Source organism: Scatophagus argus, chromosome 6 (genome assembly GCF_020382885.2).
Source record: "Scatophagus argus isolate fScaArg1 chromosome 6, fScaArg1.pri, whole genome shotgun sequence".
Lineage (NCBI taxonomy): Eukaryota > Metazoa > Chordata > Actinopteri > Scatophagidae > Scatophagus > Scatophagus argus.
Window position 1 is genome coordinate 6,094,902 of NC_058498.1, and position 453,473 is coordinate 6,548,374.

General features: G+C 41.3%; 13 protein-coding genes and 2 long non-coding RNA genes across 45 annotated transcripts; 9 read left to right on the forward strand and 6 right to left on the reverse strand.

Annotated features, from left to right (window-relative positions):
* The first annotated feature begins 17,362 nt into the window (after positions 1-17,362).
* On the forward strand, positions 17,363-94,763 carry cachd1 (cache domain containing 1). 2 transcript variants are annotated; one of them, XR_006843611.1, is made up of 28 exons: positions 17,363-18,165; positions 46,519-46,581; positions 51,673-51,821; positions 59,935-60,041; positions 65,535-65,661; positions 66,615-66,759; positions 66,943-67,159; positions 67,305-67,454; positions 70,104-70,388; positions 71,102-71,251; positions 74,037-74,160; positions 74,321-74,438; positions 76,017-76,185; positions 76,340-76,482; positions 77,327-77,508; positions 78,277-78,387; positions 79,885-80,007; positions 80,638-80,737; positions 80,873-80,989; positions 81,416-81,576; positions 81,928-82,014; positions 83,153-83,269; positions 84,172-84,323; positions 84,938-85,099; positions 85,716-85,793; positions 86,004-86,105; positions 90,897-92,883; positions 93,139-94,763. XR_006843611.1 is itself a non-coding variant. In XM_046391827.1 (27 exons), exons 1-27 carry the CDS (start codon positions 17,914-17,916, stop codon positions 91,145-91,147), a joined length of 3,942 nt encoding a protein of 1,313 aa, XP_046247783.1. In that variant the 5' UTR covers positions 17,363-17,913; the 3' UTR covers positions 91,148-94,763. The 2 variants fall into 2 exon arrangements, 1 of the variants encoding a protein (XP_046247783.1); XM_046391827.1 differs by having other exon boundaries at positions 90,897-94,763.
* Positions 94,764-100,510: 5,747 nt separating this feature from the next.
* raver2 (ribonucleoprotein, PTB-binding 2) lies at positions 100,511-180,305 on the forward strand. Its single transcript, XM_046392342.1, has 17 exons — positions 100,511-100,788; positions 101,015-101,296; positions 114,858-114,924; positions 144,218-144,525; positions 145,325-145,489; positions 156,409-156,600; positions 161,435-161,555; positions 163,922-164,004; positions 164,107-164,205; positions 164,861-164,972; positions 166,361-166,725; positions 167,596-167,704; positions 168,040-168,221; positions 168,990-169,094; positions 169,472-169,573; positions 170,594-170,812; positions 172,262-180,305. Exons 2-17 carry the CDS (start codon positions 101,024-101,026, stop codon positions 172,400-172,402), a joined length of 2,643 nt encoding a protein of 880 aa, XP_046248298.1. The 5' UTR covers positions 100,511-100,788; positions 101,015-101,023; the 3' UTR covers positions 172,403-180,305.
* On the reverse strand, positions 180,279-210,893 carry jak1 (Janus kinase 1). The gene is made up of 25 exons (XM_046392340.1): positions 210,621-210,893; positions 205,473-205,684; positions 204,478-204,601; positions 200,253-200,406; positions 199,577-199,731; positions 198,913-199,181; positions 198,251-198,366; positions 197,491-197,673; positions 196,590-196,747; positions 195,781-195,895; positions 194,440-194,638; positions 192,286-192,395; positions 191,635-191,790; positions 191,367-191,454; positions 191,144-191,271; positions 190,852-190,990; positions 188,968-189,119; positions 188,626-188,776; positions 187,707-187,795; positions 187,094-187,286; positions 185,030-185,154; positions 184,510-184,682; positions 183,461-183,578; positions 182,861-182,971; positions 180,279-182,245 (listed from the first exon to the last, which is right to left on the reverse strand). Exons 2-25 carry the CDS (start codon positions 205,675-205,677, stop codon positions 182,123-182,125), a joined length of 3,534 nt encoding a protein of 1,177 aa, XP_046248296.1. The 5' UTR covers positions 205,678-205,684; positions 210,621-210,893; the 3' UTR covers positions 180,279-182,122.
* A 7,045-nt stretch (positions 210,894-217,938) lies between these two features.
* On the forward strand, positions 217,939-225,779 carry ak4 (adenylate kinase 4). The gene is made up of 5 exons (XM_046391334.1): positions 217,939-218,431; positions 219,923-220,042; positions 221,905-222,077; positions 222,586-222,704; positions 223,458-225,779. Exons 1-5 carry the CDS (start codon positions 218,290-218,292, stop codon positions 223,582-223,584), a joined length of 681 nt encoding a protein of 226 aa, XP_046247290.1. The 5' UTR covers positions 217,939-218,289; the 3' UTR covers positions 223,585-225,779.
* Positions 225,780-226,842: 1,063 nt separating this feature from the next.
* Positions 226,843-263,837, forward strand: dnajc6 (DnaJ (Hsp40) homolog, subfamily C, member 6). 7 transcript variants are annotated; one of them, XM_046391330.1, is made up of 19 exons: positions 226,843-227,733; positions 232,653-232,797; positions 238,455-238,590; positions 245,842-245,891; positions 246,742-246,890; positions 248,427-248,651; positions 250,333-250,466; positions 251,524-251,718; positions 251,841-251,958; positions 253,536-253,615; positions 253,713-253,906; positions 254,959-255,336; positions 255,496-255,639; positions 256,500-256,601; positions 256,714-256,851; positions 256,944-257,288; positions 257,597-257,745; positions 258,206-258,382; positions 261,581-263,837. In XM_046391330.1, the coding sequence occupies exons 2-19, from the start codon at positions 232,785-232,787 to the stop codon at positions 261,680-261,682; spliced, it is 2,829 nt and encodes a 942-aa protein (XP_046247286.1). In that variant the 5' UTR covers positions 226,843-227,733; positions 232,653-232,784; the 3' UTR covers positions 261,683-263,837. The 7 variants fall into 7 exon arrangements, with proteins under 7 accessions (XP_046247286.1, XP_046247287.1, XP_046247288.1 ...); XM_046391331.1 differs by lacking the exon at positions 226,843-227,733 and adding an exon at positions 228,088-228,583; XM_046391332.1 differs by lacking the exon at positions 226,843-227,733 and adding an exon at positions 228,088-228,288.
* Positions 263,838-268,313: 4,476 nt separating this feature from the next.
* LOC124061218 lies at positions 268,314-270,773 on the forward strand. The gene is made up of 2 exons (XR_006843698.1): positions 268,314-269,095; positions 269,595-270,773. It is a non-coding gene; the product is annotated as an uncharacterized LOC124061218 (long non-coding RNA).
* Positions 270,774-272,683: 1,910 nt separating this feature from the next.
* Positions 272,684-305,912, forward strand: lepr (leptin receptor). 2 transcript variants are annotated; one of them, XM_046391737.1, is made up of 21 exons: positions 272,684-272,702; positions 285,837-285,894; positions 287,183-287,235; positions 288,482-288,709; positions 290,415-290,544; positions 291,272-291,462; positions 294,581-294,729; positions 296,073-296,214; positions 298,287-298,447; positions 298,577-298,676; positions 298,943-299,042; positions 300,034-300,248; positions 300,752-300,906; positions 301,348-301,501; positions 301,606-301,688; positions 301,774-301,987; positions 302,244-302,450; positions 302,549-302,632; positions 302,748-302,841; positions 303,254-303,329; positions 303,935-305,912. In XM_046391737.1, the coding sequence occupies exons 2-21, from the start codon at positions 285,881-285,883 to the stop codon at positions 304,859-304,861; spliced, it is 3,477 nt and encodes a 1,158-aa protein (XP_046247693.1). In that variant the 5' UTR covers positions 272,684-272,702; positions 285,837-285,880; the 3' UTR covers positions 304,862-305,912. The 2 variants fall into 2 exon arrangements, with proteins under 2 accessions (XP_046247693.1, XP_046247692.1); XM_046391736.1 differs by lacking the exon at positions 272,684-272,702 and adding an exon at positions 282,663-283,017.
* LOC124060601 lies at positions 281,507-283,270 on the reverse strand. The gene is made up of 3 exons (XR_006843603.1): positions 283,137-283,270; positions 282,653-282,907; positions 281,507-281,925 (listed from the first exon to the last, which is right to left on the reverse strand). It is a non-coding gene; the product is annotated as an uncharacterized LOC124060601 (long non-coding RNA).
* Positions 305,913-320,324: 14,412 nt separating the features above from the next.
* On the reverse strand, positions 320,325-339,840 carry lurap1 (leucine rich adaptor protein 1). Its single transcript, XM_046392309.1, has 2 exons — positions 339,271-339,840; positions 320,325-326,962 (listed from the first exon to the last, which is right to left on the reverse strand). The coding sequence occupies exons 1-2, from the start codon at positions 339,475-339,477 to the stop codon at positions 326,069-326,071; spliced, it is 1,101 nt and encodes a 366-aa protein (XP_046248265.1). The 5' UTR covers positions 339,478-339,840; the 3' UTR covers positions 320,325-326,068.
* Positions 339,841-344,142: 4,302 nt separating this feature from the next.
* ttc22 (tetratricopeptide repeat domain 22) lies at positions 344,143-350,048 on the forward strand. Its single transcript, XM_046391638.1, has 9 exons — positions 344,143-344,440; positions 344,545-344,834; positions 345,858-346,158; positions 346,555-346,610; positions 346,690-346,805; positions 347,030-347,148; positions 348,183-348,344; positions 348,623-348,775; positions 348,858-350,048. Exons 2-9 carry the CDS (start codon positions 344,572-344,574, stop codon positions 349,392-349,394), a joined length of 1,707 nt encoding a protein of 568 aa, XP_046247594.1. The 5' UTR covers positions 344,143-344,440; positions 344,545-344,571; the 3' UTR covers positions 349,395-350,048.
* A 132-nt stretch (positions 350,049-350,180) lies between these two features.
* Positions 350,181-363,800, forward strand: LOC124060543 (cornifelin homolog B-like). Its single transcript, XM_046391643.1, has 10 exons — positions 350,181-350,738; positions 351,552-351,636; positions 351,811-351,998; positions 356,172-357,126; positions 359,097-359,168; positions 360,670-360,798; positions 361,014-361,938; positions 362,160-362,255; positions 362,354-362,449; positions 362,986-363,800. Exons 2-4 carry the CDS (start codon positions 351,570-351,572, stop codon positions 356,370-356,372), a joined length of 456 nt encoding a protein of 151 aa, XP_046247599.1. The 5' UTR covers positions 350,181-350,738; positions 351,552-351,569; the 3' UTR covers positions 356,373-357,126; positions 359,097-359,168; positions 360,670-360,798; positions 361,014-361,938; positions 362,160-362,255; positions 362,354-362,449; positions 362,986-363,800.
* On the reverse strand, positions 362,907-367,783 carry ttc4 (tetratricopeptide repeat domain 4). Of its 2 annotated transcripts, XR_006843589.1 has the most exons (11): positions 367,492-367,783; positions 367,211-367,328; positions 366,936-367,097; positions 366,719-366,796; positions 366,465-366,589; positions 365,870-365,956; positions 365,441-365,682; positions 365,172-365,256; positions 364,796-364,878; positions 364,112-364,351; positions 362,907-363,231 (listed from the first exon to the last, which is right to left on the reverse strand). XR_006843589.1 is itself a non-coding variant. In XM_046391642.1 (10 exons), the coding sequence occupies exons 1-10, from the start codon at positions 367,600-367,602 to the stop codon at positions 364,252-364,254; spliced, it is 1,191 nt and encodes a 396-aa protein (XP_046247598.1). In that variant the 5' UTR covers positions 367,603-367,783; the 3' UTR covers positions 362,907-364,251. The 2 variants fall into 2 exon arrangements, 1 of the variants encoding a protein (XP_046247598.1); XM_046391642.1 differs by having other exon boundaries at positions 362,907-364,351.
* Positions 367,784-368,505: 722 nt separating this feature from the next.
* Positions 368,506-371,570, reverse strand: pars2 (prolyl-tRNA synthetase 2, mitochondrial). 2 transcript variants are annotated; one of them, XM_046391641.1, is made up of 4 exons: positions 371,419-371,570; positions 370,411-370,730; positions 369,590-369,835; positions 368,506-369,481 (listed from the first exon to the last, which is right to left on the reverse strand). In XM_046391641.1, the coding sequence occupies exons 2-4, from the start codon at positions 370,720-370,722 to the stop codon at positions 368,600-368,602; spliced, it is 1,440 nt and encodes a 479-aa protein (XP_046247597.1). In that variant the 5' UTR covers positions 370,723-370,730; positions 371,419-371,570; the 3' UTR covers positions 368,506-368,599. The 2 variants fall into 2 exon arrangements, with proteins under 2 accessions (XP_046247597.1, XP_046247596.1); XM_046391640.1 differs by having other exon boundaries at positions 370,411-370,747.
* A 4,725-nt stretch (positions 371,571-376,295) lies between these two features.
* insl5a (insulin-like 5a) lies at positions 376,296-378,512 on the forward strand. Its single transcript, XM_046392048.1, has 2 exons — positions 376,296-376,738; positions 377,713-378,512. Exons 1-2 carry the CDS (start codon positions 376,561-376,563, stop codon positions 377,859-377,861), a joined length of 327 nt encoding a protein of 108 aa, XP_046248004.1. The 5' UTR covers positions 376,296-376,560; the 3' UTR covers positions 377,862-378,512.
* Positions 378,513-379,306: 794 nt separating this feature from the next.
* On the reverse strand, positions 379,307-447,124 carry sgip1a (SH3GL interacting endocytic adaptor 1a). Of its 21 annotated transcripts, none has more exons than XM_046390680.1 (26): positions 446,957-447,124; positions 437,887-438,020; positions 433,425-433,469; positions 407,214-407,277; positions 406,411-406,435; positions 405,583-405,645; positions 405,062-405,125; positions 404,063-404,241; positions 400,235-400,246; positions 399,125-399,146; positions 398,947-399,040; positions 397,429-397,514; positions 396,103-396,183; positions 395,354-395,416; positions 394,354-395,115; positions 393,670-393,791; positions 392,435-392,588; positions 391,179-391,238; positions 388,395-388,454; positions 387,377-387,488; positions 386,682-386,837; positions 385,531-385,666; positions 385,183-385,385; positions 384,924-384,988; positions 383,562-383,726; positions 379,307-383,027 (listed from the first exon to the last, which is right to left on the reverse strand). In XM_046390680.1, exons 2-26 carry the CDS (start codon positions 437,927-437,929, stop codon positions 383,005-383,007), a joined length of 2,859 nt encoding a protein of 952 aa, XP_046246636.1. In that variant the 5' UTR covers positions 437,930-438,020; positions 446,957-447,124; the 3' UTR covers positions 379,307-383,004. The 21 variants fall into 21 exon arrangements, with proteins under 21 accessions (XP_046246636.1, XP_046246640.1, XP_046246639.1 ...); XM_046390684.1 differs by having other exon boundaries at positions 397,429-397,511; positions 398,947-399,022; positions 437,878-438,020; XM_046390683.1 differs by having other exon boundaries at positions 398,947-399,022; positions 437,878-438,020.
* Between the last annotated feature and the right edge of the window lie 6,349 nt (positions 447,125-453,473).

A 453,473-nucleotide genomic window follows, 5' to 3' on the forward strand; every position in this document is an offset into this window, starting at 1 on the left:
TGTGCTTGTGTGTGTGTTTTCTTTCATTTCTCACTCGAGCTCTCATTTTGCACATCAAAAGAGCCAAAGCCGCTTAAAATGAACCTCCACTAATAAATAGTCCTTATGAAAACTGTTGATGTTTAAGCACATTTACGGTTCCGATTCCCAATATTTTTGGCATTTAAAACCTTAAAATTAAACTGTGTATTCTTGTGAGCCCTTACTGGTTTCCAAATGTTGTTCTGTTCTAGAGCAACAGGGACGCTGTCTCTGCAAAGAGACGTTAGTGTTTACACTCTTTAACGTTTTTGGTTTTTTTTTTTGTATTTTCAGAAGAGATATTTATTTCGCTTTAGAGATACAAACCAAATGTGGATTGAGATACCCTAAAACATGAAGCTTCCTCTCTGTCACCCACTTCTTTTGTGTGTGTGTGTGTGTGAAAAAGAAGAAAAGTTATTAGTAGTGAAATAGAACTGCCTCCCGGAGACATTTTCTGCTGCCGTTCTGGAACATTTTGTATTATGAAAATGTTTTGTGAGCAGCAGTAGCAGAATAGTAAACTTCTGCACCAGAGGCGCAGAGCTCTGAAGCTATTGCATGTAATTTCTCCCAAAGCAAGAACGAAAATCGTTTGCTGTGCTCCTGTGTGCAGCCAGAGAGAGATATAAAGGAAGGCAACGAAGGAGGGAAAGAAAGGCATATGTAGTTGATAAACTGCTAGAACAAGAAACACTCATCATGTCAGGATCCTGTCAGAGTCACTCACATCGCTGGAGGAAGTTTTGACGTTCACATTCAGCACTGAGACTCCGAGTTTGCTGTTGCTTGTTTTATTAGACAAAAACACACCATGCTATGTTTTTGGAAATTTAGTTGAAAACTGAAGACTTTTAGAGAGCTCAAACATAACAGTTGTTTAAAAGCTTTTGAAATACTGCATCAGTGTTGCAGCAAGGCCACGTTGGCAGCTTTTTCCTCAGCTGCCACCGTGTGTCATCGTGTCTCTTTAATCCCTTAAAAACTGCTTTTCACAAAATGGTGTACAAGCCAAAATTATGTGGAAAGTAAATTATGTGGAAACCATTGGTTTAAACTTAAATAATGCATTATATTCTGTAATTTGTAGTGTAAAATCATAATCTGCAGGGTAAGTGGTAGTTGAAGCCATCACATAAGTAATGATTCCTCTTTAAATGTAAAAGCAGCAAAATATTAGAATCAAAATATACATAAAATACCAAAAAATAATGAAAATATCTGAAAATTTCATGTTTACGCACATTATTTGAATTAGGGTCTTGTACTTTAACTTAAAGGTTTTTGTTTGGCAGCCAGTCATTTACCGTTTATTTACAGATTTTTTTTTTTACAGTCTACTTCTACAATGACGTAGGCCCATATTGTATTATTGGATCATAATTATTGAAACATTAACGTGTTCAACACTTAAATGCTAAGGCTAAAAAAGGAGGTTTAACTACTTCATATACAGTAGCTTATCCTTCGGTATAGCTTGTTTTCTTCTTATTTTCATCTCTAATGAAAATATCAGAAAACATCTGAATTTATTTGCTGATTTTTTGATTATGTTCTTAAACTTAATCTGCAAAGTAATCAGTAACTAAACTTATCTAATATTGTGGAGTAAAAAAATACAGTGTTTCCTTCTGAAATGTTGTGGAGTAGAAGTATGAAGTAGCAGAAAAAGAAAATACTCAAGTAAAGTGCCAGTAACTCAAAATCGTATTTACATACTGCACTTGAGTAAATGTAGTTTACACCATCACTTCTAAATGGATATAAACAGAGCATTCTCAAACACTGAATGATAAGTGTAGTGGGGATGGGTGTGTCCTCTCCTGATGCTCAAACCTCTTTGGTTCACAGCCAGAGGCATTACGGAGGTGACCAGACTGAATAACTGAGGACGACCACACCCACTCCTCTAATGACAGTAGAGCCCTGAGGCCGTTGTCTGCTAAAGGAGCCTCATTAAGCCTCTTGACTTCACAGTGTAATTGACTGCAATTTGAAAGTAAAGGCTGAACATGAGAATGAGTGCGTTTGGCTTTAAGAGTGAGAGATGCAAGCAGGGATTGTGCGTGGCTTAAAAATACAGCATAAAGCGCCAGGAAGAGATGTATCGGTTTTACTGAGTATAAACACTGTATAGAATGTAAACAGTGAGTCAGGGCAGATTGGTGCAATGCAGAGGCATTCAGAACCTGATTGTTTCCAGTTGTGGGAGCTGGCTTCATCTGAGCTTACTGGGAGGATCAGGAGAAGAGCTGAAGGATGCAAGTGAAATGTTGATGATGCAATCGACTGTTGAAGACTACTCGTACGTGTGTGTTTTTACCGTTTGAAGCGGTGTACTCGCATTTGTAACAAAGTGTTGTTGAAACTATTTGCGAGGCAAACAACAAATGTCAGTCAAATGTCTTGAAAATTATTCAGCGATAACTAAATGAGTCATTTATCAAGGAGAAATTAGGTTTATGAGCTTTATATTTAACTGCTATTTCCGCTGATGTTTTCTGGGAACCTTCTCACCACAGGGAAAACACAAGTTCCCTTGAAAGAAAAACCTAATCTGCTATTCATTTATTCGTCATTTATTATTGAAAACTTTATTCTTGTAAACAAATTTCACATTTTTTCATATTGCACGTTCTTGCAAATGAACTGTCTCTATTTTCTATGCTTGCTGAGGATTTGTTTTACATTGTAACAAATTTAATATGCTTTGGGTTTAAAGCTTTTGGTTGAACAAAACCTCCGAAGACCTTCTCCTCTGGGAAATTTGTGATGTTCCTTTCTGTTCTCTTGCAGTACAAACTGGGAGGAAAGCTGAGTAACTCACTTTATTTCATTTATTTCAAACATTTCCGGCTTTTCAGCATACATAAATGACAAAATATTAGGAAACATCTTCCTTTTTCAGCATGCAAAGTGTAAAATTACTAACTGTTTCTATATCCTCCTCTTCTGGGTTTAAACACAGAAAAAATTACTCCTCACCTCGTCAGTGGACTTCATGAAGACTGATTGTACTCTGTATTAGTGGTGAAAGAATTATTTAGATTGTTTAGTTACGTAGAATACAATAGCGTAAGATGAATGTACAGATTGTCAGCAAAATAAAAATTAATTCTAAAACTAGTATATAGTACTTTTTCTGGAGAGGATGACCCCTGTGAGTGATACTCTGACATCAGATTGTTAATGACCCTTTATTTCCAAATGTTTTGACATGTGTTTTCATCAACTGAGACATTAAAATTGCAATGAAACTTGTAGTTCAGCTGTAGAAACACCTCAAAATTGTAGTTGAGGACAATATTTGAATAAATCATGTAGAAAGCTAGATGACAGGGCTCTCCTGCTCACGACATTTGAAGGCTTTGAAATGATGACTGAGAGGAAGTGTGAGGGCGGGAGAGGCAGAGAGAAAGATTCAGTTTCACCCTCCACTCGCTCTGTCATGGCGGTGCTGGAAACCTCTAACAAGACCCTGATTGTTGGGGAACATGAGCTGTTTTTGTTGAGGGGCTGACAGGCGCTTGACCTCTGCTGTCTGTGCTGCCACATACTGACCTTGGCAAGAGGAAGTGAAGTGAAGCCTTTGAACGCCGTCAAGTGAACTATCACCGCCTTGTTTAATTTGCCCCAGGGACCTTGACACAGTTTGAATAGGTCATCCAGACTGTATGGTTGCCTGCCTGGTTCATGCAAATAGTTTTTTTCCGGAATGCTTTATTTCAAGTTTTGTTTTCCTTGTGAACAAACACGTTGGTTTCTTTAAGGTTTAATAGCAAAATATTTGAGCTTAAGTATTTTGTTTGAAATATCATGTAGCAATGAAACTGAAAAATATCTATTATATAACTTTTTAGAATTGACACTTTTAAATGTGCTTTAATTTTAAATGTGCTAAATGCTAGTGTCAGCATGCTAGCACCAGTAACACTAACATGTTGATGTTTGGCTGTGATTTTCTTTACCCTGTTGACCATCTTAGTTTACTGTGTTAGCAGACCAACATTTGCTAATTAACACAAAATACAAGGTACAGTTTAAGTACAGTTTGTCGTGGTTATGGCCTTAGTGGAAAGTATGGGGATCACCAAAGTCAGTAGGGTTCATTCTGGGGACCCCGATGTGAAATCTTTCAGTCTGGACCAAAGCGGATCGAGAAACTGGCATTTCCATCATCTGTTGAGAGAGATCTGGCTACGTGAGACTAGCGTGTCTAAAAAACAATTCCAACCTAATTCAGTCCCAGACTTCCTGTAGTAACACAATCTGCTAAAGTGCTGAAGCATGGCCTTGTGTTAGTTGTATCTTTGACAGCAGAAACCCATTGTTCAGGTCGAAAGCATTCAGCTGTTTTAAACATTAACAGTCCTCTTCATTGTCAGACAGCTACTTGTATGGCTGCAGTGTCTGAAAGATGAGAGAGAACAATAGAGTGAAAGATGGATCCACATTCCTTCTCTCTATTCATGCCTCACAGGTCTAAGATCACATGGCCCCTCCCAAAAACTTAGCCTCGCATAAGAGGTGCTGGTAGATCTTTTTCAACTTTGGACAGAGCCAGGCAGGGAAGCTGTTTCCTCCTGCTTCTGCTGAGATGAGCTAATGGCCTGCTGGCTTTAGCTGTAGGCTGCATCAGCATACAGTTATGAGCTACAGCAGCCTCCTGTGTTTCAGTACATATTTGATATACTACTTTTACTTTATACTTGTACTGTGCCACTTTTATTTGACAGGAAGATATTGTACTTTTTACTTCACTCCATTTGTGTGCGATAACAATTGTAGTTACTTGCATTTTGTTGTACTTGATGTTTCGCTGTTGGCGAAGTTGTTGTAGGGGTTGAACCAATAATTCTCAATAGCTGTGGCTTGTGACCTGTTCCTCTTTAAACTGCTTGTATAGTTTTATTTGAATTAATCTGTATTAATAATGTAGCATATAATAATAGATACTTACAATGCAATAACATGTAATAACTGATCAAGCTATTCCTTTCAAATAAGAAAAAAAAAAGTAAGTATTGAACTTTTTTCAGTTTTGGAGTTGATGTGATGTGAGCAGCTTTTTAACATTTTCTACGTGTTAAAGCACTTTTGGTTAAGGAGGTTAGGTGGATAATACCACTACAATCAAATGAAAGGATGGTCTTAAGTGAAACACTGGGCCAGAGGTGGGGTACACCCTGGATCAGTAACAAGCCCCAACTTAGAATTGAAGTGATATAAAGAAAAATCTTAATCATTAATGATGAAGGTATTCATTCATTCACCCCACTCAGCTTGTAATGGCACCAACTCGACATTAACGCTGATTTGGGGCCATTAATAAAGTGTGATTTGTTCAGTCAGAAACTCTAAATGGAGCTTATTTTCCACACCTGACAGAACTTAATGAGATTTAAATAACTCTAGGGGTTAAGAGATAGATATCTGGAGACATGGTACATTTGATAGTAAAGAGTGTGTATTTCTGTACAGAGAGGCAGTGTAGAAATAGTTCAGGGATTTAGGACATAAATAGCCTACAGCATGTACCATACCTGGAAATGGTGCACAAAGGGGGATGTGTATGTATATTTCTCCATAAGATATGTTTGGGTCACTTAAACTTAAACTTTTTTTTTTTTGACATTACATCACCTTTAGGTTCATATGGTGTATTTGTCAGAAAACAGTTGCTTATCCACCCAGAAGTTATGAAACAACATCAGCATTAGCATTCACTAAATTTAATATTAGCTTCTTTATTAGCTTTGTTTCGGTCTCCATCAATTCTTGAGGGAAATATCTGATTCCTTAGCTGCTATATGCTCTACTGTGTTCAGGCTGCAGTCCAGTCAGCTAAACAATAAGCTGAAACTTAAGCTCACTTTCCCATCATTTGCCTTCTCCTCTTCTCTCTTCTCCTCTCAGTCTATTAGCCTAAACTCCTTTCTCTTCTCTCTCTCTCTCTCTCTCTTCCCACTACATGCAGGCTCTCTATCTAATAATCCATCCATCTTTGTGCTGGAATGGAGGTCTAATTCTTTCCATCTGTGTGCATCAGTGGTAGAGCTCCAAGGGCAAGGCCTGCCACTCTGCATTCACTCCCCCATTCTCCACTTCACCTCCTTTCCAGCAAAACCCTGAGTCTGGTTCCACTCAGTCTTAAAGTCTAAGAGCGCTCTCCACAGTGGGGCCCCTCCTGGCCTGAGGCAGCAGGGGGGAGGTCGACCAGGCCCCTGGATCTGTGAGACCCTGGATCCTGGAGACTCTGGCTCACTCTGAAATGAATGAATAAATCAGTTAAGGAACATACATAGAGTTTCCACGTCCACATCACTTGCAAAATACAGCAAGTTCTGCAAAGAAGAAAATCAGAAGTTAAGGTTTTTCAGTTATCTGCAGATTGCAAGCTAGAATCTTAAGATACAACATGGGTGGAAAAGCTTCCCATTTTTACAGTATGTGGACAGTTCTCAGGTTTCTTCCAAAAGTACAAGGCTTGGACTGTGTGAAAATGGTGACATTATTGTGGGCAGTTGGCAAGAGAGCTGTTCAATTGCTCAAACAGAACACACTTACAATCATTTTAAATCTATTTGTTGTTAATAATAATAATAATAATAACTTTTGCTGTGATTGGTGCCAAGTTCAGTTTAAAACGGTTTACCAAACAGAATCTGAATCTGGTGTATAGAGAGTGTGGAATCATATTTCTTACACTATCTGTGTTCCTTGAAGGCAACGTGACAGGGGAAGGTCCTCAGCGTTCGTTACTATGCTGTCACTCATGATTGCACGCCCCTCTAAGCTGATGCCACGCCCCCCACGCCAGATCCGGGCCAAAAGTTTGAAGCTGAAAAGATTAGACAAAATATCTGAAAGGAGAAAGATCTGAATCCTGAATAAATAAGATTTTAAACTGCACAAAAAAGCAATTGAATGTACTTGTACTTTTCCTACACTTGTTTTTAGTTCAAGTACAATATTGTAGTTCAAAATCTGAATTTCAACTTTCAAGTTCAAATCTTTTTTTTCAAATGAATGAAACTTTGGGCCCTGCTTTGGCTCCATAATATCATGATTTAATGAACAATATAAAAATCATTTTGTTCTTATTCATATCACACATAAAACACTTACTATCTCATTCCAGGAATCTATTTTCATGACAATAAATCTACTCGCAATATGCAATAAATGATGCGAGTGAGGTACAGACCACCCAGCGAGACTAAATGGGGCTTGTGCACTATGACAGTGATGCCGATGTTTAAAGATAGACTAATTGTAGAGAGGGCAGCCCAAACTCTGCAGGAGATATAACAGTATAATACATCTTGTCATTTTGGAGGCATGCACTCACGCCATCAAAGGGAAAGTCCACCCTAAAACTGAATGCAGCCACATGTTGTTCCTCTGTTCTTTGGGCACTTTAATCAGAGTTTGTAAGCATGAAGTAAATTTACCTGAGAGGTGGAGTCAAGACAAGCAAGACTTGAGGCTGTGATGATGATGAAACTATAGCTGGACTCCAGCATCAGTGTTTTTTTATTTTAAAAAAAATATATCACATGAGAATTCTTGTTTGGGGCGAAATTCTGCAGTAATTCTGTGGCAACAAAAGTCATCAATTTTAGCAAATTAATGGAAGAAATGGTTTGAGGGAGATTTTGCCTTGTATAGCTGGCAGTGAGACAGCAATACAGTGCTGTGCTCTGAGAAATGCTCCTTCTTTTATCTTCCCTCTTGCACTGTGACCAATGCAATACTGCAGCTTCAACAAAACTGCCTTTGTGGAAGAGTCCTGATTTGGATTAGAGGCACTGAGTGTGCTGTGCGCATACGACTCAAGGTCTCTTTCAACTGTGCAGAATCACTGTCGAGATCAGAAGTGTGATTATGATCGCTGTCTCGTTTCCTGGAGATAAAGGTGTGAATGGATGTCTTTACAGTATTCAAAGAGACTGCAGCAGTGGCCTTCTGTGCACTGCACTATAAGCGGAACACATCAACATTTTGGGAAACAGGCTCATTCATTTTCTTGTAAAGAGTCAGATGAGAAGGCCAGTACAGCCCTCATATCTGTACAGTAAATATGTGAAGCTTCAACCACCAGATAGTTAACTTCTAGTTCTGCCAACCACTTATAACACATAACAACATTATAGCATTATTTTATCTGTAAAATAAAATAAAATTTAAAAAAAGCTTTGTATTTCTTTGGGTTTATGTGCAAGCAGATTTTCACCTCTGAGCTGAGCCAAGCAAGCTGCTCCTCCAGCTTCCACTCTTTGCACTAGGCTAAGCTAACTGTCTTTTGGCTATAGCTTCACATTTCCTGTACAGACAACAGGTCAATATTTATCCAAAGCTTGCAGCTTATGAAGTTAGGAAAAAATGCTTGAATCATCTGCAAAAAAACCTATAATGAATCAGATGGTTTAGAGGAATAGCTTCGGTAAATATTCTTATTCACTTGTTTGCCAGAAGTTAAATGAGAAGATTGATACCATGCTTATGCTTGTACACTAAATGTGAAGCAACATCCAGCATCCAGGTGGCTTAGCTTAGCATAAAGACAGGAAACAGCAAGCCTGGCTTTGTTAAAGTTATAAAGCCTGCCTATTAGGACCTCTAAAGCTCACCAATTAACACACTTTTTATGTAATTAGTTCAATCCGTGCAAAAATCAATGTGCAAAAAAAAAAAACAAAAAAACAACAGAACCAAGCTTACTGTTTCCCTCTGCTTCCACTCTTTATGCTAAGCTAAGCTATTAAACTGCTGGCTCTGGCTTCATATTCAATAGATAGATATGATATAGATTTTCCGTGAGAAGGTCACAAATCTGGTTCCCAAATGTTTTAAAGCTCATTAAACAACACAATTAAAGCTCATCTGGTTTGTTTAGTAAAGCATACAAATACAAAGTGTAATATTGAATATGATAAGATTTTATTATTGATTATATGCCAGAAAATGTGTATGTCCTGAATTGAGACTACATACTGATTCCACACAGTATGTACTACATACTGTCCATCATAATATGATGTTTTAGCAGTTTGCATAGAAATTAATACACCGAGCAAAAAGCATAAAGGTGTTCTTATCCAAATGTTGAACTAAAGCATCAAATTCATTATGCATTTGCAGGCTACTAAACCAAACAGAACCAAACAGTTTTATATTAGTCCTGTGTGCACCAAATTGGTTTCAGAATAAAACTGGAGCCCCATTTCATGATCTAGGACTGACCCCAGGTTTTGAAAATCACAGCTCTGTGCATGTCGTTGCTGGTGTTAGCTGTATGTGGTTGTTTTAGTTAATGTTTTATCGTTTTCCGCGAGAGACACAGAACTGGAAACAAGATGACACGACATGGCATGTTTCAGTGGCTTCACCTCCTCCTGTCTTCCTCTTCCTGTCCCCAACCCACCCCCCACCCATGCACCTTTCATCTCCTCCTACCATCCCTTCTCTTTTCGTCTCCCCTCCTTCTTTTTTGATATATTTTTTTTAAGGTCTATGTCTGTACTTGCAGGCAAAATACACTTCTACGCATACAACACACACAGGCATATTCAATCAATTGAAATAACATTTCTCATTATCGGCCCCGACCAGCAGGCGGCTTTTTAATCAGACTGTTTGTTTATGTTTGTTGAGTCATATTTTTTCTGTCTCTCTCACACAATGATGTCAAACACAGCACTGCTACAAAGCTACAGCCCCAATGTTGAATAGAGCCAGAAATAACATTGGGTTTGACTTGGAATCGGCTTAAGTCTTCAAAGGGAAAATTTTGATGTTGCAAAGGGAGAGAACGAGTGAGAGGGAGATGGGTGAGAGAGGGGGAGGAAACAGAGCAGATCTGGTTGTTATATCCAGCTGTAAAAAGGGGGCAAAAAACTTCAAAGACTCCCGTTGCCATGGTAACTGTATGGTGCCTGCTTTAGAGCCCCACCCCACCACCCCAGCACTGCTCACACACACACATAGACATACATGTAGCAAATGTATTCATAAAAAATGATGGCAGCAGAGGAATGGAGTGTGTACTGGGTGCACACTTGCTCCATAATACTTTATTTTTCCGTCTCCATCCGTTTGTTCTTCAGTAGCCATCACTGTTTCCCTCCATATCCAGCGGAGATCATATTGATGTGTGTAGTGATGGGTAGTGCTGCAGCTAATTAAAGCCCAATAGGGTTAGCAGCACAGTCTCCCCCATGCAAAATGATTGGTTTAGTCTTATCTGGCAGTGAAGTTTCTTTTTGATGTTTTTCTGTATTGATGTTTGGGGCTTGTTCCCTGTAATTATGACATGCTATCACTTCATAGCCAGTGGATCTAAATTCCAGTTGTAATCAGATCCATCTCCCTTTCAGTCTGTTTGTTCGTGTTTGTGCAGACTGCATTTTCCCCCAGTGTTGTTGCTCTTTTACTGCTCTTTTAAATGGACTTTTGAACACCAGTTAAACCTTCATCCCTCAGTATCAAGAGATACAAGTTGTTGTATGGACGGGTCAGATATCATTATAGCCTACTTGAGCTGTTTTGATGTGTTCTACTTAGCATTTTTAGCGGAGTGGCTTTGCAGCAGTGCTGTCTGTCTGTCTGTCTGTCCACGAGTTGGTCTGTCCACCACTTTAGTCCACACTGAAAGGTCTTAACAACATTTGGATGAACGGCCTTGAAATTTACAATTGAAATACCAACCTAAAAATCTGAATTCATCCAATGTTTGTAATCATGATTATTAGATTATTATTCATATGCTCATTATTATGATTAGAAAATGTTGACTTTTTTCACTTTATGCTTCATGTCTTCTCGTCACATCTGTCATTGATTTTTTGTTATCTGTTTTGTTTTTGTCTATTAGGCGAATTATTATTGTTGATCAACCACATAGTTTGAGAGATTATTTATGTGTCTATCAGTATCACAACAAAGATGATAAGAGAGAAGAAGCACTGCAAAAGCCAAGGACCATAAATATAAAAATGTATAATAATAGAAAAAATATGTAAAATATATCTGTTTTAACCTGAAAAGAGCTGTACAGTGTTTAAACAGTGAAGATTGTTTGTATTGACATAAGATTTTCAAAAGATGTATTAATGTAAAGAACTATGATAGACTATACAGACTTAATGTATTTAGTATCAAGATTTAGATTTAAAAAACATGTCTGCATGTCTATACAGTTCATTAGTTCATTACTAGTTTTCATGGTAGGATTTCAAGGTCGCAGAGGTCATCAGACATTATGTACAGTTATGTCTCTGTGCCTGTCTGTAACCCCTGAATAATGTCCATCTCTTTCTGACTTTTATTTCCCCTCTTTCCCTGTCCTTCCTTCATGACCATGTGAAGCACAGAGGTCTGTCATGCATTAAAAAGAACTGGGTCTTGCTAGATTGTCCCCGGAGCGTTTCCTGCCTCCAGATGGATGGATGCCCAGAGACTCTGAAACTAAGCCTCTGATGTTGCCAGTGGGTTCAAGTCAACTGGGAGCTGGGAGACTGTTTGGGTTTAAAATGGTCTCTGTTGCAACCACGGGGTCATCGCCAGAGAGAAAATCAGGTTAGTCACAAAAAGTGTCTATGTTTGCTCAGTGGGTCATTTTTATGCATCATGTCAGATATTGTTACAATGGTTCTATTATACTGCTTATGGACTGTATTAACAGCGATCAAGCACAGCTGCACGTGGACGATTTAGAGTTAGCCAGTATGCCTCAGGTATGTCACAGGAGCCCATTAATGAACTTTCTAACTGACTGTCTTGTTGTTCTGCTTGTTGTGCTCTGTGAAGACTTTCAGAGAGGAGGAAAGATGATTTTTCTTAACATGATGATGTTGTTGTCTAAACCAAAGAGCAGTATTGGGAGCAGCTGTACCCAAAACATTTCCTCCTAGTGGTTTGAGGCTGATCCAGGACCAGCTGGGAAGAAAGAGATGGCAAAGTGGTGCGGTGAGGACACTCATGCAGTGCATTATTTCTGATGTCATGCAACCTCATACCTTCAGTCAGTTAACTTACCAAAACTTAGCTCTCATGCTCTGAACAGATGGCACTTTGTGTTATTTCTTTACTGCCACACATGCAATCCACACAAGAAATAAGATGATAGAATCAGATTCTGTTGAGGAAAAACAGCAGTAAATGCTAAATCAAACTAATAAGAAGCTACTGCAAGATGCTGAAAGCAGTGGGTAGTTAGCTCAGCTCCCACCAGGATGTATGTATGAAATTTTTTTAAAAAAAGGTTATAAAAATTATAATGTGTGGTTTTATGCTGAATTACTTGCTTGATTTGCCAGGCCACAATCGTAAGCCACTCAAATGTAGTGCAAATTTTAACCAAAGTGACAGGAAATTTCACATACACACATTCTGGAGGAAACCTATGTAAACATGCAGGAGAACATTCAAATTGTATGATATATTTTTAAAAAGTTTTAAAATAATAAATAAATCTACCAACCCAGAAATTGTTAAATGAAACAAACACCATCTTTTATCACTGGCCGCCTTAAATCATTAAAAAATATATTATATTATTTCATTTTTATTATTATATTATTTTTATTTAAATTATATTATTTAAATGATACTCCTCACTATGTAAGCATCATTTTCCTCCTGCAGCATTAGGGAAATCTGTGTACAATATAACCAGCAGTAAAACACGTACATCAGAGCATCGTGTAACAGAGCGCACAAGCAAAACCATACCACGCTAACGAGAGGATGTTTCACGTTATCCTCTCTCTGTTCTTGTGTATCATTTCAACCTGTCATACCATACTTGTGCGCCATGCTTCCTAATGTTATGTAAGGGCCTTGTTGTGCCTGGGAAAGTGTTGCTGTCAAAGTCTAACAAGCCTCTTTGAGTCACTATAAACCCCTGTGTTTACTGATTATTGCAGTGGCGAATTGCCATGCTCTGTCAGTTGCATTTGGCTTTAGATTTATTTACACGGGATGAGAAAATCCAGTTGTAGTATTGGCTTCTTCCCACTCGCTGAGACACCTTCCCACCTTCAGTTTTCTGACATTAGAAGCTGTTTCACCTCACTGAATCTGGCTTCATATTTAGTTGTGAATTCCATATATAACAGGTAATTAGACTGAGAGAAAACTATCCTGTTCACAGTAAAACAAAGCTCTCTCAATCAGAGCTGCCTTTGTAGCCAGATGTGAAACCCTGGAGTCTTTCTGTTTGGCTTTGAACAGGACTTCCCTGCATCTCATCCCAAATCTCATTTTAATAAATTCACAAATCCTAAATCCCGCACCAATCAGCCTCCCTCTCCTCTTCTGCCCTTTATCTTTCCAAACCAGGTGGCTTTGTGGGTCTATGCTGTAATTAAAATAATGCAAATGAGGCAGTCCTAAAACAAATCCTTCTGTCTCTGTTAATGAAGACCCCCACCCGCTTTCTTGTATGATGAAATATTTTGCTCTGGATAAAGCAGCAGTGCTTTCTCCACAGAGATATTCCAGTCAGAGAGCCAGTCAGGATTAGTCATTTTGCAGACAAACGTGTTTCTGTGGCTGAGGTGAAAATGTAAATGATCTAAGAGATAAGGTGAAAAAAGCAATGACAGCCAGTCAAACTTGTGTGCAGCCTCTTGTTAAATGAACTCAAGCGGTTTTATCTTGTGTCACTTAGTGTCATACTGCTTTACAAACCAACAATCTCCACCGTGCAAGATTAATATGGAGATGCAGACAGCAAACCTGTTGTTCCCTTTTTAGAAATCAGTCATGGGCTCTTTGATGAACTGCAGTCACCAGCTGAAATTCAGGTTAAAATATCATCACAGATTTTTTGATAATCCTACCTGTCTTTCCTACATCGTGCTGCCACATATCTATTTGTAACACAATCCAGCACAGCCTTGCAATAATTCTCACTTTTAAGAAGCTTATTGTATTCAGATTTTTGCTGTGTTTGATTAAAAGTTATTGTAAATTTGGAGCCTGCAGTTTGTGATGCCGTTGACTTATACTGATTATTTATTGAATAACCTTCCAGGATGGTTGTGTGCAAAACTATATCGGTAATAAATAATATTTCAAACAATGGCACACGGGTGGTGCAGGGGATGATTCCTGGTGGTGGTACTTCCAGCCTGGTTGTGCATTTCAAGGAACGCAGTCTGTTTGCTGGTGGGAAGTTGTTGCCGGATCACACACCTGTTGCTGCCGTACCAAATCAAACTGGCATTATGACATCCCATTGTTCTTCCTGGTGAGTGCAGGTAAATTTCTCAGAACAGAAACGTGATGAGACTGTACGTCAGTGACTAAGTCCTTTAAACAAACAGCCTTTCGTCTTAATGGAAATCCAGGATGCAAAAGGGCTTCATGTTGAGACTTTTTCTGTCCCTGACTTTCTTTGAACATCTGTGCGTCAGTCCTGTGAACAGAGTACACTTCTGTGGTACCACCACACACGCACAGACACACACACAAACACACTCACCAACATGACTACACGTGCATACACTTGCAGACACACATGCACAAATAACAGGTGTGGGGCAAAGAGAACCGAGTAGGTTTTAAGAAAAATCCCACACTTCCCTCACCAACACGAGAGCTTTGATGAGGTCTGTTCTGTGGCTGAGAGGGAAAGAAGAGTTGACCATATAATTTCAAAAAGTTGAGGCATTTAAATTTCACTTTGAGTTATTTTAGTCTGCTTCAAATTATGTAAATTTATACATTCTTTCAAATGTTTGCAGAAGGATCTTTATATTTTTTCTCCTGTGCAAATATTGCAACGAATTCAGGAAATTAATTCACTTCAAAAACAGTTACTGTTTGTGCGCCCATAAATAAGGAATAGCTTGCAAATAAATTACACTAAAACAGTGATTTTCAGATAATGTAAATGGCACACACACTACATCTAACCACTCAACAAAGGTTCTTGTGTTTGTAAGTGTCTAAAAGAATCTGACAGCCATGCAAACATCTGATGGCGTCTGCAGCCAAAGGCACAGACAGACTACCCATTCAGGAGAGCAGCAAAGTGTGGAGTCCTGCTGCAGATCCCTGATTTGCAAAGTGCCAGCCCACCGCATCCACACTCTTGTATTTCACTAGCAGAGCCATCAGTGTGAATTAAATCTTGAGAGGACAATTAGAAACAAATAAAAGGTTTGCTAAAAGAAAGGTCCATATTATGAGTAGTACAGTGAGAAAAAGTGCCACTGGTAGCTCTAATATCAACATTTGACTTGTTCCTCTGCAAAATTGAGCTTAATTGTAATCCATTTAACAAAAGGAGGTTGTTTTACTCTGTAAATGCCACACACCAAAAATACTTTTCCATTTGATTTCAGTTAAAAGGCACTGAAGTTATTTTTGCTCCAATGTGATGCAACCACATGCTGCTCGCTATCATCAAGGCCATGACTAAACATTGTTGATACCCTATTCCAGAAATGCCTGCTATATGTACATTAATAGGATAATATTAATTAGTAGCTGACTATTATTTCTGGTGGATTAGTTGAGTAATTGCAAACATCCCTAATTCTAGCACAAGTACTTTACGACTACATGGTGGTAGACATTTGAAAAGTTTCTTCAGGAACCTCACATGACAAGGGAACATAACACCCACACTGCAGTATCTGTAAATAATTTGTCCCCTGCAATTTACTCGACTGTAACCTACAGTTTTCTGACTTCATTCAGTCTGTCAGTCAATCAGCAGACAGCAGTTTCAGCCCTCTGGCGCAGGGGATCAACACATGGCTAAAGCAGGTCTGCATTTGTAAAGTTGTGTGTGTGTGTGTGTGTAGGGGGGTATTTTTGCAATACAAGCCCAACCCATAAAGCAAGGAATTTGCAAAATAGGGAGGAAAGACGTGAGATGAATTTGTACCTGATCAAACAGTTGTGGAACATTTATTTTGTGTCTGAATGCAACATTGGTTAACCAGAAAATCTCCAAAAAGTTAGCGAGATTGCAGGGAGGAGGCCAGAAAATCAGATATAGCCTGCAATCCAATGAAACATGGAGACAGAGAGAGACAGACAGACAGACAGACAGACAGAGCGAGCACTGATTAGAGGTCAGCTGTTGGATGGGTTGGAGTGCTGTTATACTTCACAGGCAGGCATCACTGGCCTTGACTCCAAGATTCTTTATCAAATGAGCTCTCTATCAGAGCTTCTTTAATTTTACTGTCGGTAATCAAAATGTGAATTACCTATACACACAAGCCTCTGATCTTTGTCAAAGCAGCCAAAGTCAAATTGAGGCTGCAACGAAAACAAGAACTGGATTATTACAGGAGTGGAGTCCTTACTGGTTGCCAGAACCGGAGGTTCTTCCATTCATGTTAATTCCGGTGCTGTAGTTTATTTTCCTGTGGTTAAACCTGTAGGAGAAATCACTGATTTTGACAGAGACATGATATCACACTCCCACAGGCCAGTATAATGTCAGTTTAGGGCCTAAAAACTTTTCCCTCCACTTTCTGCATTTTTCTTGCCTGATTAGGCCTACTTTGTTGGAATCTCCAACTGTGTTTAAAGACAATTCCACACAGACATTGTTACTTGCAGAAAAGAATGCAATTATCCTTTACCCTCATAAAAACTAATGATATAAAAAGCCCACTTCAAGATAAAAGAAAAAGAAACAACATAAAAGTCACTGGAATGGGCAGAATACTTTGATGGAAATTTGGCTGCCATTGATCTTTGTAAACCACTTCACAACATGGAGCCTGTAAAAAAAGAGTAAAAGCAACAATCATTTTAAATACATGACTATTAAAAGTTGATGAAGAGTTTACATTTAAAGGGGTCTTATGTTGTATATTAGGCTCAATGAAATGATTAAGAATGAATGAATGAAGTATGGCGGCTATGGGGGCTTACGCTTGGTGGGAATTTTATTGACTTCCGGCAATATTTAGACTCAATACCTACCCATATCTGTCCATCCTGGAAGAAGGATACCTGCTCTGTTGAGGTTTGTCCATTTAAAGGCTTTTTTGATGGGGGTTTTCTTTATTGCAGCCACAGATTCAGTGTTGTAAGGTGTGTCGTAAAGCACTCTAAGCTTAATCTGTGGTTTAACCGACTTGATTTTAGAGAGCAATTTAGAAACAAATAAATAATTAAATCAAACTTCATGTTTTCATTTTTAGGCTTAACATATTAAATAAAATGTAACAATATCCAAATGCTTGCACATATTTTTTCTTTTCAGTGTCTGGCTCCATATGTTTGAAGAGGACGGTGGTTGTGGGTAGGTGCGTTGAGGGGACCCGGGCGTTTCTCGACATTTTTAAAATCCTTGCTACGGCCCTGCTGATCGCGTCGCGTATAAATGCGCTTCATACAGCCTACAACAGATTCACGGATCGGTCATTCAAAAATAAAAAAAACTTCACATGTCGTGTTTGCCAGTTTGGAGGGTCACGTCCGTTTTGTGCGTATCCCTTTTCCCAGCTGAAGATGAAGGCATCATGAAACCCTGATCCATTGATCCGGAGATCCAGGCGCCGGTCGGACTCTTGTTGTTTCCACGCCTCCCACTTTCACCCCCATTGTGGTGAATCTCCGGCTCTCACACACTTTGCCAGACTTCCAGGAGTTGCAGCGATCGACCGAAGACGGAGCACCGACAACATTCAAAAAAAAGAAATAAATCCTCTTTGACGGATGGATCTACTTTCATCTCTTGAGGGATTTCGGGGAGTTGCGATGGTCTGTGCTGCTGGAGACTGTGGAGACTCGTACCGGAGAGAAAAGGCACACGTAGTGTACGCTGCGAAGTTGTGAAGTAGTTTCCCTTGAAGTTTTTCTTTCCGCCACCAGCCCAGACTCCGTGTTTCTCCAGCCTGTAGACCCACAGCCATGATGGCGAGGCGGTCAGGGGAGAAACCTCTGCTTTTGACGCCGACTTCGCGCGCCGCTTTCCCGGATAAACACCTTCGGTTACACAGGGGCTTGTTGGCTTTTTCGTGGAGCTTCGTTTTAATCTGCTCGGCTTTTTCTTGTGGATATTGCGGAGCTGAGACGGAGTTTTCCATCCTGGAAGAGGCGCAAGTTTTGGCCGATCAGATGAAAAAGCTGTCCTCTCAGGAGCTGGGGGTCTTTACTATGCAGGTAAACGTGGAGGCGAAATGTTTTGTGTGTGTGTGTTTTTTAAAGTGTGCTTGTGTTGTGTTTTTGCGTAAAGCTGTGGGGTTTTTCTGTGCCACCCCGAGTTGGATTTAAAGACAAACTGGCTCAAACAGCGTTGTTCAAACGGAACAAAATAAAGCAATAATCACAGAGGGAAACTTTGTTGACAGAAATGTTAGGAAACAATAAGCTCTTTGGTTGCCAGTGTTGTCTTGCTTGGTGTTGCAGTGCAACAACAGGCGCTTTGGAGTTAGGACGCGTTTATCTGGGACATCAACACGCTGGAGGTTTGGTGTTCAGGACGGCTTGTGTTTCACCTTTTATTTGTTCCCTAATCTGGTTGTATAGATGCGTTTTTTAATTATTATTAAAGCTTAATTATTTCAGCACATTTTGCTGTGTGTCTGCCTCTGTTTGCAGAAAGGACAAGTGAAAGGTGATTGTGATTGTGCCCTTATTAATCCTAATAAATGACACCAGCTTGGTACGTTTAACTGTGTCGAGGTGGTAAGACTTGTGCAGATGAAAAGCTAGTTACAATTCAGCTGCCTTCCAGTGTGTCTGAGAATCTGTGCTAAGTAGGTCTGCTGAACATCACATAACGAAAAAAAAACAATTTTTTTTATCTCATGCGGCTGCAGCCCGCAGGCCCAGTTTGAAAATCAGATTTTTTGAGACAGTTCGTGATGAAATACCAACAAGAAGTCAGATTTTGTTCGTGTGTGGAGAAAAAGACGTCTTCTCCAGCAGCAGCAGCAGCAGCAGCTGGAATCAGGGCTGTTGGTGGTGATTTGGTTAATTAAATCAACTGCTTGGTTAGTAGGCTAAAATGTCAGAAAACAGCCTGGTGAAAAACACCCATCACATCACATAGGAAGAGCTGGTGAACTGAATTTAATGTCACTGACTAACTGATTCTTTGTTTCAGCTCTGACTGCGCCTGACCTGATACTTTGGGATTTCAGAGCTGAAATTGTTGGTCCATTCACCAATTAGATGTTTGACAAATTTCTGATTTGACACTTGATGCAGCTGGTGGCAGTTTATTCCATGATGGCAAACTGGGTTGTGAACTAGAGCTGAAAGGACCAGTCAATGAATCGATTAGTTGGCCAACAGAAAACTGAAAGCGACACCTATTTTGACAAGTAAACTCGTTCAATTTAAGTACCTCCTCCTCAGTTCTGAGATTTGCCCTTTTCGTCTTTTGTGCTTCGGGTTTCGGGCTCTTCGGACAAAACGAGAAATTTGAATGGGCCTACCTGGGCTGAAGCACATTGTAACAGGCATTTTCACTATATTCTGCTGTTTTATAGACCAAATCTGATTAATCAGTCCTGATTGATAGAGGAAATAATCAGCAGATTAATCAAGAGTGAAAATAATCGTGTGTTTCAGCCCTAATTGGGTTTAAGCACACTGCGTGAACACAGAAAAGAAAACCACACTTTGCTGTGTTGAGTCACCAAATGGCAGAAGGTGCAGGGTGCAGCTCTGGGTGCTGCAGGGTGTGAGGGGGGTGTTTGGCACTTCAGAGGCAGAGGCGCTCACAGGCCCTGAACACAGAGGCGAGGCAGCGGGGGGGCCCTGCCCCCAAATGGTGTTTCATCTTCTCTGCTTCCACACTGAGCTGCCTTCATCTCGGCTCTGGGAGTCGGCTTTGAGGGCTTCCTCTGATCCCCCTGGATCCGCCTTTGTCACCGCTCATCCCTCCCTGAGCTCCAGTTTGCGCTCGGCTTCTGCCTCATTCCCGTTCCTTCCATCGCTCCTTCTGCTCTTTGTGCAGTCTGCCTTTTTTTGCTGTGTATTTTAATTTTCTCCTGCTCTTGCTGGTGCACACAGTGAAAATTAAACCCCCTTTCTTAGCCTCTGTCCAGTTCTGTCTTTATTCCTGGAGTACAAATTGTTCCATCAGATGCAAAAGTACAATTAATGTGAAATAATATTTTTAACAACTCGTTTTAATTTCATATGACCCTTTAAGATCATTAGTGAAAATATGCGTTTGGCGTCCCCCCCCTCTCCCCGTATCGTGGGAAAACAGTTGTGAGGCTGTCATGTTGTTGTACAAGCTGTGAAAATCTGACTTGGCACAAAGCTAATGTGAGTTTGATTGAAGCCGTGCATTTCACGGATTTGTCGGAGTGGTTTTCCACAAACGTAAGAGATGTGCATCCAGTAAAAACAGTCTGCATTTGCCCATGAAAACAACTGCAGGAATCCGTCGGCAGTGCTGTCTGTGTGGACACCTGCTCTGATGCTCAGATGTGGCCTGACTCACAGCCTGCAGGTGTGTCAGTTCAACTAGAATTCACTTTATCTTCTGCCTCTTTGGCATTTCTCCTTTTTTTCCCCTGTGCAGCCAATGATGCAGTGATTTTCCACGCTTTCATTTTTTTTCCTCCCTAAAGTTAGTTTTTATCCAAACAGCACCATTGACCTTAATGCAAGTTCTGATTTCTGGAGTCAGCTGCTGTTCATTATCTATTGGCGGCACGTTTTTCTGTGTTTTCCTTTTTGGAACAGAGACTTGACCATGAAGAGTTCTCACTGTACCATTTCAGAGAAGATGTGAAGGTTTTGTTATTAAGTGGGAATCCCAGCATGTCCGTTTAAAGCGTAATTCTACCCCTCTCAACTCCACCCCTCATTCTCTGGCAGATGTGTAATTTAAGGCTTGCCTTGTCAGTGTTTCTGAGTCACTGGGTCAACCTGTTCAATCTGTCATTGAGTTACTCAGTTATCAGGAAACATGTGGATTGAAGTTGTCGTATTTTCATAGGATATTTATCATATTTATATTGTAAAAACAGTTCCCAGGTATGTTTATGGTATTCTTTGCAATCTGCTGCACTTCATTCAGTTCATAATTGCCAGCTTTAGCACAGAATCGGGATTTGAGACATATTTCTGTTTTCCTTACATGCGATGTCTTGGTTTGCGTCTGCTGTACAGCAGTTACTCAGCACAGAAGTGTTTTGCATTCAAGTGCGTTCATCATGTTTCCATCATTTACATATTACATTTTCCTTCTACTTAATGTGTTAGTTATTTAAAGCAGCTGCTGTGTCTCTCATTGTGTTGATGCTAATACATGCTTTCTGGTGTATCTTCGATCCATTTCAGCCTTTGTCTCTCAGACCTTGCAGGTTCTCAAGCGCATAAATTATAAAGTTAAGAATAGTCTTCTCCACTAAGAAAATATTTCATATCTGTCTGAATGATTTATGACATTGATTTCTGCCATGTAACTCTAAAGTGTTTTGGGAAAGCAAACAGTCTCATATGTAACTAATGAGCACTTCATGTCACATTTTCTGTGGCTTAAAGTAGATGGTTTTACATGGCAATTTGGATTTAGCCTTGGATGTAAATATGAAATTCAATCCCTCTTTCCCTTTTCCATGTTATTAAAACATGGGCCTGGTGCTACTTTTGTCATGTGGGCGTATGCTAGAGCGAGGACTACGGTACATGTGCGGTAGAGCCACAGTCATAGCAACACATCACTGTTGGAAATGTGGAGAAACAAACTGGCATGTGTAGATTGTCACTAATGTTGAAGCCAACGAGAGATCACTCAACACTGTGTGAAAAGTCCACTTCACTTGCTTTTACTGAGAGAATATTTACACCCCGTTGGCTGACTATTTACAAAAGAAATTTCACTGTGTTAGTTTTAAGGGCCTTAATCCACAGAGAAGTGCGGTTTGTTATTGAGGCTGGCTTGTCCAGGATCCCCGACCCCTTAATTGAATATTGATAGAAATTTGAGGGCGGTGGAAGTTTGTGCAGGAAAAGAGAAAAGCTGGGGTCGCTCTGCACTGTCATTAAGCTATGATTTTCTGGCTTGGGTTTGGTCCAAGGGCAACACCAGCTGAGGGGCTTTGTTGTTTTTTGGGTTAGACATTTTGAATGGAGCTCTTTTCACATATAGATACCTTCTCTCTCCTCTGTCTCCCTTTGTTTCCTTGTACCTTTATTTTAATCTTAATCCTCTTCCTTCCTTTTATTTGTCTGTTTCTTGGTTTCTTTTTCTGTGTTTCTTCTCTTTTCGTCACTTTATATTGAATCAGTTGCAGAGACAGGAAAGGAGGAGGAAGAGGAGGGTTAGAGGATATACAGCAGGACATCAGAATTCCTGCTAGGTTCTCTGCAGTACAGCTTCAAAGCCTTCTTGCCTCTTACTGCATTGCCTGCATGGCTGTGTGCTCAAACATTCAAGGTTACTATGAGCCTCTCAGGCCCTCTGCTTCATGTGGGACTGTTGCTATCTCTCATTCTTTCTCTCTTTTGACTTTGACTGCTTATTTTTCTCTGTTTTACTTTCAAACATCAACAGCTACTTAATAATACGAAGCTAAATTTATGCACGAACCACTGCGCATCCAGTCAGGGCGCGTAGATGTTGACTGCATGTTCATTTGAATAGGAGGTTTATAACCCGGGTTCTATGAAAGGAGAGTTTATGTATAACATTTTTCTTCATAACACTCATCCAAAGAGGCAAATGAACACTTAGGTGTCAAACATGGCTCTGAACACATTCCTGTACTTGTTGAGGATATAAATGTGGGCTCTTTTTGTTGCACACCCCTCAAGGCACAGATGTTACATAATGTCATGTCTGTTCCCTGTCAGTGTTGAAAGTGAAACAAACAAACCATGGATGGAGGAGCGATGCCACTTTCCCCTTTCTGTGTGTTCATCAACCATTTTCATGCCCAAATGGAGTGTGATGTGGGCCAGCGAACTAAACTGTGTTCCAGGATATGTGTTTAACACTGATTCACTCAAGACTCTGTTGCTCAGCTGTAGTTCCAGCTAAACTGCCCATCAAGGTTTTGTATCATTCTTTGTGCTTTTAACAGGGATGTTTTGCTTTAGTGATAGCAAGCGTAGCCTCTGTTACGCTGGCGTCTTCCAGCATAAATTGTCGAGTTTCTGTAGATCGAGCAACCTGCGCTCACATTGTCATGCCAAAGATGAGCATGGTCAGAATGGTTATACTCTTTAATTCATTCACTCACCCGGTCAGATGAAATGACTCTCAGCTTTTGAAAGTTGTAGGGATTCTCTGTCTTTCTTTCTTCATTCTTCTGACCTCCTTTCTCTTGTATGCAGTTTGCAGTCTGTCTGAGCAACAGGTGCGTTGCATTAGTCAGACTTGCATTGCACTGTGATGGCACAATTCCTTGTTTTTGCTCCGACCATAAATTGTGATGTGCCTCAGCGGTTTATGAGCCGTTCAAGGCTGTGCTGAACTATCAGCACCTCTTTTCTTTTTCCGTTTTACACTAGCTTTCACACACAGCTATTGGGTTCTGAGTCCCAAGCTGATGCTGATACATGAATACTTCATAAGACCCAGTTATACTGTTCTGTGTGTGTGTGTGTGTGCGTGTGCGAGCTTTAGTCTTTTCCCTTTTTATTTTTGTCCATGCTGAATTGGAATTAAACATGGTAACTGGTATGATGAGCTGTTGGGTATACATGATCTTACTTGCATGTTAAGGTTTTCCATAATTGTTTAAATTAATAATTGTATTTCTTGAGTTCATTTTTCATGGAAAAACGGGGCTATCTGCCAATAGCTGCAAGGACCCACTGCGACATCTGCAATGTTTTAAAACTTGGAATGACTTCTATATCAGCTTTCAAAAATCTCGGCCTGTCCATAACGATCCACTAAATAATAATAATAATCCATAAGACGGGGAAACAAGATGTCGACTATTACCTTTATCATGCCGTCACAATGCGAAAGACACCAGAGCAAAGGGACATGTTTTTATGAAATGTGGAGCTGCTTGTAGGTTTTGGCCTGAATCCTAAAATCGAGAGGCTCAGACACCCCTTCTGTCCAACTACTCTGCACCACGGTGTCTCTACCCTCCTAACTGAACACACATCAGGCATGTTGAAGTCCCCGGACTTTTTGGACAAATCTGGGATTTCAGTGCTGCTGTCTGCTGTCAGTGTTGCTTCAGGACTGAAGAAAAACAGCCTAATTTTGTTGTCAACTTTAAGTAGTTGAATTCATACAAGTCCCCACTGGGTGGTTCAGAGGGCTCGAAATGTAACAGAAAACTGCTCTACGATCTCCTGTGTGTTGTGTTCACATTTACATTACAGTTTTTGCCCTGTATGGCCACACAGAAGGAAGTGCGCATCTAGTCATGGACGAGAGGCTGGCTAACTACGCCAGCTATCCTTACAGCTAGCCCGGGTGGACGCCATTAATGTCTACACCCTGCCCTGTCATGAGCATGTGCGTCTTGTCCATAAGTGGATGCGCGCTTCCTGTTGCATGGTTACACGTTGTAGTTCTGTAGAAAGAAAACAGTTCCTACATGAAGCTGCTCACAACAAGGTCTTGATTATTGTGAACAGCACCGCCGGTAAGAAGGAAGAGTAGGTAGTTTTGTTTTTGGTGAGAACGTCTCTTTAAAGTCATGAATTGACTGATTGAAAGATTGGAAAAATCAACATTTTATTATCTGGCCACATCAGCAGCCCTGCTTATCTTATTTTCAAAGATTCAATCTTAAGGGACAGCAACAAAAGTTGCATGTAAGACATCTGAAGTTAGTTTTTACAACAATGAGGAATGTGACTTCTTTTAGTAATGTGTTCCTTTCATCTGGAGTCATTGTCAAATGTCTGGGTTCCTGAGCACGAGTCACAGTTAATTGTGTGAATTTTCCTATTCAGACTTTCTTTTGACCTGGCCATGTCCATTTTGAGCAGTTGCCAAATTACCTCCACAGAGACCTGAAAAGACATCATGTATCATTTGGTGTCTGGCCTCATTTTTATTTGATTCTCCCTGCAGCCCACTTCCATATCTCACTTTGTGCTTGAAGCCTGCTGGAAGAAAGATATGCAGAGAAAAATACTTTCAGGGATGGGTTTTTTTTATACCTCAGGAGCTTTTGGACAGCATGACTCCCGTTCAATTCAATCAAGTCCCTTTAATTTTTTTTTTTTGCCTTTGTAAGTACAGCCTATGCACTGTCTGTTGGCTCCTGCTAGACTGCGGTCAGGATGGAGCATAAAACTGATGTTTTACCCTTTCTGCGCCAGCTGTTGTGGTTTAAATCTGTCTGTACTGTCATGGCCAGATCATTTATCTGACCGCTTTTTGATCTGTTTCCCACATCTCCCAGTTGAAAAAGGCCTCTCTCTGTTTGGCTTTGACTAAAATTGCTTTTGCAGTGATTTGCAGTCTCCTCGGCCTTCACCTTTTTGTGTCCTCTTTTGCTTGCTTTACCCTCTCGTTGCTTGTAACCTGTTTTAACCTGACCTATACTGCTAAGTTCTTGTTAAGAATTTAGAAGGAACATTTGTGTGACTGCTATCCAAGTGTAAATGAGTTAAACATAGCTGGAGCTGGAGAAATAGTATATTTTCCAGATGCGTCAGGTCGTTATCAGTTTGATTTACAATAAACATTAGGATGCCATCTGCAGGCATGCACGCATGTATACACAACACATGTCCATGTATTGTATCATAATGATGTATAAAGTTGAAACTATAATATTTTCATTAATAATAATTGATCATGTGAGTCATTTTTCAAGCCAAACTGCTAAACACACTACCTCTTTTGCTGCATTTAAAGAGTTTCGGAAAATTGGTTGAGACAAAATTAAAACTTCAAACGCGTCACATTGTGCTCTGACGGCATTTTTTACTATTTCTTGACTTTTCATTGATGAACTATTAATTAGTCAGTGGAGAAGAGAATATTTTGTTGCCGCCTCTATCATATAAAATAATTCTTACTTGGAGGCTGATCCGGACCAGTTTACTCTTAGCGCACAATGTTAAGTTTTACTTCCAGTTTTGTTGTTTATTCAGACTTTTATCTGTCTCAAATAGTGAAATATGCCGTCACAAATCACCATAAAACCCATAGATATTCACTTCATGATATCATGAAAACAGGAAAAACTAACAAATCCTCACCGCAAAAAGTTGGCATTTCAGTTTTTATGAATTAGGCCTGTGATAATCAATCAGCAAAACAGTTGTTGATTAATTTTCTTCAGTACTAATTTTCTAAGTATTGAACTGAGCCCTGGGCATCAAAGATACAGCCAAGCCCTCCAGCTTTTTGGTGAAAGTAGCTTACTCTTTCCTCTGCTTACTAAAGAGGATAACTAATTAACTGGCTGTGTTTAATCAGCTCTTTCTCACTTTTTTTAATGATTCTGCCTCTCTCTCTATTACCTCCCTCACTCATTATTTCCCATTCACTATCGCCCCCACTGCCTTGTCTTTCTTCGCACAGCCTCACACACACATACACACACACAAGAGCGATAACAAATGCACTCAATGAGAGAGAAAAGGATCTTTATTGGTGATCCAGCCTTTGTGTTTTTTTCCGTCCAGATTCCTGCCAGTGTTACTTAGTTAGCTCCAACAGGGCTGACCTGGCAGTGTGAGCCAAGGGACCCCAGGCCACCCCTTAGCAAGTCAGTCCCTTCACTCTCCACAATGGGCAAGACTCAAAATGAACTCTCCCTCAAAGAGAGAAAGAGGCGGGGGCTTGTGGTGAAGGCAAGGGGGCAGTCAGCAAAATACCCGATTGGGAGGGCAAGGAGAGTACAGGGACCAGTTCCCTCCCCCAGACACCATGCATTTGTAAGGCCCCCATCCCCCTCACAATGCACACACACTCGTGCAGAAGAGGCTTTGCATTCTCGATGAGGAGAGAATTGGAGCTCCCACTGTGGAGAAGCAGATCAGTCTGTTTTTCATGCCTCTTTACTCTCTCTCTCCTTCTCCCTCCCTCGCCCTCTCTGTGTTCATGCCTCTCCCTCAAAGCTCCCTGTTGCATATATAAACTTGCTGTAAACCTAAACTTCACAGTTGTGTAGGTTTCCAGTGCTGTCTTGAATTTTCATCCCTGTTTTTATGCCTATTTGCAGGATTTTTGTATTTGGGTAGGTGCATTTTTGATGCTTATATCTGACTGTGAATGTATAGTAGGCTTTGGGCTTCTTCCTGCAAAATGTAAGAATGACAACAGAATTACTGTGTGCAGCAGTGGCAGCTCGTACACACACAAAGCACAAACATTGTCACAGCAGTTTGCATCTTTTTCTGTGGCGAGGAGCTGTATGACGCCGCTCAAGCTCCGGAGCCACGGGGTTGTGGAGGTCAGCTCAGCTAGTCTAACTTCTCTCCTCACAGCCATTCATAAACATAGTGACTTCTGCCGCTTAAAGACGCAGTCAGTAATGATTATCACAACATATCCATATCCATATACACATATATCCATGTGTAGGGATGGGAGTTTTATGGATACCAATATTGATACTGATACTGCTTCTCAGCACAATCCTTAGTCCTTAGTTTCCCTTATTATGTGCAAAAAATTAAAGAGATGACTTTGAAACTGAAAACATTCAACACTTTTTTGTAGAAATAAGTCATACGGGCAGTAGTCATCTCTCTACAGCTGAAAATATTACTAACTTTTAGCTATACAAAAAATAATTATTTCACTGTCGGGACAGCTCATGCTAAGGTTAAACAAGCTAATTATGCTATTAAGCAATATTTCGATACTGACCAATCAGGAACCTGCTTCAGTTTCCGTGATAACCATCGCTCCTATTGTGTCACGGCAAAGTTTGCCAAGATTTCAAGTTGAATCAGCAGGTTTTATAGCTGGGAAACGCTCCCCGATACCTTGCAGTACTTATTACTTTGCAGGCACTCTGAATTGCAAATTAGTGCCCCAAATTAAAGGTAGAGGGTGCTTTGAACTCTGGAAGCTTGAATATGGATGTGGAGTTGCGGTCTACGATGTAGCACGTAACATTAGTCATATAGGGTAGAAAATGAAGGTTTTGAATGAAGTTTTGCTTACAGCTGTGTTTTTTTCCCCCAGAACATTCATGGGCTCTTGGGTGAAACACATTACTGGCTGTTTTTATACGCAGACTTTTTTTAGTGGCGGTTAAAACAATGATGGGGAAAAGCTGAAAAGAATAGTTTGACATTTTAAGAAATGCTGAGTGTTTGATGAGAAGATTTATGCCGCTTTCATGTCAGTTCACTTAATATAGAGCTGAAGCTGGGAGGTGATTAGCATAGCCTAGCACAGAGTCTAGGTGCAAGGGGAAACAGCTAGCCTCGTTTTCAAGTTATGTGCTTCATGTCCTTTCATACTGAATATAATCATATGATATCATATTAATGGAAGGTAGATAAATGAGCCATGCAGGAAAAAAAGTCATTGTAATCAATGCTTTCTTTTGGTTTTCTCTTGTGCCTTGAGGCCTTCTCAGAAGCCTGACGAGATGCTTTCTGCACTGCAGTTCCAGCTTTTTCCTTTGACTATCTTCTCCGTCATCTTCTCATCTTCTCTGCTCATCGTTCCCATCTCCCGGTGTAATTGTGTCCGTGGGTGGTAGCATGTGAAGCTGTCCTGTGCCTTTTGTCTTCTGCCCGTTCACCGCCTTTGAAGAAAAGTCAGGAAGTGACCTGGGCTAATGAGTTGAACTTTGGACTTTCTGCTCCTGTCTCTGTAAGACAAGGCTGGTCGGAGGATGAAAAGACTTGCGCTGTTTTTATTCTCGGGGAGAAAATGGCAAGGGGGAAAATGTGATACTGCTTGCTAATTAGGAGGCAGGGAGGAGTGTCAGGGCTTTGAGTGCGAGATGAAAAATGGGTAGACTGCTTCAGACACTTCCAATACTCCAAGCACATGTAAACACCTGAAGTCACACTATCTTTATCTCGACACACACACACACACGCACGCGCGGCTCACATAAACACAGACTCGTAGAAAGCTACATGGAGCGGCTGCAGCTGTGTTTAGCTATCAGTGTCTCTGAGCTCAGTGATGTGTTTGTCAAACGGGTGGCTTGTTTGATCTGGTCTGACTCACCAGTAATGGAAGACAAGCATAAGGAAAGCCAAGCAGGCGTCAGTGTTTTTAACACTGGAATGGACATTTTCCTGCCAGCAGGCCAGATCACTAAAGACTATAGCCCATTTTTTCTGGCTGTAATCAAGAACGTGTCCACTTCCAACAAATCTGCTTTCAATCTTAAGTTTATGCAGAACTCCAGCGTGATTGTGACATTCACGCAAATAAACGGCAAAGTCACCTGCAGGTGTGAGCATGGTGGTTTTTCACTCAAGTCTGCAGCAGCTAAGCATTACAGTGGACATTTCCTCCCCATTGGGATGTCATTTGAACACAGAGGAGAGCTGATTTAGGTTAGGCATGATAACTGAGTCCTTAGCCCTTAGTGCCCAAATGATAACCATTACGTCTCGTGCTGAATCCCAGCCTCATAAAAACATACTGCTCTTGTTGCGTCAGGACCATCTTGAATTCATCTGGCAGCACATTACACATCTTGGCCTCTCAATTAAGAAACTCGCCAGTTTTCTCAGTTTTCCTCTCTGGCCATCTCATTCTGTGTGTGCAGGTTGTCTTTGTGGTGCATTCTGATTTGATTTCACTGTTACGAAACAAAAACAATTGGTTGTTGAGTTAAATGGACAAATAGGATCATCTTTTCAGCCAACTGAGCATGTTGACTCAGCAGAGCAGCCTGTCTTTGAGAGAAGTTACTCTGGTTGGCTGTTCAGCTAAGTCCGTGCACCACAAGAAAAAAAGGAAGTGAGCAAAGCAAGCAAACGGCTAAAGTCACGATGGCGCTTGAACGCTTGTTTTATTTTCCAGCGATCATCACGGTGCACAGATAGTTATTCACAACGCCGTGGCCTTCTGGAGCAAAGCGACTGTCTAACTGATGAACGAGAGAGGTGAGCCAGTGGCAGCCATACTCTGCTTTATCATAACAACGACTTGTGTATCTGAAGCCCCTTTTTGAATGATGAATATATATACTACCGCCACCTGCTGGTATCTAAGAGTTATGCCCTCTCACACAAGATCAGAACGTGTGTGATAGTTGGCCGTCAGCTGTAGTGTTTGCAGTGCAACTTCTTGGGCCGTACAGAAGCATCGTAAGGTGTGTGTGAGTGTGTGTATACTCATCCAGAATGAAATCAGTACAGGTGGTTGGGCAGATCCAGTGTTCAGCCAATTGCATAGCAAGCTGCGTATCACTCCTTTAGCATTAATTAATTTTTTTTTTCTCTGGCAGATGCCCAGTCAACTTTGTGTAAAGGACATCTGAATTCTCATTTTGTCCAGTCTTACCAGTCTTTTCCTTTCAGACCTTTTTTCATCCAGAAGGCCTGCACGCTGCCAGGTTTGGGTGGCTGGTGCCGTGCCAGCTTTTCTCAGTCTGTCTAGCCCTGGTGTTGGCACTGTCAGCCAGCTGAGGTTTCTGCTGGTATCTCTTGGCAGCTGAACAGGAGACAAACCCTGTCTACATATTCTGCATTTCATGGAACTTGTTTTTTCATGTGTGAATCAGTGTCACCGTGGAAAAATTCCAGAAAATGTGCTTTGGTAAATAACTACATTAAAGCGTAATATTTTAAGGTGAAGTTCCCCATTAATCTCTAGACCTTTTATGTATTGAATCTCCTGTTTAAGATTTTTGTGTCGATACTGGCTGCCCCGTTTACATAATTAGCTACTAATTGAAATTTTGCTCATGCTTGGGTATATCAGTGAAGATCCACCAGTGTGCTCACCAGCAAAAACACTCTATGAATCCGAGTAATATCAATTCACTTGCTCTCATTTCCAGGCTTTTGAGGCTATGTTAAACTTCAATGCAGTAAAATGAAATAACCCTTTTTGATCGTCTTTACACAGGGAGTAATGCAGGTTGAACCATTTCATGAAAAACTGCTTCACTTAAAAACAGCAGAACTTGACAATGCTATGAATATGTATCAGTATAATAAATAACAAGTTGTCATTTTACCCACCCTGAGAATGTGAAGATACTGTATGAATATTGTTAAATCTGTAATGAGATCCCAAACCAGGCATTCCGATTGACTGTCATAGCAGGACTGCCGAACGAAAGCTTCTTCTTTGAGAGGAGCTGTCACATGTCTCCTGCATACTTAAAAAACAGCAACACTGCTCTCCCTCCCCTCACATTCACAACTGCAAAGCCACTCATCATTTACATACCAGAAACTTGTGAATGTCCTTGGGGAATTTGCTCTCTCTCTCTCTCTCTCTCTCTCTCAGCTCTCACACGTGTGCTTCTGCACACAGCGATGATCGACTCATGAATCTGAATTGGACGTTTCCCATGTTAAGACAGCATAGGAAATAAACCTGCTGCATATTCAGTTGATACCACCCCCCCACCCCACAAGCCTGCCTGCTGTCGTAAGAACTTGGGTTGACATGTTTGTGAAACAATAGCACTGCAGGTGTGCGTGAGAGACGGTTTCTCCATACTGTTTTCTGTATATTTTCCATGAGATTTCTGCATTTGAATTTAAAGCCTGGGGTTTGAGTTCCAGTTCAGACAATTAAATTTAATGTAAGTTGTCATACATTTTCTCATGAAATATTTTCATTCAAAAACTGTTCCAGTAGCCTACCGTTGGTGCTCATATATGGTTCTTTACTATGGGGAACAGCCTGCATTTAAGAATAATAGTGTTGTGCTTAATGAGGGAGGAAGAATGACACTTATTACTGGAGGAAGTCAAAACAGTTAAAACGTCTGGCTTGTTGTTTTTCTGTAAATTTCATGTGTGCATGCTGCATAATGCTCCCAGAAAATAACCTGACCTTGTAATGAATGCTTCATTAAATTCAATCGTGCTTCAGAGTCATATATTTGGGGGTATAGTCTGCTGCTGCATAGCCTTGACAAAACCATTGCTTTCTGCCAGGGGCGTTGGTATGTCTTCACTTCTTAGCCGCTACAGGACACAGTACTTTTTTCCTAGTTGTGGAGAAGTGTTTGTTTTCCTAGTTGACTGTTGTATAGGCCTACCCTTGCTGGCAGCTGTGTTCACTCATATGACTCTGTTCGCCCTCCAGGGATTTATTTTACCCTGTGTCTCTTCCCAGTGTAACTACAGAAAAGGCTGAAATGTGCCTATATTTGGAGGACTCCTAGCAGGCTTGTGCATAGCACTATGGCAGGCCACAAGAGGTGTAGTTGGGGAAAAAGTGATGGGCTTCCCCTGCTAAACCTTGCACATAAGCATGGATATTATTTCCATCACAGTGTAGGTGCACACAGGCTAGCACCTGTGATGGCTAAGTGCTGGCTAAGATAGTAAGATACATATAGAAATATCAGATTGTGTAAGCTAACTGTTGCTACATTAGCCATCAATTGCTGGAACTGGAGCAACTACAGCAGCTGCTTCATTTTAGCAAAGAGCTTCGTTAGCTAGCAGCCTGGATTTAAAATATAGCTGGATAAATTTATCATAAGTCCTCTACTAGTGACCAAGGCCTTTAAACTACCTTTGGCTCGCTCGTGTAATTGATGTTAACGTTTATGTAACTGTGAGTGCAGATTGTCATTCCCAAACAGGTTTAATGTGATGTCTGAAATATACGCATGCATCAAAAAGATTAAGTCACATCTTTTTCATGGATTAAGTCTGAGACTCAGTCACTAAACTGTTTGTGGTCTAGTTTGGGAACAGAAGTTTGTCTGTTAGCCTTTTTATTCACAGGAGACTCTTGTGAGTTTGTTGGAACACAGACTGATTGAGTCTCACCTGAGCCAAAACCAGCAGGTGTGCATTTCTAATCTCTTTTTTTGCATTTCTTTTTCCCTTCTGTCTCTCTTCTTCCCCGTCTTTGATCTCTCCAGAGGACACACACACACACACACACTCGCACACAACCTCCCTCCACTTTTCTCAGACACATTTCCAAATGTGTTTCAGAAGTTTTTACTTGAGTTGTTTCTGAAAATGTTTGATTGGTAAATATTTCCATCTTTGCAAGATCTTCCAGCCATCTTTCCTGTTTCTGCTTCCATCTATATCCTTTTTTCCCTACATTCTTTATTTATTTTTCATTTGTTCCTTTGTGCCCTGTTCTTCCATTTTGTGTCTCTTAGGATATTCTGCTAACTTCAGATGCAGATTTCTCATACAACGTGTGCGAGGGAGTTGCTCAACTGCATCTGCACGATAGCACAGAAAAAAAGGAGATTTGTGTATGCTTGTGTTTTTTATGTGTGTACTTTGGCATCGTGGTTTCCTGCCGCAAGTGAGGGTCGCAACTCATAAACTGTCCTTCTTTTAATTCACTTGTATCTGTGTGTGTGTGTGTGTGTGTGCATGTGTGTGGTTGTGGAGTATTGGCCATAAAGACATGTCAGATGTGAAGTTAGAATGAAAAAGTTTTCCAGTGTGTCATGTTGAACAAGCTTCTTATTTGCCATTAGATGCATGATGCGTTGGTGTAAATGAGTCCATATGACTGCATAAATGTGCATGTATTTCTGTAATTTAGCCAACCGTGGACTGATGTTTTCCTTCCTCGCCACAGCTCCCAGGTTGCCTCCCTCGGCACGCTGAGTGGCCAACACAAATCCTGCATCCAGTTAATCACTCCATGTCATAAAGATTAATGCTGTGCTGCACTCTGCACTGTTACGCTATGGCATGCGTTACTCTACTCAGTAATTTCATTTTCTGTTAGTATTAGTCACATGTGTATTTTGAGAATTTCTTTTTGCTACGTTGTCGTTTATGTGTCATGGTGGATACTGGCTGCCCTGATTAAATGTCTGGGGAATGTACATTGAATATGTCTGTCTTTGGGAATCCTCAGTTTGATCTGCGTATTCTCCGTTAAAGAAATAGTCCCACTGAAAACTTGATCCTGGAGAGATTTTTCGGTGCTTTGTCAACCGTAAAAATTCATCTCACCTCTGAATTTAAATGAAAATTTGCCTTTGAATTGTAAAAAACAGAAAAAAAAATTTGTCTTATGGTCCTGTTTAAACAGTCTAGAGCACATGGCCTAAGGTGCATGGTCTCAGTGCATTTAGGGTGTGTCAAGCTCCCTTCTGCTAGTTAAACAGTGCGTAATCTGGACACAGACTAAGGTGCAAGGCCTTCATATTTTTGCATGTTTATCTGATGGGCTCTTCTGATCGGCCTTTAGGGGCCGCCGTTCAAACTGTTTAGAACAAAAATCAGCCAATAACAGCCAGTGGCCGATCAGTCAGAGCTCCCTTACTTCTAACTACTGTGTGTAACTGCCCTAAGAATACACAAAGGAGAACAAAGCACTGTGTCTATAGAGAGACCTTATAACAGTGACTAGACATGAGCTCACATCGTGCTCAGAAACCGGAGGAGGAGACCACCCCAGGAGCATTTTTTCCCTCTCTGTCTTATGTCCTTTTTCTTCTTTATCTTTTTCCCATCTCTCTGATTTACTGCTTCTTCACATTCACCTGCCTGAGACCTACACCGGCATATGTTTGTGCAAGCCAATATTCTTCTTTACTTCTTCCTCTGTATTTTTTTACTTTCAGTAGTCTGAGGATCATCAGTTGGCTTGACTCTCACCATCTCCTTTAAAAGGATTTTTTAAATTTCCTGAAAAATGCATCTTCTCTTTGTTGTGAACAAGAGTACCATGTATTATTTGTCTCTTATTATGGTGACATAAAATATTCGTACCAGTTTTATGCATACTGCTGCTCTTGTGTACATGTGTACTGATGCTTGTAAACTGCGAGTAAACCCCTTACAGATGAGTCGACAGCACAGGAATGTGAAGATAATCCAGGGTACTTTGTGGAGACAGTGCAGGCGCCCCGTCTGAACATCCTTTCACTTGGCTGAGAATGGAGCTCTTTTGGCAGGAAGTGTATATCAAAGTTTTGAATTTATTGACACTGGGCAACAAGCCCTTTGCTCTGTGTCTCTGTTTCTCTTCCTCTGCCTTTTCTCTGACCCTTACTTGAAGTTTATCAGTCTCGGTTTTTTCTCGCACTCTTTCTGACCATTTTGACACCTCTAACGCGTCAGTATGAAGTTTTGGCCTTGGCAGGGTGTACCACTGGGGTGTGACTGGGACTTGGTGGTGCCAGAGGAGGCTGCTGGCAGACTGGCATTGGGCCCTGAGATGGCTGAAGCCCAGTCCAGAGGTTAAGTGCTTGTGAAATTTAACTTAGTTTCCACTGCTCTACCGCCTGTGTGCTTCAGTCATTTTGTTTGCCATCTCACCAGAAGCCTTTGGTCCTAAGAGCGGTAATCCTGTGTTTTTTTGTTTTGTGATCAACTAAAATCAACCAAATCAGCCCAAATACCTCCCCCCCTCCACTTCTGTCATTAAAATGTGTCTCTGTTTATCTGTGTAAGCAAACATGATGTGTTGTGTTTCAGATTTCATCCAAAAGTGTCGATAGCTGGTGTAAGCATGCCCTTGACCCAACTGTAGGCCTCAAGTAATAGTTATAGGAATGCATAGTACACTTAGCTAACCATGATTTGTAGCAGAGGCTCTTTTTTAGTTTGAACTCTCTTACCCCGATCCACACAGTAATTTACTAGCATTCTTGATGTGAAGTTGGTCATATGAAATGAGCACAGTGCTTCATTTGGATCTCGACTAATTGTCTTAGTCCCTAGTTATTTATAAGATTTACGCGTCGTCAGTGGCCTAAATGCATTGCTGCTCAGTTCCTTGATGGTTTAACTACAATCATCCTTTGGCTCTCAGTCCTGTTGTGTGAATCAGACACCATCATTTATGGACTTCTCAGTATGGAGAGAAACACTCACAGCCCCTATAAAACACTGGATTATCTTGCATTCAGGTCGAACTTACCTGGCAGCGGTGTGTGGGGTTTCGTTTTCGTGATCTTTCACTCCTAGATTTTATCAGCTTAATGGAGGTGCTCAGGTATGCAGCTTTGATCTGTCTTTGGAAAACTCTCATATCAGCTCCGCTTTAACAGCAAGTTGCTATTCCCATAATGCACTGCTGGCTTGGTACTACTGTAGCTACACATGGTATGTGTTGTTCCTTTCATGCTAAAATCCAAAAAGGGTAGAAATTTTGTGTGGTGTCTGATATCTCATTAAGGTCATGTTCAGTATCAGTGTATTAAAAGGGATCTTCTGATCTATAACATGAATGCTAGAAAAGTTAAAAGTTAGGCATGCCAGTGTCAAGCACTGCACTTCTCATAGTTTTGTATTTCTAATTAGTGAAGCATGATTAGTGCACAGTTCTTGCAGCCTGTGGCCATGTTTTAGTAACTGCTTTGTCAACCGCGTTGGCATCAAAGAGACCTGTGCTGGGAATGCTGTGCTGTACTGCACCCTGCGCCCCTTAAAACATGCCCCTCTACATGCTCTACATGCATAATTTGTAATAAGACAAACCTTACTATACTCCCCTGTCCTATCCTGTACTGAACTATTTTTGCTAGCCATCTGTGTGTGTGTGTGTTCATCATCCATGCTCCTTTTTTTTACCTTCAGTTTACACTGTTTTATGATTATGAGTACCCACACACCAGTCATTGTTAACATCCAAAGAGAGAGAGAAAGAAGGAAAGCTCCTTTACTCTTACTAAGCCGCCCGATTGCTTCTCTCATTTGAGTCACACTGACTTATATTGGACTGTAGCTAAGCCACAATTCATTTGGCTCATTACCATCCTTTGTCCTGCAGGAGAGCTAAATAGACATGCTAGAAGTGCGCTTAATTTCACAGACAAGAGAGTAAAATGCCTATAATGTGGGTCCTCTGAAAGACATGTTTACTCTTGATTCACCTCTGTTTTTTTAATCTAAAACCCAACGTGTGTCAAGAGTTGGCTGCAGATCAGCATTTGAAATTTACGGTTGTGAGTAGAAAAAGGGAGACATCATGAAAACGACCTGGCAGTAGTCATAATTTCATAACTGATATTATGACTGCTGACTACTGACTACTACCCCCCAGTGTATCTCAGATTTTACTGCTCTTCTTTATTACCAACCATCAAATAAAGGCTGAAATATTGGGAGATATCCAGATTTTACACCTTAATTCACAGCCATAGCTTCAAATAAACAAGAAGTTTGGCTTTGGTGTGGAGAACTTATCAAACCACAGTTGCACTATCTCTGTTCTTGACTGCTCTTGTCTGACCCGCCCCACTTTTCTGCAGTTCTCCATAGTCTCCCCTCTCCTCCCATCTTCTCTCCTCCACCCTCCATTCCCTCCCTTTTTTCCTTCACATGTGGAAAACATTATATCCTGTCTGGTGGAGAGGGAGAGCAAACATCCCAGGCTGACACTGAGAGCCTCTCTGGTAGGTGTAAGTGGTGGTGGGGAGGGTGTTCAGCACGGCAGTGACTCTCTGAGGCTGTTGTACCTGCCACTAACATGCATCTTGGTTGAACGACGTAAGTTCGCACCAGGTGCTGCACTGCATGATCGTATCTCAATTCCCGCTCTTTATGCAGATAAAATGTAATCTTTGTACTGTACATACAGTCCAGATAATTAGGAATTTGTCTTAGACAGTATTTAACAAAGTTATGAAGTTTTTCAATAACTCAGCGCCTCTGAAAATCACACCATTTCTTTAAGGAAGTCTGGTGACTTCCTCCATATTACTTTTTACTGTATTTGTATTTGTCAAGAAAATATTGTCTGCTTTCATGAATTTACTGTAAATAGTGAAATCAGTTGAAACTGTGTTCTCAAACAGCTGCTGTTGGCAGATAACACACACTTTCAGACAGAGTAGCCAGCAGGCCAGTACTGCAGCGCCAGCACAAAAAACTTACACAATGTTTTTTTTTACAAGGAAAGAAACAACATAATGTGTTGCTTCAGCCTCCCATCACACTGGAGTGGATGAGACCCTGCTTGAATGAGGGAGAGGGAGATTTTTTTTAAAAAAAAAGGTCCAGTGGGAGGTCTTTATACTCCAGTACATTTTGCATGGATGATATCTTTAGCATCTGCAGATGTGAATTCAAAGCACTAGTTACAGCTCCTCCTTAAATGGGAAGCCTCATCATGAAGGTGTCAGACCATTTTGGGTGATGACTGTTTGAGTAATAGAAAAATGTTTGAAAACAAGATTTCTATTTTGTTTTGATCCTTTGCTACTTTGCTTTCATGGCGGCAGGCTAAAACCACCATCACCACATCCTTAGCGCTTGGATCAGGGCTCACTAAGTTAGGCTGTATGTTTGTAACTTTTAAAAACATTTCAGGCAATTCACTGGTCTTGCAATACTTTCCTCCAAATTTCTTTTGATTACCCTACAAAGCTCCGACACTCAGTGTGAGTATTTCAGAAGTTTTAAGACTACATCAGCAGTCAGGCCTTAAAGCTTCATCGTTCAGCCTTTCTGCTGAGTACAGCCTGTGATTTAGACTGTGCCATAAAAAGAGAATTTAACTGTTTTTTCCATTACAATTTAAAGTCACATTACCATAACAACCAAGTTATGTTTTTATGAGAATGTAAAGGCTAAGAATCATTTCAGCTTGTGGCAGACACTTTTTAAAGTGCCCACGAGTGTCGAGTGTACAAGCACACAATATATAGAAAACGGTATTCAAACACACTCAGGTGTGGTATGGAGGTGTTTTTCAGGGCTTGAGCTTAGTCTAAGTGAAGGGAAACCTTAATGCTTCAGCATACCAAGACATTTTGGACAATGCTATGCTTCCAACTTTGTGGCAACAGTTTGTTGAAGGCCCTTTTCTATTCCAGCATGACTGTGGCCCAGTGCACAAAGCAAAGCTCCATAAAGACATGGTTGGGTGAGTTTGGTGTGGAAGAACTTGACTGGCCCACACAGAGTCCTGACCTCAACCCCATCCAACACCTTTGGGATGAACTGGAACAGAGATTGTGAGCCAGGCCTTTTGGTCCAACATCAGTGTCTGACCTCACAAATGCTCTACTGCACGAATGGGCAAAAATTCCCACAGAAACACTCCAAAGTGCTGTGGAAAGCCTTCCCAGAAGAGTGGAAGCTGTTATAGCTATAAAGGAGGGACCAACTCCATATTAATGTCTATGTATTTAGAATGTGGTGTCATTAAAGTCCCTGCTGGTGTAATCAGGTTGGCCCAATACTTTTGTCTGTGTAGTGTGTATATAGAAGACCGAAAGTGGAGCACAGTAAATCAGAGCCAACCACGTTGTTTCAAAACTTTGATTAGCAGGCTGCACTCGTCCACATGCTCCCCACACTAATGTAGTCTGTGGGCCAGGGATTTGGAGCCATTGCCTCAGGTTGTTTTTTAGTTAGATTCAAGCAAATTTAATTGACCCCCTGCACCCTCAAAACACAGCAGCAAGCGGTTGGCAGACGGCTAGTCATTTAATTAGTGAACCTACTCCACTGCGTTGAAATAGAGGCGCATTTAATTAGCAAGGGTTTGGTTTCTCTGTGGCGGTTATAGTGACATTTAGAGATCCATGTTTGACATGTCTCTTCCCGCTCAAACCCTTTCTCATTTTTTTCTTTTTTGTGGCGCTAAGGGGACAGCTTTGATTAATTTAGATTAATTCCATAGTCACTGAAGCATGCTTTGAAAATCTGCGCATGATTTTCTTGTCATTAAGTAAGCAGTTAAACTTTGGAGAGACATTTAGAATTCATTTGGAAACAAGATATTGATTCCTTTATGCTTTCCTAAAATCTGTAGCGAGCAATGAAAGATTTTCCAAGGAAAGACATGCCATTTATCTGACCCGAACCAACAAGCCTGCTTTGTGTCCAGTGAATGATTAATGTGAGCCACAAAGAGTGATCATAAAACCTAAACCGAAATTGTTGTTATGTTTCTCTCCTGAAAATCAGGCTACTAGATTTGCTTTTGTCTCTTCAGGTGATGTCACCATGTGTCATTTGATTGGGTCACGATTAAAAGAATGTGTTCACTGCTTTTAGAAACAAGTCTCATTAGAGGGTGTTTTCCAATCATTTAAAGATACATATGAAACAACTTCCCTGACTGTGCTCTTTGACTCTGCATATTTACTTGTTTCCTAGTAGGACCACTGGCGGTGCAGCTAGTGGTTTCATTAGCTGATTGATTAATTGATTGATATGAATGAGCTAAATTAACTAGCAAACAGCAGATACAGTTTGTAGCAGTTAAAAGGGGTAAACCAGAATTTTTTTTCTCCAAGCTGACAAGAGTCATGAAGCTGAACCAGATTAATGGTATGTTCAGTCTCATTTTTCAGGACCTGTAACCTTCCAATAGTCATATCTATATGTTCCACTGAGAAAGAGAATCACAATCAATACCTTTATCGTCTTACCTTCCACAGCTTCCTTCAGCCGTGGCTGTAGTCAGTAGACCTGTTGAAAAGATTCACCAGATCCAGAGCTGATGTTATGTTGTGCACAGTTCACACAAACACTGAAGCCTTTTAAAGGATTTTTGAGGTTTTCTAGGTTAGTCCAATAGGCTCATAACATATGTGTTATGGAGCAGTAAGCTGCAGGTGCAATTATTTCCGACCTTTTGTGTTGTATTGCTAAAAATACAGCAACTGATCTCTCTCTCCCCTTTGCTTCTCCACTCCCAGGTGCCTGTTTCCTGGCTCTGGTTTGTAGTGTTCAGAAGAAAATCGAGATGGGAGGGCGAGGTTGGGGATGGAGATGTGGCAAAGAGTCGAGGAAAAAAGTAAAAAAAAAAACAAAAACAATACAATAAAACAACACACACGCACATCAGAGGCGAAGCTCGGATGCTCCATCCCCAGCTCCAGCCCTTTGTAGTGCAATGAGCGGAGAGTTGGCTGGGGGCAGGGAGGGAGTGAGGGGGAGAGGAAAAGCCAAGGGGAGGGGAGGGGGGTAAAGCATTGAAGGAGGGAGGCTGAGCTGTATACCAGCAGCATGGAGGAAGCAGCAGTTACTCTGCCTTGGGCTTAAAGCTTTTATCTGTCAGTTGTATGGAAAGCAATCTCTCAGGCCCTACAGCTCCAAAATATCTACACTGCAGCTTTATGTGCAAATCTGACGTGTGTGTGTGTGTGAGACAGACGTTGACATTCACAGAAATTTCCTACAATGAGAAGCAGTTGATGAGCTACTTAAGCGCGCCAGGCCTGTGCGAGTTTTCTTGTGCACGTACTTGGAATGGTTCACGCACACATTCGAGATGTGCCACACCCAAGTGATGCCCTCCAGTGTGTTCACAGAAGAACCTCGGACTGCTGATCAACAAGCCCTAAAGACAGGATTAATGGGTGTGTGTGTGCATGTTGTTGTGTGGATGCTTTTCAGTTCAACTCCAAATTAGTGAGGCTTACGGCTCCACTCTGGCCTTTGAAGATGCAGGAATTGCTAATAGGTGTATTCCCTATTCAGCCCTACCCCTGCAGCTGACCTCCACTTCCTCTCTTCCTCTTTCCTGCTTTCTTTTTTCCCCCTTCCTTTCTCACTATTACCTTCCTCTCTCCACAGTCAGCTCCGGCTTTCCTTCACTTCTTCTTCTCTGTGCAGATTTCTACATGTGTTTCCCCTTTAAAACATATACGAGTGGCTCTTTGGGTGAGCCCCAAGTACTGTCACTCATCTGTCTGGACTTTATTCTCTGCCCCACCACGAACAAAAGAGTCACTTTAAAGGAGAAGAGCCTCTTGGGGTAGTTTATTGTAGACAGAGGAGCTGAAGAGGCAAGCCCAATTAAGTGGAAGCCATGTACATGGAGGGTCTCCATCCTTTAACAATTTAAATAAGCATGCTATAGAAGGTTCAGAGAGGATTTGGGTGTGGTGGCTTTTCCTTGGACTCTATGTATCAACTGTATAAGCCCGTGATGTATCCTAAAACTGACAGGATTGCAAACATTTTTTGGCTTCTTGAGTAAGAGATAAATGAGTTCTTCTGCTACATCCGACAGAATCCTGCTGCATTAATCAACAGCCCTTAACAAATACACCACAAGACAATTCTGGCATTTCTCTCTGCGTCTTGCAGTTTGAGACTCCTCTCAGGTTTAGCCATACGTGTAAACCAGTGGTCTGTGGTTGGGATTAACCCCAAGGTGGATGGATTTAAAAACTGGTCTAATGAGACAAAGGCTGGTGCTCTGTGATCAGTGGACACCAGTTTACTGTTGAGAAAGCTGCCTACTTGGGTCCAGGATCTGTTAAATGTCAGTGTTCAGTTTTCTCGGAAACAAACAAAACATTAGGGTTTACATCCAGTGTCACTCACCGAAACGCACTGTGTGTGTATACTTGAGGTCGTACAAACATGTCAAGCGCATTTCACTCCTCCATAAACATTAGCAAAGCTGATTTATTTAAAAGTGTTTTAGATCTGCTGTTTACATCCTTGTTTACATGCAGTCTGCTCCTTCCCTGTCTTTGTTGGTGCATCGTAGCTTATCTTAGCATGTTATGGCCCCCTTTATATTGTTGCAACAGTGCACATGCGTCCCACTGCTGGTAAACGAGGTTGACAAAACGTGGACCCAGTCAGAAAGAAAACCAGCTCCATCTGAAACTTGAGAGGGAACCTTGGAGGTACTCCCCCTGACTTGGCTTTGGACCAAAACCACATTTTTGGATATGCTATGAAGAGCCATGAATAACCTGTTTGGAGGTTTGTTTCATCAGTCATCTAAAAGGATTACTACTGTATGTGCACTTGACATGCTGTTGCTGCAAAGTTACTTTATTACGTTGCTTATTGTCTACCATTCACATTAAAACACATTGACAAAGTTGGGTTTCTACTAGAAAATATTCCCATCTGACTTCTCATCAGTTTGCTGGATAATTCAAGTGTTGGTTTTTCTCATCTTCTCTTATCTCTCATATTTGTTTTTCCAATACTACCCTGCCCGGTGAGGTGTCTGGGGAGGTGTGAGTACAACCCTGACAGTGTGTACTTCTCTGTGTGCGACTCTGTGCTGGTGCATATGTCTCTGTGTACATTTCACTGTTTGATTCTGGGTCAGGGGAGGCCACAGGCCCACGGTGGCCCAGGCAGCCTCAGGCCTCTCAGGTTTCAGAGCTGAGCATTCCTCGCTGGCTGCTACATAGCTGTGAAAACCGCAAAGCAGCTCCAACAACAAACACTCGGGGCGCTGGGGGAAAGATGGCGAACCTGTGGCTAATCAACAACAGGAGTTTTCTCCCTCTACAGGATTTGTTCCCAAATTTTTGAAAATTGCTGGCTTAATGGAAACAAAGTATTTGTTAATTCCAGTGCCCATTTCGCCACCCATTCTCTGCTTATTTTGTTGGTTTAGTGTTTTGAAAGCACATGCTTCCTGCTAAGTAGTGGCAGTTCTGTTTGTGTGTGCTTGTTCGTGTTTATTTGACAGTTTGACATCCTGGACTTTCTCTCTTTTTTTTTTCCATAAAGAAGGGTGTGGAACAGTAGACTGTCTGGGCTTGGTTTTACACTTTGCAAATAACTGAAATATGCAGCTGTGTGTGTGTGTGTGTGTGTGTGTGTGTGTGTGAGATTACAACATCATGAACATACAGGATAGAATGCACGTGTACAAATACAAGTATACAAACATACACATCCACACACACATGTGAATGCAAGGTACATAGGCAAAAATTAAAGCTCACGGCCAAAATGAACAAAACTAAAGCCAAATAGAGAACATTTATAGAATGACTAACCAACAGAAATGAGTTTTCAGCAGCTGCTTAAAACAAGTCACAGATTCAGCAGATGAGATGGATTGAGGCTGTTCCATAGAGAAGGAGTTACAACTGCAAAAACACGCCGACCTCTGGATTTGAAACAGGAACAGGGAGCAGATTAAAGACCTTGATCAGGTGATCAGAGTGGTCAACAGCATGAATAAAGGCGCAACAGCTCTGCTTTATGAGCCGGGGCCGGGCCATTGTATGTAATTAGTAAAGTTTTGAAATTAATTCTGGGAGGCCAAAAAATATGCTGAAAAACACTGCTGGAGGACTGCTGACTCCGATTAGGGAGTCAGGACGAAAACTGAGCACTTTGTTAAAGTTCTGCTGCAGACGGATTGGCAGCAGTGTTTACGCTAGACTGTGTTCATAGGCCGCATTGGATATAATTGGATTTTTAGAAATTACATTTGATACTTAATCTTCAAGTATGAAGTGAATGGGCTAATTGTGGTCCAGAGGAGGACATTGTAAGGACATTTTGGCGCATAGCTGCATCTGTTTATTGGTGTCCGTCCCTGCCTGACTTTATCTTGTTTGTGTATGTTTCCTTTTCTTGTGTGATAGTAGTTTTTAATCAGAAGTACAAACTTGGCTGATGGGTGAATGAGTTGATGGACAGAAAATGTATTTCTTATAATCGGTTTGTCATTTCTTTCAATTTCCAGGCAAAAGTTCCAAGCATTTTCTGGTTTCGGCTTCTCAAAAGTCAGAACTTGCTGCTGTTCCTTGACTTATATTATGGTAACCTAAATATCTGTATGTTTTGTTCTGGTGGTCTCATAAAGAATCTGAAATTTGGAATGCATAGTTTTAATTTAATTTCTTTTTTAAATTCTGTTTTATTAATGTTTTCATCAAAAAGTAGATGGCAGATTAAGGGATAGTTAAAATAATCAGTAGTTGTGGCCAACTACACAAAAAAATAACATATTTTAAGGGATCTTGTTAAAAGTCAGGTTCTTGTTATGTTTAGGAGGCTACAGTGTGTTGAAGAAACCACACACCTTTGCCTTTAATTGCATGAAACCAGCGATGCTTTGCTTTGTTTTGCTTTGTCATTTGTGTGGCACAGATCTGTTGAGAGGTGTTAAGGTGCAGCCATGGCTTAGCAATAACAGCCTATAGTGAATCAGCTCCAGATGAGTTGTGGTGTGGTGCATTCTGGGTAATTGGTTTCCACTGGAATGTGACTAACAAAAGGTGTGGACAGACAGCAGGAAATGGTTGCTGTGTGGAACCAGGTAATTTAAGGCTTTGTGTGCGGTGTGGTGGCTTACAGTGAAACACCTGCCTACCTGCTGCCTCAACACAAACATTAGTTTTACTCTGTTTGTAGCTACCACATAGTACTGCTGCCTGTGTTTGGAAAGTGTGTGTCAGGAAGTAAGAGAAAGAGGGTGAGTGTGTGTAGTTGATGGGTTCCAGGAGGCCATCTCAGTAAAGGTGTGTGCATGTTGGTGTGCGTGTGTGTTATTCGGGCAGGTCTTAAAATGTTTTCCTGGGGCTCTGTTACTGTGTGTTCGGACTGAGGTCACACCAGGACTCATTTTCTCCATGCCATAATGCACCGCTCCACTTCCTGTTCACTGAGCAATATAAATCAGGGGCTATTAAAATGTCTTGGGGGGAAAGTTAACATCACCTTGTGATTGGAGCTCCTGAAAACCTTGATTTTGTGTCGTGACTCGTGATTGACCTACAGATTGAGACAGGTGACCAGGGGCCTGATGTGAATGGCAGGACCCTGATGTGAATGGCAGGACCCTGATGTGAATGGCAGGACCCTGCTGTCAGGGTCTGTGGTGGGTTGTTTTGGAAGATAAACAGGTTTGTCATTCTCCCTGGACCAGTAATGAAATGACTTCAGATGTACCCGTCTGAACACTTATAGATGATCTGTGTCTGTCTCAGTTTTAAAGCTGAGATACACTGGATTAACAAGGTAATTTAATAAGGTAGCGATACTGTGTTACTGCCACATTTGCACACATTAGGCCTAAATCCATCAGCGTACACCAAATCAGATTACTCTTGGCACAAATCAGTCAAGTGTGATGGGCAAAGCTTTGATTTCCAGGTTGAAGGTGTCTGTTGCCAGCTTTATTTGTTTGAATGTGTTTGGGAATTCTCAAAATTCAGTGGTGGAAACCATGGAAACAATACTTAGTTAGTACTTGATGAGTTATTTAGTGAATAGAAATGATTTTTCTCCCATTTCACTGAACAAAATAAGCCAAGCTTGTAAGATAAATCCGTGTGCAGTGTTGATGTCCGCTCAAGAACTCAAAATAATAAGGCTTCAATATAATAGAGGATAAAATTATCAGGAAGAAAATAAATACGGAATGAGTAAAGCAGACTGAGAATGTGACACATTTATTTCAGCTTTTTGTACTTTGTGATGCTCGTGTTTAACCACAAATTGTCATCTTAATTATAGCTGGTTTAGCTTAATTAGCATTACCGGCATAAAAAAAGGTGAATACTTTACAAATGCGAGAGCTCACAGCCGTGGCTCTCAATGGAAAAAGGCGCAAATGCATGAAGTTGTTGTGACCTTGTGATAATAATGTAGTAATACGGTGTTTGTAGGTTTAATAGCAAAAGGTCTCTGCTGAACACCACCAGAAACCAAAATCTATCTCTGTGAAGGAACTGTGCCAGGTGATGGCTCTCAGTTATTGGATTTGAGTCTTTAGCATTCCTCCAGATCTAACCTCACTGTCTGCTTCCTTCTCTCTCTGTTTTCCTACAGAGGATTTTCAACTCATTTGTGTACACCGAGAAGACATCAAACGGAGAGACAGAAGTGCAGCAGGTGAGTAACAAAGCCTTCTCCTTTCCTGTGTGTGTGTGTGTGTGTGTGCGCGTGTGCGTGTGTCTGCCTGTTCGTGCATGCATGTGTTGTGGAAGGTGTCTGTTCACTGCTGCTGAATTGAACACAACACAAGACCACAGACACTCGCCATCAGAGGAAAAAGAGGGTTTATTAAAATTCTGTGGCTGCTGTCTCATTGGCTTTGAAGTTCTCTGTCTGTTTTTCTACTTGTCTGTGTGCTGTCTCTCTCCTTCTCCTGCTGTTCACAATATGGGTGCAGAGCTGCAGGCAGACAGGATAAGGAGGACCGAAGGAGAGAATGGCATCTTTCAAAAATTGAGATTTGTTTCGTGTGACCTTTAAAGCACAAGAGAAAATATCTGTGTGTCGTTTTCGTCACAGGTTAGGAAAACTTTGCACAGAATTTCTGCCGTCTGGTGTCAAGTCAAACATGATTGTGCGCAGTCATTGTGTCTATGTGAGGGAGTGTGTGTGCTCGCACTCGTGTGTAAGGGATCTTGGAAGAGTGACAGTAAACACCAGGCTGGTAAACAGCCACCAGCAAGAACAGACAGGCTGATGTTTGTATTTCTCTCATGACTCTGTTTCCGTGTGTGCACGAGTGTATTCATCTGTGCATGGGAAACGTAATAGTATATCTCACCTTGCAGATATTTACTGCTTCTAATTGGCCTTGATGCATTGCAGTGCCTTCATGTCAGTGGAAAATGTAGCCTATTTCAGTAAATAAAATAGGCATTTCCATTCACAGAAACCTCGACTACACAGCACAAAGTCTTAGGTTTTGAATTGATGTCATGTGCATTCTGGTGTGTGTTAATAAGCACCAGTCCGAGAGCAGCGCTGACTTTTACTCATTTTGGTTCATAGAGTTCCCATACATTCGAACTGCAACCCTTCTGAAGCAGACGCCAAACTAATTCAGATGATGGCTCTGGTGGAGTTGGCTCGTGGGTTCTCTCTGGGCACAGGGTCTGTGTCCCCGAGCCAAAGTTGAGGCTCAATTAGGAGTGGCTCTGCAGAAGGACAGGACTGTAAGGGGCTACAGAGAGGAGTCGAGTTCCTCCTCTGGAAATTTATTATTCGGCAAGACGCGCAGGCATCTGTCGCTCTCTAACGACACGAGCCCTCCCTCTCTCTGTCGTTCAGCCTGTTCCTGTCCGTTCTGTGGATTTATTCTGCTTGTTTAACTCGTTGACATGTGCTGTCAGAGTGAAACCGCTGGCTGCCAAGGTTTTTATGCTCGTCCGCCGTTGTCATGCGTGCAATGCTGTGTGTTGGCGCTGAGTTGTTTTAACAAAGTAATGTGAGCGTTTGATAGTTGCCCCTTCTACAGCTACTACTTCCTGTGAAGAGTTGAAAAAAAGACTTAATACTTATACTTTAAAATAAATAATTATTATGCAAAATTTAACTGTTATCTCGGACAGGACGGTCCAGTAAAAGAGAGTTTCATTCTCAGTGAGGCATTTTTCCTCGTTGAATAAGGTAATACATTGAAAAAAACAAGATCACGTAAAGTCCGTCGTGAGGGTGAAAGTCTAACATCAAATTCTCAAACAAAATCTTGTTGGCCATTAGCTCTGAGAAGATGTTCAAATTTTTCTTTTAGAGGTAGTAGACTTCTCTGTTTTTATTGACATCCTCACTGAGGATTGGTAGTTTAGGCAAATGCACATGCTTCTCAAATCCATCCAGAGTCAACTCTCTTGCCAAGCGAATAAATCAAGGACATCTGTAGAAGAAAATAAACCTAACAATGTAAGGAAACTCGCCAAACCCGCTTTGATTCCGATTAATCACAGGATAAATCGAACGACCGGCAGCATGCATTACTGGGGTTCTGTGTGCCACTCTAGCTTTGGAGCGTTACAGCCAGGTAGGTGCAGCCTTTAGACGGTGACATTTAAAAAATGGAGGGAAAAGGACATCCAGAATTAGGTCCATTCATGTAAAAAAAAAAAAAGAGAAGAAGAAAATAAAAGCGATTTTGATTAGTTCGCTATTTTTTCAGGTCCACACTGCCAATGCTGCCTTCACTATTTTATTAGCTTACTGCATTTACTCCTGCATTGGGGTATTAGTTTATAGATTTTTTCAATTTCTGATTTTTTCCATATAAATCTGAATTGACCATAATTGGAAGCAACAGGTTCACTTGTCACACCAGTGAAAATGCACCCAATCAGCATCAAAATGAGTTTATCCAGAGAAACAGGTGCCAGTCACTGATGTGCTCTGTTTTTTAGATCTGCAGAATTCGACTGGTGGCCTCCCTCTTATACTTACCCCTATACTAACCTGATTTCTCGGTCTTGGTCCTGCCATGATCACTACTGCCAGTGACTGTGGTTGGGGCAGACTGGCAAACCTCAAAGCTCCAAAACACAAGATTTAAGGGTGCACCCTTTCCACTCATTGCAATTCTGCGGGCTGCACCAACCCCACTGGGTGCTGCAAACCCTGAAACCTGGTTCAGATGGGTTAGCAAATGGAGAGCGGCGCTCTTGTGTTTTGGAGAATGTGGTTAATCTGTAGAGCGCAGGTTTGCCTTGGCTGCACTGGGGCAGTACTGTAACTGAAGCTTTTACTTGCACTGCTTGAAGGTTCTGGTTTCTCTTAAGTCACTCTGTTAAACTCTAGTCTTGCCCCCCCAGCTCTGGAAACACTCTTCAGCTGAACACTGGCCCAGTTTCCCCTTTTTAATACAAAGTCCACTGCAGCTAATTGCCATGCTTCCATACATGGACTGTGCTGTGTGTGGAGGCGTACCACGTTTGTGTGTCTAACTTTATGTCCGTGTGTGAGAGTGCACATGTTAGTTTCTTTGTGTGTGTGTGAATGTGTGTGTGTTCCTTGCGGTGGAGCAGGAGTAATTGTGGGCTGTACCTCAGGCCCCTGTTAAACCCCTAATAGGACCAGCGGCCGGCTGATTAGGTGTACAAGCGGTCAGTGGGTCGCAGTGCATTTCCCTGTTTCTGGCTTGAATCACAGGCCTTTGCAGGCACCAATAATTATGGGATGTGAACAAAAGGAGTCGAGTTACTGTGGAAATAAGCCTTTTTTGTGTTCAGCATTGCTGAGTTGGTAACTGACAATGGCTTCAGAAAGTGTTCAGACCAGGCTGCCATTACTGTTCATTTTATTTGTCATTGTTATCATCAGTGCACACTTACTGCTTGGTTATGAGGATTTTCTTTTTCTATTTTTGAGAGTATTTTTTTCTGGAAAAGAAGAAACTTTGAGGACTCTTTGAGGGAACTCTCTGAATTCACCTCAGGTCCACCCCTTTTCCTTTAATCATCCCATACGAACTTGCCTACAAAACTCATATATTTGAAAGGTCATACTATTAACCAATAAATTACCTCACTTTGCATACTTGGCCAGTCTGTATGTGGAGTGAGCATGATTGTTGGATTGTTGTTTGGAAAAACACAACCCTACATTTCCAGTTGAAGCAGCTGGAAATGACATGATACCATAAAAGACACTTGGACCAAAGGTGTTGTTGGATTGGGTGTTTTGGGAGTAGATAAAGGGTGCTTCTCAATATTTGTTTGGTCACACATTTGACAAAATGGCAGAAGCTAGTGGTTGCTACTAGCTAATGTTGAACTGAAACTTCGTGCTGCTGGTGGAACACTGTTTATACTTCACTGAGGTACTCTGGTGGTCCAGTAAAAGATACTTTTGCCAAAGGATATGTGGATGTCTTGTACATCATCAAACCCTGTCAAGTATTTATTATGTATGCCCCACAAATATCCAGTTTACATTTTTTTCAAAACTTTAATAAGTCTGTGATGCTCTTAAATATTTTAGATTTTAGATGATAGGCAGGTAGATAATTTGATAGGTAACTTTAACAATATATGCAAGTGATTAGTTCTTTAACAGATCTTGAGAAAACCAGTGGATCATTTAACAGTTTTTAGGTTAAGAGGATAATCTATAACAGATTACATGCATGCAATGTTTCTGATTAAGTGGATACGAGTTGCTCACAATTCCCCATAACCTCTTTTCAAACCATTTTGACAAAAGAAAGCAGGGACAGGAACCTGTTGTGAAAAGCCAGTGGTGTGCCGGTTATTAATGTCCCCCAGGAGCTCTGCTGCAGAGCTGCTTATTAGTTTCCCCAAAAGAGCTGGAATCCCAGTTTGAAAGAGCACTGTGAGATGTGTGCTCAAGCAGAACACAGACCTTCAGAAGAAGAAAGAAAAAGTATAATGTATGCATGTCCAGGGGCCTACATTAAGGGCTCCAGTAAAAACTGATTGAATAGGCTATTTTGCCTTTGTTTAGAAACACTCATTTTCTCCTTCCTGTTTCATTGTTTTAAAGATAAGTTACAGAGTATCCAAATTCAGTATAACTAGTAGGGACTGATATTTGGGCATTTTTTCCTTCCTATTCCTGAACTTTGCATACTGGCTATAAGGAGTACCAGTTCCACAAATAAAGTATTTACTTTGATACCTTACCTTATATCTTAACTCCCACCTTCTCACTTTATGTTGGTCCTGTGTTTTATTTTAGAGTGGGTTTCATTATCAAAGGATGACAGGTGTGCTGTGTATAAATGGAGAGTGCTTTTTGTTCTCCGGCTTCAGACATCAATCATTCAGCTCTGCTTTTGACAGTGATGGGTTTCACACTTAGTGCAGCCTGAGGTCTGGTCATCTTTGATATTGCTCAGCTTCATTTGTGATTATTGAACTTTTTTTTGTACAGGTGTGTGCATGGATGTGGGGAGAACTAACTGAATTCTAGAGTTAAGAGCCATCATGTCATTGTTGCTAAAAAAGGGCTAAATTTGGAAGTCAGCTATTCATATGATCTATGTGTGCGTACTCATGTATTCTCAATGAGATCCGTCGCTTTGTTTTGACAGATTGAGGGCTAGATAACATTCCATCTAGGTTAGAAAATAAAAGCTTTTTCTTGATCAGACGTCTACATCTTGCACACGTAGGAAAAAAAAAAAGGAAGTGGGCGATAAATTTAGACGTAACCACTAATCAGTATGTGTGTCTGTCTGTCTGTGTCTGTGTTTCTTTTGTGCAGCTGGCCAAGAAGATTCGGGAAAAGTTTAACCGCTACCTGGATGTGGTGAACAGGAACAAACAAGTAGTGGAGGCCTCATACACTGCTCACCTCACCTCTCCGCTCACAGCCATTCAGGACTGCTGCTCCATACCTGCATCTATGATGGAGTGAGTAACACACACACACACACACACACACACACACACACACACACACACACAAACAAAGGCGTAGGCCTGTCTCTCTCATAACACTCGGTCAAAAATCTCTGCAGGAGGTTCATTCTCAGCCTGCAAACCCACCTCCCACTGTCAGCACCTGCACTCGGCTCTCTATAACTTGCATTATGCTTCAACTACACACACACACACACACACACAAGAATCCTCATCTCTCCTTTGTTTCAACATGTTTTGATCATTACTGGGATTACGTCACATCATTTACAGCCGCGAGCAGTACTGGTGTGTGCTGATATTTGGCAGTGTTTTTAAAACTCTATCCTTATTTCAGAACCCATTCAGAAAATCAGTAGTTGTGCCAGTTGTTGCTTTGCTGCAGTGTACCTTAACATGGAAATGTTTTATGGCAGCTGGAGCCCAGGCAGGTTGAAAGATATTGGGGGTTTCACATATAATGAAGCTTTTCTAAGCCAGGAGGATTTGACGGCTACAGCAGCTCATACATATTCAATTCTAAAACTTTGGCAACACAAATTTATGAATGACAATATGCAACAAAATTTGGTTTCAGTACATTATTGTCATGATTTTTGTAGTTTGGAGATCCAAATAGGTCATGGGGCTTTTCTGAGAAGGGTTTCAGAGTTTAAATGTGCCCCATCATATAGACCCGGCTTTTCAGCCGATCACCAACTGCAGCAGGCACTAACACAGTTCAAAGCCAAGCTCAGAGAGAGAGTGAGCTGCTTTTCAGTTCTAATCTACAGAGCAGCAGCTGTCTCTACCCTTCACCCCCGCCTCTCTCTTTCTCTCCATTTCTGTCCATCTCCCTCCCCTTTATCAGCCGATGCAACCAGTTATTGCTCTCTGAAGCTTTCGTGCAGCAAACTTCACAGGCTGCAAGGTCACCTGACTTTTCCTAAGTCGTGCAGAGATGTGGCTGCTTGGTTCATGGCCACTGGCCACCTGTATGTCGAATCACGCATATGTCATACTGCGCATGCATCCAATAGTTGTTCAAACACAAATGTACATTATTTATGTTCTGAAATTTGCACCCCAATAACACGTCTGAAACCTGGGTTTACAGCTCTCAGAGACAGTTTGAGGCAGAGATTGCGTAGAAAGGGGTTATATAAGACTCCTGCAGGAAGGATGGAATGATGCAGGGGGAGTCACATGGGTGGTGGTGGGGGGATGGACATACCAAACTGAAGCTGAATCTGACAGATCCCTGAACTTCAGAGGATCTTCCTCCTCAGGGGTGGAAAAAGGCACAGTGCTCTTACTCTTTCATTTTTTTGGGTTTATGGAGGATCGTGAGATACTTTCAAGAAGCTCTGTAAAGAATAAATTGGCTCTCTCTTTCTGAACACGGTGCACCAGGGGAGCTAGTTGAAGGACCAGGCACCTCTTAGGATAGATTTGTTTTATATCTCAAACTGATACAAACTTTTTTTGTTTTATACATTCTAAAAAAAAATGTTGCTCATGAAATGGTTAGTAAGTGTGAACCAGTTTTCACGATTCTGATATATTGGCTGAATTCAATTTACTGCAGATTTGTCAACATCTGAATATCTTCATATGCTAACTTGCATGCATACTATATAGACAAAAGCATCAGGACACCTGACCATTACACCAGCAGGGACGTTAATGACATTACGTTCTAAATACACAGACAGCTTTGCAGCTGTAACAGTTTCCACTCTTCTGTGAAGGCTTTCCGCAAGTTTTTCTGTGGGAATTTTTGCCCATTCATGCAGTAGAATATTTGTGAGGTCAGACACTGATGTTGGACCAAAAGGCCTGGCTCACAATCTCTGTTCCAGTTCATCTCAAAGGTGTTGCGGTCAGGGCTCTGTTTGGGTCAGTCAAGTTCTTCCACACCAAACTCATCCAACCATGTCTTTATGGAGCTTTGCTTTGTGCACTGGGCCACAGTCATGCTGGAATAGAAAGGGGCCTTTCCCAAACTGTTGCCACAAAGTTGGAAGCATAGCATTGTCCAAAATGTCTTGGTATGCTGAAGCATTAAGATTTCCCTTCACTGGGACTTTAGGGGCCGAGTCCAAACCCTGAAAAACACAACAACATCCCAATACTTTTGTCTATGTGGTGTATGTGGGTATGTATGGATATGCATGAAGTCATTTTGAAACAGTGCTGCTGATGTCTACTGGAGAGAACTGACAGGTTTATCTTTCAACTTTGAAATGTCCTGCTCTTTCACAAATTGGAAAAAAAAAATATAAGATCATCAGATTTATCTGTATTTTTATTAGCCAAAATTGCAATGTCCCTGCTCCACTTCCATCCACAAAGTCAGAATAAAGGAAAAAAACATCTTGCTTAATAATGGTATAAAAGACAGAAAAATGAAATTTACCAAGGAAAATTTGAATTGATTATTGAATTTCCCACAGGATCAATAAAGTATCTATCTATCTATCTATCTAGAAAGAAAAATTTCTATCATGTTCCTGGTTGAACAGGATTTTTCCCAGAATGGGAACAGGATTTCATCTCCCTGAAGTCCACTTCAGAGTGTCCTTCATTAGTCTCAGACATCAGCTGCTTCTGGGGGTCTCAGTCAGGTCAGCCAGTTTAGAGGGGGATCAGGTGGTTCACAGGGTGTCCATGTCTGCTAGCCGTCAAGCTAGCAGGCTATCGATTCACAGGGAGGCCACTGAGGGCAGTGCTTAGTGCCCAGTGGTATGCTTTAATCACTGCACGGTCTCAGCGACAGGCCGTACCTGAAAATAGCAAATATATGTGTCTGACTGTTTATATTTTTAACGCGCTATCTCCAGGTGCTCATTTCAACAGTTCCGCTGATATGCAGTTGTAAAAGTGAGAAGTGTGCTTGGGAGCAGGCCAGATGGCATTTAATGGTCTCTTCTGAGCAGTAGTTCTAGAAGAGATAAGCTGTAAATGGACTGTGCAAGGCAAATGCTATTCATATGATCCAGAGTTCTTTTAAGAGGTAAACAAACAACTGTCCCACAGAAATAGAAAAAAGAGAACGTTAGAGGAAAGGTATGCAAATGATGTGACGCAAACAAAACATGGCAAAGTGTCCCTAAAGGTGGCCCAGCAGGCACGTCCACATCGCTGTGTTTGACCGGCAGAACCTCAATGCAAAGTTTTCCAGTAGCACCTGGATTCTCTAACAAAACTTGGTGTTTATTTTGTAATAATCAAAGTACTGAGGTGATGATGGGGCTAGAAGAAAAGCAAAAGCACCAAAGTTATTACTGTTCCTTCAAAAATAGACACAAATGTTTATTCCAGATTCTTTGACAATCCCAGTTGTCTCGATATTTTATTCCAAACTACCCTCACAGTGCTGCTTCATGTAAAGTGTTTGCCATTGCTCCATGGATTGCTGTGTCTAGAACAATTTGAAGAAATACATTTTTGCAGCCTTGCTATCATTTGTGACAGATACTGATCCAATATCATGAATCAGGATTTCTCTTTCCAATACCTTAGGCATAAGTTATGTAACCTCTGTGTTTTGGAAGGATTTCATTTAATGGGATGATGGCAAAAAGTAGTTGGTATCATATTTTTATCCAAGTGATTTGTTTCTGGCCTTACGACTTGTAAATTTAGATGTTTTTTTTCCCCCCCGAAACCTTTATGAAGACAACTGAGATGTGCTTTGTGTAAAAAGGGCTCAACTCGTGTCACCAAACTGATATATGATAGCTGTCCAACAGGATTATTATCCAGTATGTAGTAATTTTATATGAGGGATGATATTGCAGAATTTCCAGTACCTTCACTCATGAATTAAACATAAAGATTAAAGACACCATAGTGCTAATACAGAGCTCTGGTTTCTTCAGAGGAACTCTCACTATCTGACCTGTTGGCAGTTTTACAGTCCAGATCAAGAGTATATGTGGCACCAATGAGGAGCTTCTCAGAGTTAAGAGCTTCAGATTGAGCTGATGTTCTTATTGCTCATTCAGCACGATGATGATACCTCTATTTGCACATTAGACATGGAGATGGGAAAATACCAGGCAGGTCAGGAGGGGGTTTGTTTAAGTGACCTTAACAGGTGTAAATATTGGGCCCCTATCAGAGCTTTTTTTCTGTCTGTCCACATGCCTCTGTTAATGTCAGCCACTTCCTCTTTTCCTGCATTGTCCTCGCTCCCCCCGTAGACTTTACTCTTCATTCCCTGCTTCGATTTTTTTCTCTTCCTTCCAGCCTCTGTATTTCTTTCTCAATATACTCTCTTCCTTATCAGCTCCACTCCAATCCTTGGCTCTTTTATTGGCTCTTCCTCCCCCACATGTTGATATTCAAGGACAGATTAAACAGTGAGTCAGTCTATGGGTCTTCAGCTGTTTTTTTTAATTAAAAGCAAAATTTCCAGTATTTTTTTTTACCTCAGCGTGTGAATGCTATTGATTGCTATACCATAGATCAGTTACTGAATGGGTAATGCAGTAACTCTTCCATAATCTATACAATGAAAGAAGTTAAACAGTTTTATAATTTAACAGCACAGTAATAAACAATCACTGGACCAGGAAACAGTGAGCAGTCCTACTGATTTGGCATTGTGGTGTATTGACTTAGACCAAATTCGAATGCATTTTATTTCACCCGCATGTCAGCCATGGCTGAAGGGCCCATTGTAAGAAGCCCCTGAGCTCTGGCCCCATTTCCCCCATCTGTAATCAGTCCTTAATGATACCCCCATTACAGTCTTCATTGATCCTCCTCTGTGATTAATGGACAGCATGAAAGAATGGAAGAGGGAATTGAAAGGACGCCAAATATGAGATTCTGGAAATGGCAAGAAGCTCATTGAGTCATGTGCCGTTCATGGACGGCGTTTGGAGGCAGTTATTTCAACAACATAGCAGACTCCGCTGCTATTGTGGCATTTCTGTCCAGAGATATTTTTTCTTCAGAGCGACTGAGTCAAGAATTAGTGGTGGTGTTTCAGATTGCATGTCTCTGTCTATTTAGTCTGTCCCCATTTACACGCAGGAGGGAGGACAGAATGTTAGAAGCGTCTCGTCTCGATATAATTCAGCCAATCAGGAGTTTTCTTCTCGCATGTGGTCCTTCTTCTGAAAGAGCTGCTTAACACCAAACAGGGTTCCAAACTCCGCTCTGCGTGTTGACATGACTATCAAATCAGTGTGGTTAGTGTTGTCCCTTCCATTCAGTAGCTTGCATGTTGCCTGTTTGCACCTCTGCTATTCACTGAGGGATTGCAGGCGTGTTGGAAAGGGTATTGCTTTTGACGTTGGAGCTCGCACAACAGCGAGCCTCTTCAAGGTAATTGTACTCACCGGGCTTTTTGAGTGACATATGATTGCCTACTCTGTGCATATACAAGGTTCCTGCTGCAGGGTACAGCTTAATATGATGGATTGTTTTAAACAGTGGATGGCTGGTAACTGCTGAACACGGCAGGTGCCGCCTTGTTTATATGTGTTTGTTTCACCCGGGTGTTGTGTCTTCTCTCCGGTGTCTTGACTCGTATTTTCCAAATTGGAAAATTGTATTTTTTTCATTATAAGACCCCCTTTTGTTCTTTACGAGTGATGCAATGTATATATTTCATTTCATCCTGGGTTAAAAGCAAAGACAAAAAATATCAGGTTTCAGTCAGAATTAAAAGAAATGTCAATAAATTGTAGTTTGAATCTGAGGAGGCCCACAGGCCTGTTACTGCTGCTGTTGAATAGGCCTCTAATTACTGCATATAGAACAGTCCCTTTTGGGCGGCATGGTAATTAAGCACGCATTCCTACAATGCATTATTAATATGCGTATTCAGTGGAAGAATTATTTAAATGCATTCACTTTGTAAAATTCATGGGTAAGAGTTTGGATTTGCACTATTATTCTCTATATTCTGTAAATCAAATCGAGCTCGCATTGTTATTTTTTGCATGTGTCTGGTGAGTCCTGCCTTTTTGCAAAACAGATTTTCTTTTCTTCATTAAGATGTCTGATCAGCCTCACCGTCCTCCCTGCTCCCTCCTCCCCCCCTCTCTCTCTCCCTCACCCTCTCTCCCTCTCCCTCGTTCTCATATGTTTTTTTGATGTGGAATTCAAAGCGGCAGCAAATGTATTTTTTATCTGGCACACATTTTGCCGAGCGTCCTGCCCACCCCTTCTATGCAAAGTGTGTTGAAGGAGAATGGTAATGACTTTGGCCTTATGGGACTACAAATGAGTGAAGTTCAAACGCAGCCTGTGCATCAGAGCAACTGTCAATCAAACTGGCCCAGTGCAGGTCTGCAAGGACAGGAAGCCAAAGAGAGTGCATGTGTGTTAACGTGTGCACGTGTGTGTCTCTGTGTGGCTCGGCCAGAAGGGTGTTTATGTGTGTGTGTGTGTTTATGGGGTTGGAACTAGTTGGATGGATCAAAGTGTCCAGGGTTGGTGCAGGTTGCTTCTCTGCATACCTGCCCTTTTTTTAGCTCTTAACTCCAGAGGTATGGGCACTGCAAACCAGGCTTTACCATCAACACACACACAAGCACACACACACACACACACACACACCAACATAAGTACACATACTCTAAAATAATTTATACTGTTGCTTAACACAAATGATTGAAAAATTCTACACGTGAAGATGTTCATATAAACGCCACGTGTTTGAGATGTGCAACGCGTGTCTCTTTTTTGACACCTCTTTAACACATTTGGGTGTGTGTATGCTCAAGGGCAACGCTGCATTGCTGGGCCACATCTTATATGCTACAGCAGAGCTTCTTGTAGGAGCCACTTACAGGACGAGGAAGCAGCTCGACTGGGAATTATGACTAGCATGACATTTTTAAACATAACACATCTGGCCATTATGAGTTCATTTGGACTGCAGATGAAGAGATTTTTGCCGATCTTCTTTTTTTTCAAAGCTTCGTGGGTGTATAAGTGCTAACAGAGGGCTAAACGTTGTTTAGCACATGAGAGAAAGAGCCTGTTGGAAAAGACAGATATGTGTTAATCAGCTGTCCTCAGCCTGTTTGACGAGGTGAAAGACTTTAATTGCTTGAACAGAAACGTGCAAGCAAATCTGACTCTGATTCAGTCAAATATTGTATTTCGAGGCTGCATAAGTGCTTAAAAAGCAGTTATTTTATAATTTTTTTCTAATGACAGTCTCCTGTTCCCACTTTCATCTCCTCAAATGCCACAAGGTTCTGAATGAGTCCATCCTTGGATATTCAAGGACTCCATTGAAACTGCAGAAAGCCTGAGATAATTGAGTGCATATGTTATCTGTGATTTCTTTTAACACAAGAAGAACAGCATCACCACGAGGATATGAAAATCTGACAAAATAAAGATGTGCTATTCAGTGTGGTTAATTACTTATCACAAACAAGTTTCAACATTATATGTATAGTCTAATCCAAGGTGTTTTTGACTAATCTAGCCCCAAAAATTCCCATGTCCAAAGGAACAGTTCAACCAAAAACGAAAATCATTAAACAATGACTTTCCCCAGATGATACTCATCAGACAACCAGAGAATATTAATTTTGTGATCAAAAATGAGAAGGGAAAAAAAAATCTCAAAGAGACAAATGATGCACGTTGAGGCTCTGCGACAGCATTTGAATCACTAAACTGAGCTGGCAGCCCTTCCTACAATCACATTCAGATGTTTTCAGGGAATTGGGTATTAGCTTTGTTGGGAGAAAAGCAGAATTCAAGCCGTTTTCCATGGAAAATATTATTCACTTGCCATAACTCCTACTTTAATACGAGGTCTGGGCAACAGATGATTTAACCACCAACACATTTCAGCCGAAATGAAATGAGGGTGTTATTATTAATTTCAACAGATATTTCATGTATTTCTATTAACCTCATGGTTTCTTCACTGTTTGTGTAAATCGTGAATCTTAGTCAATATCTCGTTTTCCTTCAAACATGGGTGCAGAAGTGTTTGCAAACCTGTGAGTTTGGTTTTATTGAAAAATGAAGCTGGTGCCTAGTAAATCTGTTAGAGAGAAAAGTCTGAGTTGCTCCACCAACAAATGAGCTGGACAGGCTCTATAAATTTCTCAAATGTTCCCTGTTTGTGTGTATTTAGGTTTGATGGAAACTTCAATACCAACGTCTCCAAGACCATCTGCTGTGACAGACTTTCGCCCACCGTCAACAGCCGAGCTTTCAACCCTGGACGGGACCTCAACTCAGGTTTGTCGCAGACACACAAACACAATAATTCGCTGGTGTACAAACTGACCTGGTTTAACAAATGAAACATGGCTGGACAAAGCTTAAACCACTTAAACTTTGAATAATTTAACAGACATTGCCATGACCATAAGAGTTTTTTTTTTATTTTTTCACTTTCCTCTTATTCTCTGAAACTTTAAAGGGAGATCTGTGATGGGAATAATTAGCTCTGCTTGTCTAATGAGTTGTCTAATGATGTTTTTACACTCCTGCTTTCTTGCCTTTCTCCCTTTCTCTTTCCATCTCTTCTTCTGTTTTTTCCTCCCTTTGATTTTAAAACAATTTTATAGCCTCAGATCAAATGTACTCTGTTGACTTTGAACTCTGTCTGCAGTTGTATTCAGGTGGTATGTTTTTCTCATCTTGTCGTTGAGGGATGTCATTTCTCTCCTCACTATACCTCAAATTGAAATTTCATCAGCTGTCACAGAAATCGAGCGTTTTTGTGTGTTGTTATGGTAGGTTCATGTAACCTCAACTTACTGTAGTCCTCACAAGTTGTATGAAAGAGAGATGAATAAAAAAGCAGTTTGATGTTCTCATTGCTCCCACAGTACATTTATGGAGGCTCCAGATTGCATGAGCACATGGCAGAGTTTTACCATGTAAAACCCACATATGTCTGCACCACATATGTTGGTCTGTGTTTGATTAGGGAGAAAATGGACCGAATTGACTGAAAACCAGGCAAAGGCCAACTTTCCCTGCTCTTTCTTCTGTTCTGCTGCCAGTGCTTGCTTAGCGATGTGTTATTTCTGCATTTGTCACACTTATGGGACGTATTTCCTGGAATATTGTACAGCTTTTGACCCTCCATTTTCATTCACACATTGCAAGAATAAATATAATTCTACCAATCCCTATAAGGTTTGCCTGTAAGATTGGGTACTTTTTCAAATAACTCAAAATTCAGATTGGAAGAAAGAAGCTCTTTTTAATAAGCGCTGCAGTTTTCTGCCTAAAAACATAAGAAGAGTTGTGTTTCCTTATAGCGTGTCTTGTCGGGCAGTTCTAACCAAACATGTTAAATAACCTGAAAAATAACCTGATTTGGTTTGTAGAGCTTGTTGACACACGACATAGTAGGAAGCACTACAGTTGCCATTTAGACTAATTTCGTGGGGGGAAAAAAGTTAGACAAGCATGCTCAACTGCCTGACTAGCATTCTTGCTACATTATATTGTAAAATGTCATTGTCATCCAACGACACCTGGGAACATTCGCCCTGCACTTTCAAATCGTCAGTCGAAGCTTCTCTTTTTGGACAAGAACACGTCGGCCTTCTAGGAAAGGCTGACTGAAAGTGTTTGCTGTTATCCTCATTTGTACAATTCATTACATCTTTTTCCTCTCTTTGACTGCAAGTTTATTGTCCCCCCCTTCGGGTGGGGCCACCCAAAAAATAAGATGAGCGTTGTTTCCATTCAAAGGACACTTGATAGAAACTCGTTTATTTGAAGCATACTGAACCCTTTACTCCTCACACCCTCACTCACCTATTTTTTTCCAGACATTCAAGCCTGCTTCTCTCTCTGCAGTCCATTCATAATGACTGCCATTCATAACACGTCACCATCGGCTAGGTTTTATTTTTCTTACAAGCCAGTCACGGCGAGTTCAAGTTACCGCTCCATCTCCCCTCTCCTCTCCCTGTCCCTCACTCTCAGCCCTCCTTGACCCTTCATGTTCCCAGTGTATTCATTCTCTCCCATTTGTCTCAGGCCAGTCCAAACAAGCAGCTACAGAGGGGGAAAGAGGGAGGGAGTGGGTGAGAGAGTGAGGGATAATTGAGAGGGAGAGAATGATGAATGAAGGGAAAGAAAAGAGGGGCGAGAGCTGATTGAAATGGAGTAATTGTATCAAGACTGTATTGTTCTCTCCCCATCGTCTCTCCTCTCATCTTCCATTTTACCTTTTTTTGAGAGGAAGACAGGAGAGACGTAGTGGATGTGGGAGGCACGTCACCCCCCCAGTAGTGATACCAGTAGATGGGAGTGAAAAGACACGTAGATGAGCGATGAATTGGGTGAAGTACTGTGATGGACTAGTTGGATCCATCTTTCTTCTTCCACCCTTTTTTTGCCTTACTTCCTGTGCAATTTCATCCACTTTTCCTGCTTAAAGATATTATCTCACCTCCAGTTTGTTATTGTCTCATGTCTCATCTCATGTTCAACGCTTATATTTCTTGAAAGCTTTCAAAAGGGTGCATTTTTCAGGAACTAAACTATGTGTGCATGTACACATGAACTCCAGCTTTTCTGACAACTTCAGCCTCACATTGGAACACACTTGCGAGTTGTTTGGCTACGTGGTTGACTGGCTTGGAGACAAAATGAGATTGAACTCCAGAAATGATTGGAGAACAAATCAAATCTTTTTTTGTCCAATTGGTTGACATGTCACACTGCAAGGACTTCAGAAACACCGAATTGAACTCAAACAAATTAGGTCATCATACTCTGGTGCCCAAAGGATAAATTGTAGCGATCCTGGTGATCTTCACTGTGAAATATCTGCACATCTTGATGGACACCCATGGTTCCCGGTTGAGACATCCCCTTGACTTTGATCTATTCCTCTGTAGCTCTGGGGATGAGGCTCATGCTGCTTTTGAGTGAAATGTCCAGACAACTATTGGATGGATTACCATGACCTTTGTGTCACTTTCCATGTTGTGCCATAGAAGTTAGTGTGTAAACACTGAGATGAAGTTCACTTTTAGCACTTCAACTACCATGACCTGGATGACCGAGAACCTACATCGACATGTTAGAGTGAGATGACTGCTAACGTACTGTAGCTGCTAAACAATCCAAGCACCAACATAAAACGGCTTTTAAAAAAGGTCAGAGTGAAGATACACTCAGACACACTTTACACTTGGAGTAAATTCTCTTTGCGGTATCTAGATCCTTCTCTCATTGTTTATGTAAGGATGTGGATGCAGATGTATCAAAGCAGGTCAATACAAATAGTCAGTAGTATTCTGGTTGTAGGAAATGGCTGTCATTTGGGTCCTGTTTCTTGGCTAGTCCATCTGTTTCTCAGGGGATCTAAACATCTGTGGCAGAGTGGAGCATTGTAGCCTGACAGCTGTATATCGAGCCCTTCTTCCACTGTCAACACAACTGAGTGTTTCCTGTTTATATGATCCGTGGAGATGGATGGATTGACGGTGCAGGGATAATGTATGAAGGGCGACTGTGGTGTGCAAGAACCTGCTGTGAATTGAAAAGGTTTTTATGCCAAGTACATGTAGCCAGAGGTGCTTTTTGATGCTGTTTATAACATTTGGCAGTTGGATGGTTTCTCAGTTTAACATTTGTGTATAAATCTAATTTGTTTTGGATTTTCTCGTTAGTTGAATATTTTACATGTAATTTTCCACCCCTCTTATAGGAGAAAAAATGTCTCAGACTTGCTCACAATGTTGCCAGAGGGTTGGAAAAGGTCAGAACAGGTTCTCTTCAGCAGGTTATTAATTCAATGTGATCACAAGCCAAGAACCACATTTTGGGACTATTTAGACCCAACTGACATGCAAGTATGGCAGTTAACATGTCTGGCAAAGAGTATGGACTTAATTAACAAGATATTTGAAATCCTAGCCCTGACGGTGGGAACCTCCTTTTGAAGAATAACAAATAGTCAGCTAGATGGCAAAATAGTTGGTTAATACATGCAGCTGCTAATGACCTGCAGAAACCACAGCAAGTATTTATTAGTGGTAAGATTTTAAATGTTGTCATACCTTATTAAATCAAATCAAACTTCCTCTCAGAAAATATCATATTGGAATGAATATTAAATTTCAAGCCAAAGAGCTGTGTGGCTCCTGGGATTTAAGCAAAGACATAAAGCAAAAATGTGAATTGCTATTTATTTTATAGCCTGATAGCTAAAGCTTCTGAACTATTTCACCCTGCGTTTAGATTTGCATCCTAACAACATTTGTGCTATATTTTCAGTTTATATGTGTAACATTAGTTTAATTTTTGTATCTTCTCTGAAGATTTACGGTGATTGGATTTGACATTGTTGGTCTTAATATTTCGATTTTTAAGAGAAAAATGAAATTCAACAGTTGCTTACTTACTGTTTGATGATATTTTGATAAAGCCTTCTTAGAATGCTTCGTTCTATTTCCTCCCTTTCTGTTTTTGCCTGGTAAAGAGGCCCAAAGACATGTGTGTCCCACTAACTCCCCCCTCCCCACACCTCGTTGTAAAAGAGCCGTTTTGTGTCGCAGTGAGCGGAAAGGAAGTTGCCGGCTTTGTGATGGGATCGGTGTGAAGATAGATACTGTTGACTCTGTGACCCAGTAAAAAAAAAAACGATATCTGTCTGTTAGTGTTATGCAGAAAGACCTACGTAGGTTTAATGTCTCCTGCAGAGGTTGTAGTTAAGCTCCTGCAGTCAGATTTGTGACACAGATCTGCATCCATATGAAAGAAATGTACTCTATACCTCACTATTTAAACACTTTGTTTTCAGTTTCTTTGTGGAGTTAATGTGTTCTGTCAGAGGTGTGAGTGGCTGAAGCATTTACATGTGTATGCTTAATGTCCAGTCGGGAAGGGATGCATCTGCAGAGATCTGAATTAGGTGTTAAAAGGCCGGTATTTTTAGATTTTTAACACATGTAAATACCTGTGTTTTTAGATTTATACTTATCTTGTTTTTGTTTATCCTGTTTTTATATCTTTCACTTTTCTTTCTTTCTGCAAGTGCAATGTCTGTACGAAAAAGAATTTCCTGTTGGGGATAAATAAAGGAATTCTGACTGTGGTGTTCAAACAGAGCAGGAAGCGAATTTTAGAGGCAACACAATTGCATATAAATGGTACATCCCAGTTCCCGTATTTCACAAGTGCCCAAACTTTTTCCCTTAGAGCGCTAAAGAGCAGCCAAGGCCAAATGTTTCACAATAAAAGCCTTGTTAATGATATGAAGAGTTTCTGTTGTTCTGCCATCATGAAGACATTCATAAGAAATCAGTGAGGATTCACAAGACCAAGTGGCTTGGACCAACACTCTCCTAACTGGAAATATGTTAGTGGTTGAATGTTCATCGGACTGATCTGAAACTGCATCACATCTCTGCTGTTTTACACCAAAGTGGACAAATAACAAATAATTTAAATCTTAAACCTGGACTACTTGGTACATGAACACATGGATTGTGTTTTTTCACTTCTTCTTCTCTGGTTCATGCTGCAATCATAAGTTGCGGTTCTCAGTTTCCTTAAAGGTTGAATCTAAACAAAGATGAACTAGCAAAACTTAACTTTTAGGTTCTACCCCCTTTTCTTTTCACTCCCGCCTTTCCCTTTGTGTTTTTCCTTACTTGATCTTTCTCCTCTCTGTTTTTCTCTCCCTTTTTTCCTTTATGTTTGCCTCTTTTTTTAACGCGTTTGCTGTACCCTCCCTGTCTCTTCCCACTACAGTGTTGGCAGACAACCTGAAGTCCAACCCAGGGATAAAGTGGCAGTACTTCAGCTCAGAGGAGGGCATCTTTACAGTCTTCCCTGCCCACAAGTTCCAGTGCAAGGGGAGTTATGAGCACCGCAGCAGGTACAGACCGGCTTCTCCTTATGTCTAACACTTGCTTTTCTTTTATTTGTGATCTCAACGTTGCTGCCAAACACACACAGCTTGTGAGCAGATATCACTCACTTTGCAGTGCGTCCTCTCCTACTCCTATTCCTCTTCCTCACCCCTCCTCCGGCATGCTGCCCTCACACACCCTTGCCACACATGCCCTGGAAGGACTGTGGCTCAATACCACAAAAGCTCATTGGAATTTCACACCTCCGGTGTTGTGGGCTGTTTTTGTGACCACAGCTAAAAGACATCTCTTTCTTCCCCTCATCTTCTTCTTACATCTTCTGGATTTTTTTTTCCTCCCTGGCCGTTCAAGTCAGTGAGCTGGCACCCAGCCATGAGAGAAATGACATTTGTTGGCTTGCTTCAAGTGTGAATGAGGCTTTGTGAGTGCATCACTCCCTTTCTCTGCCCTGTGTCCGTGGCTCCTTGTCCAGGAGACCACACACATGCAGGCGCTGACCACCCTACTGTCTGCACGCCCCCGTTCCCCACCCAGCTGATAATATATGCACATTAACACATACGCCAAATATTTTAGACATGCTATCATGCCAGCAGCGGGGCCACAGTGAGCACATAGTCTGCTTCTTGTAAATGGATCGTTTAGGGTCCCAGAGATTTTAATACTTAAGTGTGAATGTCTTATTGTGTTATGATTCAAAAATACTTGGTAAAATTACTTTTGTAACTTTTGAAGCTTAAAATTTTCCCACATGCTGTAACACACTATGAGTAATTAATCCTTTGATCCTTACTTTGCACCCAGATTGTGTGCGGTGTAACTTGCAAATGGCAGTTGCAAGTTCCCCGTTTGTTTTTTATCTGTATCAGCACTGTACAGCTGCTGCTAGAGGTAATAATAGTTAATAATGGGTTGAGAATTGTAGGTATATCGTTGATCTTGACATGCTTTCCTGCAGGCCTGTGTATGTGTCTGCGGTGCGTCCCCAGTCTAAACACATTGTGGTGATGGTGGACCACGGAGCGTCTGTAACCGACACCCAGCTTCAGATCGCCAGGGACTCGGCACTGGTCATCCTCAACGCCATAGATGAACACGACAAGGTTAGTGAAAGGGACTAAACCTTATCTTGGTTTATTTAGAGGAATTCATATTGAGAAGTTTGCAGAGCACCAGATCTGATTAAATGCTTTGGAAAATCATTAAAGCCGCAGATTTGTAATCACATCATTGTTCCTCCGTCCAACATGTTTTTGTCATTTAACATCACTATCGCTCCTCTCCAGATCTCCATTCTGTCAGTGGCAGAGACGGTTCGCTCCTGTTCCCTGGACCAGTGCTATAAGAGTCTGCTATCTCCAGCCACCAGTGAAACAAAGAGAAAGATGAGCACCTTCATCTCCAACATCAAGGCCTCTGATGGAGCCACACAGCATGCAGCAGGCTTCCAGAAGGCCTTCCAGCTGCTCCGTAACACCAGCGGTCTCAGCAAACAGAGCACCAGTAAGAAAACAAAGCTGAGAAAATTGTGGTGACACAGGAATGTGCAGCCACACTGATCAGTTCCACCTCTTGTGCGTAGGTTTAATTAGCACACTGTTGGTCATTAATCGATTTGAATGCTGTGCGTGTTCTTGTCTTCTGTCAGCCACAGACATGGTTATCATTTACTTGTCGTCTGGCATCACGTCTCGAGAGTCGTCGGAGCAGGAAAAGAGAGCGACGCTCAGCGTGGTCAGAGAGGAGAACCGACACCTCAACAACTCGGTCATGATCCTCACTTATGCTCTCATGAACGGTAGGTCACCCGCATTTAAGACTTTTAATTTTTTTTTCTGCTTCGAGATACTATGGCAGGAAGTGATAAAATGCAAATTAGCCATTGATTTCCCTCTACAATCAATGGTTTAACACGAGTGTTATGCCATAAATGGAAATTCACAGAATAAATGAGGTATCACTTTATCTAAAGTAATGAATGAAGAGCTGTAGCCTTCGTGGTTATCTCACATATTAGAACTCTTGGCTGTGTAAATTGTTTTAGTTCACTTGGTTAATTAGAAAAAAGTCCAGCCTTTTAGGGGGGAAAAAAATCACAAAACTGACAAAGGTCATTTAAGATGGATGATTTCTATCCTTGTATCGGTCACATGATTTCCATATTAATGTTGATTTATTTATTTTTTTCTATCCCTTTTGGTTCTGCTGGGAACAGTTTCTGTATGTTCAGTGTATTCTCTGTGTTCTTGGGTACATTGTGCTCAACAGAAGACTGAAGGTTAGAGAGGTGCTCAGAAACCTCAAAGGCTGTGTTGTTGTGGTGTGTATGTTTCCTTTTCTTCTTTTATTGTCCTTGTTCATCCATCTGGCTCCTCTCATTCCCACCTCCCTCTGCTACACGCACACACACACTCACACACACACACACTCACCTCTGCTGCACATGCATTAGTCCTCCTATTAATACAAATCGTTTTTGCATCTGAGAATGGAAATGAGGTATATCTAAGAGAGAAGAGAGTGAGACTTCAAAGGCAGCGCTGCTCACTCTGTGTGTGACTGACAGAGGACCTTGGCTGTTTTAAAGAGCTCCATGATGAAAAGGATGCAGAAATCTGTCGTCCTCCGAGTTTATTAGCATTGCATATCCAAAAAAACATTTGTTTTGTTGCCGATGCTGTTGCACACAGCTGAAAGGCCCACTGTGGGTGGGTGTCTTATTCCCTGCATCCCCTGCCAAATGTGAAGTGCTGATTGTTCAAGGAGATCAGCAGTCCCCCAGCAGTATAATGCAGTTGTGTGTGTGTGTGTGTGTGTGTGTGTGTGTGTGTTGATGAGATGCCCTCCTTGCTCACCAACGCTGTGTACGGCAGCCTGAATCAACTGCTCTCCTGTCAGATAGTGTTTGGTTTCTGCCCTAACATGTTTATCATAAACTTAAAATAGACATTTTTTGATCAATGACATGTTGTCAATAAAATACTGAAAAATCACTCATCATAATATCCCAGAGTTCAAAATGATGTTTTCAGATACTTTTAGGTGACAAACAGTCTGTTGCCCAAAGAGTTTGCAGCGGAGAGGATTTTGAAAGGTATGTTGGCTTTGCTTCGCGTGGCTTTCTGTTGTGAGAAGTGATGAGGAAAGCTGTAGCACAAAGAGGCTGAGAAAGGTTGAGCATAATTACCAGAAAAACAGTCTGCGGTATAATAGCACGTAGTTATATTGTTATTTCAGGGCTTTTATTTGACTAATTATATTGTGACCTTGCAACCTCCTGGCAAATGTTTATTCGTTCTCAGCCTTCATAATACAGGCTTCAAAATATTCCAAAAAAATCGCCTTTGCATATGTTGTTGCCTTTGTTAGGACTCAAACAGCGCTAACTGTGGAAACATTAAGTGTATTTGCTAACATGAAAGCTTCATAGGGTATCTTTTGAGTGTTAGATTTTCCAGGATCATCATACCAATCTGAGAAAGGAGAGCAGGAAAGAATGCTCACTCCTAAATTAAAAGTGTACAGAAACCTGTGCTGTCAGCAAAATTTCTCCTTTGTGTTCTTTTGACATTGCCACCCATGACGGCATTCGCCCAGCGTGATGATCTGCAGAGCAGAGCCTTGGCATTAAAAAGGGATTCTGCTGTAATCCAGTCAATGATTGGATACTGGCAGACATTCGGAGCTCTATCCTTCCCAATAGGTTTTGGGGTGCCAAATGTTGCAGGTGACAGCTGCAGGGCCATGGCTATCCATTCTCCTCTAAATGACCTTAGGAGGCTTGGAAAGCTTGAAAGAGTCTGAACTGTACATTAGCGTCCCAACTGCATATTTTCTTTAAAGTGATGAAGGATTTATTCATGTTATGATCTCTGAGCTTCACAGATGACAATTGTGTTTGGCAGATGCATGGGATTATATGAATAAAGCTTATGGAGATCATGACGCAGGCTCACATGTCAGGGCCTGCATGTATGAAATATCTCTGCAGCCATCGGCCAGAAAAGTTTGGGGAGCCCATGTGGAAATGTATAGCATGTACTTTGATTTATGATCCCCTTTAATGCAAGCTTCTTGCTGCTTAACTGCGTGAACTTGCAATTTTACATACATCCTCCCTTACAAAGATTTTTCATAAATTCAGCTCATTTGGCAGAAGATTTCTTTTTTCCCAGCTCCTTGAATCAAATCTTTTTCACAGCGAGAGCCTTTTATAATAGGAATGTCATGCGCTCTTTGCTGAAGAGCTGTTTACTCTTTTTACCTCCTTTCAACCACTCCCTCTTCCTTTCAGCTGCACAATAATCCAGTTCAATTGGCCTTTAGTCATGCCGTCAGTTACGAATTTGTTCTTGATATGCCTGCTTGATTAAATCAAACAAATTCCGTCATCGAGTCTCCCTCCCAATCCTAAATCTATTCTCTCTCCCACTCCCTCCTCATTCAGAGGGAGTAACAGGCCTGAAGGAGCTGGCCTTCTTGAGGGATCTTGCAGAGCAGAATTCGGTGAAATACGGTGTCGACCGTACGGCCGACCGAGACCGCTCCTCTGTGGCGTCTTCGTCTGGATCAGCAGGAGCTTCCACGATGCCTGTGGTGAAGGGAAGCATGATGGTACTAAACCAGCTGAGCAACCTGGAGACAACAGTGGGCCGCTTCTACATCAACTTGCCCAATCGAATGATCGACCTGGCCCGCTTCAGCCTTCCCTACGCTGACCCCATGGGAGATGGTGAGTGGTTTGGACACAGCTGGGCAGGGATTCTCGACTTTTGAATATGTTTGGCCAGAACAGTGAAGGTTCTCATCCAGAATGCGTTTAGATCAACTGAACTTAACCAGAAGATCATAGGTTGATATGAGCTGAGTTAAATGAGAAAATTGATGCAGTTCTCATGAGCTTAACACGAAGCTAAAGGTGCACATCTTAGGATGGAAAGCTAAAAATGTCAAACAGGACACCGTTATCCTGACTCTGTCCAAAGTTAAAAACTGCTAACGGCACATCCAAAGTTAGGTGTAATTCATTTAATCCATACAAATATATATATATACTATTATATTATTATATATTATTATATTTTTTCACTGGACCGTATTTATAACCTTCGGATGGAGCCCAGCTAGCTGTTTCCCCTTGTTTCCAGTATTTATGCTAAGCTAATTGCCTGCCAGGTCCAGAAGTTGTGTTGATCTTTTCATCCAACTCATCACAGAAAAGTGAAAAAATAACATTTCCCGAAGTGTCAAACTTCTTCTTCATTAAATGATTTCACTGAAAGCAAAACTGTCATATGTGTACTTTACTCAGAAATGAATGTAATAAGATCAACAGAACTAAACTGCAATCACAAAATTAGCTCAAAAAGAGATAAACTTTGCCTGTCAAACTTAAGCTAGCCTGATGTGTTGCGTGAACTTAGATTCTCCTTCTTCTTTCTCCAGGGTTTATTATGACCGTGAGCCGACCGTGTTATTTCGGCAACCTTCTCCTGGGCGTGGTTGGGGTGGATGTGAACCTTGCCTACATCTTAGAGGATGTCACCTACTACCAAGACTCGCTGGCTTCATACACATTCCTCATTGACAACAAAGGTCAGTTACACAGAGACAGGAGAAGCAGGTGGAAGCAATCGAGTCAGTGCAACTGTTTTTGTTGGGCTCGTACTGACTCTCCCACACATGCACAGTCACACGGTTCATCACATAAGAATTAGCGGGACTGTCTACCGCAGTGCAGGAAATGGTGTCTTTTCCAAGTTATGGTCAGCCACATGAACAGTGTTCACAGGTGTACAACCAAATAAGGCTTTAAATCATGAAAGCTTGTTCTCCAAATAAAGTTTTTTCCCCCCGTGCAGTAATAACAGGTCCACTGGGTAAGACAACAAACGCAGCAGAACAAATCAGGCGCTCGTTGCCTGTTGCTTAGATTTTTATCATCGTCTTAGGACCTACAGGACCAACAGACTCCAGTGGTCTACAAAACATTCCTGTGTGTATTCAAGATATCAATCTTTGTTAGTCACAGCCTTAAATAAACACTCTGAATGGTTAGAAGAGAGTGTATTTTGGTGTTTTTGCTTCACATAAAAGTGGAATTACACTTTATTTTGTGTGTCTCAGCTTCCCCCACAGCCATTATCCCTTATTAGACTTAATTCACATCTTCTTGGTAGCACTGGCACTTCTTTGGCATCACATTCTCCGTTGAGCCGTGACTCAGTGAGTTGCCACAGTGCACGGCGGCAGTGCTCATGTCCGGTCTCGGTTTGTTTTGGCCCCAGCAAAGGGGGTCTAGACTTAAACCGCTGGTGCCGCACAGCAGGTCAGTTATGGTCTTTAAGCTGAGCGGAGAGCAGCAACATTAACGGACGCGGTTTTGCAAGATGGCGCTATAGCCATCATGTTAAACTGAGTAACATTGGCTGTAATACCATAACATTACCCTCCTACGATATGAAAACGGTAAATGGAGTCTGAGATATTTTTATTTGCTGCATTTACAGATAACATACATGACGGTGGCATAACTATCAGCTTATATGTGCCCCAGCTGTTTTTCAGATCTTTCTCTACTTGGAAAAGTCTCTGCATCCATCACTCCCATCAGAGAGGAGAACAGCGAAAGTACTAAACGACTAAAACTGAATATTTTCCAAGCCTGGTGGGAAATTAAGCCTAGATTTAAAAAGTGAAAAGTAGACTCCTGTATATCTAAAATGACAGGCAACAAACACCACAATAACCAGGCTTGATTTGTGTATGGTTTTTGGCCTCTGGCGATGCCATGCTAATATGAGACACGACGAAGGGATAATTAAAACAAGATGGAGCAAGATAAAGTGGAAATGAAAGGTTGCATGACGTGTAGAGAGGGAGGGAAATAGGAGAGAAGAGAAGGTCAAGTATAGTGGAACAAAACAGGAAACATGGACAGACCCACATTCAAACACCTGGATGATTTCAGTAAGTGTTCAACAGTTCAACAGAGTTTTTTTTCCTATTAAACCCAATTATTGCAAGCGAATTTTTGCAGCTGTGCGAGTTTTGCTTCTCGGTGGTGCCGTTCAATGAGTCTTTTTTTTTCCTTCTAAAATGTTTATCGTAATAAGTATAACATCAAATTACAACTTATTACTGCATCGTGCTTATTAGGGCACCAACTGGGTAAACACTAACAAATTACTCTCATTGAAGTTATTAGCTGGCATTCAAATCGTCTGCTGCCCATTAGAGTGTAGGTGAATACGATTAGGAAATGCACCACTGACAGGAGGCTTAGGGACCTGCAACTGAGTAAACTGGAAATATTTTAGCATGGGGGGAATCGTGTGACTTTTTGAATTTGTGTGTTGATCAGCATTGAGCTTGCTGGCTTGTAAACTAGATTAAATACAGATTTATGGATAATTTAAAGAAATCTGTTCTGTAGTTTGCTATATGAGGACACACCTGCTGCTTGTCTGAGAAACCGACACACACTCTTTTTCAAATATACACAGTGTATTAGTACTGTGATAAAGAAAAAAAAAAACACAGCCGTCTGCTTATTTACTTCTTTCTGAACAGATGGGCTTTCAATCCTGTTTCTTAAGGGCTTTTTGTTTCTCCCAAAATGATTACTTGCTGCTGTTCAGAGCTGTGTTTATCACAGCACTCCGCTCCATAGCAGCGCCAGAATACTGTTTGATACTGAGCTTCTTTAAATGCTATTGCCTCTCACTGTGAAATTTAAGATTTTAGAGACAGAGTAGCATTAAAATCATCATAATCCGTCTGTCACCCTCAGCTCTTCTTTGGAAGAGACTGCAAGCATAAACTTCGAAATGATTCTACTTTCGCAAACAACCTAAAATTAGTAATTCTACAGTGCAAAATAGCTGACACGCAGTAGGTTTGTGTTTTGCTTAGTTTGAAATGTGTTTTTGTTTCTTCACACTTAGGCTTTTACTGAAACTTTGATAAGGAGGTGGCCGCGGCTCAGCTTGTCTCTTTGTTTGGCTAACTTTTCAGAGGTTGGGAGAGGTCTTACTTATTGTTGGCAGGACATCATTATATCTTGATATCATTGGTGTCATATATTCACTGTGCCAAAAACTCATATCACAGTAACATTTTGAGAGACCAGGACGCTGGGTGAATCAAGCGGCGTTGCATTTAATGACTTCTGTAAATTCAGCACTGTGCTTTGTTTCTTGCCTGGATTAAAAAACATAAATCTTCTTTGTGGTTTTTGTTTGACATTTACTGCAAAATTCCCTGCTGGTGTTGCACACAGATCCAGTGTTCCTTATTTGGTTCATGTAAGTTGTTGTTTCAGTTTGTGTATAAGCACCATTTAATGGCGTTGCTGTTGTGAACATGTTTCATTTCCCAGGTTACACCCTGATGCATCCATCGCTAACACGGCCCTACCTGATGACCGAGCCTCCCCTGCACACTGACGTCATCCACTACGAGAATATCCCAGGATTCCCTGCTGTGCGACAGAACATCCTCAGGTAAGGACGAGAAGCTTTTTTTTAAAAAATAAAAAACTACTTAAAGGTTGATTTCAGGAAAAACATTCAAAACCGTAATTCCACCGTGGATACACACTCAGCATATTTTATGTGCACTTTTTGTCATTTAGCTCTTTGTATTTTTATTTCTTTTTGGCAGCCTCCCCCTGGGCAGCCAGGTCATTGCTGTGCCAGTCAACTCATCTCTGTCCTGGCACACCAACCGGCTCAGGGACAACAGCAAAGATGCGTACAACGTCAGCTATGCCTGGAAACTGGTAGGTGTCCTGTAGACCACATAAAGACAAAACATCTGACATGCGTTCACTGGTGTGTTTTACATCTCAGTCCAGCACTTTGCCCATATTGAACAGTGGACTTTGTGCTCACTGTGTTCACACTTGTAGACACCTGCAAAGTAATGTCTGATCTAAGACCTAACTGTATGCAAACATTTTCCCAAAGACACAAAGATAAAGGATTACAAAGTTAGGAGTTAAACGAATGATGCAGCAGGATACAGTATTTTGTTGCTTGGGAATAATATTAGATTAACACGTGTGGAGGTGGAAATTGTTTATTTTTTCTTCATTTGAATGCCAGTAGTCCAGAGTAAATGTGAGCAGAAGGGTATTTTGTTCGAAACCGAACATCACTTGCACAGAGCAGAGAACAACTGATGATCTTTGGCGGGGAGCCACTCTCGTGTTGGATGAAAAACTCTCCCATACACTTAATCTCTATCTCTTCCATTTCTGTCTTCAGCTCTTTATCATTACTGAACCGCTGTCTAAAAGCGCTGTAGAGATTTATGCTCCCTATCTTTATTTCTCCACCAAACCTCCGCCACCTTAAATTAGCCGGCATAATAAAACCCAAGCGCTCCCACACCCAGAAACTGTCTGTCCCTTGAATCTGCTTTTCCTCTCAGGCCCAGAGGTGTCATGTTGTGGGAATAAATGGCAACAGAGCAGCAATAACCTCACACCATCGAGAGTCTTTTTGCTTTCCGACATTTAGAATTTTGGCAGGAGCAAAGAAATCACACTTAATTCAGGCATTTCACTTTTAGCCATTTTTAAAAGCGTTTGACATTTTGTTTTTTTCACACAGGCGCTAGAGTTCATGCACGTCACCTTTGCCATGAGTTTGGCAGTTGTCTGTTTTTCTTTAAAATGAACTCTCCAGAGCCAGAAAAATTGTTAATTGGCCCAGAAAGAGTGTTGTTTTCCCATACAGTTGTGTCTTTTTTGTTAACCAGAGTTTAAAAACAAAATGTCAAAAATGTGTCATCAGAAGCTCTTTGACACTTTGCATGATTTAACATTGAAACCACAGAATTTGGGCCCAGACGGGCCCTGCGTGGTGTGAAAGCAGCTCCTGAGCCAGACGCATTTATCTTCTGTGGAAGACGCCTGAGGCCCATGACGGCTGACACTAAACACTGGACGAGAGAGCTGATAGGAATGAGGGAGTGTGTGTAATGTCACATTCTCTCAGCCTCCTAGTTTGTACAATGCATTCTGGGCCGGGATATATGTATTACATCATCTCCCAGTATTTCATTTATTCGCTCTCTCGCTTCGTCTTTCTTTGCTGCCCTTGTTATGTTCTGCAGCAGTTGTTTGGAGTTAAGAAAGACCAAAAACAAAACCTACTAAAAGTATTGCTTTACCATCAGTATCAAAATCAGAATTCCTTTATTTATCCCCGAGGGGAAATTCTTTAAAGCCCATTGCTGACAGGAAAGTCTCACTCGCACATTTTTGGTTTTGGTCTTTTCACTGGATACGTTGACAGTTGCAGAAATGTTGAATGTCACTGGCCTTATTCTCCACTCCTGTGTTGTCCTCTAGGTTCAGGACACGTCGTTCATCCTGTGCATCGTGTATGTGCAGCCGGAGATCCCGGTGAAGCAGCTGAAGAACCTGAACACAGCTCCCAGCTCCAAGCTGCTGTACCATCGTTTAGACCTGCTGGGTCAGCCCAGCTCCTGCCTGCACTTCAAGCAGCTTGCCACAGTTGGTAAGATTGAGCACCCAATCCGCAGCACTGGACCGATATATAATCATCTGGAATAACAAATGAGTTTACAAACTTTTTCTTTATTCATAGTCAGCATTAAATCTTTGATTAGCGACTCTGACTGTCCCTTTTTCCCTTTCTGTCTCTTTCCCAGAGTCTCCCACTGTGATGTTGGCAGCCGGTAGTTTCTCCTCTCCCTATGAGCACCTCAGTCAGCCAGAAACAAAGCGCATGGTGGAGCACTACACCGCCTACCTTAGCGATAACACCAGGCTCATAGCCAACCCGGGCCTCAAGGTAAACGAGCGTGGAAACACAGATGCACCTCACGGCTAAGATGAGCCTGTTGGCACACACAGGGTTAATGTTGTTTATCTGGCATACACAGGGCACACAGCCCCACGGTCAGCTTACGTTGATGTACACAAATATTTGTATATTGATGGGTCACAGGATAAGTATTTGTTAATCTATGTTAAAGTCTACGTTAAATACTGGTTAAATTCTCAGCTAAAATTCGCAAATTTCAAATGAAATTCTGCATCTTTAAGAAGGGACAAACCCCCACGTGTTTTGGCAGTCTGTGTGCATTCCTGTCCTGGGGGGGAGTTAGGGGTTAGAGTTTGAACTCTAAGCCTCAGTCCCAGCTCTGATTCCCAGGCTAGTCTTAAAGCCCCCCTCCAGTGACCTCATCACTCCTCTCAAACTCTGACGCTTCTCTGAAGGTGGTACAGAGATGTGATTTTTCAGGGTGTTTTTCAGGGCTTTGGGGCTAATTGAGCTCCATTGATTCCTCAGCACTGATTTTCTGAGGCTATTTGTGATTTTTATGGTTATACTTTCACAGCTGAACTTTAAAAACATATATGTGTTACTGTATTTAGCAGATGTATACAAGAATCATTTCAAATTTAGGTGTTCTTTAATTGGCAGGAGTTTTTTTTTGGTTTTTGGGTTTACTGGAGGCAAACTTGCCAACTTAGATTTCAGGCCAACTCCAGATTAAGACACTTTTCTCTTACTTTTCTACTCCTTCCTCGACATTTTTCCTCCTCTCCTTGTTTATCTCCTCTTTCCTTCCCTATCTCTTCTCACCTTATTTTCACCCTCTCCGTCCCTCTTCATCCTTTCCCCTCTGCAGTCCTCTGTCAGGAACGAGGTTATGGCGACCAGTCACGTCACGGATGAGTGGATGACACTAATGGAAATGAGTAGCCTCAACTGCTACATTGTGCGCCGTTACATAGCAACACCCAGTGGGGTTCTCCGGATTTATCCAGGATCACTGATGGACAAAGCCTTCGACCCGACCCGGAGACAATGGTGAGGCTTGGGGCAGGGGGTGGGCAGGAGGTGTGTGTGTGTGTGTGTGTGTGTGTGTGTTTGTGTGTGTTTTTGAGGAGCAAAAGAAGGTTGGAGGTGGTGTTGGGCAGGGAGGAGTGTTAAAGGGAAGTATGTGTGTGCACGCTGCAGGTGCATACTTGTGCTTTAAATAATCACCAGGCGATACTGAGCTGAATTCTAACGAGATGTCAAACAGCCAATAGAAAGCAAGCATTTTTCCTTGCTGTTCACCAAAATTTTAGTAAGTCAAAGTATTTTTTTTTCCCAAAACACAAGTTTTTAATTATTTTATTCTGGAGGGATTTATGCTTTCCTAGTGAGGATGATTATTAGAAGGGTTTCTGCAGCTTTATTACTGTGTGCACTTAACTTGTCTGTGATCAATTTAAAGATTTTTCTTCTTTGTAAATGTCAGCTCTGCTTTTCATCCTTTCTTTTTTATCACTTAACTGAAACAAATGTATGGAGAGAGAAAAACAAACATATATATATATATATAAGTATGTTCAACTTGTGCAGTGAATCAGTGAATCCAAACATGTTGTTATAAAGTAAAGTAAGTCAAATTCGTGATCAGTCACAGTTGGTTTGTATAAAGTCGTGCCCAAAACAAATGCACCAGCAATTCTCTGCCATCCTCATAAAAAATTCAGCTTTCCGTAAGTTCTGACCTCATTTACTTTGTTAGCCTGGAACATTTAAAATGGCCAACTTGATGAAATGAGCCTGTGCTGTTGTGTTGTGTAGGTACCAGCATGCTGTGGCCAACCCTGGCCTCATCACCTTCACGGGGCCGTACCTAGATGTAGGCGGTGCAGGCTACGTTGTCACCATCAGCCACACCATCCACGCCTCCAGGTGAGAAGAAGGTGTATTTTTTTTTTTTTTAATGCAGTAAGCCCCTACAATTTGGTGGTTTTCTCATAAAAGCAAAACAGGAAATAAAAGCGCAATCATCAGGACACAAATTTCCTGATTGTGTTGATCTCCTTAAAGCAGCTGACTCAAGAGACTCTTGGGAAATGAAGCAACAGTGTATGCGCAGTCATCCAGTATTTGATTTTCAGCTCATTGTTTGGCTGTCTGGTCCACAACTTTACTGTTTCGGTTCAGCTGTTCATTGGCGCCGTTTTCAGAGGAAAAACTCTGAAGACCCACTGCACACTACCTTCCCAGCACCTACAACAGACAGACTCAGTTAGAGACTAGCAGGTGAATATAGTGGAGCATTTAGCTCATAAAGAGTCACATATATTTCCATGAGGACCTGGTAGAGACCAAAACCAGAGCTAAAAGAGGCTGAAGAATAGTCTTAAATTCTAAGGATTTACAGTAGCAGTTTAATGAGTGATCATAATGTCAGAGTTTTTTTTCCTCCAACTGAACAAAAAGTCAGGTGTTGAGCATTTCATGACTGACAAATATGCATGAATGTTTAACACCTTGGAAATGATGAGCTGTTTGTCGATACTGCTCATCAGCAGATTCGCTGTTGTTATCGGTTGAGGTGTCATTGTGGAAGCCATCTCAGCAGAGCACTTAGTTTCTTAACGCAGTAGATAATGTGAACGAGGCTAAAGGAGACCATTGACCATTTATTTTTTGCTTCGTGGCAAAGTGTAGCGATTGACAGGACGTCCCTCAACTAAATGCTATGGGTTCACTCTCAGTTATCTTCAGGTATCTGATCTTCCAAAGTGCCCTTGAGCAAGGCTTTGTATTCCCATTGTCTCCTTGAGTTTGAACGTTAGAGCTCTGTACTCTGGCCATTTTTTTTTTCTTGAAGCTAAAGCAGCATGTTTTGGACACAGCTTCCTTGAGTCGGAGGCTTTGAGGCGTGTGTGTGTAACTGCAACTGAGATTAAAGTGTTTATGTTTCTAGTTCTGTGAACCTGAAATGCAACTCAGCAACACAACACTGCCTTCAAGGGCACAATAGCAACTGTTTACCATGGTCCCTGCATATGTACAGTATAAACACTCAGTATCAGTCTGTTTGAAAAGTCGGGATTAGTGTGTTGATGAGTGGCTCAGTGAGCGTAACATTGTGCAGCCTGTATCCTGCGTAAACACAGGTTTAAAGAGAGTGTGCCTGTGTGTGTGTGTGTGTTTTGTGTATGTGTTTAAGGAGGATTTTTTTGGCCGATGTTGCTAAATATTTATGTAACCTTAGAGACAATTACTTCTGTCAGCTTAACAAATAGTCACAGCAAGCAGCTTAACAGAAAAGTTGAACTTTTTCTCCAGGAATAAATAAATAAATAAATAAATAAATCTTTGATGATGATTTTCTGTCTGCTCCTTTTCTTCCTCTCTCTGTCTTCTTCTGCTCTGTTTCTTCCTGTCTCTCTTTAGCTCTCAGATGGCTCCTGGTTATGCCGTCGCAGTGATGGGGATTGACTTCACCTTACGCTACTTCTATAAGGTCCTGCTGGATCTGCTGCCCATCTGCAACCAGGACAAGGGCAACAAGATCAGGTAGGAAGAGGAGGTTTGGCTGACTTGTCTGTTCTTTTCACTCACTCATATGAATCATTCCCTCTTCTTATTTTTGAATTTCTTCTTTGGCTTTCCTTTGGCTAAACTTCTGTTTAACCGAGCGAGAATTAAACTTACAGAGAGACGGAAAAGAAAAACGAAAGAGGGAAGAAGAGATAAGCTGATTATCTCAGCATTCCTGCTAGAGATGTGATGTCGCTGCTGTCTCAGTCCAAGACACCTTCTCCAGCTTTTATGTCTCTCTTTAGTTTTTTTTCCCTTCATTCTTTTTCTTCCACCCCTCCTTTCTTAGTCCCCTCTTCTTCCCCTTCCTCTCGTTCTCTCTCTCTATCCACTTCCTCCTTCATGCTCTCTGTGTTGGTGTTCAGGAGCCATGTAAAACAGGATTAGCCCAAAGGGGGTGTGGGGCAGAGAGGAGCTCTGTTGAATGGCTGAAAGTTTAAGGGACTGAGGGGAAAAGAATGGCTCAGTATTATGCATACTGAAGTTGAATTAAAAAGAGGAAAACAGGGGGAGCCAGAAATATACTGGTTAATGAAAGAGTACTGCTTTACCTAATGTAGCTTTACATATATTCTGTCTATACGTGTTTGTATGTGTACGTTGTAGGTGCTTCATAATGGAGGACAGAGGGTACCTGGTGGCTCACCCAACTCTCATTGACCCCAAAGGTCATGCCCCTGCAGAGCAACAGCACATCACGCACAAGGTAAAGGACGTCAGCCAAAAAAACGAATTTAAAAATCGCAACTTACAGCTGCAGTGAGCTTCCTTCTCTCCCCATCCTTTTCATGGTCACATTTCCTTCGTTTCACATTTCATCGGCCCGTCTTCTGGATTGCAGGAGCCGCTGGTGGCCAATGACATCCTGAACCATCCCAACTTTGTCAAGAAAAACCTGTGTAACAGCTTCAGTGATCGCACCGTGCAGCGCTTCTACAAGTTCAACACCAGCATAATGGTGAGTCAGGAAAAATGTGAGATAAGTCGATGTGCGAATGACTGCACATGGACATGCATTCAGTCAGTTAAACCAGCAGACAGGCACACAACTGAGGGCCTCTCCAAGCAAAATGTGAATATGTGATAGTGCAACACTGCTCCCTTGTGGTGAGCCTTGGTGTTGCAACCTTGAATTGTTCTCACGGGCCTGGATTATAACTGCAGTGTGGTTTTGTGTGGTTAAGAGTCTGAGAATGTCTTATTTAAGGCCAACAGCTTTTAAGTAATTAAGGTACATTTTGTCAAAATGTTATGCTGTTTCATTCATGCCCAGTCCTAGAATATGTCATATATTCAAATCTCTTATGCACATTTTTTATTATCGGTTGTTCAAAAGATTTCTAACCTTTTTTTTTTTTTTTTTGATGATGTCTGTCTCTTTTAGGGGGACCTCACAAACCTGGTCCATGGTAGCCACTGTTCTAAGTACCGTCTGACTCGAATCCCCGGCACCAACGCCTTTGCCGGTATTGTCAATGAGACGTGTGATTCTCTGGCTTTCTGTGCCTGCAGCACCGTGGACCGGCTCTGTCTCAACTGCCACAGGTGTCTCCTTCACCCATGCACTGTTTTACATACCTGTCGGGCACTTCAGTGTGTCGCTAACATAACAGGATACTACTGTTGTATGCTATTGAAGAGTAGATTTGGGTTTTGTGTGATCTTTCAGCAAGACAACAAGACAAATCCCTCAAAGTTCAGTAGAGATTAAGATCTGACATGATGATGATGCTGAGTCATTATGCAAACTGGATTTACAGACACATCAGAGTCAAACAGAAGCTCAGCTAATCAAACATTACACGTGGACTTGTAAATGGAGCTGAGGATAACCCATTACAGCAAACTATGGTGACAATGAATCTCACTGTCTTTCTTTGTGGTGGGCTTTTTCAGAATGGAACAGAATGAATGTGAATGTCCATGTGAGTGCCCCCTGGAGGTCAATGAGTGTACTGGCAACCTCACCAACGCTGAAAACAGGTCAGAGCAAGAAGACACGGCTGAGCCACATATTGCATTTCATTTCACTTTCCTGATGAAGCCTGTTAGAGCATGGTGAGATAAGATGTGAATTGCAGTCATGCACATAATGACAGGCGAAGAGGAAAACTGTGTTCTGTAATACCAGGATTTTACCTTCACTTAAAAACTTCTCCAACTCCTTGTGAAAAGGAAAATGACGTAAGTCTGCGGGCTGAATATTAACAATAATGTCATAAGTTAAGGCTCCTAGTGTGACGTCCCTCCATGTTGCTGTGACAGAGATGTCAGTCACAACCCAGACAGAAACAGTTTGGACAGGTTGACAAATAAAAACTATTAGGATCAGACAAAGAAAACGGCTTCCCTTTAAAAAAAAAATCACTCAGGTGAAAACTACATGAAGATTCATGATACATGATGAAGCCAGACTGAGTCTGCCAGTTCCGTGTGTTGTCCTCTTTTTATTTTTTCACCTGCATCAGTAATGCAGACAAACAGTTTGCAAGCTCACCATCACATGTTTTAATATGTGATGTCTCTCAGATATGAATTAAACTTACTCGCCTTCAGTAGTTTTTTGTGCTAATCCTACACATGATAGCAGTGCCTCCAAATGCACATCTTTCCAGACTGGCAAGTCCCTGTCTTGTTCCTATTTTTGTCTTCTGGACTGTGGACATGTATGCGCTCCTGGAAACGTTTTGGGAGCTGTGGAAATGTTTGTGGGTGTTTTTTTTCTCTCTCTTTTGTTTCCTCCATCTCCTTTCATCAGCCGTCAGCAGCCTTTGATTGCACGTCAGTGTTTCAAATGCCAGTTCCTTCTTTATTTCAGGAAGACATGCAATTATCATTTTTTGCTGTCAGATTTTTTTGTGTGTGTGTTTTGTTTAAGGCAGCATTGAAGTTTGTCCATTTAGAAATTTAAAGCAGCTTTGCATAAAATGACACGCTAAACACATTCCTTTGAGGGCTCATGCTTTGACTTCTCTTTATGTTAAATTTTCTGTATTTGTAGGAAGTAATTGTGTTTCAATGTAAGATGTGGGTGCTTTTGACAAATAACATGTATAGGATCTGAACCTTTCTGTATTTTCACCTTGCACATGTTTTCTGATTGTGTGTGTGTGTTGTACAGGAACCCCAGCTGTGAGGTGCACCAAGAGCCAGTCAGTCTGAATGTGATTGATCCCGCTCTGCACGACACCCTGCCCCAGTGTATCAACACTCGCTGTAGCCAGAGATACACCAGCAGGTAAACACGACGAACTGCACACACACACACACACACATTAACAAGTATAATGAATAAATAAATGCATATATAAATTATATTTGAACAAACACAAACAACACACCTGAATGTATCATGAGGTGCACGATATAGACAAAAGTATCCAGACACACCTCCTTATGGGGCTGGTTTTCAGGGGTTGGGCTCGGCCCTGACTTCCAGTGATGGGAAAATCTTCCTGCTTCAGCATCCAAGACATTTTGGACAATGCTATGCTTCCAACTTTGTGTCAACAGTTTGTTGAAGGACCTTTTCTATTCCAGCATGCGTATGTCCCAGTGCACAAAGCAAAGTCCATAAGCACATGGTTGGATGAGTTTGGTGTGGAAGAACTTGATTCCCACAGGAATACTCCAAAATCTTGTGGAAATCCTTCCCAGAAGGGTGGAAGCTGCTCTAGCTACAAAGCTGTCTGTGTGTTTAGAATATTAAAGTTCCTGTTGTCCCAGTTGTCTCAGTATGTTTGTTTGTATGGTGTATATGGGGTGTAATTGCAATGAGAGTTGTATGAGAACATGATCAGCCCAGTGCCACCCAGTGGCAGCAAATGAGAATACATGGTAATGATATGCTCATATTTTTAGCTGTGGGTCACTGTAGAATTTACTCTTTTTTGGTTTAGCATTGTTGGCATGTATTTAACCCCAAATCCTTACTGTGTGTGCATGAAAGAGAATGGAGTGCAACACACTGTTAAAGACATGACAAGCCTTTGAAACCACAGGGTTTTTTTTCCCTCATATATAGAGTTGTGATTTACAGAAAAAGTAAACCTTTTGTCTTCAAAAGATTATTTACCATGTGGCGTATCTCTGAAACACTTCAGATGTCTTTATACTGATATATTCTGTACCCTGTTGCAGTGACTGTTTCGGTGTGTTGGACTGCGAGTGGTGCATGGTGGACAGTGATGGGAAGACTCATCTGGACAAGCCATACTGTGCCCTGCAGAAGGAGTGTTTCGGGGGCATCGTAGGCGCCAAGAGTCCCTACGCAGATGGCCTGGGACTTCTAGGTGAGTGAAATGTGGACATAAATCAAACTACACAGAGGTGCTTTCTGTAAAGAAAAACATTTATGAGATCCTTTGTTTTGTTAATATGTGTATTTTTAATTAAGCTACAAAGAGTTTGAGTTCTTTAGGGTCTTGGTCCAGTAGTCATGTGATATTTGCCTTAAATGTACTGTAGTGTACAGCATCAGCCAGCAGAGTTAGGACGCAAACAAGCAGAAGACAAAAGTGTGATTATTTTCAGGGTTTTCGGACAGTAAAATGTCTCTTTTGTCCATCACTAGTGTGATGTGAATGTGAATTCATGTGAATGTGAATGTGAATTCAACTTTTCTTTTTCTTGGTTATTCTTCTTTGTTTCCGTTATCAGATTTTTCAAAAAGAAAATTTGGCCGTCTGCCTGCAGTTGATTTTGTTGACTTTTCTTTGGCATTTCATACTGGTGAGGGATTAGAAGTGAAAGATGTCTGAGCGTCGTGGCATGAGCTGGGATCTGAGCCTGAGCCGCTTCCTATCGGCTTCTTATCGCTTCTCGAGCCATCTGAAATCCTTTCCTTCATAAACACCTCTTTGTTCATCCTTGTGCTCTCCTTTGTCCTCCTGTCTTTCCTCCACAGACGAGGAGGTGGCGTCTCTCAATATGATCAAGAGCGCCCCAGTGGGTCCAGTCGCCGGAGGCATTATGGGATGCATTATGGTGTTGGTGCTGGCTGTGTATGCGTACAGACACCAGATCCACAGGCGTTCGCATCAGCACATGTCACCGCTGGCAGCACAGGGTAAGACTGATGTGCTTCTCAAATACACACTCTCGTACAACTTGTACAACAGAGCACCACTTTCCACCTCTGTATTGAATGTTTTGTTCTTGCTTGCCCACTGGTTGGCCTGTGGTAAACTACAAGAGGGAACAAGTCTGGAGCAGCAGCTGCTTATATTGACCTGCACATTTCCACATGCTGGCATTTTTTTTTTTGAAATATCAGAGGAAGAAACAAAGTTTTAAAGCAACCTGCTTAACAAACGGCGGGGTGAGTGCTGCTGAAGTAAACGTCTCCGCCGCCGCTGCGTGATTTGTGTAATTTCTCAACGTTATTGACAGAAACATCAACATGATTGCAAACTCATTAAAACTCCCCGAGTCTGGGTCACTTTTTATCTGATAGTTTGGTAAACAAGTTAAAATAGATGGTGGAGAGCGTGGCTGTGTTATGACAAGGCATTAGGCTGAGGAAGTAGCTCTGAAAGTTGCTACACTCTGCTCTGTGTGACGGTATTTAAAACCGTCTGTCTTTGTTCACTTGTCAGTCAGACTTGTACTTCACATTATGGCGTAGCAGCATCTGTCTCACTGTGGTATCTTTTCTTATTCCAATCACCTCCATGCTGCTCCAGAAATGTCAGTGAGAATGTCCAACTTGGATAATGAACGAGACGAGAGGGATGAAGACAGTCATGAGGACAGAGGAATCAGTAAGTATAGTTTGACATTGAATAAAAAAAACAACAGTACCTTTAACACACACACACACACACACAGACACACAACACTTAAATATGGGTTTGAATACTTAAGATGAAGCAATTGCAGTGTGTTTTAAATTTGGTCGGTGCTATGTGACGATGTGATGGCGCCAGGTATTTGAGTACCAAACCAGACCTGTGTGTTCTCTCTGTTTTCAGTCAGTAACACTCGATTCATTGCTGCGGTGATTGAGCGACACACTCACACTCCTGAACGGAGACGGAGGTACTGGGGGCGATCTGGGACAGAGAGTGACCACGGTAAGACTTAAGACTCATACGCAGATTAACAGATTGTGTTTTGTCATACAGTACTTCTTAGAAAGAGGAACTGAGTAGGTTGCATCTGAAATACACCATATAGACAAAAGTATCCAGACACACCTCTTTATAGGGCTGTTATTCACTCGGCCCCTTACTTCCAGTGAAGGGAAATCTTAATGCTTCAGCATACAAAGACATTTTGGACAATGCTGTGCCAGTTCATTTGAATGTAGAATGCAGTCTCATAAACGTCCCTGTTGGTGAAACGGTCAACAGTCCCAATACTTTTGTCTATGTAGTGTAAAAATGGAGCTATGTCAGCGCAAAACTAGTGGATGCATTTTCTCTTTCTCGGCCTGAGAACACCTGGAGATCCCTCATGAAGAGCTGCTACATGTGGGTGGATCATACCCAGGCCCAGAGGGGTGATGGAAGATGAAATAAATTTATTTACTCTTTTAACAACACGCATTACAGAAACTATATCAGTATATATATATAGTTTTAGCTACAATCTCAGAAATCATACTTGATGGCAAACATAAATGTTACAGCACAGTCTGAAATCCACCGCTAGCTGTCGGTTCTTTGGCAGAGGTTCAGCCCCTGGCTTGTTCTTTTCATTATATCACAGCTCAGAGCCTTGTTTCCCTCTCATCTCCAGCTCAAGGAGAGTTGCTCATGTTCGCTGTAACCGTTTGTAGAACTTGTAAGTCTGACACTCGATGAGCGTGGATGGACAGTTTCACCCACATGGGCTCTTAACACCTACATATGGCTTCACTCCACTTCCTGGCAGCGAGCGTCTCCAGCTCTTGTTGCATAACCGATGATGACAGAGAAAACAAGGATGAAGAGAGGAGAGTGGGCTAAAGTGAAACAAAGACACGAGTAAGAGCTTGTCAGCTGCGTGTTACGTACAGTGTAGCTGTTAAAGCAGAGAGGATGGATTTCAGACAGGGCTGTAGGGAAATGGGAAAATTAGTTTTAGAGCCGATCTTTAGTGACTTTGGTGTTATTAATGTATCTCTCTGCATAACATATTTTTACAATGCAAATGAATTTAACATAATCCTAAATAGCAAAGAAATTATTTTGTATAACAGTGTTTTTTTTGAAGGAATATATTAAGGAAAGGTTTGTCACCCAGAACATAATTTAGGAAGAAGACCATTTTCACATATTTTATTAACATAAACAAAGCGAGAGCATGACACAGCAGTCTAGCTAAATGGACAGGAAAGATGCTGCAGATGTAACTGGCAATGGTAAAGAGGAAAAAAATGAAAATGGAGGACAAGCAGAGAGATGAAGAGATGCAAAAATGATGAAAGAGGGGAAATAAGAGTGAAATACAAGGGCAAGAGGACAGGGACAGAGAGGAAGACGAGTCTGCTATAATGGAAAGAGAGGGTGTTCGTACGTCAGGCAGGAAAAACAAATTCGTTATGGAGTAGCGCTTCAAAGTTTCTGCTCCTCTCTGCTTGGTCAAAGGTGCCCTCCTACCACAATACACTCATACTGCTGAAGGGTATGATGAAACACACACACACACAGCCTACATGCACATCGTCGAAGGATCAGATGTGTCGAGTGAGTGACGCACACATACAGACTGCTGTTTGGGCAGCGATGTCTACAGGAAATGGATACGACATCACCACACACCCTAACATTATACAGTTTATGTTTGCAGCTGCTATTTACAGTATAATCAATGTTTAGGGAGAGGAAGAGGCAGATATTATTATAGTTTAATGTTTTTTCATCTTTCACATTTCAGGCTTTCAAAGAAATTCATGTTTTGGATGCACATACTTAGTCACTTAAGTTTATCCTGACCCTGAATTTTGAAAAAAAAAAAAAAAAATTAAAGGAGAAATGAAATAGAATTGTTTCTGAGATTGGAGCTCTCTATTTGATGCCCTAAAAGTTACTTTGTATACAACAGGTTAAGGCAGTAGTTTGACATTTTGAGATATTATTTAGGCATGAAGATTGATAACACTCTCACGTCTGTACGCTAAATCTGAAGCTACAGCCAGCGGTCGCTAACTTACCTTAAGTAGTTACTGCTTCTGACCAAGAAATGCAGTAGTCCAGTACACGAACTCCATAAAACCACACATTTCCATTTGTCACATTTGGCATAGGCCTAATTGTGCTGTTTTTTAATATAAAACTCTCCAAGCTTTAGACATGATTTGTCTGCTACTGGTAGAAGAAAAGTCTTCACCTGTTCAGAGATCTCCAAGGTCCAATCATAATAAGAAGTCTGGAGTGTGTCTCCAAGGTACAATAACATGGTAGTTTAGCCTGTCTCGGCACACATCTCGACATGAAGAGACATTTGCTTTCCTCACCTGGTGCAGCTGCAGATTGTCCACAGGACACAGTTGGCTGTGGGGAGGGAGCTACAGAGGGATAAACTGTGCTGAAGTTGGCACCTTCCATGTCTGGATCTTCTTTGAAGTCTCCATCCTTGCCTTTCCTTTAATCCCTCCCTTCCTCTCTCCTCCTCTCTGCCACCCCCCTGTTTTCCTCCCTTTGTCACTCCCTCTGCTCCTGCTTCTGTCTCTCCTTTTCTTTGTAAGCTTTATTCCGTTTGGTATCAAAGCCCGGCTAATCTTCTGAGAATCAGGAAGGAAAAGTTCTGAGCAAGTTTGACTCAAGGTTTTTGGTCACCTCAGCATCACAGCACATTGTGGGACATACATAACCTTCTATTATTGACAGTACATGGCATACACCACTAAATAAAAAGAGGGAGAGAACACAAATGAGACATTTCTGTTCTTTGGTTTTAGCCATGCAAGTGGCATACAGATTGAAATATCTCAACAACTGCCAGGAGGAATTGTAATAATGTTTGTGATTCTCTGACTTTTCCTCCAGCATCAGGCCTTTAATCTGTCCAATACTTTGGTATTAATGACAAGATATCTAAAAAAAACAACTCGTTCCTTTTCTATCAGCCTTAGTTTTACCTTGTGTTTAGTGCTAATTAGCAAAGGCTAGCATTCTAACACACTAAACCAAAATGGTGAACATGGTAAACAAACCATACCTTAGCAACAACATGTTAGCATGTTGACGTTAGCATTAATCTCAAAGCATTACAGCTACACGGGGCGGCTTTAATCATTTGCTGATGGTCAATACGAGACAAGATTTCCGCTTGCTAATAGGAACACTCAAAACACAGAGAAGAATGTTAACGGACCAGTTTGTGGTTTAATGCTTCAACCTAACACCTTCTCCCTAAATGGTACAGATATACGAACACCCACTGACTCGCACATATACTCACAAATCACTTGGTTCAGCACCAAAGGAATTAAGCTAAATGCCTTTATTTCCAGATCAACTCCCAAATATTTTTTATAGTCAGACTGTGTGTTTCAGATGGATTTCATGGCCTCGAAAGTGATGAAATCCACTCAGTAGATGAAGGGTTATGTTGAAGTGAAATAAATTAAGAAAACTGTATAAACCCAGAGCCTACAAGGTTTTCATGAAAATTAGCTGCTGGAAGATTACATGTCAGTAATTTCAGTCATTTACAAACCTGTAGGTAAATTTGGCTCGGTACAAATTTTACATCAGTAGAGTGTTGTGTCATAAAATATTGGCCTCTATATGTTCAATCTGTTATTTACTCCTTCTCTGACCCAGTAATCCCTTCTCTCCCCCTGCTCCACTTACCAATGTATCCTAACTGCCATGTTGGCTTATGTTTCAGTCTCCTCAGGCTAAACTTATGTGCAAGATGTGTAGGAAAGTGGTCATAAATATGGATGATTCTTTTTTTTCTTTTTGTCAAATTGTATGAGAAAGCTGAAATCGAAGAAGCTAAGATGCCTAGTAGGGATATTTAGCTGTCAGTGTGCCATCAACAAGCTTTTAGTGCTTTCAGAAACATTTTGTGTTACTGTGTATTCACACGAATGCTTCTGTTGAATATCTGCGACTGGAGGGGGTCATTTATGGAGTTTTTTCTTTTATGGTGTCTTCCCATTTGTTTTCAAAGTTTCTGCAGCTATGCCAAGCTGGTAGAGTAACTGTTAAGTTTTTTAGATTTCCTTTAATGCCTAACTAAGTGCCTGAAGAACAGCATATGGGTTGTCTTTAGGGATGCAGCAGGATAATTACCTGCTTCTCGTGTCCAATACCGATAAGGCAACCAAGTTCTTAACCTGTAGTTAAGGCACACCTGAGGTTCCCGCCAGCGACGACACATTTGGCTCTCCAGTCTACAGTGAGCGTGACAACAGTATGCTGCACTTGTTCTTCTTTGTGTTTACTCACGGAGTGTAAATGTTGTGCTTGTTCAGTCAGTGAAAGCAGTTTGGCTTTGTATTATTGGCTGTGTTTGCTGGCAGTGTTTTTATTACCGGATAATTATTTAAATTTCAACCTCTTGTCATAGTGCAGTGGTTAGCACTGTCGTCTCACAGCAAGAAGAGGCTTGGTACATATTGAGTTTTCAAGTTCTCTCCATGTTTGGGTTTCCTGCGGATACTCCGGCGGAAAGACATGCAGGTCAAGTTAATTGGTGACTCTAAACTGCCCGCACATGTGACTGCGATGAACTAGCGAGTTGTCCAATGCAGGGAGCTCCAAATAGTTTACATTAAAAAGATGATATAAACCTACATTAAATCTATATGACATCAGGCAGGTTTCCCATTGACTTAGCTGCATATTGGGTACTTAAATCACTTAAAGGTTTTATTTTTGGAAAAGAGTGCAGTAACACCAACTTTTTCCCTTTTGTTTTGTCTCCAGGCTACAGCACCATGAGTCCGCAGGAGGACAGCGAGAATCCACCCGGAAACAACGACCCGCTCTCGGCCGGTGTCGACGTCGGTAACCATGACGATGACCTCGACCTGGACACGCCTCCTCAAACGGCCGCGTTGCTCAGCCACAAGTTTCACCCGTACCGACACACGCATTCACACCACCACCCGCTTCACATGCACACGCACCACCTTCAGGCCGCGGTCACCGTGCACAGCGTGGACGCAGAGTGCTGATCTTCAGCGTGACAAACGCCTTCCTGCCAGGGATGAGACTTTTTTCTTTTCTTTTTTTAATTAAAGACTATTTTTAAAAAGGGTTGTGCTGGATTAGACAGCCTACTGTAGGTACTGTGAGGACGGACGGAGCCACAGCTGATGGACTCGAATGCACAGCATCACTGGGCCCCTGGAATCTTTCCCATGAATGGATATTAACTTTGTGGTCTCATCGTGCCAACATCTCCAGCTCAGCCCTTCTTTCAAACCCAGTCCAACAATCTGGCAAGTGTTAACAATATCGCACACTAATAATTACCACACCTGGGCCAGTAAAAATATTCAAATGGGATTCTTTTTGTTTTTGTTTGCTTTCTGAAGGAATCTTTTGGCCTTTGAGCACACAACAACCTTTGGGTGCAAAAAAAAAAAAAGAAACAAAAAAGCCCCAAAAAATGCTGTTTGAGCCCATTCATTAAGGAAAGGAGACAACTGGAACCTGAAAGCCTTGAGGGAAGACAAATGTCGTCATTTCCATGTGGAAAGTCAAAGCAAACACTTTATAGGACCCGAGGATGATCAAATTAACATAGAAGTGTAAATGCTGATTGGACCCCTTTTGCTATAGGGCTCCTTCCCAGCCTCTGCTAGATGTTGCCACACTAAACCTACTTGTGGTGAAGGCCAGGAGGGAAACAGAGCGCTCCTTACGTTTGTGTGAAAGTCTCAGATGAAAGAGTGAAAGTACTGTATTTCCATTCAGACTGGGATCTAATGTGGGATGCTGTTACGGATTCTGTTGCAGCTCGCTGGCTCACAGCTGGCTTGTCTCTGAAAGTTGCTGCAGGGCCTTACACAACACGGTTTTCGGAAGACATTTTCAGAAGTGTCAGTGAACTTGAAAGTAGGAAAAATCCTCCATGATTCACTTAAATATAGGAAACTCTTTAAAGAAGAAAAGATTATTTTTCTACTATTTATTAAAGAGGTAGATTTTTGGGCAAGCATCTGCCACAGACACGAGCAAGAAAGTATTCAGAATAAGTGATACGCACCAACCAACTTCCTATAACTAATGCATCACATTTAGGGCTCATTATTTTTGTTTTTGTTTCTGTAATAAACTGTGTCTAATAGTGGATACTTTGAATTTTAAGAATATCAGTAATACAACAGCCTGAGTGAAAATAGAAAACTTTTTTTTTTTTAATTTAATCACATGAGGGATTCGGGTGCATAAGCAGCAGCTCATTTTCTTCCCATTTTTCTCTTCATTTTCTGTTAGCAGAAGCGTATTCTGTGCTGTCTTCTCCAAAAGAGATTTTTTTTTATTCTAGAGTGTTGCAAACTTCGATGAAGTTAAAAACAAAAATGATGAGACTTAATCGTCCTGTGCCAGAACAGCTGGGTGAAGAAGTGGTCTTTGACATATAGCACATTTTTCTGTCTGTGCTCACAGTCCTGAATCACTGAGGTCCTTGTGTTGTTGTAAGATAAGACTGACTGTGCAGAACATCCTCATCCACAAGATTCAGAGACTTAAGTGCTGTCCGATCTGCCTGAGTAGAAAAACCAGTAAGGAACGGCACCCCTGCAGATACATCACGACTTTTAGCCTCTGAGGCCAAGCTGATACTGCATGTATGTTAAGTTTGTGTGACTGATTTGGTGCAAAACCAGCTCAACTCCCAGTGATGCCCAAGATGGAGTGTGTCTACCATCAGAGACGAAGAGATGCTGCTGCTGCTGCTGTTGTAGGTCACACCCATCTGTCGGCTCCTCTGTGGTCAACCACTCAAATTTTCTACAAAACCTCTCTGGTTTAGCTTGTGTATGTGTGTGTGTGTGTGTGTGTGTGTGTGTGTGTGTGTGTTTGAGAGTGAGAGAGAATGAAGACAGAATGATTATCCTCCTGGAACATTTTCATTGATTATTGTATTTTTTTTTCAAGATAGTATTAGAGAATTATAGGTGAAATTATTATGATTGACAAATCCACTTATTTTTAGGAGGAGACGAGGAGTCGCTCAGCCCAGTCTGTGCTCCGTGGGTTTGATTGTTCAACCAGTCAGATCACGTCAGTGTGGCATCCATTTATCTCTGGGTGCAAAAAATGTTTATTGTTTTTCAGAGATTCATTATGAAGTGTAAATATAGAAACACAAATAGCTATTAATGTCCTGTACACTCCATATTTTTTTATGTTGGTAAGACATGATGTATGCTTCAAGTGATGCTCAGATATTCGAGTTGATATATTGAATTGTCTGTTCATGGTGTCTCACTATATTTATGATGCCTTGGATGTTTTTTTTCTTTAGTTTTATTTTTCTTTAGGTCCATATTGGATGCAAAGTCAGTACTTGGAAAAATGAATACCCACTTTTTATGTTTTAAGAGACTTCTAGTTTTTAAAGTTTTATCGTAACGTCGTAAAAATGTTAAGGAAATTCGGACTTCTCCTTGAACTAATTTAAATTTGCCAAATAAAAAAGGTACTACATCTTTTCACTGAATAGCAACTAAAGCAGCACCCCTTTGTAGTGAATTCAGGGTTTACAGCAAATGGCTGTAAGCCGTGCTGTGGTTCTATTGCTATTCAAGACTGTCAGTCATGTTCATTTAGTTATTTTAGCGTATTATAAAAGTGCTAAATAATTTGACACCTTCTGATAGAGCAGAGAGGTAAAGGCTTGGACTGAGCAAGTGCTCGGCTAACACTAGCGTATACTTTTTTTTTTATATTAGTATGAGTATCATCCAAGTAAAACGTGCCAGTGTTCATACTCGCAGGTAGCTGACTGATTCATTCGCTCATTAAAAGTTGCAAAAACTTGTTCTGTAAATAGTATTCTAATAAATCAAAAAAATAGCAACTTTTTGATCAACCCTTAGCAATTTCAGGCTCAAATGAACAACTTCAGGTTAGCCCCACCCCTTTCCTGTTTAAGCTCCACCCCCTTTTCAGTACAATATACAGTATAGATAGTAGAACAGATACAGATCATGGTGTGCTTGCTCATCTGGTGTTTACATACACCTTCATGGTAAAAAAAAAAATCTTAAAGGCACTACTGTTCTTGAACTGAACTTGAACTGGATGTGTAGTTGGTCAGATATTCCCTGAAGACTTACGGAAAGGTTTGTCATCGCAGTTGTGCCATCAGAGCATTTACTGTAGGAACATTGATTTTAGCCGCAGTCATTTGTAACACAAACGCAATTCAAAATAGTCCTGTTTTCCTTGTGGCACATGATTTCAGTTCAGGTGGACATGGAAGCAGCCTTGTAGCATTTCAGCGCAGTCTTTAGATCACATGCAGTCTTGTGAGTGTATTTCAATAGATGTGTGTGTGTTGGGGCAGTTTCTTTTTCTCCAAGATGAGTTTGTTATTAAGTGCATTTTTTTTTCTGGAGGACTTTTTAACAGTATTTACGAGCTGTTGTAAACAAGTATATTGTATGTCTGTGTGCGCGTGCGGGTGTATGTGTGTGTGTGTGTGTGCAGAACACTCTGAATCACATTAACTAATGTACTGAAGGAACATGTGTACACCACCCCCTCATGTATCATATAAAGTTATCAAATTGAGATTTATTGCAATGTGAATGTGATAAAGTCCATTTTACACTTAACTTGTGTTTTTGGTGGTGTTTGATCTAAAATTGGCTTATAAGCAAAAGGCTCAAAAGAAGTTGTTCTTGTGATTCAGCATTACTGGCAGCTTCTCTCACTTCATTAAGGTGAAAACAAAATTGTCATTGATGATTTCAAGGATTGTGAGTTGCTAATTGTGTGTTGTTTTTTTTACTCACTCATTATGAGCATTTTATTGTTCCTGTAGGTCACTGAGCTGGTCGAGACACAGTGAGTCAGATTATCTGCAAGAGATTTTTTGTGTTGCCTGTTATTTGTGCTCACCAACAGCAGAGTCTGCATACTGTCTGACGGCTCTCCAGCCTGTTTTATTCTCTGTGGTTCACCCAGGGACATTTAGGACACCTACAGCATCACCTACCTCCAAAAAGCTGCTCTTCAGGGGCTCTTTGGCCTTGTTTGAGGGGAGTATTTTTAATGACATGAAGAACTATCTTCTACTAAGTTGAACTGAAATATTTGTCTGACCCAGTAGCTGGAAGAAGGTTTTTTTTTCAGGATCCAAGTCTGCCAGATTCCCCCCTAATAGGAAGTGTACTTGATTAGTAAAAATCAGTTTATATGTTCTACAGATAACCACGGATGGCAAGATTTTCTTACAAGGATAGGTAGTCACAACAATATGCATTATGTATTAAAATCTAAACTTCATTTAGAATAAATTGTAATTTTATTTTTATGTTTTTTTTTTTTGGTGTGGGCTAGTGGCTTTTCTAGTAAGGAAAACATTTTTTGTCTTTCTTCATAAAGCTCAAGGTGATTTTAGCTGAAGTTCATTTTAGCTGGTGACCCCTACATCATGACACAGGGCATTTCACTGCACTTTCAGCTCCACAAAGAGGAGCGTGCTTTTCAGCATGTTTCAAGCTGTTGGGAGTAGGTCATGCCATTTGTGGGTGAAGGAAGAATAGTGGTACATACTGCCTGGGAAGACCCTATCAGTTATTTATGAGGCGTTTCTGTACATGCGGTGTTTCCTGCCAAAGGGAGCTGGAAAACGGCTACCACAGATGGAGAGACGGCATGGTTCTTGAGACAATAAAACAAGAGGCTGCTTTGGTTTTCTTCCTACTTTTAGAAAGAAAATTTTAGAACACACTTTGACGTAAAGTTTTACATCACTTTCACATCGGCCAGCTAGGTTAGCACATGGTAATACTGCATTGTATGAGAATTTCTGTTGAAAAGAAAAACATGACACCCTACATCCCTCTCGCTCATCTCCTGCTTCATATCCCTCCTGAACCCATCATGTGGTCATCGTCTCTGGAGTCAGAGTCCTGGTTGGAGCCACTGTAAATCACCTCAGTGCTGGATTCCCTGTTGGCAAACTGGCCTCACATCAATCTCCAAGGCTGTGTTCGGTCCTGGTCTTGAGGTCTGGAAGTGGTCACTCAGAGGCTTCTAATAAATGTATGTATGTATAATTAGTTTTTATTATCACTTTCATTCAATTTAATTTGTTGTATGAGACTGTTTTAAATTTTACAGTACAACAATATACAAGTATATCAGGGTGTGTGAAGTAAAAGTCTCAAGTGTATACCAAAGTATTGCAAATCAGAATTAAGAGGCCAAATTTAAACGTATGTTCAGCGCGCTGCTTAGCATAGTGAGGACAAAAGAACCCTGTTTAAGAATGATGGTATTTATTTGTGACTTGTTTTCAAAGATTTGCATCTTGAGCTTGAGTCTAGGATCCTCAAACAGGCTCTGGAAGTGGGAGAGTATTAATAGAGGGAGTAATACATCACTGGTTTGCCTTTTTAGTAATGAGAAAAAAACCTGTTCATTAACGTCTCCAGTCACATTCTGACCAGACATTAATGGGCTTTTTGTAAGATATATTTGTCCAATTCGGCAAAGTGGCTGCAGGTTTGTGTACCAAGATTTGGTGGAAGGTTGACTTGTTAACATGCGGCACACGAAATACTCTTCATTTTACACAAGATTTGTGTACTTCAGTTTCATGAATCCTACTCTGACACGACAAAGTTGTTTTCTCAGTGTGAATCTCCAGGCTTCTGCTACAGTCTGATGTAGCTTTCAGTGCAGTTGAAATGTTTTTTTATTCTGATGCTAAAAGAGACTGGAGCATATGGAATGATTAAATGATTTTTACGTCGTCTAGAGCATCTGTGAATATGCAAGGTCAGTCTCCTTTGATACCTCATAATTTGATCTCAGCTTTTGAGACATCACATTTTATTTAATTAAACAAGGTAAGCGGTGGTGGCTTCTGAAAAGGAACTGCGTCCTCTGACTATTTTAAGAGAGGGTCATAGAGTGCAGTTAAGTAAACTGGTCCTTCTTGAAGTGGATAGTGAAAATAGAGAGAAGGGGAACACACTGGCTCAGTTCACTGAACATCAGCAGGGAAGTAGTTCAGCACTCTTGAGACCTGAAGGAGCTCTTTCTCCACATGCCTGTCTATCTGTCTGCCTGTCACCGTGTCCCACACAGCTTATCAATTTGTCGGCATTCATTCATACCTCTCCTACGTGGCCCTGTCTTTGCCTCTTTTTCACTGTCACTGTATTCTCCTCCGCTCTCCCTCTTTCTCTCTAGCTGGCTGCTGCTCAGTGCCAAGGAAACGCTGTGAATTAGAGCACCGAGCTCGGTGTCCAAGCACCCTCGGGTCATTTCAGTCAGTCTTCGCTCTGCCAACTGGTACAGCAGACATGCACTAGCAGCATATTTTGTGCAGGCCAGAGTCCCAGTTTCCCGAACACATCTTAGCAGTGTAATCATCTTATGTCTTGCATGCAAGCAATTTATACCACTTTGAAGTCAGTTTGACAGACAGCGCTTTCTATACTATCACACACGTTTTGCTAAAACACGTGCAAAATGTGAGCAACCACTGACAGCACAACCTTACAGCAAAATGTGCCAAGAATGGATCTGATCACAATGCATATCTTTACAGAATTACTGCCTTGTTAACAAAAGTATATATATAATTTTTTAGAGGGATGAAGACTTTTTAGAAGTACACATTTGAGTTATGCTCTGGTTAAAAACAGGGAGCACTCAAGTTAAAACAGAGGCAACTTTCTCATTACTGATTCACTTGCTGGCCGCCCTGACGCACTAGTGAAGAGGTATGCTTATGACCACTGTAATTAGGACATGAATTGGGCAGGGAACTCTTGTGCAAATTGCCCCTGTGTGTTCGGGTCAGCTGTTTTTAGTAGGTCACATGTCCCTTAGTCTCCTCTATGCTACAACAGAAAGAAAGCCACGCATCCAGACTGCATCTGCGACCATTTCAGAGAGCGCAGCACTGGCTCATAAACACAGGGAAAGCCTTCAGTCCATTTTCATATCCCCCCTGCATTCCAAACAAGACCGCAGTGAGTGAGGCGACCCTAATCGCTGTTCACAGTCATACAGGATACACACACACACACACACACACACACACGTGTGTACACTGTATGTGCTCACCGGTAACTCCCACGCGCAATGAACCACTTTGCCATTTAGGTTTTATCCCCCCGCCCCTCAGCTCCCCTCCCCTCCCCTCCCATCCTCACGCCTACTGAGCTCATCCCAGGTGCCTGCTTTGCCCGTTCAGCCACTCTGCCCACCCACGCCCTCACACTCTCAGTCCCAGAGAGCAGCGGCAAACGTTTTTCCGTTGTCTTCTTCTCCTTTCTACTCCCACCCACTCCAAAAGGCTGTGAATCACTGGCTGACACGCTGAAGCACCATCAGGGCTCTTGTATTTTAGATGCAGAGTGACTAACATCTCTTTTTCCCTTGGTTTGTGAAGCATTTCCCGTTATGATGGGGTTTGACTTGCACATAGGTAAAATGTTTTGAAAGACACAGAGTTTGTGTAACCGCGGGGCGGCTGTAGGCTGGCTTGAGTTAACGCGTGTGTGCGTATGTGTGTGTTGGAGTGTGTCTAAGTGTAATATGGTGCTGGCATGCATTTGTGCCAGGGGGGACTGAGAGAACAAATTAATTGTTCTCTCATGGAAACGTTGTTTAGCACTTAGTGGAGTGATTCATGCGTCTACAAAATCAGCCTGTGCAAGTGACAGGCAAGTCCTTGCTGTCTTTTCAGAGAAGCACTGTTCAATGATTCATGTCCCCCAATCTGTCAGCAGGCACAGACCATTGTATGAGCGGCAGTTAGATCAAAAGCTGACTTCTTCAGAATGTTTTCCAAGTGTGAAAAATGTCTTTGTTTCAGCTGATTGAAACTGTACATAAAACATGCCTTGCATATGGGATGAATGTTGGTCAGGAGAATTTGTCACCAGCTGATTTGCAGGAGGACATTTTGTTTTGTAGTACATGCAACAACCTGCTGCTCAGGAGTCTGAGATGCAGCCTGATTTACCAGGAAGTTAAACCGCAAACTGCAACAAATAATTTATTTTCTGGATTCATAACGTCCCTCTAAAATTAAAGAACATGTAATGGGACTTCCTCTGTTGTGTAGCTCAACCAAGAGGATAAAACCTGATGATACGATATTTCATCAGCCAGTCCTGTCATTTAAGCAGTTGGACGATGTTTGCCATTTTTGTTTTACTGAAATGATTTAATGATAATCAAAATGGTCAGTTCTGCTGATCACCCAATAGATTCAGCTCATTGTAAGATGGCATCATCGTCTTCTGTAAGTAAAATATGTCCTTCAAACAAGTTTCATCACAAAGTGTCGAGTCTGACACTTCATCTGTTTGAAATTATATAAAATGTCCTCTTCTTTGGCCTTTCCACTGTGGAGTGGTCTCGAGCGTAAGCTACAAACGGTCAGCATACACTCTATGTGTTTCAGCTGCACTGGTTCAGCCACTTGGCAAAGTGAGATCATTTTCACCCACTGACAACTGTGATTGTCTGGACTGCGATCTGCCAAGAAACGCTTCACACAGATGGCGAGAGAGAGAACATGGAGGTTGGATTATGGAGGTTGATTTTACCATCTCTTACAGGCCTCGGCATAATCACACTCTAAATATTTCCTCAGTGGGCTGATGCGTTCTCGCTGACATGTTTGTGGGGCTACATGAGTGTGAATGCATCTCACGAGGGCAAGTATGCAGTGTGTGTGTGTCTGTCAGCGATGCAAGCAGCCTGCGGAAGCTGCATAGACATTGTGAGGACTCGGCAGGGAGCTCTGTTCCCTTTGTGTTTGCCAGGAGCAGCTTTCCACCCACGGTGGGCAGGCAGGCAAGCTCGGTTGGCTGCGAGTTTGGCATTCACCGGATGACTTGGGTAGAAAGGAGGGAAAGCACACAGCCATTCATGGTCACATTATGCACACGGGGGAAAGGAAAGCTGTGGTGGTTTAGAGATATTCTCCAATGAATGCCCCACTCTCTCTCTCTCTCTCTCTTTGACCAAAAAAGTAAATGTGTTAATTGGGATATGGAACAAAAATAAGAGCTGAATTTCTCTTTGTACCCATGTGCTTCAGGCTGTATGTATATTTACCACATCGAAGATGCACCGTACATCATTTACAGAAATAAAACCCTTGCCAGACTCTTTTTTTGTCTTTGCCAAAATCTGGAGATTACAGGATTTGAGTGGGTTAACTGAACTGATAAAAGAATCAGGAGTCCTCTGGTGCAGTTGAATGCAACCTGCCTCCACATGCACTAAACAAACAAACAATATTGATGGTCTAACAGTGATAGCTTCACGGACCTTAATTGGCTTCTATACATTCAGCGGACGGTTGGGGTCGCCAGGAGTCCGAGGTGTGCAGCCTGACACGCCTGAGACCATGTGAGGCGCAAACTGTCCATTTAAACCGACAGTTTTTACTGTTATCTCCCGCGTCCTGCGCCATTTACCTTTAACCAAACGAATACCGTTTATATGTGAACAAAATCCCGCTGGCTGCAGTTTCCCTCTTCTCTGCACGTCTTCAAATAAAACCGAACAACCAGCAACAAAATAAAAGCAAAATTTTTCCACAAGTTTTATAAAGGATACTATTTGATCGTATAAACAAACACACCGACAGAGCAAAGTAAGTAGGCTGAATAAATACTTGTTTCCAAGAAAACTGCATGCAATGTGAACATGTTAAATGCGTTTACGTTTTTCTGCATTTCCTTGTTGACTGTTCTACCTTTCTACCTTTCTCTCGCTCTTTCACCAACACACCTCCCACCTGCTCTCTCTCTTTCTCTCTCTCTCTCTCCCTCTCTCACCCACTCACTCACCCACTCACTTCCCTCACACTTTTCACTCAGCTACCCAAGATGGCGGCAGCCTCATCCATCCAGCCGCCGAGCCTTCACTCTTCTCTAGCAGGGGAGAGCGCACTTTCCCCGGAGATGGACAGCCCCGAGAGCCGGCAGCCTGAGGATGAGGAGTCGGCGGCAACGCAGCCCTCCGACTCGGGGATTTGCCTCCGTGACCTGCCGGACCTGGAGCCGGAGGAGATCGAGAGGAGGCTGGCCAAAACTCGGCAGGAGCTGAGCAACAGGAGGAAAATCCTCATTAAGAACCTGCCGCCCGACACCACCAACCAGGTACGCGTTAGTTCATGATGGAAAACTGGAGCAAAAGTGGAGCTTTTCACTTAGTTTTCAGGTTTTACGCATATCGAGACTTAGTGCGCGTCGGTGGTGCGTCGGTAGTTTAGTTTGCCGTTTCACTGTCCGTCTCACTTTGCAATGCGTTTAATATCTACGTTATTGTTAGCGATAGGAGAGACCCGGCGTTTGATGCTCTGTGGAGACCTTAAGTTACTCCGCAGGGTAATATTTTAATTTTCATTTTAATTCAAAAGCCGTATCTTAGGAGGCGGAGGCTACATTTTCATAGTTTATTTAGTGTTAATCATGGTGATCTGGCTAGCAGCGTAACTTTTCGTGCCGTCTCAATCAAAGGGATCCCCACCTTATTTGACACAGTTAAAGCTCCAGTTCCCAAACTGTATGTGTTTGATTAAAATAAAAAAAGCTCTTGCATTTACCAGTTAGCGATGTAAACTAACAATCATCTGATACCATCAGTAAAACGATTCAGCTGAACGTCCCTGTGTACACCACAATAAAGTGACATGTCAGTGAATGTGTTTTTGATGAGAGCTTACTAAAGCTGTCTGGGGCTTGAACGCCTCGCACAAGGAAGTGATTCTGCACATGAATTTCCTCACCTCTCTCACTGAGGTGTACCCACCTCCTGTAGGATGAGGTAAACACATTCATGTTCCCGTGAAAAGCTTGTGACTTATTTAAGATTGATTAAGTGGTTGCCTTTTGCTTGTGTGCGTGTTTGTTAACTTAAGGGCATCAGCTTTGACATTATAGCTTATCCATATTTTCATCCACCACCATGTAACTGGGTAGTTTCATTGCATGGAGCAGTGCGTTGATTTGCACATTTTATTATCCTCCTAGAAACTTTCCGCAGCACGAGTATGGATTTAGAACATGTACAATAACAATCCACGCTGTAATCAGCCCACTTGCTAAACTTACTGTGTTGCATACAAATACAATGCAGTCCAGTTCGTACAGTCCGCTGGATATTGTTGCAAGTAGTGTAAACAAGAATCGGAGCCACTTCAACTCGGATTGTTTGAAATCAAGACATGATTTCTGACTTATCATGTTGAAGACAGTTTGCTGTAATCAGAGTCCTTCACTGGAGGTTGAAGCAGACGGGTCAGTTTATCTTTCATGTTTATTGTAAGAGCTTTGTGTGCGTGTTTCTTTTCACAGACCACAGAGTGACTTCATTGTTTATGATTTTGACACGGACCCTTTTGGGTTTCTCCTGCGACGCGTCATTCATCAGTTGTGTCAGCATGCAAGTTTTTATGAGGCAGCGTGTCGGAGGCGCTTTATGGTGTCTTCCATCAGGGTTGTAGCACCAAATATACTTAGAAAGAGGCACACTGCCAAGGAGAACCAGCACTCTGCATGGTGTTTTAGTGTTAGATTGCATGTGTGTGTGTGTAAGGAGGAGAAAGGATGAGAGAGAGAGGGGGAGTGTGAAAGAGTGCGACTGCATGGTGTGTGTGTGTGTGATAAATGAGGATTGTGGAGAGAGAGAGAGAGGGAGGAGAAGTCTCTTGGAAGAGGTGAAGCAACAGAAGTCTTTCTTTCTCTCTCCCTCTATTTTCCACATTATTCATGTGACAGAACGACTGCGATATGTTTAGTGAGCCAGAGCAGAGCAGTCGGACAGCCTGAGCCCTGCTGAAAATGCCACCTAAATTTGTCCATTTAAAGGAGAAGTTCTGGTAGCGATGTTGTTGAATTAGCCCAGAGTTTTTAACCTTAAGTGTGGAGATATCTCAGCGGTCAGCTCGTCAGAATTGAACAAAAACCTTTTAAACCACATCACAAACCACATTTCACAACATGAAATATTGATGCTGGCAGTTTATGTTTACTTTTTTAAAAAATTGTACGATGTGGTTTTAAAATACTCCAAGTTCTGCATTCATTTCTGTTTGAAAGGCTGGAGGGTTGTGGAGTTGAGACAATTATGTTGATTCACGGGATGTCTGGCCCGAGCTAACGCATGTGCATCAGCATTAGACAGGCCGATACCACACCTATCACAATAAACTGTCCAGGTCTTTTAGCACATTTTCACATTCAAAACATTAGCTCAGTCCAACTTCTGACATGTAAGGGTTTTAAATGCAAAGTGAGTTTCCTTTGTATTTCAGCAGTTGATTGGATGCAAAAAAAAAAATTGAAAACATCACATGGGGAAGTTGTGATGGCCATTTTTCACCATTTTCTGACATTTAATAGAGTGAATGATTAATCAGCTAATCCAAAGAAAACTCAAGATGAATGAGTCAAGAAAAACTAATCACCTGTCACAGTCCTAATCGATATCAATACTCATACCAGATTTTATTCTATGTTTTATTACTTTTATTGCTCTTGCTCGGTCCTGTATGGGAATCTTGTGATATTCACAGAGCTGTTGTTGACATTAAAGTATCTTCCATAAGTTTATAGATTTATGACGAAAGAATTTCCTCATCAAGTGTCTTATATGACCTGTCTGAAGGACTCAACAACGCACAGCCGACTCCATCTTCCATTACTCTCATACCCACTGCCCCATTAGTGAACACTATATCGCATATTGGCTGTGTGTGTGTGTGGAGCCCATGGTGCGCAGTGTCAGATATATGGCCCTGCTGACGGTCTTCATCTCAGAGAGCAGTGGGGGGATGGGAACAACAGAGAGAGAGAGGAGTGCAGTGAGAAGAGGAGAAACGGGAAGACATAAGAGTTTGGTGAGGAGAGTGGAAAGGAAGGAGGGATGAAGGAAGGATGTAATGATAGAAAGAGGATGGGATAGGAATTTGGTTGAAAGCATCGCACTGAAAGCATCACCTGAAAGCATCACGCTGCTCCCCTCAAACAGGAGCCTTTAATGACTTCTTACAGCATTTTATCATATCAATAGGGTTTGCTAAAATGCTATCACTAGTATTTTATTGACTAAATCTCCACTATTGAATCTGCTTATTGAATCCAGATCCTTTTGAAACAATTATCCTAAAGAACAATAAACTCAAAGAGTAGAGCTTTGGTTGGCTTGTTTTGTGTGGCAGCCTGATCAACATTAAAAACCTGTTAACCTGTGAATGAGATGAGCAGCAAAAAGTATGAAACGCCGAGATGCATTTGACACATTGGAATTGCAAACATGTTGGGGAAGATCTAATTCAAGGCTACTGAGCTGATAAGCTTAAGACATTGATACAGTGTTCATGAAAGCTGAACTGTGACGTTACTGTGAGTTGAGACGCACTTTATTGGTTTTAGTGAAGCACAAAAACCCAGTTGCTGCACGGCCGTACGGTGCTGTTACAGTGTGTGTGGTGTTTCTTTTTCCTTACACACGATGTTTGGCCGAGGACAGACACCCGTTTCTTTCTTCCTTGTTGGACTCGTTGGCAGTGTCAATAAGTATGAGTATCTGTATTGGTGCAGCAGAACCAGAGATTCTTCCAGCGTTGTTCTTCCTTTTCAAAATCTGGTGCCTACATTACCCACAATGCAAGTGGAATGCCAAACACATGCAGACGACAGAGTTAGAGGTAGCTCTTGTTGGAGTTGGACCTGACAATTGAGCAAGAGCTTTGCTCCTACCCCTACTGTGCAGCCCAGACTGCACTTGGAATTTCAAGAAGAATAAAAGTGATGTTTAAATCCAAGCACGTAGTGTAAAAACATATTTGCAGATGCACTGGAGGGTAAAATAGATGTGGGTAATGCATGTGTGTGTGTGTGTGTGTGTAGGTTATCTTCCAAGGACTTTTGCTAAGTTTTTGAATTATTTAGTTTCTCAGAAAAACACAAAACATATGCAAGGTGTGTATGTGCACGTGTTTATGTTTCTTTCTTAACTCTGGGCAGAAAGTGTGTGTGCCTGTGTGTGTGCTCACTTGCGTTTGCATGTGTACAGGTAAACACAAATACATGTAAATGTCACAAAGCAGCGTGTGCCGGAGCTGTTCTCCTTCCACCCACTTCCTCCTCTGGCTTTACATGCTGTGGTGTGTGTACGTGTGTGTGCGTGCGTGTTTGTGTCAGCAGCAGATGTTCATGAAATCTGCCCGTCCTGACAGTGGGCAGCCTTCCTCACCTTCATCACTTACGAGCCTTGCATGCACACACATGTTGCTGTGATTCGGCTGAATTAGTCACCTCAAAGTTTTGCAGATGCTTTTTTTTTGCCTCAAATATCCCGCAGGCATTTCACGATGCACCTGTTTGACTGACTACTGTTAGTGCAAGTTCATACGGTCTGTTTACTTTTTATGTGGTTGTGGTTTATTTTCGCAATAGCTCACAAGGCAGGTGAGATGATGAACTTTGCTTCATATATGCTCCTGAAAGACAATAATATTAACTGTTTGGCAGGAAGATTAGGATTAGTGAAATGGTTTCAGAGTATGCGAGAGCTGATATGACAAGAGGTTCAGGAGTAACCTAGAAGGAGAGTACAGGAACAATGTGGCGTAGACTAACTGGATGAAAGGCTAAGGAGAAATAATGAGGGTGTTTGAGGGCTGCTGATGCGAGGAGGCCATGTGCGCTGAGCCGCCGCCATACAGCTTCACTCAAAAGAGACATTTTTTGGCCTTCACTAAGAAAACATCTTCAGACTTGGTCCTGTTCCTCCTTGTCTTGACTTCCTCTCACAGTGCAGAGTAACTGTGTTTGCACTTTGCAAGCTATGAGCGCCTGCTGTTCACAACTGCTGCCATTGTTGTGTGTGTTAGTGTTAGTGCAGGATAGAGCAGGTGGACGGGCTTGGGATCCTGCTGGTCCCTGTTTGCTAGAATTCTGCGTTTGATACACAAATGATGTGAGATTTTGGCTAGCAGTCCAAGATGGGGTTCTGTTAACCTGACCTCATCCATCACAGAGTCAGCAACATAAAAATCCAGTCAGTGGCAGCTCTGTGGGGGCCAACATCTCCATCATGAGTGGGGTCAGATAAAGGAAAACCTGCCAGATTCCATTTTGTTACTCCTGAACAAACAAACAAAAAAAAAGGCTTACAGAAAAACAGAAAATGATGACCTGAGTGTAAAATCCTGCTCAGCCTGCTCGTAGCTGAAGGATTTCAGTGTATTTTGCAAGATTCTGAGGGAAGAGTCAGAGTTAACAGCATGAAGCCATTAATCTTCCCTTGAGTCAATGGTTTATTTTACATAAATTGCTTTCAAGAGTTATATACTGCCCCCCAGGAACAATGGGATCTGTCAATGTGGAAGAAGTGACAAAAATGTCACAATTGTATCTTTATGGAATACCAAAATGCTTTTTTTCTTAATCAAGTCCTCAAGTCAGAATGCCTCTATTAGCTTACTGGACGACTGCTACCAGAAATCATCTGCACTGTGTGATTATACAGTTTGTGAAATTCATATCATGTTGAACTTTCACATCTTCAGTCAAATTACCAGGAGCTTTTATGTACTTTTTGCAGGCCCGCCATTGTTTGTACATACAGCTAATCTGGCAGTTATTTTGTCATTGGTCAAATCATTGCTGTACTGAATGTAAAATAATATGTGTGTCACTGCCAGCCAGTTTGTGTGTGTATGTTAGTGTTATCTTTACCACATATTTTGTTCAGATTGATCCGAATACACTGGATATCAGTTCTAAAACAAATATTGAATCCTATCTGTGACTGTTTAGAATCAATAATGAAACAAAAATGTGTGTAACGCAGGTGCAGCAGACATTAAACTTTCCACATCTGCTCTGTAGGTAAGCATTATGCTTTCACTGGCGCCTTGTTGTAGGAGTGCAAATGACTGCAAGAGGCCATTTAGCTTTTATGTCTGAGAGCTTCTCTGCCAGTCTCCACATATCCCTGCACAGCCACTCTGTGGACAAAGTGCTGTAGCGTGTCGAAAATAGCTGATCACAGAAAGAAATATTCCAGCAGTGTTCAACACCCACGTACGATAATAATTTCGGCTTGTTTTATCGTCTTAGTTTACCTGAAGGCTGGGATTAACCACATGTCAACACTTTCACACAAGTGTAGATTGTGGATGAATGAAGCTCAGATTCTTCGCTGTCATTCTGTAAAACCCCTGAAGGCATTTCAATTTATATTTTGTGGCAAAAACCCGACGTATGGGGTGCTGCAAACCAGCTCAAACAAAAATAACACATATTCTTGAATTATGCTTTGACCCAATGCAGTCTGTTGATATGTGAGGAGCGACTGTCAGCTTGGTGGGGAAAATAACCTCCACTCCGAGCCCTGTGGCTTCAGGGCCAGAGCCAAGCGGAGACGGGTGGGTGTGGATGGGAGGGGTGGGGTCGGGGGGCCCGCTGGCTGACAGCAGAATCGGTCCTGTCTTGGGGCAAAGCCACCTGCTCCTCTCAGCCCACTGGTTCTGTCCGTCCTAAGATCAGATTAACCAGCTCCTCTATGAAATATGGACAAAGGGAAGTAACAGGCAGGGCTTGACCAAGCAGCAGCCGTCGCAGCTGAATGCTGGAATATTGTTACTGTTGTGTAAGATGCAGTTCTTCTAATGTCAGTACCACTGACAGTATGGATGGTGAAACTTCCCACATGAAATACAAAGGCACTGCCTTTTCCCAACAACAGATTAAGTCTTAATAGGTAATTTTGCTCTCTCTTATGGGTGTCTTGGTGGTGATTTTGAGTAATATTGTTCTATTGACGAGTTATTAAGGCATGGAAGTGTCTATTTTGAGACATGTTTTCTTTGAGTCTGCTGCACATAATGTTGGCGACTGCCTGTTGCTTTTGCCATAGCAGTTCCACCCACGTGTTTTTCATTTTCTTTCCCCGAGATTTGGATGTTCTGACTCTAATAGCTGGTAAAGATGGTAGCCAATGGTGTGCTAAACTGTAGGCTTCAAAGCATTTATCAGAAACCTGTGAATAATTGTACAGGTGCTAAGGTCAGGCTCCACTGGAAAATCATCTAGCAGTCACAGAGCAGTGAATCTGATATCGTTAAATTCATAGCATTTCTGTTACTGCTCTTAAATAAGTTAGTGCATGTTTAGGTTCGGTGTGGCCAGGTAAACGGGGTAGCTCAGGAACCGGTGGTCCAAGCCCGTATTTAAATTTGCAGCTATATGCGTGTCAACCTCTTGGGCACAATAAAGCACCGCGGGGTGGTGAATACCATGCACCCAGTTCTTAGCTGTGTCTGTAGCGCTCTGGCAGATCGAGAGTCTGGCCAGTGCACAGCACACCTCCTGGACCACGTGTCTGTGACTGTTAATGCTGATTATGGGTTTGAATCTGTGCTCCTACTGTGCTGCTTTACTGCATCATCTGACTCTACTCTACTGGAAATGAACAAAACATCGGAAGAAAGGGAAGCAAAAGATGAAAAAAGAAGGGTTGAATGAGACATATTGATGGAGAACTTAATATCACTGTTAACCATAAAGTCAGGACAAAAAGAAGATCAGAGGGGGAGACCAGTATCCCAGCATGGTAATGTAACCAGACTGTTTAAGTCCAGGACAAAGACAGAGGAAGCAGGAGGATACAGATGAGGGAAAGGAGAAAAGTGTTTCAAGGGAGGCACAAGGACAGGAAGAGGAGGAGGAGGAGGAAGAGGGGAGGCAGCGAGAAAGATCCTGGATGAAGAGAGGAAGATAAAGAGAACAGAAGAGGAGAGAAATCAAAACAAACTTGTTAAACTGAGGTCCTCTGCCAGTGGCCAGTGCCAGAGCAGAAAGTAGGTGTTAAAGTAGCCTACATGATGTTAAAACTGAGAATGTGCTTAAGGAGAGGAAGAAGGAGACCAAGATAAAGAACTCGTGTGGATTCATGCTTGTCTGCTCTCAATATGTGAGTGTGCAGGTTCCTGGCAGGCATTTGATAGGCCAGTGATCTGTGCTGTGCAAGGTTTGAGCCACCTGTCACACACACACACGCACACACACACACACAGAGGAAGCTTGGCTCAGACCAAATATGGGAAACAGAGTCTTTGTGACTCTATTAGGGATGCATTGTTGTAATTTCCAATGGATATGTAACAAATGTAACGCCGCTGCTGTTATAGATGCTTTCAACTTAGCTGTTTTCCATCAAAGTGTGTTGAAAGGTGGAATCAGTTGAAAAAGACAGATTCCCCTTTAATTTAGAAATATAGCAGCAAATATCCACATCCAGGCTTTGTGAATATGTATCAAAGGTTTTGTTGCATTTAAATGACTGCAGCAGGTACAGGATCACTGAAATCACTTGTATGAATTCAGTGCTAGTGTTACTGCTCTGTAAGTGCCAATAATAATGATGGAGTGGCTGTAATGCTGATCATTTCAGACCATACAGTGAGCTTTAGTGTGGGGGTAGCCATGGCATGCTGGCAGAACTTGGCTTCATCCTCTGTTCTCTCTCTCTCTCTCTCTCTCTCTGTAGCATATATCACTCTATCAGTGGGTCAAGGACACAGTTACTGCGTGTAAGGAGGCCATACTGAGAGTGTGTATGTCCTCTAATCCCCCTGTCCCTCCATCACACGCACACACACACACACACACACACACACACACACACACACACACACACACAGAATGGAAATGATAGCCGTGTGTTTTACTTTCCCCCTGTGGCTTTGTTTGTGTTTGTAAGCCATCTCATTTATGACTGCAGGACAAAAGGAGAATGTGCGTGTGTGTGTGTGTGTGTGTGTGTGTGTGTGTGTGTGTGTGTATTTGTGTAAACACATTTTTCTCCTCTGTCCTTCCTCTTTGCCTGTTGAGAAACAAAAATCATTCTAGTTTGGCTTCCTCACCTTTTCATTACCTCGTACACTTTGCACTTTAAGTAATATGACCAGAGTGCAACTGGGGAACAAGGAATACCTAAACTGGCAAACGGTGCAAGATGACAGATAGAAAGGTCAAAATAACAAGTAGGCCATCTGAAGTCCACTTGCTCTCTATTTGCAGGAAGTTGACAGCAGGACTGTGAATGAAAGGAGAGTTGCTGCAAACACGGGCATGAGATTTCCCATTGCATGAAAATGACAGTAATCCAACACTTGTGACACTTAACTTATCTGCAGCAGGAAATTCTGCCTCCTGGGACGTTTGAAATAATTAGAAACTGAGGTCCAAGCGAGGATTCAGTGTCCACCCTTCCGTGTGGCGTGCAGTGCTAAATGGCTGCCCTGAAACTCTCATTTCATATCCACAACAGACACAAAAGTAATAAAGTTTCTGCTTTTCAGAGCATTAACTTGTACCAATGCTCTGAAATGAAACAGCTGTGCATCTTTGACGCAGCAACATGCATATTCATTGCAGTGATGTGGATCTTGATGCTGCTCTGTGACACCGTTGTCATCATTTATGAATGCAGCAAATGCAATTTGTTTTGATGCATTGGCTTTGATCAAGGCACGTTTCTTGCCCAATTTCCATTAGGCAAAACAAGTAACCGATATGAGAGTAACTTAACTGTATGTAACTGTGTAGCATTTGGGCTACGAGTGCTTCTCTGGGCTACATAGGTATTTATTTTGTACTCTTGCAAATATATGAACACTCTTTTTATTTCACTATTTGCATTAAATCCTTTGTAACACTTTTGAGGGGAAGCCTCAATCTTTCAGGCTCTTATAAGTGCGTAGCAAATCCCAATGCCTTTTCTTTTTTTTCCATGTTAAGTGAGTGCTCCCAAAGAGGCAGTTCTTAAAGTGATGTTTGGACTGAGATCTCCTGCCTCGTAGTGATTGGGAAGGCCTCACCTGACAATTGCTCTATTGCAAAAATTTGAGCAAAACTGGGCAAAAATTCCCACAGACACACTCCAAGATCTTGTGGAAAACCTTCCCAGAAGAGTGGAAGGGAATGAGATGTCATTAAAACCATGTTGATGTAATGATCTGTTGTCCCAGTACTTTTGTCCAGATAGTGTATCGTTGTTTACCTGTAATTCCAGTCTAAATCTGCGTAGCCAGTATACCAGAGAACAGAAATATGCCTTGTGTGTGTGCATTATGAAGAGATGGTAGCTTAAATGAGCTTAAATAAAATGGCTGTGCTGTCAGCGGTAGTTTAAAGCTTCTTTAGAGCTCCACATGTTCTCACCAGGCGTCACCGTCCTCATCGAGTCCGTCCTCTCAGGGCGGTTTGTTCTAATGCTACAACCAAGTGTACAAGTCAACCTCCTAAACCGTTCAAACACGCAGATAGCTCGGTACAGCATGGAACAGAATGACAAGCTTATTTGAGTTATAGGACAGCTTGATATTGAAGAACAATGCTATGTTGAACAGGAAACACAGAAGCAGCTCATCCTGCTGCTTCTGTCCACAAACTGTCCAGGTTCTTCTTCTACAATGAAGCAAGTCAGGTGTCTTTTTGAAATAATAACATCAAAAGTCACTCAAAGTTCTTGATATCTGTATCCGTCTCTGTAGTGGTAAAAGGCAATAAGATGTAGAGATGTTTGGAGTTGCACTTTTGGGGTTAGTTTGACAGTATGAGTAAATGTAAAGCTGTGGGAATGTTTGTCACACTGTCTTTTTATAGAGCCCTGTAGCTGTTTTTGAAGCACTTGTGAGCGTCGCTTAGCCATTACAGCAGTGTTAATTAGAAAGCTGTTGAAAGAGTGTAGCGGGAATCTCAGTGAAACAAAGTGGAACATCTTAGAACAGCGTGATGGGATGCAGTGAGAATAAAAGATCGTTAAAACATGGAATGTTTAAGGAAATAGGGTGAAACAAACCGGAATATCATATTAAAAGAAAAAAGGTGCCGCATGGTGCACTCAACTGGTAAATTGTATGGCCAAGAAAAAGAGGTCAGGACTACCGGATTACTAAAAATAGTCTTTAAATGTCTTGTAATGTGTCAACGATGCGAGAAATAAACTTTAAAATCAATGTAGCTGCAGGATAACACAAGGACGAGTGATACAGCGATCACCAGACAGAGGATGACACAGGTGGCATGATTCAGTCCTGTCCGAATGTCCACAGTCTGTGTCCTGCCCAGCACAGAAACATGCATTGTGGAAAAAATAAAAAAACACTTAAAACAGCAGACATGTTAAGAGAATGAAAAGATTAAACAGCAGGATATAAGACGAAGAAGAAGAGCCAGTAATCAGTTTGCTTCATGCAGGCATGCTTTGATCTAAATTATTTAATCCTGTTTTATTCTTATTGTATTGCTTTGTTGTTAAATTGCCTGTATTATAATGTTGGTGTTGTTGTAACGACTAGAAAAACCCTAAAAAGTTGGTTTACTTGAAGGGAAAACATTTCAAATTCAACTGTGAGTATTTCAAGCAGTCAAAGTGAAATAACCTGTTTAAAGTACTCTGCCTTATTTCGTCAAAGAAATTGATTCTTAATGGAAACTGGCTGGAATATTCTGTTGCGCAAGCAGGTTTTTCATTTGTTTTGAGAGGTTAATAAGGTTGAGAGCAAATGATGATTTTTTGTTTTTGGTTTTTTTTTCAGTGTTTTGGTTTCAGCTGGTTTCTGATTGGACTAATTGAGCTTCCTGTTTTGCAGATGAATCCCGAAATGGATAAAAATGGAGTAAAAAAAACAAACATAAAACGGCTCTTGTTCCCCTCTCTGTTCCTCTCTGCGATGGCGGCTCACTCTGCTCTGATTCTGAGGGCGAGCTGAGTGGACTGACCCTCTGTGTGGGCTGCCTTTGCTGATAAGGAACAAGCCTGCTCGTGCTGTACATGAGTGGGCTGGATGGTTGTTAGAGAGATAGGAAAAGCGGAAAAATGAACATATTCAAAAACCTCATCACTTCAGTTTTGTATGACCACTTTAGGCACCACTTTTTTTTTTTTTGTCTTTATAGAAATTATGTGATGAATGGGATTGGAAATATTTTCTGTCCCCATGACCTCCTGTAAACCTGCTTTCACTGAATGTAAAAAGGTGATCATTGTATCATCATGAGTGCAATATTGAAAAGTGCTTTTTTTTTGTTTTCATCTTTGAATGGAAGCATAAAACACATCTAACATTAGCTGGCAGTGAATAAAAGCGATATTAGCTGACAAAACAGAGCAGCTGCATCCTCCCAAACGCCAGTCAGTTTTTTTTTTCTCTTGTTCACAATCAACAGTGATAAGGGCCGTTTATGAAGCTTATGTACGTGCTTTAAAGCAGCTCCTGAAAATGCCTATTCGCGTTTGTTTAGTTTATTTCAAAAGTTTTAATTAAGTTGGGACAGAAACATAGTGAGAGAAAGAGTCAGAGGAGGTAGAAAAGACAGTGTAGAGTACAGAGAAAGTCTCCACGTCGTCAGCATCGTCGCAGTCAATTCAGCTTGTCCTGCACCTGAGGATAAATGCTGTTTGAAATGTCCTGAGCATCACGCTGGAGATTTTCCATTACGTCTGGTGGCACTTAACAGTGATTGCTGTGTGCTGAAGTGACCTTTCCACTGCCACAGAGTTTAGACCACAGCCCACAAGATGTTTTAGTGCTATGTTTTGTTTTGTTTCGGTTGTTCGCTGTTTAGTCATTCCGCCTACATTGTGTTTCTGTTCGATCTGGAAGAACTCTTGGACAGGTTTGACTCTGACGGGGAAAAAATACCAACAAAAAACAAAAACACTCATTGACAAGATTTGAACAGTTTGTGTTTCCTTTGAGTTGAGGCAGTTGAGGCTCTATGTAACCCATCAGGAAGGAGTCAGCAGTGTGTGGTGGAGTTCGTAACACACTCAGACAGGGTGTGAGGATCTCCTGCTGTGCCACCGCATCTCGCTCTTTGCTCCGTTTCCTGTCGGCCGTCATCAACTACTGTCACTAAAGAGACAACACATTTCTTCAGTAGAGTGGACTTCGCTCTGCTTTAAAAGATAAATTCCTGATTTAATACTTTGATATGCAGCTGTGTGTGTGTGTGTGTGTCTCATGTGGATTTGAGTGCAGTGTGGTGGGCTGCTGTGATTATAAACCTGATGGGAGACCGAAAGCTTTTCATCTGAAAAGCACACCTTTTTTCAAAAACATAATTACCCGTTAGAGACAAATTACTGCAATTGAGGAAGTCTGTCGTCAAAGAGTTTATCGTTAAAGAAAAGAGTTTCCTCTCTTTCGAAAAATGAGGCTTCCTAAGTGTGACGAGCAAAGATATATTTTATAGGATTGATCTAAATTCAAGTCATAGTAGCTATGACTGTAGGAACAGTTAAGTCTGTCACAGTCTGACTTACTCCCTCCCAGGTACTTCAGAGTCGTATTCACTGAACACATTAATTTATTGGTTGACGTGATGCATTTTGTCATTTGCTCAAATGGTTAACTGATACACAGATGACTTAATTCACTGCAAATTAACTGACTTTGATAGCTATTTTGAAAAGTCATATAAAAATACCAAAAGTAGTGGTGATTAATTCTTAAATTTCTTGAATTTTGGTCAAACTCGAAGTGGGTAAGTAACTCGAAGACGTTTTGTGTAATGGAAGTGGGTGGACGGGTTGATTAAACGAATGATAGATTAGCTAAATGAAAGCAGTTTAGACTTCTTAACATTTGGATCTCTTGGCTCAAGTCTTGTGTTTTTTTTCTTCTCTGTCTCTTTATAGGAAGTCCATGAAATTCTGAAGGAATATGAGCTGAAGTACTGCTTTGTGGACCGCAACAAAGGCACAGGTAAAACTCTCCATTTACCTAACACACACACACTTTTATTCCTCTAATTGTGAGGGCCGTCACCAACATGCGTTCACTAACTTTAACCAACCACAACTAAACGTCCAACCCCATAACCAAGCCTGACCTCTTAAACAGCCCCTTGGAGAATAGAGGACCACTCAAAATGTCCTCATGCAGTTTTGCTCCAGTGAACATGTAAACCAAACCCCAAACATGCAGCCATGTAATATCTGTCATCACACAGTATTAATAGTTATATGGAAAGTAGTGAAGCATTGGTGTGCACAGTGTGGAAGGGTGGGGGGGTGACTGAAATGTTCTAATAGTTTTACATGTTACACCAGATGCTCTCACTTGTGACTCTAGTCACCACCTAATACAAACTAATACAATCTAGTACAACAAACTGCTCTTTAGCCTGTCGTCATTGATATAAATGAGGTGCACAGAATAATCAAAACACCTTACCCGGCTAGTAGGAGCGTTTAGCCTCATTAGCACGAGGCCTCGGTTGGTTCAGTTTAGTTTTTAAAGAGTTTAGTATGCAGTTTGGTGCAAGAGTTAAAACTGACTGATCAATAGTTTTTGCACAAATGATGGGTGTATGACCTTTAATATGTCATATAAACATGCACAAGTATGCTTTTGCACAAACTCAATCACAGACTCACACATAATATATGTCTACCTTAATCACATCGCGCCTAAATTAGCCCTAAACCATAACATAGACTCATTTTAATTATAGTTTTTAATCCTAACCAAAATCCTGTCCATAAATTAGCAGTTTATAACAGTGAGCATGTCATTTTAAATGGTTTTCTATATCCACACTTTCTGAGTACATTATGTCCTCATAAGTGTTGAAATACAAGGACACAAACACACACACAGCGGACCCCCTGCCCCTGGAGTGTGTCCCTTTCCAGGGAAATCTTACATAGTGCCTATATTTAGTCCGTGCAGACAGCCAAGCACCTGAAACATAACGCTTTCAGAAAGTCGAGGGGAGCTGTAAACAGCTGAGATATCAAAGCACCAGCCTGTCTAAAAGGTTAATGGGGTTTCAGAGCCTGATGAAACACAGGCCCTCATCGGACCGGCAGCCACGGTACATTACTAATTAGGCTTCTGCGGTGGCGTCGGGTACTGGGTTCTGGTCTAGTCAGGTGGGCAGAGTGGGATGAGACACCAGCAACGAGAACATCAGAGGTTGTTCAAGAATAAGTTTAATTTTTTCCTAACAAATGCTAGCGATGTTAGCAGAGGCAGCACCTCCTCTTCTGTTTATTTTCATATGCTCTCTATCTGTCTCTCAGCTGCTGTCGTTCCTTTGTCTTTCGCTCAACACTTACCCTCCCTCCCGTTTTGTTTCTCCGTCTCTTCCCACTTCACTGAATTAGCACTCATTTCATTTCAAGGACTCATTTCAGCAGTTTGACAACATAATGTGCTAACGTCTGGGAGTACTCAGCATTAGCCCTTTGAATTAAGGTGGAAGATGTTTAATGTAGAATTTACATGCGCCTTCAAAGAGATTTGTCGAGAGCCTCGGGTGAAAGCGAGAGGGAAGGAGAGTCTTTCCTTTTAAGTTATTTTTCCAGGTGATATTGTCAGGAGTTTCACATTGTGGCAGAAGTGTGTCTGTGGGAGGCTTTGTAGGCTCCACAGGAAGGGGGGGGGCTTTCACAGCTTGTTAGCTTACCGTTTGAGCTTGAAGCTGATCAGTGTTCAGGAACATGTTGATAGTCCCTGTTTAATTCTGTAGATTAGCAGAGGGGCAATAGGGAGAGACTGGATAACACAGAGAGAAGCAGCACCACAGAGAGAGTTTTCAGGTCGTATTCCAAAAGCTTGCTGTTCAAGAGAAATTTAAATTCAGTAAAATCTTTTTCCCCCTCTTTCAAATTGTTTATTACCACCATCCTCTGGCAAGAAGTGGGGCTGATTAGATTTGAATGGTTTTGACAGTGACTGATACTTGGTGTTGGCAGATTAAACCTCCAGGGAAATCAGCTTCATGAAATATGACTGCAGACATGGTTTGGTACTGACATGTAGAAGTGATGCAAATGCAGTAAAGATGTTGTCACTGACACACAGTACATTACTGTTTAAGACAACTGAACAAATATAACATTATGATTATGTTGCAGGCCATTAATGATAACCTGTAAAATGAGGCCACCAGCAATCTGACTGCTGTAATGACTACTTTGTGCTCAGGGACTTGTTTATTGCATGATCATCCATATTAATGTAAAATGAATGACAGAGAGAGCTGGAGGTGACAGGAAGTTGTTTTGTTTTTGATTTTTTTCTAGAGGAATAGTTAAGCATTTTGGAAAAATAAGCATATTTGCTTTCTTGCCACGAGTTGGATGCAGTGAAAAGTTTTGTTCTCATGTGCAGCCACCAGTTAGCTTAGCGTAAAGAGTTGAGACAGGGGAAGCAGCTGGCCTGACTTCATCCAAAGGTAATCCAACAGGCTGTGACCTGGTAGCTTTTATATCTTGTTTGTTTAATATGTACAAAAATTGAAGAGTAAAAATGCCAGCCTGCTGTAAAGTCCAGAGTACACAAAATTCCCCAGAACATACTACAAGTGATCTCACAGTGTTTGCGTGTAATGCATGAACAGCTCTGAAAATTTCCCCAAAAACGTCATCCTTTTCGAGGATGCGCTCGTTAAAAGCGCACTTTGTCTTAATGTGTGCAGTCTCATTCTGGTGAATTAGCCTCTCGTTGTCCATGATAACTGGAAGGGAAACAGAAATGTCAAGGACGTCGGTCTTGATTTAGACCAGTGAAAAAAAGGTTGGAGGTGGAGAAAATGAGCGCACTTTAGCAGAACTAGAACCTGGACACGGGTTGGTTTTTGTTTGTTTGTTTGTTTTGTCAAACAAGCGACACATCGCTTAGCCTGTTCGCTGTTGCACATCGCAGGTTCAGCCATGTTCAGTGGGAATGAGTGAAACAATGTGATGTTTGCTCCTTCGTTTCAGTTCCAGGTAGGAAGCAGCATCAGCGGGCAGGGAGCTGCTCTGACAGTCTGTGTGTGTGTGTGTGTGTGTGTGTGTGAGGGGGAGATCCCTGACTGCTTCAGTTAGAGGTGTGGAAGATTGATTTCATGCCACTGTAGCTTTTCACTTTGTGTGTGCATGTGTGTGTGTGTGCTGAAGGATTGAATATTTTGCCTTGATCCGGTAACCCCCCCGGCTTGTCGCCTCTTCGCTTACCCCAAACACAGACCTCTGCCCAACCCCAACTACTTTGTGTATGTTGAATTTGTGTCATAACAAACGTACAGCTGTTGTCGTGTGTGTGTGTGTGTGTGTATATATGTGTGTGACACGTATGGAAGCAAAAAGGTTCACTTATATGTTAAGCTTGTGAAATGAGGTTCACAAATACTTTCAGCGTGTGAAGTCGTACAGCAGCTTTTGTGTGAATGTGTCTGAGTGAATTTGTGACAAAAAATTACAAATTCAAGTTTGTGAATGCGTGATTAAGTTTTGCACACACAACCAGAACTAACCATAATACATCCTTTAAGATTCTTAACTTACCGTAAAATTATTCAGCTTAATGCCCCATGTTGTTGTCTTCTAAGCTACGGCCGTATTTTGTTGATCCGTTTGCCTCCTGATTGGACAGTTGAACTTCCTCTGATTGGATGGTCATCAGCGTGCTGATTGGCCAGGGCCCGAATTACTCACTGCTGAAAATATTTCTGCACAAATTTAGGTCTCACATACACAAAATATTTTTACACATGTACATGTACAAATGATATCAAAAATTGCATTGTGTGTTCACAAACTTTACTTTTTTTTATTTATTATTATTATTTTTTTAAATTATTAACACACATTCAGATACGTGCAGGATGCAGTTTACTTTCTTTGACATATACACACAAGGTGACATACAACTGCAGGCTGTGAAGTTATTTAAGATCCTCATTTTACAAGCTGAAAATATTAACGGCCCTCATTAGCTTCCATACACACGGTGCTCAGCTCCAGATTGCCAGCCATTGGATCAGTTTTCATGGCAGCTGGATAACATCACCAGGACCAAGTGTTTACAGTCTGACTCACCACTCACCCTTTCCTCCCCCACCCCCCATATGTTTGTCTTCTCTCCATGCCCTGCTAGGCTTAAAAAGATTTTATGTTGGATTTTTTTTTTTCGTCTGTGCTGAAATGTGTTTGGGACGACACTTAAGCCCTGAAATCCCAGATCCTCAGCACAGGGAACACACATGCACTATATGTGAATAATTTTCATCGTTCACCAAAGGGAAGAGATGTCAACAACGTTCTTCATTATGTCAATTTTCCAATGGTGCGAATATAAGAGCATTCCTTGACTTTCTTTTTTTTAATGTTACTTTCATGTCTTGCATCTCTCTCTTATATCTCTCACCCTCTGCTTCATCCTTGGGGTGTTTATTTGAACAAAGCTTCTTTTCCAAATGCAAGCTGCTCACTGCTGAGGTATTGCATTTAACAGAATGACAGTGTTTGCAGTGCCGTGGCGTCTTTTTCAATGAATTTTGAGGTTATTTAGTTTCTGTTGGTGAGAGAGATCGCCGTTATTGTTACAGATGCTAACCAGAGAGCACTTTGTTTATTTCAGCAACACAGTTACTGCTGCTGCATCTACGAAGCAGAAAATGTCTCTTGGGAACCACATTTCTAAACCCCTAGTGGATGAACTGCTTTTGTGTAGCACCAGTTGTTGATGAGGAGTAACTAAACAACACTTGAAAACGTTAAGTGTTACTTTTTTAGCTCTTACAAACAGATTCACACACTCACCACTGAGCCGTTATCTGAATGAGACGCTCATACAGAGAGCTGAAGTCCTGCCCCCTGTTGGTAATTTATTTCACTGAGGCTTTTCTCAACATGTGCGATGATGAGCAAAGATCTGCTACTTGATACCTCTTCAACGGAGCTAAAATTATTATGCTGCTCGCATTTAAGTAATTACTCATGTCCTAACTGTTGAATGCAAGCAAAATATTTGTAGCTTTTTGTTGTTGTTGTTTTTTGTATGCAGTACTACACTACAGTGCTTTGAAAAATAATGTTTTGCTTATCCTGTAACAAGGTAGGGACAGAATATGGACAGAAAACAGAAGTGTCATGTTTTAATAAATAGAAATAAAAGAAGAGACTAGAAAAATACAATACAATGAACACTAGTGTAAGACAAGCCACCCGACTTAGACGTCACTTTATAAATACTGGCTTTTGGCAGGGTTCAGTTAAATAAGTAATCAGTCTATTAGGACGAGGGTGAAGTGGGGTGGTGCTTTAGCTCACCGTATCAGCACAGTTTCACATAACGGCTATTCAAAGCCGTGTTTTGCCATTGTGAGGCAGAACTACAGCAAAACACCGCTGTTGTCAGTCAAATTAGCTTAAAATATGAAATTGGTTTTATATTGGTTTTATATATCTTCCTACTGTTGTTCTCAGTCCCTGGGCTGTGCAATAACAGCACAATGAAATATTAATCATATGAAGGGGAATAAGAGTTCGCTCTGTGAACTTTGTTTTAAGGATTTTTGCACAAAGAGATTCAGTGTCATCAGATAAATTAATCTTCTGTAATGTCACAGAGTTAATGGGATTCTTGTTTTATTAGAGAACATGTCGCCCAACATGAAAATATTGTTGTTGTTGTTTTGCTAATTCAGAGATAGTTGCGTTTTACAGTCATAGTCTAGATTTCACAGAAATTTTCAGTTCATTTTTCACCAGTTCATGTTGGAATGAACTAAAATAAAACGACTAGAATTTGAAAATCCCATATGGGTCAGAGTCTGCTGTCGAGAACGTATGGATCAAAAACAGCATCATTCCCTCTGGGGAGCAGAAAACGGCTGCATGGTTTTATTGAGCGCGGAGATTTTTATAATTGGTGTGAAATGCACACATATTCCCCGAGCTGAGGGTAACGCGAATGCTGACACAAAAACACAGTCGAGCATGCACAAGGCTGGAACATTTTCTGAATGCTAAGATTGTCAGCTGGGAGTCTGTTTGTTTGTCTGAGAGTTTGTTTGTTTGTGTGTGTGTTGTAACACAATGAAGGTGGATCTACTGTTTTTATTTCATTTTCATTTCACCCATTCAGGATGCTCCATTTCGATGATCAGTTATTTGAATGACCAGCCTGACATGACAACAGTAGTTAGAATAGAAAATTTCTGTTAGTAGATGTGATCCATCATGTTTTTGGTGGTTACTTTGTGTTCTGTTTCTCTTTGTTGATGCAGTCTGTGTTTGTTATCATGATTTTCCTTTGACCACATTAAATCATTTTAGCCATTCTTTGACTGTCTAATCAATACTGGATTTTTAATCCTGTACCTTTATAATACCTTAAATGTGTGTTTGAGAGCTGAGCCGATATTATTTGTAAAGGTTCTGAAGTCATCCATGGTCCCAGTGTATCATTTTGCCTTTCAAGACGTCAGCTGATATTCTTTTCATTTTTGCATAAATATTTATTTAAACCACCACAGATTTATGTCTGGAATTGCAGCATAAATCCCAATACAGATATATTTGCAGTAGACCAGTGTCGGCCAACGTATCGGCCGCATAGATTTATTGTGTCGTGCACTGTAGCCTCAGTTAAAGGGGTTTTTGTTATTGCACTTCCAGTCAGTGGATTCAAAAGAGATGATGCAACCAGTAGCATCATTTAAAGTGACTCAAACATTTTCCCCCTTGTCTGTAATGCAGGCTTTCTACTAATTAACAGTCTTCTCAGTAAGAGTCACGTTTGTGTTCGTGTTTGTAAATGTGATTTAGTTTCTTCAGTGTTGAACTCCTTTTCCTTGAGGTGTATGTACCTGGTTTCTCCTGGTGTAAACGTGTTAATTACACCAAAGATAACTACTTGGGAGGATGTACTAGCAATTGACCCCGTGATAATTTTCTCATACTGCGCAATTATTTGCTGCCTTTGCTCTAATTGAATTTCCTGTCTGTAACAAAAGCAATTGCCTTGATTACCTGTTGTCTTCTGTCTCATATTAGCGTGGTAACTGGTTAGCAGACCTTCTCCTGGCTCTCCTCCGCCCCCTGCTCTAATTGAAACGTACTGCTCGGAAAAGCTTCGGCATGCATCTGCACCTCATGACCATATCAGTTCACTGAGCCGGCCTCCGCTGTTGGACTTATTAGGTCATACAGACGGGAGTGTTTATGTGTCTGTCAGAGTCTGTCCGGCAGCGCACATATCTGTGTTAATGTGTGTGTTTAAGCACGTCCTGCTGTGTGTGTGTGTACATACCTCCGAATCTCCATTTGCGGCTTTGATTCGGGCTGTTGCTTCAGCTCCTCGGTTAATTATGATTTTTTTTTATTTCCTAAAGACCTTCTAACACACACGTAACAGACATTAGCACTTCTGATGCTTCCTATCCGTCCTAACGTCCTTCTGTCCTTCCTGCACTCCTGATGTGTGTGTATTTTTTTTTTTTTTGACCAAAACATTTTATATATCCAAAACATCCCCTCAAAAATATCTAATCCTCTCTTCATCCTTTGATCTATGGCATCTTCCCACATCTCAGTCCCTCCTTCCCATGCTTCTTTACTTCCTTCCTTCCTTCCATTCTTCCCTCACCATTAACAGCTACCAGCAGCCTGTTAGCTGGCCTCTGGCCCATGTTCAGAAAGTTAAGCATCCATCATTACCAGTCTCCATTGTCACATTACTATCAACTGAAACTGCCAGCGCTGGATAATATCTAATTATCGCAGCAGATTATGAGTTGGCTGCAAATTTGGCACGTTCACATTCCAGCTCTGTTGATGTTTGATTTAAATTCTGGGCTTCACATCCCAAATGTTTCAACTCACCTGTTGCCAAAGGCCTTTGATAAATGGTGGCCCGCGTTGGTCATTAAACTGGCCCGTCCACCACCCATGTTTAATTTTAGTCCAGTCGCTATCTCTCTTGGATTTGTCAGAACAGGCCAAACAAAATTTATATGCAAATTCATATCCCAATGAGTCTAAATTATTTATTTCTCATTAGAATCTACTTTGCGTGATCCATTTCCACTGCCAATCATTTCAGTGGCCTTAGGCGGCGATCCGTGTCATCTTTTTTAATCAACTAATTATTATTTATGTCCACAACTCATTTGAGATCACAGACCGGCAGAAAGGTTTAGCCTCAGAATAATTCTGCTCCCAAGAGCACATGTTGAAGATCTGAAAAACAATTTAAAATGCTGTCAAGAAAGGCAGTTAACTTTTTAAACACTGACTATGGACGAATGAGCTTTGAATTGAAACCCCAGCCAGACAGTCAGAAACGCAAACAGGCAGCTCGACGGGCACACAGATGCACACATTAACATTTGTACCCATAGACAGGCACATGAAGCTGTCTGCCAGACTGTTAGGAATCTGCAGACATCAATTCATCCAGCCAGCCAGCCAACCATCCGGTCAGCCAATCAACCGGCCGCTTCTACGTGACGCCACCAGGCCAGAGGTATGTGTGCTAATTCGACAGTGCTGCGGAACCAGGGATCTGGGAATACAATGGTGGGGTTTATCCAGGGAATCCCAGCCTTTCAGTGGAGGCCTTTGTGTTTGTTGCGCTGGTGTCCAGTAATGAAGACAACACATACTGGCAAAAAGCTCACTGGCTTGTCGCTCTGTGTGTGTGTGTGTGTGTGTGTGTGTGTGTGTGTGTGTGTGTGATCGTGGAGATAAAACAAAAAAAATACACAAGCGGAGAGATGAGTGTGGGTTCAGAGAAGTAACACCATCCATCATTTGCACTCTTTTTATTGACACTTTGCCATTAAAACTCTCATTTAGCTCCTCTTTTCTCTTTTCTCTTTTCTCTGCCTCGCTCTTCTTTTTGTCTGTCTGTGTTTACAGCATCAATAAGCTATTCTCTTTTTTCGCCGCTCTTCATGGAGAAACATCTTTGTCTTTAGGTTGCTGTTGGTTTTTGTTCCTCTCTGGTACCGATGCTGAATGGAGGGTTGATGAGCTTTGGCTGTTGGTTGTTTAGTTCAGAAGCAGAACATGGAAGTTGATGGTTACGTAAAATGGCTATGCTTCACTGCTCGGGGTTTCCTGAATTACATTTAGCAGGCAGCATCAATAGGGTTGGGTACTGAGTGCAGGTTATGAAATGGAACAGGTTCTGTTTATGTATGTGTTTGCTCATTTAGTCTTAATTCTGCTCATGAGTTTCTTAAAATCTCTTTTCATTGCAGAGCTTAAGACTAGCAGCACTTTCCTCTACATATGCATGTCTCAAAGCACGTGTTTGGGCTAAGAGATTTGTGGCTGAGGGCAGATGTTGGTGCAGTGGTTAGCGCTGTCCTCTCACAGCAAGAAGGTTCCAGGTTCGAATCCCGGTGTGTGTGGGGTTTGGATGTTCTCCCTGTGCCCGTGTGGATTTTTTCCGGGTTTCCTCCCACAGTCCCAAACACATGCACATTAGGTTAATTGGCTACTCTGCATTGCCCCTAGCTGTGAGTGTGTGCATGCGTGGTGGTCTGTCTTTGTGTGTCAGCCCTGCGGTATAGAAAATGGATGGATGGATGGATGGAATTTGTGGCCGAGCTTCACAAAGGTAAGAGGTGACGCAGCAAAATGCAATCAAGTCTGTCTGACACGATGAGGCTTTTTGCTGCAGCATGAAGGGAACTCACCTTGTCAATTGTAAAACACGTTGCTGATTTCACTTTGAGTGCAACATAAACTTATTATTTTCTTTTTGCTCTGATAGCAAGTTAAAGAAGATTCCATGTGTTAATACAGATTTAGGAAGCATAAGGTAGTGTTTTCCACCAAAGTGAACTGAATTGGTGCCACTCTATCTGGGTAGATTTACCGCTCATTTTCACTTTTTCAAAAAATAATTACAGTGTAAGCATAATAAACACAAGTAAGGCAACTTTATTTATATAACTTATCCAAACAGACACAGCTCAAAGTGGTTTGCTTAGGCAAAGAAAAACATTAGAATGACATTTAACAGCAATAAAAACCAAAATAAAACCATTTCAGATATGATAAAATGAAATTTAATAAAATATAACTTAAATTTCTTGTCAGCAGCCATGAATTTGCTTTGTTATGGTCAAGCTAAAGAATAAAATGAATATGTTTTATGTGGACAGTGCCCTGAAGAGTTTTGAGGACTCATATGACTGCACTTCTGCTTTATTGCACATCGAGCATTCATTCAAATTAGAACATTTGTTAATTGGCGTTGAGGATTTGGATCTTTCGCTTCAATTCACTTCAAGTCTGACCGTGCCGATCGCAGCTGCAGCTGTATGACAGTAGAGTCGAGTCTGTTCTGTAGGCTGACTACCATGTGGGACCTACAAGGGTTCAGTCATGGTGAAACGGTGACTGTTAAACGAGACGAATCGGTGTGTAGTGTTCCTAATTAGGTTTTTTTTTCGCAGTCTCATACTTCAACAGTTTTAAGACAACCTGCAACATTCTTAAACTGCGAAATTGTCCATTAAATTGACATACAACATATGTGTGATTTGGGGTCCTAATCAAATGGGATCCGAACACACAACAGCCGTACATATGCTTCTGAATGAAGGTCTCATGGGAGGCCACTGGAAGGGGAGAGACTTCGCCCCTCTATTATGATACTCAACACTAATCTTTTTATACTTTCCACTCTTTGTTCTCCATTTTCCTGTCTTAAGTGGCAGCAGCCGAGTCCATCTAATTGCTTCCCTGGACAGCAGTTTGTCACTGCGCTCTCTCTCTTTCTCACTCTCTCTCTGCATCTCCCTCCCCTCTTCTTCCTCCCCTCTTCTTTTCTTTTCCTCCCTCTCTGTCATCATCTGTCCATCTGTCTCCTTGTGAATCACTAAATGCAAATCGGCACAGACTACGGAAATGTGATGCGGCTGTTATCTTTGATCACACACAACACACACAGACTCTCTCTTCCTCACACACACACACATACACAAGCATGCCCTTTTACTGTACCCTTTAGATAAAAAAACACAAGATGTGACATTACTCATAATTCATTGGATGACTGTCCAACTGTCTGCCATGTTAAATTGGTATTTTTTTCCAGTCACCACCTATGGACAGCAACTGTAGCTGTCAGCTGTGTGACACCTGATTGCTTTGCTAAAGGGGCAAAAGCAGAGGCTTAGTGCTATTTGTTTAAGTAGTGGAGTGCTCCTTTAATGCGCATCATCAAAATTATACTAAAATCTTTTCTCTTTACTCGTCACTTTGAATAAAAAGCAATATTAGTGTGTTAGTATGAAACTATAAGGGTTATAAGGACAACACGAGCCTCTTTCTTCACAGATTCCATTGAGAGTATGTTTAAAACTGGATCCAGGAAAATGACTGCCACATGGGCAACTCATTTTGACACGCCTGGTGTTTATATATCTATACTGTGCCCATTACCTCTTGCTATCAGGCAGGCTGACTATGTGAATATGTCACATCATGTGCTTTCTTTGTTTGTGTGTTCATTATTTTAAATTTCTAAGACTAATGCAGTGCTGGAAGCTAATGAAGTGATAAGTACCCCCACACGTACGCCTCTGCTTGTTATAAACGCCTCCATGTCTGACGCCAAGAGAGGAGGAGAAGAAGAAGAAGAAGATGATGATGATGATGATGATGGCTCTCTTTTCTCCGTCGGTTCTTTCCAGCGTTGCCGTTCCCTGCATTTGCTCATTACAGGGCGACTGTCAATTGCGTAGTCACATTCGGGGGAAATGTGAAACAGATATTTAGCTACAAGCAGCTTGCATGGCTATTTTTTCATTAATGTATGTTATGTTATCATATCACACTGTGTGGAAGTCCTGGTGACGAATCAAAGATAAATTTACAAAAGCAGAAGTGGTGGAGATGTGTTATTGTGTTGTTGCACACGAGTGAGAGAATGGCTTAAGCTAAGGCGCCAGTCTGTTGTTGCATTCTGATGTCACTCTTTTGGTTGAAAGCCTCTGCACAAATCAAGAGTGTACACAAAAATGGCCACAATGCATTTCATGTGTGACTGACACACACGTGCACAAACACGTTGTTAATGTCTGGTGCCTATGGTCACAGTGTTATCAGGGCTCTCAGCCTTGCTTTCCATGTTTAAGGAGCACACAAATGCACACCGAAGATAAGAAGAGCTTATGTTAACCAGCTGACCAGCACACACCTACAGAAACAAGCACAGCTGGTGTTAAGTCTTCAGTGTGCATCAAAAGAGGAAGTATACTTTGTGTGCCTCCCTGAGGTATTGTCAGGATATGGTTTTGAATATGCATATGTCCCGGTTTGTCCCATCGTCTTTGTTCTTCGTGTGTGAGAGAGAAAATGAGAAAAAGATGGGGAGAACGTGGATCAAGTGAGCTATCATAATTTGATTGAGACTTTCTTTTTTATCACGTTTGTTTAGATACTTTAAATGTATTCGTTTGAGCATGAAAGCATCATTGATTTGTCATGAACATGTGCTCTTTATCTTCAGTTTATTCCCTTTTGCAGTGCATGCTGGTCCCCTGAAAACTGAACCTTCTGGTTTCACTTGTGTGCATCGGTGGTTTTACATACACGTGTGAATGCTGCAGATTACGTTGAATCACATCAGGGCTGCAAAATGTTTATTTTCATTGTTAATCTGCCAGTTCTTTTCTCCATTAATCGTTTAGTCAAGAAAAAGCCAGCAAACGATGAAAAAAATGCTTGTTACAATATAGTCCAAAGGAACATCTTCAAATTCCTTGTTTTGTCTGACCATCCCAAAGATATCTGTACATGAATAATGCTGTATATTATATATATGTTTGTAATACTTAAAGCAGGATATTGAAGAAGCTGAAACAAGAGAATGTTTGGCTTTGTAGCATGGAAGGTGACTGAAAGGCTAAAAATCAAAAGGATTACCCGTTGACTAACTGATTAATTGACTAACCTGTAGAGCACATTGAATCGGGACATGTGACACATCTGCTTCTAATAGTTTTGGTATTTGTTTAGATCATAGTTCATATGCAGACTGAGGAGGAACAGGTTGGAAGGTAGGACAGGAGGAGAAAAGGATGGAGTGAAAACCATTTGCAGAATGGGTGGTGGTAGAATGATAAAGAAGTGGACTGATGGATGGAGGATGAAGGTTAGGATTGACTTGAAATGACAGATTGTGTGACTAATGGGAAAAACGAGACAGATGGACGGAGGGAGGGCGTGACTGAGAGAATAATGAGAGAGATGGAGTGATCTACTAGAAGGATCAATAGATGATGAATTGATGACACAGTGGCCGGCAGGAGGGATTACACGCACAATTCAAACTCGTTATCATCGTTATTTACTGTCTGCAAGTATTTGCAAGTGGTGACCAACTTTTTCTTCACTGTGCAGGCTGTCAGATTAGCCGTATGCTGATGTCGATCATTTCTTTAAACTCATATTCAAATCAGCATCAGTAGGCGCTGTTGTTTACCTTTTTGCATGGTTATGTTTTCCACTCGGAATGCAAATTTCCATACTACGAAACTGTATGCAAACGCACAACATTACGTTTGTGGATCGCCCATTTTTAGAGTGAAATGTTTCACAGAGGGACACAGCGGCTGGGTGAACAATGTAGTTGTGGGCGGATGAGTGGGTGGCGGGTTAAAGAGATGCCGAGTGTTAGATCCACTCAGCGCTGCCTCTTATGCATCTCATCCCTCCATCCCTTCCCTTCTCCATCTCTCTGTCCAGCTGTACACCAAAAAGCACCACCCACCAACCTCATATACAGTATAGAACTTATATGTTACTACTGCAGCTGAAAACAACAAGCGCAATACTGAGAGAGCTTGCAAAAAAAAATATTTTCAAGTGATTTTGTTGCCATGACTTCGAAATATTAATATCTTTCTGCTAAGTTTTTCATTTCCTGTCATATTTGGGAACTACTTCATGACCTTACTCATGTTGCTTTGAAATGTCAAGATAGTTCTCGCTCCCGTGATTGTCTTGCTCCACACCTGTTGCATGTTGGGTCCCACCACAGTGTGGGCATATGAAACACTGAGCTTTCATGTTTCACGTTTGGCGAGTCAAACATGTGCAGAAACGCTTCTGTTCTTTGAGAATTAGCCAGATTGTCAGGACTTGACGAATGTTTAAGCAAGTATTTTTTTTTTAAAGTAAGTCTCTTTGGTTTAGTTTATGCTCATTCTTCTGATCAAACCCAAACTAGTGACATTTGGTCTTAAATCTTTTTCTTTCTGCATCTGTGTTGTTGATATCCACGGCATTAAGTTTACCGCTCGTTTGTATTTCCATGCCGTTGCTGTGATATCCGTGAAACTGATTAGAACTTTGTGGTCGAAGGTCAAAGTCACTCTGATCTCAAAAAACACGTTTTTAGCCATAAATCAAGAATTCACTTGCAAATTAATTCTGATAAAATTTAATGAAAATGTCTGATGGGATAAAATGATGATGATGATGAGCATTCACCTTTTTTTAATTTGACAATCCTTTGTAGCAGCATTCATACTTGACAACAGTTCTGGATTTTTATGGTATATTGACTGTCAGCAAAGCAGCTTCTCCAGTCTATAACAGGAGCAGCCACCAGCGCTAGCAAGGGAAGCCAAAAAACAAGCAATAAGAAGCTGCACAAAGCAAAGCTCCATAAAGACATGGTTGGAATAGTTTGGTGTGGAAGAACTTGACTGGCCCACACAGAGTCTTATTATTTGTGAAATCACTTTTATAATCAACATTTTTGAGACAAACTCAGATGTTTCGATATCCTCTCAGGTCAAAGCTGTGGTCGTCTCAAAGATAATGTTGGCTATGATCTGACGGTTTATACACATTACAGTTCACTGTCAACAACATCCATGGTGACTTTGTTGTTAGGATGATTCAGAGGAGACTTGGCTCTCTCACTTGAGGTTAGGGTTAGGATTTGGCAAGTAATGTTTATTGTTATGGTTAGGTGGTGGTTAAGCCTCCAGGAAGTGAATGCAAGCGTGTGTGTGTGTGTGTGTGTGTGTGAGGGAGAGACTGATTAAGTAAGAGCGACAAGATCCATAGAGAGCTCAATATTCAGGCTCACACAGATCAAATATCCTCAGTTCAGGTTGAAACTGCAATGATGATGTAATTTCTAAACACCATCCTCTGCTCCCTGCTTTCCTCTCATCTGCTTTCATCTCTGAAGAAAATTGGAATCTTTGGCATCACTACTCAAGCAACTTTTTCACCTATGAGCAGAGAAGGAGAAGGATCTGTGAAATGGATAAAGATGAGAATTTATCACATGATGGGCTGTAAGGGCAGCAGTTATCGTAGAGAGATAACAGTCGTCTTCCTGGCTGGTGGTTGGTGAAATTTCTCATTTAAGTCGTTCCAAAATGTTGCCCTTGGGTCACAATTTTGAATTCTACCCAAAATTACCCATTATGTCAGCGTTAAAGCTCTTAGACAAAAATTAAAATCTGAAATTATTTTTTATTTATTTAAGATATCGTTTGTTTGTCTTTATTTCGTTTTTATTGTCTAACAGATGTGCACACTATGAGGCGTTTTAACAAGGCAGGCAAAAGTTAAAAAAAAAAAAAGATGCACTGAACATGGTATAATTAATTTTTATTCTTGGCCTACAAAATCAAGAACCGAGGTCGAGTTATTTTGCTGAATATCAGACCAACAAGAGTCTACAGCCATAGTGGCTCTGTGAGGCTGCACTTAGTGATGCACTGAGTCAAGTGCTAATGTCGGCTTGCTAATGTGCTCATTATGTCAATGCTAACGTGATAATATTTAGCAGCCGTAATGTTTAACGTGGTCGTATGTTAACTGAATTTACTGTACATTTACAAAATCACATTAAAATGCAGCTTTAGCCTTTAAGTGCTCCCTTTAGCTATAGATTATTTGTTTAAATGCTGACATCCAATAGTTGTTGCGAGATTTCAGTTGCTGTTTAATCTTTACATACCTGGATAGCAGAATGGTTTGGTGTTTATCCAATCACCAAGTGGGGAAATGCAGTTCGGATGTATTATTCTAATTGGTGGAAATTCTGTTTCTAAATTTTGAAATTCCAAGTCATCTTCCTGAAATTTAATGGGTAACCAAGATTTTTTAAAATGATGGATGAAGCGCTCATGAGATGGCAACGTCTGTGGACTGAACTTAGATTCTGGAGCATTTTTCCCACCTCGTCAGTCCACCAAAGTGTTTATGTCCGTGAGACTCCACTCTCCACCCAACACTTTCATTTTGGCCTCAAGGCCGAGGTGAAACAGCGGGGCCGCCTTCCACACAGCATGAGGACCAGCCCTTGACTTTCAGGGGTCCGTCGTGCCATTCGTAACTCCCCTGTTTTTAATTAGCTCCTTCAACGGGGAACGTGGCAGCAGAATTGCAGCCTTCGAGGTGCTTTCAACGGAAGATTTCTTTTCTTTTCCTGTGCCCGTGCACACTCCTCATAGGAACATGGGGAATAATCGACATGTTCAGAAGCACAGACCCATAATTAAGACGTTGCTGCTTTTGTGCTTTTTTTTTTTCATGTTTTTTCTCTCTTTTTTTTTAATGACAAAGTTCACATGGTAGCCACTCAATGATTGCCAGGCTGTGAATTATAAGATTATTTTTCAAGCTATTCAAGAGTCTCGGAGTTCTCCCTTTCACTGCTGGAGAAAGTATTGAGCAGGATTTGACGTCAGCCCCTGCTTGTTGAGCTGCACTGTGTCATTAGAGGCAATAGAAAGAGGGAGAGCTTTAGAATAAAACCCAAACCATATTCTCTCTGTCTCTTCGTAATGCCTAATGTTAGGTAGCATACTTAGCGGGTTAAAACCAGATTAGGCTCTCAGCTTAGTGTAAGAGATCCATTACAGAGTGAGTGAGTGTGTGTGTGTATGCGTAAGGGTATTAGATGGGCTTTGAGGTAATTGATTTGGGTGGAGGCGGTATCTGAAGACAGACAGAGGCGCATAGAAGTGGAAATAGAAAGGCTGGGAGAGAAGTAGTGAGAGAGACCGAAAGGACAGACAGGCAGAAAGCAAACAGATGTGAAGACATACAGTGGTCAGAGAGGGGCGTGGTGGGAAGAAAAAGACGATACAGAGAGATCAATGAAGATACAGGTGCAGCAGGCGGAGAAAGACAAATACAGGCAGGCTGAAGACACAGATATTCAGAGAGGTGGGGATAGATTTTCCAAGTGTTAGCCTGATCCTGACCTTGTGTTAGATCTGCCCACATTGATTGTTCTCTGTGAAAACTAAGACGCCCGTCGAGCAGATGTCCAAATTGTTGCTCATTTCGACATTTTTCTGGCGCTGATATTTTCCACCCAAGACTTCTAATCGTCACATGCGCTCAGTCATAGATGCCTGCCCATGTAGAGGAAGAGTGCGTACTCTGATGTTTAGTTGTTTTTGTATTGCTTAACCCACAATGGGGACACCACATCTGCCTGTCTCTATTTTAAGGGACTGGTGGTAGATAAGAGGTGACGTTTGTGTGCAGGTCGTGCTTGTGTGCTTTACGGATGTTGTTAAGCCACTTCTGTATCTGCTGTCTGATTACATATTAAACATGTGTTTTACTGTTTAATGCATTTGGATTTGATGGTCTGCATAGGCGTCAAAAGGGAAAGAAACAAAAAAGTTCCAGATTTTCCAGAACTGCTTTGCTGCAGTAAGATATTTAACATTTCATACAATGTATTTTAATTATGCCCGAAAGTCACATCCCAAAAACACTACCTCTGAAATCACTCCTGCACACTCCACGTTTCCACCTTTCAGTTCATTTTGCTTCAGCCACCTCCTCCAGGACAGAGCAAAATGCAGTACTTACTTGAAGGGGGGGATTGTTTGAAACATACACAATAATGGTAGCGAAGCGGATTATGACTCAGGGGAGGTTTGAGAGATTTCTGTTGATGTGCCTTCATGTTGTGAAGGCGCTGAGCAGCTGTCTTGAACTGGAGGCTGCAGAGATGCAACCCGCCTCATCTGAGTGACTAATCAGAGTTTGCACTGCTTGTCATTGAAACACCATTTTTTAAAATTTTTTTAGCACCAAATCACTCATCTCTCTGATGTTTTTGGGCCGTGTTGCTCCCACTGATGAGTGGCAGAGACACCAGCTGCCAATGTTTTCATTTGAATAATTTAACAATCACTCACTCAGTGATTTGTGGGCTTGGAGCCTGAACCCCAGCATTCAACTTTCCGCTTCCTGTCAGGCAGGACGATTTGTCAGGCCCTCAGGATCAGTCATGGAACTTGGCCAGATGCAAGGTCACTTTTGCTGCTGAATCCTTCTGAAGGTGTTAGGGGTGATGTAAGGCCGGAAATGGTAACCAAAAAGGATAAATGATCTCATTTTCTTTCCTGTCTGCTGTCTCTGAGAGGTTGTTGTCATGTCAACATGTATACACTGACACACAACAGGCTCAAGCACAAATACAAACACATTCATGCAGATTAATCAAGGAGTGTGGGCTGTAAATGACCTGTTGTTTGGAGCTTAGTCTGGAATAGTTCAAAACATTGTGTATAAAAGCAAAGCAAATGTGCATACTTTGTTTTTTGTTTTTTTAATACTGATTACTGTTTAAAATAGTGCCTGACGCCTGAGGGGGGCCTGCAGTGAAACAAAATATACTAATGATGACAATGTTGGGATCTCTGGTCATGTGCTCTGGAGAACAATAGAGAGGCCTACATGTGACCCATAAAGCCTGACTTAGAGTGACTAACCGTTAGAAATCTATTTTATGGCGTACGCCTAGTCATAAATTCCTGAGTTCGAACCCCAAACGAGCACAGACATTGGCTGTGTGCCAGCCATCCCTAAGGAATCTACGGTGACGTCACTCAGGTAATAAAAGGTCACTGCGACCATCAGCCTTCGCTTTTTCCCCGTGCGTGCTGTGACAGTGAGAGCTTCTCCAGGCTCTCCAAATGTCCAAACCGCCAAAAGGGAGCAACAATCAAACGTTTTGATTAACATCATTTTAGATCCCGGGTCACAGTTCTGCAACTCGCAGGCCGAGAAACAGACTGCTGTATTTTTCCTGTAACTTTTCCTTTTTTCCTTTTACCGACGTGGATCGCTGGGCAATCAGCTGATCGCACGTTAACGAGCCGCGCGCCGACTTTGTTAAGGACGAAACAAAGTTTGTTAACTTTTCCACCGGTGATTTTCTCCGCTGCCGCCGAGAGATCAACACTCCGCATCTTCTGAATAACGGACCGCCAGCATCCCGCCGAGGACGACGCTGCGAACGTTTAAGCGGATCATTCTTTCAAACTCCGAATGATCGGAGCAACGCAACGTAAGAGGCTTATGTCTGGGCAGAGATAGTGTAACGTAGGGTTGTTTACACATGATTTCTATAACTTTTAAGTGCTGCATTCATTGATTTTGTTTTCCGGTCGGTCATTTCCGCCGTTTCAGCGAGACCGCGCGTCACCAGTTAAAGGGCCAATAGCTGAGCAGATAAGCTCCGGTTTACTGACTCCGCTATTGTGTGGTGACACGCGAGTTTCTAAAGAATTAGAGTGGATTATTTTATTGGGTTGTGTTTTCTTGTATTTTCATTTCTATCTTTCCTCACACTCTTCTTTCTGAACGGTGAGGCGAAAGTCCGAGCACGCGATCACGAACCGTAACCAAGGGGTACGTGGCGCTCAAAGGCTTCCGCCCATCGTTCTCTTCTGTGACCACATAAGCAACATCACATTGGTTATCACCATCTTGGCTCTGAATAATACGGCCGGCGTATTCTTCCGTAGTCATTTTGGGTTTTGCTGAGTCATCACATGCGTGTGACTAGCTGTTTGTTTGCTGAGTCATCCTTCATGTGGTTGTTCATCCTGGTGTGCTGACCCCTCCTCACGTAGTCCTCCACCATTTTGGTTGTAGTTTCCCCACTCGCCATTCTGGTTGTAGCTCCTCCCCTCATGTGGCCATCCGCCACCTTAATTGTAGTCAGCCACTAGCTTGTTGTTAGCTGCTATCCTGCTGCTATCTTGCTAACCGCCATCTTGTTTGTTTTTAGCCACTAGCTTGTTAGCCGCTACCTGGCTAACTTGTTAGCCCCATACTGTAGTCATCATCTCTCTCTCTCACACACACCCATACACACACACACACACACACTCCTATATATATGCACACCTATGTATAGATATACTCTTGTTGCTGTACCTGTGTTATCTTTAGTTAATAGTTAATGTGTGTTGATAAAACTTAGATTATAATAGTGTTTATTACCAAGTGATACTTATCTATGGATGGTTGTTGCTGTTTAATAAATCCTGTTATAGTTTAACCTGTCGTTGTCGGTGGTTGTTGTGTATGTACTTGTAATACCAGCTGAATTCATGACAGCCAGTGCTCGGATTCATCCTTCACAATTTTAAGAGACTGTTTTCCCATTAATTAATTTGGCTATTGGTCCCTGGTGACAGGGTGGTGCCCCGATATTTATGTGTATTAAGCATACACTGATTTTACTTTAATGATTATTTCCCATAATCATTGACTCTTTGCCAATAACCAAATTGCTCCTACTAAGTCGCACAACATCATTGGTGCCCCGTGTGAGGCTGTCTTATTCTAGCTGTGTTACGGTATAAACACAATAACAAAAAAGGCAAAACCAAACTTTTCCATGGGTCCACCAACATAATTAGGGTCCCAGGTGAGTTTGTCTAATTCCAGCTGTGTTACAGTATCACCACAGTAACCTGCTGCTGACGGTTTAGAGAATTTCTTTTCTTTTGTGTTGTTTTATTATTCTCCTTATTCTCCTCTTTTCTCAGAATTAGAGTGAAGAAGCCGCCCCCTGCATTTTTAATTATTAACTATTAACTACGGGTACTAAGAGTATTGGTTGTGTTGTGTTGTGATTGCACTAAGAGGTGCCATAGATTGGACAGTGGATTACCTAGGTTAAGTAGCAGAACACAGGCCGTGTTCTCTTGCTTTCCTGGTTCTGTGAGTCCTGTTTTGACGTGCACTAACTCCTTTAGCATAAGGTATAGTGCTACTGTGTAACCTCAGTTACAACTACTTAGCAGCCATAGTTAGCCCAGCACATTGTTGATTTTTGTAGGTTTGTAAGCCACAGGTTGAAGCCCACCTGTGCAACTTAAACTTGCTCAGTGTAGCAGTTTTGTGATTTTTGTTTTGTCTGTTCAGTGGAAAGACAAAATGAGCAGTAGGGATTCCCACACCCCAGGAGCTAGATGCTCCCAAGAGGCAGATGACCTGGACCTGCAGGCCACAGTCACTGGCCTCGTGAAATTGGCAGTTAATGGCATGAGTGACCTGAACAGCTACAACGCTAGCACCTGTGATAAGAAAATACAGGAAGTGGTCACTTGTCACTTGTCCCTCATTTCTCAGATGCTCAGTCAGGTAACAATGCTTTATCACCGTAAAGCCCAGTTACAAGCTGCAGAGTATATGGAGCAGATTACAGTGTTGCAGACCAGCTATCATGCTGAGCAACACAAAAACTTGATCCTACAGCAAGAGGTTAAGGACCTTAGGGATCAGCTGAGTGAAGTTAAGGAGGAAAATGAGACCATCCAGCAGGATTGTCCTTATTTAAATTTGCAGCTCCAAACGACGGAGGATCAGGTGAAAGCAGCCTTGATCCCTGATCCGTCTGATATTGGTTCTGACCCAGATGCAGCCCCTGTCCCAGAAGAGATGGTGAAAACGCGAACGGCGGATACCATGGAGGACAAGCTGCGGGCTGAACGACAGGCATCCCGCGCACGGATAGCCGCCACATGTCAGGAGCTTGAGGGTGCTCGGCAGACAGTTCGAGTCACACCCACTGATCTGAGGACAGTTAGTAGAGAGGTAGCAGCCCCTACTGAGATGCCCGACATGATCATTCTTGACCAGTACACTCCTCCACTGGTCCACCATAGGCATGGGAATGCCTCAGGCACAAGAAGTGCAACTTCATCAGCTCTCCAGCGCTCCATACCTGACTTTGCCAAAGGAAGAACCTCCCTGGAGAAAGGTGGACATCAGCCATACTCCTTGAGAGACGACAGGGACTTTGGCCCCACACCGGCCGACATGCCATATCTAGGGCGCCGCTCACGCCCTCACTTTGACCAAACCCCTTCTCTGCAACGAAGGAGTAGTCATGGTCTTTCCCCCCAGGACTTGAGGAATCCAGAATCCTCAGATGACTCTGACGATGCCAGCACCTACTATCAACAGGGTCTGCGCATACGTCAGCTTGAATCTCTTGCAAGAGACATAGAGAGCTTTGACCCCAGGAACCAGGAGTCATCCATCGATGACTACTTGAGGGAGGTAGATCGCTGTCTCCTTGATCTTCCCCATGCGTCTGCCCGGGAGAAACTTCGCTTGATCTGGAAAACCACCTCCAGGAGCGTCCGTGTCTTCATGGAGACTCTCCCACCAAGAACCAGAGACCATTACTCAGCGCTCTGCCAAGCCCTGCGGGAAGAATACTCCCACTATACAGACCATGCTTCCGCCACTCTTGATGCTTTTGCTGTCACGCAGAAGAAACTTGAGCCTCCCTGGGAGTATTACAGGCGTCTCAGAGCAGCATATTTCCAAGGGCGTAATGCGCCTGGATTAGAGGAAGAACATGCATTCAAATCTCTGTTCCTCCATAACCTGCACGAGAGCGTACGCTACGACGTGACCATGCACTGCCGCACTAACAACCTCAACATGCAGGAGATGAGGCGGTACGCGCAGCTGGCATGGGAAACACGAGTACGCCCAAGTAGGACAGCTAACAGCAGTGCCAGGGTACTGAAGATCCAGCCGTCCGCCACTGCAGAGGTGGCACTGGAAGGCGGCAAGATGCCTCGTGCCCAGATGCAAGCGGGACCAGGTCCCCCGGCATACCAATCACTCCGCCCACAGGGTGGACACCCCAGTCAGAGGACCAACAGTCCTAACTGGTCACGAAACCTGAGCCCACCGGCAAAAGACACTCGCCAGCCAGACAGAAAGGGCAGGTTTAAATCCAACTCCAAACAGGGTAGGAGGTATGGTGGCAAAGCCCCACTTCCATTTAAAGGGGAAGACTTCCAAAAGGAAAGCTTAAAAGAACTTATAAGGAAGTGTGTGGCGGAGACGTTCAGATCGACCACTCAGGCCGCCTAGTCACCCAAACATACTCCTAACACCAGAAACCCTGTTCCTTTAACTGCTTTTGTTTTTCCTTACATATATATATATTTCCCCTTTTGATTTTCTTATAGCATCACCAGCTGTTTAGGATAGATTAACCCGACCAGCCACGGGGAGGGGGGGGGGCTGATGCTCACACATGCCCTGACTCACCTGTGGTGGTCACCATGGTTACAAAGCCACTCTCCAGACACTTCAGCAGGTTGCATATTTGGACATCCATGAACGACACCAGAGGTTAAATTCAAGGGTGCCTTACCTGCTGTCATTTTTAACTAACCATCTTCTGAATCGAGCACAAATTCAGGGAAAGGGGGGTCAACTTTTATGTTCTAATCTTCAAGTCAGTTAGATTGAACCAGTCCCTAAATATACTGAAGGTATATAAATCCCTCCTTATAATTATCATAAGACCCCTAGAAATTGGAGCTAGGCTCTGTTTGAATTGTAACTACCATAGACTGGCAGAATGAGCAACTGAAGTCTGTTTTGAATGTTGGTTTTGGCAAAACAATACACACGTATGTCATCTACACTGGTGTATCATGAGGGAGACTCCTCATTGTATTTTGAACCTTAACACATGTACCTGAACCAGGAATATCCACTGGGTCTGCCCCAGCAGCCATTTGTTAGAGATGTGAAGGATCTCTGTGGTTTGAGAGTTGACTCACCCTAGCAAACATGCCAGGGTACCGTGTCTGCAAGAACAGAGGAAAGTGAGATCCTCGCAGAGTGAATTGGCCACCTATGGTTGGTGAATACAGTCACCACAAAGCTCATTAGCCTACGACCGGCATGATACAGCCACTAAGCTGCTGGCTACATTAGAATACATAGCCAATTCACTGATACTCCTCCTCTTCTTTCTCCTCTCTTTCTTTCCTTGGGTACCTACATTGAGCTATGCTCTTTTGAAATTGTGTTAAATGTGTTGTTGAAATGCCAATTAATCACAGTGGAGTTAGTTAGCTCATTATTCATATCTGCCCAGACTGTGCCTCAACTCTGTCCAGACATTAAAGCCTCAATGAACTCTGAATTAAAGCCTCAATGAACTCGGAGCTAAAGCCTCAATGAACTGTGAACTTTGAACTGTTGATCACTGTGTCTGCTCATCAGCCAACAGGAAGGAAGCCAGAAGGATGACCACCTTCAGCGCACATGGACCATTCGACCTCAGATAATGTTGCTCTAAAGACCGTGGCCCCTACCCCATTCTTCAGACCAAAGGGGGGATGTTGGGATCTCTGGTCATGTGCTCTGGAGAACAATAGAGAGGCCTACATGTGACCCATAAAGCCTGACTTAGAGTGACTAACCGTTAGAAATCTATTTTATGGCGTACGCCTAGTCATAAATTCCTGAGTTCGAACCCCAAACGAGCACAGACATTGGCTGTGTGCCAGCCATCCCTAAGGAATCTACGGTGACGTCACTCAGGTAATAAAAGGTCACTGCGACCATCAGCCTTCGCTTTTTCCCCGTGCGTGCTGTGACAGTGAGAGCTTCTCCAGGCTCTCCAAATGTCCAAACCGCCAAAAGGGAGCAACAATCAAACGTTTTGATTAACATCATTTTAGATCCCGGGTCACAGTTCTGCAACTCGCAGGCCGAGAAACAGACTGCTGTATTTTTCCTGTAACTTTTCCTTTTTTCCTTTTACCGACGTGGATCGCTGGGCAATCAGCTGATCGCACGTTAACGAGCCGCGCGCCGACTTTGTTAAGGACGAAACAAAGTTTGTTAACTTTTCCACCGGTGATTTTCTCCGCTGCCGCCGAGAGATCAACACTCCGCATCTTCTGAATAACGGACCGCCAGCATCCCGCCGAGGACGACGCTGCGAACGTTTAAGCGGATCATTCTTTCAAACTCCGAATGATCGGAGCAACGCAACGTAAGAGGCTTATGTCTGGGCAGAGATAGTGTAACGTAGGGTTGTTTACACATGATTTCTATAACTTTTAAGTGCTGCATTCATTGATTTTGTTTTCCGGTCGGTCATTTCCGCCGTTTCAGCGAGACCGCGCGTCACCAGTTAAAGGGCCAATAGCTGAGCAGATAAGCTCCGGTTTACTGACTCCGCTATTGTGTGGTGACACGCGAGTTTCTAAAGAATTAGAGTGGATTATTTTATTGGGTTGTGTTTTCTTGTATTTTCATTTCTATCTTTCCTCACACTCTTCTTTCTGAACGGTGAGGCGAAAGTCCGAGCACGCGATCACGAACCGTAACCAAGGGGTACGTGGCGCTCAAAGGCTTCCGCCCATCGTTCTCTTCTGTGACCACATAAGCAACATCACATTGGTTATCACCATCTTGGCTCTGAATAATACGGCCGGCGTATTCTTCCGTAGTCATTTTGGGTTTTGCTGAGTCATCACATGCGTGTGACTAGCTGTTTGTTTGCTGAGTCATCCTTCATGTGGTTGTTCATCCTGGTGTGCTGACCCCTCCTCACGTAGTCCTCCACCATTTTGGTTGTAGTTTCCCCACTCGCCATTCTGGTTGTAGCTCCTCCCCTCATGTGGCCATCCGCCACCTTAATTGTAGTCAGCCACTAGCTTGTTGTTAGCTGCTATCCTGCTGCTATCTTGCTAACCGCCATTTTGTTTGTTTTTAGCCTGTAGCTTGTTAGCCACCCTCTGGCTAGCTTGCTAACCGCCATCTTGTTTGTTTTTAGCCACTAGCTTGTTAGCCGCTACCTGGCTAACTTGTTAGCCCCATACTGTAGTCATCATCTCTCTCTCTCACACACACCCATACACACACACACACACACACTCCTATATATATGCACACCTATGTATAGATATACTCTTGTTGCTGTACCTGTGTTATCTTTAGTTAATAGTTAATGTGTGTTGATAAAACTTAGATTATAATAGTGTTTATTACCAAGTGATACTTATCTATGGATGGTTGTTGCTGTTTAATAAATCCTGTTATAGTTTAACCTGTCGTTGTCGGTGGTTGTTGTGTATGTACTTGTAATACCAGCTGAATTCATGACAGCCAGTGCTCGGATTCATCCTTCACAATTTTAAGAGACTGTTTTCCCATTAATTAATTTGGCTATTGGTCCCTGGTGACAGGGTGGTGCCCCGATATTTATGTGTATTAAGCATACACTGATTTTACTTTAATGATTATTTCCCATAATCATTGACTCTTTGCCAATAACCAAATTGCTCCTACTAAGTCGCACAACAACAATTTTGGGCCTAGCTTACGTTGTGCTTGATGTTCAGTCACTGGTAATATCTTAAAATGTTCACAATGATCCATGCAATCAGCTGTCCATGTATTTAGAATGCAGTGTCATTAAAGTCCCTGCTGGTGGAATGGTCACCTGTCCCAATACTTTTGTCTATGTAGTGCCCTCTTTTCTGCAGGCAAAGCCCGAAAATCACACAAATCCCTTTTCCTGTTTCCGCTCTGACAGTCTTGTGCTTCTCTTCTGCACCATCAGTCAGTATCACATTTTATTTGATCTCCTAAGAAATGATGTAACTGCGTTAAATCTGAACGCTGTTTTTGAGGGAAGTTGCTTATGACATTGCATCTTAAAAACATCACTATGGTTACGTTGGACCACAGAATTTGTCTCTCAGTATGAAGTGCCTGTGTGTCCTTGCTATGGTAGCATGGCTCCATGTTTACAATTTGAATTAATTCTATTAGTCTTTTAACATTTCAGATGCCAGAAGGTGCTGTGATTTTGCTTTTTTTTTTATTGCGACTGCATGCACTTTCTCAAAGAAATAGTCAAACCTCCGAGCTGCACAATGCAGTTTCAAGGTTATGACCTCTGAGCGAGTCCAGCGAGGCAGCGGAAACGCCAGGCTTTGCTCAGTAGTTCCAACATAAGATGTTTAGGAAAGTGATGCAGAGTCTTGTTTACTTTGCTCTCTCATATTTACAGGATGTGACACAATATTATTTCCTTGGAAATTAGATTTGACTTGGGTCCAGTGTAACCACATCCTCAGCACATTATGTATTTGGCCGCTGGTGAACTGGGGCCTCTTTCAGAAAGCAGGTTTAACAAACTCCTGAGTTCAGTCCAGAACTCTGAGATGGGAACCTCACAGTTCCAGAGCATCTGATCAGAATTAGTTCAGTCAAGTCTGAATATGTTCACTCTGAGTGAAGGTTCTGTCATTCTACCTGCCAACGCGTGAATAAAGAGCAGAGTTTCCATTTTCATCCAGCCGAGCTTCAAATATGAATGCATGCCAGTGCAGCTCAGACATTTATTGTAAGGAGCGGGTGTGGGAAAAGCAGCCTGTAATTTAATACTGTTACCTTTAATTCAGCGTAATCCACTCATTCATCATTTATTGACTTGAAATGTCCTCAGTGGATGAAGTGCTGGAATCCAGTGTTTAGGCCCGTTCAGCTGCAGCCTGACGGGGACAAAATGCAAGTGACAGGAACTGAAGGGGAAAACATGGATCAAATGAAGTTCCAGAAATCTTGCTCAACAGCATTTATATTTCAGTGTACATAAATTTAAAAATATTTGCAGACTGTATTCAAAAACTTCCTTTTAAACAACGTTGATCACCGTCTTATACTGCATGTGTAAACTTTCAGCATTTCAGTGCAGGGGAACTGGTTGCAACCTGACAGCTGCCTTAATGTCCACACAGTCACTGTGTTATAAATGTAGCCTGAACAATCAATCCATGATGTCCACAGATTGCTGTCTCTGTCCTCTTGTCATTGACAGATTGGTCATGAAAACAGTATTTATAGTCTTTGAGCAGTAAATTACTAACTAATCCAGATTTCTGTCTTTCTAAAAACATAAACTTGTACAAATTGATGCGTCCTGATACCTGCTTAGACATCGACTGCATGTGAGACAGTACACAACTGATAGAGGAAATGAAACTGTGTGTCAGACGGCCGCTTCAGGCTCAGCAGCAGCAGGCGAGTCAGAGAGAAACTAACCTGCCAGCAAGCAGGTTCCAGATTTCACTAAACCCACTTCCCAGAATAGGACCGTGGTTAACTTCCTTTAGACCACTTTTGAGGAGAGATCCCAGTTTTGTGACAGTTTAGTTTAGCACACACACATGGTTTTATGATACACGGTTGAGATTATCATCAATTTATCACCACCTCATTTTATGTGGGCAGTTTTATTAATGGGCTTTTACACATTGTGTTGGTTTTGAGCTACGTATGAATATGAAGCCTGTTGGAAATTCTTAGTAAGTCTTTGCTAACTGGACTGTAAGTTAACATGATGACACCTTCCTTATAGACTAATGTAAATATGTTAGGCTACAGACAAACACTTGGGCACCCTGTAACGACTGGCAGCCTCAGAAATGATAACCACTGCTGCTTTAATGGACTAAAATGAAATGAGATAGTTTTTCTTGGAAACCAGCGGATGTTTTCAGTTCCAGGAAAGGGAGAAAAGACAGAAAATAAACATGAAGCACAAACAGCGATTGGAGGAGAAACATTATCACTGGCATGAAAACGAGGCACATTTGTCGTAAGGTATCGCAGTTAAATTACCAGTCACACACTCACACACGAGTCAGGTTGTGGTGTTTCAGTGAGATAAGGTGTGTATGTGTGTGTCACAGTGGATTCCCCCTACACAGTGGCTCCCTATTGGCTTTCTAGCTAATGTGTTGTCTTTCTCTCTGTGTATCTGTCTGTCTGTCTCTATGACTGTCTGTCTGTGATCTTGGTGATTTTGCTTGTTTGTTTACCTTTAATTTTTTTTCCACATTTGGCCTGTCATTTTTTTCTTTCTTTTTTTCTTTCTTTTTTTTATTTTTTTTTGTTTTTGCTTTTCATGTGACTTGTTTTTTTGCATGTTTTTGACTGTGTGTCTCCATTCTGCATCCCACACAAACTGCTTTCTGCCTGTTTTTGAATGTGGGCTTTAAATGTGTGTTTGTCTCTCACACGTCCCCGTCCACTTATGTCTGTGCATCTCTTTCTTTGTGTCCACTCTTGTCTTCGTCTGTCTTCTCCTCTCGTTGCCGTCTCCATAATGTCCCCTCCTCCAGCCTTTGTGACTTTGCTGAACGGGGACCAGGCTCAGGATGCCATCCGCTCCCTCCATCACAGCACTGTACGTGGACGCCTGATCAACGTCACCCTGCAGCCCACCGACTCACTGCTCTGCCTCACCAACCTGCCCCACACCTTCACCGCCCAGCAGTTTGAGGAGCTGGTACGCGCCTACGGAAACATCGAGCGCTCCTTCCTGGTGTACAGCGAGCTGACGGGTCACTCCAAAGGATATGGGTTTGTCGAATACATGAAGAAGGACTCTGCTTCACGGGCTCGTTCTGAGCTGCTGGGCCGACCACTGGTATGTCACAGTGGCGTTTAAAGATGTATTTTTATTTGATTGTGCTTAACACAAACTGATCTGAGCTGAATTTGCTCGGTTTGACTGTACGACTCAAGTTAATGTGATTTCATAAAATCATACCTCACATTTTATTTTAACTTACCTAATTGAAACAAATGATTTGATTATGCTGGACTGGGCTACTGGCCAACACAAAGCAGATCTTAAATTTACATTACTTTATTTAATTTAGCTCTAAACTGTGACCAGCTGGCCTGATTTGATTCAGACATGAAAGTGAGCAGAAAGAGGAATGATGAGACATTTGAGTCTTTCCCACATCCTCACCTTGACTTGTTTACCTCCACAAAACGTGGGTAAAGCTTGTAATCATCAGCTGAAGTTGATTAAAAACTGGCCTCACAGAGGAGGAGAGATAATCAGTGAAAAAAATACTGTAATTCGAGTTTGGTTTCAATTTATCTCCTATAACCATAAGTGCGCAGTGTAAACACAAAAATGATGGTGGACAAAAGAAAAAAACGAATCATCGTATTAAGATTATGCGACAGTTTGTCTGACCTTGCGTTTGTAATCAGCTCGAGCGTTGAAACAAATTCTGTAGATGGGAGTGCAGCTCAAGAGCTGACAAGCTTTCAAATCAACACTTTGGAGCCAAAAGGATGAGTATATAATGACAAGTGAATCTGTATTTAGGAATATATTTTATAATAAATGCAGAGTTTAGAGGTCACTTATGTAGTGCTGGAGTGTGAAGCCAGTTCAGGGTCTAAAAATCGAATTCGGATTATTTCAGGGCGATCGCTCGTTGATGGTGCAGTGGATGGATGTCAACCAGCTGAGTCAAGAGGAGAACCTGCACTCCAAGTGTCTGTGTGTGAACCGGCTGCCGCTGGACCTCTGCGACTCTGAGGAGCTGACCCAGCTCTTCTCTGAAACCTACAAGCCCGTCTTCTGCCAGGTGAGTGTTTTTTTACGTGTGTGACGGAGTGTCAAGGCATGCAGATTCTGTAGCTCTGCAGCATTACAAATATATTGTTCAGAAAGTTATTAATTCTTACCATTTCACAGCATGTTGAAAGCATAGACATCCAAGTATGACAGGCAATTTAGCAAGTATAATAACAGCCCAACAGAAGTGTGACAGGGCTTTTTAGTTTTCACATCTCGTACGAGCAAGTTCAGACCTGCAGAAATTATGTATCCAAAAGGCTACGGCTCATTGAACATGTTCGTGCCATGAAACCCGGGGGTTTAGATAAATGTTCCCAAATTTTATTTTTCAATTTCTCAGAGCTATATAATATGGCAGCAGCTGAAAAAGAACATGTCATTCATCAATAATGTCACACAAACTCCTCCAAAGGATCTGTTCTTCATAATACAGATGATTCACTCACAAATGGTTTCCTTCCTCTCTCTCTCTCTCTCTCTCTCACACGCACACACACACACACACACACGCACACACACACACACACACACACACACACACACACATGCTTATCAATCGATCACCAGCAGGTGAGAGAGACTGATATGATATAAAATTCAGGGGTCAGCATCCCATCAGCCGACCTATCACCAAACAGCTGTTTCCATGGTGAAGTGTGGCTGCTGTGACACCAGCTCCACCCATCAACACACTCCCTCCCACTCAGTTCAGCTGTGTTATGCACCACCCTACCCCTTTGCCTCCACTCCACCCCCACATGCCCATTTAGACATCACTCAATGGGTATCTGTCATCTACTGCATCTCCAGTTTTAGCTCCACCCCTCTGCCCTGCTCCCACATAAAAATCAATACTCCCACATCATCCGGGTCCCATGATGCTTTGTGGGTGTTAGCTCATGCTGCTTCGCTGTTGCAGAGCCAGCAGGCTTTGACCTATGGTTCAGCATTTTATTTTATTTTTTTAACTACTTCACAGTGTGTGCTTGCCTGAGAGTGTGTGTACTACTGCACTTCAGCTTGTATGCACCAGAATAAAGTGCAAAGCCTCTGAAACCCAGCACATCAATGAACAGGATGCAGAAACAACATCTGCAGGGATATGAAAACATGCTAGCATTCAGACAAGTAGTCAAAAACGGCCCTGTCTGTGTGGGACAGGGTTTAAAGCCATTTTTTATCCTGACATTTATCCTGCATTAGACTTCAGGTTTTTGAGGTTAGTTTGGCCATCGCACATTTACTGCTAGTACTAACTAGAACCTGAGCCGTTCTGTGAGGCTGCCAACGTGCTCACATGCTAACATGATGATGTTGCAGGCGTGATGCTACTGCGCCTGCATTTTTACGTGCGTGATTTGACCAAATATGTCACATACAACATGGACAGTTCCAAAAAATATGCCACTGAAATACATTTAAAAGCACTTTAAACGCTGCCTAAGCAAGTCTTCTATCATAATTTGAGTTTCACTCATATTTCAAATCGTATTTCTTTTCTTTCTGTGCTTTCCTTCATTTCAACCTTTTCTACCTTTTCTAATGTAATCAGAGGGGTTACAATGAAATGTTTGCAGTTCCCAAATATCTAAGATGGGATTTATGGGTGCATGAAAGTCTTTGTGGACATTTGTGTCTTTATATATTAAATTTGGGTTTATACGTAAATGGACATTTGCACATTTCTTCTGAGAGGAAACATGTTAAAGGGTTGTGGAATGTGCTGTCGAGGTTTGTGTTGGTTTGAACCACAGTGGCCAATGTTTCGTTTGCAGATGCTCAATGAGTTTGTCAGCTTGTCAAATGTGATACTGCTGGGGATACACTGGATTTCAAAGCAAGAAAATGGACAGAAATTGTGTGAAAGATGTTATTCCCAGAGCTCTGGTTCTGTTTTAACGAAACTGCTCTGCTGCAGTTAGCGCAGTCTTGTCTGGTTTACCATTTTCCACCACAGAGACTGATGTATTTGGGCTTCCTGGAAGCCAGTAGGTTTAAGATGCTGCATATATGAACAGTTGTGATGTGAGAAAGAATTTGGTCTTCTTGGTTTGCTGCATATTCCTTTGTCTGAAATCTTTACCTAATGTGTCACTGTTGTTAGCTGCAGTCTGTCTTACATAAACCTCCTCCCTCCTCTGGGCACAAAGGTAGTCCTGTTGTCACTTTTCCTCAGATCAGAGTGCACTTAACCCGTGGCCTTGGCCCTGAGCGCCATCATTCTGCTACCCACGAAAGGGCCCTCCAGGCAGCACTTTAGCTTGACTCAGCCAGCAGAGATGGAGGGAGGAGAGGGTAACAAATGTCAACCATATTAGAGGGAAGGACAGCAGGATGGAGACAGGAAGGGCTGATGGGAATAAGAGAGGAGGGAGGACAGCACTGAGAATGCCAGACCTATTAGAGAGACGGTGGAGTGAGGGAGGAGAGGACTGACAGTGTCAGACCTAATAGAAGGAAGGGAGAGAGGTGGGGAGTGATGGAGAGATGAGGTGAAGTGGCGAAGAGAGGTAGACTGTCAGCCACAGTGAAAAGATTGTTGGCATATTTAAAACTGAGCAAATTAAAAAATCTCACATTAACGTTAAGAGAAAATAAAACAAATTTGATGTGTGGACTTAAACAGCGGAGCTCGAAGTTGGATGTTTTTTACAGAAATGGTGTACAGATGGAGACAAGTTGATAAAGGGAATATTTACGGCAGGCTGAGCAGAAACAGTGACTGTTGTATGGGCTGAGCGAGGTGCTCCATGTCATGCGTTAGTACATACGGTAGATGACACCCCTCACACCTCGTCTAACTGCTCACCTTTGCTGTAATGACTGGAACCTGCCGCCAACCTGTCAGTGATCACATGTCGCACAGAGCAGCGCGGTGTGTATCTGTCCATGTTACGTGATAACGTATACATTTAGAAATACTTCATTTCATATTACAGTGCAGTCAGTACACACAAAAAACCCCTACATCTAAAGAGCGTCTTTGTTTTGCAGGTTCCTCATTGATGTACTGTATTACGATGCAGTCCCACATTATGTTTGTACTATACTATACACTGTTACTTAGCTACAAGGAAGAGGAGGCATATGTGTAATGTGATGTCATACATGAGCTACTGAAAGTGCTGAACTGTTTATTCCATACTTGAATTACTAATACTTATTCAAGTATCAGTATACAGTTACCATCCTGAGGTAGTACAAGCTTGTACACTTGCTGTTTTGACTTTGTGCTGTGTCAGGCTTTAATTTAGAAGATGCTTATTTGGGGGTAAAAACAAAAAAAGAAGAAGAAGTAGAAGAATAACAAACAGGAAGCAGAACAGCATCCATGATGATAATATCAAGTTAGTCAGTGTGGCAAGCACAGGAAAGGCACAGAAAAAAAAAAAAAGAAAGTACTGTAATGAAGTACAAATTTGAAGCATTTGTCCTTCACTTTAGTCTTTATTCGTTTGCTCCCGTACAGGTCAGACTGAAATATTGTACTTCACTGAATTTGTCTGACAATTTTAGTTAGTAGTTACACTCCAAATGAATATTTTTACGTACAAAACATGCGTGAGCTTATAAAACATGGTGCTCTCTTATAAATATAACTACCCACGTATTCCGAGTACAGCTCGAATGTTTTTCATGGGTCCAGCTTGTGAGGATCTCATGTTCCTTTTAATACTTGTTAGTCATTTTGGTGTTGGTTGTGTTGGTTGGGCAAAACAAACCGTGTGAAGGCGTCGCCGTGACGCCGTTTCTCAGTAAACAGTAAATGTGTTCAGGAGATTATCATTAGTTGTAGTCCAACACAGAAGAGTTCAAAGTGACCACAACAACCAACTACAACAGTAAAGTCTTGCTTTTATATTAATACATGATCGATAATCTTTCAATGATATATTTTATAAACAGTAGCAGGGATTTTGCTGCATTAAGTACTTTAATACTGTCCTGATTATACTTAAGCACTTTTACTTAATTAACATTTTCAATGCAGGTGTTAACATTGACAAAAACATCATTATAAGGGATGGATGGACGGATGCAAAGATGGATGAATAGACCACAATCCAAATCAGCACGTTTCAACTATGAAGCAGAGACGACAATATGATGAGCTTTATTTTGCTGTCAGAAAATGTAGGCGGTTTTATTGTGAAGGATCAGGAGTGGGGAAAAATATAATTTTGAATAGTTAATGTGATTTAAAGTGAAGAACACGTTCCACACAATCATCGGCGCTGATTGTCACTCAGCTACTCAAAGCCTCTCTAAGTTCAGTCTTCAGACACGTGACACAATTATTGCACCCTTTTGGTGAAACTTGCAGCGCTTTCAAAGTTTTGTTTAAAGAAGGAATAAAGATAATAAAACACAAACATTTGTTAGGCGGATTTTAACTTTCGTTCTGTTTCAGCAGAATCGATTCATGTGAGATCACGCGATCTTAGGATTTACGACGTCTTCATTATTTCATCTAGAGTTTCCTACTTTGAAATCAATGTTTTTAATCATAGTCAGGCTTTCATCTTTCATCCTTTCACACACACACACACACACACCCTCTGTTGGACTCATCTAACTCTCTTCATACACATCTTTACTGTGACAGGTCATGGACCTTTCTTCTCAGACAGCTGTGACAGGGCTGTCGTGACCTCATCGCTCAGTTCAGACAGCTGATGTGGCCATTTAAATTCTGTTAGAAACACACACACACACACACTAACACACACAAAGTGACAGGGGTGTCCCACACGGTCTTTGACTCAGTCGCTGGCTGGGGACCACGACTCAGGGTCAGGAGCTGTCAGACACACTGATGGCTAGCTTAGCCTCCTTGGTTTTTACACACACACACACATACTGTACATAAGGCCATTGAAAAAAAGACCATTTATCTCAAAGTTTCCATTGTTGCAGTCAGTACCTGCAAGCCGAGCTGTGAGATCAGAGAATATGAGCGCATTGATTTTTGTACTCGTTATAAACTTCTCCTGTCCTTTTTGTTGCTGTACTGATCACGGCACACAGCGTTCGGTCTTTGAGAGAGCATCCATCTGTCCTTGGAGACTCCGGTGAAACATCCTCACTTGTTTCACATTTCTGCTGTTAAACAGGTTGTGGCCTCCGATGTCAGATTAAGATCTTCTGATGCTAAAATCCATCACAGCAGCTCCTCCACCTTCCTGCCCTCCGTCTAAATGAAAGAGCTTGTGCCCATCTTTATACTTTTCATGATTTTGAGGTTTGGTCAGTTAGGTTTTGCTCGGTTAGTGCTTACTATCATGAAGAATATTTTCGGTTTCTGGCCTTAAGCCTCGCATCCGCACAAAACAAGAATTGGGCGCAAAATTTGTCCAATTTTGTGATTTGATCTTCAGGTTTATTAACTGCAGACTCCTCGATGGCTGGGTTCTCTGTCAGGCCGTTATACAAGCATAACGGGGTCAACTGCTGTTAATTATGCTAAAATTCAAGCTGAGTGTCACTTTGACTTTGCTCATTTGGCAGAGATGTTTGGTTATGTTGCCCAAACTGGAGATGTTAAGTAATGTTTCAGTATAGTTTAAGAGATTATGATGCAACAGAATACTTAATTCCCAGCACATAAACTAAATTCCAGCATTATGCAACAGGTTACATTTTCATACTTAGCATGTAGTTGACATTCAGCAGTCGGGACAGTGAAGGTCAATGCTGTTATATGGACAAAGTTTGCCTCATTCATCGGCTTCAGCACACACACGTCAGTCAGTCTGTCAAAATCTGCTGAGGCGGAGTGCAGTAATCATGATGTACATAAAGCAGACGGATCAGTCCGCGTTATCCTCATCCATCGGTCGTGACCGGTTATGATTCCCACATCACATCGTCATATTCCACCTTTATTACCTGTTGGCCAAAATATTGATAACCTGCTCTGTTAATTATCAGTAATCGCACTTTGCAGGAGAGGAGTTTCTTCTGGGCCGGTCGTAATTTACACGATGAAGGATGACGTACCGAATTTATGTAGTTAATTGCTCTTTAATTTTTCCCAAATTGTACCTCGAGGAAAAGGCAGAGTAACTGCCTTACTTTAAAGTGGGAAGTAAAACATACCACTTTGTTATCCACCTTTTAACAGCTGAAACACAACGTTGGTTGAAGATCAATTCAAACCTTTTTTTTTTTGATAACTGTGGACATCTTTGTTCACATCTTGATTTCTAATTTTCTTATTGTTGTTGTTGTTCGCTGAGAGCTCAGAACGTGCACACAGCTTTCTTCTTCTGCTGCCTTACATTTCCACCCTCACACCGTATTGCAGCTACTGGTTTCCTGCTTGGATGAGACAGACAGAAAACATGCATTTATGCGCATTTTTTGGAGGGTGAACATGGACATGAACACAACCGACGGAGTGAGAGAACCAAACGACAGCTGGCACACACGCGGCTCACATTCGGTAGGCACAAGTCTACTGTAGATTTACATAATTGTTAGTGCAGATCTGAATAATGATTGAATATTTTATATAGCGTGAGTGCAGTTTGAGAACAATTTGAGTAGAGGGAGGCTCACTCACTTCGCACATTAGTCACACGCACATGCGCACACACACGCACACACACATACACACATAGTTGATGATAGCTTCAATACCATTTGCACACAATCCGGCTTGAATCCAATTTTGTATGTAATGTATGTTTTGTAGTTTACCCACTTGCACTCGGGTCTTACTTGTTACGTTTGCACACAAAAATAATTACAAGCAAGTTTTTTTTGTGTTTCCCTTCCTGTCTTTCCTGGCTCATATCCTCCCTCACCAGTCACTCATGTTTTTCCTCCTCCTCCTCCTCCTCCTCCTCTTTCTCTGTCTTTTTCTCACCACCCCACCCTCTGTCTCACTCCCCCCCATCCTCTACCATCCATCCATCCATCCATCTCTTGAGAGGGAGAGTGGTTCAGGTCATTTTCATACAGTTTGCTTAATGTATGCTGATGATAATAGCCTATCGACCTACTCCTCCACACATACATCCATTTTCCTCCCTCTTTCTTTTCATCCATCCGTCCGTCCATCCATCCATCCATCCATCCATCCATCCATCCGTCCTCTGTTGTGACCAGAGGGAGCAGCAGATGAATGAGAGGAGGGAAGGGAGGAAGTGGAGGGCCACTTGATTGAACCCTGATGGTAACTGCATCAGCGCTCAGGCAGAATAAGTAAAGATAAATTTGCCTCCCGCTCATTATTTGTCCATTTCGACATTAAAAATATCACACATGATAACAAAGAAGTGTCCTCATATGATAGTTTTTCTTGTTTAATTGCTATCAGAAATAGCACTTAGTGCTTTAGTTTTCCTTCTTAATTGCTGTTGATATCACACCATGTGCTCTACAGCTGAAACTGTCAGTTATTGGAAACAGAAAAAGAATTTTGTTTTTTTAAGTTACATTTCTGTGGTATGAACTTCCCAAATGTACGTTTTTGGTGAATTTGCTATTCTATGATACCAGTCTGAATATCTTTGGACTTCAGACTGTTGTTTGACCGAAACTTGCAATTTGAAGATATCACCTTGGCCTTTTGGAATCAGTTTCTTGATATTATATTGGCAAAACTGAAATAAAAAGAAGTAATTGGCTTTACTGAAAATAATCCATGTTAAGAAGCAAAGGGGAAAGGTTAACATAACACAGAGACAACACGGTGCTTCTTAATTAAAAAATAATAGAAATATTAATAAAGCTTCTAATTTGGTCATGTCCTAGCAGTGTGTGTGTTGCTGTACCATCTAAACTCATGCCAGCTCATTGGTTGGATTTGTTTCATCTGGTCACTTAACTGTGTCTTAGAGTAGTTTCCCATCTGGCCACGTTAAATTAACCAGTGCTTTAAATGTCTGATGCAATAAATTGTTCATAATTTTTTTTGTATACAAGGTTTATTTTAACACCTTTGACCTCAATATGCAGCGGGATACTTTGCAGTTGAGAAATAAACTTATCGGTGCTTCTTAGTGAACAAACGCGTATCTAAATCACCTGGGAATTATATTTGGTATTTCTGTTGGAACATCTCTTGTTATGGCCGCCACGATCACAAATACCGACTCAACCTGGCAAAGTTCAGCTCTACTCTGAATACTCAGTCTCCAACTGAATCTACAATCAGTCTCTTCGCAAGTTATTTCCAAAAAACATATGTGTATAAAGCTAAAATAGGCTAAAATAGCTCAGGGACTGGAGATCTCTGCAGCAGATGCTTAAATAGCCTCAGACAGTGGACACATCCTGTGAAACATAACATAAATCAAGCACTCCTTGTGTATTTTTTCAGTATTTATGCTGATTTCAGCCGTGGCCAACAGCAGGTCAAGTGGCGTGCTTTTAACCATAAACCATTAGCTCTCTGCCATTGTCATTATCCAGTATTATCCATTAACTTACAGCTATTAGCCTGCCTGCATTATTTAGCTGCTCCTTGCACACTGGAAATGATTGAACCTTCTTGACAAAAACGTGGTCAGCAGTGCTCTGTGGCCTGGAGAGATCCACTTATTGACCAGTAACCGTGAATAAAATCTGACATTGTTGCATCAAGGTTTCCATGTAGGAAAAACACGAGGCATTTCGCTGGATGTGGTCATTAAACTTGCAGGAAATTGTTACTGTTACTGTCGATCAGTCGCCATTGTTTGTTCGTTTCACGCACATGTTGGAAACGTGTGTGTGTATGTGTGACAGAGCAGTGCAGGGAGAGGATGTATCTCTTTCATGTTGTTGTGCTTTTATCTGTCCATTTTGACAAAAGCAGGTGAGACGAGTTCTTTTTCCTCCATAGAAACACGCTTATTTGCCGGTTAGTCTTGTCATACACAAAAATACACACTCTGGAAAGTGAAAGTGTGTAGTCTGTTGTTCAGAGTCACTTCTGTAACACTGGTCCTCCCCATGGTCTCTTTTATATGTGGATTTGATGGATTTGTTAGCTTAAAGTCTCATAAAACAGTGACCGAATTAGCAATGAGCTACCAACTTTTGGACTCGTTGCTTCGGCTTTGACGTCTGGTGACTCGGGGTGCATGGTGACTTTGGATACATAGATAGCCTGCTCTGGAGGAGATTGCATTTAGGCCATTGAACCCAAATATATTTTTTTATAGCTTTCTGGATAAATGGCATCACTATTCCTAGATGGGAGCCGTAGACCTGATGCAGAAATAGAAAAGAGGCTGTTTGCAGGGGCTTCCTTTGGTCGCCCTGCTGATTTATTAAAAGATGGAATAAATGAAATTAATGTTTCCAGGCGTTTTTGCTCTCTCTGGTGAGGAGAAAATGAAGGTTTCTATTAAGTATTGTGCAGCTTATGTTCGATGACTACAATTATCAGTGAGTACATTTCCTTGCACGTTGAAGAAAAAAAGCCCCTCTAAAAACACGCCGACTCCATTAAAAAGGCTCTTGGTGATAACGCCTCTGGTGGTGCATTCGTTCATTCTTCGTTTTTCATTCTAACAGATAAGAGCGAGGTCTGAAAGGAGAAAACAGGCATGGATATTAAGTTTTAGTGTCAGTTAATCAGGTATTTTGTGAAGATTCAACAGTCTGGCTTGCGTGTTTCATGTCCTGTTTTCTTGGGGGGGTAAGTCTTGTTTCTTCACTGCTGGTGGCTGATAGCATCATTGGCATTTCTGTATACGTCCACAGTGGTTTCAGGTTTCATTTGGCCCACTTGCTCCTGAACACGAACGTCTCCAGTGAAGCACTTCAGATTATCCATCTGTCCAGGTGGTTCGCTCCCTGATTTAAGACTCGGGATATGAATGCATAAGGTTTCTTTTAATCTGGGTAATGCTGTCAGATGTGCATAAGCATTTTTGATGTGTTTCCATTCAGGTAGCCTACAACAGCAGAGCAACGCCAACACAACTTTGCGTTAACCACAGCTGTCGCTCCATTGCTGTTGTAATGGACTGGATCGTTCCCAGATGATTCAAAAGATGCACCGAGCAGCTTCTGGTGCTAATCTCAGCACATATTGCTAATGGTGTATGGCAGAAAGTTTCCAGGGATATACTGGATCATGATCCTGAGACTGTAATGGCTTGACACGAATGCGTGAGCCGCCATGCGTCTTAGGTCCTGCATCTCCTGTTCAGGTGAATCGTATGCAGCTTAGCAGGCTGGTCAGCAGTTTATCACAGGACTGACACACAATCACATTTATTCCTAAAGGCGGTTAAAGTTAGCTTCACATTCTTGCATTATGAGGCATCATAATGTACCACATTTTTGCATATTTCCTGTGAACTGACAGGATCCTTTCTTTTTAATCAGGTACTTGAATGAGAGAAAGTAGCTAATTATACTGATGTAATCAAGTAAAAATGTGACGGTTTTGTGCTCCAGTAACACACATCAAACTAAGAAGGTAAATAAAATTAAGCTGAGGTCTAATGAAACTTTTCTCGGTGCAAAGCGGCTGCACAAGCATAAATCTTATTGGTTGAAATGGTCGATAAATGAAGTTTTTCTTACCTTGAAGCACAAATGGACCACAATGCATTGTGTGTATATGTGAAGGCTTGAGAGTATAGTCAATACCAATTATTTTGCTGTGTGCTGATATTTCTGAATAACTTCCCAGCCTTTACTCTCTCCTCAGTCCAAAAAAGAGCTCAAATCACAAAGAAACACTGTCAGTAAAATGTATGTGTGGTATGGGGACATTTTTCTTCCTTTCTTGTTTACTTTGAGTTTACTGATGACTTGTCGCATGATTTGTAACTTTAAAATTTAAGCTCACAATATGCACATTTAAAAACAGATCTGCGGGCAATTTTAAAAGCTGTTTGCTTCATTAAAGTGTAAGTTGTCATAAATTGATGCAGACTTTTTTTTTTTTTTTTGTCTGACTTTGACTTTGTCTGACAGCTTGCTCAGGATGAGGGCAGCCCAGTCCGAGGCTTTGGTGTGGTGGAGTATGAGAGCGCAGAGCAGGCAGAGGCTGTGCTCATAGAGATGGACCGAACGCTGGTGGGAGGACAGGAGGTCCGTCTGTCACTCTGTACCCCTGGCACCTCGGGGAGAAGCACCCTGGCTGCACTCATCGCCGCCCAGGGTATGGTGAGTATGATGCCCGCATGCCTTTAATCGCATTAAAGGACCCCACGTTGGCCGCTGTATTAAAGGCACAAACACACACATACCCATTAGTGCACACAATTAAATGTGACAGGCTATTGGGCGACCCTTATGAAATGCTGCATGAACAGAAGTGATTGCTGCAATTATAGCAACATTTTCTGGTGAGCAGTTTAGCATCTGGCTCAGCAGAGCAGAACAGAATCACAAGAGAAGAGCAACATCACCAAAGTGCAGTGAGGTGCGATGGATATACGTTGCTTTGAGCAGAGTATGTGCTGTCTGAGCCGCCTGCAGACTTTATTATATGCCTGAAAACTACCTGAACAGCCTCTCATGGAGCAGCTAGCTGTTACGTACACTCTATTAGCCAACATGCACAGAATCACAAAAGCAGGAAGCACAATTAAAAATTTTTTTTCTGCGTCAGACAAAAATCTGAGCATGAAGGCGAAAAATAAAAACATACATTTAAAAAAAAAAAAAAAGATGGTAAATCTCTCATTTCCTAAAATTTAGAACTTCGTACGCACAATGTAAACGCACAAACAGCTGCACCTGATTGTGACATCTGTGCCGACTGGTTATTGATCATCTGGCGTTCGTTTATCCCGTGAGCTTTGACGTGGTCCCTGCACGCTCTGTGGCTGACATAGTGTTGGTAGCAGTGGTGTCCCTCCTACACAGCGCTGTGCTAGCGGAGAGGCACTGACATGATAATTATAGTTCTATAGACTTATTGGGCTCCTCCACTGTCTCCTGCAGCCCAAAATAAACCAAAGTCACAGCCTGTGACACAGTATGACACTCACACACACACACACACACACACACACACACATACAGATGTTCAAACAGATATGCACCAGCAGCTACATACAAGATCTAACTGCAAAGTCCAATCAGTTGTGGAAAAGGAGCAGTACTTGTTTCTTTGTGGGTACATGGATTTGTACTCACAGGTACAGAATTTAGAAACAGAAGTGGGTGAGTAAACATGTCAAGCTGAGTGTCAGTGCTTTAGCAATCAAATCTGAGCGCTGACAAGTTTGTGTGCATTTTCACTCCAGATACCTGCGTTTCAGTCCCTTTCCAGTTCTGAAACAAACATCGACAAATGAAAAACTGAGTATTGAGGGTTTTTTTTGATTTCCACTCTGGAATGAAAATTTGTAAATGAAAAATGGGTTTTTTTTTTAAAATTATCAGTGTATGTAGCAACATTTTAGACATGGAAATAGAGCCATTTTTGTTTGATTTTGTCATCTAAATATAATTTTGTTTGTTTCCAAATCACTGATTTTCATACAGTGAGCCAAAGACAAAAAATGCAAAATGTTGGGACAATTTTAAATTATCTTTGTTATAAAAAGATGAACTGAAAGCATTCGTGATGCATTCATGTTTGAAGGGGCGTTTTGGTAAACTGGACGTTATAACTTAACATGTTAAGTAATGTTTTTTGTGCAAATTGCGTTTTCTTGTATTACATTTGGTACTTAAATATCTTGCCACATTCACACCTTCTGCCTGTCTTGGGGTGACTCACAGTCTGTCGCTGTCGAGGAGGGTCGCGGTACTTTAGAGGGAAGCCAGTAGTTAACCGAATGTACAGCATCCTCAGTGCTGATTATGGTTGTTGATGCACCATTCAGCTGCTAAATGCTGGCTACAGTACAGCTACAGTAGACTGCAGTTTGTCGCTTGCTTTACCAGAGGTTGTTTATATCATTTTATTGAAAAGATCAAAAAACACGGTGCTTTTGCCTACCTTTTGTTTAGAGTTCTGTCCTTCAAATCTTTAGTAGGTATAAAGCAGCTAACGAAAGCATCATCATCATCTTACGGTCTATTTCACGCACAGCAAGTGCCTCAACAAGCTGAATACACACATTACAGCGTAGATGTAGTAGGTTTCCTTATTTATTTTGACATCAGTTTACCAGTAAATCTAATAACCCAGACTTGATGGTGCCACTCATCCACAATGTCATTTGTAATTTGGGCAGAAAAGCCTCAAGGCGCAAAACACAACAACGTTGCTCTCGCCACACGGAAAACCACCACAGCTTGCTGCTTTTACTGTTGTTTGACGACAAATATTTTAAGCTATACTAGTTTGGCATATGGCGAAATTCAATTAAATGTCAATTTTAATTGCAACACTGCTGATCCTAGTTTCCCAAAATGTCCTTGCATACGTTGAGCCGCACTTACATTAGCCCAGCGAGGGTTCTCTGATTTTTAAATTTCACATGACCACACTACCACAGATTATACCTCAGATTATTTTCAACTGTTTGATGTGATGTTATTCTCAGCTGTTGTAGAACAGAAATGAGCAGGTGCAGGTGAAGAGGTTGTAGCCTTGAGATCCTGAGATGGATGGTTTGAAAATTATAGGTTGAAAAGCAGAGCAGCGCCGGTCACTCAGCCTCAGTTGCAACAACAAGAGGTTGAAAAGACAGTGAGAGAAAAATGTCTCTCTGAATAAATTAGCTGAGGAAGATAAAGCAAATGTGAGGAGAAAGAAAACATAAACACATTAATGAAAAAGGATGGACCGGAAAAGGGAGGAAGGAAGAGACGCAGGAAGCGTTTGAGCCTGTGAGGAGGTCACATTTAACACCCGAGGCTCCTTTAAGGTCGTTGCAGTGAATGTGAGCAGCTGGTAAAGGAAACATCAGACCTTCAGAAAGGGAGCGAGACCTTCTCCTGGCTGCAGTTCTCCTCTGAGGCAGTTCTCTCATTCCTCCAGTTAGCGAATGTGAGTGTGAACGCTGAGGACCAGATGGCCTCCTCCTCCCTCCTCCTTTCTTCTCCCTCCATCCCTCTCCTTTCGTGATACTTCTCGCCTTCCCTTCTTCGCGGCTTCCTTACCTCCCTGCGTGGGCGTGTGGCTGGATTTTGTGCCAGTAGCCAAACAGACTGATGCATGATGACATTTTCTCCAGCAGAAATAAAAGAAAAGAAAGAGCCTTCCTCCTCCTCCTCCTCCTACCCCTACCCCCCCTCCTCCCCCATCCTCTCCTCCTCTCTCTTCCCTTGAAAGACGCTGTCAGCTACGACTGGCCTTGTTCAACACCGGCACACACACACACACACCAATTTTCCTTGCTGTTACACCCAAACACACATACTGTACACAGACTGTGTGCACCAGACTCTCCTCTTCCTCCTCCGCCTTGCTGACAGGCTGGAGTCAGACCCACTCCATCCCCATCAGTAATGCTCTCTCTTCAGGATGTGACGGGGAGGAAACAAGGTTGACTTGAGCTGAAGTCTTGCTGTAGCTCAGGGGCAGACGAGGAGGAAATATCACCATCCTGCCAGTGCTGTTTTAAATAGCCGTGCCTTTGGGCCAGCCAGCGAGCACTGCCGGCACGCTGTCGGTGCTGAGGAGGATCTGCAAGGGCTCCGCCGTTCGATTGGCACTGTCTAATTCAATAGGGTTTCATCTCAGTCCGTTGAATTAAATTTCGCAGCATAATGGGTGATTGAATTCTTATTTGAGGAATGAGCCTTACAGTATGCCTTTCGATTGAAAGCCAGTCAGCAGGGATGTGTTTAGTTCCAGGAAATCCCACGCGTGAAAGGAAATGTAAGCTTTGCTATTAACAAGTCACAGTGAATGTAACACACAAAGCAACCAAAACCTGACACCACGCGAGGAAGCTGAAATGAGTCGGTGAGCCGTGCTGGATGGATACGAACTGCAGACTGGCAAGAGGAGGTGGAGATTTGAGCTAAAATTATTATTAGAACTATAACTATAACTGACTATATTCTTGGATATATTTGTACATAGTGTCTAAGACGAGCACAAGAGACGGGATAAAAGCTTCAAATGGCATGTAGAGATTCAGAAGAGAGACACTCCCAAGCCATATGAGCTACTTTACTTTTGTAAGAAACGGAAACATGGAAATATGGAATCTGTAATATTTCTGCATTCAGCTGTCTTATTAAATTTGGTCCTTGTTACGCAGCTTTCAAAATCTCTCTGCCACATGATGGAGGCAGAGAATTTAAAGCTCCCAAAAGACTAACTTTTGAACTTTTTGTAGAGATTTGGTTAGAAAAAGATGATGTTGCGTATTTCCCTGCACCAATGAAGAAAATCAAAATCTGACGGCGGTTTTGTGTCATTGTTTGCTTATGTGACCAGGTCCTCTTATGAAGCAGATTAGCTGAGTTTAAATAAATAATTCAGTACAGTGTTTTGTTTTTGTCTTGGTCTCGAATGTTGAGATTTTGGTAACAAATTTGAAACCATTTTTTAAGGGGCTTTTTTCTTGCGATTGAGTTGCACTCGCTCCACTAAAAATGTCACATGTAAGATTGTTTGTGCGTTTACGCACAGCGTGATGTCTTTTCTTCACACCTTCAGACTGCAAGATTGCCACAACTTTTTTTTTCTGAAACATGTCGACATGTGAAATTGGCAGAGAACTTATGACTTACTTTATCAGAAAAGTGGCCTGGACTTTTTATCAAGTTTCTGTGTAAAACTTTTTCCACCAAGCTCTTTTTTCTGCCTTCTCTCTCACATTTATTTTCATGTATTTTCCTCCTTCCTTTTCTGTTTCTCAAACAGCTCTGTCTCTTTTCTTTTTCTTCCCGCCTTATTTTCTTTTGTCTCCCAGACCGACTCCCTTCTGCTGACATCGCAGACACGAACAGATGATGTAAACTAGTGTAACGATTACTGCAGCCATCAGGGACTCCTAATGACAAGATCAAAACACATACTGTACACACACACACTTGCTTCTTCTAACTTGTGTGTATGTGTGTATTGTTTTTGTCTCTCTAGATTCTGAGTAATAGGAAAGGTTTGCTACCAGAACCCAACCTGGCCCAGCTGTTGACCAGTATGACCAACCCTGCTGCCCTGCAGATCCTCATGAGACCGTATCATAGTGGGAAAAGAGGAGGTAAGACTGTGCAAGACAGTAGCTCCAATTAACACGTAAAACTGGTTGAATGGAAATGTCACAAATTTAAAAAGAAACTTCAAGGATCGGAATGTTTTTATGTTTGGCTGGGGAGGAAATGGCGCATCAATAAAGGGAAAAATGCAAAACAGACTCGGTGTGTGAATGGTGACGTATGTGAAGCATGCGACTCGTGAGGTGGAAAAATGATGGAAAAACAAAACATCAGATGTGTGTGGAGCGACGGAGAGAAACAAACGTCAGTGTAGGACCATTATGACATTTTCTACGCTTGACTGCCACTCTCACATTAACTCACTGCACCCTCTGCTTCTGCGGGCCTTTAATTGTACGTGACTCAGTTCGCGCCGTCAACTTTTTACCTTAAGGTGCTTTACTTCTAATAATATGTCCATCACTACAGTGGAAGGAAATGCGGTTGAATTTGCAGGTTTTTTGCTGCCGGTTTTCTGTAGATTTGGTTAAATTTTGGGCTGCTTGTTAGTAGGAAATCGTGTAACTGAATGGCAAATTTGAATTTGTAATAAAACCAACAACTTTTTCATGATATTGGCTTTCATCAGCGTGTATCATGTCGTGTGCAGCCTGGGCTGTTGGTGTACATCAAGTGCGACCACCTCACACAGCCAAAGGTGGAATCTTATGCCTGGCCTGATATTCTTTGTCAAGAGCTGAAATCGATGAGAACTGGAGAGGGATGTTCTGGTGTCTGACATCTCCTGTGCAGTTCATGATACTGAACGGGACTTTTGCGCCCTGAAGTTTCTCCTCCCACTGGGAAACTCTTTCTGCAACCTTCCCAATCATCTCTTAAAATGCTTTTTGTTTTTTGTTCCTACATTTTATTTGCAGCTGGTACAGTTCCATTAGTAACATGCAGCTAAAAAACTCTCCACGTGAAAATAGTTGAAAATAATTTTGCAGCAAATCAGCATTCTGAACTCTTTGAGTAGTCTGAAGCTTTTCTGCTCCCGAGGGCCTTGGATGATAATCAAAGATCCACTGTGTGGGACCCGTCCCTCTGTTAGGCCCTCCTATATACTGCAATCACTTCGTCGACGGCTTCATTATTTGATGAATGGCTAATCAGGTATTAAAATGAAATCGTGTGACATTAGCGTAACAAATGAGAAGAGGAAGGGGAGAATATGGGAGAGGTGGGGGAGCTCTCTTAAGACGAGCACGCACAATTAAAGTCTAAAATTAGAACCTTGATTAAATGTTAAACTTTCTCTACTTATTCTGGTGGAGGCTACCATTAGCATTGACGCTCACATTTATTATGAGGAGACCTTGTGATTCAAAGAGGCAACACACACGAACACAAAAGCAAGAGCAGGGTGTGTGTGTGTGTGTGTGCAGCAGTGTAGGATTGTTATCGCCTGAAGGTGAGAAACGCCTTGTGATCAATTCTGCTGATATGAATCTCAAACGGGAAAAAGGCGTTGAATGTGTTAAGTGTGTGAATGTGGGCAAACCCTGTCTTTTTTTTTTGTTTTTTTCATTAAATAAAATTGTAGTTTTGATCAATGAATGTCAGTCTAACTTTTTTCTTGTTGTCACGGTGCCTCGGTAAGCAGAACGATCGATTGTTCAGTGTTCAGCTTGTTCAGTTTACGTACAGGATGTTGAACTGGTAGGTTGAAGACAACAGTTGGCCTTTGAGTTTTTTAAATGAAGCACAAGTGAAAACGGCTACAAACGAAGTGTACGATGAGATGCCAACAACAAGCGTTTCACCAAGCGTCTCGTTAAAAAGGAATCAAAGCAGCAGAAAACTGGATTCGCCAACGTTTTGATCTTAGATCAGCATGTTTCACATTACAGTGAGTGTGTTTTTACTTTCTTTAACTGCCTTTAACCGCACATCAGCACAATCTGAACAGGTACAGACAAATGATTCCCTAACTGTGAAAAACCACCGCTGAAGTTCTGAAGCTTCTGTTGTTCCTGATCAATCTGTCAGCGCTGTTGACGCTTGACAAAGACTGTGTGAAGGAGTTTTACTTTTGCATTTTGCTCTTCTTGTCTTTACTGTTTTTTATTTTGATTGAACCTCATCTCAGCTCTGCTTTCAGCACCCAAATGAAATTTAAACTTGGAAGAAGTTGCGAGGGAGCCGATTTGCTTCGTGCTAACGTGGTACCTCGGCACTGTGCTCGTTTTAAAACAGCAGGTGTGGTTTGTTTTTACGCTGTAAACGACTGATGGATCGGTCGTCTGATTAATTACTCCGCCTGTTGAGACGCCGATCGATTCGTGCATTAGTGGGAGCAGAATTTATAAAAGAAAATCACAAAGAGAAGCGCTGACGGATGTTTTATTTGTTGTTTGCGTGTTTTTAGGGAAGTACGGGCGTCACAGCGGCCTGCCGTTCCTCAGGCCTCCTCTCACCACAGCTCTGCTCACACTGGGAAAAGCACACCAGGTCACAATAACATCAACATCCATGTGGGATTTTCTTTTTTTTTATTTAGAAATGTGCGTTTTGATGTGTTTGTTTTAATGTCTGTTTTCCTTTACCTCGCAGAGTGCCATGCTTGGTAATGGACTTGTCCTCCAGAACCTTTTGCACATGCAGCTCGCACAGCAACAGCTTCTGCACATCAAAGACAAACGCATCAGCAGCGTAAGGCACCTGTTTGTGTCTGTGTGTGAGTGTGTGTGAGTGTTTTGATCATTTGCATAGCGGTTAGCTGGCGGTGAGGGTTGAGGTAGTAGTTGCGGGCATGTGCATATGTGCCCTTACATTTTCATGTTCCTCACTTGGTGCATAATGAAACCAAATGCAACCTAATTGCTTCTTTCCTGTTTAAAAGAAGACCTCGAGGTGTTGAAATTTCCACATATTTTGATTTGCATATTTTGAAATGTTTCAGGTGTTTTCTTTAATTGCCGATGCGACAGTTAAAAGTCACAGTGACTGATGTTGGCAGTATTTGATGTTGTTTTAGAGATGGGATAATGACATTTCAGAACCCAGAGAAGGAGAATAATCTGTATGTTTTATTTTTCCTTTGTTTCTGACCCTCCACCAACCCTCCACTTTTTAAACTCCATATTTGTTTTTTTTTTTTCTTTTCTTCTCATTTGCTGCAGCTTTCCAAACAACATGCTGTATGCTTACAGTCGCACTAGTTGGGAGGCAGATCTTCAGTGGGATGTTTTTGGAAGGTGGAACTGCGCTTTTCTTGACTTCGATTCATAATGATGTGTTTTTTTGCTCTTCTCTCTCACCTGTGTCCTCTCGTCGTCGTCCTCCTCCTCGTCCTCGTCCTCCTCAGGTCTCCAGTCTGCTTGGGGACCCGTCCAGGCTGCTGATGCAGAAGTCTTTGTCTCTGCGGCCTCCAGGCCTTGTGCCACTGGGCAAAGGCCTTCTGGGAGACTCGCCTACAGGTGAGCAGAGCCCGACGTCACTACGCTCTCGTCAAACGGCTCGTTGCGGTTGCCGCTAACTGATGACATTCGCTGTTTAGACCAAACATGAGTTGAGCAGATAGAAGAGAACCACGCTGTACCGAGAAACTTTACCGACTTGGCAGCCTCCCTTGTTGGTTGTGTCCCTCAATTCAGATTCTCTACCCAGTTTAGGCTGTTCAGATAAGCAGACTGTATTACTGAGTATTACTGCTGTAAAAAGAACTTAATGTTCCTACTGACAGACTGGCTCTCTTCCTTGAACTGTAGCAGCATATTTTGAACAATAACTATTGTAAAAAAAAAAAATGACTTAAAGGCAGGTAGAGATCTGTGAACAACCCTCATAATATCATAATATGTTGGTGTCAGATGTCAGGGTTGCTCGAATGTCTCACAGCTGCACATCACTGTGGGACACGTCCTCCAGGAAACCACAGTGCATTTAAAATTCAGATCCTTCAGCGGAGAAAAGCTGTTTTGTTTTAAATGGAAATGATATATCACAGACCAGACAAACACAAGCCGCTGATGTATTTATGTGTGTGTGTGCGCGTGTGTGGCCCTCTTTGATTGTGTATGAGTTTGCAGTTTTTTTGTGTGCGTTTAATGTGAGGCTTTTATCAGTACTGAGATTGTTAGCTTAAGGCTTGTTAGAGCTCGTTCTTTTATTGTGCTGTAGAGGCCATTTGTCACAGCAATATTGGATTTATAATAAGTGTGTGTGTGTGTGTGAGAGAGAGTGTTCACCTTTAGTGTGTGTGCGACTTTAAATTATGTGTGTTCATGCTTTTTCCATCTGTGTGTGTGTTTTTGTGCTGTGTATATGCGCGTGTTTACATATTTGTGTTTATTAAACCCTGAAGTGAGTGAAATACTGGGAGTGTGGGGCAAAATGCGAGGCTGTAAATAAACGCGATAAGTGATGATGTACGAGCCCTCTCAGCTATTACAGCTGCCTCCACAGCGACGGTCGGGCAGAGCTCTCAGTTTCCAGCCGTCTGAGTGATCCGTCTCTGTCCAGAGGAGACGGAGACACTGATGGTCATCAGTAAAAGACGTCTCACGTGTTTATCTGGCGTCTCTCCTGTCCTGGCTTTCATTTCCTTCCCTCTTTACGTGCTCCTCTGTGCTGCCTTTTATGGCATCTCCACCTTTTGCTTTCATTGACTTTTCTTTGTTTCTGTGCTTCTCTTTACTTTCTTTTCTCCTTCTGTCTTTTTCCTTTCCTTCTCTTTTCATTACTTTCTCATTACCTCACTCCTTTTGTCTTCCTCTGTGTTGAATTTTCCTCTCCTTAACTGGTTTTCCTGTGTCATTTTTCTTCTTTCTCCTTTCCTTTCCTTTCCTCTCCTCTTTTCTTACAGAACTGGGCCAGGAGTCTGTGCCATCATCTACCCACAATGCCTCAGTCGTGGTATCAGCAGCAGGTGTGATGCCGTACCTCCAGGCTCGAGCTGGAGGGGGAGAACCAAACAGCACCCATTCTATCTCCACAACCCCTTCTGCTTCCTCCACCTCCTCCGCCTCCTCTTCTTCCTCCTCCTCCACCTCCGGTGACAGGCAGCCAGCTCCTCCTGGGACCATGGCGAGCTCCCATCCGCAGGGACAGAGCTACTCCTTGGGAATAAGTAACTCAGGCCTCGGCCCACCTCCACCCAACCCCCACGGGGGAGTTTACACAACAACAGGCCAGCACAACAGCTCAGATGGCTGCCCCCTGGCCAGCATGGTGAGTGCAGCGAACACAAATCCACACACACACACACGCAGAAAACACACCTCATTCCTTCACTTCATTCCCATGAGACTTCTTGTTCCAGCTCGATGGGCCTTATCGGACTTGTTGTTGAAAAGCTTGATCAGCTCTAAGGTGAAGGTTGTGACATTTTATAGGCAGCACAAGTTAAAAAACAAAATGTAATTAACAAAAAAAAGCCGTGTTTCCTGTATAAGGAATTGTCTGTCTTTCTGTCTCTTGTGGATGGGTGTTTATTCTTAGTTTAGCCTCACTGGGTCTTAGCTCTGTTCAAAACACACAAACACACACGTTAAGTGAGCAAATGTATAAACAGACTTTTCCTTTGGGAAATTCCCATAAAGCACTGATGGCGCTTTACCTTTGTGCACACTCTGAAAACCTGTCTGCTTTCATGCTCCTCTTCATCTCTTTGACTGGGGCTGCTTTGAATAAAGCATTGCTATACTAACACCATCATCCATAATAATTCACTGTACTGAGATAATCACAGTGCTGAAGATCTTAGGGGAACTGATTCCAGTCCCAGCACTGTCTTCTCCAAAGTCTGTTTAATGGAGGGAAAGTGTAATTAACAGGGAGCACAATCCTCTCAGGTTTCGGTGGCCTCTTCAGCACTAAAAGAAAAGCTTTTCTACATTAAAAACTTCATCTTTAGGTTGGTATCTGGGTGTGGTTGAGGGGAAAATTCACTTTTGCAGTAACATAGCTGGCAGTGCAGGCCTCAGTTTTGTTCTCGCAACCTCAGATGTAATTCAGATTTGATTTAAGAGTGAGGAAAGAAGGCATCCAGAGAGGTAGATCAGAGAATAAACATTTCAATTTCTTTCTGTCTCTCTTAAGGTAAGCGGCGGTCAGAGCTCTCTGCTGGGTGATCCTCCTAAAGAAGTCAGACTGCCCTCCAATCCTTACCTGAACCTGGCCAGTGTAATGCCAGGGGTAGTTCTGCAAGGTGAGCATGAAAGCCAAGTGACTTTAAGACCCTCATGGAGCATAATCACTCGCCCAGCTTTGGTCTGTATGAAGGATTGTGTGATACGTGCTGAAGATACAGGACAACTCTGGAGTAGGGGAACGTGCTCCATGAGGTTTTAACTGTTTTAACAGACTGCAGTTGCCATGACGGAGCACATTACAAACTTTCCATAGCCAAGTTTCAAGGGCACAAGCAGATGGATTTCTGTTATTCTTTTGAGATACGTGAAATGTTTTCCTACATTAGTGCGATTATTATCTTCACTCACTGTGCCTCCTTCATGGTTCCCTCCTCCTGCTGCCGCTGCTCAGGTTCAGTGGGGAGTAAAGCCCAGGGAGGACAGCCTGGCTCCGGGATGTACGGCACCTCGGTTGCTCCCGTCGCCTCCCAGAGCTCGGCCTCCTTCTCCCACAGCGCGGCAGCCACAACCACAGCCCCATACAGCGCCGATACCTCCACTGACTACAGCCAATACAACCAGGCCTACACGCAGGTACCGCAGCACGTAAAGACACGCAACACGGAGCTGCAGGTGAAGAAATGTGCTGAGAGACGCTTGGATGTGGGGTCTGCCTGGGCACAGTTGTGTTACTTGGTCTAAAATGTGAGAGGGTGTGAGTAGATGATCGATAGATGGATGAGTAATAAGTGGATGGATGAGAGCAGCAGTGACAGAGTGAGCTGTAACTACAGGAGGCAGGGGGTGGTGGGGGGTGGGTGGAGGAGGTGAGGACGGGTATGGATATTTGGACAGACAGAATGAGAGAGGATTTGGCAGAGAATCGCTGCGTCGTTCCATCTGTCCCTACTCCCTTCCTCTCTCGCAGCACTCCACTCCAAGCAAGTCGTGAATCCTCCCCACAGGCTGTTTGTCTGCCTCTCATTCTTTATTTTCTTTCTTTCTCCGTCAGCTCTGTTCGTCTCTCGCCGCTGTTTTGTCTCCTCCAGCAGCAGGTGACATATCTGATATTTGCAGCGCGATACAAACCCAATTTTAAATGTTAATTACAATCTACTCATCCAAACAAATGAATTGTGATTAGATAACCAATAAAACGGTCGGTTTAATTTGTCTGGAAAGACGAGACAAAGGAGGGGAACAGGGGAGAGCCGTCGGCAAGAACAATAGTTAGTGAACGACGAAGAAAGGGAAATGAAGAAGAAGGCGAAAATTCGGCAAAGACAAGAAAATTACTGAGCAAACGATCATCTGTCTGCTCTTCATGATGTTTGCTGATGTGTGTGTTTGTGTTTGTCATAGGAGGCCATGCAGCAGTGGTACCACCACTACCAAGCAGCACAAGCTCACACCTACAGCACTGCTGCTCCACAGGACGGCACAGACTACAGCAAGGAGCACACACAGGTAACACACACACACACACACACACACACACTTCATTTGTAACTGTGTGGGGCTTTAGTGTTCGTTTTTTCTGATCCTAAAAGTCTTTTTTGTGTTTCACGTTCTCACACGTTAAATTGGAACACTTCAGTTCACAGAGAAAAGGATCCTCTGGCAGCTGAAATGCTAAAGAAAATGCAGATCAGCCAAAATTTATCCAATCACTGAAGCTGCAGAATGTTTGCAATGAATCTGGTGTTTTTAAAATCTAATCTCACCAGCTTCAACTAGACTTGCTTTTTTAATTATTTATGATAAATACAGAAAAATTCTTGGATCTTTACTTGATTAATCAATGAGCTCTGCAGCTTTTGTAAAATAACCTTCTCGTGTTCCAGGCTCCACCAGCGTCGACCTACGGGGATTACAGTACCTACATGCAGGCGGTCACTCAATATTACACCCAGCCTGCAACAGCCAACCAGGCCTACGCCAGCAAGGTACACACACACACATGGGAAACTCTGACCACAACCCCCAGGAACGACTTTAAGACTGCCGTTTGAAGAGACACAAACACGAAGGCCAGACTGTCCTCGTTCTCAACTTCTGAACTCAGATCAGTCATGCAGGCGCTCGCAGGCCTTGTGCCTACGTGTACTCACTCACAGTTATCAGTATACATCAGTGATGCTGAAGAGGCCAGCATGTGTCGGAGCCCACTTAATATCCACTACAGCCCTTTTCAGTCACAACTTTGATTGCTTTCTTTAGACATCACAGCTCATCTTTCAGGGACACAGTATTTAGACAAATGAATCACTGCCACGAGTGGTTTAATTCCAGCATGTAAATTGCTAGTTATTTTGTACAAATTATCAGAAAATTTGATCTGAGATACCTGATGGGGCTCCATACCAAAAAGGAGCTCTTAAGTCAAACAACATGCAGTCCAGCACACGCAGAGTAAATGATCTGCAGCTGCAGCTCTCAGAGCAGCATGCTGGCATTTCCATGCAGGTTGTTTGGAGGAAGTGACCTCTCTGTGAGACACCGATACCCCGTTAGAGCGAACGCATCACTCGGCACCCAGCAGGTGAAACCCGACATCTCGGGTCCAAGCTTATGTGCTGCTGCTGGAGGCTGTACGAGTGTGTGTGTGTGTGTGTGAAGTGTATACTTGAAGATGCAGACTTACATTCTTGTCTGCTGAGCTCACAGTTGGTGGACACATTGATATCTTGGAGTTTCTTCCTGGCAAGAAACCAACCTGAAATATGTTGACACCAAAGCTTTTTTTGTTGTTGCTGTTGCTGGTTGGTTGTCCTCAGGAACAAGAACAAGCCTGTGCAGCAGCTGACAGGAGGTCGAATGAGTGATCCTGGTTGAGTGTATGTCATCAGTCTGCCTCTAACAGCCACTTGGGGGCAGAAAACTTAACAAGAGTGAATAAATGAATACATAAAAGAATGTAAGTCAGTTACTTTGTGTGTGTGTGTGTGTGTGTGTGTCTCTTCCAGGAGGTAGATGTGTGTAAGCCTCTCGGAGTGTCTCTGCACGCCGTCAGTAACGGCGCCGCCCCCCCTCCGGCCGTCCTGCCAGCGGCCGCTGTGCTCCCAGCCTACAGCACCCTGCCTTTAATGCCCGGTTTCCTCGGGGCGCCACACCCGGCGGCAGCCACGCCGAGCCCCGTCACGCACACACACACTGCCGCCACCGACTGGAACACCTACTACTATGTGAGTAGAGAAAAATCATATGCTTATGTATGTGTAAAACACCTCTGTGGGCTTTTGTAATGTGTTTTGTCTCCCAATTTTTTTTCCATTTTTGAAGCGTGAAGTGCTCAGGTAACAGAATCCATCCAGTGTCTGCCATTTTACTTCTGATGTTAGTAGACGGCATTAGTTGTTGCAATAATAGCAAAAAATCTGAATAACCGCTACTGGATGGATTTGTGGGAGGCAACCATCTTTCATCTGTGGCAACCATGATGTTTGCAGTACAGCAGCATACTCGTACGGCTCGTACGGGTTGTGAGTTGAAAGAAGAACCGTAAAGTTTGGGAAGCTCTGCTGTCGAGTGGAAGATCGGTGTGTTCTGTGGACTGCTGGCTTTTTCCCTGAAATGAGGCAGTAGATCTACAGGACGACCTCATAGTTTCAGGCCCTGAAATCAACTGAGAGGAGAAGAAGAGGAAGAGAGCGCGATGACGTGAGCAGACAGGATCGAGACGCCTGAGACGAAACCTCGACTCTGGACTCAGACATCCTCTGTGGCCCAGTCTTTCCCACAGCACGCAGTTTAAACCTAAATCACACGCACACACACAAACGAGCGTGTGAATTTCACAACTGCCCACATTTCATGTTCTAGTCTCTCCTTTTTATAATTTGTTTCTTTTCTTTTTTTTTTCCACTTCAAGGTGTTGAGTGTGATGAAAGCATCCTGTAGACATCGAGTTCTCGTGTGTTTGATAGATCAGTCAATCAATCGATCAATCAGTCTATCAGTCAGTAAATGTATCAGTCATAATTGCAGTAAGCATGCACTCATTTCATTTCAGTAATATACCAGTAAACTACATTAGTTGACCATAAAATTTAATTTTTATTTTTTTATTACAGAGATTATGTTTGTAAAAAATAAGCACAGTCGGTCAGAGAATGAAATAAAATGTAAGATCAGGAAAATAAACCGTAGAAAGACTTTTTAAGTTGTCAACATATTTCAGCACCAAGTGTTTGATTTCCACTGTTAAATGAACCTGAATCCATCGTTTGGGGAAACTTTTAAAAGATCCTCCATTGGGAACTTCTACTAACTATAATGTGTGGATATTTCTAAATAAAATTATAGTGGAAAAGGAAATTACAAAAAATAAGTTAAGAAAACTAGATGCCTGATAAAAAATAATAATATAATTTTATTATTAAGGTTGTTTTGGTCAGTATTTTCCAGAAAAATCTCCAGTTCCACAGAAAAATTGTCGTCATTTTTCATTATTTTTTTCTTGACTTGTGAATATGTAAGTTTCCACTAAGGCTCAGAAGATGAATTGATTCGTCCAGTATTACAATCTGAAAAGAAGATGTCTTACATCAGTGACCACCTGACTAGAGACCTTACAGCTCTCACACTGCTTTCTGACTCCTCCCTCCCTCTCTTCTTCCGTCCTGTCTCCTCAGAACCAGACAAGAGGCCATAAGAGGGAGTACCCTCAGCTGGCGGTGCAGGAAGTGACATCATCAGAGGGTGCCTACATCGGGCAGCACTCCCAAGGCCTGGGAGGGCAGTACGCCGACTACTTCAAGAGGAAGAGGCTCTAGTATGAACCAAACCACCTTAAAGCCTGAAGCTTATGGAGGGAGGCCCATATGGTGTCTGCTGGAAGTCACAGCTCCCTCTAGTGGCCTTTCTGTGGAGGCCATTTTGCATCCCCACAGTAGGTATTGAGTTTAATAGAATCTGGGGTTGCAAATGGCTCAAGTGAAAGTAAGCCATAGTGCTCTTTGATCCTGGCACTTATGTACACACACAGACACACACACACACAAACACACAAACATGGTGTCGCTTTTGTCCTGTTTAAGCCTTAACTCTTTAACTTAAAACCGTTGTTTCTCAGTGTGTCAGATGTACTTAACTTATATTACCTTGTACATTTTTTTCTAATATAACGTAAACTGAAGTATACTTTATCTGTACGTATAAGCTGCTTTTGTATTTGCGGCCAGGCAGTCTGTCTGCCTGCTGAAACTGTCTTAGGACTGGTCTTACGGTCAGGTGTGTCCCCTTTCGTCTCCTTTCAAAAGACAAAACGTGTCTGTCGTTGCACACTTTGATTGGTCAGACAGACTGACATCTGTTTCTTCCTGCTTCGGTGTCTTTTCCTCTTTTCCTTTTATCGGCCAAGTCCCCCTCTTTCCGTGTCCCTGCAGAGAGTCGGAGCGCGCGTGTGTGTTAATGCGTGTGTTGATATGCTGTTTCCGTAGGAAGTGTCAGCCATTTCAATCCCAACGTTTGGGAGCACATCAGGAAAAACAAAAAGGGCCTGAACCAATCAAAGCCCTTAATTGTAACGACTTACAATAGCTTCCCTCAAGGAATGGACCTTTCTTATAAAGACTGGACAGGAAATAAAAAAAGGCTGGTGTAAATACGGTGTGTGATACAGAATATATAAAGCCATGCGTAACAGACAATACCGTAGTTAAAGGACATTTCCCAGCTCTCGTGTGAGCATATTGTACAGCATGAATGAAAGGAAAACATTTACTAAGTGTCTGATTTTTTTTTTCCAATATATCTTGATATCTATTTGTAATATAATATAATAATATTCCAAGGCAATTCAAGTCATTTATTAATACTGAATCAAATTGTGTTGACTTAATTGTGGTTATCCGCTTTGGTTTTTGACATTTTAAGCCAAATATTAGGGCACAGTCCTCCTCTTCTCTTCTCTTCTCTTCGTTAACACATTCGGGTGTGTTGGTGCAGATCTGTAACAGGAGCTTTACTTCCATTTTCAGCTGTCATTACAGCATAAAAGCTCCAGGCTCTGAGTGTCTCCTGAATCCGTGCTGCATACCACCTGAAAGCTGATTTTGAGTAATGTGGTGCGTTTGCATCATCCCTACTCATATCACTCTCTATAAATTTGAAAAACTCTTTCTATATGGAAATGGAAGAGCTGCTCACAGATAATTTAACTTAATTTAGATAATTTAACGTTTTGTGGTGGTGTCTTGGCTCCAGGAACACACCCAAAAGGATGACAATATTACAGTCTCTGAAGTTTAATTGGTCCTGAATTTCTAATTTTATGGCATTTGCACATGTTGCAACATTTCTTATAAAACGGTATGCAAGTGTTGATTTTCTCTGTGTACTGGCTGCACAGTACAGTGATACTATAGAGATTAGTGTACACCGTGTACATTTGGTATGCAGTATGAGGCTGGGACACGGTCTTGGATCTCATCACGTTCTGCTCTAACGGCCCCTGACCGTCTTTAAGTTTTTGTGGGAAACAGAAGAAGGCAAACTAATAACTTTAGTCTTCGCAGAGTTTTTACAAACAATTTACAAGACTTTTGTTCCTTTTTCAGTCTTTTTCTTTTTGTTTTTACCACTGCAGTTATTTCTGTTCTTAAACAAAGGCTTCATGTCCGGGAGGCTTATGTGATGTTCATTGCGAAGGAGAGGGCTTAGGATTTTCTTGTATGGGCCTGGACATTAGGTTTACTCTGTACGCGGGCCTCTTGTCTAACAAACTGGCAATAACTAAGTCTCCTACTGTTGTAGAAAGATGAATGTACAGTGTCGATTTTCTAACGTTAAACGCCATCCCCTCAGTGCTCACACACTGTGAAACCCAAGAGCGGTCGGGATCGGATGAAGCGTACGCGTCAATTTGGCGACGGCCGGTTGGAAACAGGGCGCACACACGATGTTTACATGAGCCAACAGTAACAGGATGCAGGAGTGATGATGTGCTGGTTATTAAACTAAGGGCAATACGTGTACCTGTGACGCATGACAGAGGGTGCGTCCATTGAATATTTTGTGGAAGATGCGGATGAGACAAAGAGGAAACAGAGGAGGATGTTCACATTCACTCCGCTAGTTTTTTGTTTTTTGCACAGACGAGCAGGAAGACGATCAGGCACAGGAGCTGCCGTTCATAGTTTTGTTTGGTTTTTTTTGCACCATTGTGTGCCTGTCTGGGTGCTTATGTTTAGCATAATGAAGTTTTTCTTTTTTCTCTTGTATTATCATAAACCTGTTGGGGAGGCATTTCTCCAGCTGCTGGTGTCCTGCTTTCCACTGAGTAAACTTTATGTATGTCGTGTCTCAGATTAATCTTATATTTGGTTTCCTAGTTTTTCGGTTTTCCCCATTTTTCTTCCAGGTTTTTGTGTTTATTTGAATTTGGCTAACTTGTCTTTGCATTGCTGTCACTTCACTTCTGTTTCCTGCGCGACTGTGGCTGTGACCGTGACGGTTGTGGCACTTTAAAATGCCTTCAGTGAATTGTCTTTGCAGGTCTGCACCATAAGTGAGATCACACATTTCTAAATGTGACAACATTTTTCCTTTAAAAATGAGTCGGTCTGTCTTTTCTGCCTTTAATAAGGGGCTGTAAATGCTGCTCTGTCAGACTCAAGTGTCTCCTTCGGTTCAGCATATTGATATACTGTCACGTTAGAGGAAGAGCTCGGAGGAAAACACACTTTCATCTCTGCTGTTTAAATTAAATGTCTTAAAGCACAAGGACAAAGAGTCAGTGTGTAGTAGTCGCAGTTGTGCAGGATTTCCTCACCTTTTCTGCTGTGCCGCTCCATCGCCTGAACTTAGCTGTCTGTTTGCTCAGTCTGGCTTATGGATTTTTCTGTCCTGAAATAGCAAACCAAACTCATTTTTTTTGGGCGAAAGACAAGACATCCAGTTAGTTACGCAGCCACTAACACAGGGAGTTTCTGTTACAAACGAAAGTCGTGGAGTCTGCGTCTGCCGTCAAATCTGCTTTCACGTGACATCTCTGCTTCCATCTGTGGCCGACTGTGGAAGCCATTTTGCATTCTTTCCTCTTAACTGCTTAATACACGTTTTATGGCTCCGTGTTCGTCTGGACTGCTTGGCTCAGAGCCGCAGTTTGATTTGCTTCCTGTTGTGAGTGGGTGAAAAATAGCCAGCTGGACTCAAAGTGCTCACCTCCACCTCTCTGTAAAGCAAGATACAGATACCTGTGTGTGTGTGTGTGTGTGTGTGAGTGTGTGTGTGTGAGAGAGTGAGTGAGTGAGAGAGAAAGAGAATGTGTGTGTTTGTTTGTGTGTGTTCGGACCAGAGTCGGGGCCTCTGTGTTGTGCTGAGGCAGCAGATTTGACAGCACTGTCCCCTTGTCTGTTTCCCTTCTGTCTGTCCGTCTGTCTTCCTGGCTGTCTGTTTTCCATCCCGACTGTCTGCCACAACATGTTCAGGTACTAAAATCAGTGAGGCCTGAATTATTTTTGTGGAATTCCAGCAGATGTGTCAGCTTTTTCTGTGTCGTGTCTCACTTGCTCCAAACCCATGACTGTAAATGTGTGTGTGTGTGTGTGTGTGTGTCAGCTCTAAAATTTGGTGGACTTGAATGAGCTGCAGGGCCTCTTCAAGGTTTCGCACATGGACTGAGAGCAGGACTGAGTCTGTCGCACCTGGGCGAAGAAGTGAAGTGTCTCCCTGTCTTCCTCTTTCCTGTGGACTGCATTCACTTCTACGTTGTTCACACTCATTTTAAGAAGCTCACAAACTCATAACTCAGTTTGTGTTGCCAGCAGGTCTTAAAGATGCCACCAGTTAACTGTCAGATGCTCCTGTGATGTGTTAATGATCATCAATTATCAATGTTCATCCATCTAATTGACAAGTTAGAGTGGAGAGAATTACAAAAGCACGTTTGGAGGATTTTTCAATGCGAAACTTCCTCGTGACTTATTAAAGGTGAGGAAGAAGGAAAAAAAAGGCTTGCATTTCATTCAGAACCACACACACACACAAGCTGGTGAACGAGCTTTGTTGTTTGACTGTAGTGACTGTAAATCAGTGTGGAGCCTTTGCTTGAGTGTGGCAGCTGTAGCTAACATCAAGCAGCTGGTTGGCGCCGCTAAGCTAACAGACTCTCAGACCTTTCTCATCAGGGACTGTTTGTGTTGGGTCTGTGGTGCTTTCACTTCAGGCTGTCGAAAGTGCATTTGGCTCCGAGTGTAGCAGGTTTCCCTTGTCGTGCTCTCGTGTTGTTCGTGTGTTGCCATGGCAACCCGCACTAAGACGTGTGGGTTCGTTGTTGGACTTGAGGTTGTTTTTATTCACATTTGATAGAAACGCCAGCCTGTTGTCTGTCCTGGTGAATCCTGCTGGTGGTTTCTTCACTGTTGCTTGACATTTTGTTTCCTGTACCTTTTAACTGTTGGGAAGCTATGACAGCCAGGTGCGTACGTGTCCCACTGAAGCCTGAAACTGTTGCTGTGAGAAGTGACTGCACCCAAAATAAGAAACTTTTGTCTGCTTCCACGTCTTGCAGGTTAATTAAAGCGTCCGTTTCTTCGTGCGTTCGCTCACAGTCGTTTCATCGTTTCTGAGCTTATAACGAGAGTTGAACTGGTGTTTACTTTAACTGGTTGTGTGTGTTGGAACCAGTACCTGTATGTACTGTAAGGTGTGTGTTTCTGTGGATGCTCTTGGCAGGTAATGACGGGCTGAAAGGAAGAGAGGAATGAGGAAAACAAGTCCAGCTTCCTTCAGCCACTCGGCTGCAGGGATTCCTTTTTGTTGTTGTTGTTGTTGTTGTTGTTATGTCTGCCAGACTCCTGCATGTTGCTTGTGCCTTTAGAGCTGTCACACACACATTGAAAATGTCTCCTCACTGCTGTAGTATTTGTATTAGCTGGACTCTTGCAGACTTTTTCTCCCCTCCACTCCCACACAGATCCGAATCTACATGAATGCATTACTGTCCTCCTGTTTGTACACTTATTTTTGTCTCTCCTGTGGATTGAATGGCCAACAGAAAAACACAATATGCATTTCTACTGCAGGCCAGCTGACAAACATCATTCCGCTCTGGCTGGTGAGCACATATCTGCCTGCAGTCTAACCGTTTAGGCTCAAACTCAGACACACGAGGTCACAGGTGAGCCTACCGAGCCTACAAATGTGTCTGTCGTTAGATGTTCGAAAGTGGCGGCTTTGTGCAGAATAATCCCGCTAAATCCGCCCCCACAATCACATTTAAAGGATATCAAAGGCATCAAATCCCATGAATGCCCAAAACCATTGATGCATTCGTTCGTCTCTTAATACTTTCTGCCCATTTAGTCCTGCTGAAGTTTTTGGATTACAATTATACAGTTTAATTTAATAAAAAGGCTTGATAATCTCCCAAAACAGCTGGACACTAGTCTTTAGCAAACGTCAACAGGAGTAAATGGTGTATTTGTTTTCAGACTATTTTCAGCTGCTGATTACTCCACATTAGTTGCTCCAGTGAGTATTTAGTGCAGTAGGAGGACAATGTCTCATTGATGTGTCTTTTGTTGCACAGTGAGCTCTACAGCATAGAGGAATAAGAGAAAATATAGGATTAAAATATTTACCCGTGAAATGCATTAACAGTGTGGCCGTAAGCAAACAGCTGAATTCAGAAGCCGCCAGCTACAAAGTCTAAATTTCGAAACTTGATTTTTCATTGAGTCAAGAGGACACAACCTGTGAGGGGAAAAAAAGTCTCTGTGGACTGGTCAGTTTTTTAACTCATGGATGTAAGTAACTGAAGCCAGGAGTGAATGTGTTTGTCAGCAGCGTGGACTTGTCAGAGTGATGTAGCTGAGCTTTGATGTGCACACTTGATGGCAGTCTGTCTGTCCAGGGATGACCTCTGGTGTCTGTGGATGTCCCTCCTTTGTCTCCCCCCAGCCGTCCACAGTCGATGCTGCGAGCGGATTTCCTCCCCGTTCTGGTTTTCATTTGGCCTCTCACAGCAGCGCAGTCTTCCTGTCTGACCGAGTGTTTCATTTTTAGGATGCACCAGTGGACATGTTTCAAAGATACACTTTACATGAATGTGGCATGTGCTCAGCGTTGTTTGAAAGTGAAGTTGGCGCCTTGAGTTTCTTGGTTTTGGTCTGGTGTGAAGCTAGAAAATCTCATTTGGGTAGGACATGCTGTCAGAGTCCACGAGCCCTCATAGTTTTCATCCTTAAAGGCCGTTGAGTTTGATGAGAGAAAAGTCATGACACTCGTCACCTTTTCATCAGGTCTCCTGCGTTTTTAAAATCAATGTGTGCCATGTATACAGATTATTTGGAAATGCCAGCTTAGTTTGGTTTTCAGGGTGAGCCTCTGCACGTACTGGTGCCCTTGCATGTCTACTGTCCGTTGTTTTTTCCTTCTGTTAACTACCATCCTAAGATGTGGATACTGAGAGAATGTTGTAAGCCTTTTTTAAATGGTGAATACATCATTTTGGAATCTAACTGTTATATCATCTTGCTGCCTCCCACAGTTTCAATAAGATAATATAAAACACAAATAGTTTCTTAACTGGGGAAGGAAACAGTTTTTCTGTGTGTGGTTCGTTGCCACAGTAGAATATCAAACCTTTTTTTTTTTTTTTTTTTTTAGATTTGGAGGATGTTGTGTATTCTTGAGTAGGTTGGACTGATGGAGAAAGTTTCTCTTTATTACTTTTCTGTGCCTCTCTGTGCCACCAACTAGGCGTGACGTTCTCCTGATGATTGTACACAAAGGGGCCTGGTTCCCCGAGATGAACACAGCACAAACAGAGCCTGCTGGTGCACACAGGAAGTGAGCGATGTTCACGACTCTCGTGTAGACGCTGGCTGAGTGAGCCAGCTGCAGTTTGCACCTTCAAGGATGACTTCTGTTTCCGTGTAGATGCGAGCCTCAGCTTATTTCTATGGTGTTACTAAACTATGACATGGGTGTGAAAATGCAGTCGATTTTATTTTCAAAGCGCATCCGTGTACTTCAGAACAGAAAATCTTATTTGTAGTCTTTTGTGGTTTTGTTTTGTTTCCAGACACATCTGAATCACTTCAGGTTAAAATGCAGAATTTGTTTCTGTTCTTTTTTGTAAACAGAGCCTCTTCTAAGCTTCAGTGCGTTGCCATTGTGCCAGTATGTATTCTGCATATTACACAAGGTCAGTGGTGAGGCTGGACTTTGCAATAGTGAATGACTTTGCAATACTCGAGTATTTCTGATTTTCTGACACATTTTAATGGCTGTAGATAAATCTAAATTTGTTGTGCTTCTTGCTTTGTAAACAAGTTTTGTTTCTTTTGTTTGTTTTTGCTTTTTAAGTATGTGTGGATTTTTTTCTCACCTGAAATATACTGTAGATTTTGCAAAATTTTATATCACACTGACATTGCTATTGTTTTACTGTGAATACGGTATTTCTAGAGCAATTTTAGCATGCATACTTACAACTGTAATATATAGAACAAACTGTTTTGAGTAGTTGATATATTGCATTTGGACTGACACAGACAGAACACAAAAAAACAATTTTATTTATTTTTTCATTGTGTATTTATGGATACTTCAACCTTCCATAAGTCATACATTCTGTCTTTTATTTTGAAAAATATATATATATTTCTTTTCTCGAGCAGAAGGAATTGTCTTTTACATTCCTAAATAAAATGTGGGCTGAGGAGCTACTTTTGTCTTTTTGAGTCCTTTTTTTTTTTGCCTTTTCTGCCAGCATTCACAGTAAAGCGATACACTTCCATCAAACAGAATGGATCGTTTCTGGTCTCACTGAGATTTTACGGCTGCATGGTTCACATCTACTGATGGATTTAAAACAAAACAAACAAAAAAAAAGCCCCTCTGCTCAAATGATCCAACCATTTCACATACAAACTTAAAATACACTATCTTTTCATATTGGAGGATTAAAAAGAAAACAGTACAAATAAAATGCGCATACACAGTTCAAAAGAAATCATTTTCTGAACAAATGAAGCATAAAATGCCATGTGACTGCTCATGTGAGTTATCAGCGATGCATCAACCGATCTGCAATTATGAGCATAACCATTTTTTTCTCCACGATACTGTATCAATATTATATAGACGAGTAATTAAGTATTTCTGGCTTTCACAGATTTGAAGTGAAGAGTAAAACTATAAAACAGTAAAGAGAAAATGTGAAGTGATACTGCCCTCAAGTGTCTCTCAGAGGAACTTAGGCTCTCATTCTTCAACTAACACAAGTGTTAACTGTATATTCCAGGGCTCCGGTGCGACTAAGCAGACGCATGCAGGTCCTTTTCAAAGATCCATTACGCTATTTAATGACCTGAACCCACCGAACAGGCGCTGAAACGTGATTTTCTTTTCAGGCATGTAAGCAGAACCATCTCAATCACAACCAGATCTCACAACTGGGCCTGATACAGTCAGAGAGAGGTGATTTTTTTTTTTTTTTTTTTTTCCTGTGTGAGAAAACGTTTCCTCCTGCTGACTAATAAGAGGGCCAATGATCCGTAAAAGAAAAAAAAAGTGACTTCCTGGTTCCTGTTCAAGCAGCTCCTTCTCAGAGAAACTATTCTATTTGTTTTCATTATTGATAAATCAGGTCATTATTTTCTTGATTAACTGATCTTTAAAATGTCTGTCCCATTCTCCTCACAGCCGAGACGCTAAAACCAATCAATGTTTGTCATTTTAACTAGAAATGACCTAAACAACTGAAGCATTGCTCAAACTGTAAAAGACAGAGAGAAGAGGAACATTGCTGACCTGCACACGATGAACAGGAAATTCAAACATTTTTCACAGATCACTCTGTGGTGCTCCAGGAGAATTAATCAGGTGATTTTCTTCCCAGCAGAGGAGTCCACAAAACAAACAGAAAGCTGCTTCAAAGACCACATCTTGAGCATCTGTGTTAATACCCGTGTCTCATCTTCTTCATCTCATCCATCCAAGCACTTCTTGAGATGATTCATCAGCGACCTCGGTTTCCATCTTTCAAGCCTCTGTGATTGAAAGTGACATCGGCCACTAGGTCCACTCAATTACAAGGCCTTTGGGGCGCCTTAAGTCCACATGAGTTTGATGTTTCTTGCAACGTAGATGGCTAAATATGTTAGATATACTTGAAAGTCCTTTGTAAGTTATAAGGTCACAATAAACATGGGTTTCGGTTGCATGATTCAACAGGACTGACTCGTCTCATTAAAAACATGCAAAGGAGAAAATGTCAAAAGAAAAATAACAAATATGAGAGTATCAAGTAAAAATATTAGACACATGGCAGACTAAAATGATGAGTAATTAGGGCTAAAAGTCTTTATACCAAAGCTGTGGAAGGTTTATATCTGAATAATAAAGCACATGTCTTTGCGCTAAACTCTGATCCTTCAGGACTGTCACTCGGTGTTGTGAAGCTGTGCAAAGCAGTTGCTGATCTGGGGTCAGTTTTGCCATCTTTGCTATCTTCACTCCTCGGGCCTCAAACAGTTTGAGGTTTACAGGTCGTTTTGCAGTTGGGGCTCCTGCTGCTGCATGTTGGTCAGTTCCTCGACCAGGCGCTTAAATGTGATTCTCTTTTCAGGCATTTGCTCCCAGCATCTGCGCATCAGCTCATATACCTGTCAGAGACGAACTGTATTAGACTAACAGGTGGAAAAATGAGAAATCCTAACAAAGAAATAAGCTGTAACATGTATTGCCTGTCTGTAGTGTTTGCACATACAAACTGCAGCTGCAATAAGTGTCCTTGTCTATAGGTGGCGCAGGTTAGCATGTGTTAGCTCACAGGGGATCATTTTTCTATGAAGCCAGGAATTACTGTGGCTAAAAAAATGACTTGGACAAGGACTCTGCAACGCCGACCATTCAGGCTCGGCTGATACCTGATCTGCTTAATGACATCAGTAAGGGGATAACCATCCCTACTTCAAAGTATTCTCAAGTAATCAAGATAAATGTACTCATACACTGTAACTCCCCTGTTGAAAGATTACGAAGATAACAAATGTTCAGTAAATGGTTTAAGATAAGCTTTAAGAATCTAGCTGCTCCATGCAACAGAGTAATTCATACTCCTGACTTCCAATTAATTCTTTGGTAGAAATAATGCTGTTGTATTGCTTTCCTGTCCTGTCTTCATTGCATTTGTTTTGTGAGTAAAAACAAGTCTTGTGAACCAAGTAAAACGCCTGTCCGTGTCATTATTGCGCTGACAAGAGAAGCCAGTTTCTTACAGACTCAGGGCAGCCGTCAGGACGTGGCAACCTCCTCCCTTCTCCCAACACCTTCACCAGTCGGATGACAGTCATCTGACCTTGAGTCCGACCCATCATGCCGAGGAAGAGCTGCGTGGGTGAAGTCACAGACAGGTTACAAAAGAAACAATACACAACAAGCTGCTGTGTTTTTAAAACATTAAAATATAACTCCAGTGATGAGGACAGAGCTTACAGCTACATATATTAATACTTTTTAATCTTCTGTCACATCAGATACTCAACGTCTCTTTTTCAACATTCACTTGACCCGTGCAGGTCTGTATTACTAATCGCCTTCTGGTAATACTTGTAGGTACATCAGAGGGATGGCAGTGAAAAGCCCGTTGCAAATAAAAGATCTTCACGATAAACTGAGCTCTTTAGTGTTGGCACAGGCTGTAGTTTGGAAACAGCCCTTGGTGGAGCCTGTCATCTGCCGCTCTGGCCAAAGACTGACACCATCTGCCATAAACAAATGACTGTGTGTGTAAAGCCATATCACTGTGCTGCATTCACTGTGGAATCATTATCCAAGCTCCCAAAATTAAGATAATAAGAAGAGAGCTGCAAACTGACCGACATCGGGCTCTTGGTGGAGTCGCAGTAGGTGATGAGTTCGTACATCGTCACTCCAAAGGACCAAACGTCTGAAGCAAGGTAGAACTTGCAGTGGGTCAGGCACTCCGGAGCATACCTGAAAAACAAAGTGCACAAGCATAAATCCACTGTTTATGGTTCCTGTGGCCACATTTCAACTGTGTCTCCACCGGGTGTTCATACTGCACTTGCAGGTTTTCAGGTTGCTACTGAATTATACTACTTCAATGGTTTTCTTTATACAGTATTACACACATTCAGATGTGCCACTACCTGCAGAGAGAAAAAACTGATTTCAGATGTTCTCTTTGTATGCATTTGCTTGTTAAGAGGATGTGGAGCATTGCCCTGTCTGTATAAAATAAAACTGGGTTTGAAATAGCAATGTGCAAGTATTCTTTCATGTTTTTGTGCAGTTTGTTGTTTTCCCAGTCCTTCCAAAGACCTCAGGAACATGTGTGTCCATAGAAAAGCCACTAGTCTTTGTCTAACTTTAAACTTTAAATACAGATTTTCCAGTTTTACCAAAACAATTTAAGGAAACCAGCATCACTTAAAACTCAGCACACCAACAGAGGGTCAGTGAACCTGGGACACAATCTATTATAAATATTTGCATGTGTGACCATAATAGAATCTCTTATAAATAACCCTGACCCAAATCCTTGAAACTACCGGATTCAAACCAATCTAGTCTTTCCTTCCTTTTCATCACCTAAAAATGTCAGCTGACAGCAGATTCATTTCATTGTCAAAAAATAATCTTAACTTAGTACCTGCTGTATGAAAAGGACTTTTTGTTTTGATGAAATCCCCTCACCCTTTGTTTGGATTTCTATTATTCCATATTTCTTGTATAAAAGTAGCTCTCTCTTTAGTTCATACATCATCTGTCTGAAGATAATTACCCACTGATCCTTTACAAAGTCTCTCTTTTAATAGTAAGGTCTGAGCAATCATAGTCGGGTCAGACAATAAACTTTACAGTTCTTTCCTAACTTCCATCTCCTTCCCTCCTCTTGACTAACCAGAAAACAGGGCTGTCATTTTCATCCTTGACAGTGTAATATCCCTCGTTGTCCTTGATGCTCTTGGTGAGGCCGAAATCTCCGATCTTCACCGTCCTCTCGTTCTCTACCAGCACATTTCGGGCAGCCAGGTCGCGGTGGATGTAGTTTTGCGATCCCAGATAGTCCATTCCCTTAAATAAATAAATTTAAATATATAAATAAAATGCAACCTATGGGAATGTGTGTTTTTGGCAATTAAGCAATATGTCTTTAACATGAAGCAACACCATACACTCACAACAACCATGTGAAGGTTCCTGTTCAAGTATATCAAACCACATGACTGAATCACATGACTATTGTTTTGTAAGGCTGTTGAATACCCACTGTCATCTAAACAGGACGTGTTGAAACAGTTTGAGCGTACGTGCTAAATTGCCATTTTTTAACTATATCGTGGTCATGTGGTAAATGCTACAGGCTGACAGCTGGTACCAGCTGGTCTAAGGAAACCACTTTGTGAAAAACCAACGGTTACCTTGCATATCTGGACACAGTAGCTGAGCAGGGTGCTGAGGTTGGTATCTTTCTTGTGTCTGGGTAGATATTCCTTCAGACTACCCAGTGGAACGTACTCCATGATCAGCTTAATGGCCTGACCACCTGCAAATAGATTTACACATAAATGCAATCCGAAACAAACACAAACTCATCAGTAGAAATTGTGATTCAGTAGCGGTGATGCAGAGGATGTGTGTGTGTGTGCGTGTGTGTGTGTGTATTTGTCTGTGAGCACGCTAACCCTGTCATGTATCATCACTGCATTTGAGACACAGAGCTAAGCATTTGCTTTTGCTTAGTATTTGCTGACAAATTACCACAGGATCTCAGAAAAAATTAGAGCCTTTAATGGTCACAGGTCCAAGTCAAGCCAAGTCACAGATCTCAAGATATTAAAGAAAATATTTGTACCTTGGACTTTGTTTTCTTTCTGCTGTGGCACTGTAATTTTATACTAGTGTCAAAGTTTAAAATTCTGTTACTGTGACAACCTTAATATGTATTCACTATCAGCATTGACTAGTTTTTTGGCATATGATCACTTCAAACAGGCTATGCAGAACAATTTGAAATTATGCCCAGCCACTGCATCCAGTCAGGCAGTATACTAGAATATTTAATATTTTCCATGAAGGCACTGTATGTTGTAACATCTGTCCATCCATCCATGTTCTATACCGCTGGATCGTACTCCAGCTGACTACGAGCGAGAGGTCGGGTCCACCTTCCTGGACTAGTTGCCAGCAAATCGCAGGGCTGACCTCACACACACACACACACACGCACACACCTAGGGGAAATGTGGAGTAGGCAATTAACCTAAAGTACAGGATTTTGGGACTGTGGGAGGAAGTCGAAGCACCTGGAGAACATGCAAACTCGGCAAAGTGCTCAGACCGGGATTTGAACCTGCTGTGGGGGTGACAGTGCTAACCACTGCACCAGGGGGAACAAACAAAGCCAATTGTGGTGAGAAAGAAGAGACAAAGGTGATACAACAGTCCACAGCTGAGCAAAGCGGAAGAGAAGGCAGCTCTTCGTTTGAGGTGACAGGGAGGAGGAAGAGCGCACAACCGATTCACCCGATATCAATCACTGTGACGAAACACTGAGTACAGAGTGAGTCATACAGAGAACCGGGAGACAAACCCATTAAACCACAGCCAGCACACTATGCCAACAAGTGTGTCAAGCAAACAAACACTCATCTTTCCAACATATTCAGCATCCGCCAATCTAACCAAGTTCACCTCTTGTGCTACAAAGCTAGTAGTAAGCTAACACTAGATGCTGAGCTAAACATGTTTGCTAACTGTCAACGGCTGCTAACGTTAACCTTCACATTAAGTGACTCAAGTATCCGGTGCAGTTTCAGGTTTCAGGTGAAGAGTTTGATGTGGTCGATCCAGCATCCTTCATCGTGATACTGCAGACATTATATTTATTAATTCTTTTGTTCTAGCCTTGTGTTAAGTTATCATAGTCAGTAGTTATGAAATATGTCTCAGCAGATATTACGGCAGGTCATCTGAGACCACGCACACCAGACATGTAATGATAATACGGATAGAGGGGATGAAAAAAAAGAAATAAAAAAAATGAAGAAATTAGAGTTCAGGAGTCTCCAAGTCAAGTCTCAGTGATTTGAAGAACATTTCCAAATGTAAATGTTAGCATTCGAATAGGTAGCTTAAATCAACACCTAATAACATAAGTCAGCTAACGGTACCTTGCAAATGGATAGCCCGATCGAGCTCATCAAGCTTCACACTCCATAGCAACAGGTGAGGTTGTGTTTTGAACGGTCATATAATTTTCAGTAGAATTTATCTCACACTTACACCTAAAATTATGCCATGAAAAGTAGGTAAACCACAATGAAACGTGAGTCAATGTTATTTTATATTCACAAAGGTATGTGAAAAGAATTTACCCTCCTCTACAGCTATGTCTATCTGTGGAAAACAGTATACATGTGAGTTTCTATTTGTCTGCAACACAATGAATGCTTTTGTTCATGTCTGACTTTGTGTCATCATACCTTCCTCTTGACAAATGCCTTTGTATTTGACAATGTTTTCATGGTAGAGTGCTTTCAGGATGTCAATCTCGCGCGAGAGGTTGGTGCTCTGCTCCTCACGGTTTTCAGGCTTTAGTGACTTCACTGCCACCAGTTCACCTGTTTTATCCCCCCGAGGATCGTAGCGACACAGCTCCACCTTACCAAAGTGGCCCTGCATGAGGAACATGGGAGAAAGTGAAGTTGTTTGGAAAATGAATGAATCCTAGTCTACTTAGTGTGTGGGACCAGTTCTTTCTTTACATTGTCCGAACTGCTCCAGTTCTGAATATGCTCTTCTATCTTTGACCTGTTTTCCTGATTTCGTATGTACTTTGTTAAATCCCTAAAAGTCATTTCAGGTTGTGGATAATACTGCCTTTTTATAATGGCAGTAAACTGAAGTGAGCCCATACTCACCAAACTACTCACAGTGCAAAATGCACAGGACCAATTTAGGTAAAATACATGACCAAGTTGCTTTATTTGAACATTCTGGACATTCATGAAAATCATTCTTAGAAATGATAAGCTCTGTTAAACTGAGATGAACTCAAAACCACAAAAACAGCGTGAAGACAGCAGAACAGATTACCTCTCCCAGATCTCGGACCTTCCTCAGGAATCTCTTTTCAAAAACTGTTGGGTCCACCTCTGCTGTAGGTTTGGGTTTGATAGATGGGTCTGAGAGATGGGAAAAGAAACATGAAGCATGTTGTTTAAAACATGTCTTTTCTTCGACACAAGCACACTTGCATCATAGGAAGTCTATTGTGGTTGACAGTGTCAAGTTTTCACCAGAATTTTGTGGTTATGTAACTGCTCACTTGCTCTGGTTTCCACACAAATGGCTACTTTTATTACTAAAAGAGTCTCAGTCTGTATAAACATTATCAATAATTATAAAAAAGCTTATTTACCCCAAACTGTGTTTTTAATCTAAACTAAAGCCTTTTTTGGTTCAATTTATACTAACTAGATCAATAATTCAGTTGAGGAGATTTTGTAGCAGTCTTGGGTTTTTAATAGAAAAAGGTTGTGATAAGATTCAGTTTGATTGTAGTATGCACTTACATCCAGTAGATGGAAGAATAGAGCCCATTATGTTGCCATGGGGCCAGCAAGGGGCAGATCAGTGATAATGAACCTAGTGAACTTCCTCATGAACATCTAAGCTGGGTAAACAACTCTCTCTCTCTCTCTCTCTCTCTTTGCACTTACAAGGCTGCTGCTAGGTGAGATACTAAACATGCAAAACACTCAGATCATATTCCAACTGTTAACAGCTGCCTTGAAATTTTGAACCTGCACCTGCTTTTAGTCTGTTGTGCAGTGTACAATCAATTCTGTTCAATTCTGACATGTTTTGGGAAAAACCCCAAAAGGCAGAAAAGCCTGACTCAGTGGCAATGAGACAGCTTAAACATCACAAACAGAATGAGGTTTTACCTCACGCACTGCATCAAACCCATGATATGAAAACATATAATGTGCAGTCTATGCATTCCCCTTACTCTTTTCTTCAAGGAGGTCTATGTCTCTGACAATAGCCCTGAAGAAAGGTCTCTTCTTGGGGTCGTAGTTCATGCAGTCAGTCATCAGTTCAGCCAGCTCTCTGCAGTCTGGAGTGGCCAGTTGGCACTCTTTTTCATAAAACCTCTCCTTCTGCTCAGGACAAACACATACATATGAATGAGGAGGTGCATGCAAACAAAATGAACGAGACCATTGTTATGTGATGGTGGCCAGAGATGGTGAAAAAGAAAAGAAAGAAAGAAAAGAAAATGAACAGGAAAATTAGTCATTGTATTGAAAATCAAAGTTTAGATGTACATATGATTCTGTGTGCCCCCTACCTCTGTGAGCTTCTTCTCTTTGAGGGGGGCCTCTCCATCATAGCAGATCTCCCACAGGGTGGTACCAAAGCCCCACTTGTCAGCTGCAACACTCAGGGCAGACACGCTCTTCACACACTCCGGAGCGATCCATGGGATACGATGCACACATTCTGCAGAGGCAACCAAAGTCAGCTTTAGCAACTGTACATAAATTAAAGCACAGATTCTGTCATGTGGTGGCAAAGAAAAGATGATAACTGAAGAGGTGTGGAAAAACAGAACACAGAAAGTGATTTCATCTACATGAAGATGAGGGATGCTCAGAGCGATGAGACCCTCGCAGGCAAACCTCACCCCATGTGGGGGTCTTTTCTCCATGTCACTCATTTAATCTTTCTATAAGTTGAAGAAAACAAGTACTCACTGACCCTCTTACACACAAATACCTTCAACACACTGAAATATCATCATGACTGTAAAACTGTATTCTCACAGTAAAAACCCTGTTCTCATCACATAGTAACTCAGTTTTGTGGCCACCAGTGCTTGGTGGCACTTGAAGTAGCTTCTCGTTTTATTATCATTTATTCTTCATATATGCTTGCTTTTGATTTTCCTATATTGTTTTTGCAATCAAACTAAGAATTATGTGGTTTTCAAAGAGTAAAAAATATGATCAAAACAAAACCGCTATACTTAACACTGGAAGTAATGGTTAGGCATGACCTCATGGGTCTGAGCCAACACAGAGGCTGAGTGGGTGGGTAGCTGGCTTAAAATGTTGCACTGACTGTATTCACTGAATCTAAACAGGCACTGACTGGCTTAAACATATTACTCTGACTGGAAGACAGGCTAACTAATTGGCTGACCTACGCGGTTGGCTTTTTGGCTCAACTAATCCATAACACTGGATGAATATTGTATGTTAATAAGTGCAGCTCAGACTGGAACACGGAAGGACTGATCAGAGAGAAAGACAAGGAGGGTGAGTAAAGAGGGGAAGAAGGACTGAAGGGGCTGAATGGAGAGAAGGAGGAAGATGGAGAGAGAACGTGAGGAAGTGATGAATGGATTTCAGATTCTGGGTAAAGCAATTAGAGATTGCTGGGAAGAAGGGAAGGTCCCAGGGGGTTTCTCAGCACTTTGACCACTATATGTTTAATCAGATCTATATACAAGGACATTGGTAAGATTGATTCTTCTCCAAGCTAAACTGAGAAGAAATGTTAAGAGTTCTGGGAACGAAGAGGGAGGCACATCCCTAGGGGCGTGCTGCGATGGACGTTTGTGTTTGTGGTTTGCCAATCCATCTGCACAGCAACACTGTGTTATATCACACAACTTCCAGCTCTAACAGACAAACAGAAACATGAGGCAGCCATTTGAGGGTAAGCATGCAATCTGAGAAATGTCCTCGTGGTGCCATTTTCCCTGAACTCAGATCTAGCTTTTACAAAATAAATTACAGTCTGAGAGGGAAATCTGCCCATTGTGTATTGATTATGTGACAAATATGTTTCCTATTACTGACAAACCTCTGCTTGATCGTAAATGCTCTTCTGTTTTTATTCGTTCTTCTTAATGTACTTTGTGAGGAGAGATGAGGGTACAAAGACTTTCAGATAAACACAACAAAAACACAAGCTAACTCTGAGAGGGCAGCTGGAACAAGCATTTCTTGGTTCAGATGTAACACTTAAAACTATTAAGAGCTTATTTTGAAATTAGCTTGATGATGCTCATCAGAATCAAAGGGTCGGTTCTCTTGGTTTCAGCGTCATTTGCAGCTGACTGGAGAAGAAAGTGGAAGTTGTGTAATTTTCCATGGTACTTTTTGTCACCAGTTAGGTTTCACTTTTAGTAACGCTGAGTGAGAGAGTGTCTGTACTTTGTACACACCCTCTCTGGTGAGTACTGTGATTGGAATGCCAGGGTCGCTGAGCTTGATGAAGGGCCCTCCTTCATCGGTTCCTAGCCCGTCCCTGGCCAGAAGTATGTTTTTGGCACAGACAAATCCATGGACCAGCTTTTTATCCTCCTACAAACACAAACACAGACGATAAAACAAATCTATTAGGTCACAATCAAGATGGCAAATACAAAGATAAAATTCATAAAATTGATCAAAGATGGTGTAGTTAATCGCAAGGGTGCATGCAGGACTTTGTGTGTGTATGTCTTCTTGTCTCACCAAGTAACTGAGAGCAGCAGCCAGCTGCTTGGCCACCTGGAACTTCCAAGGTGTGCTCAGTGGGCTCTGTTGTCTCCTCATAAACAAGTCCAATGGTCCTAGCTGGACAAACTCCTCAACCATGATATCTGTTCAACAAAAAGAACATCACAATGTCAAAAGATGTTAGAAACAGCCCCATACTCTCACACATGTGCACACACAGTTCTCAACATGCACTTACTCTCCTGGTGGCGGACACACACTCCATACAGCAGCACTATGTGTTTGTGGGACACCTGTCGCATCATACTGGCCGTTTCGAAGAAGGCCTATTAACAGAAACACAAAGATGACACATACACACACACACACACATTACAGAAACTTTGATGGTCTGACGAGATTTTTAGACAGCTCGCAGCTATTAAGTATTATCTGTCAGTATGGTTAGAAGTCTTCATGAGAACACATGGTATATAAGGATGAACATAAGTGTGAGTGTCTCTCACCAAGGAGATGTCCCTGTGTCCAGAACCCAGCACCTTCAGGACCACTTTCACCTCCTGGAAGGATGAGTAACCTGCATCCTCCTCTTCCTCTTCACTCTTCACCCTCAGTGTGCCAGAGTAGATGTTGGTCCTTGTGCCAAGGCCAAGGTGCTCCTCCTGGTTAACACAGCAGTATCCAAACTGTGGTTACTACAAGAACAGGGACTCTGCAGCCAAGTCAAAGACTTCCCATGTTTAGAACACAGCTGAAGAACCAAGCTGAATCTATTGATAAATAAGTGCTTTTATTTCCAGAGAAAGAGGCCGTTTAGATAAGAAGATCAAATCAGTTGCTAAGACTATAAGATCAACAGTGAGGATGAATGCAAATTTAATGAAAGAGCCTGGTCTAGATCTGCTCTAATTGGAAAGTGTCATGAGATAACTTCTGGTGTGAATTAACGCTATATAAATAAACTGAATTAAATTGAACTGAAATGTGAGGAATGTGAAATAATGCAAACACAGTAGTCTGCAAGGATGTTACAATTTTAATGTAATTTTAAAAAAATGCATCCACAATCATTTAAAACTCTGTAATACACCATCTGGATTTAGGTTTACATCCTTGATAACATGGGAGACAGACATGATGAAGATGAGACGGTGTACCTGTTCAATCTCCTCCTTGAGAATGCGATGGAAGCTGAGCTGACTATCCTGCATCGGTGAATGAGCCACCAGTGCTCTGTCTTTAGTGACCACCAGCAGGTTAGAAACCTCTGCAGCGTGCACACAAACACACACACATAAACTTTAAAAAAGGCCATACCAGGGTGCTTGTATAAAGTTGTGCAAAAACAAAAAAAGTTGACCATTTTCAAAAATATGATGATGTTTTAGATTCTTCTTCTGTCAAATACAAGCTGCAGGGACAATTGCTCATGTTATCCCTGAGTGAGAAAATCATGTCTGCTTCTATTGTTGCCATGATCATGTTACCGTAACATTGTCAGAACTCTGACTGATTTACGAGTCTGCACTGCATTCATGCAGCAACAATGAACACAACTGACAACAATAAAAGCAGAAGCAATGCTCAGTGAGGTAAACCTGGCTTAAAGAGACTTTTGCAGCACTCAGGAACGCCACAAATGTATAAGTGCACATATATGCTCTGATACATGGCATGAAAGCAAAACTATGTTTACATGTGGTAAAACAAGCTTTCAACAATTACGTCAATGTGGCAATGATGTGAACAGCTATTCAAGGTCGGGTTACCATACTGATTCAGTTTATTTTTTGTACATACGGAGCAATGTGTGGGAGGATGGAGTCAAAATGTGTCTTTGTGCCTTTACTATACCTGTGCATGCATGTGTGTGTGTGTGTACGTGTGTTTGTGGGTGTCTAATGTTGTGACAAAACCAGTGCACTGTGGTTAAAGTATCTGCACTCCATCAGCATCACAAGTGTTTTCAGAGCACCGTTCCATAACATGCAACCTGTGTTTTCATGCAAAAGCTAAATACAACATGCACCCACACCTACCACTGAATACTACATGTGGTACTGCACCCACTCCTTAACCCCTTGACTTAATACAGGTCTAACATTTACTATTCACTTTGAGTCTGTCACACACATTCTTTCAACCATCTGCCTTCATATACTGTTTTAATGATAAGTAAAAACCATGCATAAAGCCAAAACAACACTAATTAAAAGTAAACTGTATCATATTCTTGGGGTGTGGGCACAACAATGCGTGTATCATTGAAACAAGGATGTTGTGTAACACGGGATAAATATTTTAACAGAGATAACAATAGAGCACTACAGGCTTTTATCTTCTCTCTAAGGCAGACACTGCCAACACCTTAGTCCAAAACAGTCTCGATATGATAATAATCAACACCACACAACCCCAAACAAACAAAAACAGCTCAACACATCCATCCACACATGCAATAAATGGCTCCACCTTTCCCTGAGTGAAGTAAACACAAGAGTGCTAGTTTGGCTCCGGAAACCCACATTTACAACTCTCTTCCTCCCTGACACCATTTCACACAGATACACACATTGTTTATGGCAGCCTCTCTTGCCCTCAGCTGGAGAGACATAAACACACATACATACACCCACTATAAAGAGCAACTTCACTCTAAGTATTGTAGAGGGTAGGCTTCTATTCACTGCCCTCTAAGGACCGAAAGGTTCAAGTCTGTTGTAGTTGTTACCACACCTAGCTATGAAGTTGGATGTAGCATTGCACAAAGCATTGCACAGCGAAATGTTGTACTGCACAGAGTGTGGACTGAGGAAGCAGAATGACAGGCTTTTGCACTTATTACTGAAGCTACTTACTGTAAACCATTACTTAGATGGGAATTTGCAATTGTAACTCATCTTTGTATTCCAAATCTTTTCGTACTGCAGGCCTAGTGTTGAAGTCATTATGGGTTTTGACCAGCTAACATCCAACCATTTTCTCCTTGGATAGAAAAGCTCACTCAGTTCGCAACACATCAGACATTTCCAAAGTGTGTTATTTCCATTGTCTCCCCTTCTGTAAACCACTACTGCTGTTGCTCTGCACATACCGAGTAATATGTACATTAAAAACAATCTGATAGATCTTCTTTTGAAACACAGGTGGGCTTTACACAAATTTCATTTTCATGTTGTTAGCGTAGCATTTGCTGTAATTCTTCTAGTCAAATAAAAAGCATGAACTGAACAGGCATGCATATTGTACATTTTTTGGCTTTGAGTAGATCACCATGTTGCTGTCTACGTCTGTGGCGGGATTAACCTTACCTCCAGGCTGTGGAGGGCAGCAGCGCAGCAGCTGGAAGTGGAGGTTGTCCGTGCGAAGACTTTGACCCTTCAGGTGTTCCAGCAGCTCCCTAAGAGAGGCTCGACACGTCTCAGTGCCGTACAGACGGAACCCATCAGAGACTCTTTCAATCTGGAAGTTCTTATACTGCTTCACAGGACGAGACTCCCTCCGGTCGAGCTGGATGCAGAAAGAGAGAAATTTGAGCTGGAACATGATGCTGAAGGAGAGATCATATGAGCAATAGAAGTGAAGATGATGATTTTAGATTAGCAAAGGAAAAAAACTGAAAACTGAACAGAACACTGAAAGAGGAGGAGCAGGCAAGGACAGAGTAAGTGGTGCAACGAATGTAAAAGTGTAATAAAAAAAAACAAAAATAAAAAAAGACAATATATTAGAAACTAGACAACAGAGGATTTCGCAGTTGTTTTTTTTTTTAGAAACTTAATATTTGAAACAGTTTCTTTTTAAAAAGATGTTCCTGCAGCTCCGTTTAAGCTCTACAGACACATGCAAACATCACAGAAATATGTCACTGCTTTAACACCCTAACATTTATTCAGTCCGTGTATAAACCGTGCGTGTAAACATTCACAAAGCTGATCAGGTCTGGTGTGTGTGTTTTCGTGTGCATCCAAGTGGGTGAGCCCTCCCATGCAAACTTAGAAAATTGCAGTGCACTGTAGTGAGCTGTCTTAAACTAAGCATCCTGTAATCCAATATAAAATACACTGACAATGTTTCATTTGATGCTTCTGTGTGGCCGTGTCTGTCGTGCCCTATTGGTTGCCAAACCTCCTACACAAGACCGTCTCAGTGCATTACTGGAATTCCTTTCATTACCTGTTCTAATAATAATATTAAGACAGGGCTCATGTTGTCTTTTACTATAGCCACACAGCAGTGAGAACAGTTTGTAGCACTAATTTGCCAAAGAGGCTGGTAAAAATGTACCAGACCCAACAACAAAGATGTGGTTTTGACTCAGCCTTTTTAATAACTTAAGTTACAAATGAACTTTTCTCTTTTTATTTTAGGCTCTTTCTTTCTTTTTTTCCAAATACATTTTCAGCTTGTACTTTTAAAATGAATGGTAATTAAGACAAAAGTCAGCAAGCATTCAGCACCTTTGTAACAATGCATTTATCAACTTGAATTTACTTATACAGGTGAATGACATATAACTTCCTAAGGTTTTCCTGAGTCCAACAAAGAAGTTATAGTAGCAAGACAATACTTTGGTACTGCCCTGATTTCTCTGTGGGGGGCAAATGAAATACAGCTTCTTAACAACAACAATAATGATAAGTCTACTCTACCTCAGTGCAGACCACAGTAATGATGATGTACTGGTAGTCAGTGCAGCTCCAGCGCAGGATGTAGGTGCCCTCTTCGTTGCCCTCCTGACGCAGCTTGTGGGTGGCATATTCCGTACTGGGGAAGAGATAACACAATTAATGGATTATATCAAAAAATTCAAGATTTAAAGTTACACCAAAAGATATTAATAAAAGCTTTAATGAAAGATAAATAATTAAGAATTTCTTTTATTTGTCCCACAGTGGGGAAATCTGCATTGTCACAGCAATCAGCAACCAGGTGCGAAGGAGTTGAATGAATATATATTAACAAATATATAGACAAATATTACAAAGCAGTGCAAACAATTACAGCAAAAGTTACTGTACTGACAAGATAGTGCCTCTGTTGTATTACTGTAGTATTAGTTGCATTTGCTTACTTGTCTTACTTGTTTTGCCTATTTTGTTTACACCTGTAGATCCGTAACCAAACCAGTTTTCTTTCTACGGACTAATAAGTTATTTGTCTATCTTTAATCCACGTTGTGCAACTAAAACCTTATGAAATCAACAGACAGCAACTGCAGGAGCAGTCATGAAAACAACATAGGCAGACATTTAATTGCTAAAATGAGAGAAAAAAAACAACAAAAAAACGTAGGCTAAGAACAAGAATGACAACAGTCTTCATTACAAACACTTCATTTAAGCTTACTTTTAAAAGCAGTGTGTGTTCTCTATGCAGGTAGGAGACAGACAGGGTGTAGCCACATGCAAATTAAGGTCAGTAACAGTGGTTTTATGATGAAAAAACTGTCAGAACAAACCAGATGGGTCCATGGCAGTCATTTTTGATGTTCTGCACCACCGAAGCAGGGGCCACCTCTGTGCACAGGAAGTGGTGCGCATCCACTGTCAGCCTGAAGTACCCATCCACAAGGGATGCAAAGGACAGAGCCTCATTCCTACAAGCCATTTGCAACTCCTGAAAAGAGAAGAGGCAGAAGAAGAGAGACGGAGAGATGAGAGGATGAGAGAGAGCGAGAGAGAGAGAGAGAGAGAAAAAGAAGAAGGGAAAGAAGAGGTGATCAGGAGAGGAGCGCTGATAAAGCCACAATACTCCAGAGGACTATCTAAAAGAGTGATGATGTATTACAAAACTCATAATCCATTTTCATAATGAAACATGACATCATCATTACTAACAGCATGTAGGCTTTGCTTCAACATAATCCAAACAAATGCTTCCACTGGTTACATTAACTATAAAAACAAGTAGAGGAAACAGTCCAGATTAGATTATTATTAAATAAATAAGAAGGAGTAATCCTGTTATTACCGTATTAAGACACATCACAATGATAGTTACTTTTATATATTCTGACCATTGCAACAAAACAAAACCACAGGGATTTTGTACAGTAATTCCTTTTCAAACTACATCTAATTATGTTGTTACTCATGAATGAATGAAGCGACTTATTGATCTTCAGAATTAAACAATTTTGGATACCTACGGAGAACATTACACAAGATTTAATCTTAATATGGTTTACAGTTTATACGTTAGTATGACTCCACTCCACTGGGCAGTCACGTTGTAAACGACAATCCACTGCTCAAAATAAATATTCAAAGTCAGAGCTAGGGTTAAAGACATTTAGGTGTAAAGTGAAAATGTGGAGGTTCATCCTGCATTAAATACAGCGCTTTGTTTTTATGTCTCACCATCCTCTTGTCCTGTCTGAAGATGGTGACCGTTGCTTCTTTGATGCCGATGTGGGTGATTTCATGGAAGTCACAGAACACCTCCCAGCCTTCACTCGCCTCTTTCTTTTTGTCATTCTTGTGTTTTCCTTCCTGCTTCTTCTTCTTCTTCGACTTGTGCTTCTCTTTGGAGATTAAGGGCAGCTGTCACAAAAGATACACAAAACAGATATGCATACACATAAAACATCAGTATTATCAAACAACGTCAAATGTTTCCATCTGCAAATGCAATGACCTCTTGCAGTTTGTGCTAGACAATATCCAGTCCAATCACATTTGGACTAGTTATCTCGGGTCAATCATCATCAAAATATAAGGAAGCGTGTCCTCTGCATTATTTAAAATGAAAGCAGCATGCAGATGGGACACACTGTCAACAAAAAAGCACAATAACAATAAAAAGGACCTCTATATATTACCTTTAATATATGCCAATAGGGACTTAGGGATTACAGGATGCTTAGATTCCAAAACTTTATAAGCAGTTTAACATACTCTACATTTTTAAATCTACTTTCTTATTTCTGAAATGTTCAACTTCACCTTAACTTTACAGAAATACATCTTCTACTACTGCTGTTGAACAGGGAATTAATGATTAATAATAATCATTATCTATTATTACGGTCAAACAACCAAGATTGTGATTTGACGTGACTGTGATCTGCCTGTTTATCTGAAGGTGGTTAAACTCTTGTTCACACAGAGTTTCACTCACTGTAGCAAGCTTCTTCCTCCAGGAAATGCCAGTAGTGCCAGTAACCAGGACCTGCATGTCGTGGCTTGTTTCCATGTTCTGACTCTGGCTCTGCCCTTGGCTCTGGTTGTAGGATCCTAGAAAAAAGCAAGAAAACATTATACCACAGCAGCTACGCAAGCAGCTAAAATATCTGCATGTTGTGGTTACAGCATTCAAAGGCTGTAGAAACCTCAACTGTTGGAAAAAATATTTATATTTTAGCTGTTTACTTTATTTTACTTTATCTGAACCGAGAGCCGCATGAAGCCATGTAAATATCTTATTGATTGTGGTTTCTCTATGTTTGATCTTCAACTATGCTCTTAAGCAGGTTACTCAAACCATCAGTGCTTAAAAAATTCACACACTGGTGAGAATCAAGGGTTTGGTTTATTCTGTGGGGTTCGTGTGACATGTAAACATCTTGATGCTTTCACTTTTGGTTTTCAACATCTGCACAAATTCACATAATATTTTAGGATGTCAACAGAGGTAAATTTACTTCATCTCACTGGGCCTTATGATTTTAATTTTTATTTATAATGTCTCGTGAAAGTGGTAAACCCATAGTTCAAACAAAACTCCAATCTAAGCAGAAGCTACTAATCTGGCAGAGAACTTTAAAACCATTTCTTCCTTACCATAATAATTCCCATTGCAAAGCTCTCTTTCCTGTGTTACACTGAGGGAGATGGGCTCAAACAGCTCACTGCCCAGTCCACTGGTCAGGCCCTCCAGTGTGGCCAGGTACTTGATCTTCAGGTCGTACGGCGTGATGTTGCTATCCTTGACTGTGCGACGGTTGAATTCAGTGAGGAATTTCTTAAAGACGTTGTTAATGCGGATGCGTGTCAGAACGTTGCGCTGCTTAATGTTGCGGTTCAGCGACTCTGGGATGAAACGTTTGTAGCTGGTGGGATTAAGACAGATAAACAGAAGTTTCTGAGTCATTTCTTTCAAGACATACTTCCTATGCTTTGTGCAAGTGTTTTGAAAGCAAGTGTTTTCTTTTTTCTCCTGGTGGTGTAAGGTCAGAGGACTTCATATATATATATGTATATATATATATATATATATATATATATATATATATATATATATATATATATATATATATATATATATATATATATATATATATATATATATATATATATATATTGTAAAATTCCTTTCCTTTCCTTTTTTATAAATAATATTTCATTTTACTTTACAACTGCCATTATCATAACTGTGTTACTTCAAGAAATTTATCAGAAGCCTGTTGAACCTGCACCAACCCAGCCTGTTTACTGTGTGTTCTACCTGATTTCATGGGAAGCTGGCATCTCTAAGTTGGTGGTATAGTGAGTGATAGCAAGCACGGCCATGCCCAAACATTCATTTTCTATCTCATGTTGCTCTGCCTCCGAATGGGACATCCGTAGTGGAACCACTCCTTTCTGAAAGTCATGCTGGCCCTGTGCAACAAATACATTTATATTTAGTAGAAAAGAAAAACAGGGACACACCAAACATATATGAACATAAACATCTACAGAGAAATTGAAGATTTTAAGATACACTGTGTGATTTGGTCTTTATGTAACATACTAATCCTGTCAAGATTACCAAATGAAATTAAGAAGAAGACTGTCTTATTTACTGGAAATTCAGACAGATTTCTTACAGTTTGGATAACTGACAATTCAATTAAAAGTTATCTGAAGTTTGGAAACACCCATTATATTTTATTATATTTTAATGGACTGAAACAATTGAATTGACAACAATAACTCTGTCATGTTGCTGACTGTCTCTCATATTGCTACATTTCCTCCCAGCTGCTGATGTTTTGAAACTTAACTGTGAACTGCGTTGCTGTTTGAACTTTTAATCAGAATGTACTTTCACAAGGTTTTTCAAAGAAAGAAAGAAATAATACATTCAAAAAAAACACAACACGATAAAGACAGTCATTTGTAACTGATTTTTTTTTCACCTGGGAAAACAGGTAGTCAAGAGAGGCAGCGTCCAAAAGGGGCGTCCCCTCGGGTGTTCTCTGTGGGCTAAGTCCTCCTCTGAGTTTGCTGATGCAATGTCTCCAAACTGGAGACTCTCCTTCAGTGGTTCCATGCCAGTTTCTGAAATAAAACCTGGCAGGGGACAGAAAGAAGAAAAGTACTTAATAGATTATGTGCACGCAAGAGGGTAAGTATGAATTTGAAAATGCACTCACAATGCGCAGTGGCAGTACAAGGTAAGTTGCTTTATGCAAAATTAAATTCCAGAAACCTAGTTTAATTGTTCAAAGCACTGATTTAGAGCTCACCTGCCCTGTAACTCACTACTAGGGAGGGTTTTCCTCTAGCGCATACAATGTCCAGCTGCAGACTCACTGATTTATTGTTATGTAGTTATTTAACAAGAACCTTAAAAGACACTGCAGTTCAAGGCAAGATTACACTACACCCTTGCTGGAACAGCTAATGATTGGTTTTCTGGGCAAAAGAAAGTCAATTTCTCAAATCCAGCATTCCAGAGATATTTAACCTTATTAACATTATCTCATATACAACACAGTTAAGCTCTGCTGTGTCCAGTGTGTCAGATTTTCCTCATCAGTGCTGGTCAACACTTGGTGGCGAGGCAGATTCCTGCACGCAGTTTGGTCCGAGGTCTAAATCCGTTTATCCCGTGAAACGATATGGCATTGGTTAAATCAAACAAGATCTAAAAAGTGACGGTGGTTTGATATGACACAAAAAGTAGTCTGCAGGAAATGTCCAGCTATCCAGCCTAAAACAGACACTTACGGGAAACTCTGCTAGACCACTTTTTTTTTATTACTGCCTGAAGGAAGGATGTTGGTTCTATAAATAAAAAGGTTAGCCTTGAGTTTGCGTTGATGTGAAAGAGATGCCTGCCAACCGTGGAACTTCAAAAATGCTAAATACTGACATGCACCAGACAAAAATCCAAACAAGTATGAAGCGGTGAAGAGTGAATCAATAGCTTTATGACACCAACCTGAATAATAGTACTCTCAATCATCTTTGTCACCTCGGTCTATACAGAGACACAATACAACAGGAAGGACTCTAATGTCTCCAGTATTGTATGTGTAAAAATGTCCATCAGTCACCACCATCACCACTTAGCCCATGATCATTTTTCCCCATTTTGTCATCTCCACTTTCACTTTTCATGCAAATATCACCCAGCCAGGTAGAGTTTAAGCGCTGAGCATCATGTAAGTTTTTTTCCTTTTGGGTTTTGACCCATTTCCTGTTTCCTCTGAAATTAAGCAATATTTCTGCTAGCCTGTCATGTTTTTCTAAAGAAATACATCATCTGTCTATTCAGTGTCACAGGTGTCTGTCTAGGCCTGTGGCATTGGACATGACACCTGGCAATCTAACCTTTGAAAAAAAAAATGCAAAAAAGTAAAGGAGTTGCAGATAAAAATCAGCAATATAGTCATCTAACGGATATGCAAAACTGATGATATGACTTATAAAATTCTACTGGCAGGAAATAAACATTCAGTAATGTCACTCAGGAACAGTGAGAGCTGGGGGAAGAAACCCATAGGACACAGGGAAGGCCACAGCCCACCAGAAGCCAAGACTTTTGAGAGCAATAATATTATTTGTGAGTCAAGCGTGAGCAAGTCATCTTGCTGTCCACTTTTTCTTTTTAACCAATGCTTGATGTTGCTTTATTGGTCTGTCTGTCTGTCTGGTTTCCCCACTTGGGTCCAGATTCATATACCATAATTTCCAGACTATTAAGCGCACCTGAATATAAGTCGCACCCACTAAATTTGAAAAAAAAAACAAAAAAACTTGTACATATATAGGCCGCAACTGTCTATAAGCCGCAGGTGTCCACATCGTCAGTCTCTCTTTAGTTGTCGCTCTCAATGTCACTTTCGTCTCGAGGCAAAATCCATAAACTAGCCACATCATTGTTTACGCCGCAGGGTTCAAAGCGTGTGAAAAAAGTAGCGGCTTATTGTCCGGAAATTACGGTATTTCAATCACAGGAGGAACTTTTTTTTGTATGGGGCCAAAGAATATTTCACTGGGTAAGTTAAATATCTTAACATCTCAAATGGTGCAAAAGACATTCATGGCTCCCAGATTATGAAATTCATGTTGTTCTCATCAGCCTCAGCTGTATCCTGTGTTTAGTGCAATTTAGCAAATGTTAGCATAGTAATACACAATAGAGCTCAGCTAAAAGCACTACTACGCTCAACTACAAAAATACAGCCTAACAGATCTTAGCATGGCTATTTAATCTTGAGTCTTGCTATTTATTTATTTATTGTTGACCCAGGAATCTGTCCTTGTGGCATTTTACTCCCCATATGTGTGTTTGTGTTGAACAACTAAATGCTAAAGATTGTGTGTATATCAAGACTTGACCACAATAACCCGCTTGTTTGACAGGATGCAGTACGCAAAGCAGGCTCCAGCTAGACACATACACGCAAATACAGACACAACACGCACCGCAGTTCCACTCTATGCATATTTTCTCTCCATTTGCTACTGCCAAAGCAGAGCACAGACAAAGAGGAAGTGCAGCTGACACCACAGCAGTGTTTTCTTTCCTCTTTGCATTAAATGCTACCTAACATGTACAATGGATTCTCTAAAGAGGGATGTAGCTCTCTTACAGATATGGTACAAATGTGACATTGTTGTGTGTCATAAAAACAGGTCCCTCCCTCCAGATCAACGCTTGTAAATATTAATGGTCACTAAAAAAAAAAATCATGATGATCTTTATTCATATAGCGCCTTTCTTAACAAGGGTGCATATCATGTCATGTAGGACTTGTGGATGAGTGATGGGTGTTCGGGTATGTCCTTGAACCGCAAAGAAGGGAGCAGGTGGACACCATGAAAACAGTAAGTCAGTAATATTTAAAAATAATAATAATTTGTATTTTCTCTTACTCAGTATGTCTGATGAGAAAACCATGCAGATGCACATGCATGAAGTATACAAAATAGGTATGTTTTCATTGGTGAACTTTTTCTAAAACATGAATTGACAAAGTAGTCATTCATCTGAAGGAGACCTATGGATAAAATTGTGTTTTAAATTATTAATGAGCACTTGTAAGGTGTTAAGATGATAATTTATTCTGCTTCCTAACTATCCACAGAAGTGGACAAATTGCTTCCTACATAAAATATATCCAAAACTCGCCATATTACACAACAGAATAACTAAAGCAGCACTGGCACCCACCTCACTATGTCTTTCTGGTTCTTCTGAGGAATCCTGTGGACTTACCAGGCCAAGTAGGATATGTCATACATTCACTGAATGTGCACAAACCATTTCATTCCTCCAAAAGGTGGCCTACAGGAAGCTTCCTGATCCAAAGCTCCTTTCAACATGAAGGAACAGCAGTTAATTTCATCCACAGGTCACTGCCAAGAACCCCTGAACCAAAAACAGGGGTTGGAAATGTAGATGTTGCCTCCAACCATCAGGTAAAGCTCCTTCAACAAAATGCCACATCACTTCCAGTGGCACATAAGTCTGCTTGTCAAACTCGCATGACACGTTGCCATTCGTCACAAACTGACAAGTAAGAATTCCTTCAGTCAAGATAGAAACTTTCACCTAGTTCAAAGGAAGCACACAAACATTCCCTTTCTTTTTTTTTTTTTCTTTTTTACATCATACACGTGATCCACCTCTCAATGATCCACCTGAGACTCCAAACAGGCCAGATACAGGGGTTCAGTACACACTGTAGGTAAAAACACTTATGTTTGTTATTGCTCCATCTCTTTCTCCTTCCCACCAGAAAGAAACATTTCACATCCCAGAAGCCATATTTTATTACCAGGAGTCAGCATGCCAAGGGTCTGCTTGCAACGCACAGTTCCCTACACCTTCTTTTGTAGGTTGGGTGAAGAGTTTCAATTAAGAAAGATGCCCCAGTATCAAAAGCGCAAACAAGGCTGTGCTTTCCCAAGGTGGGCATTCCATTTAGGTCTTGAAATTGCTCTTACTCTGGACCCTCGGTACCCAATTTTTTTTCAAATAATATTTTTACTATCTTGAAGACAACACTACATTTGAAGTGGTTCGATTTAAGAAACTATTTCATGGAAATAAATGGCAGCTAGAAAATTACAATATTCTAGTGCCATTTACTCCAGTGTTATCTGCCATTGCTGTGATACTTTCCTTACCTCATGCGATAGTGCACCTTGAGACTTGTTTCATCTGTGATCTTGAACTCATAGTTGGGGGGGTACCACTTGCCTGTTGACTCATTGTACAGGGCAAATAAGTTATGGCACAAGGGAGAGATTGCTGAGAAGAGAAAGCAAAAAAAGGAAAGAAAATCAACATTCAGACCAAATGTCCAAATATAGGATTTAAGAGCAACAGAAAACAATCTGCTTATAAGCAAGATATTAAAAAAAGAGACATCTACATGCTCCACCATATGAGTCTCATTTGTTTCCACTTTTTTTTTTATACTTAAGCATGAATGAAATGTAGGCTCAGGCTTTAAAGAACACTCTCGAATTTCTGTGTTTAATGCAGCACTTCAAGACTAAACCAGTTTTCATCTTAGTCCAGATGAAAGTCACCAGTCAGACCCAGTCAGGTAAAATGACTAACAGATGGGTGGAGACACATTTACTCTAATTTTACAAGACCTGATTCATTGCTTTTGAACCGTGGTTGTAATTGAGGTTGGGTGGTGCAACATACTATTATTATATTACTAAGTGAAGTGATTGATTCTTTAGTAACCATGACGCCCATCTTTCTTTGAATCTAATGTATTTTATTTCACATGTAGACAGCTCAGTCATAGCACTTAGAGATAAGACTAAAAATGCATCTGGATTTGGGATCAGTAGCAGATATTTTTCCAAAATGTTACAGGCTAACCATATCAGTGTTCGAGTACTTCAAAATATTGCAAATACTCCAAAATGTATAAATTTTGGCATCATCGTTAAAGAAAATCCTGTAATCGCTAATGTAGCATCACAGAAATTACAAAATACCATGGGTTTATTCAAGTATCACCGAATAACCAACATTGAATGTGTTGTAGTCAGTAAAATCTACAGCACACCCTTCTTTACTGCCAATAAACTGTGATTACTTTGTAAACAGCAAAGGCAATTTTTGACCTTGCCAACTGATCAACAAGTCAGCTACTCACAGCATTTCTTGGCAGCATCCACACAGAGCTCCTCTGCAGTGTAGCAGCCATGGAGGTACTCCAGCTGGTGAACTTCGGGTGTGTAAAAGTGGATCTCCAGGCCCCAAGTGGAAGTAGGACAGGGGGAGAGTTGAGCCTTCCTACTGGACCTCCTCATCTTCCCACAGAGTAGCCTGCTCCACTCCATAACCCACAGAGTTGGCATTCAGACACTGGATAAGTGAAATGAAAAAGAAAAATTAAGGAAATGAGAATGGTATGTTAAACATTCACATTAAGGTCACACCTCTATATGCAGCAACTTTTTGAGCTTTCATATGGTGAACACCAATGTAAGCTTTGCATTTAATTCAATTCGAGGCAGATGAGAGAAATGAAAGAATGTACACATGAGAAACAAACTACATTATATTTGTCTTACCCTGTCCCACCCTTACTGTGAACACTGTGTTAGCATATATCAAGTGACTGTGTGTTACTGTAAGGTAGAAGTATTGATTGTGTGGTTGTGTGGTGAACTCAGCAAACAGCAGCAGGGAATCGGAGTTCACTGGTCATTAATCTGATGACTCATATTAATATCGTGCAGAGCCCTGACAGAAAACCACACAGAAAACAGTGATGTAAAATGACGTCAGCCTCTCAGCTGAACTGGTGACACCAACACAGAAAACAGATAATTGCTCTGCAGGGGCTGCAATGAGTCTGAACTTTACTATTGGTTGAGTCTAACGGTCAGTCCACACTAGCCGCATAGCAAAAAGCAGCCTATCATACATATAAATAAAGACACATCTTGGGCACTTTGACCTAAATAGCTAAGTATAGCAAAGTGACAGACTGATAAGTAATTGTTTATCTGTTTTATCACTGTCCTTTATTGCTAGTCAGGACTCCTGGAAACTTCCTATTAAACTGACATGTTTCACATCAAGCTTGACCTTATTACATTCAATCAATAAATAATCAAGAAAGTAAACACTGGCTTGTATATCTACCTTTACTTTTTAAATCATGTGATCTAGCATGTACTCAAATCTCAAACAAAACCATGGGTAAACAAAGTGGTCAGCCTGGTAGACACACAACCTTCTAACAGTCATCATTTCTCCTGTATTACAGCTGAATTTCTTGAGAAGACAACTTCAGTGAGTCATCTGTCTGCCATTTAAAGTCAGTAAATCAGTCAGTGTGTTCATTTCCCTCACTCTTTCTAACTAAATACAACATAATGCTTCCGAATATCTCTTCCGGATCTTATGTGAAGTATTGTCAAATGCTTTGGTGTGGTACACCAATAAAGCCATGTTTAACAAGCTGCATGATCGAGACTGGTTGAGAGTTAAAGCACTGTTTTGACATTGGAGTTAAAGTCCTGCAATCAATAGCCCACACTTTTAGATAGATAGATAGATAGATAGATACTTTATTGATCCCGAGGTAAATTCAAGTACAACTTGTACAAGTACAAAGTCAAATACAACTATTCCAAGTCCACTTCAACTGCAAAAGATGCCGACAGCTCCCCCATCTCCCCCTCAGAGATGCTGCTTCGCCTTGTCTGCATGCCATTGTTTTCAAGAGGATAAAATTACAAAAACTAACAACCAAAAACAAAACCTTACAGCAGCTCATAGTGTGACTAGTGATAGACAGTCAAAACTGACAGCTCTGTCGGAGATTCAGGCATGGGTAAAATTAAGTCTACACAAAAGACATACCAAATACTGCATCCATTTGATTCTAATTAATGTAATGGAGTTGCAATGATTACTTTCATTATCACTTAATCTGACCATTACTTTCTATATGAATCAATTAATCATGAATATGTCAAGAAAGTTAGAAAAAGAAAGCTAAAAAATGGCTGTCAAAAATATCAAACCAAAATTTCTAATATCTGTTCTTCAAAAAATGACTTAAATGAGTAATTATCAAAGATGTTGGTCGATACACAAATTGATTTATCATCTCATCGTTTCAACTCCTTATTGAATGATTTAAAAATGTGCATGTCATCACTTAGATCCCAAAATCCATAACTTAAATTTTAATCTAGGAATCTTTCACAGGGTTGGACAGCTTGGTTTTACTGGACTTATTAATGCATCATCTAACCCTAACAGACAAGCTTTTGTGCATCAATCTGAAGTTCCCCCTGTCTACTTACTGTATGAAGAAAGCAGCCCTTCTACAAAGCGCATTTAAAAAAAATGACAGCAGTACAAAGTGCTGCTGAAGAATAAAGAAAGTGAAATTGAATGAACCTCCTTTTTCCCATCACAGACTGCTTTTACAGATTCAGAACTTCCTTCCTGTAGCTATTTTTCACAATACAATCATTTGAGCAAAGACAATTGCGTATGACTTTTATTGTGTACACAGCAAACAATGACCGAAAGCTTATCATTGTTTTCTTAGGTATCAATTGATTTTTTCCCAATTGTCAATTAGTTTTTCTATACGTTGATGGCTGAGGTATAGATCTATAGACTATGACTATTTGTTAATACATGTCACTTATTATTAATATGACCTGTTACCATAACTCTAACTGGGTGTGGCCTAAAAATCTTTTTAATCATCAACTGAAAGTACATCCTCTAGATCTATAAATGAAAACTGCCAGCTGCTTAGAGAAATCCTTCATTTAACTTAACTTGAATCGTGCAAATTTGTAAACGCTATTACAATCTGAGTAATAAATAAAATTAGAAAATAATGCTAATCCTCTAAATTGCTACTCCTACTACAGCCAAAGTTCACACACTGAAGCTTTTATGTTTGTCTGCTTTCAAACCACAAGGACAAATATCTGGATTTAACCGAGTACATTAATATCATCTATCACACAACACTGACAGGGTGTTTTGTTTGTTTGTTTTGTGTGTGTGTGTGTCCATGTGTGTAAAATGAAACTAACATCAGTAGGAACAAGTGCTTTGATGGATTTCCCATACTCCTTGAGTTTTGAAGGCAATAAATCTAATTCAACAGCATATTCTATATACATCTGATATTTTATTTAATCTGATGTTATTTAATCCACCACATCCAGAATTTAACTACTGACTTTATTGACTGTATTATCGACTATAAATCACTGGTTCTGAAATGTCACTGATTAACACACTTTAAACCAGAAAAGTAGAAATTAATCAGTGAAATTGAATTGTGAAACTTGACATTTTGAAAAGAAGAGAAAATTTAACACTTCATGCCACTGAACAAAAACATAAGCTGAAGAAGGGGCAAGATATTTATTTTTATTAAAAAAAAAGACAATTTTGTTTTGTTTCAGGAAAACATGATTATGCTGTGTCTCACTTTTTAAAAGCTGCAAAACCAGGGTGCCTGAAATGAAACTGTGGTAAGACAATGGCTTGTAAAGCAACAGCGTCACAAAGTCCACTGTCAAGAAAATGACAATATAGTGCTCTTTCACGTTGAGTTATCTTGGTTAATACCAAAAGGTGGGCCTATTTCATTTTCTTCAACTGAAATAAACTGCAAAGCTTGGGAAGACCAAAGAATCCTCTACTTTAATGACAAACCCATATCAAGTCAAGAACATTGACAATTGGATTGTCAATCTGATTATTGATTATCAATCCATATCTGCACTATTACAATTTAAAAGTAAGATATGCTTATTTAGTGTTCCAAATGATCATTTTTTCTTATTTTACATAATTTATCCACAACCTACACTTGGGTGAAAATGACCCCTCACTTGTTTGAGTACTAGACCTGAAATACATTGGATGAAAAACAACAACATTTTGATCAATTAGAGTGTTGATGATAAAAAATAAAGTAGCTCTGAAAAAAGACTGGCACTTGCTCATTCAGATATTCAGATATCAATAAAATGCTGATCAAACAAAGTAACTGTGTGGCTCAGTTGCCTTAAAAAAAAAATTAAAAAGCGACAGCTCAAGTTTTTGTCAAGGGTAAACTCGGGAAAATCTGCAAGAAACTGCTTTTTCATTGTTTGAGCTAAATTTTAAATGAGAGGAGGAAAAGTCAGAAACACTGTGTGTGTGTGTGTGTGTGTGTGTGTGTGTGTGTGTGTGTGTGTGTGTGTATTGGCCCCAAGAGGAAGCACCTATGTTTGTTAACCTCAAGTATGCGAGGTAACTTACCCTTCCCTGTCAGGACTTACTATGATTAACACAACCAACATTTGCACTACAGGTAGCTGCAGTTGTTGATCATTTTCACTGTAAATGGATCTATGAAAATTTTATCTGCCTGATCTTTAAAACGTCAAAACGGGAAATGGCAGTCACAAGTTCCTAGACACAAGGTGACCTCTTTAAAATGTCAGATTTTAATCACGAACAACAATCGAAGACCAAACATTTGCAGATATAGTTTGTCACAGAGGAGTAAGAAAATCAGAAAACATCCCCATTAAAGAAAACTGAAGCAGAGAATTGTTATTATTTTTGCTCCAATAAAGAATATTTATATATTGAAACACTTCAATAATTTTAAATATATTTCTGGTCTATATCGTAATAATTCAAACCTAATCGTTACATTCTAGTCAGCAGATTAATAATAAAAATCTAACCTTTTTGCTTACATGATGGGACAAATTTGCAGACTGGGGTTAGTGTGGTCTACGTAACTAAAAATCCAATATAATTCAATTCACTATTGTAGAAACCCACTCAGTCCTTGTGGATCTTGTATTCCAGTCTTTAGATGGAGTCAGACTTTTTTATTCGATGATCGGCCCCAATTCGTGATGGCGCTGCTGTATTGGGTTGCATCATATTATAAGATCCTCTCGTATTTTGTCTTCACTCTATTCAATTTAGTCCGGTATATTTCTGACTGAATTCTTTAGATATTTAAAGATATTTCGATATTTCTTATTTAGATTTCAATCACTCTGTACATCAGCCTAGCATCTCTCTGTCTGTGCTGTACCATCGGACATGATATCGTGCCAAGTGGTCTACGTTGGTTGACATTAGCTTGTTAGCCAGTAAACTTCCAATGGACCAAGCAAACGGCAACTGGATATTTACCAGCTTGACAACGACGGAGAAAGATGACAAACAAGCTGGTGTTGTCTGTGGGCCAGACGACAGACATTTTTCGATTGGAATATTTAATAAACCGTCATTTACTTACCTCGAAGCTTTAGCCAGGCAGCTGGCAAATTACTTCCGTTTCGTTTAGTACATTAGACTTCAATCAAGTTGGAGTTCCTCGCTGGGGAGATTTTAAGAATCGCTTGGTGGCTGTTTTATTCCAAAAGTCCCCAAGAAAAATACACAGTATCCAACTGGAAAGATATACTGGCTTAAATCCACGGAATTTCTTGATATTTGGCAGCTTAAACCGAGACGTCGTCCACCTCTGTTCTAGCTAAACCTTCCAGACAGTAACGTCCCTTTCCCGAAAATTACGCAGTGGCCGTCTTTTGAATGAGGCAGCTGATTGGCTGCTTAGCCCGTCAATCGTCATGACGCAATTAACCCTTTGTTGGATTTTTTGGGAACGGAAACGTGAACTAATTTGAACATTGGCACGTACATCCCCCTGACAGCTGGGCAATTCAATCAGCTGAGGAAGAAGATGTCGATCAGCTCCACATCCTTTACTGAGTGGACTTTGTGGGATTGTTTTTGTCAACTGTTGTTTCAAAAATAAATGTTCAATTTCAACAAAACTGAGATTTTGGTTGGGATCAAGGCTGGAGTTGGTGTAAATCATGAACAAATTATACAATCCAGATATGTTTAAAGATCTAAGACAATGTATTTTGAGTGATAATTTGGGTCTGATTCGTCCCCCCTCACACACCAAAAAGTCAATAATGTTTTTTATTTTTTTAATATTTTATTACTTTTTTATTGTCCTCAAATAAGCACCAATCACATCACTTCAGCGTAGCTTATGTTGCATGGTGGACCACGATCCACTTCCAAACTAGTTGTAATGCCACAAAGTTATACTTTAAGGTAGATGTCTTAGACTCTGTTTTTTAAGAGAAATGCTTCTGATGAATTTGAAAACAGCCTTTTAGTATCAAACACAGCAGCTTTATCACCTTTGCCATTCTATAGATGACAAAAACGTAGGTAGTTCACTTTAGGTTTTTTGTTTGAGCTGTCTAAATCTTCTTTGTAATCCTGTTGCAGCCTGTGTTTGTAGCACTGCTCCATCTCTTACAAATTTGCATGGATATCCTTTTGTAGCAGCAGAACAATGCCAATGTCCTCAATGATGCGTTTTTTGCTACACTTTATATCAAATACTGAGCGGTCACATATTATTTTCTGCTTTTGAAGAGAATTTTGTAATAACATGTAAATCAGGAATCTTGGACCCGTAAATCCAAGGAAATAAAAGAAAACATTTTTGTTACCTTCTATCAATCAAGGAAGTGTTTTAAATTATGCAACAAATTCTCTAGCAATCAGCAAACTGCCACAAAAACAAATAATTTCCCCATTGACTACAAAGAAAATTAAAGCCAGAGCCCAAGTGTAGAAGTGGAGCCATTTCATGATTTATAAATAGCACTGTTGTAAATGTTTCTGTGGATGCAAAAAGACAACAAAGAGATCAAACAGATGAGTTTATCTGGATATATATATTTATACAGATAATCATCAGGAAGGTTGTGCATTCCACTGTCACTGTTCATTTGTGCTCAAACAGCACAAGTTTAAAGTAAAACTTGAACTCCCCCTTTTTGGAATTTATGCGCAAAATACAAAAAATTAACAGCTTAGAACTCACTGTTATGTAATTGTGCACAACTATAACGATAATTTAAAATGTTTATTAATATACAGTGTTTTTCAGTAGCTCCAGTACAACATCTCCATGGTAGGCATATTTTATATTATTACAACAGTGTTTCAGCGTCATTCCTTATCTACTCATACACCAGCATCCCTATGAGGAGTTATACTTACTGTAACAGCTTCCAACTGCGTTATATTGTGTTATAAACCATTCACTACATATGTATATTCTGCTTATAAAGGCTAAACATGTCCTTTACTCAGAGCTTTATTATTGTTTTTTTAGTACTTATTTCAGTGTACAATTAAGTGTTCACAAGTTGGGTTTGGTATTTTTTGTACTTTCTCACCCGTTTTTCCCCATATTGATTCCTGGCTTGCAGTGGTCAGTATCAACAACAGTTCTTGTCAAGCGTGAGGGTTTGGTCTTTAGCACCAAGTTACCTCACTGCTGCAGTTATCGACTATTAGTCATCTGTTCTTGGGTTACAGCATCATAGGGAAACCGACAGGAATCTGTCAAAAGTGCTTACTTCCTAAACCGAAAGTACAAGATATGAAGACAGACAAACTGATGGCTCATTTTAAGGGAGGGACTTCCCATGTCACATCCCAGTAATCACTTTTGGTCTTGCATTAAAGGAAGTATGCCAAAAATTCCCCATGATAATGGCTGTCAGTTGCAAGCAGAGTTTTGGATGATTGCAAAAACTCTAGTATCATGAAATTTTGTGGATTTGAATCCCTGTTCTTATTTTTTTATTTTTTTTTAAAAAAAAGATAATAAAAAATCTCTTTCAAGAAATTAAATCTTCACTTCACTTTTTACAATTTGTTATCAAAAAATAGGCTTTACCACAAAGTATCTAGATATCACATGATAAGTCAGAAAAACACATGTGAATCTAGGTGAGCTGAACAAACTGAGGTTAGAATGAGACAAAAACAAAACATGTATCATGACTCTTTGGGGATTTCCACAGCAGCTACAGTATTTACCCTCTGAATTAAACATTCAAAGGACAGGTGCAGAGTGACCTGTGGTTTATCAGACATGACTCAAACAGTGCATGTATTATTCAAAACACTGTTCTGAAAAGTATGATTCACTTCGGCGTATTGACATCATAGATCACAGCACACGTGTTTTAATGTGTGTACTAAACGTTACCAATGATCACTAAATCAACAGTTACTTAGCAATTTATACCAAAATGTAAACTGCAGGTGCGTGAATCATGCATACTGTAAGTGTCTTGGATCAACTCTTCTGTTTTTGGGGGGAAAAGAAACTCATATTAAAATAGTAATGGAACTTCTTTTTGCACTGGCAAAACTGTACACAACGTGAATAACGACAAAGGAGCACTTTAGTTGTTTTAATGACTTTGTCATCAATACACTGGTATTCATTATTAAGGTTTCATAACCAGATCACACAGCTGCGCAGAGCTATGGACGTGATTATGCAGACCACAAAACACATCAATAATAGATCTTTAGCTCCCCCTGTTGACAACAACGTGGAGCAACCATTCAGGAGTAACTTCAGCACGTAGGCAAGTGCTGCCAGTGAGGGGAAAGCCCAGTGTGATCCCTAATAGGTCAGTTCAGACAAACACGTGAAGAACGCAGCATTGTTCTAAATGTTATAGTTATAAGGTTTTAAGACATATGTGGCAATGCAAGGCTCATCATAAATAAGAGTCAGGCCAACCAAACAGTTTTTTTCAGAACTGATGAAGCCGCTTGGATTAGCAGTGAAACGTCTTCAAGTCAATCTTCACAAGTCCAGACGCCTTGCTTTAACTCTTTGAGTGAATATGACCTGGATGACTGAGAACCTCCGCAGATAAGAGTCAGGCTGGACCTTAAGGAGGTGCAAAGCAGGAAAGTAGACTGGACAGATTTCTTTGACAAGTCTGCATGATGAATGGTATTTTTAAAGAAAAATGGAACTTCAGTCATTCGAGAGTTGACTGTGTGTTTAAGATCCCATGAACTTTCGAAAGCAGATATAAAGAAAAGAACATACACATTTAAAGGAGAGCAAATCCACTTTATTTCTTCTAACTAAGCAGAAGTTACATGAGCAGTCCTATTGAAGACGACTGTTACAAGTTTACAGTTGAATGCTTATCATACTTAAGTATGCAGTAACAGTTCACCGAGCAAACCGCAATCTACTGAGAGATAAATAAAAACACATGGACGCCTGGAGAATCCAGCAAACAGTCCTAAATCAACAAACTGCAATAATATCTTCCTTCCCTCTGGTCCTGTGCTCTGATTGGCCGCACTCGTGTCAAGTTGGCAGCCATCCTTCAGTTATCACAGTACTGTACCTTCGATGGGGACAGCATCAGCACTGTGATAACTGAACCAGGGCAGCCTGTCAAATCTAGCAGTCCAGGGATTCACTCCGTTCGTTATCCATCCATAATGTTTGTGCTATGGGTCAACAGGTGCAAAGATAACAAAGTTTTCTTTTGCCTTTTTGCAGCTTATTCGTTGGTATCTCAGACAATAAAACAAGTAACATCAAGTAGCCAAAACTAAAGCAGATAAATTTACAGAGAAATAAAGTCATGTAACCTAAGTTCCCTCATTAAAATACATTTGTTTTTAAAATATCCTTGCCACGTTATTCATCAGCAGTAAGTTGTTCGCCCTCTGACAATTAAAAGTTAAAGATTCCATAAAATGTTAGAGAAATATGATAAAATAAAACAAAGTTGGAGTGAAAATGCTACAAAACCTAAACAATATTTCATAGTCTGACTAGGGGAACAGAAATCAACATATAGACTTCTTAAAAGGGGATGTGAGAACTGGACAAAGTAGGGGAAGTTAAATCAGTTTTCATGCCTTATCTTGATTAACCACATTTCCTTTACACTGGTTGTGTCAGATGTCAAGGCTTCATGTGGTTAAAGTGGCTCAGTATTAAGTCTTGGGAGTTACAGGAGTCGGCTCCCACATCAAATCAGGACAATGATGTAACTGTACAATTATCTTTGAGGTATGGTAGGCTTTACTATTTTTTTTTTTTTAACCAAAGTGGTAGATTCTGTCCTGCAAAAGACAAACTCTGTTGTTACATAATGAACGGTCTACCTGTGTCTGATGGCGGACAGTTAATAATGCACAACCCTGCATGTGTAACTTGAACTCGTTGGCCTACTCGAACAACATTGTACAATTCTTGTAAATGGGCGGAGGATGCTCGCTTTAAAGTCTTATGTGTCTTATAATGACGCACATGTTTTGCAGTCTGTTTCCATATGAAAGTGTTTAGTTTTTAATTACTTCTTTGTTTCCATTCAGCTTCCGAACAGAGAGCTCGTTAATGTTTCATCCCGTAAAAGAATTACAGTTACGGATAAGATTTTTCTTTTTTTTTCCAAACCTTCTTCCTGCTCGGACTTGGTAGAGACACACTACTGTGTATTATTCATACCAACCACAAGGCCGAGTGACGTCAGACTTGTTATGATTCTCCTCGCGGGCTCCGCCCCCCTCGGCGCGAGCGGCCTCTCGAGCAGTGCGGTGGCGTAGCTGGCCGACGTCGCGGCTCCTCCCCTTGGTCAGTCCGCCCTCCGCACTTCATGTAAACAACTCCATTAGCCCCGCTGTTCAGGGCTCTGGCCAAAAATGTTGTGTGTCAGACGTGAAAAGCAAAGCAACATGAGCAGCCTATTGACTGACCAGACCGAACACAACGTCGGGGCGCGGTGGTCCGTTTGTTGTCACGAGTGTCTGTAAAAGGAGACGCTGTGAAGAAAGCGCGTCCATATTGCATAAACCCTCAATGTAAATAACTGGGGGGGTGGCTTAGCCTATAACCCACTAACGGTGATGGTAACAGGTACAGACTGTTGGCTCCGATCTAATGCCAGGATATGAAGACAACAACGACAAGTGAAAGGGGTGCAAGAGCTTGTTGCTGTTTCCTACAAATAAACAAAAGTTGGCCAAATCGTAACCACGGCGTTATTTATGTCACTATACCATAACATGTGAGGCTGCTGTAATTGTGCTAAATGTGCTCTTGAAAAAGCGACTAAAGGCAAAATATAAATGCAATGTTCGTACTGAATATCGTGCAGTCAAACGTTAACGCCCAGCAATGCATACACACCCCTTTCCTAAGCAAAAACAAACATCATACTGTAGGATCCAAAAAGAACCATATATTCTTAATTACATTAAGTGCGCATTAAATAAATAACAAACATTTGCCTCACTTACCTGAAATTTTCCCGTTTAATCCCCCGTGTTTACATGAATATTTTTAATGACGCAGCAAGACCACACAGAGCAACGTGATTGTCGCCATTTTTTGTTGTTATTGAATTCTCCAAAGCCATGTGACAAATTCATAATGATTTTAAAAAAAAGGCTTCCGGTTGTGGAGACAAAAAATAGTTTCGCCAGGCTAAAAAAAGGTTAATCTTCCGAGTTGTTTGTCTGATGGATTAGTCTAGTTACTCCACTGACTGAAGACTGAAGGCTGTGCGCAATATTTGACAGCTCCGGGACGCTGCCGCCGCCGTATGGTTCGCAACAAGTACTCACCCGATTCCTCCCGTCCGCAAACGTTGCGCGGAATGACAGCGACTCATGTGCTTTTCTGCGCCCGCTGCCAGCAGTGCAAAACCTTGAGAAACAACAACCCCGTGAACCATAACAAATACTAACCCCATGAACCACAAAAATATAAGCTGTGACGTGAAAGAAATGCTCTCAGTGGTGGAATGCGAGAATTGCATACTTTACCAGTTAAATTAGTGGGATAACATGCATGACAGGGAGTAAGTCTCACAGGCTGGTAATTTATTTATTTATTGAGTGTCTAAATGTCGTCTATTCTTAAATAATTCAAAAAGTTGATTGATTAGAGGGATAATTACAAATTCCCAATCACATTGGGAAACTTTTATAGGATCAGGTGACATTAAATTTAATGGCGTCTCTTTTTTTTCTGGCAGTAAATCTGGTATTAAATTAGTGGCCTGACACTTTTCATTCTCCAGAAAATCTTTGTTTAGATTAAGCTGAGTGTCCTTTTGTAGCTGTTAGTCAACTGCTCCACCCTATGGCTAAATTCTGCATGACAGGTAGTGACAAAAGTCACAGCTGTGTACCTCAGTCTGGGTTTTTTGTGCTGACTGAAACGGTAGAGGAAGCGAGACACAGTCTGACTGGTGTCACACACACACACACACACACATACAAGCTTCAACTTGTGCTGAAGGTTGGATGGTTATCTGATTTCCCACGAAAATGTCTACAGTTGTAGATTAAAATAACTTTAACCTGCTGTACAGAGAGGCGTTAATTTCCTGACTTAAATTGTGAATTTGAAACTTTATTTTATTCATTGTATTTATGCATTCTTGCTTGCCTAGTGTTAAAGTATTTCTACTTATGAGTGAGAACTATTATAAGTTCTTAAAAACTCCCCTTCTCTTTATCCTCTTCCTCCTTTTATATGGACCTTCTGACTTTTGCCTCTCTCAAGGGAAACTACAGCCAGCCACCGACAGTAAAAGACTACAGTTGTTGCACATCACTTACATATAAAAACTACAGTAACCAGTGTACCCCCGCAATGGTCGTGTGGAGCAGCCATCCGCATTTTTCCTGGATGATGTGCGCAGAAAAATAGGGCGTTGTGGCGACTCCCTCATTCATTCGCAGATAAGCGTCCGTGTCCTTAAAGACGCAGACCAGTGTAATATCTCCATAAGAGAGTTGAAAGAAAAGAGGAAAAAGCCAATTTGACCGAATCGAGCGGAACAGCCCCAGTGTGCGCAGAGAGTGTTGTCTGCGTAAAGAGCCCCAGACTCCAGACATAGGCTGAAATTTACTTTGGGAAGTGAAGTTTATAAGACATTCAGGCTTTGGACCTGTTTGATCGCCCATACGTGCAACTTTAAGAGTTTAATTGAGGGATAGCTCGTCCCTTCGCGCACAGTCAGGGACAACAGCGTTTGTGCGTCCCAGAGATTTTACATTTGCAGCCCGTGTTTGAGGAAGACATGGCCAAGCTGTTCCGAGCAGCGATCTTGGGTCCACCAGGATCAGGGAAAGGAACGATATCCAAGAGGATTGCACAACGCTTTGGCCTGCAGTATCTGTCCAGTGGCCACTTTCTGCGAGAGAGCATAGCGGCAAATACAGGTAGGATACATCTGCCAAAACGCCAATACTGTGGTGTCAACAGGATGAGGCTTTCTGCAGAAAGAAGTTGAGCCAACGTGTCGTTTTTTTATATGTTGAACATCTGAATTCGACTATTCTTCAGCTTCCTTCCTCTTAAAGTAATCATAATAAGGAAATTTATTTTTTTGGTTTGATTTCAATCTTTTAGCCTTAATTTTCAGAGTTAAGTTGCAACCCCACAGTGACTCAGTGTTAGTCCAGGTAAAACCTCCGAAGAAGGATTTTGATTTTCATATATTTACTTATTTTTCTTCTGTACGTTGTTCAGCCACTACATCGGGACTTCTAGATTACTTCAGCTATAGAAACACATTCAGATTTAAAATGTTCTGCTCTTTAAAGGCAGAATATGCCGCAATTTTAAAATCAAACAAACAAGAATCAATGCAGCCTGTAGACTCATACAAATGCAGTTTGGCTCAATCATCCCTGATGACCCTCTAAGTACGTCGTGATGTCTGAATGTGCAGAGGCCCAGTCTCTGCCTATATTTCTTCATTTTCTTAGTGCTTTGTGCAGCAGTGTCTAGTCCCTGGGCAATGACAGCAAAAGGCGTTGACTCAATAAAAACATAACGTCTAAGTTAACTGTTTCCTTTGTATGTGTGCCATAACGAGATGCCTGTCGGCAGGCTGAGCAACGTTACTCCGGGAGAGGACGAAACCTGCTCTTCAACTGTACTCACATGAAATCGTGAGGGTATGCACAGCTGTGGCTGTGGTTATGTGTGCTCAGACAGTAATTGTGACCATGAAACGATCAGAAAATAATGTTTTATTTCTCAGAGTCACTGCTTTGTTCACACTCTTCTGTTGCAGACAAGCAAGCCAACTCACAGCAGCCGAAATATTATACAATTTTATGATATGCCTTTAAGGATAAATACTGCTGTCAATCAGGTTTCTATGTAACCTTTATATTTTTAGATATTACGCCCTTAAGTCAATGGAAGCACACACACACACACACACAGATGCAAACAGTTAAGTTAAAAATATTCTCCTAAAACTTATACACCTTAAACAATTGATTTTGTCCCTTTTAAACTTCTTCATTAAAGCTACCCAGCTGGAATTACTCGAATTCTCAAGATTTGCCAAAAGTCCATCTATGCCGATAATAGAATTGGAGCTCAGAGCAGAGAGCTTAAGTAAAAACATGTGTGGTTGGTTGCCATTACTGACTCATTTGAGTAAAGCTTGGACTTGCTGAATTAGGTAACCGGACCTTTCTCTTTGTGCTTTTTAAACCGGTTTAAGGATTTCTAAACCAAAGAGTTCCATAGCTTTGTTTATTTAACAGATTCAGTGTCTTGGTATGAAGTATAAATATTGATTTTTGTGTCCAGTTTCCATTGTCATTTTAAATGAATAAGATAGAAGTTTATTTATTTATTTTCATTTTGAACAGACGTACACTGACTAGCTTCACCTGTATGTTGTGTATCAGAATCAGGTGTGCTGGTGAAGAGCTACGTAGAAAGAAGCATGCTGGTTCCTGACCATGTGATGACCAGGCTGATGCTGCTCAAACTGGAACAGCTGAGTGGGCACAGCTGGCTACTGGACGGTATGAAAAATAGTGTTTTTGTTTTTACATAAAAGTGCATGGTCTCTACTTTATTCTACAGAGGCACTGTGGTACATCAGCTTTCTTCATCTTACAGCAGCCTCCATCCTTTGTCGTCACTGGAAATGAGGGAATACTTTTTCATAAAGCAGTGTCATGGCCAGGGGTGGGAACTGAATCTGATTGGCCACCCTGGGTGCCACCCCCAAAATCCACAGACTCATAGAGGCAGGGCCAACAAGCAAGCATTTTTTTTCTTTACAACTCTGTATGTTCAGAAAGACAGGCCATATGCAGCGCCTCCTTTACTCGAGCCAGAGGAGTAAATAAGTGGAAAATTCCACTGTGCATTATCCTACATGTCTGGGAAATTAGTACACTGAGGTACTGAATCCAGCCAGTGTGTAGGCTACGTGCTCTCGACTGTTGCATCAGAGAGGATTTGTTCCAGTAGTAGTTTCACAGTTTATTATTTACTCACATTTAGCGCCAAGCTGTGACTCACTAACCTTTGTTACAACCTCAGTAAGTCAGTAAAAAAGGCAGGTTTGTATGTTATTCTTTAAAGTGGAAGATCAAGTCACTGTGAAGTAATAACATGCATATACGATAGCACAAGTACTTTTAGGAGTGTTAGCTTAATGGTGTTGTGACTTACAAAACTGCAAGTTTTTTTCTGGTAACATCTTTAGTTTGAACCACGAGTAACAAATGGAATGTTCCTTTTCAGGTTAAATATTATCCCCTCTCTTTAAGAGAGACTCCAAACATTGATGAAACAAACTGGTTGCTGTGATGCTTAAACCTTGAAATGTGGTCACTAAACAAATAATTTCAGTTTAGAAAGAGAAAAGGGCAGCCAAATCAAGGTTACACACACACACACCCACACCATCACACGCGTGCATCACATGCATGCGTTCATCTCAGCTCATCATGTGTATCTTATGACTCTGATAGACTTTAATCAATGTCCACACTGTATTAATTTGCATGGTAGCCTACTCTTCACGATCTTCAGGTCACAGACATATCTATCTATCTATCTATCTATCTATCTATCTATCTATCTATCTATCTATCTATCTATCTATCTATCTATCTATCTATCTGTCTGTCTATTGGCAGCATGGTACTCTGGCCTTGAGATAGACTTAAATATTTCAACAATAACTGGAAGAATTGCTGTGAAATTGTGCATATGCGTGACTCATAATGACTTTGGTGACCCTCGCTCACCTCATTTCATGTGCCACTAGGAGGATCACATTTGTGACTGTTGAGTGAAATGTTTCAACAAGGGATGAGTTGCCGTGAAATTTGGTACATACATTCATGCCCCCCTCAGGATGTGATGTTGTAACTGATGATCATCAGACGTTTCCTGGAGAGCCATCATCACTACACTGAGTACAGCCAAACAGAGCTGCTAGCGTGTCTGTTGACTCTTGTTATTGCTGTTGGTGGGTCCTCCGGGTCATGTAAATGAGGTCATTGTTTTTTCTGTAACTTCATCATGTGCATAATCTTTTTCTTAAGTCACAGCTGCAGTCTGTAATACTGGAAAACTGAAAGTCAGTCCAAGTTTACTTTTTGTCAGCTACTGACATTTAAACAGGACACACACTATGTGTGTATGAAACTGTTTTAATGGCCTGTTACTCATGCACATGTATTGTGTGTTGTATGTATTCCTTATGTAACTGATTCACAGTGTTAATTATATTTTGAAAAATACACATGATTCACAGTCTGAAATATAGTCTCGAGGGAAGAATAAAAATCATTCATCAATGTATAACACTTAACATGAACTGTTCCCGGTTGAAGATGCCTCACTTATCCCTCCGTTCTTTGTCCAGGTTTTCCCCGGACTCTGGCCCAGGCTCAAGCCCTGAACAACTTGTATCAGCTCGACCTGGTCATCAGCCTCAACATCCCTTACGAGACTCTGAGGGAAAGACTGAGCGACCGCTGGATCCATCCCACCAGTGGCAGAGTCTACAACATGGGCTTCAACCCACCACGAGTGCAGGTCTGGAAAGTCTGTATGTGACCGTCCTGTCACAGTGCTTAGGTGTTCTGGTTGTTATTTTCTGTTTTTTTACTTTCTGAAGGACAGTTTTGTCCTTACAGTTTCTTCCCCACACAACACATCAGTTTGCTCACATCAGTGTGTGTCGGTGCTGGTAGAGATTTAATGCCAGAACAAAAGATTGCATCCAGATGGGCAGTCCCCTAATTTACTATCCTTCCGCCATGGACAGCCTCAACACTCCTGCTGTTTGTTATTTTTACAACATCTTATAGTCTCACTGCCTTAACTGACCAATGTTGTTATCTTTGTTGGCACATACCTTCTGGCTCCACTGTACTACTTGTTTGCATGCCCTCACAATGGGAGTTGAATGACATCAAAACAAAACAAGGTGCCATACGAGAGAATTGAGGACATTTTATCTGATGCAAGAGGCATTTGAAACTGAGAAATCACCATCACAGTAGAGTTTGCTTTGACCTTGATCTCGTGTTCTCTCCCTCAGGGTAAGGATGACATCACTGGGGAGCCATTGATCCAACATGATGATGACAAACCTGAAGCCCTGATGGCCAGACTGAGACACTACAAAGATGTGGCCAAGCCTATGATAGACTTATACAAGTCAGTAAATGCTTTCCTTTCATGTTGACGTCGTAATAACAATAATAATAGCACTAGAGAAAATTGAGATTTGGTTGCTGAATAGAGTTGTATTCATGTGCAATGTTGCACAGAGAAAATCAAACCCAGCTGTCAAACAAATAACAAAACATGGATGTCAAGAAAAGTATTGTGTGAATTTGTTTAACTTCTCAAGTCTTAGATGTTTTTTAGTGATTAATAGTTAATTGTTTTAGAACTTAAATTTAAATCAAATGATCAGCAGAACAGTCCCTTCTCTTGGACAGTTATCTGCTATAAATGCACCTTTGTACTAACTTCCATCTGTTTGTAATGATTATACTTTAGATCTCCTGATGAAGTCTCATGAGTTGTCTCTCCTAAAGTGAAAGGTGTCTGAAAATGAAAAACACAGAGTTAGAAAGAAGTGAGCTAACCAGCCGCTGTAGCCTGCTCCCTCCTCTCTGCTTGAGGCTGGTGGCTCGAGGCTACATTAAACGTTACTAGCATGACACGCCAGGATCTCTGACCGCACTTTTGGTTGAGTTGCATTGTGGGTAATGCAGGTGCGAGTTTTTGACAATGAAGAAGAAAGGAAAAAAGGTACCTCAGGTTCTGCCGCATTGATTTTGACCTTTTAAACAGTCCATTTTGAGTCCAACAGTGTCATTGGAGTGCAGTGCAGAGACTAATGATCGTATTTTAGTTTCACCCTGCTTTCTGTCTCAACGGTTCGCTTATTTCTTCTCTCAGGTCACAGGGAATCCTGCATTCATTTTCTGGCACAGAGACGGACCGCATTTGGCCTTACATCAACTCTCTCCTCAGCACTAAGATGCACTCACAGTCGTCAGATTCCTTCCAAACCCAGACACCCTGACACGTCTCTGGATGAAAAGACTGCAGGGAAACGTCAACATGGTGCCAGAGGAGGTGGGCTGATGCTTCTTCCTGCTGGCCTCAGCTTTCATTTTCCTCATCATTAAGGTGAAGCTCAGAGTGATGGACAAAGACAGTACAGGTCAAATCTGCAGTCATCCAACATGTGTGTTCAGTCACTTATTGTTGAATTTTAGATAAATTCACTGTCAAACAATTCATAACAAATTATTTTTTTTTATTTACAGTTGTTCCATTTTTTACACATTGGAATTTAAATCATACATCATTCAAGGAAGCTGTGGTAAAACCAGAGTTAAAAACAAAAGAAAAAGTAAATAATGTGTTCACTGTAACTCCAAGAATATCCATCCATCCATCCATTTTCTATACCGCTTATCTGTCGGGGTCGCGGGACTCCAAGAACAGTAAACCAAAAAACCAAAATATTGTTTCTCACTACATCATTAAATATGTGATACCGATTAAAATTACTGTTGTTAGAAAAATAGAACTTTAATGGCAGCGGACTTTGGAAATGTTATTCAAATAGTCTGTAATCTTCATTTGATTAAGTATATTTTAAATTGGATTTTTAAAATCAAGCAAACAAGACACTAATTTTGGAGTGAAACCCTTAAATGTGCGTGTAACTGAGGAGTTTTTCACTGAGCAGAACACATAACAAAATCAGTTTCGCCACAGCCTGACAGATTCGCTGAGGGCAATACTGACATGTTAAAACCAAAATCAATCTTAGACAGACATTTCCTTTTTTTTTTTCTTTTTTTTTTTTCTAAAATGTTGAAACCTGTGCATGTCGGAGTGCTGTGTAGTATGCTGTATAATCTGCCTGCAAGTCAGCTGATAGCCCTCATAAGGTGCCCGTTCTGCACAATCAATTTTTAATCAGAATATATCAATCAGTTATAGCAGCACTGTGCGCTGTGTGACCTGCTATTCTTTACTTTTGTGCTGAAACTGTTAACATGTAAGAGACTCTACTGAGCTGCTGCCTTACTGGTGCAAGAAGCCCTCACGATCACGTGGCTGACCAAGAACGCAGCATACAGTGGAGCTGCCATGATTAGTCATGGATTAGTTTGTTGAAAAAATTAATTGCTATTACTATTTTATTAATCATTTCACTCATTTTTCAAGCAAATGTGTCAAACTTTCGCTGGTTCCTGTTTCTGTAAAAAATCATGAGGATTTGTTGCATTTCTGATAATAGATGAAGAGTCTTTGGGTTTTGGACTGTTGGTTGGACAAAAAAAGAGCAATTTGAAGGCATCGCTTTGAGACTCAGGGAAATTGTGTTTTCACAGTTTCATAGACTAATCGATTGATAGTGAAAATTATCAGCAGATTAATTTAAAATGAAAATAATTGCAATAATAGTCACAGTGCCTTAAATTCTGTTACAGTCCTTTAAAAATATAAGGGTGCCTTGATATTTCAATCAACAAAATATTGCAGATTAGTGTTCATGAAAATGTAATATTTTGCAGTGTTTGCTTATAACAGGACATTTGATATGAGTCTGTCATATGTGAAGATCTTATGTTTCAGATTATTTGAATGTATAAATGTCTTTTACAAACATACAAAACTTTTTCAGTTTGTAAGTGATAGGTAAAGATTTTTAAGATTTTTTTTGCCATACAAGATATGTTCTTTACAATAGTTAAAAATATAAGTTCTGTTTTAACCCAGGGGCACAACTTATGAGTTTCCTTTTTCCAATAGACACACATGTGATTGACCTGTGCAATAAAGACCAGGAATGGCCATAGGTGACCAATCACCTGCTACCTTTTTTTTTTTAAATTCCTCATTTCTTTTATGAGGTCAAAACTGCGTTGTAATGCTTTTTTGGTGGAGTTTTCGTATCACTTATTGAAGGATAGTGGGTATTTGTATATGTTGTACAGACCAAAGTTACAAAGAAGAACTTGCTTGGGTGACAATAGGATGTTGTGGTTTGTGAAATGTCAGCAGCTTGTCCATGTCTTCGTGTCCTCAGCTGAAGTGTGGAATCTACAGATGCTGATGTGCACAATATGCCTGTGTGTTGTTGAGTGAATGGGCGTGGCGTCTTGCTGTTGCGTAACACCACAGTGCAGTTTTTCTTCCCTATTCTTAAGTCGTGCTGTCCAAACATGCTACGTGCAACAATAAAACTATTTTCTCAGAGCTGCTTTCACTGTCTTTGTATGAGAAGATGTACCTCCTGTACCTGCACATATCTCTGCTGTTAGTCATTTACTGCATCTTAAGATCTGTTCATGTTTTGTGGGTAGTGGTGGGAACTACCTTTACTCAAGCACTGTACTTAAATACAATTTTGAGGTATTTGTACTTAACATGAGCATTTCTAGTTCATTCTTCGTCTACTGTATTTATTTGAAAGCTCTGGTCATTGCTTATTTCACAAATTTAGATTATCATTAACAGACTACAAAATACAAAATTTTGAAGTTAGTAGACAGTAATTAAATTAGCCTCACCTTTACCTGCCACAGAACTAAGGTGATGTACTCATGAATGCATCTCTAATCAGAATCCAGTCACGTACAAAGCTGTGACCCTTCTTCATCACGAGTACCTTATGTACTTAAAATGTATCACTGCTGATACTTCTGAATGCTACTAAGATTTGGGATGCAGGACTTTGACCTGTAACGGAGTATTTCTACATTGTAGTATTGCCGCTTTTACTCAGGTTAAAGATCTGAATGCCTCTTCCATCACTGTTTGTAGGAGACTACCAGCTAATGCAGTTTAATATGTTTGGATGCAGGCCGATTCTTTCATATATGCTTTTAACATTCATTTCAATTATTTATCTATTTAGTTTTACTTCTCTAAACAGCAATGCTTTGTAAAAAAAATAAACAAAACTAAAACACAAACAAAAAAACAAACATGAACCTTATTCAGCATCATTTAACTGCTAGTTTTATCCACAGAAGCTCTTAGGTTTGGACTTTTTAATTGGTGGTCTGCACACTAAACTTTCTTTAGCCCTCAGCAAACCTGAAATTAAGAAGTTTTGCTCCTCCCTTCTCTGCTCCTTGATCTTTTCTATCATGTGAGAAAAACAGGAAGCAGCAGGCGGGGGTGCTAACTTGCCGTCAACAAAAAAAAGAAAGAAAAAAAAAAGTGGTGTGTATTTAAAACACGTCCAGAAAAATCACGCAGACGCATGCACGTAAACAGAAAGGCTGTCTTGTATCCCCTGCTCTCGGGCCTAATCCTCCCAGATCTGTAAATAAACCCCATGTGCTTTAGACCTCGTCGGATCTCCTGCCTCCAGGTCACGGATTACATTCTCACGTGCTGCGTTCACCGCTGACAGGAGGTGCAGCGCTGCGTTTTGTGCGTGCACGAACCATCATGCACATTTACAATATTCTCATGTGCATAACTACAAGTCTTTCCTGTCGGTGCGTCCCTAAGCTGAAATGCAGCGCAGCTGGTGTTGTGTTTCAGGCTGTTTTCTAACGGTTATCGCTTTTATGGGGACATCTGCTGTAGAAAAGTGGTGGTGTGACCTGAAAGAATTGTTCGTATTAATTATAATTATTTAAATCTCAGTGATAATTTTCTTTATTGTTGCCGCATTTCACCAGTGGTGATTTCTCGACTAGTGCGACCTCCGGCAGCAAATCCAGCATCCGTCATTGCATTCAGCCGGACTCTGACGTCCATCCCAGGTTTTACCAGGCTGACTCTGACTCACAGGATGCGCTGAGCGGCGCAGTTTCCACGGGTACAGATCCACAAACGTCCACCCCTCCTCGCGTCGCCTGGTTAAAGCTAATCCTCATGTTGTACAGATCTGCAGATCGCCATCGCGGGATCTTGTTCGTTGCTCATATGTCAAAATGTGATTATATGATGGTGATGCCACAGGCTGCTGCTGCTGCTGCTGCTGCCGCCGCTTCTGTCAGTTTAGGTTAACCTGGCAGCTTCCGGGGAATCCTTGCAGGACAGCAGTGTCTCACAGGACGCTGAACGCTTTGACCTTTTGACTGTCAGCGAATGACAAATCAAAGGTCGGCGTCTATGAAAGAAGACTCAAAGCGCATCTCCACCGCGGCACAAGACGGCGCTCCCGGGAGGATGGTAGAAACCGCTCTGAAAGGTAAAGTCATCTGCAGCCTTTTCCGTTTCTGTGCTCAGTGTGATGTGATTCATGGGACCCTTTCTCTTTCTTACACCTGTAAACGAGCAGAGAAGGTGGGGGGAGGAGGGGGAATCATGATCTGTGTGTGCCGATGTTACATAATATCGGATTACCTCTGGAAACCCGCACCACCACCGCCATCCTCACCAGTGGGTGCATCTCTGCACGGTGGACAGAGAGGTCATCGTCATCATGCACCTGTCCCACGGGGGGGGGGGAAACGCTCGGGTTGTTCTCACTTCAGGAGACAAAACCGTGAAAACAGCACAGACTTGTCTCTGTGCTCAGTGCCTCACGAACATCACGAATGACATCATTGGGTTATTTTTGTTCGGGAGGTGTCGACTTTTTCCCCTGCATGTGTGTAATGAGGCGTTTTATCTTTCCTGTAGCCGACAGGAATTATTGCTGCTGATGCTTATTTACGATGAACGACGTCTCCAGGATTAGACTGAATCAACTGTGTGAGGCTTGTCACATCAGCAGGATTTTTCTGTCAGCTGATGAATTTCGGTAATAACGACATTTCAGGACACCAGTTAAAGGCACACACAGCACCTTGTCTGTAAATGCATGTTGGCAGGCTGTTGTTTTAAGAGGACGGCGTTTTAAGTCATAGTTCCAGTGTTGCGAGATTTGGACTCGAATGATGTCTCTAGTGTCTTGATCTTGATCAGAATCACCATCTTCATCAGCCATGGCTGGCTCTGTGTTGAGAGGAGAGCTCCTGTACTTCACCGTCCAATAGCGATCGTCATATCGTGTCACGTGAGCAGCTCGGCGTGTTTCCTGTGGCGATCATCAGCCTGTGAGTCACCTGTTTTCCTGCTGGGTTCACCCATCGGGTTTTGGCGCATCTGAACACTGATATGTCGGACAGACAGCTAACTTTGAAAGCCACATTGAAATGGGAGTCAGAGTCTGTTTTAGTGTCCGTAAACGCAACATATTTATTTTTTTGACAAGTCGAAAGTGGGCTTGGTTTACTGAATACACGTTTGAGATTGGACACTGAGAGACAGGAAGCTTGTTCACCTTCATCCACACCTGCACTGACAGGTGGAGGAGGAGGGTTGGACCTCCAACACATTCTGTGGAAATGTTGCCAGAGTTTTTGTCAGCTTTGTACTGAAGTCCAGCTTGAGAAAAAGTACTAAGTTGCTTTCTGCTACTGGTTTTATGTGATGGTTAGAAGTCAACAACCCAACATTTGTTTGGACACATTTACATAACCGCTGCCCTTCAAGATGAGTCCGCAAAAATATCCAAAAGTCCAGTTGTGTAGGATTTGGAGAAGGATTTCAGTATGCTCAGACAACAATGATTGAGAATGACAGACAGGATTAGAGCTTTGAAAATGTGTTTTTATTTTAACTAACTTCACTGCTAAATGAAAAGACTGCTCTGTTTATTGTGCATTTAAAAGAGTAGGAGCTCAAAACATTCAAGTTTTTTTTTTTATGGTTGAAGATAGAGACTTGGAGTAAGCGTGTTGTGCTTAGCACTAAAACAGGAGAGAACAGGACTGTTTGCTGTACATGAAGTAGGCCATCTGTCTGCTCAGTGGCAGTAGAAAACCAGGGCAGGATGGCCGTCGTTGTTTTTCTCTGAAGACATAGTAGCAAATGGTTAACTCTGGCGTTGCAGCGTTTACCACAGAGAACAAGAATCCTTGGATTACGGGATCTAAAGTCTCACAGACTAAGCCACAGATTCAAGTCCACCGTCTGTCTTGTCAAGTGAGTCCTTCAGCTGATCCAGCAGATTCCTGGATTCAGCTTTAACGGTTATGGGGATAATCATTAATCCTCAATATACCCTTGCGAATGGTGGTAAAAAAAACAGCGCTACACATTCTTCTTTTATGGCAAGGCCGTAGTCAGTATCACATTACGGGATTTTAAATGGCACTTCGCAAGACATTTGGAGACTTTTCGGTAATTCTTTCAAGTGGAATGTAAAGATTTCGAAAGATTTCTTTTTTGTTAGCCAGTCTGTTTATGCAGTGGTTGTCCAAAACTCATAAGGGTTGAAGAGGTTATCAGAGGTCCAATACAGGCCAGATTATTCTGTATGCTTTATTATGAAGTCTGCAGTGTTGCTCAAACTGAAAGATACAGTTTTTCAATATATAGTTTGTCTCATGGCTGCTACTGGCAACTATTTTCTTTATTGATCTGCTGACTATCTTCCCAATGCATTGAGTAATCTTTTTCTCTATAAAAACACAAAAAACAGAATGCAAGGACGAATACCCGTCACAATTTCCCAGAGCTCAAGGTGACGTCTTTTGTCTGACTCACAGCCAAAACCCCCAAAATATTCAGTTCATGATCATCAGCAAATCCTTGCATTTGACACTAGTGAATGTTTGGCAGTTTTGTCTAAAAAAATACTGAATTGTTAAATACACTAACAAAATATAGCCAATGGACTGAAAAGATTAATTCTTTCAGCTGTATTTCCATATGTTGTTTCAGCACGGTCATATCCTCTGGTGCAACCTTTCCATCATGGCAGGGATTGTGATGTCCTTAATGCACCTGCTGGCTGTATCCTGAACAGTCACGCTCAGAAGGGCATTGAGGGGTAAACACTGGTCTGCACGGTTAGGAAACAAGACAGGAAGCGCCAAAGCTACAATGGAGCGGCAGCGCTTTGCGTCCGGTTACGGCGGGGGTATCGTTCCTCCCTTTTGGACGTTCCGTTCCCGCTGGGCTTTGAGCTCCCGTCTGCTCTCCTAAAAGAGTTTCCCAGGCTCATGTCCTCTTTTCAGAATCATGCAGGGTTTCCGTTGCCAGGGGACAAGGCCAAGGAAGGAAGCATGCCATCAGTGGTCAGTGTTTTGTCCTGCATGGATCCAGGGTCATAGCCCAAAGACTGGAGCTAAAAATGAGAAAATCGGAGTTAAAATTTTGAATATAGTGTATTTTACTTGCATTACAAAGTGGTCATTAACATTTAAGGCTGCTACTAGTGGAGCAGAGACTGAGAAAACTCCCTGTGATGCAGAGTGAGTTTCCTGTTTCTGACAAAGCATGGTGCTGTTGTCCTGCAATGCAGACTGCAAGACTCCTCTTATTTGGACCTTTAATTAGGCCAGAGGTTCATTTTCAGCACAGGACTCAAGTAAGCAACTTGCTCTATTATGGACCCAGACTCATAATGTAGTTTTTATTTATCCACAAGAAGGCAGGTTTTTATTAATTAACTTAAGATTTCTTTTATTGCTCTATAATTAATTCCTGAGGATATTTGGTACTTTAATAGATGACACTGCAAATTTTAATTTTTAGCACACCTAAGAGCAGTAGCGCCTGTGCGTCTTCATAATGCACAGTCATGCTTACAGCAGACCCCATCATACGATGCAGCTGTCTTGCATTTAAATGGAGCAGCTTCTTTGGTCTAAAAGGAGATTATTTGTTGACAGATGATCTATCGTCAGATGTTTTGATTATCACTGAATAATCTGAGTCATTTTGGAACTAAAATGTCCTAAAATGTTGCTGATGCCAAAAATAATTTCTGTTGCTTTCTTCTGTCTTATGTTAGATTGCACCAACGTAACAATTTAAGGACTTGAACTCTGAGAAACTTTTGGACATTATAATGGTAACTCGTCACAATCGTTTGGTATTTTCTGAACATAACTGTTCATCGACTGATCAAGAAAATAATCAGAAAATTGATTGACAATGAAAATATTCATATAGCCTGTAATGTTGTAATAAAACAATTAAAATAATGTACCATCCCTTCATAGGACAGTCATAACACAAGAGCTGAGACATTATTCATGAAGAAATGTTTATATTGGTATCACCGTAATAGTGTCATTATAAACTGATGGAGAATTGTAGTCAGAGGTGAGTATTTTAATTAACTACATTTATTTCAGTAAAAGTAGCAATGATACAGTGTGAAATACTCTTACAAGTTTTAAGTCCTGAATGCAGAATTTTGCAAAAGTGTCAGCACCAAAATAAAGTAAAATCACTCTTTATGCAGAATAGCCCATTTCAGAAGCACAGACTGTATTTAACTGGATTATAATTAAAGGTTAATGTAGCTTTAATGTTGCAGCTGGTGGATTAAGATGGAGTTAATTTTATTTAAATCATATACTGCTGCATGACTTACTCTATTATAATATATTGCCATTTATTGTTGATTTATATTTTATATTAATCATCTAAATAGTCAAAGCAACCAGCAGCTGTTTAATAGATGTTGTGGACTAAAAAGTAGCTGCCTTCCAAATTTAGTTCAGTAAAATATGAAGTATAGCTTAAAATGGAAATACTCAGATAAAGTATTCCACCACTTTCCATCACTGATTGTGTGTGTGTGTCTTCACTATTTTTTACTTCACTACAGGCGTATTCACATCACAACTACTAATTAGAGTAAGTGAATATCAGATGCAGGATAACATTAGAGGATTGTGTGATGGAGTGGATTTCCTTCTTATTCAGTCGGGGGCTACAGCAGCAGCAGCAGCAGCAGCAGCGTCGTAGTAGAAATGCGGCGCTGCTGAGAAAAGAGGAGGAGAGAGGGAGGGGGAGAGAGAGAGAGAGGAGGGGAGAGGGAGGGACAGCGAGACCTCCCGGCAGAATATTTCTTTCACTAGAAAACAGAGGAGACCGGTTGTCCTCTCCTCCTCGGACATGTGGTGCACCGAGCAGCGGCAGCGGCAGCAGCAGTAGCGGCACAGGCAGCAGCGGCGGCGGTGGCGGCGACGGCGCGGCGTAGCCTACTACGTCTTTGGGGCTTTTTTGTCTTTAATTCCTTTTTTTTTCGTATGTCCTTCGGTTATGAGCTTGTTGGGGGCCTACAAGAAAAAGACCAGTTACGATGGCTATGAATCTTTGCAGCTGGTCGATAGCGGCGGAGACAGCTTCAGCGTCGGCAGAGGGAGCAGCAGCGGAAACAGCACACTCGCAGGCTCCATAGCGGCCACCCTTGGACCGAAGGCAGGCCCGCTGAGAGAGGAGGACTGCAGCACCATGGACAGCTCAGGTAAGAGTCCTCGCCGCTTCCGCCAAGTGCGGATGGCGATTGTACGCTGACGAGGGAGTGCATGAGTCAAATGTGGTGACTTTGCCCTGCAGGTATTAACGTGGCCTATAGCACAGTGGTTAACAATAGTGAAAGTGTACAATGATGCACCACCGGGAATCCCTTCCGGGGCTCACAGTAGCCCCCAGACCCCACCTAAATGCCTATATTGGGTTATGCAGAACAAATTAGGACATGGCCCAGTGTAATGAGTGAATAATATCATCTGCGTTTTGTGTGAGGTGCTGCCCGGTCCTGTACATCTTCAGGTTAGAGACACTAACACTAAAACAATCCAGACTAGATGTAATGGTATGCTTTAGAAGCCTTAAGAATCAAAAAGTCTGTGTGGACATTCATGTGATCCATATTTTGGATATGCACAATATTTTAGACGCATTCTAGTGCCCCTAATACATTTAGAATATATATAAGATGGAATTTTATGTATAAAAACTAAATTTCCATCCAATCTAATGCAATATCTACTATGATAATGGCCTATTGTGAAACTGTACTGTCAGTAGAATCAATCCTTCAGTCTTAGGCAGCAGAATCAGAAATTGCTCTCAGTTTAGAAGTTTAGTCAACTGGTCATGAATGATGGATTACAAGCCTACTGCATCCAATTAAAACCACTAAAACGTGATCTTGACGATGATAAAGGTGCACGCTTTAATCCACTGGATGACACATCCTCTTCATGCTTTATTGAATTTAGTCATAATAAGTAAATTGTTCCGACACTTCGTCCTCAACGAGATCAATTTTCCTCTCTATAATAAAGCCTCTTGAGAAAATAACATTACGATGACACTTAATGTTACTGCTGCTATTGTGACCATTCCAGCTGCCTTTACTACAAGTACTGCTACTACAACTGTGACTACTATTACTACTTAGTTTTTGTTTATGTATCATGGCAAAAATGTGCCCATCCGATTAACGTGAAATCATTATCAGCATGTACAACATACATCTTGATAGAATAACACTTTGTTTGATTTTTGTTCTGGTAGTACACTTAATAGAAGAGAAGAGATAAAAATAAATGCTACAAGCCTGACGTTTGTCCTTAGACAAAGCTTCTTTCTTTTCTCATCTCCAAGTAACTGGCTAATTTGAATGTTTCACACATGAACAGCCAACTCGGTGTTTGTGCATCAGCCAAAATCATGAATCTTGAATAATATTACAGCACAAAATCAGTAATTTTGTGACGGAAGTGAAAGCCAATAGGGACATTTGTTAAGTTGTATTTAAGGTTAGTTTAAAGTCTGTGGAGTCTCGATGCAGTGCTCGATGGAGTCAGTCAGCCTCCAGGGATGGACGCTTGTGTGAAACAAAAGAAACTGGATGAGGAGGGTGGAAGGGTCAGGAAGGGAAGGGGACTGGGTTCGGTGATGGGGAGGCTGGGTTGGGTGGGTGGGGAGACTGGGTTGGGTGGGTGGGGGCGGGGAGACTGGGCTCCAGTGTCAGGTGTCTGTCTGGCCAGCCAGGACTTATTCATAGTCTCTTTTATGTATGTGTATCACACACAGCATGATATTGTGGGGTAAAGGTTTGCACTCTAGAGGGAGGGAGTCACATTTAAACAAAGCACTGATCTTTCTGGCAATGCCAGGAGCTCTGTGTTCTGTTGATGTCCTGCTCTCTCTTTCTGTGAGTGGCCGGGCTCTCTGCTGCCGTGTTTACCTGATGGAGTCCGTATTAGAGCTTTTTCTGGTGTTCGTATTAGCGAGGTTTGTCACTGAAACTGGCTCGGCAGCCTGCACACTCCCACATCCATCTGGCCGTAGACACAGAAGCACACAGACCAGCAAACAGCCAGATAGGCAAGCGAGCCGGCTGACTCACACAGATATGCAGAGAAACAGATAACCACATAAAATAAGAGACAAAGCATATGACAAACAGGAGGACAGAGCAAGGGTACAGTTCATTCACACCACATAGTTGATTAATACAGCATTTATACAAACACAGCTGGACCTTGGTCAGTAAAAATAGATGAACACACAGCCAAATTCATATTTGATATTGTCCATAGATGAGTGAGTCGCGATCAGTTATACAGTTATCAGTTATGTGCATTGGTAATGGGACTTAAGGAAATATTATGTAGACTGTATGACCTGATTTTTGCATATATAGCCCAGTGCTAGCAAGTTAGCAGCAAGCTATGTTATAGTTTTAAGTGTGTATTTGTCTCCAAACAAGCTGGACCTGCCAAACCTTGGGGTCAGGACCCTTCAAGGGAGTCTGAAGGGGCATGAAATGATTGGAAAGATTTTCTTTTTTGACTTCTCTCTCATTTTCTATTCTTCACTGTGACCTACTGTAGAATTTCTAATAAATCAGTCTGAGGGATTTGAAGAGAAAGTCACCTCTCCAAGAGATAAAGAACCTCTTGAGTATTGACAGCTAACATCATCAATGTTGCTATGTTTCTTGTCCAAAGCATTCAAGGACTCTGTTACTATAAAATAATAAGATTGAGGTTGAACATATCTGATAAAAATGGTTGGTTGTATGGAAAAATAAAACATGAGAATTGCCATCATCACTGAATTAGCAATGTTGGCCTATTAGCCTGTGTTTATCCTTTAACTAGGTTAGCAAGAGGTCAGTCTAAATGATCTCTAACACCGCTCATTTCTCATCAACACAACTTCACATATTTTGCTCTGATTGAGGCAGGTCTCCCCTCTCACAGGCCTTGTATATATTTTGATTGATAGTAGGTAACCGGTCTGACTCCCAAAGAGACGGATTCAGTTTGATACGCAGCGACTGACATGCCCTCACTGCAGTTTCTCACACCCTGGTGGTCGACTGGGGTTAAGAAACTGACCACAACATCCCACATGTTCGTCTGTCTCTCCCCTCTTTCCCTTTTGTGTGGCTACCCTCAGTTTATCAACACAAATTAATCAAACAAACAAAGCAAATTCCTGTTTACACAGTATTTATTTGTTCGGACAACTAAGACCATTTAACTGTCAGCTCCAATCGACAGTTTGTCACAGATTTTGCCAACGTGCTGTGGTTTCAGCAGCCTGTAAGAGCTTGCTTGCCAGTCAAAGCAGTGGAATATTCCTCTGGTTAAGCTGTATAGCAGATGATTAATCATACACTCCATGTGTCATCAGCAGCATTTATAATTAAGCAGATTAGAGTCTGGGTTTACGTTCAGGTCCAGGCCCGGCACAGTGTAGTAGCACTGAGATCAAGTGCAGCACAGTGTGTTTGCTTGTCAAGCTTTATTGTTTTGTGTATGAATCAGTCTGGGTCACTCACTGCTAGCCGGATATTAAGGGAGAAAGGTTTGGGGCTGTAGTAGGAGGGAGACAGCTGTCTTTCCCTTTTCTTCAGTCGTCTGTCTCTCTCTGTCTCCCCCCCCTTTCATTTGGAAGAGAGGAGGGCGCTGAGGAGGGGAAGAAGGGTGAGCTGGTCCTGTTTTTCTGGAACAGCTCACCCTGTAGTGAGATTTCTTTGAAACATATTTTTCCTTCATCATGACAGATGGCTCTTTACCTGTGCAAGCGTATAAACATGACTGGCAGCTCTCGTATAGCTCTTAACTTAAAGGCACGACAGGATCCAGGTTCTTATTACAGCCTGTCATGCCCACCGGCTGGGACATTGGTATGATAAGTAGGTTAAACGTAGACCAAAACTCAGTGTTGCCCTAAGAATGCAAGAGGAATAATTCAATTACTTACTGTAGACTTGCGGAGAGCCCAGCTTTAGATAGATTCCCTCAAAGATAGTGTTTACAGCGTGCTTGAGTGTGAAAGTCTGCTGTTAAAATCAACAAAAAGCGTTGCCCCACAAAGGTTATCCAGCTCTAGTTATCCATTTAACAGCTAACATTAGCACTGTATGTGAGGAGATAGTGAATATGACATAAACATAAACCAGAGACCTGAACCCGGCCTGCACCCACATCTGTAAGACCTGAGCTTGACCCAACATTTGAATATGAATTGAAAATAAAAACACAGTATAACCAATATGTCTACACAGAGTAAGACACAACAAAGGTGGCCTGTAATCACCAATGAGCCGTTCTTATTAGGTTATTTTTTTTAGTGACAATAACACCAAACAATGACACAATACAATCTCATCATATTGATCTTATATTTCAACTTAACTCAACATTTTAAAAATGCTAAATCGAGAACAGATGTGTAGGTATGACATTGAGTCATACAGGGTCTTAACAGTGATGAAGACTCCTTCTTCATAATTGGTAATTTTGAGAAGTTTCCTTTTAACAGCAATTCCTTCCATTGATGACCGTAACCTTTATTTACAGACATGCATTAAGGGATTATGGCGAAGCTATGAAGCCAACGCACATATCTGCCATAGCTTAACTTTAAGGTATGCCAGAGATACTGAGATCAGCACGGGCTGCTTGTGCTAAAAGTTTCTATAATATAATTAAAGCATAATTATATTAATATAGTTAAACAGGATGCATGATGATGCAGGATGATTCATGCATGATGATCATGCATGTGTAGTGTTGCTATCAGGAGGTGACATCTGGGGCTGAAGTACAAATTAAAATCATTAGCCCCTGCCATTAATCATAAATTAATCGGGTTTTAGCTAATGCAACATGTAGACTACGTTCTCTATGTCTCCTTAACTTTTATTTTCGAGCAGTCAAGGTCTTTTATATGTCATTTTACAACACAGTCCTGTACAGTGAAATGTAAGTCATAACTACATGCTACACACATATCTACAAATGCAGTATATCTACAAATATTTGCATTTTGAAGATAATGAAATAAAATGAAACATTATATACCTTTACAGCTGTTGTGTAGTAGTAGGACTTTACCCTCAAGGCCCCCACTTTGAGAGGCATTGCTACAGAGAGCCAGATGATTAGCTAGAGCACATAATGATTGGTTGTTGTTGCTGTTGTTGCGTTTTTGTTTAAGAGTAAAAGAAGTTTTTGATGCAGCCAGGTGGTAAGAGGAGACTCGAGCTGGAATTGCTGAAAATCCTTTTTGTCTGTAAATATGTCAGCACTGCCAAGTTGCATCTCAGGTGATGCTGCTGTGGATGCTGTGTGTGGATATACGACAGGACAAGAAAGAGAAGGAGAGAGGAAGGGGAGAAAATCTCCAATCATCAGAGAGGTGCTGGCTAAGATATGACACTTGAGTCTGTGGCAACACTTGCTTACTCTTTAGTGCACAAACGCACATATACACAAACACACACAGACAGACAGCTCCAGATGGTGTGTATTTTATTGTCTGTCTTGTCTCTTGGGTCCTTGTCCATCATTCCTTTTACACCTACATGTGTCGTGTTTACTTGGTGCGTTGTGCAGTGACTCATTATGTTCATCACTGGAGTCAAATGAAAACCCATAAATCATGGAATGTGTATATTCAGTAGGCATCATGTAAATGTATCATCTGCATAGAAAACAGCAATTATTTTTCTGTTGAAAGAGTAAGACGGGAGTTTTCATGAATTTACGTGGAAGTCTGCCTCTCGGTCGGCATCCTCAGTGTGTGTGTGTGTGTGTGTGTGTTGTTTCCCTCTGATTGATTCTGATTGGCTAAAGGTCCTCTGTCTCCCAGATATGGATGCCAGTTATGGAGGAGGACTGTTGGATATGGTGAAGGGAGGAGCCGGGAAGTTCTTCAGCAACTTCAAGGACAACTTGAAGGACACACTGAAAGACACCTCCACCAAGGTCATGCATCAGGTTGCCACGTAAGTTACTGCTGCTCTCATACATGATGTACTGTGCTATACACCTACAATATTGGCTGCTGTTTTACTCTAACTTTACCATACTTTTGTAAAAAAAAAATCATGTTCTCAAGTTTTTGCAGAATGTGGGATCAATTGTGGTCTGACACTTTGTATGTCACAGGATTTGTTACATTTAAATCCAATATTTTCACAAACTCTACCAGGTTTTTCTGTGGCTCCAAGACGACTCCTCATCACTTTGCTATTGACATTACAGGCTTTGTGCTCTGCTCTTGCCTGCGGAAATATAGGAGAGCAAACTTATCATATGTCCATCAAAAAAGACAGGAGCACAGCAATGGTTTAGCTGTGATGCTAAAAAAAAGCTAGACATAGTATGTGGAATTAATTCATTGCAAACAATTTATCCAGGCAGACCTTGAGAGCACAGAAATGCCTCTGAAGGGACAACCTGCTGCTGTGTAGCATTAATTGAGGGACCTTATCTAGGGAACACTACATGCTGAAGAGCAAAAGGCTGTGATCGAGTGGCTTAATGTTTGATTCTCATTCAAGTACACAGCACACCTCATCAACCAATGTTTCGTTCTTTTTAATTTTTTTCTTTTCTTTCAGCCTCCATACCTGTCCCCTTTTTGATTTGGATAACTAAAATCTGTTCACAAGCTCTATCCTTTCACGAGTTTCTCTCCAAATTAATCTGGACAGTGTGAGAGGGCAATGGACACAGATTGACACTCACTGGATGCAGGTTGTCCATAAGTGCAGATCTAAAAGTACCAGTGGCACAACTCTGCAACTGGGTGACACTGGCTGGGCCTGCTTTTGGCTTCTCAATATCAAAGATGCTGTGTGTTGATGAGAAACATGTTATAAGGCCTCTTCAGTTGGACGGGTTTGTCTTGCAATATGGGACGTGTGCACAGACAAACTGTGTCAGAAACCAGAAATCAAACCCACATCTACAAACCAAACAATCAGAAATGAGCAGAATACCCTGTTGTGCTAATGTAATGCTAGTGCTAGGAAACATATTTACCCTAAAAGTCATGCTGCTTAATTGGCAACTGAGTCCACACTCTCCTACACCTGTTCTTCTTCTTTGGTTTCTATGTATCAGCACTATGGCTACACATGAAAGCATGGCAGCAGCGCTGATGGATAATGTCAGTTAATAACATGTCTTTGCTAGCATCTGTTTTTACATCCTATTTATCCAATTTACATTGTAGATTAGCAGGTGTTCAAAGCATCTGAAAGGCATTAATATTGATAGCATATATTCTGACATAAATTACAAAATTGTGAGCTGGTCATTCCCTGCACTGCATATTTAGCCACATTATCTTGAAGGTCGTTAACAAGGGATCTCCATAATGAATAATTCTGATTATTATTATGCAGTGCCTGTTCAAAATGTGCCTTTTCGGAATGGGACAATTTCCTGGGCTTCTTTGTCAAGAACTTTTGATTGCTTTGATTACTTGAGCACTGTTTTAGCTGTTGACTAAGAGAAAAAGTGAACAGTAAAAGTGAGTCTGGAGTATCTTTAGCAGCAAAACAGAGGAGTGTGGACGGAGGGATAATAGAGGGAGGTAGCAGAGTCTGGCACGGCTCGGTCGTCCCAGTGTGTTTGTGCACAGGCATCTGCAGTGGGCAGCACAAAGAGGTCTTTGTGTTGTCAGAAACACACACTCACTGCTCCTCTCCCACTATTGACTCAGCAGGTTTGATCGTGATTATTCCTCTCTCGTGTCTCCCCTCCTCTGCTGCTCACATCTTGGCAAACTCTCACTTCTCCTGCCCTGTTTGTTCTCTCATGTTTTTCAGCCGTCTCACCTCTCTCATCTCGGCTCCACCTTCCTTCCTCTCCTCTCTTTGCCGTCTCTCTCTCCTCTTCTGGCTGAATTATTCATGGCAGCTCATTGTGCCAAATGGCCAGTGCGCTGCTGATACAGAAGGATTCATTTCATTAGGGCCCGGTGTATAGTGGTGTGTTTTTGTGTGGAGTGTATATGTATGTGTGAGTGGGTGGTGGGAGGGAAGCTACAGAGTGGCTAAAAGCCTCAGGAAGCAAAGATGGGCAGAGGTAGAACAGTTTAGTACATGACTCCTTAAAACTGCTTGGACAGGCTTCCTTGATGAGTGTATCCTGCTGACATCTGGCATGTTGAAGAGTTACATGTGCTGCTGTATATATACAATTCAATGGATTTTTATAGAAATGGAACGACAGAAGAGATGACACGTGATTTTCCAAAGTTGAGGGTGTACTCTATGGTTTATTTGCCCTCATAAATAAATTAACAGGCAAAATCTAACATCAACTGAACGATACAAATGAAGAGCTACAGAACGGGTTCAAGCATGATGACAGGATTATACACGATGGTTTTCTTGCCTATTGACCATCAGTGGTGGTGTTGCCCCATGAGGATGAAACTTAGAGACAAAGTCAGCAGTTAATTAGAGATAATAAATAGCTGCAGGATCTAATGATGTATTCCTGAGAGGCCGGCTGCTTTCTTTCATTCTGCAAAAAAGATGATTTATAGAAGTTATAGTATCTTATTTTAGGATGACAAAATCATCTTTATTGTATCAAAGACAGACAATCTTGTGTCAAAGTTTAGACCATTAAACCTTTTTAAAGGTAATGGCCCTTCATTTTTCTTAACAAGATTTTCAGTCATCCTTTCAATGACAACTGGGAAGAAACAAGTGTTTATTCCATGATTGTCACACTCATTTCTCAGACATCTATCAAGGAAACGCTGGACTGACAAATTAGAGAGCGTGTGTTTCATTTGGTCTGTCAGATATTTCCTGCGACAGTTGGTGCAGACCCAAACAGAGTTCAAAAGAGAGTGAATTTTGGACTTACACTCATCAGGAATCAAAAGGGCTCCAGAAAAATGCTGATGTTTGCGCCATGTTTGCTGAAAATGTAACAATAAGTCATATTTTGTCCGTGTTTATAGCTTCGGGCTCTGAACCAAGGTGGCCAAAAGGATCAGTCAAGGCAGGTTTCAGTCAGATGTAAAGCAGAATGAGAATATTAACTCCTAAACACTTTCCAGCTGTTTTCTTTTTCCTTTTTTACTACTTATATTGTCATTGATATTGCTTTTTGGAGGCATGATTTTTTTCTAGTTTCAAGAAATCCTTTGCGATTTTTGTTTACCCCATCGGCAGAAAGTTCTCTGCTTTTATACTGAAGGGAATTTTTATGTAGTTTGAAGGTTTTCTATCTTAGCAGAATGGCAGAGACTGATTATGTGTGCCTTCATCCCAGTTTAGAGACATCAGTAGAAATTCTCCCGAACATGCCTGATATAAGGCAAAACCCCCGTGAGTAAAGTTAGTCAGGACCTCTTTTACCACATCCAGCTGTACTTGATTGGTTCCCCGTCCCTCTGTCTAATTTATATTCAAAGCAAAAGGCAGTTGTTGAATTATTTAACGCGGCCTGCTTGTTTGTTTACCTGGCTCAAAAGAAGTTTTGCAGGGAAACCAATGCAGCGCTTAGCTGTGTGCTCTTCTCCCTGTGAGAAATACAACAGCGTCTAGTCTGGGTGGCTGATCTCGGTTTGAGAAAGGCACAGTGTCCTTGTTCTGCACCCAGACACCCCCCACCCCACCACCAGAACCCCCCTCCACCACAGACACATTCATCCCTCTCTCCTTTCTGCTCAGTCCCTTTCATCAGACAGGTTTTCATCCATCCAGTCTCTCTGATTTTCATTTCTGGTTTGTTATTTGTACTTCATTTCATTAAGGCTCAGCTGACATGTCGCTTATTTCATCTCTCTCTGTAACTGTTTTTCTTTATTATTCCAGTGACTTGACAAATCATAACTAACCATAATAGAAACACCATAATGGTGTGGCATGATGTCATGTCAGCAGTGTGTTTAGGGTGAAAGGTGGTAAATCTGGTCCTGGGGTCAGTGGATTGCAATGTAAACATCACATGGCCAGCATCTTTCTGCTACCCCTTATGCTGGCTGTAATGCATTATGAAGCAGATGTGCTATAAGAATGCTGTTTAAAAAGGTAAATAGGCTGTGAAATAGAGAAATTTTCAGAGAAGCATGGATGTAATGCAGAAAAGCCAAACCTAATACCCACAGGGTTCTAACCCACTTAGACTGTGTTTGTTTTTCTCCGTGTGTGAGTGTGTGTATAGTCACTACATTTTGGAGCACCTCTACTCTGATATAATCTGGCCTAAAATGGCTTTTGTGTCCCAGATGTTTACTCTCCAGGAGGAAACATAAACATCAGGCACTGTGGCGCTGGTGCTTGTGGGTATCAGTGTGTGTGTATCTGTGGAGACTTTTCTGTCCTGACTATACAAGTACTCAGTGAGCTAAACAGACTTCCACCAAAGGTTGAAAGCAGTTCCTGGAGTTTGAGGTTTTTACTGCAAGCAATACAGTGTTGTTTAACAAACTAAATTATGATTAGATTCAGTTAGGAAAAGATAACATGTCATAAACAAGAGACAGGCCAAAGCAAGCTAGCCCAACATTAGCCTACTGTTAGCACATTTTATCAGCAACATATTAGCGTCAGACGTATTGCGTGGATAAGCAGTGAATTTATTTCAGAAGAATTGTACTCTGTCGTCACAAAACAGCTGTAATAAAACAAGCAGCTGCAGATGATCCCAATGAAAAATGCATTTCATTGTTTGTTTGGTCACCATTGACTGACAAAGTGGCGGAGAACTGTAGTGGTTGCTATAGCAACGGAATGTCCTATGTGCGTTGAGATATGTGAAATACCAAACTTAAACTGTTATGACTTGAACTGTTGCCACTTTCAGCCATAACTGGACATAAATGTAGGTAGTTTTTGTGTTAAATTCTAGCCGTGATGCTACATTATGTACGTCATATTGTAGGTGGTTATTTACTGACCAGTTTTTAAAAAATGGAAAGAAAATTCAGCCTGGTCAGCTGTGGCCTTCTTTACCAGTCACGTCTTTCCCTTCATTTCGCTCTCTGTGCCACACCTTGCAGTACACTTTAATTGGCTGCAGTTCTAACCTCAAGAGGTCAGGGAGATGACTCATTTGCATACTCCATGGCTATTCGCCATGGCCATTTAAACCTGACACTTGGCTTGCTTCCGTCCTCTAATGGCCAAGTAGCTATTTCAGGAAAGAAAACAGGTAAAACCACAGATTCACACAGCACTTTAGTAGTATCCTGTAGAAATCTCTGCACCAAAATGAAAACAATTGTTTCACTTTTTTCAGTTCCTTAAAATAATTTTTAAACATTTTTCAAACACTCAGCCCACTCAGTATTCAGCCCATACATTCACTTTTCATGTAACTCTGTGAAACCTGCAGTGTGCATTTGCACTCCAGGTTAAACACACAGAATTGGGATGAAAATAGAAACCTGAACTGTGGTCCAATTACTTCATTATCCAGGGCTTACATACACAACAGCAGTCTCCTCCCACCTTTTGCTCTAATGGATTTAACTCAGGATGTTTGTCTGCTTCTTCAACATTGAATTAGTTTTATTGTAAAGGTCATATTGTATATGATGCTGTAAGGAGAATATCTAAAACTGGATTCATGTGGAACTCTATAGAAAATTCCAATACATACTTGGCCTTCTCTCGCTACAAAGCAGACTAGCTGAGTTAGTACTGCATTACATAACCTGGTCTAGGATTGCATCGGGGCCATATGGCACTCCTCCACGACCACACGGAGATGACTGCCCCAGATCTGCCCTGCTGGGGGGATTTTCACTGGAGGCAACAGCTCAGCTCAGTCTGATAGACATTAGCCTACTAATGTGTTTTGTATGATAATTGCAGTACAGTCTGTAGTCAAGCAGGCTGCGGCTTGCTGGTGGCTACAAACATTTTTTGAAACCAACTTGTTATTTTAGGGTGATAAATTCATATTTTTCTCATCTGAGATAAATAATCTGCTAAACCATCTGCTTTAGATCATTAAACTGGTTTAGGTAACTGCTCCTGATTCTTTCTTAATAGATATTAAGATATTCAATCTTTTCTCATCTAAGTCTGACAAGAAGGAAGTCTGAAATGCGCACACTTTGTCACACTCCGTCCCAGACATCCACTGAGAGAAAACCAGATTAATTGTTTATCTTTGAAGAAATAGGACACACATTTGAGTCCCACTCTGAACCAAAACCCCATCCTGCACCTGGTTCAGTGTTTTCCGTCGTCATGGAAAACCATGTACCGGTAGTAGTGGATTGTATGTGTGTGTGCTGCAGCTGCTCCCAGACTTTTAAAAAAATCTCCATATGGAATAGCTAAATTTGGCAGTGAAGGGCAATGATGCGCAATTGAAGAATTCACATATGGCGTTCCTTTGATCTGGAGCAGTTCGGCTTAGTGTGGGGAGCATGAAAATGACTTCCCCACAGCCAGACGCATGGAGGGTCCTGCTCTAAACCGTGTTGAGTCGACTTACATGGATATGGACGACATGCAGCCTGATCATTATTATTGTTATTATAAATATTACAGTAGTTACTGTACATATCATTATTATTATAACCTATAGTTCCAGTAGTGCAGTTATTGCTGTTGCTCTGCATGTCTGTTTGTCCTCTCATCCTCTCTGTCCTCTCGTCTTCTCTCTTTCAATCTCTGTTTCTTTCTCTCAACCCAACCGGTCAAGGCAGATGGCCGCCCACATAGAGCTGGGGTCTGCTTTGAGGTTTCTGCCTTCTAAAAGGAAGCTTCTCCTCTCCAAGTGCCTGCTCATGGGGGAATGTTTGGTCTCTTTGTATTACAGACAAAAATCAGAATCAGAATTCCTTTATTTATTAATTAATTAAAGAGCTTGGTCTAGACCTGCTCTCTTGCTCTGTCTGGAAAGTGTCAGGAGACGTTTGTTGTGGCTTGGCGTATTATAAATAAATTAGATTGAACTGAATTAAATGAATACACTGACAGTTAGAGTCAGAGAAGTGGCTCAACCTTTGGGATGCGAGACAGTCATGTATTAATCTGTTTTTAATGCTTTAATATTTTTCAAGAGTTGGGAGTCTTTTGACCCATCTGACTAAATGCTTAAAACAATCAACACATTTGGCTGCCACATCTGATTAAACAGTAATAAAGCAAATTTCATAAAACTGAGCAATTCTTAAAGATTTTTTGGGGCTGTCTCAATGTCATAAAAATTTAATGGAAGAAATATCTGAAATTATCTTGAAAGGTTTCTTTTCTCTGTTACAGGTACACAAAAGGGGAGCTGGACATTGCCTACATCACATCACGGATCATAGGTAAACATATTTACCCATAGCTTATGTGTGCACATGTGTGAACTGTGTTCATACATGCACTCTAACATTGTCACCAAAAAATAATAAATCAGGAGAACACCTGTCCCACAATGTGAAAAGTTCACCTTTAAAACAGCTGCATTTTAAAACCCCTAAAAAGTGAGTTTCAAACCTTTAGTGATTTTCTATAACACTAAAATCCCACAGCTCATTAAATAACCAAAACTTTACAACTAAACTCATTAGCTTATATTATTATTTTAGGTTGTTTGAGTTTAGTTTAATCAGATTCAATTGACGTCAAATCTGAGTCAACACAACAGTTACCATTAGGTTAAAATTCAATGTTGCTGAATCCTGATTGGTGCGTGGGAATACATAGCCAACAGAAAGGATGTAAGAAGGTGATTATGAAAACAGCTTTCAGAGACTATGAACTCACAGATAAAAAGGTTAACACATTTGATATCTGCATAATGTAAGAAAATGAGGGTACATGTGCGATCCTAAGACTGCGTTAACATAGACACAAACACCTGCATTCTCAGCTTTCCTTCTGTCCTCCTCCCTCCATTTTCAAATTGCTTACAGCTTCACACGACTGTAGAGCAGCAGCGTGTCCTTTAGAGAACATATTCAGCTGGACGTGTGTCACCTGAAGGCTTTCTATCCCACAATGCATTCTGTGCAACCAAATTTCACCTGGCTTACTGCAGAATAATGTTAGCAAAGGCTGAAAGACATTGTCAGAGTGTGAACGTGTTATATTGTGCATGTAAACATCTGAACCAGCAGTGCAAGAAGTTCTTCCCAACATCTCATGTTGTTTGGAATGTTGTTCTTTTCTCAGTGATGACCTACCCAGCAGAGTCGGTGCAGATTGGCTACCAGAACCACGTAGAGGATATTCGCTCCTTCCTCGACAGTCGCCATGCTGACCACTACACTGTCTTCAATCTATCACAGCGCAACTACCGCGGCGCCAAATTCTCCAACAGGGTGAGTGTGAAGCTACAGATGTAAGCGTTACAGAATTACTAGTTTGTCCTTAGCTGTTTGTGGTTGCCGCATTTCTCCTCCATGAATTATTACAACACTAGAGTGAGATGTGAGGACTTGCTGAAAACATTTTAAGTGGGGACGATCGCCACATGTGCTCATAAACTATGAAAATACCCAGAGTGAAGCCTCTAATTACATTTCCCAAGTTGAGTTTATGGTCATTTATAACGCTTCCCTCGTGAAGCTACAATAAGTAATTTATGTCTGCTGTGGAGCAAGTTGTTGAGTAAGCTGATAGTGACAACTTTAGCTTTGGTTCAGCCTCATTCCTTTTTATCAGTGTCGCTCCCAGCACGCAGCTAATAAACCCACTGAACACTCCCTGTCCAACGGCAAACGGCAGAAACAAACTTAGTGAGACCAGCCGGTGACATAGTGGAGCTGTTAGCAGCTAAAGAGCCACAGGAAAGTGAATATTAGACTTAATGTCATCAAGCGAGCAGAAACTCCAAATTAATGCACAATGTTGTTGTTGTTTTTACAGCTCCAAATTAAAGCTAAAGTTAATATCAACCTAAAAGGTGATATGACAGCTTGTTTCTGCTGCTGTCTGTCCATACCAAAGACCTGCATAGCTTTCTGGCCCTAAGTGCTTACCAGGTTGTCAATGTTACATGTAGAAGTCTCAGGAGGAAAGAGAAGTAAAACAATAAGGGAAAAGTGTGTGAGAGTTAGATGTTTTGTCTCAGTAGGATCAGCAATACAAGCATTGCTGTCATGTTACAGAGAGTTATTTATTATAACATGAAAAGGAAGTTTACCTGAGACAAGCACCATATGAGCTCACCATACAACTTGAAACCAGGGCAGTGTGATAATACTGCTTAATATTTAGTCATCTAATCTCATGGAGTACTAGCATTTCATGCTTTAAAGATGCACTTTGTAGTTTTATTATAGAGCCTTACAGCATCCCCAATTAGCAAACTTTTCTTCCTCCTTCCAGCTAACTGTTTTTGTGGACGGTGGGCATTTTGGAATTTGGGGATGTTAAAGCAACATCAGGGAGTATATTTTTGCAGAAATAAACATGCAGTGTATGTTCTACATCCTTCACCACAGCAATAATGCCTTGTGAGGAGAAAATATCTCTAATATGTAAATGAAATTAATGGATGACTTAGCCAACTGTCCCGTTCAAAAATCAGATTTAATTGGGATGTGGATTCAACAGAAGGCACATGTAGGATCTCTGTAGATAAAAGACTGCCACCCCTGGCAGAAACAACCAAGAAAGCTGAGGAGTCAAGCTGCAGAGTTATCTTGGCCAAGATGGCCCCCTGCCTGCTTGTGGAAGTTGCTGTATCTCCAGCAGATGACTCATCGTGACAACTGGTGTGTTGTGTTGCTGCAGTGCTGTTGCTAACATCCACCTCTGCGTTAACCTCCCCTCCTGATTTTATGTCTTTTTTGGTTTTATTTTTTTCCTCTTCCTCTGTTTCTCAACATTTCTCGACCCCTCTTCTCTGTCAGCTCTCTGCCTTCTATGCCATTTTTATGCATCTGTTTCTGTGCTTCATGCTGTTTTCCTCATTCTTGCCTCCTCTCTTATTTCTCGTGCCACCTCCTTTCCAGGTTTCAGAGTGCAACTGGCCTTCCCGCCAGGCTCCCAGCCTTCACAACTTGTTTGCTGTGTGTAAGAACATGCACAACTGGCTCAAACAGAATCCAAAGAATGTGTGTGTCATCACCTGCTCGGTAAGAAGATGCTCACATGTAGCTCCTTCAACATATTCATCCCTGCCCCCTCCACTTTTATTTTTCACTGATTTGCTGATTCTTTAAGTGCTTTCAAGTTACCAGAAACAATTTGCATTCATAGGCAGTTCATAGAGATTTTTCTTGCTATTATACTGCTATTGTTGCAGTTTTTCCTTCAGTTCAGTTGAAATGAGAGTAGGGGAAAAGGCTCTTTCAATGAGTAGAGACGTGTTTCGATTCTCCTACAACTCATCCCCGAATTTTTGGAGCCGTTTTTAATTGTCCTGTGACCCAATTTTGAGTCTAAGCTCAGTGCTCCAAATATGCTGCCAAAGACAAATTGAAACACGCTTCAAGTCCCTCGATGTCCCCTCGAACACAGGGGACACCTTATATTAGATGTTCACTGCACATTGATTCATTTCACACACACTTTATTGCCAGCACCGGTGATTTATCTTGACAGTTGCATCAAATAAATAAAGAGAGAAACTTTGAGAAAGTCCTGTTCCTGGCGGTCTCTACTTAAACATCAAGACAAAAGCAGGTTTTAACAGTTTGAAATGTGGTGATTGGACTCTTCCATGTAAGAAAACTTTCAGTCTTTTTCATTCCACATGGCTAAAAACAAAACTCACGAGGTGATCTTCCCAGTTTCTTTCAAATGTGGGCTAAGATACCACTCAGATGAGGAATTTCAACGAGGGAAACAGGGATGACAATTTCTCTGCTCTTCCTCTCATTTCTTCCTCTCGCCTCTCACTGTTGCCAACCCTGCATGTTGCAATGTTGGTCTGCCTTGTTTTTAATTTCAAATACACTGAAACAAAGACTGGAGCTTGTCAAACTGCTCTCGTTGTTTTTCATTTAGCTCTGACACTCTCTCCACCCCTGTTGTTGCCTAGCACTTGGTCTTTGTACTGAAAAGGGAATTTGGCCCCCCGACAAAATAGAAGAGAGGAGGAAGGTTCAAATTCAGTTAAAATGTGGATGTGAGTCATGTTTTGGTATGTTGGTCATAGAACTGGAAAGGTAGATGGGAACTATTATAGTTAAAGAGGTAGGTAAAGAAGTCATTTTGTACAAAATGCACATAGTTTGCTTGCCAGAGATTAGTTTAGAAAAATCCTGAGCAACTTTTTAGCACCCCATGATGCTAAAAAGTAAGGCTTTGATAGTGTCAGCACTGAAACAGCTACAATATCAAATACTTTGCAATACTTATATTCTGAAAGACACTTGCTGCTGAAGTATTCTCAGAAACTGACCTTTCTGTCTGTTCTGATCCAGAGACACCCGTACTGTACACTGCCATGTGCTAGAACGTGTTATTGCCAAGACACTGCGGTTTGGCAAATTGCTCTGTCTTGCATAACCCCCCACCAAATAGTTCCTTTCTAAAAACTGTTGTCTCTGCTTCACATCACAAGAATGTTTTTCACTCCCTGTGACCTAAAATGAACTCCTGCCTGCACTGAGAAGGTCTGATTCACTGCTTTGATTGGCATCATTTTTAGATGATTGCACTTGATGCTGTCGTTGCTGCTTCCATGTAAATGGAAGTTAATGGGTGTTAACACGTATGACAGACAAGACCAACAAGTACCGCTTAGCTTTGAAATTATGTATTGCTCAGTGTGTCATTGTGTCTCATTGTGTTGCTCTGGGTGTGTTTCAGGATGGTCGCGCTCCCTCGGGTGTTTTGGTGTGTGCCATGTTCTGCTTCTGCCACCTCTTCAACAATCCTGTTCCTGCCATGCAGCTGCTCAGCGCCAAGAGACCAGATTCTGGCCTCTGGCCCTCGCACCGCAGGTTTGCATCCCTGAGCATCTGTGTGTGCATGTGGGTGTGACAGAGAATGAGAAGGAAAACAGGGTGAAGCCAGAGAGAAAGACAGGACAAGAAACGGGCGTCTACAGTAGTTGTACACTGGATGTTAAGACTTCACTTTGGCAACACTGTCGTTGTTTTGTCCAGTGTCCAATCCTATTTAGCCTCGAGTAATGCTACCAGAATTAACGTGAGAACAAAATCGAAGTCTGGCACAAATAGACAGCAAAATGATTTGAGAGATATGAGAGGAACGATGAAGAGACCATTCAAGTAAGCTTCACACTCAGGCTTAAAACACTGTGGTTCATGTGTGTGTTGAGCATGGACATGACCTGACAGCATATCTCATACTTCTCAGCTGTTGAACTGACTCAAGAAAGCTGTTGCACTGAAACATAGCCATCTAATAAATCAATCATTAGCATTGATAGGGTATTGACAATGATTTTTTATTTTTCACTCCTCTGCATACTTGTATTTCTAGTATTCCTGCTTCCTATCTGCCCCTTCAGAAGGCCATGGACTTTTTTTGAGATTCTAGCAATGATTTCAACTCCGCACTTTTTGGTCTAATAGGTGACAGGCTAGTCAAAATGGGTAGAAAGCATGTGAACCAGGTTTCCTTAGCCCACGCATGAATCTGGCATAAGCTCTAGGATGGATGTTTCATCACCCTGCCTGACAGTATCTGTAGTATTTATCAGTTCTTGCTTCAGCAATATCTCCACCGTGAGTCAGAGTTTAAGTGCATGTTGATTCAGAGTTTATGAAAATAGCAGCAATAACATACTTCAGTACATTGTTCAGAGTCCTTTAAATGATATGCCAGTACTTGGCAGCACGTTATCACCCTCCTCTGACTGTGCTGTGCTTCTGTTTGTTGGCGTGATACAGCCAGTGCATATACAACGTTTGTCAGCTTGTGAGTAATTGATGATAATTATTTCCAAGAAAAAACCCATACATGTGGACGCAAAGCGAGAGATGCATTGGTCAGTGAAAAATAACAACATCATCTTTCCTTCTCTCCATGCAGGTACATAGGCTATGTGTGTAGCATGGTATCAGAGAAGCCCAGTCTACCCCACTCCAAGCCCTTGGTGATCAAGGCCCTCACAATGAGTCCGGTCCCCTGCTTCAACAAGCAGCGTAGCGGCTGTCGGCCCTTCTGCGACATCCTCATCGGAGAGACAAAGATCTTCACCACTGCGCAGGAGTATGAGAGGATGAGGTAGGATGAGGACATTTTAATCTCTCAGACACAGTGAGATTAACACCTGCCCGCAAGCATTTTCATACCAACTAAATTAGCTGATTATGTGATACAACATCCGTGTTTTTGTGCGTGTCCAGAGAGCACAGGGTCCAAGAGGGTAAGGTAGTTTTCCCTCTGGGTGTGAGTGTGCAAGGAGACGTTGTTGTGTCAGTCTACCACATGAGGTCAACCATTGGAGGGCGTCTGCAGGCCAAGGTAAACTTGCTGTGCTCTACTCTGTGTCTTGTAAAGTCCAGTAACCATTTCCAAACCTTATATACAAGTCGTCTGTGCAGGGGAGACCAGAGACCGGTTGCAGTTTTTTCAATAACTAAAAAAACCATTTACACTGGAACAGACAATTTGCTGCGTTAAGTAAACTTCACAGTGTCAGCGACTGAAACAATGCATTGAATCAACTTTATGAAATATGTACAGGCTGCAAAAGCAAAACCTAATCCCAGTGTCTCCACTGGTACAACATCTCAGTGTACAGGGATGGTTGTAACGTGTTACAGCCTACATAATTAATCAATCAAATAGTCCAAATGAAAACAAGAGTATTTGTTATTCACAAGGGAGCTATCAAGTTATATTACAAGAAAATTATTTTATGCAAAGAACACACATCCAAAATCCCAAATGGATGAGTTTGAGAACAACATTTGCAAAAAGAGATGATGTCCTCTGTATCTCCTTCTTTCTCATATTTAACATGCTATAAGTTGCCATGTGACCTACTTAGCATGTAATATAGTTTAGGCAGACCTTTATTGTTTGTAATACATATAATATCATAATATAATATGAATGAAATTCATTTGTCGAGTTCAGCTCAGTAAATTGTTGGACATGAATGCTTGTAACAAGGCGTTACAACCGTCCTGATATCAGCAGCCATGTTTTCACCTCATGTGAACTGGCCTGGCCTGATTACACTTTTTTTGCTTTTTTTGTAAGGAGGAATTCAAGGTCTCACAACCCTCCCAGTTTCAACGGTCACTGGTCTCCCCTTCGGGTAAAGCCAAAGTTTTTATCAAATTTGACAAAAACAATGTGGTGTGCCATGACAGTGATGGAAAAATCATACTGAACTATCAGCTGTCACACAGCCTTCAGGATATTGTTGCAACTTATTTCCACATACTTACTGCTTTATTAGTCCAAAAACAAACTCACAAAATGTCAGGAGGAAAGAAGCAAGAAGTGACATGTTGGAGGGAGATTTCCTGACATGTTCAGTGTATGGAAGTATGTGGCTTTCCTCCGACAGCAACATTGGGACAAACAGTAGACATGAAATTAAATGAAAACTCAGCCTAGTTTTGGACATTGTTTCATCTGGTCTTTGTAAAATTGTACTTCCATCTGCACATTTGCTGATATACTAAATGCTATTATATATTTCCTGTATGGGTGTTAATTGCATTGTCTAACTATGCATGTAAGTACAGCTCTGGTGAATTTCCCCATTGTGGGACAATAAAGGAAATTTTATCTTATCTTATCTCACAGTGCATTAAAGCTTCTGGGAAGAAGCTGCTAAAATCTAACTGACCTTTACAACAGACACTTTAGACAAGAACATTGCAATTAATCTGGTTAACTTCTTAACATCAAACATGCAATTTCTCTGTGACTCTAATTCATAGAGTCCAACACAACATTGTACTTACATTTGGAATTGTTGTGCGCGTTATATGCATGTCAGAATGTCTCACTGTGGGTGCAGTTTGGTATGATACATTTGAATATCACATGAGACAAATTTACGTTTGTTCTACTGTTACTAGGTGTCCAACACCCAGATCTTCCAGATCCAGTTCCACACTGGCTTCATTGCTCCTGGTACCACAATGTTAAAGTTTAACAAGTAAGGACATTTCTTCTGTTTAACCACTTGTCTTCTTTCCACCTCTCTTATAAGACACATACGTTTTATCTCTTACATGTGTAATCTTTCCTATCAGGCCAGAGCTGGATGCATGTGACTCTCCTGAGAAATACCCTCAGCTTTTCCATGTCATACTGGATGTGGAGGTGGAGGGCGTGGACAAGCAAAAAGACCTGACGCCACCATGGGAGCAGTTCCCCTGTAAAGACCTCAGCCCCAACGTGCTCTTCTCCTGCCATCAGGAGCATCAGGATGCACTGGCTATCGCTGGTACTGTGGGGATGGACACACTGGGGACCAATACAACCTGCCTCTGCTAAATCCATAGCTGTACATCACACTTTAGGTGGGAGGCAGGATGTGATCGCCTCTGACTCATTAGCATTTTCACCACTAAAGCTGGTACATACAACGACATGCAGACGCACATGCCTGCATGAAATGAACTAATGCAATAACTCTCATTTTTGTTCCTACAAGATGAGATGGAGGGATTGGATCTGGAGGGTAAGAGTAGTGGAGAGCACAGACCTGTTAGAGAAACTGATCAATACCGTGATGTTAGTTAACAAGGGTTTGGTTCAATTCAATCATTTGCCCTATTGACGAATTCATCCTCTGTTTTTGGAAAATCTTGGCTGTTTTCATTTACGATCTGTATTGATTGAACTGAAACAAACCACATGGCGTGGAGTGATATATCAGGTTGGTGGTGATGATTTTGGCTCTGGCAGACAATCATCTGGATATCCGAAAAAATTAATGGTCGCTGAGATGTTGTATCAGTGGACCAATTTTTTCCCTGCATCCAGAGAAATCTCTGCGAATACACAGAAACAGCAAAAAAAGATAGCAATTAAAGAAAACAAAGTGCAGCTGTAAGTGGTCCGCACTGAAAATAACCCACCAAAGTGAAATATTGCTCTGGATTAGTACTTGCTGTACATCCCTTCCCTTCTTTACAAGCAAACTCGCTTTTTTAAATAATATCTCCCCCCAGGTATTGTAGCTAAAAGCAGCTACCGAACCCCAAAGTGTATGGCATAGTCTGTCATAGCACACAGATCACAGTCTCAGGAGAGTGGGTGGTGTTTGTAACTGAGGTGACCTAGGTAGTTGGCCATTAGTCCCTATTCCGTCATCTCTTGTCCTTTGTTCTTTTAGCTACTCTGTTTCTCACTGCCCCAATTAATTTCCTCCTCATCCTTCCTTTCTGTACATTGAATGCCTTTGTCTCATTGGTAATGATACACTACATTTTTTTCCTCTGTCTCTCCCTCTCTATACCTCTTTCCTTCTATTTCTGTTTCATCCCCCTGCAGAGCCGAGCCGGCCCCATGGCGGTCCAGACGGTCGGGGCCACGGCGAGGAGAGCGAGCCCTCAGACGATGAGATGATCTCTCTCTCCAACCAGCGAAGCAACGCCAGCGCAGCCCCCCAGAAACCCAACCCCCCTTCGACCATGCCAGCTGCCCAGGAACCTCCTGAAGAAGTGGATCTTCTTGGTCTTGATGGAGAGGAGATCAACTGCCCGTGTCCTTCATCTCAGCCTAAGTCTACTGCAGTCACAACCACTGACCTCCTAGGTGACCTGTTCGGGGGGCCACCCCAGCCACCCAGTGGGCCCTCATCTGCCCAATCTACACCACATAAAGTCGTCCCAAACACTGCCTCGCCATGCCCCTCTCCTGCACCACCAGGTGAAATACCCTAGATTTGTAGACAGACGATATTGTTAATTGTCGATTAATTGTTAGAATCATTTGAAAACATGTTATGCAAAAATACGATCTGCAGTGAAGAAAATAAAATGAAATGAGTAAGACATTAAAGATGGTGTGTATGTTTGTTTCCCTCAGCGTTTGATCCCTTTGGGGCAGGTCCCATGCCTAAGCCTCAGGACATGATGGGTTCATTCCTTGGACCAGGTAATGTGGGGCAGCCAGACCCCTTCCTGCATGCAGCTCGCTCTCCATCACCCACCCTGCAGCCTACAAGCTTGGGTAAGGCATGCGTCTGCTGCTTTGCTGCATCCTCACAAGAGTTTAGATGTAATAACACCTCAGCTTAAAGCATGTTATACTGCACAGTATCTCCAAGTCTGCTGCCACGCCTTAACACGTAAACACGCATTATGACTGTCCCTGCACAGCAAACCACGTTATTTATTTATTTTACTAAGTTTAATCACACTTTCTAAATATATTTTTCCTTATTCCTGGCTTACTCACACATAGTGTGAGTACATTGTAAGATATAGTCTGCTGCTGCTGTATGCTTGGCAATGGATGGGTTTGCATGGTGTGAGTGCAGCCTCATTAATATTGCACGGGTTTGATGCTTCACCTCCAGCATAAGTCATTCCTCATAACATTTTTCAGCCTGAACTCCTCCCAAAGCGAGAACTGTAGCTCCAAACATGACAGGGCAGTAGTGCTACTGGTAGCTGGTGACACATTTCTTTAGACTTCACACCTTAACAGAGCAACGTATCCATGATGAAGCAAGACCATAACAAAATTATCGGCACCCCCTTTAATCACCGTATCATTTCCCAGAACATTTAATGTTTATTGCTGGTCTGAAGTCAACGTGAGCTCACAGTAATGCTTTTGAAAACAGGTCTGAATCTAGCCTATGAAAAGTTTGACGCAACTTTTTGGGTGCCTTTTATGCCAGAAAATATCAACAGCAAATCTGGTTTCAACACTAATAAATAGTTCTGTTTAGACTTCCAACAGCCTGTCTAATGAGTCTTATGAGACTCAACCCTGCTGTTGTTTTTTTGGACTATGTGGGTCCGTGCTTTAGTTTCCATTCACCGTGTGCTCAGTCTGTGACAAACCTTTATGTGCTTGAATAGGCCGGAGTTCCCCTGTCCCTCCCACCACCCCAACTGTCAACATTCAGCAGCAAAATGCCATGGGAGGATGGGACTGGAACCGACCCGCCACCACAACCACAGGTAGAAACCAGAAACCCAGTCACAAGCACTTGCACAGAATATTCATCTAATACTTTAATCAGGGAAGGCTATTGAACTTTGTTGTATTAATTTACATGTTGATTTTACCCAGGAGCTGGCTTTGGCAGGGGCAGTCGTTCAGCCACCACTAGCCCCACTGGTTCGGTTCACAGCACCCCCACCCACCAAACCAAGCCAAACACCTTGGACCCATTCGCTGACATAGGCAACCTTGGTGGAAGCCTTGGAGGTCAGTCATACATTTGATGAAGTACATTAGCTCTGTTCCAGGTATTTTCACTGCCAGGACTATGTCATAATCTCCATCCTTTCCTTCGGCAGGTTCTGGCTTCTCCAGCAAACCCACCACACCTACTGGAACAACCCCTTTCATTCCTCCCATGGGCTCCCCATCGCGACCTCCTCCATCTCCCCAACATGCAGAAGGTTGGCAGTCCCACACAGGAGCTGGCTTCCCCTCGTGGCAGCCTGGTGCTGGTACTGGTGGAGGCTGGCAACCCCAGGGACAGGGCCCTGCCCCGCAGCCAAAGCCCAGCCCCAGCCACACCCCGATGCCTCACACATCGCCCCAGAACCGACCCAACTACAACGTCAACGTCAACGTCAACTACAACTTCTCTGCAATGGGCTCACCTAGCGCAGGGAGCAAAGCACAGGCTGGCATGGGTGAGCTTGAGATGGAGAATTAGATTTGATGTCGTCTGTTACGAGTCAAATATTGTGGTCAGGTTGTGACTTTCTCAAAATTCCTGATGATGCATTCACATACACCTAAGAACTGTGGACACTGAGTATATACCTACACTACTTACACACTGTTTTGTTGTTTTTTTAATCCTAAATCTGTTTCATTTAATTGTTTTGTTTGTTGTTTTAACCTGAATTTAAAAGCCTAAGCAGTCACAGCTCTAGTTAGATTTCCTACGTTGTATCTGTTGCATTTCTGACTTTGTGCTTATATCCATCTCTGCCAGGTTCTAAGCCCAAGGCCTCAGATGCCAACTTTGATGACCTGCTGTCTGGTCAGGGTTTTTCGGGGACCAAAGAGAAGAAGGGGCCCAGGACTATTGCAGAGATGAGAAAGGAGGAGATGGCCAAAGAGATGGACCCTGAGAAACTAAAGGCACTGATTTTTATTTATTTCTTTATTTATTTTTTTGCGAGGACCTATTGAATAACATCTGTGTGCTAATGAAAATAAGGAAATTTCTGTGAGAAACACTACAAACTCCCATGACTGTTGCGTCACTACATCTGAGTAGAATTACAGTTTGGCATCAGTTCACTGGGTTTTTGTCAACTGTTTGTGCGTTGTAGCACAAAAGAAACTATTCAGTGATTTCCTAAAGTAGGATGGTGTACTCAAAACCTTCGTCTGTTAAAGCCTGTTTCTTTTAATTCCAGAATTAATGAAGCGACCGATGTAGGTCTCCCATGACCAGACTTTGGTTCCTCTAATTACTCCCTTAAAAACATTTCACCAGAGCCAAAATCAGTGAAAGCATTTCTGCTAATTATTGTTCCATATCTTGTCATCACCGGCTAATGGCCTCCCTTCTCTCACTCTCCTGCTTGTGACCCAGATTCTGGACTGGATCGAGGGGAAGGAGCGTAACATCCGTGCTCTGCTGTCCACCATGCACACTGTGCTGTGGGAAGGAGAGACACGCTGGAAGCCTGTGGGCATGGCTGACCTGGTTACACCAGAACAGGTCAAGAAGGTCTACCGCAAAGCAGTCCTGGTCGTCCACCCCGATAAGGTGAGACAGATAATGACCGGTGAAGTGAGGATCTTTACCTTTGTGCATAGAGGGAGAGAACAAAAGCTTGTCCGTCCAAAGGTTCTTGCATTTTGTTCACACTGACTTTATTTCCTAACCGTTTGGGGTTCTACAGGCACCACTGCTTTATGTATAAAAATCAACAAGGCTAATCAATATTTTTCCTGTCAAATACTTTATTTTCTTGACTTTTTCCTTTAATAATAGAACATAGTTTGTAGAGAAATATTGAAGTGATAGTCCCTTTCTTTGGCACCAGACAATTTGACCTCTGGGGGCAACAACCAGTGCTTCAGGGCTTTTGGTGTAATCAACAGGTATGCAGATAACGGGACATCTCAACTAAGACTTCCTCCTCCGTGGGTTGGTCATTTTTGTACCGTTTGATTAGCAACTTGAGACGTACAAACGATATTTCGGCTGATCTCTATAAACAGACATCCACACGTGAATGCAGATGTATGCAGAAGTAACAAAGCTAATAAAATCTACGTAACCATCAGACGCTCCCATTCATTAGACATAAAACCAGGAAAAGTTGCTGTGACTTCTCATGTGCTGTATTAAGCTGGTAAAATACTGTTTGTGTGTTTCTGACATTGTGTTTTGAAGCACATTGTAATCTAAGAGATATATTATACCTAAGGATCAATGACATTGAAGTCAACAGTTGAACAGGAACTTTTTCACACATGACATAAACAAAGACAGTAATACAATGGTAACAACCAAAATCATTGTCACCTCAATAATGGGATGCTTCAGTGATCCAAAAGTTATTCTCAACCAATCAAATAAAGAACTACTATCCTGGTGAACAGAGTTGGCAGTCTCATGGAGATGATTTACTATATCACCAATTGTAGCGTTATATTCAGGCACAAAGGTACAACATTCAGAACCAATAACAGCACAAGTTCCTCCTTGGGCTGCTAAAAGAAAATCCAAAGCTGCTCTGTTTTGCAAAGCTACAAGTCTAACAGAAGCGAGTTCGCTCGATATCAGCATGAGTGCCTTACCAGTTTCATTAGCTATAACTTCGACTGCATGAGATAGATCCGCAATTTGATCTAAGGCAGACATTATTCCATAAAAAGGAAGAAGGGGACCAAGTGCGTTTTTGAAAGGTGATTGATGATGAGTCCCGAAGAGATCTGAAACTCCACGTCGTACTCGTTTGAGAAGAGGTTTCTGGGGCAGGGAGTGAGCCACTCTCATAGCTGGCACGACGTATGCCAAGCCACAGCGCCCTTTGTAATCCACAGGGAGATAAGGGTATGCAAGGTTTCCGCATACCCAGTACATTCCTACAGGAGAGGAGATGGAGCAGCTAGCGGTGCGGTGAGCTAACGCGTTGAGGCGAGTCTGGCCCGCTGCTTCCACACAGTGCTGAGGTGCAGAATTCAGAGTTTTTTTAAAGTTGATATTTGTTTGTTTCGGGTCCCATTTGAATGTACGAAGGCAGTTAGATTCTCCTACAGATGTCTTACCATCATTCTGGAGACACCAAGCGAACGGCCGAGGCATCAGCAGTATGGGAACAGGTTTGGGAGGTTTGAGACATCTGTTGCAGTTGGTGTGTTGTCCAGAACAGTTAAGTGGTCTCATTTTGGAGATTCTTGTACAGTCAGGGTGAGAATAAGACTGTGACAAGGGAATATGCAACAGATGGCAGGTGTCACAGTCAGAGGCAGGTAAGGCCATCAGAGGTAGACCTTCTCCAACCGTGTAGGGCATTAGGCCACAGACATAACAGCTGGAATTAGGGTTTATGTGGTTGGCTACTTGCCATGCCATGGTCAGAAAAATATTGACATCGGCTACTCTTACGTCTGGTGCTTTCTTGATCACTGGAGATCCTTTTATAGACCCCACGAAGATCAGGACTAGGAGATGTAGAATCAGGGGCATTATTGCAATGGGAGCCAAGGATCCACAAAATCTGGCTCTGGATCTTCACAGTTGTACTCTGTAGTTTTGTCAGTGTGCTTGTGTCATGTGGAGCGAGTCAGCAGCCTTTAGCTGAACATCAGCACCACCATCTGGCGCCTGGAAGACAGTTTATATCTGTGAAGTGAAAAACAGGGAACAGAAAATGACTTACAACAACACAGCAAAACCTCACTGTCCCTACAAATGGAAAGAGAGAGACAATGGCAACAGACAAAAAGACCTTACCTGTGGTTGCAGTCATTGGAGCCGTCTTTTTTGTTTTACTGTCAGGTGATTCAGGTTATGGCTTTAAGATTTGTCCTGAGATCGTGGCAGGTAGACTTCGCCAGCACACATGCAAGGAGAAAATACAGGAGCTCCTCACCCCTGTATTCAGCCTCTCTTTTATCAGACCAGGAGCGTAGGCAGAGTCCAAAATGGACAACACAATCACAGGGTTCTAGTGAGTGAATCACAAGAACAATACCCAGTGATCAATCAATACAAGACGGCAGGATATCAATCATCAGTACAGGGCAGACATAGAGGCAGCTTTCCATCAGCTATGATTTAGTTGCATAATCTTCATAAAAGCCTGTGAATATTCTCAATCTTCATAAAAAAAAAAAAACCTTCATAAAAATAACACGAGCACATTCATTTAGGACAACAAAAAGTTAATTGATGAAAGGACACATAAAATAATAATAGTAATGATAAACTTACATAACACCTTTCATGCAAGAAATACAGCACATATATACACACATAAAAAGACGTCAACAAACATAAAAACAGGGATACAATTATATAATTAATGGAAAATAGAATGGAGAATAAATCCCACTTCATACAGTAAAAATAACAGTTAAAAATAAAATAACAGTAAAAATAAAAAGTTAAAATAAGGATAAAAATAGAATACAAAGAAACATAAATGGAAAATAGGATTATAAAATAATATGATTTAAAATAAAGTGAAAAATAACATATGTACTATGTATAAAATCAAGTCAAACACAGAATCTCACCTGTGTGTGACAGCATTGATATTGTGTGTGTATGTCATTTGTTTCTTTCTTTTTGACTGCCGCCATGCAGCACACCGAATTACGTTAAGCTCTTGAATTTTGAGAGCAGCGTTAAAACATCTGATCTGTCCTGCTTTGCATGTCTCATTTGAACATGGCCAGAAGCGCAACATGTTTTAACTTGATGTTCTAACATGTGTTTTTGCCCTCACAGGCGACAGGACAGCCCTATGAACAATATGCCAAGATGATCTTCATGGAACTAAATGACGCCTGGTCAGAATTTGAAAGCCAAGGACAAAAACCCCTCTACTGAATACACAGTGAAGGGAAGTGAGCGAGGAGAGGGCGTCCCTGCCGATTCTGTCACCAAATCCTAAAAATGCATCATCGCCTCTGGTCAGCATATCACCACCCTCTTCCCTCAACATCTGCCTTTATATCTGTGCTATGACCTGTATGACCCGCGACCTTCTCACCACACACACACACAGAACACACAGCATCCAGTTGCTCTGCAAAGACCACAAACGACTACAGAACTTCGGCGCCCAGACTTACATTGTTACTGAACTAATGACTCCCTGTACCTCAAATGTACCTCCTGTATGTATGTGGTGCAACATTGTCCTCCCTTGTTGAGTGTCCTTAGCCCTGAACCAACCCATCAGTCAAAGCAGATGTCCCCGGGATGTCTAGAGAAACACAGAAACGTTTGATTCAGTGGAGTCCGATCAAAAGACAGCAATAGACGAATCGGCATGCAAGATAAGAAAAAAAACACATCAGGGAGTAAACTTAGCAAGCATTTCACAGACTGCTCTAAATAAGGGATTCAGAGCGCCTGATAGTCTGTAAGGCACAAAAAGCATTTAACAGCAATCAAGCTATTTATACACAAAGCATCCAGTTGTGTAGGCAGATTTTGCCTCATACTTTGTGTCAAAATTGGATTCATGATCAGTTCTGTTGTATCAAACCTATGATTTTTCATGCAATTAAATGTTCCTAGAAATATGAAAAAAAAGTACAACAAGTTACTACATGTGTTTCAGTGAAAATGAACTGGAGTCAAACCTTTTATAAATAGGCCATTTTAAAGGTACCAATTAACAATCCAATATATATAATATGAAAAATAAAGAAAGCAAACTACAGTTACTGATTTTGATTGTTGCTTTGATTACAGGCTGGCTTCCATCCCCATTAGCCTTCAAATGTGTTCTGCTGAGGATAACTGAAAATGGAAAACTAAACTCAATAAAAAAACAATAAAAGGAAAGCTGCTACAATTTAAAATACCTGACTTAAATATCAAAGAGGCAGATTAACGAAAAGACGTTGTGCTGCAGGAGAGTGATTTATCATTGTTGTGTCTGAGTGATCCGGCCTTGTGTGTGGGGATTGTATGCTGTATTATAGGATTAGCACATGTACAGTTCCGGACATGAAGCACCCTGCGGCCTCATGCACACTCACTCATACAGTAAGATATATTTTTTGGGGACGAGATCTGTGAAAGCACAACCTGACAACTTTGCTGTGTGTAGCCTTGAAGGGAAGCCATTGTTATTTATTTATTAGTCACGTTTGTCCGTTTTCATGCTGTTGCTTTGTGCATCAGACCTGCTGTATTTTGGTTTAAATGACAGCACTGCATGTCATCAGCTAATGTGTGCAAAAAACAAGTTTGAGGGTGTTTTGGCCATTAACTCATCAACTGGCTGTAAGATTATATCACATTCTTTCCTTCCAGCTTGTGTTCTTAAAGACCGTAACATCTGACAACTGCAATGCTTAGAGAGTTGAGGATTTTCTCTCAAAATACTGTAAGGCTGATGAGTGGATTAACATATTTCAGAGTTTCTAATTCCTCTCAGGTCCCGGTCCATGCTGTCATCTTTTATCACGATACTGATTTGCAACAATTGCAACTTTTTTTGTGTTGTTTTAAGCGCTTTGTGTGTATTGTTTACATCAATGACACTAATTATTTATAATTTACCGTGCAGCTTTTTATCTGGATGAGTAACACCACTTCATATCAACAGTGAGGTACAGCACACACGGCTCAAAGTATCAACATTTTTTCCTGGAGCTGTACGTGTTGCAGGCCAAATAGTCTGAATCCAGAGCAGACGTCTGCGAATACACTGGCTGATGTGATTGTCCCTCTGTATGACAGGAAACTGGCTTCTGACATTGTCCTCTTGTGTCAAAAGTATTTCATAGTGCTAGTATGGAGTCCAGGGGCCAGTGACAAACATATGCAAAAAATAAAATGTGTGTATTTACTTGTAAGCAAGTGGAAACTGAACCTGGGGGTTTGATCTTTTCACAGGACACTAATGAGATCCTATAACATCCTCACCTTGATGTGTTACTCTACTGGAAACCCAGAGGGGCTGTTTTATTCTGATGTTGGACTTAAATCTCAATAATGTATTTAAAATCAATTTTAACACACACAATGTTTGTCTTCTCACGTTTGTTCTCTACATCGCTGCTGTTTGGATTAGATGATTAGATGATTTAGTTTTCCTCGTCATGCTTTTTCCCTTTGTTGGACTTCAGTATCGCCCAGGATTCCCAGTTTGTTCATCTGCATTGAGGACTTCCCACTGATCACAAAAAGGACAAAAATTGTGTTTGCTGTGAATTTGGATCCAGAATGGATCCTGAACAGGACGCTGGGTTTCGCTTTCTATGGTGACTTACGAGACACAGGAGGTGTGTAGTATGTGCTTCTCTATTTACACTGGGGACTTACATGTGAAATAATCTTCATTAGCTCCCTCGCTGACTGAATTCTCTATCAGCAACCTTATGGCTACGTTAAAAAGCTAACCTCTATATAGTAGTCAGTGGATGTGTGTTTGAAGTCGTGGTATGTATGGAAGTGATCAGATTTGGATTACTGTACGTTATGTGTTTGCCTGTCTGCTGTATTACTAAATTGTGTAAAAATTCTGTTCATGTGCTCCTCTTCAGTTATGTTTACCATTACAGGATGTACATAATGACCAAGTGCAGTGCACATACAATAAATGGTAAACAGTAAACAGGAGAGGTGAGCAGCATTCATCAGGTTTTATGTGTCTCTTGGTGTTCCCTCGTTTGATCACTAGAGGGTAGCAGCGAACAACACATGAGGCAAACGGCAGGATTATGAGTGGACCAAGTCAGATCAGGTCTGAAGACACAACAACAATCTAAAAATGCTGTGAATGAATGAAGTATTATGAGCAAAGTGTTAGGTAACCCCAGTGACTGATATATTATATGTTATCATTAGATTATTACTGATGCATCAGTGCTTCATTTTATTATTGTAGAAGGCTGAGTTGGGCCTAGTGTTGATTACTGTGGTAATATGATGTAACTTTGGTCTGGGTGGTTCTCAGCCAATGGTCAGACCCCCTTCAAGATCAATGTGAGGGCTCACGGGTAGGAAAGAGTGAAAAACATGATACATGATACATTTAGGCTAAACAAAAGACCTTAGAATTATACTTAAGTACAGTATTTGGATAAATGTACTTTGTTACTGTAGTTCACAGCTATGAATGTTCTTGACATGAGACAAAAACTTTTTTTTTAATAAAAGAAGTGTCTGCTTTCTTTTCAATACAGATGGCAATGAAAACAGATTATAACAATATGCTGCATTACAAAGCTGCTCTTCACTCCTCTCATATGTGACCAGTTATGGGGTTGATAAGTTTTCCCTTGGGGCTCAGATCCGGGAAAGCAGGTCTGTGGTGTCAGTGTTCGACTACCCAGAAGGAAATTTGGGGTAATTGAAAATAACCCCCACAATCAGTGATTCATTGTAAAATAAGGTTACTGCTGTGCTCTTCAGTTTTTCCCTACTCTTACTCGCTCTGCTGACAGTGCTGACGCACTTCCTGAGAGAGATTCAGCACTGATGGATGTAGACCATTAGCACATGGTGATGTTTTATTTTTCATGGTATCTTATACCATTAGGCACAAGTCTCATTGAAATATAAAGCTGAGACACACATACACACACAGTTTCAAATAAGCATTATGATAGCAGCAGGAACATGGATGTCCTCTGGGGTAAGCTGGATGTAGTCGAGTATGTTTGTTGTATGTTTCCGCAAAGGGTAGCAATTTGGGAGGTAATGTGACACATCCTGAACAGCACGTGAAGCTCTTTCTCTTTGTATTTTTGCCACATTTTGGATGTGGACTTGTGGACATTTTGGACTTGGATGTTGTGTTTCACTTGCTTGCACTTGAGTCTACCAGCCTGTTGAAAAGAAAACCAAAAACTGCCAGATACAATGAGTGAGACCTCTGAAATAATTCTCATTTTGGAGGGAATCACCACATGCGTTCATTTGAAAATTGTGCTCATTAAAAGATAAGCGACAAAATCAATTTTTAATAAGTGAGGAATACCTCCCACTGGGTCGACTACTTTTAAACAAAGTTTTGATATTTCTCAAAGCTGAATTAAACCCCATCTTTCACACAGTATGAATCAGTTATTCGTCTCAGGAGGGTCATTATCACGAAATGCCCTGTGGATAAAAGAGCATGCAAAACATTTGTGTGAAAATACTGACTTTAAGAGGAAATCATTCACTGCAACCCTGCTGTCTTCACATATGCAGGTACACAACGTGACTCATCAGACATCACATTTTGCCCACTGAAAGAACATTTTTGCATTCCTCCTAAGGTTAATAATGTGGGCTCACAAACCTCCAGCAAAGTTATGTGCATCTGTGGCTGATTATCACTGTCTGAAAAGCACAGATTTCTGAAAGATACTTTGTTGTCGCTCTGTGCAACAAGTGTGAATTTTTAAAAGATGAAATCAGATTTAAAGCATGGCAAAAGACGGGAGATGTTGTTTTGAATAAATTCAAGGTTCATTTGGACGAGAATCATGTTGCTTTCACAAAATGACTGAAGTTGTGAGGGTGGAACATGAATAAATAATGCATGGTACTCTGTCAGGCACTTATGTCAATTCACCATGAAAACATTTAACCCTAAGTGCTTCACTGGTCACCAGACAACAGACCTCCTGGATGGCAGAGGTCCACTATACTCCTGTGAAACTGGGTATGTCCTGAGAGTAGAACGTGTGCTGTTTTCCAGACACATCCGGGTTTTAAAAAAAGCTAATTTTAGGGTTGTTCTGTGTACCATTGTTATCTTCTAAAAATCAGATGACAGCCTGGGAAATTTGTCTTTAGAGATGCTACTTCCCCTTCCTGGGAGCACATTAGGAACCTTAAAAAAAACGTTTTCACACGGCCTCTTCAGTGAAAGGTCATTGAGTGAACTACTTAGATTTAGATGCGTACACGTTTAAGTTATTTGAAAATTATTTGGTTATCCTTCCAGTCTTACTGCGCCTTCTGCGTTTGTATGTAAATGTATACACGGGTGTTGTGTATCCAAGCTGAATATGGAAAATCTGGCATCTGTTGGGGTTTTGGTTTTGCCTCCCTGATTCCCCAGTGTTCACTCATGTTTTTCCCATCTCTCTGTCATGGTTTGTTCCTGTTTTGTTCTTTCAATGTGTCCTTGTGTGTACTGACCTTATTTAAAATCCACTGCATTTAGTTATTTCTGTCAAACATAATTCTCATTAGCAGGAGATTTGGGTCCATACCATGTACATTAAAGTGCTCTCCAACATCCACATACCCTTGCAAGGTGAGAGTGACACTGAACTCATTTGTTCATGACCCTGGCTGCACTCCCTGCTATACTAATAACCGCTCAAATACAGCACTGTCCTCGAGTGATTAAAATGCAGCCATTGCAGACTGAAATGACAATGCAGATGCACTCATGCCATTTTCAAGGGTTTCTAACGTTCTGCATGGGGTCAGTAGTTGCGTAGAGATGCTAAGATTGATTGGAATTCCTGACCAACAAAATGAATCACATTTTAGAGATTCATATCTTATTGTATACTGAAAGTCTCTGTAAACCTCCTGAAGATTAAATGTTTCATTATGATTGTTTTGTGAGTGAATGGTTATATTACTGCGGCTGAATAACCCACTTACAGTATCTGTCTATGCAACTGAGTAGACTTCCTCTGCCATCATTTTAATGCAGTTAAATTTCTCTCTGACACAGTGAAGTGCTTGGATTTCCTGTTCATAAACGACTGACTAAACTCTCCTAACGACGTGTAGTGACTTGACAGAAGGGAACATTTCACTATCTGCTGTTGGTGATGCAATACAAGAGTTAAGGATATTGGTATTGGTGTGTGTGTGGGTGTGTGTGAGAATGGGAATGTGTGTCTTGCATACCAAGACACAGATGTTGTCACTGGAAGCAGGAGATTGCATTTAGTTTGATTTAGTTTCAGGGATGCTCTGAACATTTCCTGTTCTACTGCTTCTTTCACAGAGGAGGAAAACATCAGGCTGACTAGCTGAGACTGTTTCACATTTATGATTATGGTACGATATACTAGTTACAGTAGTAGTATACTAGTTACATGGACACCGATTCAAACGTTAATGTAAATGAAACCTCTGATATTACAATCCTTCTAGCTGACGTGACCCAGGCCAGGTGACATTGTTTTTGGACGGTAAAAAGTGCAGAGGACCAAAACGACCTTTTGAAAAAGTGCAGGGGACATGTCCCCTGTGCCCCCCGAAGTTACGTCCGTGGCTAACTAAGAACATTTACTCAAGCACTGCATTACATTCAAGTTCAAGGTCTAGTATTTACATTTTGCACTATTTTAAACTTTTCCTCCACCACATTTCAGAGGGAAATATTGTACTTTTTACTTCACTTCCATTTGTCTGACAACTTCAATGTTTAGTTACTTTGCAGATTGAAATTAATTAATTAATACAAAGCATAAATCGGATAATAAATGACGATGTATTACAATAGAATAAATTACCCAGAAGTACGAACTAATTAAAATGAACTCCACCTACAGCGGCTGCAAAATTAAAGTGATGAACACATTAATGCATCAATAATTCTTCTAAAATGGCCCATTGTACATAATGAATACTTTTGTTACTTTAATAATGTTTCCTGCAACTTGTGTTTAGCTTTGTAGTTTTGAATATGAATGCTGTTGATACCAGCTGTCAGTGCTGCAGTTCATTAACTCGTCGCAATGTGATTGGCTCCACACGCGGCAAATTCCTATTTCCGTTTCCTCTGACATTTGCGGGATATTTAATAAACGGCACCGGAAGAAATCGTGTTTTGGCCTTTAACAACTTTGTTTCATACGGAAATCGAAGCCTGCCATCTTAAAGCCATGTGTTTGATCCTTTACAGTCTGCACGATCTCCTCCTTCCTTACGGGATTTTGTTGTTTTTTCTTTTAATACGTTACCCAAAGCCAGGGATGCTCTAGCTAGCCGTTCAGTGGTAATAATAAGTTTGTTTGAGAGTATCGACCAATCAGCGATAGTGTTCTTAAATTTTCGACCAATCAGATTCTGGGTTTCTGACTCTGTAGCATCAGTCGCATTTACAGAGACGGACAGCCGCATATTTCGAGAAGTTTGTCCTCACGCTATAGCTACTTGTGAAAAATGGCTTCAATACGAAGACATAAGAACGGAAATGATGATGATGAAGAAGGAGCAGCAGCTGGCATTGAAGTTATTCTTGAAAGCGACGTTGATGTGGCGTCGGGTGCAGAGAGTTTCCTCACGGATGATGAAGGGACATGATCTAGCTGAAGAGTATGCGGCTTAAGTTAATATGTGTTTTAAATTCATGTGAAATACGATAAAAACCATGGGTATGCGTGGATAGTTCTTTATTTGTAAATATGGTGGGCATCTGTTCAGTTGTTGCGGTGTCCTGTTGCACAGTGAGTGACGGAGGGGCTTCAGCCATGAGTCTTGTTCAGCTGGAACGGTGATGTGAAGAGATTATGGCTTTCTCATGCAGTATTCAACCCCCCCTTGTATTGATTTGCTGTAAAGTGAACAGACACTTGAGTTTCATTCTTTTGTAGAGCAGTTTTGCTCTACAGTTGCAGGATGTATTGTCTTTGTTTTATTTATTTTTAAGTAGCTTTCAACTCATTAGTGAAGTAATCAGTCAGGAAATGGTGTCATACTTTTAAATGAATACCAATACTGATGGACAGTGTCCATCACGTGGATGAGATGTACAAAGATAATTACTTGTTTGATATATATGAGCTCATCTTTTTAAAATCTTTTTGCTTTACAGTAATGGTTATCCACAGAATACCCCTTCCAAGATCCAGACCCAGTGGTACATGTAGTGTATCAAGAGGCTGAAGCAGAACAAGATCCAAGTCTCCAGTACAGACATGGCAGAAGCCAGTACCCTCAGCCACGTCCTGGAAAATGGAGAGCGAGGGATCTAGACACATGTGTTCAGAGCAACAGAGGTTCATCCCAGCAGGACCCCCCTGGCCATCAGCTGAACTCAAATAGCACATAGCTACACACCAATGGACTTTTTCAAACTGTTTTTCAGCAATGACGCAGCTAAAACCCATTTGTCACCGTACAAATAAAGAAGCTCTTAAAAAAAATTGCCAGTGACGAAAAATATAAATGGATTGACCTCAACATCCAGGTGTTTTTCAAGTCTGTGGGACTGACTTTCTTCTTTGCATTGATAAAAGTGCATAATGTACAAGTTTACTAGAAAAGGAACGCAACTTTCAGTGTGCCACTTCCAGCTAACGTGATGCCACAGAAGATGATGGCAGATGATATTTTGGAACATCCACATGAGTGAGCCAGAGAAAGATGTTGAGAATGGCAAAAAGATGGACACCAGATTATGACCCTCTGTTTCGACTGAGGACCCTCATGAACACCATTAGCGATGCTTGCAGAGCATTTTACCACCCCAGGCAGAACCTTTCAATTCATGAGGGGATGGTGGCGTTAAGGACCGTTATTACACAAGGAGACCAGATGAACTAAAAATACTCCTATGGAGAAAATTGTTTAGAGGCCAGAGGGTTCGTTAAAGTACACCAGTAGTCAACATTTAGCCTTTTAGTGCAGATATGGTGACAATGTTACACCTCACTTAATTTCCACTCAGTTACAAGACACTTCCAAACCCCTTCTATAGCTCAAAGTGTTTTTACAAAAAATCTCCCGAGTCAAATTGGTGAGAATTCACGTCTAAATTAAAAACTGCTGCTCTCCTGCATACTTTTATTTCCTTGTTGTATTTGGGGAAACTTAATAGGTTTACTTACTACTCTGCTTGCTAAAGTTTTGCTGCCTCCATCCATATTGCTTAGCTTCTGTGCTAATACTCTGACAGCTTCTCCAAACGGGAACATGTAGACTGGCTATGGATAAGTACCTGGTGCCACCCCACTTAAAAATAAATCCAAAATATCCAGTAGTAGTAAATGAGTGTCTCTGAAGCAACTGATGATGAGAATATTTTTATGTCAAGTGACCAGTGAGAAGATTTAGAGGCAGATTAGGAGCATGAATGTGACAGTTTTAGTTCAGGGTAAGAACTTGATAGTAAAACAGCAGTCTGCTGTGCTCACAGTCATCTTGCAATTACCATGACAAATATTTCTGCTACTGTGCTGGACGATAACACAGTACATTGTGTATGTAAACAAACTACTATAAGGTTATTTGAAAGCTATTGGTACATTTTAAACAACATTTTTGACATCTGTAAATGGTTGGTGATGTGAATTTGTAGCTCAGTCACTGTTACAAAAGTAAAACCCGACATGTTTGGCAGAACACACAGGATGCATATCAGGGGCAAAGCTCTACGGGTGTTTTCAGAGCTCTTCAGGTGTCATGCAGGTCAAACTTTGCAGCAGTCCGCACAGTTTTGCCATCTTACTGGCAGTTTAAAAATAACACCTTCCCCCTTTGACTCTGCCACTTCACAAGAGTGGTTTAAATGTAACTGCAGCTGTGATGGAAACTAACAATGGAACCATAATAATATCTTTTACGGGCATTTAAAATCTGTTTTTTAAATAGAATCGCTGTTGTTGGGGTTTGTTGCTACTTGCACTCAGTCTTGTTTCTGGCCACATGATGAGTGGAAGACAAAATTCTCCACTCACTTTGAGCTCTTTTGGTTTCCACTAACTCCTGAGGGAAATATCTGGCTCTTTAGCTGCCGAAAGCTGCACCATATTCACCAGCTAGTTGCTAACTGTGTCCTGTTTGGTGCTGAGCAGGTAGTGAGCACTGAACTGATACTGTGGGTAAAATCTTTCACTTTACACATCAACATCTGACCTATGTTTGATGTAAAAAAAGAATTAAGAATCACTTTATTGGCAGCATATATATTTTTACATACACACACGGAATTTGTCTTCTGCATTTGACCCATCCTTAGTTGAACACACACATGCAACACCTGGCAAATTATGCAGTGAAACACACACAGGAGCAGTGGGCTGCATCAAGCGCCCGGGGAGCATATTGGCGGGGTTAAGTGCCTTGCTCAAGGGCACATCAGCCGGCTAATGGTGGGGGAGAGCAATTTTTTTTGCATTAATCACTCACCCAGTCACCCAAATTTTTCCTGCCCGTCCGGTGGGGGAATCGAACCGGTGACCCTCCGATCACAAGCTCCTTCTCCAACCTCTTTTGTCCTATGTGGACAAAAGTATTGGGACACCCCTTCATTACTGAATTCAGGTTTGGCATGGGGTTGTTTTTCGAGGGTTGCTCAGCTCGGCCCCTGACTTCAAGAGAAGGGAAATCTTAATCCTTCAGCATACCAAGTCATTTTGGACAATACTTTGCAACCCAAAGGCAGCTCTTGGCTAGAGTGTGTCAGAGGAATTGTGGGATCAAATATCGTTCACCGCATACACAAATACAGAAAACCCCTCTGTGACTCAGCTAGAGGGGAAAATTTGAGGTGACTAGTGACAGAGGCTTGTCACTAAGCTCTCTAAAGTCCCGTGAAATCCTTTTGTGCCCACAGCTATGAATATAGATATCACTCTGCGTATTTGCACTCAAAAATAGAAATGGCTTTTATCCAGTAAAATCTAATCCGCATGTATGCTTACAGTGCACTCACACCTGCAGCTGCAGATTAGTGCCGACACATGCATGCACATTCAGTCCTGTGTGAGGTGTTGTGAGCGACTGGAGTGTATTCTGACACCTTGTATCAGAAATAGCCCCTCATGCCCAGAGACACAGTGCTCCACATAAAGCTCTCCGCCTGTGGGACTTCAACATGTCAGTTTCCAGTCTGCTGCTACAAATGTTCAGGTTACCAGGAGGAAGGCAAACTTTATTTTCCGTGGTGTACTTCTGGAGATCTGCTGGTGTTTCGCAGCTGGTGAGTAACTTTTCTCAACATTACAACAATTCCTGAGAGATGGAACTGAAGCTCAGAGATGAATGACACCCTACACAAGCCACCTGCTGTGACTCACTCCTGATTTGACAATTAAAACATTGTGAACGTCAGTTTTCTTATTGTTTCATGAATGAGTCACTGGAGGCAACAAGTGTGAGGATTAGCAAAAGCTGCAAGCTCAACCTTGTGCTTCTCTTCAGTCTGCCTATTTCTTCTGTCGTGTTGAAACAGCAGTTTGCCCTCCCCTCAGCCTTTCTATGGTTTCATTTCTTTTATTAATTACGCTGAACTTTTTTGTTGGTTTGATGAAATGTTGCTCTGCTACTGCCTCCCTCTAAATTGTTCCAGCAAAAAATATGGATCAAAGTTGAGGGTTACATGTAGTCTGGTTAAATCTTTTTTTTTTTGTCTGCATGTTAATTTCACTTAAAAACCCCTGAAATATCCACATAAAAAGCATCAGTTGTCCAGTTTGGCAATTTGTTTTTATTTCAGATAGTGAGATGAGAAAATCTCTTTTAAATCTCTTTTAAAACTAGCTTATCACAAAGACTGGAAGCAAGACAAAACATCTCACCTGGCTTTCCAAAGTTATTTGAGCTGTAAACAGTTTAACGTAAAAGTGACATGTTGGAGTTTTAGGAGAGACAGGAAGGAGACGCCTTCCTGAGGTGCTGCTGATTTGTGCTCTAACAGTACGTGGGTCAACACAGTATTTAGACTGATGCACGTAAACAGGCGTTTGCCTTTTGGGAAAGTGTTTGTTTGAAATGCTCTTCATTTTTTGGCTAAAAATAGTATACCATGTTTGCCATCAGGCAAAGTGCAGCCTCAGTCCTCAGCAGCAGGGTTTTGTCTGCCTTTGACGCTCACACTAATGTCTTAGAAACTTATCCTTATGCATTTGGGTTTCTTGGTCCTGTCGTGCTGAACTGTGAGCAGAACTGGGTTGTCTGCTTTAATGGGTAGATAGTAATCCAGTCCAAAATTAGCTCTCTCCATTCTGCTGTAGTTCTCCGTCTTCTGAAAACAATAGTATTGCTCTTCCCCAGTATTCAGATACTGCAGGCTCTAGTGTGGCTACAGACTCAACCTCATCTTGGATTCGAAACGTTTGTTCTTATAGTAAATCTTGCTCTAATAGCTTTCATTTCTGTGCAGCAGTGGAAACAGGCCTCATGTTCAGACTGCTTCAGATCTGAGGCTTCACTAAAAGGCAGTGAGTTGGCTGCTGTGGCCACAGACACTTTTCAGACCAGCCTCGGGCTAAGGCTGACCAGGCTGCCTTCGATCGACGGTCCGATGTTAGATTCTCAGTGTCACGGATAATAGCTCAGGTCATTTTGTGTGGGGTGGGGGGTGGGGGGGCATTTTGTTCCCTGTTTGACCATTGGAGCTGGGAGTGCAGCAGGTGTGATTATGCTCACAGAGATCTCCATGGTGATGAGGGGCTTATGTACTGTGCTGTGTGCTCAGTTGGATGTCCAGGGCTGAATTTACACAGGACATAAAGGTGTAAATGATTCTTTAACCCCGTGCTAATCCAGGTGATCTCCATGTGCACACTTCAGGTGAGGCTGTAGCCTACTGACCAAGACCTCTGTGTCTCAGTCAGAATTTTTCTTTGGAAATTGTGGGGTTTGTTAACCTGGAGCACCGTTGACATTATTCAGTTTATATACATGGTGTTTTTGTTTTTAGGCAGAGATTCTACAGGCTACTTAGTGGACTATATTTCAAGGAAACGTTTGATGTTTTTTGAGAGTTAGATGGGAAGATTGATGCTACACTCATAGCTCTGCAGGTAAAAAAACAGGAGCTGAGTTGGACATCCAGTCAGCTTGCTAGATAAACTGGGTTTAACTCTGTTAAATGACTGCTAATGGATGTTGCTGACGTGTCAACATACAAGTCCATTCATTCATCGTCTATACCTGCTATTAGTACTGAAGGTCACAGGGATCTGGAGGACGAGAACAACTGATTTAAAGTTTGCACTTTAGGCTTCATGTCCTTGGAACGACTGCACTTTACCCCAGTCACAGATTTCTCTGAATGCAACACTGACACTGAGTTCGGGCGTTTTTGGAAATGAATACTTTTAGACCAACGCTTTGACACCAAACGGATATCTGAGTGCTTGTAGTGTAGTGTTTGTATTTTTGTGCAAAATGTTGACCAACTCCCTGTTTGTTGGTCTGTCTGCTGTTCTGTGAATCATTAGCTTGGTTCAACACTGTACACAAACTAAATAAGCACATCATGACCAAATGTTGGTCTGTCAACAAACTTCTTTTGACTCACTTGTTGTTTTGTGATTTATGATAATGATGCTTTTAGAGGTACGGCGGAGCAAATATTCCAGGACCCTTAACCTGTTGTATACTTACTGGAAAATTTCTACATCATGTACATCCAGTGAAATTAAATACTCCATTTTGGTTCAGTCATTATGTTGCTTCCTCTCCACCGTTTCCATTTTCTGTCATTACCGCTGTTCTCTTTATTGTTTACCTCTTTATTTACCCTCACTGGACAAGCACTCTCTTCATCCCCGTTTTTCTCCCACTGATTCACCATCACTTACTATTTAAGTTAATTTTCGTTATGCATTTTATTTTTTTGCGGTAACTTGGTATTGGTATATAATAAGGTATTAGTGTGCATCTACGGTACACTTGTAGTCCCATAGCAAGCTACAATGAAGACAAACAAAATGGTTAATTATTAGCGGCTTCAGCAACTCAAACCAGGTATGACTGGATTACAGACAAGACAGTACAGGTGTTTCTATGACCGAGGGGGGGCATCAACTCTTAGTGAGAGCTGATGGACTGCTTTCATTCAGAAAAACACTGTGGGAAACTTTGCTTCTGCACGAATGACACTCCCAAGCTTTCATTTAGAGAAATAAAAGGATTTGAATGGGTCAAGTTGATGCCTACTCTCCACCTCAGAGTAGACACAGTGAGGCACTAAGGTGTAAGGAAGAGGGGTGTCACTCAAAGAGACCGAGGCGCCTCCATGTTGTTGTCTGTCGCTTGACTGACGCAGACTGCTTCAGCGTGAGTGGGCATCAACTCCTGCACACACGTAAGTCGGTGGTCGTGGAGTTGTGGGCGTTATGAAGAAATGAGAGACTCCCAATGGCTTGATGCCAAACCAAACTAAATATTTAAACAATTTGTTTAAAAGGTTTCGTTGCTTAGTTACTTCCAGTCGGTATTTAATAGGTACTAATGAGAGTAATTCACAGTAACTGATACATTTGCTCTTGGATTTAACAGGATGGTTCATCAAAAGCAACAGCAAGGAACGAGAGGTTCAAATTGCTCATCGTTTCTTCTAAAATCCCAACTGGTTTTAAAGCAGACGCAAAATGAGAGCAAGGTGATACACACAGCAGTTCTAACACAGCAGGCTGGGACAGGATGGCTCACTAGGTTTCAGATAATAAAATCTGATGACGCACATGCTTGGCTTTGGGACTCAGCACTTTCTCTTTCAGCTCTTTTGTCTTTAATTTTTTCCTTGGGAAGATGAAAAAATCGAGCGGCACTCTCTCATAATTTTACATGTCTCTCAAAGGAGAAACTGAAGCTGTGTGTGCACATAATCCACTCAGTGTGGAATAAGTGACAGAAGAGTTGAAAGTGCGAGTGTGTGTGTGTGTGTGTGTGTGTGTGCATGCGCAGAGACAAAGTGGAGATTGTATCCCAGAGAGAGACTGTGGTTTTATGACTCCATCACACTTGATGATGTGATTATAGCAGCGCTGAGAGTCAGGGCAGTGCTGTCATTTCATCACATCATCGTGCACACACTGCTGCAGACGTGTGTTTATGCGTAAGACAGTTGGAGAGAAAAGAAAAATAACAAAGAAAGAACCTCAAGATGATTAAGAAATGCTCATCTCAGCCCTCAGGCTCTTTGCTTTTGTCTCTGATGCTAAGCATTACCCCGCAAACTTTCATCTTTCAGCCTTTGTACCAGATGTTATTCACTCACAACTGGCACGAATGCGTGTTATTCACATGTTGTGCACAAACCCCAGCAGTCGAGCCCCTTGTGATAAGTACTGTCACTAATAAGACCCATTAAATCTATTAGGTGCAGCTGTCTGCTGCGAGTGCTGTTTTTCTGAACACACACACACACACACACACACACACACTGTGGTTGGGTTAGGTTGGTGTATTGTGCCGTAGGTGTGAGCACTTGACGTCAGTTCACCTCCGGTTATGTTGACACACAGACAAAACAGGAAGGACAAGAGAAAGGAAACAGTGAAGCTGGGCTGCCACTAATGATTACATTCAATGTTTATTGATTGATCATTTCTTTAGTGTTTTGTCGATTTTAGCCTGAGAACTGGTTTAAAATTAATGAATTATCAAAACTGCTGTTGTTTCAAACCAATTTAACTGATTAGTTGATCAACTAACCTTTTGGACCAAAAGAACTCAAATCAAATTGAGAGTGATGGCAGAATGTATGGAAAGTTTTGTCCTTTCTTGCCAACAGTATAAAAAACCCCATCTGAAAGTAAATGTGGACAGTTTAAATGTTTTTGGCTCATGCTGCCTTGACTCACTCTCTGCTTTGCTGACACTTTCTCCATCTGTGTGTCCTCTCTTGCTGCTTGATGTTTGGCAGGTGCTGTGGCTCATGTGCAGCTCTGCACATGGAAATATTTTCTCTTAATTCAATAAGCAGCCACTGAACAGTGGAAAAGTACCATATCTACCATTTTTTCTTTCTTTTGATAAAAGTCTTGTCCTGATAGTGCAGAATGAGTTTCTCCTCTCAACTCAAACGAGTTGAAGAGGAGAAATGTCAGTGCTTTAGTTCACTATCGCTGCTCTCTGTAGTGTTGTTTTAGGCCACAGCAGACAACTGTTTTCCATTTAAAAACAAAAAACTAGTTTAGCCTTTGCTCACCGCTCAGTTAACGACAGACAGACAGACGCAGTGGAACAGTTAGAGGAGTTGCCAGAGACTGAAAACAGCAGAAACATAATCCTAAATGAATGCTAATGTTGTTCTGTAGCTGCTGGATGTCTAAATAAGCAACTGTTTGCTTGTACTGTGGGACAAGAAAACCACCACCAAGAAAAGTGAGCATGTGAGCGAGTGGGGAGCCTCCAATCAAATGCAAAAGCAGACACTTTGATCAAACAAAAGGCAATTAAAACTTTTCAAGTTCAGATCTGTGCATTATTAGGCTTCACAGGTGAGTGCGTTTGGGTTTGTTTTTTTGGTTTTTTTGTACTTAAAAGTATCTCAGTCCCTTAATGTGCACTTGTACATAATTTGATGAATCAGTGTGGTGGTTACTGCTGGCTTGTTCCACCAATTCTTGCTCCAGTAACAGACTGAGAAAGCACCAAGCAGAAGCTCAAATTCAGACTTAAAAGTATCTCTTCACAAAGCTGTCAGATGTCTAAATGAAATCTGCTGTCAGTGCCCTGAGTCTAACCTGTTAGATAATGTGGTCACAGTCCAGTCTGTACGTTCATCATAAAACCACTTTGTTTCTGCTCATTTCACAAAACCTCAAGAGACCAGTTAGTTCTTGGACTGTTGCCTTCTGTCATATGTCAGCAATTTTATTTATTCTGCCTGATGACTTCAAACTATTGGTCTATTTTATTTTATAGATATTAACTACATTAAAATGCAGAGTCGGCTTGTGTTTCAGCTGGCGATGCTTTTGAGGAGACGTGATACATCCGGGCTCTGGAAAAGACATCACGCAAAAAAACTTTGTCAGCACACAACGCTGCTTACGTGGTGATGAAGCGGACGCGTGAGCTCAGCGAGCGCTCAGGCTGAAGCTCGTGCTCAGACCAGACCGGGAAGAGGTGTTTGTTTCGTCCTCTTCCATGTTTTCCTCTGCTCCACAGGCCTCAGTCTGAACACTCCCACAGCTGCTGCTGCTGCTCCATTTCTCAGTAACAAGGATATTCATAATGTGACCCTGGGCATCGTGCCAGTGGAAAAAAGGATGTCCAGTACATGGACTTTCCACAAAAAAAAAAAAACAAAAAAACAAAACAAAACACAGAGCTCCATAGTACAAATATTCCAGCTATGAATGGAGAAACGCAATTAGAAAATCAGATGTTTTAGATAAATAAAACAGCAAAAACACCAACTGTTTCAAAACTTCAGGACATAAATGAATGAATGAATGAATGCAAGGCCAGATAAGGAAATGTGTTGAACTAGATATCTATGAACATTTTTGGCTGTATCTTCCTACTTACCAGAAAGATGCCATCGTGGTGTCGATTCTCTCAGCAAATAAGTAAATTTCTCAAAATGTCAAGAGAGAAATGTCAGAGAACACAAACACGTATCTAAACCCCGAGCCCATAGCTTCTGAGGTTGTCCCTGCAGACTCGCTGCCCTCTGACGCTGGTTCTACACCTGACCTTATTTCCCACCTGAGCTCCTCCCTTTTTCTGAAGAGAAATTCACAGCTTCTTATTATGTAATATCAATTTCCATCCTTCAGTGATCAGAAATTTAATCTGCATGTGAAACAGGTTGCTGTACGGCAGGGGAGTCACGCTGCAGCACAATCACACGTATTTAAATATAAAGACATTACATCATCCCCTTCAGTGGCATCCTATGAGGAGCCTGCAAGCATGACATCATGCTTGTGGTATGTAAAGCCCCACCCCCTCCACCTCTCTGAGGTTTTTTTTTGTTCTCCTGTGCAGGATCTGATTAATTATTCATGAATGGCTTCCCTCTTTGAGGCGGAGATGCATTTCTACACTGCAGCCTGTTTATTAGAAAGAGTTAACTCATAATGTTCATGCAGTATAAAAACAACTTAACTCATCTACTGCAGTGGTGACGCAGTAACTCTGCTGTGAAATCACCCCAAAGAAACGGTGACCCGGGAATGATGAAAATGAACCGATGTCATGTTGGTGCTACACTTTCATCCTGGGAAAAGAATATTTTCAAATGAATTTCATGATGAGTGACATTTAAAGGGTCAAATTAACTATATTTGTCAATGATTGATAATAATAAAGAGAATCAAGTTCAACAGCCAAACATGTTGAAACCTACAAGGACTTTAACTGTGCTGTCAGTCATAATCTGCTTGCACAAAGAGAAAATAAACTGACGTGCTGGGATACGTTTCTCTTATATTTTATTATCATTGATTATTATCATCAATTATGTCCATACTGGGTCTGAACCTCCAGCTCGTCATGTTTTAAGTGCAATAGGTAGTGTTAAACTCTAATCATAAAAAATAGTAATAATGATTATAATAGAGATAGCGAATAAGACAAGAGAACAAAAATGTGCATAAAAACTTACAGCTGCTTGCAGTGAAATACAGTGTAGCCCACAAGGAGTTAAAATACATGCAAAGATAACAAGATATAACGTTTAAAATCAGTAACAGTTTAAAAACATGAAATGTTGGTGAATCCTGTCAAAACTGCCTTTGAATATTCTGTGAATGATAAGTAAGACAACAATCAGATATGAGCCACGGCAGCAGATGCCCTTTCACTAGTCGTCAACCCAGTCACCAAGCCTTCTAGTGCACTACAAGACATTTAGATTTATATATAATAAATGATAAACGAAAAGATTTCTTGTCCCAAACAGTGAAGTTAATCACAGTTATCCCATTTTGTTTATTCATCTGTTTATTTGTGCACCACACAAGCATCTTCACACGAGGATTACGTGCCAGCAGGGTGATGTCATTCGTGCACACGGGCTTGGATGATGTCATCGGAGGGAATGATCTCATCCCCTCATTTTGAATTCATGCAGTAGGTGGGGCTGCTGCTACGACGAGCTTCCCCAGCTCTCTTCCACATCGCTGTCTGTTCAGTGAACGTCACAGTCTGACCCACATTGATGTGCTGCATGTGAAGCTCACGTCCCTGTAACATAACATGTTTGAAGGGCAGATGAAGGTGATTTAGAGGTCATAATTTGCAGCAATAACCTCACAAATGAGTTGGCGGCACGTTTTTTTTTAAAATTTTTGATAAATTAGGGGGTCATTCTCTCATCAGTGTCAGTTTATCGTCAGTTCATCCAGTTTGCTAGTGGAAAAAAGTACCAATCACTCCAATCTGCTGTCATCTTTGCAAACTCTCTGCTCCTCTGATGAGATTGTGGATGAATGTGAAGCCAGATGCTGGTAATCCCCTGCAGTCACGGAGCAGTGCCATACTGCTAACAATAAAGAACAAAACCCACCTCTATAAAGAGCGATGGGCTGTAAAATTTAAGTGATGTGCCTGCATGGTGACGCAGAAGCCATTTACAAAGGAAATCCATTTGCAAGTGCGCTGCCTCCCTCTCACATACGCAAATTTATGCAGCAAACAATGACGCATCCTTTCTACGTCATAACGTTTGACAGTGACTGCCGGCAGCGTCTTACGCTGTCGCTCACACGCACACATACACACACACATACACACACACACACCAACCTGAGAAGCAGAATGTCTTTGTGTTTAACACCGCTGCAACCCAGCAAGAAGGTCCTTTGCAGATCTTCCTCATTCGTGCCTGGGTTCCCACCGGGTGCTCCAGGTTCCTCTGACAGTCCAAACACAAGTTAGATGAACTGGAATCTTGCACGGATGTGAAAGTCTGTCACAGACTGGCAGCCTTTCCAGTGTGTTCCCTGTTTCTCTGTCATTGTGCACTGTTTAAACTGGAAAACAAGCCAAACTGGAGAAACGTATGGAAACCAGACAGCATTAGTGTTAGAAAGTATGCTCTTTATTTTCAACTGCTGTGTCATGGACCAAAAGGTATAAATACGATGCACAAATATCATGTCACATTAGCCAGGACAGCAAAATCATTCACTATTCACTTGTGGTGGAATTCCCTGTGTAGACATACTTTCCATCCAAATAACAGATTATTGACTGGACTGACTGTTTGCATTTGGAAAAGTAGGTTGACTTAGTGGTGTGGCCAAGGATCCACATCTGGCCTGAGACTTTTTTCCAGAACTTTTTTTTTTTATTAAAAAAGGAGTATTTAAAAGAAGAAAGAAGTTGAGTCCGAGCAGACGGCTGCAGGCCACCGCCGTTCGTTCCCAATTTCACTGCAGTCTATTGGCTCCTGTTTCATGTATGATAGACGTTTTGAACAGGGCGGTTTCTAACAGTGGCTGGTCTGTAGTTCCCTGGGAGGAAGAGATAGAGAAAACAAAATTCAGGGGAAAACAGAGGCAGTGGAGTGATTAAGGCTTCTAATTTGGTCTTCATGTTGCCAGCACACTCATCATCACACACAGCTGATGATAAGGAGGAACTGGAGAATTATCACAAATAGAAGGACACAATGGCACATTTGAATTTTTCGAAATGCAGCGTGCCCTTTAGGAGTGTGTATTATTTACAAATACATTGTCAAATCTCAAAGTTATTAGAAATACTACGAAGTTGTGCTTTCGTGTGAGACAGCCTTTGAGTTTTGAGTATTTATTCAGCCATTCATTGGCAGCAGTTTGGTAGCAGGTGTGTGGGATAATTTACGGGTTTTTGGGCCCAGAAAAAATGCCCTTTGAGAATCAAAAATCAAGAGGGGAAATTGCTGGTAAATAACAACCATGCATGTATTTCTGTTTTGGTGATTATGCCCATGTATTTACTTTATTAACCCACAGTTTCTGCCATTACATATGATGAAGCAGCAAAGGTAAATAAGCGAAAACGAGGCGATGTAATACAACAAACAATTAGACTTTAATGTTAAAAAGGAAAAAATAAGAAAGTTTTATCCTATGTTTTTTTTTTTATTTTCCGTGGGTGGGAGTTGACGTAGTGCTGACTCCATAGTTACGGCCTGGGTACAAATACCCCAAAACTGTTCTAAAGTACAGCACTTGTTACATAGTTTTTAGTTTTTACTGTGGAACAAACGGTTGTTTCAAGTAGGCGTCTGCAGACACAGAAGTGTGAGGATTTCCGGAGGCGTACGTGAACGCCTCACAGTGGGCTGGACGCTGTCGTGTCTCCCTGTGTCCTTTACCTCCGCTCCGCTCCTCACTTTCATTTCTTTAAGCCGGGAGGCTCCGACAGCAGCAGCGAAGCGAGAGGGAGAGTGAAAGCGCTCCCGTGTGGAAATTCAGACCAGAGTCCAGCCGAAACCATGGACGGTGAACTCTGCCAGAAGAGCAAACATCTTCAGTGAGGAATTAAACTCATCTGAATGGACCCCGACGCTGATGAAAGGACACCTCGGCACAAAACCACAAGACGCTTCGAAGAGCGACGTAAGGAAACAGTCTCATTATGACTAATGTTCACACTAAACGTCTCCTGATAGTTTTCTGTCCTGCCAAGATCTCCGTCTGTCTGTCTGTCTGTCACGCTGAGGTGCAGAACTACTCACCCACGGCTAAAGCTGAGCATCCCTCATGCGTTTCACTCCTGATAGATTGGTGGTGCATCTCAGCACTGAGGACTAACTTGACGAGCGTGGTTTAGAAAGTGGAAAGTGTCATGAGGTGACTTTGGTTGTGATTTGGCGCTGTATGAGTAAACCGAATTGACTGTGAGTTTACACAAGCCGTTTTTGAACTTTTGAACTCTCCCTCCCTTTGACAGATTTGTTGTTTTAGTGGGATTATCATAGTTTGTTTTGGCGGTTTGTTTTTTGTTATTTTCTCGTGTTCATGATGCACTTTTCATCCTGGGAATCTGATGAGATGGTGACACGTGTGACGTGTTTGCTGCTTAGGACAGACAGGAGAATATCTTGTCAGGTATCTGCTGCTGCTGCTGCTGCTGTCTGATGGGTGGGTGGTGAAGGACAAGCCCCGGCGCGCCTTTACGCAGCGCAGCTTGAGACTGGCAGGGAGTGAGTCACAGCAGGATGAATAGTTGGCGAGGTGGAGTCCCTTCCTTACACGTGGAAAATAATTTTAGGTAGTTGTCTTGATTTCCTCTGTTTTTCCAAAGAGGCAGAGGAAGTCGCAGCTCAGAGATAGCTGTGAAACATCTCAGCTGAAGTCTGACGTTTGGCACAACAAGGTATATGAGATTCCTTTAAAAAGCCAAAACAAAGTATAAATGAATGTGTTTAAGCTCCTGAGCAGTTTGCCACTGAATCTCTGGCTGCTGTTGACTTTCTGCTGCTCTACTCTGGTAACTTTGTCTGTGGCAAAGTGGCTTTGAGGGTGCGATTGGTCCTTCCTCAGGATGGCTGATGTGATGATACGTGCTGCGGTATCAGTTTGTCAGAGATTTTGTGATGCTGTTTACACTGTGACATCTATCCTATTAACACCTCTGATTAAATTAAACCTTAGCTGGCAGTGGTGCAATTCAATAAGCAGGATTATGACGTGGCAGTGTTGGATTTTTGTTTGGCTTTTCATTTCATTTTCTTTTTTTGCTTCAGTGTGAAAATGTTCTGTATTGAATTTATGGAAAATAGACATTGCTGTTTATCCATGAATAGCATCAAGAGATTTTTCTGAAAATATGTCCTATAATAATATTGATATTGATATAGGTTTTATCCATGTTGCTCACTAATAGGTCTTACATATTATAGTCTTATACTAGTATAAGACCTTTGGGTGGTGAAAGGGCCAAATGAGGGATCTCAGGATGCTGCTTTTTCCAACTCACATGCAAACTAAAGTGAAACCTTCCACTGCAGCCTGAGGCCAGTGTTGACATTTCTGCTTTCAAGAATTTGAATTGTGAGAAGCCAAGCTTGTACACCTGCATAAAGATCAGTAATTCAAGTGCAGAATAACTTTGAAATATGCCGTTTTACTTGCATAGTTGCTTCAGCGGTGCTATTTATCTGTTTAAAGTATTTCTGTAATTTTCGTCAGAAGTGAAAAAGAAACAACCAAAACAACTGGAGAAGCTGAAATTGTGCGTTTAATCTTTTGTAGTAATCACCTGTAGAAGCTTAACTTCCACAGTCAAAGATTAAACTTAAACTTTGAGCTTTGCAGGTTTGAGTCTTCAGTTAATCAGTCACAGTGGTGTCCTGAACGAGGTGACTTGACATGAAAATCATTTGTACCTGCCGGTATTCATAGATAAGTGATGAGCCAAAGCGCTACACACCAGGTGATGACTGGTCCCAGGAGCTCCTGATGCTGACGCTGTTTTGAGCACCTGGAGGTGATGACAGGTGTGTGTGCTGCGTGTGGGAACACACGTGTTTAAATACATGAGATCGTTTTTTGTCCTGCAGCCTCTCCTCATGCTGCTTTGTCCCGCACGATTAATTTATCAAGTGTGTTTCATGTTTTTGTGTTCTGATTGCATAAAGTGTGTGTCAAAGTGTTAGTGTTTACTGTGGATCGTACACACACACACACACACACACACACACACACACACACACACTTCAGTTCATCCACGCTGCTTCCTGCTGTGTTTATCTTCGTCTAGCCTATCCTTTTATTAATATATGTGCTCACCGGTTTGAGTCAAGTTACACCACATTAATTCATCACCTTAGTATGCTGGCTGTCGCCGAAAACAAGCAGCAGAGAGCTTTGCGATGACTGGCTGCGCCAATCAAAATAAAGCACAACGTGAATGAGACAGAAACTCTGAGAGGAAATGCACAGCGTCCTGTTATCAGGCCGAGGGTGGACGTTCCAGAAAGTTATTTTGGTATATGTTGCTGACTTCCAGAGAAAATAAAAATGTGATTTCAGTGCACAAGAACTTCCTTGTGCACTGTGCCAGAATTCGCTTTTCTCATGAATGAACAGCAGTTCTGGAGTATTTTATCTGTGGAGGATGGAGAGGCCGAGTGGGAGGAGCTCCTATCAGTGAGACATCTGACTCAGCGAAAGAATGGGGCAAGAATGAGCAAGACTTTTACTGCCACTCCTAGGAAAACTGCCTTTGCAACCCATCTGTTTCTGCCCAAGAATTTCAAGTATTGTATTTTAATTCAATGCCTGTTCCCTAATGTGTTCCCTAATGTGTTCAATGTGTTCAATGCCTGTTCCCTAATGTGTTACCCCCCCCATTACTTCCAGTCATGACACAGGTCTTCTTTGTGGTCCTCTTTGTGATCCTCTGAAAACCTTCTCTCTCGCTCTCTCCTCAGTGAGATTCAGCCCAGCCAAAGCACAGCGAGGCCATGCTCACGCTATGACCACGACCATGTAAGTATCGCAGTTTGTTGTTCCCTCTCAAAACACTTTTTTTGTTTGGTTTAGGGAGAAAAAAACATTTTCCGACCTCCAACAGATGGCAACACATTTGCAATTCAGGATTTTTTGCATTATAATCAGGTGAAATACATCAAATTTTAATAAGCGTCTTACATCTGAAACTGTGAAATTGGCAGAATTTTATTTGCAGCTTAGGAACACACATGGCTTTGCAGACATTATGGTTTTAGAGGATCGCAGGAACAGGTTTTCATTCTGTGAATGTGGTTTGGTGATTTGCAGGTGAAAATATGTGTAAGTGTCTATTAAAACTGGGCTTAATGGATTAACAGATGAGGCCGCAGCAGTAATGGTGGCTTGTTATTTGTTTTTTCACTACAGCCTTCAGTACAGATTCTGCTGTTACTCGAGGACAGTGATTCCCACCCAGGGGTTCGTGTGTCCCTGTTGGGGACAATTGCTCCTAACAGATAAACACAGCAATTTCATTACAAATTGCTATGATGCCGATCTTTAGCGCATTTACCGTGACAACAAACAATAAACTACCAGCTCCGATTGGTCGTGACACTCCTGAGCAGCACCTGAACGGCACTTTGTGCGATGAAGAGTGAATGAAAACCACTCAGAGCAACAGTACTAATGCAGACTGGACCAAAACTACTGTAAAAAAAAAAAAGACTAAACAGTGACGGTTCTAGTTTAAAGGATATTGGCGGGATGTCAGTGGCCAAGACACAAAGTTCAACGGCTAAACATCAGCAGACACGCCACTGTGGCACCTCAAGGCCATTAGTCCGAACTACCGAGCGGCGTCGTGTGTTGCAATGTTTCGCAGCAGAGACTTCATGTTAAATGAGTCATTACGTCTGAAGAGAAGTTGGTCCACCCGTTTTTTTCACTGTACTGTGTAACTGTGTCAAACTCGAGTTTCCTGGTACTGGGCTGATCGCAGTGGCAAACATGCCTGCACTTCTCTCTCATGACACCAGTTCTTTTGTCATTCTCAGATTTGGAGATAGTAAGTCATTTTATGCCATTAACCGTGGATTGTTGACCTTACTCCCATTTCCAACGAAGGTGAATTATGTCACTATTCAAGCTGATTTGCTGAAAGGTGGATCATATGTACCTGACTCACTCAGTTTCTGTTTTTATCTCCTCTCTCTCTCAGTCTGTATACTGCCATGATTCTGTTCTTTGTACAGCTGTAGTCTCATTGTTTTTCCTTCTTCCCGTCCATCCCTTCATTACTTATCCCCTCTTTGTCTCCTTACAGGGTTCAGTCTGCAATGTTGACAGTCCTGATACATGTTTTCCTGTTGTCCCACGGTGAGTTCCACCTCCAGCACAACAGTTATGACGCTTGCAGCTTCTTCCACCTTGTACTCGTCTTCTTTCTTAGAAAACATCCATGGGCTGCCTGCTCACGTTTGGAGTAAACAGAAAGCTTCATAAACAGTCACTGGAAGGATCTTTCTCTACGTGATGCGTAATCAGCATCACATGTTATAGTAACATGTAATCCTCTGTCTTAAATTTATGTTGCACTGTGGTTGTATTTCACATAAAAGTATTAGTGTTAGAATATTGGGAGTAATAGTAGTAGACTGACGGGGTTAATAATCTGTACGAGTGTGAAGATGGAGATGGTAGTCATTAATTTAAGTCATTTATTTATTTTTTCAATTTTTCTCTGACATTTCAATTAAAGTAGAGCTCAGGTTCTGAAGAAGCAGCCTTGGCCAACATCAACTCCAGATCCACAGGACACAGCAGCCTCACACCACTGTTGACACTTGACACCCTTGAAATTTATTGCGTTACACTCGGCAGATTTCCCATGTGCAGCTCATGTGGTCACGACTGCCAAAATGACTGCTGGTTGTCAAACCTACGTTATGACTTTTAGCCGGGCTAAGTCAATAGCACGTCAGACGCGCACTAACAAGGTGCTTCTCTCCCGCTTTATGTTGTTGTTTTTTCTCTTAGAGTCAAACACAGTGAATCATTAAAGTCATTGGTTTGTGTCTCATTTAAAGTACAAAATTACATGTGAAAGAAAGAGTCGTTAATATTGCAAAATGTCCTGGGGAACAGAAACCAAACCAGAGTAAAGATGTTCCAAAATGGTCTTCATATCACCCAACCTTACACTTTCTCCCACCAGTCGTGCTGTTTTGGTCCTTTTGCAGAGATCTTATATAAATTTTAATGCAGACTTAATGAGTTTGAATTTGATTAACAACAACAACAAATTTATTGATCCTTGGACATATTTAACAATTCAGGAGAACATTGGGTGTTAAAAATATTCCATTTTACTGAGTGTATCACACATTCGTACATAGATTTAAATAAAAAAACAATTTATATTTTTTTACATATTAGATCATAACGTGATTATTCTGGTCTTGTGTATATTTTCCAAGAAAACAAACTGAGCCTGAGCCAGTTGTTTTAAAAAAAACATCTTTCATAGAGACAAAAACACAAAAATATATTCAGGATACTGTAATGTGACTTGTTTGCTGCAGAACAAGGAAACATGCCTCTGTCCATGCCTCTCTGTGAGCAGGTGCTCAGTGTTCGGGGGGCGACGAGGGAGCCTCCCTCCACTCGGCTGCCGTGGACCTCCCCTGGCAGGATGAGCTGTGCTGTGACTCACCGTCAGTCCACCTCACTGCGGAGGGAGACGACACGCACGCACCGGAGACAAATCGCTCTGAACTGAACCTCCCACATGATCCCCGCTGCATCTTTAGGAGCTCGACAACCGAAACATCTCCTCATGAGCCCTCAGACGGTAAGACTTTGTTCAGTGCTCATACCCAGAATGAGTATTCTTTTCTGGTAGATAAAGCCCTGTTGAAAGAATTATGTATTTAACATGATATGGTATCTTGTTAAATGTTGGACCGTGTTGATTTGGCTTTAGGTTGGAGTTAAGGCAACTAAAAGAAGGGCTAGAGGAAAAAAGTCAGGCTTGCTAGAGGCCCATCCCCCTTCTGATTCATTTTCACCGTGCTGCATTTAGGATGCCCTTCTTCCTGGACCGGCACAGTGTGGAGTCAGACAATGTCAACAAAATTACTAAGATACTGGGCTGACTTCACACCCTGAAACTGAAGCAGGTGCCTTGTACAGTTTAAAGGTATTCTGTGCAACGTTTGACCACTAGTGGCGCTACAGAGCAATGTTGATGAGTGGGTGGCTGTTCACCCTGCAGGTGATATGATACGTGTTCCTGCTGTCTGTTTCATGCTATTCCAAGTTTGACTTCAGACATTATGTACAGACAAACATCATACCCTGTGAGAGGGAACATGAGCTGTGCTGCCAGAACACGTAACTCTGTCTGTTTACAAGGCAACAGGGTAGCTGTGTGATGAGGCTCACGCTCATCAGAACAAACAGCAGAGCTGGTGTGGCAGCCTGCAGCAGCGTCACTTGTCACTGATAGAGACGCCTCCAAAGATCAGCCCGACAGGCTCATTACACTTAAATGGCCTTTCAGTTGGAATCTCTCCCAGCCTCCTGTCAGCGTGAGGGACCATGTGAGTCTTTCATCATCAGTTCACGAGATAGTCTGGCTCACGAGGAAGGAGGTGAGACAATATAGTGTCATTTAGGAGGAGGTGAGGAGGATTTGTTTGTTTGCATTGATCTGTGAGGCACTGTGACACATCCAAATCAATGGTGATTAACTAAGGCCTTCCAGCTTTATGTCAAAACAACAATAATTAAACAGAAGTTAAAGGCCTGTGCTGTGCCTCCAGACTGCTTTATGAGGCCATTTCACTGTCAGCATTGTGATTCAGCTCCAAGGTCCCTGGGCATTTTGCTCTTTCATGTTTGCTTGTTAGTCAGACTTATTTTATTCACATCTTTTATTGCTTTCAGCACTAAAACGTCATGAGCAAAGGTGTTGGCTAATGACTGTTTAGGATCAATCCTTCTGAAATGAAAAAATAAAGACACTGAATGTTCTTTTCTATGGCACTGATGAATTTGTCCATTAATTTGTATGTGTGACTAAATACCTGGAAACTGGAATCTGTTTTGTGGTTTTTTTTTTAAATTATTAGCATGCTAACATGCTAAGTTAAGATGGTGAACAATGACAAACATTAGACCTGATGAACTTCAGCGTGTTAGCATTGTTACTATGAGCATGTTAGCGTACTGATGTTCAAAATATCATTGTGTCTTTGTAGCATGACTGTAGTCACACATGTATTTTTTTTTCAGTATAATTTCGCCAAATTATATATTAAAACCTCTAACTTGATTCTGTAAAAATAAGCTCAAACAGAATATTTTTCTTTTCATCACAGCTAAATGGCTATGTCAGAGCCCTATCACAATATGGCTGTTTTAATATTTCACTCAGTTTAGAGGCTTAGTTCTCAGAATTGAAACCTGGACTGTTTTCTCAGAAGTCTTCATTTGGAGGTTACTGTCAATTGATCCTAGTGGGCTAATAAAATGCAAATGTGATTTCTTGTCAGGCACCTGTCTGGACATTCTGTGCAGAATTGATGAAAACTGGGAATATTTAACTTGTGACCTTCAGTCTCACGGTCCAACAACATCCACTATGGACGCTGCTCTCATGGCAGTTAGCTTACGGCGTCTGTTGTGAGTATGAAGCTGTGCCCTTCCAGTATTTTTCTGTTGTTTCTTTCCTATACTGTGTGAATGGGTCTTTGTTTGTATATGTGTGTGTTTTAGTCTCATCTGATCTTTTCCCGACTGCTCAGTGGGGGGTTAAGTATGTGTGTTTACTTTGATCAGCAGAGGGGAAGCTGTGTGCTATCACACAGATGCAGGCTATTATTGTGGCGGGGATAAAAAGACCCATGCACCACTGATCTAACACACACTTGATAAGAGTTCCCAGACATTGTACCGCTCTTACACGCTGTGCACGTCCCTGAAATGTTTGCTGTAAATGCAACGATTTCACCTCAAGGTCCATTTATTAGCTCTTCTGGAGCTTTCAGTCATGTCGCACAGTCTTCATCAGCAGGTGAAGTTGCCCAGTTGTCACGGAACTGAAGGTGTTTTTTGTTTTTTTTCCTGAGTGCTTTTTAAGACTTACAGACCACAGTAATGAAACACTAATTATGATAGCACTTATTAGCTATGATCATAATTAGCTAATAAGTGAACCCTGAGAAGAGGTTTTGTCAGGTCCTGTTTCCAAAAAAAATAGCCAGACTCTGACAGAACTTTCGAACTCTCGGTGAAGAAGCTTCAGCACAACAATCTGAAGTCAAAAATATGAGTGACGAATGTGGCTTATTTCTGCAAAATTTGTGGTAATTGATCTTTTTTTGATTCCTTTGTTTGTTATATCTTGTAGGTCCCAGAAAGAGGACACACAGGTGAACGTTGGGAGAGCTGCACCTGATAATCCGGTTGTCTGTGAAGCAGAGGATTCCTTCATGTGTTCTGTTGCCCTCAACAGGACGGCAAGCTTTGTCACTATGGTAACCGTCAGCATCTCCAACGCTGTAGCTCCACCGGTCCTACTCAGAGTTCCTGCTCGGCCTGGTAAGAAAGGGATTTCCTTTCTTTTTGCCTTGTTTTTTCAGAATCAGAATCAGAATCAGCTTTATTTGCCAAGTATGTGTGACCATACAAGGAATTTGACTCTATACAAAATACAAAATAGCAATAATAATAATAAAAATGACGAAAATGAAGAATAAAGTATTTACAAGTTTTGTTTTATATATTAGTAACGTAGTTTGCTTTCTCATAGTTCAGGCTAATGGATTTTAGTCCCTCTAGAAGGTACCAGTTTTCTCTCTAACTGATGATGCAATGCAGTCCTAAGGAGTGCTGTGCAGTTCTTGTTTCTGCTTCAAAGGAAAACTGCTTTTATTTAGAGGTTGCATTGTGAGAAAAGTAAGAAGTTATTGGCTGGAGTACAATTTAATGATACACGCTGGGGGAAAGTTTTTTTTCCACAAAAATGCAAAATTCTACCATAAAATATTAATTTATACAATGATTGGAACAGTAAGACAGTAAGTCACTGACTTATTGAGAGATGGCTTCTGCCAAGGCATTATTCATTTCATAACCTGGTAACCTAAACATATCCTTATAGGTTTAACGCTGATCTGTGAAGCACTGCTCAGTGATTGCTCAAGCAGAACAGTTATTCCAAAGCCCTTTGGAGACATGGAGATTTTAAATATGAGCAAGTTCCTGACTTTAACTTTCTTTTCAAAGACACTCAGTTACTGGCATTAGAGTCCCAAGAATAAATTCAGTCCTGTGCGGAGATGATGCAGGCCTCCTCACTGTCGCAAGTCCTGCTTCAAAGTGATGAATCTGGACAGAAAAGGAGAAACAGTTTTATTCAGTTGTGACTGGTAGACGTGACCAGACTAGCTGAGGGTAGCAGAGCCATGGTCGTGTGTGTATGTGTGTATGTGTGTGTGTGTGTGTGCACGTAACCATGTACAAGATGTGAGACCTCCATAGTGACAGACAAGGACTTTCCATGCTGTGTTTGTTCAGTAAGACCTTTTTGTTAAACTGACAAAGCAGAAGAGAAACTGAGTAATAAACGTAAGCTTGTTCGTTATTCAGTTTCATTCTTATCCTCCTTTCTGGGTTTTATCGTCATTATAAAAGCCTCCAGCTTTCTGGATGAGCGTTGCCTGCTCTGGGAAAAGAACTTTGGTTTCTGTTAAAAAAATAAAAGTCGAAGGTTTGATTGTACCCACCAGTACCACCATATGTCTTGTTTTGTCCGACCAACAGTCCAAAAATATATAAATATATGTAAATACTGAATTTACAGAAAAGTAAGACCAAGGAGGTTGAAGCAGGAAGTGTAATGTTGCCATGGAGACAGTGGGCTAACTGTGGACTAGCTATCTAGCTTTTAAACACATTTGGCAATATTTGTTTGCTCTTTGGTAAATTTGCAGCGTCAAACAGCAACAATGGGAACAAACAACATTCGCCGAAGGCTGTATATTCAAATTTGACCAAGTCACAAGCATACAAAGACACGACCGAAGCAGACATTATGTTACCGCAGTACATATTTGGTTAAAACTGAGTAACCCGTGTCTATTTTGGGCATCATAATTTCAGTAAAAACAGCCTTTTAAATTTGCAGTAACAAGGACTTAAAGATTCACAGTATCTGTACTTGTGTATTGTAGTCACTGCATTCTGGCTTTGTATTGTTGTTACTGTGCTCTCAGCCATAGAAAAACAGCTAACTTTACAGCAAGAGAACTGAATAAAGTGAGAACCAGCTTGAGAAACGAATAACGAGCTTGAGAAATAAAATGAGATATTTTGATAAATTCATATTTTGGTTATTCAGTTTATGAAGTAAGTCAGCAACTAAAAATTCATCATGATGAAAAAAAAATGTATTTCATGTGATTTGGTGTGTTAAGTTGCCTTTAAATCTTGCACTTAAACTTAAATTTTGAAATACAAATTCACGTGTTAGCAATATAGATATTAATAAAACACCCTGCTTAGCCAAACAGAAAGAATTAAATATATACGATGTGGAGTTTAAATGGCAATCTAGCTGAAGTTAATTTTCTCAAACAGACTAGTTAAAATGGATAAAAAAAAGGCAGTTTTTCTGACGACTATCCAAAGGTAGAGTGCAGTATCGTCAGTAGCCTTTTCACGTATGTTGATTCTATAGCAGCGATTATGCTGTGGTAAAACAAACATCCTGGAAAACTTCATTGTGTCTGTAGTTACTTCACTTTGTCTTTGTAGGGCAGCATACTATGAGCCCCCAGTTAGTAGGCTGCTGTCCCGCTTGATGGCACTTCAGTTGGTCATTTGTTGTTATGTCTGCAGAGTAATTCATGTTCCTTCTTGTGTTAACTGGTTTCCTCATAGATTTTTTTCTAATGTGAACAAAAGAAATCGTTGAGTTATTGCTCATGATGTTGAGTAATCTAGTTTCTACCTGTAGGCATCTTTCTGGTAACTGAGACTAAATTATCTCTTTGTGTATTTGTCATGGCCGAGTGATGAAGCGGGACATTATTATACGGGCTGTCACGTCTCATCTCATTTTAGTGAATGACGGTAAACATAAGTCATAACTCACAGATTGTTGTAGGGATATTAAAAGTTTCAAGTACACGCTTTAATTCAAATTGTACTTATGAAGATAATCTTCATATATATATATGTCAGTACCAAAAGGCAAAGCAGATGAACTGATACATCCTAACTCAAGGTGCGATTGACTTATTTCTTTCACATTGATAATCCTGGTCTACGGACCAGAAGAGTGTCGATCTTACTTGTACAAACAAATTCTGCAGTATGTGAGGGTGAGAGTGTGTGGTTGTCTGTCTTTGTGTGTCGGCCCTGTGATTGACTGGCGACCAGTCCAGAGTGTACCCCACCTCTCATCTGTAGTTAGCTGGGATAGGCTCCAGGCCCCCTGCGACCCTGACGGATAAGCGGTATGGAAAATGGATGGATGGATGATTTTATGTTATTGTAATGATCCATAGGATTTAGTACGCTCTCGTTAAATATCGATCAATAATAAAGCAGGATCCAAGTAACATTATTATGATTGTGAGGAATATGTCTGATTGATTCTGCCGTTAATCTGCTTGTTTTTTGTTTTTAAAGATGATCTGCTCTCTTTCTACAGTGAAACCAAGTCCTCCAGTCAACCTGTCACATATCCAGACCATCGAGGCAGAACTGATTTTACACTGGGAAGATCCCACAGACTCTGATACTGGCCTGCTGAGATACGAGGTCCGATACTCCTCCAACACCACTCACCCAGCCTGGCAGGTAACGCAAACCTTTGGTGGATTATCACCTCAGAAATGACACCTTGTAAGAGTATCATTTCATGTCATTTCTAAATTCAGTCTCTTGTAAGACTCGTGTAATCCATTGAGAAATGCTTATGAATTTCTCGTTTTCTAGTGTGAACTCTAAGTTGTAGTCATAAATATGTTGTTAAAGCAGAATATTGTCGTTAAAGTTGTTAAAGCTGATTCAGGATTCAGATTGCTTTTTACAATCTATTAACCCACTTTGTTGTTAATAAGGGCTTATAATCCATCTGTAAAACATCTGTAGTCATTTGTTACAATTTATGAACCATTTTTAAAGGATTTCTTATTAGAGGCAAAGTGACTAAGTTTAACAAAAACACAAAAGCCACAGGGATAAGCATCATACTTTCATTTTGTTTCAAACAGGAATTGTTAGCCGCAGATTGTGAAAAAGCCTTGAAAGCCAGGTGCAAACTTTGCTTGACAAGACAAAACGAAACTATACTGTACTTTCTGATGTTGAAGAACTTAGGAGTAGATTGATCATGAAGTGTGATACAGAAACTGGAAAATCATTACCTGCATGAGCCACACACACACACACACACACTTACTGTATTTGCGTTTCACTGCAGCTGTGTCACACAAATTTCCAGTGACATGATGCTGTGTTTATTCAGCGCGACTTGCTCACAGTGGGTTGGGGGTTTAATGGTCTCATGCAGTGTATTTAGCATTCAGCGTTGCACTCAGTGTACAGCAGTGGATCAGAGGCTCCATGACTCATCCAGAAGCTGTAGATCCACTGTTTCAGACTCCCGTAGATGCAAAAATGAATACAGTTTCACTGATTCTCTTCATATCCCCCTCCAGACATGTATTACAACATATACAAATATGTCTGTTTTTCATCCAAAAAAATATTACTTTGCATATTAAAGTCTTTAAGAAGGCATCTGCTATGATGTTAGAGTTTGGGGAGGAAAAAAACCCTTTAATGGGTTAAAAGTGGAAGAAATTTCACCTCTCAAACTAGAACAAACTAGACTAAATCACAGCATGAACAAGCAGGATGACTTCAGGATTAGTCAACTTTTTACACGAAACAGCTAAAAAATAACAAGGCTTTCAATGGATGTTGCAGTTCTCTACACACATCATCCAGTACCAGTTGTGGCCTATTTGTGTGTTATGGTAACAGTTGCAGTTGAAGAGACACCAACCACAGCACATTCACGCTGCGACGATGAATTTGATTCAGTCATCATTTTCAAGCGTGAACACGTCTCCTCGTATCCTACCAAATTTGACGTGTGTGCGGGCTCGCGCTTTTGTTGATTCTGCTGCCTCCAGGTGGTGTCTGCACCTGGAGAGCCCAGGTTGTCTCTGGATCTGAAGCCCAGGCTGAACTACACCATCCAGGTTCGCTGCTCCAGCCTGGACAGCCCTCCACTGTGGAGCGACTGGAGTGAACCTCACCACATCTACCTGGACAGTAAGAGCCTTTTCCCTCCAACTGTTGGCATAAAGGCAGACAGAGTAAAACAAATGACATGCTAGATGATGCTTTTGTTCTTTTTATTCATGCTTATTTTATACTGATTTAGTGGATAAGCTGAAAGCTTTTTATTCTTTTTTCTTTCCTCTATAATGTGAATCTGTTACTCAGTGCATCTCTGCACTGCTTGTTTGTTCAGTTCAGTATTCAACCAATAGTCTATGACTTCCTGGGGATTCTTGGAACAGCTGCAGGGGGTTCATTAAAAAAAACTGACATAGAAACAACGTCTTTGGCTATGCTATTAGCTCAACAAGCTAATAACAATAACGCTTATTGGCGAGTATCTAAACTAAGCTGGTGAATGAAGTGGAACATTAGCATTTTTCTTTGTAATCTTGCTAACAAGCACCGACAGCTAACAGAGCTGCTAGCGTGACGTAGTCTTGTTTATTTCACAACTTTGATCAGATTGTGCTTTCAACCTGCAGTTTAGGGGCAGTTATGGGTAGATAGATGTGATAACATTTTTGAGTGATTTTAGTGATATCACTGAGCAGCTAAAACTAAATACATTTGTTAATTTTAAATAACTAAAGGCAATTTACACTTTACAGTTTCTCAAAGATGTTTGCAGTAAAGCTGGTCCTTCTTGTTCCTTACTGGCTTCTGTCAGCCTGCCTTAAATCTTCCACATGTCAGCTTATTGTGAGGTGGCATTTTGTGTTCAAATCCAACTGAAATGTTCTTCTTACTTTTGTCAAATGAAATAAGAGTGCACCTCAAATCTGGAAATAAAATCAACACACTGTGAAACTTGACTATTTACTGCTAAAGAGCAGAGCAGCTGAACTGAGCGCTAATTTGGGTATTTAATTTCTCTAAAATCAGGTGAAATTATATAATTTCACCTATTTGCAATGCACTGGGTCAGCTGTCACTTTAAACCATTCCTGATGGGTGCAGTTCAACTCTCATCTTCTCTGAGAAGTCCAGTAGACGAGGATTCCTCATTGACTTCAATTATCTCTCATGTAGATTTATGGCAGCGCTAAACTATTAAAACGAGTGTAGCTCATTAGCCGGAGCTATTAATGAAGAGCTCGTTCCAGTGTGGTCAGAGTCAATCGACTCTGAGTCAGAGGTCGTTCCCAAGGTTAGTGACTTGCTGCAAATCACACAGTGTGATACAATGGCTTGGTAAAAAATGGTCACAAGCAGCAAATCTGTTCAGCGAGCTGGACGTGAAGCAGCCATCCGTGTGCATGTGAGTTTTTAAGATGATGAAACTGAGAATTGAGAAAGAAGAACAAGAACTGTTACCAAATGATCCTTTCAGCACCATCAGAAACTACAAATTGTTTGTGTTGGTTGTCTTTCCTCTGCAAATTGAAATGTCAGCATGTGTTGGTGTTTTCAGATGGTTGTTCTTCTGGTGCAAAAACGTGTGTGTGTGTGTGTGTGTCATGAGTTTAAAGGCTTGGGAGACTCAAATGTTTTCTGGTGATGAAGTCTTACATAAGCAATAAAGGAAATTAAATGAAAGGTTTGAGGAAGGTAAAATAATGACTCTTAATGTGTATCAGCACTAAAAACAGGTCAGTCAAGGACACATGTTCCCACAACTTTTTTCACAAAGTTTGAACAACAATGAGTCATGAAACAACTTTTTCATTTAATTATCCTTTTGTTGATCTGTTCACCTGTTGTGTGGATGAATCACGTCTTTTGTCATTGCTGGGAGAATAGGTGACTCCACACAGTTGCTTTTGGTTAGCTGGTTATGAGGAGGTGGTGAGATAAGGACCCTCTTATTCAGCCCGCTTCAGACCATGTCACAAACAAAAAAAAAAGTTTTCAAAATCCCTGAAAAGTTGTGTTTTTTTTCTTTTGTTAAAATCTAGATAGAAACTTCGTGTTATGAGAATGAGTCAGCTGTTTGTTCGACTGAGGGTCTTTGTTTTATTCTCCCTTATTGCTTTTGAAGTTGATGTTGATGCGTCCGGAAGGAGCTTTATATAAAAAGCGTGTGTGTGTGTGTGTGTGTGTGTGTGTGTGTGTGTGCGCAGCGGTGAGCTACATCCCTGAGAAAGTGGTGGTGCGACCAGGGGAGAACGTAACAGTTTACTGTGTGTTCAACGACCACAACATCAATGCCAGCACGGCCATGTGGATACTCAACTTCGAACAGCGGCTTCATCGCAGCCAGTACCACCCGGTCAACCAGTGGGTAAGCTGCAGCTACATTTGAGTGTTTTTGGTGCTTCAGCGCTTTCTTTTTTTGTTGTTTTTTTTTTGTAGAAAAGAACAATTTATGTAAATCATTCTGTAGATCTTACTTTTTACTTTGCCAAAACAGGTCAGCCAGATCACAGTGCGTCCTTCTGAGACTCGCATGTATGACCTCCTGCAGTGTACTCAAGAGTGGACCATCCCATACAGCCAGATCTATGTAGAGGGTGAGCTTTGTCGCACAGCTAAATATTCTGCACTGACTATTATTAGTACATGTCAAAAGAAAGGAAGACGCAATTCATGTACAGTTGCTGGAAGTCCGTGTCCCTCTCTGCGTCACTTTTCCACTGCAGTGGACAAAGACAGGAAAGAGAGTGGCGGCATGTGACAGCACAACAACGTGAACCAAAACAAATCCCAGTGCACAGAGGCTATCTCAGGTGAAGTTTGTACCTAAATATGTGGTTTTGTTTCTGCCTGCGTCTTTCAGGAGCTTCCATTGATATAAACTGTGAGACGAACGGGGATATTGACGCTATGGAGTGTAGCTGGAAGAACACGCAGTGGACTAAACCGGAATTCAGGTCCAGGTAAAGCAGCACTTTACATTTTACATTAACTCCTTTTTGTGTGTGCTCAGATGTTTGTACGGGCAAACGTTGATTTAAACTTACATCAGCGTTCAGCACTCAGTGTGCTGACCACCTGGACGCCGCTGAACACAGTGTACCAGACAGTAACCTTTATTGAACACATCCTGGACATAGTAAAGTGAGACCAGGAAGTTTATTTGAGATCTAAACTCTAAAGTCAGTGTCACTTGTATTACTGACCTTGGAACAACAGACAGTCTCTGAAAAGAATTACGCCCAGACAACAACAATGAGGACTTATGATGTAATGTTTTATTTGCCAAGTGCCAAGTGTTACACCTCTTGTGCAACACTACATTGTACTTCATAACTGCGTGTCTTTACTCCGGTCCTCCCTCTAGATGGAAAAATATCCACCATGGTTTTATTAAGCTGCAAAACATATTTTGCTGTTTTTAAGTGATAGAAGTTTTTAATTATTACAGCCTAATCTGGCCATCCCTCTTATTGGTAATAATAACATTACTCTCACCCAGTTAACTGATGAGGTCTGGGAATGTAGCAGTGTCACTAAGAAGAGCTTTGAAGGAAGGAGACGGAGCAAGAAACATGAAATAATCAGGTTTTTAAAATGTCCTCGGTTGAGCTGAACTTACTTGATGGAGAAAATTGAACAAAATTGATTCCCACACTGAAAGGTGTCTACTTACTAAAGTTATTGAATAAATGCAGCAAAGGGAAAAGTAGAATCTTTCTCTGAGACACTGTGAAGTGGTGGAGCGAAGTATAAAGTAGTGTCAAATTGAAATGCTCAAGTACAAGTACCTCAAAATTACTGGTACTCAAGTACATCACTTGCACAAATGTACTGTAATGATCAGGTTCTGTTAAGGGAAAGACAGAAACAAAAGTCTGAAGGGAACGACATGACAAAAGCTTCATCTTCTTCTTCACCTCTTTATTTTATTTTGCTCTGTTTTCATGGCAGGTGGGCTGACCTGCCGTGTGACGTGATGGAGGAACGGGAAAGAGCGGGTGAGAAAGTGGGGGAGATGGGGCACGCTTGCCTGCAGGTCCACTTGAGGCAGAAAACCTGCACCATTCAGCCTCTGAGGATGAACTGCTACAAGCTGTGGCTGGAGGTGCCGTCTCTACTGGGCCCCATCAGGTCGAAACCCGTCTACCTGTCCCCCATAGACCATGGTGAGCACGAGAGTCTGATTTAAAGATGCTTCTTATCTTCTGTTGGTGTATCAACGAATTCCTTATTGTCATGATTAGTCAAGGAGGTTATCATTACTTCCTATGTTATGGAATTCTTTATGTGTGCTTTTTAAATAAAATATCACGCAGAAATAGCTAAAACATATCGATTTCCTCCCTGTTACTTGAGATGTTCAAGGTGATCTGGAACGTCTAATTGGCATATTTGAAAATTTGTATTTTATATTAATCAAACAGCATTTTTTATGGCGACTGAACTTCAAAGGAAACCAGGGCTGGATTAAATATTCACGGGGAATGAGTTGTACGTTTGAAAAGATCCTTTTGAGACTGAGGTTAAAGTAGTGATGAGCACAAACTGGTCATGTCTGACATGTTGTTGAGACGTGCATGTCAGCCTTTTTTCTGCTCTCTTGTTTATCACACTTTCTGCCGCTGCATGAGACCAGCTCACGTGGTCCCTGTGCATCTCCCCCCTGCAGTGAAACCCCACCCGCCCACTAATGTGAAGGCAGTGAGCCAGAGCAGTGGAGTACTGACGGTCACATGGGAGCCTCCTTCCCTGCCAGTCGAGGGGCTCCAGTGTCAGTTTCGGTACCAGTCCCCATCCGCTGTGAGAGCCCAGCCGGAGTGGAAGGTGAGCTTGTCTGTGACATTGTCTCTTGTAATTACTGTGTAATTAGCAAAGCTGATGATCATCACACAGCAATTTGCTGTTATTTTAGAGTAAAAAGCAACATGCTTTCCATCTAATTATCTTTCCAAAATGTTCTTCTTGCTGTAAGAAAGACGTTTATTTATCAAGAGCAGCATATTAGGGTAAAATTTTGGAACTGAGTCCCGGCCTCAGCTGGTAAATAAGTCACACACAATGCTTTGACATGGATTCATGTCTCTTTGACATGATCTGATATGAGACCATATTCGGGTCCTCTTATTGATTTTTTTTCTTAGAAATTGGATGCTCAAAATAATGAGGAATTTGGGAAAACAATTTTCTCTCAGATGAAACAGATGTGTACTCCACATCCCACATGTTGTTTTCTTTTATCCCAAACAAGCACTGTCATTCCTGCAGGTACAGAATCCAGTGCGGGTGCCGTGGGCGGAGGTCGCAGTGTCCGACATGTGCCGGGTTTATGTGGTACAAGTACGCTGCATGCACGCCAGCGGCACTGGCTACTGGAGCGAATGGAGCGACCCGGTTTACTCCACACCTCAGAACAGCAGAGGTACAGTCAAACACTGTGTCACTGTTGAACACTGTGATGCCTAATTAAATCACACTTGTCCTTCTGGTTGTTGTGTGATGCAATTGTCGGTCGCTAACCCTCAGCTCCTGAACGCGGTCCTGATTTCTGGAGAATTCTTCAGGATGATCCATACAGAAACCAGACTAATGTCACTCTGCTGTTTGAGGTACACAAACTAAAATCTGATCATTTCCAAGCTTGTGACTGAGACATGGTATTTAAAAAATGTTCCCTGCCTTTTTTTTAAACAGCATCTCCAAATATCAGGGGACACTTACTGTGTGGATGGATTTATAGTCCAGCACCAGGACTTGAGTGGTTCTGTGATGAGGAAGCAGATAGAGCTGGCGTCCTCCTACAGCTTCGAGTGGAACCAGATGCTCCAAACTGTGACTGTGGAGGCTTACAATAATCTGGGCAGCTCCACTAACAACATCAACATGACACTGGAGAGACGACCCAAACGTGAGTGAGCTGAGACGTAAGGATTGTAGTCTCACAGCCTTGTTCTGGAGGCTGCAGTGTCCAGGATAGCTAAGACAGAGATGGAAAGCCGTTGTGTTGGTGGACAGTGGACAGACTGCTAGCAGGCAGAATCAAAATGTTTTCCCCAGCCCATATACTACTTACATGGACTTTTTTAAAAAAAAATGGGACCATAAGCGTAGGAGGCACCTGAAAGCAGCATATTCGCTCATTGTTTTCCTTTTCTGTGCTGCAGGCCGCTGCATGCGTTCGTTCAGTGTGTTGGTTATCAACAGCACCTGTGTGTCTCTGTCGTGGACTCTGTTGGACAACAGCTCTGTACCCCTCTTCATGGTGGTCCAGTGGTCTCCACAGAGGCAGCAGGACTCTGACCATCACAAAGGCCTGAGTGGAGACACGTGGGCCAGAATACCCTACACTGACCGTCCCACTTATCTTAGAGGTGACGTGATTTCCTCTCTGCCTGTTTGTCGATGACTTTATACTTCGACGTGTTACTGGAGTGTACTTAGCCAGCATGATTTTGATATGTAATTTCAGGTGATTTCTTTGGCTCTGAGGATTGTGGCTTCTACTTGTACCCTGTGTTTGCTGATGGAGAAGGCGAGCCAGCGTACACGACAGGTATGCGCCAGTTTTCTTGCTGTTGTATCAGCATCGTATTCAACATTAAAAAATGTCAGCATTTTCACTGTGTTATTCATTATGGCTCTGTATGTGTATTTTCTAACCGTTCCAGCCACCAGAGGGGACCCTGCAGCCTATATGATGCTGATGATCATCTCCTTCCTCGCCGTCGTCCTGTTCGTCACCTTGATCCTCTCCCAAAACCAGTAAGAGTTCCTGTTGGTGTGAAAAACTCTCTGAAGAAGATTTCACTGCAGATGAATTAAACTGAACAATTATGTTCAGTGACAAAGCAAGAATCACTGTGTAAAACCTCTGATATTAAATGAGTTTTTGTTTCACAGAAGACACCTCATTTTTGACATGCAGATCTTAGTATAATACTAATGGTATATACTGCATTCATCAGAAATGATAAATAATGGAAATCTCTGGGATGCAGTTCAATTTAGGTAGCAGTGATGCTGCACATGAAAAATTAGAAGTGTGACATTTAACAGGTCACAAGGTGTAATTACACTGGATGTTAGCTGATGGGAGGCGGAGGAGGAACGCAGGAAGGAAAGAAACCTTTAGACAGAGAGGTGAAACCTAAATATCTGCTGCATTTCTTTACAGGATGAAAAGGTTTGTGTGGAAGGATGTGCCCAACCCAAACAAGTGCTCCTGGGCCAAAGGACTAGACTTCAAAAAGGTAAAAATGGATGTGAAACTACTGCAAAATCCATTCAAATTTCAATTTTGTACTTTTATAGGCTTTTGAATGTGATTTTTTGCATGACTGTGCACAACAGTGTACTTAAATTAGACATGGAGTTATTTAAGGAAGAACTTTGGAAACATTTTGGACAAGTGAGATTTATTTGCTTTCTTGCACAAGTGAGTTAAGAAGATCAGTAACATGTCTGTGTGTCAGATATGAAGCTACAGCCAAGCTGCTGGTCTGCCTTGCATAGCTGAGCACAGCAAAAACAGGGAAACCTCTAGCTTGTCTCTGTCCATCAGCCTCTCGGTGACAACAGGAGTGCAGGAAGTCAGGGTTACTAGAGGTCACTATACCGGCCAAGAAATAGTCCAGCATGCAACACGCTGTAGATTCCTTTAGCTCAGTACAATATGCCTTCGCAAGCTTTGGCTGGTTAGCTGCACTAAGCATGCTGGGAAACCTGGCAACACAGGACAAGATCACTGTGAGGCATGTTGCCATGAAAAACTAGTCTCCCTTATTAACCATTTATTTTATTTATTATTGTCTTAATATCACCCCATATTCTTCATATGTGTTTTTTTTCTTTCTAGGCTGACACGTTTGATCACTTGTTCCGCCCATCAGAGGGCCTCCCAACCTGGCCGCTGCTCCTGCCTTCTGAGAACATTTCCAAAGCCGTGATAGTGGACAAGGTTGACATCTCAGCTCCCACTGCAGCTCTGGTCCAAGCCCCTCTCGTGTCCCTGACTCCGGAGCCAGCTACCACCTTATCTGTCTCTCTTCTGCTGGGGTTTGACTCAGAGGTTGACCAAGCGGAGCCCGGGGAAGGTGAGGTGCACCGAGGTGGCGCTCCTTCCTTTGCTCTTAATCTGGATGCTTTAACCAGTTCAAGTCCAATAATCGATCAGTTACAGCTAGTCGACCCCCCAGCAGACCAGCCCCCAGGCAGCACTGACAGCTCTGCCCAGTCTTCAGTCACATACACCACCGTGCTGCTCTCCGGTCCCAAGCCGCAGGAGCAGCAGCCCATTCATCTCCACTACAAGGATGGCAGTGGCAGCAGTTCCAGTGATGAAGGCAATTTCTCCGCAAACAACTCGGACATTTCTGGATCTTTCCCCGGGGGCCTGTGGGAGCTGGACGACCCGCGGCGCTCCTGCTCCTATAATTCTATTGAGGAGCTTTCTGAAACATCAGAGCAAGAAGTAGAAGAGCAGGCGAGGGAGGAGAAGGACTTGTATTATCTAGGAATGGACTATCCAGCAGAGGACGAGGAAAGCGAGGAAGACGAGAAGCAGAGAGACATGGAGACAAACACTGAGCTGCTCAAAAATGTGGTTTTGAACAGAGAAGACTGTTCTGCGGAGTCGCACCCTTTGCTCGCCTCCGAGGACTCGAACGAGCTGCAGTCGCCGCCAGCGCGTGGCTTCTCTCCACTGTACCTGCCTCAGTTCAGAACTGCTCCATGCACGAGGCAACTCACAGCTCAGGCACAAGACGGCAAACCCCAGCTGTGACTCTCACACGGACTCCATTTAAATGAGAATGTGCGCCTTTAAATCCGTTGACATCGTGGACTGCGTTATGATTCAGCATTTACCAAAGCGGATTTGCACACGTTCCCTCAGATATAGTCAGGTGTGGAGCTGGAAAATGTAAAAAATAAATAAATAAAAAATACCTCGATTATGTATGATTGCAAATGATGTTCATCAGTGCTGCTATTGTGTTCTTTGGGAAGAGATTTCAGGGGGGCACAAGCCTCATTTAAGAGGCATTTCTTTCTTTCTTTATGGGGATTCAAAACCCAGATTCTACTGTGCCACACTGCAGTTGGTTACTGATGCAGGAGAGTCTGGAAACATTAAACTCACATATCACAGGTGGTCATACCTTCGCTGCACATAAAAAAAAAAAAAGGCGTGTGCCTTTGTTCACTCATCTGCTGCCGTGTAGAAAACAAGTTGTGTTTCGTTTCGTGCTCTGCTTAGTTCTTTTGGCTGCATTTTAAGCGAAGCATGAAAGAGATTCAAAGAGAATAATTAAAGGCACAGAAAGCGAGAGGGGAAAAGGCACATGATCTGCTCAGTTTTGGTTTCCTTAGAGCACATTAGACTGTGAAGTGAAGACAAACATTGGATGTCACTCCAAAGCTATTAGTGTGACTAAATGGAACCAGGTCACAATGAAAACAGATGTAGTCTGTGAATTTTGGACAAAGATTTTACTGCATTTTTAGGCAGCTTGCGCAACACCATCTGCATGGACTAACTCACCCACCAACCCAAAGAATGTCTTTTTGTACTTGTAATGTGTTTGAGGCTCTGTTACAGTTTGTGAGAAATGTAATAACTATTTTTTTTCTGTGTTTTGGCCATGAACACGAACTCCTGCTGTCCAGTGTAAAATAAAAGACAAAAGAATGTATATTTGAAAGCAGAGGAAGACAGAAAAGCAACATTAGAGAAATGTTGAAATGTGGCTGACAGAAATTGAGAGTTATTGTTATTGTATATTATTGAGATCCTTTGTCTATTTTTCATGGTGAAAATAAAGTGTTCATTGTGAGTGTGTCTGTCTTGTGTAACAGGGATCGGTACTGTTCAATCATCAGTAAAGACAAAAAGCCTTTCTTAGTTCAATCAAGAGACAATACCTGACTCTCTTTGTAGATTCATTCAGGTATGTGTCCTAACTGGATTAGTTAGTGTGCGATAAGGATTGTCTTTCTGGGATTATTTATGCCAGTTTTCACCAGACAAACTACCAAAAAGTCCAAAAAACAAACCAAATCAAGTCAACATAATCTTGACTCAGAATAAAAAAAAAACAAAACAAAACAACAACAACACTGTACCAAATCAGAAATTTCTTCCTTCAGGCCTGGATATGCTGTTGCATCAGGTTCCTCTCTCTCAGGACAAGTTGTCCCCACCCAAAGCAGAAGTCTGAGCGATTCCAAACACTCAGCTCTTCTCCTCCATGTTGTGCCTCTTTTTTATTGCATGTTTGTGTTCAGAGGGTTTTATTCTTTAGGCTTCTTTTTGTGCATCCCATATAAAAACACCTCTTTACATAAGATTCTACGTCTGTCTGAGTCTTACATAATAAATCTCTGCAGTACATTTGTCATCTGTCGGGGTGGAGACCATTTGCTCACATTTCTTGGATTTTCAAACTCGATGCAGCAGAACATCCAGGCTTAAATGTAGAAATGATGTACTGCATTTGAGGTGATAACCACATTTTTCCCAATTTAATTTGTTTCTCTGAGTCTTCACTTTTTTTTCAGTTTTGGTTTATGAAGTCTTGGCTATGTAACCAAAAAGGCCTTTTGCTATAATAAATGCAGCTGCTCCCTCACACACGAGTTTCCTCTTTTGCACACATTTAAAGATTTCAACCTTTCTCATTGCTTTTTGAGTGCATCTTTAAGAATTCCCCACTGAGCACTTCACTGTCTCTTTGCTCTGTGGGAGAAATGATCCCATTCAGTTGTGACATTCATGCGTAAATGTCACAAAAAAACTACATAAGTAAATAACTAAAAAAAACTAAATAAGTAGATAAACATGAACGCAAAACTACGCATCTCACTTTCTTAAACTGCAGTAATATTCTGTCACCTTGTGGCTGAATGAAGCAAATACATCACAATGACTTCACGCTCCAGGTATACAATGCCATGTACTGTATACCATTTAAGCTGTGGTCTCGACATAATCGCTGTGTTTTTTGTGAGCTGCAGTTTAATTTAATGTTCAGCAGTGGCCCACCTGTGTTTTGAGCTGTAGAAATCACTTAAGCGCCACTAGAGGTCACTATAACCAAAGTTTAACCTAATTCTTATGTACAAATGGTGAAATTGAGGTTTAAACAGGCAGTCAGAGTTTTTCTGCTGCAATCATGTTGTTATTTATAACTTAGAGCAGCTAACTGTGTAGTCTAATTGTAAAAAAAAAAAAAAAAAATCACATCACACAAATCAAAAGTCTCTTCATTTACTGTCACGCAATTAATCTTTACATTTTGTTTTTACAGGCAGATGTTTAATTTCATATGCATGGAGGTGAGTTGTATTAATACTTTTACTGAAGTACTTAAGTAAATTATCTGAACACTTCGTCCACACAGATGTAATTATATCTTACAGCCACACGGGGGCAGAAAAGCACCACTCATGGAGTTCAGTAAGGAAGCAGTCGTATCCTTAAAGGCCCTCGGTGCTGAGTCGCTGGTATTCGCCATAGAAGGACATGGTGTGCAGAGAGCTGCTGGCTGAAAGCACAGAGGCCTGATGCTTGGGTCAGTTGTGGTAACAGAGAGAGGGAAACACCACAGAGAGGGGGAGAAGTTATATTTATGGTTGTAATTTGGAAGTTTAGGATTATGTCTTCTGAACTGTGCACAGAGGTCTTCCCTGAGGTGATAATAACTTTAAGGACCCCAGCCAGGAAGCCATTGGACACAAGTGGTTCAAATTAAGATGTAGGCGAAATTACATCCCACTCATGATCAAAAAGATCAAAATCCAAGCTTCCAGAGTGATGTTTTGTCTGGTCAAGTGACCCAGATTCCCCCCTGAAGCCCCCTGGCAGCAGCCCTGTTACCTGCTTCCTGGTCAGCAGAGCAGCAGCTTAACACGGGGTCGTGAGATAAGACGGCCTGAAGGAGCAATGCTGCACATGTGAATGTTCTTTGCAGCTCTGCTGATCTCTCAGCTGTGACAAATTAGCATCACCAACACTGAGCTGCAGTCGAAGCAGTGAGAGGTGAGGGACCTCTTCTGACGGAACAGTAAGTAAGAAACCTTTTTATTGTTATATTTAAGACGACCTTTGTGGAAAATATTAAATCTTCTTTACTGCAACTTATTCAAGTGTGATTTTTTTTTAGCTCATTAGGTCTTTGAAAGTCTCACAACACTTTGCCAGAGAGCTGGTGTAAACAAATTAAGTATCTGTGAAATGCAGTAATCTTGTTCTTAAGAGTGAGCTTTTGTTCACTGGTGGAGAAAAAGTGACTGGTGATCAATAAGATTAGGTGTATTAACTTAAATATTCCTTTGGAAAATCGTATGAGCTATTGAATGTTCCTGGCACAAATGATCTTGCTCAAAGCCATGAGATCCCCGGGAGGCCTTTGTACCGTAGAGGCTCTAAAATGCATAAGAACAACTGTGAAAACATTTTTAACAAAATATTTTTTCTTGGTGGTCATATGATATGATGTGAAACATCTTAAGTTCACACTCAAGTATGCTTTGTTTGCATTAATGTTATTTTAACAATTACAATAAAGTAATCAAGAACTTATGGTATATCAGCGGTGTGGAGTCAAGTCAGTGTTACACTGAAATGTGTATATGAGTACATGCAGTACATAAGAATTTGATTTTTATTAAATTTCTTTTGATTAATTTTCCTTGTCTCTGCACAAACACTTCCCCAGAAAACGTCCTCACCCTCCAAGAAATATCTCTGAGTTATTCCAGCTTTCTTCAAAAATAAACCTGACTGATTTATCTCTGAACTGGATGCTGTTGTCATCTGGAAGTGATCGACTTCTGGGATGCGGAAAAGGAGAAGAAAACAACTGAAGAGGCAAAGACGACAGTCTGGTCCACAGAGGTTACAGGTAAAACCTCAGACCTTGTCAGCAGCTTGGCTTGTTTTACCTTATTTACAACAAATCATGTCACAGTTAAGCATTTTTGCAAACCATGCAACTGTGTTTATAGTTATTTGTTTTTCTCTACCTTTCCACTTACACATTGATTACTTAGGAGTTGTGTTGATCATTCTGATGAAAGAACACAGTTTTCTGTGTATCTGTGTTCTTCTCTATAAGATACACCTCTCTCATTAGATGTTCAAATACAAATTGATTAAAATATATTGATTAGTGCTGCTTTAAGGGCTACATCTTGTAAACACTCTGGTCTGGCCCTTTAAGAAAGGCCAGGATGCTAATTGGCAACACAACCCAGGAGGGACCTAAAAGTAAACGTTCTTGTTGCTGTTTAGCTGGGGTTATCCACCGCGGTAAGAAAACATCCACCACTGCTGGATGAGATGCAAAATTAAGTCACAAGTATAATTTACCTAAATCCTCCCCAACCTCTAAAAACACATTGGTTAGAAAGAGTGAATTTGTCTAAATCAAACCAGATGTACTGAATCACTTTGTGGAATGAAACCGAAAAAACGTCAACATGTTCCTCATTGCTCCATAAAAAGTTTAGCTTGTTTATGACAATCTGTTGCTACTAAGCTTCATGTGTCATATTGAAATTATTTTGCACAATACAACATTCTCAACCATCCATCAGTAAACTGAGTAATTAACCTAAAATGTGTGTGTATTTTTGTACTGACGTCACTGTTCATGCTCTGGTTGCTGCCATCAACCGTGTTAATGGGAATCAGGACAAAGATTTAGCAGCTTGACATTGTAAATCCTTCATTGATCGCCTGGCATTAATTCATGCAGCAATCATGAAGGGTTTTAGCTACTGATGTTTATCCACGTTGGCTTTGAAGGCCTTAACATCTGGGGTAAAGGTCAGATTGTGGCAAGTTCACTACAAAAGAAATCCTCCTTTACTGGTTTGGAGCTGCATTGGCTGTGCTACTTCTTTTAGTAAGACAAAAAAAGCAACTTGGCTTGGTTGCTGGGCATCACAGCACCGGATAGATTTGGCTTCTCTGGGAATGTAAAGCCTCTCTCCCTCTTTCCCTGTAATCTGTAATCTTGGCTCGACTACAGCTCAGTTGTAGGGAAATCGATGTCATCAACATTCATGAGGAGAAGGAGAGACGAGAAGAGAAAGCAAAGGGACGAAAACAAAGCATGAAGGGTGAAAAATATGGGTTGAGGGAAGCCACAGTGAAAAGGCATTGGAAAAACACGAGGTAAAAAAGCATCCGAAGCAGCAGGTGGAAGAGAGCAGAGCAAACAGAGTGGGGTGGGTGGGATGTGAGGCTGAGAGTGGGAGAGGGGAAAAATGCATGCAGACAGAAGCTGTGCTGACCCCTGGGACCCCTCTCTTGGGGCCCTTTCTCTTGTGGAGGCCTCTGAGAGGATTTGGGCAGACAAGCATATTGCTTTCCCAGACAGTGTTGTAAATATATGAGCTGTTTGATGATGCAGGTTGTATGAAATATATCTTCAGACACCTGGCAGTCTTTCCCTTCAGAGCTGGAATTTTCCACCTTTTTGTATCACCAACAGGTGATGGAGATAAAGAGAAGGTCAATATTGCTGACATTTCTAGGATGTGGTCCTATTTGGTGTTTGTGTTTGAGTTGCACAGCTCTTCTCTGATATACCACACTTTATTCCATAAAGATTTTACTCTATAATGGCTTCATCACACTGATACAGCCCTGAAGGACCATCATGTTTTGTGCTATTCTCCACCTGCCTAAAGTCCCATTCCCATTCTGAAGGTCACTCAGACTGCCTACTATATAGTGAGTTTGTATTTTCAACATTATTGCTGATAGATACTTTACAAATTGCTACTGTTGTCTGTTGTTGTTTGTTGTTGACGGAGCCACTGGGTCACATGAGCTTAATGGTGACCAACTTCCACACTGCTTCTACAGAAAGATGCCACCACAGAGATTGTTCTTGTCGATTGTGACCCATTATTCTACTTGTGCGCAGGAGGGAAAAGAACCATTACCCCACATATTTATAGGGCACAAACTGGTATTCAACCCAAACCATTAACCCAGCCATTTGCGTGGTAAAACCCATTTATCCACTTGTTTGTGGGAGAAAACGTGAGATGCACATGAGCGCTGTGAAAAGGACCCGGGGCAGCCTTTTCAGAAGTGGGTCGAATGAACGAAATGCCTTCAGATCAGTCAGTACGTGTGTCACAAAACATGCTTGTCTCTGGCTAACTGGGTGAAAGAGGCTCAGCTGAATGGCCTCCTTTCTCTCTGACACTCAATTACGGCCTAATTGGTTTGAGGTCCACAACAGGCATGTGGCAAAGCAACACCCCAGGCTTCTGTGCACTTGTTCCCTATTTTGTGACTCCCCCTTTCTGGAAATATTCCTTTGATCTCTGATGACCAAAGTAGGTTTCAAGCCAAGGGCTTGATAGCCTGCTTTCTCTTTGAATGTTTACAGCAGTCGTAGACAATTACGTTGGTATTTTTACAGTTCATTTGACTCCCAGATGAAGTAGGTACTGAGGATATGACACAGGAGAGAATGGTCCACAGTGAAGTGCAGATATGGATTGTCTTTGTCAGGTGTTTTTGTGGGCATTTGTAGATTGAAATGTGGGTTATGCAAGACATGTCAATGAGCTGTGTCAGCACTACAGAAGAGCATCTCTTTATGGTGTGTTACACTCCTTTAATGTATTACTGGAAAGATGAACCACTGCTCTCATGAGATGCATATTAACCATGTAACAGCATTAACAGTATAGATCTTTTTAAATGCCCAAACTAGGTGTGGTCATGTCAGATAGATTTCTTTAAGCAAACAAATTGCTTTCTGTCCTGTCTAGTGGAAAAGAACCCTACTGTTTACTGATATAGAGCATCAACCTTTTTATCCCTACAAGCCTTCATCAGGGTTCTTATGGAGCCAAATCAGGCTCAAAAGATTTGAGATTTGAAAGGTGAAGCTTCTTCTAATGGCGTGACTGAGGAGATCTGTTTGCATGTTGTCGTAGGACTAAAGTATCTCCACCAGGCTGCTTTTTAATCCAGTGCGGTTATTTTGTGTTTTAATTTTCCTCAGGTCCAAGATGTTGGACATTTCCTCTGTGATTCATCTTAAATATCTCTTAATATTGACTTCCTCCCTTTGTGTGATTTTCCCTCCACTGTGATTGTCTCTCCAGCCCTGATTGGTCTCACCTGTGTTCCCCTCCCTCATGTATAAATAGTCCTTGCCTCCTTTTGTCTTGTGTCATGATCGCATGTGTTCTGTCAGGCTCCAAGAGATCATCAGGTCTAGTTTATTGAATTTGTTGCTTTGAGTTTATATTTTTGGTCCCCTTCAGAGAGCACTTCCTGTTATTTTTTGTATCCTCCACTGAGAGCGTCTTTTGTTTGATCATTTACCCAAGTAAAACCTTTGTTAAACCTTACTGCTGGCTTTGAGCTTTGCTTCTGAGTCCACATCCCTGTGTCAAGTTCCAACAATATTAACATTATAGGCAGTGAAAAACGGACGCCATTGATAAGGTTCTGTTTAGCAAGCCACTTTAAACCAAACTTGACACCAATCGCAGTATAAGGGCAATAAACTATGCCTGATTGTGCAGTTCAACAACCACACTTTAACATTTTCCAACTTCCACATGCACCTGTGAACATCGCGAAGAATTGGCCAGCAGTGGTGTCGGCACCTCCAAGAAAGCCGGCAGGTTGAAATGTCGGTGCAGACAAAATGTTGGCTTTTTTTTTTGCATAGACACTCTGAGAAATTAGCCCAAATGTTATAATGATGGATCATTTTTGTAACATTGGGGCATACCTTAACGGGAATTGGCTAAAGCTGGAAATTAAGTTAGGGCTAGCACAGCGTACGTTAGCCAGCATATGCAGCTACTGGCTAGTGTCAGATGATTACATGAAACGGCCAAACTGTCCTGTTGAAAATAAGCCAAATAAATAGGTTTTTATATGACCAATAAAACATGTTCACACCTTACAGATCTTAGTATCCCATGTAAATGACTTCTAGAAGCAAAAATCTTTGGAATCGGTGAATTATTGATCGAGAACTGGCCCTGATTTGGCTCCATAGGTTCTTAGGATTACATTTGGCTGTGTACAAGATCATTCCCAAATAACCACAGAGTGCACTATATTTACTGTCTGTAAATACTGTATTTCTCTTGAAGAGACACATCAAGAGATATTTAAGATGAATCACAGAAGAAATTTCCAACATCTTGCACATGAGGAAAACTGAAAACACAAAATAACCGCACTGGATTAAAAGACAGCCCGATGGAGATACTTTAGTCCTACGACAACATGCAAACAGATCTCCTCAGTCACACCATTAGGAGAGGTTTTGTGAGGTTTAAAAAAATGCTCTTATTTTTGCAGTCCCACACAACTTGCATGTTTAATTCATCACAATCCAGTAGCTAATTTTGAATGTTGGCTCTCACCCAGGGACTAGATAACTGGATACTACTAGATACTATGTATTTTTATTAGCATATAAGTATATATATTTGAGTATTTTTGCCTTTATTTTGATATCAGACAGTGAAGATGACAGGAAATGAGCCAAAAGACACTCTCTCAAAGAGACACCCAATCACATATGATTTAAGGTAACACACAAACTCATTTGGCAGTAGTGTAAATGCACCTGATAGCTTCTGTATTCAGCCACTAATATTGAATAAATAAAAAAAGAAATACTGTGTCGAACTACTCTCTAAGCCTCCTCTATACTGTATTCTGGAACAGATCTATTTGATATTCCAACAATATAAGGACCTCAAAGTAATATCGACTGTTCAAGCGGAATAACAATGAATCTCGGAGCCTTGACTCTGTGGTCGAGGATTACAAGATCAATCCTCCATTCAGTCTTCAAACAAACTGGAAGTGATATAACCTTGTATTGAGTTGTGAGTGTCATATCTCATCCCCCCCACCCCACCCCTGTGTCTGTTGTTTTAATTGCCTTATCCTGTCTGTCAATTTGCTGCCAAGAAACCTGACCTCAGCGACATTTGCCTTCAAATACATTTATATCTGGCAAACAGTGAGCAGTGAACACAAAAAGGCCTCAATGACAACAACCTACAGATAAGCTGCGGCCGAGGAATCCTGCTGCTGAGAAACAAACACGCAAGCACTCACGCACATGCACACCCAGTCACGCTAACTCAAAACAGATGGCTTCGTCTCCAACCATGTTATGAGTTACTTCACCGCAACATCTTTGGGTAGCCGTTGGAAACTGCAACAACAATTCCCCAAAAAGCCTGGCCTCTGCTGACCTTGACCGACGTTGGGTTACGTCACTCGGTGGGAACACCAAGGCCCAGTTTTGCCCCTTTGTTTGTTTCCCTCAGTGTCCCATAGAGCCCGAGGATCTCTAGAGTAAAAACACTCAACGGTAGCAACTGGCTCATGGGATGGCTGTGCACATTCCACCGTCTGGGAACGTCCTGGTAAACTGTTCCAAGTAGGATCCAAGTTGTTAATTTGAGTGGAAGGAAGAGACGAGTTGATTAATAACATGAGGCTACAGTATGAGAGCACAGATGTTGAATGTTCACATTGTTAATTTGCACTCATTTATGACAAAAAGACAGAATTGGTTAGCAAAATGTTGTTTACTGTGTTAATATTTTTGCCTTATTCATAGGTTGATTTAACAGACTGTCTAGTTTACTGCACATTTCGAGTTAGTTAGATAAAGCAGAAAGTACTATCCAGGTAAGAAGGTGGTCAGCTAATTTAAAGTTACTATAATCAATATTTTTATAATTCAATGTATGACCAACAATGTGAAGGAGTCACTTGAAGTGATGGAGCTTTGTCACGAGTTTCAGCTTTTTGTTCAGCTGTCTGTTTTGGTTAAGTCTCTTTTCTTGTGGAAAAAGCTCTGAAGTTACCTTACTGTAACCCAGATTCTATGAGTATGGGTGTAGCCCTCTACTGTATACTGCTCAGCATCAAACCATAGACACAGTAAACAACTACCTGGTGAACATAGTGGAGCATTTAGCAGCACTAAGACCAACACCAGAGTTGGACATTGATCAAGTGGACAGAAACACTATTCAAAATGAATGATGAAGTTGCTATATGCTGGACATGTCCTCTAGAGGCCTGAAAAGTAATGATGATGATTGATGGTTCAAGATGGGACCTAAACACAGGGGTTTAGACTTTACATAAAAATAAAATTATGGGAGAAATTATGTTCTTTTCTGAAATAAGCTCAGAGGAGCCAAACCTGTTGGGTGTAAATGAAATGCATTTGGACAATGTTAACTTGTCATAGGCTGATAACATCATTCTTTCCTTAAACTCAAGCATTATCAAGAACACAAACAAGAGGCAAGAAACAAGAAACAAATCCAGTGTACCTAAATTTAAGTTTTAAAAATTTACCAGACATCCTAAGGGGTTTTCACTTAAAAGAGTCAGCATAATATTCTGTATCACTTTGGTCAAAAGCTTGGGTTTTTGTCTCTTATATTCCCATACACTGGAACACTACTCACACAAGAGTCATGTCAGATTTTTGCTGCCTCGCGTCACAGACCACGAAGAAGCTGAAATCTGGGATTCTTGGCTCAATGTTCACTGCATCCACATCAAATTGTATTTCATCTACTTCAATAAAGTTCAACTTAGTGTGCTCAAACTCTCTCTGTTTGCCAGGCTTCTGAAACCACCCAATACTGAACCATGAAATGAAAACTAGCATGTGACTCACTCTATCACAGCTCACCTTTTCCCAATAACACAAGACGTTACGCTCCTCTGCTCTGCTTGAGTTTTGTCTTGTTTCAAACTCCAATCTTCTCTCACTGTCCTACAATAAATTACTGTGCTTTTATTTCTCACTTATCTGTATTTTTTCATCCTTGATGTGGTGGTTTTCTGTCAGGAGACATCACTTGGGAATAAAGAGGCCCTGATCTGTGGTTTCCTCTCACGCCACGCTGAGGCTGAGAGGAAGATGGCCTGTGGTGTTTTCCCTTCCAGTGTTGGAAGACTTGAACTGTTTTGAACGGTTGCTGTCATGACACCAAAGGCTACTTGAGGAGATTAGTGGTGCTGTGCTGCACGACTCTGTGGCTCATTATAACCATTATCCTTAACCTGATTGGACGGATGACGGTCTGACAAGGTTTTCACTGGAGAGTCAAAGTGTTTATGATGGTTGTGCATCAAAACATCACATGCACAACAGCCAGTGGAATAGTATGTATTTAATGACAGCAACAGGAAAACCAAACATCCATCCATCCATCCATCTTCTTCCGCTTTATCCGGGACCGGGTCGCGGGGGCAGCAGCTTGAGCAGGGATACCCAGACTTCCCTCTCCCTAGACGCTTCCTCCAGCTCTTCCGAGTGGACCCCAAGGCGTTCCCAGGCCAGCTGAGTGACATAGTCCCTCCAGCGTGTCCTGTGTCTTCCTCGGGGCCTCCTCCCGGTGGGGCATGCCCGGAACACCTCCCCAGGAAGGCGTCCAGGGGGCATTCGGGACAAATGCCCGAGCCACCTCAACTGGCTCCTTTCGATGTGGAGGAGCAGCGGCTCTACTCCGAGCTCCTCCCGGGTGACAGAGCTCCTCACCCTATCCCTAAGGGAGCGCCCCGCCACCCTGCGGAGAAAGCTCATTTCAGCCGCTTGTATCCGAGATCTCGTTCTTTCGGTCATGACCCAAAGTTCATGACCATAGGTGAGGGTAGGAACATAGATTGACTGGTAAATTGAGAGCTTCACCTTGCGGCTCAGCTCCAGACACCCTCCGGCCCCTGGCTGCGCCTAGAAATCCTGTCCATAAAAATAATGAACAGGACCGGAAAACCAAGCATGTTTAAATTATTTTTGAAGTCAGTGACTTTTTTTAGACATATACTGTATATTAAAAAGTACAGGGTCCTTACACAGATATAATTTGTTCTTCATGTATTCTAATTTAAACCAATATTGTTCTGTATAATAACTGCACAGTTAGAAGAAAAGATCAACACCACTCTTATGTCTGTCTGTTAAATATGAAGATGGAACCAGGATCCAAAAACTTTGGGAAACAAGTATCTTCTTTTCCAGCAACCCTCGCCTGTTAATTTTAGAAATAAACCAGTCACAGACAGAAATGTGAAAACAGAATTTGTGTTGGGTGTAGTGACTTCTATGCTACAGACTTGCTGCTTCCAGTCTTCACGTGAAGCTAAGCTCCCCTACTGGCTCCAGCTTCATATTTACGCCCCAGACATTCAAATGGTGTCACTGCTCTCATCTAACTCAACAAGAAAACATACTAACACATTTTCTAAAATGTCAAATTATTCTTATGTCAGTGTTTTCTCCATCACCCCTCAGTGATTTGTGTCCCTCCTGAGTCCTGTACCCTGTCTCGTAAGCAGGAAACCTTCCACCTTCCCACTGGTTCACTGTGCTTTTACAGCCTCCCCACACTGTTTGTGCGGTCTCCATACACTCGCCACCCTCTGTGGAAAAAAGCACGCTCAAATGGAAATAAAAATACCCCATCGGGACTCTGACTAGGACGCATGTTGAAGTGGTGGTATTTGCATAATCTGTTGATGAAGTGCAAGTTAAAATGTGCTGCTCTGCACCCTGTTTAACATCAACTGGTGTGATGGCTTCTTGTGGGTGTTGGTTGTAAACTGAAATGCTGTGCTGACACAGGCGTCAGCACCAGCTGCAAACACTTAGCCTTCTTCTATTAGGAGAGCTGTGCATAAGTAGGGGAGAAAAAACTTCACTGTCTCCTGGACAGAAAAAAAATCAATGGCTGACACTGAGACCAGCATTAAAACACAGCAGTCCATCACCTCAACAGAGCTGCACATTGTTAGCACATCTCTGGTTTTCCCAGAGGCTGAAGACAGCACTGTTTGGATGGTATTAGGCTACTTAAATCAGAAAAGTGGTATTGTGCATATTAGCTTGCATTTATTTAGAAAATCTAAATTCAGTGTGTATGTGTGTGTGTTTGTGCACTGCATCTGCTGTCAGTCAGAGCAGAGCAGACGGATGTTCCCCATTTCACTCAACTCAACAGCATTAGCGTTTAAAGCAGGAAATATGTCAGCTTTCATCTCCTGTGTGAGTCTTTTTCCCTTCATTATTTATCCATTCCACATTGTCACTTGCATGTTAATCCCCAACTCACCATATGCTGCTTTTAGTCATTATTTTTTATAATAGACAGTGTTTAAACGTGTTGGGAATTTGTATGGTCAGTTTGACATTATAAATATTTAAAATCCCTGAAATAACATAAACACAGAAATAAATGCTGACAGGGCTTAATGAAATTAGTTTAATGGTTTTTGACTGCACTATAAAATAAAAACTGGACAGTCTTTGGTGATTCAACACTGTTATGAAATTATTATGAGGTGATAAACTCCTGAAATACAGTACTGAAGTCAGTCTACACATAGTGGTAGTGAAGTTTGTGTGACTGGATTCTGAGTCAAGTCACACTCTGGACTGACTGATGAATTGTGTAGGTGGAGGTTCGCTGTGCCAGGGGAGCACATGAGATGACAGATGACAGCACTTCAGTTGACAGCAGCGACATTACTGAATAACAGATGATGAGCTGCCATCACACTGGTGAGAGCAGAAACTGGAAACACTCACATTTAACAAAAAGAGGAGAAAAAGAAGCCAGTGGAATAAAAATATGAAAAATATTCCCTCTAATTGAGCTTCAGTAGTTAGTCTAGACCGCTTCTAGAACGCTTTGCATTCCCCACCTATTTCACTCTGTAACCTTGACAGCTGGGTGTCCTGGCTTTGACCCACCCGGAGGGCATCATCACACCCGTCCTCTTACACCACCTTCTCACCTCTGTTAAAGCGACCAGCTTATGTTCAGATTTAACAAGAAAAACAACAACACACGACTGCACCCCTGCCATCGTCTCCTGCTTTATGATCCCCTCACCCTGTTTTCACACAGCCGAGGGGGGATTTAGTAGCAGCAGACAGACAAAGACGCCCAGAGGTTGTTAGATTACATGAGGCTGATGTGATCTGCCCCCTTTAGCAGCAGATAAACCGTAATACTGCTGAGCTGCAACCAGAAAGACAAATTTATACATGAGTGCAAACTGAATACACACATGGGGGGGGGATGTCAGCTGGTTTGAGAAGCTCTTCACAATCAAATACCACAGTGAAGACCCTTTTCATTTGTGACCCAAAGGAGGTGTGAGTGTGAATGCACAAACTGGATAAGAAATGGGCAGACATTCATACCAGACACTACATGTTTTTGTTAAACTTATGTCATATTATAAATACACAGCAGACCATATCTGTATGAAGACAGGTCCACGTAAAATATCCAACAGCTGATAAATCAGGTTTCTAGCAGTTAATTATCATCGTTTTGTCTGAGGTCAAACACAAAAGCCATATTTTCATGTCATCTCTGGAATCAAACTTGAACACTGTTGCTGTCCAGTGAAATTACGTGCGAAATGCAGCACAGGGCTGCTCCCTTAACTCCTGAAGAATTACATTAATAGTTTAACATTTCGGGAAAGGGATGAAGTTGCAACAGGCAGCAGGTGAATGAATATCCACAGATTTTTCACACCTCTGTTTGCGATAGCAGAAATAAATCCAAAGCTGACAAACATTTTTTCTTCAGCAGAAGCGAATCAAAAAACACCTTTCTGGTGAACCACAGTGTGCTGTGTATGTATGTTGAACATAATGTGTCAACATCATGTATTTAAACATCAAAGCGATGTTATGAAACTTCCTGCTTGAGCAGATTTGACACCTGAAGCTGTTTTATTTGGAGTCATCGTACTCATACATATGTTAAATATCAGGTGATCTCCTGGCTAAATATATTGTATACACATAATGTATGAGCACATATACTTTATGTTCTTTCAAATCCATTCGGATCAGTGGTTTTGGGAAGCAAACTGAGTGCTTTGAAAGCTAATGGATCTGCATTGATAAACCTGTGTGGGAGGACTGGGCCAAGTATTGATCAGAATCAGAGTAGTTTACACTAAGAAGTCAGGAGAGAAAAAAACAGCTGCTGACTGAAGAGAGGATGGGCAGGGTTTTTGGTTTTAAAATTTTTTTCTTGTTTTCAGGGAAAACATCTGAGAAAGAGTTTGTCCAAAGGAACAATATGATTTTCACACTTCCCTTTTTGATAAGGGAGTAACACCCCCCACCACCACCACCCAAAAAAAAACAAGGAAAAACATTCAAAATATCTTTAATTATTAGATGAGCTCATATAATTTACATACTGTATATTATAATTCTCCACAACGATGAACATAATTATTAGTGATTTGTTCAACAGTTTCACTTTACAAAGAAAAAAAACAACATTTTTTCCCCTCAAGACATATTGCATAACAAAATAATAAAAAAAATGCATCGTACCATGGAAATAAAAACAATTCACTCACTCAAGCAAGATATTGATTCAGCTGATCCAGTGAACTGCAGTCGGTCTCTGTGGCTTTTATCTTTCAATCCTCGAAGCTTTGTGTTGCCTAAGTTAAGTTTTGGGCCTGGTTCAGAGCCCAGTGTGCCCTCAGTGGGGTTTATTTCAATTCACTTCCATTTCTTTGAGCAGTTTGGGAAGTGAACAAAACACACACATGGAGGGATAAAGTATTAGAAAAGATTCAAGGAAAGAAAATGCTTAATGGCCCTCTTTGAGGAGCTGTCGAGTACCTAGAGACCCACGTCAGTCCTGGGATAAATTGTGCTCATGTGTGTTTGTGTATGTACAAGAGGAAGGAACAAAACAGCAGGACACCGGGAGTGGAAGCTTTCTTTTAGCTGCATGCTGTGTGCTACGCCACTCGGCTCGATGTTTATCCCTCCACACTGCCTCCAGGGAGACACAACCAGTCTGTCTTTTAGCTTCTCAAATGGCCAAAAGTTGCCGGCAAAGGGCTGTGGAGCATTTCAGGTGGCTCATAGAGAGGGCGGCTGAGCTGTGTGCTAATGCAGAACAAAGCACAACCTCGGGTGGCTTGTGTTTGTGCCTCAACACTGTTAATCAAGCTCTTTAAAATCTCAATTTCATTATGTTAGAAAATGTGAAAAATTGAGTCTACATTGGCTCTTCATGGAAAGCAGAATAATTCTGATTCAATTTTTGAATGGTTGAGAGTCCTTGAGAGCCAGTTTTCAGTTTTCACTCTGCATCTGGACAAGAAAGACAAGACTTATTTTTATTCGCAAATACAAACTGAGCTAATCTAGACATTCTTCACCCTGGAAAACATCACCAAGATTAAAAAGATAAAAAGCCTCTTCAGTCAGCCTGTACAACCGTAAGAGATTACAATAAAGCAGCCTTTCTGATATGGCACCCTTAATAAAGTGTTTATATGTTGTAATCTCTGCTAAAGGTTAATACATCATTTACCAATACTTTATAGATCAGTTATAATCAATAATTAACACAATTGGAGTGAGTTTGGTTTATTTTTTGTATTTTTATTTGGTAATAATGCAGTTAATCCAACAACCCAGCAACATTTTTGTAATTTTGTAAAACTCCATCCAACCTGCTGCTGCAACATCATGATGTAATGAGTTTTAATTGTCAAATCTGCAGGCAAAAGTGTTAATTAGTAGTCTGCATGTACCACTGCCTGATCCTATTCATGATTTTAAAACCTTAATGAAAGGTGCCTTATTTGGAAAGGGTACCTTAAAGTGTAATCAGATTTACAGATTACCAGCTTCATTCTAATGGTTCTTATACTGACTCTGTTAAGATGCAGCACCTGTCTTATCTTTCCCACCTTACCCATCGTCATTCAGACAGCCCTGCAATCCTGCCACTGGCACTGCAGTAAACATTGTTTTATGTAGCCACGAGAGCTAAAAGCCTGTTCAGTCTCATTGTCATGGCAACCCTGTGGATATCCACTCGTCTATGTAATCATGCTGTTTGTCTTGTGCCCAGAATAGCTGGGGGAGGGTGCCTGGCACCTGAAGCCAAGGCAAACACATCACATCACTGGACATCTGATAAATCCTGGACATCATAAAAACGACTGAAATATGAGGATTTTGGGGAGCAAGTCTGCCGAGTTGTTTTTATCTCCATATCCTCGAAATAGTTCTGGAAAGTGAACAGAGGCTTTCGGCTTTGACTGAAAGGTATTTTCCACAAGTGTGCCAGTTAGTAACACTTGCATTCCCATCCATGCACACACAGTAGTTATTATCTCTCTTTCAAAAACAATCAGGCCACAAGCGATTTCTCCTGGCACCTCGGCTGTCAGCACCCATTAAATCTCTGCCAGTGAGTGGTTTAAAACAATGTTCATATTCCAATTTTAAACTGGATGTTCCCACCAAAAACACATTACAACATCATGGGCTACAGTATAGCTGCGGAGAGACGCACTATAGCTTGATGTAATGTGTTTTACAGGTTTGTTCCCTGCACTAAAATGTAGTTTTTTCCACCCATATGGCTGAGCTAATTTGGAAAGAAAACCACAAACTAGCAGAGCAGACAGTCTCTTTGGCATGCAATATTGTTTTACAGCCAACACATATGTTAAACAGGTAGGAGGGTTTGAATGACTTCATGTCTAAACTGTGGCTGGATGATATGCCATGGTTGAAATACTTATCCAGTGAGGGATAGATGATCTTCTTTATAGGGAGAAAAAAAAAACATGGGGACAGATTTTTTAAAAATGTTCCAACTCGTCCAAGAGTTCAAGGTCCAGTTTAAGAAATTTTCCTTTCCTGTCTCCAGGACTGGTCTACAGTCGTTGTTTCTGTGGTGCTGGCTTCATGGTGCCGTCTCCAGCGAGAGGGCATTGTGTGTGCATGATGTGTGTGTTGGCACAGACTGAACGTTTCCATCGCACCAGTGTGGTGATGGAAAGTAGGATGAAAAGAAAGGCAGGAGGAGGAGAGAGGAAACACTTCAGTGGCTCAAACAAATAGAGGCACTGAGTCGAACATCCCATTGTAGCTGTCTGTAAAGACAGAATTTGAATTGACTGATTGGCTATAGTTGACTCGAAGTCACCACAGTTTAAGAACTAAATGAATGCATGCAGTGGCAGCTGACAAGAAGTTAACTCTGCGCATGGAGTGAAAGAGTCTGACCTGAGCACTAACTGACTGTTTGAACAAGCAAAGACAGGCCTGTCAAGCTTTGGAGGAGTAAGTGTGAAAGTGCAGGGCTGGATTAAACAGTACCTTTAATACATTCCTACTTCGGCATGGCTGACTAACTAGCTTACAAAAAAAAATCTTTTTCCTCAGTACCTAAATTAATGTTAAGGCGCTCATGGTTGCGTAGACATTAAAGTCCGGATGAAACAGCAGTTTCAGAGTAAGTGGCTTCTGTATCCTGACGTATGTGCTCGTGAAACAGGACGAAGCCGGGAGGGATTTTTATTTGAATGTTAAGCAGGTGTGTCATAACAAACATGGATAATAACATTCAGTCGGAAACGGATTCTAGCCTTCAATCAGTTGATGAGGACTGCTCGTCTCCTTCAACACCATCACCCTTGTTACCTGAGCAGGTGGACGTACACCTCAGCTGCATGAATCTTAGCTCTGTGCCACTAAAAATGATATTATTGATTGAAATTGGTTGGTTCAAGACAACTTAAGGACAATTTTGTTTAACAGGAAGTAAGCATGATTTAATTTGGATATATAGAATACAAAGAAATTGGCGTTTTTTGTTTTTTTTTTGGCTTATGTTAAATAAGTGCACAATGTGACTGGGGATTTGATCTAAAAGGAATAAAAGGCTTTGCTCATGACAAATGGCACATCCACTGCATATACAGCATGTGCTGTGCAAGAACAAAGTGTTCGACTCACAAAGAAATAGAATTTTAGAATAGAAAACAAATAACTAATGGGGGTTGGGACTTAACAAGCTGTCAAATCTTTGTTACAGTGCATAAAATGTGAAAAACTAGGCCTGTTTTGAATACTGTTTTGGTGCTGGGTGAAAAGTGTCCACTCCACTCCGAGCATCACATACGTAATTCATTTTGGTAGTTTCCCACCAGTAAACGGATCCTGCAGAAATTTAACAATGCAACGATTTCCAAGTGAAGTGCACAATTACACCAGACCTTGACTCAAATGTCAGGGTTTTTCAGAATGTAGGAGAGAAGGAAAGGAAAACCTTTTCAAAGGAGCCTTTTCGTGACGAGGTACAGTATGGCATAGTTATGTGCTGATTACGTAATAAGCTCCCCTCCGTTCATCACGTGTTGCGCTCTCCTGGCAGCGCTGACATGACTAACTGCAGACTGGTAGGAGATGTAGTAACGCTGTGATGAATGAGCTGAAAACTCTTAAACACCTTTGGGACTCGTATATTCTTATCTGAACTTTGACAGGCCAGATGTGCTCAGGCAGCCACACACACACAGAGACAGACAGATGCTCTCCTTGTCAGTAGTCTCAGAAACTCCCGCAGAACAGACAACAATAATGTGAGATTTAATTTACGGAGAAGAGGCTGCTTATGGAAGCCAGTGGAAAGGCCTCATGAAATATTGCTTTTCTTCTCTGATTGTGTTAGGTCTTGCACCAATTTCTCACGGTTTAAGCAATAAAGCTCTCAGCACAAGGCATGCAAGATCCACCCAGCTCACATAACATGTTCACATGGCGAGAGCACACAGACTGGTGGTCCAGCCATTTCTACACGCAAGCAGAGGCCAAGAGGAAGCAAAAACAATAAAAATAAAGTCAGTCAAAAAATGTATCAATAACAACAGTGCACATCTCAGGAGGGAAAGTACAGGCATATGTAGTTAAGGTTCACACCAGTCAGGCACAACATCTGCTTATAAAAGCTAACATAGTTTACTACAACGGTTCAAAAAACCAAAATCAGCCATATTCAGTATTTGTCTACAAACCAATCACGACTAATACCTGATGCACAGAGTAGCTGTATTGCATTTCAGTGAATATACACTAACACTGCAGATGGTTGGTTAAGCACTGAAAGTATTAGCTCCACAAAGACACAAATGCTAGCAGTAGGTACATTATTTTTCAATGAGAGAAACTTTTATTAACCTCAGTGCTCTGTGTTTCTATTTTCATATCCTCTACTTTTCGTTCAGCTACGAGTTTGGGAAGAAACACACTCACAGATTTTATCAAATGGTGTTTTACTTTGTTGTTAATACTTTATCGAGTAATGCTATCTATAACCATTAAGTGTTTGGGTATATAGTTCATACAATAAATTTAAGTTGTGGTTTGATAGAGGAAACTTTGGTCTTCTAAAAACTTAAATGCAGTACAGAAGACTCTATCAGTGCTGTTAATAATGGTGGTGATGATTGTTAAGGGCCCACCACGGGACAAAATGGAGTAATTAAGGAGATCCCAGAGCGATATTCTTTAACAGAGATCAGAAATCTTTATCCTGCCCCTGGGTTTTAATTATGGATTATTTTAAATAGAGGAACTGTTTATAGGATTTTGTTAAATTATAATTCAAATCATCTAATTTACGTTGGTTGATGCATAATGTCAAGCAAACTGAAATGATGTTTTCAGCTCTCCGGCAGATCATCTCACTGTGCTTTAGAAAAGAAAAGGAAAGGAAGGAAAAGAGAGAAAATCAGGGAGTGCCAAGAAAGACCCTGAGAAAACTGTGACACAGGATTTTAAAATTTACTTTCCTAAGTTTGTTTGAGGCAGCCAAGTTTGGCTAAATATGGTCAAAATCCTGTGATGTGCATCCACCGTAGTACTGACATCAATGTTTTACAGAAAGTTAGTGCAGTAACAGGAGGGAACAACAGGACAAAAAAGTTATTCTTTGTCTTTTAAACCCAGTGTCGTTCAAAAAGCAAAGCCTCACTATGTGCATTTCACAAACAGCAGTTTGCTCTTCTTCTGTCCTTCAGTGATTTGGTCTTTGATGTTACAGAAGGGATGTTTAACAGTGGCTTTGGTCCCCTCTGTTATTATCCCTCTTACAAAAACGTCACGTCTTCTTGCGACTGCACCCATCGCCAGTGTGCGTCGTACTCCAGGTGCATTTTGCCATTCATTTTGCAAGTATCCAAGTCGATCTTTCCGTTTTTGTAAGGTTTGAGTTTGGGGCTCTGGCTGGTTCCCAGTTTCTCAGTGAGGGTGTGGCGGGTTGGGCTTCCTGTCTGCATTGTTGGTTTCTCCAGGACTCCATTAGCCTTAACAGCTTGTGTCTGGGTGTTACCCTTAGAAGCAGGACTTCCTTTACCCATCTCAGCAGCTGTGGTCCACATCGGAGCTTCTTGCTTAGGGCCCTCAGACTTGGCTTGGGGGGAGCTGACAGAAACGGCTGGTTTGCCAGTTCCAGTCCCAGTAATACCAGTCCCACTGGTAATCCCAGTTCCTGGTCCACCTTTTGCCTCTGTCCCATTTCCAATCCCAGTTCCATTTTCATTTGCCCCAGCCCGAATTGCACTTCCAGCTCCACTACCAGACTTCACCCCTACCCCAGCTCCTGTAGCAACTGCTGTGACCATGGCCCCGGGGCCTCCCCCTATCCGGCTCACAGTAGTACACTCTGAGACTAGCGGTGTGGTAGAGCAGATAACCGACTCTGAGCTGGAGGGGCAGTACTCATCCATGTCATCTGCAAGGGTGTCCAGGTAGCTGCCGATGGAGATGTTGTCCAGCTTGTCATTTGGGTCCTGCAGACTACTCCAGGAGCCTCTCCAGGAGGTGTCGGGGCCCTCGCCCAGGCTGTACTGGCTGCTGGTTAGGCTGCTGCAGTGACTCGTCAGTGTGCTACGCTCCTCCAGCAGCCATTTCACTGCTTCAATGCCCTCATGAACTGCTAGCAACTGCTGCAAGATCTTGACATCCACCGAGCGCAAGTGAGCCTGTGGACAAATAACAAAAGGAAAGATGGATGAAATTACAAAGAGAAGTTGCGTGTTTGGGTCAGGCATCTGGTCTGTTGATTATTTTCATTGTGTTCATGTTTTGATAGTTTTTAGTTTGTAATAAGAAAAAAATGTTTTGTATGAGAACCAGACAAACTGTGAACCTGGAAAACCACAAGGATCGTGCAGAAATTTATTTTAGGCTTTCAGGTTTGGCTCCACGGACGAGTGCAAACATAATTATAATGCTATTAAACCTTTAGAGATTACCATAATTGGAAGTAAAATATAACAAAAGCTGGTGGGTTGAGTATACACTGCAACCAATGTGGAAACAAATAAGGTAATGGTACAGGGAAATATCTTACAGATGGAAATAAAAGAAAACAACAAGGGACAAAGTGATAGAAGAAGGAGAAGGTTTAGAGAAACATATTGTAAGTAGTGGATTAGGCTGTTTAAGTGTTAACATGGAAATATGAGCAAAACTAATTCTGCAGGAGAATCGGTTGAGAAAAGGCACTGGAAATTACGACACATTTGAAAATAAAATTTAAAAAAAAGATGTCTAATTGCCCTATAAATGCTACAAACTTCTCAGACGTTTATTCATGATGTCATCTAGTACAATATATAAAATAATGATGGATCAGAAATAACAGCCGCTGGTATCTTCTACTGCAATGTGTCTGTGCATGTGTGGGAGGTTGAAAAAGCTAAATGATGAATAAGAGCAAAAGGCGGCTGCAGTCATGGAAAATTCCTCCCCAGAATACATTAGCAGAGGTCTGTGGTGAAGCGCACAGGAGGTGATATATGGCACCGACATTCAGAGCTTGGCCTGATGATATCCACCCCTCTCTGCAGATAATCAGTCTCTCACAAAGCTTCAAGCATGTAGTCCTTCAGTATCTCAGTTCTACCTTTTCAGTCTCTATGTGCTTCTACAGACGGTCAGTGTCTCTGTCTTTCTCAAGGCTACTGTAGCTCAGCTTCCTGCAGTTATTTTGTAAAATCAACAGTTTATATTACCTCACCGTGTTTTTACCTTTTCTTACATAATTATGGCTTATTTCAGACAGGTTTCATACACAATTGCACGCAAGTATGTCAGCATGATCTGACAGATGTACATCTAAGAACAAAACTAAAAGTACCAGATGGAGAAAAATGGCTCAAGTGAGTGCATTCTGTCTTGGGTACTAAAAAATGCATCATATTTTATAAACCCATCTTATGTTTCCACATAAAATCTTCATTTGCATTGCAGTTAGGTAAAAAATACAATATTTACCTCTTAAATGTAGCAGAGCAGAAATGAAATGGCATGAAATGAAAACACTAAAGTAAAGTCATACCTAAAATTTGGCTTTAAATACCGTAGTTGAGCAATTAGATTCCACCACAGTGTTACTATGCTATATGCTATGCTGAAATATACTGTGAGTGGCCCCAGTCGTAACAAGTCAGACAACACAGTCAGACAACAAACACATAAATTGCATGTCTGTACATAAATTGTATATAGTAAAGATTATTTGTATATATATGATATCTATGATGATTGTGTGAGTGGTACAGCAAAACGTGTATATAAACGATAAAAACTGCACATGATGCAGTTTCATCAATGATAGGCTACACAGAAGGGGAGGCATCATAACACCTTAGTCCTTTGACCTTTTGGTGTCTTTGTCTACCTCTCTTATTTCCTTTACCGGGTCCTTATGACCCTCCAGGTTATGCCAATAAAATGGTTGAGAGGAACATATTGATTCTGCCCACCCGCCAAGCAATTTATCATTTACTCCTGCATAATGTTAGCATCAGTGGTTATGTCTCCAGTGGGACAATGTAGTTTTGGTTAGTATGATTTTTCTACAGTCCACAAAGAAAGCACTGCCTATGTACAGAAAATAATATTTCTCTCTCTAAACCCTTTGAATGTTTGGCGGCTGACTTTTCTGGAACCGAGTCACCATTCAGGACAGTGAGCACTGCTGACTGTAGGATAAGATTATTTTAGCTCATTCAGTCCTCTCCAATTCAGTGTCTTCCCCTCATCTTTCTCAGGCTCACTTCAGATAAACCTCACAGTGTAGATGGGTGATTTACATCATTTGTTTCCAAACTGTTTGCTGGAACCTTCCCAAAATAAAACCGAAAAGTCACTTGATGAAAATCTGCTTTTTCATGTGAAATAATGGAGAATTTCATCTCTTCAGGCCTCTAAAATTTCCCCTTAATGACTTGACTGTGTCCACATTGAGGCCATAACCTTTTATGAGTGGGTCATAAAAAGCTTCATTTCAAGGAGGCCAAAACCACAAAGGTTAGAAACCATCGGTTTAGATAATCCTGCATCCTCATTTTGAATATGGACGACTTCTATTGCTTACACACACGCCCAGTATTTCATTCTTCAACTGTCATCACTGCTGACCACAAAGCTGTCACTTAGTCTGATTGCCTTCAAGCATTTAAATTGGCTGTGTCAGGACACTGGGTTAACTTGGCTTGGCTTGAATCCCTAAAGGTTTACTCAAACCTAAACCACTACATGCCTAATCCCAACCCTCACCCTAATCTTAACTAAAGCATGACTTTAATTTTCACCATAAACCAGGTCTTAATCAAAAAATACATAAATGGTTAAGCATGTGGGGAGCAACTTCTTGTCCTCAGATGGGAGAAGTGTCCCAAAAGACTGAAAATCCACCTTTTCAGACTACATCTCGACACCCAACTGTGGACAAAAGCATCTGCCAAATTAATGTACTGTTAACTATATGTAAAAAGATGATTATGCCCAAATCTATAAATACAAGTATACACAGGGACAAATGCAAAGATGGCACTTAGAACGGCTGAAAGTCTGGAGGCCTGAGCTGTGTGATGTGCCGATGCCAAAGTCGCAGTCCGGTGGACCTTTACCCCTTGCCTGACTGGCAAGCGAGTCAATCACAATATGATGCAGCCCAGCTTGCATCTTTTAAAGGAGTTGTCTGAGAACAATTTGGGTTTCGGGTCCCCTGCGACATCATTGGAGGGAGAGTTGTGGACAGTGAGTCGGTGTTGCTCTACTGTTGTTCGGTCTGTGTATGAAAACACATCAAACATGCTAATGCACACTCAAAGACCAGATAGAAAGAATCCAAATGCATTTTTCTTTGACTGCTGTGCCAAAAGACTCCTAAACCAGAATATGAACTAAACTGTCAACCGTTTCTCTGGCGGACACAGGCTCTAACGACAGAGGACAAGGAAATAACAAGAGAGACAAAGAAGAGAAGGTAAATAAATATATAAATCTCTATTTGCTTACTCATTCCATTCATCCATCTATCGTACATTAAAACACACATAAAAGCACACATCACATGTCACAGGGAGGAGCTGCCAAACAAAGAAGACAAACTGAGGATCAAAAACCACAGCTTTCTCTGTGTGTGTGTGTGTGTTGTAAACCCACTGACATTTGGGGTGGGGTTCAGGTTTGAGGTTTGAGGTTTTCAGCTGGCAGAGACTGAGTGGCTAATGAGGGTGGCAGTAAAAGTAGCTCCATGCCTGTCAGCGCTGAGGTGGCACAACGCTAACGAAGCCCACTCTGCTGCTGAGTTAGGCCTGTCCCACAACAAATACCCTCTAAATTCACGGTTGCTCTTGCTCTGTTCTGCTCAGCTAAAAACCAGCTGTGATGGATGTGTATCCTGAACCAAATCTACCAGTATCCACGGTAACCAGACAATAAATTTGAATTAAAAGTTTCTATCTGCTTATGTTTCTTCTTTTCACAAGGCTTCCACCACTGCACTTGGCGACATCCAAAAAGCAAAAATATGTACAGATTCCATAGCACCTACAAAAATCAGGAGAGTCAAACCACCTCACATGAAATCATGAAACAACTAAAGTGTACTCACCAAAAGGCAGTAAAACAAACCAGGACCTCCTATTTCTCCGACATCCTTGCAACCAACCACAATAACCCGGGAGTTCTTTTCAAAACCATCGAATCCATAATTAAGCCTCCTCCAAGCCAACAAACTGAGGACTCCTCCATGAACTGCGAGCAATTTTTGTCCTTCTTTACAAACAAAATACATGAAGTCAAACAGATTGGTCACGTCCCTGGTAACTGTTCTCCAAAGGTGAACCATCTGCCTTCCTTGGTTATTTCAAAGCTCTGTCACTGTACACTTTCAATTATACAATTACCAAATGAAAGAGGATATCACATTGTGTTACTACATAAAGGCATGCAAATATTTCCTTAACTCAGATTGGGTTTCACAGTGTTTCCATCCTTCTGCCAATGGTGGAGTCCCAACTGTGTCATAAATTGTGTGTCATGTCGTTTTCAATATTTCCACATTGATCACAGCCTCTAATTATACGACAAAGTCAAATGTGCTCATTATGTGGAGGGCCCAGTCGAGTGAAAAAGGTCAGACTGGGGTCAAAACATTTTTTATGTGACAGTGGTCAGCGTGAAAGCAGGGAGTGGACATGCAGGATACTGAAACACCGTTATTCTTCTTTTGTTGTTTTTTCCTGCCGTCGATAAGCCAAACAGATTTCAGTTTTCCTACTCAGGCAGGAGGCCAAGCACCTTCTGGCTGACAGAGAGGATTCTGGAAAGCCCATCGTCCTGCCTTTAGTATCTGGTACATAACTGAGTGTGTGTGTGTGTGTGCGCGCGCTGCAAACAATAAACAGCTAAATATCATTCTTGATTTATAATGATATGATTTAAATTACATATTTTCATTAATTTTAAGATAAATATTCATCAAGAACCAATGACAGCAGGGTAAATGATTAATTAGACGGATGAGTCATTTGTCACGTTAAAAAAACCTGCTGCAACTGCTTCTCAAATGTTAAGATTCGTCTGCTCCTGTCACTTTTATGTCACTTTAGATTAGTATTTTTGACCATTGGTCAGTCAAAATAAGCAATGTGAAGATACGAGTTGCCGTTATTTTTGACATCTCATAAACTAAACAATCAGTTCTTTTAATTTAAAAAAATTGAGACTGAAAATATAGTTTTGGTTCTTGTCTCGTCTGTACGTGCACGTACTCCAAAAGCTTCAGCACTCAAGTGGGAATTTAACAGGAAGTGCGTTTCAATCTGACCTATTTCTACCTCTCTGAAAGTAGATGGATAGATACTTTATTGATCCCGAGGGATATTCAATAAGAAGAAGGAACCAGTGAGACACACACAAGAAGCATCTTCATTTTCAAAGTGATAGCTGGAAAGTTTACCATTACTGATGTGTTGCTGGACTTTTCTCTGAGTTTTGTTTTCTTTGGACACTTTCTTAGACTTTTTTTCTGTCAAAATGTATATTTTGTGGTGATAAAATGGTGTTTCTTGAATCACATTTGGACCATGAACCATGTTTTTTCCAGGCAGCTGGACCTACAGCTGCTGCAAAACTCCTGACACATTTTAGATAAAAAGTCTTCAGTGATTGCTATTATTAAACATCAACATTGTTTCATGGTTCAAAAGTACAAGACATTATGACGTTTTACAAATAACAAATTGCCTAATAGTAGAACATATTTTAAAGGATTGACATGATAAAATTATTTTCGTAGTTTTTGGCCATCATTCTAATGTGTAATAATAAAATCATTGGCTTGTTTACAACCACTCTTGGCTGACCGCCTGTGCTTCTAGCCCCATCTGTCTTCATGGTAGCAATGTACTCTATTTTGGTGAGTTCGTTGCTATCATCAGACAAAAATGAACATTAAAATAAAAGTTAGTTAGTTAGTCCTTCAGATGTTTTTGCACAGCAGTCGTCCGTCATCGAAATGCAAAATCAAGCAGCAAGGTGCTCCAGAATCACCGTCTCTTGTGGAATACGTAGGAGTGCATTTCCAATCATGCACTGACTAATTGAGTGTCTTGATACAGTACCTTATGATAACATATGCATAGCTGAAACATGATCTGCGACGCAACTTCTCCCATGTGGTGAAAACAGCCTCCCAATGTCACACAGCCACCGAGCAGACTGCTGAATCACTGCCAGCAGGGATGTCATAACCACACACACACACACACACACACACACTTGCTCTTTCATACACCAGCAAAATAAACACTCGCCTCTATTGGTACAGTCTCCCCTCCCTCTGTCTGTCTGTCTCATGTCCTCTGGTGTCACTGTCTGTCATTTCACCTTCCCCGCTCAGGCCTCGTGCAGACATACGGCGACCTTGCAGAGTCCCCTTCAGTCCCAACAGACAGCAGAAGGTCTCAGTGTAAACCTCCAACTGCTCCATCTGTCTGCGCTCACATCTGATTGCTCCGTAAAATATCCACTCATCCTTGTTTCGTTTTCTCTTTTGTGATTTTGTATCTGACTGATCAAAGTGTTGTCCCTTCTGTATCATCTTTGTTCTCTTTCTCCTTTCTCAGATCACACAGCAGACATGTATTAGATCTCAAACAAGCTGGATTTTACTGCCCAGTCAGAACCAAATGAAGATAAATGTTTCACGAGATTAAAATACCATCAAGAAAATGCATTTTTGTTCTGATTTCACAAATGCAGTAGTCGCATCTTCAAATGTGACACTCGTTTTCCACTTAGCTTCCTCAGCGCTTCAAAATCGTAGCTATGAGCAGTTCTTATCAGCTGAACAAAAAGGAATGTTAAGTTGTTATTGCTGAGGTTTTCCTGTGGTGCAGCTGAGGAATCCTGATGCTATGAAATCTGAGAAGCTCCTTTCAGTTCAATAGCAAGTTGCATGCATCAAAAGTGGAGATGAGGGGAAATGACACATAGTAAACAACCCGTCTATTAGGGAGCACATTTACAGGATTGTAATGCCGGTCACATTGCATTCCTTGGGGAGAGAACACAGTTTTGGTTCATTACTTAAAAAGATTCAAATCACTTGAAGCATGAGACAACATGGGTGTTAACTTTGTTAATGTTTACCCAAATTCCTTTCCTAACCTTAACCAGAAGGCTTTCGCTGCCTACACCTAATCACACACAGGACTCAGGATGTGAAACGTCCCATCTTGCAGTCCTGTGATTTGCATGCCCACCTTCCACCTTAGTCTTCCTTCACTTGCAAAACCTGTGAGGATATGTTTCCTATGAAGAAATATTAAACATATTAGTAGTGAATAAATATAATTTCCCAGAGACAGGGTTGAAAACAACATGGTTTGGACGAATAAAGGGGCTCAGGTCACTTGGAAATGATTTAATTAGACAAAAATCCTCTAATGACTGTCTCGGAGGAAACAGCCAGGAGCTTGACTAAAGAAGAAGACTGAGACTGGATTTTGAGCCCCTCGCAGCTCAGCTCTGTACTCCAAGCTGACTTTGCACTGTCCTTCATCTGCCCAGAGCTGGAAGGCAGAGATGGAGATAGAGAGCAACAAAGGAAGAGCTCCAGAGAGAGAGAAATGACATACCCAGAGAGCAGGATTCACCCTGTAAATCTCCATTTGATGGCTGATAAACAGGTGCTGAACATGTCATGCATAAAGCAGCGAGTATACAAAGGGCCTTTAGTGCACATGCGTGTGCATGTGGCTGACTGCCAGTCCAGTGCGGCTTTAAAGGAGTGTCTCTGCATGCAGACAGTCTGTTTAGTTCAGTGGAGAGAGTGTCTTACATCAGACAGCTGGAGACAAAAGGCAGAAGCTTTAAAACTGCTTCCACAGAGATGAACAGTAAAGTCATTAATAAAAACATTTGTCAAATGTTCTCTACCATACTGAGACACAAACATTGATGAAGTATCAGCAGACAGCCTAAACCAGCAGACATCACTTTTCACTGATTAAGTACACTTTCCATATACTGTACATATGCTGCTCATTATTTCTGTGACATGCAATTACAAGAAATTTAATCTGCAACATCTCTGTTGATCAATTAAATGTTTCAGCCAAATTTCTGAAGTGGAAATAGTAAACATCAGGTTCCAGCTCCTCAAACCATTAGAATTTCCTATTTTAAACAACTAACTGAAAACTTGATGAAAAAGCAAATATTAAATTTAACGCCAGATCATCTTGTTTAAAGTGGAGTTTTCGTGTAAACAAAGTTTCTTCTCACAAACGCACGTCAGTGATTTTTGTCAGGACTCACTGTGTATCCCTGAGGTCTGGTTTCTTCTTCACAAAACATTTGCAAAGCTTGATTTTTTAAAGCTGCTTTGTTTACATTCAGTCCTCTTGTTCCCTGCCTTTTGCCTTTGCTTCCCTGCTTTTCTTGGCATTGCCACAACTGACTGTTGATCAATGAAATAGCATGAGACCATCAACAAGAAGGTGCGTCTCATCACCACATGCCCGAACAAAACTACACTCCACCCCATGGCATTGTTAGTGGCCCAAAACTCCATTTATACACAAGCTAGACATTATAGACTGGCTGCCTTGTTGGTCAAAAAATTCAGGTTGACTCTCATGTTGTAACTTGGGGTGACGCACATGTTAACGGCTGCTTGGCAAAGTGAAAAGTATTAGAAACACGAGATAACATCTTGTTTCCCCTCACAGTTAACAAGAAGCAACACAGCATTTCATTACTGGTATTAACATGGCCCACACACCCACAGACACACACACACACACACACACACACACACACACACACACACACACATCCATGATCTTGCAGTAGGCAGATGCTGCAGCCCACCATCACCATGCGGTTACAGATACAGTGGAGTAACAGATGACTGTGGAGTAAACACTGCACACAGACACACACTCACGCAAATACAAATACACTGAAAAAAGTGAGAAAAAGTAACAAATATCAGCTGTGTGTGTGTGTGTGTGTCTTTGGAGCCCCTGAGATCATCGGTATTACTGTTCAGCATTAGAAAACAGCAAGAAAAAACACGCATACAGGGACCAGATTAAATTTCCATGGAAGTGTGTGTGTGTGTGTGTGTGTGTGTGTGCACATGTGAGCTCTTCCATTTAGCATTACTCTGCAGACACTCACATTACTGCACGTCTTACTAAGCAGATTTCTGATGAAAGTGCAACGCTCAGTAGTCTTCTTGTGCACTACACTACACCACTCTTAGAGATGAATGAAACACACACACATGCACACACACACACACACACACTCTGTGCTGGAGGTTTCACTCCCCTCCAGTTAGGAAGTGGATCTTTATCACTTCTGTGTCAGTCCCCTCTTTGCAGCAGACTTGATTAATGTCTAAAACTGGCAACAAAGCAGTCTGACGCTCCACTCTCAACAGCTTTATAGAAGCTTTCTGGATGCTTTGTGATGCTGTGAATCCAGACTGAGTGTTTTGGTCAGGTATACACTGAGGAACTGGCTGACATCAGTGTCTGGAGGTTACCACAGTTCATTTCTCTAAAACATTCATATTTTGATAGCCTACTAAATTATATCATTACCAGTGAATTGAATGGGCTGATACAACACCGTTAACGTCATATTCAGCAATATTTGACTGGTAACTGTCTATGAAGGTCACATCTTTGGTGCATTAGGAGGGAACTTTCGTAGTAAATTATAATGCCTTCATAATGCTTCATGACTGTACTCATAAAGCAGCTGAGAAAAACGGCAGTGGATCGAATGATCTCTAAACTATAAACTATATAAACTCAGAGGTACAACTGATAATGTTTCTGCAAAAAGTGTTCAGTTACAGTGGAGGACCATTTATTTTTCTGTTCAGGATCTCCAGACTTCTAAAGCGCATCTGAGCCGCCAGCATCATGACTTTCAGTGCTGTAATCCTGTTCTATTTCAAACATGTGACCAAACTGATAATGAGTTTTGGCTGTTTGTAACTTACAGTATGTGTTTTGCAGCAACTCCCTCAGACGACAGCCTGCTTTGGGAGCTCGGTGGCAGTGAATTTGCTCTGTGTCACAACCACAGGAATGTATGACATACGTGATCACAGAAGGGAACAAAAAAACAGCTGTAGAGAGGGGCGTTATTATTGCTACGGACCTCCGTCGTTTGGAGGAAGTGAGGTCCATGTGAGCAGGAAGATGGGGAGATATTTATTTGGAATGGGACGGATCAACCGCTGCTCCATGGGAAGTAATCTACTCTCAAAACAAAGAATAGAAAACAGTGGATTTGCACTTTGTGAAATTCTTCATGTGATAATTTTTTAATATGTGAAAAAGTAAAACACTCCACCGGGCTTACAGTCAAGATAACAAAAGCTGGGATTGATTCATCTCACCGCTTGCCTAACTCTGCAGACAGTTCGAGATAAAACTTCTCAATGGATGTCAGTTTTTGTGCCACAACAAAGACCAAAATGTGGCCAAACACAAGGCTAAATAAGCTTTGTTTTTAGCTTTGTTTTACATTAGGTTCATGAGAAATCTTAGGAAAATATTTTTGAATTCACAAATCACTCTCCAACATTTTTCTAATGTGAGTGGGTGCATGGCGGTACTAATATAAGTACAAAACAAGATTCCCAGCTGAAGCAGCTATTGATCACTTGCAGCCCCCACCAGCTGGTCAAAAGGAGTGAAGGGTCAGGTATAAAACACAGCAGTCAATGTAAGTTTTTAAAAAAACTGTGAACCACCGCTAACACCGGTGACAATAAAAATATTTCAGAGGACTGACTTACCAATATGTCACACCAAAGCTAAGTCCTAGCATGTACAGAAATATAATGTGAAGCCAAAAGTGATAAAAACTACAAACAATGTGCACGGTATGAGTGGTGTGATTGGAGAGCTAATCATCTGACAATAGATGGACAATGAATTTATCATATTTCTGCACGTCTTTGCTGGTCAGCTCATTTCCTAGCAACCAGAGCCATCTGCAGCTGTTGGCATGGTGAGGAGCAGCTTGAAGCACTCGAAATGATTCAAACTCCAAATATCACTGTTGTGCTTCATACAGTAACATCGATTTAGTTGCAAACATTGCTAAATATTGTGGATATCATCATACAGTAGTTTTCTGTGTCTGTTGTGCGACTGTTTAGCAGATTGAGACACTAACCGCGAGTGAAAATTGCAAAATTCTGTTTATCTGATTGTCTGCAAAGAGAGAAAGAAACTGGGAGACAATATACTTATTTACAAAGTTAGATGAGAAGATCGATGCCCCTCTGTACCACTCAGTCTCCGCTGGTTGCCCGGCAACTTCACAGAGACCACAAGCAAGTCACTACTCCCAACCAAGAAATAGTCTGGCACATAACCCTCCGATAAAACCACATTTTGTTTGTTTTTGCACTTCTGTTCACGTGCAGATTAAACAAACGAGATATATTGAGTTAATTAGTGAGCCATAAAGATGGTGACACAGATTTTATCACCACTGGAAACAGCCAGGCTAGCTGTCTCCCCCCCACCGTTCACAGCCTTTAGGCTAATGGGCTGTTGACTTAAGCCACATATTTCCTGTACAGACTTGAAGGTAGCATCGATCTCATCTAACTTATGGGAAGAAGAAAAAGATAAGCAGATTTGTTAAAACTTCAAACTATTCCTTAAAAAACAGAGTACCAGAACATCACAAATCAACGAACTGATTCAAATCACTGTTAACATCATTTATTCATCCATAATCTCTACCATTTTACCATTTTCTTAAGTTTTTTATTAAAATTAATAAACAATATGCTACTAAGGAAAGAAATTACTAAAAGAAAAATAATGTTAGTGAGATTACTGAAAGCCTAACAACTTAACTTTACAGAGACATCTTAAACTGGGCAGCTGTGAAATGTACCTGATTTGACATGAGTGTCAGCTGACAGTACACAGCAGTACACAGCAGTACACAGTGGGTACCTGAAAGGCTTGTCCCACTGGACAATAAGACTAATTATTAGGTCTGAATCATCAGCAGATGTTCAGAGATTGTTTTCGATGCCACGTTTGAGGTCTTTAAAAACAGTGTGGCAGTCATGGTTGATATGAAACGGCTTGCAGTAGCAATTTTTCTAACAATTACTCCTGATGTTGTTTGGATCTGTACGTACTGCTTTCCATTAAGTGATCTATACTATCAGGAGTCGTAAAACCTACGCTGCATAGTGCTGTTAATGTAGTTTTTAAAGTTTTCAACCTCAGGACAAACTGATCTGCAGACAAATGTTTCAATATTCACAACAACAGAGTCGACCCTGTCAGTGTGACATCTCAGTACTGTGGTGACTTCAGTCAAAGACACATCCTGGAGGACAAGAGTCTGCCACACGTCCAACAGCATGTGCCACCACACACACACACACACACACACACACACACAGAATCCATTAAAGCAGTCTTACCATCTCCACCTTCAATTTCCTGATCTTTTCATCCAAACTCTTCTTCCCAGTCTCCACGCTGGTGTCGTGCGCGGTGCTCAGCTTCGCGTCCCCCCGGAGAGAGGACGCCTCTTCCCGCATCCACCTGAGCAAACCCTCGGGGGTCTTCCGGCCGATTTTCACCTCAATGTCTTTCAAATCAGGGATGGTCTCGCTGGCTTCATCCATCGCGTTCGTGCAGTGAAATCAAAAAGATTACGTCCTTTGCGTTTCTTGGAAATTGTTGCCTGTCAAGCTGCGAGAGTCGCTTCCTAAAGGATTGTATGGCATCCTACAGCGCGCGAGCCGGACTGAGTTGGACTGCGCCAAAAAGAGAAAAACACTCTGACAGCATCAACACAGCAACGTGTGGTCACTTCAACAGCATGATGCTCAGAGGGATCAGCCTGGTATTCTGGATGTATTATCATCTGCTGTCAGACTGATGAAGCCCGTGTTTCTAGACAAACTGAAAGCAGATTTTAAAATAAATAAATAAATCTCTAATTTTCTGCTTATCCCCCGCGTCTCGGCGACAGATTCCTCCAGAGTCCGGTGTGCGCTCGCTGTGCGCTGGCGGAGGCTGATGTGTCTCACTGGAGCTACACTGCGCAGGTTCCACCTGCATGATGACAACGACCAGCAGCCGCAGAGTCAGAGAGGAGACCCCCCCTACACCCCCCCGACTGTCAGGTTGTCAAACTCATGCAATGACATCATACAGCTTCCTGTGCGACTTTCACAATAAAACACGTTTAAAGGATTTGAGTGTCGGTCGCAACACTAACGCAAAAAACGTGTGTGTACATGCTGAATTAATCAAGATGGTGCAAATACAAAAGTATAAAAATACTAATTTATAAGTAAATGTCCCACATTCATAAAGTCACTTAAGTATTAGTAGCAGCGAAAGTAAGAATAGTAAAAATAGCCATTTATTCTGAAGAAAAGTGGCCCCTGTGAGTCTTATGTCATAGACTATGGCATATATCAGGCCCATATTATTAATACCTGCTTCAATATGTTACTGTTGTAGCGGGTCAAGGTGAAACTAGTTTTAACTGGTTTATTTACTTCAGTGGAGAAAAGGGACCAGAGCTCAGTGACTGAATTTGAGCATTTAATTTAGCAAGGAGACTAATACTTGAACACTTTCAGCTCTGAGACACAGTGGCGTTGAAACATTAGTAGTGCTGAAAGGTGTCAGAGGCAAAATGCTTTTTGGATGATGAAGACAGTAAACCACAAGTGTGCTAAAGCCCCCCCCTTGGAAGTTTGCTGTTCTCAAACTGAGAAGCACTTGGCTCATGGGGTTATATATGTCAGTTGTTTGACGTAATTTCAAAAAACTTTATTCACCAAAAGATGCACAGAACCACCTTTGTTCTTATTGCACTTGAGTGTTGTAAATTCCCTGACAAAATATCAATAATCAGATTTCCAAACCCCACTGGCATGCATGTGGTGACCCCGGGGCTCCTGAGGTTTTCAGAATCACGCCTGTGATTGGGCCATTAATTATGCACACATTTTCTTAAACATCATTTTCACACCAAACCACAGTCTGTAGCACAAATACCAAAGCTTGTTTATGTATTAATCCATGACATATTGTCATCTAATTGAGCAGCATGAACAGACATGTTGTTCCATCGACTCTGTAAAAACACAAAATAAAGCTCTACCAAAGCAGTTATAAATCTTTTTGCAGCATTCAGTTTCAGCTGTCTAGACGTTAAATTTTAATTGCTGCCATTTTTTCCAGAAATCTTAGCAGCTCAAATTATGGTTGCAGTAAGTGTTCAGCTGATTTCAAATCATTTCAGCCCCTGTGGGTTGGGGTGGATGAAGAGTCTAATCAGTGTAATGAAGTACGACAGATGTCTGTGTTACTTAAGGCTATCGCATTACTTTCAACACACTTACACACACACATTCATGCCCTGTGGCTTGCCATGACAACATTATCCCAGCCTACACAGAGTCAGTCTGGGCAGATTTTTCCTCATCAGGCCTGGACCTCCTCATGTGAAAGCAGGAGCCGTGTGGCTGCCATAATACATCAGGTTAAAGCTCCTCGTTATGAGACTGGTGAGCTGACGTATTGTATTGGCTACATTTTGGGGCCATAGGGATTAAAAGCTGCTGTCAATGGAAATGGTAAGTTAGACAATTTAATAAAGTCTATGGCAGACATAATTTCCCCCTGACACTTTCCTTAAGGCTTAGGGGGGAAAGTATTTTAAAAGTTGCTTATGCGTCCATATTGGGAGATTATTTTATCCACAAGTGGTAAGTAACAAAAATAAACGACTAACAAGGTCATTAAATGTAGTTACCCATGATGAAACAAAAGTAGGACGTTTTTTTGTTAACAATTGCACCATTAGCCATCAATTTTGGTAAATTTACTCTGCAAAGATTTATTGATGCCCTGCATACTTACCATTAGATGTTGTTTAAACAGTGCAAAGAGACATTCAGAGGTGTAAGCTGCAGCCAGGGGAGAGCTGAAGAGCTGCTTTCCACTCTGAACACTTGCTCAAGCTGACTGAGAATGGAAATACAGCCATAGTCAGACAGTGGCTCAGAAAGGCAGAGGGGTTTTCAGCTGCACTATAAGCACTAATTAAATGTACAAGTGTGTCTCAGGGGAACGAGGGATAAAGGGGGGAGTCTGCACTAAAAATGGGGATGGACATTTGTATGAAATGACAATGTGTTAAAAGCAGGATTCAGGGCGTGAAGAGGATTAGGGCTGTGTCGCCCTCTCTGATATAAGAGCTGCTGAGTCTGGGTACCAAAGCGAGGCTCCTTTTTCAGCATGAGATGAAGAGCATACAGGATTCTTAATAATAATAATGTAACAAAGGTATTAATAACAGAGGAGCTCATCTTGTCGGGGTGGGGGTTAGGAAGGTACGAAGTCTGCATTAATGAGACTTTCCTGTGATCCTATGATCCTTTGTATTTAGTGTCAAGTCTCATGAGGGGCCCCCAGTCTCCCCAGCGCTCCTGTCAATGTATCTTTGCTGAGAAGAATTTCAGGGAACTTTGATGCTTCGTTGTTGCCGCCCCTTGCTCTCTTTCGTACAGGTCAAAGCATACCAGCATACCTGACTTCCTGTTTATTTCTCTTCATCAGTTATACCCTGTCCTTTGCGCCTGAAATTAAGACAGACACCAAAACAATTAAGTAGGCTAACAAGGGGTTAGGTTTAAAGCAAAAAGACCTTTATCCGCATGTGGGACACAGGTCCTAATCCTATACAAGGGAGTACTTTAAAGGCTACAGGAATTATGAGGGGTCAACATCATCCCCATAATACCTTTGTTTTGTCTCTTAGCTGCCAGGATGTAAAATCTAGCATCTAAGTTGGAACCTTTATAAGCAAAATGGCAGTTAAATTCTGTATCTTCCTTTCATAGTGCAAACAAGCATCTGTAAGCAGTATTTAACCATGCAATCAGCCTGGTATCCACAATGGCCACCATGGCAACAGCAACCGTTTTCAGATTTTTGTACACCCACATGGTACAAATGGAAAAGGCTGCCCACGAGGATTCAAATCTACAGTATACTAAACGCACATTATGCAACTCTCAGTATTTTTCAGGGCAGCCCAGGTGAACTCAGAACTGTTCAAACCTGACTGAGGAATCTGTGTGTGGGCTCGCATGTTCGCCTCACATTTGTGTGGGTTTGTTCCAGGTGATCCAGTTTTTGAGTATGTCAAAAAAAATGCCTGGTTGGTATTTGAAATACTTGACATTTGTGCTCTGATGGTCCACTGCTGCCAGCTGAGCTCTCTTCCTCCAAACCACTTCCTTTTCAGATAGGACTCACTTTTCTTTCCTGCTTCCTGTTTTCTAGCGAACTATTCAGAAATCCTGGGCTTCCTCCATCTTTGAGTATCTGATTCATCAACCCGCCCCTGTCCTTCCAACCTGTGTCCTCGTCATCCTCGTCACTGTCCAGTAAAAAAATATTTTTCTTATTGCTACTGTATTATTATTCAAAGCAGAGAACTTTTCCATTACACTGAGGACTTCCCAGGAGTTACTTCTTTATACTGGTATACTTGAGTTTCACTTACTCTCACTGGACTTTTTTTTTAAATAATTGATTTGTTTTCGCCCACAGCTACTGTTGCACCCCCGCTGTCAGAGAAGAGCTGATCTCTCTTTGAATTATCTCTCCAGAGGTCTCTTGTGTGCTCAGGCTTTGTGGAGTTTCTCCCTGTCTTCTTAGCGGGTTTGCACTTGCTTGAGAACTGCTTTCGATGTGGGCCAGGAAAGTCCATTGAGACAGAGCATATGATAGTGGATTCAAACACGTCTCTGTTGAGCTCCACAGCCAGTCATAAACATAATACAAGTTTACCCCCTGGTGGAAGAGTTTGGTTTTGTATGCAAAAGCATTCAGAAACAAAACTGTGGTCATCGTGTGTGTATCTGATCTTTTGTGATAAAACTGTGACTTTCAGGATAACAAGGATTCACAGTACATGTTTGCTTTTGTTCAGGTGAGGATCTTCAAATCCCTTTACAGGTCTTTACATGCTCTGTCAACAACACATCATACAGCTACATGTTTATCTTTTGATGATTAACTCATCTTGAAATGACTGGTCAAATGAGCAGGAGGAAGCAGGAAGAACGTTTCTCTGAGTTTCCTTCGTTGCGTCAGTTACGCTCATCCTGGTGGTTCGCATTCTTGAGCTGGCTGCGGTTGACACAGGCAGGGACAGGTGGTGGGGGTTAACTGAAACGTTCTCCAAAACAAGGTGTTAAAAGCATTTTTACAAAACTGAAGATTCAAGATAAATTACATTCTGCCAGAATGAACTGTAAGGAATTCGTATTTGCCAGACAAGAAAAAACAACTCAGAGGTGATGTCATCTCCATTTTGAAAAGGAAAAATTAATACCAAGAATGACTAAAATTGTATGTATTTATGAGAATCGAAAGGGGGACTTGATGTGATAAAGTGTATTCATCCATAGTTTTTCACTGTTTCCACCTTACGCTCATTCCACTCCCTCGTCACTCCCAAGACTAACCTGTTCAACTTGTCCACACTGGGATGACAAGAGTGGGTGGAGGAATTCTTTCACAGTAGAGTGAACCATAGGCTGAGGAGGACAAGAGGTATTTTATTATGAAGGATTTTAGGTCAGAATATATACAAACAGGTGATAAATAAAAGCATATATATTTTTTGTCTTTATAAATTTCTTGTCTTTTTTAAATAGCAGGTGGAGTAGGCGGAGCTGGAGGCCATGGAGGCAGACAGCACAGAGGACATTGAGTTTCTCATAGAGGACATGGACTACATCCCTGGTCACTTCCACCTGGAGCTCAACCTCAACTGTGACCCTGTTGGGCCTGTGAAGCTGAGACTCAGGGACACTTACTTAAAACAGGAGAGCCTGAGAGGCGAACTAGAGGCTGAAACTGGATATCTGCAGTACGCCGTCCGAAATCTGCTGGGCCTACTGGCTTTTCACCTCGAACATCTGGACGCAGCTGAGGAAATATTCAGGTGATCACATGCTATCATTTGCTTTTTAAAAAGCCAGAACATTCATTGAGCAAGAGAGCTCATTCTGAGACAGTGTTGATGCATGAGTTCACAAGAGATCTTGACTGTTAATATGTTTTTAATTCCATTAATTCTGATTCTGTAGCACTCTGAAACACCATACAGGTTGAAATGTTTCTTAATGCATATATGTAATCTCTGTGAGGCCACCACACTGGCCTCCTGCACCGCAGTACAAAAGACAGCCTAAGAGTCCAACCCAACCTTACAGTAAAACATTAACCAAAGTCAAGACCACCCTGTCATAAAGTCACAGGAATCTTAAAAACTGCATAACAAACACACCATACACACAAGAGACTCATTTGGCTTAGACATATAACATACGAGTCACTAAGATTAACACATAATTTTCATGTTCCTAACTGCTCTGTGCAGATATCAGACTTAACCCACTACCCAGCTCCACTCATAATGAACTATAATTTTGTTTACTGTAATTACCCTCTGGTTAACCACTTTATTATTCTATTTTTTGGAGATGGTGCTTGTAGTACTGTCGCCTTTTTCTGTTCTACTGCTTCGCATTGTATGGATGTTCATATGATATTGCTTTAGTTTTATCTACATAGCTTACCTTAGTTTTATCTAAATATCTCAGTTATCTTAGTTCTTTTATCCAAGTTATGCATCTTATTTTGTACTTGTGCTTTACTACTGTGACGTGTAAAGTTCACATTACAGAAATACCATTTTCCTGAGCCTGTACTTTGGCACAGTGGTATTTTGTGCCAAGTACAGAATTTGTCATTTTATCCATTTAACCAAGAAAAATTTTGTTATCAATCCATTTATCATCCATACAAGACAACATCAACACATTTCAGTAAAGCTAAAAATGTCAAACTTATGGTAGCACCAGAGCAAAAGTAAGGGGACACCAAACAAAAAGGAAGGACTCATCCTTTAGAGATCACAGAAATCTTTTTTTGTGTGTGTGTGTGTGTAATGTTGGCCATTCAGAAGCATCTGTAAAGAAGACCCTGGTAACCTGAATGCATGGGCCAACCTGGGTTATGTGTACGACAAGCTGGGGAGAGAGCTGGACACAGCTGAGTGTGTGGAGAAAGTGTCCCACCTTATGGGCTTAGATGGTGGAGAGGCCTCTCAGGAAGAGGCCAGGCTCCTGGCGGCTCGTTGTCTGGCTGAGCAGGCCTATGTGTATCCCCATGATGTGGAACTGGACAATGAGGACGACCTGAGGGAAAGGCTGACGGCGGCACTAACACTTTTCAACAGAGCTCTGGACTATGGGGGTCACCTGGTGAGATGGAAACATATATGTACAGTAATACTCAGAACAAAGCTGTAAATGTATGTTTAACAGGAGGATTTACATTTAGGGTGTAAATGTAAGGAGGAGCACTGAAACCATGACTGGCTTTGTGATGAATCAACATGCATCACTGGGTGACTTATGACCTTCCATTTTATTGGGTGGTGTTTTAATCACACAGTGTTAGCAATCATTAGTTATTGTTGAATCCAGTGCTTTTCTATGACTAATTTAATTTCTAGTGCAATTGTTTTTACTGAAGCTGGAGGATATGTTAGGTGTGTCTATGCTCAGATGATACAAGAATACATGGATGTTGCTAGGCTATTAAGCCTATTAAGGCTATTAGTAAAGAATTACTAAAGAAATATTGTTGTTTTTCAGATACCAATAGAGGAAAAACGAAGCTGGTATTTTAAAATGGCAACCATCTATATAAGGTACGAGACTGACATCAAAAGATGAGCAGTGCATCACTGTGTATATATTAATTTGTACAAAGTCATTTTCTCTCTGCAGACTGGATGACATAGTAAAGACTAAAGAGGACTCTGAATACTCCAGACTCTCCCACTTCAACAAGGGACTGAAACTTCTCAAAGAAACATTAGAATGTGAGAAAACACGAAATAAAGGTAAACACCCCAGTGAATTTTCTCTGCGAATGCATCTGCTCTGTCGTAGACTGAGAGGCGTTGTGTTCACTGCACAGCTCCGCTGGTGATATTTGGTTTAGGTGCTGCAATCTTTCCACAGTTCTGAACTTTGCAAATGTCCATTGACTATTGTAGAGAACTTTCCATAGTCTCTGGTTAGACAAAGCAGAATCTGGTAAAGACTTTCTGATCTCTCCCCTCAGCTCTTGCCTGGTGTTATGTCGGCGTCATGTTGGAGAGAAAGGAAGAGTTCAACACTGTGCCCATGTCCATACATGACTGTGGTTACTCAGCCTCTGATCCCCTGTCCTGCTATGGAACTGTAAGCTAATCCACACGTTTAGATATCTCACCAAATATCACACAGTCCAGAAAAGAAAAAACGTGGGTGAGTTATATCGAGACCTAATCTAGAAGTTGTTCGATCTCACAGTTCCCCACTTCTTAAGGCCCAGCACTTATGAAAATCCCTGGAACTTTTATTTAAATAAAAGTTTATCTATCACCACTTAATTTCAGCTGAACATACTGTTGATATTAGCAACAACTACTGCAGCTTAACTTACATTACTACAGCTGCTGTTTTTTATTAGATTTGTGACCAAATACTGACGGCCACTTTTCATCTTGTTACTCTCCAAATGTCCTTGGGGGAGGATTACCTATATGTATGCAGTTTATAATGGCTGTTTTGCACTGTTGTTTGTAATTTGATTTATTAAAATAATTGTTGCTGCAACCAGTGGCCTATTGACTAAGCTGTCTGAGGCCACTGTGTTTTTAATACAGCATTCAAGCTAGTTACGTGCTAGTTATGCTAACTGTTCTCGCTTTTTTCTTCCTGGTTTTTGTGGGACAGTTTTGAGACTTAACGTTGTTCTTCTATTGGTGTTGGCTTGGTGTTGTAATAAACTCTGGCTGGCTTGAAGGTCAGCTAGCTTAATTTGACAATTAGCCTGGCTTTTGTGTAGTCAGTTCTATTTTACGGTACTAATGTTAATTGATTCCCGATTTAGTCACAATCATTGAATTTTTGGTGTTTTATCCAATGTCATGACTTACCTGTCCTGTTTGTTAGTATTATTCTCTTGTTTATGTAATTTGTTTCTTATTCTGCTGCACTCTCATTTCTCCTCTGGGATTAATAATATAGTATCAGAGATTTTTTTAGCAATCGCCCACCTCTCTCATGAAATAAAAGTGTCCTTAATGTTATTATTAGATCTCTCCAATTATGAGGACAAGTCTTACATGTGACACTGCAATTTCAGTCCTGCTTAACAGAAGAATTTGTTCTACAACTACCTCTTTTTTCCAATATTTTGACCATAACATTATGACTGTCTGTGCCCTCAGGCCATAAACTTGGCCAGTGATGATGCATTCACCCTGAACCTCCTGGCAAAGGTCTTCTTTCTGTTGGGCAAACATGAGATGGCCACAGGGATCTGCAACATGGCCCTAAATGTGCTCCCAGATCCAGAGCTCAACTGGCAGGCGTACTGTACCCGTGCCAAGGTACTGCAGCTGTAGTGCATCAAGTCAGTGCCAAAACCAAACAGGCGGAACTCTGTCAAACACCCTGTGGAATCCCTTTTAATCCATAGAAACTGTCAGTAATTTTAACAGGGTGAAAGAGGCATAGAATTCACATATTTTTTTTTTACAAGTAGATGTTTGTGTGATAAAAGGGAAATGTTATCCTTCAAATGCTAGGATAAAGTCCTGGTTTCCATACATGTAATAGAAAATGTTATTTTAAAGGTGTATAGTGCAAATATTTTTTTTCCTTTTAGATCAATATGATGCTCTATGCCAGGGACCTGGAAAAGGCAAAACATGGTCAAGGTGGAATCCCAGATCGACAGATGCTAACTGAGGCCAGAAAAGACTTGGACAAGGTCCTTATTGTCCATCCATGTCTACGGACTCATCTAGAGATGGCGCAGGTAAAGACACAAACTACTAATGAGCAAAATAAATGGATATTCTATAGCAACAGGACTTTCAGATTTCTGTTTTTTCTGTTAGGTGTACTACTACATGGGCGTTGATGCACTCCAGGAGAGTCTTTTGGTGGATGAAGGGGCAGTGAACTGCGCATTGGTTAGCTTGTCCCACGCCCTGCAGTTTGAGCTGGGTGACAGCTTGCCGGACCTTCACGTACTGAGAGGTCGTTGCCTCTTGCTGAAGGGTGAGGAGCAGAATGCTGCAGACTGCTTCAAACAGGCTGTGGAGTTAGAGAGACCAGGGAGCACAGACACCACAGCTCTGCGCTGCCTTCTACAGGCCCTCCTGGCTCTGTTCATGCAAGGAGGCCCAGAGCCAAGTCCTGCCATCACCCAACTGGAGCTGTGGGTGCAAAGAGCAGAGGAGAGGTACCCTGGGGACATCGTGAAGGCAGAGCTGAGGTGCCTTTACAGGACTCACACAGCGGAGGTCACAGAGTTATCCCGGGCTCTGATCAGGACAGGCAGACTGAACCTAGTGAGGAGGCTACTCGAAACTGTGGTGCCGAAACAACTGGTTAAGAAGAAACCAGTGGCAAAGTCTTTCTCCTTTACATGAAGCAAATGTGTGACTTTAATGAATATACAGACATTAAAGTAATTAATGAACCTCTTGACAGCATTTCACAGCTAAAACATGAGCAGCAGTCATGTGCTGTAATTAAGATGTCTTTACTGTGTAACTGTGTATGTTTTTAAGCTGTGATTCTTCTCATTAATTTGCTTGGGTTTTTTTCAACAACTTTTGAAAAGGTTGGATCTATTGAGTAACCTACACTCACAGTGTTACAACTCACTTTACAACGCTTTACAATGAAAATATGCTAAACTCCTTGAGATTTTGTGCAAAATAAGACGGTCACGACTTTCAAAAGCATTGCTGGATTGAAGAGATAGAGAGGGAGCTCTGGTGTATTCGGTCAGGATGCCCCATATGCCTGTCTACATATAAATGACCACTATTCAGATTAGCCCTTAAAACCCAGCACAACCAGTTTTATTTCTGCTTGGGAGTATTTAAATCATGCTTGACTACCTCTCCTTCATGTGATAAAAGTTCTGCCACCACTGATGACCAGCAGGTGGCGGTATACACCATTGAGATGTTACCTGGCTTATGACATGTTCTGGTTTTAATGCAAAAAGAATTAAATCACATGTCACAAGAACTTTAGAAAGACTATAAATAAAACTAAACTAGTTTTGAATCACTCATTATGTAATCTGTGGTTGTTATTTACAGACAGATGAGAAAAACTGGGATAAATTAAAATGATTAAAGTTAATTAAAGGTTAAAATATTTAAAAAAGAAAAAACGTGTGATTGTGTGAAATGTCCATAGAGATTTTGTGTTGCTACAGTGAGTCATTAAATCTATCTTAAATCCACTAGGATTTTAGTGGAAATGGTTTTCATTTCATTTTTACAGAAAAAAAGACAATAACTTTTGATAATATTTTGATAAATTATTCAGCCTTATGTTAAATAAAGCCACAAAGTACAAGTTAAAATAAATGTAGGCTCCCAGTCAAGTAAATGTAAAATAAAAATCGCAAAAAGCATTGTGACCTGAAAAAAGGCGATGATGTGTGACATCCATGGAAGAACAAGGTAAAACATTGTAGATGAAGCAGTAATTAAACTGAACTAATAGGAATTCGGTTTTGATTTGTTCGAGGGTTGGGAATTTCGTTGAAACCTATTGTCTGACTGGTCTTTCCACACTTGTGTTAATAAAAAGTATGCTGACTGATGCTCACTGTTGCTCACTCTTTTGCAATGCATTCAGGTTCAGGTTCTGCAGCATTGCTTTAGCTCAATGTGAAGGATGTGCCACTCCTCATACTACACATAGTTTTTTCACAGCTTGCAGAGGTGACAGCAAAACTTCGAGCTTATCAGGTAAGATTTTTTGGTTTGTTATGAACAAATTTATCTAGTAAAGTAAAGTAGTAAAGTAAAACAAAAGCTTAATCTGATATACTGTAAACTCACACTAGAAAATGCTACCCTTTACACAAAAACAGAGGTTTCTTTGTTATTTCTGACTACAAGTCACTGTTGGATTGCATACCAGGTGACTTCACAGCTGCTTACTGGCAATGAAGAAATTCATTCATAAAATGCACAAACACAATGAAAAGTGGCTGCTTGGATAATCATTGCTTAAATCTGCGTCTCACACACTCTGCTGCATATGTTGGCTGAGCAAAGGAAACTAAGTGAAGACTTTTCTCTGTCACTACAGCTTCTTCCTCTGTTGTCAGTGTCTCTTTTTTATTTAAAATGGATGGGAAATAGTGATTTAATTCAAATCCCTGAAAAATCGTTGTTTACTGTACAAACCCATGTGATAGGACATACCAGTATGTCCTATCACACACAGAGAATGAGTTGAATGAGTTTTCAAAATAAGGACACAAAAGTCAAACTCCTGCTGCTCATTGCAGTTCTTTTCAATCTCTCTATGAAGCCTGTAGCCTAGCGAGAACACAGTTAAACTACAGGTAGAGTGGAATTTGAGTATTGCAGCTACAGACAATAATAAGGATGATATTCGATTAGATTAGAAACATATTTGTACTGTAATTGTCTTTACATAATGCAGGGCTGGTATTCTGGCATTCTATGAAATAAAGAACGTGTAAATTAATTAAAATGCTGTTGTTTAGCAAAAACAATAAAGTACTGTTGTTGTGTGCTGTTTAATTTCAGGGTGAGGCTCTAGAGCCAATGGCTGTACAACCTTTGACTGAGTGGAGCAGCGGACTCTTCAGCTGCTGTGACGACTGCAGCTCTTGTAAGATTCAACACCATAACTTTCAGTCATATCAAGTCAAGTCAAGTCAACTTTATTTGTATAGCCCATTTTTACAAGCAGTTTGTCTCAAAGGGCTTAATCTACTCAAAACTTTTTCCTCACTTAAGCGATTTATTATAACCGTACTACAGCTTAAAGTTGCTTGTCTTTCAGGCTGCTATGGTTTCTGGTGCTGCCCTTGCCTTGCCTGCACGGTTTCGGGAGCTGTTGGGGAGAACCGTTGCCTCCCTATATGTGACATATGCAGCCCTGCCATAACAGCATCCTGTGGTTTACCTCTGTGTGTGCCTCCTGCAGCACTGGCTATACGGGTTGGCATTCGACACAGATATGGTATCAAGGTATAACACTTGTGAAACTTATATCTATAAGTTTATATATATACATATATGTTTAAATGAAAGCCTCATGTACATTTATACAAAATAACACCTGAGGAATACAGTAAAAACAGTGTAATTTTGCTCTCCACAGGGTAGTTATTGTAAGGATATTGCGACTTCCTGTTTCTGTGAGTGGTGCTCCTGGTGTCAGATGCATCGTGAGCTGAAACATCGCAAGAAAAACTCCACTGTCGTTGTGAACATGCAGCCCGCTTCAATGATGACGGCTCCTGGAAACCCGCCTCCTGCTGGTTTTGTGAGCCAAGGTGTTGTTGTGGCTTCATACTGAGTTCTGTGGCTTCTCATTGGTCTACTGTATGCTAAATAAATAATAATTAAAAAAAAGTAAAGATTTAGCTCATGTAAATGTATCTGTGGTTTGACTATGTTGTGGTTGTTCACCGTTAAATGTGATTATTTTTCATTAGGTGTGGGTCTGAGATGAAGACTAGGGTCCTTGTTTTGACCTGATCTTTTTTCCAGTAGGAAGTTGAACTTGCTGCTGTTACTACACTGAAACTGCACTGAAAAGAGAATTTATCAGTGAAGTACAAAGATGTGTTTGCTGGATAAATTTCAGGCTTATAATGCTGCAATTACAACAACCATTTTCAGCTTCTCTCTCTTTCTAAAATCTGCTGTAATATAAAAATGGACAATTGTTATAAACTTAAACTTAGGCTGGAGGATGGATCAGAGGGCCAAGGCCTGCATCTGTTTCCTGATCATTACTAAAGACTTACTTGACTTTTTTTTTTTACTTTTTTCATTATTATTAATGAAATTAATGAAGGAATTATGTATGATTGAGCCATATAACATTGTGTCATCAAGATTATCCCATAGCATTGTGAAGGATTTTTATTTCTGTAGCAATAATTGCTTGAAAATAAATTGATGGCTGGTGTCTGTGTGTTGATGAGGGTAAAATCGCAAATTTATGAATGTAAAAAAATGTAAAAATATTCAAACAATTCACAGTTATCACAGGTAATTGTGAGTGCTCTTTGGGCCGCTCTTTGTTTTAACAAGAAAAACCAGGACAGAAATTGAAATCATTTGACCAAATAGTCCTTAAAAACAAGTAAAATTTAAGTATTAATGTTATGAGATGTTAGTAAAGTGAATCTACAGATCAAATGGGTGTCTTATTACCGGGTATTACTGTAATCAGACCAGGACGACCCCCCAAAAAAGTGACGCGAGCTGTCTAGCTAACATGTGGGCTGTAAGGTTTTTTTGTTTTGTTTTTGGTTGAGAACACACCCAAAATAATTCTACGTACTGGACAGGAGTGTCAGTCAGTCAGTCAGAGTCTGAACACTAGACCTCCGTAAATATTTATTATGTGACATTTTGGTCCCAAGTCAGTCTTCAGGCATGAAACAAATGCACAGACGCATCATAGAAGTACCTGTGCAGAAGGATTCACCTGACTGGCCACATGACTACAAACAAATACATAAAAGAGTGAACAGCAGATATGCTCAGTGAACCCCGGGTCGTAATCCATGTCTGCTGAAGAACTGGAGGTAATAAACATTGTGTGTGTGTGTGTGTGTCGGACTCTATTTTTTCCACTGTTCAGGTCAGATCAACACAATCGACCTTTAGCCACATGTCTGTTCACGCTCATGTGGTGCTATACTTACATTTCACTGCCCAGAAAGACACAACAGTGATGTGTTGCTGTGATATCAGAACGGGACTGGCTTCACAGATCACTGCTCTCCAGCAGAGTTCAATCACAGGTGCATCAAAGTGAAATATAAAATGGATTTTATCAATGCCTTTCTTTCACATGTGAGCTTACCTTCACACATACCAACACGTAGATCTCTTTAAGTTCAGTTTATGGAGAGGCGATGATGCTATTGTGGCACACTGGGAGAACAGTTTTGTGTTTGTAAGGCCTTGTCATCAGATGTCAGAAAGACCAAACCCTCCGAGCTTGTTGGATGTGATCATCCTAACCTGCTGACTTTTTTTGATCAAGTTCTTGTCATCAGGAGTTGCATCCTGGGAAACACCCAGCAGCCACATCGGACCTGCCAACTCGAGTGGAATTTCCTCCACAGTGATCGTGTGTACTGTTGTAGGCTGAAACAAACTGACATTTAAAATAACAATAGAGTTGCAGGAAACAGGATAAATAAGATAAACCACAACTGAACAATTAAATGCACCAGTGTGTCACTCAGCATGCACTGTGTGTCAGCAGTGTGTCACGGAGTCTCAGCAGGAAATGCTTACATTTCCAGCATAGCAGATTTAAGACGTCAAACCATGGATGACATGTAAGACAGCAGGAAAGAAAACTGACCCGATTGTGCTGCTGTCATCATGCAAAGCACAAGACTTAAAAGCTCAAATTAAAGACTAAATATTACATAAAGATCATGATGAACTATATTTATTAATATGCTGTCCTGTAGTCAAACACAAAGAAAGAGGAAATGTTTCCCTCTCAAACTGATTTGCTTTGGATGTCTTTGTTCCTGTGTTTAAACCGGAAAACTCAGACTCAGGTTTTTCAGCATTGTTTATGTTTATCTGACACAGATAAACAGGTACACAAAAAGGTGCCACTCCTAATCCAAAGTCACAGCTTCAAAGTCGCAGAGCAGGTCGCCGGTCTCGCTCAGGTAAGAACATATTTAAACTGACAATAAATTTCACATCTTCATCCTAACTTTTGATCTGAAATGCTGAAAAAAAAGTACATTTTTATATTTTTATTGCTTTTGAAGACAAAAAAATATCTTTTCACTTTCATTGTAACTCAGCCAATTAAATTCACTCACACACACGCATACACACACATACATCTTACACACATTTTACCAGTTAGATTGTTTTAGGACTTCGCAGCTGCTTCATATTGTCATAGAGTGTTGGAGCACATCCTTAAAGAACATACTTGTATCAGAATATAATGTTGTTTTACATGTACACTGCATCACAATATAGGCAGCATATAAATTATACACTGTTCTAATATATCATATTGTAGGTAGTCAACATTTATAGTATTTTTCTCATATGTTACCAGTTTTCATTTTATTTTTCCTGCCAGTCTGTGTATTTTATTTACAATTTTTGTAACTGATTTGTTTGCCCATTGGCTGTCATCCTGTAGGTGTTTATGTGTTAATCAGTGCTGAAAATAAATTATGTTGATGTATTAAATCAAAACACAGTTGCCAAAAGTGAAGGCAGACTTAACAGGAAATTCATTTGTTCAAACTACCACAAAGTGAAACTGGGAGCTGCCACAGGCACACTCGAAGCTCTTGAGACACTCTCACTTCTTAAATGAAAATAAAATAAAAATTAAAAAAAATAACATAAACAGAAAAGCAGCAGCTTATTTGAATAATAAACGTATTCATGTGGACCTTTAGCAGTCAGCTGTGGTTCAAACGTTACGTGAAATCAACTCATTCTCTCACGAAGAAGGTTTGCAACAAGGTGCTTCATAGTCTCGTCAGGATGTCCAGTCTAGAGGATAAATGTGTTTCATTTTTACATGTGCTCATATCTGATAGATTAGGACAATACAATACACACAGATGAGCTTTCTTTATATGTTAAATGAAGTTTTTGATTTGATTTTTCTGTTAAAAGGTTTATTGTTCATGATCTGTGGCTTAAATTGTCCAACAACCAATGGCAGAACAACCCTCAGAATGGAACAGCAGCCTGTTGGACTGCTTTGAGGATGCCAGTACTTGTAAGAATCAATACCACAAATTTAACTAAGATTATTTATTTATTTATTTATTTTTTTGACATTCTTTAGTATTGTCAAGTCACTTAAGCGTTTGACTCACTCTGCTGTGTTTTTCAGGCTGCTATGGTTTCTGGTGCTTGCCTTGCCTTGCCTGCACTGTTTCAGGAAAATTTGGAGAGAACAACTGTCTCCCATTATGTGACTTCTGCAGCTTTTCCGTGATGACAGCCTGTGGGATGCCACTGTTTCCTCCTCCCGCTGTCTTGTCTCTAAGGGCGGCCATTCGACACAAGTATAACATCAAGGTGTGACGGATTCAAAGCTGACGTTAGCAGAATTTCTCAACACGTTGAATTAAAGTGAGGTATTTAAAACGTTTCCTCTTTTCTTCTCCGCAGGGCTCGCTCTGCAAGGACATAGCAGTGTCCTGTTTCTGCATGTGGTGCTCCTGGTGTCAAATGCAACGCGAATTAAAATATCGCAAAGAAACTCTCACAGTCATCAACGTGCAGACAACAGTGGTCAACATGCAGCCCCAACCAGTCATGATGATGCCAGCAAACCCGATGCCAGCAGGGGTCATGATGGCGCCTTACTGAGCCCCGTGGTGGCTTCTCATTTTATTAAGACCTCATAATATTACCCTGTAAAACCTAACAGTACATCTTAATAAATAAGTAAAGTTGACGCAAACTTTGAAAAAGTCAGAGTCACTCATTTCCATTAATTAAAGTAACTCAAAAATGAAATGTTGAAGTAGTAAGTCCGTTGCTTTGAGTGCACTTAAAGTGTTGGTGATGCAATTCCAGCTCATTCAACTAACTCATTTACTATAGGTTATGTTTATATCATAAAAATGTAAGTTAGTGGGCTGCCATTTAGCATTTTTATTCTTTTGTTATTGTCATTTTAGTTTATAATTCTGTTTATTGTGAACAAAGAATGCATCCAAAAAAAAGCTTTGTAAGATCTGTGTTTGATGTTGATCGCACAAGAAATAGGATTAATATCAGAAAATGAATCAAGCACGATTTAGATAATTGATTAACCAAGTACATTTGCAACTAAAATAGAGACTAAAATACACCTTTGTCGTCACTTTTTCCCTTCATCAAATCAACACATTTATCAAATAAATACACTGTCCTCGCGAAGCGTCCAGACTCAAAGTGTTTGCGCACGTCACTGACGTCACTCCGCAACCAACGTCAGCCCGAGGAGCAAGCGCAGGTGTGTTTGCTATGTGGTTTGCTGTCGCCGACTCGCTGCTGGAGTAGCCTGGATTGTTTTGCTGGAACCGGAGTCATCGTTTATTAGCTGGCGCTGCACAAGAACATTTGTCCACCTCACAAGGTAACTTTGTTGTATTATTTTATTGCTGCTGCGCATGATTTTTGGGGCGAGCCGGTCGTTTGTCGGGCTCTTTGAACAAGCACAGCGTGGGCGTTGAAGCATGTAACGTTATCTTATAGTTTTCAAACGTTAGCACTAGCTTGCAAACAGCATGGTTTGATAAAACAACCGTTAACCGCTATTCAGTGAGCGACTTGACTAAATTAAGTGTAAGAAGAATATACATGAAGATGTTAGCTTGTGGGCTTTCAGTGTAAGCTAGCACTAACCATGATGTTCATTTAGCTCGCGCCTGGATTTGGCGCTTTCCGCTCGCAATGCATTATGTGCCGCGGTCGCCATTTTTCCGGGCAAAAGTGTTTTTGTTTACAACTTTACCAGAGCAGACTTGAGAATAAATGTAATTGTTTGATGAAAATATGTGGAAATGTTAGTTTTGTGAGTTTTCTAGTTCTTTGTAAATAAAGTTGTTGAGACATTACAGACTCTACCATGATCAGTAGTCCACAGTTTTTCCCTTACCTTGCTTGTATACTATCTGCATGTGCACATTCACAACTTTTAATTCCCTAAAGGTACATTTGTCAAGAAACCATTCAGCTAGAAGAGTGGTCGGTGGTTACGGTAGTGATCTGATGATTAATCGGGCATTTCATTGCCCTGTGTGTGATTTTAAGTAGCCATTTGTTGAGAGGGAAGTGTACAGTCATATAACGGGACATTTAAGAAAAAAGGAAATGGTGCCATGGCCATTTACAGCTTGTGAGTTTAAAACAAATGTTTACGCCACATTTAATGCCCCCAAATGCAGCGAACATCAAAATGCATCAGACTGTGATGGAGCAGTTGTAGTGCAAAATCTCCCAGATGTTTCTCAGGACGGTGACATTGAACATGATTCTGTGGAGCAACCAAATGATGATGAAGATGTCTCAGCAGCACACAGTAGCACTGAGGGATTAACAGAGCAGTTACAGTACAATCTGACTGCCTTCTTTTTGAAAATGCAAACTATTCTCTGTGTATCACAGAGGGAAACACAGGAACTCACTGAGCACATTGATCATTTGTTTTCACTGTGAGAACCTGTTGTCATAGAAAATGTAATCAAGATACTGAAAAAACATGACTGTACTTTCACAGACACATTTGTTTTGCATAAATCTATGACCTCTGAAGGACCACTGTCAACAGCTAGGAGGAGAAAATCTTATTTTGGGGAAAAATTTCCATATGTTAAGCCTGTAGAATACCTCATTGAGTCATCACAGCACATACATGTATGTATCTATTCTCACATCTCCTGTTGCAATCACTTGATGTTCTTGAGAAAGTCAAAGAAACAGCATCACATAAGCCTGGACAGTATATGTGACATTGTGATGGCTCTCACTATAAGGGAAATCAACATCTTTCAGATGAGGGTCAGAAATTTTCCATAATACTATATGTTGATGATTTTGAAATTGCAAACCCTTTAGGAACATTAAAAAAAATCACAAAGTATGTGCAGTCTACTGGACTTTAGCTAACATATCAGTTAAGTATCGTTCAGTCCTCCATTCTACTCAGTTGGCCCTTTTGTGCAACTCAAAAGATGTACGACAGTTTGGATATGAGAAGGTTTTTACACCTGTCTAGAAGTACCTAAAAACTCTTGAAGAAGTGGGTGTCTACATTGAAGCGTTTGGTAACTGTCTCAAAGGCACAGCCTATTCTGTTATGGCTGGTAATCTTGCTGCCTGTGGGCTAGCTGGTTTCAATGAGAGTTTCAGGTCTACATATTTCTGCAGATTTTTCCTTGCCATTCTGACAGAAATCAGATGCAGTAACTGGAAGTTTTGAGATGAGAACCAAAGACTTCCATGATACTCTTGTTCGAGAGCAGACCAATGACAGTGAAGATGATTGTGGTGTAAAACAGAGTTGTGTTCTCTCTGACCATCTCTTCTATTTCCATCCCATCACAGGATTTCCTCCTGATGTTCTGCATGACCTGTTTGAAGGTGTGGTCCCCATGGAGTTGGCGCACTGTTTGAAAGGTTTGATTGCAAAGAAATATTTCACTTTGGAGGAGCTGAATAAAGCAGTCCAGTGTTTTCCCTACCAGCATTCTGATAAGGTTGACCGCACTCACCCAGTTCCTCTAAATTTTGCCAGTCAAGGAACAATTGTTGGGAATGGGCATGAGAACCATACTCATAATTTCACAGATAATACCATCCAGTACATGGCCTGCAAGCTTTCAGATCACATGCAACTCCTTCAGAAAGTCTTCCCCAACTTAAGACTGTGACCAAAACATCATTATATTGAACACTGTCTTTGTAACATAAAGTGCTTTGGTCCTCTGGTGCATCGCTGGACATTGAGATTTGAGGAAAGTTTTTAAAAATATAGTTCGTGCCACTCATAACTACAAAAATGTACTGAAAACATTGACAGAGAGACATCAAAACATTTTGTCTGTCATCACAAATATTTTTCAAGCCACCTGTACAAACTTCAAATGTGGAGTCGGCCTTTATTTAATCATTGCGTATTGATACACGTTCACAGACACGTTCAGTGTCGAGCATTACAGACAGCAGCTGTGTTTATGGCACAAAACAGGCAACCATTCAAGGCACAACTTTTATGGTGGGTGTTTGTATGTAGTGGGACACATGCTGCCTTGCCCATGTTCAAAGAGATTAGGGGCAGTCGTGGATCAGCGGTTAGGGTGTCGGACCCGTAACCGGTGGACCGAACCGCTGGTTTGAGTCCCCGTCCCGGTGTCCATGGCTGAGGTACCCTTGAGCAAGGTACCTAACCCCCACTGCTCCCCGGGCGCTGCACGCGGTCGCCCACTGCCCCGGGTTTGCTGTGTGTGTGTGCACGTCACTTGGGTGGGTTAAATGCAGAGAACAAATTTCGTTGGAGTGAGTTCCCTTCAATGACAAAATATGTCACTTTAATCTTTAATCTTAAACTTTAAACATATTGCTCATTGGAAGTGATATCTTCCTATTCCTAAGAGACCTGATATGTTGAGCATTTGCGGTCACGGTGGTGCAGTGGTTAGCACTGTCGCCTCATAGCAAGAGGGTTCCAGGTTCGAATCCCGGTCTGGGCCCTTCTATGTGGAATTTGCATGTTCTCCCTGTGCCTGCGTGGGTTTTAGGGGCAGTCGTGGATCAGCGGTTAGGGTGTCGGACCCGTAACCGGTGGATCGCTGGTTTGATTCCCCGTACCGGTGTCCATGGCTGAGGTACCCTTGAGCAAGGTACCTAACCCCCACTGCTCCCCGGGCGCTGCATGCGGTCTCCCACTGCCCCGGGTTTGCTGTGTGTGTGTGCACGTCACTTGGGTGGGTTAAATGCAGAGCACAAATTTTGTTGGAGTGAGTTCCCTCCAATGACAAAATATGTCACTTTCATCTTCTTTCATATGAGCTAACAGGCCAATGAGTGAAATCTCTGAGTCAGCTAACTGATCAAATGCCACAGATTGTCTGCAAAGTTTCAGGCAGGCTAATTCTGACAACTAAACATTTCATTTCAGTGTCTGACTAAAGGAGCAAGCAGCCATCCCCAGCCTGTTCTCTCCCAGTGAACCAGAGGAGACTGAAGATCATTTGGAGCCTGCTATGAATACTAGCCTCCTTCCACACTCTTGACAAAGTAATGAAAGGTAAAGCCTTTTGTCTACTATGAGCCATGTTATATAGGAGCATGTTCTCTGTGTGCATCTTATAATCAGAGAATGATTAGCTGGACTACATGTGTGTCTAACTTGGTGCACACCAGTGAGAAACAAACATGTATTCAGTGTGTGTATTGATATGTGTTAGTTGTTAAGCAGCTAGTGGAAAGTTTGTTTTTTTTCGTTTTGTCTTTGTGTTTCAGGTTTCCTTATCACAGTGTAAATGGAAGCAACTGATGTTCTCAAACTAAGGGTGGTCCTTGATGATGTCAATACTGAGAGGCTTATTTTGCCCTCTTGTTCTGAAACTGTAAAAGCCCTCATATGTGAAGTGAAGGATAAGCTGAATCTGGACTATAACTTTCGCCTTCAGTTTCAAGATCCAGAATTTGCCAATGCCCTGTGCAATTTGATTAACATGGAGGACCTACCATCTAAGGCCACTATTACGATAGTTAGTCATTGAGTTCAACTAGCACAGATGACACTATGCTGTTGTCTGATAACACAGTATCACCAGAGTGACTTTGCCGATGTCCAGCCATCTTTATTGTTCCAGATTTCTCACATGAGGTTGAGCATGTTGTAAGAGAGGGCAACTCTGCCTACGTGAGAGAGGGAAAAACTGCCATGTTGACCAGGGACCAAAAGCACAACATACTGGATGTAATGACTGCTGAGTTGTACAAACATTAAGCATATCCCAGTACCAAACAGATTGGATTGGCTGCAGAGGATCTGGTGAACAAGCACCCCAGTCTGAAAGAAAATTGTTCCAAAAGAGGCTACGAGGATCAAACTGAGCAGGGCAGGCATAAAGGATGTGGCTGTGAATGCAGGAAAGCGTAACAGGACCAATCCAGAGGGTGCAGCATCCAGGGCCAGTATCAGAAGACCCAGGAGAGGGGAAGTCAACTTCCTTCCCAGCTAGCCCCATGGAGAAACTAAGCAGACCCTTGAGACCTAAAGGTGGAGCAGTTCAAGAGTACATCGATGGAAAGAGACATGATATTCATCCATCCACATATGCAACATACGTTTGCTCTCAGACGTGAAGAAATTGTGACTTAAGCTCCTCCAGTTGCTGAACTTATGGACAGATGATCTGCACTCTTTTCTGAAGCACAAGTTAGTATAAAGTTAAAATTTATGCTTAAAAATATGCATAAACCATCAAAGTAGTCATTAGATTTGAGTAGTTAGTAGAGTAGTCTTGAGTAATTTGGTATGTCTGTTTGTCTGAAAAGCCCAGTGTTACAATATCACATGGCTTTTGTTTTTCATGCAGCTCTATAGTGAAATCCACAGGATCACAAATCAAAATCTGCCATCTGCTTTCTTTTCTGCAGTCGACAAGTACACACCCCATCTGCTAAAGCTGTACAAAAAGAGGAGGAGTGGCATCTTTGGTCAGAAGAGCGATTATGATGGCTTTTGAGGAACAGGTAAATTTTCTTTTTTGTTATTATTTTACACATTACGCTGGTGTTGAATGTGAAGAGTGAACACTAACATCCCTTATGTATGCACTGTCTTGCAATAGGACAAAAACAACATCTGTGCAGCTCGAACGGCAGCCTTGGCCAGCCTACCTCTGTACTTGAAGGAGGATTCTTCAGAGATCTTCAGAACTTGCAAGGTATTTGTGAAATGTGGTTGACATTAGGTCTCATCACACACATTAATTTCAACAGAATTTCAAACGTTGCAAATTAACTGGGAATGTGCTAGTTTTACAGTCTTGGTACTTAATTCTGATTTGTAGTCCTCTAATTTTTGGAGATAAATTAGGGTCATAAATTTCATTCATTTGAAAAAGACATTTGAAACTCAAAGTTCAAGTTTTGATAATGGAAATTTGAAAAATACAAGAATTTATTTTTAAAAAAAACTAAATTATTTTATTTGGAATAAATTATTTGACCCTAATTTAGCTCCATACTAATTAACCAAAACATTGAACATTGATATATGAGCGTCATAGGAAGTTATTGAATTTCTGGTCAGTCGTGTGTGTGCTCTGGCATGTGTGTGGATGCAAGGGAATATTTTGGGATGAATGCACATCATGTTGGTGAAAATAAGAAACGATCAACAATCGTCAGCCTTTTAATAAGCGTCATTATTTGTAAAATTAGACGTACACATCTTTTTCTCCTTTATTGTTTTATTCAGGATGACTTGGAAGCAAACCAGGAAGGAGCAGTGGTTCTGGTGGCCGTGGTCAACGAGGAGGAAGCGTCTGAAGTTCCCTTAGAAACACAGCACGTGTCGGTTGTTCTCGAGGATCAGGTTGTCATGTCACACAGATCGTGGACTGATGCACCTGTTATATTGTTTGGACTGGTCTATGCCCTCCATTTGAGGTACCCTGAGAAGTTAAGTGGCTTCTTTGGATTCATCCAGGTTGTCCTCTTAGATCTGAATGATGGGAGAAAGCAGCTCAAACATACATTGCAGGCATTGAGAAATGCGCTAGAATGAATGGGATTTGGGAACTAGAATGTTGTTATTTATTGTAGTGAAAGAAAAACACTTTCTGTAACTTCAGAGGCAGCATTTGTGTAAAGAAGAGCCATTTAAGTTAATGTGACTTAATTCTGATCAATTAAATTCACACATTTTAAATTAGTTTGGAGATGTTACATGCAAGTGTGATATACTTGTTAGTTTTAAGTTCAGGTAACTTGATTGGAACAGTAACTGTAACTTAATTTACCCAAGCTACCTTTACAATGATTACTTAAGTTAACAATTCAACTACAAGATTATTTGATTTAACTTAATTAACTTAAATCAGATTTAAGTTAATAAACTTAAATGGTTCAAATGCAATCTGTTTCCTCAAATGGTTTGAGTTCAACTAACTTGTCAGGTTTTACAGTGTAATACTTAACCTTTACTTGTTTTAAAGGACTATTAGCTCAAATGATTTTAATTTCTGTTCTGGGTGTTATGGTGAACAGAATATTAAATTTGAATTAAGTTTGTCTTGATATTTTTGTTAATAAGCTCCAAATAAATTCAGTCAGGTCGAAGCAAATCTGGATCACTCTCAGGTGACTGGTGAGTGTGTTCAGACAAAACAAATTCGTCTCTTCCTTTCAATAAAGAAGTTTCGACATCCAAAGTAATGCGAAGCTGAACGAGCTTTTGCTCATCGTTTCTGTTGGTGAGCAACGCTGAGACGCGTAACGCCACTCAGGGACATTCTGCTACGATTAGGAAGAGACTCACCAGTCTTATAAAAGTCAGGGACAAAGTCAGAAGGCTTTGTTGTCATTTTGTTATGTTTACTTACATCACTTGTTTTTACCCTTTTTGCTCTTCTTGTCATTAGAAAGTGTCTCTTGTGAGCAGTGTGTCCTGCTCTCGGCCACGGTCTCGTTTCAAGAACAGAGAATTTTGTGTGTTAAAAGTCAGAGTTGAAGGGCAGTATTTTCACAGTCCTTGTATTTTCTTCCCTGTTAAAAACTGCTTCCAGAATAAGGAGCCTTGGACCAGAATGATGAAACTGGGAGTGCCTCCCTTGATAAAAAACCTGTTAACAGAAGAGAAAGGACGGAGACGAAAGTGAAGGACGTTAGTGCATCAGGACAGGAAACCTTGACACCAGGGTACAAATATATCCTCATTAAACAGCAGTGGAGTGCAGACAAAAACAAAGTAGTGTGGATCATGGGAGTTGTGGTCTTCACTGTTAAGCTGTCTATCCGATGTGACAGAAATGTTAGAAAATTTCATTCACGATACGTTTAGTCACATTGTATTTCCTTCTTCGCTCTCTGGTGAGCAAATGACACGTACTGTTACTGTGACCCAACTATGAATTTCTCTAAGATTGAACATAGTCGGAAACGACAACAACAGCTGGCTTGTTTCTGGACATTTTAATGCGGAAATTTTAATGTCTTATATCTTTAAATAAAAAAGGCATAAATCAAAATGAGGTTCCGCTTATGAAAAACAGAATTAATGGACGTACCTTTTATGCTGCAACACTTTTAAAAGTGACGTCTCTGGGTTTACTTGGTAAAGCGTCTCCTTCTGTTCATCTTCAAAGTACAGCTGGGGTGAGGAAAGGTCAAAATGTGGCTCATTAGGATCAAAAATAAATAACTGTCATTTAAAAGCTTTACTTACTTTTGATTACTTGAACTCAATTGTATCTACATGGTGTTTAATATCACAGGTCAAACTAGCACTTTGTTTGACAAGTTTAAGGATGCAAAACAAAACATAAAAGACTATGCAGGATGGTGGTGTGAAGGATTCCCAAATATTTCTTATGGTCAGAAAGCTCATTTTGGCTTATTCTACTCTTATTGATTATGGGTGACAAATAATCGGCAAACACAAACCTGCAAATTTTGAGGATGGTATTTTCTGTCCGTGTCCCAGGGTGGAAGTTCTTCTCCAAACATGACTGCCAAGTGATCTATGAAACTGAAACCAGACAACAGAAACAGATTTATCTCAGTTTTACTTTAATTATTTAGTCAGCTCAAATGGATAAAGGTTGACATGCGAAATACTCTGATTAGCTGCCATAAATTAAACTACACCTTGGCTACAATAAGGACAAAAATACACTAAATCAAAACAGACAAAAAGAACAGGAGGAGTTTACCAGTTGCTCTCACAGAAAGCAGAGATGAAGTCACTCTGCTGGTGTTCCGGATACAGGAAAAGAACAGGCCAGTGCAGGGAGCCCTGCTGGTCCAGGAAGACCTGAGCCCCCGTGACCTCTTTGGAGCTGAGGCCGTCCAGACTCAGCTGCGATATCGCTGCTGAGGAGCCTTCGTCCTCATCCTCGCTGTCTGAACCGTGCTGACGATGCTTCACGGGCTGGGCGAGCTTGATGCCTCGATCCTGCGTAAAGCACACAAAAATGTGCCTGACGATCACCACAAAAAGTAGAAGAACAGAGCTTGCATCATGTTAATGCACACTTGATAGTCATACAGCACGTGTCAGATTTGTTTGTTTGTTTGCTTCCGGTATCACATAAGTCTTAACTGCACAGATTTCACACTTGACTGAGGGAAAGTTTGCGTACCTTTATAGCAGTTAGGAGAGCTTCCTTCTCGCCGTGCAGCTTTTTTTCTTTGGCTTTGGCCTTCCTGGCGTCTCTCTCTGCTGCTCTCTAATGCACAAAGTAAATGAAGTTACTTTATTAATCCCAAACTGGGAAATTACTTCTCTGCATTTAACCCATCACTGATTGAAACACACACACATGCAACATGCGATGAAACACACAGGAACAGTGGGCTGCGTCAAGCGCCCGGGGAGCATATTGGGGGTTAAGTGCCTTGCTCAAGGGCACATCAGCTGGGGCTGGAGACATTATCACTCCACCACACTCAATTTTTTTCCTGCCCGTCTGGTGGGGGAATCGAACCAGCGACCTTCCAATCACAAGTCGCTTCTTCAACCTCCAGGCCACCTTTTTTTTTTAAATTTTTAAGTAGGGAATATCCTCCAAAAAGCTGGTAATACCTTAATGACACTGGAAGGCAAAAGAAATACCACCAAAAGGAGGCGACCGCCGTCTTAGCCAAAAGGCAGAGAAGCGAAAAAACCAGAGATTTAAACTTGACTAAAACTAAAACCTCCACCCGAAAATCAACTGAACTCCTTGGTGATTGTACCTTGTGTTTATCCGCAGATGCTCTCAGCTCCAGCAGCTTCTTGTCAGTAGGATGAGCCTTCAGGCCCTCATCACACCACTGCATGGCCTCTGCAAAGAGGCGCAGCTCTATACAACACTGAACACCTGCAGAGACACAAACATTATTTTCTGTCATTGTTCTAAGCAGTGATTTGCTCTCTAACCATATTTATTGTCATATCTTGTGAAAAGATGTCGCTGCAGGTGACAGACCTGTATGTTTATACTACACACCTCTGACCAGTGCTTTAAGGTGGTCCGGTTTGACCTTCTTTGCAGCTGCAGCATCATTCAGTGCAGAGCGCATGTTACCTGTGTGACACCAACCAGAGAAGGGAGGATGAAATAAAGAATGAAAAATAATTAAAGACAATATGAGTCTCTGACGCCGTGTAAGCCTGTACACGTCTTTAGTACTGATGTGCCTGTATGGCATACAAGAAATCCTAACCCAGGTGGAAGTGAGCTGCGGCCCGGTTGGTGAGGAGAATAGTGTTGATTTCCTGGTCCCCGCAGTTCTTCTTCAAGCCTGCTGTGTAGCACAGAATGGCCTTTTGGTAGTCCTTCTCTTTGAAAAACGCGTTTCCCTCATCTTTCAGGCTGTTTGCTTGCTCTGGGGAGAAATGAGGCAAACGAGCCGGATTGTTTCTCACAGTTACAAAGCAGTTTACACTGACGACAAACATGAGGTGCTTCTGAAGCTTGACGGACTGGTGGTCCACCTACCTTCCGGAGGTCTGTCTTCATCATGGATCATGGCCTGTAGACAAGCTAGTTCTGGGTATTTTTTGGGGTCAATCTCGTCGGGGGCTTTTTTCATGAACATGGGTATTTTATCAAACTCCTGAAAAATACAAGAAGTGATGGATCACAGCGGATGGACGGGAAACGTATCTGTTTATGTTACCAGTTAGCTTACTAGCTTACAACAACACAAGTTAACACAATCAAACTGGCGCAGAAATAATGCCTCCTTGCTGATGTTGATATAGGCTATAGTTTCTTACCTCTTCCCAGTTGTCCTCGGAAAAGGCATTTTTATATCCGAGGGTCTTAAATTTGTCCATGAACTCGTCCATGCCATCGTCACTGTCATATTGCCCCTCTGAGGACGCCATTTTCGATCAAAATATATTTCTGAACGACTGTTTTATTGTTCACAAAACCCTTATAAACTCCTGTAGATTACTGAAACCAACTCGTCGGCTGTACAAACGTGAGCTACTTTAAAAACCAACCCAGCTCGTTTACACATGTGCCCGGGTGGTACTACATGTATAAAGTTCCGTGTGGAAACAACGTAGAGATACATTAGTTCCACCTCCGCTAAAGTCATATTTTCAGTACGGTTTGTTATTTTGTATTAATCAACAATACATTTTCAAAGGAAATAGTACTATTATAATTTTTACTACAGCTAATTAGCCCAACAACTGGTTAAATTATGTAAGATTTCAAGTAAGATTTTTCATACAAAATTTAACAATGAAGTCCTACTATATAACAATATTTGAAATTTAAGTAAAATATCTCACCAACCTGCATATTGAGCTACTTCAATATTTTCACTTGTACTTTACATTATTTGTTGCAATGCTACTTTTGCCTTAGTAAAGAACCTGAGTGCTTCTTCCGCCACTGGAAATGACTAACTTTCATTTCATGGTTGTATTTACAATATTTACCAAACAGCAGCACTATTTTGCACTGTGATGGTAGTGCTATGTCACAGTTACAAGTGATACTGAAACACAACAGCAAATGGTCCTTATTTGTGTTCACCTCCTTGGTCTTATTTATCTTATCTGCATGGGAACATGAAAGGCTGCAATAAACTGTGGCATTCTTGTGTTTTACATTATAGAAACCAAATGTAATGTAGAATAACCTCAAGTCAATTATTAAGCTTTTGTTGAGAGAGTAATTTTATGCCAATCGGCAACCACTATGCAATTTTTATGGTTTACAACTTGGTAAAACAAAAAGAAACCTCCAGTTCTCCTAATGACATAACACAATACTAACATACAAGACTTTTATTTTCCTTCCACGCAATTACATTTTGCTGTGCTCACAAAGGGAAAATTAAAAATATTTCCATTTCAGAGTTGTTATTCATACAGTTTCCACTCCTCCCAGAAGATCCAAGAGTCCATCTTTAGTCAGAAAAACTGTCTCACCTGTCTGCTGACAGATCACCTCAAATTTTGGAGATTCCTTTAGAGCCCCCTTTCCCACTACAATAACATATGGGTAGCCCAGTCTGCTGGCATCCATCAGCCTCTTTCCAATGGTCATCTGTGTGCGGTCGTCAAAAACAACCTCACCTCTCAAACCAGGCAGAGTCTCTTCCAGAGTGTGAACCAGTTCCTCAGCTAAGTCTACTGCCTTGTGCTCCTTACTGCCTTTCTTTGGGGGTAAAATGCACACCTGGTAAGGGGCGAGAAGGCCTGGCCAGCGGATCCCCTCTTCTGTCGAGGTCACCTCGATGGCTGCAGCGAGAATACGGGTTACGCCAAGACCATAGCAGCCCATCTCTGTAAGAACAGGCTTGTTCTGAACATTGCTGAAGGTGGCATCGAATATACGAGAGTACTTCTGACCCAGGTAAAAGGTGTGGCCAACCTCTATACCCTTCGACTTAACCAGTGTGCCAGTTTTGCACTGTGGGCATTCAGTTCTGTCTGATGACATGGTCTCCGCATTAGCAGCGAAGGAGCAGTTCCCACACAAAAGAAGCACGTCCTCACCGATGTCTGCTGGCAGCTGAAACTCGTGGGAAAGTTTACCTCCGATGTTGCCTGTGTCTGCCTGCACCTTAACGCAACGCAGACCTAGTCGGTCGAAGAGCCTGGTGTATGCATGACACACCAATTCATACGTCTCGTAAGCAGCTTCTTCGCTCGCATCAAAAGAGTACATGTCCTTCATGTAGAACTCCCTCCCTCGAAGCAGGCCAAACTTCGGCTTTGGTTCGTCCCTGAATTTACGGGTGATCTGTTTTGTTTTTTTTTGTTGTTTATTTAAAAAAAAAAAAAGAAATCATAATGTAAGAAATGCATCTTATTACAACAAATATGCTGGCACCAACAAGGTAAAGTCTACCTGATAGAGCAGCAGAGGCAGCTGTTTGTAGGAGACATTTGCCTGGTGAGCGACCAGAGTCGTCACTGCCTCCTCGTGTGTGGGGGCCAAACAGTAGTCGATGTTATGGCGGTCTGTCAGCCGGAGCAGCTCACTCCCCATCAAGTCCCAGCGCTCACTTTTTTTCCAGAGTTCAGCTGAGCACAAACTCGGCATGTCCAGCTTCTGCCCTCCAATCCCTTGCATCTCTTGGTCGATTACTCTCATCTGTTGAATTAAGACAGCAGTTATTAAAATATTTAGAGCCAAAAGGAGAACAGTTACGCTCAATATCATGTTGTAATGTTTTGTTCCCAATCTTAGAGCTGTAACCCCATCCCAACCGCCAACGGGCTATAAAAGACACTTCAAATGATTCAAAGAATATAAAAGAAGAAAAAATATATTTCAGCAACGCATCTTTTCTTTTCTGTTGTCTTTGTTTCAAAGGGTCACAAACCGAAAAGGTTGACAGGTTTTGCACCAGTGTGCTGTCATGGATGGCTGTCAGACATAGCATATGCATAACATTTACATTTTAATCTTCTTTTTACTTATGTCACTATTAGCTTCCTAAAGTCATTGCTAGACTTCTAAATAAATGGACATCAAATTCTAAAAAATAAATATGTATTAATGAACAACAGGACAACAGTGATGACAACGATATACACATTCATGTCAGAAAAATCTCTACAGAAACCAGTTTTTATCAAAATATTTCTGTGTGGACACGACACAATGAGATTCAACCTCTGAGTGCTTACTTGATGCGTTATAATTTTAACAAAAACTAGTCTCACCAGCTTCTCCATGGAGCGCACAGCAACAGGGAGGTAGTAGTAACAACCCGGGTTGGATGGGTGAATGAGCCCAGCCTTCAGCATCAGCCTCTGGCTCTTACAAGTCATCTCTCGGGACAGCCGGGTGTCCTGGCCCACATCATGCAGGGTTGAAGGCAGGTAGAGGCGGGACACTAGGAGTTTGGGCTTGATATGCCTGGAGTTGGTAGAGGCAGGAACAGCGGGATGATCAGCACATGCTGAAAGGCTCCTCCTGGGAAGCACTGAGGTTCTGTGGAGGTACTGGAGGACTCTCGGCCAAAACTGATTCATCGTTGGCTCTGTGGCAAATCCAGACGAGACAAATCAATAAGAGATGGAAGGTTAAGTCAACAAAGAGAAAATAATTAAGCAATATTTTGACCACCGATTAATCATACAGTCATACTACTTTACACATTGTTGTTAATACTCTAAATTTGGACACGCATAATGAATACTGTCACGTTTAATGTCAAGTACATTTTGCCGACAATACTAATGCACAAGTAGGATTTTAATGTCTTTCCTTATGAGTTGGTAGCGCAGCGTGACAATAGGTCAAAAACTAGATTTAGTGCTGGTAAAATGAGGAGGCATCGATTCGTGACCACGTCGACTGCAATCGATCGCTATGAATAAATCAATGCTTTGAGCAACATGAGCACTTCTTAAACCAGTGACACAAACACACGATCCAACTAAGAGCTGCATGCAAGCACTAAGCAGGTTATGTCAAGGTCGTGACAACTCGGGCAGGTATCGAGTTAGTCATAAAATAAAAATAAAAATAAATAAGCCACGAGTATAACCTTATTACATAAAACAGAGTATTCAAAGCTGAGTTTGATAACTCAGATGACACTGACTGGTGTCCTAAGCGTCCACATCAATGACAGTTCAGCGACAGTTTAGCCGTTTAGCTAACAACGGATAACTTCCTCAGATAGCACGCAACGAAGAATATCTCAACCACGACATTAAACTCACCTTGGACCAGTAATTGCTATCTACTACAGGAGGGAGAAGCACATTTAAGAAAAGGTTGACAAACTGCACAACATTAACGGCTCCTCCGCCATACTGTTTCCATAAACTGCATGGCGGACTGGCGGCTCCGTCGCCACCTGCCGGTCTGGAGGAGTAAAACATTTGTGTATCCATTTCCTCTTTATTTTATTTCCCTTTACATGTCCTCTTTCAGGCAAAACTGATTGTTAAAATTGAGCTTTCGAGTATCAATTAAAAATCAAACAGTTTTTCTGTGTTTAGATTAAAAATTATATCTTAATGCTCTAAATGTGGCTCTCTTTTAGCCACATGTGTACAGTGTAAGTTTGATGTCTCCCTGGAAGGTGTGCGTCTGTGTAAATTAGTTTGCAGTGATGGACCAGCATGCGTGTCTGTTGATGGAAATGCTATCATCCGGTATGGGAAAGTTAGTGTTTTTTTACGGTCAAGTCCTGTAAATTTTGGACTGACATTTTATTGAGCTGAAAACAGGAAACATTTACTGTGAAAGGGAAAGATTCAGTGGCCGGCAAACACATTTAGTGACTCATTGGGTGCTGGCATACACAGAGTGTACGTATTTACATATCAGTTACGTAAGATTTTGCACCATCATTTTATTCACACAACCATATCTGTAAACTTATTTTTCCATTTTCCTACCTATTAGGTCACATCATTCTATTGTTAATGACAAAAAAGTAATTCACACCATATGTTTATAAAGATGCAGTGAGTATTCCCAGTTTCAGCAAAGGGTAACCTCCATAACCGGAAATTGCACTTTTTTCTTTTCTTTTTTTAAACTCCATTTCTTTATTGCTCATTCCCTCTGTGAGTACTTTTTGGACAAACGTCTTGTTACATTCCTGAAATGTGCAAATTCACTTGTCGAAAATAGCAGGACATTCTGTCACCTCCGCCTGATACGAGCTCATTGTGTAAAAGCGAGACTGCAACCCACCGTTTCTTGTTTGGTTAAAGCATCTGAGAGATGGAACATTCACAACAGCAACTCACAAAATCCATTAAGCATAAGCCATTCTTTTCTATTCTCTTTGGTGGCTTTTTCATTTGCACAATTTGAGTGTAAGTATCTCAGATGTGGAATCCTGTCCTCCATAAAAATTCTCTCTTTCAGCTCAGCCTGAAAAGTTGACTCCTGGCGTGACAAATATTTGCCACAAACATTACCTTGGAAGAACGCAGTGATGATTAAATGATTTTGGCTCAAAACGTGTGTTTGAGAGTGAAATGAAGGTACAATTAGGCATATATTTAAAACTGGAGACAAACAGAAGGATAAATTACATCTGCTCACTCTGTAAAACACTTCAAAAATAAAGTTAAATCAGCTGCCACGACAGCATCGGGTAAAAGATTTGATGTTTTGGTACAGCTGAACACTTTTTATTGTTCTTACTATACTATCACAGGAAATCTTCGCCTTTTGTTGACATGTCACTGTACTGCAGTCTGCGTTAATGTACTTTTGCTGGCTTTAGAGTACTTTATGTCAGCAATTTGAAACCATTATTCCCTCAGTCAATGACACCTGCTGGTTGTCTAACATGGCCCACACAGCTGAACTCAGAGTGTCTCCTTGGCTCTTCTCTCTCAGGTGAACACCGAGGAGGACATCTTTCAGTCTGCAGGTTATACATTGAAGATGCACACTCGCACTCGCACTCACACACACACACACACACTGACTGATTTCTTGGCCAATTAGGTTTGTGTCTGTGCCATCCATTTATCTAGTCGCTCTTGTTGTGAGATTTGGTTTTCAGAGAACTGAGCGACTGAAAGTCTCCTTGAGATACCAACAATCCCATTAGGACAAATGTTATCTGCAAACATCACATTCGGTTTTATACTGAATATAGAGATTACCTTTTTACTGTTACAAAGACTTAGTTCAGGGTTTCTGGGAAAAAGCAGAGTACAATTAAGTATAAGTTTGGGTTCAGATGTGACACACTTAAATCTTTCAATTTCTAAGCAAAAAAAGGAATGGTATTTCATTTGAACAAACCTACAAAAGTAACACGTTTTGGTGAAACTAGTCACAAGGCTTCAAATGCATTAACCGTTTTAAAATCAACCGCATCACCTCGTCATCATAAATCAACCTTATGCTCAACTGTGCTCTGTATTCAGTCCAGTCAAGCTCCACACCAAACTCATATCTTCATGAACCTGGCTTTGTATTCTTATGTTGAAACAGGAAACCGAAGTCCAGGACTTTCATACATTTCATGAAACAGCACCTGCTATTACAAGCTGAAATATTTGTGATTTTAACAATGATCACTTTGACAGCTAAGAGAAAACTACAAGCACTGCAGCATGGATGTGTACATCACTGTAACTTGGTGTCATTTATATCCATAAAACTCACCCCAGCTCTCTTGTGAAGTTTGTAATCTCTGCTGTTGAAAACATTCTGCAGCGTTCAGTCCTCTCTGTCCTCATTACAGACATGTCTTAACTAAAGCCACAGCTCACAAACGTCTGGTGCGTACCGAAACATATATTTGTAAAAGGCTTACAGAAATATTATAAAACAAAAAATTAAATTCAGTTCAGTTCAATTCAGTTTATTCATGTAGTGTTAACTCTTTAATTAGATTTTGTAATACAGAGAACCCAACAAAGTCTGGTTTGTTCTGTTGGTGGTGTAGTTCTAAATGTTAATGAGATCTTGAATGAGGCTTTCGGACAAAAGTATCTTTATTGTTGAATTCAGGTGTGGTATTGGGCTGTTTTTTCTGGGGTCGGACCTAAGGGAAAACTTAATGCTTCAGCATACCAAGACATTTTGGACAATGCTATGCTTCCAACTTTGTGGCAACAGTTTGTTGAAGGTCCTTTTCTATTCCAGCATGACTGTGGCCCAGTGCACAAAGCAAAGCTCCATAAAGACATGGCTGGATGAGTTTGGTGTCGAAGAACTTGACTGACCAAAATTCAGTCACGACATTGTGGCTTGTTACTGAAATGGAAAATATGTAAGAGCTTTTTAATCGGATCAAAGCTAACAGCTTCCCAGAATGATGGGAGGGAAGGTTTTCTGATTCACCGCAGCTGCTACACAGCTTGCTAGTACACAATTTCTGTCACACACAAGTTAAAGTGCGCGAACGCTGTACTTGTTTGAATTCAGATCACATACCATTGATTGGCTGAACATACATTATAAGAAAACAAAATCACATCAACTTTAGACAGCAATTTAAAGAGAAAATGGTTGCACTTGTTCTCGGTTCTCTGAATGGCAGATGATGACATGTCAATCACCCGAGTAACTTTACGTCACTAAGAGTCACGAAAGGTCAGGGTAATCAGGGTCATGTTCTGCACCTCTTCAGGCCTTTGAGTCTGTAATCAGGGAAATCAGACAAAACTGAGTTCATTATGTTTTAAGGAGTTGTAGCTCTAATTACAGACATCACAGCTCATCAGCTCCAGACACATGAAGAAGGTAAATGCCAAATAACCGACAAAATAACCCAGGATTGTGTTTCAGCTCTTCTGAAAAATTACAGTAAGCCAACATTAAAAAAAACACGACAAAAAAACAAAACCTTTGCTAGACTCCCTGCAGTCATTCACGATTTGCTGATATAAAATCGAGGAGATAGAGGAGCCAGAGCAGCATCATAATGGAAGCAAACCTATTAGGAAGCCACCAAAGATGGGCTAAATTAATAAACCCGTGTCTGCTGATACTGTGCGATAACCTCACCTGAAAAGAACCACGAACATGTTTATTCAACCATTATTTGTTTTGCCTGGCAAAACAATCCTTATACTGGCTTTCAACTGTATCACACGGTCCTCATCAGTGGAGGGAATTTGCTTGGTTACCGTGGAGATGGAGCTGCTGACACGTGAGCTCGGCAGCTGTCGAGCTGTTGGCAGCTTCAGCAAGGAATTTTCATGCAAAATCTTATGTTTATCTGGTTTTAATACATGCAGTATTAGTCTCCCAGTCTGTCCTACTGATGTACAAGCTGCTGACAGGGACAACACCAAGCTTCTGAACAACTAGACAGAAAAGCAAAGTTGGCAGGTCATTTAGGGCCTGCAATGATTGGCTAATAATGTAGCAATTTTCTGCAAAGAGATTCCATCTTTCACTAACCCACTGTTTAATGAGCTCTAAGGAGCCCGACCGATGCAGAATCTCTTTAATATGCAAAAACAAACAGTATGGATCTTGAATTTCCTTCAGGATCAATAAAGTATCTATCTATCTATCTATCTATCTATCTATCTATCTATCTATCTATCTATCTATCTATCTACCACCTTAGATTTAACTTTGCTGGGAAATTCTTATTTCTCAAGAATAAAAGAAAAAAAATAACATTTGTAATAAAGTGCTCAAGTTTTTAAGTTATGTTTCCATTCTATAAAAGACTGACCTTTGTTTTCTCCCCTTTCTAAACACAATATAAGTTCATCGACATCCTAAGTGGGACCTCCACCATTAAAGATCGAAGCAACATAACGACCTGCAAGATGGACTGTCAACATTGACTTTTTTCCTCTCATACAGCCCAAACTGCCGTAAAGCCAAAGGCGACCAGGCCATCAAAGTGCTGTAAACAGATGAAACATCTGTTTGACTGCACTTTGCATCGCTTAATTAGGCATGCAGTGCAGTGAAGGTCTGTGCAATCACAGCCTTAAATCACATAATCACAGTGGAGCTGAGGAGGCTGCACTCGTCTAATGTGATTGTCATTTGATGGTTATAAAAGGCTGATGGGTGTCACTCTCTCTTTTACACAGCTAAAAATGAGAGAGAGAGAGAGTGTGTGTGTGTGTGTGTGTGTGGCTATGTTTGAGTGATCGGGATGGGCCAAGGGGCCGGTTAGAGGGAGGAGGTGGAGAGATACTCAGCGCTGATGAACTGAAAGGTGGATGGTATATAAGACAGGGAGATGCGAGCGCCGGATCAACGAGCAGTCCGCTGTGGAGCAACCTGCAGAAGACCTGCCTCAAGAAAAAAGACTGAACAAAAAGAAAGCAGAGCAACGGAAAACAGCTCAGGTTGTTTCAGAATAAGCAGACGAAGAGGTACACTTCGCTACAGGCAGTCCGGTATCCAGCATGCGGTCTCTGGTGGTTTTGCCTCTGCTGTTGTGCGCAGTGGTGTTCGTGGACCAGGTGAGGGCGGAGGTGAAGGCGGTGAAGCTGTGCGGCCGTGAGTTCCTGAGGGCCGTCGTTTACACCTGCGGAGGTTCCCGCTGGAGGAGATTCCTCACTGATTCCGATATGGATGGTGACGGTGAGACGTTTTATCCTAAAAGCAGCAGACTTCGGTTCAGGATTAACACATAATGAGATTGTCTGTTTTAATGCACCTTCAGTGTAAGTGAGGAGGGCAAACATCCACAGTCCTAATTCAGTGTGTTGTTCAGTGTGTCACCGCTCCTCCACTGCGGCTCAGCGGGGAACCACAAAAGGTTTTTCATACTTAAAACGCTGTAACTTTGGATGATATGCATTTGATTTCTCCAGATCAGACTGATGAAGCTTCATATTAGCTTCAGAAAAAGATTTCTTTTTCCAGAAAACCCTGCAAACTCCAAAAACTGCAGTCTCCAGCATGTTGGGAAAAGTTTTAACAAGTTTAAGTTGTTAAACAATTGTTTTTAGACAGACTTGAAAACTTGTGAGCCCAGTTTCCCTACCTCCTTTTTTTTGTGTTACTTTCACTACTATGTGGCCCCACTCAACTGCCAATTTCTGCAAAGTGTGTTTCCTGTGCTGTCTTGTGTTTTGGGACATTTACATGCAACAAAACTGCAGTGATGCTGCTGTGTACTGTACGATTCAGTGGCTGCATGTGGGTGAGCAGGCAAACAGGTTCCCCAGCTGAGAGACATTGTCTGCTGATCTACTTTATTAGGCTGGAGGAGCCCACACATCATGATTAAACACTGCAGCAGTCGGTTCCCCGGCAGCTTCTATCTCTTACTGTCTGTCACATACTAACAAACCCAGTTAGGCTATCAGCGGTGCTGATTAGAAAGCATAAAGTGACACTATAGAAGACAAATAGCTCTGAGGTAATCTGTACAGCCAATTACAGTTTCCTCGTGCAATGGAAACACAGACGTTGGTTACACAAGACTTTGGTCGTCCCTGTTTGAAACAAAAAAAAAGTGTGTGTGTACTCGGTTATTAGAAGAAATTAGGACACTAAAGTTTGTAATGTCAGAGTGTTTCTTGAGCCTTTGCTGTGTTTTGTTGTTCCAGGTTTGGCAGTTGGGGAGCAGAGCAGTTTGGAGAGCCTGAGCAGCAGCAACCCGGGCTCCCAGTTGAGCAGACGGGATATTAATAACTTACTGACCACTGTGTGCTGCCAGGTGGGCTGCAGGAAGAGCGACCTCACCTTCCTCTGCTGAGGCCAACCCCTGGCTTCTTCTCTTTCACTCTACAAGTGACCGGAATGACTCTGTTCTCTCCCGTTTTGCCTTCGTAGAAACCAAATCTGAATCAAGATGCTGATGTTTAAAAACAATACGATCACTGTACTGCATATACAATAATGCTCATAACCACAACTGCTATTTTTCTAATTGTTTTTGATATGTTTGTGAGTTATTACTTTAACTTGTGAGGTTTGCAGACCTCTTGAGCATCTGTGAACTTGTTTCTGCGCCTGAGATGGAAGATATGCGCCAATGCAAAAAATTTAGGCCGTCATTAGACTATATATGAGCTTAAATATTGAGTAAATACAGTCGGGGTGCAGGACTGTATCACTTTCCACTCAGACTCTGTGTAAAGAGAGGATGGGTGTCTAAGCCCTCTATGTATCCACAGGGTTGCAGGTTTGTAAAATTTCCATCTCTGTTTTGATGTATTTATGGGAAATTTAAGCTGTGATCTGTCATTTCGCTATTTTTGTCAAATAAATGTTCTTGCATAGGGCTTACATTCTGTCAGGTGTGAGATCTTTTTCAAGTTGCATCCCACACACGTCATACCAAACAAAACTGTTCAATGAATTTCTGCAAATGTATCACGCAAGTGCATCATAACATCAGTGACGAAAAAGCCAAAACAAATAAAAGAGTACTCTGATGGACTAGATGCTAACCATGAGCCTCAACATCCCCGTCTCCACTTTCTCTCTTCATTTCAAATGACTTCTCCACTGTCAACCATCCAGTAAAGGCATTTAATGCCCCCCAAAATAACTCGGACTGGGTCTACAGCCAGGACAGCAGCTTTGAGGCACTGCACCTCAACACACCTTTGAGCTGTAATGTAACGCTAACATCCTCACGACGACAAAGCTCATATGCTGAAATTTGCCACCTTCCTCATCTCAGTTTAGCACGTTAGCATGCTAACATTTGCCCGCAATGAACAAATACTGATACAAATTTTAGTTGGTATTTCGTTAGTTTCATGAAGTAAATTACTGGACAAATTGTAGTTTATCCTATCATTAGTGATGTGCGTTCCCAATTTTTGGGGATCCATCAAATAAAAGTGAATCTCATGTTGGCGCTTGAGGAAAATTTGGGTACAACACCAGAGTTGCTGTGACACACTGTCTGAGAGACACGGATGGTTGTAGGAATTTTGACATGCTGGGTGAACTGGATGAAAGCTCACAGGGTCCCCAAAGTCAGTAGGATTTATCCTTGGGTGACCTCGAATGTTAGTATAAAGTTCCATGCAATAGTTGTTAAAATATTTCATTTTGGCCAATAAAACCATCTCTAGATGCAAACTGCTAGACAAAGCACTATAATGTACAGTAGGACAGCACTCATGAGACGCACTAAAGGATTCAAAAACAGATTTAAAAAACAAAAAAGAAACCTGCAAACAGACATCCAGTTATAACTTTTATTGGTTTTGGAAAGAAGCAAACTAATTTTCTCAGTTCATCTTAGCATTGTTATGTACTGTACAAACATCTTGCACATGTGTTTGAGGTTAACGGTACAGAACCAAAAAGCATTCTGGCATATAGCACACATAAACACACTCCCTGCTCTCTTCTCCACATTAATACAGATAACTGACACTCAGCACAACATGTCATTTCAGTACTATCTATCATCATAGATGCACCACCTTTTACTGCATGCTCTGCATGCAATAATGACTTACTGCAGAATTTACCACAGAGATTGCAACCTGGAAAATACAAGTTTTGTTCAGTTTTTAAAAAGATGCAAAGAAATATCTGACAGCTAACAGACTGAGAGTGAGTTGTTGTACTGTAACATAACTTTGAAGCTTGTAAGACATGTAACCCGTACTGTAGTTTAAAACAGATGCACAGTGAGGGATGTGTATGGTGGGCCTCTGTAGATAATGCTGTAGTGACTGTTGTGACTGTAGCTTCAAGGTTCACTCAGAAGGTTAGAGATTCCTGTCAGCCATGTTGATCCCTCAACATGACGAGCAGACAAGATGAAGGATCGACATGACTGGAGGAACATGTCACCAAACTAATGTGAGAGCTAAATGGCACCAATCATCGTCATCACCTTGCATTAAGAAATTAAATGCAACCTCATGGTAATCCACAATCATCTTTTAGACCGAGTCTGCACACAAATATAAATCAGAAAACAAGATTTAACAACACAGCTCAAATCTGATCTTTTCATAAGCCAAATAATAATCTGATCGAAAGTACTCTGTCGTTAAATGGGAGTACTGACATGCTGCTTTTCCTGAATTCATCGTAAGATTCTTCTATTGCAGCTCTGAAAGGACCATGATTGGTTGCATTTAGCAGAATGCTGACATCAGTACAGTACAGAGAGCTTCGTTTACACTTCACACACACTTTTTGTTCTTCATGTTGTGTCAGAGCATTCAGGAAGTTCAACATCATCAGCACAGTGTTTTTTTTTCCACATTAAACAATATAATAGTTTTCACTTTTATCTGTTTTAAAAATATTCAGCTTATTCTCCTTACCAGAGGACTGACTGTCCGGGGAACACACACATAAAATACAAAAGAAAAACAAAAACATTTTGGTCAACTTAACCTTGCTTCACAACCTCATTCAACGCATGTCATCTCACAGAGACCAATACAATTATGCAAAATAAAGCCATGGATTCAAGCTCTGGCTGGACAAACAGAGTGTGTGCTAATGATACAGTCAGGGAGTTCAGGTACCACTGAGGTGAATGGAAACAGGGAAGAAAACAGGTCAGACACGAGGCTGAAGCTGAGGAATAACTGAAGATGTGAGAACTGAGAATGCTGGATTAGTAAAACAATGTTCTTCTTTCTGAATTAAAAACAAACAAAAACAAGCTGGTCCCAGTAAACAAATCCTGCTCCAGTAGTGGTACCAAGGTCACCAAACTTCATCACCGCTGTGGAGGAAAACTGATTGCTTTTGTAATCATTGCGCTGACCTTACTGAAGGGAAATGTTAAACAATTTGGGAAACATATTCATTCACTTTCTTGCTGAGAATTAGATAGGCAGACTGATGTCACTTTAATGTCTGTCTGTTAAATGTAAAGCTGAAGCCATGAGGCTGCTAGCTTACCTTAGCGTAAAGACTAGACACAGAGGGGAAGTCTGGTTCTGAAGGTAAACAAGACTGCGAGTCTACAGTCAGGCTGGCAGCTGCTAACCAATGCTGATGTTGATGGGGGTGTTATATTTAGCATGTTCTCATTCATAGTTCAGCATGCTAACATTCACAAATGAGTACAACCGAGGCTGCTTTTCCGAAGCTAATGATTAGTTCTGCAGGTAGACATAAACCAAAATACTAGAAAAATACATTTTGACCTTATGGTGGTCTGAGAGGGATACTATAAAGTAATTACAATTTATCCTCTGGAGACTATGAATGTCTGTAGAAAAATTCCAAGCAACACTTATTGAGATGTTTCAATCTGGACCAGAGATGCAGACTAACCAAGCCAGCAGCAGGGCTAAAAATCTGCCTACAAGCAGCTTTATGTCAGTTTTTGTACAGATTAAACAAACAAGATTTAGAGCGTTGATTAGTGAACTTCAGAAGTCCATTAAGCAGTTGTTTTTTTTTGTTTGTTTTTATACCCTCAGACAGTGTCCATCTGTGTCCAGTGTCCCTCTCCTGGCTCCAGCTTTGCACTGAACAGACACATACTGATCACCACTAACTCTTGGATAAAGAAAACAAATGAGCCAATTTCCCAAAATGCTAAACTAACTGTTCAAAGTATTGACCTTGCCCATGATATAGCTAACTCTACAGTAACACTGCTTTCACAAAGCATAACACAGCATCCAGGAAGATATTTATCTTTTTCTTTAAATTACCCCCCTCCCCCACACCCATATATAGCTCAAATCTTCTGTTGCACTTGAGTTAAAAAATTATATCTGAAATAAATTCAAAAATTATACCTTATACTGTACACAGGTTACTCAACTACACAGATAACAAAAAAAGAGAGAGAATTCAAATATTTATACCTTTAAGGGTTCTGAGTTGTGTGATACCATTCAAACTCTATTCGTATACAGAATCACATTTTATACAACAAATCATCGTCATCAATAAATAAAAATAGAATGCTGTCATGTACTCTGGAGTCTATCACTGCTGTCCTGGGAACAACAGAAAGGCTATCTGACAATACGAGGAAAACACCAAACGCCCTTTAAGATATACAGTATATTAGTGATTTAAAATGACACTTTGTACACTTCTTTTGTTCTGACGGGAAAACATTTTTTTCTTATTTCTCAACCAGTACGTTGATTTATCATTGCAGCTGCCTACCTGGCTAAAAACCTCTCCACATCTGTATACTGAAATAAAATGACCGTTTCATTCCTATTAAAAAAGATGCGATCCAAAGTCATGTGACCCTGTACTACCAGTAAGTGATGCATGAAAATCTAGTTCAAGTTCGTAGTGACTTGATCCTGTGTTTCGTATGATCGCAAACAAGGAAAGTGTAACAGCATACGCGTCAGAGTTTGAGGACAATCGTCTCAGGCTTTGAGCTCAGACTCTGACAGAAGGATTATTTATAGAGCTGATTGTTTTATCTGCTAATGATGCATAACTTGCTATGAATTGTCCTGGGCCCTACTTCCACTGAGATGTGTGTTTGACCACAAAGGTTTAAATCAAAGGTATTTTTTTTTTTTTTTTTTTAACCACAGCCAAATCGTCAGAAATCGCTTTCCGTTTACGTCTTCGGTCAGGCAGCTGCAGTGAAACTTTAAAAAAAAAAAACACCACCACACATTGACCAGAGGAGGATGGAGACAGAGGCACAGACTTTAGAGGGAGGAAGAACCCAGGTGTCAAACTGCAGCAATACAGATGTTGTGAAATGAATACAAATACGATAATTACATGACCTAAAACAGTTCCACAATGCTATATGCAAGTTATACAATACTGCTGGGTAGGCTGCGGACCTGTCGTGTGGGTTCAGAAAAGGTGAATGGAAAGTCTGCCTGGTGTCTGTTTGTCCTCTGTCCTCGGTGTCAACCTCAGTCCACTGCAACTGTTTTGTTCAACAGCGATGTTCTCAGTAGTGCGGGTTAGTTGTCGGCCAGGTATTTCCCTGAAAACGAATCAACGAAATGTTATTTGTGGATCTTTTATGTTCCTATTGTTACCTCCTGAGACAGTTCTGACAGTGAGTACAAGCTGCATTGTGACATAATGGTGGAGGTAACCTAATGAATAAAAAGAAATATTTCTGTAAGAATGAGATAAGAAAATCTCTTCAGGCTGCACCGACTTAAAAAATGTAACTTAAAAGCTTTTTTTTTTTTTTTTTTTTTTTTTAAATGGGAAAATATTATGTGTTATTATTTTTCAACATCAATATCCAGTAATTATAGTTTAGTACTAATGGAATAAATACTTTCATCAGTTGACTGACTTGTCAACCGACCTTACAGAAAGTTTAAATTACCTTGATCCAATACAACAGGGATTAATACACAGATTTTTAGCTTTAAATAGTTTTCAAAATGTATAACTGAAGAAAAAAGCTGACCAAACACCTTTTACTTGCATATCTGACAGAGCTTATGTTTGACACTACAGACAGCAATGGTTAACCTTTTCATGGCCAAAATGCTAAACTGACCTGCGGCAAACCTCTTCTTGATGAGAGAGAAGCGGTATCCTGGCCCAGCCAGTTCAATGTCACAGCCTGACAGGGTGGTGCCCTCACTGGTGAACTGCACAGCCAGTGGAGCCGGTTTACTGGGGCCTTCCGTTAGCTGAAAGCGTGCTAACAACGATCCCACACCTGAGGGATGAGGGCAGATTTAGAAAGATGTCTTCTGGCCCTCATTAAAAGGTTAAAAGCATTTAAATGTAAACAGCTTTGGAAACTATTTTGGACAGCAAAGCAAAGACGTGTGATTTCTTTAATAAAATGAGAAATGCAGATAGGAGCTCCAGACAAAAGGTTTACTATCAAATCCTGATTGATATCAGAATCAGAATCAGCACAAAAAAGATCGTCCACAGGGTGGAGAGAAACTCCATCTTGGATGTTCAAAATGAGATTCATTGGAAAAGGAGATTACAAATCATTTCAGAGTCATTTTTGTCAGGTAAATAGATAATAGACAGACATAATCTAGTTCCCTGTCCTTCCCCTGGAAACCAGGTAAACCTCAGAGGATTTTCTGCTTTGTAACATATGAAACAGACCACTGATTTAAAGTACATCAGATCAGACGTCGAACGTACAAATCAGACTATGATTTAATATCTGAAAATATGTGCAAAACTTGTTTCATCATTTGAGAGCAAGAGAAGCTCTGCAAATGTACACATACAACACACACGGCCACAGTGCACTGAGATGTCATGAATAAAATGCTTTGGTGAAGTAGATGTAATACCATGTCTAGACAGAAGGGGGCATAGTTTGTTCAGGCAGAGCTGCCTATCACAACGGGCCCCATCGTTTCCTGGGGTGCATCATGTGCTATATTCTCTTTATCCTGTAGGCCCCTTAGCGAGCATCCATACTGTCCCCGTGGAGGAGCCATGCAGCTCCTCAAGGCTGCAGAAACTCCATCACACCTCAGTGCGATCAGGACAATGTTCAGGCTGGCTGTACTTTACGTTTTAACTTTAATCTCTTTTCTTTCTTGCTCTTATCTGTGGTTGCCAATTCGGCTGTGTCTGCACAGTTGGTGTGCCAGTAAGAGCAAAAATGTACATAAATATTTAAGCTTTAATCTTTGAACACGCATAGCAAACTACGAAAACCGATTCAATCTCTTGTGTGCTGATAAAATCTGAGCGACTCTCAATGATGAGAACAAATAAAAATCTGAGTCCAAATGTGAGTCCAAAACCTGTCCTCAGATTGTTTTGAGCGCAGAATTGTGTCTGACCTTTGTAAATATCAAACTAAAAGCAGAGGTCTCTCATCAAATGCCACAAGGCTATCCTTAAACAGTGTTACTTTTAATCGTACTGTACGTACCTCCATTTTCAGACTTGTGCGAGATATCAGGAATCTTCCAAAGGATTCTTTGCTGCTCTGCATTCCTGTAAGGAAAAAAAAAACACACACTTATGAAGTTTCTGAAGACCCAAGGAAAGTCAAACCCACAAAGTCAAACCATCTTAAAGTAAACTCTTTCTGAAGACACTGCACAGTCCATTGTTAGAGAAATAAAATACAATATACTTGTGAAGTAATCTAAATGGTGTTTGATGATATAGCAAAGCTCTGACCGTACCATGCAGCAGGGGGTAGGACAGCCTGTAGTTTTGAAACCCCTCCATCGACAGGGACAAGGAACTGGACGTTGTTGAGGGCCACTGGCGTCGTCATGGCCTCCCCGTTGTACTTGTAGTCTATCCTCAGGTCAGTGCTGGTTGGCTCACATCTCCAGCTCACTGCTAGATTCAGAGGAACCGACTGGAGCCCCCCCGTTGACACCTGCACACATGTATAATGATACAAACGCATATTCAGAGGGTAACAGCTGCAGTTGGAGCTTTACAAAAGCATCTTTATACTTTTAGGGGCTGCTTTGTATCTCTTGGTTTAGTCTTGCCTTCTAACACCTGAGGGCCGTTCTTACCTGATACTTGAGCATATCCACGTTGTAGTACGTTGCCTGTGGCTTCTGCTCTGCCACCTTCTTTAAATGGGATATCAGGTTTGGCATGTTCACCCAGAAGTCCTTGGCATCGGCCTTGGCCTGTGTGGTGGTGTCGCTTTTGGGGAAGCAAGTAGAAAGGCACGATCAAATTTTTCTGTATCGTACTGTTCAAAACAGCACCCAGCGTCTCAGTTTGCCCGTAAAAACAAAATTATTTTGGCACTAATAGCTGGATATTTGTGGTCAGCATTTAGATTTTAACAATCAGCCACAAGACGTCATGCTGTACACTGACTTTACGACAACAAAGTGTTGCTGTGCATTTTCCAACAGGTTCAAAAACTGATCAAGAAAATGAGAATCGAGGACAAACAAACACACACAATAAATAAATAAATGCTGATGAAAGCAGCTGTTCAGTAAACTCAGATGACCTCACGATGATTCAGTATGCAGTCAGCATTAGTGTCTGAGATGATCTCAAGTTTACTCATCCTCACTGGTCATCACCAAACTCTGCCATATGGGGTCATGAATGTTTTATGATGTCTCAGATACTTTTACATTTTTCTATTGTTATTCCAAATATAGAAATGTGTCACACGATCACACCAGAAGACATTTCCTGGTGTACGAAATGTGAATTATATAAATTAATTTTGCTCAGTCCCTATAACATACCTTAAGTGTGATAAGCAGTTTGTGTTGTATGCAGGCAAACCTGATTATGACGATTAAATATACACAATGATTTAGAAATGTGAAATGACTGATATTTATATTTTATAAATATAAAGAGAAGATGAATCATTCTGATTAAGAGCCCTTTAAGTTATTATCTTACATGCTCTGTGAGTGAAATTAATATTCTTAATGCAAATTAAAATGCACAGTGAGTAAGTACATTTGATTTGGTTTTAATGAAGTTTAGTTAAATTATAAAAACAAAAACTAAACATTAATGGGAATTTCCAAACTGGACAATAAAATTTTCAAATTTGAAGTCTGCAAGTTAAGCAATGAGCAGTTTTGGTGCAATCTTATCTTTTCACTTCTGCCTCCGGTGGCAAACTGTGTATTTATTGTTTCGTTCCGACAGTGAGGTGGTGAGTTCACAGTGGTGTCATTACCAACAGAGCAGCTGGGGGTTAGGCAACACATGCTCCAGTCGGCTGTAGTTGGTTATGCTGAAAGTTAGCACAGCAGGGGACGGGTTATTGGCAAAGTGCCGTGTAATTCCCGCCGGAAACGACAAAACCATCTCACCTATGATCTTAACAACACACCTGAGAGGAAGAGAAGAAGAGAAAGACAAAGATATGTGGGTTAGAAAGAGAGAAAGACACTTTACATGTACGGTACTCACTTGATTTCTCAGTTTTTTCTTCTTTGTGTTTTCTTTGGTGTAGTCAACGCCCCCTCACCTTTCAACCAATCGCATGCCCCCTGAATCTGAAGCTACTGTTTCTATCGAGTGACACTCATCAATAGCGTCGAGTGCCCTATCATAACTCAGGATTAAGTCTGAATCAGCTATCCAGCTGCTCCTGTTGGACATAAACACAGTACACTGATACAGAAACTAACCAATATTGCTTATTTAGTTAGCTTAACTGGTCTGCACATGCTAGCTTTGGAAATCAAGTCATCAAAGTGAAGGGTTGATGTTAACGGCGCCAGTTAGTATAATTAATTCAGAGAACACACTCTTTTCACATCAGCCACACACACACAAACCAGAAAACTGTGATCCTGGCTAGAGGAATCCTGCTGCTACAATAATGACAGATAATGTTAGAACATGTGAACCTTTCACAAGACCTACTTGCTGGGATCAGCTCCTTTAAAGAAGGCATTGACCGTCTCTGTGAATGCGGCGGCCACAGGAAGTGTGTCCTGAGCCCCCATGGTGAGAGGACTGGGCCCTCTGGAGCAGCCTGGAGGTATAACACACACACACACATACAGACAAATACACATTAAAATCAATGGAATACACACACACATACCTGAACTGAGTTTTACATCAATGTTGAGTAGCTTCAACCCAGTATAGAAAGATACAAGTTCCAGCTCCCAAACCACAACTCTGTGCTCTTCCTAACCAACTGCATGTGAATGAAATGACAATAACATATGGTGTAAACTACTGTGATGGAGTGAAACTATTTGAGATGAGAACAACAAAACTGGTGTTAGTAAGGTGGCATGAAAACAGCAGGTCATGTGCATAGAGGACACCAATTTCTCTCTGCTCTTTGACTGTGAAATTGCAGCATTTAACACAATTTGTTCAAATATCTCCCTTCGGTGTATGAATTATTATACAGTATGCTACACACTGATCAGCTTTTAGTTAAACAAGCTCAGGTAGATGAGAAATTAAAGAGAAGAGGCTGAGATAGAGACAGACGGAGAGGCATGTGCATGCTTATTCCAGACATGCTGTTGAAGCTGAATTATTCTGACAAGATCAAAGAAGATCTAACAGTCCAAAGATCAAACCAAGAACCAAAGCACCAAAAAGACAAAAGTGAAGACAAAGAGATTAGTAAAACACATGAAGAACGACCATTCTTCAGGGAATGAGTGAAAGGCGGTCAGCGCAAACGAAATGAGAATGAACAATGTCAGAAAGAGAAAGCAGAAGAAGACAAGACTGCATAGTTGACTGCATATGCCAGGAGTTAGCATGGCATAGTTAGAGTGATGGAGGGATTGCAAGGGAGGAAGATGAAAAGGGTGGGAGGAAAGAAGGGGCAGGGCAAAGGAGGGGCGAAGCTTGCACAAATGAGCCTCGAAATAGTGTGTGTGCACGCTACCCTGGTGTAGAGAAAACTTACCTTCAAAGGTTAAATAAAACTTCCCTCTGTCAAACCATACAAGGGATGGCTGGTCATTCTCTGTGTCGGGTGGAGGGGTGGAGTTCAGGAGAAAGGTACGAGGAGGAGGGAGGAAGAAGAGGGATGAAAGGGAGGGAAGTGGGTGAAGAGGAGGGGGTGAGAGGGGGAAGGAGAGAAGGACAGTAGCGTGAGTCTCACATGGCAGGTCTATCACACATCACAGTGAGGTGAAACGTGGAGGTCGGGCGACGAAAGAGGGACAGAGAGCCACGGTGAACCGAGACAGAACGCGTGATCACACAGGTGTGATGGGGATGTTTTCGTTGTGAGTGCCTGCGTGCGTGAGGAAATGCAGGAGTGAGGTGGAGCGAGCGGCAGGTGTGTGACTCGATGTGCAAGATGTGCAACACGAGAGAGAGGAAGTCGAGGCTGTTGTGCTTGGGGGCGGAGGGGGTTGTCAGCCTCAGCTGCTTAGTGGCTGGGATGCATGCATACCAGGTGTGCAGAGACAAAGCCAACATCGCATCCAGACAGCCCTGGCCTGGCAAAGCTTAGTCTTATGCTGATCATCAAGAAGTTGCCCTAAAATGGCTGACAGAACTTAGAGCACACACTGGCAACAATTTGTGTCACTTTATGTATGAAGGACAACAGGCAAAAAATATACCAGGTTAATGGTAACTATGTAATAATATACTTTCATTTTTCAGTAGTGTCCAGTAGTTATTACGTCTTTACAAACAGACGCTTAAGCCTGACCTTATTTACCTCCTGCAGCGTCCAAATACAGACCAAACGATCCAAAAGGCAGATCAATTAGTAACATTCCCTCTTCAGCACAAATATCTGACAGATTGTCGATTTGTTGGCCTTGTGATTTTATGGAAATTGCTTGAATACTTGCAACTGTCCACTGAACAATGTGTGCATTTAACTCTTGTCAGTGTTTCAGTGTGACACTGAGAACTAACAACAACAATCCTGGTAGAGCAGGGTAGGCTTGTTCTTGTCCATACGACTGTTTTGATGCGAGGTCTCAGCTATGAAGGTGTGTCGCTGAGTGAGTGGGTCAACTAGAGTGTTGGGTGATGGACCGATGAGAGCGGCGCAGTGCTTCATGAAGAGAACAAAGAGACAGGTGTTCAGATGGGGAGGGCGGAGTTTGGAGTTGCATTTTTCTATGGCTCGGAGAGTGCGTGAGTGAAAGGTGGGAGTCAGGGGTCGAGTGTGGAGTAGATTGAGGCTTTAAGGCCAGTGAAGACTGGCTGAACTTGAGGCTGTGTCGTGATACTCCAGCAATAGGGAGAGGATGGTATGAATACCAAACAGCTGCCGCCTGTCTAATTCATCCTAATTTTCATGCCAGACTATAAATGACTCTGTGAGCAGCAGCTCTGACCTGACAGTATGCGTTTGAGTGTGCGCGAGAGCGAGAAAAGACAGACAATATGGGCCTCAAGGGCCCACAGATAAGGAACTCTTCAGTCATGCTCATTGAACGCACAGCACACAAATACCCAAACACGCTCTTGTGGTGCAGAGTAAAGGTATCTGGGAGTGACTGCACTGCACGCACACACACACACAATATGTGTCGCCAAGAGAAGACACAGGCGGTTGCTATGGTGACATGGCGAGACAGCCACTGGTGCACAGTCATAAAACAGAGAGAAAAGTCTCAGGAGTGGGCAGATGGGCAAAGGGGAAGACACTCAAACTTATCCGCTGAACAAAAAATGTTATGCAATGGATGAAGCTTTTGGTGTCACCACAGTTTTCTTATTTTTTCTCTGGCAGGTTTTTTTTTTTCTTGGGTGAGTGAAGGAATGAGAGAGTAAGATGTGCAGAGAGAGAGGAAGTAAGTGCTTTAAGGACTATTGTATCTATTAAATGTCCAGGAAATATAAAATATGGACAAAAGTATTGGGACATCTGACCATTACACCAAAAGGGACAGCGAGATCTTAACACACAGAGAGCTTTGCAGCAGTAACAGCTTCCACTCTTGTGGGAAGGCTTTCCACAACACGTTGAAGTGTTTCTGTGGGAGTTTTTGTCCATTCATACAGTAGAGCATTTGTGAGGTCAGACACTGATGTTGGACCAACAGGCCTGGCTCACAATCTCTGTTCCAGTTCATCCCAAAGGTGTTGGATGGGGTTGAGGTCAGGGCTCTGTGCAGGTCCACAGAGTTCTTCCACACATGGACCAGCGGGAATAGAAAACGTTCTTCCCTTCACTGGAAGTAAGGGGCCGAGCCCAACGCCTGAAAAACAACCTGATCCCAATACTTTTGTCTATATAGAGTGTGTGGGTGTGAGCTGGCAAGAGCAAAACAATGAAGAAAAATGATGATTTCAGTGAAAAATGCTGCCACATTTGAAAGGAAGAAAAAAAAAAGAATGAATGTATGGTATGTCCCTACATCTGTGACTAGTCAAACATGTAGGTATTAGGATAATGACACAGATATAGTCTTTTTATACATCTAATAACTTGAGATGTATTTAATTCAAAAGGATTAACACAAAGTTTAAAAATAAGCCTCCTGAATCTGTGCCAGAATGTGGGACAAAAGACCCAAAAGAGCCTCACTGTCCCAATACCTACACTTTAAGACTGACAAAGCTCTAACACACTCAGAGATGGCCTTTACCCTTGCATGTCAGGTGCACTCTGGGTAAAGAGCGTCAAACAGATTGAAAACAAAACACAGGAACACCCCACTCCAACCCGTTTCCCAACCCTGTCTCCCTTCTTTCTCTGAGGGGCTCGTTACTGTACCTGCAAATGAATCAAAGTGCCTCTCAAAGGTGGGCAGTTTGTCTACATAAGCATCGTCTTCTGACAAGCCAAAGGACAGATAAAGAGACAAACAAACAACGAAACAAAAACAGAAATCAAATCAAACCAAGGACAAAAGATTTAAAGTAAAAATCTGCAAAGTGAGAGATAAAGAAATGATAAAATAACAAAAAATGAATCATCTAAAGCTCAAACAAAAAGAAAGTGTCAAAATAGGGACTGGAATGGGGGCAGTTTATGATTAAAAAGATCTCAGTGATCTTACTCATCATTACTCATCATCAGCTTTTTGGTCCATCAACAAAGGCACAGTGAATAAATAATGTATACAGTTAGAGCTGTAACAAAATCTTCAGTGCAATCTCCATAGAGAAATTTTTTTCAACTCACTAATGAAGCCATTTGCTTATCGTTGCTTCTGGCAATCTGTCTAAAAATGCAGCCTCCGACCCGGGACTATATTCTGTTTTTATGTAACTGCTGCTGCCTCCAGAGTGTGCATTTTGAAGTCTAGTATGACTCAGCCATGTTACAGGCTACTGAGATTTGCTATTATCCTCTCGCAAACGCAGTGCAAGGTCCTTCAGCACCGACTCTACAGTTAAATCGAGCAGCGTAAACTGTTGCTGTGCCATTAATTCATTAAAAGAAGGTTTGTCATGAATGTTTGTGCTCTAAAATTAAAATTAACACCCTGCTTCACATTCTCACCTCCCACTCATACAGCGCGCGTGTCTGTGTAAATATGAATTTGTCTGTGTGCATGTCAAGTTAAGTCCGACACAATATTTATGTGCAGTTTAGCAATTCACTATAACAAAACGAGTTTTAAGAGAAATTAACTCTCATTTTAAGTAAATAGAAATGAAGATGCAAAAGAACGCAGTCATATTTCATGTTGTTCCAGTCTGTCTTCAGACGGGAACAGCTGATATGTGTGGTCTTAAAGGCCACAACAGGTATTTTTTAACTGTATTGCTAATATTCATGTGGTGGACCATGATAGCCAGGAAACTCCAGTCTCCATTTGTAAAAAATTGAAAATAAATTTCAATATGAATAAACAAATACAACAAGGAAATGACTCATTCTACACAAACTCTGAGCACAAGGAGAGACGGGGCCAGTGCATACAATCAGCAATGAACTTTTAATATTAGACATGAACAGTTCAGTTCAGCTGTCTCGGCTGTGACCGCAGCCGTCAGCTCAGCGACTGTTGAGGGAGCACACACCTGACACGGACACGGAGAGCTCTTTACCGACCGTGGGGGTGGTGGCGGCACTCATGGAGTTGGTGGAGGAGATGGAGGAGGTGCTCTCGGCCCGTGCCAGCGGGGCAATGGGAGGAGGGCTGGCGGAGTGGACCGGCGGGCTGAATGGACGATTCTTAAAAGACGAAAAATAGAAAGACAGATTACAGTAAATGAAATGAAAAAGGCACTCTAAGGTTCAAGGTTTTCACGTTGTTTTGGTAAACACATTTAGGGTGTGGGTGGGTGTAAGAGCAAATGTTTCCAAACCGGGAGTCTTTCTACCCCAAAGATCAGATCGTTCAGGCACATGCGGTGAAATCGCCCAGAAAGGGTGGTCTCAGCACAGGAGGAGTTTGTGGTGTGAAGACAAACAAATCAAATAAAAGTATTTTGTTTAACATGATCTGAAGAGCTAAACTACCAATACATCCGCCTGCTGATATCTATCGTGAGAGCATCTTATAAAGCCACACGTATTTATGCAAATCATGGTAACATACACGCACGTCAGCGCAGGTACTGTCCCTGATTAATAGGTCAGAAACTGTTATAACTGCTGCGCTTGAATTCTACTGTGTGTGCCTTTTCAGTTTATTAAGTCCATTAAAAAGTGTGTGACGGCAATCACACAGTAATAATCCCTGAATCATTACTGTCCAAGATGGCTCCTTTCTGTCGTGTCTCTACCTGTTAGTCATTTTTCATATTATGCAGTTGAATGGAAGTCTAATGATACTGATAATCAGTTTTAGCCTCAGGAGCACTTTGTAACGACATGAATATTCACTACAGAAACACCAAAGAGCTGTATGAATTTCAGTCAGTCACCAGAGTTTGATTTTCCCATGTGGACCCCGATGATGTGCTGGCGATGCTGGATGACAATCACTAAAACTGTCAAATCGAACTAACTTCATGTTTACCCTGTTTGGTTTGTTTGTTAAGTCGGTGTGAAAAGAAATCAGACCAGAACTAAAATGTAACAAGGTATAATCTTTGACCAGACGAACTGAACTACGCGTATGAAAACAGCCTTCACTATCACTGATTGTGAGGGACATTGTTAGACAAAGAAAACTTTAGACAAGTTGTGTTTGGCTTGTGTTTGGAGGTTCTCTTATCGGAGTTGCCTGCAGATACACCTGCAGAACACCCCCCGACCCCCCAGAAAATTCTCAATTATAAGTGAAGTTATGATAAACTGCAAGACTTACTGTATCTCCTACACACGGTTTCCCTGGAGGAAGTTTGGGCCGTGAAGGAGGGCGAGGTGGAGGTGGTGGTGGGGTGGGGTTCACTGACGAAGGAGTGGCAGGTCGCACTGGAGAGGAGGAACCTGAGCAGAAACGATTCTTTGATACACCTTTTCCATCCTCTGTAAACGCTTATTAGCGTGGAAAGAGTTACAGGGCTAGAGAAGACATTGAATGTGTAATAACAATGACAATGTTCTCTTAAAATGAAGTCTTACCTTTTAACTAGGAATCAGTTAGAACAACAGCCTATGCTAACACAACATAATTCTGTAAAATGGTGATAAACATCCAATCAGGCCAACACCCATTACCTTTTATCAAGAGATTTAAAAAAAATGCAGAATCACAGAGCAGTTTGTCTAATCTTAACAACTAAGATGTTGCAATCAGCTGAAAGGAAATTTGGAGATGGTGCAATGCTGGATACGATCCCTTCTCAACTCCAGTCAAAACAACAGATACATTGATATTACTATTCATCTGACTAAGATGAGGAACAGGAAACTGTCTCTGTGTTTTCAATCACTGTCTTCTGAACACAGACTCTAGATATAACTCAGCAAGTTATTTGCTCCAGTCCAAGCTCTAAAAAAAACCTGGCCGCTATAAACCATATCCTGCTAAGAATTATGATTTACTCACCACTATTTGTGCCACCAGCTCCAGAGGTGGGACCAGGTGATGACACCACAGCCCGGTATGTGGGGGGAGGCGGTGGGGGAGGGGTACTTCGGCTCCCCTGGGTAGCATCGCTGGGCGAGGTGACGGTTTCACCTCCGTCGTCTTTGGGTTGGGTGGCGTCTGTGTTCTTGGATTGCTCCTCTTGAGACAGGACTAGAGGCGGTGGGATGGGGCGCATTGCAGGTTCCTCAGCAGGAGGAGTCACAGCTGGAGGGGTTCTTGCTTTGGGAGCAGGGGGTGGTGGGACACTGGTGGGTGAGTTGACGGGAGGGGGAGAAGAAGCAGGAGAAGACGCAAGCTCCTTTGGTGGTGCTGGGGGTGGAGATGTGGCGAGCGTGAGAGGACTTCGGTCCTCAGGTGTAGGAGGACCTGAAGGGATGGGAGGTGCAGGAGACTCCTCTGAGGGAAGTGGGGAGGTTGGTAGAGGGGGCATAGGCTCTTCTTTTGGAGGAGGAGAGGTAGGGAGAGGTGGCGCAGGGTCTTCTGGGGGAGGTAGCGATGAAGGTAAGGGAGGGGCAGGAGATTCAGGAGGTGGTGGAGAGGTTGGTAGCGGAGGTGCTGGTTCCTCTGGCAGAGGCGGCTGGTCAGGAGATTCTTCACTGAAGCAGACCCACATGTCACCTTTGTCCTCACCAGCAGAAGGAGCCTGCTCTGGTCCAAAAATGTTGTCCAAGTCAGCTATTGAGGGCTTCCTGGCAGAGCTGTCTGCTTCTGTCGACACTTCTGAAACACAGAAACCCAGACAACCAGTGACTACTCAAAGGCTGTGTTTTCAGAGGTGCTCAGCATCTTCACATGCAGAGATAAAGCATGACTGACTGACTGACTGACTGAGGGAGTTAGAGACAGAATGCTGGAGCTAAAAAAGCTACTGACATCAAATGTAAAAAGTTCTTTCTTTAATCCCAAGATGCTGGTGTGATATAACTGGGGGATGAAATAGATAAGAAGACTCCTTTACCTGTGTCATCTGTAGAGGGAGGGACAGCTGATGGGACATTCTTGGGTGGAAGAGGAGGTGGAGCTGCAATAAAATTGTCAGTGCAACAGTGAATAGTCCTGTAAGAAGGGTAACAGCAGGAGATGACCGCCTAATCAGCATCAGTGTTTCTTGCAATGTTTTGTATGAAATTAACAAACTTCTCATGTCATAGCAACTTATGCAGGGCTGCATACAAACAGGACTGAAAACGGGAGGACTGTTGTGTAGATTAGCTTATAACACACACATCCTCGCAAAAAATAAAGCTTAGAAAGTTTGGACCGGTACATGAAAGGTATTATCCCACCTGCCAAACACAACCACAAGAACTTGAGGACAAGGGATCATCCAGCCAATAGTCAACCATGCAGGGTAATAGATACAGTCACCACTGTGCCAAATGCAAGGAGGAGGCAGCAAGTGCAGAGGGGTTGGTGCTGTGTGGCAGACAGGGACTGAACTCTACCATGTAATAAATTACAACCAGCACTGTGTCATTTGGTGGTAAAATGGTTGATGAAATGACGCAGGTTACAGCTAGCTGTTTATAGCGAGAGACGGAGTGTTACTGCCACACAACCGTTTGATCGGGTCAGTTCGCACGTCTGCTTTGTTAGTCGGATGATGTTGGAGTTCATGAGGTGAGCTGATGGAGCTGATGGAGCTGTGCAGTCATTCCAGGGAGAAGAGGACGTGCGGCACAATATGCAGGGAATTATAAAACTTACTTCCTGCGGGGAAGGATCTTGTCAAAGAGGATTCGGGCTCTGACAGAGGAGTCGGCCACACATCGGATTCAGACAGAACCGCTAAGTTCAGGAGGGGACAGAATAGGCCAAGTCAAGGGCATTACAACCAAAAAAAATACAACCAAAAAAAACAAAAAACACTAAAGGGTTCCTGATTTGTTGGGGCTTAAAAAAGCAAAAGGTGTTGGAGGGGAAACAACACAGATCAGCACGTCAGTAAAATCTTCCATCAGAGAAAACAGATTTCCAGCCTCAGTGGCAGAACCACAGTCAGGACGTGTTGCACAACAACACCTGGGATGCATTTTCCTTGCCAACTGAATTTCAGTGCCACTATAACAGTGGAATGCAGGTTTCAAAACAAAATGCAGACATCTCAAGGCAAAATTAGAAACCTGAACATAAAAAAAGTTCTATACATTCACATTTAGTTTTTAGATACTAAGAGCTACAGTTAAAGCAGTTTAATAAATCCCACCTCTATGAAGGTTACAAGGAATTTATTCAACTGTGTGGTCATTTTTTTCAGCTGCGGTCTGTGGAAATGTCAAATTGTATTGTGTTATATGAGTTTATCTATTATTTTGTGCAAAGCATTTATATCAATGAGGCTAGACTTAAAAACAAAATGCAACACAGACTGCTTTAGTTTTAGTTTGGTGTTCCTAAAATATTCTAATGCGTTGCTTATGCAGTATTTTGTGAAGATGAAGCCGTGGACGAGTAATATGGTAAAAAGGTATCAGAGTCACACACAGAGCTTTTGGATTTGTCTGAATGAATGTCTAAAGGGAATTCATGTTGAGTTGATGTTAGTTATGCCTGACATGGAAGTTACGTAACAGCTGAGAGCTGCTCCACAGCATGTACCACTAAATCCTGCTGGACTGGATGAGAGCGGGTGACAGCAGAATCTGAATATTAATGAGCTGCTCTGTGAACGTGAACATGACCTCCCAGTCCCAATTTCAACTTTGACCTTAGCAAAGACAGATGGAGTGAATCCACTGCTGCACAGTGAGCCTGAGGGAAGAGCAGTGATGTTAGAGAAATAGGTGAGAGGGAGGGGGAGGAGGAGGAGAGAAACAGAGAGGGTATCTGCAATGACAGCCAAGCAAGGCTTAGCTGGCAGCCTTAAAGAGACAATAAGTATGGCTTCAGAGAGCCTTTTTCATTGTGCTGCTATCACTTTTAGACACCAAAAAAGGAAGCAAAAAACACATTTTAAGAACCAGTACAGATTCAAAGGCATAAAGAGACAGAAACACAGACAGACAAAGACACGGGGGGAGGGGGTGGGTTTACCTTCGGTTTTCGGTTCTCCAAAGGCTGTTTCCAGCGGAGGCCCAAACAAGGCTGTGGTGTCTGGAGAGACAGGTGTTTGCTGACTGCTGCAACACAACAAATGAAAAAGGAAGTTATGTGACACACCAGGTACAGAAAGTCGTTTCAGGAAACAGCTACACCACATATATCGATGGAACACGTTAGCAAAATGTTATTTAGAATCAGAAAGTGCCAACACCCTAAGAAACAAACGCAGGCTTAAAGCAATTTACATGTTTTCTCATCTGATGTCAGCTTAGGTTTGGTACACTGTGCATTTATTTTGTTCACACTACATTGGGGTACACTGAATCCTTTACTGATCCTACTGATCATAATGTGCTGTGATTGGCTTAGTCATGCGAAGATGTGCATTGTGATTACCTGCTCTGTTTTATCTATCAAGTCTTAGTTTTCATGGTTGTATTAATGTCTATGACAGGAGCTCATGGGGGCCCTCAAGTTATTAATTCAATAGCTACTCAGATATGTAAAAACCCAATGATTGTGCTGAGCTCAAAATACCACGGACTCCAGAGATGGCATCGTGACATAAAGTGGGAAGTGGAAATGAGATCAAAACCAACCAACGCAGCAGACTTACGCTTTGTTTAACCAGTAACTGATGTTAAAATACATATGAAGTTTTGTACCATTCTATTGTAATGTGTTTATGCCGGGTGCGTCTGTACCATGGCTAACTGCACCGGACAGACAACAGACGCACCCGGGGGAACAAATACAGATACATGTGCACACTTAAAACTAGCATTTAAACAAATCTCAGAAAGACGAGTGACTCACAGCGACAAAAACAGTGGCAGCTCCGCAGATTCAGTGAAGCCTCAAGAGGCCCGCCAGCAAAATAAATCATTTGTGTCTAAAACTTCTTCTTATGTTTGAGTGGAAAGGCAAAGGTTGGGAAAAAACTTGTAGTGTTTATCAGCAGTGATGTTAAAAGCAAAACATTGCATGTTTATCTTTATCTGAGGCCTTTGGTTAGATTAAAAGCATTACCCAAAGGAGTTTGCTTCTTTCCATGATGTCAAGGCTTTAATCAGATTTATTGCTATTATAAACATTTTAGTTAATACTAAATTAACATTTCAGTCAGGGTTCCTGTTCGGTGATGCTAGACAGCTGCTACAGATGTTAGAGAGGCTTAAGTCATATACAGAAGAGGTTTCAGTGAGACAACGAATGAGGTGATATCGGATCCTGGTGACAAGTGAATAAAAATAAAACAAAATAAAAAAAAAAATACTAAAAGGGGAAAGTACCACGAATTACAGACAAATCTAGTTTTGGAAAAAGTATGAAGCCAGAGGGAAAGCCCCTTGCACGGCCATTAAAGGAATGCAAAAGCGTGACCATACAAAGCACAATATGCAACAGAATGCCATAAAGGAGAAGCTATCAGCAGAGACACATGCAGTATGATACCTACTGTAGCATCATTAGATTTTGTGGATTGTCAAGGTAAAGTGAGATACACACCTGGGGGGTTGTGGTGCTGGAGCTGGTGTGGGGGCCACAGCAGGGACGGCACGCCTCGGCCTGGCAATCTCTTCACCTGGAGCCATAATCAGACCTGTTTACCACATGTGACCCTTGCCTCACGTTCTCTGTAATTCACCGCGATTAAAAGTGAACCTGCTCTGAGACTGATACTTACTGGATGTATTTCTTTTCAAACCCTGTAACATACAAAAAAGACAGTAAAGTATAAAAGCCCAGAGACATAAAAAGTATAATATTTGCCTAATAACTCTAATATTTGCCAATTACGCTCACATCCTATAGAGTCCTTCTACGTAGTGTAAATGCATATGTTTTATTGGCATCACGGTATCAAAAGTATTCCTTTAGTAACATATTTATACTAATTGCAAATCCTGGACATATAAAATTGACAGGCTAATGCTGACATGGCAGTGATAAATCTGATGGCAATTATTATGCTTTATAAAGTGATTGATTGAACAGTGAAATACTGCACAGAGAGTTTTAACAAATTCTCAGCAGCTAAGAAAAAGCAAAAATATCTGCCAGTGGGGACAGTTTAAATTAAGGAGACTGAATTTACTCCAAAATTCAATAATAATTACATTGTTAGTGTAGGGTTAGAAAATGGCAACCAGGTGAGTTGCTGCAGCCTGCAGTGGAAATATTGGAAAGCTTTCAAAACATGCTTTTGAAGTCTTAAGACGCCGAGAAACCCAGAGAAGGTGTGAGGCTGATAAAGTTGGAGTGTAAGAAAGTTAAAAGAGAAACGAGTTTTGCTGTTGGAGAGGCAACAGCACAATAACACTGCCTGTCCAGCTGTGATCATAAATACCCGTGTGTGTGTGTGTGTGTGTGTGAGAGAGAGAGAGAGAGAGAGAGAGTGAGAGTGTGTTGGGGGGGACAGATGCGATGAGAAGACAAGATGGGGAGTGACTGAAGTAAGACATCAAAGGGTCCAGCTGTCAAGAGTGTAAATGTTTCCCCACTACAGAGACCAGGCATGACGCCATTCGAGATGAAAAACAAGTACACCAATGAACTAGAGAATTGGGAAAAAAAGGATAAATCCCTGTATTTATTTTTTTTTATGTTTAAATGTGAATGTCTAACCAAATCAGCTAACAGTTTTGACCCATCGCCTCAGCAACTGAACCGACCTACGTGGTTTCTGTCTTATTCAACCGACTCCAAGGACAGGGCGAGGAAACAAAAGGGTACAAAGAAGCATGTGACATATTTTGGGCCTGACCCCAGGGAGCCGGAACAAAAGGACACTTACCGGGCTACGTCTCTGTGACCAGCAAAAAGGAAGAGAGAAGAGATACCTGGTCAGAGAGTGACAAATCAGTAAAGCAGACATCACATACATCAGGAGAAGAAGAACTATGGCCTGACTGGTCAGATCTGGGGAAGAGGATGTCCATCAGGAGTGTGTGCTCATGTGTCCAATATTTTGTGCAGACTAAGAATTTTTGAGCAAAATGCAAATAGCTTGATAAGTCAGGGATAATACGCAAGTGAGCATGACTTTGTCAAACTGATGTGTGTTTGCGTTTATGCCTGTTGACGGTGAGATCAAAATCTAAACATAACAATAAAATTCAATCCTCATTTTTATCTTTGACCGTCTCCGCCCCCATCCCTTCATGTGATCCTGTTTGTTAAAAACCTTGTCACTGTTGCCATCTAATCCTTTTGAGTTTCCTTTCATTTCCCCTCATAGTCTCCCATCTGCCCCTCGGTCCCTTTAATTTCTGCTGACCCCGCCACCCCCCCTCCGCATCACATCCACCTCACGTCAACCTTCCCTCCATCCCTCACTCTTGTGCTTGTTCCAGTTGTGCAGTGAGCTGTGAGTGATTAAAGTGATGCAACAAGGGGGTGGGACGTGCTGGTGGAAGAGATTAATTTCATTGGGTAAATTGGTGCAGGACGCAGCGCGACACTGTTTCCTCACGACCAATCATCGTCTTACTGCTGTATGTAAACAGGAAGAACAACATGAGGTGCCCAGAGTCGGTCAGTGTGACCCTTTAGCCCGTGTCAGGGATTAACAAAGACATTTAACACATAGACGGTTGAGTACAGGCATGCCGATCTTTAAAATGGACCAGCTGTTTTTGTTCTATTTCCAAAATTTAATTTGGTGCTATAGCAACGACACATTTAATATGCAAAGAGAAAGTCAGGTGGGTTGCTTTTGGGAACTTTCTGTATGGACCTGACTGCACAGTGGCTGGCTACACTAATGGCACACACATTATGAAATATGAAGACTTCACCATAAAAAAAAAATTGTGCTTGGAATACCTGTAGCTAATAAGACAAGGGAGTAATAACGAGTGGTGTAAGATCCCCTTTTTGTTTTTTTTTTAAGTTTCTCACTCCATCCCTGACCTTTTCTTCTGCTTGTTATTTGGACTGAGAAGTGGAGGCACAAAACTCCAGAACCAGTTAAAATCAGATTTAAAATGTCTTACTCAGCAGAAACAACTTAAAGCACAAACACTCTTGTACTCCAACAGCAATCACGGACATGCACATACAGTAATCCACCTCTACATGACACCACAATGACACACACTTGCACCAAAAGACAAAGCACATAATATCGGAAAACGGGCCCATAAAATACTGGGCCGATAATGAAACCTTCAGCTGTTACACACTGCCTGGATATCATGTTTCCTTTGTATTTAGCTTATTTCCAGCAAAAAGCAACAGACTTGAGTAAGTGTTAAGAGGAATAAAAATGTTAATGATACAGTAAGTAATAAAAATAAACACAACAGCATGCAAAAGAAAGGCTTACCGGACTCCTCTACGGAAATTATCATCACAGAAGCAGCAAAAGGAACAAGAGATAAGAGAGAGAGAAATAAAAAAAAAATAATAATAGAGAGGGGTGGAGTAGTTAGACGACTAAAGGGGATGGCAAATTAACACTGGCAATGCAAAACAAAGCATAGGTGAATAATAAAGGTAGTCATCTAAACATGAAAGCATTAATACAGACAGATAAAGCTGGTGTAGCAGTATGGCTCTCTAATGGATTCAGTCCCTCCCTCATCCCTCCACCTACACATTACCCACTACTCCTCCTAACATGATGTGAGCACCAGATCCTGGCCACGGTTTTATGTGAAATAAGCTGCTAACCTGGATCATCATGTCCCTCTCACAAGCCTGTGCACATATGATGAATGATTCATTGGCATAATACGCAAAATATTACTACCAAAATTAAGTTCACGCAGTGTGTTAAATACAGTACTCAGTACCCGGGAATGTTTAATACTTGGTATCTCTGTCAGATTTTTTGCAGTTGGAGTAAAAGCTTGTCGAAGTTATATTCATATGCAGAAAATCAACGTCAAGGCATTTAAATATTAAGTGTCGGTCATTAGTCCAGGGAATCTCAGTGATGTGTAAATGGGATGCGAGATGTTGTCGAGTGTGGGCCTTGTTTTTGAAAATAAGAGCAAGTCGTAAATGTTTTAGTCTGAGGCTAAGGTTTTACTGGATTAGCTGAAGGAAAAGAAAGAACCAGAAAGAAGTGGGAAGAAGCAGTGTTTGCTTTCGGATGCCTGTTAACGTTTGGCCCCTCTTCCTCTTTTCATCAGACCATTTTATTGTCAGTGCATAGCCAAGGTTACCCAGAGTTGCCAGGGACTGGGAGTGACTGTGTGACTCATGTAATTTATGTGTGATGAGAAAAGCTCTGCACAAGCAAACTGGATGCTAATTTGAACTGGTAGATGAGAGGGTGACAGTTGTATAATCACAACTACAAGCGTGTGATTCCAGCATCTGAGAAAAACAATCATTCACACAAACAGATTTTTCTGTAACACCACAATGGGCAAAAGCCCCAAAACCAAATCTGTCTCCCATTTATTTTCATTACCAGTTAAGCCGTTGTTGCCATTTTGTAAAATATGTCCATCACAATATGTCCTCTGGGGGAAAGGTTCAAAGTGTTGTGCAAAAGCAACGGTCTAAAACTAAAAAATATCATCTCACAGTGAAAGAGAACTGAGAAAAGCAGCAAATTCTCAAATTCAAGAAACCAGTGCTGTTAAATGTTTATCTGATATTTCGTTTACTCTTCTCCTTGATTGATTTGTCACTTCTTTATGAGGACATATTTTTGAATACAAAACGATGGCAAAAACATCCAAAGTCTCCCATCTACTCTGCATGTGCACACAACCATTATCAGCCATAGAAAGCCCTTCACACCCTATCAGGTTAACAGAGCCTGCAGGTGAACACACGGATTAAATTATTGAGTCCCGAAGCTCAAATGACCACAAGCCATCTCACCATAAAGCAGACCGACACATGGGTTCATTGTGCCCACTTTCCTACCTGAATTATTCAAGGTGGACATGCAAGCTAACTGTCCTCGCTGAGGAACACAGGAATCATGGGCAGAAGCTAGAAAGGCAGGATCTCACTGCTAATTACAGGCTGTCTAAAGGGGATGTGCGCTTGAATTTGGACTCATCAGCTGAGCTTCATCACTTCAAACAAGAGCTTCACACCCTGCTATTTGGCAGCGATCTGCCTCGTGTTAAACGACACCGGACAAAATGGGAGAACAGTGAGGTCACTGACAACGGGGACGAAGCATCAAAAGCATCACAAATTAACTGTATGAAATTCAAACCTTCATATAACCCTGACCTCACTTGTTACGGAGACATGGATTGTGCTTTCAGACTAGGGTTGAAACCAGACATTACATGCTGTTGCATACTGGCTCAGTGCAACAAACTAGTTCTGTTGTGATGTAGAGACCCAAGACAAGTGAAGCAGTGACCCATTTAGAGTCCCCATCTGTAGATAAAACAAAACAGTGGGATAAAGTAGAATATATATTGCAGAGAGAGACAGAAACACAGACTGTGTGACCAACATACATGCACAACCATATCTGTGCACTTACAAAAACATTGAATTCTACATGTTAAAAGGCGGCGAGAGAGGAGGGAAGAAGCACGAGTGACTCACACATGCACATTATGACCATCAAAACACCAATACACAGCCGTCTGTTAATGAAAACCGGCAGTGAGAGGGCAGTGACGTCAGGGCGACTCACCAGAGGCGACGGGGACAGGGCTATGTTGCCTATTGAGGCTTTGAGCTCGTCGACTGAGGGCGCTGCCACTACACGATCGGCCAGCAGCGGCTTGATCTTGATTTTGAATTTTTTTCTCTGGTCCTCCTCTTCTTCCGACTCGTCAGAGGAAAAGAAGGGGGACTTTTTGGTGGCAGGCAGTAGTGCGGCGTCAAGGAAAGCAAAGCTCCCATCCTCAAACAGTTCAGGATTTATTTCACTTATATCATAAAGTTGACTATGCGATTGTATTCATTTTGCTTTGTCCCTAATAAATACGGCCCATACTGAAACCATTTAATTTTGTATTGACTAACTGCATTAGGAACAAAAATCACCCCTTTGCATGGCTAATAAAGTGGAGGGTGAGATACTAATCGATACCTAAATATTATTATAGCCAAGACCGTGGATTAAGTTTGGTGCATGCAAAATGCTGAGTATGGTATCACTATCACAACAAAAGATCACAGAGGAGAAAACAGAGCATCAATATGAGCTGACAGTCTGGGAAATCAGCGTATTGATTAGAGTGATACTTCCATGCTTCACGAAGACATTATAGCACTTTTCTCAAACACCTCTCTCTGCGACTTCCCGTTCACATTTGGCACATCAATGAGTCATTCTTCTGTGCTGCGCCTTATCGTCTTTATTTAGAACTTTGTTAATTGGATGTTTTGACACTTCGTTAAGCAGTCGATGTGCTTTATTATCACTGAAATTGAAGTGTCTTTTTTGAGTGTGGATTTCTCTCTATAACACAGGGATATCCAACTATAGAACTGCTTTCAATGATTTGGCGGCCTCAACAGAACTTTCTCGACTATGTTCCTAATCCAAATACTCCTATCAGCATGCACCAAATTAACGAGCCCTGCGCTAACAATTCACAAATTTAGTGAGCAAATGTAACTTCGCAGAGATAAAATGAGGCTAATTATTTCTGTCAAACGACAAATCAAGCAGTGCTGAGGATATCTCCATCCTCCGACTCCTCATCCGGTCTGATGCTGTAGCCCTCCTCATCCACCTCAGGGGAGTTCTGAAACGCATCAAGTGACTCAGCGTAAATTCTTTAAATGTTTGTATGATGATATCAGTAACAAACACATGTGTGATGTGTACTGTAGGTGAATTGAGCCACAGTTGTTACCATTGACCTATTCAGATGACAAATTGTACTTTCTGTCACAACAAATGCTCCCTGCTTAACAAAAGGTGACCAAATGCATATTGGCAAAGTCATAAACTGGATGGAAAATGTAAGAAATATAATGTTGTAAACAGTTAAACCAATCAACTTGATTTGCTATTGTTGGCCACTTTTAAGGTTCTTTGCCCACAAAATTCATCAATAGCACATTGATTTTAAAATATCTTGCAGAAATACTATAAGCTCATTCAGATGCAGATGAAAACAAAGCAGCAGTGAGCTGGTGCAGACCAAACATTTAAAATTCATTACATAATTATAATCCTACACTCATCCTTTTACTCACATATCTGTCCCAGTCGATATCTCCGTAGAAGCCATTAGGAGCCCCGTTGGTCTTCTTCTGAGACTGGTAACAAAGAGACAGTTTGATTAAGATCCCACCAGACAGTGACGGTTCAGTATATTCTGCACTACTGCATCTACGGGATGTGTTTCTATGTTAGTTACTGGTCAGTGAAACTACAGTGCACCTAATTCTGCCCTATAAACTCGATCCTGCGTTCTCTGGACGTCATGTCATGACGTGAGGCTGTCCCCATTTTCTATATTCCTCTCACAGTTGATTATTTGTTCCCCTTTTTGTGTCCCATCACATTTGCAACTCCCGGTCAAAATAATACAACTATTGGAATATTAAGTGTGTTTTTGTCTAGAAACTACAAACCATGCTTGAATGCTTGGTCACTAATGATCTGATAATTCTGCAAATAGACAAATGGTGGTGGATAATATCTCTGGACTTCAGTCTCCGCAAGCTACCCCAAAGGTCTCCAAGAGGATATCCTGTTGCCCTTTTTGTTTTTTTTTTTTGTTTTTTTTTTATTCAAAGCCTCCTCAGACAGCCTTGTAATGATAATATAGCTGAACACACTATTATGTCTAAAACCAGTCTAAGCTCTAAGATTTAGACTAATTCTACAAGTTAGTCTACTCCAAAAGGCTGAGAGACTACTGTTCAGTACCGATTCAACCTCTTGGGGTTCCTGGCAAGTAAAAGAACACAGAAAATAAATACTGCTGCTCGCAATAACCAGACTTGATTTTCAGAAGTATTACATGCATATACTAGATAATTAAATGGTTGATAAATTAAATGATTTCTGTTACTTACACCCCCGTCTCTGTCTGGGGACCCCCTGAGCGAATTTAAAGAAGAGGAGGGGAAAAAAAAGAGAGCATGAAAGTCACTTAACATATGAGCTCTTCATTTTGAAATCAAGTGCTTTACCATTTAGCCGAGCCAAAATATCCAAAAGAAGTATACAAGGAAAAACCTTTTCACACCACAGCACCCACACACTCACAGACATCACAGCACAGAAACGTTTTGCAGTAAGTCTAGGCGTTTCATGCACAGATACAAAATTGGCTTAACACCCCTGAAAAACTATCATGCTTCCAAAAGATAAGTAAGTACAAGTACTTCATTAGCGAGCAAACTGGTATGTTAAGTATTTCCTGATTGTGCAGTTTGCATTAAATATTTCAGCTGCATGCAAACAATGTCACAAGCACTGGCTATTTTAAGTATGGCCATTATTTTATAGATCTATATTAACAAGTCATAAAGAATTTGCATTGTACATTTGTGCGATACAACACACAACATACCACAGTGGCTCATAACTGACTGGCAGAGTCTTAAGCTGTGCATGGTTAATGGAAATAGCAGTCTTACATTTATTTGACTTGTACTTTATACTAATCCTGTTATTGTTCTTACTTATTCTAATCCCGTCAATCTGTTGTAATGCACAGTATATGCACAACCTGCTGCCATATATCAGTTCTTCACCTTAAAATAACTCGGTCCATTTCAGAGGTTTCAGCCAGCTCTCTGCTCTGCTGCACAAGCTTACGACTTCTATGCACCATGTTCATAAAAGTACACGAGGAAGGAGTACAGGGACTTACGCAGAGTCATTGTCCTTCTCTTTCTTCCGTATCCCAAAGGCCTTCCTGGTACGTTTTTTCAATCCTAAAAAGAAAAAAAAAGACAAAAAAAAAAAGAGTGAGCGATTGCATGAACAGACACCAAAGGCACGATTAAAAGGTGGTGTAGGTGGGTTAAAGGGTAGGTGCCATCAGCTGTCACGCATCTATCAACCTCGACATTAAAGGTGCCGTTTTTATGTATTATTGAGTGACTTGCTGCATCACTGTGAAGGCAAACATCGTCTTTCAGAGCTAAAAACGTGTTCATGGTCTTCCCGGATGGACAGACAGCCTTGCGAATTCCCAAGGCATCATTCTGGAATGGAAAAATCATTAGCACTGCTAAAATCAACGTGAAAAGAATATAACAAGAATAGCTTAGAGAACAGTGGAGCAAGGAGTATACAGCTGTACTTCACACAGCTGACAACATACAAAACTTCAGTCCACGATGCTACAGAAACATGTGAGATCCCTGATGTATGACTGCTACTTTGAATCCCAAGACTAATTTGGAAAAACTGAGGAATTCGATTACATTCACTGTCCTTTCCCTAAATGTCTTCTGTATATATGATAGCATGGATTCGACCAAGGCGTGAGATCTCCAGCTCCTCTAATGGAGCTGCTCGCTGACCAACAATACAAATTATGGCTGTTTTGTTAAAACTACCAATGTGAGAGGAAAGAAAGACAGGCTACCATCTATTGTACATAAAGTGCACGTCCAACTGCAGCTGGGTGCAGGTAAAGGACAAATACAGCAAACAAAGTATTCCATCCACACGTGGAATAATGCAGCCTCCAGAAAAACAAAATGTAATGCTGCAACATTTTATATATATATATATATATACACACCATATTTTGACCTTAAATTTCTTTGGTCAACAAGCTGAAAATTAAGTTTTTGCCACAGATTTGCAAATATGGTTTTCAAGAGTATTCATGTTTTCACATTTCAGCTCAAACTCTCTCTCTCTCAGGATGTATTTGAGACTGAATAAACAACAAGATTACAAAAAATGGTTTACACAAAAATGAGGAAGTTCAGTCACAATCCATTTTCAGTTTGTTCTACCCCTAATACGTTTTAGCGGATATCATTTATCAAATTCTGCAAGGGCTCTCAAAAGCTCCTTGTCCTTCCTTACCCCAGATGAAAGCCCAGTTGTCCCCTTCCATTTCTTTTTTGATATGACACTCATTCTTCCTTGTCTTTGTCAGGTTGTGAACTCATCACATCTTCTCGTGACCGAAGCGGATCTCTTCCTTATACCAAATGCATACACGGTGCACTTAAAAGGAACCTGACGCTAAAACCACAGACAAACACACACACACACACACACACACACACACACACACACACACACACACACAAACAAACACACACACAGCTGATCCTGTTCTTGATTTGCATCTGGTACTCGAACTCAACACCAATGGCTTAACTCGTGAATTAAAGACAAAACAGAATTTCTTATATAATTATATGGTATATTATTACCATTATATCACATTTCATACACTTTCCTAGTTGTACTGCTGCACCAACATGGCTACAGCAAAAATGGGGTTTCACCTTAAAATACTCTCTCAATGATTCTGCCAAAGTATTCCATGCGACAGCGACAGTCACAGCTCAAATAAAAGTTCCACTGCAGGGGAAAGCGCTCGCATACATACAGAACGCAGGAACATTCACAAATATGAAGGCTTGTCCTTTTATAAACAAAGGCAGGCACACATGCCCCCGCAGACGTTTTAAGAGCATATGCAGAGACATGCACACACCTTAGGGAACTGAGCTTGATGAATATTCATGGACGCTGGGAGATCAGGTGTCTGGAAGCAATACCTGTTTGTACAGAAGCTACCAAAGTCATTACTCAGAGAAGCAGGGGGAAAAGGAAGATATAAGTGGAAACTGGAAACAGCTGTGGGCTTGAGCAAGGCAACAAATGACCAAAAACATGTTGTTGTTTTTATTAAGTATCTTTATCAGAACAATACCTTTGCAAGGAGAGTGCTGAAACTACACTCTTTACGTGGGTGTCTGTGAGTGTACACGCGTTGTTGGTCATTCTGTTGTCTTTTACAGATGCAAATACAGAGTATTTTGAAACTTGATTTCAATTATATTTTCCCCAAAGTACTGAAAGTTTAATTTCTGCGAAGCCAGACCAAAGACTGCTTCTTTCCTTTCTGTGACTTGACAGTTTCCCTCTCTCTGATCTGTCGGGGGGTCACAGTATCAGGACACAGTGAGCTTTATCAACCTGTAGTATAATAAATGGAGGAAGCTTGAACTGTTTCTGCAAGCTGCTCTGCAAAGCTAACAAAGACTTTTTACTGCAATCACAACTATTATACTTCCTTTTGACTTACTGATGAGTCAACTCTCAACTGTTGCTTCAGTACTTATGTTTACTGTTTAGTTTCTGCCATTCAGAAGTAAACTCTTTTCTCTGGTTTAACGCAGTTTAGTTGGACCTGTTGATTGATTTCTTCATCCTCTTAAATTAGCTTGCACCACGCTGTTTCATCAAACTGGGGTACAACAGCTCACAAAACTCACAGTTTGGGTTGTACATCTGCCTGTAGTCACCACCATAGATTAGCATTATTATTCAGTATTATTATTTTTATTTATATTATTATTTAAGTAATACATCCACAATCCCCTCTCAACTCTCCCACGATCCCCTCTCAATTCTGTGTCCCACACAAAGCATCTGATTGGTTACATGTTCTGTGTTCTGAGGTTGTTTTCATTTCTTAGGACCCTTTCTAAAGTTAGCTTCCCACGTCTCCAAATTTATCCTCACCCCTAGATTCTACTGTTGTCAGAGACCAGATTAGCTGACTGGTTACACGTCACGAGTGATAACCTTTCAATACCGAAGTCTACTGTGCTTGAGAGGCAAAGGGAGACTGGACCTGCCCTGGTGAGAGAGAAGCTGTGTGTCGAAGGGAAGGAGACAGATACTTTTGAGGTTACAAAAACATCATAATCTCATGATTCACTTTTTACAATGACAAATTCTCCCAGTTTCCCTGTTAAACCTCTGAAATTCCCCAAAGTCGCAGCCAACAGCACTCAACTCAATGAAGGCGAAAGTGAGGGCTTTCAAACAAGCCTTTCATTGTACTTCATAATAAAACACAATGTTGAACTAATTTTTAAGAGCCTGAATATTGTGTGCTTTTAAACTGCACTTTCATTTCAACAAGCTGCTGCCAATTTGTCAGAAGCACATCTTGTTTCAGACATTTTCAAGTAAATATCTTTATATCTTTTTTTCCCTCTATTGGCCTCTTCTCTTTTTCTTCCCATAGGTCTGTTTCCTTCTCTTGTAAATCCAGCACTGCCCCCAAGCAAGAGAAGACGGGGCTTACAGCTGTGATAATGAAAGAGTACTTTGTGTATGTGTGAGTGGTCGCACATGTCAGCGTGCACTTGGCAGCTGAGCCCTGGTTTTATTCTGCACATGAGATTAAACTCTGCATTTAAAATGTCCTTTTATTTGATTTTTATTGTTTTAACTGTTTGTTAAGACACAGCAGAGAGCAGCAACCTGCCTTCTTGCCTAAAGCATCTGTGTTCTTGACTTTTTTCTTTTCAATTTAGCTAGAGTTGGAAATAACTGCAACTAAATGACAAAATAAAATAATTTTTCTTTTTTCCCCATTTTTCATTCGAAGAATATTTTAATCTCTCTGTGTATGAACAGTTTAAACACACACAAAGACCGCAACATGTTCCTTGAAACTGAATTCACACATGATTAAACTGACCGGCATTATTTAATAATAATGCAGTTGATTAGTTAATACTCCATGTTTAGAGAACAATAGGATCTAAATCTGATTGACTGACACCGATGTGAAAGAATATAAAAACGAGTATGTCAGGGGTTAATTGACAGAGAGGGAAATAACAGACCATGTGGTACGCACTCTTTAATGACTTAATGGCTTCCGTTTAGAGGGATGCTAGCACAAGTGCTAACGTAATTAGCGGTCTCTCTCAAGACACAGTAATGTAATTCCAGGAAAAGCCAAAGGACATGAAACCAAACAGGACGGGACAGTGCCAAACCTAAAAATATAGTACATAACAGCTGAAGAGCAAGACAACACTGACCAGAGCTAGATATTCAGAAACTTTGCAGTGGAAAGCAAAAGCCATTTCTTTTGTTGATGTGTTACTCAACAGTAATTTATAGGGGAATTATTTTAGAAGTAATGCTAATCTGGTCTCTGACAAGAGTAGAATCCAGGGATGAGGATAAATTTGGAGAAGTGGGAAGCTAACTTTAGAAAGGGTCCTAAGAAATGAAAACAAACTCACAACAGGAGGAACACCACCCGGAGCAGAGCGTACTATTATTATTATAACTGTGAGGCCCATCCTTGAACCTGCAGGAAGAGGTTGGCACTAAAGCTGCCCTCGGTAAAAAGAACCATCTTGAAAAACAGCAATTATGCCTTACCCCCCCTTATTAAGTCGAGTGCACATGAGCTCATTCAACAAACATAGCTTTCGCCATCAGAATACAGATTCAACAACAATTCAACAAATGTACGCTTTTTTGCAAAACAAACAACACTTTAAATTTATGAAGTTGTGTAGTTGTGATCTGCATCTGCTTTTGTGGGAATTAGGCTCAGCTACACTATATAGACAAAGTATTGGGCCATTTGACCATTATTATTATAGCTTTGCAGCTCTAACAGCTTCCACTCTTCTGGGAAGGCTTTCCACAACATGTTGGAGAGTTTCTGTGGGAATTTTTGCCCATTCATGCAGTAGAGCATTCGTGAGGTCAGACACTGATGTTGGACCAAAAGGCCTGACTCACAATCTCTGTTCCAGTTCACCCCAATGGGGTTGGAAGGGGTTGAGGTCAGTGTGCTGGCCAGTCAAGTTCTTCCACACCAAACTCATCCAGTCATGTCTTTATGGAGCTTTGCTTTGTGCACTGGGACACAGTCATGCTGGAATAGAAAAGGGCCTTCAACAAACTGTTGCCACAAAGTTGGAAGCATAGCATTGTCCAAAATGTCTTGGTATGCTGAAGCATTAAGATTTCCCTTCACATTAATAAAGAGTTGTACCCAGTACTTTTGTCTATATAGTGTATGTTAACCAAAGAACTAATGATACACAGACTCAAAAATGTAACTCACACGTTATTGGACATGTGTGCTACAGTACACACACACTTTTGTTTTTTTAAAGTAGAGGTCTACTTCTGGGCAGGCCAAGCTGAGGCTGTTTAACAAGCTGCCAAAGGGGGAAGAGATGAGGAGGCTCTATAGGCCAAGCAACACAACACACACATGCACACACACACAGATTGTGCTGCCAGCCACACCAGGGCAGACTAGGCCTGGCCACTCCAGACTCTGGATGGGAGATCTGTGCTGCTGTGCATAGTAAGTAGAGAGGACAATAATACACCACTGAGATCAAGAAACAAACGTGGGATGTTTTTGTCAAAATGTCTTATGTTTATGGCCTTTAAATACTGTTTCATATATGAGAGCGATCTATTAACTTCTTTTTGATTCTAAGTGAATAAAGCTGATCACAAATCTAATTCAGTGCCAGATGTGTATTTTTCTCTGACAGTGAAAGAAAACACATGTTGTTCTTTATGACCCTGCACAGTAGGATTAGCATGTAGGGTAGCACGTCCGAGCAGGCACAGGTGAACGAATGGGATGAGAGAATTAAAGTGTGAAGACAGTACGTGGGTTGTTGTGGGTATTGAGTCAAGCTGTTGACTGCGCACAAGGTGAAGCATGTGGATCCTCTGGCAGGCAGGCAGGCAGGCAGACACGGAGACAAGTAATTGGTAGAGCAGGACGAAGGCTGGCAGGCAGATAAACAAGCAGACAGAAAAAAAGCCTGCAGAGAGACAGGCTGTGAGAAAGAGTAAGTAGACAAGGAGACAACATGCACCGAGACAGGCAGGCATACAGTAGACAAGCGGAGAGAAAGACAGGCACACTGCAAACAGGAGATTTAAAAGGCTCTTTGGTTGGAGTGACTCATCTATCCTCCTGGCCCTGAGAGGTGGAGGAGGAGGAGGAGGAGGAGGACGCAGGTGAGGAAAGAAAAGCTGCTCAAGACGGGCAGATACATTTACAATGACCTCACAATGCTGCAATGATGCTGAGGAAGAAAAAAAACGCTCCAATATCGTGAGGACGCACGTGACGAGCTATGAACGCAGCCTCCATTTTATTTCACGCACAGTTTTTGCCGACCTGCATGGAGCTGAAAATTTGATCAGGAGATTTAGTACTGAGCTGCATCATTAAAACGGGCAGAAGAGAGGGGACCGGAGGAAACAGATGGCATTATTTACTCAGGATGTGTTGACGAAAACCATACCCTCAGCTACTCTGCTGCACTCTCACATGTGTTTAGATTTTACTTATGTAGAGAGATGTGAACTAATTTCAGATGCTCTAACGTTTGCACAAACACAAGTTCAACGACTGTAACACAAACAAGGCAGTGCACATAAACCTCTTTATGCACATACACATGTATCTCTACTGGCACAGGAAGGAAGAAAGCCATTTATTTAACCTTCCCCACCTACATTTTCCCTGCTAGTTTCAGGACAGCACTTCTCAAAGCTTCCTGTCTCTAACCCATCTGAGTATGTGAGTATCTGAGAGAGGCAGCCGAGAGGAGAAAGGCTGTCTGTGGACTTGTCCACCCTGTCTAATTCCCTGGAAGCACAAACAGAAAGCTTCAGTTGCAAGACATTAGAAAACCTCAAAAAAAATGGTCATCAACAGCCATCACCTTGAGCTTCACTGTGTATTTCAGTGAAAAGAGCCTGTGTCAGTGTGGCAGAGGGGAAGCAAAGAGCTGGTGTCAGTTTGCGTTTGTGCCTGCGGATGCTAAAATTAGGCCTTGACTGTACTGTCCAGGTGGCTGCACTGTGAGCTATCAGCTGTAACACTTGCAGTAACAACGTACTGGATGGTACATGTTTATTTTTGCTGCACGGATGCACCCTTTGAAAAAAAAAAGAGATGTTTCATGGAGTGACATCACCCACCTCGGAGGAAAGTGGGTCAGGGCCAGAAACCATATAGCAGAATGGCAGTTGGTGCAGAGATTAACAAAAGATGTTTGAGAACACCAGGACGGTGTAACGCAACGACCCGTTTAATTATGTCAACTTGGGCTCTTGGGCAAAGTGTGTTTGGCACACTTTACTGCTTTCTCAAAACAGACCAAGCAATAAATGACAAAATTAACTGGCAGATTTACAATTGGTAGATATTAGCCTTGCTGGAAACATTGAATATTTGGTATTTTTGCTTGATGAATGATCAATTAAATCGTTAATCCAATATCAGGATTCCCAGATCACCAAATAATTTAAACACTGCATTAGACTCGCTCTGCATATCATATATACAATCCTGTGTTACATGCAGCACTTGTCTGTACAAATCTTTGTCCAACCCCATCATTATTGTTCATCTCTTTCCTCCACCCTCTGTCACTGCTGTCTCTATAAACAGCCAGCACTCATGGTTCCCATCCCCAGGCTCCAAATAGCATCCACCAAGGACTGAGTGGCAAATGACCCTGCTGCAGAGTGGCTTTTAACATGGATTTTTGGTTCAAAGATACAAGCTGAAGATGTATTTTCCACCAATGTGTCCATTTATTGACACAAGACTTTCATAGATCAGAGGAGCAGATATGGGAAACAAGTGCCCTCTCTGTCTCCAGCTGGTGATCAAAGCTCCCGCTCATGTCAGTCTTATACTTCCACAATTTCCGACAAAGTCTCCTTGCTCCACGTAGACAGTAAATGAATGGTCTTTTCTTATCAGATAATATGATTCCTAAACTGAGGCTATGTCTTCAACGTCAGTTTGAGAGATTCAACTAAAAATACATGCTCTGAAATTTAGGCATATCTCTTCAAGCATTAGAAAATCACAAATGTGATTGTAAGCCCTCAAGAATCAGCAGGGATCATTGCTCCAAGCTCTTTTGGAAACACTCAGTTTATTGTTTATGCCATTGATAGCTGTCTGCAGATACTGGAAGCATAGTTTGAAACGTCTAACCCGTGCATTAGCAAACCTACAGCCTGAAAGTGGCCTATAGCTGGTGGGCACCATGTTATTTTTTATGCATGCATTTTTTCAAAAGTCTGCAGGAAAAGATGTGTGTGTATATATATATATATATATATATAAATATATATATGTACTTATATATTGTCCAAAACCCCTGCAAGGTTTCTGACTTGTCCCTGGAGAGGAGTCTTCAACTATTCCAGTCATGTCCTCCAATCAAAACAAATCACCACACTCGCCACTGAGGGGAAGAAAACAAAAAGTAGAAATCCTCCCTCCTCCTTCCATCCACATTAATCTGACAGTACCCAGAAATGTCATCTGCAGACAGCCAGCTGAACCCCATTACCACAAGAAGATGAAATGCAAGGCAAAGGAAATATCCTCTTTCCCCTTTTTATGCATCCTGCATTTCATAGCATTTTCATAGTTACCTGGCACATTGACTTCGCTGTGGAGTGATGCTCATCAGTTCAGCTAGAGCAACAGCAGGCGCAGAGGAAAGGCAAAGCCATCCATTTGAGTGTCTTTTCTTAAATGTATACTCGCTGTGCACATAGGCCTCTATCACTGGCACACTCTGTGCTCGCTAAAAGGGCCTGCTGTTCCTCATTCCTCATGATTATTGTTCTGTTTCCATAAAGAAATTACCCTGAATAATATTATTAAAAAAGTACCAAAACAAAGATCCACATAAAGAGCTTTGTGTATTTATAGATGCATTTGCATTTACTAAAATTAACAGAACATCCATTGACTGTGGTGTCAGACTTGTAGTGTTAGCTGACTGCATGACAACAACCTAAAGATCAGCCTGCAAAAGATAATTAGGCAGAAACATTTCTTGCCTCATTTCAAGCCTCCTTTGGGACAGTGATGCCATATGCGACGTCAGCTAGTGTGATGCTGTATGGTTTTCAAGGCTACAGCTGCTCTGGTACTTTATGCAAGACGCATCAACAGTCAGGAGGATTCCTCAGCCTACAGGACTCCACTTTCGAATCATCACTGCTGATGCCACAATAATTGCAGGCAGTTCAGTAGCAGGAGAAGGGATCAAATAGTCCTGGGTTGAAAATTCAAAGACATGCACACGTATGATCTACAAAAATATACACATCTACAAAAATATGACACGATATATTATACAAGTGCTTCCACCCCATTTGCATTTCTTTGAGGCCACTGAAGCCTCATCTTTCTGAAAGGCCACACACCAAAAGGCTCACTAAGGCAGTTTGATAAACAAATCACTGCAACTTTCTTAGAAATTATGCTGTAAAGTCAAAGCATGAGGAATGCAGACTGGACCTCCAAATTGAAATACTTCCTCTTCCATTGTCACCACATCATGTATTGATCTAAAAGTTCACCCACCTCGCATTCACTATAACTTAGTTGGGGGTGGACACATAGGCGGCCCACAACAAGTGCTGCCACGTTTTGTAGTGACTTTCTTTCCACTTAGTCTGCAGACAGCATGACCATCTTCAATCAACTTTCACTCCAAACTGAAATGCATCGAAAGAAAAACGTGACACGTGTCTGGCATGCACGCAGCTTCCGCGGCCTGTAGCACATTTTTTCTAGGGATTTTTTTAATGTTTTATTTTTGTTTTTTGCCGACCAGGCTTTTCCGAGGTGTGTGTGATGCAAGCCTGAGGTGACGAGTCTTTGCGTGATCAGAGCCTCATCCGACTGAGAAGGCTTAATAATCTCTGGAGCACACTCACTGCCTTCCGACATGTTTTCATTGACACCAAACAAACCCACGCTGCATGCTGTGCCCGTGCGCCAGCGTCTGAAAGACTGTTGCTAACTTTGGTCGACGCTGGAGAACGTGTGCCGTGAGTTTATCAAAGCACAGTCATCAAACACGGTGTTAATGATAGTTAAAAACAGTAACACCAACCGTCTGGAATGTTACTGCGGTTTATCATTAAACTGTTTCATCTCCAGTAATATGTGATCCAAGAGTACATTAGTTAATTTGAGCACACCATAATTAGTGACATACATGTTTAAGTTATCATTTAAAATTACAATATTTACATCACATTACAGTCATTTTACATGTATTACATATTATTATGCGTGCCCTGTGTATGTTACCTAATTCATGTCACTACATATGAATTCTTTTTATATAGTTTACATACTTTATAATATAGGCTTTATGAGTATGCATGCATGTTCATATCAGTTCAGTGTAGATGAATGTTGATAAGTTAATATCAGTATAAAAGCGCCTTTCTGTAAGTTTTGAGTTTTTGTCACACATCACTTTCAGACTCTTACTATACTGTTTGTCCATACATCTGATTCTTATACAGATACACAACGTGTGCTTTGATTCATATAATACTCTCAGACTGTGGAAAAGCAAATATGCAACACGCATGAAATATTAATGACTTGACTGTCTAGAGAATTTAGTATCAGATGCAATGATTCAAAGTAGTTGAGCCATTAGGCAAAAGACAGTGTGGGTGTACAACGAAGAGTGATTCACAGATGAGAGGATGGGCTTTTTTTTTTTTTATTTTCTCCAGAAACGGGAGATCTGTGTTTGCAGTGAGCATGAACTTGCCACTGTATTAAGAAGGAGATGGAGATGGAGGAGGAGGAGGAGGAGGAGGAGGAAAGATATGGTGGTGTGGTGAGAAAACATTTCACTCACACACAGAAATGCACACACGCCTGCAGCTACATATGAAGCAAACACAAGCCTACGTTTGACATGAGTCACTGATGAATCACTTTTGAAATTTTACAGAACAGATTGGTTAACAATGATTAAGAATAAACAATAAAAAAGAGATGAGAGCAGCACCCCTAGTGGATGTCCACGCACTGTCATTGTGTACGACGTTCATTAAATCTCAACGAGTGAAAGTGTAACATAAAATATTTTATCACCTTGAGAGCGTCACGGTGATCTGCAAACGGCAATCTGGTGCGATATTTTTTGCAGGTTGTCATGAAGGATTCCAGTACTGAATATGAATGTGAAATGCCAATACAGGTACTACATTTTCCTATTTTTTTGAGCTATGTTACTCTGTTCAGGAAAAAAATGACACGAATCATTTTTGACAGCTTGATTGACATTTGCTAATGCTCTATACCAGAAACGGAAAAGGCAGATCCAAGACCTGGAACTGCAAAAAGATGTGGTTTAGGGTCATCTATACCAAGACCATTTATTGTTTAAAGCTACATCACAATCCCATGTACTGCAGAACCTCTATGATGAGCTTTTTATGCCATTGTGCACATATGAGGGCTTAAAAAAAATATTATGCAGCCATGCAATCTGACACAACAATTACTCCCTTTCAGCAGCTTCTAAATGTTACATAATTTCTTACAGAGGTAGCATAGATTCTTTGTTGCAGGGTAATGGTGTTCGAAGGCACAAGAACTGTTCATATTATAAATCATCTCATTTTGCATAAATACATCAGCTACACTTTGGCCCAAGGTAATTGTCCAAGCCACAATCGGAATCCTTGAACAGCAGTTTGAATGCTATTTGCACACCTTGACTGCCTTGTTGGAAAAAGTGAGGCTTCATTGGATGACTTGAGATAATAGAATCCAGCATGCATTTACCACAGGGAAATGGTACAGCCCACTCTCAATTACACCCATTGAACCATTACACCGCTTTTATATATAGGTTGCATGGGGTAGGCGTGTGTGCTGGTAGATGAAATCCTGGGAATCGCCCCATTGGTCTTGCCAATGTACAGTATGGGCACTTTTCTCAATGTCAAATCCCTTTTCTCTCTGTCAATGTAACAAGTAACCAATCAGGTTAATGGCCTTGATTCTATCAAATAAATTCTTGTAAAAACCGGGGTTGGACATGGTATGATAATGTAGGGACAAACTGATTATTTATAAATGCTGCTATTAAATCATGCATTTCATACAACTGCGTTCAAAAACCCTTTCACTTAGATAATTTTATGCTGCCTGTCCTTTTTGATTCCTCTGTTTTTCTATGCTTTCTTAAGTTCCGTTTTTTTGTCCCGTTCTTCTTCTACTCCATGTGTTTGCCAGCCTTCATGTGTGTGCATAAAACTGAGTGTAATTAATAAATGACCTCTTCTCCCAAAAGTCTGGTTAGTAAGATAAGCCCATTCATCAGAGTGTCAGCTCCTCATAGGTCAGCACTGCTTCAATACTCTGCACAGAGCAGATAGACTGGGAACTTAACTCTGAGCACTTCAGAGTCTCTAGAGACGCACTCCTTAATGTGTAAGCCCCCACTCACCAAATTCCAGTTTGCGTTGTTTCCCTTTTAGTGTGTACCGTTTGCAGTGATGAAATTATTCTTCAACTGATCAATCGAATAATCTGATTTAAAAAATGAATTATTTGCTTTTTACAGTTTCTCAAATTCAAAACAGGAAATGTTTTTTGGGCTGTTTGGGTAAGAGATGAATTTTAAGGAATTATTACTGAATCTCCCCTGAGATCAATAAAGTATTTATCTATCTAGGAAAAGTCTACTATTTGTTTTTTTAAATGCCCCATTTGGTCACCTGTTTTAAAATATAAAAATGCAAACACAACTGGATACTGTCCGCCAAATTAAGTTAAGAGGAAAATCCTGATTTTACAAATAAAGATCATACATACATAATCGTGGGGAGTACGCTGGCTGGCTGTGAAAATAGCTGTGTGATGCTTTCAGTGGCTCGGTACGAGCTTTATCGAGTCTCAGAAAATAACCCTAAAAATGTCATCAAGGGTTTCCTTGGCTTAGCTTAGCTTTCGACGATACAGACTTATAACGAAAAACTCGCATTACAAACTGAGTATCTAATGAAATGTGCTGCCCAACTGCACTATGGGAAACTTATAGTTTTGTCCTGCTATCACTGGGGAACAAACTAGAAACTTTTCAATTACTCCACAGGTTTATTAATTTTGTTTCACCAGATGCTTTATCTGTATTAATTTAGTAAAAAATTCTTGTATTTCAAGAGACAAAGGAGGATGCTTTCAGCTTTCCCTGCAGCGAATCAAATGTCTTTCAATTACCACGCCAGCTATATGATTCAGCAATAAATATGGTCTGTTTTTCAGCGAGAAGACACGTGGGTATGTGTGCACGTAATGTGTGTGAGAGACAGGGAACAAGACACAGGCAAAGGGATAAAGGAGATTGCCAGTCAGATTATGAGGCTGCCCAAGATGAAAAGTTTCCACACGAGCAGCTTGTGTTACCAGGCTGTGTGTGTGTGTGTGTGCGTGTGTGTGCATGTGTGTGCGGTCTTGTGTAGATGAGGCTTGACAGAAAGTTGATATGTATCAGAAGCTCAGATGCAGCCTGGTCACATCCTCTTTCCATGTGTCCCGGGGGAGCACAGGAAATTACTTTGTTTGTAGAAAAAAAAAAAAAAACAATTATGAAAATGAGGACAGAAAAAGGGGGGAGAGAAAAGGAAAAATAAAACACAGTGTCAACTCTGCACACTCTGAAGAGACACAGAAGCAACAAAGGCTCTATCTTCTCCTCCATCTCTTGTCCCTGTCACTGAGACAGAACCTAACAAGATGGCCCGAATTCCTGTGGATTACATTTGCCTTATTCCCTCCCAGCAATCTAATCTCAGTTCACTCTGGTTAAGGCAGACCGCTGACTCCACCCCTCCCCTGTTCACACCCAGATTATAGGTTTGCTCAGCTTTTGGTCAGAAAAGGAATGTCCTGATGGTTCATTAGGACAGGGTCTTATTAAAACCTCCGACTGCCTCTTCTGCCTCTACCACTGGCATCATCAAAGGTGCCGCTTGTGTTCGAGGAGGGGAGGAGTGAAAGTGAGAGTGACACAAGGAGGGTGAGAGGCGCGGGGAGGGGGAGAGGGAGAGGGGGGGAGGGAGAGAGAGAGAGAGAGAGAGAGAGAGAGAGAGAGAGAGAGAGAGAGAGAGAGAGAGAGAGAGAGGATGCACAGAAACCACAATGAACCACAAGATCTGGAACCACTTTGAGGGAACACACCATCAATCCTAATTCCCAGCAATCTGGTGTTATGGAAACTCTTATGTAACCTGCAGGTTGAATGAAGGCTGTGCATGCAGACTGTATCTACCTAACTTCATGGTTTAGGCAGCTACTGTCACTCGCATCCACAGTGCCTGTTAGAAAAAACTGGTGCAGGTGCCACAGAAGATTTCAATGTGGCAGTGTTCCACTCAAAAAATATCCAACCAACCTAAAGTGTCACAGGATCAGTCATGTCTATTCAGAACACATTAGCTGCAAGGTACATTAGCCGCAAGGTAGTGAGCAACGATAGGCTCCAAGGGTGTGCGTGTATCACCTGTGATCACTCACCAGAGACACGGTTATTTCGCCATCTACCTTCATGAAGTAAAGTACACTTCCTCTCCAGTGAGCAGACAACAAGGACAAAGAGAAACTAATTGCAGCAACCTATTACAACACAGGGTGCAGACAGAATGAGAAATGAGAGTGAAGATAAATTCATTTCGATTTGAACGATTCTGAGCTCTGCTCTCGCTGGTAAACGTCTCAACGTCACAACACTCTGCAAAGCCCCACGACTTTTTCACTCAAGCTTAATATTAATATATTAATACAACTTGAGTGAGTATGTTTTGCATTGTTTTGTATGTAACACTGAGCTAATGTTTGGTGTGAGCACAAGGGATTTATGACTGGGGAGACATCGTGACTGGGGAGATTTGAATGTGCCTAACTTAACAGGCAAAAAAGAAAAAAAAAGAAAAAGAAAATGCTAATAATATTAACAACATTATGATTGTTTCCTAACCTAAACATATCACCTAAACATAGCAAATTATAGTACAGAAAGCCCAGCTGAAAACATGGTTTATGCTGATGACTCTGGCTGGCTGTGCACACACAACACATAACCTTTGCACAGGTACTGGTTTATATCATGACTCACGAACTTTTATTTGTTTTTCTCCGACCTTTCCTCCTGCTATTCAACATTATCAATTTGCAAAAGGCAACAGAAACAGGTCTGTGAGAACGAATACAAAGGATAGAGATGTTTAACGCATGTTCTCTTCCTTCAGTACAGCATTTCGCACTACCTGCTCACTCAACACTTGTCATTACACTGTGTACAAAGGTACTGAAAAAAAGATGCTGTTCTTAAGGAGTGCATGTTATGTAACAAGCTGGTACTTCTGAAACAAAAAGGGAGCATTGCAGGAGAATTCTGCTACAGCTGCTGCACTAAAGTAAGGCAAAATGTGACAATGTGACTCTAGTGTATATCAAGTGGGAGTGATGACACAGTTACATGCATGTACAGACACATAAATAACAAACAACACACAGAAATAGATGCATACAAGCTCGCACCATGTAGAACTATCCATTACTGTGCTCTAGTGAGACAGTAAAAAGGGTTAAGGCTGTCTGAGATTGGTGCTAGATTACACCCTACTCCCTCACTGTGATTAGAAAGAATATAAAATGCATTTGCTTAAGAGCTTAAATTTTAGGTTGATAAAAGACATAAATACTAAATATTTTATTGAGGAAAGAAATTTCAGAGATGATTATGAGATCCATTAGCTTTGGGGCATTCAAATGGGAAAGCTGGGCCAAAGTATAAAGATACAAAAAAAAAAGTTAGTTATAAAAACACACTTTCAATAGTAGGAGAGCAGAATTACATTCAGGTTTTTCAGTACTTGGATATTAAAAGTTTCCAATTTCCTTCTTTGTTAAAGGCAAAAAGAGCTAAAGATATGTTGATGTTGCTTTGGAAAGTGTGGAAACCTGAGACAAGAACACAAGTGCTGACTGATTTTACTTCACAAATTCTAGCAAATCAAACTATTTGCACAGAGGCGTATGACTTGCCAGAGGGTGGAAGAGGGGACAAAACAAAACCTTGTGATTCTGGGAAAAAACAGCCTTCGGCATGGGCAGGGAAAAGTTTGTCAAACGTCCTGTATGTGTGTTTAATTCAAATCAAGCTCAAACAGCCCTCAGAGACAACACAATATGCTGACGTTTCAAGGCCTGGTAAGAAAGGCTTCAATCTGATTCCTAAGAAATCAGACAAGAAAGCATTCTTATTCCTGCATCGCCCTCACCAACTAAGGACAGTAGTTAGCATTGTGGTAAAGTGAGGGGAGTAACTTCCTTTTCCTCCAATCTTCCTTTTAATTTGGACAAACTGCACTCTGGTCGCATGGGTCTGTCTAGCCCATTTGTTTTGGAAAGGATGCAAAATGACCAAATATGAATCTCACTCAGTCTGTGACCAAGAAGGTCAATGAGGTAATTTAGCTTTAAGAAAATGCTTAAGGTTGGCAGGAGTGATGAGCCGGTGGTGTAATGAGAAACACACACACACACATATATATATATATATATATATATATATATATATATATACTGTCTGGCAAAGCACAAGAGGGTCAAACAATTTTGGCTATATGCTGGTTCCAGGCAGCTCTTTCCTCTGTATCAGCTAGCGAACCGGGTAAACCAAAAGTCCTACAAACTGATGTACTTGGAAGCAATTTGATATCACTTGGTCTTTTCTTGTCTTTGCTACTGCCACTTCTGTCCTTTCAGGGCATTATCAGTCTGTCACTGTCTGAAAAATGCATTAACAAATGAGTTGTCTGATAACATAAAATAGAGACTGGAGTCTCAGGTGGCATCAGCCCATCACATTAAATAACAAAAGAAAATAGGGCATCAATGAACTTATGCTACACACTCTGTCTTCCTGACATGACACAGCATTGCCACTGGATGCCTGTGTCTCTACTAGGGTGTTGGCAAAAATCCTGCAACATTACTGAGTCTCTTGAAGGCAGCACTGAAATCTGACATCCAGCAACAAATACCCATGTAGCAGAACCTATGTCCTGTTGTTTGTGACAGATTTTGAAGTCTAACTTTTACACAGCTACATTAAAGGCAGAAGTATTTGGACTCATAACAGTTTACAGGACCAGTGTGAGGGTCAGTGGAAGAACACCTCAGAGGAGTCAAGCCGTGAAAACAATTACTGCAACACTAAACTGTTGCACCGCATGTCAAAAACACAGGAGCAGAGGTACAAATGGAATAACACAGTCCCAACTCTCATCCAATAAGACCAACAGTTTTCAAAAAAAAAAAAAAGTCCAGAAAAGAGGAATCCTTCTCATTCTCAACAATTTACTGAATCATATTTGCATAAAGAAATGACTCACAGATTAACAAAACATGAAAAATCCTTTGTGGTCATTTTTCATTATAGACACAGATACTGATCAGCGTACAACCAAAGCTTCCCTCTGTACTCCTCAGCAGTGTGGGACAGTGGGACTACAGATGACAGGTGCTTTGTGCCATGTAGTGTAGTTTCACTGATGTGCACTTTTCTCTCAGTTGCAGTTTCATATGTACCTCTAACTCCCACGTCTCCCTGCCTCCCCTCTTCTCTCCCCCTCTGCCTCGTTCCCTGCTGATATGGTGAAAATCAATGGCTCCTCTATTCTGTGAAAGGTCTGATGTCTACTGATGAAATCCTATCTGCTGTGAGTCATCCATCTGATAGCTGCTGGGACAACGACTGGCAGGAGGACTCTCTCTCCAGCATTATTTATCATCTCTCTCGCTCACACACACACAGACACCTTTTATGGGCATACCTAATCATGCAAACATAAATGTGGTGACAGAAAACCCCAATATTGTCATTGTCTACATTAGACTGCTCATACTAACTTGAGTGCAAAAAAAGGCAAAGGAAGGGAGTCTATCGCCTATTTTTAGTGGGTTTACCCAAGTCTAAAAAAAAACTAAAAAAAAACTTGCACACAGGTGCTAATTTTGATGCAATGTGTATGTAATGTGTAAAACCTAGTTGTGATCGTATTATGACATTTTATCTGATCAATGACCAGTCAATAGTGTTAAATGTTTTATATTTCATCTATCATAGTGACATGTGTTGTTATTCATTTGCTGTGTATGTTTATGTGAATATCTTAACATAATAGTTCCCCCTTCCCTCCAAAATTAAACACAGAGAAACTGTCTCACTGCCATTCACCTGAAAAAAAATGCAATTTTAGAATTGCATATAAGGTGTAGTCAGCGTAGTTATCAATGCACATTATGCGTTAATATTGACCAAACCTGCAGTTAAGTGTTGTCACTGCTGGTGTCTGTCCCACTGCAAACTACTCAAACAGGTTAAATAAAACATAAACATAAAAAAGCTGCACAGTACTTGTGTGACAAGATTGCTTCAGTTATGCAACATTATGATTTTTCACAGCCTGACTCTGACTCCAACATGGCATCCCAGCCACGGGTTTAATATTTGAAGATAAAAGCTCATGTTATAGAAGCAGGTGATCAATGATTTTCTACTGATGTCTTTTAAGGCCAGTGACAACGAGCTCATGTCATGTCTACCTATCTTGTATCTTGTCTGCAAACACATCTCTGCTTTTCACTGAGAGTCACACAGTTTGGTGCACATATGCACACTGAATTACAAAGTATTTTTCTTTAGCTCATTCAACAAGCTGAAATGTAAACCAGGCCTACTTTTTAATGTACACAGAGAGTGCAGACACTTGCGGCACACTCACACAAACAGAAGGTTTCCACAGAAGCCGCACAAGCCTGAAAACATGTCTCACACACACACACACACACACTCATGCATACAGCTGGCGAGAAACTTCTACATGTTGTGTCTGTCTTTGCATCTCTCTTTTTTTCTCTCTCTCTCACATATTGTACCCCTTCAACCTTTCAATCCCTTCCTCATCACTACATCTCTCAGCCCAACCAGTATCAATCCAAACGCTGCTAATCTCTTCCTGTAGCTGAGACTCGGCGTCACTGTGCGAGCGCATCCTCCACTGATTGAAACTGACATCTGTTTGCACTGGTCTGGCTAGAAGCCATACAGTAAAAATACACACAGAGTGTTCGACCCATACACATCCAGTACAATAATGATCATGTGAGCCAACGTTTATCCCAGGAATGAAGAGAAAGATCACCGAAATTTGATCCATTTAACTATGAGATTCCATGTGAATTTATTAATTAGGCAGAGTCAAAGGAGACTGATCCAAGCACTAACAGTCAGCTTGGGACCTGAATGCATTATGCAGAGAAGGACATTAATATTATATGGCCAAATGAGTCCAACTGCCCGGAGGGTTTCCCTGCCACCGAGTCTATCCAACAAGATTTTGGAGTGGAGCAATAAATGATGGTGAATGGGTTTATAGCAATGTGTATGGTCACTGGTGCTCACTGATGTAAACAAGCTTCCACCTGAGCATCACAACACAGCCTGTCAAAGCACTGCATCAGTAAAGCATCCATGATGTAACTGACTTTTCCTTGTTACACAGGAGTGGTGATGGAAAGGATGCGCCTGAAGCTTCCCATCTGAACTAAAATGCAGACATAGCAAAGTAATGTAAAATGATATCTAAAGAAAATAAAATCTAAGATACAGAATTTGTTGCACTCAAATATAATACTTGCCAAATCACCCTTGAAAACACTGATCAGCTGATCAGATTCCAAAAACAGTCACAGACAAGGAAGTGACTCAACAAAATAACAGGTCTTTTCATGATGATCATACAATCCTCTTCCCCTCCCTCTGTATTTCTCTGGCTTTCCCTCTTCCTCTGGGGCTTTGAGACACACTGCTGCTCTCCATGTATCTGTTCCACTCGCACGCTATCCTACTTGGACATTTTAACTCAGTTTATCTCCTTTTCTATCTCCACCACTCCTGCTTTGTTTAGCTGTAGCACATTCATTTTACTCTCCCAGCTTGCGACAAGTTCTTGCTCTTGATTCTAGCCTGAATTCCTCTGTAAACCACAAAGCAAAGCTGCCCACGGTGCCATCACAGTGATGACATTAGTGCTACAGCAGCATCCACAACACTTGACTGACTTTTTGATAAAACTAGAGCTACTGATTAAATTAGACCACACATCTTTGACAGTAAATCACCTACTGTTTAGACAGCAGGCTCCTCTCATCTCCCTGCCAGGTTGAAAACAGCATCCCTAGTCTGTTGCATTCTGTGTTACTTCCAGTGCTATGTGTAACATTTCAATTTAAATAAACCACTACATCACTCCGGGGAAGATAGAAAGCAACCACTCAATGTAAAATTATGTATGGAAACATTATTTAGTCAAGAAAAGCTACCTGCTTACAATGCAGGGCTTGGACCACCCTATGTCCTTAAAGCATGATACTATCAAGCACACAAATAGTTTTGATGATCTGATGACATTTTTGACAAAGACCCTTTTTAAGTCGAATCAGTTGAAACTATGTCATTCATGGAAACAATTAGATTACGCTGTAAGAGAACCTCATCTTCGCCCAGCTGCCACTGAATTACACAAACACGTCTGTTTATCTGGCTCTGAATCTTGGAACATTACATAAGCTTGTCTATGAGTGTGTGTGCGTGTGTGTGTGCGTGTGTGAGTGGGTGTATCTGCACAAAGAACACGACAGAATTTTGAGGATTGAGGATGTTGTGTCTATGAATGAATGTAGTATAAAGGGGAGTGTGAACAAGAGCAAGTAGATTCATTTTACTGCGTCCCCTTTGCCTCCTCTTCTCCCGAGTCTCAGTCCCTGCATGTCTTTGTTGTGGGAAAGTTCATTTGGGTCTCTGTCAAACAAATTGTAAAGCACCGTCACAATGGGCCCATTCTACTGAGACACACTCAACGACGAGCCTTCCTCTGCGCCTGGCGCACTTTGTGAGGAAGACACATACTGTACAAACATGCACTTAAATGACTGAACAGGCGCATACCACACGTTCTGTATTTCATGCCATTATTGTCTACTGTCGTGTTAGAAACCATGCACTTATGATGTTATCAGGAAAAGCCGGTGACTCAGACATGTCACTTCACCAGCATACTGTACATACTAACATCAGAAATATAACCTTATTTATATCACTGTCCCATTGTTATACATATTCCAATCAATTTCTGCACAACTGAAAAACAACGACAGCTTTCATCATTTAATCTACTGCTCACTTTTTGTCTCTGATCCCAAATCTTGTTTTATGCCTGGTGGCTGAACATACAAAATGTCCTGTTAATCACAACCTGGGGATTACAACAATCTCAGATCTGTATATCATTATATTTTTATATAGAACTTTTTTCTGATACGAAAAGCAGATGGATAGATTTATGAGTCTGTCCATGTGTGTGTCTGTTGAGGACAAGATTAACACTAACCAGGACCACTCAAACTATGAGTCAAGATAGAGAATAAGTGGCACCAGTGGTGAGGGATGGCAGGGAGGTACAATTCTGCATTCCACATTTGCAGACAGTGTGGTGCTCTGTTTAATACCATCATGAAATTTCTGCTAGGCCACTGAGGGCTGTTTCCGATGCATCAGCCCACAAGTTATGTGTTTGGGCCAATGGCAAGACATTACATTACGCATTTAGATCTGCAACAGGGAGCAGTGCAGGAGTCCTTGCACATAAGGCTTCAAACATACACCATTAAAAAACGTTTTCACAAGCACCTTTTATGTTTTTGTGCTACCATCAACACACCAATGCCCATTTATTTAGAAATCGATAAATATTTGCACTTGGGAGCCTCTGCCCAGCTCATAACCAAAACAGACATGAGTCATCCTGCCAGTTGTTACCCAGGAACCATATGGCAGCAGAGTGCTTCCGAGCAGAAGCCTATTGGATGTAAATGGAGCAGAGTTGACTATGTAGACGATTTCGGTGGTCATTCTCCAAAACACGTCAACGTTAAGGGTTTTTTGTGGTAGTACAACGTCACTATGTCTGGTCAACTAGACCAGCTGCATTTATAAAGTATCACATGATATGGATGAGAAAAGAAAAGATTACTTCCTTGCAGTTTCAACATTTATTATGCAAAGACAAAAGTATTGGGACACACCCAACCCACACACCTCTTTATTAATGAATTCAGATGTGGTAGTTTTTCTGGAGTTGAGCTCGGCCCCTTACGTCCAGTGAAGGAAAATCTTAATGCTTCAGCATACCAAGACATTTTGGACAATGCTATGCTTCCAACTTTGTGGCAACAGTTTTGGGGAAGAACCTTTTCTATTCCCGTGTGGAAGCATGTGACTGGCCTGCACAGAGTCCCGACCTCAACCCCATCCAACACCTTTGAGATGAACTGGAACGGAGATTGTGAGTCAGAGGCCTTTTGGTCCAACATGTCTGACCTCACAAATGCTCTACTGCATGAATGGGCAGAAATTCCCACAGAAACACTCCAAAATCTTGTGGAAAGTCCCAGAAATGTGTAAGCTGTTATAGCTGCAAAGCTGAATTTAGAATGCAATGTCATTAACGTCCCTGTTGGTGTGATGGTCAGGTAATAATTAATAATAGACAATAATTTTGTCTATATAGTATATTAACAATAGAAAAATGATGTTTTGACTTAGCTGATGATAATGGTGGACATTGTGGATATGACCCAGCATGTTTGGTTTCCACGAGATGAGCAAGATAGTAAAGGAATCTTGAACTTAATACAATTATACAGGCACAGTTTACAATTAACAATCCATCAACTCACAAGAGCAAATAATTATTAAGTATAGGCCACTGAAGGAAAGACCTCTGTCCTCTCTGCCCTCCACTCTGAAGCATTCCAGTCAAGGGTTTATCCACGCTTCAGCCCGGCAAGCTCTAAGCACTGGGCCTCCCTGTGTCCCAGTCTGATTCCTAACTGGGATTAACAAGATGACAAGTCTGAAGCAATGCCACAAGAGACTGCAGTGTTCATTACAACCCACAAAATTGTTGGATGGACTCGGCGAAACTGTGACAACACGGTAAAGTAAGACTAACAACATACATGGTTTTGCTATCGTTAGTCTTATCAGTGCTGGGACTACAATGTTGTCTTTTTCTTTAAGGCGGTGCTACAGGAAATGCCATGGATTCATTAGATTTCCCATTGGGAGCACCACTGTTACCAGTAAATCTTACAACAGTGTAATATAAATTTTGAGCGAAAAGATTACCTGAAGGTGGAACAAAATGAGTGTCCAAAATGCTAAATGTTTAGACTCTACAAAGCATGAGAAAATGTCAATTTTTAAGTTTCCAGAGAGGAAGTTTTGGCTTTATGATGGTGCTAGAGAAAGAGGATTAGTTAACGCATGAGGATTAATCCTCTGGGAACCAAGAGTGTGCACAGTAAACTGCCTAGTAATCAACCCATTGGTTTTCAAGATAATATGCTACTCTCACATGTTGGTAGTTGAAAGCTGAAGAGGGTTTGCAAATGAGTTATGGATCACGGGTACCCTAAATGTCATGCCTAATTTCATGGTAGTCTGTGTTCTGCTTATACAGTTAGAAATTTAATCTATTAAAGTTTACGATTGTCATGAATCCCCGAGCCTCCTCCTCACAGCTCCTACCCTCAAAGTCCAATGGGATCACGAATCCCACATTGCACCAGTATGATTACCTTGAGGAAAGTTGAGTAAAGTGTAGGCTCTCGTGAGTAGAGAAAAGCATACAGGAGATTTTGTACTTAAAATGACATCTACTTAGAGATGACGCTGGAACCCCACACAGGAAATTCACAGCAAATGATCAAATACGATTAAACTGTTGTAAATTATAGAGGGGGAGGGCCTATGAAGGAAAAAAAAAACAGCACAGAAAAATTCATTTTTTAAAGTATGACTGATACTTGGTTTTTACTGTGGGGAAACTGCCCTGCCTTTAGGAGGTCATGGTTTAGCAATAGTTATATTTTGTATAACCTGTTTTTATCAGCTATATTTTGTCTCGAGGGAGGGATGCTGTGACCGCAAACACAAGAAGCATCTTTTAAATGCCTGCCACTCTCTTTTTAAACTAAACTGTAGTAATCACCCCATGTCTCTTGCCCTGTGTGTTACCCAGGGACAACCGCACTGGCCAAAGCATGGGGCTTTAAAAAGCATAGCTAACAAGGATTAGCATCCAATTTTAACACCTGACGGTAATCCTGCCCTCACACAGTCTATGCTAAGCCGGTGCTAGCCATGCTAATGGATGGGAAGCCGTTGCAGACAGTCTTTTTTCCTTGGCAAGTGTTACCTAACAACCTGGCTAGTGAAAAATGCAGCCGATGACAGGATGGCACGCTTGCAGGATAGGGGAAGCGACAGATTAAAGCTGGTAAATTCTTAACTGAAAAATTGCTGGATGAATTAGTTCTGTTACTGAACTATTTTTGTGCAACTCTGATTCTCTAATTTTGTATCATGACCAAAAACAGACCTAAAATATAATTATGAGAGGAGAATTACAATATGGATAGTAGAGATTATCTACAAATATTAATTATAAATACCCAGACAAAACATTCAAAACGACGTCTACTACCACTATCCTATTTTACTGAACAACACTGTGCTAAGCTTTACTTTAAAGGCACATCCCACAAAGCGAAAACACAGAATCACTTTGGGATGAGCATTAATTATTGCCTAGTACGCTGTCTGTTATTTTCACCTTGAGAGATTTTGCACAATCAATCAGCATGAGCTTATCAGACATCACTGCGCACATGGAGGCTGTTTGCGACAAAGCTCTGTCCTAACTCTGACAAGGGCAGAAATGGTGTAGCCTTTATCATGGTCATCATCTAAATTCTAAGTTACTGAGCAGTCTGTAGTTTGTTTAATGACATACGCATGATAAACGGCGACGCGTTTATGATTGCCGTCATTATAAGCAGTTTGAAACACTGTTATCAAACGCTCAAGAGAAGCCAGACAAAAATACAACTAGACAACGAGCCAACGATATTCTTCCTCCACAGAAGACAAACTGGCATGGAGTTCACTTACTAAATGCACCTGGAATAAAGAGGCTTGTGTGACAACACTGTACATTTATAGGGACACAGACAAAAAATAATCAGTTGAAGGAAGCACAGGTAACTAAAGAGAGAATTAAAAATGTATATAGTATATAAAAAAAATATAAATATAAAAAAACGTCACACATTTCTTTGATCAATTTTTGCTCCTTATTTCTTTTTATACACTGCCTCAACATGTATAAACCGGAGAATATGAACGCTTACATAATTTAAGGTTGATTTAATAAATCAACATATTCAGATTGTTCTGATAATACAAATTTCCATTGGCCATTAAGTTTAAGATGCCTGGACAATACAAAAGATGAAATAAGAGATATCATATGAAACAGATGGATGGATGGAGCCTTTCATGAGCCAGCTGCAGAGCTGTAGGGATTCATCCCTCCATCACTGGCCTTCCCTCTGATGATGTCATCAATTAAAGGGACATGAAACTAAAACAGTCATCTATTCTCTGTTTCCTCACTATTTCCTCAACCTAACAGACATGGATCAGTCCAACCATGGGTGACAACAGATGTATGTATGCACCCTCCCCACCAGACACGCAATCCACATGCTCATGCTGGGTAAAATGGCAATGTAGTGTGAGCAGATACACAACAGGGTAATACGGTACTGCGATTGTGTAGGCGCGTATGTGCATGTGTTTCAGGGTACACCATACAAAGAGAATTTATACAAGTGAGCCAGCTGGGCACATAAGCCCTCCTGCACAACAAATCCAAATAATCCTTCCTTTACGATGGGAAGCGGGAAGCGGGAGGGGGGGGGGGTACTCAGACATATGCACACACATACACACACACTCACTCACTGACAAAAGGTACACACGGTTCAATTAGCCTCGCCATTGTGCCTCTGTGGTAGACATTCAGTGGCTGTGCCCTTTTCCTAAGAATAACATGCAAGTCACTGGAATGTATGCACTCAAAATAGCAGTGAAGCTTATGACATTTGAACCTCCCAAACACATATACCACATATACAGGCTTGCCAGTAGATGAAGTGCTGTAGGACAAGGACGTTAAGGGAACTGCTCTGAATTACAACAGGAAACAGGACAGTGTGACAATCAAATTTAAAAGATATTAATCTTACCTTCCATCATGGTTGCAGATTTGCATTCCTCTATCTCCAAGGAGCCTGAAATGAAAGCAGGAGGTGTGGGGAGGGGGAGAGGAGAAGAAGCCCCCAGTTACCACAGAGATACAGTAGAAGTGATGGACAGCAGAGCAGCCGTGTACATGTGGCTAACGCCCTGGCTAACTGAGAGCCTAAAACACCTCCAGACGTCGCCTGTCAACTAGCCCAGGAGGGGGAGAGAGAGCGAGCGTGCGAGAGAGAGAGAGAGAGAGAGAGAGAGAGAGAGAGAGAGAGAGAGAGAGAGAGAGAGAGAGAGAGAGAGAGAGAAAGAGAGAAAGGAGGGGCAGGGACCTGGTCAGGCTAGCTGCCGATCAGAGCTGGGGCTTAAGCCATGGAGGAGGATGCTGCTGCTGCTGCTGCTGCTGTTGCTGTTACTGCGGCTCTAACCTACACATTCAGCCGAGGATGCTGAAAGGTGGAGGGGTGGGGGGGCTAACTGGAGGGAAAATAAATAAATAAATAAATGAAAGAGGCAGAGTAGAGACAGGGAGGGAGGCGTAGAGACCGAGAGAGAGGGAGGGGAGGGAGTGTTATGTGTGTGTACGTGTGTGTGTGTGTGTGTTTGGCAGGGGGGGTGGCAGTGCTGAAGAGGGGCGGAGGCAGCCTGCTGAGGTCAGAGATGGCATCAGCCAATCCCGGTAGCTCCAGTCAGAGTCACATGTATTACAGCTTGAATCTCCTGACACCATGGCCCTAGAGAATGCTACACAAGTAACCTCTCGAGCTTGACAAATAATTGTGCGCAAACACTAAATACACACACAATATTTTTACATCCAAACAGAGGCACAGAAAAGCCACTAGACATGTACAGAATAAATACCGACATACGCTATAGACACATACCCACAAATGCACCCCTCCCCTACACCCTACCTTATATCACCGCAGTGTGCCGAGCCTGCCCAGAGGTGAATGACATTAATTACTTGCTTGCGGAGAGAGTACCGTGCAGGTGTGAGCCAAGTGACAACCCATGTTGAGGACACACACATACGCAGACTTTATTGCAACACACCACTGCACAAAATATTTGCCCTGCACCCTCCAGCACAGTAACTATTCCTGTACTAGCTGCTTGTATGTCCCAGCCTCTGTCACGCCCCCCCTCCCAGAATAAGGTGTGGTTTCACTCTGCCCTCTTTTTTTCTCTCTCTCTCTCTCTTCCTCTTCCTCTCCCTGTCCCCTCCCACCCTCCCCTCTCTCTGCCTGTCTGTTTCACTCGGCCGTCTGCCTCCGTGCTTTCCCGCTGCAACGGCACAAGGATCGATCAGCCTGACGTTATGGCAACGCAGGCTACAGCTGCAACCAACGAGCAGGAAGGGCCCATGACAGAGCAGCCCCCGGAGAGGGGTGTGTGTTTGTGTATGCTGATTAAATATCAATGAGAGGGTGGAGAGAAAGAGAGGGAGAGAAGGAGGAGGGGTGAATGTTTTTGTGGAGCAAGAGCAGAGGAGACTGACAATTAGGCAACAAAAACAACAACAACAACAACAAATGAAATGATGAAAAAGTGATACTTTACCAAAACAATTGCAATCTGGGAATGAACCAGGAATAAATAAAGCAACCAATCTGAGTTTTCTGCTGTTTCAATTGCTAGGATTATTTTTTTTTTTTATTGTCGTGTTGCTTTAGCAGTAATCACAGTCACAGTAGCATTTGATATTCTAATACAAAAATGTATATTGAATATGGGTCTTATGTAGATGTTAAGTAAAGATGTGAACAAAGACAAATCAATTTTAACAGCTGCCACTTATTATTGCTTGACATGTGAGAAATCTGTAAGGGAGAAAGTAAACTTCATTACTTGGTTCATTATTTCTTGGTTCATTATTTCTTTTTTTCTTTTTGTGAAGAGTGAGACTGTGGATTCCCCATTGGGAAACTAAAGTCACAGTGTATAGCTGTGTGTTCAGACTTATCAAAACACAGTAATGTATGCAAACTGGGAGATTTTTCCAGTAGGAGCGTAGTATTCAGCGAGTGTCAGGACATACAGTCATAAATCTACTTGATATCTACTTAATACGTGACACTACTTTCTAGCCCTGACCTTACACATCTTAAAGTGCATAGTAAGCAATTCCTAATAAGAGAATGTGTAAACAAAATATTCTGTCATGGGACCAGGCTGAGTGCGTGGTATTTGAGTGTTCACACAGATGACTTTTTACACACACAAATGGATATGTGTACGTGTACTCTGCATAATGTGTGTTTATGGGAAATTCTATGGCTGCTACATTCCTCCAGGGGGATAAACAAATATCTTTCCCTATCTATCTGTCTTCAGTCATGCTTTAACAAAAGCCAGCCGTGTGCCTCTCCATGCCCAGTGAATCCTCCCAAGTCATGCTTAAGCCCATGTGCCCATGTGATGGTGACTCCCTCCTGCCAAAACTCCCATTTATTACTTCTTCCCTTTTATTTCCTGATCTCTCCTTTTTTTCTCCTTGTTTTTACCTCATTATTTTTTGTCAAACTGCCTCTGTGAAGCATTCTGTCACTTGCCTCCTCCCTCCTTTCATCCCTCTGTCTTTCCTAGCCAAGCTCCTCTGTCTTAACACCCAGCAGATGCTCCTGAAGAGAGGGTCCCCACACTCCCACCCTGCCCCCAACTTTAATTCCCTTCCCCCACTTCAACCTTCTCTCTAAAGCTGTAATTTAGACTTTCCTGCCCTCCACCCTTTTATCTGCTGCCTCCACATCTTTTGCCTTCTTATCGACCTGATCTTTTCTGTTTTTCTACACTATTTCCCTTTCCCTCTTCCATTTTCTTATATATTACTTCTCTTGTCTCACTCCTGCTTGGTTCACCAGCACATTCTCCTGCACTGCCATCTAGTGTTCAGTGACAGTCATGATATATATTTGTCATTGTGCTACAGTTGAGGCCTCACAGCTAAAGGAGAAAAGATATTTGCTCAGTGTTCTGCAATACCACCAATACACTGTACTGGGCATATCTGTTGCAACCAGGCTGATTTTTATGTGTACAAATAAAGAGATATGTTTGCTGATTATGCACCTGACAAATGCTACCATGCCAGCTAGTGGAGGAATGCACAATAAGGGAGAAGGGAGGAGGAAGGGAGGGGGATTTGCTAAATAAAGCCTAATGCCCTATAAGCTCTGTTTTGGAGCAGCAGGAGTGGAACAGCCTCGATAAAGACACACGCTTCCATTTACTATGGACAGGAACAGGTAATCATAACCACGCTACAGGGGCAATTCCTCCATAAAATACCAGAGAGAGGCCATTTATAACCACCTTTAAAAATCCCACTCATATGAATACTAACGCTGGTCAAATTGCAAAACAGACACAAAAGTGTTAGTGGCTGTGCGCCATTATCATCTTAGCATCTTAACAAATATAAAAAAACATGTGAAGTGAAAACATCAATGAGATATATATATTACATATCATTTCTGAGCTGAAAATAAGTCAAATGACTTAAATTAATATAGAATTTAAAATGATCTCAATATATTACAGTCTGCCTTTGCTTTTACCTTCTATGTTTACAGATTTGACACGCTCAAATGAAGTTATAATAGCCATTGCCAAGTTCTACTGTGCTTTTCACGTAAGCAGTTTTGCTTATCCAAATTAAATGTTTTTATTTTGTATTCACATATGCAGTAGGTGTCTCTATACAGAACTGCTTGTTAACAGGACTGCTCTCAGCACTTGCACAGTCACAGATGATAATCATAAGCAGTCAATCAGTGAGTAAGTTTGAAGTTGAAAAATAAACCTAAAATGAAAAATTGATTTAGTACACCTCATATGGTCACTTTAATCATCAACTTCAGTAATAGCACTAAAAACAGCCAGTAGAACTGCTGTTTGTCAGTGCTGTTCTTACACTTCAGACTGACATCAACAAGGCAACCTCTCCAAAGACCTAAATAATGACCTTACATTTCAGGCCATGAATATCACGTGCTTCCTCTCTCACAACTTCTGACTCCCTTTCTGTATTCTGCTCTAAATGACAGTGTTAAAGTGATGCACTTTCTGAGAAGGCACACTGCATAGTGAACTTACTAATACACAGTGTACACAGAACTGCACATAATCACACAAATAAAGTGTTACGGCAATAACATATCAGTAAGGTCAGCAAAAAAAGTAGTCAGGTGGCTACATATACACAGAGCATCAGAAAGACCAATATGGTAAAAGCCCATACACTCACAATAAGACACACACTAACCATTTCACCACACGCATCAGATAATCTAGAGTAAACCCACTGAGAATACAAAAAACTAAAACAAGAAAACGGAGAAGAAAAGTGACCAAAACGCATTATTTTCTGTTATGTTGATAACCCACATTCTCACTCCTGAAGAGGTGCTAGATTGTACTGATAGGTTAAGAAAGGGGTTTTACCTACTGTACCTGCAACAATGCGAAACCAGCCGGTACACAGCTCCTCAGCCATTTACAGCTCACTGCAGGGACCCTCTTGCTCTCACCCCAGCCAGACAGAGGGGGGAGAAGGGAGATGACAAATGGATGACTGAAGATTTTCCCTGGAAAAGAGAAGAGGGAGATGAGGATGAGGAGTAACCAAGGACTCCGCTAGACTGAGCTGCTCAGAGGACGTGCACATGCGCCGATGCAGATGCTAGCCCGTAATTTATCAAAAGCAAGTGTACCGGCAACAGCACATACACGACTGCACAGAAACACAACCCGTGGATAATAGTAATGTGGCTATGAGTCCGGACAAGTCGGGCAGTGAAGGTCAACATGTCCTTTACTGCAGCACACGCAGACACACGCAGCTACATACACCGTGAGTGCAGTGCTGACAGAAGAGAAATATCTGAGACTGAACGTATGCACGTAATAACAATCTGTACTGCTATCACACTCTTGCTTGTATTTCAAAATGCCAAACTTTTTAAAAGTCCGAAAATGACTCCAGATGATGGGTCTGGATAAGTGAGGCTATACTGCCTAACTGTGCATTACTTTACTGATTTCTGGGACTTTTAACTTCAGGTAGTTGGTGCCTCGCATGTCTTACTGAATGTGAAAAAAGCAGCCTTGGATGATTTCACAGATGCCAGCACAATTCTATCTGGCCTACTAAAGGTATGAAACTTTTGCACAAAAACATGCAGAAGTCAAACATTGTTGTTTTGCTTTGATGAAAACAAAGTGGTGTCAAAATCTTAGCATATTGTTTACCTGATTAAAGGCTGCAAATTAATCAGTGTACTTCAGTTTTTTTTCTCTCCTCTGAAGTTTACTTAAGCATCCGATTGACTTGAGAAACAGACAAAAAAAATATATATCCGTTCAATAAAATATTATACTATAAATTGTGAAGTGGTAGCCTGATAATTGGACAGCCAAAAACAACATTGTCAATGACATATGAACTGGAACAAAATTGATTTGATTTACTTCACAACAGCCCCAAAATTACATGCTACTGGCGCCATCTTCTGTTCACTTTGACACGGTACTGTTTTCCCTGCGGCAGCCCCTCCATCTCTGATCCACATCTACAGCTGCTCTCAAATTCATTTTTCAAGAACAGTACAACGACAGTAAAATATGCTGTTTGCAATAGACATCTGTAGTATCGTACAGATACACAGATATGCGCACACACACATTAAATACAATGAAAGGAAGAATATCTATTTTTGACTGAGTTTCTGGTGGTACAGGTGGTCCATAATAATTCAGTGTTAAACTATAAGCTTGAAGCCTGCAGTGACACCAATGACATTTCACTTCATTGTCACATTCAAGCTCACTGCTACAGTTTTGCTGGTCCTTATCTCAGTGAAGCACTCCCTCCTGAGAGTCAAGCCGTCTCCCTGGCATTTAGACAGACAGCACTTACTATTCAGAAACAGACCATGGGCAAGGATGCTCTCATTTATGACACATTTCATATACATCTCAGATAGAGGAAACCTGTGTGAAGTTAGCCTGTTTATTTCAAGAGAAGCAGACAGAAAATAAAATGAAAACCTTCTTTCTACTCCCACCCCATCTAACTGTCATGTTCCCTCTCTCAGATCCTCTACCTTGTATCTGTAGCCCCAGTCCCACCACCCCCACCCACACCGTATACCTTCCTCCCTCTGACCTACTTTCTCTTCATCATGCCTTTCGCCTGTGGGGTGCAGTGTTGTTCTAATCTCACCATTTTTTGGCGATATATCTCTGCCTCTGTTTGCAGGTCCCAAAGTGTTCTAACCAAGAGCAAACATTTGATTTCAAATGGGTCATCAGTTTGATACCGTATGAATATTGTTAAAAAGGCCGGCATCTGCCAGTATCATCAGGAAAGTGAAGAATCACTGAGTGCGGAGGTTAAGTAAGCTGGTGCCATTTCAGGTCCCTGAATTGCTGATCATTCATCAAATGCATTGTATATGCATGTATAGTTCTATCCTCACTCTATCCCACGCTCTTCTATTTGCACCAACAACAGCAAGTATTAAACCATTTTGTTCACATGGTTGCAATCTGCAAAGACACCACTAGATGCCACTAAACAACCCCACACTGGACATTTACAGACTAAGCAATTTATCACTGAAATGATTAGGATTAGGCATTTTATCCGTATGCAGGTCACCAGCTCATGACAATTCAGAGAGATACTATCCCTTTCCACACTTCCTGGGGTGTGCAGGATACTGACACTGACTCAGTGGGCACTGAGGTGCAGGGAAAGCCCAGTGGCACACGACCATACAGTGAGATGAACCAAGCCAACAGAAAGAGAGACTGGTGACCCTTCTCCTACTATCAAATCATTAGGTTCACTCACAGCTAAGCAACACTGATACACCAGTTAGCAGTAAATATGTATTCATATTAGGTATTTCTATAAACATTTTTCTTTTTTTTTGCATTTTGTCCTTTGTCACTACTTACCTCTCATGAGTACTCTACTCTAAGCTTGAAGCGAGTCGACACAGAGCAGGTGTTATACTGATTTGATGCCTCTGACTCAACGTCATCTCTATACTGGGACTTTCCTGAGCTCATGTTGCAACTGTCACGTCTCATGTCCCAAGGCCTTGTGCCATTTCCTGCACAGTGCTGAGGCAATATTCCTGCAAACCTCCAACCGCTCCATCTCTCCCCACCCCCAGAGTGCCTTGATGAGGGATGATGATTAGGGAGCAGTCATTAAATGTACACAGACAAACACCCACCCACCGATTAGGCAGCAGTGAGTGCAGTCAAACCAAAACAACTCGCTCTCCACTCAGCAGTAGGGGAAGGCATGCACGGCGATAAGGCGTGGTGATGGCAGAGTGCCATGTCGAGTGCCTACGTGCCATCCAGCCACTCATGATGCTCTTTGTCTGTTACTGCCAGACAGACATAATGTTCTGTGTCATCATTACCCCACAAGCTGCCCGGCCCAGGGGGTCAAGCACACACATACACAGTACATAAAGAGGCGAGGTTTTCTGTGTAATTAGCACCCACTTCCTAATTACTTAATGATGCTGAGAAGGCCGGCTGCCAGGTGAATTTGGCTTGTTTAGTCTGATGCTGCTGTGCCTATGATTGAAAAATTTAAGTTCTTACAGCAAGACTTAGCTTAGAAAAAACATTATAACCATTGTCTCTGGGATAAAGAGTACTGATGGGTTTTATTCTGGTGCCAGGTCAGGCGATCTATCAGTCAGTGGCCAGTCAGTTAGCTAGCTAGCCAGTATTAAAGGTAGCACAAATGGTCACAGTGGAAGATATTCAGCAAGACTTTATATCATCCACCCAAAGGCACAGTTAAAAGGGGTCACTTTGGTACAAAATGAAAATCAACTTGTAGAGGCTTGACACTTAAATTACAGCATGACTACATTTCCCACTGCCTCCCTGCCCCGTAGCGGCAGTTTATTAACAAATACTGTCAGCCTGGACTATTCTCTGACCCAAGACCCCAACCAGAGCCAACCCCCCATTATAAACCCCCTCTGAAAACCCCATCCTCCCTCAAGCCTCAGAACAGAGGATGGAAAAGATGAGCTCATCCCTCTGATACTGGGCCGGCCTGGTCTGTGGTCTCCCTAATGGTCTCCAGGATGTCAACACCAGTCCAATAAGTCCCTCTTACTCACACCAATTACCATTTGCACACAGGGCCCAAGCCTAAATAAACAGAGCCCAAACTTGCTATACAATCAGCTTATATCTATAAACAGTGGAGAAGTTTAAATTAGACCACTCCCAAGAGGACCAGCCTTTTGCTTGAACAGCCAGGCTGAGATGACAGAATGGAGTCAGATGAACTCACTGCAGGGAGTTTCAAAGGAGTATTTTAAAAGACAACAAAAATAGCACAGGGATGAGTTTTATACTCCCTAACAGATCATTTGGAAGGTACAAACAGATAATCAAGTTCAATCAATTTTAACTTGATATTGTGGAAGGTCTGGTTCCATTCCACTGGTAAATGACCCCCTTAAAGTAGACACTGAGCTAAAAGACTCCCCTGCCGAAAGCTGAGGTGGGAACAGAAAATCACAGAGTTATGTCAAAACACTCACAGACAACCCCATGGCTGGATTAGTTTTGGACAAACACAAAACAGAAAAATTTGCCCACGCTTGCTTACTGGCTCACTCTGGTTTGGCTGGACACCCACAGGGAAGTTGCTAATATAGGTTATGTGTCTGTGTGTGCGTGTGTGAGCGCGCTGTGATCTGCTGGTAACAGCCCAGATCAGCCTCCCAATGACGCATTTAAAAATGAGCCCATAATTCATGAGGCATCTTAAAATAGGAGTATAGATTTTTAAGATCTGCTCTATCTGACAGTACGTCAAAGCGGCGAGAACAGTGAACCTGCCTCTGACATAATCAAGACGGTCATGAGGCAGACTCAAAGTCAGCATCATGATTTTGGGCCTTTAGCCATGAATGTGTCTTTACTAGCCCTGAATCTTTCTAACAACAGGAAATACTTTAATACCTGACCACCCTTAGCTTTCTCTGTGTGAGGATGCAGAGAAACTGTGGGGCAAGATAAAGAGTTCATCCGAATTTACATGCGCGCATAAATCACCAACCCCAACACACCCAAACGGATTATTTTCTCTGATTTAAAGACCGACACCCATATGGACATTTCACTGCACCTCTACCAGTCCCTATGGGCTACACTGACTTTAAATTATGTGGAGCAGCCGAAGCTTTCCAGCTGATTTCTTTAATGTGTATTGTATTGCATTTATGTGAGTGTTTTCTTTACGTCAGAGAGGCAGCTTTGAGTATTTTAAACATTTCCATGCACACAGTAACGTCACCGCAGCAAATACTGTGGCACTTTTAAGCAGCAAAACTAAAGGCTTTAGTAATAAACTTGACAGGACAGAGGAAACGCTCCAAAGGAAACAGAATTAGACTTTTAGCTTCTGAAATAAATATTTTTAGGCAGCTGTGATGGAGCTCAGGATTCATTAGGAATTCAGCTGATTCACTCAAACAATTCCACTGCATGAACTTTGACTGTGTGTGTGTGACCATTGGGATGTGTAGAAGGACAAAAAATTTTAATCCTTTTAACACTGGATCCTGATCAATCTTGTCTGCGTGTTGGGAGATTAAAATAATAATGTTAATTTATAACTCTTTTATTTTTGAAACCGTTTTGCACACTTTTGCTTTTTGCACTCTATTCTGTTCTTGCGAGCTGCCATGTGAATTTTGCCAAGTGAATTTCCCCGCTGTGGGATCAATAAAGTTCATCTTATCTTATCTTAATAAATGAAGTTAAGCTGCTGTCCCCCAACATTTTTGACAAACACAAAATTCAGGTGTTGAAAGAGTCGTGAAAAGTCTGCGCGTTTGGGGCAGGATATTTGATTTTATTATTATTATTATTATTTTTTACAGGTAAGCAGCATCAAATTTTAAATAATTAAATTAATATAAAACCAATACATGCATCAATCAATTAATATTACAAATTAAAGCACAACATGGTAAACTTGAATTAATATGTGATACACATAAATATAAGTATATTTAACCTCTAAAATCAAAATATAGTTCTCAATATAAATGAAGGTCCAAAACATCATGTACACAATGCAATCTATTTTTTTCCTGAAGATATCTGTGTATCTGTGATGGACGTCTATCAGCTAACTTGCCTGTCATGTTGTACTGTGAGCTCGCTGTACTGCTGTACATAAATGCGTAAGCACTGCAACACAGAAGGCACAGCATGCCCGGCTCTTTCTTACTCATCTCTGACTTGTTTCACACCATCTCCTGAATGTCAAATAATAAAGCATATGTTCTCCTATTCCCTTCATAGAAAGCTGCAGATCACCCACACACACGCAGCTCACCCAGATCCCTCACACACACTTCTTGCCTCAAAATGAGCAGCCTCTGTGATGCCGACAGACACACGACTACCACACCATCTCTAATAACATTTCTGACACTGGCAAAATACATCTTTTTTTATTGCCTCACACCCACCTCAATGTGAAAATTTAATTTTGATATCCGCTGATAAAGGAATTTGTAGTCCCAGGATGTTCTGTCCTTTTCCTTCAGATCTTTTTTAGTAAGCTACTGTTTCACAGCAAAATTCATCTGTGATTTCGAAACACACACACACAAATTTTCACCAATTAAATTTGACATCTCTCTACTATTAAAAATAATTAGTGAACAAAATGAAGGATCCCTGCTCACAAACACTAAAAAAATAACAGGAGGACTGGCTACTTGAGTTAGGCGACTTGATCAAATTGATCAATGTATTCAGAAAACTCAACTTTGTCTTGTATACAAAACAGAAATATGCACATAAATTATGACACAGCCGACTGGCAGGTGGGAAACGTCCGTGTTTTCCCAAGTGTGTAGACAGGCCTGTATGACTGATACTTGGAGGAAATACTTTTCTCCTCCACACTACCACACATACTGTTAGGCTTCCCCCATGAACAAATCCATGGCAAAAGCAGCATGAATGACTCACTCCTTCTTCAACCGCAGCAACAACAACACTTTCTCTATTTAACCATGCGAGTCGGCTGAGGGGACATTTTTTACCTCTATAGTTGTTTCCACTTGCTCAAACGTTCAGGGTCTATTCAGGACACAGGGAGATAACATGCAAAAGGCTATTACACTCAATTCCTTGCTTAAGGTCACTGACTAAAGTTGATTTTTTTCTAGGTGAGTGTTGCTCATTTACTTCACTTGTACATATGCTTTCCAGTAAGGTTTCTCATTCATTTGTGAATACCAATCCCAATTAATCATTGGAGTAAAAAGTTCATCTGTTTTTTGGGTTTTTTTGCTTGTTTTTGTTTTTTCCAAATAAAAATGGCTCAACATCTAATGTTTCTAACCAATCTAATGTTGACATGAATATCTTAACTGTCAAAGCTCCAGTGAGCATCCTGTGTTTCCAGCACAAGGAAAGAGTTAGGATGAATTCAGGTCTGCAGTCAGATTTCACTTTAATCATTTTCCTCCAAATAGTCCACTATGCTGCAATGTGATGTACGGACAATAAAATCTCCATGAGGAGAGCCCAGAATCCACTACCTGATAATGCTGCATTTGAGGGTTTTCACAGCTCAACACAGGAAACAGAGATCGGAAACATTCCCAGGCTGAATTCCCAGGGCAAGTCCACCTAAAACTGAAACCTCATTCCTCACTCATCACTCTCAAGCTTGGCAATCCCTCCTCTCCCCCACGGCCTTTCCCACATATCACAAGCCTCTACTTGAACTCACTCTGCTTCGACACTTGCTCTTGCAGGAGGCCTTTGGGATATTTTAGCAGTCCCAACGCGATATCCCCAAGCCCAGAGCTACGTCTAACATCTGCACTGAACTTTTGTTTAAAAGACATCTGTTAAATGTCTTCTGCTGCTGTCTAAAAGAACAGGACAGGTCCAGTTGTCAGGGATAAATTTGTACTAAAAACACTATAACTTGGGAATATATCCACTTGATCTGTTTAGCTCAGAATACTGAAACCGATGTGGAATGTATTTTTGTACACAAAGAAGGCAGTGGATTTCGTGCCCCACTTACACTGAAACTGAATTATCTTAAGGAGGGATCTCTTGCGGCCAGTATGAACAAGAAGAATGATTACAGCAAGAAAAACCTGTTGAAATTCATATGTGCACCTTTTTCAAGGCAGACTTGAAAAACTGTGAACACATCCTTTATTTTCTTTCATTCCTTTTATCTGTTTGATTAAATATAAGGGCGTATCAAACTTTCTCTACAAGTTTCTGACTTAATCACTGCCATCAACACATGCTTTAAAGCAACCTAAAATGTGCTTATAAAGAGTGAACGCGCATGTGCTGAAAATGACTCAGACTGCAGTATTCAGACTGTGGCTGGTCCATGCCAGGACTGCCACTGATACAGGATGGAAGTATTGGATTGGAGGCAAGGCCCACAGCTCAGGTGTAGCTCCATGTGAATCATCACATGCAGCAGCACCTGTTCAGTTTAACTAACAAAATTAAGAAGAACACATCAAAAGAGTTTGACTGGACATAAATATCAACCGCTGCCGATTGTTGTACCGTCTGGACATATTTCGACTAAACGGCATCAATGCCACAGCTCTTACAAAACACACAAGTATAATTAATCAAGCTAATTACTTACAAACAAATGCTGATTATTTTTCAGTGGTGCCAAATCTCATAATGCTGTAACCTTAGCCAGTCAACCTGGATGAAATGACTGGACTACAGAGCCGGTAAAACAGGACATGAGACAGAAAGGAGGTTTAAGGCCCTTTTCACTTGTCAGACCCAAAGTTCTGTTCACTTGTTAAATTCTATGTTGTTCAGATACAGTGGCAGAGGTCCTATTCGTACCAGCAGTCAGGGATTAACCACCTCTTCCAGTTTCCTTACTCAGACAAGTATGATAAAGGATAATCCCAGTTACCAAATTAATACCAGCTTCCTGTGTCATCTCTAATATCTAAACTGTTGTGCACAGGTTTCCATGGTTACTAGAACAATATTTAATTCAAATATACACAGGCCATCTCTGAGGGAAGTATATTATTGACTCTAAATTAATCTCTGCAAATTATTTTATTTACTTCCATGGATTTCTGGTTTGGTATCATTTACCACACAGGAATACACTTATAATTTCAATGCTCAGATGTGCTGAAATTATTGAAACTGGCAAATAGTGATGGAACCACAGTGAATTTCCACACAACAAAAAGTTTTAGCCCTACAAGAAAAAAGATAAACCCATGAAATATTATCTGTATTCCCCCAATTTTTGGGGATAATTGAAATGTGGGAAATGACACGCTCTTCAAACTGACTTCATTAAGGTAATTCCTCTCTTGTATCTAACGCTCGTCTTTACATTCAACAGTTAAACCTGTTGCATTGATGTCTAAATTTGACTCTGTTAGCCTCTGTTTTTCTCAGTCATAAAACTAGTACTTACCGCAACTTGGCCCTTTGGTTCTTTAAAGTAGCTTTTGTTTAGGTGAAAACAAAGATATTATGTCCCCTGCACAATTAGGAAACATTTCAACGCTTTTCCAGATTTGCGACTGTTCTACTCAACCGCTGAAAGATGGTCGCCGGAAGTGACATGTTATCTTCCTGCTCAACTTGTAAGACGCGTCAACAAAATTGAACTTTTTTTTATTAGGTAAATATTAATCTTATTTAACCTTTTCTTTTTTGTCTTAATTATTTGTAAAGGTTTATTTATACTTTTTAATATTTCTTAACCGTATAGTGAGGAAGAAGTTGTGTCACTTCCGCTAAGCCGTTAAAAGTTAATTGTTAAGAGTTGGGAATCTTTTTTTTCTCTCTCTCTCTTTTAATCGTGCAGTATACGGAATGATTTTATTCAAGATGGATAGAAGCCTTTTGAAAATCAGGAAATGTGTTCGTCATATCAATCATATAACCTTTGGGTCCTGTAAGTTATATTTTAGGAAAAAAAAATCTGACGTTTAAGTCTAGCTGTCAAACAATGTTAAAGATAAAAAACGATGCGTATGTAAGAGGCACTAAGTGGTGCTAGTGTACATGCAGAATACCAAGCCACATTTCTACGTGTAAAGGTGTAGCCTATAGGCGGAGGACCGGCTACCAGCTCCTTAACAATGATGTTACAGAAATTATTACTTTGCATGTTATTTCTTTGCTTGCTGTGAATCAAATGAGCTGGATTTGGATTTTTGTGCAACGTGTAACTGTAAGTTCTGTTTTACTAATTGAGCTGATTTATACATCTGGCCAGCCCCTCAACGAACCCCCCAGTTAATAATTAATCAAAACAGTCGAGGAAAGTAATTTCTCTCCCGCAGCGTTTCGACGTGCGGCCCAATAGCGTTGCATAACAAGGACGTGTCTCGCTGTTCGGTCGTATCTGATTTTTACAAGTGAAGTATTAGCCTTTGAGACCAACGTGGCCCGAGAGCATGCAGACTTTACCTGATCCGCGTGATGATCCTCCTCTTCTACCAGCATAAGGAAAGGCTGTTTATTTTGTAAACTATTGCAGCCTACAGTATTTTATGATTGGTGCGTATCCGGTTACTGTTTTGGTCGTTACGCATGGCATGCATGTTTGACTACGCCTAGAGACAATGTGTGTGTGTGTGTGTGTGTGTGTGTGTGTGTAGGAGAGGAGACCTGCTGGGCCTACTGGCAAACCTGCTCACTCTGTTTTTTCGTAACAAGAAAAAATAATTTTATCAATCAGTAAAATTGGGGTGTTTTAGATTTAATTTATCAAATAATATGCTATTGCTATTATAGAAAAACAACACATGTTCACACCTGAGAAGCCTGAACCGTTACCTTTTTGTATTTTTTTTCTTTTTTCTGTTTTTTGCATAAAGAATTAGTTAAACATTTTAAGGACTCAGCGGAGCAACACGACTGTGCGTGTCAGAGTTTATCTGTGTCGGTATACCTGCTGTACGAGACGTCGCCTGCGTGTAACTGTGGAGATTATCCCACAGAGAAATGTCTGCAGAATATGTCTCAGTATTCAACTGTAGCACAGTTGCCATGGCAACCTGATCGACAGCGAGGACTTGGTTGTCTCTGCGATAGGAAGTGAGAGAGAAACCCCGTCAAAAGCCCAGCTCACTGCGTCTTCTGTCTGGCGGTCTGTCTCTCTCTCTCTTTCTGTCTCTTGCTCATCTATTCCCACTCTGCATGTGTACACACCTTTAACACACAGCTGCATACACACATGAACATGCCGATCAGTTTGATGGGGGAACCCTACCTGTCTAAGCGGGAAGCTAAGGTTGTGCTTTATTAATGCCTTGGCAAACAAAGTCAATTCAAATGAACTTCAAGTTCCTGTTTTATTTTTAGATAAAATCTTTGATGCTGTGCAGTTTTTACTGCATCTGTCACTGGCTACTTGTCAGTCAAACAGTGTGGTCTACACTGAGATGCACTTTTTGAGAGGAACTCTGATGACACCACAGCTGGATACATGAAACTGATCATTTCCACAGTCCAGGATGTCTTCAGCCACAGCTTTTACTGAGGTTTGTTAGAAACATGAGCTCTCCTCCTCTCCTCTTCCTCTTCCTCTCCCTCTTCCTCTCCTGTGTGAGGCCACACCAGGCCACTGCATATTCTCAGTTTAACCTGTCAGAACAAATCAGAGCTCCTGCACTGAAAAATGTGGCACAAAGTACCAGGATATATATAACAATATATAGTGCAAAACCGAGCTGAAATTGAGAAAAGAAGTAGAAAATCTAAATCAGAAATGATTTTATTGAAAACAGGACTCAAGTCCTGCTAATAACTGGACAACAATAACACAACAATAAAAAGAGTTTGTTTTTCTCTCAGTATATTGTTGATAGCAGTTTTTCTTTCTTTCTTTCTTTCTTTTTTTAATTCCAGACAAGACAGAAAAACAGACACCTCAGCTAGGCACACCATCAGTGTGCACAGTACTGTTGGTCAACTGGTTATACACACTAGGGATGTTTGCAATTATTTGATTAGGCGATTAAATGTTGCTAACCTCTGAAAACCATTAAAATACTATTTGTGATAGTGGGGTTGTTCACAGAATATGTTCTTAAACAAGATGACCTGGGTTCAAGCCCTGGAGCTGACCTGCGTGTGCCTGTCATTAACTATAAATGCTCTGATGTGTAGGAGATTACTGGAAAGAACGACATTAAGGGGAAAACAATGAATGAAAGACACACACTCTCTCACGCAAGCCAAAGAACTGTTCCCATGTGCTGCAGACCTCTATGATTTGGGAAGGGTGCGTGAGAGCCACAGATTATTCATAAAATTTGGAGTAATATACCCAATTTCCTCTGAGAGTAGTGGCAGTATTTGACCCAGCTGGCTCACAGTGACACGACTGTAAAGAAAAAAAAAACAGAGAAAAGGAAAACAGAAACGACTGTGCAGTTGTTTACACTACAGAAAATCTCACATTCCTTATTGTAGCCCTCAGTCAGCTTTATTTTTTCTAGCCACTTTTTTAATGGCGTGTGCTGTTGAGATGATTACTGACTGTTGTTTTTGGCAGTGAGTTTTAGTTGATAGACAGTTCTGTTCAATGAATTGGTGCTGGGCAGGCAGGCCACACCTCAGCCTTTCTGCTTCTCTATGTGCTGGGGTTGAAGTTAGTTACAGTCAGAATCAGAATTCCTTTATTTATCCCCGAAGGGAAATTCTTTGTGTTATATTACAGTCATGAACATGCAGAACTACGAAGGGGTGCTGATATTACTTGTGTCGCTTTTATATGTTTTAACATGCTAAGTAGCTTGTCACTATGATGAACAGCACGGTCCAAGCTCAATATTATGTGATCTGTTTTTTGGAAGCGGTCAATATCCATCCATCCATTTTCTATATCGCTTATCTGTCAGGATCGCAGGGGATGACTACGGGCGAGAGGCGGGGTTCACCCTGGACTGGTCGCCAGTCAATCGCAGGACCAACACACAAAGACAGACAACCACACACTCTCACACTCACACCTAGGGGCAATTTAGAGTAGCCAATTAACCTAATGTGCATGTTTTTGGTATTGTGGGAGGAAGCCGGAGTACCCGGGGGAAAACCCACGCAGGCACAGGGAGAACATGCAAACTCCACATAGAAGGGCCCAGACCGGGATTCGAATCTGGAACCCTCTTGCTATGAGGCGACAGTGCTAACCACTGCACCAACGTGCCGGAAGTGGTCAATATCTGATACATTATCAGTTGAGTTTTCTGGACCATTGATTTGTCCATGCTTGAGAAGGAGTTGTTGATTATGCCTATGATGTGTGTCCGAACGTTGACCCCACTGAGCAAATTCTATCACTTATCTTAACGGCCATCTCTCCTTGCACTGCCTGTTCCCAGAGGTTCAGCTGAGTTGAGCTAAATTAGTAGTTTTGGTATTTCTAACATTGGACTTCACAATACTTCTACCCCCTGTACTGCAGTAAACTGAGTGGAACAGTAAAGTGACAATTAAGCAGTTAACGTGTTGCTCTCAGAAACAAATTGATGACCGTGGAGCCCAAAACCTCCACTATCCAGCTGTTCCTTGCGTCTGAAGTAAACTGAGACCCCTTTTCCCGTGCAATCTAGGATGTACTGTGGTGTGTTTGAGACCTCTGGTTCACATGTTTGTGAATGTCTCAGCAGACACTGTGTTCTGGTTATAAACTAGAACTGGTGTCTTATATTCCCAAACCAGCTGCGTCCACCTGTTCTCTCATCACAAGCACAATGAGGACTTGCTGAGGATCTTTAAACAGACTGTCAGTGGTGTTTCTCTGCACCCTCAGCCACTTCATCATCTCTCCTCTAATTGGCTCTGGGGATATAAATAGCCACATGTATCCATCACGAGACTGATTTACTTGCTTCACTTACAAGGTTAATGCAGCCTATGGGGACCCAAAAGGGGCATCATGCTGCCTATCCCCTGGAAGCCACTGTAGCAACAAGATAAACTGACAAGTATAACTGCTTATTTTTGTCTTTGTCTTGTTGACATTTTTTTTATTTCATTCAATGCAATGACAAAGATCTAATTATGAAAAATAATAATAATAATCATAACAGTAGTACAAGCCTCTCCAGTAAGACAGCTCGATAACTGTCGATTCAAATTTTTCGATTGCCAAGCCTGTCATTTTTAACAGTGTATTCCTCTGAGAGTAGTGGCAGTATTTGACCCAGCTGGTCCTGCAGCCAGCTATAAAACCACAGTGACGCAAAAGCAGGAGCCACATAATTTGCATTATGAGAGGAGATGTTTAACCCTCTCTTGTAATAATAAATGTAACCCGTTACATTAAGTCAACACTGAACAGATCTGCTTGACTTTGGTATCATGGCAAGCTGTCATTTTACTGTCTGTACAAACTAACAGTCAGCTTCTGGGCAAAATGAAACCCAGTTTAGCTGATGCACACACCCTTTCTGTTGACACACAGGTTTGCATCTGATTTCAGCGACTGGACTGAAGGGTGAAATCTTGTCGGGGTGGGCAGGTGGGTTATGCAGGGATGGGTGGAACCCTCAAACAAAACAAAACAAAACAAAAAAAAAAAGATTTTGTTTAGATTTGTTTAGATTTTTAGATTCACTGGTGCTTGTTGACATACAAACCAATGTGAAGCACAATAAGTTAAGTGCCCATCTGGAGTGCTCCTGAAGTTTCAACATTGAATACTGAAGGTAGAAATTTTGCTTTCTTTTAGCTTTTGCAGGCATTTGAAATGACAGGTCATTTCAAATTCCGATGATGACAAAATTTCCATTTTTCATGTATTGGTGTGACCACCACCCTCCCATCCTTGGCTGTGGTTAAGCTCTTGAAGCTTTTTTTTTAGTTGCAGAGAATATTTTACATGCAAAATACCTCGCTTTGTTTTGACAATAAGGGGAAAAAAAAATACTTTTGTTCAAATCTTTCTGTTCGCTGTGGGGGTGGGGTGGGGGAGCAGTACAGTTCTACGTAGGTAAGCAGAATGAAGACTCTAAGAAATCCACATTTGTCCCTGCACCATTGTGAAATAACAACGCGTGGGCTCAGGAACCTGAAATTTAATTACCTGACATCTCAATGAGGCCTTCGTCTATTCAGCTTAAAGGAGTTACATCAGCTGCTTTCTCCCCCTCAGTCCCTATCTTGTGTGTGTGTGTGTGTGTCTGTGGACATATTTTAAACATTTTTTAAAATGTGTTGGCAAGTTTGTATTACAAAGATGTCAAATATTCCCTCCAGATCTTTGAAAGAAAAGATATTTGAGATGCTGGTTAAGATGAGGCATCCTGTTTTTGTTTTCTTTCTCTTTTCTCTGAATGTCTCTTTCATTCATTCACATTTAGAGGCCACAATAGGGAACATTCGAGCCTTAAGCCAATTCCCTATTATCTCCCAAGCTAACAATTTCTTTTTCTTGGCTGAAAATATTCCTCATCTTCTTCTTTGTGCCACACAGGGGAGAAGTTAAGTGGTGTCATTTTCCTTGACTTGTGGGAAATGCTTTGCTCTGTTTTTAGCTTCATTAGATAACCCAGCCATCTCCGTATGGACCTTCATGCCTTTGTAAAGGACTGACAGGGGAGGCCGCCGTCCCATATCCCAGTCTCTGTCTATTTTTTTTCCATCTAAGTTTCTTTCGTCATATGCACGCAAGTAGTTTCATCAAATCAAATCTCTTGCTTTTACTAGGTTATGTCAGAGGCAAGAAGAAGAGAGACCTGCACAGTAATAGATGGGAGAGTAGGACATGGAGGTGGAGGAAATCATTCAAAGAGAAGAGGCATATATATGAAAATTCAAGGATAAGTGCTAAAAGATGAAAATAGCAAATGAGAAGAGCACAAGGAGGAAGAATAAGATGGCAAACCCTGGTGATATAATTCACTCATGATTCTCTTTTAAAGTGAGGTTGGATTGGATACAAGGGCAGACAGCTTCAGCGCTCTTATCGT

Coding starts and splice junctions, on each gene's coding strand:
- lurap1 (XM_046392309.1), bottom strand. CDS start 339,477: ATGGATGAAGCCAGCGAGACCATCCCTGATTTGAAAGACATTGAGGTG. Junction 326,963..339,270: donor GGAAATTGAAGGTGGAGATG/GTAAGACTGCTT, acceptor ATTTGTCCACAG/GCTCACTTGCGCTCGGTGGA.
- jak1 (XM_046392340.1), bottom strand. CDS start 205,677: ATGCCAACTCTGTGGGTTATGGAGTGGAGCAGGCTACTCTGTGGGAAG. Junction 187,796..188,625: donor AGACCTCCTTGAAGAAAAGA/GTAAGGGGAATG, acceptor CCCATCTCTCAG/ACCCATCTATCAAACCCAAA. Junction 187,287..187,706: donor AGGTCCGAGATCTGGGAGAG/GTAATCTGTTCT, acceptor TTCCTCATGCAG/GGCCACTTTGGTAAGGTGGA.
- sgip1a (XM_046390677.1), bottom strand. CDS start 437,929: ATGGCTGAGGAGCTGTGTACCGGCTGGTTTCGCATTGTTGCAGGTACA. Junction 406,436..407,213: donor GAGAAGGACAATGACTCTGC/GTAAGTCCCTGT, acceptor AAATTCGCTCAG/GGGGTCCCCAGACAGAGACG. Junction 385,386..385,530: donor TGGATATGCTCAAGTATCAG/GTAAGAACGGCC, acceptor ACATGTGTGCAG/GTGTCAACGGGGGGGCTCCA.
- ttc22 (XM_046391638.1), top strand. CDS start 344,572: ATGGAGGCAGACAGCACAGAGGACATTGAGTTTCTCATAGAGGACATG. Junction 344,835..345,857: donor GCAGCTGAGGAAATATTCAG/GTGATCACATGC, acceptor TTGGCCATTCAG/AAGCATCTGTAAAGAAGACC. Junction 348,345..348,622: donor CGTACTGTACCCGTGCCAAG/GTACTGCAGCTG, acceptor TTTTCCTTTTAG/ATCAATATGATGCTCTATGC.
- dnajc6 (XM_046391327.1), top strand. CDS start 232,593: ATGAGCTTGTTGGGGGCCTACAAGAAAAAGACCAGTTACGATGGCTAT. Junction 232,798..238,454: donor CAGCACCATGGACAGCTCAG/GTAAGAGTCCTC, acceptor TCTGTCTCCCAG/ATATGGATGCCAGTTATGGA. Junction 251,719..251,840: donor CAGGAGTATGAGAGGATGAG/GTAGGATGAGGA, acceptor GTGCGTGTCCAG/AGAGCACAGGGTCCAAGAGG.
- LOC124060543 (XM_046391643.1), top strand. CDS start 351,570: ATGGCTGTACAACCTTTGACTGAGTGGAGCAGCGGACTCTTCAGCTGC. Junction 351,637..351,810: donor CTGTGACGACTGCAGCTCTT/GTAAGATTCAAC, acceptor CTTGTCTTTCAG/GCTGCTATGGTTTCTGGTGC. Junction 351,999..356,171: donor GACACAGATATGGTATCAAG/GTATAACACTTG, acceptor TCTTCTCCGCAG/GGCTCGCTCTGCAAGGACAT.
- cachd1 (XM_046391827.1), top strand. CDS start 17,914: ATGATGGCGAGGCGGTCAGGGGAGAAACCTCTGCTTTTGACGCCGACT. Junction 85,794..86,003: donor TCATGAGGACAGAGGAATCA/GTAAGTATAGTT, acceptor CTCTGTTTTCAG/TCAGTAACACTCGATTCATT. Junction 86,106..90,896: donor TGGGACAGAGAGTGACCACG/GTAAGACTTAAG, acceptor TTTTGTCTCCAG/GCTACAGCACCATGAGTCCG.
- lepr (XM_046391736.1), top strand. CDS start 282,954: ATGGACCCCGACGCTGATGAAAGGACACCTCGGCACAAAACCACAAGA. Junction 300,907..301,347: donor GAGCCCAGCCGGAGTGGAAG/GTGAGCTTGTCT, acceptor TCATTCCTGCAG/GTACAGAATCCAGTGCGGGT. Junction 302,842..303,253: donor TTGATCCTCTCCCAAAACCA/GTAAGAGTTCCT, acceptor ATTTCTTTACAG/GATGAAAAGGTTTGTGTGGA.
- insl5a (XM_046392048.1), top strand. CDS start 376,561: ATGCGGTCTCTGGTGGTTTTGCCTCTGCTGTTGTGCGCAGTGGTGTTC. Junction 376,739..377,712: donor TTCCGATATGGATGGTGACG/GTGAGACGTTTT, acceptor TTGTTGTTCCAG/GTTTGGCAGTTGGGGAGCAG.
- ak4 (XM_046391334.1), top strand. CDS start 218,290: ATGGCCAAGCTGTTCCGAGCAGCGATCTTGGGTCCACCAGGATCAGGG. Junction 218,432..219,922: donor GAGCATAGCGGCAAATACAG/GTAGGATACATC, acceptor GTTGTGTATCAG/AATCAGGTGTGCTGGTGAAG. Junction 220,043..221,904: donor GCACAGCTGGCTACTGGACG/GTATGAAAAATA, acceptor TTCTTTGTCCAG/GTTTTCCCCGGACTCTGGCC.
- raver2 (XM_046392342.1), top strand. CDS start 101,024: ATGGCGGCAGCCTCATCCATCCAGCCGCCGAGCCTTCACTCTTCTCTA. Junction 145,490..156,408: donor ACAAGCCCGTCTTCTGCCAG/GTGAGTGTTTTT, acceptor TTTGTCTGACAG/CTTGCTCAGGATGAGGGCAG. Junction 169,095..169,471: donor ACAGCAAGGAGCACACACAG/GTAACACACACA, acceptor CTCGTGTTCCAG/GCTCCACCAGCGTCGACCTA.
- pars2 (XM_046391641.1), bottom strand. CDS start 370,722: ATGAATCAGTTTTGGCCGAGAGTCCTCCAGTACCTCCACAGAACCTCA. Junction 369,836..370,410: donor TGCGCTCCATGGAGAAGCTG/GTGAGACTAGTT, acceptor TTAATTCAACAG/ATGAGAGTAATCGACCAAGA. Junction 369,482..369,589: donor TGCCTCTGCTGCTCTATCAG/GTAGACTTTACC, acceptor AAAACAAAACAG/ATCACCCGTAAATTCAGGGA.
- ttc4 (XM_046391642.1), bottom strand. CDS start 367,602: ATGGCGTCCTCAGAGGGGCAATATGACAGTGACGATGGCATGGACGAG. Junction 367,329..367,491: donor CCGAGGACAACTGGGAAGAG/GTAAGAAACTAT, acceptor TGTATTTTTCAG/GAGTTTGATAAAATACCCAT. Junction 365,957..366,464: donor CATCTGCGGATAAACACAAG/GTACAATCACCA, acceptor TTTGTGCATTAG/AGAGCAGCAGAGAGAGACGC.